Genomic DNA, 576,716 nt, shown 5'->3' with positions numbered 1-576,716 from the left:
TCAATAATCCTTTACACAAATTAAGACAATTCTATTCTAACATACACTAAAATGTTACTATCAGTTAAAAAATTCAAAAACAGATATTTAACTGCTATGAATTTCCAGAAACAATCTTAACATCAAATAGTATATTTTCATAATATCTTTATTATATACTAATAACAAACTTACAGTAGTCACAAAACTGTTCATTGTTCTATAATATTGGGGAAGTTTAGAAAAACTGCAGGAAGTCCAGGGGTTGACAACACTGTTCCTTTTCCCAAGCACTAGTGTAGCTGAGCTTGAATATGTCCTTCGCCTCCCTCCTCTGCCCTTCCCACCCCCTGCAGGAAGCCCCCCTCGTCCTACGGAGTTTGTGACCCACTTCTGCTCTGCCCTCTCCCCTGGCAGGGCCCATGCACTGAATTCACCCAGCACTGGGCAGTGTAGCAGGACTGCTCATCAGCTTGGCCTCAGGGAACCGTAAATAAAAGTGGACTTGCATTAAATCATAGCCAAGGAAATACACATTAACTGATTTTCTGTTTTTCACCATTACAGCTGCAGCAGCAACAAGGGTGCACCAGGAACTGCAACAGCAATGAAAAACCTTCATCTGAACATAATGACAACTGAACTAAGCACATAAACCATGGCAGACCCAAACCACAGCTCCTAACATGGCACTAAACACAGAGATTTGATATAATAATTGATATAATAATCTACAAGAAGATTAATTACCATTTTATCAGTCATGCTACTTGAATCTAAGTAGAACTTTCCTTAATGACTTATTGGGACCAAAGGAAAGAAAAGAAGACTGGTTCCAAGTTCTGGAGGTCAGAACCTCATCGTTTCTTAGTCTGAAGCACAGGTGAGGTGAAGCCTTCCCCTTAGACTTCAGCACAAAGGTAGGTAAGAATTCAGTGATGTTCGAAGAGGAAGAAAGATCCCAAAGAGCTTGTGACAAATGAGGAAGCCCTCCTACGGCAGTAACCACCTCCCCTTGGTGATTCTAAACTGAATAGGGGTGGGGGGCTTCTCTCTCAATGATTAAAACCTGCTTCATGCACGTCTATTTTCTTGGGCGGTACCTTTTGATGGCAACTGCCACCCGGTACCAACAATGTGCAGAGAATCTGAACTGGTCCTCTGAAGGAGGCTGCAGGTACAAACCCAGGGGGTGGCTCATACTAACTGTTCCTCAGTGAAGATCAGGACTACAGGACAGGCCCTGTCGCAGACCCTTGGAGTCTGAGAACCTGGCCCAGCTCTGAGGTTACAACCCCTCTCTGCTGGCTCACTGGGCGTGCATCTTCCACTACTAGAGGCATTCTGTTCCTCTATTCTGCATGGTCCTTTGATGCTTCTGGAAACTTCTCTTTATCCCAGCCTCCCCTTTTCATGCTCAAAAGCCTTCACATTCTTCCTAATGCTGTTTTCCTAATATTATGAATGTACTTTGTGGTTTCTCATTTAGAAAGATGCTCACTACATGTTAGCATGTCAAAGGCAATCATGATTTTGATCCCTAGGAACTCCTTCTTCCATTGTCTTCTGAGAAATCACTAGAAATACTAACATTTTCAGTGCCAAGGTGAGAATATGGTGAGGTGAATGGGCTTACTCCCAGCCAGAATGATGCCGTCTAAGAGTAGCTCTGTCCTTGATGCTGCTGGCACAGAAAACACCTGGTCCACACACCCTGAAGGTTATGGTCCCACAAGGAAAAGCATCTACATTGCAGAAGAGGGAGAAGCCACAGCAGGCATGTTAGGCAAAGCTGCTGCATAGAAAAAATGGGTGTGGAACACCCACCCACCCACCGACTCCCTCCCTCAATGACTTGTAGACGGTGTGCCTACTCTGTGCCAGGTGCTGAGGACATGACGGTGAACAAGAACAGACATGCCCCAGCTCTCAAAGTGCTCACAACCTGGAATTCTCTCTAAAAACTAGAAATCCAAAGAGTTAAGGGAAATTCATTCGAAGAGGGCACTCTACCTTGGAAGAAAGTCTAGAAGATCAAACACTAGCCTTTTAACAAAGCACAAGTCTCAGGCAGACCATAAGCTTCAAACTACCTCCTGGCTCTCTCTTCCTCCCGGACTTCCTCAACTCGGGCAGCACGCTCCAAGGCCGAGGATGACTGTGTCTATTTGAAGGCTTCCTCCTTCAAAGTTTTTCTGTGGAATATTTATTCCAGCTCATGAAACCATCTTTGGCATGATCTCCTCCTTCCCCACTCCTAAAGCTTGCAATCTATCTTTGTCATAGTATGTGAACTAGAAAGGACTGTGGGAATCTTGACTTGGATGAAAGTGGGCACATTGTTTCACCATACTTTTGCGATGGATAAATTTATTTGGAATAAAAAAAATGCACCTTCCTAACTACAGGTGTGAGCATTTTATCACAGCAATGTTAAATGCTTACCCCCATGTAAGCGCAGGATGAAATGTTAAGTAATATGGTACTATTTGAGTTGTCCTTCATAAAATGACCTTGCAATTAGCAAATTAGGACAAGGCATAGAGCACTCTGGTAAATGTATATATTAGTAGCTTTTACTGTAAAAATATTTACACTGCTGTGTAATTTTACTTCCAATACAGATTTTAGAAATATAATTTACTTCAAATACAAATTACTAATAGATAGGTAAGTACCAAATTCAAGATGTAGCAAAATTTTAAAATAACTTCAAATCATAAGATGACACTTGATCATACCAGTACACCTGAAAATATCCTGAGGCACATTTACATAAAAATGCATTTTTTAGGTTTTTTTCTGTACATAAGCCCCAAGAAGTGGCAAGAAGTCGTGTACAGCTGGTAGAGAGATCCCAAAACATCTTCTAGCAGAAAGTAGGGTACTATGACTCTCTAGGGCAGGGCTGCCACCAAAAAAATCTTATTTCTTCTCATTTGGCCTTGAGAAAACCCTAGCACAAAGTCTATTTCAACTCGTAATATTTTATAGTCAGGGTACTGCACCTTCACAAGCAAACTATATTCACACATTCATGGTCCACTTGTTATTTTCTGCTCTTGCATTTATGTGATTATATTATATAGAAATATAATTACATGTTTTTCCAGGGCTATTTTCTTCCCCAGCAGAAAAAGCTAACCTTATCCCAAGAGATCTCTACATCCAGAATGGGCAGTGATAAATTCTCTACCTTAGCACCCGCCTCAAACTCCTGTGCCTGCTACTGATTTAATGCATAAAACACACCAGTCCTCAAAATTGAACAAACATGCCATAGCTGCGCCACCTGCCCCTCCCCCGACAGCGAGCACCCTTGGAGATCCTGTCACTCAGACTATACTGAATGTAAGTTCACCTAAGCTGATGGACACAGGACTTCCTGCAAATAGCAGCAGCATCAGGAGAGCAGACACGGGGGAATATTCCAGAGCAGATGCTAGCACGGACATATCAAACTCAGGGTGGATTTCTATCAGCCCACCCGTGTGCCCAAGTGCCTCTGGAGAAATGCCAGTGTGTCAACAGGGCTGTGCCAGCTGTGGGCTTGAGCTGTGAACTAAATACAGAAGCACAGGGCTCAGGCCCAGGCTGAAGAAGCTCGGCAGGCTGCAAGCATTTTCTCTCCACGTCTCTGGAATCCAGCAACTTCCCTGTAGCTATGCAAAGCACAGAGAGACAGGGGAGTCCTCTCCAGACATGGTCCTGCCCTAAGGCACATGGTCTGAGTCAAGTGTCATTGCAGCCCCACCTCCACCCTTGTGGCCAAAGTTTATATCCTTGAAACTTTGAACCCACTGCAGCCAAAGGCTCCCCCACCTGGCATGGGAAGATGTGGAGTTACAGACTGGAAGAGGAAGCCAAGGAAGCTGGGAGCAAGACAGAGGCTTGCTCAGTCCTAAGTTGCATTTGTGCACAGCCTGAATTTTCATCTCGAGCATCGTTTCTTGGATGGGAGGGCCATGTCCTTCTTCATTCCCCCAAAGATCTCACAGGTTGTAACCATGGTGCACATGGTTACACACGTAGTGTTTGTTATTCACATGGGTCAGGTGCTTAATAGGTGTTTCCCACAGTATCATTTTCAGTTAAGAAATTAAAAAATAAGAGTCAAAGTGGTTCACATCTTCAGAACCAGTATGTAAACTCAGGACTGAATTTCTTTTATTGTCATTAATTTCCCAAATACCTGCATCTCTTCTTCAAAATGAAGGGAAAATCCTTTTTTGAGGCTTCAATAATAAAAATGCATTTCCTCTGTTCCTTTCTGCCCACTTCGAGGTTCTTTCCCACTAATCCCGCCAGCCAAACACGGCCTGCTCTACTTCTTCAGGTTCACACCGTCTCACTACCCTGGGGCACAAACCCACTGAAGCTGTTCATTCAACCACGTCAAGTCCACTGGGACTGCAGTCAGGCTTCCCCACGGTCTGCTCCCAACCTGTGACCCAGCCTCGTTCCCCGCCCCACTCTCTGCCCCAGCCCTACGCTGATGCCCAAAGGGCACACTCACCCTGAGCTCTCCACTTCCACACTGTGACCACTCATCCCATCTGCTCACCCCCTTCTCCCACGCCAGCTTCGTTTCTACAAATGCTCCGCATCCCCAGATGGGCGAGCTCTCGCAGACCTACTCACTCCTCAGTTGAAGGCATGAGCAGGACATGGATGGCTCGTAGATCAGGGCTGAAAACTGCCTGGCACTCAGTAAATGTCAGTTTTCCTTATTTAGTCAACAAATCATTATCCTTCAAGGATGAGGAAAACTGCCTCCTCCTTCATGACGTTTTGCTTTGGCACCCCAAGCAAAAAGCGCTGCCTTCCTCTGCTGTAGGCTCATCCCATACCCTGCACACAGCGTTCACAGACAGCTTGGGTGTTCAGACCTCTGTCTCCGATCTCAGTCCTTTCCTGGGCACGGAGACCTAGGAGAACTGCCGGGGGAGGGGAGCATAGAGCTCTCCCACGCGTGCCCAGCACCGAGTCCTCACAGAAGGCAAGTGTTCACGGTGGGCAGCAGAGCTCCTTCCTCTTCTCTCTGGGACACTGCCCACGTGCACTTCCAACCCCCTACTGCTGGTTTGTCCAGCACCTGTGGACACCTGTGACCACCGGCACTCAGGTCATTGTCTACCCTGGCTGCAGTTTCTCATACCCCATTCTAACAGTCCACAGCAGCAGGCTCAGGAGTCCTCAGCTACGGGCGCTGCAAGTACCATGCTCGGTCCTGCTCCCAGTCCTCAGGCAGCGCCCTTGACTGACTGGGACACTGCAAGTAACAATGAACGTTCAATGTCGGTTGAAGACTTGTCCAAAGGCATACAGATAACAAGCCTCTGTGTTACTTGTTGGAAACCTAACCTCTTTCCCCAACCCCCTTTTAAACAGTCCCAGGCACACAGTCTGTTTCCAGGACACATACACACCTGAGTGCAGTGCACCCCACCCTGCAACCCCCCGCCCCCATCTACTTCAGCTGATGTACATGATCGTTCTTGACTAGATTATCTCTGATGTGGTTATCAGCCCCCCACTCACTTCCTCTGCGTTCACTCTTTTCTTTCTACCTCTTTCCTTTTACCCCAATTGCCTAAACCCTTCTTTTCTGTCTCTTTTGCTCTACCTCTGAGAAGACAGCAGTACCAGCTCCTGATCTGCTATAGAAAGAGTAGAATTGAGCCAGGTTACTGAACAGGCCTGGCCTCGGGTCAAGGTCTAGCAAGGGGCAGGTCCAGGGTGCAGGTCCTGAGTGACCCGAAGCCAAGCAGAGAGGTGGGATACAATCAGGATGAAATGCAGTAGCGAGAGCCACACTCTAAGAAATACTGGTTCCCACTATGTACAGTTAAATAGAGATGTTCTGTTTTTCTGGTAGTAGTAAAACTTTCTCATCTATGACAGAGAAAAACCACCAATATCTTCACCTGGGGCTCATGTAAACAAAGCACTGTGAGGACTGGTGGAAATGGACACTGGTCTATATGCAGGGTACCTGAGTGTATCATCAGCCGCTCTGTGTGAATGTGAGAGGACGGCAGTGACTAAGGATGCAGCTCTGCGAACCTGCGTGTGACACATAAAATGCAAAGTGCTTCTCAGGATTTGCGTCCCAGTACCCTTGGATTATAACTTAATTGGGACCAGGGTGGCCTGAGGCATGTGTGTAGTTCTTTATGGCTCAGAGCCTAGAATGTTTCCACACTCCCACAGCATCTGACCAAGAGGGCAGATGTCTCGTTACCCAGTATTCTCAAAGTGGGTAAATTCCGATATAACGGCAGCCCTGCTCTAGGGAAAGAGGATTAAAGTAAAATATGCACATATATATGTAAGAGAACAACATATAATCCTTAATTGTAAATGATTCTGGCCAATCTTAATCACAACATAAGCAAATTCTTACCATCCTTCCAAAACTCTGCAACAAATCTGTCTGATGACTGGTGTAGGAGCGTGGCCACGTTGTCATTCAGAATGTCGATGTTCTTCATCTGCCTTACAGTCCACCTGGCCCATCCCACAGCCAAATGTGGCGAGATGAAGAAAACAGACAGACACAATCAAGAAACATTTAGAGCCTTACCCACAAATGTTCACAGAGCAACCTAAAAAGTGGATTGTCTCAATGCAATGCATTTGTAATATAAACTACACTTAAGAATTTACAAATGTTTTTCAGCACATTTATTATAAACTTCATCAAATGTAGCAAAATTTCAGACACAGATCTTTTAATTAAGTGATTCAACCCTTACCTTCCTCACATAATGTATAATGCAGGAATCAGCTTTGTCTTTCAGTTGCTGAGGATTCTGGAACTTGGAGTGGGACCCTGGCTCTTGAACTAGTTTTTCCACAAAGATTTGATCTGTGGCTTTGGGAAACCAGCGCTCTTCATCCAAAGGGCAAGTACACCAGCAGGGTTGCCCTGACAACGAGAGGCAGTAAAAACGGACATGTTTTGCATGTCACTTTCAATACCCACTGGGTTTGGTAGTTTAACGTCCAAAACAGAGTTTTATGAAGATCTGGGGAAACAAACTGCTAAATCAGAAGGAAATGCCCAGAGCACATATGTAATAGAAACACTGAGGTCTCAAACTGCTAAATATGTGCCGAAGAGACAACAGATGAGTAACATCTCATAAACTCATACGGGTGCACTGTATGTATACTAATTCCAAGTTGATGGTCCGGAAGCAGAAAACAGACACCACAAAGGAGCTACACTACTTTGTGAATATACTAAAAACCACTGAATTGTATACTTGAAAAGAGTAAATTTTAGGATATGCATCTAGAGCTGGCCATTCTCTGGGAGCTCAAAAATCAGTGGAATGACCAACTCACAGGCCTTTATATTCACTGAAAAAGAAAAGGCTATATACAAATATTGCTTTAAAAATAACTAGAGGTTATAGTTAAATAAAAGTGAAATGATGTACTAACATGGTCAGAGGAAGGTGGCAGCAAAACCCAAGGCCAGCAGGCAGAAGCTGAGCATCCCTGTGCAATGAGCCCAGCACTGAGACACTGACCCAGGCCTATTCAGTTTGTGGTTCCTCCACATAGAAGGACTTGTAGGGTTTCAGAGCAGCTAAAAGGAGACTATCATCAAAGGCAACTGAGATATCTAACGTCCATAATAGGATCCCAAATATAATCCGATCTTCTCTCAATGACTCAGTGACAGCAAAATTATGAATATCTACTATTGTGTCTCCTTTTTCTTGTCCTGTTTCATCCTTCAATGTCAAGTTCATTGCTAACACTTCTTTAAACTGGAGGTTCCTACAAGAGCTGTAAGCATGGGAAACTGTCTTCTGATTCAGGCCAGGAGCACTATCAAGGGTTTGGAAGCAGCTTTCTGAGCACAGGGCTCACCCCCTGCCACCCTGCAGGGTGTAGGTTTGTGAGACGGGAGGTAAGACTGGCCAGCAGCTTTTTAGGTATTTATTTTCCTTATGGAAAATGGTCTCTCCATTTTGAAAGAATCATTGTCCCATAACATTGTACATCCTACAGTTAAACTCCCTACTGTTATACACTCTTTCTGTTTCTATGGATAAGCAGAATAAGGTCATCCTAAAGAGTGAGTCATCATTAAACCCTGAATTCTCTCCCTCCCCTTTCTGAGCTGCCTCTCCTTGAAGTTAGGACTACTCAGGCAAGAAGTAAAAGGGTGCATTCCTAAAGATTTTTTGGGGAAGAGCCTAGAAGTGCCAGTACAATAAGTATAGGAAGGAAGGCATGAAGGAGGGCAGAGGAAGGGGTGGAGGGAGCAGGGAAGGAATGAGGGGAAAAGGGAAGGAATTCATTCTGCTCACTGTCCTTATGTATCTAGAACAGCTGGCATATCCTCCCCATTCCAATACCTTCTGAACACGTTGACTGGAATATTCTCCTAAAATCCCACTATCAATACATTGTATACCAGCTAATTTCTGGAATGTGGCTCTGGAGTGCACTCCTACTGCTATCCACACATCTACCTGGGGAAAGCCAGCCATGGCTTTATGGTCAGAAACCAAATTCAGAGCATCACTTAGCCAGAACCACATGAACAATGAACTATCACCACCTTCTGTTCTGTTCTCTGGCTTCGAGATCAGGTCCTTAAGGACCAGGCCATGCCACCTCCTCCCTCCATGCCCACGGCACCCCAATCTTCTTATTTTCAGGCTATAATTGAGGATGTAGTACATTTTTGTTGCCTGATCTTATCCTAATCCAACATTACCAAACAAAACAATAAAAAAGGTCACCTCTTTCCCTGTAGGCTAATCACTGAGGTGGAAATGTGCACTTTCCCCTAGCTCTCTCACTCTGAGAACATAAGCATCATCTGAGAGGGAAGAAAAATAGTATATACAGTATTTTGTCCTTGTGGATAAAGCAAAAATAATGTAGTGGAGTAACATTAAGAATATGTATTCCTAAGATTCATTTAAAGGTATAAAACCATCAAATTTTAAAATGCTCTAAAAAGTTTTTTTTTTTCTTTTTTTTTAAATAGGGTTGCCAATTTTTCCACTGGGAAGAGTTTTAGTACAATTATTCCTGTAAAGAGATAGCTGTAGCAACTCTTATGGATTCTCTGCCATCCTGAATTATAAGTGCACATGCATAGTTTCACACTTTCTTAAAACACAGAGCTTCCAGTGTTATATAGATACATGTGAGTATCTCAGACAAATCATATGGTCATCGATAGTACTGATATGAAAAATTCCATTCCCTTATTTTACAAATCCCCAAACCACGTTTTGGGCCACAAAGCAGCAAGGAAATATATTCACATGTTCATCTAAACAGGAGCATTCACTAGAAATTACCACTAATGTACCTTGACTATCACTTCTAAACAATGCTCAAGGTACACACAAGCAGATTCTCCCAACTAACAGTAATTTGAGAATTTTGCTGCAAACAAATGACTACAGTGCCTTGAAAGGTAAAATGTCTCTTATGGATGAGTGAAAAGAAAACTGTGTTACTTCCCTTAAACCCGAGTTTCTCATGTGCTACAGCTACATCTTTAACAGGGTGAACGTCCTCTAGGCTCCTTCCCTGGTTCTGACTGCAGTACCTACAAGGCTTATTAAAACACTGATTGCCAGGCCCCACCCCCAGAGTTTCTGATTTAGTTAAATCTGAGGTGGAGCCCAGTAGTTTGCATGGCTAACAAATTCCAAGATGATGCTGATGCTGCTGGCACTGAGACCACACTTTCTGAATCATTGTGCCATAGTTCCCTGGCTACCATGGTGAACCACTGTTACTAACAGGTATTTGAGGTTAAAAAAATGGTTGAAAACCAAAGTTCTAGACAAATTCATACCAAGATGTAAAGATTATGCCAACGTTTTGAGGATAATGAACTTGAATAAAACAAACATTAAAAAAAAGAAAGTGAAAGTCATAAAATGTAAAATGAAGACTTCTACAAATAAAATTGCTAACGTGTGTGTGTGTGTGTGTGTGTGTGTATGCGTGTGTGTGTGTGTGTGTATAGTCATTAATCCTGATCTGAGGACATTTTCCCATTGATATTTTAAAATAGAATGGAAGGGAGCCCTGGCCGGTTTGGCTCAGTGGTTAGAGCATAGGCCTGCGGTGCAGAGAGACTTGGGTTCAGTTTCCACTAAGGGCATGTACCGCGGTTGCAGTTTGTCCCCAGCCCTGGTTGGGTCATGCGGGAGGCAGCCACTCGAAGTGTCCCTTTCATGTCGATGTTTCTCTCTTTCTATCTCTCTTCCTCTCTCTCCCTCCCACTCTATCTGAACGAAAAATAAAAACATGTCCCCAGGTGAGGATAAAAAAAAAAATGGAAGGGAGGGAAGAAGGAAGAGAGAGGAAGAGAGAGAGAGAGAGAGAGAGAGAAGCATCGATCTGAGAGAGACACATCAATTGGTTGCCTCCTGCACAGTCCGGGTCAACTGGGGCAGGGAATTGAACCTGCAACCCAAGCAGGTGACCTTGACTGGGAATCAAACCATCAACCCTTCCACCTGAGGGCCGACACTCTAACTGATGAGGCAAACCAGCCAGGGTTGCTAACATGTTTTTAACTAAACTTGCATTTGCCTTCTTACAGAAAATATTCACGGACACATGTATAGTCTGAAGAATGGTTTCAAAAGACCATCACCTCTAGGGACTACCTACAAGATTATTAGCAAGTTTTCTGTCTTTCCAATTTACACACTAAACACTGCTACAAAGAAGGCATGGCTTTGAAGTGGGACTTATCCTAGATTAATTTGGAGACAATCAGATACATACTCCGTCTAAAGGACGGTCTCTCAAAAGCAAAAATATCCAACTATAACAAAATAACACATTACTCTTATTATTCTTATTAGGTATTAACTGTATATCCCACACAACACTTAGAGAACTGCCTTGCTGCCTGTCGGCACACACACACTTCTTTAATTTTGCATTGGGTCTGCTTAAATTTAGCAGGTGACTATAAATTAGAATAACTTAGGTCATTTCTAGAGCAGGTCTTTTTTTTTTTTTAAGTAAATTATGTACTTAAAATTATTTTATTAAATCGGCACATTTAAAATTTATTAGTCTGGCTAGAGTGGCTCAGTGGTTGAGTGTCAACTCATGCACCAGGACGTTGCTGGTTCGATTCCTAGTCAGGACACATGCTTGAGTTGTGGGCCCGATCCCCAGTGGGGGGCATGCACGAGGTAGCTAGTCCATGTTCTGTCTCACTGATGTTTCTATCTCTCTCTCCCTCTCTTTTCCTCTCTCTCTAAAATCAATAAAATAAAATAAAAAAATTTAAATTTATTAGTACTTTATTTGGTGGGGAAATGCTTATAATTTAAGAAAAATTCAGTAAATTGAAAAGGGTTATTACAAAACATTACCAGTTTTGCTGGTGGAAATTACATATATACACTTTAAAAAAAGGAACAACTCGGCTGGTGTGGCTTGGTGATTGAATATTGACCCATTAACCAAGAGGTCTCAGGTTTGATTCCCAGTGAGTGCACATTCCAAGGTTGTGGCCCGATGCCCATTGGGGGGCGTGCAGGAGGCAGACAATCAATGTTCTCTCTTATCGATATTTCTATCTCTCTCTCTCCTTTTTTCTCTCTCTAGAAATCAATAAAGAAAAAATATTAATAAAAAAACAGATATTCATGGGTCTTTACTGGGAAGTAGGATTACACATCTTTACTTTTCTAGAGTTTTCTGCAAGTAATTAACCACTATGAGACAGTTTTCCTGTGCCTTGTTAAATAGTAAGCCCTCAGCCTAGTCCCTGGTCCAAGGAGGGGATCTATCTATACCTGCTAATCAAATATTACATGAGAGGTCCCGACCCATATTTTCTCTTCCACAACCTAAAACCTACCATTCCTTCAAATCCTGACCCAAATGACACCCTTTCAGAAGTTCTTTTCAGGTCAGTCTCGCAAATGCATCCTTCTCCTTCTCCTAACATCTTGTGCTGCTCATCAGGCATTGTCTTTCCCTCCCCGTGCGTTATCTCAGAGGGCTCAGCAGGTAGTAGGTACTCACGTCATTCTTTCATTGCTAGTGCTCATGAGGCCACTGATGACTTTTTTTTCAATTTAAATCTTCACTTGTGATTACCAAATATGTTGTATTTTTTTCATTCCTTTGTATATTTGGAAACCAATCTTGACAATACTGGCATTTAACAGTGAACCACTCCCAAATGCTTTACCCTGCGAAAAGGATAATATCACACTTTTAAAATAGCAAATACTGTTGTTATATATCACTAATTATGGCCAGACACTATTCTAATCAGGTTACATAGATCAACTCTTAATCCTCACAATAGCCCGATGAAGTAGGTACTATTGATGTCTTCATTTTACAGATGAGGAACCTGAGGTACAGAGAAAGCCAAAAACCTGCCCAAGGTCACAGAGCTAACAAGTAGCAGAGCTGAGAGTAAACCCAGAGAGTTCAGCTCCTGAGTTCATTCTACAGCGATGGAAGGTGAGAAGGAGGAGATTTTGAAGGGCATGATGTACACTATATACTGCCTCTCTACTAAATAAAACCCTAGTGATTATGGCTTCAAGACTACAGGCTTGGTCAATAAACACACACAACCTAGGAAATGCTTTATGTTTTATAGGGAACAAAAACACCTATACTTAGAGGGGGAAAAATAATTAGGGATCGTCTGTCAGCAGACTCGGGCCAGTTGACCCCGAGGACGTAGGACTTCCGGTCAAGATGGCGGGTAGGTAAACGCGGTATCGCGTCCTCCCACAACCACATCAAAGTTACAACTAAACTAAAGAACAACCATCATTTAAAACTGCCTGAAATCAAGCTGAATGGAAGTCCTACAACTATGGAATTAAAGAAGCAGCCACAAGAGACTGGTAGGAGGGGCAGAGGCGGACATGCTGGTCCCACACCCATTGGTGACGGATAAAAATTAGGAGGAAAACTGGGCTGGGAAGGCCCTCCCTGAGGACTGAGGGGTCCCTGTCCCACACCGGGCACCCCACTCCGGGTTCAAGGGCCAAGAAGAGAAGTCCCCATAACTTCTGGCTGGAAAAACCAGGGGAACTGAGGCTGAGGCAGCTGGAGACCCAGGCAGCTCCTCTTAAAGGGCCTGCGCACAAACTTATCGGACTTTCTCCTTCTAAGATTGGAGGGGAGGCAGCTCAAGGGGCGTCAGAGACATACAGGGAAGAACTGAGCTGTTTGGCACTGGAGCGAGGGCTGGAGAGGGGACTTTCTCTGGAACAAGCATGTTGTCAAAGGCCTTTGTTCCTTTGGTGAGCCCTTCCCTGGGGTGGCAGAAAGTTGCCAGATCTGAAACTCCAGCAACCTGGCTCACACTTTTTGCCCCACACTGGTAATTACCTGAGGCCTGGCCCCGCAACTTTCAGGCCCACCCAAGCTGTTGCCAGTTGCTTTACCATAGGATTGGCCTGTCTTGGATCCTGCTTCAGGTTTTCCTAAATTCTTTCAAACAAGCAGCATCTGGTCTCAGCTAGCCCCATACCTCTTATTAAGTAATACACAAAAACAAACACAGGGAGGCAGCCAAAATGAGGAGACAAAGAAACAGGTCCCAATTGAAAGAACAGAACAAAACCCCAAGAAAAAAACTAAGCAAAATGGAGATAAGCAACCTAACAGATGCAGAGTTCAAAATACTGCTTATAAGTATGCTCAATGAACTTAGTGAGAACCTCAGTGAACTTAGTGAGGGCCTCAAGAGCATAAAAAAGGACGAGTCAGAAATGAAGGATGCACAGTCAGAAATGAAGGAGGCATTAACTGAAATAAAGAATAATTTACACAGATTCAATAGTAGAGAAGGTAGAGCCAAAAAGCAAACCATCAATTTGGAATATAAGGAAGCAAAAAAACACCCAATCAGAATAGCAAAATGAAAAAAAGAATCCAAAAAATTGAGGATAGTGTAAGGAACCTCTGGGACAACTTCAAGCGTGCCAACATTTGCATCTTGGGGGTGCCAGAAGGAGAAGAGAGAGAACAAGAAATCGAAAACCTATTTGAAACAATAATGGCAGAAAACTTCTATAACTTGGTGAAGGAAACAGACATACAAGTCCAGGAAGCACAGAGAGTCCCAAACAAGATGAACCCCAAGAGGCCCACACCAAGGCATATCATCATCAAAATGCAAAAGGTTCAAGACAAAGAGAGACTCTTAAAAGCAGCAAGAGAAAAGCAGTTAGTTACCTACAAGGGAGTTCCCATAAGACTGTCAGCTGATTTCTCAAAAGAAACTTTGCAGGCCAGAAGGGAGTGGCAAGAAATATTCAGAGTGATGAAAAGCAAGAACCTACAACCAAGATTACTCTATCCTGCAAAGCGGTCATTTAGAATCAATGGCCATATAAAGAGTTTCCCGGACAAGAAAAAGTTAAAGGAGTTCATCTCCACCAAACCGTTATTATATGAAATGATGAAGGGTCTTTTTGAAGAAAAAGGTAAAATATATGAACAAACAAAATGGCAATGAATACATATCTATCAACAATGGAATCTACAAACAAAATGAACGAGCAGAACAGAAACATTCTCATACACACAGAGAACATTTTGATGGTTGCCAGATAGGAGAGGGGTTGGGGGAATGGGTGAAAAAGGTGAAGGGATTAAGAAGAACAGATTGGTTGCTAGACTGACAAACTCAAAGAGAAAGGGCTTGGGGGTGGGAAGAAATAAGTGAAAGAACTTATATGCATTACCAATGGACACAGACAACAGTGTGGGAAAAGGCAGGAAAGGGGCGGGAGTGAGGAGGGGGTCAATGGAGGGAAAATGAACGTCTGTAATACATTCAACAATAAAGATAAAAAATTTTTTTATTTATTAAAAAAAAGAATAATTAGGAACTTCTTTGCAGGAGACATGAAGATAATCCAAAGGTTCTTGGTATCATTTGAAATAACTGCCTAATTATAGTTAAGTCATTTATCTGTGAATGAATTATCCCCCTACAGAGTCAAAACTCCAAGGCCTTCATTGGTTTTCCGTGCACACATTCCTGGGCTCCCTCTCTCAAGATTATCTTTGACTTCCAATAAAATGCCACCCAGAAAATTTCTCAAATGTCTCTCAGCATCTAGTATAAGAACATACATGAAAACAATTCAATTTTATGAATATCTTGCATAAAAGCCAAACAAGAATGATGGATACGTTTTCCATGCTAGAGCATCCCTATAAGGCAGATAAACTAACACAGAATTGTCCCAATTTGTGTAATCCTACCATTGAGGTCATCTGCACTACAGAGATGTGGAAGTCTATTAATTTGTCAATATTCTGCTTAAACAAATGAGCACAAATACAAACCAATTGCAAAAGGACACTATGACTGTTCATGGCCTGTACCATCTCTCAGTTAATATTTGTGTTACATATTTCTGAAATGGGAAACCAACACAAGGAATTTTCATTTATATACGATGAGAAAGTACATAAACCGCAGTCATATATAGTCTTTCACTATACAACATGCCCTTCAAAATTTCCTTCATCTCATCTTCCATCCAGTCTGTCTTCATTGTAATGATTTCCCCAAGGAGCCCAAATAAAAAGCCATGCTCTCAGGTCACATCCCTTTGCTGCAAAAGCTCATGCTATATGGCACAATTACTTTCTCCAGATAAGAACAAAGAAGAACTGAATTTAAGGTGCAGAAGTAAGGAGATGCATAAAATGGCTACTTTTCCAGAATCTGAGACTGACGAGGTCATAGGTAAGCACCAAAAGCAAGGGACTAAAAGAATAATTAATGACAGATTGATGAAGGAAATAAAACAATAAATAGATTAAAGTTTTTCAGAGTGAATACCATCAAGAATAATTAAGCCTGACTCAAAGAATCCTCAGTTTCAATGTAAACAAACAAAATCTCAGCAAAGCCAAAGTTTACATTTAGTATAATATTATTCAGTGAAAACAGCAGTCTTTCTTTCCTTTGCAGTCTGGATCTACCCTGCCTGCTTTCCCCTACTCTACCCTACCCTACCCTACCCTACCCTACTCTACCCTATCCTTCCCCACCCCATCCCACCCAGCCCCTTCCACCAACAGCAGTGATCTTGAAGGGAGCTGCAGAGTCCCTAAGAAACAGTTAAAGGTCAAAAGCAAAGACCATGTTACCCAAACCTCCCCAGCTGAGCTGAGACTAACCAAGTGACCCACCTCCTTCCGAAGGCCCTAGTTCCCAGGCAGGCCAGGCTGGGGGCCTCCCAGGTCCTTGGGCCACATCGGTCCACCACAGGCCCACAAAGCCCCTGCACAGGCCAGCACTCCGTGCCTTCCGCTTCCCTCTGACCCCATTCCGGTTTGATTTTATGGGATCCGGGTGTGACCCCAGATGCACAAGGTCAGGAAGACTCTGGCGGTCTATTCCCAGATCACTTACACAATAAAGGGATCCCAAAGCGAGGGCCGCCCAGCTGCAGTGCACCCCCGCCACATTTCCCGCCTCGCCTCACCCCCCAAACAGCCAGGGCCTAGCCGGCATCCACCTGGGCCCCACCAGCTACAGAGCACATTGTAAAAAGCCTCCTCCCACCCTCTTTCCCGGGAACCAGGGAGTCCGACCTTCCTCATGATGCTCCTGCTCCTGGACCCTCACCCTCAGCGCGCTTTCCTGGTGGTGCAGATTCCCTGCCCTCTGGTCCCTCCAAGGAACAGAACAAGTCCGGGGTACTCTTTCTGCCTTCCCAGCCCTTGGCGAACCCCTTATGGCACTCAGGGTGCTCCACCCAGCCTAACCCTCAGGAACCCACCAGGGGGCCTTTCTGTCCAGAGTCTCCCCACCCCCAACCGGGATCGTGTTGTCCAGCCAGCCCAGTACTCCCCTCCTGGGAGGCAGAAAGACTTGCGGAACCCCTGGGGACCCTCATCAGGGCACCAGCCCCCCCTACCCGTGGGGCATTCGGACTCCATACACGGAGTACCACCAGCTCCCCACACCCAGATCTCCATCCCCAGCCCCAAAGGGGTTGTCCTCCCGCACACGCAGACCCTGATCCTTGCAGGGGTTTCACTCTCAAGGCCCTCCTCCTTCCCTGCCCTTCCTGGGGTCTCTCCATCCACATGGGTCCACTGACCCTACTCCCCAGGTCCTTGCCGGGATGAATGTACTGCCCTGGAGCACAAATCCTCTACCCAGATCCCCTCTAGCTCCCCCCCCCTCCGTCTGAGGCTCTGTCCCTGCTGTCCAGAGACAATGGGTCCCTCGGCAGGGGGTCCTTCAGTCCCCCACAAACCATCCCTGGCCCTTGCACTTGGACAGGACAGCCGCACCTCTCACCTTCAGCCGAAGATGGTGGCACTGCTGCATGTTCGGAGCCCCGACCACAGATACTGCGCCTCAGTCCCAAACCCAGGGCTGCCTCCACCAGGCTTCTGTAGCACTGCTGCTTGGGGGCTGCCCCACCCACCCCACCCTCATTGGGCCAGCTCCCCGCCCTGTCCGCTGCCCCCAGACCCACTGGACCTTTAGCTCGCCCATCTTGAAGGGAAGATGTAAGCAATGCAAAGGAAACTAGCTACCTTCCCGAGTTCTGCTCTTTCCACCCACCTGAACTTACGCTCATTGGCTCCCGCTCTCAGCCCTGCCCGCCAAATCCTCAATCTCATAGGCTGCTCCGCACACCCGTCATATACTCCAGAAGGTGCCCCCTGAGCAGTCGCGGGCGATTGGCTGGCTTGGGCAGCAATGGAGAGCTGAGGCTGGCTGGGCGCCCGGCTATTCGGAGGGGCAGCGAGTGCGGACAGTGGGGCAGGTGTGCAGTCCCAGAAATCTGGAGCTCCGCCTGGACGGGACTTGGATCGGCGTCCGGCCACCTCGGTAACCCACTCTAGCGCCTTGCTGCCTGCTCTGCTTACCACAGCCCTCCTGTCAAGCAGTGTCCCTGGCTTCCACCAGGGAGTCGCAGGCCCCTAGCGAGGGGCGGAGGCATGGTTCAGAGGCCTTAAGTCACCCCCAAGGCTTTGCAAGCCACCAAAGTCATTTCTGAATGCAGTGGCCACCCTGGGATACTGGGTTCAACTCGCCCACTTCTGCTGAGCGCCAACGCGGGGCAGCTTCCTCCACTGCCACAGCTCTAGTGTTTGTCACGGGAGGGGCCTTCCTACCCAGCCTCCAGGCTGGACTTAGATTCCAGAAGAATGTGAAACCAGCCGGCCTTGGAAAGAAGACTTGGGAAAAGGACTTCATTCACCTCATTCATTCATCATGCATTCATTCGTTCAATCCTCAAATAAAGTTCCTTAGGTGAGAGGGGCTATGAGGAGGTTCTGCCAGGCTGTCAAAACGCCTTAGGGCCCATAAGCTTTTCAAAAGCCTTAGAAAAGACTCCACAATATGATAAGGAAGGGTTGGTGGAATTGAGTAGGTTCCAAGGCAGCCAAGTGCAGAGTTCTTCCTGAGGAAGTCCGAATCAGGTCCCGTATTGTCCTTGGTACTAGTGCATCTGTTCCCCCACCCCCACCTGCCTGCTGGGCAAGCTGCCCCTTGTCCATGTCTTGTGACTTGGCTCCATTAAGAGGTCTGTCCTTCTTAATGCAGTCTGCACACCGAGTACAAGTGAACTGCACAACATATGGGAATAGTATTCCTTTTCTGAATTTTAAAATATTTCTTAGAGATGACCAAAGACTCCATCTCTAAGGCTTGAATCTCAGCTTTGCAAGCCACCAAAGTCATTTCTGAATGCAGTGTTCCATGCTTAGAACATCCACATACAAATAGCCCCGTTAGCCACCACCTGTGGTTTCCTCATAATTTTTAAAACAAACTCAGTGAACCATCAAAAGAGGAGGGCAGGGCCCGAGTCCATTCGGAGGAGAGCAGGAAGCCCACCAGAATTAAACATCACGAAGATGTTAGTCTTGGTGAGAAATCAATAATAAAGAGAATGTTCCCAAATGTATTAGTAGTCCTGGTATCTCTCGGGTCCTTGGGCCCTACATTCAATGGTCTATTAGATATCTCTACCTAAATGGGAGGAAACTACACAAACAGTAAGTCCTAAACCTATTTTTTTCTTCCCACTTCCACTTCACCCCACCAAAAAACCCTCTATTCCCAACTTCCTTTGTCTTGAAACCGGTCTTGAAACTTCTTTGATCACTTCCTCTGCCTTGCTCCTCCAACATTGTGTCTCCCTCCAGCTCTGTCATCCAGCCAGCCAGGCTCTTCTGACTGCAGTCTCACCCCATGTAGCTCCATCCTAGAATCTGTTGCCATTTCAATGAGCAAAACACAGGATTTAAAACCAGACAGACTTGGGTTTAATCCATCTCTGCCACTTACTAGGTCTTTACCCTTTGACAAACTTCTTAATCTCATCTCTAAAAAGGGGAAACAAATATATGTAAAAAACTCATTTCATAACTGTGTAACAGAAAGATTTACAGGTGTGGGTGGGGGGAAAGTGGCATTATAAATATATAGGTTGAAAATTGTCTTTTTTTTTTTTTTCTAGTCTACAAGTTAATTACAAAAGAGTGAGCACATTTTCCCCTCTCTCCATAGGAATTTTTGCTGGCAGTCTAGGCTGCTTTTACCCCCAAAAGGAAAAGTTCACAGACCATTGTTTTTCAGAGTCTAGGTCAGAAGTCCAAACTCATTCTCGTAGGGCAGGTCCTTCCCATCAACCTGTTTTGTTCTAAATAGTTTTGTTCCATCTGTATAGGGCCAATATGGAACATTTTTTAAAAATATGAATGAATTCCAACATTTAAAAATCAACACCTCTCCAAAATCATTAAACATTAGGGAAATGAAAATCAAAATCATGGTGAGACACCACTTCACATCCAGTAAAATGACTATACTTAAAAAGACAAACTATAACAAATGTCGGCAAAAATGCAGAGAAACAGGAACCCTCAGTCATTTCTGATGAGAATGTAAAATGGTGCAACCTCTCTGGAAAATAGTTTGCGAGTTTCTTAAAAAGTTAAATATATCATGTGACCCACAATTTTACCCAGAGGTATCTATCAAAAAACAAAAAGTAAAACATATACAGACACAAAGACTTGTGCACAAATGTTCACAGCAGCATTATTCATAATAGCAAAAAAATGGAAGGGCCATGAACTGGTGAATGGATAAAATATGCTACATCCACACAATGGAATACTATTCAGCAACAAAAATAAATGACCTGCAGATATGTGCAACAACATGGATGAACCTTGAAAAAATAATGCTCAGCGAAAGAAGCCAGTCACAAAAGACCACATAGTATATGATTCCATTTATACAAAATGTCCATAAAAGTCTTCACTATTGAGACAGAAAGGGAAATAGCAGTGGCCTGGAGAAGAGGGACATCAGAGGGATTAACAGTAAATCTATATGAAGTATCTCATTAGGATAAGGAAAATATTCTAAAATTATTTATGGTGGTAGCTGCATGACTTGGAAAATTTGGTTTTTAGAAAACTATTGAGCCCAGCCATTGTGGCTCAGTGGTTGAACATTGACCCATGCACCAAGAGGTCGCTGGTTCAATTCCCAGTCAGGGCACATGCCCAGGTTGTGGGCCCAATCCCCAGTAGGAGGCATGCAGGAGGCGGCCAAATGATGTTCTCTCTCATCAATGTTTCTATCTCTTTCTTCTCTCTAAAATCAATACAATAAAAAGAAATTTTAAAAAATCATTGAACTTTATACTGTGAATTACTTGAGTCCCAAAATATACCCTAATAAAGTAAAATTTTATTTTTTATGTTTTCAAGATTTTAAATTGATTTTTAGAGAGAGAAAGGGAGAGAAAAGCATCGATGTGAGAGAGAGAGATCCTTTGGCTGCCTCCTGCATGCCCCTCACTAGGGATCGAGCCCACAACCCGGGCACGTATCCTGACCAGGAATGGAACGTTTTGGTTCACAGGATAAGACCCAACCAACTGAGCCACACCAGCCAGGGCAATAAAGTAAATTTTTAGATAAAGAAAAGAGACCTATCATAGAAAAATACAAATTTCCTACTTCTCTAGAATAACTGGAAGATCTGGAAAGTCAGCAACAATTTGTTGATGCCTTAACTGCTGTTCCTTTTAATTTCTTTATTATTATTATTATTTTTGTTAACCCTCACTGAGGATATTTTTTTCCATTGATCTTCAGAGAGAGAGTAAAAGGGAAGAAAGGAGGGGGAGAGAGGAACATCAACGTGAAAGGGACACATTGAGTGGCTGCCACCCACACAACCAACCAGGGCCAGGGACAAACTGCAACTGAGGTACAGGCCCTTAGCGGGAACCAAACCCGGGTCTCTCAGGATCACAGGATGACGCTCTAACCGCTGAGCAAAACCAGCCAGGGCATGTTACTCTTTATTAACACTATTATATTCATCATCAGTATCATTACTTTTTCAAAAGGACTTACACATAATCTTTCACAAGAAATGGATAGTGCTCTTTCATTATTATCTATAGATAGATATAGTAATAAGAGTTGTTCCTAGAGTTTTAAATGATATATTCAAAATACATAGCAAATCAACTAAGGCTATCAAAGTTTGTATAAAAGTGAAGAAAATATAAGATTGAAAAGCAATGCTATCTGGAAGTTATATACATATATAGCTTCACAAATAGCCCTTCATAGAAAGGTCCACTCTGATAGACAAAGAGATACCTTTATGAACTTAGGAGCATTTACTCTTTATATCTACGCAAGAGAAATGTAAAGGTTGAGGGGAAAATCCCAATATTCACACTGCACCTTGATGACACACCACACCCTCTGCAGGAGGCGGTAAGGCACAGTGGACACATGTCTGGATTCGGCAGTTACACTGGCTCTACCACTTACAGCTATGTAACCTTGACCAAGTTTTCTCATCTATAAATGGTGATGATAATAGCACAAACTGAATAGGATTGTTTTAAGAATTAAATAAGACACCTGGCCGGTGTGGCCCAGTGGTTGAGCATCAATCCCTGCACCAAGAGGTCGCCAGTTTGATTCCCAGTCAGGGCACATGCCCAGGTTGTGGGCCCAATCCCCAGCGGGGGGCGTGCAAGAGGGAGCCAGTCAATGTTCTCTCTCATTGATGTTTCTGTCTTTCCTCTTTCTTCCTCTCTCTCTAAAATCAATAAAGAAAAAATATTTAAAAAAAAATTAAGACAATATTTGCTGTGGCAAATTGTGTCCTCACGTGGAAGAAAGGGAAGGGAGCTCAGTGGGGTCTCTTTTTTAAGGAACTAATTTCATTCATGAGGGCTTTATTCTCATGACCTAATCACCTCCCAGAGGCTCAACATAAATTTGGGGGGACAGAAACATTCATTCCATTCTACTTTTGCTTATATTTGAGATTCTCTTTAACAGAAAATTTAAAAGTTATTTTTGTTGATAATGATCACCACAGGGAGGGCTGGACCCTAGGGAAGAGAAAATAAGAAATTCCTCAGCTTGATTTTCACAATCCTGCATAATCTGGTCTCCGCCTACCTCCTCAAATGCATGTTTCCTGTCCCTTCCACACCCGTTTCTCCCAGTCATCTCCCCTCTGTCTTTTCCATCTGCCTGTTTCTTTTTTGGCCATCTTCCCCCCTTAGCCTGTGCTGTTTCCTACTGGAAGGCCCTTTCTTCCCAAATTCACCTGGCCAGCTCCTCCCCACCCATCAAGGCTGGGTTCACCTCCTCCTTGAAGCTTCTCTGAACACTCCAGTCAAAATTTCTGTAAATTCCTGTTGTACTTACAATTACTTTGTCCTGCCTGTGCATACTTTTCCCTCTAAATTAAAATATAAGAAACCACCCAGCCCAGAGGCAGGCCCAGAGTAGGCCCCTAGCAAATATTTAGTCAATAGCAAATATTGACTCAGTTTGTAATCCCTAATCTACCTCTACTGCCTTTGCAGTTTCATCTCATTCTATCCTGATGACTCAGCAGACTGGATTAATTCTGATTCCTTGAAGGTATACCTATGCTTCCCTATTTTATTACTAAAATTCTACCATTACAGGCTTGTCTTGTGAACCTCTTCCTCCAAAAGGCACCATCTTCACTCCCCATCTCACCTCCAGCTGAACCAAATGTGATTCTTTCTTTTTTTAATTTCTAAACAGTAGACTTAAATTCAACTCCAGTTTTGGCAAGAAGAATCACTGACCATTTTGAGAATTTCATAGAAGCTGTGTATACTCTCTCCTCTCCTGATAGGCACAAACACATGTCATGCTAATTTTGTGAGGGAGGCTCATAGATCCAGGTTACATTCCTGCCCAAGTCCCTTCCTTATAACACTGGTAATAATCTTTCCAGCGCTCAGTTGATTTGTAAATGAGATATGTTTGCTTCTACACTTATGAGGATCTTAATAGGAAAACCATCTCTTGTATCCAATGGATACACTGTAGGTTCTTGAAAAACATTTGATGCATAGTCAAGTTTGACTGATTGGATGATGGTAGTGGATTTCTGTTGAATAGTCATATAATTAATCAACCCATGCTTCCTAACAGCTGTTCTGGCTCATGTTAATTTGTTTTCTATTTTTTGAGAGAGAGAGAGAGAAACACTGATGTGAGAGCAAAACATCAATTGACTGCCTACTGCATGCTCCTTACAACCCAGACATGATCAATCTTGCAACCTTTCAGGACTCGAGTGACACCCAACCCACTGTGCCACACCGGCCAGGACCAATTATTTCTTTACTTCTTTTCTACTGGGGAGTTAAACTGTGGGCCTGGCCAAGGAACATAATCGGGAGTGGTTTTCAGATTTGTGTGGCTGCTGAATCTCTTAGGGTAACCGTGAGGCATCTGTGGCAGAGGCTGAAACACCAATTGTATTTTTTTTATTCGATTGGGCTAAGTCCTTGATATCTTCCAGCCCTCATTCTTCTTGACCCAAGGGTGCAGCAAACATTAGACCTGCCAGGGTAAATAACATTCTATAGGCACTCTGGGATGGTGACTGGGCTTTCAACAGTGTTTTATAAGAGAATGGATCTGTTGTCTTGGCAAAACATGCAGTCTCTTCCATCATTAGTCTCAGGGGCCATTGCAAGGTCCTATTTGCCCCCAAACCCTTTCCCACGGGCTTGCCATGGTGCTGCCCACCTATCTGTCCAAAGATTCCCTCAATCCAAATGACTCTTCTGCTTGGACCAAAGCAATGGAATGTCACCATAAGATCCACATGTTACCTGAGAGAGAGAGAGAGAGATTCTCTCCAGGATCCCATTGTATTTGAGCATGGATACTCTAGTCAAGTTAGCTAAGTTTTCTCTAAGGAGTCTGCCACCGGTGGTGGGGAGCCATGGAGGGGACTGCTGGCTGCAGTGTCGGGGAGTCTCAGCGAGCTCTCCAGCCTGAGAAACTCTGGTTTCCTAGTTACTTCTGCAGTGTTCTTGACACATTAGGAAATGGTGATTTCTGCTCTGCTCTTAGATGTGCTCATAAAAGAAAACCTCCTGGTTTTCTTCTATTGAAAATATTGAAATACCACTGCCTCTTATATGAGGCTTGCAGGAGGGAGACACAGAGGCCCTGTCCAGGAACCCAGCTTTTTTGACAGAGTCCAGACTCTGTGCCTGTCCTTCATGTGGGCATGTGGGAGTCACAGAATCTAGACCTCTACAGATAGAAAAGGCTGTAGGAGCCTCAAATCATTATTTCACAGATGAGGTTCTGAGCCACTTTCCATCCAGGGTTCCCTGAGTGTCCTCGTCAGCCACGGCAGTTTTGCTGGGCTCCTACTGCCTGCAGAGCTCCTGCTATTTTTGGAAAAAATAACACAGATCATCTCAGGAAGAGTCACTAAAATTCAGAAGATGCTGGTGTGTTTAGGTGAGGGATTGGGGAGGGATGGGGAAGAACTCATAGAAATGGGGCTTGTGCTAAGCTTGGACAGAAATGTGGAGAGGCAGGCACAGGGTATCAACATGATGGGGAGCCAGTTCTAGAAGCCAGGGGGAGATTTAATAGAAGGATGCCCATTCTTCCCCAGAGTGTCTATTTACAAATCACAGAAATCTCCAGTTATCTGTTCTTCTCCACAATGCTTGAAAGCCTGTAAAAATGCCTGAAACTTCATCCAGGTCCCCAACTCAGTGGTCAGAGGCTCTTGACTCATGCTATATGTAAGTAGGTAATATTCAGATAATGCCTAGTGCAATGGTTATACAGAGGTGCTTTGAAGTCAAATCCCAGCTCAGTAGTGACTTGACCTATGATTCGTCACTTAACCTCTCTGAGTATCCAATTTCCTTCCTACATGATCAGGGTCACCACGTGGGTTTAGAAGCCACTGTGCATAAGGTGTTAAGCTTGGTGCTTGGCACACAGGTAACTCCTCAGTAAATGCTGGCTGTGATCATTCTGGTACTTCGCTCCTCTGTCTCCATAGTCCTGGCTTTTGAGTGAATAAGAAGTTGGCCCAGACACAGAGGAGCTCCCCAGGAACATACCTGGAGTCAAGACCTATTAAAGGTCTCTCTGTCTTTCTTTACAGCCTCGTCTTTCAATTTGGGGAGAATTTGGAAGAGCTATACTGGGAATGCAAAGTTTGCATCTGACAAGAGATATGTGCAGATGAGGTCATGTTTGCCAATGAGGTCAAGGTTTCAAAATACTCCTTCTCTGGAGGATGAGTCAAGCCCCACACAGTGGTCCTACTATTTACCAAGCATGATGGCACATTCTTTCAGTGACTGATGAGGTCATCTGCCAGAAGTTATATTGGAGGGAGTTACTCACTGGAAAATGTGGCTGCATTGCCCAGACTGAGATCTGAACTTGGACTTCCAGAAATTTCACCCAAAATAAGCTAAATTCCTCAGCTATAATTGTCAAACAAACACAACCAAGGCATCTGTGTGCCAGCCCAGGACCAGTTCCCACTGGGAAAGTGTGGGCTCAGGTGGGGACATTCACAGCTTTCACTGGGAAAGTACAGGCACTGATCTGACCCTCATGCATTTATAGATTCCATCAAGGACTGTTGCCCATTAGCCAGTCATTCGTCCTTTGAGTCAATTATTTACTCACTTGATAAGCAATTGTATTATGATCACCTAGTAATAACAATGAACACTAATTTAGAACTTGTGTGCCAAGCACACTGTATGTGTTATCTTATGTCGTCCTTCCCACAGCCCTGTAAGATAAGTATTGTAACATAGCAGAGTCCAAAATTTCAGTTCAACTACAACTGAGATGTGGGAAAGATGTGAATGTTTTATTGTGTCTATAACTAATCAGGCCTTCTTTCTGAGTCCCTGCCCCCTCCACCCACAGGTGATGGGAGATAAAATCAGTAGAAATCTTTGTCTCATCTTTAAAAAAAATTTTGTTTAATCTTTATTAATTTTAGAGAGAGAGGAAGAGAGAGAAAGATAAAAACATTGATGAGAAAGAACATTGATTGGTTGCCTTCTGCACATTCCCCAACTGGGGATCGGGCCCACAACCTGGGCCTGGGCCCTGATTGGCAATTAAGTTGGCGACCTCTTGGTGCATGGGTCAATGCTCAACCACTGAACCACACTGGCTGGGCTCATATTCATATTTAAGTAGTCCTTTCAGAGACTGCTCAGTCTCTCAGACAGTACCCCCACCTCTACGGCTTTTCTCTCTCTCTGGCTTTGGACAGTGTGCAGGAGGGTGTGTGGCTCCTTCCATCTTGGGGTGGGGGGAGTTGTGGGGGGTTGCTGGTGTAATGTACTCTGGCCTCTGGGGCAATGTCCTGCATTCTCTTGTTGGATATCTTAGTGCATGTCATTCTCCTATCGGCTACCTAAGAAGATCACACTCCTGGACCCAGGCTCTTCCTACCTTCTAGCTTCCTCTTACACACTTCCAGTTTGTTCTTGAAGGCCCAACTTATACTCAGCTACACCTTGGATACGGCCTTTGGGGCACCAGAGCCTGATAACTGCCTTCTCTGAATGTCTGAGGCATCATATTTGGCAATTAATTCTGTATTCCTTTGACATGTGTTCTTACTGTTTTATAAAATTACTTATATCTCTTGTTATTTAAGTTTTAAGCTTCCTTAGAGCATGAATGATGCTTATATCTTGTTGAACTCACCAAATCTAATTCAGAGTCTAGAATAGATGAAGACTGCAGGTGTTCACAGACCCCTAGTATGTGAGTAGCTTCTAAAATAGAGATGAAAATTCCCCTGGCCAGTTTTGCTCAGTGGTTAGAGTATTGACCCACGGACCAAAGGGTTGTGGGTTAAATTTCTGGTCAAGGGCACATACCTGGGTTGCAGGTTTGATCCCCAGCCTCGGTCAAGGTTGTATGGGAGGCAGCCAATCAATGTGTCTCTCTCTCTTTCTCCCTCCCTTCTTTCTGCTCTATCTAAAAATGAATAAAAAAATATTTTCAGGTGAGGATTAAAAAAAAAAAAGAGAGAAGAAAATCCCTTGTAGCAGCACAGAAAAATGACCTAGAGATATAAATATCTAAGTCATAGGAAAAAAGTGCTCAAACTTACTTATAACAAGAACAATAAAAATTAGAAATACACTGATACTATTGCTAACCTATTAGATCAGCCCAAACACAAAAGTTTTACAGCACACTCTTGGCAAGGTGGTAAAGAAGCAGGAACCCTTGCTATACTGGGGAACTATATCTCAGTATGCGGGAATATTCTGCACTTGTGCTGGGAGGAAGAGTGTGACATGGTAACTTGTCTTTGCTCTAACCTGAGATCTTGCCTGCTCGGGCCTTCCCATACCTCAAAGCTGTGCCCATCTCCAATGTTGGCAGTGGCATGTCCCACACACAGTCCTGGTACTAGACACCGTCATCATTATTTCAAGGCTATAAGACAAGAGACAAGGAGAAGTGTTTTCCTGGGGCTGAATGGTGATAGTTATGAGAGAGGGTGTTAGGGCCTCACATATGCCACTGCTTTGTGCTGGTGACTTAGCCTCCAGGGCACCCCTGTATACACTCTGACAAGTGGGTCGTTGTGTTGTGATGTGTGGGGCCCTCTGAAGCACAGGGTGCAGAGCAGGCACCCAGGGCAGCCCTTTTGCCAAGTTCTAAAGGAAGTTCTGCTTTGGCATCATCTCCAGTGAAAAGAGCAAGGTGGATCCCTGGCCAGTTTGTCTCAGTTGTTAGGGAGGCAGCCTGCAAACCAAAGGGTCACAAGTTTGATTCCCTGTCTCTCTGTCTCTCTGAAGTTGATGTTTTTCTCTCCCGCTCCCTCCCTTCCACTCTATGTAAAAATCAATGGAAAAAAATATCCTCAGATAATAATGAAAAAAACCACAGCCCTGGCCAGTTAGGCTCAGCAGTTAGAGCATCGGCTCACAAACCAGAGAGTCCTGAGTTTGGGTCCCACTAAGGGCACATACCTCAGTTGCAGTTTGTCCCCAGCCCCGAGTGGGGTCATGTGGGTGTTGACCTCTCTCTGTGTCTCTGTCACATTGATGCTTCTCTCTCTTTTTCTCTCTCCCCCTCCCACTCTATCTGAAGATAAATGCAAAAAAAAAAAAAAAATGTCCTTGGGTAAGGATAAAAAAAAATACAAAAAATAAAAAACAACAACAAAAGAGCGAGGTGGAAAAAAGCATGTAGAGAATGTAAGGCTTACAAAAGGTAAGGTAAGCCATCTCTCCATATCTATCTCCATATCTATCTATCTATCTAGATAGATAGATAGATAGATATTTTATATATATCTATATAGATATTTTATATATATCTATATAATATATATCTAAATATATATTATCTAAAAATATATATATTATATATATACACATATACATATACACACTAACTGGAGAGAAAGAGAATTGGGGAGAGAGACAAGGATAAAATTGGACTTCTCAGAAAATATCTTGTTTTGTAAATATGACCTTAGAACCATGTAAATATTTTATAAGCTGTACAAAATCAAAGCTTTTATATATTTTTTAAAGGCTCATCACTAAAAACCTACAGTAAATTAAAAAAAAAAAAGAACTTAACTCTTTATACAATTTGAGGTATAACCATACAGAGAAAAACAATTCTAGGTGACTTTAAGGTATAGAAACTTGAGTGTACATTCCTAGTGGGATATACCTTAAGGACAAAAAGAACTGCCTGGAGGAAAAAAAAAAAGAACAAAATAAAGTCATCTAGCAAGGCGAGCGTGGCTCAGTGGTTTAGCGTCGACCCATACACCAAGAGGTCGCGTGTTAGATTCCTAGTCAGGGCAAATGCCCAGGTTGTGGGCCAAATCCCCAGTTGGGGGCATGCAGAAGGCAGCCAATTGATGTTCTCTCTCATTGATGTTTCTCTCTCTCTCTCCCTCTCCCTCTAAAATCAATAAAGAAAAAAGAAACAGTCATCTACAAGTATTATTTCTTATTAATGAAGCCAGGGTTCCTTGGAGAAACTGCTGGGTCCAGGTCTGAGGCAGGAAATATACAAGGTAAGCTTGGAATCTTTTGTCAAAATAGAAAGAAAGAAAACAAAATATCAAAATCTACTAAGTTGTGACAATAGGACTCAGGAACTGACTTGAAGAGGTTCCCTCTGGCCAAAGATGGGAGATATAATGTGAGTATCCTAATGATAATAATAGCAATAAATTGAAACATGTCACTTATTTTTAAAATACATGATTAAAACAGACAAACAAAAAAAACCCCATTGAATTTATTAGTTAACTTTGAAGAGGGCAAGGAAACAATTTCATAATTTTGAAAACAGTAAATAGAGGTAAAAAAAAAAAAAAAATCCAGCATTTATTTAGCCTTTTCTATACAAACTGCACCACACAATAGCCAAATAACTGATGAGGAGAAGTTTTTTCTTTATAGAAGTATTGCAGTTAATAAATATTAAAAGAGTAATAGAATTGGGATGTCATTGTTTTACAACCCCTAAAAATACTAGATCTAGACAATACTCACCAATAGATGCTAATGTCACAAAAAGAAAACCAACCTGACATGTGTCTCCTGGTGGAAGTACATAATCCAAACTCTGAGCTATTCTTGTGGAATGAAAACGGAAAGAAGGAAGGAAGGAAGGAAGGAAGGAAGGAAGGAAGGAAGGAAGGAAGGAAGGAAGGAAGGAAGGAAGGAAGGGAGGGAAGGAGGCAAGGAGGGAGGGAGGGAGGGGAAGGAAGAAACAAAGAAAGAAACAAAGAAAGAAAGAAAACCTAAATCTGATTGAGTCCCTAGATCTCACTACCAATTCATCAGAAAAAGAGGGCAGAGAACATGTTAAACATCACTATAAGAAAGCAATCTGAAAAGTTCAAATTGTGAGAAATTGTATAGGACAAAAAATCTGACTTCTTCAACAATAAATTGCAAGAAAATTATAAAAAAGGGAGAAAGAGAGATGGATAGATCAAGATCAAGAGACAATATCCTGAATATGAACAATATATGAACCTGATCTGGAACTTGCTTCAAACAAACTGCCATATATATATATATATATAAAATACTTGAGAAATTTGAACACTAGGTATTTAATAATATTAAGTAGTTATTGTTCATTTCTTTTGTTGTGATAATTATGGTTATTTTTTAAAAATATATTTTTGTTGTTATTTTTAATCCTCACCTGAGACTATTTTTCCACTGATTTTTAGATAGAGTAAAAGGGAGAAAGGTAGGGAGAGAGAGAGAGAGAGAGAGATAGAGAGAGAGAAACATTGATGTGAGAGAGACACATTAATGGGTTACCTCTCGTATGACCCCCACCAGGGCCAGAGATCTAACCTGCAACCTTAGGTATGTGCCCTTGACTGGGAATCAAACCAGAGACCCTTTTGTCCTCAGGCTGAGGCTCTAACCACTGAACAAACTGACCAGGGCTTTTAAGAGAATCTTTATGTAGAGATACATATTGGTATATTTAAGATGTTGGGAGTTATTTAAAATAATCTGAGAGGGGTGGATAGAGTGGTTGTTGAAACAAAATTGTCTGAATTAAGAATTGTTGGAAGCTGGGTGACAGGTTGTGGGGGTGGTGGGGATCTTCAAACTATTCTCTTTTTTGCTTATGTTTGAATTTTTCATAATAAAATGTTCAAAGTAAATACTATCTAAAGGTATTTTTAGTTACACACAATGCACGCTTTTTGAAAAACATTAAAATGATATAGAAGGGCAGAAAGTGAGAGGTAAAATCTGCTTCCCTCTCCAGCCCACCCCATGGGTCGCTCAGGAGGAATCAGTGGGGATGGCTGAGTAGATTCCGTGGTGATATTTTGCATTACTGCTCAGACATTGTCACTATGCTGCTCTGAGGAGGGACTATACTCTCTCACCCTATTGCTTTCAGGCTTAGCCACACATGACTTCCTTGACCAAAAACTACTCTTTAGGAGCCAGTACACGGCTCTCTTTTTTCTCTGTCACAATGTTCCAGAAAATTAGATCCCAGAGTGAGGACAGCAGAGCTCAAGCAGCCCATGATGCACTAATGTAGATGACAAACCACCCTCTCTGCGATGTGCTTCTGTGTTTAATTTAATAATGTATTGTGGCATTGGAGTCTACCTTGAAACAAAACTAATCTGACTTTCCAAAGGCCCAAGAATAGTTCCCTAAAGCCAGAAACTTCTCTTTCTTTAACATGGGGGTCAATGGACAGTTTCTCCAGGAAAAAACAAAAAAACAAAAAACTCATGCGGGAAGTAGGCTGAGTGTGTCTGAGTGTGAATTCCAGTATCAGAACCCTCCTGATGACCAGAGTATAACTGGCATTGAACTGGGGGCTTTTGCATGATTCCTCATGCTTTTCCTGCCTAAGGCAGGCAGGAAATCTACGAGGCTGTTACAGGCTTGTCCTTCTCTGTAATCTGGCAGGCACCGCCTGTGGTGAAAGTGGAATCCTGCATTTCCTCAAGAGCTTGAAGACAGAGGGCTGTTACTGTGGTTATAATCACAGCTGAAGTGCCAGGGAAATGAAGCACTTAGTTTTTTGGTTATGTTATCAAACCTGAATTCAAATTGGCCTCCCAGGCTCCCTATATTGAACAGTGGCAGCACCATGCTGTGCCAGGTACACACATAAAAACCTTAGGGCCATCTTTCACTCTCCAATCCATGAGCATATGAGCTCCATGGGGCTCATTTTTATCTGGTTTGTTTACTGTGGTGTTCTCAGTGTCTATAACGTTGCCTGACTCATAGGAGATGCTCAATAAATACTCTATAAATGAACAAATCTAAATAGTTGTCAAGTCCTGTGACTTGTCCCTCTAGGTTTTATGTTTGATTTGTCACCCTCCCATTCCCATTGTTATTACCTGTGAGGAATTAAAGATGGGCACAGTTTTTTGACAATGCTCCCATTGAGATGTCATGTGTATATCCCTAGCTCTTGAATTCAGTTGGGCTCTGACTACTCGAACCAATAGAATACAGAATCCATGTTACACTCGTCTGCAGGCTGAAGATTTAGGAAGTTGGTGTTCTCCTTCTTGTCTCTTAAAACTCTCACTCTTAGAGCCCTGGGCATCTGGATAAGCCCTGGGACTTTTCTAGCCATTTCTGCTGAGGAGCCAGACATAAGAGTGAAGCTATCCTGGACCCTCCTGACTCTCTCAGCCTGTCAGCTGAATAGCCCTGAGAAACTCCCATTGGGTGCTGTGTGGAACAGAACAATCCTTCAGCTGAACCGGGGCTGATCTACACAATTGTAGCTGAACCTGAATTTCTGATGAAAATATGTTAAACATAGAACATTGTTTTCATAAGGTCAGTACAGGTGAATTTCTTTCCCCATCCATTCTGCAGAAGGCAAAAGCAATAACTAATATAAACATAGAGCTGGGTTTGTATTTCTTGAAACCACAGTGAGAAGAGGTCGTTTTCTCACAAGGCTTGACAGGTCATATCTGAGTGGTAGACCAAGGAGGGAACTCATTGCTAACTTTTGTTTGGGGGTGTGAGACTTAACAAGTGAAAAGAAACAAGCAATAAAACTGAGTCACTTCTGGATCCTGCATAAACAAACAGGATAACTCTGCATACTTTTCTGTTTCTCATCTTCAAGGCATCAAGTCCATGTAAGAAACTGTGTAACACTGCCCCCTTCTGTTACTCTGAATTGTTAACACTGGTGACTTCCCAAGTCTAGTTGGATGATCCGGACATGAATTTTCCATTTCCTAGAAATGCTTGCTTAAGGCAAAAAGAAAAGTATATGTTCAGTGGCATGATTTTATTCTGTGAAGTTCTCCATTTCGATAGCTAACTTGACCATTATATTTTGTTCTGAGGTATTAGTTCAAATGCATTGTAATTAGCTATTATATTTCACAAAATAAAATCAAGGATCATAAAAGTATTAACCAATTTATGTGTTCTAAGAGGGCATTTAATATCTTCTAATTACTAGAGCTTCCCTTGGATTTTAAGGTGTCAACCAATGGGCTGATGCATTGTGGCTTTTTCATTTAGGACAGAACCTCTCAGAATGTGAGCAATTAGAGAGAGCTGCAAATGCTGCCCTGGCCAGTTTGGCTCAGCAGTTAGTGTGCACCCACAAATTGAAAGGTCGAGGGTTTGATTCCCTGTCAAGGGCACATACCTGGGTTGCAGGTTCAATCCCTGGTCCAGTAGGGGTTGTGTGGGAGGCAAACAACTGATGTGTCTCTTTCACAACGGTGTTTCTTTGTCTCTCTCTCCTCCTCCCTTCCTTCCACTCTATCTAAAAAATCAATGGGGGAAATTCCAAAATGACGGTGGAGAGAATGGAAGCTACAGAGACCATCTTTCAGGACCAAATTGGAATTACAACCATAATAAAGACAAATCGAAAAGAAAAAGCAACAGAAAAGCAGCTTGTGAGGATCATATAACCGGGAAAACTGACTTGATCCTGGTAGGATTGCGGAAGCTCTATAGGGAGGCTGGGAGCCCACAAACAGCACCAGCCTTAGCTGTGAGCAGCGCCATCAGGTTAAACTCCCAAACACCTACACAGCACAGAGAGCTGGAAGAGACGCTACAATAGCCACAGCCACTCAACTGGGGCTCTAGCAGAGGGAGGGTGGACTGGACGGGAACTGTATGGAAACACTCAGGATTTGGAGGGCACTAAGAGCTTTTGCTGAGTTACAGCCATGAAGGACGGTGGCCATCTTACTCCTTCCCAAGGCTCTGAGGAGAGGCAGCGGCCCCTCACTCGGAGAGTCAACCCCACCCAGGTGAACCATTAAAATGCAAATTGAGGTTCACTAACAACCAGCATCTAGCCCACCCTTGGGAAATCACCTTAAGCTGAGCACCTGAGGAAGTTTTTCATTCAACTGAGAAGCCAAGGCTCTTCAAGTAACTGCAACTGATAGACCTCCAGGAATAAAGTTAGAGGATAACTGTACCATTCCTAGGCTAGCAACTTTAACCAGAAAAGTAAGACTTGACAGTGGTGTTTAACGTGGGTCCTCCCTCACTTATTCAAACCAGGAGAGGGAGCCACAAACAGCAGAACACCAACACCCACAGGGAAAATTTGGCAGGCTCCAAAGCCCACTGTGATAGCCAACATGGTAAACCACAGAAACAAAAGCTAAATGAAAGAACAAGAGAACTCTACCAAAATGAGATATATGTGGAACAGTTAAACAAGTTAACAGAGCTGAAATTCAGAGCCATGATATTGAGGAAGCTCAACAGCATGAGTAAGGGCATAGAGATGTTGAAAATCAGCCAATAAGAAATAAAAAACCACCAACAAGAAATCAAGAATGACCTATCAGAAATAAAGAACACAATGAAGGTCTAAACAGCAAAGTAAATGAAGCTGAGGACCAGATCAGTGAATTAGAAGACAGGGTAGAAAAAAAATCAACCAATCAGAAAACCAAAAGAAAAAAACAACTAAAAAACATGAAGACAGCTTAAGAGAACTGTGGGACAACTGAAAATGTAATCATATTCACATCATAGGAGTCCCCAAAGAAGAAGAAAATGAGCAAGGGTTAGAGAAATATTCAAAGAAATAGTGACAGAAAACTTCCCTAATCTGGTGAAGAAAGAAGGCATTCAAGTTCAAGAAGCACAGAGAACCCCAATTAAGAACAACCCAAACAGGCCCACACCAAAACACATATTAATTAAAATGCCAAAAATTAAACACAAAGAGAGAATGCTAAAGGCAGCAAGAGATGAGCAACAGGTTACCTACAAAGAAACCCCCATAAGGCTATCATCTGATTTCTCAACAGAAACACTACAGGCCAGAAAAGAATGGCATGAGGTAATCAAGGTCTTGAAAAACAAGAATCTGAATCCAAGACTACTCTACCCAGCAAGGCTGTCATTCAAAATAGAAGGTCAAATAAAGAGTTTCCCAGAAAAAAAAAAAAATTAAGGAAATACATTAGCACCAAACCAGCACTGTCAGAAATGTTAAAAGGACTGCTGTAATTAGCAGGAGAAATAGGAAGAAAAATATAACCACACTAAACAAAAATGGCAATAAATAAGTACAAATCAATAATCACCTTAAATGTAAATGGATTGAATGCTCCAATAAAAAGACACAGAGTAGCTGATTGGATAAGAAAGCATGATTCATCTAGATGTTGTTAACAAGAGACACACCTCAAAACAAAAGACTCACATAGGCTGAAAGTGAAGGGATGAAAAAAAATATTCCAAGCAGATGAAAAGGAGAAAAATAGCTGGGGTAGCAATACTCATATCTAATAAAATAGATTTCAAAATGAAGACCATAACTAGAGACAAAGAAGGCCACTAATAATATTGAAAGGATCTATCCAACAGGAAGATATAACCTTAATAAATATATATGCACCCAATATAGAAGCACCAAAATATATTAAAAATCTTCTAGAGGACTTCAAAGGAGAAATCGACAGCAATATAATCATAGCAGGGGACTTCAACACCTTGCTGACACCACTGGATAAATCCTCTCAGCAAAAAATTAGCAAAGAAACAGAGACTCTAAATGAAGCACCAGACCAAATAGATTTAATAGATATCTACAGAGAATTACACCCAAAAACTACAGAATTCACATTCTTCTCATGTGGACATGAAACATTCTCAAAGATAGACCACATGATAGGACATAAACTAAATCTCTACAAGTTCAAGAAGATTGAAATCATATCAGGCATTTTCTAAGATCACAATGGCATGAAACTAGGAGTGAACTGCACCAAAAACATGCAAAGCCATTTGAACACATGGAGGCTAAATAGCATGTTATTAAACAATGAATGGGTTACCGAGAGGATAAAAAAAAAAAATTAAAAACTTCCTGGACACCAATGAAAATGAACATACCAACAACACAAAATCTATGGGATGCAGTAAAAGCAGTTCTGTGAGGGAAGTTCATAGCGCTACAGACCTACCTAAAGAAACAAGAAATATTGCTAATTGACTGTTTATCCTCACAACTTAAAAAATTAGAAAGCAAACAAAAAGAAACCGCAGAGCAAGTAGAAGGAAGGAAATAGTAAAGATCAGAGCAGAAATAAATGACATAGAGACCAAAAAAACAATTCAAAGGATCAATGAAACAAAGAGCGGGTTTTTCGAAAGGATAAACAAGATTGATGGACCCATAACTAGACTCACCAAGAAACAAAGACGGAGAACCCAAATACACAAACTCAGAAATGAAAGAGAAGAAGTAACAACTGACACCACAGAAATACAAAAGATCGTTAACAACTACTACGAACACTTATATGGCAAAAAATTCAACAATCTAAGTGAAATGGACAAATTTCTAGAAACACATAGTCTCCCAAGACTGGACTGGGAAGAGATAGAAAACTTAAACAGACCAGTAACAACTAAGGAAGTTGAAGAGGTAATCAAAATTCTCCCAGCAAACAAAAGCCCAGGCTCAAATTGCTTTATCGGGGAGTTTTACCGAACATTCAAAAAAGAACTAACACCCATTCTCCTCAAACTATTTCAAAAAATTCAAAGACTTCCAAACTTGTTTTATGAGGCCAGCATAATTCTAATTCCAAAACCAAAAAAAGACACTACAAAAAAAGAAAACTACAGGCCAATATCCCTGATGAACAGAGATGCCAAAATCCTGAACAAAATACTAGCAAATCGGGTCCAGCAATACATCAAAAAAATTATTCACCATGGCCAAGTGGGATTCATCCCAGGGATGCAAGGCTGGTACAATATTCAGAAATCAATTACTGTGATACACCACATAAACAAAATGAAGAATAAAAACCATATGATCATATAAATAGATGTTGAAAAAGCATTCAACAAAATCCAGCATCCATTTCTGATAAAAACACTCTGCAATGTGCGAACAGAGGGATCATATTTCGACATAATAAAGGCCATATATGAAAGACCTACAGCCAACATCATACTCAATGGGCAGAAACTAAAAGCATTTCCCTAAAAAACAGGAACAAGACAGGAATGCCCACTTTCACCACTCTTATTTAACATAGTACTGGAAGTCTTAGACACAGCAATCAGACATGAAGAAAATATAAAAGAGATCCAAATTGGAAAGAAGGAAGTAAAACTGTCATTATTTACAGATGACATGATATTATACACAGAAAACTCTAAAGACTCCATCAAAAATTTACTAGACTTAATAAATGAATTTGGCAAAGAAGCAGGATACAAAATTCACGTCAAAAAATCGATGGCATTTTTATACACCAATGATGAAATCACAGAAAGAGAAACTAAAAAAACAATCCCATTTACCAATGCAGCAAAAAAAATTAAGATACCTAGGAATAAACTTAACCAAAAAAATAAAGGACCCATTTGCAGAAAACTACAGGACTTTGAAAATAGAAATAGAGGAAGATGTAAAAAAGTGGAAGCACATACCTTGTTCATGGATTGGAAGAATTAACATCATTAAAATGTCCATACTACACAAAGCAATCTATAGATTCAATGCAATCAAAATACCAACAACATATGTCACAGAATTAAAACAAATACTTCAAAAGTTCATATGGAACCTAAAAGGACCCTGAATAGCCACAGCAATCGTATAAAAAAGAACAAAGTAGGTGGGATCACAATATCAGATATCAGGTTATACTACAAAGTGTCTGTAATCAAAACAGCCTGTTACTGGCACAAGAATAGGCATATAGACCAGTGGAACAGAATAGAGAACCCAGAAATGAACCCAAGACACTATGCTCAATTAATATTTGACAAAGGAGGCAAGAGCATACAATGGAGTAAAGACAACCTTTTAAATAAATGGTGTTGGAAAAATTAGACAGCTACATGCAAAAAAATAAAACTAGACCATTCAACTTACACACATACCCAAAAAAACCCAAAATGAATTTAAAACTGAAATGTGCACCTGTGAATCCATAATAACTTTAGAAGACAATGGTAGGCCACAAAATTTAGACATCATACGCAGCAGAATTTTCCACTGATACATCACCTAAGGCAAACAGCACAAAAAAGGAGAAAAGAAAACATGGGACTACATCAAACTAAAAAGCTTCTGCACAGAAAAAGAATCAACCATCAAATGGAATGTCAAACCCACTGTAGGGACACACTTGCCATCCACATCAATAGGGTATTCAATATAACAAATTCCAAAAGAGACAATACAAGAAATGGACAAACTGATAGCCTCTCCACACAAACATACAATGCAAGACTATGAGATGCTAAATCTCAGAACAACAATAAGGCATCACCTCACACCTGTCAGAATGGCCACCATCAACAAATCATCAAACAACAAGTGTTGGCGAGGGTGTGGAGAAAAGGGGACTCTAATACACTGCTGGTGAGAATGCAGGCTGGTACAGCCACTATGAAAAACAATATGGTGTTGCCTCAAAAAATTAAAAATTGAACTGCCATTTGACCCAGTGATCCCACTTCTAGGAATATACCCTAAGAAGCCCGAAACACCAATAAGAAAGAATTTATGTACCCCCATGTTCACAGCAGCACTATTTACAATAGCTAAGATCTGGAAACAGCCCAAGTGTCCAGTACACAAATGGATAAAAAAGCTGTGGTACATGTACACAATGGAGTACTATGCAGCTGTAAGAAAGATAGATTTTTTATCCTTTGAGACGACATGGAGGGACCTGGAGAGTATTATTCTAAGTGAAACAAGCCAAGCAGAGAAAGACAAATACCACATGATCTCACTTATTTGTGGAATATAATGAACATAATGGTCTGAGGAATAGGGTTGACCTAGAAACATGGAAGTGGGGTACAGACTGATAACCCTAAAAAACATGGAAGTGGGGTACAGACTGATAACCCTGAGGGGGTGGTTGGTAGGGGGAGGGAAGAGATAAACCACAGAACTTATATGCATGTATGCATAACCAATGGACATGAACAAGAAAAGCAAGGACAGGGTGCGGGGAATGGAGAGGAGGGTGTTACTGGGAAAAAAAAAAAACTGTAACAAAAATAAAATTTAAAAATAAAATACAGAAAAATAAAATAAAATAAAATTGTAAAAAAAAATAAAAAAAATAAAAATCAATGGGAAAATATCCTTAGGTGAGGATTAACAACAACAAAAGCAGTGAATGCTGGTTCTTCACATACCAAAAGCCAATTAGTACTAATTTCAGTGAACTGCACTATGAAATGACTTATCTCAGAACTTTTGAATGTCTTTGTTATTCTCTTTTTCCTCTTCTTACACGTTCCTTTCTGTGTATCTTTAAAATGGTTGAGTCCACAGAGCATAGGGCTGTGAGTCTGTACATAACAGGTGCCCATGAGCATGTCTGGGCAGAGGACAGCCTCCTGAGAAGGGTGACAGTCAGCTTTGTACAGAATGGACTGAGATGAAAAGCTCAGAGGGAGGGCGGACATTAGAAGATTCATGTAGTAATACTGTCACCAGTGTCTCCACAGTGGATCCCAAATCCTCACCAGTTTTTCTCATTGATCATCCTTCAACCCAAGTCTGAGCCCAGTGTCTCCCTCTTGGATCCTGTGGCATCCTGCCTCCTGATTGCCCCGCAGGCAACCTCGCTCTCCTACAATTTGTTCTCCCTACCGCAGCCAAAGTCAACTTTAAAACACAAGTAAACTGGAACATATCACCTAACTTTAAGTGTGTCAGTGACTTCCCACCACACTTGAGAATGACATGCACCTTCCTGACCTGGTGCACGAGGCCTGCTCAGTCTGACTCTGTCTCCTTCTCAGACCTCGCAGGTCTGCTCACTGGGCTCCACCTCTCAGTCTTACTTGGTTCCCTGAAGAAGGAAGTTCAGTCTGAACTCAGACATCTCAGCCTTCGTTCTTGCTATTCCATCTGCCAAGAACATTCTGTTCCCAGCATTTCACATGGCTCGCTTCTTACCTCGGCTTAAATATCACTTTCTCAGAGAGTCCCAACCTGTCATACCTCTTCTTTTCTTTTCCCCCACCCCAGCCCAACACATTCATTTCATATCACCCGGTTCTATTGTATTTATCGCCCATGTTACTAGTTAACATTACTTGTTCACTTATTTAAAATGTGTGTTCCTTGCCTAGCATGGAAGTTGCGTGAGGGCAAGAACCTTGTCTACCTTGTTCATCTCTGGGCCCATGTAGAGCTTAGCTTATACATGGCTCATGGTAGATGCTTGGTCATTACTTGTTGAATATATGAATCTGGGTAAAAGGTAAAGAACAAGATGAGGACAAATGGAAATGAAAGAGAAGAGACACCTGAAATAATTATGGTAGATATAAAGTGGATTGATTTGACTATTAGGTATCAGGAGCCCATGGAAAGGGAGGAATCTAATGATGTGTTTTCACTTGGACAGTAGAAAAGTTCTGGTGAGGTGATGCCATTAATGCAGAGAACTTGGTGGAATATAATGGATGGGAGTGGCAAATGCATATTTGGCTTTGGACTTGAGTGACTTGAGTGTGAGATGCTGGTAGGTCCATGTAAAGATGCCTTATAGGTATATAGAAGTTGGAACGAGGCCAAGGCCAAACATTTAGATTTTGGAGTGTTTTTCATAATGATGTTAGTTGGCTGAGACTAAGTCAGGTCCACAAGGGACAGCATGGAGAGGGGGAAGAAGAGGATTTTAAAATGTGCAAATGTTTGCCTGAACATCCTTGTGTACTAGAAACCAAACTGGAAGGAGTGACATCTAACAAATGAGGAGCAAGAGCTAAAGCTTCTTGGGGCCACAGACGAGGACATGGCAGTTTGGCAGTAGAGCATGTGTTTTCTAGAGCAGGAATATTCTAACACTGCCATATGGTGCCCTTTGACCTGCCCAGAATATCTCTCAGTAGGAGCTCTGCATCTCAAAGGGAATCTGTGTAACTTCTCTGCTTCCTTCCCCTCACATCTGTAAGGGCCCAGATTGGAGACTGGCTAGAGTTAATGATGAAGTTCTACCCTTTGATTTAGGGGGCAAATATCTAAAGTGGTTTGGGAAAAAATGCATTAAAAAGCTACATTTGTTGAGCCCTCACTAAGGGTTTAGTGATGAACTAACCATTCCATATGCATTCTCTTATTTAGTCTCACCAAATTTCTATAAAGAACTACAATTATTACCTGTTTTTCAAAATAGAAATTGTGGCTGGAGAGGTAACATAACTTTCCCAACTGGTAAATGATGGAGTTTGGATTCGACCCCAGAAATGCCGATCCCTAAGCCCATCCTTTTCAACCTGATACCCTAATGCTTCCCTACACAGGTAATAATTATTGTTAGTATTTAAATTTCGTTTCATTATTTTTGTCTGTTTCTTTCCATCTCACTGTTGTGGCTATATGTTAATTAATTAAGCAAGGTTTATTAGTAGTAAATAAAGGTGAATACAGTTACTCATAAGGTTGTCCTTTTGTGCTGAACAAATATACAAACGTAACTCTTGTTCTTTCATTAGCGCTCCTCTGTGTTACACAGCTGCAGTTAAAGAACTACTACTTACAGAAAGTCAGCTTCTTTAGACCCTCAGGCTGTTCTTAATTGCAGGGCTCTTAGGGCATCTGAACTAGGAATGGTATTTTGGATTCTCCTCCATGTCCACCCTTAAATTATAGGCATACCCTGTTTATTTCTCAATGATCACATTAACTAAATTGGTGCTATAAAAATTTTTACACCATGATACCTTGCAGATATGCTACCACTGTCATACTTTAGCACTTATCCTTTCTTCTCTTCCAGTCTTCTGAAGTTGTGATGTGCCTCTGGCCATAGATTTCTTCTGTTTCTTTTTTAAAACATTTTTTCTTTATTGATTTTAAAGAGAGTAATGGAGGAGAGAGAGAAACATCAATGAGAGAGAACATTGATTGGCTGCCTCCTGCATGCCCCTCACAGGTATTTGGGCCCATAACCTGGGCATGTGCCCTGACCAGGAATCAAACTAGCAACCTCTTGGTCCATGGGTCGACACTCAACCACTGAGCCACACTGGCCGGCTGTTTATACTTTACACTGTTGTGGGTCAATCTCTCTGGCCTGCAGTGAGCCTTATGCTGCCCTTCCAGTGTCAAAGGATGTCTACCAGGCAACAAGAGGCTGCCGTTAGGGGTTTCTTAGACTCTCTCCTTGGAGGCATGCAGAGTATGGCAGTGACCGTTGTTTACTGCCATCCAGTATCTCCCTTGACTTTTGTGGAGAATCCTCAGCATTATAACTTACCAGCCATCTTGAACCGGCGTGTTCACTGGCACACGACTAAAGGCAGAAAGAGGAACCCGGGAGAGTAAAATAATGATTGGGACAGGCCACGCAATGGTTCTTAGTCCTCCTTGTCTGAGAACCAAACGTAAATGAGCTGCATGAACTAGTACTGCTGAGACAGGCCAGGAAGCCAGGACAAGCAGAACAGGGAAACAGACAGTTACACAGCAGTCTGCAGCCACCTCGTAAATCCTACCTTCCCTAAACCAGGGACACTTGAGAATAAATGGTTTGCACTTCTCCCCAACCAGAGGACAAATAGCTTAACTCTAAGGGACCCCATGAGGCCTGCAGCCAGGGCAGCAATGGGCAGCAGCACTTAGTCCCAGACAACCCCCTGAACCTATCCCCAAAAGGCACCCTTTCCTCTGACTTCTTAGTGAGCCAAAGCAGGCTAGCCCAGGCACATTCCCCAGCCCTTCCTTGTTTCACTGTCCCCAGCTTTAATAAATGTCTCTAAAATTCACCTGGACTCATGTCGTGAACTTTTCCCTGCATGAAATCAAGAGCCCACATGCAGCCAGTTCAGTTTGGGGCAGTTCTAAATGAACTCCAAGTAAGTGCCCAGTAAATGTGAGGTGATGCAGGGTGGCACTATCTCTAATCCTTCAATAATTAATTAATGGGCACTCTGTGCTAGGCATAATATTCCTTAGCATTTCAAAAAATTTACTTTATTTCGGTCAGCTTCGTGCCTCTCTCATAAAGCATTTTTCACTTTTCCTAATAGCTGTCAGCACTTTCTTCTGTGCGTCACCAACCTGTGACCAGCTTGCTTTGCTCTCCTGGATATTAGCAGCTTGTTGCAGGTAAGCCTCACGTCTGATTAATGGTTGCATTCTCTACAGAGTCTAACATAGTTCTTTGGACAAACAGATATGTAAATATTTGAGTAAATGAATGATGATAAGAGGTGTTTTATTTTTTTGTATCCTTACCCGAGGACATTTTTGCATTTATCTTCAGATAGAGCAGGAGGGAGAGAGGGAGAAGGAGAGAAACATCAATGTGATAAAGTCACATCGAGTGGTTGCTTCCTGCATGACCCAACCAGGGTTGGAGACAAACCAATACTAAGGTACACGCCCTTGACTGGAATTGAACGACTGATTGGTCCGTGGACTGACGCTCAATCCGCTGAGCCAAACCAGCCAGGGCCAAGATTCCTTTTTAAATGAAAAATAAACAAACTTCAGGATCTTTGCAAAAGTAATGACATTTGGCTGGAATTTAATATTATTTTCTCAATTATATATATTTTATGCTTTCCTTTTCTCATGGCAAATTATGGTCATTGTCCATTTAAGACTAGAATATACAATGTTATTTTTACTTAATCTTTTGAAGTAAGAATGATGAAATTTAAAATATATATGATAAAGGTCATACACAGATTTTTGGCAAAAGAGCATGAAGTTGATATACAAATGACTAGTTTGGAAAACTAGATCACATGATTCCCAGCCTGTTTCTACGCCTTGAAGGTTCACATTATAAAATTAAAGTAATTCAGAAAAATAAATGTCATGAATATATATCAGCTTTATTTATTCTAATATTTTTCTCATTATAAAGATTATGTATGTATATTATTAAAATACGATCCTGCCTACTCTAACCGCTAAGCTAAACCAGCCAGGGCTACCTTCCAGTTTTTATAAATGAAGGTTGAAATAATTACTAAGGCCAAGCTGACTATTGACAATAAGTTGTCTGTGTTTTATAAAGAAGCTTCCTGATGATGCCAACACTCGCTTAAAATGCACTTAAGCATTTTACAAACTATTTAACTTTTAAACATTATGAGGTCAATAAATGAAAACTTAAAAATCTTGTATATTTTATTATAAGGATAGCTATGAAATAACATTTGTCTAAGTCTCTAAATGAAAACTTAAGATGACAGATTTTGTATTAAGTTATGTAATTTTCCTTTGTAATTTGGATCTCCATTGAAAGAAAAATCATTCTTTACTTGTTGTAGTATGTTATTTTTTGCAAGTTGGTAAATATTTTTAAGAACAACCATCAATTTCAAACCACAGAATGGAAAAATCAAGCTGCTTCTTTGTGAAAGCTTTCTACTACAACAAAACATTATTAGTACACCCTGCATTTGAATTGTTTTCAATTTTTCAAGGTATCTGAATACTTATTGTTTTATTTGGTATGTGCTGTATAGCAAATCTTGCATTTTAGAGGCAGAGACCTTACCATGGATATTTTAGTAGTGAAAACAATATAGAACAAAAATATATTGAAGCAGTATCATCTTTAAGCAATTTTTTTTTTTTTTTTTGCTATCCACAAGTGGAATTTATTTTTATTCAAGGAAGGTTCAGAAAATACTGTACTCTCAAGTCCTTTCCACTCACAGAAGAAAACACCTACCCCTATTATGTAGAATAATCTTTCTTACTTAAATTCAGGACCTTTTTTATTTTTTTGCATTTATCTTCAGATAGAGCAGGAAGGAGATAGGGAGAGAGAGAGAGAAACATCAATGCAAGAAAGACGCATCGACCGGCTGCCACCCGCACGACCCCAACCGGGGCCAGGGAGAAACTGCAACCAAGGTATGTGCCCTTAGCAGGAACCAAACCTGGGACTCTCTGGTCTGCAGGTCAACACTCTAACCATGAACCAAAATGACTAGGGTGTGATTATGGACTTTAATCACAATTACAAAAGCTTTCTCATTAACACCTACATTAGTGCTTGAATAACTGGAATAGTAGCTTAGTTAAGAGAACACGACAACTGACCATCACAGGCAACTTCTCATTTTACAATGATCTGGGCAAAAAAATGACTTTTCTATCAACGAAACTAATCTAATTACATGGTAAGAAATGCAGAAGTAAAATAATTAAGACAGTATAAAAATGAGAGCTGAGAAGCCTTAGAAATACTTTAGTCTAATTACCTTTAAATTTTTAAAGCTCCCTTTCAATAAATATATAATCTAATGATCTCCATTAATATTATTTGAAATTTTAAAATTAAATCTGGTTTTTAACTTAACTGAACATCTTTATTAAAAGCATTTTCAACTGCACATAGCCCTTTGGAAACTCCAGTTGGATTCTGAAGACTCGCCACACTAGTCCAATCCATGCCGGAAAAAAGATACTATTTATTTGTCTGGTTATATAAAAACATAGAATTCACTGCAGCATTATTTTAACAGTAAATGATAGAACAAAACAATATAAGTAGCTATCAGTAAATATGTTGTGATTTGGGCATAGATTACTATGCACCTGTAAAAAAAAAGATGCAGTTACATATGTACTGATAAGAAACGACAATCAAGAAATATTCAGTGGGAGGGGAAAAAAAAACAATGTTCAGAATAGTATATATTATATACCATAATATGTGTTCATGTGTTTTATAGATATAAATAATTATACAGGTAAAGGGACCTGGATACAGGGACACAGAAGACTTAATCTAAAATGTACATTTAGCACAACCGGTATGGCTCAGTGTTTGGGTATCGACCCATGCACCAAGAGGTAGCCAGTTAGATTCCCGGTCAGGGCACATGCCCAGGTTGTGGGTCCGATTCCCAGGAGGGGGCAAGCAGGAAGTGGCCAACTAATGTTCTCTCTCATCGATGTTTCTAGCTCTCTCTCCTTCTCCCTTTCTTTCTAAAATCAATAAAGGAAAAAAATAATAAAAAAGACTTCATTTAAAAAACATATATACATTTATTATTTACTAAAATTAATTTTTTTTAATCCTCACCTGAGGATATTTTTCCATTTATCTTCGGATGAAGGGGAGGGGAATATCGATGTGAGAGAGATGTGAGAGAGACACATGAACTGGCTGCCTCCAACACAACCCGCAACCAAGGTACGTGCCTTTGACTGGAATCGAACCCGTGACTCTGGTTCGTGGAACGATGCATGAACCACTGAGCCAAACCAGCCAGGGCTTGGAATTAATTCTAAAATGTTATATGCGCTATATAGATTTATAGTATCTACTGACAATTTCCAAAAAATAACTAACATTCTTTTTAGTATTACTGTGTAATGTACTATTATAAGTATTTAATGTAAATTATCTCATGTTATCTTCACTACAACTCTAGGAAGTAGATTTTTTTATCCTCCCCACTATAAAGATGGGAAAACTGATATTTGGATTAAAATGATTTGGTACCAGGATTCAAAACTAGACTTTTAGACTCTCTCTCTCTTTTTAAAAATTGATTTTAGAGACAGGAAGGGAGGGAGAGAAACATCGATGTAAGAGAAACACTTATCGACTGCCTCTCACATGCACCCCAACTGGGGATCAAACCCACAATCAATGTATGTGCCCTGACTGGGAATCAAACCCGCCACCTCTTGGTGTATAGGGGTATACTCCAACCTAGTGGGCCAGGCCCTAACTCTTAACAACTATGATAAAAATCCCTCCCAAATCCTGCCTTACAGAGACAGCTGTAATAATTGATCTGTGCGTGCATATGCCCAGTCATTTTAGTATACAAGTTAAGTATGTGGATTTTTCTTTACTTACACACATATACACATACCTTACAGGGACAGCTGGTTGAACTAAGACACATTTTCTGATTTAGTACAGTATGTTATTGTGTTGATGTCTGTTAGGATGTATCATAAATCCACATTTTAGTTTATTAAATAGCTACAAAAGTGCCTTATGAAGGTTTCTATAATCTGCATAAACAGATTTTATTTTATTCTCTCCCTCTCTCTCTCTCTCTCTCTCTCTCACACACACACACACACAAACACACACACACAGTCCTGATAAATATAAATATATGTGCAACAGAAAAAGTGATATAGACTAGTGGTTCTCAAACTCTTGTGGTCTTAAAACTCCCTTTATACACTTTTTTTTTTTTTTTAAATCATACCCCGAGGATATTTTTCCATTGATTTTCAGACAGAGTGGGAGGGAGGGAGAGTGAAAAACATCAATGTGAGAGAGAGAGAGAGACACTGACTGGATGCCTCCTGCATGACCCCAACCAGGGCCAGCAGTTGAAGTGTGACCTTGACTGGAATCAAACCTGAGACTCTTTAGTCTACAGGAGGACCCTTTAACCACTGAACCAAACTGGCCAGGGTTATACTCTTTTTTAAATTTTAATTTTAATTTTTGTCTTTATTCTTGAAAGTACTACAGATGTCCCTTTTTCACCCATTGACACCCTCCTCCCCACTGCCTCCCCCACCCTGCCTTCACCAAATAGTTGTCTGTGTCCATTGGTTGTGCATATAAGCATATCAGGGTCTTTAGTTTATCTCCACCCCCTTCCCTCTGAGGTTTGTCAGTCTGTTCCCTACTTCCATGTCTCTGGATCTATTTATTTTGTTTATTATATTCCACAAATAAGAGAGATCACGTACTACCTATCTTTCTCTGACTGGCTTATTTTGATTAACACAATACTCTCCAGGTTCCTCCTTGTTGTCTCAAAAGGGTAAGAGGTTTTTCTTTTAACAGTTGCATAGTATTCCATTGTGTAAATGTACCACAGATTTTTATCCACTTGCCTACTGATGGACACTTGGGCTGTTTCACTCTTAGTACTGAGAGCCCCAAATATGGTTTGTTGTAGACTGTATCTATTGATATTTATCATATTAGAAATTAAAACTGAGAAATGTTAAAAAAACAACTGAGAAATGTTTAATGTATTTACTAATTCATTTAAAGTAAGAATAAATTTATTACATGTTAGAAAATATCAGTATGAGTTATGCAGATATTCCAAACATTGACACTTATAAATTATACAGGGTGGGGCAAAAATAGGTTGAGTTTTTCATACGAAAAAATACAATAAATAAGCAATAATATAAAAACAAACTGCTTCCCTTACTCACAACTGTAAACCTACTTTTGCCATACCCTATATATAAAACAAAAATATAAATATTACATTTGTTAATGTCACCAGTGCTCTCATCAGAAAAAAAATGGTTAATTACTGTGAAGCTGACAAATTTACGATGATGGACATAATTTTTTCAAAATCCTTAAATTTTGCCTGAAAACACTAATTTGATCATTGGCCACACATATTGTCAATTGTGTTCCTTGAAGTAACAGGCTCATTCCATTCATTTGTGAGAAAATATCTGTCAAATACTAAAGTCTGAATAACCATAGTGAGTTGTTCTTTCCAATAAAAATGGTTTCCAAGAAAAAGCTCGAGACTCAAATTGCAAGGTGGCTTTTCCTAGAGATAATCATTGTACTTCAGTATGAAGTAGAAGTGCTTTATAACTGTTTCACATTTTATCACATAGAATATGTCTTAAATATGTGTACTCAAGGGTCAGGATATAATAAGACTACAATTCTTAATGCTTCATTAAGGGCATCCTTAAATAAAGTTGGTCCCGCCACACCCTAACAAGTGTGCGGCAAAGAAGAATACAATGACTACCAGTACAATTTGCTGTCACTGTCTTAATTCATATTTGGATACCAGCAGTTTTACCAAGCATTGCTCTTGCAACATCAGTGAAAATGTCAGCACACCTAAAAGGTATATAATGTCTTAGTATTGTTATAAAAATAGTTTTGACCTTAAAGACTCTGAAAGGTCTCAAGGACCTTGGTTGGGTCTGTAGTCCATACCTTAGAACACTGATATAAACCCACAAATGTCATGTAAGAAAGAGAAATACTGCAAACAAATGATAGTTTCAAAGGAGCACCATCATTCCTTCTTCACGGCTTAAGGTGAAAATGATAATACCATGGAATTTTATTATTTTCCTTTTATGGCAGGACCTGCTCAGAAAAATTCCTAGCTTGCCTCTGCTAGCTTTAATCTAAAACACAGTATGGTAGACATGATCTCTGTAGACTAAATCAATACTTTTATAGCAGGAGAAGCAGCAGATAATAAATCTGCTTTAGCACTCATAACGCCAAAGACCCAGCCTCTTAACATACTGGGTTGGCCACTGAAGTTCATGAAAATCCATAGATAGTCCATAAAGGTATTACCAGTTAAATTAAAGATGAAAAAATACTACCTTTCAATACTTAAAAAAATATGTAAGGTATTACTACATGTCTTAGAGGCCCATCTAGAATACAGTGTGGGTCCTATCCAAATATGACGTTCATAAATTCAACAGATTAAGACTAAAGAGGCTTTAATTTATTGTTGCTGTGTTTTTATCCTCACCTGAGGAAATTTTTGCATTTATGTTCCGATAGAGCAGGAGGGAAAGAGGGAGGGAGGGAGGAGGGAGAGAAACATCGATGTGAGAAAGACATGTCGATTGGTTGCCACCCACACGACCCCAACCAGGGCAGGGACAAATTGCAACTGAGGTACATGCCCTTGGCAGGAATTGAAACTGAGACTCTCTGGTCCACGGGCCGACACTCTAACTGCTGAGCCAAACCAGCCATGGCTAATTTATTGTTTTAATTTTTGTTGTTGTTTTGTTTTCATTAAAAATTTTTTTAATTAATTAGTTCAAACATACAAAAAATATGGGAACATTTTTAGACATATAGGTGCTCCTTACAATATTTAAATGGTATTCACGTTACATTTGTGTGAATACTACTAATGCCTTTTCCAAATTCCTTCCCACCATTCTGTCCTCTCTCAAAAAAAAATCATTTTCCAGAATCTGATATGAATCATTTTCAAGCATGTTTGTATTTTAGGATGCAGTTCTTCCAACTTTTAGTCTCAGAAAACATTTACACTTTCAAAAATTTTGAGGAACCCAAAACCCAAAGAGCTTTTTTTTTTTTTTTACCGGGATTATATCAATATTGCCACAGTAGAAGGACGTTTAAAACATTTATTAAATCATTTAAAAAACAATTATGTGACCATCATATATGGCTGTAGTAGGATTTTCTTTCCTTTTCTTTATATTTTTTTAGGCATATGAAAATTTATTACTACTGTGTTTTCACCGTCAAAACTTATAATCTTGGTCCTTCCTTCTTGCCTTTGTACAAGGAGAAAAGAGACACTGGCCACTTTGACAACCTTAAAGTGAACTCCAGGAATGCCACCAACAGCATGACCTTTGTGACCAAATCCAGCAACCAAAACTTCATTAGTTTCCCAATAAAATTCAAACAACCATCACTGGGTACAAAGGCAGTGAGGTTTTGGCCATTTTTGACCAGCTGGACCCTGACCCTGTTCCTCATGGTAGAATTTGGCTGTTTGGCTTCATCCCCTACTTTTCCCAGCACAATTCCCTTTGCATGGGAAGCGCCTCCAAAAGGTTTGGCCTTCAGGGCTGTGCCCAAATGAGCTTTCCTGTGCTGTTTTTCATGCCACTGCTGATCTCCTCGGTGGCTCTGTAGCTTCCTGGCAGTACAAAGGACGGGAGGCTTGCCCATCCTGACAGCACCACAGGCCATTTTCGAGTTCCTCATTTCTTTGTATACATCAAGATTTTACTTGGTATTTTCCTTCTGACTGAAGATCTTTAACAGTTGAGGTCATCTGGCTGGTGTGGCTCACAGGTTGAACATCGACCCATGCACCAAGATGTCGCCAGTTTGATTCCTGGTCAGAGCTCATGCCCAGGTTGTGGGTCCAATCCCCAATAGGGGGCAGGCAGGCGGTGGCTAATCAAGGTTCTCTCTCATCGATGTTTCCCTCTGTCATTTCTGCTCTTTGAGGCTTCCGTCTCTTTAATCTTGTCTTCAGCCTCTGCCAGTTTATCTTTCAAAGCTGCAATTTCCTTCTCCATGGGCATCACAACAGAAGGAAGTTTTTCAGAATCCCCTTGGGCCTTTTTCATTTCATTTTCTAAATTTTCCTCCTCTTGACCTTCAGACAGCCTTCTCCTTAAATCAGCTATTTCCCTCTCCGTAGATTCTTGGTACTGTGCCCACTGTGTTCGCTCCTGCTCCAGGCGAAGGTGGAACTGGTGCTCACAGTCACGAACTGGTTTTGGTATTCTCAGAGGCTGTAGTAATGGCCTTAATATTCTCCATCTCTGCTTAGGCTTCCCACAGTTGTGTTCGAAGGTGTCCCAAATCATCTTGTGCAGCTTGTAACACTGCATTTTGTCTTTTCAGATCCTCCTCTTCAGCCAAACAACTCTAAAATTTGCTCTCTTTTGATTAAATTCTTGCTCAAGCTCCTGCTGTGCATGTAAAAATTCTGCATTCATTTTTTCCAATTCTGCTACCCGTTGCTGAACAGAAAGGTCAGGTTGAGAAGCTGGGCCCAGCTGCTCCATGGCCAGGCGGCGGGCCTCAGGGAGGGGATGGGCAGGGGAGTGGGGTCCCGGGCTCCCATGGGCTCAGCTAGTGGAGGGGGCATCATCTGAGGGGCTGCCACCACCCAGGGAGAAACCACTAAGGCTGGAGCCACGCCCCGCCACAGCTGCGGGCAGAGGCGGTGCCGACCTCCGCCTCCTCCTACTTTTTGTTGTTTTTATATGAATATATGAACGGTGCTTATAAAGTATCCATAGAGAAAACTGTAAAATGTTTAAGCTGACCTCATAGGGGAAAATGCAAAACTATTAACTAATAATAAGTCAAGTCAAACTTGAAGACAATCCAAGTAATACGCTATTCGAACTTACATTTTCATCAATACATAAAAGTTATTAGCTGATCTTTGTTACCAAGTTAACAAAAACAAAGTATTATTTGATAAACTGAGATGGACATTTAAAATGTCATTAGGTTGCAGATTTAATTAAAGGTACATAAAGAAGTAGAAAAGTCCAGCTATTATTATTATTTTTTTAAAAGCTCAGAAACGCAGTTATTACTACTAATACACTAGGATTCTTGTTTTCCTAAGCATGATCTATAAACTCATACTCATTAGCAGGCAGTAATGGTTATATAAGCACCTGGAAAAAAAACTTCTTTACTAGTACTGAAGCAATGCTTACTGGTACATAATTTAGTTGGAATAGAATTGTGAGAATAGTTAGCAACAGAATCTAAACAACTGCTCTGGAAAACTGTAATGAGAGATAAGTGGAATGATGTTACTCCTTTAAGTAATGCAACCATGAGCAGGATAGGAAAGAAAGGCAAAAGGAGATATACCTAGGAAGTTGCAACCTAAATGGAATAATTCTGCTGAGTCCAAACCTCAATATGTATGATTTGGTTAAAAACAGGCTTGCATACAGAGCAGGTTTTCCAAAGCCCTACAGCTGTAGTTGGGCTAATCTTACATTCATCTGCCCTGTCATATACAGAATAAGCACAGAAAATATATATCTAGGTAAATAAATGAATTAAAATTTTTCAACATGATTTTTTCAATTCTTTCCAACGGTTGCACAAAAGAGAAACCCTCAATATATAATTGAGAATTTAACAGAAAAAAAGTGATTCATAGAGAGAATTTTTTTTACATGCCCACTCTCATGGGTTCCGTGCGTTAAGTTTTTTTTTTTGGGGGGGGGTGCTTAGAATACATAAAAATAAACAGATTCAAGAGGTCTATAGGTTGTAAAAAGTATAACCTATCCATGACAAACCAGACTATGGAGCTGCATTTTCTTTTTGCTTTGTTTTGTAAATTCCTGGGCACTTCCTTTCAGATTTATTAATTCAAACATATTCTACTACTACATGGTTCTCTCACAGTGACTGGATACACAATCTTCCCTTGCACTTATCCTGGGATAGTCTCCACGAGGTTTTTAATTTATGACCCACAGATGAACACCAGATGACACATGAACTGTCTGAAGTCATATGCCACATGTATGTGGATATTTGAGTGCATGCACATATCTCTCAGAAGTAGGCCCATAGTTTTCATTAGACCCTTAAAGGAGTCCTGGACTGTCTGAAAAGGTGAAGCAAACCTGGTACAGGAAACTCCTTCACTGGTCGGGAGGCTGATAAGATTATCTTTAAGGTCCTAAGAAACTAAGGATGTGATATACTAGCGGAGATGAACAGGAAAACTTCAATTAGTGTATTTTTGCTACAAATACCAGGAATTATTAATAAAAATGACTATCAATTGCTATATGAATATCACCTGAAGCACCTGATGATTCATAACAAGAAACTTACACTGTTAAATAGTTTCATTTGCACTTTCAATTCATGTTGATACCGTCTGAAAGTTGGGCTGTTTTAACTACTAAAAAAGCCATCAAAAGAGTTTAATTTTTAAGTGGTCCTGTGGACTAAATAGCCTATTTTCTAGGTACCTGAAATCCTATGCATATCTTACATGATGTAGAAACACTGTAACTAGAAAAAGTCCTTCAACAATCTACTTTTCTACCTGCATTGCACCTGAAGATTTTGCACTACATACCAAACTCTAAGTAGGGCAACCCCTTCAAACCCAAACCAGGGTCCCAGTCCTCTCTGGAGGAAGGAAGGTTATGAAAAAGTACATTCCTGATCAGCAGGGGCAAGTTCACACATTCAGTTTCAGGCAGAACCAAACATTCTGGGCACATGCTTTCACGGAAAGGTTGAGTGAATAAAATGCCAAAGTTGAAAAGTTACTTGCTATAGGGTCCTCCACTTCCGCCATAATCATAGGACTGCTGTGACTGGTCATCGATGCTGTAGCTTGTCTGGTAAAAATCCGTGTTTAAGTTTTCAAAGCCTGACATTGCAAACGATCTGCAACAGAAGAGAAATGGCAAAGACTGCTTACGCTCAAGATCCTACTGAATTCGTTCCTCAAGCTTGGCTGAAGCAAACCGCCCCAGAAGGCTGCAAATACTTCTTCTGAAACGCTGGGAAGCAGCATTTGGAGGGTGGCTCGGGGGTCGAGGTACAAGGGTCGCTAAGGGAATGTCTACTCTCTAAGTCAAGGCCTGGGAAGGCACCTCCGCTAGAAGGAACTGATCAGCTGCGAGTTAGGGGCGGGGTCCTGGGAGGAATGGCTCTGCGGAGTTCAAAATAACAAGGACGAATTTTCTTCTCGGGGCTGCGATTTACAACTGACAACGCGGCTAGCCCGTGCAAATAAGGCCTGGACCTGCCAGGAAAGTGCGGGTTCCTGCAAGGCCGCACCTTTGGTGCAGAGGCCGCGGCAGAGCAAGGGCTTGAAAGGGAGCGAGGGTCTGAGGAAAGGACCCGGCGCGGCGCCCAAAAGCGGCGAAGCCGGCTGCCCAGGTGTGGGGAGAGGCCAAGACGTGCGCCACCGGCCTGGGACACTCACCAAACGCGGAGGCGGCCGCAGTAGCTCCCGCAGCGCCAGGACACCCCCAACTCAGCTTAAGAGCCTGAACAAGAACCGTTGCTCCCTGTCAGAGGCCAAAAAACTGCTTCTGGGGCACGCCCCTCTTGCGCAGGCGTGGTGGCCAATTTTGTTCACCTGCGTTGGGCACCGAGGGTGGGAAAGCTGATATGGTGCATGCGCAGTATCGACCAATGGGAAGAAAAGTACTTCTGGCTGCCTGGTTAGCGGTAGAGGCGCAAAGGCAAAGGCCAAGTGCTACAACTGTAACTATTTGGGTGGAGGGAGAGTTCCGAATACTTGGTTTTGGTGGAAGCGGTGCAACCAGGGGAATGAAGCAATACGGCCTGTCTCCTGTCCACCAAGGAAGCTTCAGTCTTCCTGGACCTACTGTGGTTCAGGCACTGTGCTAAAGAGTTTATGTGTATTATTTTTTATCCTTACAGGCCAATGAGATGGTTACTCTGTTCTCCTTTTATAGGTTAGGCTGTTAAACGTTCTTTCGAATGCAATGACACAGGACATCTCTGCTACCTGTGCTAACTGCTGGGGATATCGTGGACACAAGGGTGATATAAGCTAGATGGCACTGCTCACATGGAGTTGGCGAAGGAGGAAGATAATCAAACACATAAGTACACGTGAAATTGTTACTAATATTCTTATGTGCGTCCTAATTCTTTGAAAGGGCATACTAGTCATCTAGGAATAAGAATCTGAAAAACCACTATGACACGAGGTGATCAAAAAAGTAACTGGGCCCTAGCCGGTTTGGCTCAGTGGTTGGAGCATGGCCTGCGGACCAGAGAGTCCCGGGTTCAGTTCCCACTAGGGGCATGTACCAAAAGAAAAAAAAAAGAGTAACTGGGAGTTAATTAGAGAAAAGGGGGAATCAGGAAAAAGGAAGGAAAAAAGAGGGGAAGAGAAAGACAACAGCTTATACAAGGCCTGGTACTGGGGAAAACATGGTGTAAGGAAAGTGTAAGTCAGGGTTTCTCAAGCTCTGCACTATTAACATTTTGATCCAAATGATTCCTTGTTGTAGAGAGCTGCTCCATGCACTGTGGGATATTTAGCAGCAACCTTGACCTCTACCCAGCAGATGCGAGTAGCATCTCCCCTCCCAGCCTTTCAAACTAAAAATGTCTCCAGCCATTGCAAAATGTCCCTTGGGTAACATCAGAGTTTGAAAATGACTGGTCTAAATGAAGCCAGGATGATTGGAACAGCAAGTGAGGGCAGCCACATAGGAGTTGAGGCTGGAGCTACAGGCAAGGGCCAGAGAATGGTGTCTCGTTGGATTCTGGTGTTGGTTCTAAAAGAAAAGGGAAACCACTTAAATATGAACTGATGAGAGACATAGACTGTTTCCTTAAAAAAAAGAAAAGAAAAAAGAGAGATTTCTCTGGCTGCTGTGTTAAATCACTTTTTCAAAGTGGAGAAATCCTGACTACCCTAACTCCAGATGTTATGGTATTAACCAGTGAGCAGGACTGTCTTCAGGATTTATAGTACTCTAATATCTATATCAAGAGCCATTGCATCGTGTGCTGGAACCAAAATCCTAACCAAAGAAGTTAGGCCACTGCTCTGGAACCAGTTTCCAAAGGAATAATAACATTTTACTGGTTAAAATGAAACAAAGAAGTAAAAATAAAACAAAAACACAGTCCCCTCCAGACAAAAATAGCCACAGCAAAGGACATAAACCAAAACACCAAGGACTGTACTCTGGAGATGAACAGGCAGTTAGCCACCCTTTGAGGTTTTCTACACCATCAGAGAATGTCAGAAATTGCTCATTCAATTATTTAATTTACCACCCTGTTACAAATAATTTTAGAATGTATTGTTGTAGATACCATCTACACAACTCAAGATAGACTGACCATATATTCTGATTTGCTGGAGATAGCCCCGTTGTCCCATTTAATGCATGATTTTTCCAGCATAACTATTAATATTGTCCATTTTTCACTCTCAAAAATATCCCAGTTTTACTGGTAAATGATATGGTTGTGCTCTCTAAGCTACATTAACTGTGAAGCTGAGTTTCTAGCTATCAACAATATGCAGTAATCTGTCACTTTATCTACTTGTGATTGTGATCTTATTGTTGAAAAATAATTCTAGTCTCTGTGTTTTTTTGATGTTTCCATTTCTTCCTATTTAAAATGGATCTTACTCTCAGATTTGAACAAAGTACAAGAATATGACTATTAAAGTAAAATAAGTTATACATATACCATATGATTTCACTTATATGCATAAGCCAAAGAACAAAATAAATGAAAAAACAAAACAGAAACAGAATCATAGATACAGAGAACAAACTGATGGTTGCCAGAGGGGAGGTGGATTTAGGGGGTTGGGTGAAAAAGGTGAAGGGATAAAGAAGTACAAATTGGTAGTTACAAAATAGTCATAGGCATGTAAAGTACAGCATAGGGAATATAGTCAATAATATTATAATAACTATGTACAGGGCCAGGTGAGTACTTGAAATATCAGGGGGATTACTTTGTAAATTATATGGCTGTCTAACCACCATGTTTTCCACCTGAAAACAATATAAAATAATATTGAATGATAACTATAATTAAATTAAATAACAAAAAGTATATGAGCATTAATAATTACCTGCCTAGGAATGAGTTTTTAGATATAGATATTATTTAAATTCTGCTACTATGAAAGCAATTACCATATTTACTGGATTTTTTTTTCCTCTCCAACCTCTGCCGCAATTGAGAACCAAGCAAGAAAATCAAGTTACATGATTAAATCTTCCATATTGTTTGCTTGACTTTGAAATATAAGCCAACGTATTCTGCAAAAGCCTCTTGGGGATTTTGAGAACACCAGTGAATTTCACAGCCAGTCAGGTATGTCTTTCTTTTTAGAAACTTTTATTTATTTGTTTGTTTGTTTATTTTGGTGTTGTACCTCCCCACCCCAGGACAGGTTCCAGTAAACTACAATAGAGAAACTATAGTACTTGGTAAATGTGCTGACCTCTGTTAGTCATTGAGCTGGCCTCATTAGGAGTAGAAAATCTCAACCAGGTCAAGAGATGATGGACTATGAAGTGGGCTCATAAGAGCTATCCAGTCCTTCCCTGGAACCTAGTATGTTAATTGCCAAACTTGTAACAAAAAAGGAAAGTAATATATTTTAATTAGTTTCACAATCATGCCAGTACACATACACTTTTACATGTTTCACAAATACACACACACACAAAAAAAACCCTCCATTTTTTTTTTAAGGATTATAGTGAAACTGTACTTAGATATCTTAATGTTGCCTTGTTTCCTTCTGTTTTATAGTAAGTATGTCATGGGAATTGTGCCAGAAAATTATGGTTTGATCAAGGGTAGTTTTCCCATACTTTTATTCATAGACACACGCACCAAATAAGGTAAGGATTTGGCAGCTGTGAGTGTTATGATGTCAAGTTTCACAGTGAAACCTGATAATTATGGTAAAAACCACTGTAGTTGCCCAAAATATGTTTTCACTATCCCTGGCTTATTATGTAACCTCATATCATAAATATGACAAATATATTTTCTCCAAATTATCCTTTAGCTCTTAGAGAAAATTTCCTCATTAAATTCTGCTTCTGTTACTTCAATTATTTTACTTTGATTACTAAATTACTGTTTTGGGAAGACAAATTTGCCTGTAGCAAAATTAAATACTTTTGGACAGAACTAGTTCTTAAAAGGCAAAGAAAGTTATCCCCAATTTAATAATTATTCTTGGGACTTTGACTTCAATACTGCAAGTGCCTCATGTTGTTGCAAAATATATATGTGTATATCTTTTTTGATCATTAACGTTTTTTTCTTTATTTATTTTTAGAGAGAAAGAGAGAAATAGAAACAATGATGAGAGAAAACGTCAATTGACCGCCTCCTGCATGCCCCCCACTGGAGATTGGGCTCAAAACCTGGGCATGTGTCCTGACCAGGAATCAAACTAGCAACCTCTTGGTTCATGGGTTTACGCTCAACCACTGAGCCACACCGGCCAGGTGATATTTTAAAAACAATACTCCAAATATTTTTTTTTAAATTTGGTTTTTAATTTTTTTTTTTTATTCTGTAGATTAAAGACACTAAATCTTTAACCTTGAAGGGCGGGCAAAAGGTCAGCTGTGCTGTCAACATAGAAGTCAGGGACCATTTTCCTCTTAGACACGCAGTCACTTTCCTGATTACTCTTCACACCTCCTAGAGTGGAGACTCTGGAGAGGGTCAGGATGGTCTTCAGGCCACAGGTGACTCCCAGGAGGATGTCTGTGTCCAGGCGATCTCCCACCATGACCGTGCGTTCCGGGTTGATGCGTACTCCCGGGACACGCAGTGGAAGATGAAGCGGCTAGGCTTCCCTGTGATGTCGGCCTGGGCTGGGGGCCATCTCCACGGCTCGGACCGGACAGCCGGTACTTCTCCATGAAGCGGCCGTTCTCCCGGGGAGCCGGCTGTCCATGTTGGTGCCCACGAGCAGGCACTTGGGCTGCTGCAGGTAGCGCACAGCCTTGGTGAGCTTCATGTAGCTGAAGTGCTGGTGCAAGCCCAGGGCAACGGCGCGCACAGCGGCCCCAGTGGTGCTTCCAACCAGACGCCAGGGCCGTCGCGGTGCAGGGGCCCACGCCCACGCCCACGCCCACGCCCACACCCGCGATGCCCACGGCCTCCAGCTCGGCCGCCAGGCCGCACTCTCCAGCACTAGGCCTTGGGAGCCGGAGGGCCAGTCAGGTGCTGTGCAGGTGGAGTGCGGTGCAGTAGGCTGTGCCGAAGGCTTCGGGGCTGGCCCCGGGTCCCAAATATCCGCCTAAATAAAAACAAAGACATTTTTAATATTAGATGAATGGATACTGTGGTTTGGAATAAGAATTTCAATGACCATGTTGGAAGTTTTATATCTCAAATTACTTAGAAGGGGTGATAATGTAAAAAACAAAACGAACAGCAACAAAAAACCCAGCATCATAAAACTGGGCTTTAGTGATGGTAGAGTACCTTGTAACAAAGATGCAAGTGAACACCTGAAATACCCAACAGCGAACAGCTACGCATGCTTACTGTGTGCCAGGCACTGCTCTGAGCACTTTGCACCTTTTACCTCAAGCGCTTTTCCAAACAATGCAATAAGGAAGGTGCTGTATATTTGACACATGGTGAAACTAAGAACAGAGTGGTTAAATAACTTGTCGAACATCATGAGGCTAGGAAATAGTAGACCTGAGGTTTGAACCCAGTCTGGTAAACCACTAGAGTGTATTATTATTGTGCTACATAATGTAAATGCAGGAAAAGGCATATACTAATGAATATACTACCTTACCTAACATTTGATTATACCGTATTATATATCTTATAGATACTAAAATTTAATGAATATACTACTTTAACATGTTTCTATATATATAATGTATATATTTTATATATGTATACACACTAAAATTGCAGTTTAGACGGTTGTACATTTGTCCCCAAATGTGTACACATTCAAGTTCATAAAAAATTTTCTGTAATCTCTTTACTGGGCACATAAAAATCGCCTAATGTTCAAGTTTACCTTATGTTAGTCATATAATTTAAATAACAATGTGTAGTGGTTACCAGTCCATGTTTTGGAGCCATGGACTAGATTTACATCTTACCACTAATTAGCCTTGGATCTTCAGTAAGTTACTTCAAGTCTTTGTGCCTCACTTTTCTCATGTGTAAGATAATGACAGTATTCAACTCATGTGGTTGCTGGGAGTAGTGTATGAGATAATGCATGTAAGTCTCAATGCCCAAGTATAAAGAGTTCAGCGAATTCAATGAATGTTTGCAGTTGTTATCAGTAGTTAATCTATATGGGTACAAGAGCAATAGGATTTTGTCAGCAACCAAATGGACTTTTAAAAAAATGTAATGATTGAACTTGAACAGCCTGTGTATTTCTGAGATCAATTGCACACATTCACTCTGATGCTTCCCTGCAGAATCTGTATTATTCTATTATTTGACTTTTGGTGCTGTGGAGTGTATTAAAATATGTTTTCTTCATCTCTGTGTCAGATTTTCCAAATTGGGCTTGTCTGCATTGTACATTTTAGTCTCACAAATACCTTTTGATATCAGGCACTGTGGGTTAAGCACCACTCATGTGTCACAGGAGCTGTTATTGAAACTGTGTACAGTGCTAGCTATATTTGATTTTACTTGGTGTGCTTTATGTCATTTTAAACGCTAAAGAAAGTGTGTTCATCTTTTTGCTTTATCTCCCTTTCTCTCTTCTCTTCCCCAACACATGGAATTTAATTTATCAGGAGACAGTGCATAAGATGAATTACATTGTGGAAAATATGTTTATTTGCAAAGAAAGAAAATGGCAAAACATAGAAATTTTGCCATAGATATTTTAATACATAATATTTCTGAAAATCATAGAGGAATTGGGTTTTGTTCGACTCAATGAGAGAGAAGCCTAGAAATTACCACAAGTGTAATATATTATACTTCCTTTAGGCAGGTCATCTTTTCTATTTTTCAGTTAGAATTCTCATGACCCTCTCAGTTACAGACACTTCATATTGCCGCTGGTTATCATTATAGTTTAACTTTTTACTGTTATAAAGAATGCCATGTTAAACTATTTTATTATAAGTCAGTATTTCTCAGGCTAGATATTGCTGCTCTGGGAGCTTCAAACAAGACAAACTTAAACATAAATTTAAAATATTCTAGGTTTAACTTTATATCTTGCCTTTTGGAGTACACATGCCTGAGCTATGGAATTCTAAGCTTTCATTTTGATCTGATTTTCACATTGATGTCTTGATAATAACAGTGTCTCACCTGAGATAAGTCCCTGGACACGAGAGGGGGCCACGTGGGAGCCACGCGTCCAGCTTGTGGCTCCTGTGCAGCAGCGGCGCCCTCCTTAAACTCATTTCTCTTGTTCTGCCCACTTCCCCTAAGCGTTAGAGAACACGTGTTCCCTGAGCAGAGAAGGGCGACTCCTATGGTCACTGCAGAGAGCAGGTCACTGTATCTTAACCATAGTACTTTTCATGGACTTAGATACGACTTTTTGTTATTAAGACTACTAATTATAATACCAATTAAACTCTTTTTTTGTTGTTGTTAATCCTCACCTGAGGATATTTTTCCATTGATTTTTTTTTAGATAGAGTGAAAGGGAGGGGGGAGAGAGAGAGAGAGAGAGAGAGAGAGAGAGAGAGAGAGAAATACCCATGTGAGAGAGACACATCAATCGGTTGCTTCCTGCACAACCCCAACTAGGGCCAGGATTGAACGTCAAACCCAGGTATGCATCCTTAACTGGGAATGGAACCCACAACCCTTCGGTCCTCAGGCTGATGCTGTAACTGCTCAACCAAACCGGCCAGGGCAAAACTCTTGTTTTTAAAATGAGAAAAAATGTATTTTAAAACATTAGAGGAATGTGAAATCGAACGTATGATTTTCATTAAATTCTGCAAATTTAGATCTGGAAGTTATAGACAAACATATTTTTTGCCTTTTGATTTTACATTAAGCAGTCAAGAAGTTTTTGACTCTCCTTTAGTCCTAAATTTGCAGAATTTAATGAAAATCAGAAACCCCCTACTGTCTGAGGTAATAAATTTCTCGTCCTGGCAGTAAATATAAACATTTCTTGCCTCTTGCTAAGATTTTATTTTCAAAAGATTAACATCATTTAAAAGAATGGTTGATTTTAGGCTTATAAATATATTTTTTTTCCCTGGACTTTCTCTAGAAGCTCTTCTTGTTAACTCCAAAATTGACTTCTTCTGTACTAACTGTGGTTAATATACCTCTTCCCACTCCCTGGAAATTAAATGTCTCAGCTGCACATTAAAACTGGGAGAGGGCACTAGGAAATTAGCCTGAATTCTCTGAGATATTTTTAAAGTGAACAAAAATAGGTTGGTCTTCACAGACAAATCAGGACAAGTGCCTCAGAAAATGACCCAAACCCCTCTTGTTTGATTGGCTTCACATAAAATGAGAATGAAAGAGAATTAAAATGGACAGGAACCTGGAGATTATTCATTCCCCACACTCTGATTTTACAAATGAGTATCTGAGGCCAAGAGAAGTGAAGGGATATCAGTCTAAGACCTAACTTTCACATGCTGCCTTGACATTTCTGACCCTCACAGGGCCCTGAGTCTAGCCATGAGCTCCACTGCTGTTGCCAAATTGCCCTCTACCCAGTGGGAAGGCCCCCTACCTGCCTAATTCCCCTATCAACCACTCTAGCCGCTCCCCGACCTGGTCCTCAACCTAGTTGGTTTTACCTTCCTACAAGCTGGTGAAATTAGTCAAACAAGTCATATCCCCCCAGTGGGAACCAGGGATCACTCCGCCCTGCTGACACTACAGAGTCTGCCTCCCACAGCCCCTGCTTGCTGCTCTGTTCCCGAGTGCAGTCTCCATGTAGCCCTCCATGGCCTGTGGTGTCCTCTTCATAGGGACTGTGAGTGTATGTGGTTCATGGACTGCCAATCTCGTCTGTCCAGAGTCAGGTGTCATATGCTCAGCCAATCACCTTTTCACCAAGCAGGGTAAACAGAAGGTGTTCAGAACACGGGGTTTGATCAGTTTTACTGAGAGGGCTAATGTCAGATCCACCATTGCCCCTTTTCTGTGATTTTCTGACGGTAGATGATAAAGATGAGATGAGAAATAAATGAGTTACTGTAACCACGGAAGTACATTGGGAACTCTATAGGGTTAGTGGTCCTGTTATATTTACAATGTGTCCCAGCCCTAGGGCATGGAGTAATGTGTTTGTGGTACGTACTAATTTAACACAAATTTATTGAGGATCTACTATGTGCCAGTCACTGTATACAACAAACAAGACTATGTCTGACTGTTGGTGTGTTAAGCTTAAGGAAGTCCTGTTCTCCCATCTCCCCTGCAGATTGGCTGCAAGCCAGCCATCTTCAGCAGTCTGGAAAGGGAAGGGAGTTGGACTCCAAGTTTTGATAGGAAACTGTCAAAATTTTTTTACATATTTCCAAAGTACCACTTCCCAGTGGGATACAAGTGAAAAAAAGAATAGCACGCGTGTTCTTTTGTAATCAGAAACTGATAAACATTTGTAGCAATGAAGAAGAATATGTGAAAGAAAGAATGCTAAATATGTGTTGCATCCTGACCTGTGAGTAGCTGCTATGAGACCGGGTATGTCGCGGGATGTTTGTAGCTCTGTACATAGTCTGATTATTATATGCATTTAGGGTTGCTGCTCAGTTGCTAATGAAGTATTCTGCTTCTTGCAAGCTGTTATTCCTCAGAAGAACGTGGTCTCTAAATCAAATGCTGTATTTGTAGAATCCAGCACATTTGGATACCTATTCTGTAGCACTCTTTCCTTAACTGCAATGATATAAACATTTGCTGTTTGCTTATTTTTCTCATGATGTGAACAGATGACTCCTTCTTGTTTCTAGAATTTCACATCAGTAGAATGTTCATGCTGTGCTCGTTTTGCCCCCTAGTGGCTTCTTATGTCCTCATTCCAGATTTATATTTAATTTTCAAATCTTTCTGAATGTAAGCAGGAAAAGTACCACTTTGTCCTCCAACCTGCATGCATCTAATTCTGCAGATGAGGAAATCAAGGCCCAGAAAATGAGCAGGACTTGTCATGCATCCAGCTAGAACTAGAAACTCCATGTTGCTGTCCCATTTCTCTAGAAATAAGCCCACAAGGGCAGGACAGTCTTGTTCATGGATGAACAGGAACAGGGCTTTGCAGGTGGAAGGTGCTCAGTCAGTATTTGATACGTGATGAAAATAAATGAATTCATGAATCAGGACTAGAAGGTGTATCTATGGATTCCGTGCTTTACACGTTTGCTGTGTAGTCTGTCTTATTAATCTCACACACATCTTTCACATAGAACTTGATACTTGTCCATTCTACTCCACAAATATTTCACTCCTTGAACTACCTCACCCTTCACTTGTTTTGGCATTATATTTATTACATTATCTTTCATTTATTCAATCGATGTTAGAACCAGCAGCATTAGGTACCATACTACTTGCAGGGCTACAAAAAAGTATTTTAATTTCTTCTATTTAAAAAAATTATTTGTAATTACAGTAAAATACACATAATATAAACTATATATTTAACAATCCAGTAGTGTTAAATATACTCACATTGCTGTGTGACTAATCTCCAGATCTTTTTTGCTTTACAGAACAGAAACTCTGGTATTCATTCAACAGCTCACCATTTTCCCGTTCCATTGCCCCAGCCACCACCACTCTAGTTTCTGTTTCTATACATTTGACTACTTCAGATACCTCATATAAGTGGGATCTTACAGTGTTTATATCTGTATGACTGTCATATTTTACTTTAACAATGTCCTCAATATTCATGCATGTTATAGTAGATGTCAGAGTTTCCTTTATTTTGAAGACTGAATAGTATTCCATTCTATGTATATACCACATTTTGTTTATCCTCCATCCAACCATCAATGGACTTGTGTTGTTGCCTCCTTGTAACTATGGTGACTAATGCTGCTATGAGCACAGTGTACATGTATCTATCTCATCAAGACCCTGAATTAAATTCTTTTGAATATATACCCAAAAGTGAAATTGCTGGAGCACATGTTAATTCGATTTTTAATCTTGTGAGAAACTCTCTTTCTGTTTTCTACAGTGGATGCATTTATATTCCCATCAACAGTGCACAAAGGTTCCAATTTCTCCACATCTTGGCCATCGCTTGTTTCTGTTTATTTGATGATTGCTTTTCTGAGGCTGTGTGGCGATATTTCATTATGGTTTTGATTTGCATTTCCCTAGTGATTAGTGGTGTTGAGCATACTTTAACATGCTTGTTGGCAAGTGGAAATTGTATATCTTCTTTGGAGAAATGTCTATTCATGTCCTTTGGTACAAAGTGGCACTTTTCATTGATTACTTGTTTTCTTTGCATACAGAAAAAGCTCAGCAACATGAGAGCATTCTCCCTTCTTTTTCTTTGAAACACTATCTCACCATCATTTAATATCTGAATAATAATGATAAAATAATAACACTTGTATCATACCTGCACCTGTTATGTGCCAGGCATTGTTCTAAGTGCCTCATACACATTAACTCATTTAACCCTCCAAATATCTCTAGAGCGTAGATACTATTAACGACCCTCAGTTGACACAGGGTGATGTGGAGACACAGAGGCTAGTGGTTTGTCCAAAGTCACGTGGCTGCTGAGCAGGATTTCTACCTGCACAGTTAGCTTCAGAGACTATGTACTTCACCAGACATTATTTTGTGTTTCTGACACCCACTCAATATATATATCTCATCTACATATTTTTTGTGATACTTTCCTGACTACTCTTCTGTGTAATTTTGGATTTTGGATTGCAGATAACAAAAAATGAAATGCAAATGAATGTATTGTAAGAAGAAATTCGGTACTCCCATGGATGGCAAGTCTAGGATACATCTAGCTTCAGAGATATTTGAATTCAATGGCTCAAACTATTTTATAATCCCAATGATCTCAGCAAACACCTTCAGATCACATCTCCGTGGCTCTGACTGCGTCATTGCCTGTTGCTGAAATGACAATGATGGCAAGCAGTGTGGATGCTCTGACCAGTGATCAGTCTGCACCAGTGAGTCACATGACCACACCAGTGACTTCAGTACAACCGAACCACAGAAACTTGGAGTGGGAGAGAGGTGGCCCCATGCAGCATTGCTAAACTCCCATTTACATTTTATTGCTTCTGGGGCGAGAGGGAGGCCTTTTAAAAATCCCTTTTGGAACAAATATGCAAGATTTACTGTTTTGAAGAACTTTTGGCTTATATTGGCTTGTGTAATAATAAAAGCTAACATTGAGTTAGTGCTTCCTGTATACCAAACACTGTCCTAAGTATTCTACATATATTGCTTAATTATTCCTCACAAGAACTTTGTGGTGCAAATGCTCTCATCACCCCATTGTACTGATGAGACGACTGAGGTGCGGAAGTGCCTGGGTGTATCTGGAAGAGAATGTGGTAATTCATTCAGTGACCCAGTTTATAAACGGTGCAGCCAAGATTCTCACCCAAGGAGATGGGTTCCAAAGCCTCTTCTCCAATTGCATCATACGGGAGGTTGCTTGTCATGTATAGAAACTGAAGCCCATGAAAGAAACAGAAGAATTTATCACTTATGTCAGTGCCTGATGGTCCCTGTCAGGAAAGACATCAGGGACACTCAGTTGACCATCCCACCTTACAGTTAATAATTAGGACTTACTAACTAGCTTCTAAAGTTTATAGATAAAGAGAAATATGAATATACAGTTTATTGCTCCACGTTTGCACTGAACACTAATAGTTAAAACAAGAAAAAAAAAGAAAAAAGAATGGCCAACCGTCCCCATTCAGAGTCTAAGGGAATGTGATTAAAATTAAAGAAAGTATCCACGCTATCAGTCAGAACTATTCATCCTCATAAACATTGACTATTGAACTTAGAGAACTATATAACATTCTAGTTTTGCAGTTAAAAAATATTATAGCTGTAAAGTATCTCTCAAAACTTTTTCACCGCTTAAAAGAAAGCAAAGGAGTTTTTAACTCGTTTGCTGAAGCAACCGCCACGCTTTCTTCAGAGTCCATGAGTTCCCTTCGAGGCGCTCCCAGTAAACAAGGCATCACAGGCAATAGACTAAAGGCATAGAAAGTTCTAATACCTTGAAAAAAGATGATGGTTAGAGATCTTTAAAATTTCCCTTTAGAATCATCATACTTTAATGGAGTGATAACAAATTGCAGAAATCGGCAGTTCTTGTTAATGAATTGGAAGGAGGCAGACGATCATTCTAGAGCCAATTTTCCCACTAGATGTGTGGTATTAACTTTTAAGCTTTTCTTGGCTTCAATTTCATCAACTAAGAAAAAAGAAGAAACTGGAATGGAGATGTGTCAATTCATCCATTCATTCACCAACTCCTTTTTCCTGACCCGAGGATATTTCTTCATTTTTGTTCAGAGAGAGTAGGAGGGAGAGAGAGAGAGAGACAGAGGAACATAGATGTGAGAAAGACACATTGACTGCTGCACAACGCCCACCAGGGCCGGGGACAAACCGCAGCTGAGGTACGTGCCCCTGACCAGAATCGAACCCACGATTCACTGGTCCACGGGCCAACGCTCTAACCACTGAGAAAACTGGCCAGGGCCATGCACCGACTCTTTATTGAACTCCTCTCTGTGCTATGCACTGTGACCAATGCTGGGAATTGGCTACAGTGTCAAAAAAAATAGATGTGATCCTTGTCTCTTCAGTGTATACAATGTCATTGGGAGAGATAAACACGACTCAGATAATCACTCATCAGATACTCAAAGGACCAAAGGACCCCTTAAGACTTCTCAGTTCCTAAGTTCCATGCACACATAAACATAAAAAATAGTTTATAGAACACAAATTGTCTTACGTGTTTATGAGAAGTATCTGATAAATCTCATTCAATTTCCTAGGTTAATTTTTTTCCAGACTGTTAGCCATGGATGTTGTAAACCACGTATGACAGTTTTGTACCTGTGAATAACATGATGCATTTTCCCAGATCATCATTGTAATAATAGTTACCATGCATATTTAATACATAACGTCAGGTAGTATTATAGTCTTCATTTACATCCTATTCTTAAAAACTGCTTTTTTTTCCTAGTAGGGAGAAATTGAAAAATAGTTGCATCTTATTCTAAAGTCTGTAATAGCAGTTATGATGTCAGTGTTTTCTTAAAATAAAATAAGTTTCAAAGATCAGAGAGAGAGAAGGGGATAGAGAGAGAGAGAGAAAGAGAGAGAGAGAGAGTTATTTTACTCTTATAGTTTTAATACAGTATCCCTTGTGTTTCTCCTTCCCTTCAGATTTAAATTTAATTGATAGAACACAGATAAAGATTTGAAATAAGATGTCTTCATGGAATCATTGATAACCCCAGGGTATCCAGAGCTAGACCTTTTAATTGCTTATTTGTTTATTGAATTTCTTCTTTGGCAGTTGATCTCCAGATTGGTTCATGTATCACAAGTCTGGTTGTTAATTAAATCTATAAAAGTTCTGGTGTAATATGTAAAAACTATCTTATAGTTTCCACATGTTTCTAAGTCGGGCGAACTGTGTGAGGGGGAGGAGGCTACTTGTTGAGAGCCAACCAGTAGCCCTGTTTATAATATTTCTGCCAGCAGCCGTCTGACCTCAGGCTGTGATTTCATGAAAAGATAGTTGTACAAGCCTGCTTCAGTCACCACCCCTCCAGCCCCGGAAGCGGGTGCAGTTGGTTTAGTAGATAGTCTCCCCTCTGAGTCCAGCTCATGCTTGCTGTTGGACTGAGAAATCACGTATCTGGAGCCGGTTTTTGCTGGGATAGGCAACAGGCTCCCGTAACCTGCAGCAAGTAGAGCTCCCTTGCTCCTTGTCCCAACAGCAAGCCTGCTTTGATGTAGAAGAGGTTAGGCAAGTGTTTGGGTTGATAATAAACTTGTCCAAACAAACCTTAAGATTTCATCTGGATGTTTTGTTGATGTGAACCTTCCCTGCACATTTCCCTTTGATGCTTCTGAAAAGCTAATACTATTTGCCTTGGATTACTCCCAGATTTTCTGTGATCTAGCAGTAGAGAAAAATCAAGACCAAATTGTCATCTTAGATTTGCTTTTCAATAGAAAGTCCACAAGAATAGAGTTAGTTTTCACAGTTCAATTTTTGGTGGAATTTAGTTATACATCTTGAGGTGAGCTTTCCAGTCCTAAACTCTAAATGTTCTAAAAGATACTTAACCCAAAGTGGCCAGGCTAATGGCTAGTAGGTAGGACATTGTAACCCCTGGCCAATCTGTCATCAGGCAACATCACAGAGGACTGGAATAGAGTTCTGTGGTAAAAAAGGAATGGGTGGGAGGGTGTGTGCAGTTTGATGATGTGATATTGTCCTGTCCAATCAAATGTTCATTGCCCATCCTTCACACACACACACACACACACACACACACACACACACACACACACTGAGAACCAATACTGAACTATAGCCTTGAAGAACTCATTTTCCTACACAGAAGTGCCAGTAGAAAAATAAAAGGTCAACTGTACACACCATAATCAAAGGCCAGCCCTGAAGTCAGGTCAAGCCTTTATACTCATGTGTACTTTCCACCTGGTAGCCTTGCTCATACGCAGGCATTTGGATAAATAACAATGGTATCAAAGCATTCGCTTTGACTTTTTGACCTTCTAAATTATTCCAGACTCTATGTTATATTTAAATCTGTTGGAATAACAGCTCTCGAAGTATTTATTTATTTATATTTTTAATTAATTAATTAATTTTTGTTACTGATGTTTTTCCTTTTCCCCCCCGCTGATACCCCCATCCCCTTCCCTCCCTGCCCTGTTCCCAGCTTTGTTGTCCATGTTCATTGTTCATGCATACATGCATATAAGTTCTGTGGTTTATCTCTCCCCCCACCCTCTCTTCTGGGGATTGTCAGTCTGTTATGTTCATTATATTCCACAAATAAGTGAGATCATATGATACTTGTCTTTCTCTGTTTGGCTTATTTCGCTTAGGATAATACTTTCCAGGTCCCTCCACGTCATCTCAAAGGGTAAGAGATCTTTCTTTCTTACAGCTGCATAGTACTCCGTTGTGTATATGAAAAATATGGACCACTTCATGGATTTGCGTGTCATTCTTGCGCAGGGGCCATGCCAATTTTCTCTGTATCGTTCCAATTATAGTATATGTGCTGCCAAAGTGAGCACTCTCTCAGAGTATTTAATGCACAGCTCTTAACCTACTTGGGGAACACATACTGTTTTAAATTTTACATGAACTGTGGAATCTCTAGAAAATGCACAACAGCTACATCAAGTTTCACACACAATTTCAGGAAATGCAGAAATGTTGTGAAGTCCACACATAGACGAGGTTTGCAGCAAATGGTGCCAGGCAGTGGGGACTTCACAGAAGGCAGGCAATTTCCCTGACCTGACCGAGTGACTGTGTTGTCAGTCACCCACACAAGTCAGGATGGCCTTGGGTTTTTCCAGGTGAGTTGCCAGAATCTCCTCCCTTTTTTCTCCCATTAGTGCAATCAGCTCATTCAGCAATCACCTGCCATTATAGGCACCATCACCTCATTTTAATTCATCTGGTTGTCACATTTCTCACCCTGCTCTGAAAGTAGTTCAGGGAGATTGCTATCTGGTGACTTTTCTTCCTTCTCCAGAATGACTCCAAAGACTTTACAAGGCCCCTGTGTCAGAACTACTTGCTGTGTGCAGGGTGAGGCTCCCTCCCCACCACCTGTAAGGCAGCCTGGGGAACCCCACCCGAAAGAGTCTTTGGAAGGTACTGCAGCTTCATTGTGGGCAACCAGGCCCCAGGAGAGCAGTGAATTACATAAGCACAAAGTTACATGCCTGGATTTTGATGACTCCCCACCCCACCCACAGTCAGGCACTTAGTCATTTCTTTCCTCTGTGTCTTCTTAACTCTATTATACCTCGATGGCAGCTCCCTATCACTGCACTGGAATTATTTCTTTACAAGTCTGTCTCTCTTGCTAGACTATGAGCATTCCAAGAGAGAGTGCATGGTTTATTTATCTCGGTGTCCAATCCAGTGTCTGGAGTCAGACCGTCTGTTCACGTTCATGCTCTGCACCTATGAGTTGGGCAAGCTACTCATCTAAGCCTTGGTGTCTCCTTTATTTCTCCCTCCTCCATCTTTTTCTTCCTTCCTTCTTTCTTCCTTTCTTTCTTTTCTTTCCTTCTCTCTTTCTTCCTTCCTTGTTTTCTCTCTCTCTCTTCCTGACCCTCAATTTTATTTTCACCTAAAGGTATTGCGCTAATAACATTTTTGTTTTATTGTGAAGAATAAGTGAAATATGCCCTGGCCAGTTTAGTTCAGTGGTTAGAGTTTTGGCTCCTGGACCAAAGAGTCGGGGGTTTGATTCCAATCAAGGTCATGTACCTCAGTTGTGGGTTGGTCCCCGTCTCTGGTCAGGGTCATGCAGGAGGCAGCCGGTGGTGTGTCTCTCTCACAATATTTCTCTCTCTCTCTCTCTCTCTCTCTCTCTCTCTCTCTCTCTCTCCCACCCTCCCTCTCTCCCACTTATCTGAAGATAAATGGAAAAGTATCCTCAGATGAAGATTAAAAAATAAAAAAGAATAAGTGAAATAATGCTTCGCACAATGATAGTCACTATAGATGTAATAGACATTACCTATGAGTATATGTATCATCATTTCTATTGATTGCTGAATATCTTTTTTATTCTAGTTCACCTGCCCCCAAAGCCTTTTAAACTATTAAAGAACACACTTCTCCCACATCTTTTCTTGTCTCCTTTGCCCTCCCCTGCAGGATGGTAATCGATATCCTCCTCACCCCACTTCATTTTTCATACTTGCTCTTCTCATCATCTAACATCTGATATGCTTATGTGTTTATTGTCTAGAACTTAATCTCCATGAAGGTAGGGGATTTGGTTATTTCATGTTCACTGTTGTATCCCTAATACCTATGTTCTTGGTACATAGAATGTGCTCCACAAATATTTGTTGAATAAATGAATAAATGGATGGACACACACACACCACAGTACTCAGAAAGCATCCTCACTCTGCTGTAGGTGAGCCTCACTGATTGTCAAAGTTATGCATCAAGTGCACGCATTCCTTTATTTTGCCAAATGGTCATAGAGCAGCTTTCCCTTTTATTTCTCTTTCTTCCATGATTAGGGCATGGAGGAAAAATATTTTCCAACAGTGCTGTAAATACTGAAATTATTATTATTATTTCTTCTTTGTAAGAGTTTCCTCATCTGTGAGATGAAAAATCAGAGAGTAGAACTTCCCAGTTACAGTCATATTTAAATGCAATAATACATGTGAGTGTTAAACTATGCTTGGTTTAGAAGTATGTGTAAGTCCTGTTATAAAATCTGATATTTCAGAGGTATCATAGTGGACCATATCTGATGGATTTATATCATTCCATCTAAACCTCTGCTTCAGGAAAAATTATGTCTTTCTTTTTTTAAATTAATTAATTTATTTTTGTTACAGCTGTTTTTTGCTTTTCCCCCATTGACATCCTCTTCCTTGCTCCCGCTCCCCTCCCCCAGCATTGTTGTCCATGTCCCTTGGTTATGTGTATGTGCATATAAGTTCTGCGGTTTATCTCTTCCCTCTCCCCCACCTACCTCCTCTGAAGTCTATCAGTCTGAACCCTACTTCTATGTCTCTGGGTCTATTTTGTTCATCAGCTTATTTTATACATTATATTCCACAAATAAGTGAGATCAAGTGATATTTGTCTTTCTCTGATTGGCTTATTTCACCTAGCCTAATACTCTCCAGGTCCCTCCTTGTCATCTCAGAGGATAGGAGAAATTTCTATCTGGCCAGGGCAAGAAATCTTTCTTTGTTAGTTTATTCTTGTATATGCTGTAAATTGGTGGTCTAGTTTCTTTTTTTTTTTTTTTTTTTTAGCATGTAGGTGTCCAACATCATTTATTAAAGAGGCTGTTTTTGTTGTTGTTGTTTTTTTTTTAGAGAGAAAGGAAGGAAGAGGGAGAGAGAGAGAGATAGAAACATTGATGAGAGAGAACATCAATTGGCTGCCTCCTGCATGCTCCCCACTGGGGATCAGGCCCACAACCTGGGCATATGCCCTGACCGGGAATCAAACTGGTGTCCTCTTGGTGCATGGGTCGATGCTCAACCACTGAGCCATATTGGCCGGGCTAAAGAGGCTATCTTTACTCCACTGTATGCTCTTACCACCTTTGTCAAATATTAATTGAGCATAGTCTTGGGTCAATTTCTGGGTTCTCTGTTCTGTTCCATTGATCTATATGCCTGTTCTTGTGCCAGTAACAGGCTGTTTTGCTCACAGTATAACCAGATATCTGGTATTGTGATTCCTTCTACTTTGTTCTTCTTTTTCAAGACTGCTGTGGTTATTCGGGGTCTTTTTAATTTCATATCAAATTTTGGAATATTTGTTCTAGTTTCGTGACCTACGTTGTTGGTATTTTAATGGGGATTGCATTGAATCTATAGATTTCTTTGGATAGTATGGGCATTTTAATGATGTTAATTCTTCTAAGCCATGAACAAGGTATATGCTTCCCTTTCTTTTATATCTTCTTCTATTTCTTTTTTCATTGTCCTGTAGTTTTCTGCAATTAGGTCCTTTCTTTCTTTGGTTAAGTTTATTCCTAGGTATCTTAATTTTTTTGCTGCGATAGTAAATGAGATTGTTTTTTAGTTTCAATACTGAAATTACTAGAACTTCAGTGTCAGAGCCACCCTTCAGTAAGGCTACTAATAAAAGTCAGTGGTAGGTCCCTTCGGTGAGAAGTGAGACCGGTGACGGTGAAGGAAGGGTGGGTGAGCTCTGTTACCTCGTAGAAGTGGCTGCTGTTGAAAAACTAGTTTCTGTCATTCCTGCACAAAACTCTCAGTCATAGCTCATTGTTTACAGGTTTCAGTTCCAACTTCTCAGCAACTCCCTCACCCTGTCCCTTCACTGTGCCTTTGGCCCCAACCAAACTGGATCATTCACTATTCTTTTCCCAATGCCCAGACACACACACACACACACACACACACACACACACACTTTTTCAACTGATCTTTATTCTTCTGCATCAAAGCATAGCTTCTATTTTTCTAGATTCTATTGTCCATCAAGGTATAATTATAACATTGTCTACTTTGGATATTTTTTCTAATTTCTCTCCCATTCCTCCACCTTAAACTCTGAAGACAGCCAGTTGAGTTCTTTCTCAGGTTCCTTTAAAAACATTTACCTTTTTTAGGGGTGCCTACCAGCCTTTCACTGCACAGAGCTCTCTCTAAACTTGTCTATTAAATTGTCTTGAGGGCTAGGACTGCTTCCTTCTGTCTCTCTATATATACCAAGCATTCAGCAAACATTTTTGACTAAGTCTCTGGGTATATAGCTGCATATTATTATTTTCTAGTGGTACAAAAAATCTTTAGGGCCCAACTGATGAAAATATGTTAAATATAGAACATTGTTTTCATATGGTAAGTACAGGTGAATTTCTTTCTCCATTCATTTTGCAGAAGGCAAAGCGGCAAAAGCAATAACTAATATAAACAAAGAGCTGGGTTTTATTTCCTGAAACCATAGTAAGAAGGGGTTGTTTTCCTTTTTTTTTTTAAACTTTTTTTTTATTAATTAATTAATTTATTTTTGTTACAGATGTTTCTCCTTTTCCCCCCACTGATTTTCCCCTCCCCCTCCCTCTCTGCCCCGTCCCCCACTTTGTTGTCCATGTCCATTGTTCATGCATACATGCATGTAAGAGCTGTGGTTTATCTCTCCCCCACCACTCCCTCTTCTGGGGATTGTCAGTCTGTACCCCACTTCCACGTCTTTGGGACTACCCCATTTCTCAGATTGTTATGTTCATTATATTCCACAAATAAGTGAGATCATATGATACTTTTCTTTCTCTGTTTGACTTGTTTCGATTAGGATAATACTTTCCAGGTCCCTTCATGTCGTCTCAAAGGATAAAAGAAACTTTCTTTCTTACAGCTGCATAGTACTCCATTGTGTATATGTACCACAGCTTTTTTATCCATTTGTCTACTGATGGACATTTGGGTTGTTTCCAGATCTTAGCTATTGTAAATAGTGCTGCTATGAACATGGGGATACATATATTCTTTCTGATTGGTGTTTGAGGTTTCTTAGGGTATATTCCTGGAAGGGTATGTTTTCTCACAAGGCTCGACAGGGCATATCTGGGTGGTAGACCAAGGAGGGAACTCATTGCTAGCTTTTGTTTGGGGGTGTGAGACTTAACAAGTGAAAAGAAACAAGCAATAAAACTGAGTCACTTCTGGATCCTGCATAAACAAACAGGATAACTCTGCATACTTTTCTGTTTCTCATCTTCAAGGCATCAAGCCCATGTAAGAAACTGTGTAACACTGCCCCCTTCTGTTACTCTGAATTGTTAACACTGGTGATTCTCAAGTCTAGTTGGATGATCCTGACATGAATTTTGCATTTCTGAGAAATGCTTGCTTAAGGCAGAAAGAAAAGGAAATTATATGTTCAGTGTGAGGCATGATTTTATTCTGTGAAGTTCTCCATTTTAATAGCTAACTTGACCATTACATTTTGTTGTGAGGTATTAGTTCAACTGCATTGTCATTAGCTATTATAGTTCACGAATGAATAAAGTCAAGGATAATAAATTATTAACCAATTTATGTGTTCTAAGGGGATACTTTAATATCTTCTAGTTACTAGAGCTTCCCTTGGATTTTAAGGTGTCAACCAATGGGCTGATGCATTGTGGCTTTTTCATTCAGGACAGAACCTCTCAGAATGTGAGCAATTAGAGAGACCCGCGAATGCTGCCTGGTCAGTTTGGCTCAGCAGTTAATGTGCACCCACAGACCGAAAGGTCGAGGGTTTGATTCCCTGTCAAGGGCACATACCTGGGTTGCAGGTTCAATCCCTGGTCCAGTAGGGGTTGTGTGGGAGGCAACCAACTGATGTGTCCCTTTCACAATGGTGTTTCTTTGTCTTTCTGTCCACCTTCCTCCCTTCCACTCTATCTAAAATCAATGGGAAAATATCCTCAGGTGAGGATTAACAACAACAACAAAAGTAGTAAGTGCTGGTTCTTCACATACAACTTTCAGTGAACAGCACTGTCTGTGAAATTATTTATCTCAGAACTTTCGAATGTCTTTGTTATTCTTTTTTTCCTCTTCGTACACGTTCCTTTCTGTGTATCTTTAAAATGGTTGAGTCCACAGAGCATAGGGCTGTGAGTCTGTACATAACAGGTGCCCATGAGCATGTCTGGGCAGAGGACGGCCTCCTGAGAAGGGTGACAGTCAGCTTTGTACAGAATGGACTGAGATGAAAGGCTCGGAGGGAGGGCGAACATTAGAAGATTCATGTAGTAATACTGTCACCAGTGTCTCCACAGTGCATCCCAAATCCTCACCAGTTTTTCTCATTGATCATCCTTCAACCCAAGTCTGAGCCCAGGGTCTCTCTCTTGGATCCTGTGGCATCCTGCCTCCTGGTTGCCCCGCAGGCAACCTCGCTCTCCTACAATTCGTTCTCCCTACCACAGCCAAAGTCAACTTTAAAACACAAGTAAACTGGAACATATCACCTAACTTTATGTGTGTCAGTGACTTTCCACACACTTGAGAATGACATTCACCCTCCCGACCTGGTGCACGAGGCCTGCTCAGTCTGACTCTGTCTCCTTCTCAGACCTCGCAGGTCTGCTCACTGGGCTCCACCTCTCTGTCTTACTCGGTTCCCTGAAGAAGGAAGTTTAGTCTGAACTCAGACATCTCAGCCTTTGTTCTTGCTATTCCATCTGCCAAGAACATTCTGTTCCCAGCATTTCACATGGCTGGCTTCTTACCTCGGCTTAAATATCACCTTCTCAGAGAGTCCCAACCTGTCATACCTCTTCTTTTCTATTCCCCCACCCTAGCCCAAGACATTCTTTTCATATCACCCGGTTCTATTGTATTTATCGCCCATGTTACTAGTTAACATTACTTGTTTACTTATTTAAAATGTGTGTTCCTTGCCTAGCATGGAAGTTGGGTGAGGGCAAGAACCTTGTCTACTTTGTTCATCTCTGGGCCCATGTAGAGCTTATCTTATACATGGCTCATGGTTGATGCTTGGTCATTACTTGTTGAATATATGAATCTGGGTAAAAGGTAAAGAACAAGATGAGGACAAATGGAAATGAAAGAGAAGAGACACCTGAAATAATTATGGTAGCTATAAAGTGGATTGATTTGACTATTAGGTATCAGGAGCCCATGGAAAGGGAGGCATCTAATGATGTGTTTTCACTTGGACAGTAGAAAAGTTCTGGTGAGTTGATGCCATTAATGCAGAGAACTTGGTAGACTATAATGGATGGGAGTGGCAAATGGATATTTGGCTTTGGACTTGAGTGACTTGAGTGTGAGATGCTGGTAGGTCCATGTAAAGATGACTTGCAGGTGTATAGAAGTTGGAACGAGGCCAAGGCCAAAGATTTAGATTTTGGAGTCTTTTTCATAATGATATTAGTCCACTGAGACTAAGTCAAGTCCACAAGGGACAGCATGGAGAGGGGGAAGAAGAGGATTTTACAATGTGCAAATGTTTGCGTGAACATCCTTGTGTACTAGAACCAAACTGGAAGGAGTGACATCTAACAAATGAGGAGCAAGAGCTAAAGCTTCTTGGGGCCACAGACGATGACATGGCAATTTGGCAGTAGAGCATGATTTTCTAGAGCAGGAATATTCTAACACTGCCATATGGTGCCCTTTGACCCGCCCAGAACATCTCTCAGTAGGAGCTCTGCATCTCAAAGGGAATCTGTGTAACTTCTCTGCTTCCTTCCCCTCACATCTGTAAGGGCCCAGATTGGAGACTGGCTAGAGTTAATGATGAAGTTCTACCCTTTGATTTAGGGGGCAAATATCTAAAGTGGTTTGGAGGAAAAATACATTAAAAAGCTACATTTGTTGAGCCCTCACTATGGGTTTAGTGATGAACTAACCATTTAATATGCATTCTCTTATTTAGTCTCACCAAATTTCTATAAAGAACTACAATTATTACCTGTTTTTCAAAAGAGAAATTGTGGCTGGAGAGGTAACATAACTTTCCCAACTGGTAAATGATGGAGTTTGGATTCGACCCCAGAAATGCCGATCCCAAAGCCCATACTTTTCAACCTGATGCCCTAATGCTTCCCTACACAGGTAATAATTATTGTTAGTATTTAAATTTTGTTTCATTATTTATTTTTCTGTTTCTTTCCATCTCAGTGTTGTGGCTATCATGTTAATAAATCAGGCAAGCTTTATTAGTAGTAAAGAAAAGTGACTACAATTACTCATAAGTTGCCCTTTTATGCTGAACAAACGTAACTCTTGTTCTTTTATTAGCTCTGCTTTGTGTTACACAGCTGCTGTTAAAGAACTTCTATTACTGCCCTGCCAGTGTGGCTCAGTGGTTGAGCATTGACTCATGTACCAAGAGGTCACCTGCGCCAGTTCGATTCCTGGTCAGGGCACATGCCCAGGTTGTGGGCCCAATCCCCAGTGTGGGGCAAGCACAAGGTGGCCAATGGATGTTCTCTCTCATCAATGTTTTTTATCTCTCTCTCTCTCTCTCCTTTTCTCCCTCTCTAAAGTCAATTAAAAAAAAAAAAAAAAGAACTTCTATTACTTATAGAAAGTCAAGTCAACTTCCCTAGACCCTCAGGCTGTCCTTAATTGCAGGGTTTTTAGGGCATCTGAAATAGAAATAGTATTTTGGATCCTCCTCCATGTCCACCCCAGCCTTAAATTATAGGCATACCCTGTTCATTGTGGCAACTTGTTCCTGAATGATCATGTTAACTAAATTGATACTATAAGAATTTGTACACCATGATACTTTGGAGATATGCTACCAATGTCATACTTTAGCACTTGTCCTTGCTTCTCTTCCAGTCTTCTGAAGTTGTGATGTGCCTCTGGCCATAGATTTCTACTGTTTATTCTTTACACTGTTGTGGGTCAATCTCTCTGGCCTGCAGTGAGGCTTATGCTGCCCTTCCAGTGTCAAAGGATGTCTACCAGGCAACAAGAGGCTGCCGTTAGGGGTTTCTTAGACTCTCTCCTTGGAGGCATGCAGAGTATGGCAGTGAACGCTGTTTACTGCCATCCAGTATCTCCCTTGACTTTTGTGGAGAATCCTCAGCATTATAACTTACCAGCCATTTGAACCGGCGTGTTCACTGGCACACGACTAAAGGCAGAAAGAGGAACCTGGTAGAGTAAAATAATGATCGGGACAGGCCACGCAATGGTTCTTAGTCCTCCTTGTCTGAGAACCAAACGTAAATGAGCTGCATGAACTAGTCCTGCTGAGACAGGCCAGGAAGCCAGGACAAGCAGAACAGGGAAACAGACAGATAGTTAGTTACACAGCAGTGTGCAGCCACGTAGTAAATCCTACCTTCCCTAAACCAGGGACACTTGAGAATAAATGGTTTGCATTTCTCCCCAACCAGAGGACAAATAGCTTAAATCACCCTGCACAGGAAGACTGATAGCAGAAATCTTATTAGTGCCCTTTGCCAGCCATACCCCAGGACAGATACAATTAAGAGACTAAATCTCATTTTGGTACATCAGCATAAAGCTAATGTCTATTCTATTGAAATCCTCCTCTAAGAACCCTCCTAGATGCTCAGCTTTTAAAGCCTCTCAAAGCGAAGGTCCCAGAGCATATACTCTTCTCCACAGGGGCAAACCCACGACTCCCCCTTCCTTTCCACCCCAGGCACGTGTCTTCTAAACTCTAAGGGACCCCACGAGGCCTGCAGCCAGGGCAGCAATGGGCAGCAGCACTTAGTCCCAGACAACCCCCTGAACCTATCCCCAAGGCCCCCTTTTCTCTGACTTCTTAGTGAGCCAAAGCAGGCTAGCCCAGGCACATTCCCCAGCCCTTCCTTGTTTCACTGTCCCCAGCTTTAATAAATGTCTCTAAAATTCACCTGGACTCATGTCGTGAAATTTTCCCTGCATGAAATCAAGAGCCCACAGCAGCCAGCTGGCCCTAGGCAGGCCGTCTCAGGGCCAGATCCCCTTTCTGGTAACACTGCAATGGGCTTACATTTATATATAGCTATAAAATTCTGAGGTCAACAGAACTCTATGAGTCAGCTCAGTTTGGGGCAGTTCTAAATGAACTCCAAGTGAGTGCCTGAGTTCGTGTCCAGTAAATGTGAGGTGATGCAGGGTGGCACTATCTCTAACCTTCAATAATTGATTAATGGGCACTTTGTGCTAGACATGATATTCCTTAGCGTTTCAAAAATTTTACTTTAATTTGGTCAGCTTCGTGCCTCTCTCATAAAGTGTTTTCCACTTCTCCTAATAGCTGTCAGCATTTTCTTCTGTGCGTCACCAACCTGTGTCCAGCTTGCTTTGCTCTCCTGGATATTAGCAGCTTGTTGCAGGTAAGCCTCATGTCTGATTAATGGTTGCATTCTCTATAGAGTCTAACATAGTTCTTTGGACAAACAGATATGTAAATATTTGAGTAAATGAATGATGATAAGAGGTGTTTTATTTTTTTGTATCCTCACCTGAGGACATTTTTGCATCTATCTTCAGACAGAGCAGGAGGGAGAGAGGGAGGAAGAGAGAGAGAGAAACATTGATATGAGAGAGCACATCAACTGGCTGACACCCACCCGACCACAACCAGGGTCGGGGACAAACTGCAACCGAGGTATATGCCCTTAGCGGGAACCAAACCTGGGACTCTGGTCCACGGGCCCACGCTCTAACCGCTGAGCCAGACCAGTGAGGGCGATAAGGGTTGTTTTAAAGGAGCTCCACGCTTCCTTTGTTGGGCTCTGGCAACCTGAGCTCATAATTGGGGAAGGACTCTGTGTTGACCTGATGAGCAGTGGCTTGCAGGTGGACTTTTAGGAGGGGGCGTTATTCTCGTGAAGCACTGATGTTCTCCACATGCACTTCATCAGTCACCATCCGTGGGCAGATCCATCCGGAAGATATGCACCACTGGCTCTCTTTCAGACAACTGCCTGGTATGCTCTGGCAGGCCCCGAAACACACCTTACAATGAACGGCTCATTTCCAAAGACCGTGGGGTAATCGTGAGACATGCTTGTGGCCCGGATCATTGTCTGTAAGGCGATATGCAATTTCCTTGGCAGCAGCTGTGCGTATCTGCATCACACAGCAAAAGGGGGTGCTTCCCAAGTCACATTTGAATTGTGTGCGTTGACCCCTTCAGTCTTGTGCCCAGTGTGTGTGTCTGTATAAGTCAATCATTGCCAGGCCTTCCGACCCCACACCCCAGTCCACACACACACTTTTTGGGAAGGAGGCAGGATGACAGACACATAAAATGGCTGGATTCGAATTGCCTGGTGCCTTACAAAAATATTTTTTAAGTAGATCATATTTTTTTCAGTATCTGAGCATTAAAAAAACAACAACACAAGAAAACCTTGGATTTTATTGTTCCTAGGGAGTCTTATCCCAAAAGCACTTTATTTCTAAAAGCTTCTAAATTCTGGAACATAAAACACATAACTTATATTACTCATCCGTTTGGATTCATAAAGGGCCAATTCTATGATGCTGTGGTTATAAACTTCTTTGGAATCTTTTTTTTTTTTTTTATCCTCACCTGAGGACATTTTTTGATATTTTGTTCAGAAAGAGTGAGAGAGAGAGAGAGAGAGAGACATCGACGTGAAAGGGACACATCGAGTGGTTGCCACCCACACGACCCAACCAGGGCCGGGGACAAACTGCAACTGAGGTACCTGCCCTTAGTGGGAACCGAACCCGGGTCTCTCCAGACCACAGGCCGATGCTCTAACCGCTAAGCCAAATCGGCCAGCTGGAATCTTTTTTATCTTTGGAATCGTTCTCCTATTTGGAACCGATATTTCTGGAGTAAAGAAAATTAGACATGCCACATGAAACCAGCTTCTTGCTATATCCAGTTAAAAGTTCTGGATACCATTGTCCCAGCTGGTGATTCGTTTGTTCGTTCGTTTGTTCATTTATTCATTCATTCACTTGTTCATTCTAGCAATCCTTTGACAAATACTTGTGGAGAACTTTCTCTGTGCCAGGCACGGAACTAGGATTGGGGATATAGTGATGATCTATGCTAGGAATGTGCTCGGGCTCCGTGTGATGCTAAATCCAAATATTGGGGACCTACTGAGGACATTTAGTAAACGGAACTATATTCCTGAATACATGTCATGCCGTTACCAGGGGGCTTTGAGATTAGACAGGCTGGGTGTGACCTGTTGCTACTTAACCTTTTGGAGGATGTTTTATTCTCCCTACAATGCCAACAGTTAAAGATTGTTGTAAAAGACTGTCGGGCAGAATTAGTTTTATTTGTTAATTTTATTAATTTGTCTGGCCACAGACCCAAACACAGGTATTATAAGAAACTGGTGTTGCTCTGGCCGGTTTGGCTCAGCAATTAGAGCATCAGCCCGCGGACCAGAGAGTCCCGGGTTAGGTTCCCGCTAAGGGCATGTACCTTGGTTGCAGTTTGTCCCTGGCCTCGGTTGGGGTCGTGTGGGTGGTGACCAGTCGATGCGTCTCTCTCAGGTCAATATTTCTCTCTCTCTTTCTCCCTCTCTCCCTCCCGCTCTATCTGAAGATGAATGCAAAAATGTCCTCAGGTAAGGATAAAAAAAAAAAAAAACAAAAAACACAAAAAAACAACAGAAAGAAAGAAAAGAAAAGAAACTGGTGTCAGTGAAATTTGAAACTGGAAATTTTTGATTCCTTACTTCCTAAGGGTGCTCTGTTTAAGGGAGTTTCATGTTTCCATCCCCGCTGGACTCCACACCGGCATGTGCCTGGCCTCTGTCAGTGGTGAGTTAGGAATGGCTGGCTTTTGCAGTCAGTTCATTTCTCTGGGACCTGACCAAATGACAAGGTCCCTGCTAGTGAGGAGAACTCCATGTTTTGAGAAATAAAGTGAAATCAACCATCATGTAGTCTCAACCAACAGCACGTTCTGACATGACCCTGTCAGCTTCTCAACAATATTGTTCTCTTGGGCCAGTGTGAGGATACTCTCTTGCCTGCAAGCAAAGCCAGCAAACACTTATTGAGCACATTCCAGATGCCAGAAACTGTGCTACCTGGAATACTAAAATGAGTGAAAAACAATTCCTGCTCTGTGGATTTCTTGCAGATAACTCAAGGCAAGGAAAACAGTGTCTGAATATCAAGTACTCAGAGCACACCTGAACTTCCCAGCTTTGACTTCTCAAGTCCTCTGGTAAAACCGTCCAGTTTCGTTCCTTGAGCATTTGTGACCTGGTCTTCGCCTTTCTCTATTCCTGCTGTTCCCCGTGTCCAGATGCCACTGCTAAGATCCATTTCAACCCACCAGTGGGACAGGTTGGCGTTTCGTTGTGAAAAACGCCTTCTGTCGTCGCTACACCAAGGGCACTGTGCTGAATCACTGTAAAATATTATAAATGAGTCAGCCTGTTCATTCACTTTCTTCCACTCGTCTTTGAAAGCCATAGGTAGTGTCTGAGGCAGGAAAATATGCTTTTAAATGAACGGATTATCTATCTCCAAGGACAAATGTGCTCAGAGTTCCCAGTATCCCTTCCCTTTCTCCTGTTTCCCTCCCAGCAGGGAGAAGCAGAGTTTCAGAAAAAGGATCTGTCTCATCACCAGCATGAATGAGTAATGCGGTGCCTATCCCTCCATCCACCCATTCACAAAACCCCGCAGGGTGCGGGCGGAGCGGCGATGGAGCCAAGCACAAATGTAATCACATTGCCCATTACTTGCTGAGCATGTGCTATGGGCCGAGCCCTTTCAGAGCATCGCGGCTAATCCTGACCATCGACCCCGCAAAGTGGGTATTTTTATTTCTAATAGTATATATATGAGGAGACATCCTCAGAGAGATAAAGAGATTAGCTCACAATCATACAGCTGCTACCTAGGCCATTCAAACCCTGCTCTGCCGGATTCTAAAACCTGCTCCTTTTCATTATAACCAGGATTTCAAAACGCTATTTCCCGCAAGTTGCTTCTGAGGGTTCAGGAAATTTGACTTATACGTACATAAAACTATTAGGGAAAGAAATCAAAATGCACTCTAGAGACCACCGAGATATTACTGCAATTTTTGACTGATTTTAAAAAAGTGTTTCAAAACATTTTTTAGAAAATATGTTTTTATTGACTTTTTAGAGAGAGGGGAAGGGAGCAAGAGATAGAAACATGGATATGTGAGAGAAACATCGATTGGCTGCCTCCTGCACGCCCTGCACTGGGGATCCAGCCTACAAGCCAGGCAGGTACCCTGGCCAGGAATAGAAACGGGGCTTCAGTCCATGGGACGATGCTCAATCCACTGGACCACACTGGCCGGGGCAAAAATAAGTGTTTCTGAACTTCACACTTAAGCTTATTCTGATTTGATACTGTTTGCATATTTTAGAATGATGACAGAGATGGCATTTGAAAAATAGGTTTCCTAGGAAGGAGATGAAAGGGTGGCAATTACTGGCCTACAAGTTACTCTACTGCTTTCCAAGAGAGAGCTTACATAGTGCACAGCAAATGTAACGAGGACTGTACCAACACGTGCAATGCGATGTAAGAAGCAAGCATCGTATGGTGAATGATGCAACGTGGTCACGCAGGCTGCTAGCAGAAACACTGTAGGGGAAGCAGGGTAGAGCTCTTGTTTTTTACTACTATTCTCACAATATTGAATGTCTGATAGTCGGGCAACTACATTCCATTAAAATTTTTTTTTTCCTTTATTGATGTTTAGAGAGAGAGAGATAGAAACATTGATTGGCTGCCTCCTGCATGGCCCCCACCGGGTATTGGGCCCACAACCTGGGCATGTGCCCTGACCTGGAATCGAACCGGTGACCTCTTAGTGCATGGGTCGATGCTCAACCACTGAGCCACACTGGCGGGCTAACATTCCATTTTATTCCTTCTTGGCAAATCCACTTTAAGAAATAGAGTCTGGCCCTGGTCTGGTGCCTCAGTTGGCTGGAGCATTGTCCCATACACCAAAAGATTGCGTTCGAGTCCCAGTCTGGGTACAGACTCAGGTGGTGGGTTTGATCCCCAGTTGGGGTGTGTATGGGAGGCAACTGGTCGATGTTTCTATCTAACATGGATGTTTCTCCCTCAAAAAAAAAAAAAAAAAATCAATAAAAACATATCCTCAGGTGAGGATTAAAAATAAAGAAGCAGAGTCAGTATTTGTTGTTTAGATTTCATATCGATGAGGATCCCAGTTTCAAAACATACAGGGTGGGACAAAATAGGTTTACAATTGTGAATTCATGAAATAGTTTATCCTTGCAGCATTTGTTAATTATTGTATTACTTTCCACACAAACAGCTGTTAAGCTCATTTAGCCCCACCCTGTACGAGCGGGTTGGCCCTCCTCAACGTCACCGCCCAGTTGTGCACACCAGGCTGCGGCTGCCACAGCGTGTCCCAGGAAAGTTTTCTCGTTTCGAAGAGAAACCTAAAAGGTGACCTCATATCTGTGCCTACTACAGAAATGTATATTCCCTCCACACACACACACACACACTTAGACCCTATTAAACAGTCAATAATGTCACCTTTATACTGTAAGAGCAGTACTTTCTTTTTAGATCTGCATACACATTTTTTAAATTTTATTTATTTTATTTTATTTTTTTGGTACGTGCCCCTAGCGGGAACCGAAGCCGTGACCCTCTGGTCTGTAGGCCGATACTCCAACCGCTGAGGCAAACTGGCCAGGGCCATATTTTTTATTTTTAATTCCTCACCCGAAGATACTTTTCTATTTATTATCAGATAGAGTGGGAGGAAGAGAGAGACAGAGAGAAACATAGATGTGATAGAGCCACATTGATTGGCTGCCTTCCACACGACAAGACCAGGGCCAGGGGCAACCTATAACCGAGGAACGTGCCCTTGGCTGGAATTGAACCCGTGACTCATTGGTCCATGGGCCGACGCTCTAAGCGCTGAGCCAAACCAGCCAGGGCCAGCATACACAATTTTAAAAGCTCAGATCTCAAAATGACAGTTCACTGGGAAGAGTTTAACTCTGTGGACTTCCATTCAGAGACACTATCATGCTGCGAACAGCTTTGGGTATTATTCGTACTTTCCCAGGGTAGGGTTCATGAGCATTTTCGGGGAGACTGTAAGAGAAATGACTACACTGAATGTTTGCAGTTACCTCAAACTTTTAGGTGGAGCTGAGGCTGCACTGGATGCTCGTGGCCTCTCATCTTCCGACTTTAAGATTACACACGTCTAATTCGAATTCTTCCTTGTAAGGCTTTATGTAACAAGAATGATTGCTGTTTGCCACCTTCTTTTCTGTTTCTTACTTAACAAATTACTCGCTAGTGTGTCCCTGAAGAGTTGACAGCTGTATTTTATCTTTATTTTGCCATCAGTCACAGTATCTTTATAAGGAGAGACAACTTCATTTTATAGATACAGAAGCAGAGGCCACATGAGGTCAAGTGGTTCGTCCAGATCATATGTGAACTATGGGGGACCAACAGCTGAACACAGCAGCAGGTGTCTTTCTGCGAATAAGGGGCAGTGTTCAACACCTAGAAGTTTCTAATCTTCCGTTGGTAGGATTTCAACTGTGAGTGTTTATGTGTACATTTGTATGTGCATGTTTGAGTTCAGAGATTGTATAGAATTCATCATTTCAAGTACCTAGCACCATGCTGGACATCATACAGGCACTTCATAAATCGTGTGGAATGAACGAACAGACACCAGAAATGTAACCTTGTCTGGTCGAAGTCAGTGGCGATTCATTTTTAACCACTGTGGTACTGATTCTTCACAGTCTCTCATGTTGCCACCCCATCTCCCTGCCAAAGTCCGAAATCACCTCTGTTATCAACAAATACATGTATAAGAAGTAATGATCTTTAACTGAAGCTGCGTGGTGGGAAGAGGAAAGATTTTGGAAGCAGAAATGAATTTCAATCTTTGGGCATCTTTGGAAACGTCTTTGTGCCTCCACTTGAGTCTAGCAGCAACACATACAACTACTTCTGTTGCTATCACGAATAGTACTGCTATTTATCAAGCATTCACCTGGAGCCAGGGGATGTGCCGGGGGCTCTTACATGCATCATAATGTTTCATCTGCACAACACACCTGGAGTCAGGTCTTTTAGCTCTGATTTGCCCTGGCTCAGAGACACTGAGTCTCCTGTCCAGTGTCACACAGCTGGTGAAGTGGAGTTGGAAGAGGGGTAATGACTGCTTTGAGTGCTTGATGGCCAGCCCTCCATCACCAGTAGCCATTATGATAATGCAGGAATCCTAGCACAATGAGTGCCCAGCATCTTAATGTGAGTACGCTTATGAAATCAATTCCCTCCCTCCCTCATGCAAAGACGGGCAGCGTAAAAGCTATCTCGAGGGAAGAGGGGACTTTAAGGTGGGTTGGAGGTGAGAATGTGGGACGTGATCGCATGGTTCCAAAATTAGAACTGTCCTTTTGAGAATGTACTCTTCGACATTCAGCTGTGGGGGGGTGTGACAGTGGGGGACAGGAAAAGGGCTAAGACACATTTTAGGAATTCCCATGGTCACCCTGATGTGCTCTACAGGCTTGACTGTACAGCGCTAAGGCCAGGGTGGAACATTCTCTTGCTGGATGTTCAGCCTCTGGGCCAGCGTGGCATCCCACGGTGTTTCGGCGGAGAGCTGCCGGAAGAGAGTCATAACACCAGCAGTGTTATCTGCTGACACGAAGGACAGGAATACACTCACGGCCTAGACGTGGCTTCTTGCCTGGTTAAGGCACCCAGCAGCAGGGCTTGCTGACAAGCTCCCGGAGACACGCGCGCTTGCTCAGTCCTGCACTGTCCACCTCTGGTACGTGGCTTTGCTTCCTTCCAGCGTATTCTCTGTTTAATCTCACTTTTCATTTGTTTACCTCCTCAGCACTAAAGGAGCAAAAAAGAGTACAGAGCAGAGGATGTTAACCGGTCTTGACCCAAATGCCTGATCTCTCAAAAAGGTGGGAGAGAGGCCCAGACATTTGCAATTTTTTGAGGCTTCAGGTGGATTAAAAAGTAAGTAAGCCTAAAGGGGGCTAGCAAAACAGCTGTTTTATTTATTTTTTCATGATTTACTATAATAAATGAACATTTTAACTCAAAATAATATAAAGCGATACTGTGCAAAGAATAGTATATATACAATGCTTATTGAAAAATACCAATTTGGGTTGTGTGGTCCAACCATGGGTCTCCAGGTTAAAGTTGTCTAGTGAATATTTTCTTTCTTTCTTTCTTCTTTTTTTGTAAATCCTCACCCAAGGACATTTTTGCATTTATCTTCAGATAGAGTGGAAGGGATGGAGGGAGGAAGAGAGAGAGAAACATCGATGTGAGAGAGACACATCAACTGATCGCCACCCACACTACCCCAATCGGGGCCAGGGACAAACTGCAACCAAGGGACGAGCCATAGCAGGAACCAAACCTGGGCTCTGGTCTGCGGGCTGATGCTCTCACCGCTGAGCCAAACCAGCCAGGGCAGTTTTATTTTTTTCAATCCTCAGAGCACGTCTCTGTGAGTGTATGCGTAATCTTATTTCAAAGAGTAGGTTCATGGTCAAAATTTGCAGATTGCTTGGAAAGTGAGTGTCTGGCCATGTGGCTCCCTGATTCCCCCCATTTACAGCTCTTCTTGAGAGGTTCTGCCCAACATGTAATGCATACCTTTATGCTTATGTGTTCATTTTCCAGATTTCATTAGATTCTCAATGCAGTTCATTTTCTAAAAAAGGGTAAGAACCAGTCTCAAAACATAGCCTAAGCTATGAAACCCAAATCAATGATTAGAGCTCCACGTTTTTGAAATTCAGAATACTCTTTTCATTAGTTGGAAACATTTTTAGCCTTCTAATTAACTTAATATTAAAATGTCTTCTAAGTGACTTACCGTTTTTCTTTTTCAAATGTGTAGTAATCTTGAAATTACTATATATTATTAATTTTCCTCCTCTCTATCCCTGGTCTAGATTATGTAAGGTTAAAAACAGGACATTGATCGTCCTGAATGGCAGAGGTCTAAACCCCACCCTGCTGCTCTGAGGCTGTGTGATTCTTTGGAAATGCTTTCTCTCTCTGGTCCTTCATTTCTCTAAGATGAGATGGTGATTTCCATTTCTCTAGTTCCTTTTAGCTTTAAAAGGCTGTGGCTTTTCTTACTCCTATTCTCCACTTACATTTCATTTTAATATTGTTCTTTATTGATGTTTTAGAGAGAGGAAGGGAGAGGGAGAGAGAGATAGAAACATCGATGAGAGAGAACATTGATTGGCCGCCTCCTGCATGCTCCCCACTGGGGATTAGGCCCACACCCCGGGCATGTGCCCTGACTGGGAATCGAATCAGCAATCTCTTGGTGCATGGGTTGACGCTCAACCAGTGAGCCACACCGGCCGGGCTCAAGAATATTTTAATATCCAATCTCCAGAGCTGTTGTCAATGGTACACTGGTCTACTCTGTTAGAAATAAAACATGTGTTTACTTTTAATTGCAACCAAACCCAACATATATATATATATATATTTTTATCCTCATCCGAGGACATTTTTCCATTTTTTGTACAGACAGAGTGGGAGGGAGAGAGAGGAAGAGAGAGAGAGGGAAACATCGATGTGAAAGGGACACATTGAGTGGCTGCCACCGGCACGACCAACCAGGACCGGGGACAAACTGCAACTGAGGTACGTGCCCTTAGCGGGAACCGAACCCGGGTCTCTCCGGACTGCAGGCGGACGCTCTAACTGCTGAGCCAAACCGGCCAGGGCCAAACCCAATATTTAATAGACTTAATTTTCCCTTGATCTAATGGCAACTAAATGTTTATTTTGTCATCCTGGTGAACAGTATGTTTCCGGTAATACTCCAGTCACTACATAAATTTTAAAATAAAATAAATCTAACTTGTTTCAGGTAAGTTGCCAGATACAGATCTGCACTGATAGCTTAGAGACAGTAGATGGCGATATAAGTGCATCAAATAATAAACATTTCAAGATCCCAATGATTGAGGCCAGAACAGGTTAATACATTAGTTAAAGAAGCAAAGTCAAATATAATCAGGTGTTGGAGTGTTAGCTAATACTCTGAATGTGTTCAGGAACCTGATAGTCATTGTAAGACTGTTAAACTAGAAATAATTCATCCTACTGCTGAGTCTATCTTCAAGCTAAATCTTGAGGGGAGAGTTGGCAATAAACACATGTATCTGTAAAGTGTCTCTAATTCATGCTTTCCTCTCCATTTCTGGTTTTTATTTATTTTTTAAATAGCAATTGTTTGGGGTGGAGTGTGGATCACATATATTATTCATAGACAAAGTACTATATTCTGATTAAGAATGAGTCCTAAGGCACTGGTGTTTTAAAGGGGAAATGGCTGACTTACTGTAAACTGTTGGCTGGGCCATTATTGACTGGCAGGATCAACTGGAAGCACTTTGTTAGTGGATTAGGTTGCCCTGGAAATGCCTTCCTGAAACTCTAATGGTGCACTTACCAGAGTCCTTTGGGACAAGAGTGAACTATCTCCTAGCAGGCGTGTCTTCCACCAGAGACCTCTTGGGATGAGTGGTGGGGGGCGGGTGGCACACCCCAGGAGATGCTCAGTAAGAAAACAGCCCCAGAGAAAGGTTGCAGGTTACACCTTCTCACAGGTAAGCTTAGAGAAGGACTTGCTGGTGTAAACTGTGGGCCTTCCGAGGGTATCAGTGCTTCACGTATTCTTTTGAAATAGCATTTATTCCAGAGAGACTGTAAATATTTATTTACTTATTTACTGGGGGGGGGGGGAGTGCGTGGGGGGGGTGACAGAAGGGTGATGCAGGAGGGGAAAAGAGAGGGTGCTTGAGAGAACATGGTTTGATCTCCTTTGGTAAAAAACAAACAACTACTTCATAGTTTGAACGTTGTTGGGGTCAGCAGGTGGGCTTTTCTTTAAAACAAGCTTTAGGAGGAAATTTGCCCTTCAGCAGAAATGAAGTGCATGTGCAAAGGGCTTGTTTGTAGATTCTTCAAGTGAAAAATCACTTGCGTTTCTCTGTCCACTGGTTTGGGGCGTCTGCACAGGGCAGGGAGGAGGAGGCTGCGCCGCGCGGGTCCCGCCCCAAGTCCGAGCGCCCGGAGTCCGAGCCCAGGGCCGGCGCGCGCGGCCCCAGGCCGTCCTGGCGACCTGTCACCGAGGACGACGTGACTCGCAGCTGCCTTCGCTTTCTCCCAGCCGTATTCCTTTAAGATGATGTAATAGTCATTTCCCTGGATGGTTTCTTGCCTGCACTGCTGAAACAACAGCAGCCCAACTGCACTGGGAACTGTGGAACCGCCCAGCTCCGCCGCCCGCCCGAGAAGCTGGAGCCCAGGACCAGCGGCATCTCTGCGCTCCGGCGGCGCGGCTCCTACCGGCTCCCCCGGCTCCTGCCTGCTGCTGCTCCCCACGGCCCCCAAGGGCTCCCGCGGCTCCCGGCAGCTCCCAGAGGCTCCCACCTGGCTGGGAACATGGGAGCCCGTTCACCCTTCCCCGCAGGTGGGGTGGCTACCTGGGACCCCAGCAGGGCACCTCTAGCTTTCTGCCTCTGGGCTTTCTGAAAAGCCAAGTCTTAATACTTCTTGCAACTCTCTTCTGTTTTAAGGATTCTTGCTGAAGGTTTGAGTTTGTTTTTTTCCTGGAGATGCCTAGGTTGAATATTTTTCTCTGCTTCTTCAACCCAATCACCTCTCATCACGGTTGAACTTTTTTTGTGACTTATTTTAACTTGAGATTAAAAATGAAGATATACATAGATACATGCAAATATACATTTATATGGGATTATTATTTCCCAAGAGCACATCTCTCGGGCACTTTTCATTGATAGGCTCAGTGTGGCTGTGCATTCTGACTGCTCTGCTAACGGGTATTTCTTCACAGACTGAGTTTCCAGCACTCACTAGGGTAAGTTCTGAGGCTTATTGATTTTCTTGTCCAGCTGGAAAAAAAAATCCCCTTTTAGAAGTTGAAAATCGCATATTCCTGTTTAATGCAGAAATACAAATAGAACTGTTTTTAATACTAATTGCTGGAGACAGAGGCATATGGATAAACATATAGGCACAAAATAGCAGGAGAGAAGCTATTTCTCTGGAGAATGGCTGAAATTAGTAGTTTCAGGGCTGCTTATGTAAAATAATCTTTCTCCCTCCCTTCCTTCCTCTCCCTCCCTCTCCTCTCCCCTCTCCAGCAGCTCTCTCTTTTTCTGACTCATGCTGGGTTTGAGGAAATAATTTTCTCTCTTTTCCTTTAGACAGATCCCTGAGTAACTGGGGACTTGGCCTGCCTTGTCTACTGAGCCTGGGGGAAGATCGAATGGAGATGAGTTGATTTTATTCCATGAAGTAATAGCTCACCACCAGCAAGGGTTTCACCTGCTTCACCTGTGGACGCTTCTAAATTCTGCTTTCTTGGGGAAGAATACTGGGGTAAGAGAAGGTTGCTTCTAACAAGTTAGCAGCCTTCTTCCTCCCTCCCTTACAAGTTAATGTAAAGGATAAGGCTGTGACTCCTTTGGATTGCACCTTCGAATCAAAACAGGAGGAGGAGGAAGAGAAAGGGACAATGGCTCTGAGTGGAAACTGTAGTCGTTACCCTCGAGAACAAGGGGCCGCAGTTCCCAATTCCTTTCCTGAGGTCATGGAGCTGAATGTTGGAGGTCAAGTTTATTTCACTCGGCATTCCACATTAATAAGCATCCCTCATTCCCTCCTGTGGAAAATGTTTTCCCCAAAGAGAGACAAGGCTAACGATCTAGCCAAGGACTCCAAGGGAAGGTTTTTCATCGACAGAGATGGATTCTTGTTTCGTTATATTCTGGACTATCTCAGGGACAGGCAGGTGGTCCTGCCTGATCACTTTCCAGAAAGAGGAAGACTGAAAAGGGAAGCTGAGTACTTCCAGCTCCCAGACTTGGTTAAACTCCTGACCCCTGATGAAATCAAGCAAAGCCCGGAGGAATTCTGCCACAGTGACTTCGACGATGCCTCCCAGGCAAGCGACACCAGAATCTGCCCCCCTTCCTCTCTGCTCCCTGCCGACCGCAAGTGGGGTTTTATTACTGTGGGTTACAGGGGGTCCTGCACCATGGGCAGAGAGGGGCAGACCGATGCCAAGTTTCGGAGAGTTCCCCGGATTTTGGTTTGTGGAAGGATCTCCTTGGCAAAGGAGGTCTTCGGAGAAACTTTGAATGAGAGCAGAGACCCTGACCGAGCCCCAGAAAGATACACCTCCAGATTTTATCTTAAATTCAAGCATCTGGAAAGGGCTTTTGATATGTTGTCAGAGTGTGGATTCCACATGGTGGCCTGTAACTCCTCAGTGACAGCATCTTTCCTCAACCAATATACAGATGACAAGATCTGGTCAAGCTACACTGAATACGTCTTCTACCGTAAGTGCAAAGGGTTCCTATTATTTTTTTCATGTGTGTTGATTCTCTTTGCAGATGTGTATGGGCTGTATGTTCAGTCAATATCTAAAGAATACTATTTGGGGATTTTTTTTTTAAACTTGAGGTATAGCTAGAGTATTAGAGCTTATAATTCAGCTCTCATCTCTTGCCTAAGGCAACTTTTATCTGTTTCTCTAGTGAAGTCACAGAATATTCAAAGGCCTGAAAAATCACAAGATGCAAATGATATTGGTGTAGGTGTTATGTGGAGTTGAAACAGACATCTATGTCTGTGTGCCAGATATTAAACTGTGAAGATGAGGTGAAGATTAGAACGTGGCTGTGGGTCCCTGGAGGTCGGTAGACTCAGAGTGGATGACGTGCTGCTGTCGATTCTTTGATCTGAATTTTGGAATCTGTTAAGCTGGTAGCTGAAGACTTGCTTTCATCAGGGGCTTTGAAAACACAAATGGACGTTGTATTGAATGATGTGGTTTTGGCCAGATGGCAGTATAGACTGACAAAAGACCCCCGCCCCCCAAAGCCTAAAATTTGCTTTTATAGGCTTTACAAGTCTGCTATTTGATCCTCTAGCATCTTGTACTGCGACGTGAGTTGCACTGCAGACTTCATTAAGCTGAACTTCATTTAAGGTCCATCTGAAAGGAGCTCGGTCCTTGGGAATCGTCAATCACGTGCAAACATCTAGACAGCTGAGGTGACAGAATTACTGACATAAAAGGAAACAGAGGGGGGAAAAGGACAGGAAACTATTGTATCGAAGCTTTTAAGCTCGGTTTCCTAGAGGTCAGTCCATTTGCTTAAATGACAACTTTCAGTAGAGAGTGCCTTGTTTTAGAAAATGGTATTATTTTAGATAAATTATAAGCCATTGACTTCTGAAGGGAGACCAGTAAGTACATCAGTCTGTAAAGTTTAGTGCTTGAGTTAACTGTGGATATTCAACAGGCCTGGGGGTTGGGAAGTGAATTTCGTAAGAAATCTGTTTCCAATGTTAACATTCTATTTCCTCTTATTTTAAGGCAAACCAATCCATGGAGGGGGTTAAAATGTCTGAATTGATTTAAGCGCAAAAGAACAAATGAATTTCTTGGACTCATTTTTGCCTGGCGTTGTGTTTCTTCCTTTGGAGATGGTGCTGGGAACCTCGGTGGACTGGTCAGTGGGAAGCCGAGCTGTCCTGTACTGGGTCATAGCACACACTGGGTTTTTAGAGGTGCAGTCATAGGGGTGTGTAGATGGGACAGCCTGTGGACAAGCATGAAACCAGCTATCAGTTCTGCAGTGTGATGTGTAGTAGCAAGATTGTGATTTATCTATAATCGGTATCTCCCTCTGTGCCGGAGCTCAGTTGCCAGACACTGCTTTCTTCCTTTTGGTGGATTTCCCACTAGTGTAGAGATAAGACTCAAGCTTTTTAGCCTTCTGTAGAGGAATCTGACATTATCAGTGATTGTGTAGAACAAATATCATCACCTCACTTTTGGGAAAAAATGGACCTTAGAGTTCAAATCTAGGTTTGTGATATTCACCTTGTTCTTTAATTTCTAATAGTATTTGAAACAGCATCTTAAAAAGCTTCAGACAAATAAAAACATACTAGTTCTCCCCCCACAAAAAGACCAAAATAGATTTCTAATCACGTGCTCATGTAAATAAGACCTAGAACCTGAAATGTATTTACCTCCTGGCTTCGTGATGCTTCTTTGTTAAAGATGGATCAAACACTCGTGCATCTAACACTGTGCCCTCCTTAAGTTGCTCTGGACCGGCTCTATTCTCCTGATTATGTAATTGCTTCTGTCTTCGTTGGGCTGCTGAGAGGTTGCTGAGGAGCAGTCCGCTCGCCATCCCTTCGTGGTCAGGCTAGCCCAAACACGCAGCAACTTTATACCACACAGTATACACGTTGCAGGTGACACACTCCTCCTGTGTGCCTAGCATCCAGAGCTCAGTGTCAGCGCTTCCTCTATCCTAGGACCAACAAAACTGACAGCTGGCTTTCTAGGGTCCATAACAACTTCCGTGCAGCTGCTTAGCCATAATTATTTAATTAGAAGCTGCCAACTGTGCCTATATAAGCATTAATTCATCAAGCTGTTGTGCTCTGGTTAATGGGCCGAAACTAGGGGAGGTGCTCTCAAGCTGACTGGATGCAATATTTGGGGAACAAGCACTAGGCTAGCGCCCCTGAGTCCCACCAAGAGGGCAGAGCGCCAGGCCACAGTGGACCCGTGGAGCTGGATGCAGAGGGCAGGAGCTGCAGCCTGCCAGGCTCCAAAGGGCAACATCCCAGGAAGCACCTCTACGTCCCCCCAAACCGGCCAACACACAAACAGGATGCTCTTTGCAGAGCAACTCAACTTCTTAGGTTTAATTTCATTATATATATAAAATATACACACACACACACACACACACACATGATATGAAATATATAAATAGTATACATATTATATGTACTGTGTAAATACTATATAAATGTATGCAATATGTAAATGTTAGATAAATATATGTAATATGTAAATATATAAATATGATGTATACTATTTACATATTATGTATGATATGTAAATATTATACATATACTATATAAAGTTATATAAAATAAATATGTTTTTATATATAAAATTAACTCCAAGCAATCAGACTCTTCTAATAACTTAGAGATAATTCAGAGTCACTTTGCCTGGATTCATATCATAGTAAAAAATAAATTGTAAGAAATGAATACATTGCACATAGTGGTTGACAGTCATGAGAGAGCCCTTCTTCTCCTGTTTGCCTAATTTCTCCCCCCAAGTTTCCCAAAGGAAAAATGGGACACCGAAATCTCCCTGTATTAGTAACAGGCTAGATTCTTGCCTCATTTAACCTTCACATAGACCTAGAACTGATGGTCAGCATCACGTAGTTTTGACTGATTGTTGAGTTAATGTAGAATTATGAACAATTAAGGTCAACAGGTGTCTGTACTGTGTGTTTTTAGAGGGCGGAAAGAAATGTGTTTGTCTGCATTGCTTATGTCCCAAAATAAGGTATGTGAGATGCTATGGATTATGGTTCACCTATCAGCAACCAAGAAAATGTAATATGGGAACACTGAAATGCCTATCCTAGGACTGCCTCACAAGTACTTTAGATACCTCCTTTGTTTTCATTGAAAACAGTGAGAAAGGTCCCTTTCCTCCTTTCCCACCCAGCAAGCTACATAATTACCTCTATTCTCTCCAGCTGTTGTGTAGAAGGCACTATTACTAACATCAGAGAATGCCTTCTTGATTCACCTCTAAATGAAATGGGAGCTAAGTAGTTTAGAAAAGAGAAGTCCTGATTTTGAACCAGATCCTCAATAGCCATTCACACCACTTAGGAACAAAATCGCAGGTGCACGGAAATAAATGAACCTCTTATTTAGAGCCATCTTCCAATCTCAGGGAGAGCGGCGAGATTGTTCTTGGTTGGAGGGAATTATGCACATTTCCTTAATCCTGCTCATGAGTGAGTTACTTCAGACAAATGCCTGAAAGCACTCAGATTGAAAGGCATTTGCCTCTCCTAAGACTATGATAACATGACCCAAGTAGGGAGTTTAATTCACAGGCTGCTTACTCTGAAATCTGTGAATTATAGGTAGAGACACTGATTCATCACCTTTTTAACAAATTGCTTCTTGTAGGTGCATTTTAACCTTTCTCCTCTTTACTTTGTTTCCTTAAATTTAAAAGGTTGTTGCCACAAAAGTCTAAATTGCTTTAGCTATACAGTATGTATGTTCAGGGCTAATGGATGAGATGGGGTGTTGGAGAAAAGTAGAGCAGGAAATGATTTCTCATTGAGAATGTAGTGGCAGGGCCTTGCATTGGGAAGGAGTATATGGTCCTGGCCCGTGAATAACCCAGTGTTGACTTCAAAAGCTTCAGTAAGTCAAATCATATGGTGCTTGTCTTTCTTCATCTAACTTATTTTCCCTTAGCATAATACCTTCTGGGTCCTTCCATGTTGTTGCAGATGGTAAGATTTCATTTTTTTTTTTTTTTTTTTTTTTTACAGCCGAGTAATATTTCATTGTATGTATGTCCCACATCCTTTTTATCCACTCATCTACTGATGCCATTATGCCGCCTCCATATCTTGACTATTGTAAAGAACAATGCAGTGAACGTAGGGGTGCATGTATCTTTCTGAATTAGTGTTTTGGATTTCTTTAGATAAATACCCAGTAGTGGAATTCTGGTTCATGAATGTCAACTGTAATGGAAACATTTTTTTTAAAAGTTTCAATGAGAGGGTATGTTTTTATAGGAAAACAGGTGGAAATGCATCTATCCTGAAATGATGCTAGCTCTTTCTCTCCCGGTTACTTGAAAGATAACAACGATAACTTCAGTTTTTATTGCCCATAGAGATATGAAGTTGGCACCTTCAAAATGAAGCAACAGAACAGTGTGGTCAAAACTGTGAAGCTTTGGTCTTGGCCACCACGCACATCTCTTTCTGGGCTGACTTTTCTGTCATATCTACCTAGATGCCCTCTTTCCTCTGCTTTAGTCATTCCTGCTTTCAAGTTTGTTCTCTCTGACCTCTAATCAAGACTTGTCAGATAAAATTCAGTTCTGTCGATACATTTAGAATACTTTTAGGGCATGGCGTTCCCTTTCTCAGGGGCTTTTGTACATAAGAAACCTTTTAATAGTTGTGGATCATGTGACTCATATCTGGCAGGTAGTGTTCTTAAGCTTGAGGTGTTTTACTTTATAATTTTTTTAAAAAAGCACAATTTAAGGGTCAGGCTTCATCATGAAGTCAGTTTGGACCCATGCCTGGGCAGATACCGGATGGTGATGGTGATGATAAAGGCATGTGTGATGGGTGTAATTTCTTCTCACGTCTCTAAGATGCTGTGCTCTGAGCACTGGGCTCAACATAACAGGGATATGAGCATGTTAGTAAAATCTTTCATTATATTGTTTTCTTTTTCACGTCCAACAAGGTGTATTAACAGAACCCAGTCTCTCGTGGAAGGCAATTACCGTCGTCTCTTTCTAGGTCTGTAGCATCACCAAATGAATTTAGCAGCAAGAGAAGTGTCTACGTGTGGACAGAAAAGGGAGGTCTCTGCCATTACCCTCAAGTGCCTCAATGTATCAGGAAAAAACACAACTGGAGAGAGAAGAACAAATGCTTCTGACAGTCTACGGCCTGGATTGCGCCTAAGGAATTAGACATGGGAATAGCTGATAAGGGGCCGCGCAGCTCCATTTGGAACCCCTCCCGACACAAACCGCGGAGAGGAGGGACTTGCAGAGGGACTTGCAGAGGGGCGTGCAGAGGAATGCCCAGAAGAAGTTCCTTCAGAGATGGATAGATGGATGCTCAGTTTCTGCATCATAACCGAGTGTTGCTCTTTTTCCTTTGGTCTTAGCTGAAGCTTTCCTCAAGTACTGGATTTCTTGGAAAGTCAGTTAAGACATTTTTAGTGCAGGAATCTTTAAGCGCATCCAGATGTCGAGACACCCAGCTCTAATAATTACAATGGTCATTATAAGACCAGTCTTGTTTCATAAATATTCCTTCCTTCTTTCCTTCCTGTCTGCACTGGATTATTTTGAAGCGGATTTTCATTTCATTCATCTACAATGCTATACTATATGTCTCCAAAATAAGATGAACTAAAAAAATAAATAACACAATGCAATGATCACATGCAAAATTAATACACGTCCTCACTTACCATTGTAAGTGGGTTCTGCAAGTTTAGGTGAAATGTATAGGGAAACCAATTTTACCATAGGCTAAATGATATAAACAAGAGTTAAGTTCTGGTGGGATCTCATCAACATTATAGCAAAATGGCATTGAAAAAAACTGTTGATTTGAGGACTTGTTGTAATTCTTTACTATAATTTAATATATAATTGATGTTCAAACTTTTTATTTTTCACAGTATTTTCTTTTCCTTCATTGATTTTGGAGAGAGAGGAAGTGAGAGAAAGAGAGAGATAGAAACATCAGTGAGAGAGAACATTGATTGGCCGCCTCCTGCATGCCCCCCCACCGGGGATTTAGCCCACAACCTGGGCATGTGTCCTGACTGGGAATCGAACTGGCAACCTCATGGTACATGGGTTGATGCTCAACCACTCAGCCACACTGGCCAGACTCACAGTAATTTTTTCAAGTTGGCTTGTTTGGGTCAAGATCTAAATGAGGTTCACTCATTACCTTTGGTTACTATTTCTTTTCTCTTTAAAAATTGAAAAAATACTGCATATAATTTATATGCAACAAAGCAGTAAAATGTATCTCTTAAATATATTTTTAAAAATATATGTTTTTATTGATTTTTTTAGGAGAGAGATAGAAACATTGATATGAGAGAGAAATATCCATTGGCTGTCTTCTGTATTCCCCCACTGGGGATCGAGCCCACAATCTGGGCATATGCCCTGACCAGGAATCAAACCAGGACCTCTCGGTCCATGGGACAAGGCTCAATCCACTGAGCCACACTGTCCGGGCTTAAATATCTTTTAATCTCTCCCTCCTTTTATCTTCTCTCTCCCTCCCCCTTTTCCAGTTTGTTTGAAAAAACCAAGTTGTTTGTCATATTGACTGTCCTGCATTTTAGGTCTCGCTGATCCATCTCTGTGATACCATAACCATATTTTTCTGTGAATTTGTTATATCAAGACTCTAGATTCTAGAGACTCGATCAGATTCAAGCTCATTATTCCTGGCAAGAAATCTCAATGAGTGATGGCAAGTTCACACTGAATTTGCTTTGGCAGATTGAAATGCTATATGCTATGCAGGTAAAAAAAAAAAAAGAAGGCATCTTTTTATTGTTAATTTTAAAATAATCATCATGTAGATAAATAGTAACTGGGATCTATTTGTTATCTCCATTGTCCAAGTTGACTCTGAAGATATGGCAAGCAATAAAAGAAACCCCCATTTGTCTTTCCAGTCATTCCAGATCTATGTAGCCCTGGCCAGTTTGGCTCAGTGGTTGGTGTATTGGCGTGAGGACCAAAGGGTCTTGGGTTTGAGTCCCTATCAAAGGCATGTACCTAGGTTGCAGGTTCGAATCCTGGCCCTGGTCAGGGTTGTGTGGGAGGCAACCAATCAATGTCTCTCTCACATCAGTGTTTCTTTCTGTCTCTCTCTCTCCTTCCTTTCCTTCCATTCTCTCTAAAAATCAATGGAATAATATCCTCGGGTGAGGATTAACAAAAGAAGAAGTAAAACAAAAGAACTATGTAGTATTCCACCGCTGTTGTCGTCAGTAGACTGGGCTGCCATCAGGGTGTAGTGGGTCTACCAGGATGTGCACTGGGTCCTGTTGACAAGGGATGGGGGTGGGAGGATTAATTTTGGGTGGAAAAGTTTGCGTCCTGGCTATTCTAATTTTGTACCCTTGGGTTCTTTCACCTGTGCTGAAGCTCCACTGAGCGCGTCATCTGTTTTCCCCAAACCGCTTCCCTCCCTGTGTTCTACATCTCAGTCGATGGCAACTCCGTCACCCAGTTTCCCAGGGACGAATGAAACCTGGGCGTCATCCCTGACTCTTCCTTCTCCCCAGTCACTCTCTCCAATCTATGACAAGTCCCGTTGGTTCTTCTTCATCTCTCTCAAGTCCATCCGTTTCTTTCCCCGCTCACCGATGCTGCTCTGGCCCAGACCACAAGCTTTGCTTTCCCAAACCACTGCCAGGGCACGTGACATTTCCTCCCACCTCACATCTGGCGGTGTCTCCTTTGGCTCTGTTCTCTCTCATGCAAACAGGGCAAGGTTTCTAAAGTGAGTCTGACCATGTCACTTTTCTGTTTCTCGTTCTTCGTTGCCTTACACTGCTTTTACATTTCATCCGAATCCCCTGCCACGAACCACAGCCTTTCATGGAATGCCCTCTGCTTCCCTCCCTGGAATCCCCTGCTGCCATCCTGCCCCTCGCATCTTTAACCTCGGCGTCCACGATTTCCCTTCATTCTTGAATGCTGCGACACACCTGTGTCCTCTGTTTTGTATGTGATGTTTCCTCTGCCTTCACCTGCCTTGATTAACTAAATACTTCAGGCCCCACTCCAGAGGTTACTTTTTTGGGGGGAAACTTTCTTAGTCACTGTAGTTGAACTAGCCACCCCTTGTCTTTGCACCATATGACCCAATTTTTCTTTGCTATGGCACAAATAATACCATATCATACTTGCTCATTTCACTGCCCCTCCAACATGAAGACTCAAAGCTCTAGAGAGACAGGAACGGTGTCTGTCATGCTCAGCGTAGTCCCTGGCATAGCATCTGGCCAATATGTAGGTACTCCATAAATATTTCTCAACAGAATGAAAAAGAAGTGCCCACTGCCGAGTTCTGTTGCGGTCATGATGCCACTGTCTTGAATATACCATTACACTGTCTCTTAACAGAAGAACTGAACAGCGGTGATGGTGTGATGGTACTTTAAATAACACTAGTGGCATTTTCTAAGACCACTGAGTGCTTCTGGTGCTGGGCTGCGCACTTCACGTACAAACTGGAACCCTCACCACGAGACGCCCTGCTCTTAGCACTGCACAGAGATTCTAGCTCGAGGAACTGAGAACAACACTGGCGAGCAGCACGTTCTCCTGTGGTCTCCTTTGTGTTGGCTCACCCAAGCAGGAGCCCATTGAACCTGGGTTGAAGCACCAGTTTAAGGAATAACCCAGGGGGGACGCAGGATTCAGAAAAGTGCTATAAAGTGAGAAAATAGCCCCAGTATGAAAAGAACGCAACCGGAATGCAAAGTGTGCTGAGAGAATGACTAGCTTGCCTTCTCCACTTTCTTACTGCTAAAGGGTTTCGTTTCTTCCTTCCCTCCCTTCTGTAAACATTAATGATCATTTTTAAATATCAGAGGCAGCATAACATGGTGGTTAAAAGCTTGACTTTTGGAGCCTGGACTCCTTGAGGTTGAATTATTGGCATATTGCTTTCATGCCTCAGTCTTCTCCCTTGTAAAACGGAGATGGCAACATTAGTGCTTGCCTCATAAGGTTGTTGTGAACATCAAATGGGTTAATGTGTGTAGAGTGCGCATGACAGTGCCTGGTACCTGGTCAATGCCATGCATGCATTAATAAATCATTACAAATACTGGCGTGGATGAAACACAGGTGGTTCCTCTTCATTACTTTCCTGGTTCTTTCTACTAAGTCCTCTTGGGTACTTTGCTCAGTCTGTTGATTCTATGCATGTTGAAACAAAGAAACAAACACATTTTGAAGTGGCTTTTAAAGAGGAAATTTAAGCTATTTATTTTAATTAAATCTTAATAATCATAATTCTTTTTTTTTTTTTATCCTCACTCAAGGACAGTTTTGCATTTATCTTCAGATAGAGTGGGAGGGAGAGAGGGAGGAAGAGCGAGAGAGAAACATCGACATGAGAGAGACACATTGAATGATTGCCACCCACATGACTCCACCTGGGGCAGGGGACAAACTGTAACCAAGGTACATGCCCTTAGTGGGAACTGAACCTGGGATTCTCTGGTCCATGGGCCGATGCTCTAACCACTGAGAAAGCTGGCCAGGGCAATAAACATAATTCTTTTCTTTCCCCTGGCTATTCCATGATGGAAGTCATTTATAGTGGCTTTCCCCCCACCTCGTTTTCACCTGTAGCTTTTCAGAACCTAGGATACTATGTGGTAGAATTAAAAATTAAGAATACAATTTAAATTACATATTCAGTCACTGTAGGATTAGAATAACTTTTATGTATGCCACTGACAATAGGGTCATTAAAATTGTTCCAGAAATGAAAACAAGACATTCTACTTCACACTGAGTTGCTGTGCTATGTGGTACTGAAAGGAAATGAGTGTTAATGGGGGCTGTTACCATGTGACCCATTCTAAAGCTGCCCCATGTGGCAAAATTCATACTTTTCTACTGTTATTCCTCAGTCCCATTCCAAAGCAGAAAGGTCTAGTGATTTTTCCACCCTAATTCCTAGAGACCGTTTATTCTGAGTGTGTCTGCTATAATGTGATTGTGATACTAGATACACTGATGAAAATGGGAGGCAACCCATTATACATGACTTGGTAGCACATTTAAGAGACTTTCAGACTGTTGTATATTGTTTGAGACAACATTGTAGACGGTCCAGATCAACACTAGCAGAGAAAAGGATAACTAGGCTCTGGTTTGGGTGACTTTTCTATTAGGGGAACCCTGGAACAGCAGAGACATTCTAGTGGCTGGGAGAAGGGAAGTGGGGCATACGGATGTCAGAGGGCGGCAGAGGCCTAACATTCAAACCAAGCAGTGCTCTAGTCCGGGAGAACTGTCACAGAGTTCTGAAAATACCCCAAAGACAGGGGCTGGCCTGCAATGCGACACACATCCGTGGCTGGCCACGCATCGTGGCGAGAGGCGTTTCCTGTGGCCGTGGGCCTGCACGTCGACGCGGTGATGCAAGTGGACCATAGATTTCATTTTTCATAAGGTTACTTTCTAGCTAACTAGGGGGTTTTGTGTGTCTGTTTGACCGGAGGGATACCTGTGTGGTGTGGTACAGAGGGTCGAGCGGCAGTGGGATCAGAGGGTGTCAAGGAAAGCATGATTTAGAAAATGGCCAGTTCTGCGGAGTTTTCTGGACATACACCCCTGTGGCCCGGAGCAGCAATGACTGGTGCTCTAAGACGGGATACTGGCAACATTTTAAAGGCCATTTTTAGGCCCATGGAGGCTCAATAATGTTGAATATTGTTTGAAAAATATGATTGCTTTGTACATACCGAGGACCCTTTTTTAGGGTTGTTCTGTTGAGGTGGATAGAAAATATCATATCTGTATGCAGAGAATCAAGATATTTCCCCCCATTTAACGAGTGCATTTCTTTAAATTTCATTTTTCAGTTACAGTTGACAGCCAATATTATATTAGTTTCAAGTGTACAGCATAGTTAGACATAACATACAGAGTGACCCCCCCATAAATCTAGTACCCACTTGCCATCATACATAGTTTTTATAATATTATTGATTATGTTCCTTATGCTGTACTTTACATCCTCATGACTATTGTATAACTGCCAATTTGTACTTCTTAATGCCTTTCACCCCACCCCCACCCCCGCCAACCCTCTGCCCACCGGGCAGCTATCAGTGTGTTCCCTGCATCTTTGCTTTGTTTGTTTATTTTGATTCTTAGATTCCATATATACATGAAATCATATGGCATTGTCTTTCTCCAAGTTATTTCACAGAGTATAATACATTCCAACCCATCCATGTTGTCGTGAATGGTACAAAGTCATTCCATTTTTTTTCTTTTTTCTTTGTGGCTGAGTAACATTCCATTGTATATAAATACCACAACTTTATCCAATCATCTATTGATGGGCACTTAGGTTGCTTCCGTATCTTGGCTGTTGTTAATAATGCTGCAGTGAATATAAGGGTGCATGCATCTTTTCCAATTAGTGGTTTGGAATTCTTCAGATAAACAGAAGTGGGATTGTTGGGTTATATGGTAGTTCTAGGTTTAACTTTCTGAAGCACCTCCATACTATTTTCCGTAGTGTGTGCACCAATTTGCAATTCCACCCAAGGTGCAGGAGGTTCTCTTTCAAAGAATCAAGATCTTGATTCACCATGTGCTTATGCAAATGACTTCCTAGTACTTCTCTGGTCAGCCAGGGGAGTGATTCACAGTGCAAACAGACTCATTGATTGGAAACTGCAGGCACTTCTAACTTGCCTTCGTCTGTACCCTTCTATAAGACAAATATAGACATGCTTGTTTTCTAACAGATCTTGACATTTCTTCATCAGAAGGACCTCCTTTCATAAGCAGTTTTAGGTCTAGCCTCAGTTGTTTGTCCAGAAATCTGCTTGCTACCTTCTGGCCCACATGAATAAATGCCAGGCACCACTGTGATCTTGCTGTACCCTTTGCTTTGGTGTGTTTGTTTCCTACATCTCTGCAATGGTTGGCTTGAATGTTCCTTCTAGAAACATTTATTGAACACTTACTATGCACCTGAGACTGCATGCAGCTCCAGGGTCACCTGTGAACAAGACCATGTGGACAACACACTCATGGAGCTTATGGTTTAGGAATAGAGTAGACTAGTTAGTGGGCAGCTTCAATCTGGTGTGGTGGTCAAGGGTAAACTGATGTGAGAATAGAGAAGGAGCTCCTGATAGAAATTTAGGGTATCAGGAAATTAAGCCAGATTTTATATTAATGCTGAGAGAGGAGAAAATGCTTAAATCTTTAATGCCTTTGTTGACTTTAAGATACTAGCAGGCTGATGAAGTCATAAAAGTTATAGCCTAGGATGACTTAAAAGAATCTTAAGACCTTCAGCAATCATTTTATTTCTCACTTAACGAGATTTTCCCCAGTGATAGCTATGTGAATGATTTAGTTACTCCAGGAGTCAATATATTTCTTTTCAAACTCTTCAGTTCTCTCTTCCATTCCCACCTTTGTCTTATGAAAGTGCATGTTCAAAATCAGAAGCCAAACCATAGTCTTAGCTGACCAGTCATTGATTTTAAAGATGCTTTATAATTATGTCTGTAGTCTTCTTTTATAATGATTCTCAAAATAGTATGTGTCATCATTATTATTTTAACTTTAGCTACGAATTCCTTTTTACCTTGTCAGTCTTACGCACAAGTCATTTTCAGTAACTACCACAGTGCTAAACACAGGGGGTGCTTAATAAGTATTTGTTGAATGTGTGCATAAATTCATAATGTTACATTAAAAAAAGAAAATGTGAAATGTAAAATGAATGAAATTTGCTCCCAGTTTTACTTGATGTTATGCACTCTGTAAGCAAGAGTGAAACTATGGTTGAATACACTGACAACATTGGTCCTACCTGAATAATGCTCGTAGTTTTGTTGCTTTTTACTAGGGTCTACTCAGGCAAGCATCTTAATCTCCTTTTTTTTCTTTTAATATGTTTTTATTAATTTTTTTTTTTTAGAGAGACAGGAAAGGAGAGAGAGATAGAAACATCAATGTCAAGGAGAAACAATGATCAACTGCCTCTTGCACGCCCCCTGCTGGGGATCGAGCCCGCAATCCGGGCATGTGCCCTGACTGGGAATGAACCAGGATCTCTCAGTCCATGGAACGATGCTCAATCCACTGAGCCACAGCTGCTGGGCCTTATTAACCTCTTTATACCTCAGAACATTCACCTGTAAAAGGGTAATGAGGAAGCTTCTCTTATGGCAGTGCTGTGAGGATTAAGCCAAGGTCATGCCGTCTTATTAACTTGTCTCGTCAATAGCTGGACACTACTTTATCTCTAGGCTGTTTTAGTTCATCTTACAAATAGCTGCCAAAAGAAACAGAGACTATGGATTCGTTAGAGCTGATCCTGCTCATTTTCAAAGCAAAAAGTCAAGCTTCTGCCCTCTGGTTTCACTCTGGACCATTACTATGCACGCTTTATGACCTTAGTAGAGAAAGGAAAAAATATAATACCAATTTCTATAGTTTTCTTCACATGCTCACCTCTCCTGACCCTTTGAAGGCACTCATCTCTCTGCCACACCCCCCTTTTGATAGTTCTCACAAGAGGCCCGTCTGTTCCCCATATCGGTACACGGCACTTGTGTTCCCTCCCCAAGGGCACCCACCCTTTCGCTCTTTGTCTCTCTGAGTCACTCACCTTCAGAGTCAGGCTTTAATGGGTTTTCTCGGAAAGGCCTTGTGTTACTGTCCCTGCTGACGTAGTCTGGGTCTTCCTGGTGACTCTCTGTTTATCACCGTGTTTCCAGTGTTCAGCACTGCTCACGTGTGTGACTATCTGTTTGACTTGTTTTATTCTCTCTCTTTCTGTCCCTCGCTCTCTCCCTCCATCCCCCCACCCTCTCCCAGTAGACTTTAAAATTCATGGGCACAGGAACTACATTTGTCTGACTCTCTTGTATTTCTAGCACCTAATACAGTGCCTGGCGCATAGTAGGCACTCAATGCCTACTATGTAGTAGAGATGTTTTTTTCTCTATCCATCCCATTCTACCATGTAAAATGATAATAGTAGAATTCTTTCTCACGGTGAAGGCAACTGATAATATATACAGGGTGGGGCAAAGTTGGTTTAAGGTTGTGAGTACGTGACACAGAGTTTATTATTAATGATTGTATTATTTTCCCTATGAACAACTGTAAACCTACTTTTTCCCCACCCTGTATATATATGTGTGTGTGTGTGTGTGTGTGTGTATGCATGCAGGTATAGATATATAATTTCTGGCTGACACAGTAGAAAGGAATGAGGGGAAAGGTGGAAAGAAAATGTAAACCCTGAGAGAATAAAAGGTACAGACAAGAGTGGGGAAACTGGCTTTGATGAGTCACTTAACCCCTCCAAACCCCTGGTACCTCAATGGTATAACAGGAATAGTGGACCTAGTTAATGAATTGCCTCCTAGAGGACTGAGTGGCAAATGAAATGACATGTACAGTGACTCCGTTGCTTGATTAGATGCCTCCTATGAAGGCAGACTTTATCGTAGCTTGAGTGAACATCTAGAGAGTGTCTTAAGAAAAGGGAGCTGCACCCAAGAAGAGGGAGATTAGACCTACTTATGCAGAAAGTTGTTAAAGCATTTTGATACCGATGGTCACAATAAGCAAGCACATTTTTTTTTAAGAAAAGATAATTTTTCTTTATTGATTTTAGAGAGAGAGGAAGGGAGGAGAGAGAGATAGAAACATCGATGAGAGAGAACATCGACTGGCCGCCTCCTGCATGTCCCCCACTGGGGATCAGGCCATGTGCCCTGTCCGGGAATTGAACTGGTGACCTCTTGGTGCATGGGTCAACGCTCAGCCACTGAGCCACACTGGCCAGGCAGCAAACAAGTTTTAATGGGACTGCAGCAACAGCACTATTGTTATTTAAGACTGAGTAGCATACAGTCAGAGATGTGTTGGGTATATTTTGGTCTTCTCTTTTTGTGTAATGATCATTCATTTATGGTCTGAAGGTACTGGCCAAATGGATGCAAAAAATCCCTTATTGGAGCCCCATAAACTGTAATGCTGGATGGGTGATGGAAGTATATCTTTTATGCTAGAGAGAGTACAAACTTGATTTATAAAATCAGAGCATCCTGGGAGGTCAGGGGAATCTCATGATTTCATGATTGTTTCTTCTGGTTGTGTCTCCAGATTTTAAATGAAGGCCTAGGGTGAAGTCAACATACAGAATCTTTCAAAGTGATGGTGTTTTGATTGTTGTGGGAATTGGGTGTGAAACATTCTTTCCTATTCCCCCTTTCTTCCATTTTTCTGGTTGCCCTTCGGACAATTCAGGAAACATAGGGCTGAGTGTCACCATCTGAAAAATCCTAACCCAGACTTTCTAATCAAATGGTGAATTTACTTCTTTTGAAAATTGCCTTTCTACATTTTTGGTCTGGTTCTTAGCTGTATATTCTTTTCCATTTCTTTAACTTTCATTTGACTGACATTTGGTACTCAAGACAAGTCTCAGTGAAGGATGAACTAGAGAAATGCGATTATTAGGAAAAGTAAAGAGCAAAAATAAATTAATTTTGCTTCTATCTTTAGTATGTTACAGAGAAGTTCACCTTACTTGTCTATTTTCCTTTTTTTTTTTTTGGTAACAACACAAGCAATGGGAATTATTGCTATGGAAAGAAAACATAAAAAATGGTCTCCATGACTGATTTTATAGTTTTTCTACCTAGTAGTTTGGAATTGTTTCCTATAATGTGAATAAATTCTAAGGTTAGTATATTATTCTGTTAGATCAATATAATGTATATTTACTCCACAGAGGTTAAGGGACTGTGGTAAAATCTCTGGTTGAAATGGTGCTTTCTATCCTGACATGAAGAATTAATTGTAAACAAAAATATCTATTTTGGGGTTGTTTGCAAATAACCCCTCATAACAGCCATATTCTTCTGTATAAAAACAGCAGGAACACTTTCTTTTTATCATAGCTATATTTTTATATTGTTTATAGCCTATGATTTGCCTTGGTAATTTGCTTCCTTTTATGGGAAAACAAGTTTTCTTCCAAACAAGCAGATGCAATGTAATCAAATAATTGCTATCTTAATTTGTAGCTGAGGTCCTCCTGAGCAGACAAATAAAATGTAGGTAAGCAGTGTCATGCAGTTAAACTCTGAGATGTTAACAACAACAACAACAGCTATCTTTTATTGAACTCTGTGTCAGGCATCGTATCAAGTCCTTCTTGACACGGACTGATGGGGATCAAGAGTGGGTGATAGATCGGGTTGAACTTCAAAAGAACCCTCTCTACCCCACAGACAGAAGTTATTGCTGTGTGATCCCCTAATTGGTACAAGCAGAATTCAAACCCCAGTGGCCCTGACCCCGATTCCAGCACTCTTGACTGCCATGCCGTGGCACAGGTATACCAGATGACAGTGCTGTCTTTTCCAAACTGCCCAAAGTAGCTCTTCGAGAGAACTGCTCCCATGATTAAGTGAGAAGCCCACACACAGCCTCCAGCCGGGGATGGGATGGCAGAAGGTGCTGGACAGGCCCAATTTCCCGTTCTCTCTCCTCTTCACATTTCAAGCCTTAAGAACACGATTTTTCCATGATACGACTTTAAAAAAAAATTAAACCAGATTGGGCTGAAATCTGCGAATCTGTCCTCAGTTACCCACACACAACTTCTGGGATACAATCTCTTCTCCCAGAGACTCCCACACAGCATTATTTTTAAGAATTTGATTTCCTAGGTACCACAGATATGAACAGGCACAAGATTGCATAGCACACAAAGATGTCAAACGCACCTGAAATGGAATAGGAAAGACCCATCCTGGTTCTCCTCCACTCCACCAAATGCCCAAGAAGAGAAACAAAGGTAATAAAAAATAATTACAATTACAAAGATATGTTAGTAGTTTCTGAGTTCCTGGTTCTAGAATCAGTGGCCAGACTGAGATGAATGAGGTAGTCTTAGACAGGATTAATTCAGTTGTCCTGACAAGCATTGTTGGTCCCCAGAAAAAAAATATACATTTAAGCATGAACCTGGGACTAACCCAAAAGTCTGTTTAAATAAGAAAACATATTGCAGATGAGCTCCTCTTTTAGCAGCTCGCCTAATTTTACATTTGGGGAGAGTTACTTAAGAATATAATTTGGGTATACGTAGTTTATGTTACTTCAGAATGATCTTTTCATTATACAACCACAAGGCTACAACCAAAACTAAGAAGAAACATGATTCCTAGTTTCAAAACCAATTGACCACTCAACCTTTTTTTTTTTTTTTAAATCACACGGCAGACACCGTGGTAATCCTTTGTAGATTCTCCAGTATTCTCTCTGTTGAACAGTCTTAGGGTAGGATTCATTTTCCCATCTTACAGATGATAAAGTTGAAACCTAAGGAAATCTTTACTCAAGTTCACAGCTAGTAAGTAATAGTCAAAATTTAGACTCTGGTCAAGTCTTTATGACTCTGAAGACTGTAAATACTTAAAAAAAATTTTTTTTGGTACATGCCCCTGATCAGGACTTGAACCCATGGCCCTTTGGGCCACAGGTCGATGCTCTAACCACTGAGCACACCAGCTAGGTCTGTAAATACTTTTTAATTGCTAAGTTACATCAGATTGTCCAGAGAATACAGATACTGTCTATAAAGTTAAATATAGAAATTAGGAATACAGAGAATTAGATCAAAAGAGGATTTCTTTTTAAGATGGTAGAAGAAATCGCGTATTTGTATGCTGAGAGGAGGGATCCAGTGAGCAGGGAAAATTAACAATACAGGAGAGGAGAGAGAGCTGGAGTGATATCCTTGGATAAGTAAGAAAGGATGGGATCAAGTGCAGAGAGAATTTATTCTTTGTGAGCCTTGTCAGTTCATCTATAGTAATAGGCTGTATGAATACAGAGTGGATGTGTCATAGATACAGTAACACTATGTATATAACAAGTAGTTGTAGAACATATGGGTACAGACATAGTTAACATGCTTTGGTGGGAGCTTGTTGATGGTCCCTTTAGATGGCTTCTGTTTGTTCAGGAAGATAAGCTGAAAGATTAGGTGGGGAAGGAGGAAGTGTTTGAGGTTTGGAGAGAGAAAAGTCCATATAAAATCATTATCTGGGACTGGGGGAGAGTTAATGAACTAGGGAAGTGAATTGACCTGAGGCATTAAGGACTCATTTGAAGCAAGTGACCATGAATTCAGAGTGAGGTCATTCAGCATGGTTGTACATTTTTTTTTCTAGCTGCATGGATGCAGGCGGGGAGCAGGCTCAGATTTTATTGTAGCCAGAAAGCATGAGGCTTTTGCAAAATAGGGGCAGAAGAGTTGAAGATGTATCCAAGAGAGTCATTAAAATATTGGCCATTGAATTTCAGTTAAGAAGGACAGGCAGTGAGGTCATGAAGGAGATGAAGGAAAATAAAAATGTGTAGGACTGATGGATTGAAGATCACCATGGAATCCAAGGTAAGTTAATCTAGTACGGGAGAAACTAAGCTAGAAAGATAGGAGGAGATGGTGGGATGTTTGAAACTGAGCTCACAGGGGGTCAAGAATGACGCAGTTGAGGGTATGACCCAATGGCTGAGGCAGTGTCGAAGATATGATTGTTGGAAGAGAGAGGGGTTGGCAGTATTCCTTGATGTTGAAAGCACTGAGAATTATGTTATTTCAACTTCATAACAACTCTGTTATTCTCCTTTGGGGATGCAAAATTGAGGCTAAGAGTTGGTAAATAACTTCAAGATCCCAAAGGTAGAAGGCATCAGCACTGGGATTTGAATCCAGTTTGTAAGACTCATCTCTCAGAGTCACGGTGTCTGATGGCTTCTGTGTATGGTATATTTCACTACCTCTAAGCCATGTCTAGTTAAAAGGAGGTGGGAGACTTTCAAATGTTTGTGTCATTTGCATACCAAATATGCCATTCACCACCATAGATAGATTCATTAAGCACCCACTAATCCGCAGTGCACTGCACTGGTCCACGTTCCAGTGCTACGGGGATGAGAAGCATTGTATGGAATTGCAGTTGAGAATTCAGTTTCAGTGGCATTATTGTCTGTCAGTATGAACATGTTTAAATAATTAGAGTATTTTATTGCATCTTGCCCTTAATATTTTAGAAAACATGAGTAGAGAACAGAAAGTGAAAGTGCTGATATTGATGATGGAAGACTATATTTCATAAGCTTGATTTAATTGAGGCAAAGGTAGAAATCTTTAAGCCGAAAGAGGCAAATTTTAGCCTCAAGTGGATGCCATTGGATTTAAGTCAGTTGAGTGAGTTTTCAATTATGAAGGGAAAACAGTCATAGTTAAGAAAAGGTATGAACTCTGTTTTGAAGATATTGTCTCAAATGAGAGGTATAATTAGGCATATTATTATTTTTTCAATCCTTACCTGAAGATATTTTTCCATTTATCTTCAGATAGAGTGGGAGGGGGACAGAGAGAGAGAAAGAGAAACATCAACGTGAGAGAGACACATTGATTGGTTGCCTCCTGTTCAACCCCTCCAGGGCTGGGGACTGAACTGCAACTGAGGTACTTGCCACTGACTGGAATGGAAGCCATGACTCTTCGGTCTGCAGGCCAATGCTCTAACCGCTGAGCCAAACTGACCAGGGCAGGCATATTATTATTTTGTTTTCTTCTTTGGCAGTGCCCATCATGGAAGGTGTAAATCTGTAGTTTGATGTATGTAACCAGATCTTTATACATGATTTCAGGGATGTATTATGTATGAATATATGGAACACTTTTTTTTAAAAATTATTTTTTCTTTATTGATTTTTTTAGAGAGAGAGGAAGGTAGAGGAAGAGAGAGATATAAACTTCGATGAGAGAGAACATCGACTGGCCCCCTCCTGCAGGGCCCGCACTGGGGATTTGGCCCACAACCTGAGCATGTGCCCTGACCGGGAATCGAACTGGCGACTTCTTGGTGCATGGGTCAACACTCAACCACTGACCAACACTGGCCGGGCTTAAGATTTTCTCATTTTTATTTTATTTTTTTTTAATTTTTTAATTTTTGTTACAGATGTTTCTCCTTTTTTACCACATTGGCACCCCATTCCCCATCCCCCCCGCCCCATCCCTGACTTTGTTGTCCATGTCCATTGATTATGCATACATGCATATAAGTTCTGTGGTTTATCTCTTCCCACCCCCTCACCCCCCTTCTGTGGGATGTCACTATGTGCCCTACTTCCATGTTTCTGGGTCTACCATATTCCTCAGACTGTTATGTTCACTATATTCTGTATGTAAGTGAGATCATATGGTATTTGTCTTATTCTGCTTGGCTTATTTCACTTAGGATAATACTTTCCAGGTCCCTCCATGTCATCTCAGAGGATAAGAGATCATTCTTTCTTACAGCTTCATAGTACTCCATTGTGTATATGTACCACTGTTTTTTTATCCATTCGTCTACTGATGGACACTTGGGCTGTTTCCAGATCTTAGCTATTGTAAATAGTGCTGCTATGAACATGGGGGTACATATATTCTTTCTGATTAGTGTTTCAGGCTTCTTAGGGTATATTCCTAGAAGCGGGATCACTGGGTCAAATGGAAGTTCAATTTTTAATTTTTTGAGGTAACACCATATTGTTTTCCATAGTGGCTGCACCAGTCTGCATTTCCACCAACAGTGTACTAGAGTCCCCTTTTCTCCACACCCTCGCCAGCACTTGTTGTTTGATGATTTGTTGATGGTGGCCATTCTGACAGGTGTGAGGTGATACCTCATTGTTGTTTTAATTTGCATCTCTCTGATGATTAGTGATGTTGAGCATTTCTTCATATGTCTCTTGGCCATTTGTATGTCCTGTTTGGAGAGGTGTCTATTCAGCTCCTCTGCCCATTTTTTAATTGGGTTCTCTGTCTTCCTTTTGTTGAGTTGTATGAGTACTCTATATATTTTGGAAATTAACCCCTTATCTGATGTATCATTGGCAATGATGTCCTCCCATACAGTGGGTTGCCTTTCCATTTTGATAATTGTTTCTTTTGCTGTGCAGAAGCTTTTTAGTTTGATGTAGTCCCATGTGTTCATTTTTTCCTTTGTTTCTGTTGCCTTAGGTGATGTATCAGTGAAAATTCTGCTGCATATGATGTCCGAAATTTTGATGCCTACATTTTCTTCTAGAATTTTTATGGATTCATGAGTCACATTTAAGTCTTTTATCCATTTTGAGTTTATTCTTGTGCATGTTGTAAGTTGATGGTCTAGTTTCATTTTTTTTTGTTTTTTTTTGCATATAGCTGTCCAATTTTCCCAACACCATTTATTAAAGAGGCTGTCTTTACTCCACTGCATTCTCTTGCCACGTTTGTGAAATAGTCCCCTGCTATGATTGTATTGCTGTCGATTTCTCCTTGGAAGCATATTGCCTTAGGTCCATTTCTGGGTTCTCAGTTGTGTTCCACTGGTCTATATGCCTGTTCTTGTGCCAGTATGAGGCTGTTTTGATTACAGTTGCTTTGTAGTATAACCTGATATCTGGTATTGTGATCCCACCTACTTTGTCCTTCTTTTTCAAAATTGCTGTGGCTATTCAGGAACTTTTTTGGTTCCATATGAACTTTTGAAGTATTTGTTCTAGTTCTGTGAAATATGTCGTTGGTATTTTGATGGGGATTGCATTGAATCTATAGATTGCTTTGGGTAATATGGACATTTTAATGATGTTAATTCTTCCAATCCATGAACAAGGTATATGCTTCCACTTTTTTATATCTTCCTCTATTTCTTTTTTCAATGTCCTGTAGTTTTCTGCAAATAGATCCTTTACTTTTTTGGTTAAGTTTATTCCTAGCTATCATAATTTTTTTTGGCCACAATGGTAAATGGGATTGTTTTTTCAGTTTCTCTTTCTGTGAGTTCATCATTGGTGTATAAGAATGCCATAGATTTCGTGACGTTAATTTTGTATCCTGCTACTTTGCCAAATGCATTTATTAAGTCTAGTAGATTTTTGATCTTTGGGGTTTTCTATGTATAATATCATGTCATCTGCAAATAATGACAGTTTCATTTCCTCCTTTCCAATGTGGATCCCTTTTATTTTTTCTTCCAGTCTGATTGCTGTGGCTAAGACTTCCAGTACTATGTTAAATAAGAGTGGTGAAAGTGGACATCCCTGTCTTGTACCTGTTCTTAATGGAAATGTTTTTAGTTTCTGCCCATTGAGTATGATGTTGGCTGTATGTCTTTCATATATGGCCTTTATTATGTCGAGATATGATCCCTCTATTCCCACACTGCTGAGCGTTTTTATCAGAAATGGATGCTGGATTTTGTCGAATGCTTTTTCAGTGTCAATTGATATGATCATGTGGTTTTTATTCTTCATTTTGTTTACGTGGTGTATCACATTTATTGATTTGCGAATATTGTACCAGCCTTGCATCCATGGAATGAATCCCACTTGGTCATGGTGAATAATTTTTTGATGTATTGCTGGATTCAATTTGCTAGTATTTTGTTCAGGATTTTGGCGTCTATGTTCATCAGGGATATTGACCTGTAGTTTTCTTTCTTTATAGTGTCTTTTTCTTGTTTGGGAATTACAATTATACTGTCCTCATAGAACGAGTTTGGAAGTGTTCCTTCTTGAATTTTTTGAAATATTTTGAGGAGAATGGGTGTTAGTTCTTTGTTCAATGTTTGGTAAAACTCGCCCGTGAAGCCATCTGGGCCTGGGCTTTTGTTTGCTGGGAGAGTCTTGATTACTTCTTCAATTTCCTTAGTTGTTATTGGTCTGTTCAAGTTTTCTATCTCTTCCTGGTCCAGTTTTGGGAGACTGTGTGTTTCTAGAAATTTATCCATTTTGCTTAGATTGTCGAAGTTTTTGCCATATAGTTGTTCATAGTAGCTGTTAATGATCTTTTGTATTTCTGTGGTGTCGATTGTTACTTCTCCTCTTACATTTCTGACTTTGTGTATTTGGGTTCTCTCTCTTTGTTTGTTGGTGAGTCTAGCTAAAGGTCCATCAATCTTGTTTATCTTTTTGAAAAACCAGCTCTTTGTTTCATTGATCCTTTGAATTGTTTTTTTGGTCTCTGTGTCATTTATTTCTGCTCTGATCTTTACTATTTCCTTCCTTCTACTTGCTCTAGGGATTTCTTTTTATTTGCTTTCTAATTCTTTAAGTTGTGAGGTCAGACAGTCAATTAGACATTTTTCTTGTTTATTGAGGTAGGCCTTTAGTGCTATGAACTTCCATCTCAGTGCTATGAACTGCTTTTGCTGCATCCCATAGATTTTGTGTTGTTGTGTGTTTATTTTCATTGGATTCCAGGAAGTTTTTAATTTCTTCCTTGATTTCCTCGGTAACCCATTCATCATTTAATAACATGCTATTTAGCCTCCATGTGTCCAAACGTCTTTGCATGTTATTGTTGCACTTGATTTCTAGTTTCATACCATTGTGATCTGAGAAGATGCTTGATATGATTTCAATGTTCTTGAACTTGTAGAGATTTAGTTTGTGTCCTATCATGTGGTCTATCTTTGAGAATGTCCCATGTTCACTTGAGAAGAATGTGAATTCTGTAGTTTTGGGTGTAATTATCTGTAGGTATCTATTAAATCCATTTGGTCTAGTGCTTCATTTAGAGTCTCTGTTTCCTTGCTAATTTTTTTTGTCTAGAGGATCTATCCATTGCTGTCAACAGGGTGTTTAAGTCCCCTGCTATGATTGTATTGCTGTCGATTTCTCCTTGGAAGTCCTCCCGAAGATTTTTAATATATTTTGGTGCTCCTATATTGGGTGCATATATGTTTATCAAGGTTATATCTTCCTGTTGGATAGATCCTTTCAATATTATTTAGTGGCTTTCTTTGTCTCAAGTTATGGCCTTCATTTTGAAATCTATTTTATCAGGTATGAGTATTGCTACCCCAGCTTTATTTTGCTTTCCATTTGCTTGGAAAATTTTTTTCCATACCTTCACTTTCAACCTATGTGAGTCTTTTGTTGTGAGGTGGGTCTCTTGTAAACAACATATAGATGAGTCATGCTTTCTTATCCAATCAGCTACTCTGTGTCTTTTTATCAGAACATTCAGTCCATTTACATTTAAGGTGATTATTGATATTTACTTGTTTATTGCCATTTTTGTTTAGTGTGTTATATTTTTCTTCCTATTTCTTGTACTAATTACAGTAGTCCTTTGAACATTTCTTGCAGTGCTGGTTTGTTGCTAATGTATTCCCTTAATCTTTTTCTGTCTGGGAAGCTCTTTATTTGACCTTTTATTTTGAATGAAAGCCTTGCTGGGTAGATAGTCTTGGATTCAGATCCTTGTTTTTCATGACCTTGATTACTTCATGCCATTCTCTTCTTGCTAGTAGTGTTTCTTGTGAGAAGTCAGCTTAGAGCCTTATGGGTTTTCCTTCATAGGTAACCTGTTGCTTCTCTCTTGCTGCTTTTAGGATTCTCTCTTTGTCTTGAATTTTTGGCATTTTAATTGCTATGTGTCTTGGTGTGGGCCTGTTTGGGTTCTTCTTACTTGGGGTTCTCTGTGCTTCTTGAACTTGAATGCCTTCTTCTTTCACCAAATTAGGGAAGTTTTCTGTCACTATTTCTTTGAATATATTCTCTAACCCTTGCTCATTTTCTTCTTCATCAGGGACTTCTATGATGCGAATATTATTACGTTTTCAGTTGTCCTACAGTTCTTTTAAGCTGTCTTCATATTTTTTAATCGTTTTCTCCTTTTGGTTTTCTGATTGGTTGATTTTTTTCTACCCTGTCTTCTAATTTACTGATCCGGTCCTCAGCTTTCTCTACTCTGTTTTGTAGACCTCCCAATGTGTTTTTCATTTCTGATATGTCATTTGTGATCTCTTCTTGGTGGTTTTTAATTTCCAATTGGTTTATTTTCAGCATCTCTATGTCCTAACTCAGGCTGTTGAGCTTTCTTAAGATCATGGTTCTGTATTTTAGCTCTGTTAACTTGCCTAACTGCTCCACATTGATCTCATCTTTGGGGGAGGTCTCTTGTTCTTTCATTTGGCTTCTGTTTCTGTGTTTCACCATTTTGGCTACCACAGTGGGCTTTGGTGCCTGTGAAGTTTTCCCCGTGTGTGTTGGTGTTCTGCTGTTTGTGGTTCCCTCTCCTGGGTTTAGATGAGTGAGGGTAGACCCACGTTAAACACCACTGTCAAGTCTTACTTTTCTGGTTAAAGTTTCTAGCCCAGGAAAGATACTGTTATCCTCTAGCTTTTTGCCTGGAGGCTAGCTGTCAAGGTTACTTGAAGAGTTTTGGGTTGTCAGTTGATTGAAAAACTCCCTCAGGTGCTCAGCATAAAGGGATTTCCCGAGGGTGGGACAGATGCTGGTTGTTAATGAGCCTCAATTAGTACTTCATTGGCCCACAGGGTGGGGTTGGATCTCCGAGGGAGGGGCTGCTGCCTCTCCCCAGAGCCCTGGGAAGGAGCAAGATGGCCACCGTCCTGTGTGGCAGCAACTCAGCAAAAGCTCTGAGTGCCCTCCAAATCCCGAGTGTCCCCATAGAGTTCCAGTCCAGTCCACCCTCCTTCTGTAGGAGCCCAAGGTGAGTGGCTGTGGCTATTTTAGCCTCTGTCCCAGCTCTGCGCTGTGGAGCCACTTGGGACTTTAACCTGAGGGTGCCGCTTCCAGCTAACACTGCTGTTGTCTGTGGGCTCTCAGTCCATGTCTCGTGCCTTCACAAATCTACCAGGATCCAGTCAGTGTCCCTGGTTATATGGTCCTTGCAAGCTGCTTTCTGTTGCTTTTTCCCATCGATTTGTCTGTGTTATAGTTGTAATTCCAGTTTGGTTCTGGTAGACGGTCTGTGTAGCTCCGTTCACTCTGCCGCCATTTTGGAATTTGGAACACTTTGATAATATAGAAGAGAAAATACCTAATTCAGTGTCTTTCCTGAGGTGGCAGTTCTTAAGCAGATTACGAAGAATGAGAAGTCTATCAGGCAGACGATACAAAGAATAGTGTTACAGGCAGCAGAACAGGCAGGTGCCATGGGGCATGGACAGGAGACTGAGCATGGCTTGTCCTCTGAAGGTTGTGGTTGGAACTTCAGAGCAGGGAGCAGACAGAAGCTTTGTCTAGAGAACCAAGGAGAAAGCAGGTGGTGAAGGGCCGTGTCAGACATGCTAAGCTAGATGGTGGGGACATTTGTCGGCGCTTGGTAGCCACTTAACATTCATGAGTGTCTTCCTTCTGTTCTCTTTGCCAATTTAGTGTTAGCTACGTTCACATCACTGTTGTTCGATGCTTAGGTAACACCTTGTGATACCTGATTTGTGGTATATCTTCTGGGCCCTTTCTTGTACATTTCTTCCTTTCAGTTATAGGGCTTACTGAGTCTCTCTTCATTTATTTGATAAATATGTGTGCATTGCCTACTTTGCACCAGATATGTTCAAAGTACTAGGGGTTCATGGAGAAGCAAGGTTCTGCTGTCATGATACTTACACTTTAACGAGGATATAGATTGATGGGCAAATTCACATACAGATTCTATGTTACCTTAAATTGTACTAATATCGTAATTCCTTTCTAAGTAGGCTTTAATCTAATAGAGTTCATAGCATTTATTCCTACTCTGTAAGTTAGAGGAGCCCAAATAGTGTAAGCTTAAAATACCACCCATGAATAAATACTGCTTATAGGACTTGTGCAGGCTGAACTAGATGGAAGTTGACAAAGTCACTCGCCATCCTCTGATATACTTTTGCCCCTTACTGCTGTCAAGAGTGTTCCAGAAATAGAAGCACCACAGGAAGAAAAGACAAAGGTTTTCAATCATATCTAACTCTTTATGAAGAGAGGGAGCTATTCTCAAGTCTCGAATGTTCTTGTTACTTGACGGTTTGCCAGAGGGTAGGCTATTATTTTTTTCTTTGCAAATTTGTACATGTGGTCCATTTTCTTATATTCATATATGAATTTTCTGAATGTCATGTTTGGAATTTCAGATTATCCCTTAATAATGTTCCAATAACAAAGCTTCTGCAGATGACAATAATAATAGTAATAGCTAATGTACTATTCTGAGCACTTACTTGCTCACTATATTGGATCTACTATCTGAACACTCAAAATAATGGGCTCAGAGAGGCTAAGGAACTTGTCCCAGGTCACATAGCTAGTAAAAAGCAGAGCTGGGGTTCAGTGTTGAATTATGGGTTTCTAGAACCTGAGCTCTCAACCGCCATGTAGTGTGTGACTATATGAGGCCAGAAGGCCAATCCACAAAATAATATTTTCTTTTTTTTTTTCCCACATCTTTATTGTTGGATGTAAAATGTATTACAGATGTTCCACATTTTTCCCCCATTGACCCCCCTCCTCCCCACTCCCGCCCCCCTCCCACCTTTTTCCAAACTATTGTCCGTGTCCATTGGTTATGCATATAAGTTCTTTGGTTTATTTCTTCCCACCCCCCCAACCCCTTTCCCTTTGAGGTTTGTCAGTCTAGCAATGAATTTGTGCTTCTTAATCCCTTCACCTTTTTCATCCATTTCCCCAATCCCTTTCCCAACTGGCAACCAACAAAATGTTCTCTGTATCTATGAGAATGTTCCTGTTCTTCCTGTTCATTTTGTTTGTAGATTCCGTTGTTGATAGATATGTATTCATTGCCATTTTGTTTGTTCATACATTTTATCTTTTTCTTTAAAAAGACCCTTCATCATTTCATATAATAACGGTTTGGTAGTGATGAACTCCTTTAACTTTTTCTTGTCTGGGAAAGTTTTTATATGTCCATCGATTCTAAATGACAGCTTTGCAGGATAGAGTAATTTTGGTTGTAGGTTCTTGGTTTTCATCACTCTGAATATTTCTTGCCACTCCCTTCTGGCCTGCAAAGTTTCTTTTGAGAAATCAGCTGACAGCCTAATGGGAACTCCCTTGTAGGTAACTAGCTGCCTTTCTCTTGCTGCTTTTAGGATTCTCTCTTTGTCTTGAACCTTTTGCATTTTGATGATGATGTGTCTTGGTGTGGGCCTCTTGGGGTTCATCTTGTTTGGGACTCTCTGTGCTTCCTGGACTTGTATGTCTGTTTCCTTCACCAAGTTAGGAAAGTTTTCTGCCATTATTGTTTCAAACAGGTTTTCGATTTCTTGTTCTCTCTCTTCTCCTTCCGGCACCCCCAAGATGTGAATGTTGGCACGCTTGAAGTTGTCCCAGAGGCTCCTTACACTATCCTCATTTTTTTGGATTCTTTTTACTTTTTGCTGTTTTGGTTGGGCGTTTTTTGCTTCCTTATATTCCAAATCGATGGTTTGCTCCTTGGATTTACGTACTCTATTATTGAAGCTATGTAAATTATTCTTTATTTCAGTTAAGGCCTCCTTCGTTTCTAACTGTGCAGCGATCATTTCTGACTGGTACTTTTTTATGCTCTTGAGGCCCTCAGTGAGTTCATTGAGCATCCTTATAAGCAGTATTTTGAACTCAGCATCTGTTAGGTTGCTTATCTCCATTTCGCTTAGTTCTTTTCTTGGGGTTTTGTTCTGTTCTTTCATTTGGGACCTGTTTCTTTGTATCCTCATTTTGGCTGCCTCCCTGTGTTTGTTTCTGTGTATTATTTAATGAGAGGTATGGGGCTCGCTGAGACCCGATGCTGCTCGTTTGAAAGAATTTAGGAAAAACCTGAAGCAGGATACAAGATAGGCCAATCCTATGGTTAAGCAAGTAGCAACAGCTTGGGTGGGCTTGAAAGTTGTGTGGGGCCTCAGGGAGTCAGCAGGGCGGGGCTACCAGTGTGAGCCAGGTTGCTGGAGTCCCAGATATGGCGACTGTCTGCCGCCCCAGGGAAGGGCTCACCAAAGGAGCAAAGGCCTCTTACAGCACGTTTGTCCCCGAGAAAGCCCCCTCTCCAGCCCTCTCTCCAGTGCCAAACAGCTCAGTTCTTCCCTGTATTTCTCTGGTGCCCCTGGAGCTGCCTCCCCTCCGAGCTTAGAGGGAGAGAGTCCGATAAGTCCGTGCGCGGGCCCTTTAAGGAGCTGCCTGGGGCTCCAGCCAGGTCAGCTTCCCTGAGCCTCAGTTTCTGCTGGTTTTTCCAGCCAGAAGTTATGGGGATTCTCTTCCTGGCACTGGAAACCTGAGCAGGGCACCTGGTGTGGGACGGGGACCCCTCAGTCCTCAGGAAGAACCTTCCCAGCCGCGGGAGCCTCCTGATTTTTATCCGCCACACGTGGGTGTGGGACCAGCCCGTCGCGCCGCCGCCCCTCCTACCGGTCTGGATGTAGCTGCTTTTTTTTTTTTTTAATTCCGTAGTTGTAGGACTTCCATTCAGCTTGATTTCAGGCGGTTTTGGATGATGTTTGTTCTGTAGTTTTATTGTAACTTGGATGTGGTTGTGGGAGAACGCGATACTGCGTTTCCCTACGCCGCCATCTTGACCGGAAGTCTGTCAAAATAATATTTTCTTTCTGGCAAATAAACATCTTTTGATAGACCCTAGAGTAGATTGCTCTCTAAGGCAGATACAGCAGTCTTTAGAGCAATACCCATCAGCAGGAACTAAGTGAGCCGAGTATGCAATTTTAAATTTCCTGGTAGTCACATAAAAAAAAAAAAAAAAAAGAGTAAATTTAATTTGAATAAAATATTTTTTTATTCAATATATCAAAAGTATTATTTCAATACATTTTAATTAGTTTTCATTGCTTCAGTTTTTAAATTAAAAAATTATTAGAACTAAATAAAATTGAAAAATCAAGTCCTTTAGTTACACTTTATATATATAATTTAAATTTTTATAAATAAATCTAAATTTTATAATTTTAAAAATCATATATAATTATTGATGATTATAATTAATAATTATTAATTTCATATAAATTATAATTTTATATAAATTAATAATTATAAACATTATATAAAGTTATATATATAATTTTAAATATATATATAATTAAATTTTTAAATTTCATCCTCACCTGAGGATATTTTTCCATTGATTTTCAGATAGAGTGGAAGGGAGAGAGAGGGAGAAAAACATCAATGTGAAAAGCGGCACATTGATTGGTTGCCTCCTGTACAATTCCTTCCAGGGCTGGAGATCAAACTGCAACCAAGGTACTTGCCCTTGATCGGAATGGAACCCACGACTCTTCGGTTAGCCTGCGGGCCAATGCTCTGGCCGCTGAGCCAAACTGGCCAGGGCCAATCTTGCTATACTTCAATTGCTCAGTCGCCACATGTGGCCAATGGTTACTGTCTTGGAAAGTGAAGCCTCAGAAGGTCCTGTTTTAAGGGACCTCTGGTTGCTCACTGACATCATATTGAGGGTAGACCCTGAAATTTTGTAGTTACTTTTTAATTCAAGATTGAAAACATGGAAGCTTTGTTTCATACAGAGCGGTTGTTGTCCCATCATTGTAGAATTGTGGCTTCTAGATTTTGGTAAGTACTTTGCAGGCACCTGACGTATTTCCAGCCTGAACTGGCCTCCAGTTCCATACAGGAAGCCATATCAACTGTTCAATGACAGAAAGTGACGTCAATGGTGAAAATTAATGAATTTTTTCTTTGCTCTTTTGGACACAGGTGGAGATGAAGGCTGTGATCTTTGTCATTTTCCTTCCATCTCAGGAAAAATTCTGCTTCTGTCATTTTAAATTCAGTACCTTATTATGTTAAAGTCTTCATTGTGAGGGCTCCATACTCTCAAGGTCAACTGCTTCCATGTAAATTTTACCACCGACAGGGAGTCTAACCTATCAGAGTTTTCTTTCCGAGCCTGCGAAAGAGACTGAGAAGAGACATCTGAAGTGTGCACATCTGCTCTCCCCACAGTTCTCTTTTCTTTTCTCCATCTCACCCTCGTTTTATTTTATTTTATTGTAAAAGACAAAGAGTTGAGTGATCATGGCTTCAGGTTCTGTCTGTTCTAGTCCTTTTCCCAAAGGACTGTGCTGGTACATTATTTGCACTTTAAATGGAATTCATTGTTACACTTGGATTTTACACTCTTTAGATCTTCCATAAACAGGGCAGATAATAACCATAAAAGAACCCAGCTTACGTAGGAAGATAAGGCAAAATTGCCCAGGTGTTTGGATTATGCTGACCAGTTTTATCTAGATGTAATAAATCCTCTCCTGGCAGTCAGTCCTAGGGAAGGGGAGGGAGGAGAGGAGGAATTAACAAACACTAATTAGTACTCTTCATTTAATTTCCACAGTATCTACTTTGCACCTAGGAAACCATAGTCTTTATTAGACAAAAGTCTCTCAGGATTAAAACGCAATAGTGATATTTTCTGACTTAGGCAAAAAAATAAATAAATAAATAACAGCAGGAGGAGAGGATCTATTGTAAAGAATATAATCTTCAATTATTGCATTTCGCTTTTGTACAGCCGCGTTTGCATTCACAGTCCTCTGATGCCAAACAGGTGCCGTATTAGCAGCCAAGTTTTAGTAATGGGAAGGAAATGAGTTATTTTGGCTTTTGATGTTGCCTTTGAATGTTCCAAATTCAAAAAGTCAAGATGAATTGTTCAAACCTCCCTATTTGGTAGACTCTGGCCATCTATCTCGAAAGCTATTTCCCCAGCCTCATTCCACAAGAAAAACTGCAGACTTGAACCCTCTTTTGAAAGTTGTAAACTCTAAAAGCTCCACACTTTTTTAAAAATTCAGTCTGTCTGGGTCACATCACTTGTACTCACTGCATAGTCCTTCTCCAGCCAGGATCACGTGTTATTTAAAGAGGCGCGGAGCCAATGAAGTAATTTTCAAACCACACATTTAGGTGAACACAGCGACTGTTGAGTAGAGGGTCCTGGGGCTGGAATCCGAAGGCCAGGGTTTCACACCCCAGTTGTGCTACTTGCCAGGCTCTGTGAACTGAGGCCGGCCGCTGGGCTTTCCTGCAACAGTGCGAGCAAGCCCACCCACCTCACCAGGTTGTTGTGTGGCTCAAATGAGATCATGTCTCCAGGAAAACACTGGGCAAACCAAAATCGCTGTACAAAGAAGTTGTTTATACGTAAACCATGCACCTCACCATCTCTACCTTTTCTTCAGAAAAAAAGTTATGATAAAAAATGACTTACTAAGATGGGCCAGAAACTGATCTCTCCCTGAAGGAACCTCAGCCTTTTCCTCTCTCTGCTGATGAAAATAGAGATACATCACTAACTGTCTCTTTGGATGCAAGCTAAATGCTATCCAATAAGCTATAAATAAATAATTGCCAGGAAATATATACACTAGCCTCATTGAAGCGGATGTCCACCCTATGAAAGTACACAAGCACACCCAATTGATGGAATCAAATGTTCTCAGTTCATGCTTTTAGGTGGAATCATTTTGCATGGGTGAAAATCTTTTTATGCACAGAGCTTAGTCTACTGATTCAGTGATTTCAACCCTTTAATAATTCATTCTTCTGAGTTGATAAAAGTCCCATGCTTCCCCTTCCTTTGGAGGTTCTAGTGCCTCTCCCAAAGGTGTGGCTTCCCTGCCCATAGCTAAGAAAAGCTAACGTCCTCTATCTCTTGATTAGCCCAGGGAGCTTCAGTGAATTTATTGAGCTCTTGACTTCCATGTATGTGTGTGTGTGTGTGTGTGTGTTTATCCTCACCTGAGAACATTTTTTCATTTATCTTCAGATAGAGCTTGAGGGAGAGAGGGGGGAAGAGAGAGAGAGAGAGAGAAACATCCATGTGAGAGAGACACATTGACTGGTTGCCACCCACACGACCCCAGCCGGGGCCAAACTGCAGGAACTGAACCTGGGTTTCTCTGGTCCACAGGCCGATGCTCTAACTGCTGAGCCAAACTGGCCAGGGATCCATGTGTTTCTGTTTTGTTTTGTGATTTTAACTAGAGCAGCAGCTGCGGACTCAGTCTGACTGCTTCACACCCGCAGTCTACCACTTATTCCTTGTTCGAACTTGTGCATGCAACTTACTTAAACTCTTGGTGCCTCAGTTTTCTCATCTATAAAATGGGAATGATCACAGTATGTACTTTATGGTGTTGCTGCAAAAGTTAAATAAAATTATGATTATAAATGCTTAATGAAAGACCTGGCTCATGGTAAGCCCCCAGTAAATATTAGTTTATTTATTAGCATTTTAGATGGGAAATTATAGCATACTATTCTCTATTCCTTAGTAAACTTCAGATAGGTCTTTTGAGATTCACTATTGAAAAGTCATCCCTATGGGAATGAGCCTCATGTCCTTTGGAAGTATTTTAATATCTGATTCTTATTTTTAAAAAACACAAAACCTTCCATAAAAGTTTAACTAGTTTGAGAGTATAAACATTCTCATTTTTTCCCTCTATATCCACAAATCTTATAATACTTTAGGGGTACTGGCCAAATACTTACTGACCATGATATTTTTTAACCTAAAGGTCACTGTCAATGCATGGAGGCTAGATTAAGAAAACTGCTGTTTGGCAATGACTCTGTTATAGTATTGCCCTCATTAGACAACAAAACATGTACCTGTTGTATGCTGAAGATGTGTGAACCACTGTCTCTGCCCGTGAGGTGTTAATGCCCTAGTGGAAATACAAACACAAATATAGATAATTATCAGATCATTTATATATGTGTTCTAGTTGAGGCACCATGAAAATGCAGAGGGAGAAATCAATTCTGACTCTTAGTTGAAGTCAGAAAAAGCTTCGAAGAAGAGGCAACATTTGAGTTTGGTCTTTGAAGACGAGCAGGAGTTGGGGTCTGTCATGGGGGAATACCACCCAGCTAGAAGGAACAGCACGTGCAAAGTCACAGACCTTTGAAAGGAAGGCTCCACAAAATTGGTGGTTAGTCTGGTATGTCCAGAACCCAGGATGGTAGAGATCGTGTTGTTAATTACACGTACCTAAAAATCATGACATAGCTCTCCCATGTGAAGTGGAGATCATATGAATAACTCATGTTTTGTGAAATAGAGCTTAAGAGTATGAAAGATACCATCTTAGAGAAATTTGCTTCTAGGATGGTAAGATAGACAGGAACATTTAGGTCAGGGTGTGTAGCTTGAAAAGTAACTGACCGTGCCCTGGCCGGTTTGGCTCAGTGGTTAGAGTGTTAACCTGTGGTCCAAAGAGACCCGGGTTCGGTTTCCACTAGGGGCGAGTATCTTCGTTGCAGTTTGTCCCCAGCCCCGCTTGGGGTTGTGCCAGAGGCAGCCACTCGATGTGTCCCTTTTATGTCGATGTTTCTCTCTCTCTCGCTTCCTCTCTCTCCCTCCCATTCTATCTGAACAAAAAATGGAAAAGTGTCCTCAAGTAAGGATAAAAAAAAAAAAAAAAAAAGAAAAGTACCTGGCTGTATGTGGTCAGGAAGGGAAGATATGTGCTATAAAGCCTTTGGCTGCTGGGACTCTAGGGGAAACATCATGGACGGTATAACCAGTGGTCTGGGAGAAAGGAGATTTGTTTTGATACTAACTGGGTCGTAACCTGAGAAAGTTGCTTAACTTTGTGGGCCTCGGTTTTCTCATTGGTACAGCAAAGGCTTTGGACTAGGTGATCTTGAAAGCCTCAAAACTTAAGAATTCATCATATTGGCAGTAGTTATCTCAGTACTAGCCTTAGATGGACGGAAATACTATTCAATCTCTGCTTTGATCCTCTACCGTCATTGTTCCTCCTCATCAATCCTGGGTTCCAGGGTATCCTGTGTCCCCACCCAGACTGTTTCTCCTATTCTGAAAGTCTGGTAGCTTGTGGCTTTGCCAGTCAATGGCTCTGTTTGGTCTTAATCAAGGTGTACATGAAGCACTGAAGTAATTTCCAACCAACTTGGTTTGGCTCTAGTTTCTCATCCTATTACAGAATGGTCGGTATTTAGATCACACGCCACAAGCCTGCTATCCTTGCTGTCATCATTGTGACTTGGCATATTGATACAGTATTAAATTCCAGGGGAGCAGATGGTACCAGGATTTAAACTTATGCTTATCACATACAGATGGTCCAAACGGTGAACTTTTCTTTTGGTTATTTATATTTATAGCAGGTTAAACACAAATGACTTTGCCTCATTTTTATTTCATGACTTTTGTCCTTTTAGTGATTATAGATAGTTTCTCTTATTCTTTATCTTTTTGTGGACAAAGTCTTCACTTTTAAATTAATACATAGTTTCCTTCAATATGTGTTGACCCCGATTGTCTCCCCTAAACCTGTACTAGCCATTTTCCAGTTTTCCTGGAACAGGGGACAAAACAGTCCACACTGCTCGTTAGTCTGGAGGAAAAAGCTCTGTGGTTGTTAAGAGTTCCTGATCATGTGCTCCTCCTCCCTTCGCCCCCAGTGAGGGTGGTCAGGAGCACAGCAGAACTTAGCACCCAGGATATGGAAGGGCCCATGCTTGCTCTAGAGACAAGAGAACAACAGCAGCAAACCCAGCATCAGACAGAATGAGGGGTTTATCCGAGGTCACATGGAAGTGTGTGGAAGGGTCAAGGCCAGAACAGTGTCTTCAAATTCCTGTTTGGTGCTCTTTTCAGACACTGCACAGCCTCCCGGAACCACTCCGGTTGCTTAGCATCAGATAATGTTACCAGTGTGACTGGCATTTTTCCCACATGGAGAAATTGATGCCATCACTATGGAGAACAAACTCTCTGCCAACTTTCTGAAAAATCACAAGTTTGCAGACGTTTCATGGTTCTGATTCTGAAGGTGGGACTTGTACAGCCAGATGGCTGTGGATTGAAAGGAGATGTCGAGATGAAGGAGGTGGGAGCAATCACGTTGACTTAAAATATAGGATAACAAGAGAAGTAGGTATGCTGCAGCTGAACATGACTCAGTAGGGCAAATGGTTCACATAGATTGCTATTGTCTGCTTGAAGATATTCTTCAATGACAAAAGATTTCTTAATGACACTTAGGGATCTCTTTCAGTATTTCACTACCCTGAGACTCAGTGAGCTCCTCTTACTTTAATTCAGTTTGGTAACTTTAAGTCAAAGGTTATCTCTTCTATTCTTTGGAGGAGGTGAGGGTTGCCTAGGGAGGAGGGTGACAGAGTCAGGGTTGACACTTGTCCAAGTAAAGGGCTTTCTCTGGAGAGTGTGATAGTAACCAGACTTCATGTCATGCTTCTCCATGGGCATGGGGGTCTTATTGATTTATCTCAGTGATAGTCTTCCTTTCTTTCCCAGGAGCACAGTGTATTAATTTCCCAACAGCCATGTTCCCTTTTGGGAAGAATTGGGTTATAAGATGCTAAGATCTGGAAAAGGGATGATGTAATTTGCATTAATCCAAAACAATAAATTTGAGCTCTTTCGGCATATCCATCAGCATCATTTTTTGAGTTGTCTCTATTCATATGTTCCCCAAGTGCTGATTGAGTGCCTTCTTGGTGCTAGGTACTATGGATTCAACTAAGGCAAGACAGATACTTGCCTGCATGGAGCTTATAGTCCAGAGGATGATTCACACAAGTAGGTAGATGATTGAAATCCTTCACGATAAACACAACACTATGATAGGAGCAAGCAGGTGGGGCTGAGGGAGCACACAGGACAGGGGAAGCCTAAGAGAAACACTCAATAAATGCTTGTTGAATAAGACACCAGTCCTAAATTGCAATTTACTAATTGTGTGATTTTTGGCAAGTCTGGGCCCTGGTTGTCTTATCTGCAAGCTGGGGATAATAATATTTTCCAGATGGCCTCTCAGAGTTTTTATGAGGATCAATTAAAACAATCCGCTTAAGCACACTTAAGAAACTATAATGTATACAAGGGAATTGCTAAAAGAAATGGTGTGCTTGTCCTGGTATTGTATGTGGTAATACTGTCTAAATGTGGAAGTTATTAAGAATTGGGGGTTAATTTTCTGAGAGATTATATTTCAGCCAAAGAAATACGCCTATGGAAGTCCCAGGAAGACTATTGTAAAGTGTCTTTTTTTTTTTTTTACAAGACAAAAACACATGGCATAGACCCCAGAGACAGGAGTGAAGAATCTAGCTTGCATTTGGAGGGAAAATGATTCTAAAAAGCTTTTATTTTATTTTTTACATGGATTTTAAGGGCATGTATACCTCTTCTGGTCCTGTTTTGATGAGCCTCTAATGCTCCAGTGATTAAATCCATGGGGTCACCAGATTCCCCTATAATATTTAAAAATAGCATAATCATAACCTACGTTATTTTATTGAATGCCTACTGTATTTTCAACATTGGTGCCAAGGAAAATATAAGAAGAAACTAGGTGGTCTTTACCATCAAGTATCTTATAGTCTAATTGATGGGACATGCCTACCACACAGAAAATGACAGCAAATAATAACTGCACAATACATAAATTATATGCAAATTTTGGGAGTAGAGAACTTACCACAGGCTTGCAAGAGCATTGAGATTCCATTGACACTTGGAGGATGGATAAGATTTGGATGAGGCTGAATGGAATGGGGAAATTATTAATGTTTCCAAGTGAAAGGAAGGCATAAACCTTGGAAATGGATAGCATGAATAATGCCAGTTTCTGTGATGGTGATAATAATGACTTCCATTTATTGACTGCTTTCTAGATGCTATACAAGTACTAGGAGCTTTACATGTATTACTCTATTTAATCCTCGGAACAATCCCATGAAGTTGGTACTTGTCACATTCCTATTTTACATCTGAGAAAATTGAGTTAAACGGAGATTAAGTAATATGTCATTAGACACATAGCTAATAACTGGGAAAATCAGATTTTAAACTAAGATATATCTGATTCTAAAGTTCAGGTTATTAACTAGCATATTATGTCACTTTTTGACTCTGAGCATCAGAGGGTTTCAAATGAATACCTGTCATCTGCTGAGGAATTAGTCAGCATTTCTGAAACTTCCCAAGTGTTTCTTGTAAATTCAATCCTTCCTGCCTCCCTCCCTCCCTTCCTCCTGAGTTGTTCTCTGTATTTTTAAATTTTTGAGATAATTCTAATAGAAGAGTTGAAAAAATAGCACAAAGTCCCACATACCCTTCTGCAGCCTCTCCATATGTTAGCATTTACATAACCACAGAACATTTACTGAAACAAAGATGTGAACCTTGGTGCAATACTATTAGCTAAAGTGCAGGGCTTACTTGGGTTTCACCAGTTTTTTCACTAAGATCCCTTTCCTGTTAAAAGACCCAGTCTAGAACCTAATATTGCACTCAGTAGTCACATCTTTGAATTGTCCTCTGGTCTCTAGCAGTGCCCAAGTCTTTCCTTGTCTTTTAGGACCTTGACACTTTTGAAGAGTATCGGCCACTTATTTTGACTAGTGCCTCTCAGTTTGATATTTGATATCTGATATTTTTGATTAGAAAAGATTATGCATTATTGGGAAGGATACCAGAGAGGTGATGTGTTCTAGTCAGTGCTTCATATCAAGGGGTGCTTGATGACAATATATGGTTGAAACCATCCCTTGGGGCTACTAGATTGTTTAGGCTAGAGAGGAGATGAAAGAGGAGATGTACCCCTGGAGAGATCAAGAGCTGGGTTGTGATGCAGGGGTTGGAAGTGGGAGGTGAGGAGCTCTCCTCCCTGCATCTGATCCTCCCCACTACCCAGCTACCACAGTGTAGAACAGAACAGATTTCTCTGTCAAGTTTTTAGGGTACCTGAGCTCCCCTTCCTAACTCTGAAATCACTCTGAAGGGTCTAAGCTTTTGTCTGAACCCTGTTTTCTGCTTCCATAGCCTGGGGATAGTGAGAGTGGAAAGAAGAGCCCTAAATGAGTAAAAAGCATTTCAAACAATGTGATTCCTCTCACCTTATTAATGCTCTCAAAACACTATTTTTTTTTAAATTAATTTGTTCTTGTTACAGATGTTTCTCATTTTTCCCCCATTGAAAACCGCCCCCCCCATCCCCAGCTTTATTGTCTATGTTCATTGGTCATGCATACATGCATGTAAGTTCTGTGGTTTTTCTCCACCCTCAAAACCCCTCCTCTGAGGCTTGTCAGTCTGTACCAAACCTTTATGTCTCTGGGTTAATTTTGTTCAGCAGTTTGTTTAGTTCATTATATTCCACAAATAAGTGAGACCATGTGATATTTGTCTTTCTCTGCTTGGCTTGTTTCGCTTAGTATAATACTTTCCAGGTCCTTCCATGCCATCTCAAAGGATAAGAGATCTTTCTTTTTTACAGCTGCATAGTATTCCATTGTGTACATGTACCACAGCTTTTTAATCCACTCATATACTGATGGACACTTGGGCTGTTTCCAGATCTTAGCTACTGCAAATAGTGCTGCTATGAACATAGGGGTACATATATTCTTTCTGATTTGTGTTTCAGGTTTCTTAGGGTATATTCCTAGAAGGGGGATCACTGGGCCAAATGGCAGTTCAATTTTTAACTTTTTGAGGTAATACCATAGTGGCTGCACCAGTCTGCATTCCGACCAGCAGTGTACTAGAGTCCCCTTTTCTCCACACCCTTGTCAACACTTGTTTGATGATTTGTTGATGATGGTCATTCTGACAGGTTGAGGTGATACCTTATTGTTGTTTTAATTTGCGTCTCTCTGATGATTAGTGATGTTGAGCATTTCTTCATATGTCTCTTGGCATTTGTATGTCCTGTTTGGAGAGGTGTCTAGTTCCTCTGCCAATTTTTTTAAATTGGGTTCTTTGTTTTCCTTTTGTTGAGTTGTATGAGCACTCTATATATTTTGGAAATTAATCCCTTATCTGATGCCTCATTGGTGATTTTGGTCTCCCATATAGTGGGATCCCTTTCTGAATTGGTGGTTCTTTTTTTTTGCTGTGAAGAAGCTCTTTAGTTTGATGTAGTCCCATGTGTTCATTTTTTCCCCCTTTGTTTGTGTTGCCTTAGGTGATGTATCAGTGAAAATTCTGCTCCATATGATGTCTGAGATTTTGTTGCCTACATTTTCTTCTAGAATTTTTATGGATTCATGAGTCACATTTAAGTCTTTTATCCATTTTGAGTTTGTTCTTGTATATGGTACAAGTTGGTGTTCTAGCTTTATTTTTTTGCAAATAGCTATCCAATTTTCTCAACACCATTTATTGAAGAGAATGTCTTAACTCCACTATATGCTCTTGCCACCTTTGTTAAATATTAATTGAGAATATTGTCTTGGGTCCATTTCTGGGTTCTCTATTCTGTTCCATCGATCTATCTGCCTGTTCTTGTGCCAGTACCAGGCTGTTTTGATTACAGTCGCTTTGTAGTGTGATCTGAAATCTGATAATGTTATTCCCCCCTACTTTGTTCTTCTTTTTCAAGATTGCTGTGGATGTTCAGTGTTTGTTTTTTTTTTTTTTTTTTGGTTCCATATAAACTTTTGGAGTGCTTGTTCTAGTTCTGTGAAGTATGTCATTGGTATTTTGATGGGGATTGCTTTGGGTAGTATGGACATTTTAATGATGTTAATTCTTGCAATCCATGAACAAGGTATATGCTTCCACTTTTTTATATCTTCCTCTATTTCTTTTTTCAATGACTTGTAATTTTCTGTGAAGAGGTCCAATACTTCTTTGGTTAAGTTTATTCCTAGGTATCTTAATTTTTTTGCTGCAGTGGTAAATGGGATTGTCTTTTTATTTTCTCTTTCTGTGATTTCATCATTGTTGTATAAGAATGCCATTGATTTCTTGATGTTAATTTTGTATCCTGCTACTTTGCCAAATTTATTTATTAAGTCTAGTAGACTTTTGATGGAGTCTTTAGGGTTTTCTATGTACAATATCATGCCATCTGCAAATGACTGCTTTACTTACTTTTTTTCCAATTTGGATCCCCTTTATTTTTTATTTCATGTCTAATTGCTGTGACTAAGACTTCCAGTACTATGCTAAATAAGAGTGGTGAATGTGGGTATCCCTGTCTTGTTCCTATTTTTAAAGGGAATGCTTTTAATTTTTGCCATTGAGTATGATGTTGGCTGTAGGTTTTTCATATATGGCCTTTATTATTCTCAAAACACTTTTCAGCAGCATTAGATGATGGGGTTGAAAACCCAATATACAATTTTTATTATGGTTGAGGTGGAAAGTTTATACTGAAGGCACTCATTATGTCTGGGCAGAACAGGATATTGCAGTAGAATCACTCTTCTCACAAGAGCCTTTGAATTTTACATATAATGTAGACAGAAAATTGCAATCAGGTCAATCAGTTAAAGGGACAGTACTAATCCCTTCCTTAATCACTGACTTTGGTGGATATTTTATTTTATTCAGGAGTCAAATAAGGCTTGAATGTAAATATATATGAAAGGACTGTGAGTATACAGACCAGCGCTCCCCTTTGGACACAATGATTTCCTGGTTACCTGATCTGAAATGAATCATAAGTCAGTGGCATCAGAGAGCACAGGACAATAATTCAAGGCACCGTGTTTTGCCTACAAAGCATAAATATTTGAACATTTGCATGACTGTTTCTGAATGAGTGGATTAAATAGCTGCGAAATATTAACTCATGTTCTTTTGGGTATGACTGAAATATTACATTCAATCTTTACCCCCCTAGGAAGAAAACCCTCACAAATCCCCATGTTCTATGAAATGTTAAAAAATTCTCATGTTAATGTTTTGCTTCATTTAACTGGTGCCAAGGCTGTGACAGGACATGGCAACCATGTTGCAGTTCAGAATTTAAAATTCCCATCTGTTCTTGGGAGGAACAGTACACAAGGGCACCCTACTTTGTCTTTCTCTGAAAGTTGTTTCTCAATTGAAATTTATCAATTCAAAAGCAGAGATGGAAAACTCAAGAGTTGTTTTTTGTTTTACTTTTTACAGGGAAGGCTGTTTCCGCACCGTGTTTCTGTTTTGTAAGTGTGCTGTTGTCAGTACTGAGAGAGATTAGAGCAAGATGCATTGCCTGGGCTTCCAAGTCAGGAAGCCTTACTTATCTAGGGCCCATGGACTGGCATTCTAGTTTACAGAAGTCACATTAACCTTATCTATAAAAAATATAGTTCTCAGTAGTTGCATTTTTTCCCAGAGAAAATTATAAGCATTTCACCATCATAAAATTTTATTATTATTACTGGATAAAATAATACCAATCATAGATAATTATATATATTTTTTTCACCTTGGGTAATACATTTGCCAACTTCCTAACTAATATGCTGCTATTATCACATATTTTAATTCTATGTGTGTTTTAAATCTCACCAGACATTATAATAATTTTATGCAGTCAATATTTATTAATGAACCAATATTGATACATTGTTATTACCTAAAATTCATTCAGATTCCCTTAGTTGTTTGATCCCATCCAGGATCCCATATTATATGTATTTGTCTTGTGTCCTTAGGCGCCTCATGGCTTATGTTTTTCCCATGATTAAGCTAGAGTCGTGGGCTTTGGGAGGAAAACCACAGAGGTCAGATGCCATTTTTATCATGTCAAATCACACCATCAGCAGGACTTACCACTTTCTTTTCCCCCTGAGAATATGTTTTTTTAGTGTTTTTTTTTTTTTTTTTTTTTTTTGCGAGAGAGGAAGGGGGAGAGAGAAAGAACGAGAAACATCAATCAGTTGCCTCTCATATGGGCTGGCCTGGGGATCGAACCTACAACTTTTTGGTGTGTAGGATGATGTTTCAACCAACTTAGCCACCCAGCCAGGGTAGGACTCACCACTTTTTTTAAATCCTTACCTGAGGACATTTTTGCACTTATCTTCAAATAGAGCAGGAAGTAAGAGAGAGAAACATCGATGTGAGAGAGACATTGAATGGTTGCCACCCATACGACCCAACCGGACCGGGGCAACTGCAACCGAGGTATGTGCCCTTAGTGGGAACTGAACCCGGGACTCTCTGGTCCACAGGCCGACACTCTAACCTCTGAGCCAAACCAGCCAGGGCAGGACTCATCACTTTTGATGTTAACCTTGATCATTTGACTGAGATAGTGGTTGCCAGGTTTCTCTACTATTACTCCACAGTGTACTGTTTGGAAAGAAATCACTATATACAATTGCACAGTCCACACTATGGAGTGGGAGTTATGCTTCTCTCTCTCTCTCTCTCTCTCTCTCTCTCTCTCTCTCTCTCTTTATCCTCACCTGAGGACACTTTTTTGTTTTTTGTTCAGATAGAGTGGGAGGGAGAGAGAGGAAGAGAGAGAGAGAGAGAGAGACAGACAGACATCGACGTGAAAGGAACACATCGAGTGGCTGCCATGTGCACGACCAACCAGGGCCGGGGACAAACTGCAACCGAGGCACGTGCCCTTAGCGGGAACCGAACCCGGGTCTCTCTAGACCGCAGGCCAATGCTCTAACTGCTGAGCCAAACCGGCCAGGGCAGTTATGCTTCTCTTTAAGGGCAGAATATCTACATAAATTATTTGGCATTATTGTGCATTGGAGTTTTGTCTCTTCTTTCCCATTTATTTTATTTTTCAAGCATTTATTTATGTTGTGAACATGTATTTTATGCTTTGAGTTATAATGCAATTTATTTTGATGCTGAAGTTGTTCCAGCTTTGGCCATTAGGAACTCTTTCAGTCGGCTCCTTGTGCTCCTTTGATACAACACTATCCTTCTGGGTTTGTTGCTTTGTACTTTATTTTTAAGCACCTTATTATTTTCTAGTACTATAAAGTCCTCCTCCAGGCTTATTTTGAATATTTTCTGCTCCAGTCTTAGGATCAATAATTTCTCAGAGGAGCCCTGGTTTCTTTTATTGGATAATGATATTAGAAATCAAGATCTGGGAGTCAGGTATGCTCATTGCTACAACAGTGATGTTGCTTCTAGTCTCTCTCATCTGACAGATCAAGAACAGACGTGTATACTGACCTGTGTACATGTATGTATCTATAAAGACTCTACAGTATATGTAAAAATATCATGCAGTTAGTGTAACTGTTTCTATCTTAAGCTAAATATGAATTCATACTAGTGTCTCTAATCTGTTAACACATAGATTTTCTAGCTTCCTTCTCTTCCTTATCTGTAAACTCCCTCTCCAAGCGTGAGAAAACGGTTCCAACTGTCTGCATTTATTTACTTAATTGTTCATTTTCAGTGTGTGTGTATATCAAATTCAGAATTGTTAACCCGTGTCCTGTGGGACCCAACTTGACCAACCAGAGAACAGTGCTCATGTACGGTTTCTTTTGCTTTCAGTCTAACAGACTCCATTCATTTCCACAGTTACTTAGGCCAGCACCTTTCTCCTCCATCCTCTTCAGTGTGTGTGTGTGTGTGTGTGTGCGTGTGTGTGTGCGTGTGTGCGTGTGTGTGCATGTGCATTTGTACAATTATGTAAGTTTTTGTTTCTTTTCTATTAAAAAAATTCTTTTGTTTAGTCATGTTTTATTCTGGATATTTTTTTCAGACCTATGTTCTAATTCATCAACTCTCTCTTCAACTGGGTTTATTGTACTATTAAAAGTCATAAGTTTCTTCATTTTTCAAATTATATTTTTTTAATTATGTATTTTTCAACTTTTTAAAAATAATTTCCAGTTTCCTATCAAAACTTTCAGTTATGCCAGTTATCTCTTTGAATGTACTATACATATTGTGTCTCGTGACTTCGTTATTTGCATCCCATGTAAGTTTGTTTATATTGTGTTTTTTCCTCTTTGTTTGTGATTCCTTTGTCTTATTTCTTCTGCTGCTTGGTTAAATTTTTATTGAATTCCAGAAGTTGTATTTGAAAAAATATCAGGTAAAGTGAGGTCTAGGATTGTCTTCCTTCAGAGAGGATTTACTTTTGCTTCTAGCAGGAAGCTAGAAATCTTGGGTAACCTTGACCTAAATTCAAGGATTGAGTGATTCGAAGCATTCCTTCTATTGTAAAGATTTGTTGATTTATAGAGTATAGCTCTTTTGGGGGTTCCCAAACAAAGCCATGGGGAGTTTCCAGGGCTCCCCTTCCTTCATGTACTCAGGACTCCAATTTTTGTCTTTCTCACTGAACACTATCAAAATCTCTGCTCAGCTTTTCAGTCATCTCTTCTGAGATTGACTAGTGCCCAATGAAATCTGTAAAAAGAGGTGGTTGGCTCAAATGATCTACAAGAACCTTGAGTACAGGGCACTGAGTTGTGCTTAGACAGTTTCTATATATTTCTATTTAGTCTTCAGACTAAAAATATACATAAGAAACATTGAGAGCAAGTTGGTTAGTAGAGTGCTAAATTGCATTGTATAGACAGAATCATAGAGTCCATGTTAGGTTGGTGCTTATACAGTATAAAGAATAAGGTCAAAACAGGTACATAAAGGTAAAATTGGTGAGGGTTGCTGTCTAAGCCAGGAATTGGAATGATTGACTCCCCCACACTGAATTTTTACACTTTTTTTTTTATCCTCACTCAAGGACTGGGCTGGGGCTCGAACCAGCGAGTATGTGCCCTTGACTGGGACTCAAACCAACAACCCTTTGGTTCGCCAGCTGATGCTCTAACTGCTGAGCCAAACCAGCCAGGGCCAGTTTTGTACTTCCTTTCCTATTTTAAAAATATACATTTTATTAGAGAGAGAGGAAGGAAGAGAGGGAGAGATAGAGACAAAAGAGAAACATCAGCCATGCCCTGTTTGGCTCAGCGGTTAGAGCATAGGCCCGCGAACCAGAGAGTACAGGGTTTGGTTCCCGCTAAGGGCATGTACCTCGGTTACAGTTTGTCGCTGGCCCTGGTTGGGGTCGTGTGGGTGGCAACCACTCAATGTGTCTCTGTCACATCGATGTTTCTCTCTCTTTTTCTCTCTCTCTCCTTCCTGTTCTATCTGAAGATAAATGCAAAAATGTCCTCGGGTGAGGATAAAAAAAAAGAGAGAGAGAGAGAGAGAGAGAGAGAGAGAATTATCAATAGGCTGCCTCCTACATGCCCACCCCTCCCCTGGGATCGAGCCTACAATCCAGGCACGTGTCCTGACCGGGAATTGAACTGGTACCTCTCAGTCTATGGGTTGACACTCATTCAACTGAGCTACACCAGACAGGCTATACTTTTAATATCAGAAATACTCCCTGGTTGAATAGATATGTGACCCAATCTAACTTAATTTTAATAAAATAACCCCTTTGATAAATTAAGTTTATGTTTTTGTTTTGGGTTGGAGAGATACCTCTATTTTTAGATATCTCTTCTCATGGGCCTTCAGAATTGGACCCAATTTCCAGTTCCTCATCTTTCCCCATCAGATTTTCCAGGAGCCTTGGTGTGGTTAGAATTCTAGCCGTAACTTTCTGTCTTGTTGACTGAGGCATTTCGAGCTTCAGATTCTTTATCAGTAAATTGATTGAAGTATAGAAATTAATGTGAAAGCTCATTGAAAAATGAAAATCACATGCATTATGGATTATTAGTATCTTGGGGGGCATGTCATCAGACTGTGAGCCATGGAGATAATGGTAGGATTCGAAAGCTTTGGATATGGGAAGATGATGATATTCTATTAAAAGCTAATTGATTCCCTCAAAAACCCAATTTGTGATTTATATAGTTATTCATATTAATATTTAGTCATTTATTGAATTATTTCAGAAATAATTACTATTTTTTAAAAAGTGTTCACCTAATGATATTTTTCCATTTATTTTCAGCAAGAGTGGGAGGAAGGGAAGGAGAGAGAGAGAGAGAAAGACAGAGGAACATTGATGTGAAAGAGACATATTGACTGGTTGCCTCCCTCATGACCCTGACCAGGGCCGGGGACCGAACCACAATTGAGGTATGTGCCCTTGACTGGAATCGAACCCATGACTCTTTGGTCTGCAAGCTGATACTCCAACCACTGAGCAAAACTGGCCAGGGCTTACTCAGTATCTTAAATATGCTAGATGTTGAGAATTGGAAAGCAAATAAAGAGCACAATTTTTGTCCTTGTTCAGTTTATTGAGTGAGATAAAAAAAATAACCAAAGAATCAGACTAATAAATGTGAATTAACAACTATGACAGATACTTTGAAGGAGATGACTCTGTTGTTATGAGTACATAAAGGGGGGATGGAGTGTTTGACCTGTTGAGTGAAGTCAGGGAGAACGTCGGTTGCTGTGGGACTTGAAGTATAGGGGTTATCAAGATAGGAGGAGGTAAGAGTATTCCAGGCCAAATGACTACATCTGCACAAGTCCTAAGGTGAGAGGAAGGGTGCCATGTACAAAGACCTTAAAGAAGTCTAGAGTGGCCCTGGCCACTTTGGCTCAGCGGGTAGAGTGTCGGCCCCACGGACCGAGAGGCCTAGGTTCTATTGCCGCTAAGGGCACGTATCTCAGTTGCAGTTTGTCCCCGGCTAGGGTTGTGTAAGTGGCAACCAGTCGATGTGTCTCTCTCACATCGATGTTTCTCTCTCTCTCTCCTCCTCCCTCTCTCCTTCCTGCTCTATCTGAAGATAAATGCAGAAAAATATTCTTGAGTGAGGATTAAAACAAAACAAAATAACAACAACAAAAAAGAAGTCTAGAATGTGCCTGGCCAGTGTGGCTCGGCGGTTGAGTATCGACCCATGCACCAAGAGGTTGCTGGTTCGATTTCCAGTTAAGACAAATGCCCAGGTTGTGGGCCAAATCCCCAGTGTGGGACATGCAGGAGGTAGCCAATCGATGTTCTCTCTCATCGATGTTTCTCTCTCTCTCTCTCTTCCTCTCTCTCTAAAATGAATAAAGAAAAAAAAAAAAAGAAGTCTAGAATGCCTAGAAGGCAGCGAGCAAAGAGGAAGTGGGACATTGGGTGGTTTGAGAGACATGCAGGGCCCAGACTTTGTGGCCATGGTCAAGATTCTGGCCTTCATCCCATGACAATGGGGAAGTCATTGGAGGAGAATGATATAATGATGAGGATACTGTATCCCAGAGATCAGGTGATTTGGGCAGAGCTGTCTTCATCAGGCTTTGTATCGGCTAGTTGAATCCTCCATTTCCTATCATTATGTTTACGGAGAAGAGTAATTTAATGTTAATTTTTCATGACAAAGAGGGATTTGTAAGTTTATTTCTAGGAGTGCAGTATCAAAAAGGCACTGAATATAATTTCAGATAGCATTAAGAAATCATCAGACTATGTCCATTTATTCAATGAATGAATAGCGGCTATTTTGCAGAAGTCTTTCAGATAAAAACAAGCCAACTTTGGCTATGAGTTACATTTATGAAGTATTCATTTAAAAAACAACAACAAAAAAATGTTGTTATATCCAAACAATCAAATTTCTACCTGTACCAGAAACTGTGTGATCAGTCAGATTGTAGCGTTCTGTTACCTCCTCAGAAAGTCCTTTTGTAATCATTACCATTATCTTTTCAACCTCTGCCATTGTTCATTCATTTCTTTACACATTCATTGTCTCCCCCGTCCTTCCCCACAAGGTATCTTATCTGGAGAGTTTGTCACTGTATTCTCAGCACCTAACACAGTGTCTGGTACATGTTAGGCACTTAGTTAAATAATTGAATAGAGGTAGGAAGAAAAGGATGAGGTGCGGAGAGAAATCCTTATTCTCTCTTACAATGAAATAGGTTTTAATATTGGCTACAATTTTGCCTCCATTGATGAGTGCATTTTATGTTGTAGACCTTACAAATTATAAAGTATTTCATGTGGGATTTTATATTAACAATACAAAACCTATGCATCAAACCATTCCCATTTTACATATGAAAATGAAGCTCATAGGGACTAGGTTACTTCCTTGTACTTTGTTTTTAAGCGACAGTCTGAACTGGCCTTTGTGGACCCTGAGAAAGAAGATACCTATCAAGAAAGGCTCCTGGTGGCTAAACTGGGCTCAAATTCAAACACACACACACACACACACACCCCAAAAAACTCAAGCTTAGCAGCCATTTCTACACAGGGCCTTCTCCTGCAGACTACTTCTGGAAGAAGCTAGCCCTGAACTGCGTGCCTGCACTGTTTCTGCCATCTGAGCCAGCCTTTATAATATAGTTTGTGGAATCCTATTTCAACCAATAGGATGGAGAATTTCCCTATCCATGGGAGTCACACAGCTATTTCCCCATCAGCTTCTTCACTGACCAGAGTGGCTGCATTCTGACCAACCAGGACAGTGCCTTTTGGACCCATCAAACTGCAAGCATTTGGAGTCATCATTTACATGAGGATGGATCAAACAGGGGCTGGGGTGGGGACTTCTGTCTATATAAGTCGGCTCCCCTCTGGCTCTGAGAGTGCGCTTTCCCTTTCTGTCTAAGGCTGAAGATTGCATTCCCCTGGCTGGAGCTGAAACGCTGAAGGTGTCTCATCAGAGCAGACTGGAGCAGCGCAGCGCGTGGGCAGAGCAGACAAGACCAGACCAGCATGGATTAGAGCTGCCAAGCCAGCGAAGTGGCCTGGCCTCAGGACCTCTTGCCTCAGGGCCTCCTGGCCCTTGGACTGCCTAGCAACAGTGTTGTTTTCACAAACATGGAGCTGTTTGCACAGAAAAAGTTTCCTTCTTTTTTGCATCCAAAATTGGGGATTCCTGTTGGTGTTGAATTTACTTCAACAACTTTCTGTTGCCATTCCATGGTGATGAGGATGGGACTTCAGCCACTACCTGATGTCCTGACGCCGTTCGGGAACCAGCCCATCTGGCATCTGCACGTGCTCCTAATGTTCAGGTTATCTTCCCAAAGGCACCTGATGACCTTGGGTAAATCCTCTCAGATCTGGGATCTCCCTGGCTTACAATTGAAGTCTCAGAGACTTCATTCATTCAGGTAGGGGAATCTCATCTGGTGACCACATGTTTGGACTGAGAAGGGCCCCTCCATACAATTTGGGTTTGGAGCCTAGGAGAGGGATTTCTCAGTCACATGCGGCACTAGGGAGGGCCTTGTCCAAAGGTTTGTGAGGATGCTCTCAATAATGGGCACTCGGGGACAGGGTGCAAAATGACTAACCCATGCTCAAAATGTTTACATGCTAATTAGCCACTGCTTGGGACTTTGGCTGATTACATGTACCAAAGATATGGTCCAGAGAATTACAATTTGCTAGGCCTCTGGACAAAGATCACACAAAATGATCTCAAATTTTGTTCACCAAGATGGGGTTCCTTTGCAACCCCAAAGCTTGTTTATTTGTGTACTTAATTAGAACAAAGAAACTATTGTACCTCCCAGAAACTGTGAGAAACTTTTTTTCTTTTAAACTGACACCTTGAGAGCTGTAAATAAAATCAAGAGGCTATTATCACCTCCCTTAGGAAAAAGATAATTCTAAGTTGGGCAAATGCTTTGATAAATTAAAAAGGAAACTGGCATTCTCAAAACTAGAACAGAAGCGGGATCATTGGAAAACTTTTCCTCTGATGCTTGAGTTTATGACTAGAAAAACCAGGTTTACTAAAAATAACTTTGGTTCCCTCACTTTTCAGTTCCCCCTTCCTCGCCTTGCCTACCATCCTGCCCTCTGCCTATTTTTCTTTATTTATATATTTATTTATTTTATTAATTAATTTTAATTAATTAATTTATTTTTGTTAAAGATGTTTCTCCTTATTTCCCCATTGACAGCCCCCCCGCCCACGGCAGTGTTGTCTATGTCCATTGCTTATGCTTATATGCATGAGGTCTTCGGTTTATCGCTTCCTTCCCTCTCCCCTGCCCCCTTCCCTGAAGTCTGTCACTCTGTACCCTACTTCTATGTCTCTGGGTCTATTTTGTTCATCCGCTTATTTTGTTTATTATATTCCACAAATAAGTGAGATCATGTGATATTTGTCTTTCTCTGCTTGGCTTGTTTCACTTAGCATAATACTCCCCAGGTCCTTCCATGTCATCTCAAAGGATAAAAGATCTTTCTTTCTTATAGCTGCATAGTACTCCATTGTGTACATGTACCAGAGCTTTTTAATCCACTCATCTATTGATGGACACTTGGGCTGTTTCCAGATATTAGCAATTATAAATAGTGCTGCTATGAGCATAGGGATACATATATTCTTTTTTTTTTTTTTTTTTATCCTCAACTGAGGATATTTTTCCATTTTTTGTACAGATAGAGTGGGAGGGAGAGAGAGGAAGGGAGAGAGAGTGAGAAACATCGACGTGAAGGGACACATCGAGTGGCTGCTACCCGCACGACCAACCAGGGCCGGGGACAAACCGCAACCGAAGTACGTGCCCTTAGCGGGAACCGAACCCGGGTCTCTCCGGACCAAGGCCGACGCTCTAACCGCTGAGCCAAACTGGCCAGGGCCATATATTCTTTTTGATTGGTGTTTCAGGCTCCTTAGGATGTATTTCTAGAAGTGGGATCACTGGGTCAAATGGCAGTTCAATTTTTAATTTTTTGAGGAAACACCACGTTGTTTTCCACAGTGGCTGCTCCAGTCTACATTCCCACCAGCAGTGTACTAAAGTCCCCTTTTCTCCACACCCTCGCCAACACTTGTTGTTTGATGATTTGTTGATGGCGGCCATTCTGACAGGTGTGAGGTGATATCTCATGGTCACTTTAATTTTCATCTCTCTGATGATGAATGACGTTGAGCATTTCTTCTTATGTCTCTTGGCCAGTTGTATGTCTTGTTTGGAGAGGTGTCTATTTAGGTCCTCTGCCCATGTTTTATTGGATTATTTCTCTTCCTTTTGTTGAGTTGTATGAGTACTCTATGTATTTTGGAAATTAACCCCTTATCCAATGTATAGTTAGCAATTATGCTCTCCCATATAGTGGGTTCCCTTTCCATTTTGATGCTTGTTTCTTTTGCTGCGCAGAAGCTTATTAGTTTGATGTAGTTCCATTTATTAACTTTTTCCTTATTTTCTCCTGCCTTAGGTGATGTATCAGTGAAAATTCTGCTGCATGTGATGTCTGAAATTTTGTTGCCTAGATTTTCTTCTTGGATTTTCATGAATTCATGTGTCACTTTTAAGTCTTTTATTAATTTTGAGTTTATTTGTGTGTATGGTGTAAGTTGGTGGTCTAGTTTCATTTTTTTCAGGTAGCTGTCTAATTTTCCCAACACCATTTATTAAAGAGGCTGTATTTACTCTATTGGATGCTCTTGCCGCCTTTGTCAAATATTAATTGAGCATAATGTTTTGGGTCAATTTCTGGGTTCTCTGTTCTGTTCCATTGATCTATATGACTGTTTTTGTGCCAGTACAAGGTTGTTTTGATTACAATGGCTTTGTAGTATAACTGGATATCCGTATTATGATCCCTCCTACTTTGTTCTTCTATTTCAAGATTGCCATGGCTATTTGGGGTCTTTTGGAGTATTTGTTCTACTTCTTTGAAATATGTCATTGGTATTTTAATGGGGGTTGCATTGAATGTATAGATTGCTTTAGGTAGTATGGACATTTTAATGATGTTAATTCTTCTAATCCATTAACACCTTTTTTATATCTTCCTCTATTTCTTTTTTCAATGTCCTGTAGTTTTCTGCAATTAGGTCCTTTACTTCTTTGATTAAGTTTATTCCTAGGTATCTTAATTTTTTTTGCTGCAATGGTAAATGGGATTTTTTTTTTTTTAGTTTCTCTTTCTGTGAGTTCATTATTGGTGTATAAGAATGGTATCAATTTTTTAAAAATTTTATTTATTCATTTTTTTATCTTTATTGTTGAATGTATTATAGATGTTCCTCATTTTTCCCCTATTGACCTCCTCCTCCCCACTCCCACCCCTTCCCACCTTTTCCCACACTGTTGTCTGTGTCCATTGGTTATGCATATAAGTTCTTTGGTTTATTTCTTCCCACCCCACCCCCCCCTTCCCTTTGAGGTTTGTCCATCTAGCAAGCAATTTGCACTTCTTAATCCCATCACCTTTTTCACCCATTGCCCCAAACCCCCTCCCATCTGGCTACCAACAAAATGTTCTCTATATCTATGAGAATGTTTCTGTTCTGCTTGTTCATTTTGTTTGTAGATTCAATTGTCGATAGATATATGTCAGTTGTCATTTTGTTTGTTGATATTTTTATCTTTTTCTTCAAGAAGATCTTTCAACATTTTATATAATAATGGTTTGGTGGTGATAAACTCCTTTAGCTTTTCCTTGTCTGGGAAACTCTTTATATGGCCATTGGTTCTAAATGACAGCTTTGCAGGTACAGTAATCTTGGTTGTAGGTTCTTGCTTTTCATCACTCTGAATATTTCTTGCCACTCCTTTCTGGCCTTCAAAGTTTCTTTTGAGAAATCAGCTGACAGTCTTATGGGAACTCCCTTGTAGGTAACTAACTGCTTTTCTCTTGTTGCTTTTAAGATTCTCTCTTTGTCTTGAACCATTTGCATTTTGATGATGATGTGTCTTGGTGTGGGCCTCTTGGGGGTCATCTTGTTAGGGACTCTCTCTGCTTCCTGGACTTGTATGTCTGTTTCCTTCACCAGCTTAGGGAAGTTTTCTGTCATTATTGTTTCAAATAGGTTTTCGATTTCTTGTTTTTTCTGTTCTCCTTCTGGCACCCCCAAGATGTGAATGTTGGCATGCTTAAAGTTGTCCCAGAGGCTCCTTACATCCTCATTTTTTTGGATTCTTTTGTCTTTTTGCTGTTCTGATTTTTTTTTTTTTTTTTTTTTTGCTTTTTTATGTTCTAAATCGATGGTTTGCTTCTTGGCTTTACCTACTCTACTATCGAATCTGTGTAAATTATTCTTTATTTCAGTTAGTGCCTCCTTTATTTTTGACTGTGCATCCTTCATTTCTGACTGGTCCATTTTTTATGCTCTTGAGGCCCTCACTAAGTTCACTGAGGTTCTCACTAAGTTCATTGAACATTCCTATAAGCAGTGTTTTGAATTCTGGACGCCATGTATTTCGTCATGGAGTATGTTGGTGGAGGTCATCTATATGATTATTTGATGACAACTGCATGACAGACGAAGAAGCCCAAGCCATATTTCAACAATGAACATCAGCAGTCCACTACTGCCACCAGCAGGGCATCGCACATAGGGACCTAAAGCCCGAACACATTTTCCTGGATGATGACATGAATATTAAATTAGCAGACTTTGGGCTAACTGCTGAATTTACAGATGAGAACCTAACCATTTCCTGTGGCACCTTGGCAAATATGGCCCCAGAGTCCATGACGTTCTAACCTTATTACGGCCAAACTGTGGACATGTGGAGTTTGGGTGTCATTTTGTATGAGATGCTAACTAGAGAACTGCCTTTCCTAGGGAGAACTTCTGTAGAAATGAGAGCATTAACAGTGAATGGTGAATATCTTGAACCATCCTATATATCTGAAGAATGTCATACACTTTTAAAGAAGTTAATTACTGTTAACTCCAGCCAGAGACCAACCCTGGAAGAGACCATGAAAGACTCCTGGGTCAGTACAGGGGAAGCAGAACTGGGGCCATATATCGAGCCACCCTGGGGTGACCTGGGTGACCAGGTAACAGAAAAAATGAAAAACCTTAGATTTGACCCACAGGAGATCCAGGAGTCTGTTGTAGAAAGAAAATTTAATCATATTATGGGGACATACATGATACTAGATATGACCAAGACCAAAATGAAGGGCTGCAAAATCAGGGTGAGACCCTGCCCCTCCTCTGACCCCAATTGCAGTGCTCGTTCAAGCCAAGAGGTTCTGTCATTGGAGGAGATTTACAAAGGCCCTGCTAGTTCCCCAGCGAGCCCAGAAACAAAGCTGCCCACCCTGTCACCCAGTGAGGAAGCGAAGAACAACACTTCGTCAGCCAGCTCTGAAGCAGGGACCACTGCTTCCCCACTTGGCCCAGAGTCCATGACTGTCACTCCCCACCCAGCCCTCCAGCATGGCCCTGGGGACACGCACACCACCCACAGCAGCAGCTACCCCACCAGCAGCAGTGGACCTGAAGAAGGAGCAACTCATGGAAACTGCCTCCAATCTGGGCACTTTGACAATGTGGTCCCAGCCTCTTCCCCTGGCCACAGCCTGGGCTGGCAGGGGTTGGCTAGGAGGGTCGTCCGATTTTTCTTAAAATGCACGTGCTTTAGGTCATCCACAGAGAATTACCTAAAAAGAAATAAAGTCAAACCAGTATAAGTTTTAAAGCCATGGATGGTCTAGGCAGGGCCATAGTCAAAAGATGCTGAGGAAGTCAACCCTGAAGGTGCCAAGGTCTAGGGAGGCCAATCACATGGTCAGAAGATGCTGCAGAGGAGAGAGCGGTGCAAGAAACACGCTGTTGTGCAACATGGGAAGACTTGATTCAGCGGACAAGAGTTGTGCAGACCAGAGAGGAATTTTCTGCTCGGGATTTACAGTAGGAGGGTATCCAGCATCTGCACAGTAGTCAGAAGCATGTGCTGAGTTCCATCATCTCCACGGTCCTCAGAAGCTTGTGCTGAGTTTGGAGGACGGCCTGAAGCCCCCTGGAGGTCAAGAGGAGAAGCTGTCCTTCCTGTGAGTCAACCCCTGGGCCCCTGCCTGGGTGAAGCTTCGGAGACTGAATGGACTGTTTACCAGGGGCCCTTCTCCCTCCCCTGCTCTTCTTTGCCCCCATAGTTGTGGGGCTTCTTATTAAAGTGTTTGGTTCTCTCAAACTCTGTAATAAACTTGATGATCCAGAAAGATGTATTGATTGGAGACTCTGTTTTCCATCCCCTGCAGAGAACTGGGGCTGTGCATCCTGTGGGCTGAGAAGCATGTAGTGTGCAGTCCTTGGGCTCTTTGATGGGAACTCCAACAGTAAGACGTGGGTGACACCAGGGCACAGCAGTGGGCGGAGCAGGCAGGCTTCTTCCTCGTGCAGCCGATTGCCTGGGTGCTCGGTGACCTCGGCAGGAATCACCTTCCTGACTCTTGGCTCTTCTCAGCCCCTCTGTGCTGGTGTCATTCTCAGCTGGGCTTTCCCTGCACATAAGTCTGACTTTTAAAGTACTGGGGGAGCGTGTCCAGCAGAGGGGACAGCAGAGCTCAAGAAAGGAGCTCAGGTGGGGTCAAACTTGGCATTGTTCAGGGTGGCCAGAGCGCAGTGGGCTGGTGCGAGGACAGCAGGAGGTGGTGCAGATGAAGGCAGAGCTCGTGGGCCATGGGAAGGAGTGTGGATTTTATGCTGAGATCAGTGATCAACCCATGAAGCGTTTTAAGCAAGGAAGTAATAGGATCCAATTTATGTTTCAATACTAGTGATTTGTGGAGAAGATTCTTCCTCTACAAACATTTTACCTGTCTCTACATGTAACAAGATTCACCAGGCAGCAGGTTTTCTTATAGCCACTGAGGAAAAATGCATTGGAAACTCTATGTGTTTTTCCCAATTTAATCCTCACCACACCAGTTCCCTGAACACCTGGAAACTCAAATTCATACAGTGTTTTAAGAGGGAGAGACCTGCCTGCCTCTGGAGCTGATTCATTGTTCTCAGTCACTGATCAGCGGATCGTGTTGCGCTTTTCGCTGAGGCACCTGCGGTGCTCCCTTGATCACCTGCCTTCCTTCCCTGTGATCCCAACAGCATATGGCACAGGCCTGGTGTGACTCTCACCACTTTTGTCATCATAAAGTGGTTCCCTTCTCCTCCACGCTCAGATCTTCATTCCTGAGTTCTTTGGGGGTGGGAACTATCCTACTCATCTTTGTATTTCAGGTCATCATCACAGAGCCGGGTCCAGAGTAGGTGCTCGGATAATGATGGACAGATGGGTGATCAGCCTGGTGACTACATAGTGAACTGTCCCACATCAGGACACAATGCACTGTCAAAAGGAATGTGATTAATGATTATGCTGGGACCACGGTATGAAGCTGGGCTGGGATTTTACTGGGATGTATGCTCACCTCGGTAATCACTGTAAAACACTATGAAGAACATTGTGAACTCTGCCATTCTGGAGGTTGTTCGGGGGGCACTAGTACTCAATCCGTGTGCCCGATGATCTGGTTCAGATCAGTAGTTCCCAAAGCCTGGGAGACATAATAGCACAGGAAATGTTAGTAAGTAGCAAGGTCATCAAGATTAAGTATATAGATTCACACAAGACTACTTTAGCATTTTTAATTGTTATGAAGGAAACTCTCAGTTTGATGCTAGGTTTTCTTTAACCCTCTCAAACTCCTGCTAATTTTCCTTTTGTCTAAATTTTTTTTATTGATTTTTAGAAAGCAAGAAAAGGACAAAGAGAAATAATAAAATCAATGTGAGTGCAAACCATTGATTGGCTGTCTCCTCCATGCCCCTACTGGGAATCTAGCTAGAAACCAGGCCTATTCCCTGACCAGGAATCAAGCTGGCAGCCTTTTGGGTAAGGGGAAGATGCCCAACCAACTGAGCCACACTGGCCAGGGCTAATCTTCCTTTTTAAATAAAAAGTGAACAAACCTCAGCATCCGAACCTTTGGATAACAAATGGTACTTGGGTGGAATTTAATATTATGTTAGTTATACAAATATTATTTTTGTTTATATCTACAGTCTTTGTCTCCTTATAAAAATTATGGGTGCTTATTGTTGGAATATGACCCTGGGAAATACATAACGGCATAAAGATATTTAAAACACAGAATCACACAATTTAGGGAAAATCACATTTATTATGTGGTTTACATTGGAGTGTAAAAGGGAATGTGATTAATGATTATGCTGGGACAACAGTATAAAGTTGGACTGGAATTTTATTGGGATATATGGTCACCTCGATAATCACTGTAAGCATTGTGAACAAGATCAGGAACTCTGCCATTCTGGAGGTGTTCCAGAGGGCACGAGTACTCAGTGCTCGAGCTGGTTTTGACTGATGCTCCCCAAAGCATGGGGGACACAGTGATAGACCTGTTTGTAAGTAGCAGGGGCGTTCTAACTATTACAAAGTGTTACTCTCACCTAGTGCTCCATTATCTTTAACCCCTCCAGCTCCCACTGATCTTCCTTTTTTTGAAAAAAATATTTTTTTCTTTATTGATTTTCAAAAGAGAGGAAGGGAGAAGGGAGAGAGAGAGATAGAAACATAGATGAGAGAGAACATTGACTGGCTGTCTCCTGCATGCCCCCCAACTGGAGATCGGGCCCACAACCTGGGCATGTGCCCTGACCAGGAATCAAACTGGTGACCTCTTGGTGCATGGGTTGATGCTCAACCACTGAACCATGCTGGCTGGGCTTCCTTTTTATTTTATTATTATTTTTTGATTTCTCACTTGACGATACTTTTTAAAAAAATTTATCATCAGCCCTGGCCGGTTTGGCTCAACGGTTAGAGTGTCGGCCTGCGGTCCAGAGAGACCCGGGTTCGGTTCCCGCTAAGGGCATGTACCATGGTTGCAGTTTGTCCCCGGCCCTGGTTGGTTTGTGCGGGTGGCAACCACTTGATGTGTCCCTTTTACATTGATGTTTCTTTCTCTCTCTCTCCCTCCCCACTCTATCTGAATAAAAAATGAAAAATGTCCTCGGGTGAGGATAAAAAAAATAAAAAATAAAAAAAATTTATCATCAGACAGAGTAGGAGGCTTTCCTTTTCTTGATGGCAAATTATGGTCATTGTCCAGGTAAGACTGGAATATCGAATGTTATTATTACTTAATATTTTGAAGTAAAAATTATGAGATTTAAAATATATATGATAAAGGTCATACACAGATTTTTGGCAAGAGAGCATGAAGTTGATGTACAAATGACTAGTTTGGGAAACTAGATCACATAATTTCCTGCCTGTTTTTAAGCCTTGAAGGTTTACATTATGAAATTAAAGTAATTCATAAAAATAAATGTCATGAGTATATATCAGCTTTATTTATTTTTATAATATTTTTCTCATTATAAAGATTGTGTATGCATATTATTAGAATATGATCCTGCCCTGGCTGGTATGGCTCAGCAGTTAGAGCGTCAGCCTGTGGACCAGAGAGTCCCAGTTCAGTTCCCGCTAAGGGCACGTACCTCGGTTGCAGTTCGTCCCAGGCCCTGGTTGGAGTCGTGTGGGTGGCAGCCACTTGATGTGTCTCTCTCACATCGATGTTTCTCTCTCTCTCTTCCTTCCTCTCTCCCTCCCACTCTATCTGAAGATAAATGCAAAAATATCCAGGTGAGGATTAAAAAAAAGAATATGATCCTGGAAAAATTCATAATGGCAAAGAGATGGGTTTTTTTTGCGGGTTCAATCGCTGGTCAGGGTGCTTATGGGAGGCAACCGATTGATGTTTCTCTGTAACATCAATCTCTCTCTAAAGTCAATAAAAGTTATTTCTAAAAAAGTAAACAAACATACGTAGAATAACACAATTCAGGAAAAAGCATTTAACATAAGAATTATTTAGTTGGTTTAGAAATATGATGATTTTGAATTTTAAAATGTTAATACATATGTAAATCTCAATTCAGGTTAAATAAATGTGATATGGTTTTTTTATTAAAAATTAACACTAGAAGGAGTTTAAGTATCAAACTTTCTTTTGTGTACTTAGGAGTGTAATTGACTCAGAATTTATATTCATGTAATATTTAGCCCCATACTTATTCAGTAATTTAAGACACATCTTTTCTAAATAAAATTTCATACAACTTCAATCAGTTACAATGAGATGAGTGAAGCTTCCTTTTGGAAATAGTGCATGTACACCCTGCTTCTCTTCCTTGCTAGGGACGGAGCCTTTCCAGCTCTTTGCACTCTTACCTTTCTTCTGTGGAAGAAAAAATCATAGCAAATTGAGCTGCATTCTAAGTTTCCATGAGAGCAAACTTCGACTTTGGCTCTATTGCCCTACCAAGCCAACAGGTGTAGGGAGATAATTATCTGCTTATGAAAATAGTACAGGTATTGAAAATATCTGTTTACATATTTTCCCAAAGCAAAAGGTCAGAATGGTATAATATTACCTGAATCACAAATAGGTCAGATGGTTAGAAAACAACAACAGTAACAACCACTCCACACCAAGATAGTAACCTGCTATTCCCCTGACAGCTGTATGTTCCTCTCCCTCCCTAAGGATCTCCATTCAGGAGAATGACTATACCATCACTTAATCTTGATGTTACAAGGTGAGAGAGGATGGGATTATATGATCTTATTAGAGCACTTTGTCAGGAAACATAATGAAGGCAAAGGGAGAACTCGAGATGGTGAAACATTTCATCTGCTGTCCATTTTGCCAGCTCCACTCAGCCTGAACCCCAACAATTTAAAATTTCAAGTCTGCACAAGACTAGGATTCCATGAAGTTGGCTGTGTGCTCTGTGCATTAAACTGTGCTTGGTTCTTACAAGACTCTTTAATAGTGTTGAATGAATGAGCCATTATCATAATAGGTGCTATTTCTAAATACCCAGGATGTGTTTGGTGCTGTGACTTACTGCACCAGTCCCAGTAGAATATCGTCTGTACTGTCTCACTGGGGAAAGGCTCAGAAATGTCAAGTGACGTGTCAAGTGCACACAGTGACGAGACAGGCATTCAGAACGACATGTGTCTGAGGCCAGTGCTTCAGTGGGTTTCTCCTACAGAATGGAAAATAATTAAATGACTTCATATATGAAAAAGAAAAACTCTAATAGTGCAAATTCAGTCTTTTGTGTGGTCTCATGATGGTAACCTTACTTAAAAAACAAACAGAAAAACAAAAAAAGAATTCTTGTGTGTTCATGGGATTGGGAGAATGTTTTTTTCTGAATGAGTTGCCTCTGAAGTGTTGGGGAGAGAAGAGCCTTTGGTAAGTGACAGACATTATTAACACATTTAGGCTCTGTTTAGAAAACAACAACATATATGTGTATGTGTATATGTTTATGTTTATGTTTATGTATATGTATATGTATATGTGCTGTGTCCAGTGTCTTAAATCTTCTTTGTCACTGCCTGACCTTTCTTTACCCATCTGGCAGCTGGAGGGGCAGACACTAGGGCCCCGAGAGACATCTAGACAGGATTCCTCCTTCCCATCCTTAGTATCTCATCAGCAGCTGGGCTGCCTTTTCAGGCGAATGGACAGCTGCAGCCAAAGAGAGCCCAGAGTATCTGCAGAAGGGCAGCAGAGGGTGACACCAGAACAGCCGTCCAGGAGATGAGGGCGTCAGAAAGGTGTGTCCACCAGTTTGCAGTGTCCTGGGGCTTTATAAATAAGTCACTGGGCAATGTGCTGCTGAGGACCACACAATCGCCTCGAAAGCCTGAGAATCTAATGGGATTTTTTTTTTTAACTCTTAATGTAAAACATCAAGGCTTTGATGTTTGAGTTTTTGACACAACTGAGGCTTTACTCCTCCAACCTCTTGGGAAAAAATTGGTGGTGCACACGTGAGTTTGTTGTAATTGCCAACCTAGTGTGTCAAATTTCAGCTTCAGTATCATGCTAACGGCAATATGCACAATGTATGTGAACCTAGTAAGCACTGGAGATGTCTATGTTTTCTTTGTAACAGCCAGCAGTTGGACACTGTCTTCAGGAAGAAGTCATTGAATCAATTCTTTATTTAACCTCTGCTGACTTACATGCCCTGTCTCATGACAAAGATATTTCTGTCCATCTGCTCATTATTAAGCATGAATTTACCTCCTAGCATTTGATTCCACTGATTTGTGTTTCTTGAGATACAGATCTCAACTATCCTAATCACAAGACCTATTTCTCAATAGTCAAAGTGAAATAGGCCAGAGAAATGTGCATAATTTATGAAAACCCGTCATCACTCCCAAGGAGGGATTCTAAGTATTTGCCAACGGTGGTAGATTTTCAGAGAAAATGGGTAGGACCAACTTAATGGTTCAAGCGTGGGCTCTGGGTCAGATGGCCTGGTTGGAATCGAAGCTACACCATATCTGAGCTGCCTGACACTGAGCACCTTCATTGACCATTCTGTGTCTCAGCCTCCATGCTTTTTAATTGTAGATACAGTTGTCCCTACCCGAGATGGTAACTGTGAGGATTACATAAGTTAACACATAGAAGACGTAAGTTAGTGCATGGAAGACATAAGTTAGTACATGGAAGGCACTCAGGGCAGGGCTGGCCCACGAGAAGCACTTTAAAATGTTAGCTGCTCTCAGTCACCCTATTGTCTTAGTACACTTGCTATGTGAGGCCCTTCTCCCTGGTGTGCAGAACAAATGCCGCAGAGACCAACTGGGTAGATGAATGGGAGCTTCCTGGAGTTTCCACCCTGAAGCTGTGGCTGTATCTATTTCTCTGTGTTTCTTTCTGCTTGCCATCGCTGTAGGTTGTATCTAAGGGGTTGGTGCTGTCCTCCTGTATCCTTGATTTTCCTTGAGGGAGTCCCACAGAGGACGGACATGACCAGCGGAGGAGGCCAAACAAAGAGGCAGATTGTCAAATTGGGTGCTATTCTTTCCCTGAAATGACGAATTTATGGTGATCAATTTGAGCTGACATGAAGTTTTTACTTTTCTGCATGTCAATAGACATATCTCTGAATTGTTAAAAGATACACTGAGGCCTACTAAAATTTTTAAGAGTTTATTTGAGCTCAAATCAATTTGAACCAGGCAGCATCCAATGGTAGCAGATAGAAAGGAATCCCGAGGAGCTGTGCAAAAGACTTTCGTAGGCAGACGGGAGCCAGAACAAGAACGGATACCAGACGAAAGAGCAGGCTGCTTATTGCAAGGTCCCTTTCCTTTGTGGCCAGGGTCTGTCCCGCAGATGACCTACCCAGTGCTGATCAGGTGACTCCTGTGACGGGTATAAGATTTCACTTCTGAGAGGCTAAGACTGTAATTAACTCTCCATTTGGTGGCATGGGGTTTAGCATAAGCGACTCGATTTTGGGTCAGTTGCTTTGTTTTTTAATGATGTAGAAGCTCTATCTAAAATAAGCTCATCTAGAGGCTTCTAAAGGGAATTTCCTTCAACAAAAGGAGACATTAATTATTTAAAACCACATGGGCATTTTGAGGAGAAAGGTTAAAAGGCATTAAAAGAGAGAATTTCTGAATCTTTCCCCTTCCTCTTCTTTCTTTTCCCTTTTTCCTGACCCTCCTCCTCATTCTCTCTCAAATTCTTTTTCTCTCTATCCTCCTTCTCCTTACTTTGTCCTTCTTATACCTCCTTCCTCTTCTCTTTCTTTTTATTTTTTTATTTTTTGGTACATGTCCCTAGTGGGAACCGAACCTGGGACTCTCTGGTCTGCAGGCCAACTCTCCAACTGCTGAGCCAAACCGGCCAGGGCTTCTCTTTCCTTTTAATTTTTTTTCTTTATTAATTTTAAACAGAGGAAGGGAAAAGGAAAGAGAGATAGAAACATTAATGAGAGAGAACATGGACTGGCCGCCTCTTGCATGCCCCCGACTGGGGATCGGGCCCACAATCTGCATATGTGTCCTGACCGGGAATCGAACCAGTGAGCTCTTGGTGCATGGGTCGGCGCTCAACCACTGAGCCACACCAGCCAGGCCTTCTCCTCTTTCTTTCATCGAGCTCAGAGTGTATGACATTCACGGTGGGAAGTCTTCAATGAGCCAAGGTGTGTAAGAATAGGCAATTTGGCTTAAGGTTTCTATAGAATGGGGCACTTAATAGTTGGAGAAGTAGGGAGGGGATAGATTCAAGAAGGCTTGAAATGCCCGGAAGCAGAGAGAATGAGAGGTATATTTTTTATCATTCTGTCCATGAGGTCATGACCTCACTGGTATTTCTCCAGAATCCACAAACATGGATGTATCTATTCAGAGTCCTGATTAGCCCTGTGAAAATATTCATTGAAGAGCTGGGTAGAAACATTCACTCTAGGTACTGGCCTGCTCATATCACCTCGTCTTGGTTAAATAATACAAAAGGTCAACTATGAAGCTTTCAGAGGCAAAGTGAGGCAGTACCAGCTGGCCTGGTACGCCTTTAATGAATTTGTCCTCTAAGCAAATTTGTTAGTTTTTTGAACTTAGAAAATAAAATGAATAGCAGAATAAATGTGTGATGACCAGGTTCACCCAGTTCCCTTCCACCTCAGCTCCCTCTAACCTCCGTTCCCTCCCGCTTATTGCCAACTGCCTCTGCTTCTGTCCTTGCTTGCTCTCCCCCAAAACCACCAAGAAATGCCCGTTGCAGGGATTTGTAACAAGCCCCCTGTAAAAATAAAACAGTAGCTGACAGTCAGAGCTGATCTCTGAGAACTCGGGATCAGTCGCCGGCCAGCTTTGCTCTCTATTTGGCTTTAATTTGGCTCTGGTGGTCCCTTGGTTCTCTGCCCCACAACACTCTGCACTTTGTGGGGACTTACCCTGTCTCTGAATGTAGCCTTCAACCTCCAGCAGAGAAGAAACTGGGGGGCAGGGCGCTGGCAAGGGGCAATGAAGAAAATTCTACTTCCTGTTTCCTCCTTCAGAGGATCTGATAGCTCACCCACCCTGCGTGCTCACTTCTCCTCTTGGGTTTCTCTGCTGGTGGCATTAGCGCTGCCTCCCAGGCCTCCGGGATCAGAAGGCTTCCTTGTTCTTTCCGACTTTCTGTTGTACAAGGAGCTTTAACTATGAAGTCCGACCAAGCTAAGGTGCCTCTGAGAGCCAGCTCTGATTAAGTTGTCCCCAGATAATGATCATTTCTTAAACAGTGGCTATTCCTCAGGTAATAGGTATTCACACTAAAGAGAGATATATGAAATTCTTTAACAGCTTATTAATATGCAAATCAGTCTTCCTAGTAAAGATTTCTGGAAGTTCTCTGACAACACATTTAAATGCAAATTGCCAGTGTGTAGATACTAAAATTAAAATTGGGAAACATAATACACCTCCATGGAGGGGCTGAGGCTCTGAGCAGCGAGAGGGAAGCAGCAGACCAGGCCACTGATGTGATCACACAGTCAGTCAGTAGTCAGCAAGTCTGGACTCAGAAGAGGGAAACAGCCCCCACCTCTCAGTCCCTCCTCTTCCATCTGCACTTAATTCTGCAGAATGGATTTGAGAGAGTGGACTCATTGCAACCTGATAGCCAGCGTAGATTCGCTCTTCCTTCCTCATGCATCACGTTGCCTGGACAGGCGGGGGAAGGCAGAGCTCCTGGCCCACTGGTATTATATACTTTGTGACTCTGCTTTGCCCTATTTACAGCCTTTCCCAGATTTCTCCCCTTTGTCCTGATCTCTCTGGAACTGGATTTTTACAGGAAACAGATTCCCATGGCAATGACAGAAGCCAATGCTCTCTTAGTTGTGCTTCTGTGACACAACAGGGTCCTTCTTATTCCAAGGGGTATCACAGGATTCTCACCCCAAATTAGTTTTATTTTATTTATTTAATTAATTTATTTACTTTTGTTACAGATGTTTCTCCTTTTTCCCCCACTGATTACCCCCCTCCTCACCCTGTCGCCAGCTTTGTTGTCCATGTCCACTGTTCATGCATACATGCATATAAGTTCTGTGGTTTATCTCTCCCCCACCACCCCCTCTTCTGGAGATTGTCAGTGTGTACCCCACTTCCACGTCTCTGGGACTACCCCATTCCTCAGACTGTTATGTTCATTATATTCCACAAATAAGTGAGATCATGCGATATTTGTCTTTCTCTGCTTGGCTTGTTTTGCTTAGGATAATACTTTTCAGGTCCCTTCATGTCATCTCAAAATATAAGAGATCTTTCTTACAGCTGCATGGTACTCCACTGTGTATATGTACCACTGCTTTTTAATCCATTCATCTACTGATAGACATTTGGGCTATTTCCAGATCTTAGCTATTGTAAATACTGCTGCTACAAACATGGGGGTACGTATATTCTTTTTGATTGGTGTTTCAGGCTTCTTAGGGTATATTCCTAGAAGTGAGATCACTGGGTCAAATGGCAGTTCAATTTTTAATTTTTTGAAGTAACACCATATTGTTTTCCATAGTGGCTGCACCAGTCTGCATTCCCACCAGCAGTGTACTAGAGTCCCCTTTTCTCCACACCTTCGCCAACACTTATTGTTTGATAATTTGTTGATGGTGGTCATTCTGACAGGTGTGAGGTGATATCTCATTGTTGGTTTAATTTGCATCTCTCTGATCATTAGTGATGTTGAGCATTTCTTCATCTGTCGCTTAGCCGTTTATATGTCCTGTTTGGAGAGATGTCTATTTAGTTCCTCTGCCCCTTTTTAAATTGGGTTCTTTGTTTTTCTTTTGTTGAGTTGTATGAGCACTCTATATATATTGGAAATTAACCCCTTATCTGATATATCATTGGCAGTTATGCTCTCCCATACAATGGGTTGCCTTTCCGTTTTGATGATTGTATTTTTTGCTGTGCAGAAGCTTTTGAGTTTGATGTAGTCTCATGTGTTCATATTCTCCTTTGTTTCTGTTGCCTTAGTGATGTGTCAGTGAAAATTCTGCTGCATATGATGTCTGAAATTTTGTTGCCTACATTTTCTTCTAGGATTTATATGGATTCATGAGTCACATTGAAGTCTTTTATCCATTTTGAGTTTATTCTTGTGTATGTTGTAAGTTGATGGTCTAGTTTCATTTTCTTTGCATGTAGCTGTCCAATTTTCCCAACACCATTTATTAAAGAGACTGTTTTTACTCCACTGAATGCTCTTGCCATGTTTGTCAAATATTAATTGAGCATATTGCCTTGGGTCCATTTCTGGGTTCTCTGTTCTGTTTCACTGGTCTGTCTGTCTGCCTGTTCTTGTGCCAGTACCAGGCTGTTTTGATTACAGTAGCTTTGTAGTATAACCTGATATCTGGTAATGTAATCCCTCCAACTTTGTTCTTCATTTTCAAAATTGCTGAGGTTATTCGAGGTCTTTTTTGGTTCCATATGAACTTTTGAAGTATTTGTTCTAGTTCTGTGAAGTATGTCATTGGTATTTTGATGGGGATTGCATTGAATCTATAGATTGCTTTGGGTAGTATGGATATTTTAATGATGTTAATTCTTGCAATCCATGAACAAGGATATGCTTCCACTTTTTTATATCTTCCTCTATTTTTTTTTTTTTTTAATGACCTGTAGTTTTCTGCGAATAGGTCCTTTATTTCTTTGGTTAAGTTTATTCCCAGGTATCTTAATTTTTTTGCCTCGATGGTAAATGGGATTGTTTTTTAAATTTCTCTTTCTGTAATTTCATCATTGGTGTATAAGAATGCCATTGATTTCATGACATTAATTTTGTATCCTGCCATTTTGCCGAATTCATTTATTAAGTCTAGTAGATTTTTGATGGAGTCTTTGGGGTTTTCTACCTATTGTATCATGTCATCTGCAAATAATGACAGTTTCACTTCCTCCTTTCCAATTTGAATCCCTTTTATTTTTTCTTCCTGTCTGATTGCTGTGGCTAAGATTTCCAGTACTGTATTAAATAAGATTGGCAAAAGTGGGGATCCTTGTCTTGTTCCTGTTCTTAAGGGAAATCCTTTTAGTTTTTGCCCATTGAGTATGATGTTGCCTGTAGGTCTTTCATATATGGCCTTTATTATGTTGAGATATGCTCCCTTTATTTCCAGATTGCTGAGTGTTTTTATCAGAAAAGGGTGCTGGATTTTTGTCAAATGCTTTTTTAGCATTTATTGATATGATCATATGATTTTTATCTTTCAATTTGTTGATGTGGTGTATCACACTTATTGATTTGTGAATATTGTACCAGCCTTGCATCCCTGGGATGAATCTCACTTAGTCATGGTGAATAATATTTTTGATGTATTGCTGGATTTGATTTCCTAGTATTTTGTTCAGGATTTTGGCATCTATGTTCATCAGGGATAATGGTCTGTAGTTTTCTTTCTTTGTAGTGTCTTTTTCTAGTTTTGGAATTAGAATTATGCTGGTCTCATAAAACAAATTTGGAAGTCTTCCTTCTTCTTGAATTTTTTGAAATAGTTTGAGGAGAATGGGGATTAGTTCTTCTTTGTCCCGTAAAATTCCCCCGTGAAGCCATACAGGCCTGGGATTTTTTTCCTGTGAGAGTCTTGATTATATCTTCAATTTCTGTTGTTGTTATTGGTCTGTTCAAGTTCTATCTCTTCCCAGTTCAGTTTTGGGAGACTATGATTTCTAGAAATTTGTCCATTTCACTTAGATTGTCGAATTTGTTGCCGTATAATTGTTCATAATATTTGCTAACAATCCTTTGTATTTCTGTGGTGTTAGTTGTTACTTCTCCTCTTTCATTTCTGATTTTGTGTATTTCGGTTCTCTCTCTTTGTTTTTTGGTGAGTCTAGCTAAGGGTCCATCAATCTTGTTTAACTTTACAAAGAACCAGCTCTTTGTTTCATTGATCCTTTGAATTGTTTTTTTGGTTCTATGTCATTTATTTCTGCTCTGATCTTTACTATTTTCTTCCTTCTACTTGCTCTGTCATTTTCTTTTTGTTTGATTTCTAGTTCTTTAAGTTGTGAGGTGAGATAGTCTATTAGAAATTTTTCTTGCTTCTTGAGGTAGGCCTATAGTGCTCTGAACTTCCCTCTCAGAACTTCTTTTGCTGCATCCCATAGATTTTGTTTTGTTGTGTCTTAATTTTCATTGGTTCCCGGGAATTTTTTAATTTCTTCCTTGATCTCCATGGTAACCTGTTCCTTGTTCAATAACATTCTATTTAGCGTCCATGTTTTCAAATGTCTTTGCATGTTCTTGTTGCAATTGATTTCTAGTTTCATGCCATTGTGATCTGATAAGATGCTTGATATGATTTCAATCTTCTTAAACTTGTAGAAACTTAGTTTGTGTCCTAACATATGGTCTATCTTTGAGAATGTTCCATGTGCACTTGAGAAGAAAGTGAATTCTGTGATTTTGGGGTATAATTCTCTGTAGATATCTATTAAATCCATTTGATCTAGAGCTTCATTTAGAGTCTGTGTTTCCTTGTTAATTTTTTTGTCTAGAAGATCTATCCAGTGATGTCAGTAGGGTATTGAAGTCTCTTGCTACGATTATATTGCTGTTGATTTCTCCTTTGAAATCCTCCAGAAGATTTTTAATATATGTTGGTGTTCCTATATTGGGTGTATATATGTTTACCAAGGTTATGTCTTCCTTTTGGATAGATTCTTTCAATATTATGTAGTAGCCTTCTTTGTCCCTAGTTATGGCCTCCATTTTGAAATCTACTTTATCAGATATGAGTATTGGTACCCCAGCTTTTTTTTTTTTTTTTTGCTTTCCATTTGCTTGAAAGATTTTTTTCCATCCCTTCACTTTCAAGTTATGTGAGTCTTTTGTTGTGAGGTGGGTTTCTTGTAAACAACATATATATGAGTCATGCTTTCTTATCCAGTCAGCTACTTTGTGTCTTTTTATCGAAGCATTCAAACCATTCACATTTAAGGTGATAATTGACATGTACTTATTGTCATTTTTGTTTAGTGTGGTTCTATTTTTCTTCCTATTTCTTCCACTAATCACAGCAGTCCTTTAGCATATCTTGCAGTGCTGGTTTGGTGTTAATATATTCCCTTAGCCTTTTTTGTCTGGAAAGCTCTTTATTTGACCTTCTATTTTGAATGATAGCCTTGCTGGATAGAGAAGTTTTGGATTCAGATCCTTGTTTTTCATGACCTTGATCACTTCATGCCACTCCCTTCTGGCCTGTAGTGTTTTTGTTGAAGAGTCAGCTGAGAATTTTTTTTGGTTTCCTTTGTAGGTAACCTGTTGCTTATCTCTTGCTGCCTTTCAGATTCTCTCTTTGTCTTTAATTTTTGGCATTTTAATTACTATGTTTCTTGGTGTGGGCCTGTTTGGGTTCTTCTTACTTCGGTCTCTCTGTCCTTCTTCACCAAGTTAGGAAAATTTTCTGTCACCATTTCTTCAAATATATTCTCTAACCCTTGTCCATTTTATTCCTCTTTGGGGACTCCTATGATGCGAATGTTATTATTTTTCCAGTTGTCCCACAGTTCTCTGAAGCTGTCTTCCTATGTTTTAATTGTTTTTTCCTTTTGGTTTTCTGATTGGTTGATTTTCTCTACTCTGTCTTCTAATTCACTGACCCGGTCCTCAGCTTCCTCTACTCTGCTGGTTAGTTCATCCAATGTGTTCTTAATTTCTGCTATGTCATTCTGCATTTCCACTTGGTTGGTTTTCAGTGTTTCTCTATCTTTACTCATGGTGCTGATGTCCTTACTCATGCTGTTGAGCTTCATTTAGATCATGGCTCTGAACTCTACCTCTGATAATTTACTTAGCTGCATTTCATTTATGTCATCTTTGATAGAGTTCTCTTGTTCTTTCATTTGGGATTTGTTTCTTTGTTTCACCATTTTGGCTATCTCAGTGGGTTTTGGGGCCTGCCAAATTTTCCCTGTGGCTGTTGGTGTCTGCTATTTGTGGCTCCCTCTACTGTGTTCGGATGAGCCTGGGTGGGGCCATGTTAAACACCACTCTCAAGTCTTACTTTCCTGGGTAGATTTGCAAGCCCAGGAAAGGTTCAGTTATCCTCTAGCTTTTCCCTGGTGGCTAGTAGTCTCAGTCAGTGCCTTGGAATGTATCCCTGGTGTTTTGCATAAGAGGATTTCTAGAGGGTGAGGCAGATTCTGGTTGTTAATGAGCCTCAATTTGCATTTCTTTGCCTCACCTGGGCAAGGTTGAATCTGGGGTGGGGTGGGGGAGGTGCTGCTGCATTTCCCCACAGCTTGGGGAAGGAGCACACTGGCCACAGTCCTTTGTAGCCACAACTCAGCAAAAACTCTGAGTGCCCTCCAAATCCCGGGTGTCCCCACAGTCTGCCCTCCCTCTGCCGTAGCCCCCAGGTAAGTGGCTGTAGTTATTTTAGTACTCTGTCCGGGCTGTCTGTGCTGTGGAGCAGGCTTGGTCTTTATTCCCTAAGGGCGCTGCTCACAGCTAAGACTGCTGCTGTCACTGGGCTCCCAGCCCGCCACCCTCTCGTGGCTCTGTAGATCCTACCAGAGTCCCTGGTTATATGGACCTACCCTGCTGCTTTTCTGTTGCCTTTTTCTGAGGATTTGTCGTTATTTTAGTTGTAATTCCCGTTTGGTCCTGGGAAATTGTCTGTGTAGCTTCTATTCATTCCGCCTCCATTTTCACATCCTCTATGCCTATCTTGTGTGCAGCTGGGTTGCACAGTCCTCTGGTGCTTCAGCACCCGCAGGTCCAGAGGGTAATTGGATGGCACAGTCCTTGCTGGGTCGCACAGGCCTCTCTGGTGCCCCCACACCCTGTAGTTCCCGAGAGTAACTGGATTACACAGTCCCTTTGTGGACCTGGCTCTATGCCTATGTTACAGGTTGCTGGGTTGCACAGGCCTCTCTGATGCTTCAGCACCCCACAGGTCCAGCGTGTTACTGGATGTCACAGTCCCTACTGGGTTGCATAGGCCTCTCTGGTGCCTCCGCACCCTGCAGTTCCTGCAGGTGGGCAGCTGGATTGCACCAGTCTCTCTGGGGCTCAGGCTTCCCACTGCACTTGTGAGCTGCTAGACCACACAGGCCTCTATGGAGCCCCAGGTCCCACAGCTGGCGGCTGAGGAGTGCTGCTGCCCCATAGGGCCCAACTCCTGCTCAGCTTTTGCTGTAGTTTTTGGGGATGGGTCTCAGCTGCTGGTCTGTGCTTCTATTGCCTGGGGATGGATGTCTGCTCCCCAGCCTCTGTTGCTGGGGATATATCTGGATTCTGATCGGGCTGCTACTGTGGGTGATGGTGCTGGGCTCCAGGCTGTCTGTGGCTTCTGAGACCGGCACCTTGGGAGCTCCACCACTGTGCACTGGTCTGTGTTGACACAGTATCCACTGGTCTGATGGTGCCAGGTGCGCTGGTAGGCTATGGCTGCTGGGCCCTAGCCACTCCCACTGCCTCCTCATAGGGAACATCCGGGATCTTCCAAAATGGTGAGACCTCCCGCGGTGCAGGGAGAAGTGCCCTGAAGGGCCGCTTACCATGATAGCCGGCTGCTCCGTCCACAGCACAGGAACCTACTGCTCCAGGGCTCTGCACTGCTCAGGTTCGGTCGTCCACCTTCATGTCCACTCACACTCTCTCACACACTCACTCATCCTCTCACACACTCACCCTCCCTCCGGTCCTGCCCGCCGCCATCTTCTGACCACCCCCAAATTAGTTTTAATTAGTTCTCAATTTGAAAATAAATCTGTGTCTTTCTGTGGTCTGGGCCACTGAGTGGTGGAGGGCGTGGGCTGGGACTGAAGGGGGTCATGGGAGTGAAATTAAGAAGTGATTTGCTCAAAAGACTTGAACATGTAATGTGAGAGATCATTTCAGGACAGGGTGGTTGCTTAGAAATAATGTAAAATATGCTGTTAGTTCCTAAATTGTAGCTCATGGATTGATACTCTGAAATTGCCTGGGCCATGAGGAAAGCTTCTTTTGGCAAGGCTGACCCATCGTCTGACCTTGTTCTTCCAGACCTTGTGCCTTTGGGGCTTTTGCACATGGCCGTGGGAAAGTTCCTGGTGGATTAGGTCTCTGATGCTCTTCAGTATATTCTCTGTTTAGAAGTGATGTTTTATTACATGAATACTATGTGAATATATTTTTCTCCAAGAGCTCCTTTGTCTTACACCCAGTCTTCTCTCTCCTCTTCTCGTGAAAGTCAACCTTTGTTGTGAATTGATTATGTACCCTTCAAAGCAATTCCAGTTTGCACAGGGTGAGGCAAGGTAGGTTTACAGTTCTTTGTATGGAAAATAATACAATACTGACATACAATGCAAGAATAAACTCTTGTGTTTCGTGTACACACAACTGTAAACCTACTTTTCCCATATCCAGTATCTGTTGATGATGGTACTGTTGTGTGTCTTTTTAAAAAAAGAAATGACATTCTACAGTATGATTTCTGCCTCTCAATATTATTAGGGGATTGTCAGTTTTGATGTTGGCAGCTTTATTTGTTTTTAGTGTTATTTTACATGATTGTATCATACTTTATTTATCCAGTCCCTTGATGATAGACATTTAATTACTTATAATTGTTCACTATTACAAATAATGCTACAGGGACTATTTTTGCATGCAGTTCATATTAGGATAGATGCTTAGAAATGGGATTACCAGGATTCTAATTTGTCAATGAATTTCCCCCTATCTCTGAGCCCTCTATATCTGTCAGAGACCTAGACACATTTCTTTTTGACTAGTTGGTTGTGGTTTTCTGGAAGGAGAGATCTTATTCCTTATTGAAACTCTGCTCCATAAATCTGTGTAATTAAAAATAACAGTATTGCAGGAAATTACATCACAATGACAGCCACATCCTGTGTTTTATCCACAGTGCAAATAATGGGGTGTGAAGCATAGCTCTGAGTGGTAGAGCTAATATTTATTCATTGTTGCTGCATATCCATAGATCCTCTATGCTTTCCTGAGGGTGAAAAACTGACTATGTATTTCCCCCCTAAGTGTTTTATTTCTCTTTGGAAATTATGCTGTAGGGCAGAAATAATAATTTGCAATTGTATGATTCTTTGTGCTTTTTTGGTGGGTCTCATAGCCTAGAAATATTGAATTACCTGGTGAATTCAGGCAGCGTAGACAGTTTGAAGTTGATGATGATGATGATGGTGCTCATGCTCCACTGGGCTCATCGGAATTCTTGCTGTGGAGAAAGGCACCATAAAGTAACTGCTGAATGACTTCCTTTTGTGGAGTGCATGCTCAATTTAGAGAATAAGTGGGCATCTGCATGGTGTAATATCAGTCACAGACAGATCAACTTGGAAAAGAACTTAGACCAATACCTTCATATTTTATCTAAGAAAACTGGATCTCAGAGGTGATATATCCTGAAGATAGTGTCAGGGTCAACATTATAAACAGGATTTTTTAAATTTATTTTTTTAAATCCTCACCCAAGGATATTTTTCCATTGATTATGTGTATATATATGTGTGTGTGTATATATATATATATTTTTTTTCTTTTTCTTTTTAAAGAGAGAGTGGAAGGGAGGGAGGGAGAGAAAGAGCAAGAGAGAGAGAAACAGTCATGTGAGAGAGACACATCGATTGGTTGCCTCCCGCATGTCCCTGACTGGGGCCAGGGATTGAACCTGCAACCCAGGTACATGCCCTTGACAGGAATTGAACCCATGACCTTTTGGTCCACATGCTGACGCTCTAACCACTTAGCAACCAGCCAGTGCTAGGCCAGATTTTTTAAAATGTACTTTTTAAATTTTACATATAGTAAAATTCACTTTTTTTCCATTTTAGTATACAGTTGTATGAATTTTGACAAATTCACCAACACAATGAGGATACAAAACCGTTCCACCACTCCAAAATTGTCCATGCTGTTTCTTTGTCATCAATTTCAACCTCCATCCCTAACCTCTGGCAACTACCGAGCTACACTATTTCCAGGATTTCATATAGATGGGAGCATCTGGTCTTTAACCTTTTAAGCCTGGCTACCTTTATTTATATATGTGTTTAAGATCCATTCATGTTTTTTTTTTTTTTTTTTATCCTCACCTGAAGACATTTTTCAATATTTTGTTCAGATAGAGTGGAAGGGAGAGAGAGAGAGAGAGAAATATTGATGTGAAAGGGACACATCGAGTGGTTGCCACCCACATGACCCAACCAGGGCCGGGGACAAACTGTAACCAAGTTTACGTGCCCTTAGTGGGAACTGAACCTGGGTCTTTCCAGACCGCAGGCCAATGCTCTAACCACTGAGCCAAGCCGGACAGGGCTCATTCATGTTTTTGAGTGTGTTAGAAGTTCATTTATTTTTATTTCTGAATGTCATTCTATTATGTGGATTATTCAGTCACCCATTGAAGGTCAGTTAAGTTGTTTCTAACTTTTGGTGATTACACATAATATTGCTCTATATATTTGCATATAAGCTTTTGTACGACCACATGATTCTATTTTTCTAGAGCAAATAACTAGAAGTGGGATTGCTGGGTCATATAGTGAGTGTATATTTACTGTTATAAGAAGCAGCCAAACTGTTTGTCATTGTTACTGTATTATTCTGCATTCCCACCTGTGTAAGAGATCCAGTTATCTGCAACTTTGCCAGCATTTGTTACTATTAATGTTTTTATTTTCACCATTTGAATAACTTTGTAGTGGTATCTCATTGTGGTTTTAATTTTGCATTACCTAATTCTAATCAATTTAATAGATAATCACTAGCAGAGATCATAACTATCAGAAACAAAAATAGAGAACTAAAATTCCTTGATGGAAATAGAAGGGAATCCTAGAGACTTGTTTTCTGAAGACCATGTCTCGGTGGGGCACGAAACTATGTGTCCCTGAACAAATAAAGAACAAATAAGAACTGTGATTCCCTGGGGAATATAAGTCGATTAGGCTGTGTCAGGAAGTACTCTTTCGGCTAGGTTTAATTTTTCAAGTTTTGCAGCCAGGAATCTGTCTTCCTCCTTTTCATGGCTTGTATAGCTTTGTGTTGGCTTCATTCTTGGGGACATTCTTCCCATGATGTGACAAGGTCACTAGTAATTCCAGAAATACAATCCTTTCTCCAAGAAACTCCGGCAAATAGAGTCTCCTTCCCAAACTTGTAATCAAAAGTTGAAGATTCACATGGATTGGCCTGGATTGGGCTATATTCTCATCTCTGAACCAATGACTGTTATCTGATTGCCCAGGCCTAGGTCTGGGACCAGGAATTAGGCTCAGCCCTTGATGCAGCACAGATGACACGAAAGGAACCAGCAGATCCCACAGGAGATGCGAGGTCCTGTGAACAGGAGAAGAAGGCTTTGATTTTAGAAAGGCACACCAGCAGCTACCCACTATGTAGGTGATGCTGAAGAAGGATGGAGGCTGTGAAAAGACACCTTTCCCACCACACAGTGTGGCTTAGGAGCCTATCTGTGTGAGAAGGGAAGCTCAGAGGCTGGGTTTCTGCGGCTGCAACAGTAACAGTTCTCTTGAATCCAGGGAGGGAGTGCATATGTGGAGTTTTGGAGTCGTTGAATTTAGCCCTGATATGTACAGTCAGTGCCATTCCCCAGTGACGTTGAATGGCATATACAAAAGATAGGCCGTGCCTCTTTCTTTTTCCCCACTAATTGCTACCTGCTATAGTATGTTACTTAGATCAAAAAGTAAAGAACAGATTTCAAGTTTAAGGGATTGCTTTTCAAGTTAAAAAGTATATCAGATATGCTTTTTTTTTTTTTTTTTTTGAGAGAGAGAGGAAAGGAGAGACTTAGAAATATCGATGTGAGAAACATCAGTCAGCTGCCTCCTGCATGCCCCCTACTGGGGATCGAGCCCAGGGAATGTGCCCTGACCAGGAATCAAACTGGACTTCTCAGTCCATGGGATGATGCTTAGTCCCCACTGAGCCACACTGGCCAGGCCAGATACACTTTTTTTTTTTTAATTCTCTTTGGATGATACTTTTCCATTTATCTTCAGATAGAGTGGGAGGAGGGGAAGAGAGAGGGAGAGAGGGAGGGAAAGAGAGAGTGGGAGAAAGAGAGAGAGAAACACCAATGTGAGAGATGCATCAACTGATCAACTGGTTGCCTCTCCCAGGACCCCAACCAGGGCTGGGGACCGAACCACAACCAAAGTACGTGCCCTTGACTGGAATCATACCCTTGACTTTTTGGTCTTCGGGCTGATGCTCTAACCACTGAGCAAAACAGGCCAGGGCCAGATATACTTTTTAGTGTCAAAATCCTTATAGCCAAGGGGGAAATAAACCACTAAGAATGCAAAGCAAAACACTAGTTGAAGAAAAGAATTTGGGAAGTGAGGAGGGTAGGCATTGCTCAAGTTAGGGCTGTTCTTCCTTCCTCTTCCCCGGCTCTCACCACCACCTGGTTTCCTGAAGTTTCCGGGCTGCGTGTCACAGCCTGAACCCAAGCCCTAGGTGATCATCTGAAATACGCCCTCACAGGAGCGCCACCCCTGTTCAGTGGCCCACAGGCACGGGGCAGAGAAACTGGTGACAGCCTTGCTTCACCAAAGGTTGCGTCTCTACCGTCAGAGGGAGCTTGTTGGGAGGGAGGTGGGAAATGGTCCCCACAGGAGCCACATGGTTGCTATGGAAGTAGCAGCTTCACAAAGAGAGATCAGAAATTTAGGCAAGTCTCTCACTCAGCCCGCTGCAACCACCAGGGCGACCGCTCGGCACCTCAGAAAATCTGAGAGCCTGAAATGAGTCCTCAGCACCTTTGGGATAAGAAGAAAATGAGAGAAGGAAACCAGTGCGTTCACATTTTACTCAAAGTCTGACATGTGGGAGTAGTTGGTATAGATGAAACTGTTACATGTAACTTTCTCAATTTTTTTTTTTTTAATCCTCACCCGAGGACATTTTTCCATTTTTTGTTCAGGTAGAGTGGGAGGGAGAGAGAGGGAGAGAGAGAGAGAGAGAGAGAGAGAGAGAGAGAGAGACAGACAGACAGACAGACATCGATGTGAAAGGGACACATCGAGTGGCTGCCACCCACTCGACCAACCAGGGCCGGGGACAAACTGCAACCGAGGTACGTGCCCTTAGCGGGAACCGAACCCGGGTCTCTGGACCGCAGTCCGACGCTCTAACCGCTGAGCCAAACCGGCCAGGCACATGTAACTTTCTCAGTGTTCCCCCTTCCAATTCTCCTAGCTTCCATTTTCTCTTCGGCTTTCCCTCCTGCTGGGGCTCCTGGAGGGTCAAGGGCCTCAGGATGATTTGCATGCTGCGGACATCTACTTTGGGTCTCAGTGCCTTTGAGTTTTTTTTTTTTCCTGAGCACAGCCCAGATATACCATGGGTTTTTCACCAGGGTCTCCTCAGAACACTTTCATGATGCATGTGCTCCCCTGTGCTGTTTCACCCCAAGAGATAAAACGATTGGATCACAAAAGAAGCATTTCTGTTTAATTCAAAAAATGCATTCCACATGGTTGTCTGTTTTGCAAACATGGGGCTATGGTTTTGAATGATAGTATTTTGGAGCTGATATTCTGGTGCTAGGACTTAACAGGCAACCTTTATTAAAGGACCTGTTCCTGTGTAAGATTTTGCCCATTTCGTCCAGAGTCAGAATACCAGATAGAATGATTTTTAGATGTACAGAATTTCTGTGTTTCTGTCACAGGCCTGAGTGGAAAACGTGCTTATAATAGTAGCTGTCATACTAATTTTTACTTATCGTCTTTTTCCCCTTTTCAAGCCGTCTGCTAATGGTGATGATAAATGACTTTTTTTTTTTTTTTTAAATAAAGATTTAAATCATTAGCATCATCACTTGACATTTCTGTCAGGAACATTTCGGATTTTTTTTTGAATCATTGCCAATTGCCAGGCCTAATTTCCTGGAAAACCTAGAGGTCTGAGGGGACGTTTGTTTGTTTTGTTAGATTGATGTCCTTATTTCTTTATGTCTGTGATGCCTCATTTGAGAGCATAGTAAACATCACATACTTCACAAGTGTGTGAGTGAAGAGATGGCTTTTCTCTCTAAAAAAATAAATATATTTAGATTTTTTTCCCCCAATGTGATGAGTTGGAGGCACAGCTGTAAGCCCGGATGAGCCAATGGAGTCCCCAGCAGACACATCACTGTACTTTCCACTATTGTTATGGGGAATTGACCGAGTTGTACTTAATCCATACAAGTGTATATCCAGTTTCAAAGGGGTCTAAGATGTATGATGGAAAACAAATCACTTAATAAATAATATACTCTTCTCCTCTTCTAGCGCAAGCCTTAAATGGAGCTGCTCAATTTAACAGTTTAATAAATAATTATAAACACCTACCATGACCCAGCCGCTGTGAGAGATGCTGGTGCTGAGAAGACAAATAAAACATTGTCCCTAAGGATAGAGGTTAGGGGTGGGGACATCCACATTGTGCATTAGAGTTTTTTAGTTTAATTTTATTCTAAAATACAGTTTTATGAGGAAGAATTATGCCTGTATTTCTAATCTTAATATTAAGCATATCTGCAATGTCCTTTTTATGAAGATAGGGTTACCTAGAGTTGAATTAATGGTATCATGGTGATATACTCAGCATGGTTGAAAAATCTCCCTCCTGTGATATAACTGTGGTAAGGACAGGAGTAGTAAACATAATAATACTATTGTGTTGAATACTTACTGAGCACTCACCATGTGCCAGGTATGATTCTAAATCTATTTTATAATTGAGCTCATTTTGTCCTCATGTATTAGTCGAAGTCCTCCTAGAAGCAGATGCCAAGACAGGGTTAAGCTCACAAGCACTTTGTCAGTGGAAATGGTTGTGAGAGAAAATGAATGGGGAGGGAGCCGGAAGAGGTGGGCAGCCCCACCAGGTCATGATGCAAGTTTCCCCTCACCTGGAAGGGGGAGGGCAGGGGGGTCGGGTGGCAGTCTCCTAGGTGGCCAGCAGTCTGAAGAAGGTGATGCAAGATGGGCATGGAGTGTTTGATTCCAAATCAGCCCTTGGCGCTGTCTTGTCTTCTGGAAGTGGACCTGCCCGCGTGTTCTCCACGTGTCCTGTCCCTGCCAGAGCAGCCTGTGCAGGGGGACATCTGTGCAAATGCTGCCCCACAGCTGTCCAGAGCACAGCTGCCAGGCCCAGGTCGGTTGGTCACTTCCATCCCCGTGGGTGGAAGCCTGTGGATGCATTCTTGCAAGCAGCACCCCTTCCAAACCCGTTTTACAGATGGGAAAAGGGAGGAACCGGGCAGAGCAATTCATCTGCCTGAGGTTAACAAGTCATAAATGACGGAGCCGGGATTCCAGCTCATGTGGTCTGGTGTTAGAGTCTATGCTTTTTGATCACTGGATCAGCTCTCAGGGTTCACTTTCATAGTCTGATACTATTCAAACAAAAATCTTTACAGTGATTTACCGACTATGAAGATCTACCGCAGAGATTCTCACACCCGCACCTACAAAAGTCGCCCTGGGGCTTACTGAGAATGCAGAGGAATTGCCCTTCGCCCTGCAGAGTCTGGTTCAGCGAGTTCGGGTGGGGCTTCAGGGTCGACATTTTTAAGGGCCATCCCTAGGGTTCCTTTCACAAACACTGCCCTAGAGAGAGGATACTGGGCTTGGCGACAGTAAAGAGTGCTTTAAATTCTGACTGTGCCGATTCCTGGTTGTAAAATCTTGGATGACTTAATTCAGTCTGTTAAACCCAGTTTATAGAGAGGATAACAGCAACGGCTGACTAAACAGGCCCCCCGGTCTTCGTGGGCTCCCGTTGGCCTGGATGTGGAAGCATCGCTCGGTAACCGGGAGCAGTGTCCACATACCTGCCCGAGGGATGCCTGCTGGCAGCAGTGCCCGGCGAGGGCATCTCTCTGACGGTGTCACCAGGTGGCCGAGGGCCCTGGCTGTTGGTGGGAACATCACGTGCCTCAGGTTTGAGCCTATTTGATATCTGCTCTTGAATCCAGGTGAGGGGGAGAGGGATGTCTGTAAAGAAGTTGATAAATAAAAAAATTCATTTCTCCTCTAGTTCTGCAGTAAGTCACATGATGTCTTTAGAGAGCATCCTGGTTATGTGAGGGACCTGAAAACGGAATCCTTGAAAAGGCATTTATCCCCCCGGTGCATTTCCCCCCTTTATTCATGGCACTGCTACTGGCCCCTTTAAAAATTAGCAGTGAGAGTATGTCAGGGTGCTGTGGACGATGAAGACATTTTCATTGAATGCTTGGTTCGTCCTTCAGCTTACAGTGGTAACCAGAATGCGCCAGGACCCGCATCTTACCGCATTCCCGAGACAGCGGATGTGTCTGTACCCCATGGGAGCAGATCTCAGGGCTCGGTGCCCATCTGCTAAGGATGTAAGAGGACTGAGGTTGAAAGCTGCGAGGTGCCTCTCATTAATATTTTTGTACCTGTCTGTAAAGAGTTCTTATCACGGCCTCACATCACCCTTCCTGTGTCTGCCTAGGAAACACCATCTGGTAAAAGAGGAGGTAGCTACTGTCCAAGACGGGGCCCTCCACACACACTCCCGCGACTGATTCCGGCATGGTGCTTCTCTCCTCCACACTGAGTTCCCGAGCCAAGGATCATGGGGAAAGAAAGAGTTACTTAGCTTCCCTGACACCCAGCCTCTTCCTCTGCAACTCGAGGGTAATAATATGTGCCCTTTCTATTTCAATATAGCGGTAACCCCTTCCCTAAGGCCCGATTGGTTACCAGATTATGCTTATGCATCGAATTAGCTTTCCAGTCTGGCAAATTAAACTTCTGTTTCTGGAAATGCATTTACACCATACAGTGAAGAGAGGAACTGAAAGTAAAATGAAAAGAAAGTTCAGATGGAAACTGTGAACATTTATAAAGCATTAAACATCCTAACAATAAAAACCTCTATCATGAATATTCCTTTTGGGAAATTTGTCTGCACAGACTAAACTAGATGAAATATTCTAAAATCCATTGCAATAGTTATTTTTTTTTTTTTGTGCTTGAATTTTTCTTTCATAATTGTAGGTATATTTCCGTTTATTCACCCTAAACATGTTTATGGTTAAGTCAGTGTGCCTGAATGCTTCTCAGATATGCATAGTAAATGTCCAGGCAGGAGCGGTTTCCGTAATGACTTCTTTTCCAAAGATCTCTTGCTCTTTTATATCAATAAGAGCTTTCATTCTGATTTTCCATCAATGATAGTATACACCGATGTCAACTTTTTCTCTTTTGGCAATGTTAACATTACCAAGACATTTGCTTCCCCGAAAGTCCTGTTTCTATTTTTTGTACATGCCTGTGGAGAAGGGTAGTGTTTACGGTCACTGATTTCAGCTCATGTCCCCAGAAATCACCCTTGAAGTCTCTGAGTCACAGCACGCAGCTCCCCTTGAACTCTGACCTCACACCAAACAATTCTTTTTCAGTTCAGACAGAACCACATAGACTTCAAAGGCATCATATTAATTTGTTTATAACCATGTTGGTTCAAAAGTATTTTAACCAACATGTTAAAATGTAGGGGATGAAAATGATTCGCAGTGTCAAAAACTGGGTGGTCAATGAGACGTTTTGGAGAAGAACGGTATTAGGTTTAGATCCCACAAGGAGCAGCGTACCCGTTAGCACAGGGGCGGGGGAGTGGTGCTTGGAGCTGGGGGAACAGAGTGCGCGAAGAGATGGAATGGACACAGGCTGCCCCAACCCCTCCGAGAGCTTCTGGGTGGCATTAAATTTATAATGCATGGCTGAAACACAGATCTCATCTTCATCTCTCAGTCATTCCCCTTTCTTTTCTGTTCTTTTTTTATTTGCAGGTTAAAGGAATAAAATTTTCTTTTTCAGTTACTACACATTTTATGCTCTAGATTATTAAGGGTCTGTTAAAAAACATTTTTATTGTGACATAATAGACATATAACATTGTGTACATTTGAGGTCTATGCCATGTTGGTTGACACATTTATATAGTAAAACATGATTACTGTAGTAGTGTTGTAGCATTAGCTAACACTTTTATCACATCACATAATTATCGTTTCTTTTTTGTGTTGAGACGATTTGGATCTAGTCTCTTAGCAACTTTGAACTTCATAGTACAGTATTGTGGACTATACGCACTCTGTTGTGCGTTAGACTCCAGCATCTATGAATCCACAGGTTGGAGAGCGTCATTCCTTTCAAGCACCCTCATGTCCTGCCACGCCAGCGCCACTCATGTCCTGCCACGCCAGTGCCACTCATCTCCTGCCACGCCAGCGCCGCTCATGTCCTGCCACGCCAGTACCACTCATGTCCTGCCACACAGTGCCACTCATCTCCTGCCACACCAGTGCCACTCATCTCCTGCCATGCTAGTGCCACTCATCTCCTGCCACGCCAGTGCCACTCATCTCCTGCCATGCCAGCACCACTCATGTCCTGCCACGCCAGCACACTCATGTCCTGCCACACAGTGCCACTCATCTCCTGCCACGCCAGTGCCACTCATCTCCTGCCACGCCAGTGCCACTCATCTCCTGCCACGCCAGTGCCACTCATCTCCTGCCACGCCAGTGCCACTCATGTCCTGCCACGCCAGCACCACTCATCTCCTGCCACGCCAGTGCCACTCATCTCCTGCCACGCCAGTGCCACTCATCTCCTGTCATGCCACTGCCACTCAGCTGCTTGCCTGTGCATGCCCCGACCTTCTGCTCAGATTGTTTGTCCCCTGTGATATCTTCCTCAGCTCTCCCAGACACAGTTTATGGCTCATTTCTTGTACTTCCTTAGAATCCCTGTAGAACTTAGGAATTACTAAGAATATGCCACCCAACATATTGTTCTGGGATTCGTTTAAAGATCTGTTACTCCCATAGATAGTGTGACATTTAAACACAGGTTTCATGACTTCAATTTCATGCCATATATATTTAGCAAGCAACTACTTACTATATATATATATATATATAGTAAGTAGTTGCTTGCTAAATATTTTAATTTAATTGCACTGAACACAACATGTTAAAAGTAAGATATAATTTTTTAGAGAGGTAAGTTTTGTCTACTTGTAGGGGCTCCAGTGGGTGTACCTTAAAATCATTAGACCTGGGACTATAACAATGAAATAAAATTCACAGAATCTAGGAACTTGATTGGTAAAAATTTTCATTAATTACCCTCTTAAATTTAATACTTATGTAAGTCCAAGGACTGTAATGTTAGCATTATCTCTGACTTTGGCGTGTGTAGAAATGACAAATATTTTTGTAGCGTATCAGTTAGTTCCGATTCTCGAAATGTTGTTCAAGGTCTATTTTCAAACTTAGCCTGCTGCCAGAGCTTGCTGGTTAACGCATCAGGGAGGGGCTCATAGATTTCTGTATAGATTTAAAAGATTATTTAAAATATTTTTCATGTAATTTATTTCTTTGTAATCCTTGTATTTTATTGTATGGATCTATTTATTTTTAATTATCTTGATTGTTGAGAGTATTACAGATGTCCCCCTTTTTCCTCTCCATTGACCCTCTCCACCCTGCTCCCCTCCCCACCCAGGCCCTCGGGGCACTATTGTTTGTGTTCATTGGTTATGCATATATGCATGTATTTACTGGCTAATCTCTTCCTGGTTCCCCTTCCCCCTTCCCTCTGAGATTCTCCAGTCTGGTCCCTGCTCCATGTCTCTGGATCTGTTTTTCTATATAGATTTAAAAGATTATTTTAAATATTTTTCCATATAATTGATTTCCTTGTATTTTATTTTATGCATTTAAAAACCTTGTTATAGGAAGAGGCTCATGGGTTCTTCATCAGGTTGCTCAAGGGGGGGGAGGGGGGTTGCTACCAAATGGTCAGGAGCCTGTGAATGGTCAGCTCAGGGCAAGGCCTGTGCAGGGTGTTGGCAGGGTCTGTGTCAGCCCAGTTCAGGGATTGGTGTTTTGGCATATGGTGAGTATGTCCTGGCTGTGGTAATGAATTTCAGATTGGAGGCCTCGGTAATTCAGGATACTATTGAGTAGATCTTGGTTTGATGAAATCATTCTTTTAGAAGAATGGGCTTGGTTACAAAGAAATAAATTACGTGGAGAAATATTTAAAATAATCTTTTCTTTTCTTTTTTTTGGTATGTGCCTCTAGCGGGAACCGAACCGCTAGATGCTCCAACCATCTGTGGGCCTGGTTCTATTTAGGATGGATTGGAGAGTCAAACTTATTCAGAAATCTACTGTAGCCCAGGTGGGAGCTGAGGAGGCCCAGTCAGAGATGATGGCCATCAGGCTTTGAGATGAAGATAAGGCCTGGCCTACACAAGAAGTGAAATAAAAGAAACTACGAGAGGAAGTGCTGTTTGGGATGGAAAAGGATGAGAGTTCAATGTTCACTATATTGTGTTTGAGCAAACATACACATTGTGTAGGTTTTAATGCTGGTTTGGAGTTTCAATTGAGGCTAGGAATTTGAAAGATACCAGTACAGAGAGAAGAGGTAAAGTAAAAAGAACAAAAGTAGTTTGTTAATGGAAAAAGCAGAACGAAGGAAGAGGCTGGGAGGTAGGCAGGAAGAATCAGAATCAATAGAAGTTATCGATTTCCTACCTCTCAGGAGCCACCAGGGATGTTCTGCACTCTGCGGAGTCAGGATCCAAAAGGCACACCTGGCTCCCGGGTCGCATGTTATTTTCGGAGAGAGCTGTGTGGCTCAGGGAGGGCCTTGTTTCAGCAGGACCAAAGGCCCATTAGGTTGGCCACAAACTGTGAAGCATAAAATTCCTTTGTCTTTTGTTGTTGTTGTTATTGTTGAAAGTATTACAGATGTGCCCCCCTTTTTTCTCCCATTGACCACCTCCTCCTCACTCACACCCCCCTCCTGCTGTCCCCAAACTAATGTCTGTGTCCATTGGTTGTGCATATATGCATATAAGTTCTTTGGTTTAGCTCTTTCCACTCCCCACCCCCACTCCCCAAACCTCTGAGGTTTGTCAGTCTGTTCCCTACTTCTATGTCCCTGGAGCTATTTTGATCAATAGCTTATTTTGTTCATGATGTTCCATAAATAAGTGGGATCATATGGTACTTGTCTTTCTCTGACTGGCTTATTTCGCTTAGCATAATACTCTCCAGGTCCCTCCATGTTGTCTCAAAGAGTAAGAGATCTCTCTTTCTTATACTTGCGTAGTATTTTATTGTGTATATGTACCACAGCTTTTTTATCCACTCATCTACCAATGGACACTTGGGTTGTTTCCAGATCTTAGTTATTGTAAATAGTGCTGCTATGAACTTAGGGGTGCATATATTCTTTCTGATTGGTGTTTCAGGCTTCTTAGAATATATTCCAAGAAGTGGGATCCCTGGGTCAAATGACAAGTCCATTTTTAGTTTTTTGAGAAAGCAACATATTTTTTTCCACAGTGGCTGCACCAGTCTGCATTCCCACCAGCAGTGTACTAGAGTCCCCTTTTCTCCGCACCCTCACCAGCACTTGTTTGAAGATTTGTTGATGGCGACCATTCTGACAGGTGTGACGTGATATCTCATGGTCATTTTAATTTGCATCTCTCTGATGATTAGTGACGTTGAGCATTTTTTCAGATGTCTCCTGGCCATTTGTATGTCCTGTTTGGAGAAGTGTTTATTCAGGTCCTTTGTTCATTTTTTTAATTGGATTGTTTGTCTTCCTTTTGTTTAGTTGTATGACTACTCTATATATCTTGGACATTAAGCCCTTATCTGATGTATCATTGGCAGATATGTTCTCCAGGAGAGTGGGTTCTCTTTTCATTTTGATGCTGGTTTCTTTTGCCATGCAGAATCTTTTTAGTTTTATATCGTCCCATTTATTAATATTTTCCTTTGTTTCTCTTGTCATAGGAATTGTATCAGTGAAAATCCCGCTCCATATGTCTGACATTTTTCTGCCTCCGTTTTCTTCTAGGATTTTTATGGTTTCACGAGTTCCATTTAAATCTTTTACCCATTTTGAGTTTATTGGTGTGCATGGTGTAAGTTGGTGGTCTACTTTCATTTTTTGGAACAGAAGCTTGGTGGCCCTGAAGGCCAAGTCCCATACACATTGTCATGTGACTCAGTAGGAGGCTGGCTGCTTCTCTCCACTGGCCACACTCCCCACAGTTCTCACAGCGTCCAAATCCTGCTCTTGGTGTGACTGGGGCAATGCTCTCTGGCTGATGTCTTGAGTTCCTTTATCTCTTCTATGGCACTCCCTTCTCTCCAAGGGTTTCCTCTCTCTGTTACATAGGTTCGAGCTCTTTTCTATCCTGTCTAATTTTACAGTCTTGTACTAATTCTTTCAAGCTTTAAAGAGAACGCTTACCATGATATGGAAACCCTCAAACTTCCTCAATTAGCTCCTCCCCTACTTTGTTCCTTTTGTGAATATTTAAGGAACCATACAAATGTCTATTGTTTAACGTATCTTCTATCATATGATGGTTCATGTTTATTGTTTCTATAATTTTTTTTATTGTGGCTCTTTTAGAAAGTTATGTCTTTGTTTATAAAGGTTTGCTCCTACAAAGGTGCCTTGTAGCTTCATTCTTATGTGTCGTTATGGTCTCTGGCCCCATCCATTGCTGAAATTTAATTTAAAGTACCTTATAATTTTGACTGAAACCTTATCTATCTATAGAGACCTTCAAAAACATTCATATTAAGCAGGAAAGATGATAACCTACTTAGTAGACTGCATCTGGAATAGCAATTCCCCTTAGGTTCATGGCAATTTCAATGATGAACTAACTGCAAAAGCATAGTTTAATAAAACAAAATATCCATTTCATTTCATTAGTCAGTTTTATGGAATTAAGCAGAAGCCAGTTACATTTTGCATATAATGTTGAATGTTTTTTAGAAGATTAGCTAGTAATTTAACTAGAATATAAACCCTGTATCCTCTTAAATCAAAACTGTGGTGTTTTAAAATGAAACCAATGCCATATCTTGTTTTGCTTTTTCTGAAACTGAATTGAAAATAATGACAGAATAACCTGAAACAGATTATCATGAACTTTTAAACAGCTATTGACTTACTTTTAGTTGATACCCATCAAAGATATGCTGAGAGCTCTATAATTCAGGGCAACTTGCTTCTTTAAGACTTTACTTTTTTAGAGCAGTTTAAGGTTCACAGAAAAATTGAGCAGAAAGTAGAGTTTTCCTATATGTCCCTGCTGCCATACATGTCTAACTTCCCTATTATCACCATCCCCCCCACCAGAGTCATCCATTTGTGACAGTTGATGAGTCTACATAATAAGCACCCAAAGTCCATAGTTTACATCAGGGTTCAGTCTTGGTGTTGTATATGTTATGCACTGGGCAAATGTATAATGTCATGTATCCATAATTGTGATACTGCAGATCATTTTTACTGTCCTGCCTCCTCTGTTTCACTTGTTCATCCCTCCCTCCCAACAAACCCAGGCAGCCAGTGATCTTTTTACTGTCTCTGTCATTCTGTCTTTTCCAGAATGTTGCATAGTTGGAATCATATCTGTAGCTTTTTCAGATTGGCTTCTTTCACTTAGTAAATATACATTTAAAATTTCTCCATGTCTTTTTATGGCTTGCTCTCTCTCTCTCTTTCTTTTTTTTTTTAACACTGAATAATGTTCCATTGTCTGGGTGTGCTACAGTTTATTCATTCATTCATCTACTGAAGGACATCTTGATTGCTTCCAAGTTTTGCCAATTATGAATAAAGCTTCTATAAACATCTATGCAAAAGTTCTTATGTGGATGTAAGTTTTCAACTCCTTTGGGTAAATGTCAGGGAGCACAACTGCTGGTAAGAATATGTTTAGTTTTGTTAGAAACCACCAACCTGTATCTTCAAATGGCTGTACCATTTTGCACTCTCACCAGCAATGAGTGGGAGTTCCTGTTGCTTCACTTCCTCATCAGCATGTCCTGTTGTCACTTATCTGGGTTTTGGCCATTGCAATAGGTGTGTAGTGGGATCTTACTGCTGCTTTAATTTGCATTTCCCTGATGACGTATGATGTGGAACATCTTTTCGTATGCTTATTTGCCATCTGTATCTTTTCTTTTTTGTCAAGCATCTGTTAAGGTCTTTTGGCCCATTTGTTAACCTGCTTGTTTATTTTAAGAGTTCTTTGTATATTCTGGGTGACAATCCTTTATTAGATGTGTCTATTGCAAATATTTCCTCCCAGCCTGTGGCTTGTCTTCTCATTCTCTTGATGTTCTTTGCAGAGAAGTTTTAATTTTAATGAAGTCCAGCTCATCAATTATTTAATGTATGCCACTTGCTTTTTAACTAGATGTCTAAGCTGCATATTTTCTAAGATGCATAGAGATGTTTATGGACATATTCTCAGATACTTAGCTCTCTGGGTATGTGTGGGCATGTTTGTGCATCAAGATTAGCATATGATCATACCGTATGGAGCATGGTGATTGGTTCTCTTGTGGCTGGTGTGACTTTCTGCAGCAGTTTTTTAATACTTCATCGAAGGATATTTCTCCATTTATCATTAGATAGAGTGGGAGGGAGGGAGGGAGAGAGAGAGAGAGAGAGACAGAGAGAGAGACAGAAAGAGACATTGATGTGATAAAACCACATCGACTGGCTGCCTCCCACAAAACCTGACCAGGGTCAGGGACAAACTGTAACCGAGGTATGTGCATTTGACCGGAACTGAACCCATGACTCACTGGTCTGAGGGCCAAAGCTCTACTGCTGAGCCAAACCGACCAGGGCTGCAGCAGTTTTAACCAGGGCTGGTTGATGTCCCCACCTGCGCTAAGCCACGCCCCAGCCCTGTGCATTTGTTTACTTGCAGGGACTGGTGAATGCCTGAGTTTACTAGACCATATTCTGTATAAATTTAAAATGACTGTAGTATCTATAGAAAACTTCTCTATGAAATTAAACTTTTCATACATAATTTCAATTACATAAATGTGTCTATGTGTGTAAAAACAGGTAAACGAATTTGTCAATTTTTTAACATACACATTCGGAAAACCCTACTTTATTATATAATGGACTTTTGGCTTTAATGGACACCCCTCCCCTGAATTAGTCCCTTATGTTTTACGTATGTTAACCTCTCCACACCTGGTTTTTTTTATTTGTCTGTTCAGTCCCTTATTCAACTACAAATGGTTGGGCATTTTCTATGCAGACAGCACAGTGTAAACTGCTAGTGATACACAAGTTTTTGACTTGATGGAGCTTATCTGTAAATGGAAGATAATTTAGTACCTAGCATATACATTTATGCAAATACTTGATATTAGTCAAGGAAGTACTAAGCAAAGTGCCGGACCTATAGTAAGGGTTTAATAAATGGGTGGTATTTTAGAAATATTATCAATGTCGTCAGTTTATAGGTCTCCTGACCACCTATGTGGTGTTAGAATGCCTGTTAGCACATTTCAGGCTTTCGTCGTAGGTAGGTTCATCATTAAGCTCCAAGATAAGAATGTGTGTGCAAATAATGAAGGACGCTCTCCCAGGAGAAGCCGGTAAGGGATTGGGGAAAGCAGAACAAGCAAGTAGAAGAAGCCAAGGAAGGGTGGGATTCAGGCAAACTCCAGCCGAGGCAACCTGATGCTTCAGGAGACTCGGGAGGGTCAATCAGAGCAATCCCGACCCAAGACAGGAGCAGTGACAAACATTGGACCTGTCAGTCATTGACTAAGAGCATCATGGGGGACTGTAGTAACAGTGTAAAGGCCCCCAAAGATTTCTAGGATGTTACCTTCTGTGGCAAAGGGAACTTCACAGGTGTAATTAGAGGTATGAACTTTCAGGTGGGAAAATTATCTTGGATTATCCAGATTGACCCACCCGAGTCACCAGAGCCCTGAACGTTGGAGACCCTTTCCAGCTAAGGTCAGAGAGAGAGGTAATGGCAGAAGAGTCAGACAGAAATGATATTGTTGACTTTGAAAATGGAGAAGAGGGTCCATAAGTCAAGGACTGTAGAAGTCCTTGAGCAGCTAGAAAAGGCAAGAAAATAGGTTACCCTCGAGAGCCTCTAGGAGTGACTGCAGCCTGTCAACACCCAGTGAGCACTGTCTGACCTGTCACCTACAGAACTGTGAAGTAATACGTTTGTGTTGTTTTAAGCCATTAGATTTGTGCTAATTTGTCTTGGCAGCAATAGCATACCAATATGGGGGCATAAATTTCAGGCAATTCTTTCTGCTCTGTGCTCATGTGCAAAGCAACTCCAGTCACCTGTGGGAAGGTCTCCAAAGACTAGTTGCAGGTACAGGAATTGGAAGCAAAAGTACACCAGAGTAGAATGGACTCAGAAATGGCAAAAGGTCTGGGGAATCAACAGTGTTTGCTACGGTGCTCAGTAAGTATTTGTGGACTGGATAGATGGATGGATGATTAAATGAACACATTTATGTAAACTACTGGAGCAGAGAGGTTGTACAAGAAATGGCTTCTTGTCACAGGTAGGCATGTTGGCAGTTCCCATTGAAACAGGGTATTTGGCAATCAAAACATCCTTCTACATTTAATGCCTTCCTCTTGTTCTCCGGTTCTCCAGGGGCCAGTGGATTAGAAAACTAAAACTGTTCTATAGACACAATAAAAGCCAACAAATTTGAAAGCTATGTGTATGCCACAGAAATCCTCCAGAAAATTCAACAATTCTTTGGAGAATTTCGTTGCAGTCTAGGTACCTGACTTGTGAACTGCTGTAACTAACCAGCTGGAGAATTCATCATCCTCTGAAGCGTTTGGCTTGCTTGGCAGAAAAACAAAACAAATCTACCTAGAAATGGGAAAGGCCCGACCTTCAGAAGCAAAAGTTTTGGGAAGTCAAGCTCAAGAAAAATAGCCTAAAGGCATATTTTCTATTTTTCTATGGTTTTCCTTCCTCCCTACTTTCTCTTTCCCACTTTTTGTTCCTAGACAAGAATTCTAAATGGATTGCCTTTCTTATGGCTAACTTAGAAATATATATATATATATATATATATATATATATATATATATATACACACACACACACACACACACACACACACATAAATATATACATGAATAATTCCATATCTATATATTCAGGACTCAGAGAACGACAGCTAATTAAAATATAAAACAATAGAAAAATACATTTGCTCATGTCTTGAATTTTAGGACATTATTTTCTTAATCTTACATGATTTCAGATCACCTAAACCTAAGAGGTGCTTTAAGTCTAATAAGATCAAAGATGAGAGTATGGGGGCCAGCCTGGGAGATGCTTCTACAAGTGTCAGATCAATTCTTCTCTTACTCTAGTTCCCCCTTTCTATCATTCTGAGTGACTTTTCCCTTTTTCTCCCCCAGTTTTAGTAATGCTTTCATTGCTGGATGAGGAGTAGACCTACACCACGAGGGATCCACCCTTTAGATTTAAATGCTACATTAGTGACAAGGCTTTGGACTGCAAATAAGAGAAAATGCAACCAAAATCTGTTTAAACAATAAAGGGTATATTATGTCTAAGAGGAAGTTGGGAGACAGGGCAGGCCCAAGATGGGTTTGGGGACACCGCTGAGGGCCCAGGTGCTGTCCATGATTCTATTGACCCTGTTAGAGAGAGCTGGTCATAGTCCCAAGTTAACTGAAGACCTTCAGACATTATATCCAGATAGACCACATGTGGTGAAGATGGATTTTATTTTATTGAGTTTCCTTTGATATGGGATAAAATCTTTCATGATGCTCCTATACTACTACCCCAGCTTACTTCTCTTTGGATCACATTGGCCAGGATTAGATCACATACCATGTCCAGGAAGCAAAGAAGGCTTGGCAATGGAATGTCTACAAGTTAATTTCAGCTCTTAGAGTGGGAGACCAGCCTGCTGGCAGGGACAGTGATGGCTGTTGGTCACACAGCCCTGGGCATAGTTACCTGACTGTTCTGATAGTGAAAGGTGCTAAGTTTGGTGCCTACAAGAGCACACAGCTTCAGGATGCCTTCAGGGACATCGATAACTTGGGGGAGAGTTTTTCATTGTGTTAGCATTTGTATTTTATTTATCTTTTATTTATTTTATTTATCTTTAAAAAATTGTTTTCACTCCATATATATATATATATTGTATATGTTTCTATTCAGTAACTTAACTAAAATATAGAATATCAAATTTAGGAATAACATCCCAAGGGAAGGTATTTGTCATACATTTATAAGCATAAAAATTAAATTTTAAATTACAGTTTTTCACTGCAATGAAGAATGTTTGTAAAAATAATAATCATGAACGCTATAGGTCTGTCAAGTATTTCCTACTAACTTTAACACTTAAACAAAGAAATCGATGAGACAGAATCCTCAAGTCGTCTTAAACGTTCACCATGAGAAATGTCTGTGCTTCCTACTTAGGACCATTTTCTTCTTGCAGTAAAGCAGTCCTCATAATGATTTTATTATTTCAGAAAAATTAAGTGTCTTGTATATAAATGTCTATTTCCTTTTTTCTACTCTGAACTACAGTGTTCTTCTCATCAAAGTGGTCTTTATTGAAGGAGAACAATGAAAGCTTCACTTTTTTTTCCCCCCGGTGCAAAAAATTTCTAGAGCCAACAGACATCCTTATGGGCAGATCTGCCTTGCTTCTCTTGCTTCTGAATAAAGTTGTAAAGGAATACAGCACAACTCAGTGTAGAGCAGGCATGTTGGCATAAATAAATGTCTTTATTTCTTGAAGAGCAGGCTACACTACAAAAACCTGTCACTATATTTTTTAACCAAGAAAATACCTGAAGCCCATTTAATGACAGTAATAATTATACTCATGCATAATTTCAGAAATAGAAAATTGTCCTGAAATAAGACAAACATGTTAAAACAAAGTATAAAGAAGGAATTACCTAGAGTCTGACAAATTGCTACCTTGATGATCTTCTTGTAGAATCAAGTCTCTCTTATTGAATCAATATAGTTAAAATTATCAACATAAGTATTTGAATGTGTCTAAAAATGCTTATTATTTACGGTAAGTGAATATTTTACTCATTTTTCAAATAGTTCTATTTTTTTCCGTTGAACTTTTTCCTTAATATATTGAGGGGGTAGTCTTTTTATGCAAAGCATTATACATATGTTTTAGACCTACAACATTGTATATACATTAACTTTGATGTATTTTTTTTCTAAAATTACAAATCAGTATGAAGAAATTAACTATTCACTTTGAGAACCACTTATTTATATTGATATGAATCACATTATTATGAAATATGCAAAATAAAAACAAGAGTCCCTGTATATGAAACCATTCTTTGAAGCCCCAGCAACACCACCTAACTTCAAGCAGCATTTTTTTAAACAATCCCTTTTACAAGATATGAACATCATCCAGATAGTTTTCTTGCTATTCAGTTTTCTTGTTTATTTAATAATTTCAAACCCATACATAAATATATGTTAAGTCCTTAAAACTGATATCTAACTGGTCCTAAAACTCTTTTTTTTTCCCACTCTTCACCTGAGGATATTTTTCCATTGATTTTCAGATAGTGTGGAAGGAAGGGAGGGAGAGAGTGAGCAAAACATTGATGTGAGAGAGACACATCGATTGTTTTTTCCCACATGACACTGACCAGGGCTGGGGATTGAACCTACAATCCAGGTACTTGTCCTTGACTGGAAATCAAACCCGAGACCCTTTGGTCTGCAGGTTGATGCTCTAACTGCTGAGCCAAGCTGCCAGGTTTTTGTTGATCCTCACCCAAGGACAATTTTTCCATTGATTTTTAGAGAGAATGAAGGGGGTGGGGGATCAATTTGAATTTTTTTTCTCAGTCTTATTTATATAAGTCCAAATATTTTTAAAGATATGTTTAATGATGCAGAGTGATGACTAAAAATCTTCTGGAGCAAGAGCAAAGAATAATTATCAGTGGTCTGTTTTATAACCAGCACTTTATTTCAAGCTCTAAGATTTACATGAAGTTGTTAGGCAGTGGTTCTCCACCTTCCTGATGCCGTGACCCTTTAATACAATTCCTCATGTTGTGGTGACCCCCAACCATAAAGTTATTTTCATTGCTACTTTATAACTGTAATTTTCCTACTGTTATGAATTGCAATCGGAAATATGTGTTTTCCGATGGTCTTAGGCGACCCCTGTGAAAGGGTCGTTCAACCTCCAAAGGGGTCGCGACACACAGATTGAGAACCGTTGCATTAGAGGGAAGGAAAAAGGAAATCATAACCATTGACTATGGTGAACGAGATACCAAGCACTGAGCTAAAGTATCTCTGTATTATTGTATTATTGTACTTAGTCTCTGTTAGGGTACATTGTAATGTTGGTCCCAGGCATAGCTCCCCTCTTTCCTGTAAGAGAATTCTGTACCCCATTCTGTTGTTACGCAAGGGCAGGTGTCTTCTTGCAAGAGGCCTACTTTCCTGTCCCGCTGGCATCAAGGCTAGCCATGGGACTTGCTCTGTCCGGTGACATGTGAGCAGTGTGACAGTGTGGGTTCTGAGAAGCTTCAGGAAGCACTGTATGTATCTGCCAGCTCTCTTTTCCTCTGCAGTGCAGACGTAGCCCGATGGGAGCAGCGCCTTGCCCGTGTTCTTACACAACTGAAGCAAGGTAAAGAGCGTGCTTCACTTGGCCGTCTTGCACACACAGAGCTTCATGTTCTTTCTGTTATAAGAAGAAATTAGGTGAGATGGTATTTTATACTCGCCTCTTGCTCTAAAATTGCACAATTATGAGAAAAGAGGACCAGATCCACTGAATTCCTACTTGCTTACATTCCAAATATGCCTATATTTATGCATCTATCTTCCCAAATGCTCTTTACAGTATAAATGTCTCTGAAGACAAACACAGATCATTTTTAGACATCAATAAGTGAGATAATGTGGTACTTGTCTTTCTCTGATTGGCTTATTTCGCTCAGCATAATAGTCTCCAGGTCCCTCCATGTCATCTCAAAGGGTAAGAGATCTTTCTTTCTTACAGCTGCATAGTGTTCCATTGTGTATATGCTTTTTTATCCACTCATCCACTGATGGATACTTGGGCTGCTTCCAAATTTTGGCTATTGTAAAAAATGCTGCAATGAATATAGGGGTGCGCATATTCTTTTAAATTAGTGTTTTGGGGTTCTTTGGATATATTCCCAGAAGTGAAATTGCTGGGTCATAAGGCAGTTCCATTATTAATTTTTTAAGGTAAGTCCATATTGCTTTCTACAGTGACAGCACCAATCTACATTCCCACCAATAGGGCATGAGGTTTCCCTGTTCTCCACATCCTCTCCAACACTTGTTGTTCATTGATTTATTTATGATAGACATTCTGAAAGGTATGAAGTGATATCTCATTGAGGTTTTAATTTGCATTTCTCTGATGATTAGTGACATTGAACATCTTTTCATATGTCTGTTGGCCATCTGTATGTCTTCTTTATAGAGTGTCTATTCAAATTCTTTGCCTATTTTTTAAATTGGATTGTTGTTTTTTTTATTGTTGAGTTTTATAAGTTCTTTATACATTTTGGATATAAATCCCTTATCAGATGTATCATTGGCAAATATGTTCTCCCATTCAGTGGGTCATCTTTTCATTTCCTTGATGGTTTCTTTCACTGTCCAAAAACATTTTAGTTTGATGTAGTCCCATTTGTTTATTTTTTCTTTTGTTTCTCTTGCCCGAGGTGATGTATCAGAAAAAACATTGCTACAAGAAATGTTCAAGATTTCACTACCTAAGTTTTCTTCTAGGAGTTTTATGGTTTTGAGTATAACATTTAAGTCTTTAATCCATTTTGAGTTTTTTCTTGTTTATGGTATAAGAGGGTGGTCTAGTTTACTTCTTTTGCACATATCTGTTCAATTTTCCCAACACAACTTATTGAATAGACTATCTTTATCACATTGTATGTTCTTGCCTCCTTTGTCAAATATTAATTGATCATAATGGTGTGGGTTTATTTCTGGGCTTTCTATTCTGTTCCATTGATCTATATATCTATTTTTATGCCAGTACCATGCTGTTTTGATTACTGTGGCCTTGTAGTATAGTTTGATATCAGGTAGTGTGATACCTCCAACTTTGTTCTTCTTTTTCAAGATTGCTGTGGCTATTCAGGGTCTTTTGTGGTTCCATATACAGTCTTGGAATATTTGTTCTAGTTCTCTGAAATACACCACTGGTATCTTGATAAGAATTGCTTTAAATCTATAGATTGCTTTGGGTAGTATGGAGTTTAATGATGTTAATTCTTCCTATTTATGAACATGATATATGCTTCCACTTATTTGTATTTTCTTCAATTTCTTTCTTCAGTATCTTATAATTTTTACACCTAGGTATTTTATTTTTGTGATGCAATTGTAAATGGGATTGTTTTTTTTTTTTTTTTTAATTTTCCTTTCTGATGGTTCATTATTGGTGTTTAAAAATGCAAATGGCCTTGGCTCAAGATACGTTTTCATTTATTTTAGGGGCAAGGGTGGGGGGGAGACAAGGAAACCTCGATGTGAGAGAAACATTGATCAGTTGCCTTTCATATACATCCCAAAAGGGGATTGAACCTGTAGCCTAGGTATGTGCCCTGACTGGAAATCAACCCTGAAATATTTTTGGTATATGGGACAGTGCTCCAAACAATTGAGCCACCTGGCCAGGGGCCTGACTTATTTATTTTAATGATTCCTATGCCCTTTTTTAATGCTGTTGAACACCTTTATAACTATCAGTTGGAACTCCATATTTGATAAATTGCTGCCTCCATTTCATTTGGCTCTTTTTCTGGAGATTTCTCTTGTTCTTTTATTTGGGGCATGTTTGTCTCTCCATTTTGGCTGCCTCTTTGTGTTTTTATATGTATTAGATAGATCTTCTATGACTTCCAGTCTTAGTGGGGTGGCCCCGTGGAGTCCAGTGGTACAAACTCTTTGATCACCTGAGCTGGGTGCTCCAGGAATGTCCCATGTGTAGGTTATGTGGGCCCTTCTGTTGTCACTGAGTCTTGATTGCAATTGGTCTGTTTTTTGCATGGGATCAATTCTCTGGCTGACTGTGAGGCTCAGTCCTGACCACAGCATGTGAGCTGCTGGGCAGATGCTGACCACATGAAGCAGAAGTCTCCTCAGCAGAGTCTGCTGCCTGCTGAGATCTCCCTCTGGATGTGCTGTTTGTAATGCTTATTGGCTCCTGTTCTGATATTGTCTGACGCTGGTCATTGGTGTGTTGGTCCTGGGCCTCCTGACTGGGACTGCAGTGCAGGTTAATATCAGACACTGGCTGTGACTGGCCCTGAGCAACCTGTTTGGAGCTATAAGAGAGCCACAGTTTGTGGCTGCCCCTGCTTGGCCTGGGTGTATGCAGGAAGGACCAAGCTGCACACCAAGGCCAGCTTTTACCAGCACAGGGCCTGGGGCAGGGCAGCAATAGTCCCAAGGTACTCTGAGATCCACCTCTGCCTGCTGGCTGCCTGTCATGCTCAGTCACTGAAAGAGCCTCTGGTAGCAATCAAGTTGTATGAGGTAGGTTCTCAGTGAGTAACCAGGAAGGGGCAAGTGGTGATTACCAGATTGATACTGGTTCAAACTTGGTACCAGTGCTGAGTCTGAGGCTACTCAACCAATGTTCCCAGTATACAAAGTCTAGCTGCCACCTTCTGGGGGCTTGCACACTTTTGTATTGGGGTGAGATATCACGGAGTCCTCAGGGTGAGGCCAGTGGAGTTTATCGGCCCTAAACAGACCAAGATTTGGCCATGTGAAGGGAGGGCTCTGCTCTGATCAGTTGTTTGAGGGAAAAATGTCCCCTGACCTAGACTCACACAACTCTGTCTTTTGCAAATTCTGCTGGGAGGAGATGGAGCTTGGTAGGGAGGGTCTGCTGAGAGGAAATGGAGCATGGCAGGGGGGTTCTGCTGGAAGGAGATGGAGCTTGGCAGGGAGGGTCTGCTGGAAGGAGATGGAGCTTGGAAGGGGGGTTCTGCTGGAAGGAGATGGAGCTTGGCAGGGGGGTTCTGCTGGGAGGAGATGGAGCTTGGCAGGGGGGTTCTGCTGGGAGGAGATGGAGCTTGGCAGGGAGGTCTGCTGGGAGGAGATGGAGCTTGGCAGGGAGGGTCTGCTGGAAGGAGATGGAGCTTGGCGGGGGGGGGCGTCTGCTGGGAGGAGATGGCTTGGAAGGGGGTTCTGCAGGGAGGAGATGGAGCTTGGCAGGGAGGGTCTGCTGGGAGGAGATGGAGCTTGGCAGGGAGGGTCTGCTGGGAGGAGATGGAGCTTGACAGGGAGGGTCTGCTGGGAGGAGATGGAGCTTGGCAGGGTGGGTCTGCTGGAAACGCAGAGTGTGGGGCTAGTGGATCTCCCATGAGGGTGAAGTGCCAGTCAGTTTCATGAGAAGGTGGGGGTAATGGCCTCTTCCCTGTGCCACCCCACGCAACTCAGTCACTGACAGCCCCTGGGTCTACCCAGACTTCTACATGCCGGCCAAGGCAGCTGACTCCTCAGCAGGCATCAACTCCTCAGGGTGGGGCAAGAGGGAGTCCAGAGAGTGTGGCTGTTGTTTTCCCCCATGATGCTGCACAGAGAGAAATGCCCCACTCAAGAAAGAGGGAATCTGTTGTGTGGGACAATGGCTTAGCACAAGGTGCTGGCTCTGTCCGCTCAGCTCTTTCCCCAGAGCCACAAACCACAGACTCTCCTCACGTGACTTCAGTGTGCTCCACCCTCCCTCTGCCGGAGCCCAGGGTGAGTGCTTGCAAGCAAAAATGTGTGCATTGGCCTTTTAGGAGGGTGCCTGTGTCTCTAGTGGACTCTTGTCTCTCTGTGAAGGACAAAAACCCTGCTTCTTTTCACAGGCAGATGTTATGTGGGCACCTCCTCCCAGCTTTAATCTTCCAGTCTGGGAGCCCAGTTTGGGGCTAAGACCCCCCTTTTCTCAGTGGGAACCCTTGCAGCTGAGATAACCCTCTGGAATCCCAGCCACTGCCTGTGGGAGTGGGGCCAGCCTTTTTCACATCTCCGCCCTTCCTACCAGTCTTGATGTGACCTCTTCTGTAAATCCTTGGTTATAAGGCTTCTCTTCAGCTAGTTTTTAATTGATTATTCAGGATGCCTGTTCTATAACTTAGCTGTAATTCCAGTTTTGTCCTGGGAGGAGGTGAGTAGCATCCACGTCCTCCACCGACATCTTGGATCTCCCTGTGTTAGCATAATTAATGCCCAGTCCAAGACTAGTCCAATATCCAAACAAGTACGGACATTTTTAAATATTGAATGAAGGAATCTCTCAAAGCAGACACAGGACAGTTGTTTTGCATGGCACTGAAACATATCTCCAAATTCCTCTTCATCTCTCATTCGTCTTCACCTCTGTAATATTCCCTCAGTGTAACAAGGGCTCCAGTTCTATTGGGGTCTCTCCCCCATTCCCTCCCATCTCTAAGTTCATTTCCTGGCCTTCTTCCTTCAGATGCAGCTCTTTGTTATATAAATAGATTTAATTTCTCTAGTCTTCATTTAGTTTTCCTTTACCCCCAATATTCTGACCAGCACAGTGAAGTCTCAGGAGTGGAGCAGGCTGAAACAACCTTTGAAGAGGCAAGGAATAAAATAAAGTGCTATGAGTCCCTAAAATGGAGCAATGCATTTTTCTTTTCTCCTGTCTTATCACTGGGTTTTGGGGGTTGCTTAGAGCTCCTAGACCATGAATCACTAACACTTTGGCAAAAACCTGCAACCTTTATCAGTCTCTTCCTCAGAGAAAATCAAGAATGCAAGCCACTTTGTCATTGATCATAAAGGTTCACCCTGCTTTGCTGACAAGCCCTGCTCTGTTAGAATAACACCAATGACCCAAATAAAGAGTTTGGCCGAACCTCAGGAAAGGAGGAGATCCCACTGATCTCAAACATACTCTTTCAATTCTGTCCTACTCATAACTTTTTAAAAAATTATAGTTTACACACAATATTATATCAATTTCAGGTGTACCACATAGCAATTCAACATTTATATTCCTTATGATTGTGATGATCACGATGATAAGTCTAGTAACCATCTGTTACTATACCAAGTTATGATAATATTGACTATTTTCTTTATGCTGTACGCTAACGTCCCTTTGACATTGTTTTATTGTTTTTTTTTTAATAACTGGAAATTTGTACCTCTTATTCCCCTGTACCCTTTTCACCCATCCCTTTATCCCCCTCTTCTCTGACAGCCACCAGTCTGTTCTCTGTATCTATGAGTCTGAGTCTGTTTTGGCTTATTTGGGCATTTCTTTTCTTTTTCTTTTTTTGCTTCCACATATAAGTGAAATCATACTGTATTTGTCTTCCTCTATCTGACTTATTTCACTTGGCATAATACACTCTAGGTTCATCCATGTTGTCCAAATGGCAAGATTTCATTATTTTTTATTGCCGAATAATATTCCATTGACTATATATATCTTACTTTCTTTATCCATTCACCCATTGATGGACACCTAGGTTGCTTCCATAGCTTGGCTATTGTAAATAATGCTACAATGAATCACTAACATACATCTCTTCGAATCGGTGTTTTTGTTTTCTTCGGATGAATACCCAGAAGTGGCATTGTGTCACAGTGGCTTTGTTTTTCTTTTCCCACCTGTCTAATTGCACCAGCTGCCCTCTAGGTTTGAACGGAGAATTAGTTGCACCCACCATTAGCTTTATCACTTTATTTTTTGTGCACTGTCTGAAATAAAGTGCTCAGGCAGACACTTAATTGCAGAAACAAGTCATCTAGTACCCTGTACTTTGGGGACAATCTTGCTGATTATGCCTTTGAGGGTATTCCAATCAATAAAACTGGACACGGAGTAGAAAACCAGGTCCTTTTATGTCAGATACATTATATAACCTGTTTTTTTTTTTTTTTGGTATGTAAAAACTTTTTCACTCATATCTCTTACTGCTTTAGGACAATTAGAGTTTCAACAGAGAGATGTGTATCTGAGTCTCCTTTGGAACCTCCTCTGGCTTCCTTTGAAGGCCAGGGCTTTGTCCTTTGGAGTTAGATGCTGGTTCATTGGAAAGCAGTGGGCATGTGAGGGCAAGGTGAAGGCTTTTATTTGCTTTCTATATAACAAAGTAGAAGGAGGATCCCATTTCTAGCTATGGTTTAGCAGGAAAAAGCCTGTGAGAGAAGTTTGTGTCCATTTCTCTTGATAATGGTCACGAGGCCAAGGTCCCACACCAGAGTACAGGAGACAGAAGCCATAAGGGTGTGGGGACAAGGGAGTTCCAGGCAAACAGGAGAGTTTTCAGTTGTTACTCATCCGATCCTGTGCCTGATGAAAAGTGCTTTTTCAAGGGAGGAATTGGGGCAGTTGTATGTAGTGAAATGAAGCAAGTTGGTTTTGTTTTATTTTGAGTTCAGGCAATATGGATAAAAATAGCAGCAAAAATTGGTACACTAAGCATTTCACATAAATTATATTATGTAAGTTTTACATAATCCTATGACGTTGACATTACTAGTATACTATTGTTCTCACTTTATTGATTAGATAAGAGGATTAGAGAGGTTATGTAACTTGTTTAAAGTCACACAGCTGATCCTAACTACTACATCATATGCCCTCCCTAACATGCTGTTGGGATATATCAACCTCTTTATGGAGAGTGACATTGGAAAATATGTAATCAAATACAGATGTCCTCATTTCGAGAAATTAATTTCCTAGAACCAAGCATTCACCTGTCAGTGGGTTATCTGATTCAGTGGCATCCTCTACTGCAAAATAAAACGTGTCCTATTTTTTTTTTTCAACTGAACAAATATTGAGAAGTGGTGAACTTTTGCTTTTTACAGCCACACCCCTTGGCCTATTATTTTGGAACATGTTCGTATTCTGGGATTAGAATCATAGAAAGAAAGAAACAGAGGGTTTGGGGATAATTTAAATGAGAAGGAAAAGTATTTGCAACTAAGCATAATACAAAAATTAGAATTTCATTTTCTACGGCAACAGAAAATACAACAACATGTATTTATCTATCTCACAAGGAAAATAAGAAACCTATGAAGCTGGTATTATCAGCACAAAATTAAGTTTTATTGTACATGGAGAAAGGAAGGGATGCAACAAGGTCAGTAATCATTCATGGCAGGCTATCTTACAAATCTATACCGATTGTTTCGTGATCAATATAACTGCAGTGCTTCTAAACCAGTCAAGCCTAGTGGCTGTGGTTGACTTTAATGGAACTGCTTGGCCACAGATATGACCTGAGCACATTCTTGTATTATTACCAGAATAGCTTTCAACCTCTGAAATGGAAGAACATTGAATCAAAGAAGATAGGGATTCATTCGGAAAGTGTAGGGAAGTAAGCCTAATAGGTTCCTGATACAGTTGGCTATTCCTTTGCCAAAATAGACCTAGATATTTTATGTCTGGCATCACAAAACATCCCTGTTTCTCTGCCATCCTTTAAAGCCTTAGTGTGGGTCTCTTTTCTCAAGTCTTTTCAACGTTTCCTGAGTGCTGCCACTAAGTTTTACAACTTACTAGTGATACTATTTAATAGGGCACACATTACTTTGTACTAGTTCACTGAGATAATGTAGCAGGAAGCATCTCATAATCCACACAGTATATTGCAATGTGAGTTATTACATGTGTGTAATAGATAAGTTATAATTGACATTCTACATTTAATTGTGTAATGAATACTTATTGATCATTCAACCCATGGCAGACATCATGGTAATTATAGGGGATAAGAGAGGAAAGAGATATATCCCACTACTGAGGACCCGACATGAGGGAAAACATACTCTAACACCTCTGAGGGAGAAAGGTATAGGTCTCTAAGTTCATAATTTACATGCAGTGTGTCTGGGTGAAGTCAATTTTTTCCAGAGCATTTTACACTATTAGATACTGCATCGTAAACACTGAGCAGGGGTTTGCTAGGATCAGAGGAGAACCATATGTCAAGTGGAATACCCAGCAGGCACAGAGTAAGGGCAAACGGTGGGGAGTTTAACTAGAGCACACGGTGAGGAGGGAGGGTTGACAAGAGCGAGGAAGGCAGAGGCAGTTAGATGGTGAAGGATCTTAAAAGCAATGCTAGAGGAGGGGGGCGTTTTTTTCTGAAGAAAGAATTTGAGGCAGAGAAATGATCTAATCAGCACCCCATGGAGACTGAACTGAAAGGGAGTAAGACCACAGGTAAGATCAGTTGTAGGCTATTTAAAGAAGTAAGAAGCGAGACAGTGCATTCTTAAACTGGACAAGAGTGTTTGGCCTGACTTGAACCTCCTTGTGGGGCAATTATGCATAAGTTATGTTTTGCTTGTATCCTTCTTTATTTCTAGCATAATTATACATTCATAGTAGATGCTTGGGAAGTACTTGCCTTATGAGTAGATTAGGGATCCATATCTGCTTAAAAAATTTTTATGCACGATGAGCCGTTGACCCAGCGAAAAGGATGTCTTTGTTGAGCTCTTCATTTTTAACAACGTGGAAATTGCCAATTCATGATTCATCTAATGAAAGTATCTTGGTGCTTCCCTTGGCAACAAAGTACCCAGAAAGTTGCCATCAAAAACTTATTTTTTGGCCCTGGCTGCTTTGCACAGTGGTTAGAGCATCGGCCTGTGGACCAGAGAGTCTCGGGTTCAGTTCCTGCTTAGGGCACGTACCTTGGTTGCAGTTTGTCCCTTCCCCGGTTGGGGTCGTGTGGGTGGCAACCACTTGATGTGTGTCTCTTACATCGATGTTTCTCTCTCTCTCTTCCCCCCTCTCTCCCTCCTGTTCTATCTGAAGATAAATGCAAAAATGTCCTCAGGGAAGGATAAAACAAAACAAAACAAAACAAAACAAAACAAAACACATACCTTTTTTGCGGGGGGGGGGAGGTCTTTAACATAGTTGCTTTCGAAGTTTTGGATATTTTTAGGATTCATTGAGATGAAAACAAGAACTCTCAAAATAATTATTTTATTTCATTTTTTATTTGATTTGATTTGATTATTGGCATCTCGAACAATAATGATGTTTCATTTATTGACTACGACACTGGGGCAGTCACTCTTCCAAGTACTCACTTAATTTGTACACAAATGCCTTAAGGTAGGTTTTCTTACTATCCCATTTTATTTTTATTTATTCATTTTTTTTTTCAATCCTTACCCAAGGATACTTTTTTCCATTTATCTTCAGATAGAGTAGGAGAGAGAGAGAGTGAGAAACATTGATGTGAGAGAGACACATCGACTGATTGCCTCTCACATGACCCCGACTAGGGCCAGGGACCAAACGCAACCAAGGTTTGTGCCCTTGACTGGAATCGAGCTTGTGAATCTCTGGTCCATGGGCCAGTGCTCTAACCACTGAGCAACTTGCCAGGGCATTACTATCCCATTTTAAACACGAGGGAAGTGGGCACAGACTGCTTCAGTTTCTTGTCTTCTAGCAAATAGGTGGAGGCAGAAGAGCTGCCAACCCAGGTTTTCTGACCCCAAAGCACACTCCTCACCATGAAAAAAAATGAAGATTCAGGCAGATTTAGCATAACCCGGTTGTCAAGGGCTGGGGCCCTCACAGCATCACTGCGGTGACAGTATGGATTCTGAAGGACTCTGGCAGGCTTAAGGACGAAGAAAGAACAAGTTGAAAAGGAAGAAAGGGAGTAGAAGAAAGAGAAATGAGTTCACAACAAGAATCGATGCTGTCAGAGGAAGTGTGTGGTAAATATTTTAATGTAAGGAGGACTGTATGGCAGGGAATGAAAGAGGACCCTCAACCATGGCTTTGGTTTTCATACTTGGTACAGAACTGTACATGCAGAGCATAACTTCTGTGTGGATCGCAGCTTTACCTACTCCCGGGCTATTTCTGGACCTGTTAACAAATTCATAAATCTTCACCCACTAGTTTTTCTTTCTGGTTAGAATCAGCTCAAATGACTCGCTTCCTGAATACTTATTAGTATACTTCAAATATGGTATCAAGAAAGGAATAACTTGATTGTAAAACAGCCTGTGTTTCTGATTCCGGGTCTGAGATTCTCATACCCAGTATAAAATCTGTTCTGAAATAACCGGAGACATGCTACCGTTGTAGGTGAAGGATAGAGTTTTTTATATCTGAGATAGGCAGAATGATGAAAAAATTTACTCACCTCATCCTTCTTCATCGTTCTGTCTCTTTTAATTTGGATCCCTTTGGGTTGGGCATAGCCAGTGGAAAAGAAATGCAGTCTATAGACTGAGCAGCGGGATATTGTGGAATATGGAAACCATTTCTATATTGTGGAGAGGGAGCCTAATTACCTCCATCCATCATTCATCTGGTCTTCTTTCTCTCCTGTTCAGTATTGGGTTGTATAATTTGCATCGTTGGTTGGAACATTAGCGCCTCCTTTCACAAGTCATGTGGTTGCTGGTCATTAGCAATCCTGATAAACATGTCAGGTAGAGCAGACCTAAGAATGCAAGCTAACTTTCCCTCCACAGCAGGGTAGCTGGCTTCCTCTAGTTAACTTTTTTTTTTCTTCCTGCACGTGTCATTGGAATTATGTTTCAGATGCAAGCCCTCTAAGCTTCCACCGACTTAGTTATTTGAGCCTTAAAAGCGATTCTTCATTTACGGTGGCAGAAAAGCAATGTTTAGGCCCATGAGATGTATATTAAATCCATTGTGACTTGTTAAACATTCAGCACATTTTTTTGGGTGGGGGCGGTATGATATATATATATTTTTTAGTAAATGGTGCTGGAAAAATTGGAAAGCCACATGCAAAAGAATGAAACTAGACTGCTACATGACACCATACCCAAAAAATAACTCCAAACAGATCAAACACCTAAATACAAGACCTGAAATACAAACTCAACACCTTTAAGTTTCTCCAGGACCTCCGGGTAAGGAGGGGTTATTCCGAGATGGAAACAGAACTCTGGCCTTTGTGTGGCAAGGGTAATAGGAATAGGCTGAGGTTGGACCTCTTGTCAAAAATACGTTTCAAAAGTGACTGAGCTTTTTCTGCTCATTATCTCAGGGTTGTCTGCACCTTTCTGGTTGTCACCAGAAATCAGTTGAAAAATACCCCCAAGCTCTTCGCTGCTTGATGCCTCTTCTTCTGGGCTATTATACTGAGCTGATACACATGCTGATGAAAGCACGAGGCTGGAGTGGGACATGAGGAACTCTAGGTTGGGGTTCAAGCTCTCCACTAAGTAGCTCGATGACCCTGGGAAGTCATTGCAACTGTCCAGCATCACTTTCTGTTTCATATGAGTTGGTTAGATTTGGGAGTTGAACCTCAAATGCCATTGGAGTCCTGAAAAAGAACATAAGACAAAAGCCAGAGATGAGGTCTGTGGCCATTGGAGAGAGCACATCACCCTGACATAAAGGTATTACAACCTTAAACACACTTAAACATATCCTGTCACAGAAAATACAGTATCGGCAATAATTAGCCCATAGCTGTACCACTCTTAGGTGATCTAATCTATTTTCCCTTTTTTATTTTTGGTCTAAGTTTTCTGGTCTTCAAAAGAAAAGTAAAAGAGGAAATAAAAGACCTACATGAAATGCCTTACAGTAAGAAAGGAACAAAGCAAATTATGTGAGGATAAAAATGAACTTAGTGCATATACAAGAAAGAAGACCGGGGTGTCACCATTAAACATAAGATGGGTCTGAATAGCTAGTGTGAACGTTATTGTTGTGGGGAAGGGAAAGGGCAGCCGGGTCTTGAAATGCAACCTGAAGAACACACCACACAGTGTCAGTAAGTGATTTTCCTACTGTACTCAGTTTTGGTCTGACCTTAATTATAGGAAAGTCCAGACATGGTCAGTGACCCTTAGAAGGAATATGAAAAAGCTAAGAAGTACCCAGAGCTTAAAAGAACAAGAATTGTTTCTTTTGAAGAGCAGCTAATGGAATTTGAGTTGATCAGCCTGGAGAAGAGAATGGAAGAATTTGGTTAATTACTCTTCAAGGACAAGGTGTATTTTCATGTTGAGAAGGTAAAGCAGTTGCCTCTTTGTGAGTGGAGACATTAGCCCAAATAAGTGAGCTTTAGTGAAAGCCATAGAGATGTGAACTGGAGGCAAAATGCTACAAGGATCTGCAGAGAGATGATGTGATGATGTCTTTGTCCCAGGGGATCATGAAGTAGAGAAAAGGCAGGTGATTGATCCGATTAATCTGCAGGGAAGAAGCAACCTTTCGGCAATGCAATCTGGGGTTGTCTTGATTGACGTCACCATCCGTCCCCACACCACGGCCACCACGACCACCCCCTTGCGCTGCCTCCCTTAACCATACAGAAGGATCTCACAGAACATGAGGGCCATATTTATCTTGAGGAACGGGAACAGGAACCTACAAGCCACTCTAAATTTCAACATCATTTTTCTGTTCTTCCTTGAGTTCTGCTTTTCCGGGCTAGTAGACCTCATTTTAGCCTCCTGCTCACTCGCTCTGTCTGGCTGCCCTGCCCTGTGGGAGTGAGCATGTAGAGCTCCTTAGAGAAAGGGGTCAAAGTGACTGACCATCTCTCAATCCCAATCCCACATTCCCAGGAGCAAGATTCTGCTACATTTCTCTTGGGGCAAAGGTTTGCCTTAATTTAATAAACTAGACCTCCAAGTAGGGTGAGAGTTACTTGGTAGAAAGACCTACCAGCATAAGTGGTGGTATGGGATGCATGCTGTCCCACCCAAAATTCCTTTTTAATCCTCATCCAAGGATATTTCTCTATCTTCAGACAGAGTGGAGGGGGAGAGAGAGAGGGAGAAACATCTATGTGTCACATCGATTGACTGCCTCCCACATGACCCTGACCAGGGCTGGGGACTGAACCGCAACTGAGGTACATGCCCTTGACCGGAATCAAACCCGTGCCTCTTTGGTCTGTGGACCAGTTCTCTATCCGCTGAGCCAAATCGGCCAGGGCCCATCCAAAATTCTTATGTTGAAGTCCTAAGTCCCAACACCTCAGAGCATGTCATCTTTGGAGACAGGGACTTAAAAGAAATAATGAAGGTAAAGTGGGATTGGTAGGGGGCTCTAATCGAATCCACTTGGTGTCCATACATGGAGAGGAGCTGTGAGCACACGGTTAGAAACCAGGGCACCTGGGCACCAAGGGAACAACATCTGAGGACAGAGCCAGAGGGTGACCCACCTACAAGCCAGGGAGAGAGACCTCGGGAGAAACCGGAGCTGCTGACACCTGAATCCTGGACTTTTAGCTTCTAGACCTGGGGGACAATACATTTCTGTTGTGTAAGCCATCTAGTGTGTGGTGTTTTGCTGTGCACCCCTAGCAAACCAATACAAGTGGTCAGTGTAGTTCTGGAAGAAATGAAAGTTGCTGTACGCTGAGCAGACATCCGAAGAAGGTGGCTGTATCACTGTCACCACTTGCGTCAACCACGAGTCATGCTTGTACAGAGACATGCAGGTCTGGTCCTCCCCTTGCTAGGAGGTTATAACCGATCCAAGTATCACACTCTCCTAAGGCTGGAGCAGAGCCTGCGGCGAGCTCATCCTTGCTCCTCAACCATTGTGAAGATTCTCTAGTGTGTTCTTTTATTTTATTTATTAATTAATTTTTGTTACAGATGTTTCTCCTTTTCCCCCCACTGATTCCCCCCTCCTCTCCTCCCCGCCCTGTCCCCAGCTTTGTTGTCCATGTCTATTGTTCATGCATACATGCATATAAGTTCTGTGGTTTATCTCTTCCCCACACCCTCTTCTGTTGATTGTCAGTCTGTACCCCACTTCCACGTCTCTGGGACTACCCCATTCCTCAGACTGTTATGTTCATTATATTCCACAAATAAATGAGATCATATGATATTTGTCTTTCTCTGTTTGGCTTGTTTCACTTAGAATAATACTTTTCAGGTCCCTCCATGTTGTCTCAAAGGATAAGAGATCTTTCTTTCTTACAGCTGCGTAGTACTCCATTGTGTATATGTACTACTGCTTTTTTATCCATTTGTCTACTGATGGATACTTGGGCTGTTTCCAGATCTTAGCTATTGTAAATAGTGCTGCTACAAACATGGGGGTACATATATTCTTTCTGATTGGTGCTTCAGGCTTCTTAGGGTATATTCCTAGAAGCGGGATCACTGGGTCAAATGGCATTTCAATTTTTAATTTTTTGAGGTCACACCATATGGTTTTCCATAGTGGCTGCACCAGTCTGCATTCCCACCAGCAGTGTATTAGAGTCCCCTTTTCTCCACACCCTCGCCAACACTTGTTGTTTGATGATTTGTTGATGGCGGCCATTCTGACAGGTGTGAGGTGATAGCTCATCGTTGTTTTAATTTGCATCTCTCTGATGATTAGTGATGATGAGCATTTCTTCATATGTCTCTTAGCCATTTGTATGTCCTGTTTGGAGAGGTGTCTATTTAGTTCCCCTGCCCATTCTAGTGTGTTCTTGGTTGGGGCAGAAACTTCTAGAGAGGGGACATCTGTGCTTTTGCAGCCCCAGCTGCCCTGATAGGCATTCCCACCGGACCCATCCTCACTGTCCCCACCTAGAGTCCCAGGCACTGCGAGTCCTACCTGGCCACCCTGCTTTCCCACCTTTGACTGCCACTGTGTTGGGGGAGGAGCAAGTTCCCATGTAGGGCAGTGATTGCTACTGGGACCGGCTTCGCCATGCAGGGGGTTCACAACGTCCTCAGCAGGTCCGAGCTGTAAGGACCCAGTGACTTAGCCTTGGCCTGACTCGCTCACATAATTTGTGAATTCCCTGTGTGGCTTGGGCTGGGAGGACTTGCCTTGGGTTAGCCTGGTAGTTTAGGGCAGTTGTTAGCATGAATGAATCTCATCGACAACTCGACTGCCCCTCAGGGCTTTGCCAGTTTGCTGATACACGTTTCGGAAGACCCCCGAATAGGATGGGGCACTCCAGCTGTTATTTATGGAGGTCGGAGTTTCTCCTTCCTGGGAACCTCCTTGCTGTGTTCTAGGCAAACCTATTCAATTTGATAGTTGTTCTTAACACATACCAGAGCCAAAGTAAAATTCCGTCTCCTCCAATCTCATCTAGGCAGGTAATGCCTTCCTCTATGGTTGATGGCTTTCCACTACTTACAGAATAAAGCCCCATTTCTTAGTGTGGAACCCAAAGCTTCCTAATCAGACTGCAGCCCACCTTTCTGGCCACAGCCATACTCGCACACCAGCCTCACAGGTCTGCCTGTGTTGCCCAATTGTTACTTTCCGTGCTTTTTTTAAAAAAAAAAAAAATTAAATTTACTGGGGTGACAATGGTTAATTAGATTATGTAGGTTTCCAGTGTACATTTCTATGATACATTACATTGCCAGCCACCCAATTCAAATCTTCTTCCATCAGGATATGTTAGACTCCCTTTACTGCCCCTTCCCTCTGATAACCACCATAGTGTTGTCTGTGTCTATGAGTTTTTGTTTTTTTTGGTTGTTCATTTGTTGATTTCGGTTTAAACCCCACATATGAGTGAAATCATATGGTTCTTTTTCTGTCTGACTTATTTCACTTAACGTGATAGTCTCGAGATGCAGCCATGTGATCACAAATGGCAGCCTTTCCTCTTTTCTTATGGCTGAGTAGTATTCCATTGTTTACATGTACCACGTGCTCTCCATCCAGCCGTCTAACGAAGGACACTTTGGTTGGTTGTCTCCATGTCTTGGCCGCTGTGGACAACGCTACCCCCGCCTTTGCTCCTGCTTCTCTCTCCCTCTGAGGTGCCCTGTGCTCTCACCATCATCTCTTTACATTCTCTCCATCTCTGGACTCCCCCACTAAACTCCTTGAGGACTGAGGCAGCATCTTGTGTCCTGTAGCTCTACCCCCCTTCCAGGATCCACCCAGTGCTTTTAGAAGAATAATTATTATTTATTGAGAATTGCTTATGTGCCAAGCTGTGTGCTGATGGCTCAGTCTACGATATTTTATTTAATAGGCACTATTTTTGTAAATGAAGTCCCTAAGACTTAGAGAGGTTGAGTCACTTCCCCGGGATTTCACTGTTTGCCAGTGGTGGAGGCAGAACTGGAACCCGTCTCTCCCTCTTCTGAACACCAGTGTATAAGCCTGCCTTTCAACATAGATGTGCTGAACTGGTGTGAACAGAATAGCCTTTCCACTTGAAGAACCTACTTATGTGAAGGTGAGGTCACAACTGCTGTTGCTGTAGCTGCTGCCACCCCTACCAACTTCTTTCTGTGATTTCCAGTCAGGAAGGCTGCCGAGCAGAGGTTCGGGGAGATGATGAGCCCCAGAGTGTCACCAAGGATCAAGGTGCATTGCTGATCTTGACCTAGCCATGCGGTAGCCGAACAAAGGGGATGTACTGGATGCATTTGCTCTGCTCAGGAAAGAACAGCTGAATGTTAACCAGCACATTCATCATGCTGCCAGAGAAGTCCGCCTGGCTGGGCTCCTGCACAGACTCTTGCTATCTCACAAACTCACTGCTGTGTACCTGTTAGTCTGGGGGAATAGTGTAACATAGGTTTACATGGGACCCAGGGCAGCTAGTAATAGCTAGAGGAATAGGTTAGGTTATCTGACATTTTAAATGCCTGTATTCTGCTTGCCCAGGACGTTGACCTTTATCTTTCTATCACAGAAGCCCACCCCCATGGCAGTGCCATTTAAGATAAATGCTCCCATTCTGGTCCCATTTACAGCTTCACACATAGCACTGAGAATGGTGCTCCAACTGGCCAGGTAAGAGGCTGTGCTGGGAATTTCCTGTCCCTTGGTGTTATTTCTGTTGACTCAGTGGGCAGATTCTAATTTGAACCAGGCCAAATTTAGCCTGCCTGAGGCTGGTGGGCAGGTGTTGATTTCTGTGGCTGGGCTGCTTGAATCACTAGGGCATCCAGATATTCCAGGCTGATGTTACCGCAAGGAAACTCAAGTTCCGTTGGGTGGGTGTCTGGGGTCTTGGTGAATCCCATCTTGCACTGGTCTGAGAATGTCCTGACCTATTATTTGTGGAGAAATATAACTAGATAAAAGTATTGATGTCTGTCTATCTATTATCTATCTATCTATCTATCTATCTATCTATCTATCTTCTATCTATCTATCTATCTATCTATCTATCTATCTATCTATCTATCTATCTATCAATCATGTTGAGGTCCATTCAGCTCAATGGGAAAACCTAGACAGACACCAAGATAGACAAGCCTGTCTCTATCCTCAGGTTTTGGAGTAGGCTAGGGTGAGAGAAAAAATCTTGATAGAGGCCAGCCAGTGTGGCTCAGTGGACAGAGCATTGTCCCATGGACTGAGAGGTCCCAGTTCAATTCCCAGTCAGGGCACATGCCTGAGTTGCAGGCTCAATCCCCAGGATGGGGCATGCAGGAGGCATGTTCCCTCTTACCTTGATGTTTCTCTTTCTCTCCTTCCTCTATCATTAAAAAAATCAATAAAAACATCTTAAAAAAAATTGATAGAGCCAAAGAGGACAAAGTGTGACAGCCTCTCCTTCCTCCCTTTGGTTTTCTACGAGGAAAGAGAATTCACTAATATTCAGCACTACTCAGGGCTGGGCGGGGCTCACGTGGGGCCTCCCGAGTCCTGCCACAAGGCCTTTGACACAGGTTTGATTGTCCTTTTTTCTCAGCGGGGAATACTGAGAGCCAGAGTAAGGAACACAGCCAGAGTCCTAGGGCCGGTAAATGCTGGGCTGGGATCTCACTAACACGGGCTAATCTGATCCTGGTGCTCACCTCTGTCTGCTCTGATGAACTGTCACCCTTCTCAGCACCGTCCACACTGCCTCTTCTCTGAAACAAGCCGCTTACTCACGAGACGAGATGAAATGCTCGAAGGAAACAGTGCCTTCCCCTTCACGGCTGTGAGTGATGGACAGTCCTATGCCAACTGCCCAAGGCACTGTATATACTCTGAAAGTACCCACCTTTGAAGCTTTTGATCAATACATCCTACAACTCCAGGAGGGAAAGTACTCACTCGTAGTATCATCCTCTTGCCTGGACACCTAGGGCATTTATATCTCCTCTGAGTTGTCTCAGACAGCAAAGGTAGGAGTGATCAAAGTCAAGCCAGTGGCTTATAAAACCCAGGAGGTTCAGTGTGCGTTGACACATTCTTGGCACAATTTTTAATGAAGTTGTTAATTCACTTTGAATTAACATTTTGAATGGTCGTTCATATTGGAGTCTTCCAATCTTTGTTAGACTGGGAAATGGGCCAGGTCAATTTGTAATCCTGATGCCAGAGTCCCGAGACCAGACAAACTTCTGTTACTGTTTTCAAGCCAAAATATTAGTATTAGGACTTAATCTTCTAGAGGTCCAGACACAGATGGCAGAATAGATCTCCAAGGCATATCCTGAGGCTACACATCTGTTTAGCCAACCCTCAAAGCTGTGGCTTTTTAAATAACTCACATACTGGCCCTACGTTGGATCGCCTCCAAGGACGTCCTTAGAGAAATGGACCCTTTGGGACATGGTTTGTGGAAGATGCAAAGAGAGTTATTTGGGAGAGTTTGTCTCCTTGGGAACTCACCAGAGAACACGGAAGCAGAAGAAGGGTGGGAGGAGAGAGCAGGACAGGAAAACTTGTATGCAGGGCAGTCTAATTTATTTTTAGTTTTGCATGGTATCGTTATGTATACTTGAGAAATAATTTGTGAAATCTTTTCTGGTCTCTTATGGAATTTTTTCCTTCCTTCCCAAATGTCCTTTGTCTTAAGCCAGCAGAGACAAGTTTTGTTGTTAAACAGTACTTGTCCTCTTCTGATTACAAGTAGATATTAAAGTGTGACTCGTGTGACTGACCTCTCCAGCATGCGGAGCAGTTCCGTAAACTTAGTCAAGCTCATTGACTTGGCTTCTTCATTCTTTTCTGCTTCCAGCTGATGTGGTCGTCAGGGGTTAACGCTGAATGGGTTGGTGAAAATTGAAAATGACCAAAACGTAAATGCACTGAGAGGCCTCAGGGTTTCTTTCCCCCTCCCTGGCTCCTGCCTCTACCTAGCGGGCATTCCTGTTGGGCAGCAATGGGAGGGGAAAGTACGTTCCCCACAGTGCCGAGGCCACTTGTCCTCACAGGACCGCAGCAGTGGCACGTCTTGGTCTTTTAACTTTCTGTTTTCTTTGTTGATTTGAGAGAGAGGAAAAGAGAGGGAGAAAGAGATAGAAACATTGATGAGAGAGAACACTGATTGGCCGCCTCCTGCACGCCCCGCACTGGGACATGTGCCCTGACCAGGAATCAAACCAGTGACCTCTTGATGCATGGGTCGACGCTCAACCACTGAGCCACACCGGCCGGGCCCATCTTGGTCTTTTTAAATAGCAGTGTAGGGTGCATTGTGATTGATTTTCCAATGTCCATTGGAGGTGGACCTTTCCCAGGTCAGTCACAGTAATTCCATCTCCCTTGCTGTTGATTGGTTTAGATGTGGGAGGCCAGGGTGATTTGGTCTTCTGAGATTTGCCCGAGGCTCTTGAGATGCCAGTCCCTCTGAGACTTAGTCTCTCCATCTGTCAAGCAGAGACAGTAGTTGTATCTAACACACTGAGTGTTATAAAGGCCGAGTTCTTACTTAGTAAATGTCTGGCACATAGTAAGCACTCAGTAAAAGGCTTATTATTGTTCTTTAAATTTTTCCCATCTTTTGATCCAGACATCCAGACACTCTACTTCCAGGAAGTATGTTGACAACATATTTAGAGATGGATAGGGAGATAAAGTGATATAGGTAAGGTATTCATTGTGGTTATTTATAATCCAGGCCCTACTTATCCAAGAATTGTCCAAAAATAATTAATAATGCCATCTCCACTCTAAGAAATACGTTAAGCCATTAAAAATTATGTACTAGAATTTTACTTCGTGAAATGAAAAGTAGTTTAGATTACTTCATAAAAAGCAGGTTGTCTTTCGAAGGTGGAGAGAGACAGAAGCAACTTCAAATCCACATATCAATGTAGGTGTATGGAGACAGGCAGGGCGCCACTCAGAGGAGCAGGAAGTTTTTAAAAATTATCGGTTTTAAAAACTATGCAAGTAATATATATTTAGCTGTATTTTTAAGACAAAAAAATACAGATATTAGAGAAAAAATAAAACCACTTCTAATTTTACTCATAAAATATGAACAAAAATCTGGAAAAATGACATTTAAGTCTTAAAAGATGGTATCCCTTTTCTCTTAATAAGCATTTTCAAATATTTCTGCTATGAACATGCATCACGTATATAACCTTTAGAACTACCAAACATATATGTTGTTGAAACCATTTGCCACAGATTTCTGCTGAGACCCTGATGCAATTTTGTTCGGCAAATTTTTTTTATAAATAATGCTGCTCTTAAAAAAATTTTATTCCTTCACTAATTTTTAGAGAGAGAGGAAGGGAGAGGGAGAGAGAGAAAAAAACATTGATGAGAGAGAACATCGATTGGCTGCCTCCTGCATGCCCCCCACTGGAGATCGGGCCCATAACCTGGGCATGTGCCCTGACCGGGAATCGAACTGGTGACCTCTTGGTGCCTGGGTCCACGCTCACCCACTGAGCCACACCAGCTGAGCTCCTTCATAAAATGTTTATAAAGCGCCTGCTAGAAGCCAGGCACTTTGCTAGGTGGTTCACAGAAACATATGCAGTCTGCTGTCTTAGAGTTTAGACGATCAGATCAACCCAAAGCAAGGCAAAGGAACGTACATTTGACTTGGTTGTCTGTGTTAACAGGACTGGGAACTGGGGCTTCTGCTTCCGCACGTGACCCTGCCCTGTGCACAGTGGCTGAGCCCGAGGCTGCTGTGGGAAGGCCCAGCCTCATCAGTGGTGTCCGTCAGCCTTCACTGTTTACACTGGTCACCCTGAGTAAACATAACCATCGAAGTAAAAATAAAAGTGACTTCCAATGTGGCTTCAAAGTCACTCCCCAACCTCCCCATGCAATCAGATTGCTGTCACTGAGCCCCTCTCACTCAGAACCTCAGGAGCTGCCTGCCCCTGTGGGAGGAAGCCAAGGTGGTGCCGAGTTCAGTTTGCCCACTGCATCGATATGTCCTCAAAATGGAACACCATCTGCAGTCTCAATTTTTAGAATGAGTGCATAGAAGAGGAGAAGAAGAGAAAGTTCTGTCTTGATTTTGTTCTTAGACAGTGCAACGTGGGCAAGGAGCCTGCACTGGGAAGGGGTGGTTTAGGAACTCACGGTAGAAGCACCATGGCAGCACCGTTCGACGGGAAGAGACAGGGCAAAGGAAACTGGATTTGATTCTTGAGAAAAGCTGTCCCATTTATCTCTCCTGAGCAGCCTTTAAAGGAAGTTTTCAATAACTATTGTTCTACCTGTTGCCTTACATTGAAAAGTACAGGGTGGAGAGGTAAGAGTGATGATGAGAGTTGGGCTGGACATGTGAAAGAGGAGGAAGAAACAGGTGTATGGCCCGGCCGGTGTGGCTCAGTGGACTGAGTGTCGTCCTGTCTCGAGGACTGAGAGGTCCTGGTTTGATTCCTGTCAGGGCCCATGCCCGGGTTGCGGGCTTCATCCCCAGTAGGGGGCGGGCAGGGGCAGCTGATCGATATTTTTCTCTCACGTTGATGTTTCTATCTCTATCTCTCTTCCTCTCCCTCTAAAAAAAAATCAATAAAAACATATAAAAACAAACAGCAAACAATCAAGGTGTAATGAGCATGGCAGTAGAACTCTAACCTGTCTTCAGGGCATTTCTAGGCTACTGAGAAAAGCCAACAAAATGTGATTTTGACGTAGTGGGGAAAGTGAGTGGGAATATTTGGGGGTTTATTTTATATGGTGTGATGAGATGACAGATCAGTAGAACACTAAAAGCGGGACTGTCAAATATACTAAAATGATAAAGCACATTAGCATTAATGGGTCAGATTCATATACATCCATCTGCTGCTAGACGTAACCATTCATGAAATCTCAACTTTCGCCGACAGAAAATTTCTGCCAAACTCAGCCTGTTGGCAGCGTCTCGGGTTATCGGTGTTCAGTGGTGCTGTGGGGGCCCCTGCTGCATGAATGGGCCCTGGACTGTCACCTATGATGGGACATGAAAATGCTAAACCTACCATAAGGTTTCATTACCAGATAGTAGATCAGAAAACCACAGCAGCTGTGGTTTCTTTTATTCTTTTATTTTTCAATTAGAGTTGACATTCAACATTATATTAGTTTCAGGTGCACAGCCTCGTGGTTAAACATTTATATAACTTAAGACGCGATCTCCCCTATAAATCTAGTGCTCACCTGGCACCATGCATGGTTATAACTATAGTTTCTTTTCAAAATTATGATAATAGAAGCCACTGCTTCGGATTCATGAATGCTTTTACGTTAATTTAATGGCACCGAAGATGTAGTTAAATTTTATAAACAGCCCTGCCCTACCCTGTTGGAAACCCAGGGAGTGATGGCTGCCTTCTTTGTGATTATGACATTTTCAGAGTGGCGAGCTGAAAATTTATGTGATAAAATGGATCCATGTGGATAGTCAGTCTGGAATATTCAGAGCCTCCAGAAGTATTTTTATTGCTCAGTAGTAGTTGCTGTAGTAGGAGAAATAATAAACATTTATTGAGCCCGCAGTATGGCAGGCACTGTCAATTATTGTCACGTGAATGGCCTCTGGAAGTAGTGTTTTGTTCTTGTTAGCTTATTTTGCCCTCACAGTAAAGGATCGAGGTCCATGCTCTTAATGTTTCTGCATTTTACAGGCTGGAAACTGAGGTTTAAAGAGATCAGTTAATTTGTTTAAGACCATACAGAGCTGCCTTGGCTGCTTTGGCTCAGTGGTTTGAGCGTCAGCCCGCAGATTGAAGGGTTATGGGTTCGATTCCAGTCAAGGGCACATACCTGGGTTGCAGGTTCGGTCCCTGGCACTAGTCAGGGTCGTGTGGGATGCAACTAATCAATGTTTCTCTCTCACATTGATGTTTCTCTCTCTCGTCTTCCCTCCCTCCTTTCCATTCTCTCTCTAAATAAAAAAGACCGTACTGAGCTAAAAAGGGGATTTTGACTTAGAAAATCTCATATGCGGCACTATGTAAATGTGCATTTGCAGAAATGGCCCAAGAGACTAGAATCGTCTGAATAATTTTCCTCTTTTATTTCACTGGGAAGAAAAGAGATTTGGCAATTAGCAGGTTTAATACCCAATAGTGGCGATTGATGCAAATGTTATCATCAGATCCCAAAGTATCTGGGGTATTTTGTTTTTTTTTTGGTGTGTGTGACTGAGAGACATGAATCCTTTGGAACATCGGGGAAGGCTCAACCACAGAAAATCGAGATAAAACGTAACTGCGGTGGAGTAGCGACAGCTTGGGCGGAGGGAGTGTCTCGCGGCAGTGCCGAGGCTGTGTCAGTGCCGTTCTTGGCGTCGGGTGCTCGGTGACGAGCCACAGAAGTGTGCACTCTGTTCTGGGTTGGTCAGGAAGATCAAAGGCAAAGCTTGCTACCGATGGGACCACACACCCAGAGGCCAGCTCTGTGCCCAGGCTGTGGTTTGTCATCCAGCTGGTACCATGTTAGGAATAATGGGGGCGAGAGGGGAGAGGCAGGGAGGATGTCAGGGAGGATGTCAGGGTTATGTATGAAAAAAACAAAAGCCTATATTCTTTTGCTTAGTTGCACTTCTTTTAAAAATAGAGAGGCTATTATTTCCTTTGAATACACAAAGCTTTTTTGTTGCCTTTATTTGCTGAACTGTCCTTAATACACATATGAGCACGTGGATGTGCACACGCGCGCGCGCGCACACACACACACACACTCAAACCTTGGAAGCTTCCTGCTGCAAACCTGATGGCGTAATGAAAAGGACCAAACCAGACTTCGGTAGAGGTCTGTGGTTAACAATGGAGAAGTATACAAAGTAGAAATGGAAGTTCCTTGCCACCTCATCCCAAATATATTGACGATCATAATAAAAATCAAAATAACACATTAGTGAGTGCTGTGTGCCAAGCTACACTCTGAGACTCTGTAGCTTCAGCAGATATATCCCACACAATAGTTCTGTGGGGTGGGGACTATTTTTCCCCGGTTGAGGACGTGAGGGGACTGAAAGATAAAAGGTTAAAGTCACCTGTACACCACCACCCAGGTACTCATAGTGAAGCCGGACACGAATTACTGTACATACTAATTATCAAAGTCTGTGCCCTAATTAGCATATTAAACCGGATCATTAAACATTAAAGAAAGAACTCCTAAAAGATACACTATGTGCATTTTAATATTTTATTTTAAATTAAATATACGTCATGTATTCATCGGTGTGACACCAAGGTCCTTTCTGGGTATGGCTCCACCAGCTGGCCTTGGCTTCAGACACCACGCCGTGTATAATTGCAGCCGTGGTACCTGCGCAGGGACGGTCACTTCTTCAGAGTGCTTATTTTAGATAGTCGTCTTCACGGAGCATTCTGGAGCAATTCATTTAGTTGTCACAGAAGCAGCAACTCCTTTTCTTTTTGTTTTTTTTTTATCCTCACCAGAGGACATTTTTCCATATTTTGTTCAGACAGAGTGGGAAGGAGAGAGAGAGAGAGAGAAACATCGACGTGAAAGGGACACATCGAGTGGCTACCACCCACACGACCCAACCAGGGCCGGGGGACAAACTGCAACCGAGGTACGTGCCCTTAGCGGGAACCGAACCCGGGCCTCTCTGGACCACAGGCCAACGCTCTAACCGCTGAGCCAAACTGGCCAGGACTCTTTTTCTTTTTGTTCTTGTATTTTACTAGTTTGTGTAATTTTGAAAGAAACTGGGTCATTAAAATAAGATGTGTTAGACTGGCCTCAACAAGTTTAGGGAGAAAAGCCACTGATTTTTTTTTTAAATGTTATTTAAAATTTTGTCTTCGGTTACAGTCTACATTCAATAGTATTCTGTATTAGGTTCACGTACACAGCAAAGTGGTTAGAAATTCAAGTGTTTCATGGAGTAGTTCCCCACCCCCACTCCCCGCGCTGCTTCAAGTACCCACCTGGCGCCATACGTATTTATCACAATATTATTGACCACATTCCCTAGGCTGTAATCTACATTTCTGTGGCTATTCTGTAACGACCAATTTTTACTGCTAATCCCTTCACCTTTTACACCCAGTCCCCCAGCGCCCCTCCCCTCTGACAACATAAACAAACAATGTAATAGGTGAGGCCAAAAGTGCCCGCCCTGGACATCAGCCTGGATTTTTAAATAGTTTGTAGGTGCATTGGGAAGGCCAGGTTCAGTTAGTTGAACTTCCTGACAATGGAGTTATCAAGCATGCTTAGAGGCACCCCTGCAGAAGTTACTCGTTGAGGGGAATCCGTCTCTTTCTTCCGTGCCCCATACTTCTAAGGGTGTGTCCTTATCAAAGCCTGTTTACCCACTTCTTTTTCATTTTTTCCTTGCATCTTTTGTATGTAAGTTCACATACCTTTCTAATTCCAATTAGTCTTGGCAACCAAGCCTTCAAAACATGGACATTAAAGGGTACAGTGAATTCCCCAAGAATTTTGAAAGCCGTCCCCTGGGACTGGGCTGACACTAGGAAAATGAAACAGAACTGTAGAAATCACTGGCATCAACCCAGCATTAAGAACTGTCTGTTTATTTTTTTTGTTTTTGTTTTTCCAGGAAAAGCCCAAACTTATTACCAGGGCCTAGGAGGCCCCACGTGCTTTGGCCGCTGCCTCTCCATTTAGCCAAACTACCTACTATGCTTGCGCCTGCCATGCTGCTTCTGATGTCAGTTCCTCTGCCCTGGTTCCCTCTTGGAAAGTGCACCCTCCCCTTTGCCTTTACTACCCCACAAAGAAAATCCTTCAAATCCTGCCTGCCTGTGCTCTTTTCTTCCTGATCCTTCCTGTACTTCTTAGCTCCTAAACCTGAAGCGTTCCTTCATTCGGACGCATCGCCCTCCCCCGCCGTGCCTTGTATTTCTGTTTTAGCACTCATCATTCACTCTGCTTGGAGGTCACTCCGACCACAGGACAGCCGAGATGGGGCGCCATTCATTTGTATTTCCCCATAGCCTACCCCTGTGCTTGGCAAAAATGATGCTCTACAGTGACTTGATGGAAGAGTGAACAGGTAATCTAGGGCGGGTGCTTGGTCTCCATGCGGAGACTGGAAGGCATGCCTGTTCTCCGGACGGGATACATTCTCCTTACCGTCAGGCTTCCTTTCAACCCCGAGTAGGGAGATTGAAGAACGAGGCTTCTCGCAGTGTCTGTCCTCTTCAAAATCTCTTTCTAGCCTTGAAAGAGGGATCAAAGGCGCAGTCCTGAGTTGCCTGCTCAAGCCTTTGTTAGTACTTTCCCTTTGCAGCTAGGGGCTAAGAGGAGGATTTTCTGTATACATTACCACAGACTTTGATCTAACTTGGCTGATGTGGACGGTGCCTTGTTCACGGTGCGTTGCCGGTGAGACTATGATATAATGCAATCAGGGGCCCGTCTGTGTGACAGCCAGGTGATGCTGAAATGTATGGGTTTATTTCATTAGGAGTAATGTATTCTCCGCAGACACTGGTCTGCATGCATAATGTGATTCTTGGGGTACCACAGCAAGCACTCTCTGTTAGAGTAAGGTAATTGCCTTACCTGCCCACCTTCAGATTCATTAAGGGGAGGCCTGAGCTCTCCCATCCGCCTTGTGAATTCTGCTCACATTTAGCACTATTTCCCTGTGGTCACCTTTCCATCAAGCCAGGCATCTCGTTGGCCCTGCCTGACGGCTGGAGCCTAAATGCTTCTTAGCAAGAGCCCGGGCCTGCCCTGTGCGGTTACAGAATTGCCTGGCACAGAATTGCTTGGCTGTGAGGACAGAGAGACTGTCTTTCTAGTCTCCAAAGTGAGATGTGCCCTCCACTGCTGATTGAGGTGGTTCACAGATAAACATACACATTTTTAATTGTTATGTTTATGTTCATGCGTATTAGAAAAACATCAAATTAGCACATCAAACCTGTGATCTCACAGAGTTGATGCTTAGGGAGGGGCCAAAAGAGGTGTCGAGGTAAGTCAATTTAAAGAACATTTTAAATTTGAAGGTAGCTAGGAGAGTGACTCTTGAACGTTTTCATCACAAGACAAAAAAATTGTAGCTGCAGTTTCTGCTGTTTAACTTTCCACAGTTTCATGGACCAAAATATTCCGTGGAAAACCCCAGAAATAAACTATTTTAAGTGACGCACTTTCTAGTGCCAGGCTGAAGGCTCAAGCTGTCTGCTCCATCCTGCTCAGGACATGAATCACCCCTTTGTTCAGTGTCCCACACTATAGACACTTCCGCCTGTCAGTCACCTAGCATCCGTCCCGGTTATCAGATCCACTGTGGTGGCCTCACAGTGTTTGTGTTCAAGTCTCCCTTATTGTACTGAAGAGTGGCCCCAAAATGCGAGAGTGGTGATGCTGGGAATTCTGATAAGCCAAAGAGGAGCCATAAAGTGCTCTCTTTGAGTTAAAAGGTGAAAATTTTCTACTTAATAAAAAAAAGGAAAAAAAAATGTTTCTGAGGTTGCTAAGATCTATGGTGAGAAAGTGTCTTCTGTCTATGAAGATGTGAAGAAGACCAAAGAGATTTTTGCTAGTCCTGCTGTGGTACCTCAGACTTCAAAAGTTCTGGCCACAGTGCATGGTTCGTTCTTAGGTAAGGTGGAAAGGTGTTCGATTTGTAGGTCGAAGACATGATACTATTGTGGCTTAATGATCCCCCTCCTGAGCTGTCAGAAGGTTGGTAATAGCCTAACGCTACGTCGCAGGGCCAACCCCATTCACGGCAGGCACTTCGTCTGCACGTAGGCATTGTCATCTCGTCATCACAAAAAGAAGGGTGAAGCCTGGCCGGTGTGGCTCAGTGGTTGAGCGTTGAACTCAACCTGTCTTTTATGATAGTATATTATTATAACTGTTTTGTTATAATATGCACCAGGAGGTCACTGGCTCGAGTCCCAATCAGGGCGCATGCCCAGGTTGTGGGCCAAATCCCCATTGTGGGGCGTGCAGGAGGCGGCCAATCAAGGTTTTCTCTCATTGATGTTTCTATCTCTCTCTCCCTCTTCGTTCCTCTCTCTCTCTAAAAATCAATAAAGAAAGAAAAAATAAATTAAAAATAAATTTAAAAAAAAGAAAGGTGACTACAATACAATTTTTTTTTTAATCCTCACCCAAAGATATTTCTCCATTGATTCTCTTAGATAGAATGGGAGGGAGGGAGGGGGAGAGAGAGAGAAACATTGATGCAAGACAGACACACCAACTGCCTCCCGCATGATCCTGACTGGGCTGGGGAGTGAACCTGCAACCCAGGCACATGCCCTTGACTGGGAATTGAACCCGTGACTCTGACCCATGGGCCGATGCCTTAACCACTGAGAAAACCCGGCCAGGGCCACATATCTTTTATTATAGTATATTATTATAACTATTTTGTTTTATTATTAGTTATTGTTCTTAATCTCTTTCTGTGCCTATTTATAGATTAAACTTTATCATAGGTATGTATGCATAGGAAAAAATAGTATATATAAAGTTCTGTACTATCCTCGGTTTCGGGTATTCACTGGGAGTCTTAGAACATATGGATAAGGGGGAACTGCGGTAGGTGTGGCGATGGGCGCTAACTGAACGAATCGTGTTTATCATTTTTCAATATATACAAATATCAAATCATTACACTCTACACCTGAAACTAATATAATGTTCTCTTAATTATACCTCAATAAAAAATGAAAAATCTAAGAAAATATTACTAAAAATTCTTTGAGGAAATGGCTAAAATAAGTAACGTGCTATTCCAATCACTGCAGTGTGGAAATACTGTGATAGAGTACAGTTCCTGATACACAGTAGGTGCCTAATAGATGTTTATTGGCACCTAGAATGAATGAAGAATAAAATTGGTGATAGTAGCTACATTATTATATGCTTGTTTTGTATCAGTTACTGGGCTGGAAGTGTGACGTACAATATGCCATTTGATTGTGACTTGTAATTTGTCATTTTATCTGTATCTTTATTTCATAGATGAAGGAATTAGCGCAGAGAAAGTAACTTAAGCAAAGTCACACAGCTGGTCGTGGTGGGTCTCCTCCTTGTCCCCAAGCCCCAAGTGTATTCATGCATCCCTAGATAATAGATAATAAAAGATAAGGTGGAGTTTTTATTTCCAGTTCCACCTGGGTTTCCTAAGGTGGTGAGATGCTCCAGCACATTAGAGGTCAGCCCAGGTAGCTCTGTGGTGATGGGCATGCTGCCAGGATCGTGTGTTGGACAAACCATGTTGGGGCTTGCCTGGTAGAACAGCGTGTCTTTTGCGACATCTTGTACGTCGCTGAACATGCCTGACCTTCAGTCTCTTCTACCATCTGTTCTGGAACTCCTCTTCAGGTTCATTATTCATGTGAAGAGTGAACAGGGTTTAAGCTAAGGTCCCCAGGGACTTCATCATACGCTGACCCAAACACTACATCATCTAAAACAGCTTCTGTGGCAGTGATGACACTGCCTTGGACAAGTGTGTCTCTCCACTCAAAAGGTAGTTCTGCTGCTCACCAGTCAGTCATGAATGTCAAAGGTGTGTGTGAAGACTCTTAGGCGTGAAATAAGAGTTTTTCAAAATTGCTGTATTATTTTCTGTTGGTGAATTTACATATGAATGTGTATTTTTTCTCGTTTATTTTTATTTTTTTAATTTATTTTTCCCAATACAGTTGATATTCAATATTATATTCATTTCAGGCATACAGCATAGTGGTTAGACATACAATTTATGAAGTGATCCTCCTATAAGTCTGATACCCACCTGGCACCATACATAGTTACATATGTATGTATACTTAAATGTTATCGGTGGATATTCGTCTGCTTCACTGTAATGCTTGGCAATCATGCATCAAATTTGACCAAGACCTTCCTTCCCCACCCTGTGCTTTTTATGCACAGTGTGTCTGTGCTGTGTCAGGCTCAGCGGCCTGTTAGATAGGGCAGTTGGAATGGGCTAAATGTTGATTAACTCCCACAATCTCTTACATGCAACCTGGTTTCATTCTTCAAAGCCATTCTTAGACCTTTGGAAAACCCAGGATACCAGTAGCTTCTGATACACTGCAACTGTAAACTTGTAAAGTTAGAGGCTATGCACCTTTTCTCTGAGTAGCTCCCACTCTGTGCAATCAGAGGGCTAAAAGAGAAAAGGCATTTGGAAGAAGAATATGCTCATTAGAGTTTTCTTAAAATTATAAGTTGTTTCTCACATTTATTATTTCTTCAATGTGACTCATTTATTACCTAGGAGAGGACATGAGGGTTACAGATTAGAATAATTTCAGAGCAGAGTGACATTTAATAAAAGGTAGAAATGACTATTTTTCTCTTTTATTTGCTTTTTAGTTTGTCTATGCTAGTTTCACGGAAGAGAAGGGTCAGACCATACGTAGATAATGGGGATCGTGGGCATTTCATATATAAAGCAAATGACAAAAATTTCTCCACTGTATTGGGGAAAACCACTGATCTTACCATTGATCATTAAGATTAGAAGGGATCTTTGAAAATCTTTTTTCTGAAATTCCTCAAAATGGGGGTCACGGATCATCAACTTCAAAATCACCTGGGTTGGTTAGAAAATCCGCATCTCTGGTCTCCACTCCAGACCATCTAAATTAGTGTCTCCAAGGAAAACCAGGAAACATAGATTTCCCAGAATCTCCCTAGGTGATTCCTATGAACACTAGAGTTTGGTACTGACTGCATTCTAATCTCCTCACTGTACACAGAAACAGGCTCGATACAGTGAAGTAACTTGTCAGTGGCAAACTAGACAGTAAAGAACAAATCACGCTACTTGGCCATTCACAATCACCTAGGTGAGCTGCACTTTCAAAATTCATTTGACGTGCATCTTTCTGCCTCAGTTGTGCAGTTATGTAACTTAATTACCTCCTAGTTTGATTTGACGGCCTCATTCTATTAGATAAGATGTGTTAATTACTCTGATGGCAACATGGGGTAATAACGGCTCAGTGTTAACATGAATAATTTCAGGATCATGAATAATGTGTAGCACCTCTGTGTCTGAGCCATTATTAATTTGTTTCACCAGTGTTGAAGTGTTTAAAATTCAGTTTCAAGCATGTCTTCTCAGATAAAAAAAGAATAATGCATGCATGAGAACCCTCCCTTTATTAAACTCTTAACTCTGTCTTTGCTACACCATAAGCTGCATAGTGTACCTGATTAGTGAGGTAAAAATCCAATTTTATTTTATTTAAAAAAATGCAGGTAAATCAAAGCAAAGTCTTTGCTAATAAAAAAGGAGAAAGTAGGAGCAATACAAATCTTGTTCAATTGTATCAGTTATAATGCATCTCAAGGGATAAGAATAATTCTGTAAGTAGACATTTTTTATTAGCCTGGGTTTTTGAGTGGACTTAAAGTCACATTCCCTCACTTAAAAAACAAAAAGAACGATGAAAGACAAAATAAACCGACTTTCTCATTTACATGATGATAAAGTAGTTGATACCTTGGCAGAAGAGAAAGTAGACACCTGTTCGATCTGCCCAGTATCTGTTTCTTTACTTCTGGTAATAGCACTCTGATGCAGAATAGTCTGTGTGGGAACAGCCTTCAGCTTTATAGCTGGACAGTCAACACCGGACTGACTATCAGCAAAGTTCATTCTCTTATGAATTGTGATTGGCTTAAAGGTAGCATGTGATATAAGTTGGTCTAGTCAGGGCTCATCCTAGGACTTTCCAGAGCAATTGAGAGAGATATGTACTGAGAACGTGGGACAGAAACTTGGAGAACCTGACACTCATCTTGCCACTGTGAAAGGAAAGTCTACCATCATGGGGGAAAAGAGGGAAGGAGGGGCATGAGACCAATTCCTGGTGACAGAATTTAAGTCCCTGAATCCAGCCATGGTTAAAGTTACCTACTATTGTGTTGTTTTGTTTTGTTTTACTTTGCAATCCAAATATTCTGTTTATTTGTTTGTTTTGCTTAAGCCCTTGTGAGTTTAGTTTCTATCACTTGCAGCAACAACATAAAGGCACTAAAAACATTAGAGACCTTCTGAACTCATGAGTTTCCAGGACTGGGAATGTGTTTGCACTGAGTCTTGCCTGTGTCCTCCTGAGTATTCATTGTGAGCAGTGGAACAGATTAGTAGCTGGTCTGTGTTCGAGGTGGGTGACCATATATTATTCAAATCAGCATACTTTTTCCTCCTCATCTCTGTATTATGGTAAACTTTGAATCTACATAAAAGTAAACAAAATAGTATAATCAACCCGTGAACCCATCCGTAACCAAGCTCCATCACCATCAATGCATTGGCCAATCCTGTCTCAGTCATGTCCCATCAACTCCTCCCACCTCCAATATCATGTTGCAGTGAATCCCAGACATCATCATTTCATTGGATGTTTTTGAACATTTTTGAGAGGGAAAAGGAGGGACTATCCTGACAGGAAAGGAAGAAGACTCTCAGAGAGACAGATTGAGACACTGGAATGGATTGAAAACAAATGGGTTAGAACCCGTAACCTTAGTACCATAACCATCCGAGACAGGGAACCAACTGGAGTGCTCAAGAGCCTTGAGAACGTTTTTCTTTTCTATCAGCTTTTTTTGTTTTGTTGTATAAATATTTGATTAGGTGCCCCATAAGTCCGGGTACCCTAAGAAACTGATGCCAAAACAGGATAAAATGTGCAAGAATTTTATTAGGGAAACATCCCAGGGAGAGAAAACAGGGAGAAAGCCCAGAAAAGGCTGGGAGAACAATGAGACTATGACGTAAGTCTATCCCCAAGGGAAGGAGAGAGCGGGTAGAAGTGTCCTAGATTGTGCAAGGTTGTCAGGAAGTCCTCGAGTCAAAGTCAGGGGTGAGGGAAGTCCCATGTCTCCTAGGAGGTGGCCTCACCTAGCCTCCTGCTGCTCTGTCCCCTGGGCAGGAGCCCCTGGAAGCAGCACCTTAGTCTGTTTGGGCTGCTATGGCAAATTACCACAGACTGGGCGGCTTACAAAGAACAGAAATTTACTTCTCATGGTTCAGGGGCTGAGAAATACAAGAGCAGGGCTCTGGCAGACTTGGTCTCGGGTAAGGTCCTATACCACCTGACCTATGGATAGCCGTCCTGCTGTGTCCTCACGTGGTAGAACGGGCACGGGAGCCCTCCGGGGTCACTGCTGTGAGGCCACTAATCTCATTAATGATGGCTCTCTGCCCTCTTGACATAGTTAACTCCCAAAGGCCACACCTCCAATACCATCATAGTGGAGATTATGTTTCAACATATGAATTTTGTGGGTACACCAACATTCACTCTGTAGCAACAGTGATGGATTTCGGAGCGCAGCAGCTGGGGCCCTTGGTCGATCCTGCTCTCTGTAGTTGGAAGTCTGTGAGGCATATTGTTACGGCCACCTCGCTTACCAAGACTGTTTTCTCAATATTATCTATGTGGTGTAACAGTGATTAAAGCATGCACTTAAAAATCAGAGCAGCCCATTAAAATCTTAGCTTTATTGCTTAGTAGCTATACAGACGTGGGCAAATCACTTGAGTTCAAATCCTTATATTGGAAATGGGGGTAACAATAGCCTTTACCCCATTAGTGGTTGTAAGACCAAATGAGATAAACTATACACAGTACTTAGCAGAGTCTACAGCCTATATAGCAAATTCTCAGTGACTGTTAGCGATGATGATGATGATAACAAGCATGAAGACTTTATGAATAGGCTTATTTACAGACCATTAGCCATAGGTTCATATTTTTAGAGACTGCATCTGAACAATGGATCTAAAATGACTGATTTATATCACTTCGGAGTTTGGGCTCAGTCTTTACAGTTGGCCTCGTTTTCTTGGGTTCCCTAAGGGGTCCTTCTTGTGCCGTTCTCGAGCCTTGGCACTCGGCATTTCCTCTGTCTGGATTACTCTTCCCACTCCTCTCCTTCATCTGCTTACTCCCTACTCATCTCTCTGGTTTCAGCTTAAGAATAAATTAATTAGACAAGACATCTCTGACCTCACAGCCTAATCAAGGTTCTTTTTAAATGTAGCTTCCAAAAACTGTCCTCCTCCAATTGCATTCCTCTTATAGCTAGGACTTCTTTTAGTGATAAGACATTTATTCATATTTGATCAATGGTTGTCTTTCCCATGTGAGAGCAAGGATCATGTCTGATTTTACTTTCAATTTAAATCCAATGCCTAGCTCAGTGCTAGCTTGGAACACAATAACATTTGTTAGCTAAATGAATAATGTGTATCTATCTACTCTTCAGAGATAATAAAGTCCTTGTCAATTAATTGTGCCTGATTCATAGGAGACTGAGCCATGAAGCTAGCTTGGCAACACGCTACCATAAAAATGAGGAGGCATCTGACTAGTTCTCTGGGCAAAGAACGCCATATCCTACTTTTATTTTTACTTTTGTTATTCAAAGTTGTATATTTTAATTTGTTTTGGTGAGAACACTTGCCACGAGAGCTAACCTCTTAACACATTGTAAATGCACAATGCGGGATTGTTGGCTGTAGGCACCGCATTGCACAGCAGATCTCCAGGACTTACTCGTCCTGTGTAACTGAAACTCTACTCATTGGACAACTCACTTCCCCCAGGACCCAGCCCCTGGAAACCACCATTCTGTTCTCTTTCTATATTATTATTATTTTTTAAAGATTTTTTCTTTCTTGATTTTTAGAGAGAGGAAGGGAGAGGGAGAGAGAGATAGAACCATTGATGAGAGGGATCATTGATTGGCCATCTCGCCATCTCCTGTGTGTCCCCCACTGGGGATCGGGGCCACCACCTGGGCATGTTGCCCTGACAGGGAATCGAACCGATGACCTCTTGGTGCATGGGTTGATGCTCAACCACTGAGCCACACTGGCTGGGCTCTATTCTCTTTCTAAAGTTGACTACTTTAGATACCTCAAATTAACAGAATCATGCAGTATTTTTCCTCCTGTTACTGGTTTATTTCACTTAGCATGATGTCCTCCAGGTTCATCTATAATGTCTCACATGGTTGACTGATAAGTCCATTGTATCTCTATACACTTTGTGTCACGGACGGACATGTAGGATGTTTCCATATCTCGGCTGCTGTGAATACTGCCGCAGTGGATGTGGGAGCGCGGCGACTTCCAGCTGTAGGGCTGTCTCACTAATGCTTTGCGGCTATGCCCTCACGTAGTTTAGTACGTAAAGGCCTCACTACCATCGAAATGAAAGTGGTTGTGCTTGGGGATTGCTCTAATTTGCTTCTTCCACATTAGGGTCAAATGAGTCCTGTGTGACTTCTATTTCTCACCTGCTTCCAAAGTCAGTCTCTTCCCATGGGTTGAGATTTGGGAATGCTTTGTAAAGAAGGGTCACAGGAGACACCCCTGCCCCCTCCCGTCTCCTACATTTGCTGCGGTGTAACTACATAGGGCCACAGGCTCCAGCCTGAGAGTCAGCGTGCATGTGTGATTTCCACCTATGAGGCCATCTGATGACGGCCTGTACAAGCAGGAACCAGTCAGCTGGACTTTTCAAGCACTCACCGAACAGATTGTATTCTGTAGTGTGCTATTAATAGCACAGGTAGTGCGCTATTCGTGGGTGCGATGGCAGTGGGTGGGACCAGATCTCTTCCCTTGGGTAACTTGGATGAAGAGTGATGGTGATTACATTACACACACATGCACATGTACACATAACACATACAGACACAGCTCTTTTCGCCCCCTCTCCCTGCAGGCATACTTCATTTTATTGCACATTTCTTTTTTTTTTTTTAATATGTTTTTATTGATTTTTAGATAGAAAGGAAGAAAGAGGGAGAGAGAGATAGAAACATCGATGAGAGAGGAGCATCAGTTGACTGCCTCCTGCATGCCCCTACTGGGGATTGAGCCTGCAACCCGGGCACCTGCCCTGATGGGGAATGGAACCGGTATGGCACGTGTCTTTATTGAGCTTCACAGATGTTGCACTTTTTGCAAATTGAAGGCAAGATGCTCCACCAGCAAAAATATCAGGACTCATTTTATTGCCATGCTTTCTTTATTGTGGTGGTCTGGAACTGAGCCGGAAATAGTTCTGATGGATGCCTGTAGTAGTGCAGGCCACCAGTATCAGCTGTCAAGATCTCTGTGAGGGACTTTTGTCTGGCCTTTTTGGCCCCAGGAGAGATCTCAGTCCTACAGTGACTCCTCACTGTTCTCCAAATGTCGTCTAAGCCCTTCAGCAGCATTCAAAGGGCTTTAATGCTCTTCGGTCCCATCTCCTCCTGCTTCCTACCCGCTGCTCTCTTCCTCCCACCATAGATCCCAGGCCACAGCCACACCGAATTACAGGGCATGCGCCTTCTCACCTCTGGCCTTCGAATAAACTCCTGTCATTGACTGGAACATTCTTCTCTTCCTTCTTTTCTCACTCTCTCTTCCCCTTCGGACTTGCTATGGATTGTTCTCCTTTAAGTCTGAGCTTGGACATGACCGCCTCTAGGAGCCATCCAGTGGCACAGCATCCTGAAGAAGCACCCACCCAGGAGCTTCCAGAACACGAAGTGCCTCCCCGAGCCCTTGTCACACTGTCATACTGTCTCTTGACTTGCCTGTTTCCCCTCAGCTGTGAAGACTGTGGACTTAGGAACTACGACTTATTCATAGCCAAATTTCCAGTGTTGAGAACAAGGCTTACTATACAATTGGCATTCCATAAATGCTTGTTCAGTAATAAAACAATCCATGTACAGACTCTGCAATATAGGAAAGATTTTTGTGTGTATTCTATTTCATTTCCATAAAGAAAGCTATGAGAAGGGTATTCATAGTCAACAATAGTAAAAGACTCAATAAAATTTGTGTTTAATATGGTTATTTTAATGATATGTTCTCTCAAAGGCCATCAATAAAGGCCATCAATATATATATATTTATGATGAGAGAGAGAGAGAAAAACATAGATGTGAGAGAGAACATCAATTGGTTTCCTTCCATATGTTCCCTGACCAGGGATCAAACTCACAACCTTTTGGTGTATGGGACAGTGCTCCAACCAACTGAGCCACACTGGCCAGGGCAAGGCCATTATATTTTATAAAATGTTCTTCAGTTGTTAGAAGAAAGAGACCAAATGTTAAAAATATTTGACTCTTTTTTTTCCCATCAGTTACTGTGGGATATATTCCTTCAAAACACCCTAAGATGACTGCCTATGTCTATGACAATAAAATCTAGGAAGTAAATTGACTTTGAGAGAGTGGCAGTACCTATAGACTATCGATGTGATCAGAGATGATAGATGGCAGAGACGGGCAGGAGAAGAATAACAAATAATTATCGGATAGAGGAACAAGCACATCTATCTATACTGTAAGATTTTTAAATGTTTATAGCCTTTTCTATCAAGGATGCTAGTTTGTGATGAGTTGAAATATTTCACCATCCCACTTATCCAACTCCACTGAATACATATGACCCAAAGTATTTACGCTGAAATGGAAACACTTGTGTCCCAGATCCAACTGGACCTTGCAATTCAGCCTGCTTCCTAGTTTCAATACTGCATGCTGTCCCCTGCATGCTGTCCCCTGCATGCTGTCCCCTGCATGCTGCCCCTTCTGGATTGCAGATGACTGCAAGGGGATTTTTCTGGGTGCTTCCAACCTAGATGTTCATGGTTTGAAAATCAGTTTGGATTCACACAGAATAAGATAGAAAGAAGAAGAAAAAAATCCAGTTCTCTTCCTCTGCCTCCAGGGCCTAATTCGTTGTCTTTTGGAGAATAAATTATCAGAAGAAAGAATTTCGGAAAGGCAGTTAAAATGTTTTATAAAATCTTTAGGTGGTAGTAATACAGTCTACAAACCAGATATGTTGCACTTATAATCAAAGCTTTCCCGGTCCCCTGGTATAATGCTAGGGTCAGCCTTGGACGCTTTCTCACTGCTGAAGGTGTGGTTCAAGTCAGTTCTGAGGAAGCTTCTGAGTTTTGAGCAAAACTGAGCCTAATAGTGTGAGGGATGAAACCATCCACTGTGGGTTTATTTTCAGAAGCTAAGTATTTAGAGCAGGAACTGATAGTTTAGGCCATGGGGGTATGTTGCCTCTAGGCCCATGAACGAAAGAGTTTCCTCAGAGAAGTACATAGTAGTTTCTAGACCTGCAGCTCAGAGCACGTGTTCCGGTGGTCTGCACGTTTTGGAAGTTGTTTGTTTCCCATGGAGCCCTTCTCCTTTCTCTGCAAGACATACACCGACTTGTTTAGAAAGTTCAGTAGTTCCCCAAAGATACATCTTCTAGAATAGACGTGGGGCCATTGCTTCAAGAACAATGTGGCCCGCTTGTCAACGGTTACCTTTTGCATAGTTTTGTTGGGCTTGCCTGCCTTTTCCCATTAGAACTCAGGAACCTTTTCTCGTGTTTCCATGGCGTCTACTGTACACCTGTGCACACTGGCCACACTGTATTTTTAAATAATTAATTAAAAATATTTTTTCTTTATTGATTTTGAGAGAGAGGAAAGAAGAAAGAGATAGAAACATTAAAGAGAGAGAACATCAATTGGCCGCCTCCTGCAGGCCCCCCACTGGGGATTTGGCCCACAACCTGGACATATGCCCTGACCAGGAATCGAACCGGTGACCTCTTGGTGTATGGGTCAACACTCAACCACTGATCCACAATGGCCAGGCTAAATAATTAATTTTAGTTGGTGTTTTTATCTACATACCTCAATTCTTCTTTCTACAGCTAATCACCATTAATGGTTTCTTGTATTTCTTTCCCTGAAACAAATTTTGCGTGTTACTGATGCATGTGTAGGTAAATATACACATGGCTTTTAAAAAATCATATAAAGAGATCATACCTTAGGCAATCTTTTTGACTGCATTTTACTAACTGTACTTTAGATATATTTCTATTGACACACATAGAACTATTTTAAATATTGTCTCATTGTTTTAAATAGCTGCATAATAATTCTGTTTTATGAATGTTCTATAATTTATAATCACTCAGGCTCCCAGTTATGGGTGCATTGATTTATTGAAGCTTTCTGCTCTCACAAACACCCCAACGAGGAATGTCTGCAAGTGTGCACCATGAACTTCCTCGAGTACGTCTTCCGGATGCGTGTCAGTGAGATTTCAGGGTCAGGGGGCATGTGCGGTTGAATATTGGTAGGTAAACTCCATAGAATTGATTCACATCAGTTAGTCCGCCGCGAACAGCACCACACTGTATAAAATGGGTTTACATTTCTCTTCCCCCGCCTAGAAGGTAAGAAAATTGAGTGGGGGCTTTGCCTTTCATCTCTCCATCACCGAAGCATCTAGCGCGGTGCCCAATAAATATTTGCACGAGGAAGAGATGACGCATGGAAAGTCCTGCTCATGTTTTGGCCTGTGTTAGCACTGTCAGAGTTATGTCAGAGATAATAGTAAAGTCACACGCTAATGTGACCCTCAGACACGTTTGATCATCCAGGGAGAGGTGTGCATGCCTGTGAATTCACCAGGCAGTTACACAGTCCCCTCATTAATCTGAGTTAAAGGCTCAGGAAGAGGAAGCAGGGATCACTCCAGAATCGATCTATATCTCTCCCCGCCTTTTTTAAAAAGAGGGGACTGTCCCCTAGAGCCAACAGACATGCTGCTGGGTGATTTGAGTGTGTGGATGGGAGCAAGAAGGGAGGGGTGAATACTCTCTTCTCTACCCCACGGACTGCGGACTCCTGCCAGACTAAGGGCGGAAACATCACTTTCCTCCCATCGTTCTCATGTGTATTCCTCATGCGTGTGGAAACTGGCTGTCTGAAGGGCCCAGCAGATCGACTCCAAACTCTCCCGCCTGACCATCAAGACCCCCCTACCACAGACCTCAAGTGTGTGCCCTGCTGCCCCCAGCTACTGCCCTGCTACTCCTGACGGCCGGAGACCTCTTGTGGGCTTTGCCAGCCTGTTGCCGGATTCCGTGCCAGTCATTCTTCAAGTTGGCTGCCACAGCGATTTTTAATCTGTACCCAATTTTTTAGTCATGAACTATAAATATGCCACCCATTTTCACGGTGGCCTGGAGACTCAGGACAGCTTTTTAAGACCTGCAGTGCTTTCCAAAGCACATGTCTTTGAAATACTGTGTGCCTCCCGCCGTTCTGGCTGCCCTGTGGGGACACATGGTGACTCTTACAGGTATTTACTACTTTGTCCTCACCGCTCACCAGGCTGATTCTGTGGGTGATCAGCCCTGCCCCACTCAGTGAGGGTCTAATGAATGTCTTAGATTACCTGGTGACTTTGAACTTTAATTTTTATTAGCTCGGCTCACTCCAAGAGCACCTCTGTGCCTCCGTCATCTTTAGGATGCCTCCTCTCTGCAGGCTGATGGGATTTATGGCCCTAGATTTGGAAAAGCATAAAGATGAGATGGTCCTCCTGAGAGGTCTGTCTCTTCAGGTTAGAGTTAATGCAGATGCCCGTATTTACCCACTAGCCACATTTACCCAGGACCATAAAAAATGAATCCACAGCAGAGTGCTAAAGGATGACTCTTGTTCAGAGCCATCGCAGCATCTAACACTGACATTGCAATCAATGAAACCTTTTATTGGACCTCTTGGATTTTACTACAGAACACTGCAAATCTCTATTATGCACCAACACAGCAGCAGATTTTGTTGGTGGTCTTAAATCAATCTGTTAGATGTATTTGAAGAAGTATGCATAGTAGTGAAGTTGGATAGAAATTTTCAGGTGGTGCCAAGAAATAAGCTTCTACAAATAAACAATCAATCAAATAAACAAATACACAGATGCCAATATTTGCATAGGTCTCGCAAGCTTGCAGAATAGTTTGGCATATATCATATGTTCAATCCACCAGCCTTAGGAATGGGCAGGCGTGATTCATAGTCATTCCATTTAAGAGATGAGGGCATTTGAAATTCTGAGAAGTTGAGTGATGTGAGGTTGAAATTTTTATGAGTGGCTTTGGTGTCTCTCATGTGCATTATACTCTGTGGCTTCCCAAGTTACCAGCAGAGCTATAGTTGCTTCAACCCTGAATCCATCAGGTCTACAGAAATAGGCTGAGCATCTGGAGTGAGAAATGAAGTCACCATTTGTAAGATATCCAGCTTATTGGAAAATATGGACAATCCCTATGGATAGTTCAATCTCTTAAAAACTAGACATCTAGTGCTATATTTACCTGGATTGTAAAAATTTAATTCATACAGGATTAATCATTTATATCTTTATTTATTCATTTAAAATTACTGCCCTGGCTGGCATGGCTCAGCGGTTAGAGCATCAGCCCACAGACTGAAGGGTCACAGGTTTGATTACCTGTCAAGGGCATGTACCTGGGTTATGGGTTTGATCTCTGGCCCTGCTCGGGGCGTGTGCATGAGGCAACCAACTGATGTGTCTCTCTCACATTGATGTTTCTCTCTCTCTCTCTCCCCCTCCCTACTCCCTTCCACTCTTTCTAAAAATCAATGGAAAAAATACCCGCAGGTGAAGATTAACAAAACAAAACAAAAATGTACTGAGTTTTTTCTATGTACCTGGCATTGTACAATAGTAGATATGCAAATGAGTAATGCACAAGTACTACTTTTAAAAATCATAACAATACCCTGGCTGGTTTTGCTCAGCAATTAGAGCATAAGCCCACAGACCAAAGGGCCATGGGTTCTATTCCCAGTCAAGGACACACACCTGGGTTGCAGATTCAATCCCTGACCCTGGTCAGGTTCACGCAGGAGGTAGCCAATTGATGTGTCTCTCTCATATTCATGTTTCTCTCTCTCTCTCTCTCTCTCTCTCTCTCTCTCTCTCCCCCCTCCCCTCCTCCCTCCTCCTCTCTTCCACTCTATCAAAAAAAAAAAAAAAGATCAATGGAAAGATATCCTTGGGTGAGGATTAACAACAACAAAATAATAATAATATGAGATAATATTTATGGATGCTAGCTTATGGTATGTTAGGCAATCTGCTAATCACTTAGGACACATTATAACAGTTATTCCTAACAGTCCCTTTTGATATAGGTTCTCTTATCCCTATTTTCCAGGTTAGGTAATTTAGGCTCACATCCAAGATAAGCAGTAGGTGGCAGGCTTGAAATCCGTGCGAGGGCTGGCGTGATCCAGAATCCCATACTTTATGGCCTCCTTGTAACTCTTCCTTCCCAGGCTCGGTTCCCTGGCTCATGGTCAGATGCAAGAGCAGAAAACTTAGTAATACATTGGGAGACATTCATAATAAAGGAATGAATGAAAGGCTGTAGGAACACAAAGTGTGGAGAATTAGAGAGGACTTGGTAGATGAAACTTAACTTGGGGGTTAAAATAGCCATGGACGTTTTCTAAGACAAAGAAGGAGAGAAGCCATGCTAGGAAGAAAGGGAAGAAAAGCGTGGATCGCATCTAAGGGTTTGTGCTGTGGTTGTCTGGAAAGCTGTCATTGGTGACCAAAACGTGGCTGACCCTCTTAGAGTCTGTGGTCCTGTTTCAGTTGCTTGCAATGCTGCCTATGAGGCTGGCATGGCCCTGTTAGTACTCTCGCTTTAAGCTGGAAAGACTTCCTCAATCCCCCACAATAACGAGTCCCAGAGAACGGCACAGCTAGGGGAGGAGTTGTTGTTTCAACAGCACACAGCAGTGTCTGAGCTGATGATTCCCAGCGCTTGCTCTTTGTCGCCTTCCGCAGTGTGATGATTGCTCTGTAAATAGGCAAAAGAAGACTCCAAGTCTTCATCTCGTTCACATGGGAGAGAGAGCACAGGTTGAAAAGCAGGGCGTGTGTAATTACCAGGAGCAGGAAGAAGGAGAGGTATCAGATGTCAAACAATGTGTTGCCCTGGATTTGGTGTCTCCTCAAAGGGGGGAGTGAGGGAGGGTCTGTCTATTCCTCTACAGATTTGGAGAATCGGAGGTCTCTTAATCGAAAGTATGATGTTACTGTCACTCATTCACATTGGTATCATATCACTGAATGTCTGAGACAATGCTAGCGACATCCTGGAAGTGCGCTGTATTTTTAAGGAGCAGTAGGAAAGTCCCAGAGCTTACTGGAATGTGTTGAGTGTGATTATCTGTGAAATGCTTTGGTGTAGTTGAATTCAACTCTTATTTTCAAACTGAAAATTTTTCGTCCCTTATGTTCCATCCAGGAAGCAAGTAAGAAAACTCCTCTATACCTTTCACGGTTAAAGAGTATTTTCTATACTCAGAGTGTATGTCTTTGTGACCTTCTGGCCACTGAGACTATATGCTCTGGCTGGTTTGGCTCAGCAGTTAGAGTGTCAGCCCATGGATCAAAGGATCTTGGGTTCGATTCCCAGTCAAGGGCATGTACCTGGGTTGTAGGTTTGATTTTCAGCCCTGGTCAAGGTCGTGTAGGAGGCAACCAATTGATGGGTCTCTCTCATATCGATATTTCTCTCTCTTCCTCCCCCCCCTTCACTCTATCTAAAAATCAATGGAAAAACATCCTTGGGTGAGGATTAACAACCACAACAAAAGACTATAGAGAGATGCCAGGAATTTTCAGACGAAGCTTATATAGGTTAGAAGAACAAAGCTGAGCCTGGCCAGTTTATTTCAGTGGTTAGAGCATTGGCCTGCAGACCAGAGAGTCCTGGGTTTGGTTCCCGTTAAGGGCATGTACCAGGATTTGTCCCTGGCCTTGGTTGGGGTCATGCGGGTGGCAACCACTCGATGTGTCTCTCTCACATCGATGTTTCTCTCTCTCTCTTTGTCCCTCTCTCCCTCATGCTGTATCAGAAGATAAATGCAAAATGTCCTCGGGTGAGGATAAAAAAAAATTAAAAAAATAAAATAAAATAAAGATGAGGGCCTTTTGGTAGAAAACAGCAAATTGAATACACAAGACGTTCCCATTCTGTTTCTTATCAAGCACCCTTAAATGATAAGAGAGGAATAAAATGTTATAAAACTATAAGGTTAAAGGAATGATCCAGAAGATGTCACTGGATGAGGAACGTCAGTAACATCTTGGAACTCAGAAAGTGGACGGACACGTGATTACTGACTTAGTGGAGAAGGAAAGGCTGAGCCGATGTGAAGGGGAGTGTGTGACCCTGGTGAGGCCGGAGACATGGAAGATTCCAGGCTGCTGAGGACATCAGAAGGTCAGGGCTGAAAACATGCATGAGGAATGCTTAGGCGACCTGGTAAATCACCCACCACGTGCAGTCAGATAACCCACTGTCCTGCTTCAGCAGGTGCAGGGACAGTCATCTTTAGATAACAGCCAGTGACGCTTTGGACTCAGAAACGACAAACCCAGCAGAGGACAAAGCTGAAATACTTGACTGACAATAGGGCGCTAAGTTAAAATCTCCACAATGATTTACAAGACCCTCAACTTCTGTTCTCTATGTATCTCCCAGACCTCTAAATAGCTTGGCAAGAAATTGGAGGATTCCTCTCTGGAGAAACCAGTGTGCCCAACAAGGAGTGGGGGTGCACCAAAATACCACCCCTTGGAATTCCCCAAAGAAACAGCCAGGTCTTCATTTGATTATGAGACTGTGAAGTCTCTGAGTAAATGTGTTATAATGCTATGTGCCCTTTTTTGCTAACCGAGAATATTTTTTAAAGTAATTGCATTATGGACTTCAGGACGTCCAGGATGAGATAGTTACAGTTAGAACAGGTCGGTCATCTACTCCATAGCATTGGCGTCACTGGGCAGTTGTGCCGAAGGAGCTTCTACTTACAATATCCCCCGTCAAAAGCTCTTGAAGAAATATCTATATTTACTATTTGAATGTGGCTTTTCTTCTGGGCTTACCACTTGGTCCCTGGTGCATCAGTTATGTATTGCCACAATAATGCTGTGTAAGAAACCACCTCAAATCTCGTGGCTTAAAACAATAAGCCTTGTATGGCTTATGAGTGCAGGTTGGCTAGGTGGTTATTGTGGTGTTGGCTGGCCCCACTCAGCTCATTTGTGTGTGGTTAGCTGCAGGTGGGCCTGTTGCCTCTGCCTTGTTTTTTTTTTTTTTTTTCTGCCTGTGTTCCCTGTGAGTCTCTCTCTGTGTCTGGGGGTCAGCTGGATGCTGGCTGGTCTAGGACTGTTCAGGTTGGGATGATTGCAGGTGACTCGTTCTGGCTTATATGTCGCAGGCTCTTGCAGTCTAGTTTGGGCGTGTTCGTGGCAAAGGCAGAGGAGCAAGAGTGAATGAAGCCTCCACCTGTGATTGATTTTCATACCTCTGCTCTCATTGTGTTTGCTAATGTCCCAATGCCCAGAGCATGCGTGTGGCTGAGGCCGGAGGCAAGGGCAGGTGAAGAAGGGGTTCACAGATGCCATCAGTCTACCACATCTGGTTCCCCCTTGTTCTCTCCTCGCTCCTTCATGTATGGACGTCACTCTGCAGTTCAGGGAGTGTACATTTGGGGAGTTGACCTTACCCAACAGTTTACTCTTGGTTTAAAGGACCTCAAGCTATATATTTTTATGTTTACTTAAATATACAACTCAGCATGAAACCAGAACATGTCTGCCTCAGGGAGTCACTGATGCAAAAAGGAATCTCTTAGAGGTTGAAGGGAACCAGTTTGTACAGTAGACTTCCTACTATTGAAAGTGTGGTGTTGAAGGATTTGAACAACATGAGACTGCATTTGCAAATTCCATTCAGAGTTAAAGTAATAGAACCACTTGGGAGCTTCCTCGCCTCCATCTTCAAAGTCCAGACTCTTAGGCCACATGTAGGGTGGCGTCCTGGCGGGGTAGGTCTCAGCACTTGGTTGCAGGGTTCAAGCTGGGTGAGGAAAATCACTTCTTCCTTTTCTGAGAAAGCATGGTGATTATCCTTTGAATTTTTATTATTTACTTTAGTTTTTTTAATTTATTTTTTTTATTGTTGACAATATTATAGATGTTCCTCATTTCTCTCCTCTTTGCTCCCCCTCCACCAAGCCCCTGTGCCACTCAGGGCATCACCCCACTAATGTCTGTGTCCATGGGCTATGCACATATGCATATAAGTTCTTGGGTTAATCTCTTCCCATCTATCTCATAGACTTAATGATTAAATGCACAAATGGGTGATGACACTTCTCTAAATGTATAAAATTCTAGATCAATTAAAAATGGTTACATAATCATGATGGCAAAAACTGGAACTTACCCAGTGACAGCATTAACGGCAAAATACTAAGTGTGTGTTTTTATGTGCTAGGCACTATGATAAGCACTTTACCTTCATAGTTTCATTTAATCTTAATGGGAATGCTCTTATCCCTGTTTTCCAGAAAACTGAGTTTTAGAAAGGTGCCTGCCTTCCCTCATTCCCCATGCTGTGGAAGGGAGTGTGAGGAGAGGCAGCTGCCGGCGGATGCTGGGGCCTGTCTCTTTAATTGCTCTCCGCGTGATGTACACGGTGGCAGCCCTGTGCAGTGTGAACCTCTGCACTCTCCAAGGGGTCCACCCCGGAATGAATCCCCACGATGTTGCCACTTGCGTTAAGTAGAAGTGATGGTACCATTATTAATCTTTATTAAGCGTTTACTGTGCATTAAGAATGCTGACCTCATTCTCAGGCATCCTGCTCAACGTGAGGGGATAAGAATACAAATGAGGAAGAAGACGTGAAGCCCTGCGGTCCATAGCCGAGGAAGTAAATGCCTTACAGCCAGCATGGATGGAGGGCAGGGGGATGATGCTGTTGAGAGGAGACCGGAGGGCTGTCCATGTGAACATGACTTTTGTTTGTCTGTCCAACAGTCATGTATTGGAAGTCTATGAGGAGGGTTAAGGGTCGAGAAGCAAGTAAGGCAGGCCATGCCCTAGAGGAGCTAAGGTCTAGAGAAGGACACATGTGTGTGCGTGTGTGCACATACACACACATGCACACACACACACTGTAGCATGGCAGAGGGTTTTAACAGAGACCTCCATAACGCGATTGACTTTGATTTGGATATGAGGGGTGGGGAAAGGGTCTCAGTCCAGGGAACGCTCCATGGAAGAGATGACGCTTGAGTTAGATCCTACTGAATGGGGAGGAACTCCTCGGAAAGGAAACCATACGGTAGGAAGAGCTGTTCTGCTGCGTGCGAAGTGCTGAGACAGGAGCAGGCCATAGCAGGTGCAGGGTAGAGCTGGAGGGTGAAGGCACGCACGGTGGGGGAAGAATGTACGGAGGCAGGCAGGGCCCAGACCAGAAAGGGCCATGCGGAGGAAAAGGAGACATTGCAGGGAACAGATTGAGGAACCTCAGAGAGAAAGGGGGAAGGGAGGGGAAGGGCAGGAAGAGATTAGCCGAAGAATGTGTGTGCATATACGCATAACCAGTGGACACGGGCAATAGTGCTGTGAAGGCTGGGGTAGGGGGCGGGAGCAGGGTGGAGGGGGTCAATGGGATAAAAAAAGGGGGGGACATCTGTAACACTCTCAACAATAAAGATAATTTTAAAAAAGAAATGTCTTGCAAGGGAAGGTTATAGCATAGAAGTTAAGATAAAAAAAATAGGAGGTTTAAAAAGAAAAAAGAAAATGGGAGGCATCAATTTTAGGAACCTAAAAAGTCTATCGTTAAGTAAAATTTAAAGTGGTAAAATGCTTCAGTACCCGTGTCAGGCAGGGTTTGCCTCTGTTTCCAAAGGACTGGCGGAGGCACGGGGTGGGGCTGCCCCTGTCCCATGCCATCCATCTCCAGGGAGACCGCATGGCGTCCCCACGCTGACAGAATCCGGGCTGACAGGCTGTCGGTGCTCTGGCCCTTGCCAATGCAGAGCTGCTACAGACCTGTTTCTGAGAACTTCTCATTCTTCCTCCCCTTTTCCGGGCCAGAAGAAGCGAGCTCCTGGCACAGCTGTGACCCTGCTTCTGGGCACCCAGCAGTATGGGCAGTGAGCCAGGCATGAAGGTGTGCGCAAGCCTGAACCCCTGTCACAGTTGTGCCCACATACTGCTCCTCCAAGACTGGGACAGGCTGTGAGAGAAGGGGGCCGTTCAGAAGCCAGGAAGAGCGTCTGCATTCTCACACTGTGAACTGGTAAGCAAGCTGCTACTCTGGATTTCCTCTCATGTCATCTGTGCAGCTATCAGCCTGGCTGTTCTTCAGGAGCATCTCCGCTCCTGGTCCCTGACCGATGACCTGGAGGTCATCACTGTCATGCCTTGGTTACATCCAGGACGTTATTTAAAGCTCTGGGAATTTTCCACCATTATCATTATTATTATCATTATCATCATCATTATTATTATTATTGAAGTTGCTAGGTTTCAATAGTAGGCACTTTTTCTTCTAGATGAAAAAGGCAGACTCTTCTAACAGAGTTGCAAGTAAGAAAGTGCTTGTTCACATGTTACAGATCCATTGCACCCACATGCTCTATCCTTCCCATTGGAGCCTCCCCCCTGGCCCTTGCGCGTGCGCGCGCGCGCACACACACACACACACACACACACACACACACTCATACAGAACTACATGCAGGGTTACTGAGATCTAGGCAATTTATTTATATCAAACTCAGAAGAGAAGTTGGTTGTGGATGGGTGTCAATATTAATATCAATATACCCGATAATCATTATTGTATATATAACCTTATTGTTTGCTTTTTTCAGATAATGTTCATAAACATTTCACAGATTTCTTCATTGCCTTCAGGATAGCTATCTCAGCAACTCCTACACAATGTTGCCTTGGTTGATGTATCATAATGCACTTTACTTGTAGTCTAATTTTGGACATCTCAAATATTTGTGATTGTAAAGCTGGCTGTTCATGGCCAAATGACTTCTCCAGCATCAGTGTCCTAGATTGGAATTATTGTCTATGAAATTTAATCTCTTTAAAACTTTATCACTCCTAATAGTTATTTTCGTGTTGCTTTCCAAAACAGGTAGTGCAGACCTTTATGTCACTAGGAGTGTGACCGTACCAACTTCTCCAGAATTCTCCCAGTCAGATTTTCGTTTTGTTCTACAGCTCTGTTAGATGCAAAATAGCAGAGCAAACTTGCCTTAATTTGAAATTTTGTGAATACTAGGGAGTATGAATATTTTCCCAAATTCCCATTTACATTTCCTCTTATGTACATGGTTTCTTTACATCTCTCATCTATTTGGTGTCTGTGGAATTTTTCTTATGAAGTTTAATGAGTTCTTAAATGGTGTAGATATTAACCACTAAAATGTCATGTTTGACATTTGTACCCGGTAATAATTTGCTTCCTTGAAGGGTTCTTCTCCCAAATCTTGCAAGACCCGCTCCTTATCATCAGTCAGCTCTCTCTCCAATGCCAGCTCTTTGGAGGGAGCACTCCTGACCGCTGAAGGTTAAGGTGCGTGAGAAGGGCTGGGGAGCTGGGTGTCCATCTCGGCTCTGCCACTCACTCTGTGCCCGTGGGGAACGAGAGCCGGGCCTGATGGTAATACCTTCTACTCAGTAGGACTGTTGCTAGGATTAGACGAACTGATATATAAAAGTGCTTAGAACCATGTCCGGCCAAAAGCAGGAACTATATGCATGTAGTTATTATTATTATTTCAGGAATGTGAGTATCAGAGTGAAATAAGACTCGAGTTTTTAATGGGTCTAGAGAAAAGGAAAGAAGTAAACTTTGACCCTCTTCCCAAATTTCTCCCAGTTCTATCCTTGCTGATTATGGTCCTAACTGTACACTTTAATGAATTTTCTATATCAAATCACTGTGATAAATTGCTATATCCGGTGGTGGTGGTGGTGGGGGGGGATACGTTCAAAAAAATGAGTCCCCCATGGGCTTTGAGTCAAGATATAAGAACTAAACATACATGTTAAGTAATAGCATGACATGTGGATAGAGCATGGACTTTGGAGACTGGTTAACCTGAGTTCAAATCTGATCTCTATTATAGACTAGCTGCGTTGCCTTGAGCAAGTTGCTTGACCTTTCTGAGCAAGCTGCCAGCCCTTGTCAGTTGTCAGGAGGATTAAATAAATGGAAATATATATAATGTGCATGGCACATAGTAGACATTCAATAAGTTAGAATAGTTAATATTGAAAAGAGGGCATGAGTGATTCTTTTTGGGATGAGTGGGATTTCTGTTACGTCCAGAGAAAAGAAAATGTCATGCTTCAGAGAACCCATGAGTTTGAACTGGTCTTTAAGTGACAGACTTAAGAGTCAGAGAAAGACCTTCAGTTTGGGGTAGCATGACATGAACCAAGACTTCTTTGTAGGAATACGTAGGCACATGGGAGACCACAGGAGGAAAACCATCCACTTCAAGTGAAGTCCAAGGCTGAGGTTTAGGAGTGAGGGAAAAATGAACGGAATAGTCAGGCTGGGGTTCTTATGATGGAAGCCTAAAGGGCGGCACTGTGAGATGCTCTGAGATGCTCCTCACTTCCTGCACTTACGTGCGGGTCTTTGGAACCAGGGCAAAGAGGCACACTCGGAAGGCACAGAACAGTTTGCTGGTGGTTAACAAGCGAGTGACCAGCATTGTGCTCTACCATACGTTGAAGAGAGATCATCCCCAGTTATCCATCCCCTGGGGCTGGAGACCAGAATCGATCTGGAGGAATTCTTTGACAAGTCCACAGCACAGCTGGGAGCCGCCTAGATGAGCATCACATTTGATCAGTCTCATCATCCACTGTTTATGGAGCACCCATTGTGTATGAGGTTCTCCTCCTGGCACATGTGTTCACCCCCTCGTTTACAAAGCCTGTGCCCATTTTACTCTCACCTCACACATGGGGACACTGAGTCCTAGAGAGTTTACAAAGCTAATAAGCACTGAGGCCAAATTCGAGCCCAGCACCGCTTAGCTCCCACACCCCCGCTCTTTGCAGCCTCTAACATCAGCTTCACACTGTCTCTTTGCAGTTGTTTTTCAATCACTGCCTTCTCTCCTTTTCCCGGCGTTTGCCATTCCCTTCGCCCTGCCTCTCCTCTCCTCCTCTCGCCCAAGTGCGGGCTCATGAACTTGTCTCTCAAGGCTGTGGAACACACAGTGTGCCCAGCCTTCTGCTGAGTGACTCTGTCTCTCTGTTTTCATTTCCCCGTAATGCCTGATGCAGTGCTGGCGGAAAGCACTCGATCCGTACCTGGTGCGGTCACGTGTGCTGCGGTGCCCTCAAGGACTGAAGAAATGCAGGATGTTTTAGGACACTCTCAAAGATGGGAAGCACTTGGCCTGTTTTCCTTCCTCGCCCTCCTTCTCTGGTCCCTTACCTTCCTTCCACAGATACCTGTCATAGGAGTGTCTGTACCAAATGCTGTTCCAGGGCTAGGGATGCAGACAGGCATAGTGAGGTGGGTATCGCTGAAACAGGTGTCTGATCACTGTCAGGCTGCAGTGCCCATCTCCTGGGCCTCTGCTCAACACGGATCACTCACTCAGCAATTAGTAGGCGAGGCTTCTACTGATGCCCTTTACAAAACTCCCACAGAGAGCCAAACGAATGGACAGGAAGGGCGGCACCAAAGATGAAATGAAGACAGGTTGGGGGAGGGGGGAAGGGGAGGAAGTGGTGGGTACATTTTATTCATTCTGTTCCATCCACTGACTAGATGTTCTGAAACAGGGCAGTTGGGAAGCTCCGGTCGTGATTACAAATCCGGATCTAAGAGGCAGGATCAGAGTGGGGAGCCTGGCGAGGACCCCGGGAGCTGGAGGAAGCTGCTCCGGGGCATGAAGTGGGAAGCCTGCGTGGGTCCACATTTCTCTGGCAACCTGACCGGACAGCTTCTGGGAATGGCTCGCACTGTTGTGAACAGGCAGCACTCTCTTTTGCCGCTGAGTAGATAGGGTGGGGGGATAGAGGAGTAACAGGGCATCATCCTGAGCAACATACTGTTGCTCACTGGTGAGAAACTATTTCCAAATCAAACACACACACATCAGGGGAAGTTCTGATGGAGACTGGGCAGTGGACTCCTCCTCAGGCCTGCCTCCAGGCCACCCACGGATCCCTCTCTGCTCTGAACTGAGGGCATAGCAGACCTTCTGATTTCCCGACAGAGTTCTGAACATCTTCAATGAACAAGACTCTGTGTCCGAGTGGATTAGGTTCATGACAAATGAAAAGCACTGTCAAAAGAGCGTGCACATTGCTGATCTTTAATTTCAAAAAGCACGACAGCCGGCGTAAGTTCACCCTCTACTAACTGGCTGACCTAAAGCATGATAGAGGGGCCTCTGCAACTCTGAGCTAATAATTCTCAGCCACAGTGGGACAGAGAGTATGGGTTTTAGGGATCCGGGTATTCCCACTTTCCTGTAACATAGGCTCATATATCTATTAAATGAACAAGCTGAGTATGCCGAACCCCACAGGAAATGTAAGTGTTGTTCTCTCATTCTTTGCTACCCATTAATGGTGCACATTTGTGTAACAATGGGATCCGTAAATTGGTTTCATGCACTTTATTATGTAAGTTATTTCACAGAAATTTTCCAGTAGTGTATTATTGCCCCTACCTTTCTTTCAGAGATCTCCTGGGAGTATCTGAAATAGGGGACGGGCCACAAAGTTATATTATGGTAAGAAGTTTAATTAGCAGAAAATGCAGTATAACACACATGTCACACATTAATTTTTAAAGGCTGCATGCAGATTAGATGCGGAGAATTCCTGGGTGATTTCAGTCTGCAAGCCCATTTTGCTCAGCCTCATTATTTTTGTTTTATTCTCACCCAGGATGGATGTAAGATCTTGGGGTTATCCTTATCCTCCTTCATTCATTTATATGTACAGAAGATATTTCCTGAGCACCTATCTATGCCAGTCAATATCTTGGACAATGGAAATACAGCCATGAGCAATGTATGTAAGGACACTGCTCTTATGAAACTTGCATTGTAGACCAGCACAAACAACAGAAGCATCTGACAATGAACACGTTCTGAGTAGATTAGATTGGATTAGATTAGGGAAGGATTTCCTGTCCAATATGGTAGCCACTGGCTGCACGTGGCTATTGAGCACTTAAAACATGGCTAATGCAATTGAGGAGCTGAACTTTGAGAATATTTAATTTTTATATATTTAAATTTAAATAGCCACATGGGCCTGGCCAGTTTGGCTCAGTGGTTATAGCATCAGCCTGCAGACCAAAGAGTCGAGGGTTTGATTCTAGTCAAGGACATGTACCTTGGTTGCAGTTCAATCCCCAGCCCTGATTGAAGTCGTGCAGGAGGCAACCAATCAATGTGTCTCTCTCACATCAATGTTTTTTTTTTTCTCACTCTCTCTCTTTCCCCTGTTCTGTCTTAAGATAAATGGAAAAATGGCCTCAGGTGAGAATTTAAAAATAAATAAATAAGTAAATAAATAGCCACACAGGGCTAGTGGCACTGGTCTATTACAAAGAGATGATATTCAGGATCATTTAGAATATACTTTGTTATTTTTAATTTTTTTAACTGATATAAAAACATCAACATTTAAAAATTCCCATAGAGGGCTCTTGGATCACCAAGGCTATTTTTATTTGGTGGATTCTTTGAGCTTGAGAAATAGTGATTTGTCTGTGTAGGTTTACTCTGGTCCACAGTCCTGTTCAGAGAAGGCAGGCCCTTTCCCATCAACCCTACCCATACGTATCAGCCCCACTGCTATTACACGTGTGATGTGCAGAGGTTAGAAGTGAGAGTAGCCCGGCTGCAGGGGGCTGGACACTCCAGAGGGAGAGGTGAAGACAGGGGTCTGCAGGTAAAGACGTCTCAGTTTTATTATTATTATTATTATTATTATTATTATTGCTTTCAAAGCTCTGACTTCTTCCTCCTGTCCACTGGGAGGCTATGGTTCACAGGAAGAATAATTGTGGACCGTCATGCCAGTCTGGGCTAGCAGAATCAGACTGTGGCCCTGCCTATGGACCCAAAGAATAAAACTCATCAACATTGTTTGTACATCACTCTGACACTTTCATACATACTGAAACTCGAACATCCGGGGAGGAAGGAACTGTCATGCTGTCGGAGAAGGTGTAGGGTGTTAATTGTGTGCCCTCTGTTTTGACTGCCTAGATCTAAACTCTGGCTGTAGCTCTTAGCTAGCTAGCTGTGTGACCTTGGGCAAGCTTACCTCTCTGCCTCAGTTTCCTCATTTGTAAAGTGGGGATAGTAATGATTCTTACCACGTAGGATTGTTCAGTATAAATTGAAGCTCATGCATGGCTGGCAAACGATAGCTATTATTATTATTATTATTATTATCATCATCATCATCATCATCTAGGAAAAGCGTAGGCATTGCTATTGTCAGCCCGTGGTCCTTAGCTTCCGTTCAATGGCGTCGGGAATCCCCAATCTGCGGTGTGGGGAAGAAGGGAACTCTATTCAGTGCAAAGCAGCTCAACTGTGACAGAGCGTGGCTGTGAAAACAGCACGGCTATGAGGCGGCCCCTCTTGGCTAGACAGCTCCGCTGTGCTCCTGGCTGGCCTGCTTTGCACTGCACTGGTCTGCACTGGTCTGCATCGCTGCACCTGCTCGGCGCCGGCTCCGCCCGGCTCCGCCCTGCTCCGGAGAGACTCTTCAGTGTTTCAGCCCAGCCAGGAACAGGCGGCCTTCAGTCTCGGTGGGAAGGGAACGTATGCTCTCAGAGCCAGAAGGGAGCTGGCTTATATAGATAGAAGTCCCCACTCCTGGTCCCTGATTGGTCTGTCCTCATACAAAGGAGGGCGCCAAGTCCTTGCAATTTGATTGGTCCAAAAGGCACTGTCCTGATTGGACAGAATGAAGACCCTGGTTAGAGCGGAGCAGCTCTGATTGGATGGGGAAAGCCTCAGTCCTATTGGTTGGAATAGGATTCCAGGAACTCCTTCATAAGGGCTGGCTCAGCTGGCAGAAACACAGGGCAGGCAGGCCGTCCAGTGCATGCCTCTCCCCGCAGAGCAGTTTGTATGAATGGCCCCTGTATAGTGATGGCTGCTAGGAGCCCAGTTAGCCACCAGGAACCCTCCTTTCTAGGTGTCTTCTCAGGGTTCAAACTATATAATATAAGAATGTCACAACTATTTTTCTTTTAATGAAACAAATAAAATTGAACTTAAGTCCTCATTCACCAAGATTGCCAAGAACATCTAACATCAGATCAGACACTTGGGTGGATCTTCTCAACATTTTGTGTTCTGAACTGCCCCAGGACTTAGTTCAGAAGTCCTTAGTTGAGAGACTCCACACTGTGCTGGTCACCATAATCCCCACTGTATGTCTGCCATTAGCCACTGCCTGGCACTGGGGTTCTGTCACCTGACCCAAGGCTACAATGGGCCATCCCCACCTGAGCAGCCCCCTCCTCTCCACCACCCTCGACTGCATTCAGCAGAGGCCCTGAATCCTGAAATCCTCCTGGATTGGCACATGCTCCCCTACACAGTTAGCACCTTGGCCTGATCTTGAACCTCAGAGCCACACAACCTCCAGGGAAGTCCACCTTGTTTTCCCCCTTGATGGAACTCAGCAGATCTTCCAAACAGGCAGCAGAATGCCAGATTTAGCACAATTTGTTAGGAAGGTTATCTCAGAAAATCCAAAGCCTTCAGACCATGCCTGGACCACAGGCCCTACTAAGACTATTTGTTTAACACCCAGAATAACTCACACATTTATGTCATGGGCATATAGGTGTTTTAGTTTTTAAACACTGGTCTAAATTTTCCTCAACAAAAAAGACCTGGTGAAGGTTTTCTTTTTGCAATACCCCACTCCCCAACCCCACCATGACAAGGCCTCTTTTAGTTTTTAAACCACAAAACATGGATTGCTTCCCAGGGCAAAGAGTCCAAAACTCCAAGCACAAGGACTGGTTGTTCTGGAAAGAGGAAGGCTAGATCTTGTTCTTGGGGCCTCTGTTCTGATGTGGTGAAGGCATAGGACAGAGATACATACTATAAGGTAGTTATTTTTTGTTAATCCTCAATGGAGGATATTTTTTTCCATTGATTTTTAGAGAGAGTGGAAGTGAGGGGAGAGTGGGGGGAGAGAGAGAAACAGTAATATGAGAGAGACACATCGATCGGTTGCCTTCTATATACACCCCGACCAGGACCTGGGGATTGAACCTGCAACCCAGGTACATGCCCTTGACCAGGAATTGAACCCGTGACCCTTCAGTGCATGGGCTGATGCTCTAACCACAGAGCCACTTCAACCAGGGCTACAATGTAGTTTTAATATTCAATTATAAATATGCTGACATTAATTTTTTACAGAAGAGAATCTGAGTTATACAAAATTAGTGACTTGCCCCCCCCCCCCCAGTTCCTTGGTAAGTAGTAGAGGTTTGCCCCTCTTTGTTGTAGTGAATCCCCAGTAAATGAGACTTCTTATAGCCCCTAATGTGGAGCTAATAGCTCAGAGCTCTGAGCGTGCATGTCTAGGAAACAAAACCTTCCTCTCAGTATTGAGCAACTGATGTCTTGACATCATGGTATTTCTTTTTTAAGGTAAACCTACATGGATGGCACAGTTTCTCCTCTTTCTTTTTTAATCTCCTGATATCTCCACAGACAGTGAATACTGTTGGCCCCTCTATTACATATGGCGGTTTGAGCCGACCCCCACAGATACCTTCTTTGCTTATTAGAGAATCCTGAGTGCCATGCAGCTTGTATAAATATTCTGTGATCAATACAACGGCTCCTCAATCCAGGTGTGAAAGAAAAATTAATTGCTAAGAAGCAAGGCAGTTGTATTTAAATTTAAATTTAAGGTCTGGACACCACTGAAGTAAAATATGCTTTAACGATAGGTTACAAAGTGCAATAGAGTATATGTATCTGATGGATAATATGATCAGCACCTTATGTTACTTTCATTCAAAATGTCTTACGGAGAAGACTCTTGTTCTCTGTCTCTGTCCTTGTCTCTCACATTTGCGTTCATTCCTAAGTATGTCTTGATCATCCTGGGCAAGGTGCAAGGTGCAGTACTGTGCGGGGGTCAGCCAGACATGGGTCTCTGACTCCAGGGCATCCGCTCCCTCATGAACGGGGGCACTGCACAGACTGGCTGGCAAACGGTACGATATGTAACAAACACAAGAGCTGTGATATGATTAATGTGCCACTTGGATAAAGAAAAGGACCATTTAATTCCTTCCCGGGAAACTGTCCCAAGGAGTTTACGTTGGACTTGAGCCTTGGAAAATGGGCCTTGACCAGATACAGAAGGATACAGAAGGAAAAGTAGGAAAGACAGCTCTACGCAGACAGTAAAACATGAACATGTTTGGAAACAGGGCGTGTGCATTGTGGGGAGAGAGGAGGGAGTGTCTTGATAAAGGGGGATGCGCAGTGACTCTGGAAGTGGAGAATGAGACCAACTGTGAAGACTTGTCTGTGCCAAGCTGGTGGATTTTGCTTTATTTTGTAGGCAGTAAGGAGCTAGACTTTTAAAAGTAAGAGTATAATATAATCACGTCTACTTCCTAACAGTTTAGGAATGGTGTCAACAACAAATAAATCACCTTCGGCTATGAGTCCCTCTGTAGCTGGGGGACCTGTATGGAGGCTAGGAAGAAGGTGATCCAGGTGAAGTGGAAGGGACTGCAGAGGAAAGAAAACTTGAAGGTTCACCCTGAGTACAAAGAGGAGAAATGCAGGCGGGGGATGGTAGCGGAGCAAATATAAGAGAATCAATCTACGGTGTCAGTTGATATGCCCTTCACCCCAGACACCTGTGACACACCTGCTCTCTCTCTTGTTCTTGCCCCTGAAATTGGGGCTGCTTGGGAAATTCTTTTGATTGTTCTTGTTGTCTCCAAGGCTTTTGTTCCAGGTTGTCTGTGCTGTAGGGAGTTGCTCTTCAGTTTCTGCGGTAGCAACACCTAGCACACTGAGCACTGAGTTGTGGATGTTGAAATGTACGGCAGAGGAATTTGGTTGTGCCTTGTTTCCGAAGACATGGAGACGCACGATTCTTCATCTGTTTCAATGTCAGCACGTGCTATGACTTCAGATCAAAAGGCAGTGCAAAATTATTTTTGAGTTATTTGAACACGTGAAATCTGAACACTGGAGTGATTTATGGAAATAAATCCTCTGACTTGGCACTAACGGCTTTTCGAGCCCCGTCCTTCTGCCACTTATTTTTAACCTCTCTGAACATTCTCTGCTCTGCGGCTACCGACGCTCACTTTTGAAGCCAGTGAGCTGTCTGCTTATAAATACTGAATCAACCAGCAAGTCACATTTAATTAGGCTTTGTTCATTCCACTTAGCTTTAAGAAGGTAACATGCCTTTTAAGCTGCACAGACCTTGGCAATCTAAATAGGAACAGAACTGACAAAATCTTAATTAGCTGTAGGCCAGGGAAAATGTATGCCACCTGCTTCTGCCGGACCTGCGGAAACCCTTGGAAACAGTGCGTGCCCCAAAGGCTACGTTTAGACCCGGAGGCATCCTGGGGGAAGCAGAGGCTGGTGAGCACAGTTGCTTTTGTGGCATCTTTGAATGAAGCCCTTACCCTGATCAGCCCTGTGTTCTTGCTCCTTCTTCTCCAGTGTGGAGGACGCTACAGCTGAACCAGAGGTGAACACAAAGGGTAATTTCCAGGGACATTTATACGATTTCTCCAGTCAAGGAGAGGGAGCGGTACAATGATTAAAAATGAAGCTCTAGAGGCAGCTGAAAGTCTGCAAAATTCCTGCCATTGCTTTACACTAATTATGGGACTTAGCATAATTTTCAGCCTCTAAGCCTCGGTTTCTTTATCCGTAAATTGGGCTTGACATACTGAATTTATCTTATGTTATTATGGTGAAAATTAAATAAGGTAATACAGGTAAGGTGCTCGGACCAGTGTCTGTCATATTTTAAGAATGCTGATATCTTGCACATGTTATTATCATGTATTTGTACGGATGGGAAGTCACTTTTGTGAGAGGTGAAAGCAAGTCCTCTTGCTCCAACATTTCTTGGTTGTGCTATTTTACCTCTGGAGAGCTTCCCTATGTTTAAGGAACTAGAAATTTATGATACTGAATAATATGCAAATGTATGCTAAATAGTGGTTTTCTATAGGTACATACACATTTCTGCGACCTAGTTTATTTTTATTCCATATTATATGGAGCAAAAGTAAGGGACTTAAAACTTATTTATTCTGGTGGTTGCTTTAGAGGGAAAAAAATCATAAAAAAAGGATATTTGCCTCTTGAAAAGAATGTAAGCAATTCAGAGATATATACATGCTATATCTTCTCTTTTTTGGGGGGTCTTTTTAAAAATTTTATTTTTTTATTTTACTTTTTATTAATTTATTTTTGTTACAGATGTTTCTCCTTTTTCCCCCATTGACACTCTCCTCCCCATCCCCCCAACCCCATCCCCAGCTTTGTTGTCCGTGTCCATCGGTTATGCGTACATGTATGTAAGTTCTGTGGTTTATCTCTCCCTCCACCCCCTCTTCTGAGGGTTGTCAGTCTGTACCCTACTTCCACGTCTCTGGGTCTACCTTGTTCCTCAGACTGTTATGTTCATTATATTCCACAAATAAGTAAGATCATCGATACTTCTCTTTTTCTGCTTGGCTTGTTTCGCTTAGGATAATACTCTCCAGGTCCCTCCATGTATTTTATTTTTCAATTATGGTTCGCGTTCCATATTATTTTGTATTAGTTTCAGGTGTATAGCATAGTGGTTAGAAAATCATATACTTTATAAAGTGTGTTTCCGATATTTCCAGTTATACTTGCTATATCTTCTTGGCTTAAACTCACCTCCAATAGCAAGACTTATCATATATTGTAAGGGTTTTAGGGAGGGAGGGAGTAAAGAAATACTTAATTGGATGCATATTTTGATTATATGGTGACTCCTGATTTCATAAATATTAAAATGTAGAGAAAAAGCAACTTGTAATTGAGAAAATAGGGTACTTAAAAATGAATACCTCGTATATCAATTTTACTACCTAAAGATAACCATTAGTACTTGGAATACATTTTCTTAGCTCTTTAAAATATGTAGGTAGTAGCCCTGGCCAGGTGGCTCAGTTGGTTGGAGCATTGTCTCGTACACCAAAAGGTTGTAGGTCCATTCTCAGTCAGGGCACATACCTAGGTTGCGGGTTTGATCTCTGGATGGGGCACCTAAGAGAGGCGATAGATGTTTCTCTCTCACATTGATGTTTCTTTCTCTTTCCTTTCCTCTCTCTAAAAATCAGTAAGCATATCTTCAGGTGAGGATTTAAAAAATGTACATAGTATATACTCACACACATGCACACGTGTATATACATATATACACAGTTTCATTTTATATGTACTACATATGCTGTATATGATGTCTGCTTAGAAATACTACATGTATTTAACATATATAAAATATGTACCATAAATACCTTTCTAGAACTTAAGGAATAAGTATATAACTTGCTTTTATCACAATATATCATAGGCTTTTTATCAATGTCATTACATATGGATCTACCCAATTATAAGAACTGCTACTGATTAGTCTATGATATATGTGTGCAGTTATTAATTTTATCATACTGTCATTGATTCTATTCAATAGACTTAAGCTTTTATTATCATATACTCCTCTGAAAATCTGATTATAGCTATGGATCATTTCAAGCATCCACGATTTTCATACACCTTCAGGGACTCTGTAGTACCTTTGGAGTTCACCCCAGCCCCTTTCCACCCCACCCATACATGGCCAGGTAAGAAACCCTTGGACCAGACTTTAAACTCAGAAAAAATATCTGCTATATGAAAACATACATAAAACCAATAATAACCTGTTCTAGATATGTATCATGATTGCAAAATTCAGAATACACTCATTGAAACAGAATGATGTCATTTATAGGGATTTATGCTTTGCTGGGTCTCAAGCATATGTTCAGTCTATCTATTGTTATAAAAATAAACTGCATGTGTGAACCAGAAAGCAAAGTGAATTGCTAAGTGAATTTCATACAAGATTTACAAATCAGTACATACTCTGCCACTCTAGAGTATAACTTCCAATTTTTTTTTTTTTTAAAGCACTATGTAGTTGAAGGTATTGTAGCTAATAATAGCTAACATTTACTGAGGACTCAACATAATCTAGGGGCTTTATTAAGTACTTTACATGCCTTGTCTTATTTGGTCTCTACAAAACTGCCAGGACGTAGGTGATTTTATCAATTGAATTTTATAGATGAGGGAACATAATTCATAGAGATGAAGTGAATTGCCCAAAGCCGCACATCTAAAAAGTCCTGAAGTCAGAAAACAAACCTTCTGCCATGTCTATGGCCTGTCCTCTCTCCACTCAATAGATTGGATGTCCACTTTCAGATGACAGCACTGGTAAACATGTTTTTTGAGATTGAGTTCCCCAGTTACCATCTGGTCATAAGGTCTTAAATTTGTAGAGCCACACAAAAATATAAACTCCATGTAAAAATAAAAATAAGTGTATATATTTTAAGTTTATGTTCTCACTATTTATTTCAGAGGCTTGTAGAAGGAATAATCAGGATTTGAGGACTATCAAATCTCCTGACTTCAAACTTAATTGTTATGTTAAGAAGTGTGAAGATTCCAGAGGAAGAACACCCACTGGGAAGACAGGTTGTGGACACGATGGGTTAGCAAAAATACCGGTTTACATGATGTGTCTCTCACTCTCTGTGGGCCTTGGTTTCTTTCCATAAAATAGTAGTCAGTTGTACAATTCAACATCACTTATGGTTCTCAAATTAATGTGTCCTCCTTCCTATCTCTCTTTTTTTCTTCTTCTCTTTTCTCACCTATCATTTTTTATTGTTTCTGACAATTGGTTCTTTCTAACCATTCTCCGCTCTGCCTCTTCCTCTCTTTCCCCCCAGATTTGTGCAGGCCTGTCCCAGGTGTGTGTTAGGAATCGATCACACTGGCGTCTGGTTTCATTTTTCTTTCTTTTCTCTCTCGCTATTCCCCTTGCCTGGAATGCCCTTCCTGTTCTGTTCTCTTTATTAAAATCTTATCTATTTTATAAATCAGCTTAAGTCGAGCAAGGTCAGCCTATTTGGGAGAAATATCTCTGTAGCTTCTGAGATGTTAAAAGGAGAAATTTTAGCCCTTGTTTTGACCTCCTGCTCGGGAGCCTATAGAACAGTTAAATTTTCAGTTCTTCTGTGTTTATGGTGCTCCTGTTTCATGTGTGAGCGTCCTCCTAAGAAGAGTGCAATGTGTTTAAGGCAGGAAAAATGTCTGATAGTTGTATTATCCCCACATAATTTAACATGCTTAGAATCCATTACAGTTTTACTCAATGAAATATGTATGTACTGTGGTTTGAATGTGTGCCCACAGAATTCACATGTGGAAATCCTAAGGTATTAGTAGGTGGGAGCCTTTATGAGATGATTAGGTTAGGAGGGTGGAATCCTCATGGCTCTTACGAGAGGGCCTCAGAGACATTCCTAGTCCCTTCCAGCAGGTCAGGGTGCAACAAGAAATCTTTAACCTGGACGTATGCCCTCACCAGAGCTGGCCATTCCCTCTCGTCTCAGGTTTGCTCCAGCATGTTATCTTAACGATACAGGGTCAGCGTCTATGGCCTTTCTTGAAATTTGGAATCTTCAGGGACAAATCGTAACAGGGAAGAAAATGACAAAATAAAACACTATGCCCATCAATTTTATTGAATATGTCTAGTATCAGGCACTGAATAAATAAGTTATGACCAAGGTATACACTGTCTCCCCAGAAGCTCACAGCGCAGTGCCATTGCAGTAACTGATGGAACAGGGGATTGCCCGAAGGGTTTTACAAGAAGGAGGTAGCATGGAGCTGGGCCTGGAAGACTAAGCATGAGTGTGTGAGGTGAGAAGGAAGCGAGGAAAAGGTTTTAGCTTTAACTTTCCAAGTCACCCACAGTTCTCTATATCCCCCTGGGTGCTCGATAAAATGCAGTGTCTCAAGTCCACCTCGCACCTACCACACGTACTGGGATAGAACCTATAGGGGTTGGGCACAGGATTTTAATTGAATTGCATAATAAGTGGAGACAACAAGGCGGTGAGGAGTTTAAGATGCTTCTACTTTTTGAATGTCCTGGGACATCGAAATGGAAGAAACGCCACAACAGGAGGACCAAACATGTGACTGTTAATATGCTTACTTTAGTGCCTTAAATCTTTTAACACTTTCAAAGTTTTATGATTCTTTCACGTGTGTGTGATATAGATGTAAATGTAGATAACCTCAATTGGTGGTAGCGCTAACAGCTAACGTTTGAGACCCTTTGTAAAGTAGAACCTGGGGCAAGTGACACTCCAAGTCTCTGCCTCCTCTACCATTTGCCCTCTTAGCAGATTCCTCGAGGGGCATGTTCCGCACCTTGCAATTGCTCATCTGAAGACCTACTTTTGGGACTGGCTGTATACTGTCCTTCTTTAGTATACACAGGAAACTGAGCCTCAGAAGGTTCAGAAAGAGAGATGTGTTTATCTGTATCTGTATATATCTATATCTATCTATAATCTATTTATATCTATACATCTATATCTATATTAATATTTTATCATCTATATATCTACCTATCTACACCTGTATATTTATACCTGTACCTATATCTATATTACACACATCTAGCTTTGAGATCATACGTTCATTTCTTCCTTTTCCAAATGAAAAGAACATGCTGAGGATGCAGAGTGTGTCTAATAAACACTCAACTGGAAGCCACACTTCTCCAGGTGCGTACTCTTCCCTGTGTCTGTGGGACTGAGTATAAATGGAACAGCTTCCCAGAATGTTTCTCCTAGCTTAGGTGACAAGCTCTCCTCATTGCAAACACTTCGGCATGTTTTCTGCAGAGTCATTTCCACTCAGCACCTGTCAGAGAGTGGATGAGGTGGTGGGGCCCAGAAACTCTTCCCGTGGAGCCAGATTCTCCCAAATCGGGGTCATTAGCTCTCTTTCCTGGAGAGAATGGTCACATCTGTCATGAATTAAGAGCGTAGACAGATTCAGGGTGGGGGAAGGGGTGACGTTTTGCAGTTTTTATACTGCATGGCTTTATTTAAAAAAAAAATCTTCACCTGAGTATATTTTTCCATTTATCTTCAGCTAGAGAGGGAATAAGAGAGAGAGAGTAACATTGATGTGAGAGAGACACATCGATTGGTTGCCTCTTGCACGACCCCGGCGGACCGAACCACAACTAAAGTACGTGCCCTTGACTAGAATTGAACCCGTGACTCTTTGGTCTGTGGGTCAATGCTCTAACCACTGAGCAAAACTGGCCAGGGTGTGGCTTCATTTATTAACTCTAGTTTGCTATGTGCTGTATACTAGTAAGTAATGTCTACTTCTTATTCCTAATGTGAGATTTTCATGTTCCTACTTCTAGAGAATGATCTCAACTTGGGGCAGTATTCCCTCCCAAGGGACATTTGGTAATGCCTGGAGACATTTTTAGTTGTCATAATTGGTGTTGGGGTGCACCTAGTTCATAGAGGCTGGGGATGGTGCTAAATGTCCCTCATTGCAAAGGATAGGCCCCCAAAGACGCAGTGTTATTCGGCACACAATACTAATAGTGCCAGGGTTGAGAAATCCTGCACTAAAACCAGGGCTTCTAATCTGGGGGTCTTAGTCAACAGTCCCATAGTCCATGGATGGGATTCAGGGAATTTATGTATCCCCCTCAAAAATCTGCGCAAAATTTTGTGTGTCTGTACATTGTCTGAAGAAGGTTTATAATTTCTCAGATTCTCAAGTCCCTCAAAGGTTAGAAGTCAAAACTCTGTCCCTGTCATTTCCTAGAGCAAGAATGTTTTCCCACTGCTTTTGTTCCGATCGTGACTCTCACCTTTATCAAAAGCTTAGTTAGCATTGCTCTGCTAATGTGTCCAGACGAGCAAGGCAGCTATCTGTCCTGAGATGCTTGGGACCTGCCAGACCTTAGTGTTAATAAAACAACTCTTTCGCTCTCCAATGTATCTAGTTCTGGTTTGGATGATACGTTATAAGGTCATCGGTCAGATGAATTGTGTCCGTTTTAAGTCTTCCCAGGATTTCAGGAATTTCTTACTGCTGAGGCATAAACTAGTTTTTTTAAATTCATCCATGAAGAATATACAAAAATATAGAACCCCTTCATTGCTGACTCAGGCTATGTAATCATTTTTGGGGATAGAAGGAGGAAAGATTACATGACAAGTGTCACAATTACGTTAAATATTTTACTCATATTTCTATACTAAAAACAGATAACATTTAGAAATCTCATTATAGATACAGAACACTTGCCAAATTAGGGTTTATTCTCATCACAATCTGTGGCCTATTACAAAGCTAAAAAAATCCCATAATAAATTTAAAATATGCATAAAGCTTGATCCCAAAGAAACAATTTTATATATTTTGCTTTAATAATGAGGCTGGTAGTAGAATGTGTGCATGTGTGTGCATGTGTGTGTGTGTGTGTTTGTGTGTGTGTGTGTGTGTGTGTGACATATTTATGTAAAAATTGCTTCTGGGCAAATCAATGAACATTTTTCTGAATCCAAGAACTGAATTCTGTAAAATGAGATAGTTGGAATAAATCTTCTCTAAAATCCTTTCTGGAATTCCAAGTCTGTTCTTTCATTCATTTATTCATTTAGTCCTTCATCTTTCCAAAGTGGCTCAGCACCTGCTCCCAGCCATGTCTTGTGCATGGCCCTGCAGGTACAGAATTAAGAATTACCCTTTTAGACTTCAAAGGCGTCAGGCCCCGCTAGGGAAAGAGGACCAGTTCGTACCCAGGCTGCCGTGGGCGGGTGGAGGCGGAGGCCCAGCCTGGGGAGAGACTGGTGATCCAGGAGAGGGGACTGTGCTCATTTACCACTGGGATGTAACTCAGTGATGAGTTCCTGTGGGAAGGCCAGAGCTCCTCCCCCAGATTAGAAACCTCTACCCTTTGGATTTCTGGTATGAGTGGCCGGGGTTGGTGATGAAAGGCACCAGCTTTGCTCTTCGATCAGCATCTGTTCCCAGTTCTAGGAGCCACTATATATCGTGTCGGGAAAGAGAGTTCACTTTGTTAAGGCACAGTTTCCTCATCTGTGTTTTACAAGCGATAATAGGATTATCACTAATTATTTAATAGGACTATTTGATAAGGATTGAATAAAATGGTGTGTGTAAAGCACCTGGCACTAATAAGTATTTGTTAAAAGTCAGTACTAGCAGGTGCTGTTGGATGTGGGCTTCCTCCCTGAATGAGCTTAGTTGATTCATGTCTGGCTGACAGATGAATACAAGTCCTGGCCCTGCTATTTACTATGTGTGTGATACTGGGAAAGGGACTTCATCAGGCCCAGCCTCTGAATCCTTATTAGTTAAATGAGAACAATATCCACCACGTAGAATTCTTGCAAAGATTAAGGAAGATGGTGTATGTGGGGAGATTGGCACTTAGTATAGTTTCTTGGGAAGTCTCTCCTTTCTGAATTCCTTTCATTCTTTGAATTACATTACTCCTTGACTGAAAACTTCTGTAGAGCCTCTCATTCACTCATTTACTTACTTATTCATTGAAAAAGTGTTTATTGCCCGGCTGGTGTGGCTCAGTTGGTTGAGTGTCATCCCATGCACCCAGAGGTCCCTGGTTCAATTCCTAGTCAGGGTACATGCCCAGGTTTCGGGCTCCATCCCCAGAAGGGGACGTGCAGGAGGCAGCTGATGTTTCTGTCCCATGACTGTTTCTATCTCTCTCTCCCTCTCCCTTCCTCTCTCTCTAAAATCAATAAAAAACATATTTAAAAAAATGTTTATTGTGTACTAAACTGAATCCAGACCTCAAGGCCAGTCTTCAAGGAGACTAGCGCCAATGTTTTATCTGATTTATCTCATCACCATCTTTTGCTGTGGTGGCCCCAGTAGTAGTGGCCTCAGTTCTCAATCTTGGCACATGTGTTCTCTGCCCTTGTCTCTTTCTGCTCCTTGGTGACAGGCTTTTCTCCATGAGATGAACACTTGACAAGTCCGCACGGTCTCTGCTCCAAGGACATCAGGGGCAAACTGCAAAGGAGCAAGTTTTCAGCGAAGGATGGCCACGGGCAAAGGGGAGTGGCCAAGGGCCAGAGGGCATGTTGCTAAGTTGTCCACTCTCATTGCATCCTCACCTCACCTGTGCCCCGTCAGGATCTGTCCCTCGGCGTGACGCCTTGCAGAGAACATCAGTACCTGCTGGGAGAGCCATTTTCTCACCCTTTGTCGTCTGCCTCCCCCAAGCTCTTCCTTGCCCATTCATCCCCTTCAGTTGTTTGTACAATTGAATTGTGTGCAGTCGCCCAGGTATGATACAGTTTGATGGGCTTCGTTTAGTTTCGTGGTGACAGACTTTATTTTGTGTAATTCAGACTTTTGTTAAGTCTAGTTCTATAAAGGGAAATTAAAAAAAAAAATCCCTTAGAGGATTGCATCTCTAAACTCTGTCCTCAGATACCTGATTCCCTATGGTCACTTTTGGAACCAAAATAATGTCCTAAGAACATAAACAACAAATCCATGGTCCAGAAATCAAGTGGCAGCCTCTTTTCTGCTTTTGGACCCAGGCGCTGTGTGTGCAGCGGTCTGTGTAGATGAGCCGCGGTGGCACTTCCCAGTCTCTGCACCTGCAGGTCCTGAATCTAGGCCACCGCTGCTGAGTTGCCGTCCACAAGGACACATGCTAAAAAGGAGGGTTAGAAACACATTTCTACCTCTCAGTTTTTATTTTCTCTCTGCCCTGTGAGTGTACCTGGATGAGATTGAGAACTGGCCCTGGCCGGTTTGGCTCAGTGGTTAGAGAGTCGGTCCGTGGTCCAGAGAGTCCCGGGTTTGGTGCCTGCTAAGGGCACGTACCTCAGTTGCAGTTTGTCCCCTGCCCCAGTTGGGGTCGTGTGGGGGGTAACCAAGCTATGTGTCTCTCTCACATCAATGTTTCTCCCCCTCTCTTCCTTCCTCTCTCCTTCCTGCTCTATCTGAAGATAAATGCAAAAATGTCCTTGAATGAGGATAAAAAAAAGAGATTGAGAACGGGTAGAGAGTGCTGAAGGCTGTAGTCCACTGGCTTAGAGAAAGCCAAACAGGACACTGCAACTCCAGACATCACCACAAGGAGGTCAACCAGATGGTGTTTTATTGTACAGGGCTCTGAGAAACAAGGAGGGAGGACTTATTAATACGTAACTACATGATCACTTCATATTTATGCTCTATAGAATACATAATCAGAGCTACAGTGACTGTATAATTTATCGTTGGATGGTGTGGTTAAGACTGTTCAGATAAGCATGTACTGTAATTATGTAGTAATTGCTATTCTTTGAGTAAAAGTAGTAACCAATAAAGTGAAAACTGGCAAGTAATTGCTTTATAATTATTTTGGGAAAGAAATTGTTCCAAGGAAGAAAAATTGGAGATGAGCAGATCTGTCTCTCGTTTGATAGACGATGCTAGCTGGCTGTCAGAAGCCGTGCGGTCATATTAAGACAAATTTCATGCTTTATTTATTTATTTATTTATTTACTTACTTACTTATTTACTTTAAGCAATCTGGGCAGTAGAATACTTTCCATCGAGTAAATCCTACTTATGGCTCTTTGAGTGGTTATCATTAGCAGTTGATTTTAAATATGTTTTTATTGATTTTTTTTTTTTTTTTTTTTAGAGAGAGAGAGAGAAAGAGAAAGAGAGATAGAAACATTGATGTGATAGGGAAACATTGATTGGCTGCCTCCTGCAGGCCCCCTACTGGGGATCAAGCCCGCAACCTAGGCATGTGCCCTGACCCGGAATTGAACCAGGACCTCTCAGTCCATGGGATGACTCAATCCACTGAGCCACACCAAATGGGCAGCAGTTGATTTTAAAACTGGGGACAAATTAATTCAGAACAGAGCAAAAACCTTATTATTATAATTTTTTTGTTAGTCCTTACCAGAGGATATATTTTTCCATTGATTTTTAGACAGAATGGAAGGGGGGTGTGGAGAGAGAGAGAGAGAGAGAGAGAGAGAGAGAGAGAGAGAGAGAGAGAGAGAGAGAAATATAGATGTGTGAGAGACACATTGATAGATTGCCTCTCACACAACCCTGACTGGGGCCAGGAATTGAACCTGTGACCCTTCGGTCTGCAGGCCAATGTTCTAACGGCCGAGCCACACCAGTCAGGGCTTATTATTATAATTTTTTTGCATCTCCCTAAGTTGTTCCCTTAGTAACAAGCTGTCATTACTGCAAATGCAGCAGTAAGCTGATCAGACATAGGAGCATTTCCATTTGCTGTTTTTAATAATTGCAAAGACAACTCTTTTTATACCCAAACTTCTTTGTTATGAGATACTCTTTCTAGAAAAGAGCTTGAAAGATCTTCCTTAGAGATATTCTGATTTGCAATAGCTACTACTTTATTTGACACCAGAGGGATGGAAGTCGAGAAAGATAATGCATTTGCTCCAGCAAGTCTTCTACACTGTGTTCTACAGATGTACAATTTCTTTATTTAATATTTATTTATTTCATCACTACTGCTAATCAGATCAATAGAGAACTTTTTTTGGTTGTTGTTCTCAAGTTGGTTAAAAAATAAAAGGACGGCTGTAAATGAATTAAACCCATGTCTGCGGAACATTTTTTCCCTCTTGTGTCCTGTTCCCATTTGAAATTCAGGTCCCATAAATGCATGGGTCTTCGGGAACTAAACCAGGAAGGATCAATGCTTTTTATTACTTGCTTGAGCTTACTCTAGACTGTTATTTCCTGAAAGAAACTTGGTGTTACAGGTAATGTAAAAAGCAGGGGGATGTGAATAGCGATTAGACAGAGCGGTAGAGTTTCTGATGATATACATGAAGGTGTTTGTCTGCACCAAGTTTCAGTCAATGGACCACACAGTAAAGGAATAAAGTCTGCGGAGCAGGTGAAACCATATCAGACAGTTAATTTTTTTAAAGTATTTATTTATTTGCTTTTTGTTATAGAGACCAAAGGATATTCTCAGTTTACTGTTGAGTAAAACAGACTGGTGGAGAAATGTATGAACATTATTCTGCCATTGGTAAAAAGGGGATGGTGCTATGAACCTATGGTTGTTGATACAAACAATATTGTTGGGAGGAAACCCAAGAAACTGGTAACAAAGTTGGCCTTTGGAAAAGGATCATGGGAATGGGGTGAGAGGAAGTATACTTTTTCATGAATGTATTTATTTTTATATGTACAAGTTTTACCTACTATGAATATGTACACACATCCACATATCTATTTCCGTAGATTGGAAGAGCACCTGATACTAGTAAATGTTCAGTGAGGGTAAGCTATTATTGCTATTGTAATTGGTCGTCTAAAAGCTGGCGCGTGACAGAACCTAGGATAGCACCTAGTACCCTATCCAAGAGTTACCTTCCTGAACTCACCAGTGCTCAGGAAAATCACCTCCACAGTCTTGTTGGGCTGCGGATTCCACATAGGAGTGTAAGGATGTCGAATGGCCTGACCACGGTTTATCTGAGCCAGAAGTTACTCCAGCAAGTCTTTGCTCCCTGGCACCTTTTGCTGCCATTCCTTGCTGTGAAGGGAGCATGTGGTTGTGAAATGTTTCCATAAATTCCAGTAACTCCCCCCCCCCCTTTATTGATTTAGAGAGAGAGGAAGGGAGAGGGAGAGAGAGATAGAAACATCGATGAGAGAGAACATCGATTGGCCGCCTCCTGCATGTCCCCCACTGGGAATTAGGCCCACAACCTGGGCATGTGCCTTGACCAGGAATCAAACTGGCGACCTCTTGGTACAGGGGTCGACGCTCAACCAGTGAGCCACATCAGCCAGGCCAGCAACTTTTAAGAGAGGGGATTGGAAGAGTAAAGAATTTGCAGCCCCAGCGCCCGGAATAAAGAGCTAGCTCTCTTTGTGGGTGGTCTGTGGAGCTTTGAGGTACTGCTGTGCCTTTGCCCTCTTCTGAAGCATGAATCTGAAGGAGGTTTTAGAGTATAATCTCAGGGTCTACATTATGTGTCCTAAAGGAAACCAGTCCTGCTACCTGAGTCACAAGTGACTGAGCAGGGTGCAGGCCGATGGCCACGTGTGGCCTGACCTGTCCCCTAACAGCCCCTCAGCAGAAGCCGCTGGCTTGATCAGATGCAAGCAGATCCTCCTTGAAGGAAGTGTGATGCTCGGTGGACAAATGCATGGAGAGAGGGAGCAGTGGAATCCTTTGGGCTCTATTGCAAAGGATGCTGAGCAAACCCCTTTGATAGTGTCTACCCCCCTGGTGCCTACTTCTCTGAGGCTTGTTCTCTGCTCTGTACATTTACACACTCATTTGGGCCTGGCAACCGTGTCGTCATGCGTGACTTTGTCCCCCTGCTTCTAGCTGATTAGAACAGAGATGGATACCTGACTCACTATACCTCCTGACTTTAGAATTCGAACTTACATGCCCTGGTCAGGTTGGTTGTTGGAGCTGCGGGCAGATGGACTATGGATTTGGGGGGAAGGTGGGTATGGGGCTGGGCAAACTGGAAGATGGGCCAAGAGTAAGGCATGGGGCAGGTGCACAAAGATGAGGGAGCACGCGGAGTGTGGCCTAGACGTTCTCCAGCTCTTGTCCTCGTTCCAGTCCTTGGTCATGGTTCATGTGAGAGCCCCCTCTACCCTTCCTATTAAGTCTTAAATTTTTTTTTTCTTTTTAGTTTCTGTTTTAGAGAGAGAATTTCCATCACTCATATCAGGAGAGCCCTGGCTGAGAGGTGTGGCTTCGGTGATGACCACCAGTGTGCATCTCGGTCTCGGAAATACAGTGACCCGGAGTGTCCTGCGTGCCCCCAAGGAGGCTGTGATTCCTAGTTCTGGTGTTTCCTGTCCTAAGTCCCCAAGGAAGAAAGGAAGCTGTATCTTTCTCACCACTCCCTGGAATCATTTTAAATCCCCAGTCGTTAAACCCTTCCAATACATTCTAACATCTGTAGAATGGGAATTCTAATGACACCTCCACTACGCAGAAGCTATTGTAAAGATCACAGGAGGGTTATCATTCTGTTTTCTAATCTCCATGCATTGTGGGAAGTCATAGTACATAAATTGTGGTCTTTTGTAGAGCTGACCTGTGAACAGTAATTAATACAGATGATATGGTGGGCAGAATTTTGGCCCCCGTGACCTTTCCCCTCGTGTTACACTCATGAATATCTTATGTTCCATTGCAAAGGGAATTTGCAGATGTCATTAAAGTTCTTAATCATTTGCTCTTAACATAAGGACATGATTCTGGATGGTTCAGATGGACTCAATTGTGTGAGCCCTTAAAAGCAGAAGAGAAAGGCGGAGAAGGGACACAGGGAAGGACTCTGTGCGGCGTTGCGGGTTTCTGGATGGAGAGGGGTCAGGAGAAGGAATACGCGTGCCTTCTAGGAGCAGAAACTGGTTCACCTGTGGCCAGCAGGACCTGAGACTGCCCCGTCATCCTGGAATACACAGTGAGCCTCCTGCACCCGGTCACAGCGCACCGTGACCCCTCTCTGCTGCAGGGCTGAGAAAGCGAAGATGCTTCTCCGCACCTGCAGGGTGGCGGGCGCCCCACAGGCCCCTTTGGCCTCACAGTCCAGGGCGGGGGCTCCTCAGAGGGGCAGGCTCCCGCCCTGTGTGGCGTCCTGAGCACCATGTCACTGTCATAGTGTCATAGTGAAGGCTCTGAAGCATGAAATGGGGTTTGGTGCTGAAGCCTGAGGGACACAGTGCATGGATTTTGGTTTGGCTGTTTTCCCCTCACTGTTTGTTTTTTGAGATGAAAGAAGGGCGCGCAGGCAGAAGGTCTCTGGGTGCAGGCAGGACGGCCAGGGGTGCAGGCAGGGCCCCCAGAAGGAGGGAGCTAGGCCCACTCTCTGCACCGGCACCCAGTGAACACGCAGCGTGCCCTGCCATTCTTGTCATCACCACGGCTGCCGCTGTGTGATTATTTCAGGGGCACGGAGCAAACCCCCTGGCTTCCAACATGTCTGCAGTCCCAAGTAAGGGATCTTTCTGTTCCTTTGGCTTAAGATCAATGTGCTGTAAAATGTTTTCTTACGTTTGGTCATCCTGCCCTGATGCCTCTGAAATACACATTGTCGTGAGTCAATAGCAGGTAGCTCAGAAGGTGCTAGGGACTTCCATTGGATCTAAATCTAATGCCCGGGGAAAAGACATTTGTCATTCATACTGTAATAAAGCATCTTGCTGGTGTCAAATACTCACCGCGGGAGATATGAGAAGAGATTTGAGGTGATTCACAGGTGGACGTATGATTTTAATAGTTACATTTTTAAGATGAACTAGAAGTAAACACTCATAGTACATGAAGTGCATGATTTTTTTATTATTAATTTATTAATTTTTGTTACAGATGTTCCTCCTTTTTCCTCCACTGATTTCCCCCTCCCCCACCCTATCCGCCCTGTCCCCAGCTTTGTTGTCCATGTCCATTGTTCATGCATACATGCATATAAGTTCTGTGGTTTATCTCTTCCCCACCACCCCCTCTTCTTGGGATTGTCAGTCTGTACCCCACTTCCACGTCTCTGGGACTACCCCATTCCTCAGACTGTTATGTTCATTATATTCCACAAATAAGTGAGATCATATGATACTTGTCTTTCTGTTTGGCTTGTTTTGCTTAGGATGATACTTTCCAGGTCCCTCCATGTCATCTCAAAGCATAAGAGATCTTTCTTTCTTACAGCTGCATAGTACTCCATTGTGTATATGTACCACAGCTTTTTTATCCATTCGTCTACTGATGGACACTTGGGCTGTTTCCAGATCTTAGCTATTGTAAATAGTGCTGCTACAAACATGGGGGTACATATATTCTTCCTGATTGGTGTTTCGGGCTTCTTAGGCTCTAGTTGGAAGTAAGTAAAAGCTGTGTGTCTGCCGAATAAAAAACATTACGGAGATGATTATACAGGGAGTGCAAAAATAGGGAGACGGTATGAAGGCAGTGTGTGGCTGACGGATATCTGGGAATCTCTGCTTCAGTGTGACTTCTCCTCAGTTCACCAGATGATCTCCAAGGAGGACGTTAGGAGAGAAGAGAGGCCAAACTCATGGTCCCGTGAGGGACAGAAACAGGACAGGTTAGAGGTGAGTGTCAAGGCACTGGATTCACCGTAGAGGGCAAAAAAGCCCCTGGCAGACAAGTTTGAGATCATTCATGTCCACTGTGGCATGTCTTCAATTTTTTCTTTCTGATTCTACCCAGACCAAAGGAAGATGGACATCTTTCCTATTGGCCTAGGGGAGTGACTGGCGTTCAAAATCGCCCCACCCGCGAGCAAGCTGTGCATACAGAGATTCGTTGATTGATTTTGTGATGGCCAAACAGTCTTTGGCTCCCTTTGATGGAACAATAGACCCCACCAAATGTTGGTGCCAGGGGAGACCTGATTGACCTCATCATTTTATAGGCAAATACCTGGTGCGTGGAGAGTTAACTGGTTTCTCCAAGGCCTCACAGAGAGCTGATGCCAAAGCCCAGACCACTGCTCCTGCCTTGTGACTTTCCCTCACATGCACTCATCCTGAGGCTGATGTTGGCAGAGGCAGAACAGGAATTTAACCTCAGGCCCTGCGTGGTCTGGTAGGGAGCAGACACAGGGAAGGGTTCCAGTCCTTGACGTCCGTTCTCGCAGCCTCCTGCCTTGGCTGCTAGGCTGCTCTCTCTCACACGCCAACATTCTAGCCTTAAAAACCATTACGCAATGGTACACATTTGACTTATTTATTTATTTATTATTATTTCTTATCTTTTCTTTATTGATTTTAGAGACAGAGGAAGGGAGAGGGAGAGGTAGAAACATCGATGAGAGAGAAAATTGATTGGCCACCTCCTGCATGCCCCCACTGGGGATCGGGCCCACAACCTGGGCATGTGTCCTGACCAGGAATCGAACCAGTTACCTCTTGGTGCATGGGTCGACGCTCAACCACTGAGCCATACCGGCCGGGCCCCCTTTACATTTTTAAATAGTTGAAGAGCCACTTGCAGAGAATGTGCTCAGAGGAGACAGTGCTCTTCCCACAAGCCTCTTCATCACAATGCTGTCTCTGCCCTGCTGAAACTTGGTTTAAAGGGTGTTTGATCTGATATTTGGGAGAAGGCTTTACAAAAAAATAAAAAACAAAAAAACTCCATAAGCCAGGGAACCTGAATTCGTGTGTGATTGAGTCTTGTTAGAAATAATACTCTGTCTGCCACACTGTCCCCCATGGTCGCCTTTCCCATATAGCAGAGGCTAGAGATTCTTCAGCTTGCAGGACAGTGGTATATAAAGGGAAGAATCTGCTACTAATCCTTAGGCATCTATGTGGAGAACAGGTACTCCACAAATTCTTATTTATGGGAGTATAAATTGTATTTATAAGGCAACAAAGATGGAAGGTGAATTGGCTAATGACCTATAACAGCTCCCTTGCTGACTGACATTACCGCTGCTATATTTCAGAAATAAATATCTTTTCAAGAAAATACAAATGTTGCTGAAATGCTGTAGGGGATTTTATTATTTCATCAGCCATCTATTACAGTTTTAATACTAACAGTGGGGACGTCGATGTCCTCATGGGTGCTCTCATTTTAGAAACTAAAGATGGAGAGAGTTCTACCAGAGTGGAGTCTAACCGTGCCTGCCCCGCCCTCTCTCCCTTCTGGGTGGGGACGTGAGCTTCTGAGTTCTCCTGTTGGCTCCACGGCAGTTTGCAGTGCGTTTGGCCACCTGCAGCCCCAAATGCCTGCCTCTCTCTGGTTTGACACGATGGGCATACCAACCTTCTGTCTGCTCTTTACCCAAATTCTCTCTACAGTGGTTTTAGGTTTTTGAGATATTTCTGGAAATGCCTTCTTTTTCAAACCTTGATCTGAAATAATGATTTCAGTGGTACAGCATAATGGAAACTGCTCATTTTGTCATTTCTACGGTGACCAAGAGGCATATCGTTCAAGACTATTTTGGTATTTGAGAGCCAAACACTAACCTGCCAGGCAACTTTGCCCAAATGGCAGCCTCTCAAGCCTTCTGTTTCTCTTCAAGGTGAGGATGCATTATCTGCTTCTCCCTCATGTCTACCAGGGAAGGTTCTGGAATGTTCCATGTTCCTAGGCACCATGCACTGCAACCAGAAGCCACGGATTCTGTGTATGTCACTGTGCAGAGATGGTTGGTGAACACTACTGGAATGAAAAGTGTTCTCCTTAACTTCCGTGACATTGATGTCCATGGAAAAACTGCAAGGAAGCTGACAATGTGATGAGGAATTGAAATTCACCTTGGAGGCTGTCTTAGTAATTTAGATCTAAGAAATGCTCGATCAAAAACATTTCTTTTCTCTTGTCATGCCTTTTACAGGATAGCTGCTAGGCAAGAGTCACAACTTACTACTAATGAATAATTAACACTCTACTAATAACCCCAAGTCTCCCCTTCTCTCCTCCCACTAGCTGTCAGTGGGTTCTTGCCTTATGCTCTATTTAATAACACCCTCCTCACTTTCTCACTCCGTTAGCAAAGCAAGACGGGGTAAAAGACTGTGGATTGGACACATATATCTCGCTAACAGGTTAAGGACTGAGCCAGAGGCTTACGTGTTAGACACTAACAAGAAAGGTCATTAGGCTGCTCATTCATTCATTCATTCATTCATTCATTCATTCATTCATTCATTCCAGTGTAGAAGTTAAATTCCTAGGGTCAGACTCTCTCAGTTTCTGTACAATTTCTAAATGGGTAAATGTGGGAAATTTATTTAACCCCTTGGTGTTTTTGTTAATCTATGAATTGCAAGTTATAGTAGCACCTATCTCACAGGATTTTTGTAAGGATTCAGTTCCGAGATGCTTACACTAGGCTTATTACAGAGTAAGCCTCCAATGGAAGTTAGCTTTTCATGCATTCATTTATTAATCTGTTTGGCAACCATCTTTTTTTTCTTTTTCCTAATAAAATGATGTTTATTTATATTATAAATAACATTCAAAGTTCACGCTTGATATTAATATTTAAGTATCTTAATAGTTTGAAAAGTTGAAGCAATAGCCATTTGAATGTTCACACTTTTCAGTATTTCTCTACTTTATTCCATAGGTCTGTAACGCTGCAACGCCATGAAACATAAAACGTCATGAAGTTTGGCAACCATCTTTTAAGTGCCTGTTTGTACCAGTCACTGGGCCTTGTGCTGGGGGATAAAGAAATAAATAGAATGCAGTGTTTTCCATAGTAGTTCATTGGTTGGTTCAAGGAGGTGCTGCAGATTTAATTAGAGAATAATGGCGAATTATCCAGTCTACAGCTACATGCATGATGTGGTCCAAGGACTATGAGGGGTGAGGGACTGAGAAGCCTAACTTGGGTGAGTCTTTACAGAGGCAGCGACATATGGCCCAATCCTGAAGGGTGAAGAGGTGTTGTTGGATAGACAAGGTGGGCAGGCCAGGTAGAGAAACTGCATGTCTAAAGGCTTGGCACTGTGAAGAGAAGTTCTGTGTTATTGTAACAATTGGATCCAAAAGGTCTGGGTGGGGAACAGTAAGAACAAAGAAAAATTGGAAGTGTGGACCATGAAAATCTGTACCAGGCACTTTGAAGGGCTTTTGGCCCAGAATGAAGGGCTTTTGGCCCAGAATGAAGGGCCTTTGAAGATTTGAAAGGAGGAGGACCACAGCTTTACTGTTTTGCCTCTGAGGAGGACAGCTGGGTGAACACATTATAGAGTCAGTGAACCCTGCTGGGGAAGAAATGATCAGGCAACCTGATCTAAATTCATTAACAATGGGAATGGAGAGCAAAGAACAGATTTAAGAGAAATTGAGGGTATCAAACTGGAGAATTTGGTGACTGATGGGATGTGGGATGTGGAGAGGAATTAAAAACAGCCCTGATGCTCTGGCTTAGGCAGCTGGGTAGGTGGTTGTGTCATTAACCGAAATAGGGGAAAACTAGAGACAGAATTGTGTTAGGGAGAAAAATGGAGACACCTGTATTAAATTCTGTGGTACTCCTCACTCTTGACTTTGCCCTTATTTCTCCCATAAAATAGGCTGTTGGTGCTTTTGGTAGTGATGTTATAGGAACAGAAGGACCATACCATGAAGGCTGGTGGAAGAGACCAAGATGAGTGGCAGGTACAGCGGTCCTAGAAAGTCATGGGCTAAGTAAATCTCTGTGGGCAAATAAAACCTATCTTTTGTCCAAGATAGAAAAATCTTCCTGGATTTTCAGATGGTTAAAGTAATAAATGTTCATTGTAAAAAGAAAAATGAACCAATCGAATTGAAGGAAAGGAAGGTCGCCCTGAAATCCCACTGCCTAGAAATAAGCACACTGATCAATTTGGTATATATTCTTCCAAGCTGCTTGAGAAGAGACACACTCAATTTCTACATGTATGCTGCTGCTCATTATTTTTTACGTAGCATATCATCTACATACATCTCAGCATATAGGTCAATATTTGTAGATCTTTCTCGTTATTTTTAATGGGTGTTTTAAATCCTATTGTGTAAATATCCTTAGGAAATATTTTTAAGAGATAGAGTTGCTGACTCAGGCATTTACAGATGGCAAGTCAAATCTTTCTGATTGATTTGTATCTGATAATTGGTAAGATAAGATTAGTTAGCCCGTCGATTGCATTGCTGAGAGAATATATGTATGAGTTTCCCATTGGCGGCTATAACAAATTGCCGCAAACTTAGTGGCATTTTAAACAGCTCAAACGTATTCTTATAGTTCAGGAGGTCAGAAGTCCAACATGAGTCTTAAGGAGCTAAAATTAGGGTGTCAGCTCGGTTGGTTCCTTCTGGAAGCTCCAGGGGAGGATCTGCTTCTTGCCTCTTCTAGGTTCTAGGTGCTTTCAGTGGTCTTTGGCTCCTGGTTGTCCCACTCCAATCCCTCTTTCAGTCATCAGACCACATTCTCTCCCTTGTTTTTTTCTAATGCGAACCTTTATGATTCCATTTAGGGCCCAGTTGGATAATCCAGGACACTAGCCCTGTCTCAAGGTCCTTAACCACATCTGTGAAGAAGTCCTGTTTGTCACGCAAGGTAACATAGTCACAGGTTTTGGAGATTGGCCTGTGGACATTATTGAGGGGCCATTATTCAGCCTACCGCATGACCAAAACAAAATGCTAGAATCCCAATAAGAAATAATTGAGATTGGAAACATCATCTGAATCAGGACCTGTCTGGACCAATGATGTCTGATGCATGTTTCTAGGTACTCTGGGACATAATGAAAGTTATGAGATAAATTCAGCCTCTGAAGACATTAGAATCTAGTATTTTTAGGGGGAAGGTGAAAGTTAAGTTGGATGGCAATGTTAATGTTGGAAATGGTAGAAAGATAAACACAATGAAATAGTATTGTCTGTTACATGTGATGCAGACCATATGGAAGGGAGAAGGTAAAAGCATTAGATTTCTTTAAAGGTCTAATTTCTCTTGCTAGAATGAGATTTCACACTAGAACCTTCATTTTTTTTCATTTCTTTATAATGAACGTAGAATATGCCTGTGTGTGGGAGAAAGGAAAGCAGAAGAGTATTGGATGATAAAACTTTTGAGTCATTTTTATCAATGACCTGTGGCCAGTCTTGTGCTCTCTCAAGAAACACAAAAAAAGTAAGCTTTGTTTACTTTTTAAAAAGATTTTGTTAATCCTCACCCAAGGATATTTTTTCCATTGATTTTTTTTAGAGAGAGTAGAATGGAGGGAGGGAAAGTAAGAGAGAGAAAGAGAAAGTGAGAGAGGTTGAGAGAGAGAAACACCGATGAGAGAGAGACACATCGATTGGTTACCTCCCTCAGGGGTGCGTGTGTGGGGTGGATGTGTTAGGGAATCAAACCTGAGACCCTTCAGTGCACAAACTGATGCTCTAACCACTAAGCAACGCTGTCCAAGGCAGCTTTGTTTATTTTTGATGTTCTACTCAGCTAACATAAATTATATGACTCTAGTCCTTTTTCACCACAATTTCTTTTCTGTGCTAGGCTGTTCACTGGAGACAGTTTTATTTTGACTTTACTGTTTTCACTTCTGCCCAACAAAAATCATGTGACATCTCCTTCTCAGGGCTTTTCACTTTGGGACTGCTCTCGTCTCCTGGTCCGTACTGCTTTCTGTGCTGCTCCCAGCAATTATGCATGTATTGCAATACACTGCTCTTAGGTCAGTTGTGTAGCAAACTTCAATGCTGCTTTGTTCCAGATGAGAGCATTGATTATATCCATATGGGCCTGCCATGTTCTTCTTAGAGAAAACCTTCACTCAGAATCACTTCATCCACTTTCTGAAGTCTGACTTCTTCCCAGTCCATGGTCTTCTTGGCCAGCTCTTTGAGAAGAGGGATATCACGGAGAAGATTGCCACAGTCTGTGGCTGGGACCCTAACATGGTTGGACTAGCACATCATCTCTGTCAAGCGTCTTGTCTTCTTGATTCTTACACTGTCTGCTCCTAGTCCCTCACAAAATGTAATGCCTTCTTTTTCCATTATATGGAATTCCAGCCGAGTGACTGGAGCCTATAATCAATTGCACATCTCTCTGCAGATAAGTGGGGAAATTCTCACCCATGTAAGCACATGTGATAAAGTTACTTGCTTAAAAGGAAAATGCTTGACTTGGACTGCCTGTCTTTCTCTCCTGTGACCAGGGATGTGGATGACAATGCCATACTGAGCCTTCAGAAGGGGACAGCATCATAGGTGATGGTAGAACTACCAGATGGTGGAACCTGGGTACTGGAAAGGCACATGGATAGAACTGCCCCTGCTGCAGCATGAGAGAAAGAAAATCCTTATTTCAGCAAGTGTATTGTGTGGCTTTTCATTACAGAGAACTTTGCCTTAGCGTTTCCATCTGAAAATAGAGAAGTAAAACTCCAAGAGGTTCTTTCTAAGGTCGATGTCCCAGGACTGCCACACTGAGCCCCTTTTCTTAGCAACACTTCTTTTTTTCTTGGGACATCTGGATTCCAATACTCTTCACTTATGATTAAGCTTCCTGATGGTTGATAGCTTAACTTGTTATAGATACATTTTCATTTTGCACGACATGTATATAAGGTACAGTCTTTTTATTTTATTTTATTTTTTTGGTTAATTTTCACTGCAGGATATTGTTTTTTGTTGTTGTTTTTTTTCCATTGAATATTAGAGTGAAAGGGGGGAGGAGAGTGAGAGAGCAAGAGAGAGAGAGAGAGAGAGAGAGAGAGAGAGAGAAACATTGACATGAGAGAGACACATCAATTGGTTGCCTCCTGCATGACCCTGACAAGGGCCGGGGATTGAACCTGTAATCCAGGAATGTGTCCTTGACTGAGAATTGAACCTGTGACCCTTTGGTCTGCAGGCCAACACTCTGACCACTGAGCAAAACTGGCCAGGGCAAAGGTACAGCCTTTATCAAAAAGTAATATACTGAGTGCACGTGTAATGATACAGATAAAAGGTTGTCATTTTGGTAGTTGGTTTAGTGATTCTTTTATAGGGAGAGATAGGCTTTGCTGAGAAAATGCTTTGCTATGACCTCCACAAGGGAGAGTGAGCCTCCCGGTTCAAGGTGAATGTGGCACCCAGCTTTCATGCAGAAGAAGGAAGCTACTCTGTATACTAATGAAGTGAGAGGATGGAGGCAAGGATTCTGGTTCACAGAGGGACAAGTACCGGGCGAGATGATTTATGGACCCTGGTTTGCAGAAAATCCAGAGGTTCTTGAGAGAAGAGACATGTGTCACAGCTGTTTTTCCAAGTGAAACACAGTGTTCAGTAGGACTTGCCTCCTTCCTGGGAGACCTATGTTTCCCTTCAATCTTGCAGTATTCTTGGTCAGTTTGCCTTTCTAGGAGAAGCTGGTTGAAAGGCTGAGTTGTATGTTAAGGATGGTGCGATGTTGAAAGTTATAAATTGGGAATTCATCTCATTGACTGTTGTCTCTAACAAAGTAAAGATGAGAGGGGATTGATATTCTGGTGTGAGCGCAGTGTTTTGTTCCTGTGCTAACCATAACTGAGCAGTCTGTTACCCACCCAAGCTCCCAGAATAGACCCAGCAGAAGCTCTTTTATGAGAAACTTGAGTGCATATACCTGCCCCTTTGGATTCGAGATAACACTGGAGTTTAGGGAGTGGTTTCTCCACTTTCTTCGATGTGTTTCCTACCCCACCTCCTCCAAGAGGCCTTCAGTCTTAGCTCTCCAATGTTGGACATCCTTCATGGGGTATTTCTCTGTTTAAGGAGGAATGTCCCCTATTGAATTTCTGCTTTCCCCTGGGTTCCTTGATTATCCGAACCATAACATCCTGAGATCGAGGGTTTGTGGACGTCCTGGAAATGACACACGTGATTGAAGTGACTAGACGTCAGACTGTAAGGAATGGTGACAGCCGTGACAAACGGGCGACTGTAAGTGCTGCCTGAAGGGGACACCTGGCACTCAACTCAGCTGGTTGCTACCAGGCAGGAAAGTGGGTGAGTGTAGCCAGAGCTCCTGGCTTTGAACAGAATGTAGACTTAGGGACTGTGTGTGATATTGCCTAATTTTTTTACATTGTATCATTTTAAAAAGGTATCTCTGGGGCAAGAATTAATCCACAGTTCACCAGTGGATGACCCGTGGTTAACTCTGTCTCCTCTGAACTCCCCTAACCTGCCACATACATTTAAGATTCTTCAGTTTGGTCGGGCCAGTGTGGCTCAGTGGTTGAGTGCGACCCAGGCACCAAGAGGTTGCCGGTTCGATTCCCGGTCAGGGCACATGCCCAGGTTGTGGGCCTGATCCCCAGTGGGGGGCATGCAGGAGGCGGTCAACTGATGTTCTCTCTCATTGATGTTTCTATCTCTCTCTCCCTCTCACTTCTTCTCTCTGTAAAATCAATAAAGGAAACAAAAATTTAAAAAAAAGATTCTTCAGTTTGAAGAAGGGAGAGGAAAAGCCTTCCATAAGTATAGGCCTCTAGGAATATTATCTAAAAATCAATCAACCCTCCCATTGTGGGAAGAAAACATCCTGCTGACAAGTCTTCTGCAGGCTATTGAGCTACAGATGTCATCTCAGGTTCACTGAGTCCCCAGACTCAGGAACTGAGTGGGGACAGGAAAACCCTCCATCGAACTGCACCTGCTAAATCTCGGTGCAATGCCAGGATTTTATGCAGTTAACTAAACAACCGTCCTTCCCACCTTTTTGTTTTTTTGTTTTGTTTTGTTTTGTTTTTAATCCTCACCCGAGGACATTTTTTTATTTTTTGTTCAGATAGAGTGGGAAGGAGAGAGAGAGAGAGAGAGAGAGAGAGAGAGAGAGAGAGAGAGAGATGTGAAAGGGGCACATCGAGTGGCTGCCTCCCGCACGACCAACCAGGGCTGGGGACAAACTGCAACCGAGGTATGTGACCTTAGCAGGAACCAAACCTGGGTTTCTCTGGACCACAGACCAGTGCTCCAACTGCTGAGCCAAACCGGCCAGGGCCTTCCCACCTTTTTATACTGATTTTTTTCTTTCTTCCATTAAAACTAGGTGAAAATGTGTATGTGTGTGTGTGTGTGGGGGGGGGGGGTCACATCCTCTCTTGGAATCATTATAAGGAATCTGCTGGAGGAGGGGGGTTGGAAATAATCTTGGCGGTGCGGTAGGGGGGGTACAGGTTCAACATTCATCTATCCAGATTTCCACGTGTCATTTGGGGTTTGAAGGATGCATTCATGAATTTCAAAGGACATGGCCTTCCCTACCTCTTCTTCCTGAGGGATGGGACATTCCTCGCCATGAGGCTGGGATGGGAAGGTGTGCTTAGACTGTAGGAAAAATCTACAGTGAAAAGTATAGAAGAATTTATAGCTATGGGATTCCAAACACAGGAGTGAAATAAGACTGATGTGTAATATGGATAAATCAATATATATTAACAAGTAAAAATATACCGAATCTAATTTCTTGTTTTGTCAGATCATTGAAAAGTGGTTTATAGGCTTTAAATCGATCTTATTATTTTATTTCTCAGATACTACATCTGAGCCATTATAAGCTCTTATTTTGCTGAAAGCTTGTATCTAGCTCATCACAAGGCAGTTTTCATTTCTGTAATAAAGTTAGAGAAATAATTACTTAGCTTCAGATGTGTGCAGATACTCTAAAACCAATCTGCCGTGTTTTTTTCTTTCTTTCTTTTTTTTTTTAACAGCTTTGGAATTCAGCTTTATTGACTGTGATATTTCTATGCTTTTGTTACTTTTATGTGTAATTTAAATAAGATGTTTTAAGTGCATTAAAATTGTCTCACATGTGTCACCGATGGCAGATTAACTTCATTAGGTTTAGCGCTGGTCAAGGCAGCAGAATAGGCTTGTGGTTTTGCATTATTCAAGTAAACAGCTAATGTACCAGGCATAGATTAAGCTGAGCCAATGTATTATTTGGCCTGTTCTCTTGGCTTCATTGCATGTAGACACGTGATTGCTTTATCTTGGGTGACTTTTTATAATGCATTGGTCTTAAACTAACATTCATCATAGGAAAAACTGCAACTGTCCATGAAATGGGATTTTACTGTATTAATTGCAGGCTTTCTCCTGGCTTCAGAGCTAACATTCATTTACACCCCGCCCTGCTCCCGCCCATAGAGGGAGGGAATCATACTTTGGGTATTGCCGGAAGAATGTTCTGTCCTTAGTATGTGTGTGCTCAAAAGGAGATTCAGTTTATCACGAAATGTTCAAAGCAAGGTGCACGCCTTCCACGACTACTCAACCCTTCTTTCTCTCCTGCCTGTCTATTAGGTTTCCCCGTTTTTATGACAGTCCTGTGACCACACTGCTCAGGTGTTTCCACCGATGACAAGACAGTCATGGAAAGGAGGCTCTTTTGTTATGTAGCTGTGTTTCCACATTGGTTAGGACTTTGAATGAGGATTAGGGGGTTAGTAAATAAAGAGATCTCTCATGTTCTAAAGATGGGCTTAGAACTGGAATAAGATGAATTCAGCTGTTCTGTAAGGACGCTTTGTGACCACAGGGGCCATGAGAGAACAGAGCACATTACTAGGGGAGGCTTTGGAAGATGCTTTTGGAGGATAACTTTAATACATCATTATGACAGATTAGAGACAAGGAAGTCGTTAGGGAGACTTGGGGCATGCCACAGTCCTAAATATAGCGATTTTATTTTCAAAGATAATGCTGTTGACGATTCTTCAGATAGATTTCTTTGTAAAGGTATGACAGATAGCGTCACTGTGGGACTACTTGCTCTTTCTTGTAATGTTACCCAAAGATAGCCCCTGCCCAATGCCCCGTACAAGGTTACCCAAGCTGTCCTCCCTGTGATTAGTGTCTGATGCGGAGAGTTAGCTAGAGTGCATCAGTGGTCATACCTTCAGATCCTCATTACTGGCCTGAGAAATATGCCAAGGAAGTTTATTCAATTAAAAAAAAAAATGTAGATAAAAATAAACCAATCATCCAAGTGTTTCCAATGCTTATATGTACTCTATCATAGAAGTAGCCTCTATCATTTTCCTCATATACAAACTCTGTGCCCTAGCAATATGCCAATTTCATGCATACATGCGTTTGCAAGTGTGGTTTCCCCTGCCTAGAAGACCATTCACCATGATATAAAGTCACCTTTAGAACCCAGCTCAGACATCAGCAACTCCTGAGGTCTTCCTGAACCCCGTGCCCCTCTGACATCACACTCAGGCTCCTCTTACTGAGCTTACTATATGTAGTTGCTCAATAAATATGTACTGAATGAGTGAATGTTGAATAGATAGTGTTGCCTTTCTCCCATATTAGACTGTGAGCACCAAGACAATTGGACATTTATTTTACTCATCTCCACATGTCCAGCACCATTCCCAACAGATGGCAGACACGCGATAGCTGAATGGTGAATGAATAAATGTGTATTCGTGAGGCGCAGTCTCTATTCAAAGCATCCTGTAGCCACTGTAAGACCCTCGACATTCATGTCTGTGACTTCCGAATTTTTTATGCTGTTTTTCGGAGATGTTTTGAGTTGTGCAAGGTGCCGTCTATTTGGATCAAGAAAGTGAGGCTTTGATGATGAAGTCAGCACTGAATTCCACATTGCTTTGTCCAAGTTGTACGTGCCTCACACCCTGTTCCATGCGGTGTCTTCCCTTCGGTTCCAACCACCCTAGATCCTCTGTGGAGCTTTTCTTACTGCGCTCTGATGAAACAGCTTTGGCACTTTACCTCCACCCTCACCCTGCTTTACTGGTGCCTCCGCAGAGAAGCAGAAACCTTCAAATTCATTTTCCACAGACGAATGGGGGAAGTTTCACCTTCCCTGGTGCCTCACAGATAAGTTTGAAAAAAAGGCAGAAGAAACCAGCATTGAAGAGAACCTGGGGACTCTCTTAGGTGATGAATGAGGACTTAGAAAATGTCCTGCCTCGCTGTGAACGGCACTTGCTGAGCGGGTTGAGGAATGAAACGCCCATCCTTCCTCCCGTGGAACTGAGATTTCTCTGAAGCCAGAGCTGACCTCTCGACCTTTCTTCTCAGCTTCTTTTCTTTTAAATATTCAGAACAACCTTTTCTGTGGGATGGCTTCTTTGTTTTCTCCCCAGCATTTCTCATGCCACTGAACTGCGTCATGTGTTAATAAGCTTTTACTGTGCAAAATTGCTTTGTTTCTGCTGCTGCTTTGAAAGCAAAAAGGCCCTGGAGGGTGAAGGGGGAAAAAAAAGAAACATTCTAAAGTAATTAGAATGCTTATTGCAGCTAAAAACATTGCTTTCCTAAAACTGCATTATTTTTCTCAGGAGATAATCTATCCAGGACCAGTGTTTGCAAAGCAAATGGTAGCTGGTAGTTTCATGATAGAGCTGAATGAGCGTCATCCATTAGAAATTTTCATATGCATTATCCCGACCACCCTAGGGTGACTGTGTTCATCGTGTATTTGGTTACATTTATGGCATCTGCCCTCAAGACCATTTGAGCCAGAGTTTAGCAGCAGTTCTGATGGGATTGAAATACTTGGTTAAAAACTAATCTCATGATAAATATATGTAAAAATCTATTCATTAAAAGATGAACTTGGAGATTATTATGCTAAGTGAAATAAGCCAGTCAGAGAAAGATAAATATCACGTAAGCTCACTTATATGTGGAATCTAATAAACAAAATAAACTCATGAATAAAATAGAACCAGAGGCATGGGAGCAGGGAACAGACTGAGAAATCTCAGAGGGAACAGCAGTGGGTTGGGGGTGGGGTGGCAGAGATTAACCAAATAATTTATATGCATATATGCATAGCCCATGGACACAGAAAATAGGGTGGTGAAGGCCTGGGGTAGGCTAGGAACCTGGTAGAGAGGGGCAACGGGGGAAAATGGGGGTGCATCTATATTACTCTCAACAGTAAGGATTTGAAAATACAGTGTATTGTAGATATCTCTTTGATCAGTAAAACCAAAATAGTAAATACGGCAGCTATAAATGACCGTTATGAAAAGATGATTTCCCCTAATAAAATATTAGCCCTTGTGCAGTGAAATAAATAGCACTTTATTATTTTTTTTCCAGGGAAAAACTGGGCTTGCTTTTTAGGCTGAGTAGAAGCCAAGGAAATGAGAGGCGCTTAGGCTGGAGCGTGTCTATGCTGTGCACCCTGGGCGCCCTCCCGTGCTGCTCCGCGGACAACAGGGCTCATGATGCATTCAAACCTCTGCTAAATGGGTGCCCGTCATTTCCTTGTAATGGACATATGCATTGTAGGCACTTTCTGGCACCTGGGTAGGTCTGAAAAGCTGATAAGGAGGGGAAACTGAGATTTCAGAACTGGAGGCTAGGGAAGAGGATGGGAAAGATTTTGGCCAGTCAGTCCGTGCTTGGGATCCTTTGTCTGTCGTTTCTGTCAAATATCAGCTGGAAGCAGCTACTAGCTGCATTAGTGCTGAAGGTATCAATGCTTCACGGCGACATTTTCAACATAAATATATCCTCCATGTAACTTTAAGATTAAATTCCACTTGGAATATAAGTTTTTCCATGTATTTTACCCACTTTGCTAGCATCTTAGGACAAAATATAGAAAGCATAATTTAATCTTTTCTGATGACTTATAATGAGCTTTACAAACATGAAATGATTCTGTAGGCATTGCTGATGTTTGCAGTGTTACTTATTTAGTGTAGAGACTAAATGCTACTGAACAAATGGACTTTTATGATCATTGTAGCTAATTTTTAGGGTTGTATTTCTAGCCTTTTTTTTTATTTTTATTTATGACATTTTTGTATTTCAGAGAAGAGGCATTAAGGACTCATGCCATAAGTTTATTTACAAACACATCTAGTATGTTGAGTTAAACAGTTCGATCCATTTTTCAAAGCGACTGCACCTCTTAAAATTCTCCTCTTCCTATCTGTTTCATGGATTAACTAAAACATCCTCATTTTGTAAGCAGTTGGTGACTTACTATAAAGAAAGGGGCAGCAGATCCAGATCCAGAGTACAGAGTCATCATGGCTAGTAAGCGCCACTTGTTCTCCACTGAAAACGGCACATTCTTCCCTGGGCCCCCCTCGTAGTGGCTCCCACGGACCACAGGGCTTGTGAGCCTCCGGATGCTCTGTCCCAGCATGCTGCTGTTGGAAGCCCTGCGAAAGGCATAGAAACTGAAAGGAGAAGAAATGGTGCTATCCCGCCAAGTCCTTTTTTCACTGCTTTTGTTTTGTTTTTTAATCATGATCACTTGACTACTCTTTAAAGTTTAGGATGGATAAATAGATAATCGGGTGCGTGAGATACGATGATGTCTAAAGTATGAGTCAAGATAATGGTAGGATGAGTCCCTTCATGGAACAAGGTGTAGACATTCCGTGATATCTGCTCTGGCCATTGAGAAGCTCGTTCCCTTTTCAACTCATTGCTGGAAGTCTGACATCCAGAGAAGCAGGGCACTGTAGTTTGTGTTTTGGCCAAAGGAGACCATGTCTGCAGCTGGGAATAAACAGTCAGCAAACTCATGAATCCTGATTCCTTTTACAGTCCACTGTGAAATAATAACATGTGAGCTTAAAACGGTCTGCCTTGATTATGGCTGTCACTAAAGGGAAATGTTCATTGACACTATAACCTTGCAATAAAATATAAGGCACAGGGATTCAGAAAAATATGTTCATGCACTCATAGGTACTGATGACTTCAGTGAAGACACACCACATATATCAACAGACCATTGATAACAGAAGAGTCACCAGGAACATGGCATCTACTTGCTGTTTATTTTTCTATACCTCATTTTCAATAGTCTTCAGTAATATGTTTGGAGTCCAGCCATAGGGATTTGGTTTTTGTTTCCTTCATACGCACTTCTTTTTCTGGATGCAGCAACCTCTTCTTATTTGGGATGTTGCTCCACCTTCACTGACGGTGGGTGGAGTGGACCAAATAAAATCTCCTTTCTTCCATATTAAATTTCTATTCTGCCCCCCACCCTCACCCCAACATATGCTTCATGCCACTCCATTACTAGAGAATGATTTTCTTTGCCTCTCATTCTCACAGTGAAAAATATGGCCACCACGGGTCCCCAAGTTCACACATTACATGCCAGCCACTCAAAAGAGACTAAATTAAGTCTTGACTCCAATCCCAAATGTTTAAGAATATAAATCTCTGGATCAAATTTGAAAGAACATAAAGCTCTGAACCAGACATGTTCTACGAGTAGTGCTCAAATTGCACAAAAATGTTACTCCCAAGCAAATCATATAAGGGTACGTAGCATGTGGGGTAGGGACAGGTTTCCCTCCAAAGGGAAAGTGGTTTCCCAAAAGTAGGGTGTCTCTCACTTCCTATGTGTATGTAATAGGGCTAATAGTATCACTCATTTTATTTTATTTATTTTTATTTTTTATCTTTATTGTTGAAAGTATTAGATCTTCCCCCATTTTTCCAAACATTGATCCCTCCTCCCTGCTCCCACCCCTCTCCTGCCTCCTCCACACTATTGTCTGTGTCCATTGGTTACGCACATATGCATATAAGTAGCGTTTATTTTTAAAAGGCCTCAAGGTTCCCTTTAAAAAGTTTCACATGCCATCTATTCTTCATTAAAAATATTGTTGGTGGAGACTGAGGTTGAGCTGTTAATAATCACTGTTTGAGATTTTACAGATTGTTCTCATATGGTTTTCACATCATCTGGCTGCCACTAAGAGATAGTACCTCTAGAAATGTGTATGGACAGAAATTGATAAAATGGGTGCATCTACTGGATTGGTGGAAAGACTGTTAGGAGCAAGGCAAATACAAAGTTGCTAGAGTCCCAGATATGGTGGCTATCTGCAGCCCCGGGGAAGGGCTCACCAAAGGAACAAAGGCCTCTGCCAGCACATCTATCCAGGAGAAAGCCCCCTCTCCAGTCCTCGCTCCAATGCCAAACAGCTCAGTTCTTTCCTGTATGTCTCTAATGCCCCTCAAGCTGATTCCCCTCTGAGCTTAGAGGGAGCAAGTCCAGTTGGCAGTCATATTGCTGATGTAAGATAACATGCCTTTTGAAGAACATTAAGCAGGACAGAATGTAAGAAACTCATCCCTGGAGATTCCAAAATGGCGGCGTAGTGAATGGAAGCTACACAAACCATCTCCCAGGACCAAACTGGAATTACAACTAAAATAAAGACAAATTGTTGGGAAAAAGCAATAGAAAAGCAGCTTGCTAGGACCATATAACCAAGGACACTGAATAAATCCTGGTAGGATTGCAGAGGCGTGAGAGGGGAGCTGGGAGCCCACAGATAGCAGCAGTATTAGTTGTGAGCAGCACCCTCGGGGTTAAACTCCCAAGCAGCTCAACAGCGCCAGAGCCAGAACAGATGCTAAAATAGCCACAGACACTCACCTTGGGCTCTGACAGAGGGAAGACAGACAGGACTGGAACTGTGTGGGGACACTCGAGATTTGGAGGGTTCTCAGAACTTTTGTTGAGTTGTGGCCACACAGGATGGTGTCCATCAGACTCCTTCCAAGGGCTCTGGGGAGAGGCTGTGGCCCCTCCCTTGGAGATTCAACCCCATCCAGTGGCCATTGAAATGCAAATTGAGGCACATTAACAACTAGCATCTGCCCCACCCTCAGGAAATCCCCTTACTCTGAACACCTGAGGGAGTTTTTCATTCAACTGAGAAACCAAGGCTCTTCAAGAAACCCAACTAATAGCCTCCAGGCAAAAAGCTAGAGAATAACTGAACCTTTCTTGGGCTTGCAAATCTACCCAGGAAAGTAAGCCTGGTGTTTAAAGTGGGTCCTGCCTTGCTCATACAAACACAATAGAGGGAGCTGCAAAGAGCAGAACACCAACACCCACAGGGAAAATTTGGCAGGCTCCAAAACCCACTGAAATAGCCAAAATGATGAAACAAAGAAACAAATCACAAATGAAAGAACAAGAGATGAGATAAATAAATTGCAATTAAGCAAGTTAACAGAGCTAGAATTCAGAACCATGATCTTGAAGAAGCTCAACAGCATGTGTAAGGACATGAGCACCATGAGAAAAGACATAGAAACATTGAAAATCAACCAAATGGAAATTAAAAACAACCAAGAAGAAATGAAGAATGACATAGCAGAAATAAAGAACGCACTGGAAGGACTAAACAGCAGAGTAGAGGAAGCTGAGGACCGGATCAGTGAATTAGAAGACAGGGTAGAAAAAATCAATCAATCAGAAAACCAAGAAGAAAAAACAATTAAAAAACAGGAAGACAGCTTAAGAGAACTGTGGGACAACTAGAAACGTAATAATATTTGCATCATAGGAGTCCCCAAAGAAGAAGAAAATGAGCAAGGGTTAGAGAATATATTTGAACAAACAGTGACACAACAATTCCCTAATTTGGTGAAGGAAGAAGGCATTCAAGTTCAAGAAGCACAGAGAGCCCCAAGTAAGAAGAACCCAAACAGGCCCACACCAAGACACATAGTAATTAAAATGCCAACAATTAAAGACAAAGAGAAAATCCTAAAGGCAGCAAGAGAGAAGCAACAAGTTACCTATAAAAGACTCCCATAAGGCTCTCAGCTGACTTCTCAACAAAAACATTATAAGGCCAGAAGGGAATGGCATGAGGTAATCAAGGTCATGAAAAACAAGGTTCTGAATCTAAGATTACTCTACCCAGCAAGGCTATCATTCAAAATAGAAAGTCAAATAAAGAGCTTCCCAGACAAAAAAAAAAAAAAAAGGCTAAGGGAATACATTAGCACCAAACCAGCACTGCAAGAAATGTAAAAAGGACTGTGGTAATGAGTAGAAGAAATAGGAAGATAAATAGAACCACACTAAAGAAAAAATGGCAATAAATAAGCACATTTCAATAATCACCTTAAATGTAAATGGATTGACTACTCCAATAAAAAGACACAGAGTAGCTGATTGGATAAAAAAGCATGACTCATATATATGTTGTTTACAACAGACCCACTTTACAACAAAAGACTCACATAGCTTGAAAGTGAAGGGATGGAAAAAAAATCGTCTAAGCAAATGGAAAGGAAAAAACAGCTGGGGTAGCAATACTCATATCTGATAAAATAGATTTCAAAATGAAGACCATAACGAGACAAAGAAGGCCACTACATAATATTAAAAGGACCTATCCAACAAGAAGATATAACCTTGGTAAACATATGCACCTAATATAGGAGCACCAAAATATATTAAAAATCTTTTGGAGGACTTCAAAAGAGAAATTGATAGCAATACAATCTTAGCAGGGAACTTCAGCACATCACTGGATAGATCCTCTAGACACAAAAATTAGCAAGGAAACAGAGACTCTAAGTGAAGCATTAGACCAAATGGGTTTAATAGATAGTAACAGAGAATTACACCACAAACATTCTTCTCAAGTGCACATGGGACATTCTCAAAAATAGACCACATGTTAGGACACAAAGCAAGTCTCTACAAGTTCAAGAAGATTGAAATTATATCAAGCATCTTCTCAGATCACAATGGCATGAAACTAGAAATCAATTGCAACAAGAACATGCAAAGACATTGGAACATATGGAGGCTAAAAAGCATGTTATTGAACAATGAATGGGTTACTGAGGAAATCAAGGAATAAATTTAAAAATTTCTGGAAACCAATGAAAATGAACACACAGCAACACAAAATCTATGGGATGCGCAAAAGCAGTTCAGAGAGGGAAGTTCATAGCACTACAGGCCTACCTCAAGAAACAAGAAAAATCTCTAATAGACTATCTAACCTCACAAGTTAAAGAACTAGAAAGCAAACAAAAAGGAAGTAGAAGGAAGGAAATAGTAAAGAGCAAGTAGAAGGAAGGAAATAAGAAAGGTCAGAGTGGAAAAAAATGACATAGAGACCAAAAAAAAAAACAAAACCAACAAACAAACATTTCGAAGGATCAATGAAACAAAGACCTGGTTTTTTGAAAAGATAAACAAGATTGATGGACCCTTAGCAAGACTCACCAAGAAACAAAGAGAGAGAACCTAAATATACAAAATCATAAATGAAAGAGGAGAAGTAACAACTAACACCACAGAAATACAAAGGATCGTTAACAAATACTTTGAACAATTATATGGCAACAAATTCGACAATCTAAGTGAAATGGACAAATTTCTAGAAACACATAGTCTCCCAAAACTGGACTGGGAAGAGACAGAAAATTTCAACAGACCAATAACAACTAAGGAAACTGAAGAGGTAATCAAGACTCTCCCAGCAAACAAACGCCCAGGCCCGGGGGGCTTCACGGGGGAGTTTTACCGAACATTCAAAGAACTAACATCCATTCTCCTCAAACTATTTCAAAAAATTCAAGAAGAAAGAAGACTTTCAAACTCATTTTATGAGGCCAGCATAATTCTAATTCCATAACCAGAACAAGACACTTCAGAGAAAGAAAACTGCAGGTTGATATCCCTGATGAACAGAGACAACAAAATACTAGCAAATTGGATCCAGAAATACATCAAAAAATTATTCACCATGACCAAGTGGGATCCATTGCAGGGATGCAAGGCTGGTACAATATTCGCAAATCAATAAATGTGATACAACATATAAACAAAATGAAGAATAAAAACCACATGATCATATCAATAGATACTGAAAAAGCATTTAACAAAATATAGCACCCGTTTCTGATAAAAATGCTCAGCAATGTGGGAATAGAGGAATCATATCTCAACATAATAAAGGCCATATATGAAAGACCCACAGCCAATATCATACTCAATGGGCAAAAACTAAAAGCATTTCCCTTAAGAATAGGAACAAGACAAGAATGAGCACTTTCACCACTCTTATTTAACATAATACTGGAAGTCTTAGCCACAGCAATCAGACATGAAGAAAAAATAAAAGGGATTCAAATTGGAAAGGAGGAAGTGAAACTGTCATTATTTGCAAATGACATGATATTATACATAGAAAACCCTAAAGATTCCATAAAAAATCTACTAGACTTAATAAATGAATTTGGCAAAGTAGCAGGATACAAAATTAACATCAAGAAATCACCAGCATTGTTATACACCAATGATGAAGTCACAGAAAGAGAAACTGAAAAAACAATCCCATTTACCATTGTGGCAAAAAAAAAATTATGATAGCTAGGAATAAACTTAACCAAAAAAGTAAAGGACCTATTTGCAGAAAACTACAGGACATTGAAAAAAGTAATAGAGGAAGATATAAAAAAAGTGGAAGCACATACCTTGTTCGTGGATTGGAAGAATTAACATCATTAAAATATCCATATTACCCAAAGCAATCTATAGATTCAATGCAATCCCATCAAAATATCAATGACATATTTTACAGAACTAGAACAAATACTTCAAAAGTTTATATAGAACCAAAAAATGACCCTGAATAGTCACTGCAATCTTGAAAAGGAAGGGAAAAGCAGGTCGGATCACACTACTGGATATCAGATTATACTACAGAGCTACTGTAAGCAAAACAGTTTGGTACTGGCACAAGAACAGGCATATAGACCAGTGTAACAGATCAGAGAACCAAGAAATAAACACAAGACATTATGCTCAATTAATATTTGACAAAGGAGGCAAGAGCATACAGTGGAGTAGAGACAGCCTCTTTAATAAATGGTGTTGGGAAAATTGAACAGCTACATGCAAAAAAATGAAACTAGACCATCAACTTACACCATAGACAAGAATAAACTCAAAATGGATAAAAAACTTAAATGTTACCCATGAATTCATAAAAATCCTAGAAGAAAATGTAGGCAACAATTTTTCGAACATCATACGTAGCAGAATTTTCACTAATATATCACCTGAGGCAACAGAAACAAAGGAAAAAAATGAACGCATGGGACTACATCAAACTAAAAAGCTTCTGCACAGCAAAAGAAACAACCACCAAAATGAAAGGCAACCCACTATATGGGAGGGTATAATTACCAATGATATATCAGATAAGGGGTTAATTTCCAAAACACATAGAGTACTCATTCAACTCAACAAAAGGAAGACAAAGAACCCAATTGAAAATGGGCAGAGGAGCTAAATAGACACCTCTCCAAACAGGATATACAAATGGCCAAGAGACATATGAAGAAATGCTCAACATCACTAATCATCAGAGAGATGCAAATTACAACAACAATGAGGTATCACCTCACACCTGTTAGAATGGCCGCCATCAACAAACCATCAAACAACAAGTGTTGGCGAGGGTGGGGAGAAAAGGGGACTCTAGTACAGTGCTGGTGGGAATGCAGACTGGTGCAGCCACTATGGAAAACCATATGGTGTTACCTCAAAAAATTAAAAATTGAATCGCCATTTGATCCAGTGATCCTACTTCTAGGAATATACCCTAGGAAGCCTGAAACACCAATCAGAAAGAATATATGTACCCCCACGTTCATAGCAGCACTATTTATAATAGCTAAGATCTAGAATTGCCCAAGTGTCCATCAGTAGATGAATAGATAAAAAAGCTGTGGTACATATACACAATAGAGTACTATGCAGCTGTAAGAAAGAAAGAATCTTTTGAGACGACATGGAGGGACCTGGAAAGTATTATCCTAAGCAAAACAAGCCAAACAGAGAAAGACAAATATCGTATGATCTCACTCATTTGTGGAAGATAATGAACATAACTCTCTGAGGAACTGGGTAGACCCAGAGACATGTAAGTAGGGTACAGACTGACAACCCTCAGAAGAGGTGGTGGTGGGGGGAGGGAAGAGATAAACCACAGAACTGATATGCATGTACGCATAACCGATGGACATGGACCACAAAGCCGGGTATGGGGTTGGGGGGATGGGGAGGAGGGTGTCAATGGGGAAGAAAAGGAGAAACATCTGTAACAAAAATAAGTTAATAAAATATTATATAAAAAAAGAGGAAGGCAAATACTTTTTAATGTCTTATCTCCTACAGAGCTGAATAACTGCTGACTTTCCCTCTCAGCTGATTGTATCAGGCCCTCGATAGTGAATTGAATGTGTGTCTAGGGTGGGTACCTCACATATTCTGAATGGCAGTTCCACCACTGAAACATCCCAGCTACACAGTGACCAATTACAGTGAAAACCAAATCCTTCATGGAGTTACTGGAAAGGGGTTTTTCTTGAGTTTATACACATTTCTGGAGCTGTCTAGGCATTGTAAAAAGACTAATGACTGGTGATTTGAGATTGATGCATCTCTTATTGTTCTTAGGTAGGTATTGACCACTTTGTGGTGGTACTACGGTACTGTGGTCACATTTGCTTGTGGTATTTATTATACAACTTCTTACTTTGAACTCTGTATTTGTTCATATGATTGTGTAGTCCATTATAAATACTCAATACAGGTTTACTAAATGAATGAATATGTGTGTTTACAAAGGACAAGGGATTGTACGTTTCTTTTTTTATACATCCTAAATTTATTAATCAGTGTTATAAATGATGATCAATAAATACATAGTGGATGAAGGAAGGTAAACAGACATATTCTAAAGTGCTTTTGAAGCTTTATTTGGAAATAAAAACTTACTATTCCTCAAGGAGTTAGAACTGATCCTGAGAACTTAGACTGTGTCATTTGAATGAATCAGTTAACATGAGAGTACTTGGAAAGTGTAAAGGGATATTAGCGTTGTCATGGGAAACAGTCCAGGCTCACCAGACTAGAATAGTTGACATCTGTAGGAACCCTTTACCAATTGCAAAGCATTTTCATGCTTGGTCTTTCTATCACTTTCCTCAGCAAACTAATGAGGGTGCTACTTTGTTATCTCCTTTTATAGATGAAGAAGATTCATTGTGAGAACATGATTGGTTTAAGGTCACATAATAATGAAGTCAAAGTTCAGGCTCTGTGTTTCTGAATCAAAGTCTGAACTGGTTTCTCCACACTAAAATAACTATCCCAGGGTAATAATATTCTGGGGTTTTTTGTTGTTGTTGTTAATCCTCACCTGAGGATATTCTTTCATTGGTTTTTTTTTTTTTTAGAGAGAGAGTAGAAGGGATGAAGGGAAGGAGAGAGAGAAACATTGATGTGGGAGAGATACATCAATTGTCTATTCCCTGCATGACCCTGATCAGGGATGGGGATTATGTACCTGCAACCCAGGTACATACCCTTGACTGAAATCAAACCCGTGACCCTTCATTTCTTGGGCTGATGCTCTAACCACTGAGAAAATTGGCCAGCATATATTCTTCTGTTTAATAAGTAATGGTGCTTGTTGCTAATTCAAAGTATACAGAAAGAACTGAGTGCTGCTTTGCTTCATCAGAAAGGAAATGAACTGAGCCACAGGTTTTGGAGTTGTGCGTGAGCTGTGGGCTAGGCATGGAGGTCTCTGGTGATCGCTGAGGGGGAAAGAGCTCAGGAGAGTTTCTGTCACTCATATGAATGACTTTGTAGGTGTAGTTTTGAAAGTAGATTTCTTTACTATTCAAAACATGACCCAATAAGAGCTTTGCCACCAGATGGACACAACTCTTAAGTCCAGCCCATGAGGTGTAGGTACTTGAGCAATAACTTAACTATACATTAGAAATTTATTAGTGACCCCTCCCATTTTTTTAACCAATCAGCAGTTGTATTTGTCATAGAGGATTAGCAGCTCACCTGGGGACACAATGCTAGAAAGCAGCAAAGCTAGCATTTCTCTCTCCATTACTTTTTCTCACCTTTTTAGGTCGAATATATAGGATACATTATTTATTATTAATCAGAAATAAACAAGCCAGATTTCAACTTTTAGAGCAAGGTTTTAAAATAAATAAGCTTCTTTTTATCATTGCTTTTCTTTTATTACCAATCTTTACCTTTTCCTTCATTAATTCACTCTGAATATTGTCTTGGATTTAATACACTTTCTTGAGATTCCATTCCTCAACTTTAGGCTTTTGAGAATTGGATATCATAGAATATCCACCATTTAGTGCAGAAGCAAACTTTCACCTTAACCCTAGAACTATATTCATGCAGTCTTGGCTCTCTATGCAAACCACAAGAAGGTCTTTATGTACGTGTCAGCCTTCATGATTTAGAGTAGAATCTAACTGTTTCTAGATGATTTATTTAGCCTGTTACTTTGTCTCTTCTTCCCAGTCCTGCTGAGAGACAGCAACAGGGGAAAGATAGTTGATGACTCAACAAATAATGATTGAACACCTATAAGGTTTGAGGTGCACTGTTCAAGACACAGAGAGTACGTCTGAACTGAACAAAGACTTTGTTCCCCTGGAATTTTTATTCTGGTAGGTTAAATAAATAAATAGATTTAAGTACATATATATGCCTATACATATGTGAGAATGTTTGTGTGTGACAGAGAGAGAGAAAGAGAGAGTGTGTGTGTTTATGAGGGGTAGTAAATGCTTTAGAGAAAAATGAAGAGCTAGGTAGGAGTGATAAGAAACGAATGAAGGTGGGTATTCTATACAGGGTGGCATGTGGGTATGTGCGCATTCTATACAGGGCATCCCTCTTTGAGAGCTGCTGGAAGTTACCCTCTGAGGGTAGCTTCCTTGCCTCCTTCCCAATAGGCCAGTGGGGAAGGTTGCCAACTGCAGCAGACTAAGTTGGTCTCAGGGTAGACGGACATTTCTTCTCTGTGAGCGAGTCATTAGGAATTTGTGATTACCAAAGCAGAAATCACCCTGTGTAAAGCAGCCAGGAGAATTGTAAGATGGATGTACAGGGCGTGATACGTGGGCATGCAGACACAAATTCTCCTGGTTGTATCCAGATGCCCTTTCTGTTGGGTATGAAAGTTTTAGGTTCAGAAGGGATTTGATTCTTTCCTTGTTAGGAAGAAAAAAAAGTTAGTTTCTCTTTGTTCTAAAGGTCTCGGTTATTGCTGGAGCTGTGGCCTAATTAAAAGTGGGTCCCAGCTTGTGAACTGGCTCTGGATGTGCCCTGTCTTCTGCGGAGCCTCTTGAGGATATTCGTTACCTAATCTCAGATTTAAAAAGTCTTTGTCAAGACGAATGAATCTTATCATTTATCTATGAAGCAAGTGGCTACACACAGTTAATATTTTATGCAGCTCTTTCATGTGAATGTGAATGGAATTATAGCCATTCTAACTATTTAGTATCTCTTTCTGTGTGTGACAAGCTGTCATGGCTATCTACACAGTCAGGCAGATTTTCTTGCTTGTAGCTCAGCCCTACTGACGAGATATTTTAAATCTCCTTTTTGAGACCAAGGAGCAGCACGTGCTGTGTGGCAAGAACTGGAAATGGTGACGTGTTCAAAGGAAAGGGGGAAGGTTAAAGTTGGGACCCAGGGGGAGAGGGAGAAAGAAGGACAGGAAGGACATAGCTCCAATCAGTGCCGGAAGGGCCTGGGCATGGGGGTTGGGCACAGAGCTCAATTGCACAGTGGCTGAAAAATCAGTCATTAAAACATTAAATAAACTCATGAGAAACACTCAAATAGGCTATAAGAAGTGTTCTTCTCAAACCAGGTCGAGTTACTCAGTCACATCGAGGACACAGCCATGACTTGTTCTCATTCTTTTCCCTTTTTCTTTCCCTCCTGTGTTTCTTCTGCTTATTCCAAGGAGGATGGTGCCTCCTCCCACCCCTGCTCCCAACCATGATTGCTCATTTCTTCCCTCTCTCTTCTCCCATGGGACTTTACCCAGACCTACCTGCACTTCTGTAACGTTTACTCTCATTACAACATAAGCCCTGGACTCCATTCCCAGCTAACCTGGTATGCTACATCACCTACAGCTTCTGGCATACAGTAGTTGCTCAAAATATAGTTCTTGAATAAATGCTATCATAGCTTAATGCATAACCCCTACCAAACACCACAGGTATTTAATAAAGGCTTCACAGAAACATGTCTTCTAAGTGGAGCGCTCAAGGTCCATAGGGATGTCAGGGAGAGAGATGTTTATAAAGCTGACCCCCTGATGAAGTTCTGCTCAGTTCCTTAGGGCAGAGATTCCAAAGTGCATAGTAAGACTGAAGGTCATCCCTTGCCTCTCTATTCAAAATCTGGCCCAGGTGTTATGTTAATAATTTTTCTTTCATCAACACTGTCCCCATATGAGTATTTCTAAGACTGACCTTGTCGAGTAAAGAGACAGAGTGGCAGGCGGAGAGTGAAGCAGGTACACGGACAGAAGACTTTTTCGCCCTCTGGCTTTGCCTCTTACTAGCCCCGTGCTAATGGGAGAGTCTCCATTTCCCTCCATGTCTGTTTTCTCCTTGTGCGATGGTGACTCCGTTAACTGACCTACCTACTGTGGATTTGAAGGATCATTGGTCATACTGAATGTAAATCTTCTCACACTCTGAATTGTTGTTTAATTCTAACACTTGGATTTTTACTTTAAATCTCAGACTCGTGGCTTTTCTGCTACACACATTTCAACTGAGTTGTTGATCTTTATTAGACATTAGCAATACAATTGTATCAAATTTTCTTATCCATGTGGTAATTGAGCACCTACCATATGGCAGGTAGTGTGCTGAGGGCTTCGTCTAGATGGTAAAAACAAACAAAACACATTATACTTTCCCTTGGGGAATTTACAGAAGAAACACATTAAATAAATACATAAATAACTATGTAATTACACACTTATAATTAAAATCATGTTGGTTGCTATATGTTGCTAGAAAGCAAACAAAGACCTGTGTGAGAGAGAGGTGATGGGGAATGAAAGCTGGTGTGGAAGGAATGAGGAGGAGTAATGGTCACGGATGAGAGAAGGGCACGGAGGAACAGCACAGGGACCAAGCTCCATTCATCAGGGAACGCCAACTTCAGACCAATGTGGTTATGAGCAAGGTGGGTAGCGGCATGTGCTTTGACTGGATCCAAGACTGTGTAGAAGGATGAGGTCGTAGATGTAGGCAGGGCTTAGATCATCCAAATCCTTGTAACCCATGGTTAAGATGCTCAATCGAGTATTCAGCTCGATGCAAAGCCACCGAGGGTATTCAAGCATGAACCTGATAGGACTTCTAGAGTTATGTTAGTAAAAGAAAAAAGAAAAAGAAAACTTTCCTCTGCCTGGATGCTGTGTGAGTAGGTCAGAGGTGGACTGGTGTGGAAACAGGTAGACTGGCTAGGAGTTTACTGCCGTAGTTAAGCAAGACATGGAGTGACTGTGGCTGTCATTGGTGCTGTTTATTACTGATTTCTACCTCTCCTTTTTCTGGAAACGCTATAGGATTTCATTCCTCATTTTGAGGTTAGGCATAAACTTTGTAAAACTTACTTTTATCAATGAAACTGGGAAGTAACTCGTGCGACTTCTGGACAGAGTGCTAAAGAACACGTGTGTGATTTCCTGTGTTCCCTCTCCTTCTCCGTGATGTTCATGGAAATGCATATCCCCATGCAGCTTCCATCAGTGTGAGCCCCCACGTGAGTGACTAACAGAGTCTCCCTGCTGACCAGCACTGGGTCTCGTGAGCACAGAACCCTAGAGATGTAGGGGTTGTTGGTTACTACCACCGAAAGTGCCTTGACCAGTGCTATGCTTACACAGAAGTGTACTAATTAATTTTCAAATACATCTTCCATTTTTACACACATGTTGATACAATAATGAATGACTGTTTTGAATTCTGTCAGTAGAATTACAGCTCATCTTTGTTAAACTTGTTTTATATCATATTCTAATTCAGAGCAATGTTCTTGTAATATTAATTAGTAAAATATATCAATAGCCTGGTCTTTTAAGGAAGACCTTTCCAGGACTTTTGTAATCGTTTTAGTTATCTCCTTTTATCTGTTATCATTTGTATATCATTCAGAACAGAGGTAGAGTTGAACAGCCAAACATGTGGGAAGTTTAAATTGTTATATTCTCTAATATGATTTTTAAATCGGTGGTGAATTCGTATGTTTCTCTGTGTATATATCATTAATACATTTGTGAGATGATTTTCTATTCCTGTGTCAATTCTATACCAAGGCAATAATTTGGGGGATTCATATATCTGTTCTTAGCTTCATGTGCCCATTCACTGTATGTGTGTATCATATACATACAATACACATATACATATACATATTTATGTATGTATATGTTTGTGTGTATAGTTTAAAAATATAGCCCTGGCCAGTTTGGCTCAGCGGTTAGAACGTCCGCCTGCGGTCCGGAGAGACCCGGGTTCGGTTCCTGCTAAGGGCATGTACCTCGGTTGCAGTTTGTCCCCGGCCCTGGTTGGTCATGCGGGTGGCAGCCACTCGATGTGTCCCTTTCACATCGATGTTTCCCTCTCTCTCTCTTCCTCTCTCTCCCTCCCACTCTGTCTGTATAAAAAATGGAAAAATGTCCTCGAATGAGGATTAAAAATATTATATATATATATATATATGAGTCTGGCCAGTGTGGCTCAGTAGTTGAGTGTCAACCCAAGCACCAAGAGGTTGCCAGTTCAATTCCTAGTCAGGACACATGCCCAGGTTGTGGGCACAATCCCCAGTGGGGGGTATGCAGGAGGTGGCCAATTGATGTTCTCTCTCATTGATGTTTCTACCTGTCTCTCCCTCTCACTTCCTCTCTCTCTCAAATCAATAAAGGAAAAATAAACAACATATATATATATATATGCCAAGTTGGTTCTTCCTTGCCACCAGCACACTTATTTCTTACCCTTCCCTACTTTCCCACCCATGCCAGAGGAGCGAGTAGGCTGCGCATTTAAAGCATTTCCTAGCAACCTGCGTTTTGGGGTTCAAACGGTTTGCAGGCTGCAGCAAGAACAGGAAGAGTTAATTGCCGGCTTTATTTTGTTGGGAGAGGCAGCTTTCATTTCACATTGATTTTCTGCCTTCTCCCTGCCAATTTGCGACAGCTTGTTTCGCGGCCCCACATTTGTTTAAAGCTCTCTAACAGACTGATGCTATTTTTTCCCCGTGGTTTTTTTTTTTTTTTTAACTTAGGAGAACATGTCTGTACATGTGGTTGGGAACCCAGATAAGCCTCTCTCTCTCTCTCTGCAGACTGTGATTGGCAGCTCCCACTGTTGTGCAGATGTGAAATAGGGAAAGCTAATTTTCCCATCGAATTTCTAGTTTTTATTACTATTTGTCATTCACACTGGTGCTCGTTACAGCCATCTTCTTGCCAGATGGAAATCTGCCTACTCACTGGGTCTCTAGTTTCTGCCACTCACGGATCATGACAATGTCATACAATATGTCAGTAAACTCCAATATCCTTTTTTTTTTTTTGCACTGGATAGATTGGTGATGTTATGTAAAATACTTCATACTGGTTGGCAACTATCTTCATGTTGTATGTGAGCAAATAACAGACAAGTCCGGAAAACCCAGGTACCTTAAGAGAAGTTGCCCGTGATACCAGAACAACCGTGTGGTGGTGGCAGTGCAGATGCATCCCTTTGTAGCCATAGCAATTCTCTGAAAGTTGACTAATGACCCATGGGAGCAACTGACATGTTGATATGTGCCCAACTAACACTGGAAGGCCCTATTCCTGATGAGAGGACAAGTCTCAGCTGGAAATCAGGTGTGGCTTAAACCAGGGTATCAAAGTGTGGTCCTGGACCAGAAACATCAGCATCACCTGGGAACTTGTTAGACATGCAAATTCCCAGGCCCCATCCCAGGCACACTCAATCAGAATCTCTGGGGTTGGGCCCAGCAACCTGTGTTTTAAGAAGCCCTCCAGGTAACCCAGTCAGTGTGGCTCAGTGGTTGAGCATTGACCCATTCACCAAGAGGTCGCCAGTTTGATTCCCAGTCAGGGCACATGCCCAGGTTGTGGGCCCGATCTCCAGTGAGGGGCATGCTGGAGGCAGCCAATCGATGTTCTCTCTCATCAGTGTTTCTATCTCCCGTTCTCTCTCCCTAAAATTGTTTTAAAAATCATTCCAGACTTTAAAAAAAAAAAAAAAAGAAGCCTTCCAGGTGATTCTGATACTGACTGAAGTCTGAGAACCACTGACTGAAAACAAGGTGGATACTGGAGAATCGGGGCCTTCATGGGAGTATGGTTTAACTGAGTTGGTAACACAGCTGCCCCAGTTATCTATTTCTTTTTCCCCCTGCCAAGGGATGGGGAGGGGATGTTTCTGTGTCTGATAAAGTAAACCAAATATTCTGGAATGTAATCAAAATGCTAATTTTTTTTTTCAAGCATCCTTTAGAATGTATTCACGGAGAGAGGGTCTTCCCTGTTTCGAGCAGAATGCTCCCGGAGGCTGCCCGAGGTGTTCTGAGGTGATGACCGTCTTCTGGGGGCTTTGAGGGCAAATGGGTTTCAATGCAGTTGTTGGGCCTTCTGGTCACCCCAGCTGGGCCAGCTGCAGTGGGAACCTCTGGCAGGTAAACGCCTTCTTCCTCACTCACAGCCTCCTGACTGAGTACTTGCATTCCCTGTTTAATCCTTACATGCTGGAAATTCCTTCTACTATAATCTTACTGTTGCAGTTCTAGTATCCTCCCACAGTAGTCCTTTTGGGAAGAATTCAAGCAGTTCCAGGCCAGCTTTCTCTTCCCAACATGGTCCTAATCAGGATCATGGGAAACCTTGAAGCATATTTGCCTAAGAGCAGTGGTCAAGCAGACTGACCGCATTGCAACAGCTACGCTCGAATAGGCTCTGCTGCCAGAGATGTCTGTCTGCCTCTAGATCAGGCTCTGTCGGCTTCTAGATCTGATGCTGGTAAACTATGGCCCATGGCCAACTCTGGCCTGCTGCCTGTTTGTTCAAACAAAATTTTATTGGAACACAGCCAAACCCATTTGTTTATGTGTGCCTATGGTTGCCTTTGCACTATGACATGAAAGAGACTTTGTGGAGCACAAAACCTAAAATATTTACAGTCTGGATCTGCAGAGAAAATTTGCCAACTTTTGTTTTAGATTTCTGGTGGTGGAGGGTAGTAAACAGGAAGGAAGCAGGAGGAGGAAAAGAGAAATCAGACCCCAGTTTACTTTCCCTCTCAAACTCCTGGGATTTATCAAGTTTCTCCATGTGGCCTCCTTGAAGCAGCTCTTCCTCTTTCTACCTTTAAGGAGAGGAGGTAGCCACATGGCAGCCACTCTATCCAAGAAATCCCTCTAGAAATCTTCTCTTGAATCTCCAGGTCTGAACACCTTTGTTACCTTGATGTAAATGAGGAGTCCAAGACTCATAAAGCTGGTCAGGGCCACCCATTTTGAAAACACACAATTTTGGTTTGGCCGCTCATTTTGGTGCCTGATCCTTATCACCTGATAAGGAGTATGGTTTAATTGAGTTGCTCGGTCAAAGCTCATGATTTAAATTCAATGACATTTGGAGAGATGTGTGAAGCTATTCATAGACTAAATTAAAGCATAGCTGATATTTTCTTGTGTAGCTGATAACTGAGGATCAGAGACTTAATTTAAAGAGATACGTATAGACACTTTCTGAGATTAGGTACAGATGACTTGTCCAAATAGTACATTTTATTCACTTCTTAAATCCACATCAGGCTTTCTGATCAAACTTAACATTACAAAGAAAAAATCCAAGCATCTCTCTGCCTCTTTCAAACAGGCTCAGGATAGGTTTCATGCTGATCAACATTCCTTTGTGTGGGAAAAAACCAGCCTGCTTTCCAACCTCTGAGATATGAACCGACTTGTAACGTTTTCCAGGTGGGCAGTTACTTTGTTTATTATTTATGTTTTTTTTGTTTGTTTTTTAGCATTGATAGAAGTGTTTGTTGGTATTATTTTGGAAATGGAGGAGACACAGGTGAATGTTCACGAAAAAGAATGGATCCTCCATGCAGTAGGGAGAACATGCCTCGGATGTTCCTTGAGATGACAGAAAAAATAAAGTAGCCACGTTGAATGGGACATGACACATGAGGCCTTAAATGCAGCCCTCAGTCTAGCAACTGGTTCTATCACCATGAAGGTGAGCTGGTTTGGTGAACAAGTAAAGAAAACAGCTGAACCATGAAACCATGGGTTGGATTATTTTATATTCTTCGTACCCAAGTCCATTCCTATCTGGTGAAGTTACTGACTCGGCGGCTTTGCCAGAAATGAATATCCCACAGTAAAACATATCAACTGTATTTTGCACAGTTTTATTTTACAGTAGTGACTGGGTATTCTGCTAATTTATTTGTTTTTTACTTTAATTTTTTATTTTTCAGTTACAGTTGAGGTACAGTATTATAATAGTTTCAGGTGGATACCCTAAGATTAGACATTATATAACTGACTAAGTGACCATCGTGATAAAGCTAATTCGCATCTGACACCGTACATAGTTATTACAATATTACTGACTATATTTCCTATGTTGTACGTTACATCTTGTGACTATTCTGTGAACTACCAATTGGTACTTGTCAGTCCCTTCACCTTTTTTACCAGATGCTCCCCGCAACCACCACCCTCTCATCTGACGACCATCAAAATGTTCTCTGTATTTGTGAGTCTGTTTCTGTTTTCCCTGTTCGTTTGGTTTTTAGATTCAGTTGTTGCTATTTTATAACTTTAAAAAATATTCAGTAATGTGTTTGCTAGTGTTTTTCATATTGACAGTGGGATGGCGACAGTATATCAGGTAGTAAAGAACTTGCCTGCCTCTGTCACGTACATTTCAGCATTTGTATCACATCCTGACTCTCCTCAGTCCCTTTATGTTTATGTCCAGTCTGATTTTATTTTAGCCTTTAATGACTATGAGCTCATGCTAATTTAAATAGCCGGAGTCCAAGGCAGATTGTTAAGAGAACACGAGAATTTTCTTTACTTCATGACTAATTCCCCATTAAGTCCTCTCAGCATGAGTTCTAAAAATATTAGTTATCTTATAACCCCAAGTTGTTTTCAAAATTTATTCACACATTTTGAAGCTTGACTAGATGTGAAAATGCCTCCTTCTATAAAGGTTTAGAGTAGTTAATACAAATGAGCTCCCAGTATAAATACTTTTGAATATATTACACACACACATGCGCGCGCGCACACACACACACACACACACATATAAATTCACCTGAGAGAGAGATTCTGGCATAGATTTACCTGTTTTAACTATGTATTTGTACTGTTTTCTTCAGAATTTTTATTTTTTTAAGATGTAGGAAAGGTCTGCAATATAAAAGCACCCTGTTTTGTTGTAGTTTTATTTCAGTATTTCCTTGCATTTATATCCTGTACACCATAACTTTTTAAAACCTTGACTGGAAGAGGAAAAGACGAGATTCTCCATTGGGTCCTGTGATCTAAAATCTCCATGTATGTCTGTGGGCAACAGAGAAATGGCAGCCAGTTTGCTAATACAGAAGGCAGGTGCCACTTTGTGTCCCCTGGAAGCAAATGCTGGCTGAATGCCTACTATGTGTGAAGCATGGTGCCTGGTGCCAGGGGGGTGTGAAGATTAAAGAGACACCACCGCTCTGCACAGTGAGCCCGAGCAATGCCCACGACCTAGATGGACTGCTTCATCGGAGTTACCTAGCACACGAGTCACACGCCATTATGTTGTGTCCCTGGCTATCCTGGTCACGGCTATTTTCTCAAGCCCTTGATTATAAGCAGCTTTCCATTAGTTGGCAATTATTTTCTCCTGGAATTTTTTTTCTCTTTTCTTGTTTTTTTATTTTGTAGCATCTCGCATTAGTGCAACATCAGAAAATCACCTTTTTTTCTTTTTAATGACAGTAATTAGGCTTTCCTGGCTTTTGTATTTATTCTTTCTAATAATTTCTAAGAAGAATTAGTTTCCATTGAGCAAAGTGGTTGCATTTTACCTTTTGTGGGGGCTGCCATATCAATTACTAGTACATTTGTTGAAGTGCATTTGTTTGAATAATGAAAATATACAAATGTTTTTCCTCACTCTAGAAATCTTATTGAAATGTTGAAGTATATTTTATTGATAGCCATTCCAGTCCAAGAAATACATTTATTATAATCTTCAGTAGTCTGATTGATAAATCAGATGAACAAACAGCATTTCATACATAGAAATGAGTTTCTCATGAATGTAGCAGCAATTATTCTGCTCATCTTATTTTCTCATCCTCCACCCTTCTTCTAGCACCCGAGGTGTACTTCTGTGTGCTGTAAACTCAACCCAAAGGAATTTGGGGTGCCAGACCTTAGGCCTTGAGAATCTGAAACCTGGGTTCAAATCCTTTATTGTTTCAGCTTGCCCTTTAGCTTATGCCCCCGTTTTCCCCATTATAAAGTCATAGGCATAAAAGAGACACAGCTGTGATCTTGGTGTCTCGTCACTTTTAATATTTTTACTTCCTAACTCTATTGATTATCTTCTGTGCATGATACAAACTCACCCTTGGTTTATAGCAAGAGTTTCTCTCGGTGCTGTTTCTAGCAGGGGAAGGGGGTGCCCACTGGACAGGGCACGGACCTTGTTGGGAACCGGGGAGAGCACCGGGGTGGCCTCCCTGAGGGAAGCTCAAACGTTGGCCTCACGTCGGCGTGACTTCCCAACATCCCCACTGGTTTGGAACCAGGAAGGGACCAGAGCCCGGGAAGGAGGGAGGAGGTGGCCAGCAGGAACTCTCTAGCAGCCAGTTAGGAAGAGCTCCAAAGCACAATCCTGGTGTCAGCACCTCTTGTCCAGGGCAGAGCGGCGGGGAACCTCCCACCACATGAGCCCTCATGTGGCACATTCGCGTGTGTGTCGAGTTTCACTATTGGTCACAGCACTTTGGGAGAGTAGAGATTTAGAAGGAGCAGCAGTAGATTTTTAGCATGATAGAACATTATGTCTGGAGGGAACCTTAGAAATCATTCATTCAATACCAGCTATGTGGCAGGTGCTATTCTAGGTGCTGGGGATTCAGTGATGGGCAAGGCCGATGAGGTCCCTACTTACACAGATCTTACAGACTAAGAAAAAGAGGCAAACAATAAAAATAAATAAATATCAAGAAAGTATTAGATACATATATATATTCCAAAGAAAACAAAACAAGGTCTTATGGTAGTAATCAGATGGCAACTTTAGATTGGGCAATCAGAAAAGACCTCAGCAGGCGGTCTACAAAAAGACCTCTTTTGAGCTGACACCTGATGGAAGAGAAAGAGCCAGTGCTATGAAAATTTGAGGAAAGAGTATTTTCAGGCAGAGGGGACAAGCGCAAAGGCCGTGAGCTGTGAAACACTGGACGTGTTTGGGAACGGAGGAAAGGCTGGCGTGATGGGGCAGAGTGAGCGAAGGGACAAGTGCTTGGCTGACATTTGGAAAGAGGGACACGGGGCCATGCCATGAGACCTTGTAGGCCAAGAAAAAGATCGAGTGTGAATCCCTCCTATTTAAAGATGAAGGAGCTCAAGTTCAAAGAGGCAAATGCCATGACCAAGGTAGTTAGTGACAGACTGGGCTCTGATTGCTGCTCTGGCCTCTGTGTCACACTCACAGCCCTGCACGGGTGGGGTTCACTTCAACTCTACATTGATTCATTGATTCTCCTCTTATAACTGGGGGCTATAGCAGCAATTACATGAAACTTTTAACAGGAATATTGCTGAGAAATCAAAGCAGTGAGAGCACTCCCAGAGGAGGGGGACATGCGGCAAACATGCACCACTGTCTTTCTTCTACATGGTATGGGACTGTATATGAATGTTTGTTAGACCAAAACACACAGTGAACATGCAGATGCAATCACAGACACGCCACCTCATGTGTGCGAAAGGAGGTAAAACCATTCCAATCATACTTTTCGTTTGTTTCCACCTAACTCTGACCTGCTGGTGGTCCCTGGGGAACCTGTGGCCATTCATCTATTGACAGCACTGAGAAGTGGGAGCAGGCAAGACTTCCTGGGCTCTCTGCAGACAGGTAAATGTTTGCCCTATTAGCATCACTCAGGGGCAACAAAAAATGTTTCCAACTTGCCTGTCCCATCCATCCATCTATTTTTACTCAGTCACGGACACTTATTAAGAAATAACTTCTGTGCGGAACATCCGGCTGAACTCTACAAAGTTTTACCAGGCAAAGTCATTCCTGCCCAGATTTTAAAGCTGTGTGGATATAGGATTAACACAGCTGATACGTGCTGGAAATGGGGTCTGTATCTAAGCAAATCTGACTCCTGTTTCGTTCACTTATCAAGTGTTTCTGGAACATTTGTATCCCAGAGACTGTGTTCGGTCCCGAAAGCAGAAGTGAGACACTGGACATGTGCTCCCATAGAGCTGGCGGTCTTTGATGGACAGCCTTCCAGCATCTCAGAAACAGCCCGAAGAAATGGGAAGGGAGGGTGATTTTCTCTTATTCAGTGTTTGGAAGAACAGTTTAGCTTGGTGCACAAGCCAGAATTCCTTGGCACATGAGGTGCCCAAGGCTGTTACCCTCCTTCTGCCAGTTGGAAACTGGCACCATTAACTGTCCATTGTCTGTAGATGAGGCTTTGATGAACGGATTGATTATCTCACAATAGTATCTGTGGCGGGAAGATGTTTACTTGGCCTTTCTTTCACCACCTCCCCTTAGGTGGCCAGATGAACAATGGCTGTTTCTTTTGTAGGAAGACAAATGACAAGTGGGGTTCTCTTGCAGCATTTGTAGGCCAGGCTTTCTGTCTAGTGTTCAGGAAGGTTATTGATCTGCCTACAGATTCATGGGAGAAGAGAATGGCTTAGATCACAAAAAATATGTCTTGGAGTCAGAATGAGTTGGGTTTAATTTCTGACTCCACTATTTACTGGCCACAAATTATTTAATGTTCCTTGACCTCAATTGCCTCGGCTTTTGATTAGGAATAATAAGAGTACCTGCTGCAAGGGGTTGTTTTGAGGAGTTCATGAGATCATTCCTCAAGAGGGTTTCGCTGAGTAGTTGATGCAGGTTTATGTCATGATTTGGGGGTTCAAATGCTACCAATCACTCATTTTCCCTTTGTTAGAGGAACAATGTCCCCAAGTATTAATGGAAAACCAAATATAAAATTCTAATATTTAAAATTATCTAGCATGTCCACTTTCTATTTCTGCTGAAACAAATTACCACAAACATGGTGGCTTAGAAGGACACAGATGTATTCTATCACAGTTCTGGAGGTGATAAATCGTACGTGCATGCTAAGAGATTAAAATCAAGGTATCAGCAGAGCTGATTCTTTCTGGAGACTCCCGGGAAGAATCCATTCCTTGCCTCTTTCAGCCTGTGAGGCTGCCTGCATTCCTTGGCTCATGGCTGCATCACGCCAATATCTGCCTTTGTGGTCGAATAGCTTTCTTCTCTCTGACCTCTGACCTCCCTGTCTACCTTTTATAAAAACCCTAATGATTACATCAGAATAATCCAAGATAATCTCCCTATTGCAAGACACCTAATCACATCTGCAAAGTCTTTTTGACTATGTACTGTGGGTTAAATGTTGTCTCTTACAAAGGTGTGTCAAAGGCCTAATCCCTGGTACTAGTGAATTTGACCTTCTTTGGAAATAGGGTCTTTACAGCTGAGATCAAGCTGAAATGAGGTCATACTAGATGAAGGTGGGCCCTAATCCAATGCCTGCTTTACAACAAGAGAGATATTGACACAGGTGCACAGAGGAAAGCACTATGTGTGTACACAGAGACAGAAGTGACCTACAGGGAAAACACCATGGAACACATAGGCAGAAATTGGAGTGAAGTAAGGTGTCTACAAATCAAGGAAGGCCAAGGAATGAATTGTCAGCAACCACCAGAAGCAGAGAGGGAGGCATAGCACAGATTCTTCCTCTGAGCCTCCAGAAGGGATCACCCTGCTCATGCCTTGATTTGGGATGTCTAACCTCCAGAACTGTGAGAATGCATTTCTGTTGTCTTAAGCTTCTAGTTTGTGGTATTTTGATATGGTGGCTCTAGGAAGTTAATATACTACGTAAGATAACATATTCACAGATTCTGGGGATTAAGACATAGACATCTTTTGGGGGCATTTTTCAGCCCCCCACCACACATATGGCTTCATCTTTCTTCCCCTCCTCTCCAACACAGGGCTCTCTAGTAAGACATACCAACGTAAGTTGTAGTTTTGGAAACAGGGTCTACGAGGCTTCCTAAATAAGGGTATTCAAGGCTTCCAGCTGTGGTTCTAAGTTGGTAAAGTCAGGGTTCATGTACTCTGCCGTGTGCCTGTGCATTGAGCTCAGATAGTCTGAGAGGCAGGGCTGGGCCTGGGAGGCAGGCCTCGGGCATCCCCTGGGACCTCACTGCAAGGGGTGCACCCCACAAGTGCAGAGAGTAGAACGCAAGCTTTACACACAGCACTCTCACCCACCATTCACACAGCCTGGAAAGTGTCTCAGCTCTGTAGGGTCCAAGGAGTAACAATACTTGTATTTTATGGGAAAAGAGAGTAGGAGAATGGAAAAGGAGCTCACCCATTGTAAGGAGGGGAAAAAGTGCTACTCCCTGTGGTCTGACACGGAAACAGAGTAAAATGGAGAGAAACCCCCACTTTTACCAAAACTAAAATTACTTATTTTAGTAATAAGCATCTAATAAATAAATATCCACAAATATTGATATTATCATTATATTAACAGCTATAGTTTGCCTTTCCCCATACTCTGGCTGGTTGACTGACTAGCCATCCTCCAATTTCAATGAATGCTCGCCCCTGTTCATCTGGAAATGGATACGATTCACTTGCTAAATATTCTGATGATGCTGAATATCCCTCAACCATCATTTGTGCATGGCACCTGCTTTTCTGTCTGTGTCACAGGGATACTAAGACCATGATACCTGTGAGCTGGCAGATATGAACATGCTTTGGAGAGAGAAAAGCAGAAATGTACTATTACACAGGAAAATGGAGTAGTCAAAGCCCATGGGAGTTTGTCTTTGGGACAGGGAATCGGGTACCACGGCGTGATGGGAGTGTTCTATTAGACCTCACTGTGGCAGAGGGGTGGTGGGTTTGCTTGATGTTCATTATGTTGGTAGAGAAACTTATCTTAGAGCCAAAAGTAGGGATGTTTTCCTGGTCCCTGGACATGAGCCACACAGCTGGATGCAGACTGGTTCACCGCTGCACTACTTCCACGTCGGCGGACGCCGAGCTGGCCAGACTGAGGACGGGCAACGAGGTCAGCTGTTCACGTCGGCATTGTGTCAGGAAGGAGAAAGCCAGATCTCTCCTGTATTGCAAGTGGAGCTCAGAAATGAAGAGTAATAGTAATAGTAACTCTTAGTTGATATTTATGGAGTACTTTAGGGTAACAGTGCTCCCTGAAGCACTTCATTCATTATTATATTTTTCATGGGAAAACTGAGGTTAAGTCATTTTTCTAAGATCATCAAATATAAAATAGCAAAGCCAGGATTTGCACCTAGGACTTTCTAACTCCAAAGGCCAAGCTTGAGAACATCTTAACTGCCTCTGGACATTAGTAGTTCATGTTGAATAAAACCTGTTTGGTTTGGGCACTTCCTCTATGAAACGCAGTTTGGAAATTATGGAAAAATCAACAGAACATTTAAGGGTGGCTCCCTACAGACCATTTTTTCTTGGATATTGGGGTGAATTGAGGCCAATGAGCATGTTGTGAGCTGCAAAGACTTTCCTTGGACCCTTGATGTTTAGAAAATTGCTTTCCAGGATGCCTTAATCCCTGCTGTCACAGTGTGATCTCGTTCCTCTGCTCTGTCCTCGGTAGAGATGGAGACCTGCCAGGAGCTATTTCCACAAAATGAGCCTTTATTGTGCCTGAAGACATGTCTTTGGACCCCTGTCTTCGTTTCCTTTCAATGTAACACATGGTAAACCTCATCCTGCTAAGGTGGGACTTAGATTCTCTGCTTTTCACAGCTCGCCAGGTAGCTCTGAGCGCCAAGCTATAGGACCAAGCACTCTAGCAAGCACCACCTTCGCAGGGAGTCGCTTCCCTGATGATGCTGGTGTTGCTGGCCTTTTGTTGGCAAACAGTTCCCTTTTTCAAGCAATTGAGGGGGATGGCAGAAGGGGCCAGTGGGGATCTATAGCAGAAAGACTGGAAAAACCCCAAACAATAGGGCTTTCTGCTCAGGCTGTGAGTCTTATTTCTCCCCAATAGCCATTTGGAAGTGACTAGTGGTACTAAGCTCCATGGGAAATCCTACTTAAATCAGAGCTTCTGAGGGAGTGGATGAAAAACAAAGCTGATCTGGATTCTATTTATTGGGTAGATTTACTGAAAAGTCAGAAAGTTATTGACTCTCAATTTCATTCCGGTGAAACATGGGAGCTGATTGTTCCTAACGGTGAGTACCCTGCAAAGGAGGGTGTTTGCATTAGCAAATGACCTGACTATCCAGGTCCTTGTGCCTAAGCACAGTGGGACTTGCTTAGACAAGGAGAAAGCAGCCTGAGAATCCCAGCGTTATTTCAGCCTTGCGAAGGGAAACCCACACCAAGCACACAGTGTTTCAGTTTGGACAAAGGTTGTTCTAGCCCTAAGCAGCGTCTGAGAGTCAATGATTGATGTTTTCCCATCGTGAGGCACAGTTGGCTAGTTTCTTACTTTGTCTCAAATGTATTGTCACTGAAGGACATTAGTTTGTTACAGTATGCCATGAAAGAAAACAATATAAGTCCCTAAAGGTCAGATTGTTATTTGTGACTTGAACTGAGGAAAGAATTCAAATCTCAACTCTGTGCTAGGGTATTCGAATGCCTTCCCAATGATCTGTTTTAAACATGTCCATTTATATAAGTGACAGTATTTTTACCCTAGTTGTCAAAAGGCAAGATTCCCCACCCCCAGTCCTTGTTATCCTGGGTCCAGATGCACTAGTTATGGTTCATCTCATTTCATAATAACACATACATCACATTGGTGTAAATAATCAAGCAGGCACCTGCTTCACAAACCCTGGCCCACAACACTCCTTCAGCAGCACCAGTGGAGAGACAAGTACAGTTTGATGCTGATGGAGGCTGAAAACGATGAGAGAGAAAAAGGCAGAGGATTTAGCCAGAGGCGAGTCCAGCTCAGCCAGTAATGTGCCAACCAATGCAAGCCTGCCCTGGGACCTTCCTTCACCTGCCTTCCACCTCCCTCTGAAACAGTATGGCAGGGAAACCGACTGGTCGTTCTCAAACGTGAGACTTCGCAGGATTTGGAGGCTGAAGTGATCTCATTCCTGATCCACTTCCAAATGACCGATCACTCATTTTCATGAAATGCTCTTTGACGATCTCATACAGGCACGAGGACTTTTAGCTGATTTTCAAAGGGGGAACTTGGTTCCCTTGGCCCTGCGGTTAGGGAGGCTTCTTGCAAAGCCAATGAAGGGCCCTTGAGTAGGCATTTCACCGTTCAGTCCATGCCTTTATTAGCAGGGGGAGGGGGGAAGTCAGTTGGAAAATGGCATGTATAGGGTTATCAGAGTTTCTAAACTTTTTATTCTGTTTCTCCTAATTTTTTTTTCTTTCTATTCCACCAACCAAATTTTGGGGCGAAAATATTAGAAAAGAAAAAACAGAAAATATTGTTGCTTAGGCCTTTTTTAGAAATTCATCACTTAAACTCATTAAATTTGTGTTTAATATAAACTGGAAAAAATATATAAACCGGAAGTGTGGGGCCTTGAGGGACCAGGCGTGTTTAAGGCAGCGGTTCTCAACCTGTGGGTCGCGACCCCTTTGGGGGCCAAACGACCCTTTCACAGGGGTCGCCTCAGACATAACAGTAGCAAAATTACAGTTATGAAGTGGCAACGAAAATAATTTTATGGTTGGGGGTCACCAGAACATGAGGAACTGTATTAAGGGGTCGTGGAATTAGGAAGGTTGAGAACCACTGTTTTAAGGGAAGGTGTTAGGGTCCCAAGTACATTTTCTCACAATTGCTCTTCAGCCCATTGACTTGCTAGGGTAAAGCACAAAGCCAGGTAAGAAGGCTGATTTCTTTTTGTTTTTTTGGTATGTGTCCCTAGCGGGAACCGAACCCAGAACTCTCTGGTCCGCAGGCCGATGCTCCAGCTGCTGAGCCAAACTGGCCAGGGCAAGAGGGCTGATTTCTGAATGATCTTTGTAAACAGTCACTGTCTGCATATTGCTGGCATGGAATCCTCCCCAGAACCCCGCTTTGGCTACTCTAACTTGGCTGACTTTGCACGGCCTGGCTCGCCTGGCTCACTGCACGGGGGAAGCACCTATGCTCCGGATAGCTCTCAGAAAGCATTTTCAGGGGAGTATGTTTATGTATAACTACAGAGCTTCCTCTTGTTACTGGAAAATAAATTAGAAATGACTCCTTGGCTCATTTGCTGTAATAATTCTTATTTTTCACTCTGTTCACTTACCAGTTTAACAGTAATGCCTGGATAAATCAAATCTACCGTGCTGTGGTGACAAAGGTCTTAGAGGTAAAGCTACGCCAGCGATATCCCCCTGCCTCAGGGCTTCCCACTGCACTTAGAATACACCCGCACTGCTTGGCCTGGCCTCCCAGCCTTGCCTGCTGCGGGCCCCCGCTGGGCTCCAGCCTCCTCTTATGTGATGATCCCCATCACTCCTTACACCCCCAACAGTCTCACCGCTGTTCTTTTATTCCAGTGCTCCATGTCATTGCACCTGGGTCTTCACATGAGTGACACTTACGGGCAGATACCACCTCTTCTGAGAAGCCTTCCCTGACTATTTTATATAACATCAAGCTCTCTATTGTATCTTTTTTTTTTTGGTAATTCTTTTCTTAACCTGTTTACTGTCTGTCTTCCCTCACCAGAATACATGCTTAGTGAGACGGGGTCCTTACTTTTCCTTCTTCACTCTTATGTTTCCCATTGTGGGCACCTACACGTGCTTAATCAACGCTACTGAATAGTTAGTTGAGTGAACTAGGAGTCAAACATCTGTGTTCTGTTCCAGCTCTTCCATTATTGAGCTGTGTCCATTCCTAGGCCTCTCTAGGCCTCAGCTTCACTTTGGTAAAATGAAAAAAAATTGAACCAGATTCCTAGGATTACTTTCACACCTGAGTTTAAGTTTCTTCGTTGTCTGTGCTTCACGGAATGAATCCTGTTTCACTTGACAGGCGTAAAAGGCCGAGTCTTTGACATTGTTTTGGGAGCATCTGAGTCACCCATCATTCATTCAACAAGTGTTCTTTGAGAATCAGGCGCAGTGTTAGGCTTTGGAAATACAGCAATGAGCAAGACCTTCTCTGTTCTCAAGGTTCTGACATTCTCAGGAAGACCACAATTACAACAGGCAACTTCAATTCAGTGCTGGGGGCATGTTCTATGATGGCCCAGGGGCAGAACACCTAACACAACTATGAGACATTAGGAAGACTCCTATGATGCTGTCACAGTTCCAACAAGCCTGAAAGAGTGGTGCTGCCCAGGTGAGGATGAGGAGGGTGTTCCATGGAGAAGCACTAACATGTGTGAAGGCCTCCAGGGGAAAGAGAGCATAATGTACTTCCAGTAAGCTCTGCAGTGAGGCTGGCTGGGGCAGAGGCCACAAGGAGATGACTGAGAAATGTAGCTGAGCATCACGTGCACAAGGCTTGGGCAAAGCAAAGGGGAGGTCATCTTAGGTTGCTGGGCTCTCTGGTTCCTGAAGAAGGAGGCCTTCATTAGTGTCTTCTCGGACACAAGGTCTAGAACAGTACCAACTATGTGGTTTGTGTTAAGTTACTTCTTTTCCATGACAGTAGCATGTTGAATCTATTTCTGTAGAAGATAGAGAGATTAGTATTGCCTTGCCATGTCACTGGACTCTTGTGATAAAACTCTACACATAGCTTCTTATTTAAGTGGGATAATTTCACAGGACTATTTGCAGAGAAGTCCCTCCCTCTTTTGCCCACCTCATTGCTTATGTAGAATAACACTAGAGACTACAGTGGGGTTTCCAACTTTGCCAATCCTCAATGACAGTCTCACGTGTTTTTTTCACTAGTTTTGTGACAGTCTTTATCTGAAGTGTGTCAAGTTCCCCAGGTTCTAAGCCCCTGTTGTCATGGTACCAGGGATTGGGTACTAGGCAATATACTATTGGGAAAAGAGCATTTTCAAGATTTTTTCCTCCAGAGAAATTTGATTGTGCCTATGAACACGAAGTTATCTTGTTCTAATTTATAAAATTCTGATGATTTGAAATTTTTATTCTTAAGACATCAGTACAGCTCTGCCATGGATGGAGTACTTGGGGGCTGTGACCTCCTCATGATGTATTGTAGAACCTCATGTAATATGAATGTATTTGGAGATAGTCTTTAAAGAAGTAATTAAGGTTAAATGAGGTCATGTGGGGGGACCTTTATCCTATATGACTCGTGCCCTTAAAAGAAGAGGAGGTTAGACTACCTCCACGCTCAGAGGAAAGCCCATGAGGACACAGAAGGGAGGAGACAGCCACTACAAGCCAAGGAGAGAGGCCTCAGAAGAAACATCCCTGCTGATATCTTACTATTATTATTTTTTTAATCCTCACTTGAGCTGCTTTTATTATTATTATTATTATTATTATCCTCACCCAAAGACATTTTTCCATTTTTGTTCAGATACAGGGGGAGAGAGAGAGAGAAAAACATTGACGTGAAAGGGACACATCGAGTGGCTGTCACCCACACGACCAACCAGGGCCGGGGACAAACTGCAACCGAGGTACGCGCCCTTAGCAGGAACTGAACCCGCGTCTCTCCGGACAGCAGGCCGACGCTCTAACCGCTGAACCAAACTGGCCAGGGCTTCTATTATTGTTAATCCTCACCCAAAGATATTTTTTCATTATTTTTTAGATAGAATGGAGGGGGGAGGGAGAGAGAGAGACAAATATCAATGTGAGAGAGACTCATATGACCCTGACCAGAGCTAAGGTTCGAATCTGCAACCCAGGTACTTGCCTTTGACCAGGAATCAAATCCACGACCCTTTAGTCCACAGGTTGATGCTCTAACTGCTAAACCAAATGGACCAGGGCCCTGCTGACATCTTGATCTTGGACTTTAGCCTCTAGAACAGTGAAGAAATGCATTTCTGTTGTTTAAGTCACCCAGTCTGTGGTCCTTTGTTACAACAGTCCTCACAAACTAATGTAGGCTCTGTCCCATTTTTCAAATAAATAAATTGAAGATTACATGCAATTCGCTCATTTATGAACTAGGCCTAGTCTGTCTTTTATTGATTTTGGGGAAAATGTTTGTATGTATTTTTCAGGAGTGTAGTATTAGTGTTTGCTGTCAAGAATGTTATTAGCTTCCTCTGATAAATGTATGAAACCTTTTGGGGTAGGAATAAGGGAATATATGAAGAATTAAAACAAGTGAATCTGTTGTCAGGTATTTATTGTATTGTGCTATCTATTATAACAATACTAGTCAGTCTTCCCATCTCTGGGGTTTGGTCAAAATGAAGAACTGTGAGCTGAAAGTCTACCGTAGGAGTTGGAATGAAAATGCAATTTGTAGTTTATAGAATATGTAGGTACTCTTGCGAATGGCCGGGCATCAGTGGTTTTACCAGCTGGTGGTATTGAATGGGCTCTGATGGAGAAGTCTGGAGAGCCAGGTTCCTGTGCGAGATCTGTCAGGAGGTCTGTGGGGCCTCGGGCATTCTGCTTGTTCTCTGCGGCTCTCACTGTCTTCATCCGTAGCTCACGGGATTGTCGCAGGTGACCTGTAGGCCCGTTCTGTCCTCCACATGCAATGTAAGTGTGTCTACTCAGTGGGCAAATGTGGTTGGTAAACATTTCGCACCTATTCAACTTTTTGGTGGATTTAAAAGCAGTTCGTCTAGTTATAATTATACAAGTACATTTATTTAAAAAATTAGCTCTGCTTCCCCAGGTTTTAGGTGTTAATAGCAGCAGTATAAACCATAATTTTTTCAATGTCACCTCTAGTTAGTTCATCTCCATGGGGTCAGTGTTGTATAGTGTTGTAAAGTAAATCTATCTTCTGATTGATTTACCTACCCTCAGAATCCAAATGGGTTGTCATGGCAACTGAAGACATTTCTATCCTGCCGTGTGTACTCGGAGTACATGGCCTGTGTGTCCCTGCAAACTGTTCTGTGTTATTTTTACAGTGGGAAAGCTGGAGCCAGTAATGGTGTGAAGGTGGGAAGTTATTCAACTGAAATTGTACTTAATAGGCTGCACTTGGTCAGGGACAATGTCTTCTTAGTCATTGACACGCTAATCCTTGTACTGAAGTGGGCATTGAATACCTGGTTTTTATATAAATGAACGAATAAATATCAGAATCTTGGTGGTACATGACCTCCAGCATAAAAGACTGAGCCAGTTCATCTTTGGAAAGATTTGTGTATAATATACAGTAGACATTTGTGGGATTTGCTGACTTGCATTTACATACACCCCCATTTTCTTCTGGGGTATTACTCGCTCTTCAACTCTCTGTCAGTGGGTCCTGGGCTGAAGTTACTTTCCAACAGCTACAAGAATGGGAGTGCCCGAGGGCTGGCCAATAAGAGCATTATATCCTGTGGCCACAGGGACTGGTTCAGGTGCAGACACGTGAACCCGTTATGTTCAGACCCTGCTGAGAGACAGAGGCACACGTGCCTTTTCAGCTGATCTTAAATCTGAATGTTGATTGGTCCCAAGCTGTGGGCGACCATAGTACCATCAATGGAGCTTGAGGAAGAAGTTAATGTGGAGATGAGCAGAGCCAAGGCATGTGGAGGGACTTGGACCTGGTGGCATTGTTTAAGACACCCCAAAGGTTAGGCCTTTTTTGGACTTATCAATGTAATGAATCAGTAGATTTCCTGGTTGTTTAAGACACTTGGGGTTCCATCATCTGTCACTTGTAACAGAAAGCATGTCCCTAGAAACAGGCCCATAGCAAGCTTTGAGGAATAGTGGAAAGAATCCTGGTCCATGGACAAATTCTTGACTGTTTAATTATGGGCAAGTACCACTCTGGAAATGGGGCCAAGTGTACTAGACTATCTATTTCTCATGCTTATTAGTAGGATCATACTTGAAAATATATTTTTAGCCCTGGCCAGGTAGCTTAGTTGGTTAGAACACCTTCCCAACACACCAAGGTGTGGGTTCAATCCTCAGTCAGGGCACATACAAGAATCAACGAATGAATGCATAAATAAGTGGAATAACAAATCTCTCTCTCTCTCTGCCCCTCTCCCTCTTCCTTCCTCTCTCTCTCTCTCTCTCTCTCTCTCTCTCTCTCTCAAATCAATTAGTATCTATATCTATATCTATATATCTATATATATATATATATATTAACTCCTCACCTTGGGATATTTTTCCATTCATTTTCAGACAGAGTGGGAGGGAGGGAGAAAGAGAGAAAAAAAAAACATCGATGTGAGAAAAACACATCGAGTGGCTGCCTTGCACATGACCCCAACCAGGGCCGGGGACCGAACCACAATCAAGGTAGGTGCCCTTGATGAGAATTGAACCCGAGATTCTTTGGTCCCCTGGCTGACGTGGCGCTCTAACCGCTGAGCCAAACCGGCCAGGGCAAAAAAATAATAAAATAAAATATATTTTTAAAGTTTGTTGTAAAATATGAAACAACTCTGCTGCTGTTAGCTATTAAAATTTTGACAGTTATGAATGGGACTAAGTGAGGCGACAGGGTCATTCCTGTCAGAGGTACCATATGTGCACGGAGCTGCGGTGAAGAGCATGGTGTGTCCGGGAATCGCAGTGCCTGACCTCCGAGTGCGCAGCGTGAGGCGCGGTTGTCAGAGCTGTGGCTTGGGTGCAGGGCAGAGGCCGGGGCTGATCTGGTATTTTTGTTTGTTTGTTTTTTAAATCCTCACCGAGCACACCTTTTTTTGCATTTATCTTCAGATAGAGCTGGAAGGAGGGAGGGAGGGGAAACATCAATGTGAGAGAGACACATAGCCGGATAGCCATCCCCACGCCCCGGGGCCAGGAACAAACCGCAACCAAGATACCTGCCCTTAGCGGGAACTGAACCCGGGACTCTCTGGTCCGCAGGCCAACGCTCTAACCGCTGAGCCAAACCAGCCAGGGCGTGATCTGGTATTTTATTCTAAGAAGTACAGACTGCATTCGACAGATATGAGGAGCTCCTGGAAGTTTTAAGCAGAACTGAATCTTGATCAGATGTGTTACTAAATTTCTGGCTACGAAGAGGAGGATGGGCTGGAGAGGACTGGTTGGTGAAGAGGCTGCGGGGTGAACTTGGGGAAAGATTCTTTAGCTGGGACTAAGACAATAGCAATGAGGATAGAGGGGAAAGAAGCAGATTGTGGTGATCTTTAGGAAGTGGCATTGCCAACACTTGGTGACTGGTTATATCTGGGAGGTAAGGGAGAAGAATGAATCAATGGTGGTGCCAAAGTACCTTCTGTGTGTGTGTGTGTGTGTGTGTGTGTGTGTGTGTGTCCATGACCTCTTCCAAATACCATGGTTAACAGGGCAGCTGCAGTTTTCTTGTGAAGACTGAGAACTGAACCCATATTTGGGTGTCCTGAGGAGGGGGAACTACCTATAATTCCATCTTGGGGTGGCTCTGTAAGGGCCTGATGCATCATGTATGGGTGTACATGTGGCTGATGCTTGAAGACTGATAAATATCCAAAGAGAAGTGTCCTAATATATCCTAGAAGGTGATATTTTTGGAGACCCTATCAAAAGAGAGAGACTGCCTTGTGCTCACTGATAACCCTCAAGGTAACCACGCTCATGACACTGATTTGGATTCCCCTCTGAATGTGAATTTCATGCTTGGTGGAGGTCATCTCAAAACCAGTGGAAGGGACTCGCGCAGAGGAAATGAAATTCATGTAAACTGCTTTGGTTTCCATTTTTTTGTTGTTGTTATTAATCCTCCCCTGAGGGTATTTTTTAAAATGGATTTTTAGATAGAGTGGAAAGGAAAGGGGGAGAGAGAGAGAAACATCCACGTGAGAGGGAGACATCGATTGGCTGCCTCCCACATGACTCCAACTGGGGCCAGGGATTGAACCTGCAATCTAGGCACATGCCCTTGACTGGGAAGCAAACCTGAGACTTTTTGGTCTTCAGTCCGACTCTCTAACTGCTGAGCCAAATTGGCCAGGGCTGGCTTCAGTTTTATTCTATCATCTCAAGTATCTCTTTCTCTCCCCACCTTAGGGGATTGAAGTGCCATTTTGTTATTCTGGTTTCTCTGACCTTTTTCCTGTCACACGTGCAAGTCGAGACATGTCTTGGTCACTTCTTCATTGGAAAATCTTGTTCAGCCTATGCATGCATTATTTCTTTTGTTTTTAACTCCAAATGATTTGATGTGGATGTTTCCTGACTTAGATTCTCAAAACCAGACATACTATTTGATCTCAAAGTGAAAACCAAGGATTCTCCCAAACCCCGTGCTCCCTTTAAGAAGGTGATTTATGACCTGCACTGGGCAGGTGTTGTTCCGCTGAGCCCACACTTGCATTTACACTTGAGCTGTGTGTGAATCTGTTGGCCTGGAGAGTCAGTCAAGCATCTATTTTCAGGGGTTGATTTATAAGGGGGTTGCTGTGTGTTAGTTAAAGGAGCAGGGGGATTTTTTGGGCCTAGGGCCTGGAGTAAGACAGACTGACATACCATGAATACTCCACCTGGCTTCTTCGACTGGGTTTGAACGCCAGTGGAAGAAAGTGAGCCAGAGCTGAAGGATTTGTCTTCAGAGGCTTACGTGAGAGAGTATGACAGAGAGACCCAGACAGTCACTGTCTCGATCATTGCACAAACCTCAGCGGGGCAACTGGCAACTTTGGGAACACTCAGAGCAAACATGCATGTCCAGAGCATGGACCTTGATTGTAGGAATGGTAAAGATGAGAAATATGAGCAGACTTCTTTTTGAGCACACCTGACTCAACTCGGGGGATCCCCGGATGTGACTGGGAGAGACTGACAGCAGGACCCGCCGTCTTCCAAAATCAGTGTGCAAAACTTGAATAGGGTTTTGATAAGCTTACCTCATTTGTAGCGAAAAGCATGTGGGGTCTGGGATGTTGAGTTAATCAGAAAAGCCCTGGTCCAGAAACCATTTGTCTGCACATGTGGTGAAACCTTCATCAAACACCTGGAGTGAGTCCCCTGGTAGGATTTCAATCACCATCCCGTGTCTACGTATCACGTTCTCTGACTCTTAAATGTCATCTAAAATCTCTGCTTTCTGAGGAACAAAGCATAGAATGTGAGACTAAAAACAAATTGTCGGCCTCAACTACGACTGCTTTGTATATAAATCCAAAGTACTATTCACTCTGCTAAACGAATAATCACCGAGGTTGTGGGACTAGTGTTTGGGAATGAGGGGTCAGGACCTGGCTCTCTGAGCTGTTGGTTTCCATCTAAATGCTTCTGTTTGATCGTATGTTGATGGGGGACTCTGCCTGGGGTGTCCTGTACCCATCTTCCCAGTTGCTCAGGCAGCTTGAAAGTTAGAATATCCACATTTTATTTTTTTCCTTCATTGATTTTAGAGAGAGAGGAAGTGAGAGGGAGAGAGAGATAAAAACATTGATGAGAGAGAGCGTCGACTGGCCGCCTCCTGCTCGCCCCTTACTGGAGATTGGGCTCACAACCTGGGCCTGGGCCCTGACCTAGAATCAAACTGGCAACCTCCTGGTGCATGGGTTGACTCTCAACCAGTGAGCCACACCGGCCGGACGGAATACCCACCTTTTAAAGATCTAAAGTAGATCCACAAATGTAAGTACTTATGCTCCCCTATTTCCATAACAAATACAACAGGCTGCACTGGAAAATTTTAGCAAGTGCCTCTTATTCTTACTGTTGGGCACAGGTCCATCTCAGCTCTGTCTCCAAAGAGTGCAGCCCTGTGTGTGCGATTTGAATGCCTGGTTGGGTCGATGAGCATTACTGTTGAACAGCATCAAAAGTCAAATCCACCCAACAATTTTGTCTCCTGAATGAATGATAAACGAGCTTATATCATTGGTAGAGAAAAGAAAAGTGAATGCCCCACAACAGGAGATTTATTTAATAGACTATGGTATCTTATAGAAGAATCCTACTGAAAATGAAGATGTGTTGAAAAGGAATATCTAATGACATGGGAAAATACTCATAGTGCCAGGCTAAGTGAAAAGCTGGTTACGAAAAGGAATGCATATCTCCACGTGTGATGTTCCCAGTCCTCAATATGTGGCAGCATTAAGGCTCTCCACGCTTCATTTCTAGGTAGCGTAGGTCTTTTTCTCTTCCTCAGACCATACGGAAGGATGCTGACTTAGTTGGCAGTATCCCCTGAAGCATTGTACCCCAGGTACAGCTTCCTCAATGAGAGTCAGCATTGCCACCTGTTCTGACTCAAGACCATTTGAAATAGATAATATAATTGTCAGTGTCCTTTTCTGCTTGTCTGTTACTCAGCATTTTGAAAACAGTTCTAGACACCAATAGCTGCTTGTCTTCCAGTGTGCATGTAACAGCCAATTACAAGGCATTTGTCATTGTTTTTATACCATAACTTAGTCATTTTATTTAGACAGGGGCATTTTCTGGTGATAAATCTAGGTGGATTACCAAGTCAGAATACATTTATTAAAACACCAATTAGATCCTGCTCCCTCATCCATCACAGGACCTTTCATTCTTGTGTGGTTTCGGTGGGTGTTCCAAGAACTGTGAATGACTTAAATCAGATTGGCATTTTACAAGGATTACCTTATCTTGAAATTTCAAGGCAGAGCCCTTCTTGATGTACTCTATGAACAATAAGCAATATTGTTTTCAGGCCTTACTCCTCTGTTGTTGGGGTACAACAGGGGAAATAGCAAATCAAGGAGGCTGAAGCTAAAAGGTGATTATGTACCAAGTTGCTTGTGGGGTTTGGGACACCGCACCAGTGACGCGAGCACAGGGGCACCAGTCAGCACCAGTTATGTTCTGGAAGGAGAGGTGGGGCCAGCTGGAAGGGCGGCTGCTATGTTTCCCAGATGATGGTTTGGGCTGTTCTTAAGCTGAACACCGTGTCTTTTTCCTCCTCTCTCCCAACTTTTGTTTCCTGAGATGTCTTCTCGGGGTTGGGTATGTTGCTGCATGCTACCTGCCACGAACACCTTGCATGAAACCATCTGCAGCTGGGGGACAGGGAAAGAGCTTCTCCCCAACGGAAGAAACAGAAAAGACAGGGTTTGGGCAGGAAGGAAGCTAAAACCTAAGGAAGCAGAGAGGTGAAAAGTGGACCAGATTGACTTGGAAGGAACAACCCTTTTGTAAATCTGGATTGAGCTCTTATTTGGGGCAAGGTGAGTATTTGTTAAGAACTTTTGGTTGACAGTGTCAGAAATCCAACTCGAGCAAGTTAGTGCAAAAGATGGAATGTATTGGAAGGACACTCGTGTAGCTTACAGAACATTAAAGAGAAGAGAAGAAAGCTGGATTCGCTATAGCTTCTTTTCCCTCTGCAAGTTGCTCTCAACCATAGGAGACCCCCTGAGCCAAAGGGAACATGGCCTCAGGCAGTGAATTAACACCATTTTATTTGAGTGATCCGAGATGTGGAATTTCCTCTGGAAGCTCAACTGAATCTTGTGAAGGACTCCAACCCAGCTTGGGTCACCCAGCTCCCTTTAACCAGTCACATGGCATAGAGGAGAAGGTAGGCTCTGATTGGCTAGATCAGAGTCATACACCCACCTTTGGTTGAGGGCAGGGTGGCATGATTGACAGTCACCATGGGAACCGTACATTTTGATTTGACTAAAAGCTCTTCCCCAAGGGAAGAACTATTATGGGAAAAGGTGGGAGTGGGGTAAGGGTGATAGCAGGCAGACACATTTCCCTGAGCAATAACAGCGGAAGGGAACTAAAGTGAGGAATACATAGTACATCCTGTCAGGGAACGAATACATGTTTACAAATCCCGTCAACATCCAGAGATCAAAGCCAGCAGTGGAAACATTTTTGAGAGAAAAAAGGAGCAGTGGGAGAGAGAAAAGAAGGAAATGGGCTGCGGAGAAAGCAGGTAGGCCTAGCTTTCCGAGGACCACTGATGAGGTGGGATGGTGACTAAAATGACGGCAGTGGGGAAAAGCAGGAAATATACTATGAAATGTTCAAACTCGGGTAGTCTGCATATCTCAGGGGATGTGGACCCTGTGTGTGCTCCTCCTGTGGTCATTATTTAAAAAATTTTTTCTTTACTGATTTTAGAGAGAGAGGAAGGGGGAGAGAGAGAGAGAGAGAGAGAGAAAAACATTGATTGGCCACCTCCTGCACGCTCCCCACTGGGGATTTGGCCCACAATGTGGGCATGTGCCCTGACTGGGAATCGAACTGGTGACCTCTTGGCGCATGGGTCAACACTCGACCACTGAGCCACATTGGCTGGACCTTTTTTTTTTTTTTAAACAAGCAAAATGGCAACACCAAAGATCTCATTTTTCTTTTTAACTTTACTAATATGCTCATCTTCGTTATTAATTCATTTTATTTTATATTCCATAAGCATAACCCACCGTTTCCTTAAGGAGGTGAAAACTTTGGAGTGGGAATTGTTGGCACATGGAGATGATGGAGAGCACCCAGGACAGAATGAGAAGGGGAGGGGTGGGTGAGAGGGAGGCAGGTCTGTGTTTGTCCATTTAGCTGTGGCAGACGCATTTCACTGGGAGACCAAAGGGTTGGGTCTAGGCCAGGCTCTGACACCAAGATGTTGTGTGGCTTCAGGCAAGTCATTTAACCTCCCTAGACCTCCAACGACTGGTCTCTGAAGTGAGAGAGATTGAAGTAAGCCAGGGAGGGCAAATGGTTTCCTCGTACGTGCCAATTCCGCTCAATTAGCCGAGAGAAGGTGGGGTTCAGGGAGGACTTCAAGCAGTGAGACAGGTAGCAGTGCTCAGCCACCATCTGTCATCGAGGTGGCTTGCTAGGACTGTTCCATGTGACAGATGGGGCCTTTCCCTCTGGGAAAGAGTAGGAGGAAACTGCCCGGGCTCCCATTCCTCTAACCAGAGCCTCTCCAGCTTCACCGCTCTGGAATGAGTTTTATGCACATTGCTTTCCCAGTGTTCATTTTATGGTGCTTTGCAGCTGTTTTTTTATTCATAGACTTCCTTGAGAATCTAATAGTGGCCATGGCCATCCTACGAAAACCATCAATATCCTATATTTTGCATAAAATTTTAGGGGTTTCATAGTCCTCCTAAAGACCAAAAATGTATAGCCCCCAGAAAGCTCTCCAGGACCAATGATATTAAATGCAGTGTTATTTTATCATCATGTCTAAACATCTCCAATTATAAGTTGGGAAATTAGGGAAAAAATCTCATTATATATGTAAATGAAGTTGCCTCTGTCAAAACTAAGTAGCAGCCCACTTGCAGATACATACAACATGGTTAGTTCATTCACTAAAAAGGAAATCATAAAAATGTTTGCTTTTTAAAATGACTGGTTGTTTCACTTTAATATAATAGTGATGAAGTTAGAGCAATGAAGAGACTTGTTTTATTTATTTATTTATGATAGAATTTATTGGGGTGGCATTGGTTAATAAAATTGTATAGGTTTCAGGTATACAATTCTACAGTACATCATCTGTATATTGTATTGTGTTTTCGCCACCCCAAGTCAAGTCTCCTTCCATCACCATGTATCTCCTTTTTATCCTCTTCTACCTCCCCAGCTCCCCCTTCCCTCTGTCAGTCACCAGGCTGTTGCTGTGTCCAGGAGTCTCTCTTTTCCCCCCTTTGCTTAATCCCTTCACCCTCCTCACCCAGCCCCCAGGCCCCTCCCTTCAGACAGCTACTAGCTTTAGTTTCTTCACAAGTACAATGAAGTGGTTGGATGAACGACTTCTTAAGGTTGGTGTCACTTCTAATGCTTTTACTATTCTAGGATACAGTTAAATAATTCCCCAGTGCACCACTCACTAATGGGATTAAATTTAGCTTTTAACCGTCTCAGTTAGGGTTAGTACGTGGTGGCTTTCCAACCTTAGGGGACACAGAAATCATCTGGCATATTAAAATGCAGATGTCAGGTCCAGACTGTAAAATAAAATTTGTTTTTAAGTCCTCACCTGAGGACATAGTTTTTTAATTGCTATTTAGAGAGAGAGGAAGGGAGGGGAAGAGAGAATGACTGGTTGCCTCCTGTACGCGCCCTGCTGGGGATCAAACCCACGACCTAGGTATGTGCCCTGACAAGGAATCAACCCTGCCACCTTTTTTGGTGTATGGATGATACTCCAGCCAACTGAGCCACCCAGCCAGGGCCAGACTGCAAAATGTTGAGTCCCTGAGTGTATGAGAGGAGGCAAAAAATATGTAGTTTTAAAGCACGTTCCTGGTGATTCTGATGCAGATGATCCAAGGATCACACTTCCAGAAGCATTCACTATAGGCACGCAGTGTGAGGCAGGATCAGGTCTTGTTTCTGTCTGACACAATGCCTTGCACAGAATAGATGCTTAATACGTGCTCATTAACTTGAATTATTCCTGCGTTAGTGAATCACTGGGAAAATTGCCTGGGCTCGGAAGCATTTTGCAGAGCGTTGCACACCATAATATATGAAGTAATGGAAACTGTTAACACCAAGCCATATGTCTTAGGCATCACAGCGAAATTTCCTATACGATGTTTTTTCAATATGTTGATCGTTTTAAGCTGCTCATTTTCTAATCCTGCGAAAGGAGCCATGCACGTTCTATAAAAATGAAATAGAGGATGTGGTGACTCCTTTCTTTTTCTGTTATTCTAATGCATCTTGCCAATAGATGCTTTTGATAATATGTACATTTAGATCATCGTAGTGCCGTTTCATTCGTGTTTGAAATTACTCTGGTTTTCATTTAAAAGGAAAACCAATATCACTTTTTTTTCTTCTTCTTCTTAAAATCTGAGTAGGAAGGTTTTCAAATGAATCTCAGCATAACGGTGAATGTAATCACCGTGTCTCCCTGCTTCTTTACGTGCTAGGAACGCTGATGAGTGTCACAGACACTGCCAACGTAACCTCGTCACAACCCTTGAAGAAGCCATTGCTGATGAGATTCTGCTTATAAGTGAAACCCTGTGGTATCTGTATTTCTTTGACTGACTTATTTCACTTAGCATAATAATGTCCAGATCCATCCATGTCATTTAACAAAGTAGAAACAGAAGCATAGATACATAGAACAGACTGACAGCTGTCATATACATATGACACATAGACATGGACAACAGTATAGTGAGAGCCAGAAGGAAAGGGGGTGGGGGAGGTGGAAGTCGGCAAAGGGGGGATACCTGGGGACAGAGAGAGACCTGACTTTGGGTGGCGAGTACATGATGCAATGTGATGATATTTCATTGAGTTGTATACTTGAAACCTGTATGATTTTATTAACCAATGTCACCCCAATAAACTCAATTAAAAAACAAAGCAATTGCTATACCCTTTTTACAGATGAAGACAGATTCAGAGAAGTAAAGGTGATTGATTGTTTCAAGTCACCTAGCTAGTAGTCAGGAGGGTTAGAAATTGTTTTTACCTAACATTTTAATGACTCCTTTCCAGCACACATGTTATCAGGACTTACTGAAATGATTCCCTTGGGAAAAAAAGAGAAAAACTTCAACTATTGATGGTGATACTTTGTCAGTGGCCCATGTGGGCCAGAGAGAATGATTTCTATTGGATCAGATTTATACACCAGTAGCAAAGACTAAAAGCCTGATTATAAAAATATATAGTAAGCTCCTGGATATCTTGGGGAAAAGAACTAGATTACCAATAAGACTCTTCAGTTGATCCAAAAACTGTTCTCCTCTGCTAATCTAATTTTATTATATCTTCTTAGTCCAGCCTGGTTTTCTTGAATTACCTCAACTTTCTTTTCCTACTACATTTTACCTTCTCGTGATAGGCTAATATGTGTGTGTGCACGCATACAGTTAATCTTCATAGTTTGACACAGGAGATAGACATCACAGCCCAGAGTACTCCTGTTTGACTCATGGAAAACCAGGTTTGTAGAGAGATCACGTGATTTATTGAAGGCCAAACAGTATTAAGTGGAAGAACCAGAATTGCCTGCCTGACTTTGAAAGCCCGACCTCATAGCTCCTTAGCAGGTATCACCAACTCAAAGGCCCATAGAAGCCAGGCTAGCCAGGAACACGAGTGTAGCGGGTCAGAGGTGCAGAAGGGAAATGGCTTGGCTCTCTTGGCCACTCTTCTGATTTCCCACTTTGCATAGGGACCTCGATACACACAAGTATTTCTCTACGAGAAAGTGGCAGGTCCAGTGCAGTGATCAATACATCGGATGCCCATCCCTGGCGTTGAAAAGCCTCGGGTGGTGCATTTGCAGACTGTAGTGAGCTGGGCCTGGGGGAGGGGCAGCATGACTCCTCTTAACCACCTGCTGTGTGAGAACAGAATGGTCCAGAGAAACCATATTTTCTGAGTTTTCAAACACTAGTTGGGACTCTAAATTTCGAAGTAACATCTAGTTTTTAAAAATTGGCTATTGTTTAAAAAAATACACTTTTTATTTTTGAAGTGTCAGCTAAAGAATATGCTTCCAAGCCAAATGAAGGGTCACTTATTTTCTACCTCTGTCATTATCCCTTATTTGACATTATATTTACTTATTTATTTTTAATTATATTTTTTTAAATTAATTTTTACAGAGAGGGGATAGGAGAGGGAAAGAGAGAGAAAAGCATCCATGAGAGAGAGCATCGATTGGCTGCCTCCTGCATGCCCTCCACTGGGGATCAGGCCCACAACCTGGGCATGTGCCCTGATCAGGAATCGAACTGGTGACCTCTTAGTGCATGGGTCGACACTCAACCACTGAGCCACACTGGCCGGGCTTATTTGACATTTTAAAAGAAGTAGAAAACTGGCTTAGGAAGTAGCATTCAGTTTTCCTGATTTCCCAAGTGGGCTGTGATTCGCTCCTCCTCCTGCTTTATAATATGCCCCTGCTCTGCCTCGTGCGCCTGGTACCGTCCACATGCCTACAACAGTGCTGCTTGAAGTCCTTCGAGCTTTGTCTCTCCTGCTTTACATACTGCATCCCACCCTTTGCTTAGGACAAGCAGCGTGGCGGTGTGGGGTCTTCTGTAGTTGCCATAGTTGCCGGCGTTGGTGTGAAGAGCCCGTCAGTGGAAGCGGCGGCCTCTGTGTGTCACGGTGTCATTGGCTGGTATGCTGGCCCAGGAAGAACTGGGGACGCGGTTCTTCCCCACAATAACATCCGCGGCACAGAGCCCTCAGCTCTACTAATCTGTGAAATTGTTTCCCACTTTCCAGCACACTAAAACCTAATTGCTTTCTTCAATGAAACAAAACTGTTCCCTGAGCCAGTCTGTTGAGCGGGAGGTCACTCACCTGTGACAGTCGGCTTATCTCTGAGGTTGTTAAAGAAATGTTTGCTGTTCGGACAAAATGAACCTTCCAGAGTAAACTCTCACCACGCGGGCCTCTCTGCCTTTGTGGGTGATCTTTGTCTTTGATCTTAAAACCTGAAATCCACTCCCTAGCTTGTAAGTGATTTCCCGTTACTGGATATTAGTAGTGGTGTATTTATGGTTGACACAGGAATGAATAGTTAAATTAATTGTGTTTTGTGGGGGACATGACAATATTGATAAGCGTACTATTCGGCACGTGGATGTTCAATAAGGGGAGGGTGTGCAGCCCGTGGAATGCTGCTGCTGAAATGAATTATGGTAATCCTCTTAAAAGGCCAGAGGGAGGAGAGTTTAAGCCCCATCGGCCTCTTGCTTCACCTCATTTGCTCGAACAATGCTTTTCAAGTTTCGCTGTAATCTACACATCACACCCCTTTGGATGCGGTGCAGGATGTCGATCGCAACGGGAGGACCCTGATAATGTTTTGAAGGAATCACCCAAAGGCAACTTCTTCATTCTAGTTGAAGTGATTAGAATATTAGCCTAGTCAATACCTAGAATGTATGTCATGGTACAGTTACATCTTAGTGCTAGTTACTATTACGTAGGTCACACAAAGCCCTTTGTTTTGCATCTTTAATGCAGCACACACTGTGGAATGCCACTGAGCCAAGCGGCCTTTAGTTTGAATATCTACACACATTTGCTCATGATAAAGGCTGTTGGCTGGTGGGACCATCTCTCTGGGCAATAAAGGGGGCAAGTTCTTTCTGTCATTTCAAAGCAGGACAAGGAAGCATGTAAACATGAAACTGAGAAATACACTGTGGAGTCAATGGGGGAGGAGGTGGCCAGAGGTCAGTATGAGAGAATCCGTGGGTCCATGGTTTTTTGGGTTTCTTAAGAATCTTCTTAAGATTCTTACAGTATTTTTTCTTTCTTCCTTACTTTTGTTTAGCTTCATAAAACCGGTAGTTTATTGAAGAAAAATAAAAGCCATATGGAACTGTATGAAGGAAAAACTGATAGTTGGCCTCTCACCCTGTCCATCCTATTGAACAGATCTGACCTTGGTTAATGTAGTTTACCTCTCTATAATCCGCTTAATTTCTTTATCTATAAGTCAAAGATAACAGCAGGGTCATCCTCCTAGGTTTGTCATGAGGTTTAGATGAATTAATGCATGGAAAGAGCTTATAGCAATGTGACTCCAGATTAATGTGTTTATGTGTCGATTGATCTAATCTACCTACTATGATATTATTCCTCACTCACTCTTCCCCACAACGATTTATCAGGAATATCATTTCATGCACTCACATATAGCACTCTCATTCTTTTGAAGTCCACTTTATCTTCCAAAATATGACTATACTATAATTATCAGTTTCCTTTTGATGGATATTTACATTATTACTATTACTAGGCTATTACAAATTTGCAATAAATATTCTTGTACATAGACCCCTCTGTAATATCAGAAATGGGATTGTTAGATCAAAGGATCTATGTGTTAAAGTTTGACAGATAGTGCCGATTGCCTTTCAAAGCAGTTGAGTTGATGTACACTCATGTTAGTGTCTGGGAGTTCCCTTCCCCCACCCTTTTGTCAGCATCAGAGGAGGTGGTTTTGCTTCATGATGGCTGTTGCTTTGTGTACGTGTGCGTTCATGAGTACTCTGTGGGATGTGTGTGTTATAGTTTCATTGTGACTCCGCTCTCGGGAACAAAGCTTTCAGCCATCACACACCCAAATGGCAAGAAGCATCTATGCTTGTAGGAGTATATTTATAGAGCAGCTCTATCCAGCTCCCCATGGAAACCACTTTGGGTTTAACTAGGTGACCTTTTGTGCAGATGTGACTCCAAAGTGGAAGGTGTCCAAATCTCATCTTTTTCTTCCTCTCTGTTGGGCTAAAGCTAAAGTCCTGTGGGACTTGAATGAATGTGTACAACTCTGGGACAGGCAGCCCTGGTGTGGTGGCAAGTGGAGTTGACTAGAAGCCAACCCATTATGATTATTTGGTTCCCTAAATACCCCTCGCACTGCTCTATCCTAGTTGAACGTTCATTCTTGGGATTTGATTTTTAGGGACCGTATGAAAACTATGTATTTTATTTTAACCCTTGGTCCTCGCTTAGAAGGACTACTGTTGTGGCCTTAAGGAAATTGTGCCATGGGGAAAAACTGGCCTGGGAATCAAAAGACCTAGATGTTCCTCTGAGGACAGCAGGTAGCTAAGAGTCTAGAGGTTTAGGTTCGAATCCCACTCTGCCAACTACTTCCTAGGTGATACTGGGAAACCTATTTAACTTTTTAAAGATTTAATTTCTTCCTGTGTAAAATTGTTATAATATTTCCTACTGGTGTGGATCAAGGTTCTTGACTGTAGATAACAAAAATGGATGCTGGATGATTTAAGTTAAAGGGTGAAGATATCAGAAGTTATCCGATAAACAAGAGGCTATGCATTTGGTTCTGGAAAACAGGAGTTAAGGTCTTCGGCAGGCGAGGCTAGAATTTCCCAGCTGCTGTGCTTGGCCTCTGCTATAAATAAGTTCTTCTATATCATTTGTATTTACACCATATCCTCAAGGTTAGAATGTCTGAGTGGGAGTAATCAGTTGCTCAAGACGGAGTTAAGTTCCAGGCTGTAGGGACAAGGATCAGGAGTAACTGTCTCTTCTGATGAGGAACGTGATCCTGCCTCCAGCGAGACCACGGAGATTAGTGGAGTGATTGATAGAGTGGGTGTGGGAGCCAGTGCCCTGGGTCAAGCCCTGACCCCACACTTACCCCATCTGTGCTTCATGGGTAAAATGGGGATGGTTAAGATACCTCATTAGGGTTATTCTGAGAATTAAATGAGTTGATATGTATAAAGTTCTTAGAACATTATCTGACCTATGATAAGCTCACTAGACATCATCTCTGAATATTATTAATTTCCCCAGATAGGAAAAAGTCAATACTGGATAGCCAAACACAAATACGAAAACTAACAAACCAACCTCCCTCACCAATTTCAACACTCACACAGTAAGCATGCAATACTGGTAGCTGTTTCTCTTCTTGTTATTTATGAATTCCAGCTCTAGAAATGCACTTGCTTTCGTCAGTCTTGGCTATCATTACTTTCTCCATCTGCAAAATGAGGTTACAGAGCACGTGACTTTTCAGGTATCTGACAACCAGTACTCTGACGGGGAGTTAGGCGAAGGCCGAGACTCTCTTGGGAAAAGGTAGGGACTGGCCCAGAGCTCTGTTGCCCAGTGAGGTAGGCACCCACCGCATGTGATTCTTGAGCATGTGGAAGGAGGCCAGTCTGAACTGAAATGATGTATTATACACAGATTTCAAAGACTTGTAGAAGAAATGTATGCTAATAATAATTTTTAAAATATTGGTTACATGTTGAAATGATGTTTTATATGTATATAATATATATGCTAAATGAAATGTATTATTAATTACACTCATTTCTTTTAACTTATTAAAATGTGGGTACTAGAAAAATTTTAATTACATAGGTAGCTCACATTTCATTTCTCTTGGCCAGTGATGGGCTAGAACAGCTACATAGTTGAGTACTCTGGAAACAGTTTAATGTTCTTTGATCTCTGTATTAGTCAAGATATTTTCATTTTCGATTGATAGAAATCCAACTCAACCTGCTCTTAAAAAAAAAAAAAAAAGGGTGGGGGAAGTAATTGAAATATAATAGTTTACACACAACTGAAAAGTACAGGAATTTTCAGACTTGATGGGATCCAAGAACTAAACTGACGTCATTCACACTCTGTGATAATATATGAGGACTCTGCGTAACATCCATCTCTTTGCTTTGTTTTCTGCTGTTTTGGCCTCACTCCTAGGCAAGTTCTCACTTCCTGGCAGCCACAATGGTAATAAGTCAATAGCCTTATACCTTCTAGTATAGAAGAACAAGTGATAACCTCATCCCATCAGTTCTAACACTTCTAGCTTGGGTCATATGCTCATACCTGCACCTATCACTGTGACATGGCATATCAGGCCTTGATGATCCAGGCCTGGGTCATCTGGTACTCCCTGGAACACAGTAGGAGACAGCCATTGGAAACCCATGGACTGGGAATAAGAGTCACCAAGAAAATATTTCTGTTACCAGACCAATTCAGAATGACTGTGATGCAGGGAGGATCAATAATCAAAATCCATCAGGGGGAAAAAGAATGCTCCTTTTCCTCAGTTCTCTATCTCATGTTCACCTGAGTCATAAACCTGTGCATTGTCTTCTTTCTCACACACTTCATCCAGTAGGTCACCAAATCCTATTGATTTGCCTTTTAGACAGCTTGTATATATACCTCAACATCCCCTGCCTCTTGCACTATCTGTTGTGCCCGGTTCTAACCTCATTTGGTTGAGATCCAAAATCTATTCTCCACACTACTACCAGAGTAATTATTTACTTAATAAAAAGTGTAAAACACCATGCACCCTGGCCAGTTTGGCTTAATGGTTAGAGCATTGACTCATGGACCAAAGAGTCACAGGTTCAATCCCTGGCCCCATCAGGGTTGTGCGGGAGGCAACCAATCGATGTCTCTCTCACATTGATGTCTCTCTCTCTCTCTTTCCCTCTCTCTCTTTCTACCTTCCTCTCTCCCACTGTATCTAAAAAAGAAAAAGAAAAAAATCAATGGAAAAGTATCCCTCGGGTGAGGATTAAAAAAATAAAAAATAAAGCACCATGGATGTAGAAAACTATACAAAACCAAATGCATGACATTGAATTATTCCAAAGCAAATGTTTTTATAGCCACAACCAGGCCAAGAAATAGAAGACTGTCAGACACTCTAAAAGCCCTTTGTGCCCCAATTCAAATTTGACCCCTTTGTCACCCCCGCATAACCACCACTTTAACTTTTTTTCTAAACGTTTCCTTGACATTTTTTATAGTTATCCCTCCATCACTTTCTTTGCCTTACAATTAATCTGTTGAAAACTCAGGCTGCTTGAACTGTGGAGTTTCTCAGAGTTTGGATGTGGCTGAATGCAAACACATTGTGTAATTCAGCGTGTTCCTCTGTCCTCTGTATTTTCTGCAAAATAGCAGCTGGGTCCAGAGACTGGATCCCACTCAGTGGATTCCTTGGCTAGTTTATGGCGACAATTATCTGGTTGTCTCTTATTTGTTGATTAGTAGCTATTAATACTTAATGCCTATGTCTATTAATTTACTGTAATTTGTAAAATAATGACATGCTAATTCTATCATTTTATTTTCTACTATTATTTGTTATTAACCCTTTATGAGATACAACTTACATATCATACACATCACCCACTTAAAATGTACAATACAAAGTTTAAAAATATATCTACATGGTAGTGAAACCACCACCACAGTCTACTTTTAGATCATTTTGTCCTCCCATAAGTAAAACCCAGTACCCAAAAGGGGCTGCTTAATATCCCACCCAGCCCACCGTCAAGTCTTAGGCAACCACTAATCTACTTTCTATCTCTCTAGATTTGCCTGTTCTGAACAGTTCATATAAATGGAATCTTACACCATGTGTTCTCTTGTACTGGGTTTCTTTCACTTAACATATTGTTTACAAGGTTCATTGATATTGGCACATGTATTAGTACTTCATTCCTTTTTGATAAGGGATAACATTCCAGGGTAAGGATATACTATATTTTGTTTATTTGTTCATTAGCTAATGGATAGTTGAACTGTTCTCACTTTTTGGCTACAATGAATAAAGCTATGAACATTCATGTACACACTTTTATGCAAACATGTGTTTTAATTTCTCATGGGTATACACCTAGGATTGGATTTGCTGTATTATATAATAACTCTAGTCAACTTTTTGAGAAACTGCCAAACTGTGTCTCCAAACTGGCCAGCACTATTTTATATTTTCATCTCTAATGACTAATAATGTTGAGCTATTTTTGATGTGTCTATTCAGATCTTTTGTCCATTTTATAATTGGGGTATGTATACTTCTACTGAATTGTGAAAGTATTTATATATTCTGGTTATAGGAACCTAATCTGATTTATAATTTGCAAATAGTTTACCCAATTCTATGAGGGTTTTTTTGTTTGTTTTTCACTTTCTCAGTGGTATAGTTTGTAGTGCAAAGTTAGTGACATGCAGAAGAAACAGGTCATTTTTTTCCATAGAGTTGCAGACATGCTTAGTTTAGAACTTAGAGAAGCTGAAGAAGGATATTGGGTAGAAATTGAAAGTGTTTAATGCCTGGCTGATGCCAGAAACCAACTAGGTGAACTAGAAGGTGGCACCCTTGTGTGCAAGCTGAAGTACTACCTGGGGTCCTGTACTGACATTCTCAGAATGGTGGCTTCTGCTTCACTCTGCTTTCTAAGTCTTAGGCAAATATCTTCTATAGACCATTCTAATCCAGAAAGAAGACAGGGAAGGAAATCCTTGAACACACAATCCCAACTTCACTATATTGACACAGTAATAAACTCCCACTTGAAAAATATACATATTTTATATTAACAAGTCCTTATCTTGACACCTCTCTAGTCACTTTGGTTAGCTAAATTTTGTTCTGTTATAGATTTCAAAAGAAGTATATTTCTTACTTCTTCCAGTTGGTAACAGTGATGTTTATACCTATAAGTTAGTTTGGCTAGATATAAAATCTTTGAATTATACCTTCTTTCCTTCAATATCTTAAATATTCCATTTTCTTCTGTCATAAAATATTGCTGTCAAAAAGCCTAATGATAATTTAATATTCTTTGTTTAATAAGCCACATGCTTTTCCTTTTCCTAAAAGTCAGATATGCATATATTAAATAATTAAATTTTCCTGATTTATAATTTTTAGTATTTTCTCCATTCCCTTGCTTTAGTCCCCCCCCCACCCCAATAGGGATGCCTATTATCTGTTTGTTGATTATTTTTATTTTTACCTATCTTTGATATTTTTACTTTCTCCAGAATCCTTATTTTACTTATACAATTATAAAAGAACTTAGGTACATTTGACAATCCTGATGCCCAGATTGTACCCTAAACCAATTAAATTAGAAATTCTGAGGGTGGGACCAGGCATTCACAATTTTTAAAGTTTCCTAGGTAATTCCATTGTTTGAGAATCGCTGTCTAGAAGGCTCTTCACAGACTGATCCGGCTCTTATCTATTTCTTCATCTTTCCATTGGTGATGTCTGACAAGCCTACGAATAAACCATGCTTCAGTCATACAAACTACTTGTAGTACTAATAGTCCTTACCCTGTTGCTTCTCTGGTCTCTTTGCATATACTATTCTCTCTGCCTAGAATTACTCCTTCCCCCAAAATGACTAGTTACCTGGTATGCACCATATAATTCATAGGTAGTGGATCTCAAGATTGTTACAACTATCTGGTTTTAACATAGCAAATTAAATGGCCAATTCATTATAAATTTAGTTTTTTTTTTTTCTCTATCCTGTTCCCAGTTGAACCCTGACTGAGAATATGAGCCCATTCTCGAAGGTGTGCTTTCAGCAATCTCTGGTTATCTCTGTGAATTTCTGGAGATGAAGTTTTGGTCTTTGGAAAGTTTATTGAGAAGCATGAGTTGCTGACAAGGACCTTATAGGGAATTTGCTTCTCTGGGTGATGATTTATATTCATAACACTGAGGCTGAAGTTGGAAATTAGACCTGCCACTTTAAAATATGCTTGGTCTGGCCCTGGTATTGTGAGGAGTGGATTCTTATCAGTGGTTGCATTAAAACAGCATCAGAGACAAGAGCAAGCGTATTTTTAAAATGACAGCTCTAAGAAGGTTTCCTGTGTTAGATTTAATCATGATTCCAAAGGCTAAGCCCTGGATTAAAGATTTTGATTTGTCTCCATATTCTCTTAATCAAATCGCCTTTTCTTAATGCTTCTACCCTTAGGAAAAATGAGAAACCACTTTTTCCTAATGGCTTTTATTGTATCATATTAGGTCCCAGTAGACACCAAACAACTCATCTTGGTTTAAAATAAGATAAACTTTTGGTACAATCAGTGAACCATGATGAGGCGGATAAAAATAATGTCAGAGGTTCATCTTTACAATTTGGAAAGATGATGATATCGAGTCGGGAATCATTCATATCGAAACAGTAAACATAGTTACTTTGTTGTGATGAAATTACAGGTGGTTTTGTTTCTTTCAATGTTTAATCTATATGTCTATATACATTTAAAGACGTTAAATGTAGTGAGAGGGTTTTCGTCTGAGATAATAGAGGTTGCCTGTTTCAAGACCATGTGAGGGGTTTGTAAAATCTTTCACTCCTTAGAATGAATCTTAGCCTGCTTCCTTTCACTCATCAATTCTGTACAGGCCTCAAGTCACAATCCCAAAGTAAAGGAGAGAGAAGAGTTTGTTCTTGAGAAGAACAGTCAACTTATTAAAACTATCTTAACTCTCCAACCTACAGCTGGGGTCGATGACACAGCAGGACACGGCAAAGCCAGTTCAGGATTCTCTGTCTGGTTTGCATGGCGTGGATCAGGTCACCCCTCAGGGCTCAGCTGTGAGTATGCTGGTTCGGCCACCACGAGAGAAGGGCTGAGAAGGAGGTAGTAACCACAGGCGAGAAAGGACAACCAGTGCAATGACAAGGAATGGAAATACCAGTCTCACTTTTTGGGGGAAGCTCTATTCAAATCAATCTTTAATCACAAATTGTAAAATAGAACACAGGCGGTTAGGAGCTGCTAAAATATTAACACATCTACTGAAACAGAAACTTGGGCACTTCATTATCCTCATGACCAGCTCGGGGGTTTCCTAATTCAGTCTTTCAGTTTGATTTATTTAGACACGAAGTAAACTTTCAAAGTGAGTTTGAGGGGCTTTGTACTTGGAACATGGAGGCATTGCATTCCCCGGGGTTTTGTCACCTCGCCTCGGTGTCCTGGCTCAGAAGCAGGTGTTCTGAGAAACTTCTCTCGAGCATCTTTGCTCGTTAACTGTTAGAAGGACCTCAGACATCCCCTTAGCAGTGTGAATATTCAGAGGGGAGGGAACGAGGGAAATGTACTTACAAGTGAAACTGTATGAGTGCAGCATGTTAAATTATCTTGGTCTGTTCCCTTTGGTGCTACAAATGGACATTTCCCTCTTATGGCTCATCTAAGCCCTTAGCTGGTTCTACTATTTCCCCAGTGGGCAGAGTGACTGGAAAGATGAACCCTTTCCAGACACACTATTCCTTTCACCCTCCAAAGATATGCCTGAGGAGTGTTGAATCTAGCACAGTCCTGAAATTGAAAATGTGGCAAATTCTCAGACAGTCTGAGCTTGAACATGCTATGTAAAATTTACCCCTTCTCATAAACCAAAGAACTTATATGCATGTATGTGTAACCATTGGACATAGACAGCAATGCTTAGGGGAGGGGCCAGGATAGGGAGGAGGGTGTCTGGAGGGGAGGAGAAACATCTGAAACAAAAATAAATGAATGAATAAAATATAAAAATAAAAAAGAGAAAAACAAAACAAAACATTTAACCCATCTCAAGGAGCAGGATTGGTGAAGCAAGGAAGAGAATGGAATCTTAATACAGCACAGACTGAATGGTGGCATTTTATTCAGTGACACATAATGATCTTTCTCCAGGCGGAGGAGGGAGGAAGGTTAATTGCTCCAGTAGCGGGATGGAGAGAGTTGGGCTGGGAGGATGGGTAGGCCCTAAAGGTTGAGCAGGGAGCCAGGCTTGTCGCAGCCTAGAAGGCTAGCAGCAGGAGAAAGGGGTAGAACTGGCAATGTTTAAATAGAGCCATTAAGCATTGCAGTGGAGGCCTTGCGTGACCTGGAACATGGAGGCATTGCATTCCCCGGGGTTTTGTCACCTCGGTGTGCTGGCTCAGAAGCAGGTGTTCTGAGGATGCCTGGACCCGATGCGATCCTCCCAGTACAGTTGTCTTGGTGTCCTGGGTTCATGCTTGGTTCTCCCGAGACAGTACCCCAGAAGGGAGACTGGTGGCCTGCATTTGAAGAGCTAAAAATGAGAACTTGATTCAGAGATAAATTATTATTTTGAAGCTATTGCCACGCCTCATACTATGCAATATTATATTCCAATATAATTCCAGTTATTCCAATCGACATGATTTTCTGCCCATGGCAATAAATATGTAGTATACACAGCATTCTTAAATATGGAGTACACCCAGCATCCTTAAATATTCAGTACACACAGCATCCTTAAATATGTAGTGCACACAGCATCCTTAAATGTGTAGTGCACACAGCATCCTTAAATGTGTAGTACACACAGCATGCTCACATAATAAGAACATGAATATTATTTTGGAACTTAACCCTTTTCCCTAGGTATATCCAAAAAGGCCCATGTGATTCATTATACATAATCACTACTTTAAGTTCTATGTATATTCACTATTTTTTATTCTTTCTACATTTTTACTCCCACACACAAACAGAAAAGTGTAACTTCGCTGAGATTTTAAACAATAGGGATGGGATGAGAAGAGTGTGCTTCTTTTTACCTTTACCTGACATTTTAACTTAAGAGAAAACATGTGCATGCTTTTCTTTTGACTAAAATTAACTTAGATGGAAAACACAGCCTGTCTCTGAACTTACTATGTCCTTCTTTCTTCTCTCGAACATGGTCTGTTGCTTTGTTCCTTTCCATTTAACCCCCCACCCCCACCCCCACCTTTTCATGCAGCTTATCCCAGGCTGGGCTCCTTAGGAGGGCATTTTACAATTCAATTTGAGTATCTAATTTTTCTTGCCTATTTCTCGTGGTTACCATTCATCTTCCTTAATGCGCGTTTCAATGTCTTCATTTAGGTGAATGCGTTTTTTTGACTGATAAATTTATAGTGGGGTAGATCTCAACTTTTGAATCCATTTTGGCAGCACCGTGGTTGAGACACCACATCTCTTTTGTCCCCCTGGTGGATGGAAGAACAAACAAAACAACCTCCTGTAATGACTGTCAAGATGAGTATTTAAAAAGACACTTTGAAATTGCCTCTCCCTCCATCCTCTCTTAAAAGCCATATGCTATACAGACTGTTTGTATTCAAAAGTGGCATTTAAGGATCCCAGAGGAGGACATGCAGAAATTGTCTAAATAAAACGTGCACGTAGCCATAGGTGCATGTAGTTTGGGCTCCACGTGAGGCAGTGGAGGAAGGAATGGAGTACAGACTTGTGAAGCACAGGTGAAGTACAGACTTGTCTTGGAAAGCAGCTATCACTGGACCACAGTCACGTGCCACGTAATGACGTTTCATTGATCACCTCACAAGACTGTTACAGAGCTGAACGATTCCTATCATCGAGTGACATGGCAGCTGCCATCATGTCATACCACAATGCACTCTCACATGTTTGTAGGGATGCCAGTGGGCAGTGTTCATAAAGGCTACAGTAGTGTCCTGTACCATCCTGGGCCTTCACATCCCTTCCCCATGCACGAAGTCACCCACAGCAACGTCCAGTCCTGCAAGCTCCGTTCATTCTACATGCCCTAGATGGAGGTGACATTTTGTATCTTTTATACCATATTTTTACTGTACTTTTTATGTTAAGATGTGTTTAGATACACAGACACTTACCATGGTGCTATAATTGCCTGTAGTGTTCTGTACAGTAATGTGCCACTAGGGCTCACAGCCCAGGAGCAGCAGGCTGTACCCATAGCCTAGGTGTGCAGCAGGCTGTACCCATAGCCTAGGTGTGCAGCAGGCTGTACCCATAGCCTAGGTGTGCAGCAGGTGTGCCATCTAGGCTCGTGCACGTACACCCTGTGGTGTTGACACAAGGATGAAGTCACCTTACAACACGTTGCTCAGAACATATCCCCATCATTAAGCGACGCATGGCTACATGTGTATTTAAATGTAGTGAGTACTCAATGGATCTGTGGTCAGATAGTCTAGTTGATTGAAAAATGTTTCATTTATTTGCTCACTCCAGTGACCACGATGAGGTGGCCCTTCTATGCTGGATACTTTGCTTATGGTGGGGATAGGGATGAAGAAGCATGGTGCCTGCTGGTAAGGGGCCTGGAGTCTGAGGCAAGAGGCACTCAGAGACAACACAATGCTGTGAGAAGATGTGCCCCTGGAGGGCGGACACAGGGACCATAACTTGACCTCTAGGTGCATTTGAAGTTGGGCATGGTAGACATCAGTAAGCTTCCTGGAGAATGCACAACTGAGATGAGTCTTCATTGATAAGCTACCCAGACAAAGGGAAGAGGGGAGGGAAGGTATTTTAGGCAGAAGGGACAATCTGAATAGAGTCAATGAGGCAAGACACTAATGTACAAGCTCTGAAGGGAATGAGAAGAGACCAGATTAAGGAGGGAATCAAGTATCACACCAAGAGTCTCGTTTGCCCTGCTAACGAGAATAATCTAGTGCCAGGAGATCATTCTGAAGACTAGCAATAAGATGATAATACCAAACCCAAAAATTCTGCCTCAGATTTATGTGCTGCATTCTTATTATTTTCTGGAAAATGTCCTCATGGATATTTTCATTTGATAGAAGCTAGCAAGGTGTAAGTCAGGTAATAATACTGGCTAAATGAGGGATGAGAAAAATATAGGGATTTTAGGAGTCAGGCCAAGGACATGTAACTTGGTGGTACCAGATCAGGGTCTGGGATGCAGGTCTTGTGCTGTGACCCGTGCAGGACACTGCCTGCTGCTGTGACCGAGCACCTTGCTCAGGGCTGCACCATGTCTGGAAGGGAAAGGCAGACCAGCCGTCTTCTCACCCATAGGGTTGACCAGATGCACTTCTGCTTGGTAAAGTAGGGCGGAGCCAACCCTACCCATGGGCAGAAAGCTCATGGTGTACATAGAATTTATTCTGTTCATATGAGAGACACAGAATAAGGAACAATTCATAATGCTACTACTACATTAAAATGATATATTACTTACCATTATAAAATATTAGCAATATATGATTAGTAATAATAATAACTGGTAACAACAGTAATGAATACATTATTTCAGAGGCCCAGCACCAAGCAGAGCACTATGAGTTTCCTTCTCAAACAATACCATGGGGAACAACTGGATTTATAAACAGAAACATTTTCTACTCTTTTTTTTTTTTTGGTATGTACCCCTAGCAGGAAACGAACTCGGGACTCTCTGGTCTGCAGGCCAAGGTTCCAACTGCTGAGCCAAACCGGCCAGGGCAAAATTCTCTACTCTTATACTGACCATTACACAGTACTTACTGCCAGGGCCCATTTTACAGGTGAGCAAACTGAGGTTCAGCAACTTGGTCAAGTAACGCAAGTGATAAGGACAAGCGCAGCTCATTCTGGGACTTGTCTGATGTCACAGCCCAAGCTCTTCACCACTGCATGAAATGGCCTTTCTCATGTTCTGCCGCTGGTTTATACGGCACCTGCTCTGTGAATTCCATCAGTGAATTATTGGTTGCTAATAAAACACATGAGACTTCTTTCTCTGTTCCAAGGACTGCTGCAGAGCCTGCTGTTCTGTAGATAAAGAAGCCTGCCCATCCTGTGATGTTTACTAACTCCTTGGTTGTGCTGTGTAGAGAGAGAGAGAGAGAGAGAGAGAGAGAGCACAAAAATCAAAAATCTTGGATCCTAAAATGGAACCTGATTTACTGTGTTTTTCCTAATTCAGCTTCAGGGGCTGGGCTGTAATGGAAATCTATTAGAAACTCTGTCCCTTGAATAAAAACCTAATGTACAAATCAAAGGAATGACATAAAGCTAAACATACTGCAAACCTGTTCATTCTCAGTAGTGTTTGCCTTCAGGTTGGGCTGCTGTTCCTAGGAACCCACCAGAATAGCCGGCTGTCTTCTTGCATTTCAATGTGTTTGCAGCTATGTGCTCTCTCGCGGTTGTAGGGAACGCACAATCAGGTATTAAGATGTGACAGGATGGTGGAAATGAGAGAATGAAGATGGCACATGGGAAGGCAGTAATTAACCGGAATGCATATTTATCATCGCCTGTCATTGTTTACAAACAACATAATGATTCCTGATTGTAGAATTCAATTCCAGGCTCCTCGTTTGTGATGTCAATCAAACAGCCCCAGCAGGTGCAGATCAGCAGAAGGACTAACCAAATAAGAGTTCTGCTACACAGGATTGAGCTGGAGACAGCAAGAGCATCTTCTGTGGAAAACTGACTGATTGTTGAGGATTTGAAAACAAATTACTATTTCCTGATGCCTTAATCATTGACACAACTATGGCATGTTGGGAAAGAACTAGACTTATAAAGAGAAAAAATCTCTGCTCTAATATTGAGCTTAGACAAATATTTTGTTTTCCTGGACCTCACTTTTCTTATTTGTAAACTGCCAATGAGGAAATATAACTCAGAGTCTCTGCTCTCCATCTTCACCCCTAGAAGTCACTATCCTCTTTTGCCTTGACATTGGAATAGCCTCCTCACTGGCCTCCCTGCCTCTATTGTCCCTCATATACAATTTGTTCTCTAGAGAACAGCCAGAGTAAGCCTGTGATAAAGAATAATTAAATCATGTAATTCCCATGAAAATTATCTTTCTTAATGCCCTAGTAGCTTTTGAGGCTCTATAAGACTTGGCCCCTGCCTCTCTCTCCAACATCATCTTCTACTATTTCTCCTCCCTTACCACCGTGAAACCAAGAAGGTCTTCTTTCTGTTCCTTGCACTTGCCATTTTATTCCTACCTCAGGACCTTTGCATGTGATGTTCCTGTTGCTTGGAATGATTTCTACCTGGTCTGCACAGGGTGACTCCTTTTGGATATTAGGTTCCCACTCAAATGTCAATGTATCTAGAGATGCCACCTGACCACTCTATTGATTGCAACCCTTTTACCCCAACTCACCCCATCATCCTGTTTTTTCTTTGTAGCCATCATCACTACCTAAAATTTTATCTTTTTCTTGTTTATTATTTATTTTTTTAGTGGAACGTAATATACCTATTGCCTAGAGAGTATCGGGCAGAGACCAATTAAATATTATTTAGTGCTGAGTGAATAAATTTAAGGATCGAATGAGGTACATGAATGGAAACCGTTCTATAATCTATTAAGTATTATACAAATTCTAGGTTTCATAATTTCTTCTGTCCTGCTAAGTCATGGCTCTTCTCAAATCTTTGTTTGCCAAAGTGGAATGAGTACCATTTTCAGCCAAGAACTTTTTCAAATAGGAACTTATTGTCCAGAAACTTATATATGTAACAAGACACAAAATTAAAATTTTTTGGACATTCTGTATTCATTTTGCTGAGGTCAAGTTTCTGTTTTGCACCATGAAAATCTATACAACTGTATGGATGAGTGGATGTCACATAGAAAGATTGAAACGGGATTTTTATAGAATTAGAGGAGATGTGTAGAACCAAAGGAATTTGAAATAGAGCCGATGAGGAAAGAGATAAGGACTTATCAATTTGAATATTCTATTGGCCCACAAAAATTCTCAAACTTAACTCAGTTTCTCCATCCTCACCCTCACCCTCAATAATCTCTTTCTCTTCCTGACATCTTTTTATGTACTATTAGCCATTGTGTGTCTTTTCTAGAAAAATGTATATTCAGTTACTCTGCCCTTTTAAAAACAGATTGTTTGTTGTCATTATTATTATTGTTTTGCTATTGAGTTATATCAGTTCTGCATATATTATGGATATCAACCCCTTATCAGATATATAATTTGCAAATATTTTCTCTCATTCTGTAGGTTGCTTTTTCATTTTGTTGTTTCTTTTGCTGTATAAAAGCTTTTTAGTTTTATGTTGTTTCACTTAATAGATTTTTGTTTTTTGTCACTTGTGCTTTTGATATCTTATCAAAAAATTGTTGCCAAGACCTTTTGACAAGGAGTTGTCCCCCTATGTTTTCTTCTAGGAGTTTTACAATTACAGATATGTTTAAGACTTTCATGCATTTTAAATGAATACAATCTCTATCAAAATGCCAATGTTATTTTTCATAGAAATAGGAAAAAATTCTAAAATTTGTATTGAACCACAAAAAACCGCAAATAGCCAAAGCAGTTCTGAGAAAGAACAAAGCCAGAGGCATCATGCTTCTTGACTTTATACTACAAAGTGATAGTAATCAAAACAGTACAGTGCTGGCTTGAAAATCGACATGCAGACCAAGGAACAGAATCAAGAGCACAGAAATAAACCTTCACATATATTGGCAATTAATATTTAATAAGAGAGCCAAGAATACTCAATGGAGAAAGGATAGTCTTTTCAATAAGTGTTGGGAGAACTGATGAACCACATGCAGAAGAATGAAACTGGACCCTTATATCACTCCTTCAGTTCTTTTTTATAAAAGCTCTTTACCATCTGTTTTCCAAATGTTAACGATTAAGAGTGTGTTACTAATGGTTTAATCATCAATATAGAGAGGATATATTTAATAACCAGAGACCAAGCAATGTAGAACTCAAATATATCTCAATTAAACTTCCCTATGTTTATCACAGGGGTCATACTATTTGTTTTCCATTACCTGGCTCTGGAAATCATTAATGCTAATTTATGTTGGTAGTGCCCCTTTGTTTTTATTCATTATTTGCTATATCTGTCAAACATTTGAATGACTGTTTTAAGTGAATTAGCCATGGAGGTGTAAAGGTGGGCTTCACAGTTAAAGAATATTTCTCCCTATAAGAGAAGGCTGAATTGTGCAATCTTATGAGGTTGTGTATTTATGAGTAATTAATGGGATTTAACAGAAAAGGGCAAGTCATATATAAAGGAATAACAGTAAACTATCATCACAGTACAAAATTTGACCCTCTTTGAGCAATTTTTGTTGCCCTTAAAGTCACTGCAGGTCAAGTATGGCAATACTTGCCCCAGAGCCATGAGGAGGAGGATATCTATATCTATATCTATATCTATATCTATATCTATATCTATATCTATATCATCTATCTATCTAGATAGATAGATGTGTGTGTGATAGAGTGAGGGGGGAGGGAGGGGGAGAGAGAGAGAGAGAAACATCTATGTGAAAGGGACACATTGAGTGGCTGCCACCTGCACGACCCAAATAGGGCTGGGGACAAACTGCAACCGAGGTACGTGCCCTTAGCGGGAACCGAATCCAGGTCTCTCTAGACCCCAGGCTGACACTCTAACCGCTGAGCCAAACCAGCCAGGACAGGTAGACATATATTAATGGACTTGTTCATCAGTGATGTTTTCCAAAATATTATCAATCTATGCAATGGGATCAATTCTTTGGTAGACAGCCCATGAGAAGAATAGAAAGTAGAGACATTGGTTAAGTAGTATGAGGGTGGGCGTTGGGTCGACTGTCTATTGAAAGAAAAGCAAATGAAACAAGGAATTGCCTATATCAAGATTGCCTTTTACATATTTCACATTAATATCAATGTTGTCATTTTGGATATCAAAAGTAATCAGTGCTTTTTTAACAACCCATTATTCAGTGGGCATTGGATATATTCTAGGCACCATGATTGTGCTGTGGATAAAATTATTTAATTCTCACCCTCCTACCAGAGAAGTGTTTGTATGTCTAACAGTTTTAGGCGAAGAAACTAAAGTAACCAGCAGGTCTGAGTCCTAGTCCTGTTTCCTTTACTCTCAGCCCCAAGTTTTGAACCAGTAGGCAGACCGCCTGACTTCTTGTGGGAATTCTGGGGTGAGCTTTTTCAGTTTGTATCATAGGCGGTCTCTTACAGAATTCCCGTTAGTTGCATAACCTCTCTGCTCTTCAGTCTGCTCTTTTGTACAATGTAAATGACGACAGAGTCGCTTGGTAGGAATGTCGTAAATCTCCAGTGAGATTCTGCAAGGTAAGTGCAGCATACTCCTGGTATAGAGCAAACACTCTATGTAATGTTGCCTATTTTTATTAAGTGGTGTTCATAGAGGCGTTGGCTACGTGGGAAAAGTCCTCGATTAGAGCCGCCTTCGTCTCATTTTGAAATCCTAATAACAAAGAATAGTAATAATCAGTGACCAATTAACAGAGATTCAGACAGAGCTGCTAAATTCTACAAATCTTTCTGTTCTGGTATCATCCAAAGATCGCCTGGTGAAAACGAGGCATGCTTTGTATTTTGTAAAAGGTGAAAGGGCAGCTCAGTTTCCTTTATCTCCCTTTGCTGGCCTCTTTCTGAAGCTTATCATGAGTGGAATAGTCGGGTCTCTGCCTGATAAGCTACTTTGAAGCAGGCATCATTGCCCCGGAATATCGCAATATTGTGATGGAACAGGCATTCATTCTGGAGTCAGATCTACGAAAAATCAAATCCTAGTTTCACCTTTTCCTAGCTTTGTGGCTCATGGGCAAATTAATTAAAAATTAAGAAATTCAGCCCTGACCAGTTTGGCTCGGTCGTTAGAACATCGGCCTGCAGACCGAAGGGTCGAGGGTTTGAATCCCTGGACTACAGGTTCGACCCCTGGCCCCAGTAGGGGTTCTGTGGGAGGCAACCAGACAATGTCTCTCTCACAACAATGTTTCTCTCTCCCTCCCTCCCTCCCTTCCATTCTATCTAAAAATCAGTGGGAAAATATCCTTGGGTGAGGATTAACAACAACAACAACAACAACAAAAATTCAATTTTCTCATCAGTAAAATAGAAGTAATATTTACCTTAGAACAGTGGTTCTCAACTACAGGTGATTTTGCTTCCAAGGGGACCAGTTGGCGATACCCAGAGACCAGTCTAGTCATCTCTTCTGGGGAGGGGTGGTGCTTTGGCAATTATTTGGCTAGAGACCAGGGTCACTGCTACACATCCTACAATGCACAGGACAGTCCCCATAGCAAAGGATTCCTCAGCCCAAATGTCAGTGGTGCCAACATTGAGAAACCCTGCCTTAGAGAGTTACTGTTGGAATAAAAAATGTTTATAAAGAACTTAGCATCACACATGGTACGTGGTAGGTGTTCCTAGTTCATTAACGTCATTTGCTAGGCTTTGCCCACTGATGTGAGCTCTCAGGCTTTCTCTGTGCCCATGCATTGTGATCAACTGCTTCACACTGAGGTGCCAGACTTATTCTTCCGCTAAGGGCTTATGCTGTTTAAGGGAAGGCCTTTTGGATGCAGATTCTGGGTATTCTCTGTGATGGAATGTCAGTTGGCCTGGCACCTGGGAAAGTCTGGGTCCTCTAGCTCCCATTCCCCCTAGGAGGTAGGAATTAGGTGTTGTAATCCCTTACCTCTCTTCACTGGTTTGGAAAGTTCAATAAGATGATGCAGTTAATGTGCCCAGTCCTGTGTTGTGACCAGGTGATTGCAAATGCAGATCAGTGTTATCATCACCGTGACCACTTGGTCTCTCTTCCTCTCTCTCTCCAGTAGCCATGTGGTCATATTGGAGGGATCTGCTTTCTCCAACTGCTCTGTCCTGTTCTTATCTTCACTGCACTCAACAATGGACTCTTCCTCAGAGCTTTTATTTTCCCCAGAATTTGGGCTGTTCATATGTGAAATTCTTTCTGGTTGGGTTTGATTTATCCACCTTTTGCCCACATGGCTCTGCACCCTCTTATCTGTGCCCCTGGCATGGTCCCAGACAGGGCTCCAGACCCAGAGTTGGGCTCCACACTATTAGGCCCCCTTTCTCTCTCCTCATTGTAAAACCAGGGTGCTCAGTAGCCTCTGAGATCCTTTCAAGTCTCACACCGGGATTCAGCTTGGCCTTCTCACAGTGAGGTTCTGCATGGTCATCCTGGCTGGGCGTCTCACTGTCCAGACTTTCCTGGGTAACCTTGCCTCCTTTCCAAGTAGTTGATGCTTTATATGTGCTTTAAGACGGTTTTTAAATTTTCTCTGTAGTTTATAAAATCCACAGGGCTCTCTAGCTCTTGAACAATTGCTCTTAATTAATTTGACTTTTTTTTTCTTCTTTTTAACCAGGAGGATCACTAGAAGTTTAGGTTTGCATTTACCAATTAACCGTGGATTCTTGTGTTGTGATTTTCCCCTCCTTTGAGGTAGTATCACATAGTAATTGGTTGATGAAAATTCATTAAGCAGAATTAGCAAATACTAAATCTTAATGAACTGGCAAAGGGCTTCTTTTCCTGTGCTGAGTGCACACCTCAGACACTGTTGCCATCTGCAGGGCAGCCCTGGACCTCAACAAGGACGGAGGGGTGTGCCATGCTCCATGCACCGGCGCCGTTCATCCTTCAGTTAGTCACTTTCAACTCTTTCCAGGGGCCTGAGGGAAGGAAACTGAGTCAACACTTTAACCTGCTAGGCCTATTCTTATTTTTAAATATCTCCAATGGAACATTCTCATGATATTGAATAATGTTTCCATCAAAAAGAACAGAGGCTTTGTATTAAAAGAGACCTGGATTTGAACTCCTGATTTTCCACTTGTCCACTTTATAACTTTGGATTAGATAATTAACCACTTTGAGCTATAGTGTCCTCCTCCATAAAAAGGAAAGAAGGATAACGTACACCTAGTAGGATTATTTTGAAGATGAAAGTGGTGAACACAAATAGCAGACATATTAGAGGACCTCAAAAAAATTGTGATGGTTAGCTTCTGGTTTTGAAGGGACAGCTATTACCTTATTCACCACTGCAATCACTATGTACAAGAGATGGCCAAAGAACCTTACCGTGTCTCTTGAGAGTGTTAGTCAAATTTGCTGGGACTACTGTAGCAAAGGGGCTGCCATTCCAGAGAAGAAACAAGTCATCTATAAATTAGCTTAGCAAAGTAATAAATTAGCATAGCAAAGCCTCCGAAAGCGCTGGCCAGCGTTAGCGGTCCAGTTAAACAAAGCGCTCAGAGGATGGCAGAGGCAGGTTAGACAGATATTAAGTGTGTTCATAGAAATCTGATGTGGTGCTCAAGACTCTCATTGTACGTAACACAAAACGAACTCCCACCGGATGAAGCAAGAAGAGAATTTTCTGGCTCATAAAATGATAAGCCTAGGAACGGGGCCGATGTGAGACACGACTAGATGCAGGGTTCTGTCTCCTGACTATTTCTCAGCTTTGCTTGTTTTGCTTGGCTTCTTCCTGCATCAATGTTCTCCAGATGGTAGGGATGATGGCCACTGGACTCACAGTCTCCTAGCTTAGCAACCTCCCACATCATAGAGCAAATATTAACCATAAGTTCCAGAATCACACTCACAAAGAGGACTCTGATTCATCCAGCTCGGGTCTCATGCCCATGCCTAAATCATCTACTTTGGCTGGGACGTGAGAAGTTCATACATGGGCCACATTTCCTCCCGTGTGGCGAGGCGTGGACCATGCTTGACCGACACCCAGTAAAGAAGGGGCTATTCCCTAAAGGAAAAGAAGGATGTTTTAGTAATTACATGTACATTTCATTCTAGGAGACAAAAGACCCTTGGATACTTATTCAGAGGAGTTGTATGGGGACTTGTTGTTTAGGGGACTCATTCAAGTTTATAAGAAATGGGTGTAGAAAACTGAAAGAGGAAGCGGTCAAGATGAAGAGATTGGGGTAGGAAAAGGGATGGGCCATAGAACTTCTCTATGAAATAGGCAAATGAGAAATTTTTTTTTAATCCTCGCCTGAGGATATATATTTTTAATTGATTTTAGAGAGAGATGAAGTGGGGGGAGAGAGAGAGAGAGAGAGAGAGAGAGAGAGAGAATCATCAATGTGAAAGATAAACATTGATTGGTTGCCTTCCGTACATGCCTGACTGGGGTCAAACCTGCAGCCTAAGCCTGTGTCCTGACTGGGAACCTCAGCCTTTTGGTGTACAGGACAATGCTGCAACCAGCTGAGCCACCCAGCCAGGGCAGAAAATGAGAACCTTTGAGCAGCAGTCATCAAGTATGGTCTTAGCTGAAGAATGCTGAGACTAAGAAGAGGAAATTCAACAGAAAGGCAGAAAGAAGAAAAGGGCAAAGAGCACCTAGAAAATGAAATAGTGTGTCATCAAGAAACACTCAGAGGGGAGAGGTTTGGAGGGGACAGGAAGAGATTAACCAAAGAACATATATGCATATACGCATAACCCAAGGGCACAGACAATAGTGTGGGGAGGCTTTGGGTGGGTTGGGGGCTGGTAGAAGAAGGGCAAAGTGGGGGACATGGGGACATCTGTAATGCTGTCAACAATAAAAAAGAAAGAAACACTTGAAAGAGCAAGGCAGTAGACTAGGAAGTCAAAAATTCATAGTTTCTAACCTTACGCAACACACTGCACTGCTGTATTTAGAGAGCAGCTCCACAGGTGGAGAACTTGAGTTAGGAGGGCATATCCGAACATCACCAAACTGGAAAATTGTGGGAACAGAGACTAAGGGTTAAATGCTTAGGCAAGTTCATTTTTACTTAGGTTGTATAATTTCTTTAGGAATTTTTTATATGTATCAGTAAATAATTATGAGTAATGATCAATAAAAAAAATACATATATATGTATATATACAGGGTGGGGCAAAAGTCAGTTTATAGTTATTTGTATGAAAAATAATGCAATAATTAATCAATAATAACACAAGAACAAACTCTGTTTTGCATATTTACAACTGTAAACCTACTTTTGCCCCACCCTGTACACACACACACACGCGCACACACACGTATGCAATTTCTCAATTCCGGATTGGTCTGTGGATTTTGCCATTATCTCTGTCAGTCAGCATGTTTTTGCCACATGTATTTTACTTGTCTAGTGATGTGCTGAAACCTTTTCCATTCCCATGACCTTTGCATGTCAGATTTTTAATCTTTTTTCCCCTGGGGTGAAGGACACTGTCTTTCCCACACACACTAAACCAAAAATCACCGTTTAGACTCTAGACACATCATTTGTTTGTTCTCCTGTTCATTTATCTGCAGGGATTTTCTGAGCATCTACTACATGCCCCGTAACCCTGACCTGTATGTGCCCTGCTGTGTGCATCAGAACTCAGAAGGGGATGAACACAGACCTCTGTGCTTACACTTGATGTTGAGAAAGACGGGCTAGGGGTTGGGATGGACCTAAATTGGGTTAGAGATGGATAGGGGAGGCCTCTCAGAAAATGCCATTAGAGACGAGCTCTTGAGGACAGAAAAAGAGCTAAACAGGTGAAAATCAGAAGGATAAATGTTTCTGGCAGAAGAAAGAACAAATGCAAAACCCTAGGGCATGGAACAGGGTGGCAGGGTAGGACTGAGGTGATGGTTTTCTTGTATTTCTATTTCCTAACTCCTCCACTGGAGCCCTGTTCCTGCAGGTCAACAGCTATGTCTTTCTTGTCTTTTGCACCGCGGGGAGGGTGAGTGTGCTGCTAGTGTGCTGTCTCCTCTCAGCTCCAAGCCCACCCCTGTGTACTGTGCTGCTGGCGTGGGGCTCAGCTCACCACACTTTTCATCTGTCCAGGTGGCTTCCTGCTAGTGTCTATCCATGGGGGGTGCTGGAGGAAGACACGAGGCCAGGAGGGACTCCTTGTCTGCTGTCGGCTCATCAGCTTCAACCTGGCTCATAATTACCCCAGAAGCAGTTGGTCCCAGTGTCCAATTTTGTTTTCTTCTGTAATCCCCAGAGCCAGGCCCCTTCAGAGATAGTGACACCAGCAGGCAGCGTGCTCACCTCAGAAGCCTGGGTCCCACCTGCTCAGGACAACTGTTGTGCACTTGTGGGTTCTAATTACCCATCTTCTTCTGCCTCCCCAGCCCTAAGGGTGGGAGTGTCTCTTCCAGTGTCACCTTCTTGCAGTGCCACTCTCCCAATAGCTATTTATCCAATTCCTTCTATTAAATTCTCTCTGTTCAGGTACAGGCAGGGTATCTGTTTTTCTGACTGGTCCTGACTGGTACTTGGCTAGTTTAACTGTCTCAAACATGCCCCTTCTTTTTTTTTAAATGTGTTTTTATTGCTTTTTTAGAGAGGAAGGGAGTAGGAGAGAGAGAGAGAGAGAGACATCAATGTGAAACAGAAAATTCAATCAGTTGCCTCCTTTCGGCACCCTGACCAGGGATCAAACCTGCAACCTGGGTTATGTGCTCTGACTGGGAATCGAATCTGCAAACTTTTGATGTATGAGATGATGCTCCAACCAAGCAAGATACCTGGCCAGGGCCAAATTTTCCCGCTCTTAATGAGGAGCCCCAGTTGGGCCCATCCAAGGCCAAATGTCCAGAAGGGAGAAAGGTCACCCACAAGCAAGAAATGACGATGGTCAAGCTCGAAGATGCATTTTTCTCAGAAGCTGTCTGCTTCAATCCGCACTCTGCAATAGCTTTTCCAAGGTTAGCAGAATTATAAAAACATCAATTTGGCCGTTATTGACTTTTCAACCGGGATACTAAGAAAGTCTTTTAGCAGCCCCAATAAATTAAATCTGGCCACCTCGCTCCCAGACGGACAGGCTCCTACATCATTGACAGAGAAGACAGGGAGAGCAGTTTTTCCAGCTGTTGCTGTAAATGATGGGCACTGTGTTCCCAACCATTAGCAGAGGGAGAATCTGAGGTGTGGGGAGATGGCAGAGCGGCCTCTTTTAAAAATGCATAAAGCACTTTGTGAGTTTGCTAAGTCATGTTCGTTCAGCTTGGTTTGAATTTTTCATAGGGGAGAAACATTCTGTAGCCTTTCCCCCTTTATTTCTTCTTTATTAGTAAGGACGTCCACAGTTGGGGGATCATGGAAAGGGACCAAGTCCAGTCATCCAGCTTGCTTGATATGTCCTCAGTTTTTCCAAGTTGTAAAATGTTGGAGGATTTTGGCTTCAAATTTTGGGGCAGTTGGGTTTCTTGCCCCTGCCTATTTAATCCAAACTACAACGTCCTCCAGGCCCTGGGTTTAAATTGAGTGGGTGTGTCTTCAAGTAAATTTTATCCTGGAAGATTCATCCATTTGTGAAATTGTGAGCACTGTACTGCAAATAAACCATCCTTCCAAAACTGGCCCCTGGTCACACACTGTGTGCCAGACTCTCTACCTGCGTGTGGTTCTTCTCACTCCCACACCAGAGTCAGACATCACGAAATGCCCACCAGTGCGCTTCCTAAGACGATGCTCCAACCAGACCCGAGAATTGTCATGGAAACATACGAGTCATATCAACAAGCTCTTAATTTGTTTCGTTTATGCAGATCAGCACCTGGCTTATGGTAGAACAAATAGGTGTGAATAGATAGTTTGCATTAACTATCTCATTTAGTTTTCCTAAAACCTCTCTGAGGAAGATTCTATTGATCTTATTTTTTCAGATGAGGAAACTGAGTAATGCAATTTATCCAAGATGACAAATTGTAAATCGTAATTCTGGAATCTGAATCTGCCCTGATATGTCATCAACTTGATACAGTTCAACATATATGTTTGGCTTTTCATTCATTCATTCATTCATTCATTCATTCATACATCAAAAATTTAGCAAACCTCTAGCATGTGCCAGATACCAAAAGTGATATAATGTTCAACAGATTCAGCAATAGTGTATTTTATTCAGTTTATTTTTTTATCCTTACCCAAGGACATTTTTCCATTTTTTGTTCAGATAGAGTAGGGGAGAGAGAGAGAGAGAGAGAGAGAGAGAGAGAGAGAGAGAGAAACATCGACATGAAAGGGACACATTGAGTGGCTGCCACCCACACCACCCAACCAGGGCTGGGGACAAACTGCAACCGAGGTACACGCCCTTAGCAGGAACCAAACCCTGGTCTCTCTGGACTGCAGGCCGACGCCCTAACCGCTGAGCCAAACCAGCCAGGGCAATAGTTTATTTTAAAATAAGGTAGAGCTGTTAGTCCTTTTGATGAACAACTAGTTAATAAACCCCAAATGGCAATACATTATTTGCTTTTTTGATATCAATAGACCAGACTTTTTTTGGAATGAAATGGTGTTCTCCCCACATCTGGCCAATCAATTGTATCCGATTATCTCTTCAAATGGAGAGAGTTATTATAATCATTATTGAAACCTCAGCAAATTGAGAGCAAAAGTATGTTGCGATGTCTACACTTTCCAGGGCTGGTGAGCGCATGTCAGTGGGACTCCAGGGGCGAAGTGTCGGGTACCCACAGGCATGGCCTTTGTGCGTTCTGCCTACAAACCTCTGCCTGTGGGGAAGTTCTTGGTAAGGGGGCAGGCAGGCAGACAGTGCTTCCAGAAAAGAATGGGTACTTATCTTCTCATGCTTGATTTTCTTTTTCTTCACATTTCACTATAACTCGGCACACAGCGCCTCCAGCCAGACTGTATTCATCCCATCTTCTTCCTTGATTTCCTAACATATAGACTTCAGAAGACATCTTATGAATTATCTTGCCAAAATAGTAAAACATTCAAATGTTCTCATAAAATATTGAAGCATGTGGTAGTATAACAGGCTTCCCTAGAATTAAGTTGTTCAATTTCCCTTTAATAGTGATTGCGCCTAGAATAAGTGGAAAGTAATACTCTCATTTGTCTGGAAGCTGGGGGATCCCAGCTGACATTTAAATCCATGAGCATCTCAGCAGTTCGGGGAAGTGGGTGTCTGGGTGCCAGCTTCCTGGCTTGGACCGGACCGGAGGGCTGCGTGCACATTTCCGCGTGAGCACAGGGCTTTCTGTGTGCAGTCGAGAGCTTTTAGGAACGCTCCAGGTTTCTGTGTGAAGTATAACCTTGAACATGGTTTGGAAGGAGAAGCAGGAATTTCAGGCCAGCAAATTGAAGACAAATGGTTAGTTCTCTTGGATATGGTATTTGGGAGATCTGTATTTGAATCCTAGCTCTGCCACTTACAAATTGTGCAAACTATGGCAAGTGGCTTGAACTCTCAGGGTCTTCATTTCCTTGTATGGAGCTACTGAGTTCAGAGAATCATCCTGAGGATTTGATGAGTTGATGAGTGCACAGAGCTTACGTGGGGGCTGGCACAAAGGAAATCCTCCCTGATTGACAGCTGCCATTCTTCCCATGTAGACTCCCCCACCGTACCCGACTGCTGTTATGTGGAACTTTGAATTAGGGTTTGACATCAGCCACAGTAAAACCAGCTAGCATGTATTGAGTGCTTACTGTATACTACCCATTTCATTCAGAACTTCACTGGACTTACCTATATCCTCCCTACAACTCCAGATAGTAGGAAAATCGTTATCCCCATCTCACAGATGAGGAAACCGAAGTTTTGAGAATCTAAGAGGTCTGCCAGTGTAACCAGATTAGTAAGTGGTATAGCTGAGTATCCTTCCCCAGGGCTATCTGACACCAAAGCTATGGCTTAAGCATTAACTATACTATATTTCCTCTTACACAGCATGTCATTATTAACCCCCCCCCCCCCCATGGACTTGGCTTTTGGGTTTTCCTGTTGCAGCTCATCCGGAGGGCCATACCACTCCTAAAGACATGGGTGTGGGTGTGTGTGTGTGTGTGTGTGTGTGTGTGTTTCCAGGCTCTGTGCTGCTGCTCTGGGCATTAATCACTTGGGTCCTGTGCTTTCTTGCAGGTGAGCCTGCCAGGTGGTCATCCTCACATTGTGATTGCTGCTGCAAGAATGGCAAAGGTGACAAAGAAGGGGAGAGCGGCACGTCTTGCAACGACCTCTCCACCTCCAGCTGCGACAGCCAGTCTGAGGCCAGCTCTCCCCAGGAGACGGTCATCTGCGGGCCGGTGACACGCCAGACCAACATCCAGACTCTGGACCGTCCCATCAAGAAGGGCCCTGTCCAGCTGATCCAACAGTCGGAGATGCGGCGGAAAAGCGACCTGCTCCGGACTCTGACTTCTGGCTCCAGGGAGTCGAACATGAGCAGCAAAAAAAAAGCTGTTAAGGAAAAGCTCTCCATTGAGGAAGAGCTGGAGAAGTGCATCCAGGATTTCCTCAAGATCAAAATCCCAGACCGGTTCCCCGAGAGGAAGCACCCTTGGCAATCGGAACTGCTACGGAAGTACCATCTATAGGACAGGGCTGGGGGGCGAAGAAGCAAACCACGGGAGCAGTGTACAGCCAACCTCCTAAGAGAAATTCCTATTTGCAAAGACAGACAACCACTAACAATATACACTTGTTAGAACACAATGCCCATTGATATACTACTGCCTATGTACCTAATTCACCTTAACACGTAAGTCCACAGGGTAGATTTCTTTCCAGAAGTGGAAGTGTAAGAAACTCTTTTTTTCTTTCTTATGTGTTAGTTTGTTTGTTAACTTGGTCCCCTGTGTACAATGAGGGCCAGCTCCATTGGAGGAGCTGAGAGGCCTTGGGAGTCATTTATCTCAAAATGGGTTTTCTCTCCTCTTCTACCTCCCTCCTGTGAACACGAATATGGTAGAAAGAGATCTGGCCTAATGGCATATGTTTGATTTTTTTTTTTTTCAATTTTCCTTTTCCCTTTGTGTATGGGGGGCGGGGGCACGGCAGATTTATATGACTTTTCACTCAAATCTATTATGTGCCAGTTTATATCGACTCCGAGTGCATGAGGACTGGTGGACAGAGTACAGTGTGTGTACACACGCACAGTGCCCACGGCCCAGGGCCTGGGCAGCCTCCAGGGTGCGTCCTGCTCCCGTAGCACCTCCAGGACAGAGAGGGAGGAGTCTCTGCTGTCTTCTTACAACCCTTCTGGGAAGATTCCCAGCCTCACTCGGCAACACTTTCTAACTTCCAACAGTCAAGTAACCCTCCTCCTCAAGAAATCATCTTCCTTATTTGCAGATCAACACCCTCAGGCTCCATTTTACTGCCTCGCTCTTTCTCTGCAATCAGAGAGGGTGAGGAGAGCTGGTCAACATTTTTTTTTTTTTTTTGTAGGAAACACACATTCATATCCACAAAAATCACTATGAAAGGGCCCCTCACTCAGCCGTCCCTGCCCTGAGCAGAGCGTGCCTGCTCTCGCTGTCTTCAGAGTTCTCACTGCCCATGCGTCAGTGGTGCGGCTGTCTCCACAGTCCACGCGCGACCTCCGCATCCCCACTTAGATGGGGAAGGAAGAGCACCCTGCTGCTGTTCACGCTGGAGTCAGGGGGCAGCCATTTGTTTAAGAGGGACTTGTATTCCGCACGCCTCCTAATGATTGTTTGGTCCTCTCTCAACCTCCCCTGCCTCATGCCACCTCCCTGGAGCCTATTTACGGTGTTTGCCTTTGGGAGCTGGGGACTTGGCTATGTCCATACTGGGATTGATTGTCGTTTCTCTCGTGTCTGAACCACCCAACTAGATAACTGGAACTCCAAAATTGAGGTTTTGGCTTTCTAAACGATCTTTCTTGCTGACATCCTTGACCTTTATAGACACAGCCAAAAAGAAACTGTTAATAGCCATCCAGCCCTGTGACTCTGTATTCTGTTAATGTACCCAATAACTCTTGCGTAGACTGGTGGTAAATGAAGATTAAGAGACCGGGTTTTGTTTTTGGCATTCCTCAACCATTTCAGTGGGAATTGAAAAATAATTGGTCACTCATTTATTTTGTGCCAAGTACTCCTAATTTTTTTATTATTGTGTGTTTGTGTGTATGTGTTTGTATTATCACAGGTAATAAAGGCAACAGATGATGTCTGTAGGAGGGAAAATGATGACCATTCTCTTCTTTTTGAAACAGTTCATAGATGCATCTTTATTATGTGAGAGGGTCTGTCTGGATTCCTGTTATTGGTGCCCACTGGTACACGGATATCGTTCTGAATGTTTGTGATTCTTGCCTCTACACCTGTGTGACAGACTCAGTGAATGTTTTCTTGTGATGATTTGGATGGAACCAAAGTTTCATTTAAGTGAAAAAAAGAAAGTTTCCTGGGGAGTTGAATTGTCAAGAGAATTACGATTTATGAATTTAAGTGTTTTTTTTTTTAAATGTATCAATATATTAGCAGACATTTTTATCTTAACTGCAACATAGTTTTGTAAAGCCTACCAATATGTCTTCATTCTTTTCAATATTTCTGAACGCTACGTCAAAATACCATCCTACTAATAGATTCTGCAAAGAACCACAGAACTTAATAGGTCAAGAAAAAGTTGAATTTGATGAAGATATCCTCAAACTTACTTTGGTCAAATGATTCTTGTGACCCTACTGGAAGTGCTATCAAAGAGTTGGGGCTTAAATAACATGGCCAAAGTCCCAACTTCCTTAAATTTCTAGCTGACTTGAATGGCATCAGGATGGAGAGATACTAGTAAGGGTGGGAGAACTAATGATGGCTGTCAACCCGCTTCTCCAACTACTTTAAGTGGGACATTAAACACTTCAAAAAAATGTTAATGGCATTATCTCTGTCCTTGGAAAAGCCATGGATTTTTTTTTTTTTTTTCCTGCTTAGGTACTCTTTCCATCCCCAGGGAACAAAACTAGTGGTAGGAAATCTGTTTAAAACAACAACATTTTCATCTGGGTCAGCTCTAGATGGACCCCCACCCCATAGAGTCCAAGTAACTAAGACAGCAGTGTGCTCATTTGCTTGGATTTTGGCATAGAGATGGATATAGACCCGGTCAGGAAACAGCTCTGAGGAGGCACCAAGTAGATGGACATCTCCAGTCCCTGTTTGAGTGGAGTTATCAAGTGATGTCTGTGCAGCCTGGAAATGAGTTCTGGGTGGCTGAGTTATGAGATTACATTCTCTTGTGGCCCTGGGAATCACTGTGATTCAGGCCTGTTTCCTGGATTTAAAATAGTTTTAAGCACTTTTAGTTCAGTCCTGGACAGAACAATAAATGTGGCTGCCTTCTTGACTATTGGTTATGACAAGGGCCATATGTTGCTGATATGAGGAAATGAATACCATCCAATGGGTCGACTGAATGAGGAGACATGTGTAGAACCCCAACTTGGAGAGCCTCCTGGGGAATCCTGCAGTCCTAAAATCTAGTGAACTCGAGGAGGGCATTCCCTACAGGTATGGGGCTCTCCTGAAGACAGACACATATTTATAAAGCCTTTCTACTCACCATCAAAAAGAGAGTGATCTGCATTTACCAAAAAAAAAAGGGGGGGGGGAGGGACAGGGACATGAAACTGTTAGATGGTGGTGGTAGTGTGCTCTCCCTCTGCCAGGAAGTCATTGCACAGAGATTGGCCATGAAACAGCCAAGTGATGTGGCTTCCAGAATGTGCAGTGATGGTATCCTTCGTAATGACGGGCACAGCTACCTAACTGGAAATGCATGCATAGTGCATTAAAGTAAAAGGGGAACAATGCACAGATCCGAAGTCTTCTCTTTGGTCTTTATTCCTCCATAGCTATGTTTACCCCCAACTAATTCATTAGTTATTAAAGGGGAGTCACCATGGAGTCTTTCACTTTTCAGCTGGCCCGGTGTGATTCCCAGGCATCTTTATCTGTTGGCACAGATGTGTGTTGTTCGTTCTGGGTCCGCAGTTGCTTGCCACTGATAGAGCTTCTGGATTACTTTTGCTTTTCTGGGTTTTAAATTCCTCTCTGATTATCCTTTGTCTGTACCAAGCAGAATATGCTGCAGTGAGAAAGCCAAAGGCGTACATGGTGTTTTGCAAAATTGCATGGTGCCAGCTTCCCATAATGGGGGCCAGACTTCGATCCTCAAAAATTTCTCTTTGCTATGATTTCATCCTTCCAACTCTGCAGTTACCACTTTAGTGCAAGCATTTCTGCCGTGCCCTGGAAGGTATCATGCCGTGGAATCTGACTAACCTTGCTCTTCTAGGTGACACCAGAATTAATAAGACTTTCTGTGATCGTTTAGGTGGAATTCTTAGTTACCTCCACTGGACAGCAATTTTCAAAGGAAAAATGAAGGCAGTTACTCCCTGCACCCCACCTGGTGACTGTGGCAGATAAATGTGTTTTTTGTGTTTTGGTTTCCAATTTGCATGCTGGGTTATAGGTTTAGCATGGACCATTTCTCTCTTTAATGTCTTGATATTGTTGGTATCTTGCAATCTCGATGGCCCACTGTTCCAATTTATTTATTTTCTTTTATACTGTCAAAATAACACACTAGAGAAAGAATCAGAGTGAGTGCGCTGTGTTCTGAGTTACAATGGAGTTAGATGTCATTTGGACAGGACTGTACAATGATTAATATCTGCAGAGAAATTAGACCGAATGAAACCTGCTGGAATGAGTTTGATTTATGTTGCTTTCATCATTCTGGACTTCCACGAGATGGTTATTGCTCTACCCGCCCTGCTGAGAGAAAAGAGTCTTAAACTTTAATAATCACAGCCTTGTGAGGCGACCACAGAGCTTATTTGTTTTAAACATCTTTGCTCATCATGTTCTCTACATTGGAATGGAGATGCTTTTGTCAGTGACCTCCATTGCCAACTTTTTAGCAGTGTGTTTCAGTACTCAGCGTACACAAAAGTCATGTGTGACATGCGTTAAAGTGTGGATTCCTTCACCCTGGCCCCAGAGGGTCTGCTTTAGGAACTTCAGGTGGGGCCAAGGAATCTGCCTTTGGGGCTAGTATTCATAATGATTCGGATGGGATGGTCCGTGGATCTTATTTTGTGAAACTGCTATTTTAGAGACTATACCGTGGTCAACTTTTCTTTCATGTTCTAGTGCTTCCTTTCCGCTACAGATAAGTCAAAGCATGCATTATTTATTATCTTTAGCGAAAAGGCCCCCAAACAACCATCCCAGGACCAGGTAGAACAGATTTCCATGATTCTTTTGCCATCCATCTGTCCACCATCCGTAACCTCTTCTTCATTTTTCATGTGCTTGTACCTTTTACTTGTTATTATTAGTATTTTACCAAACTAAGAAAAGCTTGTATTCATACAGTTTGTCCCTGGGTAGAGGGGACACATCTCTGAGTGAGGTGGAGCCTAATGATGCCCACGGGCAATGAAAGGGGTGACCTCACCCAAGGAGGCTTGTACACCTCCAGGCCCCTGTGCAGTGGGAGTCATAGGAACTAGAGGGTGATCTATAATTGGACTATGGGTAAAGCCCCTAAAGTAGGTCCATTAACTTTGCCTCCAAACATCACCAAAATCACTACCGGACTATCAGTGAAGGTAGCTGCATTTCACCAGTGAAATCCTGAGTCACTGAACTGCGGAGTCTGTCCAAGTTGACTCAAGTAGGACTAAGAAGCCCTCTGAGAGTTGAAGGTCCTGACCCCCAACATTAACTAAAACCCTCAAGCCAAACCCTGAGGGAGAATAAATATAAAAGAAAGAAGGAGTGAACTCAAAATGGCCCTATTCCATGCTTGAGGGCACAGTCTGTGACTTTCTACCAGTCTGGCCAGGGCAGACGGCGGTACCCTGGTTATTCAGAGAGAAACATTTTGGAGGGTTTCAACAGTCTGGTTGGTTCTGCCCATATAATAGAATAACTGGAGAGGGACCGTTTTTTACGCACACTACAAGAAACAGAGAATGAATGGGTCATGTTCATGCTTGTCAGGATCAGCAGTTAGTGTTTTCAGTATGGCTGCTGTCAAAGGAAAGCCGGCAACGGTCAATGAAACGGACAAACTGGAGATGCTATCTGAGATTCCTGGGCCACGATTTTTCAGAATGTTAAATGTGGCTCTGCTCACCTACCCTCATTTACCTCCCAAGTGCAATTCCTTTACTGCCCCAGCTTCCTAACCTTCAAAAGTGTTCTTCTTGTGTGTATACAAATCATGCTGTTTATTGGGTAAAGACTGTTTAGTTCCCAAATTGTCATCCTTGCTTTATTAACTTTGGAAAGGCTAAAGAAAAATGTGCCCTGGCCCAGCCACTGCCAAGGGGTTTGTCCTGGGGCAGGGGGCGGGGATTTCCCTGTTCATCAGCCTCCTGAGAGCTCTCACAGGCCAATGGGAGGATGTAGGAAGTCTCCTTTCTGCAGGAACCTCTTCCATCTTGTCAGCTTATTCTTAGCATTGACCTTGAAACTAATTTACCTGCATCTGCACAATAAAACTCAGCATTACTTCAGACTGTCTCCCTGCTAATGTGGGCTCCATCCATTAGGAGTGGAAGCAGAATTGATGAGCAGGTAGTGGAGAAGGGTTGCTTTCTAATCACATCTAAGTGTGAGCAGGTGAGTGTGTGTGCATGTGTGAGTGTGTGTGTCTACACATGTGCGACTTTTAGATTGCTGTTGAGTCGATGGCTAATGTTCGTGGTAATACTATCTGAGTGCGTGGAACAAGTCTTTGGTTACAAAGTTTAACAGCTAATTCAGCTCAATAGTTTGTACTGAGGATGTCAGTCCTTGAAAAGGTTGAGTAAAGCTGTTCTCCTGGTGTGAAATTCAAACCATACAGATTTCTGGATAGAAAGAAGGAAGGAAGAAAGGGAGGGAGGGAGGGTGGGAGGGAGGGAGGAAGGAAGGAGGAAGGAAGAGTATAAAAAAAAAAAAAAGAATGCTTTGAAATCTAAAATATACTGAGGAGTCACTGTTTTTCTCAGTTGCAGGCAGTGGTCAGTGGTTTATCCTTGGCTGTGAGGAAAACAGTTTTAGGAGATGCTCCTCTCTGATTTGACTGGGTTTGTGCATCTAAGGCAGTGGCTGTCACACAGGATGGTTTTGCATCCCAGGGGCCTTTTGGCAATGCCTGGGGACATTTTTTATCGTCATGACTTCAGAGGAGCTTAAGGCATGCAATGAATAAATACCAGGGATACTGCTGGACACCCACAATGCACAGGACAGCGCCCCCCAACAAAGAACTATTCAGCTCCAAATGTCCATAGCGCTGAGGTGGAGAAACCATGAGTTAAGTGTTGGTTCAAATTTTTCAAGACATTCTTACCATGTAGACAAAGACCTCTGGGTCAAGTGATAGGATGAGATAGAATAATAATAATAATGAATGATTAGTACTGCCTTATATCTGTGTAGGGTTTATGTGAAGCTAAATACAACAATCTCTGTATACAGCTGTGAATACTGAGATTTAGAGGGAGAAATATGTCATTTTCCCAGGGTTCCAGTAGTAATGGGCAGGCCTGTGGTCTCTGTCTCTGTCTTCTGCTTCAATCATTTTCTGCTTCTGAAAAATGATACTTCGGTGAAGTCATAAACCTGTAACAGCTAAATGTGTTTATTATAAAACACTACAGGAGCATTTTCAGTTCACTTTATCCTATCACAGGTACTTTTCAAGCTGGTCAATAGTAGACAACAAGATGCTCTCAGAAAAGGAACCGAAAAGAAAGAGCAGGTGTATTTAGAACAAGTCAATGATTGCCTTTAACTTCTCATTGTGGTTTGAATATTCCTTCACTAAAGATAATACTTAGATCTGGGAAAATAGGATCTTCAAACTCACACAGGTGGCCCTATTCCTTGTTTTCAAAGATGTGACAAGTCTAAACACAGGCCCTTGCTACTCAGCCCTATTATGTCATGTGTATATATATTTGTGTCTTAAATAATTTGACATTTTTCTTTTAATTTATCATATTAACCTCCCAGTGATGGAATAAAGGTCTAGTCATTCTAGCCCCATTGTAAGCAAGGGAAACCGAGGACCCAGAGTGTTTAAGTTGGCATTAATTTATTCATTTGTTTGTTCATTCAGCAGGTATTTGGTGAACATGTACAGGTCCCCGTGGTGAGATTCTGCTAGAGAATAAAACTTGGCATATAGAACTTGAATTCAGATCACCTAAATCCTAGACTACTATTATTTCTTTATGTAGTTTTCTGTTTGATTAACATTGTAGATGTATAGTTTACATATGTTATAAATAATGTATTTTAAGGAATTATTATTATGTACTGGAAACTCCACTAAATGCTTTATATGCCTTATCTCATTTAATCCTGTACTAGCCCAGTGAAATCGGCCCTTTTCTTGTTCTCTCTCACAGACCAGGTCAGTGAGGCTCAGATAGGGAGAGCAGCACAGCATCCAGCAGCGGCAGACCCAGGTTTTCATCTGGGTTAAGCCATCCAGAGCTGATGGGTTAACCACCTCACTATATGATCTTTTCCTCCCTGTTCTCTGTATTCCACTGGTTTCTCATTTCTTCTACTCCAAGCAAAAGGTGGCAAGGGAAAAAAGTCCACCCTGATGCCCTCCTGAGAGTTGTTAACTATTTGAAATCGCAAATCCCACTCGACAGGCATCTTCCTGGGAGATCCAGGAAAGTCAGGTTTGGAGGGGTCGTTTTGCCTACCACAGACTCAAGTTTATGGCACAAGCCTTATCACGGGGCAGTAATATTGTACACCAGGTGTGTGGTAGTACAGACACCCTTTGAAACCCGAAGCGGCAAGTCAGCTTCTTCGCCAGGAAGGCTGCCCCTGCTGCTGCTGCTGTGCTGTTTACAGGTCACCAGGGCAAATTCAGGTGAAAACAATGGGTGCATGTGCCTGTGTGTGCACATGCATCGTCTGCTGTTTTCACCTGTTGGCTTTTTAAAACAATCTTGGACTTTGTTCAAGACAGGTCGGAAACCCAAATATGACCAGCAGCTTGCGGCATCTCATCATGACAGTTCTAAGTTAGGAAAATGAGAGGCAGCTGCACAGAAGACACTGCACTGAAATATGTGAGTGTGTGAGAGAGGGGTGTGTGTACAGGTGTGTACATTTGTGTGTTTATGTATAAAATTTTGTGTATATATGTATATATGTATATCTAAATGTATATATCTATATCTATACATATGTATACACACATAAACAAATCTCATAGTTTGAAACTTGGGAATTCCGAGTTTGAGGGATGATGATGATGATTTATATTTGGTTTTCTAGATAGTTTAATATAGTTATATTTTCCCCAAATTCTCTTTAACCGTAAGTGAATGCATTTATTTATGGTACAGAAAAATATGATTAAAATACCTTGATTTAACATCTATGGCTACAAAACCGAACAAAAGTGAATTTTAGGAAAAGCCAAGCTTTTAAAAACTGGCTTTTTTATTTAAACCATTTGTTGGAATTTCAAACTATGTGTTTTCAAACAAGTTTGTTGTTCATTAAAAAAAAACAAAACACCACCCCAAAACCTCACCAAATGAACATGAAGATGTTTAAGAAGAAAATAAAAAGATGTAGGTCTATGATAAAACAATCCAATGGTTATCACACTAATGATACTTCACCAACGTATTGGTTAATTTACTATCTCTTTATTGATTTTCACTTCATCATCCAGGGGGGTCCCTGTGGCCCTACACAAATTGGAGGTGGAGCTATTTATGTTTAGTTATTTTAAAGCTATGGTAAATAATTGATAATATGTACATTGTAAATATATACCAAAGCTCAAGGGCACATTGTAATAAGAACCAAACACTTTCTAGACAGACTTCTGCAAATAACCCTTTGCGTCTGTTTTATACAGATACCATTGCTCAAAGAAGGAACAACACAGTGAAATTAAAGAAAATGTTAATGATGTGTTTTGGCATCCCGTAGACACAATGACCAAATGACTAAAATGTGGGTACTCTTAAGGGGACAGTAAGTTATGTTTGCATTCGTAGCCATGTGCTTTGCATAGTTTGAAGAATGTGAAGAGGGTTTTCAGTCAGCCTATGCAAATGGAGCTTCCCTGGTGCTCCCTGGGACCAGTATGTCTGCTTACAAGCCCAAACTGTCAGACGCTCAGCCTGGCTCCCAGCCCAGGGTTCAGCTGAGAGTCCAAGCCCAGAGTCCTCTTCCCAGGGACCTGTCAGGTTTGCTTATACAATCAGAGGCATTTGCAAACAAATCCAGCATAGTCATTCATTTTTTTTTTTTTTTTTTGCCATAAGCTCCCTACAGATGTGATCTTAAAAGCACACAAAAGAAAATTAATTTTGTAGCAAGTAAATGTTCTAATGAGATTTAGGAACACTTGAAGAAAAAGTGATTGTTTTTCCCAAAGTTTTTGGAGCAAAGGGGAAGTTTTGACATTATCCTTGGCTTCAAGATCCTCTAACATTTTCTTCCATTTATATATTTTTAATTCCAAAGAGAATGTTGAATCAAGAGAATTTTACTTAAAATATTCCACTTAGTTGAGAAAAGGACAGATTCTTGTATTTTTGTAACTCATGGGAAGTGGAGAAGTGAGGGTGCCAACCGCTCACTACTCTGTTTCTGCTCTAAGGAAGTGGATTCATAAATTACTGGAGTGGTATCATCCTTACAACACACACGCGCGCGCACACACAGTGCGGGAGCTGTGTGCCTGAGAATCCTCTGAAGGCTGTTCATGGCATCTGCTGTAAATAGGTCACCACTTGGATTAGTGATGGCATTCAGCTTGTTTCTCTGATAGGAAATTAGTCAATAAAATCAAGAATCTTTGTGTTGCCTGAAGGAATTGAACTAATGATCTCAGTTGAATTCCTGTTCCCCTCATTTGTGAGAACCAGCCGAGCACTGGGTCAAACCCAACAAACAACATAATTGGTCCAACTTAAATCAGCATGTTTAAATATTATCAGCACCATCCTGGACATGTATAAAGATCCTGTTGCTCGGGTTACATGGAAATCTCCAATACCATTTGCCAGGGATTCTCAAGCTCCTCTTATGTCTGTCCCCGAGGCTCCGAATGTGATGTCCTCACAGAGAGAGGAGTCTGAATTTTGCTGGGCCTAACACTGAGTGGTGATCTGTTGGGGCTTTGCTCATGTTCTCTTTTCCTGACCTCATTCAAGAGCTTGATGACTTGGGACAGTTAGCTGCACATTGATGTATACCAAGTGACACCCGCTGAAATTACCTCTTCTCCTTTACAATGCAGTTTGCTTGTACATAAGTGTAATGTCAAATTGTTTACAGGTTCTCTGTGTGTGTAATTGTGATAGCAGATTTAGCTCAAACTTTAAAGGAATCTATTTGCAGAATGGTGTTAAAATGAATGTGCTTATTACAATATAAACATCATTAATTATGGACTCACATGAATGCATGTCTACATGTTGTCAATTCCCAGCAGCTCGGTTATTCAGCAAAAAGTCTGTGAATAGCAAATATACATAAACTCTCGTGACTCTGATAACTCAGTAACTGTTAGTACCTTGGTATGTAACCCTGTACATTTTAGCCTGCTTCCTTACCTATTCGTTTTTGCGAGAGAAACATGGGGAAAGATAGTACTACTAATTGTCCCAATGGAATTGCACATCATTTTGGTGATCATTGGTCCACCCAAAAGGCAATTGCCTATTGATGGAACAATGGCCCTGAGCAACATATAAATATATACATACATTTCTATGTATGCGATATCTACAATGCTAATTACTACCGTCTATTTTCACTGCCAATGGAAAAAAAAACAACTACTCTTTTCTTTGGAATCATTTGATGGATATAAAAAAATTAATTTGCTATTAACTGCTTTCACGTTCTGTTCAGTTGTTATAATATGGTAAATGATACAGGTGCAGTATCAGTATTGTAAAATTGTGTGGTGAACACTACAAAAGTCATTCTGTGGATATATTTTAAAAGACAGACAAGAAACTATATTTCAGATGCTTGTGTGAATATAATTATAGACATAGGTAATTATTTTTTATGTGTTTCCATAAATTACTCCATTTCATATACATTGTAATTTAGCATTGATCATAATAAATCATTTGGTAACATTTAGTTGTTATATATCTATATCTATATCTACATCTATGTCTATATCTGTATCTATTTTCAGTATACATAAGAGACTGATGAGGAACATTATTTCATGCTAACTCAAGAATCTCAGATGAAAGGTAATTTCCATGGCAATTAGTTTATTTCTGGTTTGTTGTGGCAGCTTGCTGAATTGGGGTATAAAAAAGGAGACTTAATAAGTTGCTTATTTAAAATTCTTAGAGCTCAGCCAGTGTGGATCAGTGGATTGAGTGTCATCCCATGGACAGAGAGGTCCCAGTCCAATTCCTGGGCAGGGCACATGCCTGGGTTGTGGGCTCAGTCCCCAGTAAGGGGCATGCAGGAGGCAGCCAATCAATGTTTCTATATCTCTCTCTCTTTCTCTCTCTTTCTCTCTAAAAAAAAAAAAAAATCAATAAAATAATATTAAAATTCTTAGAATAAAAGTGTAAGGAGTTGAGGCTTTGCCTCTGTCTTCTTAATTGGGTGGCTGCATACTATCAAGCCTCTTTAAACCTCAGTTTCCCCATCTATAAATAGAAAATAAAAATAGTAGATACCTCATAAGGTTCCTGTGAGAATTAGATCATCCAAGTAAAGCATTTAGTACAGTATCCAGTACATTTAATAAATGCTTAATGATCCCTATCCATTCTTTTTACTATCCAGAATGCACATTTAAAAGAGGAGTTTGGCTTCAACACTTGGAATATCCAAATATATATTCCCTCTAGCCTGTGAGAGCATTGCCTATAGAGCTAAGTGTTTAGTGTGTTTTTTAATCAAAAGGGGAAATTATACAGAGAAAAAAGAGAATTCTACAGCTCGGAGGAGCCTGAGAAATAACTCAGCCTTTCACTGCTGTGGGGTACATTCGGCAGAACGCTTGTCTCAAGACACGTGCTGCAGACAGGAAGGGAATTGGATGAGTACAATTTGGGAAACATGACCTTTTTATACCCTCCACTTTGTAATTTTAAAATGCACCTTAACATATGTAAAGCCGGAGAGGACTGCAGTAAAGGTGATTTTAAACTTGATTTAACCCAGAATCTCCCAGACTTCTCTCCCTAAGGATCCTTCTAGTTTTGAGGTACACGTTTTGGGAAATTTCTCCCAATCTCCTCCTTTGTGCGCTGAGACCCAGAGAGGGGACGGGATGTGTTGAAGGTGTGGTGGTCCTGGGTCTATCCACTTAGGCTAGGACACTTCCTCCGAAGCCACTGTAATGTAGGTGACAGACAAGGGCAATGGTCTTGTTCTGGAAAACTCTAAATTCACAACACCTATCCTGCACAGACCCCAAATCGGAGTCCCATGAGGTTCTGAAGGCCAGGCAGAAGCAAGGTGAGCCCCCAGTGGATGGTCTCTCTCCTCAGACTCAGTCACCCCTGAGGACAGGTGTAGGGCCTGTGTGGGGGTTCCCTAAGCTATTATTAGAGATGGCGGCTATGGTGACACAGATGTGGGACCATGCTGTCCCTCAGCCACTAGAGAAATAAGAGCCTAGACAGACCATCATGGGAGAGGGCCGTGGAGAATTTTTCTATGAATTCTTGTGTGGGCTTTCCTCCCAAAAACTTAGAAAACCCCTCTGCCGAGAAATTGCTCGAGGAGAGCCCCAGAAGTTGCTCAAGTGGAGCCAAAGGTCATCGATGCAGGTCACAGGGGAAGGCTCTGCCCCACTGTCCCAGGATAATATAGGCCATGACAGTCAGCATCAGGAGGCCAGTGGCTGCAGGCTCACAGGCTACAGCTTTAAAGGATGAGCCACAGCGAGGACTGTGTGTGTCCCTCTGCAGTAGGTCCTCCACAAGTCACGGGTCCCAAGAACACTCCCTAGAACCTCCGTCACGTGAGCAGTGAGGACCCAAGGGGGCTCCCTCTACTTACCTGAGAGCCTGGATGGAAGAAATGTGTGGGGGCCCCTTCCTGGAATGTCCTGTTGGTGGATCGAGAGAAAGACTCCCCTATGAGCTCTTGGGAGAGACCTGGGTGGTATATTTCTTCATGCATCTCAGCACTGCAGGCCCAAGGAACCAGTGGCTACCCACAGCCATCACCCCAGAACTCATCTGTCTGACGAAGTGAGTTGAACAGGACTTGATCAGAAGGATCATAGCTTTGGGAAGGAGGACAGTGAGGTAGGAGAAAACACCACCTTCTCAGATAATACTTCTGCCCCTCTAATTTCCACCCAAAGGCAGCCTCCCCCCCAGGCCTACCAGCCAGGCAGAGCCCTGCCAATCTTGGCCCAATGGCAGCTGCCACTGAGACTAGTCACCACAGGTGTCATCCCAGAAGGGGCGGGTAACAACCCCCAGTGGGCAGACTCACCTCGCAAGGCTTGAACACCACTGTGTCAGCAGCAAAGCCCAGGAGCAGGTGTTCCAAATGCTCAGGGGCCCCGAGAGCTTCAGGTACACTCGGGGGGCTGCAGGTTGGCCTCGGGAACCTTGTCATGAAACTGTCTTCGGCTTGCTTCCCCCTTGCTGCTGGCTCACCATATCCCCGGTCCTTAGGGGAACAAGAACTATGACACTGTCACTGTGGCGCTGGTACCTTGAACGGGGCTGCTGTTCCTCTGTGAACAGGTCCGGCTCCAGGGTGCTGTCTGAACCTAGGTTCACCCCGGTGTACATGACGCCTCCTAGACACAGGATCACACAGCCACATGGGCCTCAGGTACAAGGATTTCTTCTCTCCGTCTCTCCTGGCCGCTCCAATCTTGTTAGCATCTTTGCGTTTCTGTTTCTCTCTTTTCATTCTGTTTGCTCTTTGCGTGCTGATATAGAGTAAACATGTTTAATAACCCACAGCACCCCTCTCCTGACACCCCGTCCCACCCCACACTTCTCTCCTGGCCTCAGTTTCCTCACCCAATCTGTAAACGAGGACTTTGGAGATGTTTCCATGCACCGTTTGGCCATCCCTCTTCTCTACTGATGCTGACCTTGGCTCTGCCTGGCCTCCCATCTGGGGGTTTGGGTGGGAGGGGCAGAGAGGTTTGGTGGCTCCCACAGGCTGACCCTTTCAGATCGTCTTTGAGAAAGAACCGCTGGCCTGTGGCACAGAGAACAAAGGACAAGGAGGAGGTAAGCTGAATGCCGCTGGGTCCTTTTGGGCTGTGTTGTTTGACCGTTACTGTGAATGGGTCAGTGTCCTCACTCTTCCCTGACAGTGGGCTCCCAGGGGGCGAGTGGATGGCCACGCCCTTTTCCTGCGAATTTCCACAGTGCCCAGGTCAGGGACTCATCTCCCACCTGGCCCAGAGGAGCAGCGTGTGTTTCAGCAACGCCCCATGTGAATTTCCACACTGTCCTCCTCGTGGCTAGATGGGAAGGGGGTGGCAAGGGGGGACTAGCAGTGAGATAGTTGGCGGTGGTGATAGGAGGGCCACCGCTGGCAGCAGGGTGTTCTTCCTCCCCCGGCCTCCGGGAAGAGTGTCCCTCAGCCCCTGGAAATAATTAACTGTCAGGTCCTTTTTTATAAGGAGATGGATGCCCTACCCTATCTGCCACATGACATGAATACATATGAGCGGGTATGAGTGTTACCAGCGAGACAACGAGACGTCGGTTCTTATCTTCTTGAAGGAAAGATTTCAATCAAGAGACAAAGTGCAGCAAAGCAAGCAAGAATCTATGGGCCTCAGCAAAGCGCACTCAGGACAGTGAACGAGGAAGGGCATAGAAGCAGCAGCAGGAGAGCCTGGGCCAGGCTGCTTCGGCTCCCGGGAAGTCAGAGAAAAGGGGCCTTGGAGACAGGTTCAGGGGGTTAGCCTGGGATGAGCTGCTGCTGCCCATTGCTCCCCGTGTTGCAAGTCTTGTGGGATCTCTTAGAGGGAAGAAGGGGGGAGGAAATAGCACAGGTGTGCTCTCCTGGGGGAGAGTCCTTGCTGGGTCCTTTGTGCTAAGGGTATTCTCTCTCTTGCAGGTGGGACCCTTAGGGGAAGATCTCAGTAGACTATTCATCAGTTTTCCAGGTGTGTCCTTTCAGGGTCTGGTCTCCATTGATTGGTCGGCACTGGGGCAGGGGGTCATTAGTCACTGCAGCTGGTCCTGAGGCAGCCATGGCATCACTTGTCTGGTTTTGCTGCTTTTCAGGGCCTGGAGCTGAAATACCACCGAGGCCTAGATGTTATCTCTAGGGAGGAAAGGTCAGGGGGGTCGAAACCACTTGACCAGTGATATGAAAAGTCAGGGGTCCAAACGGCATGACATGCTAGGGGATGACATGCCTTGGGGCAAGGTCCCTGTTTGCCCAGATTTTACCCTTTCTAGGCACCCAGGGTTCTTTGCCCTGATGATCTGCACCTGGCCCATCGTCCTTGCTCTGCTTATGTCCAGCTGCCTGTAACATGAAGACAGATAAAGAGATGTTAATAACATCAGGTCTGTGTGCCTGAGGGGTGAGAGCTATTTTCTTGCTGGAGTAAATGAATTGCACTGTAATTATCTTGAGCTCCTCCTCAGGGACAGCTACCTGCGGGTCCCCTTGCAGAGCCTGGTTTCCACGTCCACGACGGGACGAAGTCACACTGTCAGCTGTCACCTTGAGGTTCGCAGTGAGTACGCCTGTTCACCTGATGTTTCCAAAAGCAGAAGCAAAAGGTCAGGGTGTGGAAAGGATCGCATCACCTTCCTCAGAGCCGTCCTTGAACATGGGTCCGAGAGCGATCGAGTACCTGGCACTGATGTGCACAAGGCTTCGAGGAAATGCTGGAACAGAGACGCACGAAAGCTAACGAAACGGCATAGAAACATGTTCTGTGCAGCTGTTCCCCATAGTTTGTGCTATTCTTTTACTAATAAGTAAATTCCAACCCAAACAAAACCATACAAGGGTTCTCTTCCATCTCGCACTCTGTGTCCCACTCTGCTCTGGGTGGCAGTGGGGAAGTGGACCCGCCCAGGAAACCAGTGCTCCAAAGGCTCTTCGAAATCCTGTAAGCCTGTGGTTCTCAACTGGGTCCAATGTCGCCCCCTAGGGGACATTCGGAATGTCAGTTGCCACTGTGGGGTGAGGAAGGTCTTGCTACCAGCGCCTAGTGGGTAGAGCCCAGGGATATTGTTTGATGCCCTATAATGCATGAGACAGCCCCTAGCAACACAGAATTATTCAGTCCGAAATGTCACAAGTGCCTCGGTTGAGATGCTGGTATGAGTGGGTAGAAAGCGTGTGTGCGTGTGTGCGTGTGTGTGTGTGTTCGGGAGGGGTTAGTTTCAGCTCAGGCCTCCAAACAGGTGTGTAGATAAATAGCCACTGACAAGTTTTCTTCACTCCTAAGGAAATGTCCGTGATGCAGGGCAAATAATAGTTTCGCTCATTCCGTAATGATGGGGCACCAACCTCACATGATTCGAATCGATGGGTGCAGTGCTGCGGAAGGGGACACACACGTATAGTTAGGGCCGGCTGGCATTGGTCCAAAAATGTCAACCAAGGCAGTCTTGTGTGACACCAGTAATTTGATGCTCTCAGAAGCAGTTTGGGTACCACCTAAGCTCCTTGTGAGGTCAGATGCAAGAACCAGGAGAAGGAGCCATGCAGCTGAGCTGACACTGCAGAAGCAGTGGGCAGTGATGCGAAGGGAATGTGCGCAGGGTCAGGGACCACGGGCTCTGTTGGCTACAGACAGGCCCCCCGGGGACTCTGGGCAGGTCGTGCAATAGCTCTGCACCTCTCCCCCTTATTTGCAAAACAAACGAGAGGGAAAGGAAATAACTGTTTACTATGAATCGACTACTTACTAGATTAGACACCTTTGTAATTTTGTTTCACTTAGTCCTCATGGTGACCTGATGAAATAGATATTCCTATCTCCATATTACCTGAGACTCAGCGGTGACTGGACCTGCCCAGGACCCCGTGGTTAGAAAGCAGGGGCCAGGGTTGCTATGAAAGTGTCCCGAGGGCTTCTGTTTTCCACCTTTCCATAGATCCGGTTTCCCCAGCCTGAGAAATAGAGGATGCCTGAATTTGTGTGGGAAGATTTATTGTTTTAATGTACACAGCCTTCACAGCCTGAACACTAGACCTTTAACAAATGCCGAGCATTATTTTTACATCATTACCATTATTATTATTTGGACGTTCACGTTCCAAAAACACCCTTTCCTAGGGAATTCTAATGGAATTTACTCATTAGATTCCAATTATGAAGTACATGTACAATGTTCCTTTGGAATAAAAACTCCCCCGATTTCTCTTTTCTGGCTGAATCGAGAGTCTCCGGACCTGAAATCCTGGCCTGGAGACAGAAATCAGGCTTGCCCTCGAGTGCCCCATTTGCCAAGCAGGGGGCTCCCCTGCCCTCTGGCAAGCAGGTGGGAGTAAATGAAGCCATAATAACCCCACTGAGCTAAGCACCTCGGAGAGCTCGGGAGTTGCCTCTCCCCTTGGTTATCGGGAGAGATATTTTTCTCTCTCAAAATACTCTCCAGGGATTCTCAACTATTAGAGTAAATGATCCCCATTAGGGAGGATGAATAATTCAGTGTCAGCGGTGAATTTGGAGGAAATGTTCAGCGTGGGAAATGTTCCGGGACAGTGGTGCTTAGAGGTACATCCCTTGCAACACGCGACTTCAGATTCCTGTCACCCACGAGCGCCCGACGCCATCAGCACCCGCCTCCCATCGGCACCTCCCAGGCTGCCTGCGAGCCATCCTTAGAATCACAGCTCCTGTCAGGGCCTCCGAGGCTCTGGTTAGAATGAAATGTTACTTGGGGAGCAATACATGCATGAATATATTAGCACATATTAACACTGTGTTAGTTTCTCAGATGAGCTGTCCCCCAGAGAGCAGCTTCCCGGGGATTGGGAGCTATCTGTGTTGGTGTAGACAGGAAACACCCAGCAAAGTCTCCACGTGGAGCTTAAGAGAGAGGAATTCGGACTTGCTCCTGCCTTGGCAAAGGCCCAGGGAGGGTAGGAACTGGTCCTCGGCCCCAGGACTAGGGGGGAGCAGACCTCCACGGAAAGCCAGGAGTTCTAGAACTAAATTCCATGCCGGCAGTTCAGCGGCGTGTTAGTGGGAAGGCGGGGCGTGCAACAGCCACGGGGAAGCAAAGCGTGGACGTGATGCTTGAGCTCGAAGATCTGGGTTTGACAAGGTTTGAGGTTAAGAGGAGAAGTTACTTGGCCATCATTTAAAGAGGCAGAGATGAAGTGGAAATGCATGCAGAGTTTAGAAGGTGAGGTGGGAGGGGAGGGGGCACGAGGTGGTCCTTTATCAGAACCTGCTGTGACTTGACTGCCACTTGGAAAGAAGCAATATGCCTTGGGTGTGGGCTCATGGCCCTTTGCAAAGGGGGAACCCCTTGCCTTTGGCCATATCCTCTCTCTCTCTCAGGCAGGGGGAGGCTGAGACTGGCCCTAGGGCTTCGGGGAGATTTGCCACCTCTTGGACTCTTGCCGGTACCCTATATGACTGTATTTTTTTAGTGTGTAACAATCTATAAAGCACCTAACTAGCCTAATGCCCTCTAAGTAATATTCCATGGTACCTAGTACCACAATGTCTTTAACCACTTGTCCATTGATAGGCACTTGGGCTGCTTCCATATCTTGGTTGTTGTAAATAATGCTGCAGTGAACATAGGGGTGCATATATCCTTTCCAATGAGTGTTTTAGGTTTCTTCAGATATATTTCCACTAGAAGAATCTCTGGGTAAAGTAGGTCAGACAGAGAAAGACCAATACCCTATGATTTCACCTTTATGCGGAATCTAAAGAACAAAATAAACAAGCAAAACAGAAACAGACTAATAGAGACAGAGAACAGACTGACAGCTGTCAAAGGGGAGGTGGTGGGGGTTGGTGGAAAGGGGCAGGGATCAAGAAGTACAGATTGGTAGCTACAAGATAGTCACAAGGCTGTGAAGTACAGCACAGGGAATCTAGTAAAAAATATTGCAGTAGCTATGTTTGGGGCCAGGTGGGTACTGGAAATGTCAGGGGGGGGGGCATTTTGTATAGTATATGACTGCCCAACCACTATGCTGAACACCCCAAACCATGTAAAATAATATCGATTGTAAGATGTAATTGATATAAATAAATAAATAATAACACCTCCCACCAGGGGCCTGGCACATAGTAGGTGTGTGTGGTTGGTGCTAAATGTTAGGAAAAGGACCTGGACTCCAATTTAAATGCAATGGTTTTGAGGATTCATTCAGCAGTTAGGCCCACCCCTAACATTTATAACTCCTGGGGCAGGCATGCACCTGGGAGTCAGCACACCCTATATCTAAATGTTTCATGGTAATAAATCAAGCTTAAAAGCTGTTCAGCAAAGTATATTCTTTTTATTTATTTATTTATTTGTTAGTTTTTGTTGCAGATGTTTATCATTTTCCCCCCATTTACACCCTCCTTTCCCCCCTACCCCATCCCCAGCTTTGTTGTCTATCTTTATTGGTCATGCATACATGCATGTAAGTTCTGTGGTTTTTCTCCACCCTCAAAACCCCACCTCCTCTGAGGCTTGTCAGTCTGTACCCCACCTCTATGTCTCTGGGTTAATTTTGGTCAGCAGTTTGTTTAGTTCATTATATTCCACAAATAAGTGAGATCATACGATATTTGTCTTTCTCTGCTTGGTTTGTTTCACTTAGCATAATACTCTCCAGGTCTTTCCATGCCATCTCAAAGGATAAGAAATCTTTCTTATAGCTGCATAGTATTCCATTGTGTATATGTACCACAGCTTTTTAATTCACTCATCTATTGATGGACACTTGGGTTGTTTCCAGATCTTAGCTATTGTAAATAGTGCTGCTATGAACATGGGGGTACATATATTCTTTCTGATTGGTGTTTCAGGCTTCTTAGGGTACATTCCTAGAAGTGGAATCACTGGGTCAAATGGCAGTTCAATTTTTAATTTTCTGAGGTAACACCATAGTGTTTTCCACAGTGGCTGCTGCACCAGTCTGCATTCCCACCAGCAGTGTATTAGAGTCCCCTTTTCTCCCCACCCTTGCCAACACTTGCTGTTTGATGATTTGTTGATGGCGGCCATTCTGACAGGTGTGAGGTGATATCTCATGGTTTTTTTAATTCAACAATGTATATTCTATCATCTTAACTTCACCTTCATAATTACAAAATAAAAATGTGTACAGCTTTGGCTTTCATACGGCTGAAAGTCTGCAAACTACTAGGCAGTAGTATCTGAGTGAGTAATAAAATACAGACATGCATGACTAAAAAATGATTAATACTCATTCCCTCAATGTTTTCCTTGATTTGCTTCAGTTCAAGCACTAACAATGCTGATAAGATTTTTCCCCAGTTTATTTGGTTTTGTAACAGTAACTCTATAAAGGTTGAAAATATCATTGTATTCAAAATGTCCACAATTTTCTCAAGAAAGTCAATTGCAATAAGTAATGTCATAAAATATGAAAATATTTTGCATGTGTTTTCAAAGTTATTTTTTCCAAATTATGCAGAATTGTAAAAATTAAAAGGGAAATCTCCCATTATTAATAGTGAACATTAACACAAAATATAAGTTATTTAAATTTAAAAATGTGTAATTAATCTCTTATCCTTTAAGAAGAAGCTGGTGAGTATTATCCTAAGTAAATTAAGCCAATCAGAGAAAGACAAATATCACATGATCTCACTGATTTGTGGAATATAGTGAACAAAACAAGTTGATGAACAAAATAGACCCAGAGACATAGAAGTAGGGTACAGCCTAAGAATACTCAGAAGAGGAGGCTAGACAGTGGGGAGGAAAGAGATAAACCACAGAACTTATGTGCATGTATGCATAACCATGGACATCGACAACAATACTGGGGGTGGGGGGTGTCAATGGGGGGAAAAGGAGAAACATCTGTAGCAAAAATAAATTAATAAAACATTTAAAAATTTAAAAAAACCTTGGAATTGAATTTTAATTGAAAATTTTATGACCTCTTAAGTAATTTTATGTTAATTGAACTATTTACAATGCTAGCATTCAATCATCTAGTTGACATGTGAAGAAGCACCAGCACACAATGGGAATCAAAGAGTAATGCGAGCTGTTTAATATTACAGAGTACTTCTCAGCCACCAAGGTGCAAACAGTAAACCACAAGATTCCTACGTATCTCTGGAACTCTGAGTTAGAAAACAAATAGACGCGAGAAAATGGACGCACTCTGGGGAAAGAATGCTTTGCTGTGCAGGGATCTGTTGCTTTCATACTACCTGAGATTTGACAAGTTAATTAATTTGCTTTTCCTTGTACCTAAGCACTTTGGCTGCTAAAACCTTGCACTCTCTGTGAAGCAGCCTCCGTCTCCAACACCAGCCACAGACAACCACACACACTCACAGCTTTGGGACACAATTGCCTTTTTAGAGCAAATAGGGCAAGAGAGGTAGAGAAATGTTTCTTTGGCCTGAGCAGCATTAATCACACCAAAGAATCATTTCTCTACCTCTCTTGCCCTATTTGCTCTAAAAAGGCAATTGTGTCCCAAAGCTGTGAGTGTCAAAGTACCTATGCATTTTTAATCTTGTGTGTGTTTATGACGTACAGAATTTGGGGCAAGTCATGTTCCTGAGCATCGCTCCTCTCACTTGAAAAACGAGAACATTACCTCCTGATCTACTCATTTCATAGTGCTCTTGAGAAAAGTAAGACAGTGTGTTTTCATGCCCTTTTTAGAATATATTTATAATTTTGGTAAAAGCTTGGCATTGTAGGAGCATAAACCATTACAATAAAAGAGTTATTATTTGCCTGGATTTTTTTTCTTTTATGTGTATGTATGAACAAAGGACTCAGAGTGAAGTAAGGAGACATATTATCACCACATATTGTGTTAATTAGCTAGCAATTTCTATTAAGACAGGCCTTCATAGGATTTTAGGAAGGTTTTATTCTTTGCCTGATTGATATCTTAAAGCCCATTAAGAATCCTAAAGTCTGTGCAAAGTGAAATGGAGGTGACATTTATTCCACAAAGCCAAGTCATATAGAGGGCTGGCTATTTGTTTGCACATGATGGCAACATTATCAGTTCCATCTTTCAGTGGGACAGACCTTTCATTGAAATCTTGCCTTGTCTTTTATCTTGCTCATTTTTTTCCTAATAATACTTTCCAGGTTTTGAGAATATATTTAGTTCTTGGCCCTAGGCTACATTTTTACATGTAGTATCTCATTAAGCCTTCATAATAACCAAGTTCTATTATTAGAATCCCTCCCCCTATTCTAAAATAAGAAAAAAGACTAAATGATTTGCTTAGGATTTGCAAAAGGACTGGAAACCAGGTGAGTCTAATTTCAAAGCTCAAGTTCTAAATTATTACAGGGTACTGTCTGCTATGGAGATTGCTGAAGATGAGTCACCTAGGTTCCAGGCTGGACTTGCCTGCTGTTGCCTTCTCTGTTGAGATTGGTGATGTCGTCTTGATCGCTCTGGGGTCCGGAGGCCTTTAGAGAAACTGTCTGACCCAGAAGTCTGAGTAGGGAGCATCCTGGTCTGACTTTCAGGCTGCTGGCTGGGCTGGGAAATGCAGAATGAGTGCTGATTCTGAGGGCTGTGGCTCAGGACTCTGTATAGCTGTGGTGTCAATCAATGAAAACATCAGCATGTTGTCTTGGGCACAGCTGTGTAATTAAAGCCACACAGCCTAGATGGATTTCAGCTAATTCATTCCATGGAGACTTGCAGCTGGAATGGGATGGAACAGAACTGTCTGCCATGGTGCATGCAGACCATCCTTCGTCACGTTCCCTGGCCGCCCCTGAGACACAAGCTCTATGTTTTAGAGGCACGGAGTGGTGGTTCCCAAAGAGCTTAGCTGTTCAACACTTGCAGACAGTCACAGTAATACATCCGCTGTCAATATGCCACGCACACACTAGGGGGGCGGGTTGTGACAGTGTTGCCGACGCACCATTGATTCATGGTCCAGGCTGTTTATCTGTGACAGGAAAACATCAGTTGATATTGACAAATCATCTGAAAATACTCACCTACTTGCACTCTATCAAGTTGAGTGAAATATACAGTGAACTGACTGCTGGGAACCAAAATGGATCCACAGGAAGAGAGTATCCATAAGACATTCGCTATTCTCTATGAATACACAGCCCAGGTTTACTGATGATAAAGCAATAGTTTTCTCTCTGTAAGGCCAAAGACTGAAAATCAGTTATGTTCATAATAGGAAAGAGCAATGAGCTAGTTGGGAGTGGGGATTATGTAAATCTTTCCTGCTTATTGACCTTGAAAAATGAGTGTGAGAAGCTGCCTGTTCAATCCTCAGTGGGTGAAATATTCTAACATATTAAGGAGATGAGAGTGTGCCCTTATTTTCAAAGAGCCATCCTCAAGGTGGAGGGGTTTCACTGAAACTCAATATTTTGTAAGCATATTATAGGCTTTCCTCACCGTTTATTGTTGAGGGTGGAAGTCCACAAAGATGTTTACATTGTGGCACATTCTATGAAGCCAGAGTGTTCCATATCGGTTACTTGGAAAAAAGATGGCTACTCGTCTATACATGCTGTCTCAACACATGTCTTCACTCATTTGGCCAAGAGTTATTGAGCATCTACTGTGTGCCATGCAATGTGGAAGGGGTAGAGATGAGAGCAGAAGACAAGTCCTTGCCCTCATGAGCTTCTATTTTAGTTTGGGGGGAAGATAAGAAAAGTTATTATAAAATAGAGTGAGTTAATATGAAAAAAACTTCAAGCTGTAAAAAGTAACAAGTCAGAAACAAAGGTAGATTGAAATGGATTTCTACTCCATTTCAGCAAGCAAGTCCTGATTGGTCACAGGGAGCTGTGTTGGGCATATCTGGGTGTTCCCCAAGACCTCCTGGGCCCATACACCCAAGGTCAAGTAGGGTCAGGGAAGAGAGATTGTGTTTATTTATTTGGTAACTACTATGAGCAAGCCCTGTACTAGGCACTCATGTACAATCAGGCTTTTGAGTAGCAGCTTCATGGGAAGAGTTCAGGACTTAAAGTTGAATTGCCTTGAGTTTTAAAGCTACCATATCCTCCAATGTGACTCTGGGAAAATCACTTAAACTCTCTGAGCCTCAGTTTTCTCATTCATAAAGTGGACACAAGACCTTGCTGGATCATAGTAAAATTTAAATAAGGTAATACACTTAAAATAGGTGGCAGAGGTAATCAACAAATTCAATGAATCTTCATAATCTTCTGAGATGGGTACTACGTATCACCATGTTAAGTCTGAGGCTATCAAAGGCTAAGCAACTTACTTAAAGTGCTGAGTGTTTTCAAAAGTTTGAATGAATGGGGACTTAGATGCTCATTTAACTGATTAGATATTTACTTGTTTCATTATATTTAATGCTAGGTCATAGTACTTCAATAACTTATTCCTACTACCATCACTATCACCTCTGCCATCGCATCTACTATGACCACCTCCACCACCACCACCACCACTTCTATAAGCATCTTACCTTTGTTGAGCCCTTACAATGTGCCAGGAACTGTGCTAAGCTATAGAATATATCATCTTATCTAATTCTCACCACAACCCCATGTGATAATATGATAACCTCTCATTTCATAGATGATAAAATGGAGGCGTACTCTAGATTAAGAAATGAATTCAACTTCAAACAGGTAATAAGGAGTAGAAGTAGATCCAAGCCCAGATAGTAAACTCTAGAAATTCTCCCATAAACTGTGTACATAGTGCACAACCCAACTGAACCTTTCTAAAGCATTCTGTAGCTCTTATTGCATGGTTAAGGAAGCCACAGGAACCACAGCCAATCTGGTTAGTGTGGTCATCACTAGCCTGGAATCAGCTGGTCTACCTGGCTGCCTCCCTGGCAGCATCCAAGCTGACCCCCCCGCCCTTTTTTTCCCTGGAAGTAGCTTAGGTCCACGGAGAATCTCTGGCTCAACAAAAGCTAATTGTTAGTGTTATGATAAGAAAATGTCAGAATGAAGATCTGTCAGTAGGACAAAGACTTGGAAGTAGTATGTTCTATTAAAACGCTATCTCATGAGTTACTAATGAAAGTTAAGAAACTGGTATTTCCTTCTTTGATTGGGTTCCCTGTTAACAATAGATTGAATTCACACATCTGCCAATTTACTGAAAATAGCTCGAAGTGTATCATTAAATGAATTTCCACAGAGTCCAATTTCAATCTGCTTTACCTTTTTGTTTATAGGCACTATTTTCTGGTATACTACAGGGAACATTTTCTCTCCAGTAGGCTTAATAGAAGCAGAAAGATATTTTACTGAGTTTATAGGAATCCTTTTTTCCTAGTTTGTCTAAAAGTCCATAGTTCAGTTGCCTATTATTTTTTATGATTATTTTTTGTATGATATTAGTGGTATAGCCGTATGACTTGTGAATCATTTTATTTTTTCAGATGAAGTAAAGACAACATAACTTGTCTAAAATCTTATATACAGTAAGTGGTGGTGCTAGGATTTGAATCCAGTCTTTCAGACACCAAAGTTACCTCCCACCCCATTATGGTATTCTGACTTCCTATAACCCAAAAAAGGAACTCAAGTATTGCTAATGTTCTATTTAATTTATATGGTGAAATGTAGTTTTTGAACCTTAAACGTCTCCCTGCCTTTCGAATGTTGCAAACTCTTTATTTAAAATCCCATTCATTTCACTTATCAAATATTTATCAAATTTTTACCATATGTCTGAGGATGCAAATAAGACATGGGAGTTGCAGTCAAGAATCTTCAACTTCACTGACCTGTCTTCTTACAAATTCTACATGTCAAAGCTTGCCATCATTATATATATATTTTTATTCTCACCTGAGGATATTTTTCTGTTTATCATCAGAAGGAGAGGGAGAGAGATAGAGACACATCGACTGGTTGCCTCCCACACGACTTGACCAGGGCCAGGAATGAACCATAACTGAGGTATGTGCCCTTGACTGGAATTGAACCCGTGACTCATTGGTCCACAGGCTGACACTCTAACCACTGAACAACTGTCCAGGGCTCATCATTGTATTTTTAAATAATGCTGCAATGTTTATTCTGTGCTTTTCCTGTCATTGTTGACACGTGACTAATAACCTCTTCTATGTTATACCTTTGCAAGTCCCAGATCAGATATTTAGATGATAGAATCTATTCCTTCACCACATTGAAGTTAAATGATCTTTATCCTATCCACATTTTATTTTATAAAAGTTCTATCCTAAATCTTCATGAAAATTTTATTATTTGTCGGAGAAAATATTTACATAGTTATTAGCCTATAATCTAGTGTAATGGTTGTCATGGTTTCAGCTAGTCTAAATGGAATGGTTAGCTAAAGTGGACTGCATCAGACAAGGAAGGGGCTTTTGAAAAGTAGAGAAAACATGACATTGTTCACAGAGATAATTCCTTAATATGCTTATTGTAGTGATCACATGTTCAACCTTTTGTGTAAATATTCCCTTTTAGGGATGTCTTAAGCGAAAGAGGTAATTTTTCCTCTGTAGCTTTGAATGTCAGAATCACCAACAGGACACAGAGTATTCATTGAAGCTGACAATAGCTTGCAAATTTTAGTTTTCAAATAATGCATTTTATCTGATGCTCAAATCTTTGAGAACCCATACGAATGAGAGCATTTCTAGATACATAGGGGAGAAGTATGGCAAGAGTGTGGAATTTGTAGTCTGAGAAGCTGGATCTGAGACAAATGTTTGCAGCTGAGCTGTGGTGACAGATACCAGGTGAATGTCTCTGAGCTCCAGTTTCAGTTTCCTCACCTATAAAGTAAAAAACAAACAAACAAACAAAAAAATAGCAATAATAATAACAATGGCAATGCCAATCTTCTTATATGGCTACATGCTTGTTGGAAGGATGCTATGGAAACATATTCTTACAGCTATTTTGTTAAGTTGAACATATCTGAATTTTTCAAAATCATCAACCACTCAGACTGCATTTTCCAGTACCTTGCTTAGTGCATAGAAAATGACTGGCACCTCATAAATAATAGCTGATGTTGTGATTCAAAACATAAAAGTTTCACTGATAGACTTTAAAGGTCTCTCTTAAGTCTAGAACACCATGCTTTACATTAAGCCTTCTTGCCCAGGTCCCCCAGATTGGCCTTAGGTTATGAATGCAAGAATTCTAGCCCACCAGTTGTCTTTCCAAATTCTTCTGACTGTGTATACCTGGCCAGACACACTCAACAAAGAAGTCAGTCCCTAGGAAGATGAGTGAGGGTACAACCACTTCTCAAATCAAAATATTTCCAGCTGAACTCTATCCTCCACTATATTCTCAATGCTTTCTGGTATTTTTTTATATTTCCTCTAATAACACCTATGATTGACTGAAGAGCTAATATTGTTTGGTATCTCTGTCTTTAAAAAAAACAAAAAAAACAACATAATGTTTTTGGCTTTGCTATTTTAAGGGATAAAGAAAATTAGCAAAAATGTGTGCTTAAACACAGTTGCCAGGCGAGGTGTGTTTCTAGAACACAGGAGACTTGACTCAAGGATCATTCTTAACGATTCAGACCCAGGAAAGAGGAGAAGGCAAGGGGTATCAGAGATGCAATGTCGTCTGAAAAACTGGCTTTGACAAGCAGAGGAGTGGCTGCGAAGGGGAGAGAATGTAAGCCTTCGGCAAATGACAAGCAAATCTTCTCCCCTTGCCTCTGCCTTCCAGCCCCATCAGGCTCCAGTACTGGCAGGGCCTTCCGCCGTGCGCGGTGGAATTCTCGATGCATAAGCGCATTTGGCATCATAACTGCAGGCACGAGTCCTTCGTGGACGCTTTGGGGTAAGAGAAACTTGATTTACACCAGTGGAATCATATATGCATGCTCCTCTACGGGCACAGCATTTCCATTTATATCACTTCGGGAAGGTTTAATCTTCAGATGCGGCTCACCCATGGCATCTCACTTGCACATTTTATGTCCTTATTTACCAATATATTGCTCTTACCCTTTGGTTTATAAGAAGCATTAGGAAGCTTTGTGTATAACCAGATATTCATGGGAGAAAACCGCTATAAATACTTTCTATTTTTTTCTTCTTAATAAAATAAAGAAGAATTCTAATGAGTCCTAATATTGCCTTAAATAGCGGCATGTCCCTAACAGTGGTTTGGGGCCCAACCATGGGGCTCCACAGAAGAAGCTTGGCTCTGCCACTTGCTAAGTCAGTCACTGCTTAATGAGGGACACAGCACCGCCATAAGTATTAGGGAGTAGGAAGCATTCTTACCCGGTGGTGGCACACTATGGAAACAAAAGGCCCCCCCCCAAAAAAAAAGATCTGAGAAAACTCATTTGCACAGGTGAACCAGTGCGGGGCAGGCGGGTGAGCTGCAGCCTGCACGGAGCTAGGCAGGTCCAGGGCTGGGGAGGACTGAGCGGCTGGAGTAGAAGTCTGGGGAAGGTTGCTGGCTCCTGTGGGTGTTGCTTCTGTGGGATTTCAGTGAAGCGTCGGGTGGTATTCCTGGAGTTGACCTCAGACCCCAGCCAGAAGGAGGATTTGGACTCAGGTTGGAGAAAAGTAAGGACAGACAGGAAACCTCTGCATCTCTCTCTAAACAACAGGACCTCTAAAGCAAAATGGCTGCTGGCATATTGTTGCCAAAATTATAGCTAATTTGCTTAGAACAGCCCTAACTGGGACGGCTACAAGTAAGGGAATTGTGGGGAATGTAGTTCCAGCATAGTTTAGTTGACAGTACAAAACCAATATTCTGTGTGTCTTTAGATAAATTCCTTAGACTGTCTGAGCATTGTTTTTTCATCTGAACAGGAAACACAATTGTATTTACTCTGCAGCATTATTTTAAAATTAAATGATATGCTTTATCTAAAGCATTTTGCCTGGCACATGCCAAGACCTCAAAAATAAGTTATTTTTATTTTTACATATATATTCTTTTGTCAGGACCTCCCAGGACTGTTCCATCAATATACGTTTACCTTTGCCATTGAGTTCTTTTGAAGCGGTGTCAGCTTTTATTAAGCACACATTCCAGATAGGATATTCTGGTCTCTAAGGTTGCTTCAGAGAGGGTTGACCCTGAGCTCAGAAGATGAAAGAAAAATTCTCTACTCTCTACAATTGTGGTTTTAGAGGATGAGACTTTTTCACTAACCAGCAGCTGTAGTCACCTGGGAAGAACCATATTCATATGTTTGAAGCTATGTCTGTGCCTTGCACAAAAGTGTGATTGTTTGAATAGTACCGTCTGCTCAATGCATCACAATGTCATGGTCACGCCATGCAAGAAGACTGCTTTCTTGCTCTTCTAGAGTATGTTCTTGCTGCTAATGACTTATCTTCCCTATGGGGCCCAGTCTGAGGAGGATGTTGGCTTGCTGCTCTTTGCAGCTGCTCCTAATTTTGCTGGTTTGGCTAGACCAGGATGGCCAGCTCACTAGAGATGGATTACACTTAAATTTATTTCAGATGCTCTTGCTTCTACAGATGGGCTTTACTCTCACTGCAGATATAGCCTTCATAACCATAACGATAACCCAATACTACCACCAGTTCTAGGTTGGAATACTGGGGTAGTCAGTGACCTTCAGTTTCTTGGCCCTCCTAAGGCAATGGTTCTTTCTGTTGTCCTATTCAGGCCAGACTGTAGCAGTAGACATCAGAAAGGGCAGCAAACTTTTATTGGTCAAAATGAGTTTCAGGTTGTAGAAACTGAGAAACTGGGATCTAGGAGCTCAAGAGCAGTAATGGAGTAAAGGTATGAAGGGGTCAGGTGCTAGAGCTCAGACCCAGTGTGTGTAGTTGTACCATGAGTCACAAAAGCTAGAATTGTTTTTCTTTTTCTTTACATTAATTCCATTCCTAGTTTTCAATTGTCTACGGAATTTTCATGCTATGTGAATTCCCCATGTGCATGTATTAAAATGTGATTTTCTCCTGTTAATCTGTCTTTTAATTTGATCACTAGCCCAGCTAGAAAAACTTAGGAGGTGGGAGGGAAAGTATTAATTTTTTTAGCCCCCACAGGATGCAGTTTGGGACTTACACCATCATCCCCCTGATTCTCAGGCCTTTGGATCCAGTCTGAATTACATCACCAGCTAGTTTGCAGATAGCAGACTATGTGGTTTCTCGGCCTCCATAAGTGCATGAGTCAATCCCTATCATAAATCTCTTCTCAAGATAGATAGATAGATAGATCGATAGATAGATATAGATATAGATTAGATATAGATATAGATATAGATTAGATATAGATATAGATATAGATATAGATATAGATATAGATATAGATATAGATATAGACACACATATATCCTATTGGTTCTGTTTCTCTGGAGAAACCTGACTAATACACTTTGCATTTGTTCAATTCTTATATATGAATTACACTATATATTTTAAGCTGGCTTATATATTTTCAAATAATGTCTAATTCTTTTATCTTTATTAAGATCTACTCCAATGTGAAGACTATAGCTCTGTAGGCCAACTGTATTGCAATCTACTGTAATATAGGATTGACAGCTCTATATGTCGACTGTATTCTAACCCATCTCATTGTAGGTCTACAGCTTCCTAGGTCAACTGCATTGTCATTGACTTCCATGTAGAGACTAAAGCTTTTAGGTCAACTGCATTGTAATCTTCTGTAGTGGAAGGACCAGATCCTGATTATGGGCCCTGTATTCAGTCTACTCCAGTGCAACAAAAACATGCCTACTATATGGACACATTTAGGCTGAAGCCTAATATTGTTAATGAAATTGTTACTATCACTTGGCCAAGGGACAATGTCATAAATAAAAGGTTCAGAATCAGAGAAAATAACACTATAATGACAGCAACACAAAAAAAACAAAAACAAAAACAAAAAACCAAAGCAGCTGATAATTAGACTTATTTTTCTTTATCTGGAAGAATCTGTTCTTTCACTAGATCTGTGAGTTAATGGGCTTAAAGTAGCATCTGTGATTACTTACAACCAGTCCTGCATTTGATCTGAAACTTTTGTTTTCATTTATTTGATTATATGCATAGAAATAGTAAAGGTGTTAAAGTGAAGGTAGATGTGTTTACCTGACACCCAACATGTGGATGAAAAGTAAAAAGGCTCTATCAATCAATTAGATGGTTCTGGAAACAGCTGTACACACAATGCCAAATAGCTGAACATTTGGAAACATCTGGCTAATTGACAGAATCTTCTTTTAAACATTTAGATGTTTGATATCCCGTTGATTTGATGAACAGAGAAGCCACTTGCAAGATTTGGGGCTTGGAAAATCATGCTCACTTAAGAGAAACATGTCTGTGAATCAATACCATCTATATAGAAATTTTAAAGTTTTAGAATTGAAAAATAATTTTTTTTTGACAAAATCAGATTTTACATTCTTTAAAATATTTCTAGGAAAATAAAAGATTCATATTATAAAAATATAACCTAAGATAACATAGGAGACAACCTAGATCACCTTGGGTATGGCAATAACTACAGATACAACACCAAAGGAGTTGAAAGAAGTAATTGATAAGATGAAAGAAGTAATCAATAGCTGACTTCATTAAAATGAAAACTTCAGCTCTTTGAAAGACAAGCCCAAGAGAATGAGAAGACAAGCCACAGACTGGAAGAAAATATTTGTGAAAGGCATATCTGATAAGGGACTATTGTCCAAAATATATGACAAACTCTTAAATTTCATCAATAACAAAACAAACAAAAAGCCTGCTTAAATAATGGGCAAGCCCTGACTGATGTGTCTCAGTTGGTTGGGCGTCATCCTGTGCTCCAAAAGGTTGTTTGTTTGATTCTGGGTCAGTGGGTCATTGCACATGCCCTGGTTGCAGCCTGATCCTGGGTAGGAGGTGTGCAGGAAGCAGCAGATCATATGGATCTCTCTCTCTCTCTCTCTCTCTCTCTCTCTTTCTCTCTCTCTCTCTCTTTCTCTCCCTTCCTCTCTTTCTATAAGTCAATAAAAAAATCTTAATAAAAAAATGGGCAAAAGACCTGAACAGACACCTCACCAAAGAACATACACAGATGGCAAATGAACACATAAAATGTCTTTCAACATCATATGTCATTCGATAATTACAAATTAAAACAAGACACAACTATGTACCTATTTGAATGGCCCAAATCTAGAACACAGTCAATATTACATGCTGGTGAGAAAATAAAAACTGAAAAAAAAGAAAAGAAAGACTAACCTTAGAAACTTTTTCTTCTCCACTCCAGGATTATCACTAGTTAAGGAGAGAACATACTGCTAGTGAACTTTTCACAAAGAGAATGACTGGCTATGTAATCATTACATCACCACCAATTAACAAAATACAAAGATAATGTGCCTTTCCTTCCAAACTCTTTCTTCTCCTCCTGTTAGGAAAAAGTGCTGTTCTTTGTTTTTTGTTTTTTTAATATTTTATTTATTTTTTAATTTTTTTTTTCTTTTTATTGATTTTAGAGAGGAAGAGAGAGATAGAAACATCGATGAGAGAGAACATTGGTTGGCAGCCTCTTGCATGCCCCTCACTGGGAATTTGGCCCACAACCTGGGCATGTGTCCTGACCAGGAATCGAACCTATGACCTCTTGATGCATGGTCGATGCCCAACCAGTGAGCCACATTGGCCAGACACAGTGCTGTTCTTTTAAGCATCACAGCTCCAAGAATCTACATCATTTTAAATTTCTTCTTCCTCTTTGCCTTTAGATTTCAATCAGTGAGCACTTTCTCTTGAGTCAACTTAGAAGTAATTTCCTGATTTCATTTTGCCTACATATTTATATATACCTTTATCAAACAATATAATATATTCCTATCAACATAGGTATCATAATAACAAATTAGGTAATGTTTATGGAGAAATTATTGCAGACCAGCAGTGTGTTACATACTTTTTTTTTAATCCTCACCCAAGGACATTTTTCTATTTTAATTCAGATAGAGTAGGAAGGAGGGAGAGAGAGAGAGAAACATGGATGTGAAAGGAACACATTGAGCGGCTGCCTCCCACATGACCCCAACCAGGGCCAGGGACAAATCGTAACTGAGGTACGTGCCCTTGACCAGAATTGAACCTACGACTCATTGGTCCACGGGTTGACGTTCTAACCGCTGAGCTGAACGGGCCAGGGCTGTTACATACTTTACTTAAATTTTCTCATGCCGTCTCTGTTGTACTAGCTGATCAGTGATTGAAATGTGCCCAGCTAGCTCCAGAGCCTCAAGCTTTACTCTTACCCTACGTAGAAAGTGTTCTGTGTTGTTGTTTAACAAACTTGTGACCTTATACATGTTTTGTAACATTCTTCTTTTAACTTAAGGGCAGACTGGAGACACCTGTCCTTATAGAAGGACAGGTTCTTTTTAATAGCCATATAGTATTCTGTTGCATGGAAGAATACTTAGTTAGATTATTTATAGATATTTAAGTGATTTACATTTTTTCTCTATTATAAAAAATGCTGGGCAAGGGGGTGCATGAAAAACATGAAGGGATTGAGAAGTACAAATCGGTAGTTACGCAACAGTCATGGGAGATGTAAAGTACAGCATAGGGAATATAGTCGATAATGTAATAACTATGTATGATGTCAGACAGGTACTAGATTTATCAGGGTGATCACTTAGTAAATTATATAATGTCTAATGAAATTAATATACTATTGCATGTCAACTATAATTTAAAAATCATTTAAAGTAAAAAATGCAATACATATTTATGTGCACTTGAGTTTGTATTTCTGTTGGATAAGTTCCTATGAAGTAAAATTGCAATAAATTCTTATTTTCCCACTGCTACTTTCTGCCTCTCAAATTCCTCTTTCTTGTTCCTTCCAGATTTATCACTATGAAGCATGGTTTCAATCCCATTGCCTTCTTGCTCTGGGCTCCTCTGGACTTTGGATAAGGTCTAAACACCTTGCCTCTTACGGCTTTCAACAATTCAGATACTTTCAACCCAAATTCATGTTGCTCAGTTTTCCTTTACCCACTCATTTCTCCAGTATTAACAGTTTCTAGGGTTGTCTTAGCCTGGAATCCCTTCTGTTCCCTCCACCTTTTCAAAGGTGGTTCCTACTTACCTTCAACATCTAGCTCAATCACTACTTCCTTTGCAAATTCTCCCCAGCTAGAAATGACAGCTTCATGGTTCCAGTTTCCTACGCGTCGGATCCCTACGACTGCACAGCTCCCAGGTCCGACTTTGTACTAGCATTGATCTCATACATGCTTCATCATTCTCCGGAAATCCTGAAAAAGAAAGAAGAGGGGAAAGAAAATCCTCATGGGCATGTTATGAGTCTAGTACTTCTTATATTCCTAGTGGCATCCAGCATTGGCTTGAAAATTAAGTCATTATTTTATAAATTAATTTGCATTTAAATATGAAAATTGTTTTACTGTTTCCCTGAGCTTCTTTATCTACATAGATGGACCATTGAACATGATCATTTGAGCTGCTGTCCTTTCTATGAATGAAACATGCATCTACCTTTAAAGGTGATCTTATTACCACTCTCCGGTGATTTACTGAAAACTTCTAAAAACTGATATATTTTGTCTAATGATATTGCATGTGTCTGTCACACAAGTTTTATAGAAAATGGTCCTGCTTATAATTCCTCATTTCAGGCAGCTATATCCATGCCTCTCTTCCTATGTCCCAGAAGACTGGACTGGAGATGAACCCTTGATCTATGGACAATCAATCTTGATGCTGGCCGGTGAACTATGGTCTATTGTCTGGAATAAAAATAAGCCAATCAGATTCTCCTTCAGAATTTGGAACAGAGAACTGTGAGGCTGAGATGTTATTTGTATGGCAGAAAGGTATTGTGGGAGTGCGTGAGGGCCCGGAGTGGTAAGAATGTATAAAAGGTGGACGGTGGAGTCATGTATTGGAGGCTGGTCCCTAAAGCCAGCTGGTGTTATAGGCAGTCAACTTCACTCTTAAAAATCTCCTACAAAGGTACCACTTGGGGAACAAGCATACTGTTTCTTGGCAAGCTCAACATATCGTAATTTTTCTATTGCTTTGGAGTTTCTTCAGTAGAGCATCAGATGAAACATTTGGCTTGCATTTAGGAGCTGTTTCCCTGAAAATACATATCTTTAAATACTAGAACTGTACTTGGTGCTGTGAGTTGATCACAGTATGAGAGGCACCTGGAAACTGAAACTGACCGAGGAAACAGCAGTTTCAAGACACCCATCCTCTGCTCACTTCTGTGAGGATGTGTGAAGCACTGAGAGATGAATATGCATAAGATAGACCCACGCATAACTGGGCTCCTGGATAGAGAACAGGAGAAAATCCAGCAGAGGCAGAAAGTGGAGGAGTCATGCAGAGAGAAGAAGAATTATCATGAGATAGAGGCTGGGAAGCCCCCGAGGAAAGAGGGGACGGCAGGAAGATCCTCCAGCTGGCTTGGGTTTGGAACAGTGCACTCTCCTTCTCCAGGCCATGTCTAGACTTAGAGCAACCTCCCTTTCTTGAGACAACCTGATTGGGTCTCTCTGCTCAATACAACTGAAATTATCCAGACTAGTTGGCACAAGGGTGAAGACACTGCTTCTTGACTTCTTCTCAAGTTTGTCTTGTATCCACGCAAATGCTTCTGGGTAGTAAGCAGAAGAACATTAATGAAAAATGTTCTTTATGGCACGCCTTTCAGAGAAATTATATGGTGTCATTTCTAGAGTGTCTATGCTAGCAGAGACCAGAAGGCAATGCAAAGAGAAAACAGATAATTAGTGTTTGGGCAAAGTATTGTCATCTGCCAGATTTTGTTGTTGTTGTTGCTTTTACATCACATATCTAGTGTGTTTTGTAGGCACCAAAAGTTACCTTTAAAGCCAGTTCAGATCAATTTCAATATTTTCAATAATAGATAAATCATATTTTGTGCCTCTTGCTGCATTACCAGCAGAGCAACTTTCACTGAGAAGTAAAATGCTTTCATTATTATTTTTGCCATGGAAAGCAAATGTATAATTTCCAATTGTGAGATGATAGTCAGCTTTGAATAAGTCCTGGTCCCCCCTCTTTGTGAGAAGCCCCTCCAGTGAACTACCTAGAATCTAATCAGCTAAGAGTAGTGGAAAACAGGCTTAGAAAAATAGCCCCCTCTAATACATCTGCTCTTCAGACAGACTGTGTGCTGCAAGGGAACATCAGACCTCAAAAGAGAAAATAGCAAAGCTGCCAAGGAAACGATGGCAAATCTGACAGCCTTTTGCAACATCTGCTGAAAGTCGACAAACTGCCTGGTGGTGTGCCGCCGTGCCAGCCCCGGACCACAGGGAACAGGTTTCCAGGTCTACTGGGCGGGCGCCGAGAAGAAGAGACAATTCTTGGAGTAGGAGAAAGCAAATGGTTTGGGATGTGCTTGGCCATGAAAAAAGATCTGGGTGGTAAACTTAGCTTTCTTTTCCCCCCTTAGAGAACATTGGTGCTGAAACCGTTGTTTTCATTTGCCAAAAGCTTGGCTGGGAACATACGACTCACATTTCTGTGGAGAGCTCCAACTCGCACGTGCTGCTTTATTTTCAAGGAATCTTTTTTAAAAAGGAGCCTACTCTCTGAGGCACTTGACAGTAGAAACATGTCATCAACCATAATAGCCTCTTTTGTTGCAATATCTCTTTTCTCCAAACCAATATAACTTCTGTTTCCCATGAATGCACGTGTCCCCTCTTGCCTGAAATGGAAGCCGACCCATCGTTCCTCTCCACGGATCAGTCATCACGCTGGCTTATCATCTGCATTCAGACAGATTCCATTGATGATTCTGGCAAGGCTATTGTTGTTTATGAAAGCAGAATCCACAAGTGTCTCTAAATATTCACAGGTGGTGTTTGACCAATGAATGAGGAAGCCAGACTCTATCAAGGGGCAATTTGAATTTACGCACATAATTTCCAATAAGAAAACTAGGCAGAAGGCAGAGAAACAGGCAATCTGATGAAACATCCATGGACATATGACAACAGTAAAATCTCATGGTGTGCTCACCCTGTGGTGCTCTGTGCAGGTTTTCACGTTAGTCCTCGACAATTTCCTGTAAGGAAGGAATTACTATGATCATTTTCCTGGCTCAGAGATATTGAGCAGTCGGGCTAAAATTAACTTACTTGGTACATATAAAAGTTTACGTGACTCCAAGTTTCAAGATTTTCCAACGTATTCTACTGTCTCCATAGAGTGTTGTAATTTGTTCATTCAATAAAGAGTGATTGCCCACCCATTCTGTGCAAGCCTTTTGCCCAACACTGGAACACAGCAGTGACAGAGGAGAGAAAACTGTTCCCATGGAGCTCAGGGTCTGTCACCCCAGGAAGAGAAGAGCCAGCCGAGAGGGAATCTAATCTAATCCAATCTAACCTGGGAGGGGAACAGAGCGTACAAAATTTCTCCTAAAGGTTGAAGGCACATTGACCAAGTGGTTAGAGCATAGGCTTTGAATCTGGGTTTGAATTGGGTCCTGCTTTTTCCTGGTATGTTCTTTTCCTCTGTAAAACAAGGTTCATAATAATAGTACCTCCCCCAAAGGGACATTTTTTAAGACTGAAGGAGGTAATGCACATACACTACTTAATACAGTGCCTTACACAGGGCAAAAACTCAACAAAAGATTGCTGTGGTTGTTTGTGGTGGTGATGATAATGACAACAATAAAGAGGGTGACCTTTTAACCCAGAGAGGAGAAGACCTGAGGCAGAGTAGACAGTGCTTAATTTTAGAACTCAGGGCTCTTTCATAAAGGAAGTGTACCTGGTCTCAAAAGAGATTTTAAAAAATAAGTTAAAGTAGATTGCCAGTTAACCTGGAGAGTTTTCAAGGCTGGAGCCTGCTTATTGCCTGAGCCCCCTTTCTTGGCATCGTCTTGGCACATCCTTGGCCAAGGATGTGCTTCAGGGAGGCACGGGGATGATGCAGAGATCCAGCCCTGGTTTGTGGAGCAGCAGGGATCAAGACTTGGCATCCACCTTGTCAGAGAGAGCTTTTCTCCCACCCTTTCACTGCTACTTCTTCCCCTCAAAGGAGCCAACTCATACTTGTGGGGGGACCTGATAGCCTATCGGTGGGCTGCTGGATGAGAAAGAAGACTGTGAAATTAATGCTGGAGTTTCAGGCGTGGTCTAGAGAAGGTTTAGGGATTTTGGTTCAATGGATGGACAGAAGTCCAGGCGTTCAGATTGTCTTGCTAGGTAATCCTGTTCACATTTACACAAGTTGTTTATGAATTCCCAAACACCCGAAGCCTGGATTGGCTTAACATTCTCCGCTGGCATAACTCAGAGACACTGCCAATTGTCATTTAGAGCAACACAATCTGGCGGCTTCTCCACTTGTTAATTAATACATCCTTAGGTGTTAGAGATGGGAGATTTCATGTCATTCACATTCCATAGAGTCACAAGCCTAGGACAGATTCACCTTCATTGCCATCTACGAACATCTTTGTTCAAGTCTACAAGGAGATTTCCAGTGAAGCATTTAACCTCCCTGTGTCTGAGTCTCCTCAACTATGAAATGGAAATATTCACATCTGCCCAGAAACTCTTATGAGGCTGCATTAAAATAATGAGTCTGAACCTTCCAGTTAGAATAGATGTCTCCACATTTTCACAGAGAACTGAGGGCACATTCACTTTCTCTCTCTGCTTCTCATTAATCGCTCTATCTTCTCTTCTCAGTCAGACCACACGTGACGACATACATGTCTCTTCTGCCTCTGCACCTCTTTCCACAACCCCTTGCTTGATCTTTAATTCTGTTGTTTATTTCCTCCTCTCTTTTTTCCAAAATCCATTTAAAAATTAAATTTATTGGGGTAACATGGCTTAATAGCATCATACAGGTTTCAAGTGTACATTTCCATGATATATGATCTGTATGTTGCATTGGGTTCCCACCACCCAAAGTCAAGTCATCTTCTATCATCATATTTTTTCGTTCTTTAGTAAAAATTGTAGGAACTTGTATGTGCCAGGCTCTGTGTAGCTAGAAACCTTTTCTCTGGATCCAGCTCCCTTCACATTTACTCTCTGCTTCAGGTCAGCCTCAGGGTGGGGAGGAGACTAATAAGGGAAAGAGTGCAGTCTCTGACATGGATGGTATGTTTTCTAAATAAATAAACTTTTGCTTTAAAAATAGCTTTAGCTTCATATTTTCCCTGGCTGGTGTGGCTCAGTTGGTTGAGTAGAAACAGTCACTGGTAAATTTCCAATCAGGGCACATGCCTGGGTTGCAGATTTGATCCCTAGTAGGGGGATGTGCAGGGGGCATCTGATAAATGTTTCTCTCTCTCTCTCCCTCTCCCTTCTTCTCTCTCTAAACATAATTAAAAAACAAAACAAAAGAAAAACAAAACAAACAAACAAACAAATAAAACATCCCAGCCGGTGTGTCTCTGTGGTTGAGTATCAATTCACGCACCCAGAGGTCGCCAGTTCAATTCCAGGTCAGGGCACATGTCCAGGTTGTGAGCCAAATCCCCAGTGGGGGGGCATGCAGGAGGCGGCCAATCAATGTTCTCTCTCATCAATGTTTCTAACTCTCTCTCCCTTTCCCTTCCTCTCTCTCTAAAATCAATAAAGAAACAATTTTTTTTTTAATATTTAAAAAAAAAAGCTTTATATTTAAAGTTGTAAAGATGATACAGAGAGTTTTCATACACCCCTCACTCCAGTGTTTTCCCTAAGATTAACATCTTACATTTTCATATTGTACATCATCACAACTAAGAAACCATCATGGTTACATTGCTGTTAACCAAACTCCACATTCTAGTCATATTTCACGTTTTCTCACTAGCTTCACTTTCTGTTCTAGATTCCCATCCAAGATACTACTTACATTCAGTTGTCAGAGATCCTTAATCTCCTCTGATTTGTGAACATTTGTTAGTCTTTCTTAAGGTTATTCATAAACTTACCAGTTTTAAGGAGTACTGGTCAGGTATTTGTACAATCTCCATCAATTTGGGTTTGTCAGATATTTTTCTTATAATTAGTCTGGAGTTATGAGTTTTTGAGAAGTCCAAAGAAATAAAATACCCTCCCATTCCGTCATCTCAGGATAGGTGCTATGAGCATAACTTATTACTAGCTGATGCTAATCTTGACTATCTGGCCAAGGCCATATTCACCAGTTTCTGCTTGCATATCAACGTGGGGGATGAAGTGGAGTAGCAAGGAAATGGAATAGGGAAGCTGGTTAGGAAATTAATGTGCTAGACTTAGGGTTATAAAAAAAAGAAGTCTGGACAAGGATGGTGACTGTGAAAATCAAAATAAGAAAGACAAATATAAGAAATATCAATTAACCCTGGCCAGTTTTGCTTAGTGGTTAGAGCGTTGGTCTACAGTCCAGAGAGGCCTGGGTTTGGTTCCCGCTAAAGGCACGTACCTCGGCTGCAGTTTGTCCCCGGCCCTGGTTGGGTCGTGCGGGAGGCAGCCACTCGATGTGTCCCTTTCACGTCAATGTTCTCTCTCTCTCCCCCCCCCCCCCCCCTTTCCCTCCCACTGAACAAAAAATGGAAAAATGTCCTTGGGTGAGGATAAAAAAAAAAAAAAAAGAAATATCTATTAAAAGTCTTGAAGATCTGGGAGTTCTCAGCTACTTCCTGCCATGGTTCTATACTGCAAGGATTTTCTGACACCCAATTTTGCTATGACTGCAATGTGTGAGTTGGAACGGCGGCTCACGGCAGAGCCTCAGGCCATTTAGAATGACAACCCGGAGAGTTCCAGCAGTCTGCAGCTCTGGAGGCTCGGGTCCCAAGGCTGGGTTCCCGTGGTTTCTCCTCTTTAGTGACACAGGACATTGTGCCATTTCCCTCGAGGCAGTGGGAAGATCCAGGCTGGAAATATGACTGGAGACCAAGTGATGATTTAAAATTCTCTCGTGCTACTCGTTCATCCACTTGCCTATTTCTGGTATCTTCTAAGAGGAAGGATGTGGAAAGATACTGGAATAAAACATTTATAACTATGTGAGAATGTGCCACGGAAGAGCTACAGGTCTTAGATAGCTCCTCATGAGAGATGAGTTCGAGGCTCTCTAGCCCAAGTGTGCACGTTTATTGTTTGTTTTCTGATGGACATGAAGAGCTGTGAATGGCTTTGTAAGGAGTTTGCATTTGCTCCTCTGAGACTTCTCTTATAACCCCAGATGTATTCCACACAGGGAAGCAGCAGCAGCATCACCTGGGAGCTTGCTAGAAGTGCAGAGTTTCAGGCACTATCTACTGAAAAAAGATTTGTACTTTCAGATTCCCAAATCATTCACATTCACATTAAAGTTTGAGATACAATGGTCAAGACCACTGACCCACTAACTGGGCTGTACATGAGAGTCATTCGGAGGCTCTTTACAAAATACTGATGCTTGGATCGATGCCCACAGATCCTGATGTGACTGGTATTGAAAGTGACCCATGTATACGAAATTTTTAAACTTGCAATATGCAGGAAAATTTGAGAGCCACAGTTCTAAACCGATGGTTCTCAATTATGGTTGGACATTAAAATCACTTGAGATGTTTACACACACACACAAAATGTTCGGGTCCCAACATCTGTTGGAGAAGGTCATTCAGAGGCTGTGACTACCGGTTGACTTAAAAGTTGGACCTGGGTTATCAAAAGTTCCTCACACCCTCCCTGTCCATCTCCTCGTGCCTGACACTGCTGCCTCCCCTGGCCAACATGAATGGTGTACATAATCAGGTCAGATTCCTAACACTGCAGCCACATTAACATCTAAGAATCAGGCCACAGTGTACTTCTTATAGAAGGGATTACTTTCCCATACAATTTCCTAGTAAATATCCATCTATGCAACCTTAGACTTATGCTGATCCTGTGTGTAGTGTTCAGTCTTGGGATGGGCACCTGATGGAAATACTTGTCTACAATGGGCCCCTGGTATGCTCAGCAAAGGAATCAATTTAACTGCCCTACTCTAGCTCATCAGGATGTCCAGGGTGAGTATCTCCACTCCAGGGAGGGGATTAGAAGACCATAAGGCAGTACATAAAGGAAGATAAGCCAAGACTAGCACTCTTAATTCATCTGATATTACTAATACTGATCCAGAAAGCTGGCCAATGGCACACACAATCAATAACACTCTGCATGGGTATTCTTCTTCTGTCAATCAAACTACATAGGCAGCCCATTAAACTGCTGATCAGAAGGGTCCTAAAAATACCAACACCAGAGTCATGGGTTGCTACACCCAGATTTGGGATGGGTGGGCTGTGGACATTTGAGATCCTGAACACCCCCATGTTGGGACAAAAAAAATCACCCTAAACAGAACCAATCCAATTGCACCAGGGTTATGGACTGGATATCACTGGAACTGAGTAGTCATTCAGTCACATCAAAAGATAGAAACTAGTTTGGCACTGACTGATTTTGCCACCCAGGTACTTACTAGGTAGCCCAAATGTGACCCAATAGTTGTGTGGCAGAAATCTTTGACTATGGCTTCCACCTGTGTGGTTAGAGCACTGAACCCTGGGTTTTCCCTGGGCACAAGGGAGAATCTGCCCCATGGTCACAAAGCTTGCCAACTTCCCTTTCTTCAAGGTAAGTGATCTACTGGTTTTATCATTTGGCCACTGATTTTGTCCCCTCTGTGGCTTGGAAGACAGTACAGCACATACAGAGCCCTTACTAAGTTCATACAACAAGACTAAAGGATAGCTGGCAAAACTTGTCTTTAGTGAGCACAGAAATGTCTCTACTGAGAAAAGCTGTCCTCCATAATATAATGACCCAAGGTGCAGGGCGGGAGGAGGGGTTCCCCACATCAACAAGCAATTCTTTGAATAACAGCTGGATGTCCTATAATTCAACTCGGTTCTAACCTTACCTACCCAGGGATAGAATCAAACTCTACAGGTTAAAGGATCAGTCCTACAAGGCTGCCCTTCCTGCATTTCAGAGGCCAGATGCAGGGGCAACTGGCCAACTGGCTACAAATCAGAGGTTTCTAAGATGCCCCTCTCCTCAGGTTCAATTAATTTGCTAGAGTGGCTCACAGAACTCAGAAAAACCTGTTTCTATATCACTGGTTTATTATTTTTAAAATGCAACCAGATGGAAGAAATGCACAGGGTGAGGCCAGGGGAATGGGGCAGAGATCTCATGCCGTCTTCAAGGTACCTCCAAGTGTTCACCAACCCAGAAGCTCTCCCAACCCTATCTTTTTTTTTTTTTAATGGAGGCTTCAACACAGGCATGATGGATTAAATTATTGGCCACTGGTGATTGATTCAACCTTTAGTCTCTGAACTGAAAGTTCTAACCCTCTAAATCAAGTGATTGGTTCCTCTGGCAATAAAACCCCATCCTTAAGTGGGGTCCAATAGTCACAATTAATATAATACAAGACACCTTCCGTCCAGGCTCATAAATAAGTAGAGGTTTAGGAGCTCTTTGCCATAAACAGGATGAAGACCAAATATATATTTCTTATTATAAATCACAATATCACAGATGGCCTTGGACATTATTACTGCAGCGCAAGGAGGGACCTGGGCCATCATTCACACAGAATGTTGTGTGTTGGTACCTGATGAGTCTGCTAATGTATCATCTTTATTAAATCACACAGGACACAGGTGAACACCCTAAGTGATATGGCTCCGAGCCTGAGGGGCTGGAAATGAATGGTTCAAATCATGGGGCTCTGGGTGGAAAGACAAAACGACTTACTTTGATTATCATGATTTTAATCTGTGTTTGCTTTTTTTGCACGTGCCTCCATTGCTGCCATAGCATCTGTCTCCAATGCAGCCGAATAGCCACCAAAATGAGCCACCTCCAGGCTCATGAAAGCCCTTGCTTTCCGCGCAGGGCATCATTGCACAAGAGGAGAGCATGTGAAATTCTGATATCCGGTCACGGGGGAAATGAGGGAGGTGGTCCTCGAGAGGACGTGACTGCCAGTTGACCCGTGAGCAGCACCTGGGCGTTAGGAGGCTCCTCGGTCTCTGTCCTGACTTTGGAATGTCCGGTCTGCGGTCCTGACGTTCCACGTGTGGTTCCCACAGCGGGAGCCACTTTCAAGGACGCACGACCTTGAGACAGTAACTTATTGAGACCAGCTGGAGGCGTACATCACTCAACCATGTTTAGGTCTCCACGTAAACGTTTAAGATTTGCTGGGCAGGTGCGGAGATCTACTCGGCTGGCGGAAGCCCAGGACAAGCCGCATAAGGACTTCATTGCCCATTAAACCTGCCGCCTTCCAATCCGGAGCGGTCCGCGCCCCTCTTCCCGCCCTCCCTGCCCTTGGCGCTCAGGCTGTCTTTGAACCCCCATGTGCGAGTATTACTTAGTTTGTTTTGGGGTGGGGTTTAGGAAACCCATTTTAAAGCCTCCCCAGTCGTTCTATTGTGCTGCCAGCACCGAGAAACCTAACTTTCAGGCTCCTGGAGGTCACGCCTGCGAACCGTCTTCCCAAAGTGGAATCGAGGCCTTGGTGGCATCCTATGACTTAGCGGACGCTGACCAGTGTCGGGGACTTCTGGATTGCCGCTCCCAGGATGAAAGGCGGCTCGCTTCCCACTTTCAACACAAAAATAGGGCAATCTTGGGTAAGTACTAAATATTATCATTTCTCATACAAGGAGTTTTGTACTTGTGTGACTCCACTGGGTAACCTGCATTCTGTGACTATTGCGAAAGTGAAAAGCGCCGAATTATCAGTACGTTTCCCCTTGCTTGTTGGAAGCCAGGTCTTTATCACAGTGTTGTGATACTGTGCACCTCTGCACATTACAAGTTTGAAGAATCCCCTGGAAGATTTCCTCCCTCTGCTCCAGAGCACTGCCCATGCATCTGAGCACGCCGACTGCCCCCTTAGCACGCCCTGACCCGAAGACGAACCGGTCTTTTCTCAAGTCTTTGCAATCAGCCCATATTCTTCTCCTAAACACCAGTTTCACCTTTTATTTTTAGACTCTTCTAATACACACTGAAAAATGCTCTCCTCCTCGGGGCTTGTCAGGAGCAAGGGTGATTGATAAACTATTCCAAAGGAAAGAAAAATGTTCTCGCTAATATCTACTGTGGTGACACATTACATAAATAATGTTCTGAGACTAATTGGTGCGAAATGGATTTTATATTTTAAATGTTCTCTGCAGCCATCCAGGTATGAATCACATTCCTTTTATCAAAATCGTTATGAGGGCTGCCTTGACTTATGAAATCTAGCAAATAAGTACGGAAAGCCAAATGGCGCTAGGCATGTGTACCCGCGTTACTGGGGCATTGTTTATCCCGCAAGCTCATCAATCATTACTCCTGTGAAAAGACTTGCCGTAGAAACATAAAAGCTTTGTCCTTGGTCATCAGCGTTGGCTGGAGAAGCGTTGCTTCTCCTCCCAGTGTCAAATGACTGGGCTTTGGCTGTTCATTTCTTGTTTGCATTTGAGTCTCTTTGCCTATATTTTAGGACAGATTTCCTTGAGGCAGAGTTTTCTGAAATGTATTAGGCAGGGTGATTTCAGGTGGCACATGGGCACATATTTTGATTTGGCAATTGCAATATTTTCCCATCTTTGTATTAAGTCTGCTAATGGAGTTTACTTCGTACTTTTATTTTTCATTCAGAGGCTCAGAAGCAAGAAAAACTAAAGAGGAATACAAGAGGGAGTTAAAAAGAGGGCAGCTAAAGGAAGTGAAGAGAGAATGAATCCAATGCTAAAAAGAGGTACTGGACCTGGGGTCCTACCAGAGATACGATTCAGAGATGTAGGGTTATGGGGGCAGGGGGCAGGTGTGTGAAGTTTTTTCTGAACCTTCCCCACTGGGGCTGTGTCTCTCCTTGACTATTGGCATTCCAGTTCCAGATTTGATGGGATTCTTTCAGAAGCAGCATCAAACCAGTGATGCATAAAATTATGTTTTTAACCATCCCAATAAGTCATTAAAACTTCATAGCTTATTTATCAATTTCTACAGAATTTAACATCAGGGTTGTTTTGACCCAGTTGATTCTGTGGTTATTGGCGACGTTTCCATAGTCTCAATGTATAACACAATGATGAGCACCGCAAAATAACACAGCACAGTGTGCAGGGCAGAGCTATTTGGGCACCTTGGAGACATTGCTGGCAAATGTCTTCTCAGAACGTCACCTGGGCTGTGGGCAGATATTAATGTAGCCTTTTCCACAGAGGGTATCAGCCAGTGTGCTTGTGCCATGCTAGAATGGATCTGGTACCTTCATCAGTCAGCTCCTTGAATAGGGAGAACTTACCAAATTGTTCTGCTTTGTCAAGGACAACTTTCGTTCAAATCAACGTGTGTGTGTGTGTGTGTGTGTGTGTGTGTGTGTGTGAACATATATATTACCATGCATTCCCCAAATGGCCTGTAATCAGACCATGTTAGCGGTTCCTTTCTGGAGGACAGAGCTGGCTCAAAGCAGGAGCAAGGTATTTTGAGTCAAGGATTGCTCCAAAGACTTTCTGGTTTTATTACTCCCTGAGCCTTTACCGTCTTTGTAAAACAAGCTTCATAATAGTTACTCTTGGAAGAATGCTGCTTTAGGTTTATAACTTTTATAACTTAATTTTTTTTTTAATTTCAGCCAAATCTATTTAAAATGATTGCTTGTATGTCTGGGTTTTTTTGTGTGTGTCTGACTGCCTGTCTGTTTTTCTCTTTCTCTCTTATAAGTATGCACGCATGCGCGCGCGTGCGCGCACACACACACACACACACCCTTCCTCCCCTTCACACTGGGAAATTTGGATGAAACCTCCTATACTATCCATGGATCAAATACTGACTCACAGCAACCATACGTGAGCTGAACATGAAGGAAGCCAACCTCTTCTGTCTTGTATTGACAATAACTCTATTTTAGTACCAGTAGGTCTAGTGAAACAGGTCACTTCAGTTCTAATTGTTACCCTGAGTGGTGTCAAACGATCATGACTGTTCGTTATGATTCTTGCTGTGTGTGAATTCATGGTGAAGTCAGAGGCCTAGGAAGGATAACAATGGAGCAGACCGCGTCACCACCACGACTTTCTCCATTCCCATGTTTCTTCAGCCTTTACAAACCTGCTGAAAATACAAGTGTCTAAAATTCTATCATCAGATCTCTCACCTGGGAAAACATGTCTAAGGATGTTTGTAATGATCTGTTTCCAATAATGGAAGTTTGGCAATAGCATAAATATCTAAAATTAGTGGGAGTCCCTGGCTGTGCTTCCCGCCCTCTGTCACTGAGGAGGCCATCACCCCTCCTGGCTGCCCTGAGCACTGAGGGGTCTCATGTCTGGAGCCATCTCTGAAGCTCATTCGTGGCACACTGACATCCTGAATCCTGGATATACGAACAGTGGAATAGCTGTAGCTAGCAAAAATTGATGTAGATAAACAGCAGGCCGAGTAGGAGAAAAAAATTAGTGATGAGTGTTTATAGTTTATACACCGTATGCGTATGTGTATGCCTAAAGAAATACTGGGAGGGAGGGTTACCACTATTTTATTGCTAAGTGATACAGTTCTGGGTGCTATTGTGAATCTTTCTATGTATTTGAGGTGTGTATGGGGGGGAATGTTCACCATGATTAGGTATAATTTTTTGAAGATGAGAATCCTATAGATATGAAAACAGGAGTGGGGTCCCACCTTCTGTTGTTGGCATTGAGTTTATTTCCCTCCATCCTACTTTTGTGTCCCATTGGGTGACAGCCCTGAATTTTCCAGGATCAACTTCACGTCCCTGGGAGGGGACCGTGGTGAATCCAAGCCTATGTTGTTAGTTCTACCACTTTATAATCAGTGACTGATTCAGGAAGTGGTGTGGAAGGTGGGAAGAACATGTCAATTTTCAGGCCACAGGGATTGGCTCAGGATTGGGAATCTGGTGGAACATTGAGATGGGAGTCAAGTTTCCTGGTCATTTCTGGAAAAGTTTACTTGTTCTTTAAATAGAGAGTTAGGGGGAGAGAAAGGTCTTTTTCTCTAGATTTTTCTTTTTTCCAGTTGTCCATGGCCCTGAGCATTAAATCAGAGTTAAGACAATTGAAAATAAATGGTGTAAGAGACCCTAAATTAAGCATTGTAGAATCTTAGTTTACTCCTTTTCCCAAGCAAATGCTTTTCTTATAGCTAAAAAAAACAGGTTGATTTTTCTTACAGTTGAAAGCATTTAATGGTTAGAATCAAGAATAGTAGTTATTCCACCTCCGAGCAGGCATGTCAAAGAGGTTCTTTACCAGGCATGGTGATACACAGATCACATATATCACATCTATGTAATGTATACACACATGCACACATATATACCATTTTAACATGCTAAAAAATAAACCATAACCAATCTCATAAATTGTTTATCTCAGTGCTATAGGATTATGCAGGTCACATATGTAATTTAAAAATTTATAATTGCCACATTTAAAAAAGTGAAAATAGCCCTGGCCGGTTTGGCGCAGCGGTTGGAGTGTCGGCCTGCGGTACTGAGAGACCCGGGTTCGGTTCCCGCTAGAGGCACGGACCTCGGTTGCAGTTTGTCCCCGGCCCTGGTTGGTCGTGCGAGTGGCAGCCACTCGATGTGTTCCTTCACATCGATGTTTCTCTCTCTCTCTCTCCCTCTCTCTCCCTCCCACTCTACCTGAACAAAAAATGGAAAAATGTCCTCGGGTAAGAATAAAAAAAAAAAAAAAAAAGTGAAAATAAGTAGGTGAAATTAATTTTGGTAACATATTTTATTTAACTCAATATATCTAAAATATATTTTAAACATTTACTCCATATAAAATTATGAATAACTTATTTTTTTGTTTTTATACTGAATCTTTGAAATTCGACGTGGATTTTGTACTCACAGCACATCTCCACTGGGGGAGCTAGATCTCAGGCTCAGTAGCCCCCGGAGGCTGGCGTTATTCAACATCACAGGTCTAGCTCCATTCTGATACCTTCCAAATGCCAGCAGCAGCAGCCCATTTGGGAGCTGATTTGACATGAATTCTTGGGCCCCCTTCCAGACCTCCTGAGTCAGAATCTGCATTTTAACAAGATTCTCGGGTGATTTGTTTGTACATTAAAATTTGAGTAGTTATTTTTTTTATTGTTGTTATTTTGGTATTGGCAGAAACAAACCATTCATACGTATCACCTCAGCCACACTGGTTACATGGCTGGCCTATGGAAAATTGGAGACACAGTCAAGTTATACGGCAGACAAATGCTTGAATGTAGACCTGGTCAGAGCTAGTTCAGGAATGGCACCAACTCTTCCTACTCTGTAGGACTTGTGCTACTCTGAAAGCGATGCAACAGGCCTATTAGTAAGAGAAAAGATCGATTGTAAACCCCATGTGATGGCACAGCTGTAATGTGTTGATGTCTTTCTAATCAACAGATTTATTTAAATAGTTTTGTTTGGCATGAGAAATATCTGATACGAGATTGTTGGTAAATATTTACAGATCTTCAAATTTTCTTTTGGAAGGACGGGCTGGAAATTAAATTGAACAATATAAGGTCTTCATTAGGCCCTCATTACATGCCAGGTTTCTGTTCATTTGTTTTGGTTTGAGTCCTGTCTGCTTTGCATTCTTCCCCTTGTTAACTAGTATCAACTCATTAGATAGTAATTCCCCATTCAGTGGAAGGGGGAGACCAATGGATTTTGAGAGAGAGTGTAGCTAGTCCTGCATTTCACAGTGGGCATAAACCTGGGAGCTTTTGTCTCCTCTATAGTTATTTTTCTATTCATCCCAACCTCATCCGAACAGATAATAAGCCACTTTATGAGCAGATGTGGCATTTATTCATCTAGTTCTGTAATGATAATGAAGACAATTTAATCTAGAGTGTCTATGGAAGATGAACTAAAACCAGATTGGTATGAATAATAAAGTCTTTGTTGAAATGTTGAGCCCCACATGAAAAGCCAATCATTACATATTTGACAATGCTGAGTTTGATACAGTTTAACAGTATATGGAAACAAGCACCTCTTGGGTGCTGGACTCCACATGGAGCTACAGATGTAAACATTCTAAGTAGCTTAGAGCATAAAGGAGAATGAAGGGTATGTTTTATTGCAGCTGGAAGCAACATCTGACATTGCAAAATGCTGTAAATATGTTGGAGGGATTCTTACAGAGACATTTTAAGATAAACACAAAAACATGTGCAGCTTAAACATTTTTAAAAGCCCAACAAATTGAGATGATAGTTTTTCCTCAAAAAATAAAAAAATAAAAAAACTATGCAAAATGATTCCTTACAGAATAATGATTAGCATAAAATCTGTTGCACGTTTGACCTTAGTTATATACATGACATGCTCTTGACACAGATGTGTGGTCTCTGTAGCTAGGAAGCAGTTGTATGTTCACTGGATTACAAGCAGAGCTTCAGCATAAGGATTGCGTTACTTTCTCATTTCTTACCAAATTCAGTGCATCAAGGCAAACTCTGAAAGTGTAGGTTCAACTCTGAGAACGTAGGTTTTGTCTATACTTTCAACACAATTACCTTTCTTCTCTGCATTTTTGTCTTTTTTTGAGAAATGCGGAGAAGATTGTCAAATTTCTTGGCCTGAATTCTTATTTATTTTTATTTAAAAGTTTTCCTTGTTGCAGGAATGGGCACCTAAATAATTCTGTCCTGCCAAAGCAGTAGAAAGTAATGTATGTTGTGTATAGAAAATCCTGCTTTTGTCCGGCTGGTGTGGCTCAGTGGTTGAGCATTGACCCGTGTACCAAGAGGTCACGGGTTCAATTCCCAGGCAGGGCACATCCCCAGTAGGGGGCATGCAGGAGGTGGCCAATCAGTGTTCTGTCTCATCGATGTTTCTATCTTTCTCTCCCTCTCTCTTCCTGTCTCTCTAAAAATCAATAAAGAAAAAAAAACCCTGCTTTTGACCTTTGTCTGCAGTGCCATTCAACAATTCAATTAACAAACCTCATGGGGAACAGTTCCTAATTATTTCTTAAAAGTCAACATGGTTGTAAAACAGCTTGCCGATATAAGGAGAACAGGGAATTTGCAGTAACATGGCCATGCTGTACTTACACTTCTCAGTGAATTGAATGTTTTAAAGGTGTCCGAAGCAAGAGGCCCGAGGAAAACATAAAGTTTCTCTATAGAACAAATGGGATATCGCGCTCTGCCTCAGGAAAGAAGTTTTATATTCAGATCTTATTGCTAAATGCTGTAGCTCGATATTGAACTCTTGTATTTACGCGTCTTCCACCGCCCTCCCAACTTGCTCCTTCGCTCACACTGCCTGTTTCCACGAATGGCTTCATTACCCACCGAGGCTTTTTCTCTCCTACCCATCTAGCCTTACAGAATTCCCACATCTTTCTAAACCTAACAGGTTCACGACTGCCACGCTTATTTTCACGTGGTTGTTTCTTCTGCCCAATTTAGTTCCTCCTTGCACTTTTATTTTTTAAAATTATATTGTTTTGTAAGAACTCTTTATTTTCTTTTACTTTTTCTTTCTTTCTTAATTTTAGAGAGAGAGAGTAGGGGAGAGGGAGAGAGATAGAAACAGCAATTGGCTGCCTCCAGCATGCCTCCCACCGGGGATCAGGCCCACAACCTGGGCCATGTTCCCTGACCGGGAATGGAACCGGCGACCTCTTAGTGCATGGGTCGACGCTCAACCACTGAGCCACACGGCTGGGCCCTCCTTGCTCTTTTAATCACCTGTCTTTTATTGGGTACTTTACCTGCCCTCTGTAAGACTGATCTCAGATATCGCTTTCTTCCCAAAGACTTCATTGTTTTACCCTTTATTCCTGGTCTGGCTTATCTGTCCTCTCAGGTCACCTGGTGAAACACAGGCGCTCGCTGCTCCGCATCACAGCCCGGCAGGGATGTATTTGCCTCTGCGCTTTGGGTCAGCTGTTGGAGGACTGGCAGTGATTCCTTTTCATCTTTGTATCTGGAATCTCCAGAGGGCTCTTTCCTGGTTAGGAAGGACTTAGGTACTTGTAGAAGATACCTGAGTTAAACTGGGTAGAAGTGATAGAGGCTTTAATAAGAAGAATGGAGTAAACCACACAGGTAAGCTAAAGCCTTTTCGAATTCTCTCCCCCATTTCCATTTATCTTGAGGGGTTTGAAAATTTCCCAGACTTGTGCTTATAAACCTTCCTTTTGTTCATTTCATTAGCACTGCTAATTGTTTTATAACATCCTGGCTAATCCTCCTTATCTTTGCTGCCTAAAGCTTTTCCTGGCCCTGAAGGGATTCTGGACTCCATTATGTTCTCTAGAAATTAGCTTTACTGAAGTCTTCAAAGGCAGGAGATTTACCCTACACACACGCACGCATGCACGTGCGCGCACACACGCGTCAGAAAATGCCCAGAGATGTCTTCATGAATATCCTAAAGAACTGTGGGAAAGAGTAACACCAAAAGCCACCCTCTGGATGTGCATGGGAGGACAGAGTAGTTGGTGATTTGGAATAACATGTATTTCATTATAAGGAGTGTGAGATAACATATCACATTTTTGTTGACAGTCTTTGAACCTCTTTAGGAGAGGGACATTTCCCAGGTTACTGCAAATCAGCTCTGCCTGTTTGTTTCAGGTCATCCCCAGGACAGGTAAGATGCAAGGATTGCAGTGGATAGGGTTTTGGGGTACTTGGAGTTTAAGGCTCATTTTTATGGGTGCCTCCTCCACTCTGAGTGAGAATACTGAGGGTTCTAGAATATGCAGAGTGTCTAAGGAAGAAAAGGACAAGGAGCAGCCTCCCAGCATCTTAAGCAGGAAGAATGAAGAGTCCCAAAGACTCATACATGCTTCTACTCAAGGCCAAAGTGAGGCTGCTCCCATTGTCTCAGTGAAGGGTTTCAGATGCGATTGTATCCGGGTTGTGCAATGTCAGTTACCTCTTGGGTGTTTGTTCAAGCTTCTCCTCTGCTGTTCTCATTTCTATTTACCTATTTAGAGGGCCCGAGGTTTGCAAAGACCAATGTCAATCTTGCATGCGTTGGATAAGCTTTTCTGGCCTAACTCAAATTGCTGCATTTTGAAAAACATATGTCTTATTTCATTGACTGGATCTAATTCCATTCTGTAAGCATTTGGTGAGTGCCAACTCTGTACAGGATGGATATTTATGTGTGTGCTTCCTGTCTGTCTTCAGTGACCACTCCTCTCAGTCACAGTGGCATACATGCCGATTGATTAGCACCTGGTGTCACTAACAATGATAGCATAAGCCCTCAGACATCATTCTGTACTCTGAAATTTTATCAACATGTTGCACAATCAACACTCCTATGATGCCAGGATTTTGTTCAAAGTTGCCTTTGCTGACCTGGCTGTTTTCTATGTGTAATATCCAACAGCCTCACTGACAGAGTATTTTAATGATGCTTTAATGTTGCAAAGACATTTTATCCTTTGTCATTTTGAAATTAGAAATCCTTTATAACCCATGCCAATATTTTTTAAAAGATTAATATATTTCTCTTAATAGCAGATGACTTTGACCTACTGTAATTTGGTTGAAAATAGGTTCTTTAATGTGATAATGAATATTCTTAGATTCTGTTAAATTTTTGGTAATTTGGTATGCTTAGGGAGTGGTTTTTCACAATTTATATGTCCTTTACAATGTGTGCTCCTTTTTTTTCAGAATATTTTTATCCCTCTTAAAGGTATAATCTATTTGAAGAAATATATTTTCTGTAGTGTTTTTAAAAAATCAGCTTTAAGGAAGTGTAGGTTACAAACACTAAAATTATTATGTGTACACTTTAATGAGTTTTGAGAATTTAATATAGTTAAGTCAATACCACTACAATAAAATCTGAACAGTTCTGTAATCTCAGTAAGTCCTTCTCAGCCTTTTGGAAGTCAATTCCTTATCCTTACCAGGGCCTCTTGCAACAGCTAATCTTTCTGTCACTATAGTTTGGCCTTTTCTAGATTTTCATATCAATGGAATCACAGTGTGTAGTCCCCTGTGTCTGGCTTGTTTCACTCAGCATAATGCTTTGAGAGTCCCCCATGTCACTGCATAGTTCAGTAGGGTTCTTTTTATTGCTTAGTGTTCCATAGTATCTATGTGCCACATTTTACTTATTTATTTTTTGGTTAATCCTTACCTGAGAATATTTTTCTTTTAATTTATTTTTACATAAAGTGGAAGTGAGTGGGGAGAGAGAGGGAGAGAAACATCGACGTGAGAGAGACACATTGATTGGTTGCCTCCCACGGGACCCTGACCGAGTATTGAACCTGCAACCCAGGGACGTGCCCTTGACTGGGAATTGAACGACGCTCTAATTGCTGAGCCAAAGTGGTCAGGGCCACATTTGTTTATTCTTCTACCAGTTGATGAACATCTTGGTGTTCCTATTCCTGTTAGTCAAGCTTCTATTAACATCTGCATACACGTCTTTGTGCGGATGCCAATTTTTATTTCTCTTAGGTAAATACCTAGAAGTGGGATTGCTGGGTCATAAGGTACTTATTTTTATTATTTTTTTATAAGAAGCTGCCAAACTTTTCCAAAGAGGTGATATTATTGTGTATTCCTGCCAGCAGTGAATGAGAGTTCTGGGCACTCCACATCCTTTTCAATACGTGGGATTGTTACCTTGACAGTTCATAATAGTTCCATGTTATCTTTTTAATATCTGTAGTTATTTTGCCACTCTCACTTTTGATGTTGACAGCCTGCATCTTCTTTCTTTATCCTAATCTGTGTAACAAAAGCTTTATCAATTTTATTGATGTTTTGGGTATTACTGATATTTCTTCATGGTTTTGCTTTCTTCTACTTAATTGATTTCTGCTCTTTATTATTTCTTTCCTCTGCTGTTTAATGTGTTCATTTCCTCCTCTATTTTCTCAAATTAGAAGCCTAGATTATTGATTTGAGACCCTTACTTTTTTGTTTTTGTTTTTGTTTTATCCTCACCCAAGGACATTTTTCCATTTTTTTTGTTCAGATATTGAGGGAGGGAGGGAGAGAGAGAGCGAGAGACATCAACATGAAAGGGACACATCGAGTGGCTGCCACCCACATGACCAACCAGGGCTGGGGACAAACTGCAACCAAGGTATGTGCCCTTAGTGGGAACCAAACCTTGGTCTCTCTGGACTGCAGGCCGACGCTCTAACCACTGAGCCCAACTGGCCAGGGCGAGACCTTTTATTTTTTCTCTCACTTGAGGACATTTTTTTGTTGTTGTTCAGATAGAGTGGGAGGGAGAGAGGAAGAGAGAGAGAGAGAAACATCAACATGAAAGGGACACATCGAGGGGCTGCCACCCACATGACCAACCAGGGCTGGGGACAAACTGCAACCGAGGTATGCGCCCTTAGCAGGAACCGAACCTGGGTCTCTCTGGACCACAGGGCGACACTCTAACCGCTGAGCCAAACTGGCCAGGGTGAGACCCTTACTTTTTAATATGAGTATTTAATGCTGTGAATTTCTCTGTAAGCATCATTTTACCGGTGTCCACAAATTTTAAGATACTGTGATTTCATTCGTAATTAGTTAGAAGTACTTTCTAATTTTTATTGTGATTTCTTTTCTGCTCCATGGGTAATTTAGAAGTGTTTTAAAGTTTTACAATATTTATAATGGTTTGCTTAAATAAAACAAGAGAACATTTACTTTGCTACTGTTGAGAATCTTTGGACAGTTCAGTTTTATGGTATTAAGCTTAATTCACTGACATTTTGAGCCAGAGTTTTAATCACACAGAACCTGCTCACCTAGGAGAATGGCTAAGGGTCTACGTGTCATAGAGATTATTTAGAAGTATAGAAGTATTATATTTTTGAGTTACTAATGGAATACTATTCTTTCTTATTTGAAACACGTGACATCATTTGAAGAATAATCGTCTTAATTGAAGAATAAGACACCATTCTATCTTCTGATTTTATGTGTTTGACTATGTTAGATAACTCATAAGTGGAATAATGCAGGATTTGTCCTTCTGTGACTGGTTTATTTTACTTAACACAATACCCTCAAGGTTCATTCATACTGTAGTATATTACAGGATTTTCTTCTTTAAGGCTGAATCATATTCCACTGTATGTATACATATATATCACATTTTCTTTATTCATTTGTTGACACATTTTTAGTTCACTGTCTTGACTATTTTGAAAAGGTGCCCCCCCCCCCTTATGTACATTGCAACATTATACACAATAGACAAGATGTCACCTTCTTTATTAGTGTGGGTTTCTACAGCTACAAGTTTCTCTTTGAGCACTACTTTCATGGAATCATTTACGTTTTGATATATTGCGTTTTAGTTGCCATTCGTATCAAAGTACTTTCTGATTTCTCTTTTGTTTTCCTTTTTTGATCCACTGGTTATTTAGAACTGTGTTGTTATCTTACCATAGAGTTGTGAATTTTCCAAATTTCCTTCTGTTATCAATAATAATTTTATTCCATTGTGGTTGGAGAATATATTTTGTATAATTTCAATCTTGAGAATGTTTCCTGGTTTTGTTGGCCTAACATGCGGACTTTCTTGTAGATTGTTCCATGCGTACTTGAGAAGAATGTCTATTTTGTTCTTGTTGGTGGAGTGCTCTATGGATGTCTGGTCAGTAGTGTTATCTAAGTCTTCCATTTCCTTGCTGATCTTCTGTCTAGTGGTTCATTGTTGAAAACAGGGTATTCATGTTTCCAGCTATTAGTGTTGAATTGTCTATTTGTTCTATAGCCTGTATTTTAAAACACCCTTGATTTTGCCTATGACAAATGCACAGCTAACGTTATGTCATTGGTGAAGCATTTGCCCAAACTTTCCTAGCAACCTCAAGAAGTACTTTTCTTTACCCTGTCATTTAATAGCTGAAGAAAATGCTATTAAAAGAAAAATACCATGACCAAGTTGAAGCTGGTGAAGCTGATGTTTTAACTCAGGTTTGTTAATTTAAAATCCTTTATGTTTTCCATTTTTACAGTGACCCCCCCTCCCCCCACCATGCATCAAAGGATCAAAGGCATACCTCTAGAACTGCAGACCTCAGTTCATCTTTGTTTCCCTTCCAACTACCTAGTTCTGATCCTTCTAAGTTTATTGATTTTGGTGGAGTCCATGTTTGGCTCCCACCCAAGTATATGTGTTGTTACTCACCTCCTGAATTGGCATCTTCTGGTATTAAAATGCCACCCAGTTATTTGGCCAAGAGTCAACAAGCTCTGGTGATGTTAGCCAGACCTACCCACCTGTCCTTTCAAACATGGCCAGCTGGGTAGCATCCCTCTCTGCCAACCACCTGTCCACATTTATCTTCTCCTGCCAAAGTGCCTCTGTCCCAGTCCCAGCTCAACCCTTTTCTTGGCACACCCGAGAGAAACATGGCAGGGCAGAATTATTTAGCAAGACACTTTTCAAAATCACTGCCTAGCAGATTAGCTATCAAAGGCTGGGTCTACCTACTGAGGGAGAAAGCTGAATGGAAAATGAAGAGTCTGTCAGTGGTTTGTTGATAATCTGCATTAAGCCAACAAAAGAAAAAGAAAAGAATTTGGCTGATTTTCTTGGCGAATTAGCAGATGTATCCATGTCATATAGATTTATGGTGGTTCAGAGAGGAAGGAGTGGGAGCAAAGGTGAGATTTGACCTATACTGAATCCACAAGGAATTGTTCCAGATGAAGTCTGAGGTTGGAATTTGATGATCTCAGGGATTTAGGTCTATGAATGTAGCAAGAGGCAAACAAGGTGTTGATTGGGCACTCCAGGGGAAGTTTGGAGTGCCAGAAGCGAGTGAATGGAGAGAGGATTGAAGAGAGGCATAAATATTTTGCCAGGGCATACTGTCCTCGTTTTTGTATAAATCTCTTTATTAAGCAACCTCATTGACAGGTAAATTAGATCTGAGGGTTATAGAGACCATTATATATGACAGAATGTAAAACTTGAACCTAAAGTTTTGCTTCATAATAAGGAATTGATCCAATGTTCTAAAATCAAACCCAAGGACAAGATCATTTGAAACTCAAGGTAGATGACTGAAGTTGCCAGGCAGTTGTGTGTGTGTGTATGTATGGAATTTTTTGCCTGATGGGGAGACACTTTTGTAGAGCATTTGAAATGGACACCAAAAACCACTTCAGGGTTCAAAAATGGGGTGCTTTGTCTTTCGATGCTGGTTCAGCATTCTTCTAACTTTCCTTCCTCACTTGTCCCTACTTTCCCCTACCGACTTCATTCTCAGGCAGTGAAGGAATATTTAAGAAAAAAAATCCTTAATTGTGGGTTGTGTTTGTGGGATCACAGAAATAATCTCTGTGATGTGTGTTTTCTCCCAGTAGTTCCAACAAAAGTCTCTGGGGAAGGTCTTTCCTGGGTCACTGAACCAACATTTATTGCTAGGAAGAAGGAGGTTTCATGATTGGCCAGGCCTGGGTCGTTTGCTTACTCACAGAGCTGGTGGAGCCGGTAGATCCGAAGACGAGGGAACTGGGCAGAAGGAGCAGCATGCTCCACGGGTCCATGCACTGAAAGGAACAGATGCCTGTAGAAGGGTCCCCGGGGTCAGCCAGAGTTTTGAGAGGTCGTCCTCTCTCCCATATTGGGATGCAATTTTGGACCAGATAATGAAAAACCGCAAGGCCAGTGATTTTTGATGTGTTTGAGTAGCTAATAGAAATCCTTTGTAGTTTTAGGAGAAACGGGATATGCTCTGGAGAGAGATTAATTTGGTCAGAAGTTTTAAGGTGAATTGGAGAAAGGAAGCATGAGTAGCGAACATTCTTATTTGAGACTCTTGTTGGTCTCAAGGTAGGAAGTAATGGACAGATACAACTTTCAGCTGTTCTTCACAGTAACTGCAAAACAAACGGAGAGAACAACTCAATCACCACTTGTATCAGGCTTTACAATTTGTAGAGCTATTCTTTCGGCTTTCATTTCTGTTTTTGTTTATATGTGTGCTGTTTTTGGAGGGGATGTGGGTCCTTCTCACAAATTAGTTTTGACTTACAATCCATTTAAGGAATACTTATTAACTTTTTCAGCTTTATCGGGGTCTAATTGACAAATAAAAATGTAAGATATTTAAAGTGTACCCCGCGCTAATTTGATATACATACACATTGTGAAAGGATTCCTCCCATCTAGTTAATTAATACACCCATCGTTCTGTGTATATCTACATAGATCTAATTTTTGTGAGAACATTTTTCTACTCTCTTAGCAAGTTTCCATTTTACAATGCAGTGTTATCAACTATTGTCACCAAGCTTTACCTTAGACCCTCAGACATTATTCACCTTATAGCTGAAAGTGTGTATTCTCCTCCTGACCTGCTTTCAATACAGCTGGTGAGATAAAACATAGATCCAGTAATAAGAGAAAAATACAAGAGGGACTTCGTCCAATGTGCTTTGCACACCACCATTGTCTCACTGTTCTGGGGACACGGCAGGTGGCCTGGAAGCATGTGAATGAAGGTGGCCAGAGTGCCACTGGGTGGCACATGGAAATTATCCCTTTGCAGCTACACCTATAAGATTGATGAGGAAATGGGTGTGCACAGAACACATCTGACTATATTTTTACGTTTGGAAACTGCTGATGGCACAACCCCCACATCTGTAGGCTTGGCAGTGGTGACAATTGGCAACGCTGCCCAAAGAGAAGCCAGGGTTCACTTTGGGGAGTATAATTGCACGATTTAGCCTGGGACTGGGAGAGCTGGTCAACAGGGGTGATCACGGCAAGCCCAGAATCAACTTCCTTTGTATATGCCCATCCAAGGCCAGGAGCTCTGAAAATGCCTTCTCAGCACAATCTTCTCCTTTCTGCTCGCCTCAGGTAAACCTAGTTTCACCGTCAAGGTCCACACTTGAACCTTAACGCCATCCGTCTTTTCTTATCAAGGTTTTCATGCCTCTCTCTTTAGCTCTGTTCTCTTTTCTACCTGTTATGCATTTCCCCTCAAACTTTTGCCCAGTCCCGTTTGCCAACCTCCAGTTCCAAATAAACTTTATTTTGCATTTTCTTGGAACATCTAGGTTTCCAGCTAGATAAATGTTATGTCAAATTGCAGAGGTTTTTTATTTTATTTTTACATAAATAAGAAAATTAGATTGTTTCAATCCCTTATGTATAATCTAATATTAATAATTCTGAAAATGATTTTATAATTTACTTAATGGCAAAATCTGATGTGGCTGCCCTGGCCAGTTTGGCTCAGCGGTTGGAGCGTTGGCCTGCAGACCAGAGAGTCCCGGGTTCGGTTCCTGCTAGGGGCACGTACCAAAAAAACAAAACAAAACCAAAACTGATGTGGCTTGAGCTAATTTGTCAACAACCTGAACTGACCCAGGCTATTGATTTACTGCTTCTTCTTAATGAGAAGATTCCTATTTCACTGAAGAAATAGGATTGTAGGATGGGTCCCTTGATTCTATTTCGGTTGACACATAATGTGTTATTTATACACTATTATATGTAAAACAGAAAAATTCTGAATTCTGAACCATGTACCGCCCTAAATATCAGATAAAGAATTGTGGACTCATATGTTTAGCTTTATGGCTTATAAATTATTATGGGTTATAAATTATTTCACCTGTGCTACCTTGAGTAATCTTTACAATAACAATCCTGAAATGTACTGAATACATGACTAGACCCATTTTTCAGATGCGAAGACTGAGGTTTAAAAATGCAGATTCCTGATCACATGGCTAATAAATAAGGGAGCCAGGATTTGGAACTAGGTATTCTTTTCTAGTTCCTTATTGCTTTTTTCCCGTTTTCCTTTTAACAGTTACTGTTTATTTGAATTATAAAATTACTCAAAAGTTTTAGTAAAGAGTGAAAACTCTTAAAAAGAGAAAGAATCAAAACCAGTCACAACTCAGAGATAATGTCATGAATATCCTGTTACTTTTTTGTTCTCTTCTTTCATGGTATGCTTTACACAAAATTGAGATGATCCATAACAGTGTTTTGATTTTTTATTATTTAACTTTTATTCTACACATATTCTAATGACATTTACATTATCTTCTGCATCATGATTTTTCTGTGTTTTTTTTTTTTTTTTAAGAAGCCTCTGGCAGAGAAATAGGGCACACTTTTATTTTCAGAATTTGTAGGCTCTCCCATTCTTGATTTCCAGTGATATTCTACCCCACTCCGCCCTCAACCCACATGGCCACCCCCCTCAGGCGTCTAATACATGATCCTGGGTATGGGTATTTTTACAAAATGAATATCATAAAATAAAAAATAAAAAAATGAATGTTTTCCCAACTATTTAAATTATAACCTGCTGGGTACCCATCTCATTTCTAATAGTCTTTTGTTTTTAATCCTCACCCAAGGATATTTTTAGAGGGAGGGAAAAGGGGGGAGGGGGAGAGAGAGAGAGAGAGAAACATGGATCAGTTGCCTCCTGTACATGCCCAGCCCAGGGATTGAACCCACAACTTTTTGGTGTACAGGACAAAACTCTAACCACCTGATCCACACTGGCCAAGGACCTAATAGTTTTTATTTACTATTGTATGTTAATGATTTATTCATATAAACACAATTAAATTTGCTCTATATAAATCCTGCACATTTCTTACTTAGTGTATTTCTAGATATTTTTTCTTCGACGGGAGTTACAACTTGAAATGAGTTTTATTGTTTTTTAACTTTTAACTTGTTTGTATATAAAGACTATTGATTCCTTATATAATTGTGTATACTGCCTTCTTATTAAATTATCTTGTTTTAATGGTTTTCCAGTTAATTTGCTTAACATCTCATAGTTTGCGATAATTTCCTCTGCAAGGAATGGTAATTTTAACTCCTTTCCAGTGATGTTGCGTCTCTGGCTCTGTGTTTCCTCGCTGCAGTTTTAATCCTGGACAGTGTTAAACGACAATGGTGGCTCTGGACGCCTCTGTCTCGTTCCTGATGCTAACCGAGCATGAGTCCAGTGCTTCTTTACCACGCGAGGTGTTCCTTTAGAGTTGAGATGAACACGTTTTACGATGTTAAGAAGAAGACAGATGTTTTATCTTATTAAGTAATTTTTCTATCAAGGAATACGTTTGAATTTGAGGAAATACCATTTTTAGCATCTACAAAGACAAATCGTTTTCTTTTCAGCTGTGCATGTTCGTGAACGTCTTGCGTTGAACTGCACTTACGTCCTGGAGGGAGACCCGTGTGACCATGTGCGGAATTGTTTGAATATATTGCTGGATTCTGTCAGCTAATATTTTACCTAAGGTTTTTGGAATAATGTATATAAATGAGGTGGTATATAGGCTCGCTTTGTCTAGATTTCTGAACTTTTGGTATCAAAGTTCTGTTTATTTCATTTAAAAAAGCCATTTAGAGATTGTCTTATTTTTCTATGTTCTAGAAAACTAAATAGCATTGTAATGATTTCTTTTTCTTTATTCCAAATATTTCATAGAACATCCCTGGTGGGTCTGATGCTTTTTGGGCCAATAATGTTTGGTCAACTTTCTTTTCCTCCCTCCCCCTCCCTCTCTCCCTCTCCCCTTCTCCCTCTTTATAACAGTGGTTCTCAACTGAGAGTATTTTAATGTGGACCAAGAACTGGGGAGATGGTTCAGAATGCAGTATCTTCCTTCTCTATTTCCAAAGAGATAGACTAATTTCTGAACATGTGGTTTGCTCCTCTGATGAGTATCTGTGTGTTTGTCACTTCCTCTGGCTGGTTGATGGGACTCTCACCTGGGGAAACCTCTGCTACCAGCCCTGTGCCCTTTGGATTGGTGTAGACCTGGGACTCGGGCTGCACAGCCTGTGCCTCCCTCACCCGCAGACTCTGAGCAGCTGGCTGCCCCTGGCCACGGCCTTGCTCAGGTCCTCCCCAATGGTTTCCTGCTTTTTCTCTGTGACTTGGCCATCCGTTGCTATCTCTTGAGATCTGAGGCTAAAGTTATGTCTCTTTATTTAGCAGAAAGTGGAATGTGCACATTCTTTGTTGATTTTAGATAATTTTTTGGAAGAGAAATATTGGAATGCTCACTTAAGGACTTTACTTTCAAACAAAAGGTGACTAAGAAACATTTTTCTCTTTTTTTAAATTCCATGATACATTTTCAATTTATAAAATGCTTCTTGCACATCTCTCATTTTGGGAACCCAGTGATTTATGAAGAATACATATTAAATTTTATTGTTGCTATTTTAGAGTACATCAAGATCATCATGTAATTTTTATCCTTTGACTTATTAATGCAATAAAATCTATTAATACACATTAATACTACATTTTTCTTGCAATTCTGAAATGTCTATTTGAAAAGCTAACAATAACAAAAGATTATAAATACTTTGTGTGTATTATTTTCTGAAATCCTCACCGCAATTCTATTATATCAGTACTATTAACATTCTACAGTTGAGGAAATGGAGTGTCATTGAGGTTAAGTTACATAAATTCACAAAACTAGTATAAATAGTCAACTCAAGTTTTAAACCAGCCTGACTGATCTCATAACCCACCACTTTTAAAATGTGCTAGTAGATTGAATATACTAACATTTTATTAAACATTTAAATCTATTTCCATACATCAGTAAGATTTTCATGGAATGGCTCTTTTATAAATGAAATGAAAAAAAAAATGAAATGGGAAGATTTATATTTCCCCTCATGTCATACTAGTGATGATGCAGAGTGGAAGTTAACCCTGTATTAAAGAGTCCATAATTATCACTTATAAAGCAATTTAAGCACAATGACTAATTTTAGAAGCAGTTATTCAGCATCTTTTTTTTGGTTATTTCCAATATTGTCATTCTTTTCAGGTTGTCCATGTTTAAGCAGGTTTTAATAATTTTATTTTTCTAGGATTTGTCCCCTTTTATTTAAATTTACCATGTCGTTAATACTAGGTACCCTGTATGTGTACACTAGTGTACACGATGTGTCTACTTATATAATAGATATTACATATCCATATTAGAAAATATATAAATACTCAATTTGGGTTTCTCTTTGCTTCATGTTCTTTTCTTAATTTCTTAATTTCACCAGACCTACGAACTTTCAGCGCCCACAAAAAAAACCACCTCTGAGACTCATATACCAATTCTTTGCTTTTGTTTGTTTGAATGTATTTTTCTGATTAATTTTTAAATAATAATTTTCATTTAGTTTTTCTCAAATGTGTTTTAATGTTCCTTTTCTAAATATTGAAGTTAAAAGTTTATTTTCTTTCATTTCTTTTAAAATATAGATCTAATTCAAAAGTATGGAATTTTCTTTTAGCTTTAGTCATTTTCTGTATTACAGTATTCTTATTGCCATTATTTTCTAAATGGTTTATAATTGTTTTGATTTTTCGTTTTTAAAAAGTTTTCTTTGGTGGTATATGCGTGTGTGTGTATATATTTGTGTGGGTGCACATACACACACACACACATACACATATATATGTATAATTTTGTTTAATTTTATCTTTATTAGATGATTATTAGAAAAAGTGGTATTGGTTTCTATCTTTCAGAATTTATGCAGGTCGTTTTATTGCCACAGAATATAAGTAATTTTGATAAATGTTTCATAATCTTTGAAAAATAAGGTAGATTCATTGTATCTAAAAAACTGTTCTATACATAATCATGTATTATATTTGAAACCTCTATGTATTGTTTGCATATATTATTTTTTCTGCTTGTTCTATCAAAAGCTGAGAATAGTATATTCAATTCCCCTACTTCCCTTGTGTTCGTGACATTTCTTGCTGTAGTTCTGACAGTTTTTGATTTCTGTATTTCAGTTCCATATTATTCCTTACTGAAGGTTTGTGACTCACATCTTTAAAGTCTTTATTGCATATTTAATTTTGTCAACAAAATGACTCCTTTTTAAAAATTTTTACTCTTATTTAAATCATACTTTGATAATTTTCCAAGCCCATTTTTTCCCTGATATGTCTTTATAAGTTATTTTATTTGGATCCTGATGGCCCACCTATCTGTTAGTCCTTTTCTTTCAGTAGAGGATTTAACTCATTTATGTTCATTCAGATAGCAGATAATTTTAACCTTATCACAGTGATCTTTATGACTTTTCCTTTCTTGATAATGCTTTTTCTTCATCCATATCTCTGTTATGAGTACTTCACACCCACACAAGTACATATTTTTGCTTTTCTTTTATTATAGTAATTTGAGAGGTGTACATCCGTAGTAGGATTATATCAAATATACATATATGTTTGTCTGTTTTAAAGAGGGAATAAAAATCATCTTATGTTGTTTGTAGAGTCACACCAGTGCTATGTTTCTGAAGGTGGGCTCTCTCAGAATTGTAAGGCGCCCTGGAGCTGTTCGGGGATCTTCCATAAGAAAATAGATAAGAAGCTCATTTGTCCAGGAATATCAGGTGTGACCAGAACCTATGTGTTCTGTTTCAAAGTGTTTGCTCCAGGAGGAGTGACCTCTTCCTGAGTCTGTGCGGTGGCCTGGAACCTCTTCCATAGTTGTACTCCCAAGGGTGGTGGGGATGGTGTCCTGTATGGTGGTTACAGAAGCCAAGAGAGCTGAGTGCTAAGAGCTGTAACCCTGGGAACCCAAGTTGGGAGTGCCCCTGCCCGGTCCTGCCTGGATCATGCCCCTTGAAAAATCAAAACAGCTGGTGTGGTGATCTGAAGCAGTGAATAGAATCCTCCAGATGGTGGACCAGAATCCTTTTTAGATCATGAATTACCTTGTGGAAGTGAGAAAGAATAGCTGTGGTTAACACCTCGCATTCCAGGGAGTTCTCTGTTAAGTATGTCCTTCAGACTAGACCTCTTAGGTTTGACTAAATCCGAGGATTTGTAGGTTATCAGAGAGAAGAGCAGGGGCCTTCCACCTTCTGCCAAGGGGACCTTTGTTGGGTAGAACAATTAATTGGAAAAATAAGGTGTGTGACCACATCTACCCCAAGTTTTAATACAGATTATAACATATTGGTATTCTAACTGTGGGTACTTCTACATTTTAAAAATGTTTTGAATTTATTTTTATTTACCAAGATTGATGTTGAAATAAAAAAATGACTGTTTGACCATTGACTGTGTAAGACAGAAATTTTAGTGCAATTTTTGCTTCTCTGCTTGTACTCCTCTCAGTGGTTGTTTGTATCATCTCTGATCTTAACCCCAAATTACATTCAGTGTTAAAGCCATATTGACACATTATTTCAATGTTACCTTGTCTAATTTTATTTTATTGCACACAGTTAAGCCTCATATAATAGCGTTTTTTCTTCTGGAGATATTTATTTTGATTTATATGGAAGACTGCTACACATCTTCAGGCAATTTATTTTTCTATAAGAGTGTTTTGTGTATATATAAGTACATGCTTTTTCTTCTTGGATATTATATGTGAGATTTTTTTTCCTTGAATTTAAATTAATCATAAAATATTTTTATCTGTATTTACTTTATATAGTATTTATGTTACCTTATACTGGCCATACTTTATGGTACTTCAAGAGCCTGTTCATTTTGCAAATTTGTGTTCTTCCTCAACTCAGCAAAGATTTTTTCTATTTTTTTATAAAGTTTTCTTCTACTTCTTATTTATTATCTTTATTTTCTAGTCTCCATTTCTTTTTTGGGGTCCTTATTATATACATCTGGCTTTTCTTTTCATCTCTTTCATCATGTTAATATTTTTTGGCATCATCTACAAATGTGTTGAATTTGTCATGTACATTGTTAATTTATGGGGAGTATCCTGCTGTTTATTATCTAGATATTAACATGTAAATTTACTGATTTAAGAAGATATGTTTTAAACTAAGTGCTTAGCCTCACGTTCACACATAGAATGTAACAGTATACATAGCATGCATTCCAGACCTCTCTTAACACTTGAGGACCTCAGAACACTCCATGGGAAGACCAGGACAGTTCAGTGTGATCCCTCCCAGAGATCACAGATCCCTTTCTCAGCATTCCAAATTGTGTTATCTTCCCTTCTTTTTCTTACTTTCTTTTTTTCCTTCTAAGTAAGGAATCTCCATCAATTTCATGTTATTTATCTGGGTCTATGATTCACCAGTTATCTTTTTCTTCCCTTCAAACTTCAGTTAGATCTACTCCTTATTCTCAGATGGATTGTTGTTGTTTTTGTTTTTGTTTTTCCCAGAATGGAAAATCTTTTCTTGAGAATGTAGCCTACTCGTGATGCATCCTGTTTGTCACCAGGTGCTCATCCTTTGACCTCCAAACTTCTCTACTGAAATAACTGTTCTGAAAGTAACACATCTCAGGGTCTTGAACTCTTTCCTTAACCTCTTTCAGGTCTTTGTAGCCCCCTGTCATTATTAGTCATTCCTTCCATAGCCTGGAAGCACTTTCTCCCCTTGACACCTAGTTTATCCTGTTTCTTCTCCTTACCTTCTGACTCATGCTTCTCCACCTTTACTAGCTCTTCTGAGTCTTCTTCTCCTCACGCTCTGGTGCTTCCATGAACCTTCTCCCATATCCTCCTCTTTGGTGGACTCTCCCACCGTTAAAGCTTCAGCCTCCTTAGGCTGATGACTGGAATATACAGCTTTCATTTTGAGCAACTTCCTCATCATGAGGAAAGCCCAAACTTCCCTCAACCGTCTGATGAAAACTATCTCCAAGACTCTTAGCTGCCTAGCATTTTGGAATCTTCTCCTCTCTCTTCCCGTATCTATCAGGAACAAGCGCTGTCCCAGTCATTCATTTGTTCTTTCATTCATTCTTTCGTACGCCTTTTGTGCTTTTGGCATCCTTTCAGCCCTCCCTGTCTTGATAACATTGTATTCCTTTCAAGTCCCATTCATTTTTTCTCCAGGACAGTAATGTTGCAACATTTAAACAGTACAAACAGGTGAACTTGAAACATTTTTATTTTTGATCACTTCCAGGGATTTACCTATCCTTTAGGACTGAGTACAAATAATAACAACAACAACAACAACAACAACACTTACCATCTCTCAAGTGACTCGTGTAGTTCATTGTAATATCCCCTCCCATCTAGCACATTCTTTAACTTGGAATTTAGATGAAATCTCCAGTTTATAGCAGAAGAGAGACATAGTTTGTAAATGTTTAACTAAAAAGTATTTTTTAACCAAGTGTGTGGGATTTTAAATGTTATGATATAGATTATTCTTTGTGAAATCGGTTTGCGGATAGGGCCTGGGAGCCTCTTTGCAGGACTAATCCCTTGGCAATGAAATCCCAGCACATAGGTTCAGTGCTCATTGCCTGGACAGGGGTGGTAGCTCACATCTGTACAATACACTACAGTTTATGAAGCACTTTTACAATTCTGTTTCTCTAATCTTTATAATAACTCTATGGGTGGAAAATGCAGTACTATTTTCACTGAATAGATATAAAAAAAATAAGAATTAGGTTGATTTTTTCCCCCTTACACAGTATTTTCTTGGATATATACATATTGGATGTTCCCGTAATGTTTTTTGAGTCTCCTCTCTAAGTTGAGGATGACTTCATCCATACTTGTGATCTATTCTTCATCTTTGTGCCTAAAGTCTGTCAGAGTTACAGTGGTCATAGTTGCCTACTATGTTGATATTTGATAAAGGAATCACATGAATCAATTATTAATAATAATTAATATTTATTGAGTGTTCCTTTGTTTCATATACTGACACTGCTTGGTTTCAGATGACAATAACTTTATTACTTCATTTGATCCTTATGAATTAAGTTTGGTCATTATTGCCTCTATTCTGTAGGGGAAGAAACTGGAGCAGAGAGGGGTGAAATGATGTACCCATAGCTAGTACATGGTAGAGCTGGTATTTGAACCCAGCACTCATTTAGCCATTATGCTCTGCTGTCTTTTAGTATCTGAGTCAATTTTATAAAAATCAGATAATAAAAACAGGTTGTTGTGGTTTTAAATCATGGCCCCCAATTCTCTGACCATCCTCCCATGGAAAGTTGTGATTTATATCCTCTCTTATTGAGTCAGGGGAATTTGATATTGTGTGGCCTTGAAGGTTTCACCTTGTTACATGGAACACCCATTCATACAGCCCTGACCGGCCATGGGGATGGTCTAACCAACCCGAGAATGCCAAACTGTGCGGGAACCCAAACCGTCTAGAGAAGCCATTGCAGACAACTCTCATGAACAGTTCCAGCTGATGCCCTATAGTTTGTCCCAGCTCTGCCATCAGACCTGTGAGTGCAGAATCCAGCAGGAGATTCCTGTCCCGGGTGTTTGTCACTCCCAGCTCAGCCCCAGACACTGTGGAGCAGAGATAAGTCAACCCCATTGTGCCTCGTCCATATCCTTGGCTCACAGAATCTGTGAGCATAACAGATGTTTTATGCCATTAAAATAATGAGAATAATGGAATTGAGTCATGGTTAAATGAATACTCCCTTATACTGATGTCCCTTGCTTTCTGATAATAATACTTCAGGGCTGTTTAGGTGAACCAATGAAATAGCTTGTTACACACCCCACACCAGAGGGTGCTGCACATTAAGCTGACTAACGTGTTTAAAGGGATTGGCCTGTTGGACAGCTCTTTGCTTCCAAGGAAACCACAGGAATACGGAATCTCTTGTTTATATTCTGCTGAGCTCAGTGGGTTGCATGTTTGTTCTTGGCTTCTTGCCCAACAAGTCTTGGCAATCATGTCACTCTCTCCCTGATTATTTTGCAACTGGGTATGAATTGCTGCTGCTGTACTGAGGTTTCATTCTCAAAATAACTGGGTGCAATGGCCAGCTTTCTTGACTATATGTCTCTCATTGCCCCTAGATTAGTTGCAGACTGGCCAGGCATCCAGAAAGTAATTAAATAATGACTGATGTGAGCTCAGGCTCTTTCTGAGCCAGCATACATTTACCTGGTGTGTTCTCATATACCATATTATGGACTGAGAATATCAGTTTGTTCCTCCAGGTCTTAGGCATCACTAAAAGCTAAACAATTTATAAATGCTGGACACGTAAAAGACAACAAAGGAACCTATTACTAATGCATATGAGTAACTGCAGTTGCGATGTGTTCTCTGAGCCAAAATTGCTATTTAAACCATTCATTTATTCACTCATTGAAAAATTATTAATTGAGGTCTACGTGCAAAGCATTTTGTTAGTTGGTAATAAATCTACACCTAAGCCAGAAACACTGCATTGACTGCCATTTCTGTTACTTTATCTTTGAACTACCTGTACCCTGGAATGCTTCGCCCTCTATGCACATGGTACCTGCCACAGTTTAGGGTCTCAAGTCCTATTTGTCGAGCAAATATAAAACAAAAGTGATTTTCGCATTCCTGGGAGTCTTTATTCATAAAGCCTTTCCTTATTATTTCATGCTATATTTAATCCATCTTCCCTCTAGGAGTCCAGAGGGCTCTAATTTGTATTTTGTGCATGAGAGGATTTGGATTTTCTGTTATAGTTTCATGTGTTCTGGTTTTGTAAAGTCTTTATCAACCATTAATCAATATTTGGTTGATGAACCCCTAAGTATTTGATGGTAGACAAGTCTTTTTTTCTCTCTAGGCCTTTATTTTCTCTTCTTTAAACTTAGACATTTGAGCTTGGTAAGTGTATTTCAGTCTGTGTGCCAAGAAGCTCTAGGGCAGGATGGGTGAGCAGTTTTAGTTTCTGAGACCGTCATATAATATTTAAATATACTTTCTAAGACTCATATGTAAAGCACAAAAATTACTTTGTAGCACCCTGTTGTTGTTTTTTTTATGTGTGTGCATTTTTTTTTTTTAATCCTCACCTGAGGATATTTTTCTATTTATCTTTAGATAGAGAGGGAAGGAGGATGGGAGGGAGGGAGGGAGGGAGGGAGGGAGGGAGGGAGGGAGGGAGAGAGGGAGAGAAACATCGATGTGAGAGAGATACATCGGCTGGTTGCCTCCCACACCAAGGCTGGGGACCCAACCGCAACCAAGGTATGTGCCCTTAACCAGAATCGAACTCATAACTCATTAGTCCATGGGCTGATGCTCTAACTGCTGAACCAAATTGGCCAGGACATACCCTATTTTTTTTTTAAATAAATGTTTTAAAATAAGAAAGGTGTCTGCATTCAGGAAAAAGTTAGATATTATTCATCTGCAGACAGAGGGTGGGCAAACTGACCTCTGGGAGAAACCTACCAGCATTCTCTTTCTGTATACCCCATGGCTAAAAGCATTTGAAAAGGATTGTTAAACAAACAAATGACCAAGAAGAATGTTCAATATTTTCCTAAATATCTTTCTGGCACGTTACAGAAAAAGTTTGCTGACTCCAAGTGTCGATCAAGGGTGGTGCATACATGGCTTATGTGCTGGTACTTCATTCTCCCCTGCCCGCGGCAGGCCTCTTTGATGGTTACAGAATCCTTCTCCATCTGCCTTAGGATCCCCATCAACTTACTGCTCCTTGGAGTTATTATCAACCTACAGGAGCTGACATTTTAGCCTCCAATTTTCTATTGAATGGACTATCCACACTAGGTGTCAAGAGTGGAATTAACAGCCCTGGGAGCAGCCTCAGGACTCAGTGTATAAATATCCCAGCTCTCTTGCCTTTGGATTTCAGGACTTATGAAGCATTTTAAACAAAATCTCCCAGAGTTTTCCCACGATGTTCACCTCCATTTGTTCACTGGCACGGTGGCTAAATGATCACCTTTCGGGACTGTCTTCCTTCTCTCTAACACTATCATTCTTCCTGGCTGGTGCTCTCTGCCTCTGCCCATTCACCCACTTACCTCGAATCCCCGTCTGATTGTGCTGCCGGGGCAACCAAAACCACGCTGATTTCAAACCGATTCCTCCGTGAATGTGATGCTTTTACAAAGGCCTCTAACTTAAAAGCATCACAAGCTTCTCCTGCAACTTCTGGAAATTGCCTGCAATTTTGAGGACAACCCAGTTTTTATTTGTGGTCCAGTGTTTCTGTTGTCAATTCCAACATTATGGATGGGTCAACCAATTAATTTTCTGGTTGGATGCTGGGAGCTTTGCAGCCTTTTTCTCTGGACTCCTATTAGTGAAGAGACTTCCTAGGTGCCCGTACAATGGAAAATTCACAAGCAATGAACAGTGGATTGGGAGACTTACATTGGTCAGGCAGGTTGCTATCCCAAGCTCTAATAATAACTCCATTTTTCCTTACACCCTGGCAGAAAACGCAGACAGCTGTGTCCAATTATGCTGAGCACAGCAAACTTAAACTTATTAAAGGTAGAAGATAAGCTGTTTCAGGATGTGAGAAACTCGATGTAATGTGAAGATAATTTCTCAAGTGTATGGTTTAGTTGCAGTATTTATTTTATTTCATTCTCAAGCCAGCATTAAGTGTTTTATTCCCAACAAAGGCAAAGGAACATGTTCTTCATTAATACGTAAACACCAGAGTCCAAACCTATAAGCTGTATTTTTTTGGACCAACCAACAACTCTATTGAGTGACCCACACAAATCATTTGTCTTATTTATCATCCCCCCAAATGTAATTAATAATCCCCCGACTATGAGAGAGGAATTTTGGTTCTAGTTTATTTTGGACCTTGATCTAAAACTAAGATATGGAGAAAAGCAAGATGGCGGAGCATTTTAATTAATGGGCTCATGGGTCTGCCCGACAGGTGGAGCAGTGTGTCCTGAAATGACGTTCACAATCCCGAGGAAAAGAAAAATCTTTTTTTGTGGTTGTGATATGAGAAAAAAATTATTTCAAGTGCCTTTTCCTCTTTTCATTACCTCTGGGTTCCCCAGAGAAGTTAATTCCATCAGTAACTTGTTCCATTGCCAAATGATTCTGATGATGTTTTCCAAACGTTTAAGGAGACTATTCCAGGCTGCAACAGAGGATAACTTTTCTCCTTCCTCTAATAGAAATAATCGATCCCTCTGCTTGCTTTCCATAATGAGGGCCAGCCAGGGATCAGTCTTCCTTGTCACTCTGTGACTAATTGAATATCTCTTTCTGCACTGTGAGCTAGTTTACTCCTGTCTTCAAAACGGTACACACGATGGTTTTCGGTGGTGCCAAAAGTTGGTACCTTATTTTTCTGAACAAATTCACTGTCCCTCCATCTAAATTAGATCCCTTGTCATACTTATGTCAATGTATAGTTTCCCTTCATTGAGCTTAGAGCTAATTGTAATTGTGCATTCATTTTTTTTGGTTATGTGACTAATGTCTTTGTTTCCCCACCAGCCTATATGCCCAAAGGGAGCAGTACCATATCTGTCCATCATTATATTCTTTCTGCCAAGATTTTCCCTAATACATGGTATTGTTAAATGATATTAATTGCATATTATATATAATTATTAGCAGTTATATTTATTAATATATCATAATTATTCAACAATACTGTTTCATAAACATACTTAGCCCAAGAGATAGATGTATAATAGGTACACATGCATTTATAATATGTAATCTATGATATATATAATGTGTATTAGAGTAAAATGTATAATATATATGTATTACTATATAATATACAGTATTCATATGTATTAGTATATACTATGTAATGTATATATAATGTGTTATATATACACATATACATACATGTATACACATATGTAATATATAATGTATGTATACCTATGTTAGATGAACTAAATCTTAATAGTTCTTTCTCTTTCAAAATGTCCAATTTTCACAAGTCTTCATCAGAGAGAGTAAGAAGTTTATTAAAGTCTTTTGTCCAAGTTATGTTTATTTTTAACAATTGTTTTTTTAACAGACCAAGTTTGTTTTTGTTGTTTCAGACTGAGAATGTACAATGCACTGGCTACATTTATATGAGTTTCCATGGTTTCCATGACTTCAGAAATTGTCCAAGAAAGGAGTGGAATTTTTCTCCTCCTTGCAAAGATGTTTTCCCCTAGCTTGTTTGTGCCCACGTAACGTACCAGTTTGAATCCTCTGCTTCTCTCCTCCCATCTGTGCTGTTTGCGAGGGGCGGGGAGAAAAGGACGAACAAGGCAGGTGGGAGACAGTTAGACGCAGCCCTTGTCCAGCAGTGATTAGCTCAAAACCATGCCCTCCTCCCTGTCTGCTGAAGCCTTCTTACTTACACAGTCCACACAGCATCGATAGTATGTGCTGCCTTCCTCAGTCCCTCCAGCAGGAACGTGCAACGGTGTCTGTGGAGAAGGGAGGGCAAAGACCACCGGTTCTCACGAGGCAGCACTGTCAGAAGAGGTTTTATGCTAACATGATTGCTGCTGCTGCTGCTGCTGCTGCTGCTGTTGGTTTTAGTTAATCTTTTTCTGACCAGTTGGAAGCATCTGCCTTTGCAGAGATGACTGTCTATGGTTCTCCTCTAATTACTTATCTGTATTCTTTTTCTCCATTCACCTACAAAGGAAAATGCATCTTTTCCCCGGGAAAGCGTTGTTTACTTGGCATTCTATGGCTTGTCTTCGTTGCCGTGGCCACTACCAAGGACAGTAGGCTTTTGTTCATTTCCGTAGTCATTGCTGTGTCCTGGCATGACTCTCTCTAAGTAATAGTTCTCGTTTACGGAACCCTTACCGTGTGCTTGACCTGCGGGCAATATGATAGCATCAGTATTCACGTCACCCACAGAATAACCATAAAATAAGTGTGTTTATGATCCCATTTTACAGGCAAGGAAACTAAGCCAGAATCCGATGTATGGGTGTAGGACTTTAAAACAGATCTTTCAGGCATTTATTAACTCGTTCATTTAAGAAATTTACTGGCAACATACTGTGACCTAGGCAATTTTATAAGCACTGGGGAGACATTACTGAGCAAAGGAGACAAAATTCTTTCTCTCCCGATGCTTCCATTCTTCTGATTTTCTTGCAAGACTAGGCTAGCTCTCTTACGTCTTATTGAAGCCAGAGGAACATTTTGTCGGGAGAGAATGGGATATTTCACTCTGTAAGTTACTCTCATGTCAGTAAGTTGGCTGGTCTGTTTCTGGAGAAGGAAACAAATAGAAAGTTTGGAGTGCCTGCTGACCTCGCCATTCTCTTCTCCAACTTCCTGCCACCCATGAAATAGACCCAGGAAGCTGTCTTTCCCATTTCAGTCACCCATGGCCTTAGCTGATCCGCTCTTACCGTGGCTAAGGAAACCGCCACCTAGAATTCGGAATTAGAAATAAGAGATCCTTAAAAGACTGCTTGTTATTTAAAGAGAAGGGGCTTAAACTGGTTTTTGGATGTCATTCTTAGCTCTGTGCACACAGGAAGAGGAAACTCCTTGAGCATGAGAGAGAGGAGAAGAGAGTCATGGAGGGGAGAGCGATTCAAGAGAAGCAGCGACCCAGAAGCATTGATCCCAGAAAGAAGGATACACAAAGGGCACTCCCCGAAACTGTCCCTGAATGTCTTGGCCGCTGCTGGGGATCCCGCCTATAAGAGGAGGTAGCAAGAGTGGTCCCGGGAAGCAGCTCGCGGGATGGAGTTTGGGAGTTGGATCATCCTCCACTGGCTGGCGATGAGGACACCACTACTGATGGCAAATGGAGCAGCAGCATCCCCAGCAAGGAGCTGCAGTGCACTTGCTAAGCTGGGACTTGACCTGCAGTGACCCAGGACTGTTCAAAGTGGAACGAGGGCACCGACGCATGCAATATCTCAAGCCTTTGAAAGATGCAGGAAGGTGCTAATTATAATGATGACATTGTGCTAACCACCACTGATGATTTGAAGAGAGAAAAAGACACGCTCGGGAGACTCAATAACCAATTTCAAGTAAAGCATGAGGGTCACAAGGCTTTCTTGGCAGTACTTACAGAGACCTTGGTCACCTGTAGCTGGAGAGCAGAAGAGCCAAGGATTCTGCGGATGACCTAATGGGGAAATTTGGAGAAAGCTGAAGTTCTCAGTCTAGACAAGTCTCCTATGCTTAGTCAGGGCCGATAGAGAAACAGTGTGGCCCTGAGATTGGGATGAAGATATTGCGTAGAAGTACTTGAGCGACTTGAACTTCCAGATCCCCCAAATTCCTCTGGACCTGTGTTGGCAGATAGAGCCCATCGTACCTACCTAACCTTATCTTTTGCCTGAGGCTGTAGAGAAATCTCAAGTGAAGCAGGTGCACCCTGGCTGATTTTGCTCAGTGGTTAGAGCCTTGTCCCATGGATCAAAAACTCACGGGTTCGATTCCAGTCAAGGGCACGTATCTTGGTTGTGGTTCATCTCCAGCCCTGGTCAGGGTCATGTTGGAGGCAACCAATGGATGTGTCTCTCTCACGTTGATGGTTCTCTCTCCTCTTCCCTCCTACTCTATCTGAAGATAAATAGAAAAATGTCCTCGGTTGAGGATTAAAAAACAAAAAAGTGAGGCAAGTGCCTTATACAATCATGCTGGCCTTCAGGACCTGCCTCTTCTTCCTCCTGGTTATCAGATCAATAATGAGGGACAGATGGCAACAAGTGCTGGACCGGCTAAGGTGCAGAACACACTAGATGCCAAAGGGGCCACATGACTTGGCTCTTGTGTTCTAACCGGAAATGCAGAGTCGATCTAGTTGGACACTGAGAATGTAGAATCAACATGGGGAAAATATTAAACTGGATAATGGAGGACTTGTCAATACAGGGTCACTCTCTCACATCCCCGGGTTAACACCCTGGCAGGGCTAAGTCTGGGATAAACCTCAGACGCTTGGATGAAGTGGTGGCCCACATTCAGTGGCATGGAGGTGCCACTGGCAGACAGTGGAGGAAGGCAGCAGAGGGCTCAGAAGTGACTGGCTGGAATGGGTCTCCTGTACAAGAGCAGAAACCCACCAGTCAACTATATTCTGGGAGGCCCTGAGCATCCTTCATTTACCAAGGTGATGAACACACTGGGGAGAGTAGTGCCAGCCTTACATGGTCCTTAAGAAACTCACTGTGGGCCATCAGTGCTGGCCAGGACTGTCCAAAGAGGACGCTGGTACAGCACAGAGATTCCTGCAAGCAGTGGGGATAACAGGATTCCAGACTATCAGAGGCTAGTTGGCAACAGTCATCAGGCGCAAGATAAGCTTAATTATTCTAAAGGGCAGCACAGTTGGGAGGGCACCCAGGGGATCTGACCTATGAGAATAGAAGAGATGCCGAATAAAGCCCTCCCTGCATGGATCATGAGCTTTGAAGTCCTTATTTTAGGCTTGAAATCTGTGAGTTATCTTAAGGACCTGACATAAGATAATCCCTTCTCCAGCCCCAGCCCTCTCCTGTCTAGGCCTTAGCAGTTCTTGAAGGGTAGGAGAGAAAACATCTCATTCTAAACTCTGCGTCTGGGTGTCCCAGGAAGTTGCCAGGAGAGAGGGCGGCAGTTGGTACGAGTTCTGTCATCACAGAGCCAAAGCAGACATCCTTCCCCAGCCCCAGATGATGGCCCTGAAAGTGCAGAGTGAGCAGGTGGGTGTGAGAGCAGGGCGTGCAGCTCCGAGGTGGCCAGCTGGTGCGCACCGACCAGGCACGTGGGCTCTGCTGCTGGACCGGGCTCTGGTTGGGCGAGTCAGACACGTGAGGGTCCAGTTGGTCTCAAAGGTGAGTCCCAGTCAAATAAGCATGCACTTTCATGAACGACTTGGTGCTTTTCAAGTGACGTTTTTGGTCTGTTTTCTCACTATATTAGGATGAGTTATTTTTGAGTGTGCATAAGAAAAACAAAACTTGCTTTAAATTCAGGCCAAGGAGGGAATTTATTAAATCATAGAATTCAAGGAAGGGTTGAGGAAATACACCCCAAAAGAGGCAGAGAAGCAAGCGAACTGCAAGAACAAATGAATCCAGAGATACTCAAATGCTGCCAAGTCTTTCCCCCGACTCCGGGTTCTGCCGTCCAGGGAGTTTGCTCATTTCCTTCTCTCACTGCACCCAGGCTCGCTCTCAAGGAGCAAAGGAGTATCAGGGGGTTCCGAGATTTGTATCTGTCTGACTTTAATCTGCAGAAAGAAAATGCCCTGATTCTCTCTGGTCCAAAGTACAAATATTTCAGGGAATGGAACCTGTTCTTTTGTCTTGAGTTAGTGCTTATCCATAAATGAGTCAACTGTAGCCAGAGGGGCAGGGGCGTGTTCAAATATGATGCTGCTTAGGAGAAGGGTGGATGCTGGGTCATCTCACTGTCGGTTTCCATGGTGAGACCCCAGGGAAATGCTGAGTGGAAGGCGGAGCAAGGTCGCAGACCTGTTTTGCCCTTGGAAACAGCAGAACTGAAGGCGGATTGGGGTTCAGGGTTCCGTGAGAGAATACTGGTGTGCCAGAAAAGCTCAGAACTTGAGATAAAAAAGAACAGAAGTCCAAGAGGCAGCGACCCCACTCACTGTGTGAACAGGACTGTGTAACATGCTCACAGAGTCTTTTTTGTCTTCACTGTAAAACGGGAGCAATCGCTGCTCTGTTTGTCTGTGATGATGGAAATCAAATGAGAATTTTAAAAGGCAAGATAGCATAGTGGGGTCAGCTCTGTACAAGGACGTATTCAGGTTCAAAACCGGCTCCATCTTCTACCTCTTTCTAGCTATGGGATCTAACATGTGATCCTGACGGGGTCTAAGTCTGTTCACTCACCAGCAAAATGGAAATAATTATATCTACCTTATTGGGTTGTTATGAGAAGTAAATGAGATACACATACAAAGACATAAAAGCCATGGTAAGTACTCAATAAATGTTAGCAACCATTATTATAACAATGCTAATAACCATAACCTCCTGGCAGTCTGTGCATTTATTAAATGTTGGGATTACGTGGTATACGCATCTACTCAATACTCTACAAAATCCCAGCCTAGGACTTGTCATGTTGTCCAAACTTAATATATAGTTATTGAATCTTCATATCAAGATAGCCCTCCATTCACATGCACACTTATTACTCATTTATTTAAAAATAAGTATTGTGTTTGAACACTCCCACAAACACACACACAGGTTTGCATTGTTATTCTACCCCTGCAGTGACCACATTGGAAGCTGTTCATTTATCTGATCTATAGTTTAGCACTGAGGTTATTATGCTCCTGGAGAACTGTGAATTTACACATGCCATCGAACGTATTAAGCATAGGAGCATGCAATAAAGACTACACTTATCTCGTGCTTCCCCATCTGAAAACTTATCCAAAGCCAGTATTTGCGCAGCTTATATTATGTCAATACACATTTCGGCTCTACATTTCACTCCCTATATTTAGATACATGCTTTCTAAGGATTTTTGAAATAACAAGTTTCCTTTCCTTTATCTTTTCTGTTTCTCTGGGTCTGTTGGACAGATTTTCCTAGACTGTAAAAGAAAGGAAACACATGTTAATTTTGTTCTGGAGAGGAGGCTGAAAACCTGTCTCCGAAGGCACACCTGGTCGTCTGCAGCGCTGGCTCAGAGCCGCACCTTCCCCACACGGCTTCATTTCTGGGAACGTGGCCATCCGTTTTCCAGTCCCACCTGGAGCGAGGCATGAAGGGGTCATTTCAGTCTCTGATGTTGGTTTCAGGAGGCCCATCACTTCCCCTTCTTCGGGAGGGCCTTCCCCAAGGCTATGCCTCAGTCGACTGGATTCCCAGGACCCAGTTCTGGAGACAGACCAAGAGTAAGAATGTCCCTGTAAGTAATGACAGACAAGCCATTTATCATTTGCCTATTTACAGCTGGGTCCCGCCTTGCTTACAAAGCTGTGGCAATGTTTGTGTTGAAGGCTTAGAGCAGAAGAAATGCTTTTCTCAGAAATAGTTCTACAGGAGACAAAACACGATGCTGCAATGATCTCATTTCTGGTTTTCTTCTTCCTCTTTTGTCCCACCCCCAGAAGGGGCTGCCAAGTAAAACTGCCTCTGGGGCTGAGAAGTTCCACATTGTCTTCGCCTGAGTTCCCAGAAGGCAGAGCCGGGGCGCAAGTGTCTGTGGTGGTGTTTTCCAAAGAAGGTGCAAGCCCAGCAAGCCTGCCTGAAGGAGAAATGGTGTGAGGCAGGGGAGCGAGAACCAGTCGGCCGATGTAAACCACGTTTCCAGGTTAGCAGTTGCTTGGTATCTGGTGGGAATGACAGGACCATCTTAGAGGGCTGTATCAGAGCTTATAGACTACTTCTCCGGACAGTTCATGCAAGGGAAGAAGAAAGACATTTATCGGCTCCCCCCAGACTTGCATTGGTGTGAGCTGCCCTCAGTAGATGCCCTCATAGTTCCCAGCAGCACCTGTCGCCTCAGCATCCAAAGGAACTACCCGAGGATGCAGAGGAGCAGTGCACACAGAACACAGACTGTGGAGCAGTGTCTGGAGGGTTAGGTCCAGTCGTCAGAGGGAGCTGAGTTGGAGACAAGTGGCCAGAAACTAAGGAGGCCAAGAAGATCAGAAGTGACACATCAGAGGTGTTTGGTACGTAAATTACTTTGCAAGAGCCACTTTTCTTAAATAGGTACTGTAATTGGCATGTGGTCATTTGGTGGACAATATTGAGAAGTGATTAAAAAATGGGCTTCCCACATACCCTGTTCATGGATTGGAAGAATTAACATCATTAAAATGTCCACACTACCCAAAGCAATCTGTAGATTCAATGCAATCCCCATCAAAATACCAATGACACATACTTCACAGAACTAGAATAAATACTTCAAAAGTTCATATGGAACCAAAAAAGACCTAGAATAGCAACAGCAATCTTGAAAAAAAAGAACAAAATAGGAGGGATCACATTACTAGATTTCAGGTTATACTACAAAGCCACTGTAATCATAACAGCCTGGTACTGGCACAAGAACAGGCATATAGACCAGTGGAACAGAACAGAGAACCCAGAAATGGACCCAAGGCAATATGTTCAAATAATATTTGACAAAGGTGGCAAGAGCGTACAGTGGAGTAAGGACAAACTCTTTAATAAATGGTGTTAGAAAAATTGGACAGCTACATGCAAAAAAATGAAACTAGACCAACAACTTCACCATACACAAGAATAAACTCAAAATGGATAATAGACTTAAATGTGACTCATGAATCCATAAAAATCCTAGAAGAAAATGTAGGCAACAAAATTTCAGACATCATACGCAGCAGAATTTTCACTGATACATCCCCTAAGGCAACAGAAACAAAGGAGAAAATGAGCACATGGGACTATATCAAACTCAAAAGCTTCTGCACAGCGAAATATACAATCATCAAAACGGAAAGGCTACCCACTGTATGGGAGAGCATAATTGCCAATGATATATCAGATAAGGGGTTAATTTCCAATATATACAGAGGGCTCATACAACTCCACAAAAGGAAGACAAAGAACCCAATTAAAAAATGGGCAGAGGAACTAAATAGACACCTCTCCAAAGAGGACATACAAATGGCTAAGAGACATATGAAGAAATGCTCAACATCACTAATCATCAGAGAGATGCAAATTAAAACAACAATCAGGTATCACCTCACACGTGTGAGAATGTCCACCATCAAAAAATTATCAAACAACAAGTGTTGGCGAGGGTGTGGAGAAAACTAGACTCTAGTACACTGCTGGTGGGAATGCAGACTGGTGCAGCCACTATGGAAAACAATATGGTGTTACCTCAAAAAATTAAAAATTGAACTGCCATTTGACCCACTGATCCCACTTCTAGGAATATACCCTAAGAAGCCCGAAACACCAATCAGAAAGAATATATGTACCCCCGTGTTTTTAGCAGCACTATTTACAATAGCTAAGACCTGGAAACAGCCCAAATGTCTATCAGTAGATGACTGGATAAAAAAGCTGTGGTACATATACACAATGGAGTACTATGCAGCTATAAGAAAGAAAGATCTCTTATCCTTTGAGACGACATGGAGGGACCTGGAAAGTATTATCCTAAGCGAAACAAGCCAAACAGAGAAAGACAAATATCATATGATCTCACTTATTTGTGGAATATAAGGAACATAACAGGCTGAGGAATGGGGTAGTCTCAGAGACGTGAATGTGGGGTACAGACTGACAATCCCCAGAAGAGGTGGTAGGGGGGAAGATAAACCACAGAACTTATATGCATGTATGCATGAACAATGGACATGGACAACAAAGCTGGGGACAGGGTGTGGAGGGGGGGGGAAGAGGGGAATCAGTGGGGGGAAAAGGAGAAACATCTGTTTTTTTTGTTTGTTTGTTTTGTTTTTGTTTTTTTTTATCCTCACCCGAGGACATTTTTCCATTTTTTGTTCAGGTAGAGTAGGAGGGGGAGAGAGGAACAGAGAGAGAGAGAAACATCGATGTGAAGGGACACATCGAGTGGCTGCCACCCGCACGACTGACCAGAGCCGGGGACAAACTGCAACCGAGATACATGCCCTTAGCGGGAACCGAACCCGGGTCTCTCCAGACCGCAGGCCTACGCTCTAACCGCTGAGCCAAACTGGCCAGGGCAAAAAAAGGAGAAACATCTGTAACAAAAATGAATAAATTAAATTAAAAAATATCATTAAAAAAAAAAAAAGGGCTTCCAGTCCAGCAAAGGAGGGTTAGAAAATCCTTGACTTGCCACTCTCTAGCTATATGATTGTGGGTCACAATTTTCTCCTTTGTACAGTGAGGCCAAGAAAAGGACCTACTTGCCCTGGCCAGTGTGGGTCAGATGGTTGAGCATCATTCCGTGCACCACAAGGTGGCCTGTCAGGGCACATACCCAGGTTGCAGGTTCAATCCCCAGTTGTGGTGTGTGCAGGAGGCAATCGATTGACGTTTTTCTCTCACATTGATATTTCTCTCTCTCTCCTCCTTCCTTTCTTTCTAAAATCAATAACAACATATTTATAAAACAGAAAAAAAGGGGTTTTGTAAGAAGTAAAATAATTCACAATATCTGACCTCTGATAAGAACTAAAAAAATTGGTAGAAAATGTTATTAATTTCCCCATTTCTGAGATTATTTTGCATTATTGCAGGATCAAGACTTTATTTACAGAGCCCTTCCATACATTTTCTTCCAAATGCCCTCAAGTTGGTTCAGCAATAACTGATTCTTTCTGTGTTATATTTGAAACACTGAAATGGAAGAGGAAAAACTAGGCTGTCAGGAAGGCAGGTAAAGATAGCTACTAACAATTTCAGCGATGGGTTGGAGGCGAAGGGACGTGTGTGTGTGTGTGTGTTTATGTTCTCAGGTTATTCCGAGAGCCTGTCCTTCCACAAGCCAACATTCAGAAACAGCTTTCACAGACTAAAACTATCTGCAACCACAAGCTTGGACATGTCTCAGTGATAACAGTGGGATTTGTGAGCTTTTGGGTGGCGATTTTCTTTTACAACTTCCCTAAGGCAAAATCATTAATGCACACACATGCACACACAGACACTCACACAGGTCTTCTGTTTGTTTGTTTGTTTGTTTGTTTTATGGGTGGGTAAAGGTTAGACACAAGGGAAATAGTTTGAAGGCTATATGCTACAATGACTTTAATTCGTTTGGGGATTGTATAGAAAGGAGAACTGATGCGTTTTCCCCCAAATCTTCTCAACTCTCATGCATATTCTTAGAAACGACAGTTTTTAAAGTGCCTTAAGTAGAATAAGCTCTAAGTTACCCTCAGGGGAGTTTATCTGCTTGGTGAATTAGGAGTGCCCCGTGCTGTCTCCACAGCCAGCATGCTAGGCTGGCTGGCTTGCCTCCCCCACCGTGGAAAGTATATATTTACTCTGGGAACAGTCACTCAATTTTAATACTGGCCTCAGCAAAACCTACTTACAAAGGCAAATCCAGTGCTCCTGCAAAATTAAAATCCGACTTGAACACCTTCCAAAACCAAGCTGAAATGGCTTTTGGTTGATCCGTAGTTGTGGATTATTCACACCACTGCTCTTCTATTAACAAAGTTATTCAGAATTCACCAGCCGGGCAGCCTCAAAGCCGTGAGCAGGCACTGTGGCAAGTCGCTCGCATGCAACTCAGAACATGTTACCAAGCCGCGTGAGGAATTGTGAGACCCCTGTGTCAGAGGTTCTCAAAGTGTGGTCCCTGACCAGCAGCATCGTCACTTGGGGGCTTGTTAGAAATGCAAGGAGATTATTCTACTTTTTTGTAGCTAGATGTGCATGATGAAAAAGGAATTGTAACACAGTGAACTACCTTATGAGGTGGTATGTCTCCAGCTACTGGCAGTATGTAAGTTGAGACAGGTTTGTCAAAGGGTTTTAGAAGAAACTCTTGCTTTAGATGAAGCGTTGAATAAGAAGGCTGCTAATGTTGCTTCCGGTGCTCAGGTTCTTTGCCCCATGAGCAGGAAGTGAGTTCTGTTTCAGTCTGGATCCCATAGATGGACACATGCTAATTACAGTTCTCAGCCTCACTGGTACTCATTACTTTTAGATCATCGCGGATCTTTACCTGAGTTTTGCTGCCATTCCCACACGCACTCCAAATGAGTTTTAAGGAAACCGTTTTCCTAATTTGTCTGTAATCAGACCAATCTATATCAATCAAACCAATCAGTGCAGTCTGCAATCAATTTCTGAGGTTTCTAAGGCCTTTAAAAAGTCATGAAAATCAAGCAAATGAACCTGTGTGAGGGATGAGGTTAAACAGTGTTTTGCAGTATGATTTAGCTAATCCATCTTTTGCTTTTTATCACAGTTTTTATTAACATGATTCATCAAATTTTAGTCGAACCTGTTATTGCCGTGGATGATAATAAGGAAATGACATTGCGTCATGCTTTGGAGGGTGCAAGGAGCCTGCACACATATATGCATACTTTCTCCTCTAGTGACCCTGTGAGCATTTATGGTTATGGTTATTCTCATTTTATGAAAGAAGAGCCTGGTTTTGGAGAGTTACTTCTCTAGGGTCCCTCACTAGTTAGGGTGCAGGAGGAAATGGAGTCCAGGCGTAGATTTTATAAAGCTCACATTCTTTTCCTTATAGCCTCGGTTCCTGGAGGTTTGTACCTTAGAACCGCAATTATTGAGGACCCCAAAGATCTTTTGTTTGTGGTTTTTATGTCTTTAGATATTTACCATATTATAATTTAAAACAGAAAAAATTTAAAAGTACTATTTATTACTTCATTTAAAATAACATTAAATAAACTCATTCCATGGTTATGTAAATACAATTTTATTTTAAAAACCATGTTTTCCAAAACAAAAAAAAAACAATAGAACAGTGATGTTCTCAGACATTTTAAAATATCTCTTTAATGTTCGGATTAACAGAAGAAGATGACTGGGTTCTCATATTTGCTTTTGCATGTTATTTGTTGCCAGATGATGTTCTGGTTGAACAGTGTGAGGAAATTTGACCACCCAGAGATATGTGGTTGGAAAAGAAGGCCCATTTTAATAACTCCTACAGATAATTGTGGATGTTTTTCTTTGATACTCTACCAAAACTCAACAAGTGATATTTTCTCAAAGATCAATTGTGACTTAGAGTCTGAACCCTTTTCAGTAATATTGTTAATGACACCATCAATCTCATTTTTAAAAAGTCCTTACATATTAGGAAGCTGTCAAGTTCATGGTTGCAGACAGAACATATTCAAAATTCTCATTTTTTCCATTCAAATTTTATCTCTAACAATAATGATCAGTTTTTCCTTAAGGCGACAGGCTCACTTTATTATCCCGAAGAAATTTTCAAGATAACATCTTCATGTCACAGTTCCAAGTCTGAATGATCAGAGTTTACATTTCACATATACCTGCAAAAAACAAAAAACAAGTTAGTTCAACTTGCAACTCAAACACAGACACAAGCATTTTTCCTCGAGACAGTCGTCCTAGGTCGAGATGCAGCAGCAATGTCTAATGCGTCTTTTCCACTTCATCATTTCATCACATACAATATTAAAAAGACATGTATTCAAGATTGAGATTTAGTAAAATTAATAATTTACACTGCTTCAACAAGGATATTTTTCAGTAAAATAGGCTTTTTAAAAAATGTAAGTACATAGTGATCAAGAATACAATAATCCTCTACTAGTACAGTCTGGTGCCACTGACATAATACCTGCAAAGGCACCAGCAAGTTTACTCACCATTGCTTTTGTACCATTAGTACAAATCTTAGCCCAGTGAAAAAGTGATGTCTTAGTATTACTATGAACACAGTTTTACCTCATGGGTGCCCTAGAAGGTCTTGGGGACTTTGATGTTCATGAAAGAATTGTTACCCTAGCCCTGGCCAGTGTGGCTCAGTTGGTTGGGTGTCATCCTGTTCCCCAAAAAGTTGCCAATTGAATTGCTGGTCTGGGGACATGCCTGGGTTGCAGGCCTGATCCCTGGTAGGAAGTGTGCAAGAGGTAGCCAATTGATGTTTGCTCTCATATCAATGTTTCTCTTTCTCTCCCTCTCCTTCCCTCTATCTCTAAAAAGTCAATGAAAAAAAAAAAAAAAATATATATATATATATATATAAATTTCTACCCTACATCAAGTCACCTTTCTCCTTTCTCTTTAGTAATTAGATTTTGCAGAACTTGAAACTGTACTACATGAGAGTCAACACTGTTGGTGCCAAACTTCTTAAGTTGCTGACCCTGACAATTTTAATTTTGTACTTCTAATGGCCCATTTTGAGCTGTTCTCCTTCTTGCATACTAGAGTTGTTATGTGCTATTGAATCAGATTCAACTCCTGGTGACCCTGTGAATGAGTCACCTCCACAGTGTCCTGTCCTCAGCAGCCCTGCTCAGCTCCTGTAGACTCATGCCTATGGCTTTTTTATGGAGTCAACTCATCTCATATGTGCTCTTCCTCTTTTCTGCTGCCTTTTCTTTTTCCAGGATTATTGCTGTTTTCAAAGAACCCTGCCTTTTCATGATGTGTTGAAATAGGACAACTTTAGTTTTGTCATTTTTGCCTCTGGTGATATTTCAGGCTCCATTTGCTCTTGGATCCACTTGTTTGTCTTTTTGGCAGTCCGGGGTATCCACAGAGCTGTCCTCCCTGACATATTTCAAATGAATCGTTTTCTCCCCTGCCACCCTTCTTCACTGTCCAACTTTCTGTACATAGTAGTCGGGAATGAAAGGGTGAACATGATCTCAGCCTTGGTCCCTAATGACACATCTTTGCCCTTAGTTATCTTTCCTAATTCTTTCATTCCTGCCCTTCTGAGTCTCGGTCTTCCCTTGACTTCTTGGCTGTGTCTCCATTTGAATTGATGACTGAACAAGGTAAACACAGTCTGTAACAGATTCTCCATCTTAATTGTCGTGGTAAAGTTGTGGCTTCCTTCTGTAGTCATGAGTTTTGTCTTCTGGATGTTAAGATACTACACTGAGGTCCAACTAAATTTTTTGTTCTTTTAACTCACTTTGTTCTCTCTAGCTTCTGGGACTTGATAAGCATTGGTTATCTGCAGGGACCTCTATACTGTAAGGGTAGCTCATTCTCAGGTGTAAGCTTAAATACCATTTTCATAAGGACATGCTCACTGACACCTCCATTCAAACACACACTTAAATACGTATTATATTCCAGGGACTAGGCTAGGGATTAGACACACATTGGTAACTATTGGGTACTTATTCTTATTGTCTGTTTAGTGTCTGTGTTCTTCATTAAACCTATGTCTATATCATTCACACCTATTTCCTCAGCCCCCAGCATGGTGCCTGTTGCATAATAGGTATTCAATAAATATCTGTTGTGTATTTTATATATTCAAAGTCTAAAGCACAGACGAGGAAAAAATTTAACAATTTTTCTGTTACTCAATTTAATCTCTATGTCATGTCACCCTTTTACCTGTCAGTAGAAAAACATGATTAATTTGGATAACTCTATTACTTTCATTTAAAGGTAAAGTTGGTCAAATTCAGGGTCTCTCCCCCACATCCTCCCTGGTGTAGATTGTATCATGAAGGGTTTATGTAAGATTACATTGTTTGGGGGGATAGATGTCCTGCTTCTAGGTCTGCATCCACCTACTCTGGTGCCCAACAAAATACAAGTAAGACTGTGGTGCTTTCTCGTGGCCTCCGTCAAGTTCGGCATCTGCAGATGAGTTGAGTGTGCTTCCACCACGAAACCTGCTAGAAATGGATGCAATGTATAGTCTACCATCATTTTTTCTTTTTATCCTCACCCAAGGACATTTTTTGTACTTATCTTCAGATAGAGTGGAAGGGAGAGAGAAGGGAAGAGAGAAAAACGTCAACTAGTTGCCACCCACATGACCCCAACCGGGGCCGGGGACAAACTGCAACCGAGTGGGAACTGAACTGGACCCGGGACTCTGTGGTCCGTGGGCCGATGCTCTAACTGCTGAGCCAAACTGGCCAGGGCAATCATCATTTTTCATAGATCCCATATTTGTGAGTTTGCCCACCTTCTGTAATTCATTTGCGGTCCTGCATTCAATCCATGCATTTCGGCCTCTGCAGCCGAGACAGGTGGACGCCTACGTGAGCCCGACTGGGACTAGCTTCAGTAGGCAGTCAGCACTCATTTGCAGGGTCCATATTTGTGACTTGTCCTATTTGTTGTAACTTGTTTGTAATCCAGAACCAATAGCCACGGTGCTCTCATGGTCACACACAGACATGCTCAGAGCAGTGGGACATTCGAGTGGCCTGGTGCACGTTCCCCGTCGGGGTTGAACAAGGCGACCCACGGCCTTCTTATTTCAGCTCTCAGAATGTAAGTCACTGTCCTTTTGTCTGTTCAGTGCTGTGTATCCCACATTCTTTTTGTCTTTTTGCTGGTGATTGTGCTGTTGACAGTGGGCCCCAAGCACAGGGCTGTGTGGTGCTCCTCAGCACAAGGAGGCTGGGGTGTGCCTTTCAGGGGAAACGCATGTGTTAGAAAAGCTTCATTCAGGTACGAATTCAGTGTTGTTGGCCCTGAGTTCAATGTTAGCAAATTAACAGTTATACAAGAAGTGAGGCCTCTTTAAACACAAGGAAACAACAAACAAGGGTATGTACTGATTGGTGGACAAAAACGCACCCCCGTTTCATGGGAAACTAACACTGTTTCTTCTAGGACTGCTGGTTTAACATTGGCTAGTCTGCATCTGTGACTACTTGATAGAACACAGCTACCACAAATGATGAGAACCGACTGAACCATGCTCCTGACTCTCCCCATCAGCGAGCAGCCAGCCACGGCCCTGAACTCTGGTTCTGGTTCTAGCAGATGCTCAGTGGATGGAAGACCAGGAAAGTTTTCAAAGAAACGTCTATAGTATAGAACAGACCTCTGGCTGGTCCTCTTTCTTTCTACCCTGTTGTGGTTTGAATCGTGTCCCTAAAAACAATGTGTCTAAGTTCTAACTGCCAGTACCTGTGAATGTGACTTTTTTAGGAAATAGGGTCTTTGCAGATGTGATAAAGTTAAGATGAGGTCATATTGGATTAGTGTGGGCCCCAGATGCAATGACTGGGGTCCTGATAAGGAGAGAGGTTTGCAGGCAGACCCACTGGGAAGACAGCTATGTGACAAGGGAGGCAGAGACTGCAGTTATGATGCCACAAACCGAAGAACACCAAGGATTGCCGGCAAGTGCCGGAAGCTAGGGCAGAGGCATGAAGCACGAGAAGGAACCAACTGCTCTCCCCGGAGCCCCAGAAGGAACCAACCCCGTAGACAACTTGAGTCTGGACTTCCGGCTTCCAGGACTTGGAGAACAAATTTCTATCGCTGCAAGCCACGCAGCTGGTGATACTTTGTTACTGCAGCCTAGGCAACCAATGCACACCTTTTAGCATTTTAAGGTAGCATCCTAGAAGAGATGCAGCAGAAAAACAGTCCAAATAGACTGTGAGAAAAGGGCATTTCATCTAGTGCACCCGAGTAGTTCAGGACCGGCAAGGCCTTGGCTAATTAACGGGAAATCCTAGCCTCCTGTTGTCAGGTAGCAGGTGTCCCTGAGAGAAGCAGGACACTGGAGATCAGGCGCATGGAAACGTGTGCATGTGGCATTGCACATTCTCAGATCAAACGCTGTTTAAGGAGGAATAATGAATATTAATGAAGCACCTGCTTCACATTCTTTCAGTAGCAGAGCTGACAGGGAGCAGCACTGCGGTGCCATCCTGGGGAAACAGCCCCCGACACTCTTGCTGGCTTACCTCTGGATCCTCCCTGACCCAGACCCAGCGGCTTTCCTGACTGGCCCTCTGAGGTGGCCTGTCGTACCCCAGCATGGGTGCCCTCGGCCCTGCAGGCCTGTTCGCCCACCTTGGGCAGCGCAGGGGTCCTGTTCACCGTCTCTCAGGCTGGCTGATGGGGAACAGGGCTGCTGACCCAAGCTCCCCCTCCCATTCAGGGGCCGGGGGCTTGGCCCGCGGGAGGGGAGCGGCTTCCTCAGAAGTGGAGCAGCCCGTTTTCTCAGGAGTTTCCCTGAAGTGGAGAATCTGACTCTGGCCCCGCTTCCAGCTGCTGCTGGAGCCACACGCTCCCGTTAACCCGGCAGGAAATCTTTGAGGGGCTGTACTGTCCCCACAGTGTGGGGTGTTCACAGGGGCCCCAGAAGCCTGCCTAGGAGTGAACTGAAGTCAGGCAGGCCACAGTGGGTCCCTGTCCCCGTGTCTGGGCCCACCTCTGGCCACACGAGTTATGTAGACGTTGCTCGGAGCAGCCCTCGGGGACAAGCTCCAGCCAGGGTGCTGCAGAGAGGTAGTCTGCTCTGCAGCAGCTGTGTGGCAGAACAGCAACCCCGCGGGAAATGTGGAAGACCCGACTGGAGAGCGTTCCGGGTGGCCAGCTGCTAACGTGATGTGCTTAATAAGCCTTAATTCATTAAGTTCCAGCAACCCTAAGATGGAGCAACTATTATCCTCATTCCTAATATAAAGATTCCCAAGGAAAGTAGAAATTGAGTAAATTTTCCAGGTGACAGCTAGCAACTGGCGGGGCCTGCTTACAAACAGGTCTGTTTGACTCCAGTTCTCATTTGACCTCCCAAGTGAGGAGCCCCTGGGCTGAGCTTTAAATATGTATGTGTCTGTCTACACACTCATATATATGTGTAGATATGATTCAGCTTACATATATAGATTCAAACACACAGATACATGTGTATGTTGGACTCAAAACTTGAAATAGATATTTATGTTGGATTCTCGGGTTAGAATAAAGGCTATGCATGGTGCAATACTAATATCAATCTCTTACATAGAGATGCCACTAGATAGTAAGAAAGATCTACAAAAGCCAGAACAATTTCCATTTTTCCCACCAGTGCATACCCCGAGAGTAGTACAGTATCTGCCACAAATGTATACTCAGTAACTATTTGTTGAATGAATAAATGAAAGGAATAAATGAATGAATGCAATTATTCTGTTCACTGCAAAGCTTTGCATCCACTGGAACCTTACTCCCCAGCACAGCCTCGGGAAGTGGGCAGAGTGAAATGCCCACTTTTACCTTGCAGGCGTGGAATGGGAGCTCGCACCCTCTGGTTGCTGGTTCAGGCTCTCTCCGTGCCACCTTTCCAACATGGCAGAAGGAGGAGAGGGCCCATCAACCTTGGCTTCGGCCCTCACTCCTTATATTATTGTTCTCATAAACAGAATTAGAAGCACTAGACAGATGTTGCTGATTGCCAAGAACAGGCCAGTAACGACATGGGAATCTCCAAAGTTTCTGCTATTGTCCTTGAAATAAGCACTAGACATGCACCACCTCTTCTTAGTGTGTGGATGTGTAGCTGCTCCCATTTCAACAGTTAAGCTTGGAGCTGGGAACTCTGCACCACCAACATGGTTTTATTTCTGGAGCTTGAGATTCTAAAGTCGAGTCCGGCAATGTTTATCCATTTCATTGGGTCGTTGGTGATGCAGACACCTTTGTATAGTAGGACATATTCACATGACTCAAGCACGTTAAGGAATAAGTCCACCTAGTATTTTGGGAAAAGAATAATAAATATAGAGATATAAAAGTTCACCAGTATCTGATGATTTTTAACTATAATTGCAGTTTTGAATGATATTGGAAAATTATTATTGTATGAAAATGTGAATGTTACATATATACCTTACTGCTCCTGGCTTCTTGTCTCTCTGTCCTGTAGAGTCCATAGGCAGGATGGTCAATTCTCAACTCTTTCTTAGGGAGCATCTTCTGTAATGAAGGGCCCAGAAATGGTAAAGACCCATCAGAAGCCAAAATGACTATTTTGGTCCTATTACCCTCTATTATCTTTCTCAGAAAATAAATTGTTTAATTAACCAATTTCTCGGGAGAATTTTCTGAAACTGAGATACATATCCTGAAGGATGCTATGTGGATCCATTTTCAATTGGTGAAGTCCATCCCCTAGGAGTCTACCTAGTTCTTTTCTTTATGCATCTGATCCTAGGGACTCTTGTCATACTCATTTTGCTTTTGTTTCAAATTATCCCATGAAGCTTCTATTCTCTTCTGGTAAATCCCAACATTTCTATGTCTTTTTATCATTTTGTTTTGGAGCTCTTAAATCCTTGTATCAGTAGTCAATTCCTCTTTCTCCTTATCCACGCTATCTAATTAGTTACCAAGTTTGATAGATTTGGCTTCATAGTGTCTCTTGATTCTGTTATTACTGTTCCTACTACAATCCTAATCTTACCTTCTGCTATAATGCTTTCACAACTATTAAAATTGAAAACAATTTTTTGGAGTAATTTGAGAAGCCATCATCTTTAAGAATCTTTTCTGAAAGTGCATCTTACCAAATCAAGTTTGATAGTGACTTCTCCTAAAATTCTACATGAATGGATTTCTGTTGCAAATGTATTCTACATTTTACTATAGTTATCTGTGCCGTTTTTTTCTTTTAGCATCAGACTCAGATACAGCCCTTGTGGGCTGGCAATGTACTGAACCTATTAGCTTTGCACCTAGACAGTCTAATAGAGAAACGTAATGTTCTGGAGTCGGACTGCATAGATTTGAATCCCAGCTTAGATAGTTTTACACACATGCCCTTAGACAAGTCACTTCAGTTTTTTATCTAATGAAGAACAATAACTACCTTGAAAGTGTATGCTTTAATGTGAAGCTTTTATCAGTGTGGCTTAGCACATAGCAAAGGTTGATTCATTCAGTCTTTTAGCCATTATTTTCTGAGCAGGTGCATCGTGTCAGATGCTGTTTTGGGCTCAAAGGATACACAGTGGTGAGCAAGGCGGACAAGTGCCTTGCTTTCACAGGGTGTAGATTCTGGTGGGAGGGGACAGAGAGAGCTGATGTTGATCTTAGGGTGCAGGATAGCTGTACCAGTTGTTTCCAGCCACTTTCCATCCTGATTTGTAGGTTCCCATGCCTTATTGGTTGTTAAAAATCTTGAATGCTGTTCTGGATACAGATAGTTAATAAATCATCTGAAATAAAAGTTATGGATGAAGCATCAGGGTGATAAATACCATACTCCAAAATGAAATGTGAGGTCATGAAATAAACATTTCAGGAGTGGTGTTGACATCCACTTCCACATCTATGAAAACCCTCAGAGGCATGAGCTAACAGCGAGCAGCTGAAGGTAAAAGAAGAGGCTCTGTGCTGAGAGCTTTCCTCTTCACCTCCAGTTAAGACAAGAACTTGAAGGAGACCAGTCAGAGTATAATGCGAGTTTTGCATTGTTGCTTGTGGAACACAGTATACTTGAATCTGATTCCTTCTGAAAAATCCAAAAAATGCTAGCTGCTTTGATAGTGAGCTGATGGAGCACTAAGTGGCCTGAAGACCTTGAGTTTGTTGATGAATATAATTTTCAAATATTCCCCATGAATAGAATGAGCATGAAAACACAGGGCCGGGGACGGTGATGTAACACCTGCCTAGGAGGGCTGCAAGAAGGTTGAACAGACCTCAGAAGAAAGAACCAGAGGTACAGTGGGTGCCTGTGTCTGAGGAAGGAGTAAATGGCCAGCTGTAATAGAGATGCATTTATACTCCTTAGTAATCAGGATTGATTGGACAGTTAGATACTTATCAGAGCATCCATTATTCTTATATAAGTAAACAAGGTAATTTGACAGAGTGGTAAGAGCCATGGAGAAGTGAAATTAGGACACTTTAATGGAGATGGACTAGATTGAGGCAGAAGTAACTCGAGAGAGAGAGAGGATGCAGGGAAGGTCTGCATCGGCTACAAGGTCTCTCAGAGCAGGTAATGGTTGATTGGCAGGAAGTAGCCAGGCAGGCTGCATTCTTGATACTGAGAAGGTTCTGCAAGAAATGGGAGCAGAAAGCACCAGGGCCATTGGGTGGGAATAATGGAAAAATACTAGATGCCATCAGAGAGGACTGTAGGTGGGGGCAGATCTAGGAGAGTTTTCAGGGCATGGCAAGGGACTTGGGTTTTATTTTCAGTAGAAAAGAAACCACTAGAGAGCATTAGGTAGGAAGTGACATGAAGTGATTTATAAATAAAAATATATATATATATATTTTCTTTCTTTATTGATTTTAGAGAGGAAGAAAGAGGGAGAGGGGGATAAAAACATAGATGAGAGAGAACATCGATTGGCTGCCTCCTGCATGCCCCCCACTGGAGATCTGGCCCACGACCTGGGCATGTGCCCTGACCAGGAATCAAACCAGTGACCTCTTGGTACATGGGCCGATGCTCACCCACTGAGCCACACCAGCCAGGCATGATTTACATTTTTAAAGATAAAAGGTGAAGGGATTAAGCAAAACAAGCAAAAAACCTCATAGACACAGGCTACAGTATGGTGACTACCAGAGTGAAAGGGGCATGAGGGAAGGTAGAGGAAGGTAACGGGGTGATAGATGGTGATGGAAGGAGACTTGACTTTGGGTGGTGAACACACAATACAATATATAGGTGATGTATTATAGAACTGTATGCCTGAAACCTATATCATTTAATTAACCAGTGACACCCCAATACATTCAATAAAAATATCAATTTTACTTCTGAGTGAAGTAACAGAAAACTGTGCAAATTACAGAGATCATGGACTGATCAGAAACCTTCTGGGGGAGATACGACCTGAGCTAGAAGGTGCACAGTTGGACTGGATGTGGAGAAGCAGGGAAGAATCAGTGAAAGCTGGGAGAATGCGCGAGAGGCAGAGAAGTATATGACACAAGGCACCACTGCTATCCAACATAAACAAAACCCAGGGACGGGGATTCTGAGATACAGGTTGGTTGCTAGGATGGATTAAAACGGGCCAAGCAAGGATATAGAGGAGAACATAAACCTATGGAGTCCAGTCAAACCAAGTGTCCAACTGTGGTGTCTAACCAAAGGGACCGAGTGAAGGCAAGATTCCAGGAGTGAAGGAGCTGGCTAGAAATCAGGGAGAAAGATTCCAATGGATGATGGCCACAGGGTCTGGAAAGAGTGTCTGACTGGCTGAGGCATAGTAACAGGTTTTACATTGCCTGTGGCTATACAGGGAGGAAGCTGTTAATAGTAATGAGGCAATCAGAGCTATACTTGCCTGACTGGGCAACTGTTCCCACTTTGCCATTAGAAATTCCTTGCTTAGAGCTCCTAAAATCTAAATGAGCCACCATAGACTTCATGGCATTTCTCTGAGTTGTGACTTTCCATTTGTTTGTGTGATTAACTAGCATCTGGTTCCACAACCAGATGGTCAGCTCAGTAAAACCAAAGGCCTTTTCTGATTTTGCCCACTAATCTATCCCCACCGTTATGCCAAGCACATAATGGTTGCTCAAACATTTGCTGAATAAATGAATGAATATTGCCTCCCTTCCTAACCATTTAATGAGTTTATGTCTTGCCTCTTGCAAATCCAGACAGACTAGCATCCCTCTATGTGTAAGTGACTAAAAGACGTGTTCTTTAAAGAGTTGCTTCATATATTCATCCAAGAAGATTTGATTGGCACCTACTATATGTTACCCACTGTGAAAGATGTTCATTGACACAGTGATCAACAGGACTAACCTGCCCCCTATTCCTGAGGAACTTACCATTTAGTGGAGAATAGTAAACAAATAATTATGCACAAGGATGTTTAATTACAATGAAAATATATGCTAAAGAGGAAAAATATGGCTTGCTATGAATTGAATAAAAAGCCCATTCTGTACTCTCAGAGAAGAAAATAATTATAATCTTGAGGGAAGAAAGGATTCATGATTTTAATTTTTGTCATCTGTACAGTACCTAGCACTGGCCCATTCACAGTCATTAAATGGCTGTTGGAGTGGGAAAATCACTGCTAACATACTGACCACACACACTACCTATGCTAATCAGTGTGTTCTACTAACATCACTGAAATCTTGACATCATTGTTCTTGTCCCATGGGTATGGTGGCCAGGGAATTATTGAAGAGACTCTCCATAGGGTAGGATAGTAGATATTTCTTTTCCATCTGTCTGTGCACTCAGAGACATTGGCTCATTGCCTGTGTCAGAAATCACACTGATCAGTCTAGAAGTACTGACATCAAATATGTGCAGAGTATCAAGTACCTCTGGTGATTATTATAAGATTAAAATCTCCTCAGAGATTTTAAGTTGGGCCAGATGGTCATCTACATAAAAGCACTAAAGAAATACAAGGGGAAAAAATAAAATTTAGAAAAACAAGCAGATAATGGTAGGGAAATTGAAAGACCAGGGTGAGGATGCCAAGATTTAGTGAGTCCAGAGGAAAATGCATTTTGTTGCTTAGTTGATCATGAAGCCATGATCCTTGCAGATTCAAGCCACCTTTTTGCTTGTACTTGCTGTTCCTTCTTCCTGGAAGGCTTTGTTCTTGCCTCTTTGCCGAGTTATCATGTTTATATCTTTCAGATTTCAGCCCAAGATTTTCCTTGATGACCCTTTATATATTGGACCCTCTCCCATTTATTCTTCTGCCCTATTATGCCCTTCGTAACACCACAATGTACATTTATCTTGTTGATTCATATGTGTTTATTTTTTATTTTATTTATTTATTTTTATCCTCACCTGAGGACATTTTTCCATTTTTTGTTCAGATAGAGTGGGAGGGAGGGAGAGAGACAGAGAGAAACATCAACATGAAAGAGACACATCGTGTGGTTGCCACCTGCACGACCCACCCAGGGCCAGGGACAAACTGCAACTGAGGTACATGCCCTTAGTGGGAACCAAATGCAGGTCTCTCTGGACTGCAGGCCGACGTTCTAACCGCTGAGCCAAACCAGCCAGGGTGATTCATATGTTTTTAAATTACCTTTCTCCCTCATTAAAATAAAAAGCTTACTTCATGAAGGCAGGTATTGTTAACCAATTTTTTATTGTTTATTACTTCAAACTCAGAGCCATTGAGCAGGTCAAAAATGCTACATACATATTTATGAAGAATGAAATAAATGTTGATTGGCTGTGGTGGGCTTACAAAGATGTCATTTATGTTAGGGAAAATCACTTGGATCTTCCAGGTTTATAGAGAAGGAAACTCTTTAACTTTTTAAAATCTATTTTCTTATTTAACGATTCCTAATACGTTTTCTGGGCATGTATGTGCCTCACAGTATACTTCTATTTTCTTTCTTTTTCCATCTTTATTGAGCTATATGTGACAAAGAAAAATCATATATATTTAAAGTGAACAACATGCTGTTTTAATATACACTGTGAAGTGATTACCACAGGCAAGCTAATTAACATATTCATCACCTCACATAGTCTGGATTTTATGTGTGATGAGAACACTTAAGATCATTCTCTTACCAAATTTCAAGTATAAATACAGTATTAGTAGCTATATTTACAAAGTTGTGCATTAAATCTCCACGACCTTACTCATCACACATACCTGGAGCTTTTCGTTTCTAGTCGAAATCCTCCATTGCTTAAACTGAAAAGCTCCGCCCTCTGCTAATAAAAGTGGCCTCATCTGGCTGTTTCGTCTACTCAATCTGCTTCTCTTTACAGCCCATCTCCCCAACCCTGTGTTATGATGAAGTGGGAAAGGCACTGGACTATGTGTCAGAAAAAATACTAATTTTTCATTGAGATTTTGGTCACAAAGCCCTCCTCAGATTTGTCATTGGTGAAGTGAGGGAGTTGGACTAGATGATAACAGTAAAGTGTCTTCTAAGTCTAAGATGCTGTGATTCATAGGTATTATATGAAAATCTTTCATTCATGTTTCCAACTAATCGTTCTACACTCAGAGTTGGACAACAGATGCAGAAGGAAGTTCTCGTCCAAACTCAAGCTGGGTGGGAGGGCAATGTCCGCATTCGGTCAGGTTGTAATCTTGCCAACTTTGTTATAAGAAGAGCCCCCAATGGTATGGGGACTTTAATTATCAAAATTTGTTCATCTTCATTGAGATGCTTCTGGAAACTCAGATAACATTTTTAGAATTTTAGAAGAAGCCATGAATTTGGCCAAAGCGAAAATGCCAAGGAATGACTTTTTAAGAAAAGGATAACTTTCTAAATGGAAATAAGTCAAGGACTTTCATGGTTTTTACCAGACTCAAACTTTCTATCAGATACATTTCTCTTCTAAACAAAACATTTTGTCGTTGATTTAGATGGCAGAGAGAAGCAGGGAGGACAATGGTGGAGACAGTGGTATAGTAGTCAAGAACTTACACTCGAACTTAGATCAGTGTTTGAGCACTTAAATCATCTGTAACCTTTGGCAAGTCATTTAACCTCCCTGCATCCCATGTTCCTCATCTGTAAAGTGTGATAACAGTAGTACTGGTGTGAGAGTTCTGCTTGGGTTTTAAATGAGATAATACATAAAAAGTATTGATCACATTGCCTGGTTCATTATCAAGTGCTCCATAAATATTTACCACAACTCTATTACTATAATATTTGTAATACTCAACAAATACTTGTAAACAGCAGTAGTAAGAAGGTTGAGTATAGTCTCTTCCTAGTATTCCAATCCCCTTCTTATCTTCAAACACACATTGTTGTTTAAACTGTAAGTATGTTAAAAACAAGGCATATTTTGCAATGTAACAGTATACCAGCAACTTCCAGCCCGTTATGAATGATTTAATAATATGGAAGAGCAATGACTACTCATGAGTGGAATCCCTCACCCAATCTATATCCTAGAACTGTCTTCTCCACTTCCTGCATTAAAATGCATTTATTCATTGTATTCAACTCATGATGAATAAAATATGGACTCAATATTTTCCCCAAGTGTACTGGAGGATAAATTAAAAATATAAGGTCTTATATCTACCCCGAAAGAGCCTATAGTACAGTGGTCAGGAGCACAGGCTTCAAATTTTACAGACCTACTTTCAAATTCAGGCTTCCTTGTCTCCTACCTACATGAACATGAAAAAATTATTTATTAACTCTGAGCCTCAATTTTCTGGTTTTAAAATGTAAAACCTTCCTTATATTTTCTTATGAGTGTATATAAGGTAATTTTTGTAAAACACTAAGCAGAGTTTCTAATAGTAATAAGCACCTAATAAATGGCTATTATTATTATCACTAAAGTATACTATAGTGAACGATTCAAAAACACCCCATTTTTTATTATCCCATACTTTTTATTATTACCATTTCTACCTCCTTATTCACTGAGTTAGTCTAGGCTTATAGGCAGATCAGTAGTAACAACGACAACAACTTGAAATATCAGTGGTTGAATACAACAATATTGTATTATTCCTTGTTAACCTAAAGTCTTCTGTGGTTCCAAATGACTCCTTGGGCCAGCTGTCCTCTGTATGATCACTCAGGAATACAAGGTGCATCTCTTTTGCTTTGTCCCCAGTAACTCAACAAGAGAAGCCACTTCGATGGATCCAGAGTGTAAATGGGGGATCAAGGAGCTCTACTATTTTCTTCTTCTAACTTCTTCTCCCAAGGAGACTCTTAGGTTTACCTGTCATGGAAAAGTCAGAGAAGATGCTGGCTCATAAAGAGGGAATGGGACAATGGAATGGAAGGAAGGGATGTTTGCAGAGATCTGTTAGTCTTTCTGGCTCGTGTCAATTCCTTGTTTTGTACTTGGCCAGGGGGCTTGGCTCAGAAAGTCAGTCTTGCTCATTAGGAAAAGTCCCGTCATCATTGAACATGCCTTCCATTGGCACAGAATGCAGGCATGGTAACACTCTTACCACGTGCTTGCCACTCTTAAGTGAACATCACGAATCCAAAATTATGCAGTTATTCTTTTGGCCTGTTTCATCAAAAAATGTAAAAGATACCTAAAAGTAAACAGAGTAAAATAAATATTTATCTACTCATCACAAAACAGCATTTTTTTCCAATGCTAGTTTTTATTGCCACTCCCACCTGTTTTTCCTGTTATATTTTAAAACATGTTTCAGATGGAATATAACTTTTTTAGTAAATATTTCAAGACACATATCTAACTGATAAGGATATGCTCACATCACCACTGTGCTATTGTTGTATAAAAGAATAACCATAATTCCCTAATGTCATCTAATTTGCAGTCTATGTTCAGATTGCTCTGATCATCTCAAAAATGCCCTTTTATGGTTAGTACTTTTTTACAATCAAACTATAAACCAGGAGCAGTTGTAACATTTGGTTGTTATGTGCCTTTAGTCTGTTGTATCCTATAGGTCTTCATTCCATTTTTTTGCCATTGATTTGCTGGAAAAATTAAATCATTTGTCCCGTAGAATGTTGCACATGATGGATTTATCTTTTCCCTAGTGGGTTGGCTTATCTTATTTTTCTTTTTCCTATAAGCTTGTAGGTAGGTAGAAAGGCTTGATTAGATTCAGAGTCTATTCATTTGGGTGTGTGTCTTTTATTTTTACTTACTTTTGCTTCAGTTTTATATTTAAGGCATTTCTTTTAAAAGTTTCCCTAGGGCCCTGGACGGTTTGGCTCAGCCGTTAGAGCGTCGGCCTGCGGTCCAGAGAGACCCGGGTTCGGTTCCCGCTAAGGGCGCGTACCTCAGTTGCAGTTTGTCCCCGGCCCTGGTTGGTTGTGCGGGTGGCAGCCACTCGATGTGTCCCTTCACGTCGATGTTTCTCTCTCTCTCTCCCTCCCACTCTACCTGAACAAAAAATGGAAAAATGTCCTCAGGTGAGGATAAAAAAAAAAGTAAAAAATAAAATAAAAGTTTCCCTAAGGCCCTGGCCGGTTTGGCTCAGCGGTTAGAGTGTCGGCCTGCGGTCCTGAGAGACCCGGGTTCGGTTCCCGCTAAGGGCATGTACCTCGGTTGCAGTTTGTCCCCGGCCCTGGTCGGTTGTTAGGGTGACAGCCACTCTATGTGTCCCTTTCACATCGATGTTTCTCTCTCTCTCTCTCTGTTCCTCTCTCTCTGTTCCTCTCTCTCCCTCCCACTCTACCTGAACAAAAAATGGAAAAATGTCCTTGGGTGAGGATTAAAAAGAAAAAAAAAGTTTCCCTAGGTATGCTCTTACTTTGAATAATGGTACAGATTTTATTAGACTAATATTCCTGCTATTAACAATTATAAATGTCAAGATATATACAAGACTTATTTGATAGCGCAGGAAAACATTACAAAGCAGTACAAACTTAAGGGAATAAAATGTTTGAAAAAAAAAAAATATAAGAGTTGCAATCCACATATACACATTTTTCCCTAGTTGCAGGAATGGTTGGTAATTGAAAAAGGAACCTAGTAAAAGAAGAAAGTTACAGAGGGTGGGAGCTTCAATATATGAATATCTGTTCTCCCCAAATCTTTGCTGTATTCTTGAATTGTACATCATGGGACAAGGCTTCAAGGGATTCAAACCTAGAAGACTAAAAGAACTGAAAATCCAATAGTTCTCTGGTGCTGAGAAGAGAGTTTAGGATGCAGTCCTTATTAAGCTATAACAAATTAGTAAACACCTTGAGTTTTTCAGTAAAATCTCAAAAGGATTATGCCTCAGGAATAAGTACTACTTGGTAAAACTAAGGTCTATGCCCTACGACTGAGGGAAAATCTAAAAAGACCTTCACTAAGAAAGTTTAATACCAAATTGCTATAGGATAAAGGTGATCCATCATTCATGGAATTACCTGCTGGAACAAAATTCCACACTCTTTAGAGGAACACAAATACAGAGCACCTACAATGTATTACTTATAACATTCAGTATACAATAAAACATTAGCAGACAATAAAAGTCAAAATGTGACCATAAGGAGAAATAAACACTCAATATAAACAAACACACAGATTGCTTATTAATGTCAACATCTGGGCTAATACCTTAAAATAATTAAAACATATAAAATAATCTACATGAAAGTAAGCTATGTAAATGTCAAGAGAGATAGAAATTCTAAAAGAGATTCAGGCAGCAATTCTACAACTGAAGGTAAACTTTGTAATAATAAATACAGTGATTGGATATAAGTGCTGATTTAAATGCAGAAGAAAAGATCAGTGAAATTGAAGGTAGATCAATAGTAATTATCAAATAAATTAAAGCACAAAAGAAAACAATTGATAACAATAAATATAGCCTCAATGATCATGGAACAATGTTAAATGGTTTAACAGACATGTAATTGGACTCCAGAGAGAGAGAAAAAGAGGAGAAAAAGAAAAATATGTGAGGATAGTTTAGCTTTTTCAAAGAATTAATTTAAAAAAATAAAAATCACATCCCACCAACCCAAAAGTTTCAAAAACAGAAAAATAAGCAGAATAAATGCAAAGAAAATCAAACATTGATACATCATAGTTAAACAGCCAAAAATCAAATAAAGAACACATTTTAAAAACAGCCAAAGGAAAAGCATGCGTTCATGCAAGGGAATTAAGATAAGATTTATAACTAACATCATCAGAAGCAGAAGAGGCCAGAACGAAATGGAAAAGCATCTTTAAAGTACTGAGTAACATACAGCAATTAGAAAAAAGAAAAAACATTATCACATAGAAATAGTCAGGAAAATATTCTTCATAAATGTATACAAAATAATGAAAACTTCAGAGAAACAAGAACTGAGACGAAAACTTGTAAAGTAATTATTCAGAATTAATGGAAATTATAAATATGATTGTACATTTAGAAGATTATTTTTCTAGATTTCTTAAATTACTTAAAACACAATTTATTGTTTGAAGTGAAAAACATTAATATTTGTAGATGTAAAATATGAGACTGCAATGATACAAAAGAAAAGAGGAAGAGGACTTTCTCTGTTTTAATATTTTTTTTACAAGGTAAATAGTACAATGTTTATTTTTAAGCGTCTGTAGGCATTAACTGGTATAAAGTTAATGTTTATAATGATATAGCTAATAAGCCAATAAAGCAGATACAATGAATAATAAAAGCATTGCACCCAAAGTAGCCAGAAAAGGCAGTCAAGGTAAACAAAGATCAGATTTCACAGACAGAAGAAGACAAAACAAAGCAAAACCAAAGATAGTGAACTTAAACTTAACCGTACCAATAATTACATTAAATGACATTAGGCTAAGCCTCCAATGAAAAGGCAGAGATTATTGAAATGGATAAAAAGGAAACCTTGTATCTATGCTATTTACAAAAGAGGTACTTTAAAGTGACAGATAATTTGAAAACAGAGATGGATACAAATATACTGTACAAATATGAACTATAATAAATCGACATGGTTATATCAGAAAACGTAGAGTTCAAAATAAGAAACATTACCAGATAAAAAGAAAAAAACATTTTATAATTATAAAAGGGTAAATTTATCAAGAAAACACTATCTCAAGTGTATGCACCTAACAACAGAACTTGAAAATACATGGAGAGAAAATTGAGATAAATAAGTAGATAAATCTACAATCACGGTTGCATAGATTAGTTCCCATTTCTCAAAAATGTCAGTAATACTGTAGACGATTTAAACATTATGAACCACTGAAAATTTATTGAAGCTAGAAAATAAAGAGAAAATTAAACTTGACTATGCAAAAGAAAAGAAATAATAAAAATAAAGCCAAATATCAGTGAAATAGAAAAAAAGACAGGTAGAAAAAATTAGTGAGTCCTCAATCTACATAAATATATAATTGCTAAACACCTAGTAAGACTATGCAAGAAAAAAAGGAAACAACAATTTTGCCAACATCAGCAATAAAATAAAGGGATCTTAATAGAGGTCTTCCAGATATTTTTTTTTTAAAAAGGAAATATTGTGAATGAGTTTATGTCAATAACTTTAACAACTGTGAGAAAATGATCAAATATTTTGAAAAACCAAACTTACCAAACGGACACAAGAAGATATAGAAAATATGGTAGTTTATATCTATTAAAAAAATTAAATTTGTCATTTAAAACAATAACTCCAGACCCAGGTGGCTTCATTGGTAAGTACTCTCAAAAATTTTAAGGAAGAAATAATACCAATCTTACACAAACTCTTTTAGAATGAAGAAAAAGAGGAAACATTTTCAAACTCATTTATTAGGCCGTAGTAACACCAATACTAGATCTGATGAAGATATCAGAAGTAAAAACAATTACTGGCTAATACAGCCATGAACACAAAAATCTTTAACAAAATGTTAGCAAATCCAGCTATATATTGAAACAAACAAAAAATATGACCAGTGGATTTTATGGGAATGCAGGATAGTTCAAACTTGAAAAATATCAATGTAATTTATTATAATAATTGGTAAAAATCACAAGATAAACTGTATGATCTGTCAGTAAGTGCAAAAAATTATTTGACAGAATTCAGTCTCTCTTATGATTTCAAAAAACAAAACAGAATAAACGTCTCAGGAAACTAGCAGTAGATTGATAATGGTATGTTCAAACAATCTAAAACTAGCATTATAATTAATAGTGAAATATGGAATGCTTTCACACTATGTACAGGAATAAGGCACGAATATTCACTTTCCTCACATGTATTCAACATCGTGTTCAAAGTCTTAGCCAGAGTAATAAGATAAGAAAAAATAAAAGGCATAATAATTATTAAGAAAAACTGGTTTAATTCACAGTGTATATTTAAATATATAAAGAAAAACACAATTTAATGTAAAATTTTAAAATACCTATTATACAAGTATCAAAAACTATAAGATATTTAGGCAAAGTTTAACCAGAGATGTGCAAGACTTCTGCACTGAGAGCTACAAAACTTTGCTGAGAGAAAGTACGGAAAATATAACTAAATGGAGAACTAGGCCATGTTTATGAATTCAAAATTTCAGTATATTTGGCATATCAGTTCTCCCTTATCCTCAGATTGACTGAGTTCACATTCAAAATCCAAACATGGGAAGATGGCTGCAGGCAGGACTTGAGGGAGGGTGAGTGTGTGAGAGAGTGAGCGAGTGTGTGAGTGAGTGTTAGTGGATGTGAAGGTGGACGACCAAACCTGTGCAGTGCAGAGCCGCAGAGCAGAAGGTTCCTGTGCTGTGGACTGAGCAGCCAGCTACCACAGTGAGTGACCCCTCAGGGAGCTTCTCCCTGCACTGCGGGGAGGTCTCACCATTTTGGAAGATCCCGGGTCTTCCCTGGGAGGAGGCAGTGGGAGCAGCTAGGGCCCAGCAACCTGAGCCCACCAGCACACCTGGCACCATCAGACCAGTGGACACTCTGTGTCAACAGAGACTGGTGCACATTAGTGGAGCTGCCAAGGTGCCTGTCCCTGAAGCCTTGAACAGCCAAGAGCCCAGCACCATCCCCCATAGTAGCAGCCGATCAGAGTCAAGATATACCCCCAGCAGCAGAGGCTGGGGAGCAGACATCCATCCCCAGGCAACAGAAACACAGACCAACAGCTGAGACCCATCCCCAAAAACTACAGCAAAAACTGAGCAGGAACTGAGCCCCACAGGGCAGCAACACTCCCCAGCCGCCAGCTGCTGGACCTGGGGCTCCACAGAGGCCTGTGCGGTCCAGTAGTTTACAAGAGCAGTGGGAAGCCAGAGCCAAAGAGAGAGACTGGTGCCATTCAGCCGCCAAACCACAGGACCTGCAGGGTGCAGGGGCACCAGAGAGGCCTGTGTGACCCAGCTGTGCACAAGATAGGCTTAGAGGATGTAAAGATGGAGGCGGAGTGAATGAAAGTTACACAGAAGATCTCCCAGGACCAAACAGGACTTAAAACTAAAATAAAAACAAATCCTCAGAAAAAAGCAACAGAAAAGCAGCAGGACAGGACCATATAACCAGGAACACCAGTAGGATCTGCGGAGGCGTGAGAGGGTGACTGGCTGGGAGCCCAAGGACAGCAGCAGTCTTAGCTGTGAACAGCTCCCTTGGGGAATAAAGACCAAGCCCACCCCACAGCACAGGGAGCCCCAACAGAGCACTAAAATAGTCACAGCCACTCACCTGGGGGCTACGGCAGAGGGAGGGCAGACTGGGCTGGAACTCTGTGGGGACAACCGGGATTTGGTGGATACTCATAGTTTTTGCTGAGTTGCAGCTGAAAGGGCCAGTGGCCAGTGTGCTCCTTCCCAGAGCTTTGGGGGAAAACAATAGCCTCCCCCCTCCAGAGAGTCAGCCTTTCCATTGTGAGGCAAAGAAATGCAAATTGAGGCCCATTAACAATCAGCATCTATCCCACCCTCTAGAAATCCTCTTATGCAGAACACCAGGGCTACATTCCAAAGCACTGAGTAACTGAGACTACTAGCCTCCAGGAAAAAGCTAGAGGATAACTAAACTTTGGCTGGGCTTGCAAATCTACCTAGGAAAGTAAGACTTGGCAGTGGTGTTTAATGTAGGCCCACCCACGCTCATCCACACTCAGGAGAGGGAGCCACAAACAGCAGAACACCAACACCCACAGGGAAAATGTGGCAGGCTCCAAAACCCACTGAGATAGCCAAAAATGGTGAAACAAAGAAACAAATCCCAAATGAAAGAACAAGAGAACTCTATTGAAGATGAGATAAATGAAATGCAGCTAAGCAAATTATCAGAGGTAGAGTTCAGAGCCATGATCTTGAGGAAGCTCAACAGCATGAGTAAGGACATCAGCACCATGAGTAAAGATATAGAAACATTGCAAACCAACCAAGTGGAAATGAAGAATGACATAGTAGAAGTAAAGAATGCCTTGGAAGGATTATCCAGCAGTGTAGAGGAAGCTGAGGACTGAATCAGTGAATTAGGAAAAAAAAAATCAACCAATCAGAAAACCAAAAGGAAAAAATGATTAAAAAACAGGAAGATAGCTTAAGAGAACTGTGGGACAACTGGAAACATAATAACATTCGCATCATAGGAGTCCCTGAAGAGGAAGAAAATGGGCAATATATTAGAAGAAATATATTAGAGAATATATTTGAAGAAATAGTGACAGAAGACTTTCCTACTTGGTGAAGGAAGAAGGCATTCAAGTTCAAGAAGCACAGAGGGCCCCAAGTAAGAAGAACCCAAACAGGCCCACACCAAGGCACATAGTAATTAAAATGCTAAAAATTAAAGACAAAGAGAGAATCCTAAAGGCAGCAAGAGATAAGCAGCAGGTTACCTACAAAGGAAACCCCATAGGGCTCTCAGCTGACTTCTCACAAGAAACACCACAGGCCAGAAGGGAGTGGCATGAAGTAATCAAGGTCATGAAAAACAAGGATCTGAATCCAAGACAACTCTACCCAGCAAGGCTATCATTCAAAATGGAAGGTCAAATAAAGAGCTTTCCAGACAAAAAAAAGGCTAAGGGAATACATTAGCACCAAACCAGCACTGCAAGATATGCTAAAGGACTGCTGTGATTAGTAGAAGACATAGGAAGAAAAATATAACCACACTAAACAAAAATGGCAATAAATAAGTACATATCAATTATGTGTGAATGGTTTGAATGCTCTGATAAAAAGACACAGAGTAGCTGACTGGATAAGAAAGCATGACTCATATATATGTTGTTTAAAGAGACCCACCTCACAACAAAAGACTCAAATATGTTGAAAGTGAAGGGATGAAAAAAATCTTTCAAGCAAATGGACCAGAAAAAAAGCTGGGGTGGCAATACTCATATCTGATAAAGTAGATTTCAAAATGAAGACCATAACTAGAGACAAAGAAGGTCACTACATATTATTGAACAGATCTATCCAAAAGGAAGATATAACCTTGGTAAACATATATGCACCCAATATAGGAGTACCAACATATATTAAAAATCTTCTGGAGGACTTCAAAGGAGAAATCAACAGCAATACAATCATAGCAGGGGAAGTCAACACCCTGCTGACATCACTGGATAGGTCATCTAGAAAAAAAAATTAACAAGGAAACACAGACTGTAAATGAAGCACTAGATCAAATGGATTTAATAGATATCTACAGAGAATTATACTCCAAAACTGCCATTTGACCCAGTGATCCCACTTGTTGGAATATACCCTCAGAAGCCTGAAACACCAATCAGAAAGAATATATGTTCCCCCATGTTCATAGCAGCACTATTTACAATAGCTAAGATCTGGAAATAGCCCAAATGTCCATTAGTAGACGAATGGATAAAAAAGTAGTGGTACATGTACACAATGGAGTACTATGCAGCTGTAAGAAAGATCTCTTATATTTTGAGACGACATGGAGGGACCTGGAAAGTATTATCCTAAGAGAAACAAGCCAAGCAGAGAAACACAAATATCACATGATCTCATTTGTGGAATATAATGAATTAACAGTCTGAGGAACGGGATAGTCCCAGAGACATGGAAGTGGGGTATAGACTGAAAATCCCCAGAAGAGGAGGTGGTGGGTGAGAGATAAACCACAGAACTTATATGCATGTGTGCATGAACAATGGACATGGACAACAAAGCTGGGAACAAGGTGGGGAGGGAGAGAGAGGGGAGTATCAGTGGGGGGAAAAGAAACATCTGTAACAAAGATAAATTAATTAATAAAAAAAAAACAACAAGAAAAAAAATCCAAACATGTTAATTCTGTACAAACTGTCTGATTCTAAAATTTCTATAGGAATGCAAAAGCTTAATACAGTTAAAATAATCTTGATTTAAAAATTTACTACAAATCTACAGTAATCACAGCAGTGTGGTTTTTGTAAAAAGGAAAATTAATTAAGGGAGCGCCATTATGATTACTAGCTTTCTGACAAATTGTGAAAGTAATTCAACTGAGAAAAGTTAGTCTTATTAAGAAATGATATTGGATAATTTTGGGGGAAAAATTGAAACGACTTCTGTTCACATCATTAACAAAAATGAATTTGAGCTCTGACCAGTGTGGTTCAGTGGTTAGAGCATTGACCTGCTCGCCAGAGGGTGGTGGGTTTGATTCCCAGTCAAGGGTACATACCTGGGTTGCAGGTTTAATTCCTGGCCATGGTTCGGGTGCATGCGGGAGGCAACCAACTGGTGTATCTCTCTCACATTGATGTTTCTCTTTTTCTCCCCACCATCCCACTCCCCATCTCTCCCTCCCTTCCATTCTCTCTAAAAATCAATGGAAAAAATATCCTTGGGTGAGGATTAACAGAAAAAAATAAGTTTGAAGATCATTGACCTGAATGTAAAATATAAAACTATAAAGTTTCTCTATTATAAAGTTCCTCTAAGAAACCATAGAAAAATCTTTACAACCTTAATGTAAACAAAGATATCTTTGAAAGGACACACACACAAAAAAACAAACTACAAAATAAATTATGAATTGAACATTATCAAAATTAAACATTTCTGCTAATCAAAAGACACTGTTAAAAAAATAAAATGAGAAAGCACCAAGTGTGAGAAAATATTACAGTTCATATAGATATATATATATGTGTGTATGTATGTGTATATATATATATAACATATATACATAGATATATTTTTACATATATCTGACATAGGCCTTGCATCCAGAATATTTAAATAACTTCTACAATTTAATAACAAAAATAACAACCCAATAAAGAAAGAGCTAAAAAACTTGAGATGACCCTTCACAAAATAAGACATAAGAAAAATGTCTACTGGTAGGAATACAAAGATGGAATAATCAGTTGGAAAACTAATTGAGTCGTATAAAGTTAAACACTCTCCTATTTCATGGGCCCAGTAATTTCACCTTATGTTGTACCTAAGAACAACGTAAGCCTGTGTCCACACACACACAAAAACTTTTCAAAAATTGTTTTTAGCAGTTCTATATATAATAGCTAAATGCCCCAAATAACCAAATAGCTTACCAAAAGCTAAATGGAAAAGCAAATTATGGTGTAATCATATACTAGAGAATAGAACTACTTATATGGATGGATCTCAACATCAGTTTGTTGACTCAAAAATGTCAGACACAAAGGAGTATGATTTCATTTATACAAATTACAAAACAGGGAAATAATCTAAAATTATAAAAACAATCTTAAAAGTAGTTTAGGAGATTAACTTGTAAAGAAGCACAAGGAGAATTTCTGTGTTGGTGGAAATACTTTATACTTTTATAGGGGTGATGATTATATAGGTTTATACATGTGTCAAAACACTAAATTGTACACTTATACTCTGTCAGTTTTATTCTTGTCTCATTAAGAAAAGAATATTGGAGAATTTGTCCTAAAATGATTGTTATATTGGCTAATGTTAAGTTCAGTAATTTTCCCCAACTTTTTATATTGACAATTTTTAAAGTTACAGAAAATTTGAGATAGTAGTTTTGTTAGTTTACTATTTCATCTGTAACAAATTAACACAACTGTGGTAGCTTAACAAATGTATTACCTAACAGTTCTGGAAGACAGAAGTCCAAATGAGTCAAGAGAGCCGTGTCCTTTGGGGAAACTATTGGCCAATCTATTTTTTTTTTTACTTTTTTGATCTTTTAAAAATTACCTTCAATTCTTGGCTTCATGGCCCCTTCCTCTATCTTCAAAGACAGCAACTATGCATCTCTCTCTGGCCCTGACTCTTGCCTCTGTGTTCACCTCTGACTTCCTAGCTTCCCTTTCCCTTCTAAGGATGCCTGTGATTACCTTGGATTTATCTGGATCGTCCATGATAATTGCCCCACCTCAAGACCCTTAACTTTTTTGTTTTTATTCTTTTTCTTTATTGATTTTCAGAGAGGGAAGAAGGGAGAGGGAGAGAGAGGGAAACATTGATGAGAGAGAACATCGATTGGCCGCCTCCTGCATGCCCCCCACTGGGGATCAGGCCCACAACCTGGGCATGTGTCCTGACTGGCAACCAAACCAGCGACCTCTTGGTGCGTGGGTCGATGCTCAACCACTGAGTCATACCAGCCAGGCAAGATCCTTAACTTGATCATATATGCAAAGTCCCTTTGCCATGTATTCACAGTATCTGGGATCAGGATGTGGACATCTGTCAGGCCCATTATTCTGTCTATTACAGTAGTATACCAAAAATGACTACGACAACCACAGTTTACATAGATTTACTCATTGTCAGCAATTTCTCTCTGTCTCTCTCTCGTTGCAAGTTCAACAAGGAAAAAAATAATAGGCAAGACATAAAAGTATGAATGAATCAAGATATACAGATAAATATGGATTATTTGTTATTTTTTATGAAGGCCTTTATATCATTATTTTTCCAGGGGTGTGGAGCGTGATTCTTATTTAAAATTTTATTATTTTTTTAAATGCTACTAATTTTGGAAAGTGAAGCCAGGATGCTATAAAATTAAATTCATGACAATGGATTTCCAACTCAGAGAGGTATCTGAATCTATATGTTAATGCATTCAACACAGTAATTAAGCACTGTTCTGTACATTTTATAGTGGCATTTATGCAAATAATCAGCTATGGGAAATTGAGATGGGCTAATACGTAATAAGTTTTATTGAATACCTACTATGTACAGACACTAAGCTAGGCCATGGAGATAAAACAGTGGCTGACTCAGGAATAAAGCCACAGCCCATAGTCTTTCAAAGGGACATCCTATTGAGGAAAGCCCACAAGAGCATTTAAGAAAAGTTTTATTTACTTTTGCAACAAAGGAGTCTTTTCCTAGAAATCTCCTGGAGAGAGAAGTAAATCCTGGTTGTCAGCACATGAAAAATGATAATATCAAATATGTCTTATTACGAGTTAATCTAATAACCCTTTTAAAAATATGTTATGACATGATGAATTTGGTACTTGAAATTTCTCAGTGGAAAATGATTAAGAGTAGAAAAACATTCTGGAGCAGATAGCTTGGAACAAAGCTGAAAAAGAACACTGTTCCCAACAGAGTGTCTCCAGGGATGACAGATGGCCACTTAGTTTCCTGGGACATTCAAAGAGTCATATTAAAAAGCACAGAAAAAGAAACATGGTGAAGATTCACTCATTCTACTACAAATGAACTGAATTCACTATTCTATCTGTTCCAATTTCTATTCTAAATATCAATTATACACACATATACACACATACATATATGTATGTGTGTATATGTGTGTGTGTGTGTGTGTAATTCCCCAGTGCCCTGAATTGTTTTTTAAAAAGTGTGGATTCTTATGATTGTCACCTTGTGATTTTCAGAACGGGAGAGAATCTATTTAGAGGACAGCTGTGATCAATGACTGATAAGAAGCAGAATCTGACTTTGCTTACAATAGTCTGGTTCGCTGTCTGCGTGTCTGTGTCATGCACACTGAAACTAATGAAGGTAATGCATGCTGTTTGGAGAGGATAAATTCTAAACGTAGCTGAGAAGAATTTATAAATGCTCCTATAATATGTACTATGTGAGAAATTATATTTAAAAGGAGATTTGTAGTTGAATGCACCATGTAATACATTATATTAGTGGGGGTATACAATCGAAATGAACCACACAATCTCAGAGTTCACATATAACGAAGTTTGTTATGCAAAGGGCACTGAGGGTTGGAATGACTCTGGGACAGCTGTCCTCCAAGAGATGACTTTGAGATCCAGACCATGTGTGGCACTTCCATTTCAATACATATTCCTTGAAGCATGGGAGGCAGAGAGGGGAGTGTCTTCTTCACTGCAAATGGAATGTTTGGACCCAAAAAAAGCACATATGAGTTCTGCTCACATAGTATTAATGAGACGTGGTCACAGTTAGTCACATGGCCCTCTCCACTAAGGACGTCAGCAAGTATTTGGCCAGAAAAAGGAGGCCTTACATGTGTGAGCTCTTGAAGTCCAAACCATGCACGATCTGTCTTCTCCTACTAGAATGTGAATTCCAGAGGGAGGGATGTTGCCTGTTTAGTCGTTGATGCTGTCTCCTTGAGCTTTGAATAGTTTCTGGCGCATAGTAAATGCTCAGTGTTTGTTGAATGAACATAAAAAAATAATCACTTGGAGGTTATTTTCTCCAGAGGGGGTTGTGGCTGTGGCAGACAGTTGGATTTTCTTGGAGTGTGTCTCATGAAGTAAACTGCACACTAGTTATGTTCTACTGAATAGTGAGAAAGAGGGACTGGCTTGATCATAGGCTCTGATTAATCATTATGATGGCCTATAGTCTAGGTTATTTCAGGTACAAGTGACAGTCTAAGAGACTTAAACAATTAATATTTAATATTCTTATGTAATTAAAATTCTGCAGAACAATGGTCCTGGATTACTCTATTGGCTCAATAATCATCAAGGACCTAGGGTGCCCCCCATCGTCCTCAGTGTTCTGGTGAGGGTCATATGAGAGTGGTTATCACATCCTTATCCAAGAATGCTAAAGAATGAGATGGCCTAGAAAATTGTCTCATATATCTCTCTCTCATTATCAGAGTGGAAGCTATTTTTCAGAACCCCCAGCCCGCTGAAAGACCGTTCTATGTTTTAGTGGCTACACATATGTCACTATCACCTATCTGTGAGGGCAGGGTGTGGGCTGGAGTTAAAATTTGGAGTCATCCACATGTAGCTGGTAATTAAAAGCTATGAGACTGGATGAGATAGATCGCCAGTGAACTGGATGTTGGTAGAAAATGGAAATCATTGACGTTCTCCAATATTAAGAATTTGGGGGAATGAGGTGTGACTTAGCTTGGTAATTTAGGGCAAAATATGTTATAACATGATGACCTTTCATTCTTTCATCTCCAAAATGATGATCATGTTTAAATTGCCAAACAATCAACCCACAACTCCTAAAGTTATATAGGTTTGTCTTTTAACGTAAGATCAACGCTTACAAGGAGTAAATAAAACAATGCATGTGCTATACATCGTAAGCACTTGATAGACATTAATGTCCTCTATACCAAATATTTATCTGTATAAATGGAAGATGACAAGGATAATTTTTTGTCTTAATACCTCTATGGCTCCCTGCTACACTTGGAGTAGAGTCTACCTTCTTACCACCACCATGGCGTTCCACAGTCCCCTGCCTGCATGTACAACCTCACCTCATCCCATCCTTCCACTTGCTGTCTACTGACCAAGACAGCTTTGACATTCCCCTCAGCTTTAGACAGGTTTCTTCCTGACTGCTTCCTGACCTCCCTTTTCTTAGAGCATTTTCTTTAGAAAACTTGTAAAGTCTTTCTCTGATCCTTTGAGATGTAAATCTTTTTAAAACCTGGCCTGTTGGCTCAGTGGACTGAGCATCGACCCGTGGACTGAGAGGTCCAGGTTTGATTCTGGGTCAGGGCACATGCCTGGGTTGCAGGCTTGATCCCCAGTAGGGGACAAGCAGGAGGCAGCCGATCGATGTAGCTCTCTCACATTGATGTTTCTATGTCTTTCTCCCTTCTTCTCTCTCTCTCTAAAAAAATCAATAAAAACATATTTAAAAAAAAAAAACTCCTGCCAGTTTTACAACTTCCAAGGTCTTTCTCAAGGACCTTGGAGCTATCCCTTTGAAATGTAATCAAGGAAGTCTGCAACCCTACCTCCCAGTTTCTACGGGAGGGTAGAAACCTAATGTCACTGAGCCTTTTCTCCAAATTATAAAACTACTTCCTGTCATGCAGATAGGAGAAAGTTTACTTTTACTTTGGGTAAGGCCCATAGCAAATACACATGACCTACGGCTCACCCTCCCCAGCTTTTATTTTTTATTTAATTAAAAAAACTTTCTTTCTTTATTGATTTTAGAGAGAGAGGAAGGGGGAGGGAGAGAGAGATAGAAACATCAATGAGAGAGAACATCAATTGGCCACCTCCTGCATGCCCCCCACTGGGGATTTGGCCCACAACCTGGGCCTATGCACTGACCGGAAATTGAACCGGTGACCTCTTGGTGCATGGGTCAATGCTCAACCAGTGAACCACACTGGCCAGGCCCCACCCCTGCTTTTAAAATTTCTCCTGCCCTTTTTTTCAGTGATGTTGACCTCAGACTGCCTCATGGTCTCTCTCCTCTGAGACAGTGGCCGTGCATCCTATCTTCCTTACCTGTTTAACTCTGTCTTGTGCAGTTTTTGCTTAGACACTACCCTCCAGCTGCTCTGGTCTTTCTGATCCTGAACACACCCAGCCTGTTCCCACCTCAAGATGTTCACACATTCTGTTCACTTTATCAGTAATTACCTTTCCCTACATTGCCCGTGAGCATCTCATTGTAGTCATTCAGATCCCAGCTCAAAGATCTCCTCAGAAGCCTTGCATGCACCCTCTCTCCTGCTTCCTTCCCGACTGGTTATTCTCAGTCGTATCCCCCCGATTTGTTCTCTCCATATTATTTTTCATGATCCGTAATGTTCTATTTACATGTTATTTTACTTCCATGTTTTTTTTCTCCTCACCAAAATATGAGCTCCCTGCAGCAGAGACCTGGTCTGTCCTGCTAGGTGCTTAATACATTGCCACTGAAGTCTACTACCTGTTGTAATCTCTGGGCCTTCCTCATATATTTATTTTTAAAAATAATTAAATATAGGTTTATATTCTCTTTTTACTGTTTTTCTGTGTGATAGTTGCTCGACAGTACCTATTTTTTTTGTCCCAGGCCCATCCCTTGTCTTCTAACTTTGCAGAAGCCAGGAAGGCATGTTAATGGCCAAGCTTCAGCAAACTGGCCTAGATGTTGTTTATTTGGCAGTGTGTGAGCACAGTAATTTCTCCCAGTGTAGACACGTGACTTGAATGCACAGTGGTTGATGTGTGTGCAAGTGACTGCGAACTAAAGTTTTCTTGCTGGGGCACTTGGATCCAGCCATTAAGAAAGCAATGTGCGTGGTCATCGGCCCAGCTGTGCTCTGTGCTGCACCAGAACGCTGACTGACCGGACCTGGCATCGAGCCCTGGGTACTTCCAGGCACACACAGCACAGAAAGCACGCAATTCCAGGTCCCCCAAACACTCTGGAATAGCTCAATAATGAGCTCAGGTCAGAACTGTTTCACAAAGATTTTCTCCTGTTATTTTACTTAAAAAAAAAAAAAATGATTTGCCTACATGGAGCTTAAGGAAATGCCCAAGATAAGGCAGACTAGAAAGAAACATAGCTGTCATTCAGCTTTGTAATTATTAGAGAAATGAGTTATTCCTGGTGGGGCTCAGTTGATAGAGCATTGTCCCATGCACCAGAAGTTCGCTGGTTCGATTCCCAGTCAGGGCACATGCCCAGGTTGCAAATTCAGTCCCCTGCCAGATCAGTGAAGGTCTCTCACATCTCTCTCTCTCTCTTCCTCTATCTCTAAAATTAATAAAAATGTAGTTTTTTTAAAAAACGTGGAGCAGAAGATAAATTGATGTTTCATGCAGAACACAAAACCAAAAACAGAACAGAGCAGCAGCACTAGCAGGAAAAGTAAACTGGAGTCTAGGAAGTGTCAGGGAATGAATACAAGACATTTAATATAACCGTTGCAGTTATGTCTTTTCTGAGTTGGCAGGAGATGGAAGGGGAGGAGAAAATGGTAAGGGGTGATGTTGCCGTGGAAGTGGGGTTCTGGCGAGTTTAGCTTGTGTTCCCCATGGCAGTTCTTGCTGTGCTGTGGTCCCCAGGCTTCTAACTGGAGTCTGCATTTGGTGTCTGCATGGCCACATGGCCATGGAGAAAGAATATGCAAATTCACTGGTGAGGGGTGTGTGCAGGTTGAGAGAGAGAGAGAGAAAGAGCGACAGCTGTTTGTCTCCTGGGCTTATGTATAGACAGACAGACAGACAGACAGCTGTTTGTCTCCTGGGATTACGTATCCTCATACTTGCGAAGAACCAGAAGCTTTTTCAAAAAACACTAATCAGCTTCCCAAACTTTTGCAGGCTTCTGATGGTGTCCACCCATCAGTTTTTTTCCGAGGATTGACTGACAGGCCTCTTGGTCAAGACCTCCCCTGCACCATTTTGACTTTACTGGGCTTGTGTTTATCTCCCCCTTTATTCTATCCCTTCCCCCAGTGATCTGGGGGGATGGACTGGCGGTTCCCTGGGGGGAGTGTGAAGCTGTAGCTTCCTGGTGAAGCAAACAGGCCTCTGCTTCCCAGCTGAACATACTCAACAATTTCTGCCTCTCTCTTTGCATCCTTTCTCTCATTAATATCTAGCTAACGACAGTAACAGTGAAGTAGCAAGGTAAGTGGTACCAGAGAAAGATTTCTTTCTTTTTTTTACATTTATAGAAGGGACCACAGGAAGGGAAAATGATTTGGATCCCAAAGGTCTAAAGGGTGATGCAGATTAAACAGAGGAGGGAGGAAGAAAGGAGTTAGGATTCATAACCAGGACACTCTTTCCTTTGTAATAAAGTGGAGGAGACTTCTTTATATATTCTAAATCAAAAAACTTTGTTTGATATGTGATTTACAAATATTTTCTCTCTAGCTGTAGTTTTTATTTTCTAAACAGCTTCTTTCACAAAGTGGAAGGTTTTAATTTTGATGAGGTTCAATTTAAATTTTTTTCTCTTGTGGACTGTGCTTTTGATTTCAAGTCGAAGAATGCTTTACCTAATCTTAGCTATGGAAAGTTCTCTCCTATGCTTTTTTTCTGGAAGTTTCATGCTTCACATTTAAGTTTATGATCTGCAGTTAACATTTTATATAAGGTGTGATGTTTCGGTCGGTCAGTTTATTTATTTAGATTTTGCCTATGAATATTCAAGTGCTTCAGTACCATTTATTAAAATGTTTTTCTTTTATTAGATTTCTTTTGCTAATTTGCTGATTTATTTTAGTACCATTCTTCAACAACCACTGCAGGCCATCCTGGTATTAGATGATCCAAACATCCTGGCCCATTGATGATGTTCTGTCTGTATATAGATCCATTCTTGTTTGAACGGAGGGTAGTGTGGGGTAACAGAGAGGAGAGAGTCGGAGAAAAATCCTCAGCAGCCCCTTTTTCTTCAGTATAAATTGGCAAAGTGTCTCCATTGCCCTGGGAAGAATTTGACTGATTGAGACCAATTAGTGTTCGGCTCCATGTATAGTTATTTCCCTTGAGTTTTGTCTCTCTGCTTATAAATATTGGGATGTTCAAAAGGATTTAACCCTGGTTCCTCACTGGATTTTTTCTGTCCGAGTCTAATAGACTTGATTGTCAGATTCGGGGTTAGGCTGGGCTATTCAGAGCATTTGCCTTTTGGTGGCTATCTCTATTCATCATTTTATTTTATATGCTTATGCATGTTGGGGCAAATGACCTAGGTATTATTTGCCTCTTCAGATATTCTCCTTAGTTCTGATTCATGGTGTTGGGTGTTTGTGAGCGAGTGTGTGTGTGTGTGATGGGAAGGGAGCTCAGACAGGACTGTGTTATTATTTATTTATTTTTTGCATTTTTTTAGTAATACATGACAATATAGTAACATTATGCAGTTGTTAGCAAGCAGAATCCTGAAATTATCATCTGTAACCATCTCTGTATCTGAAAAATCTTAGATCACCATAGTGGGAACTTTCAGGGTATTTCAGAGCTGGTTTCTTTTGACCACCTTCAGAGAAAAAGAATGATTATGTGAATCAGTAAGAGGATATGGACGAACATACATATACATTCTAGAGTCTTCATGTTGAGGTTTTAAGAGATAGCATTTAAAATCCCTGTTAAATTAAAAAATATTTCCAATGAGGCAGTATTTATTCCATAAGCTGAGGACTTGGCTCTTGTCAAGGTATTAATGTGCCCTTGCACATTTTTTTGGTTGTGGAGCGAGAAAGATTAAATTTTCCTTTTGCCTATTCTTAGACATAACTGTGTCCCAGGAGCTGGAAGGTGGATATGATGAGGGTCCAAGTAGACAGAGTGACCACTTGTGTTTAACTTTAGTCTTTGGAGGATTGACTAAAAATTCCTGATAATATGTTTTCTATTCATGGTAGATAGAAAAAAAACAACCACACCCTATCAATGAACTTCTAGAGTCGAGGGTGTTTAATCATGAAACTTTAATAAGGAACCCTTACAAATTAGCGCCTGAGTGAGTTCTTAGACCTTCTTAAGAGATGCTGTTTTTCTATACACGTTCTACCAGTTTTTACAAAGGCTGTGGCTACTTTGGATAAGCAGGTCAACAACCACAATAGCCTCCTACCAGTAAAAGCACAGGCTTTTTATTTCTAAGAAATATGTTTCACTCAACTCTTCTTAGATGTAAAAGTCTGTGTATAAGAAGCCATTCCTTCATTAAGAGCCAAAGCTATATTGGCCCTAGGCGCCATTCATTAATGGGATGTGGAAGCTGTAATCTGCTCACAGATCCTCGAAACCCAAGCATCATTCCCCTTGGCTGACAACTAAATAAAGCAGTGTGTTTAACATGTTAAAGCAGGTTTTTGCACATACACAATTAACTGATTAAGCTACCAAATGTGCAATTATCCAATTATGAGAATGGGAAAAATTAAGATTAGATATGGCATTTTTTTTTTTTTTTTCTAGACAGAGTAGTTAAATTGTTACATCTAGGAAACATGGATATATTTGAATCACAGAAGAAGAAAGAAACTGTTTTGCAACAAAAATGGGGACACAGAAGAGGGAGACATCCATTGATATGACTGGGATCGGTGAAGAAGAGTGTTATCAAAGAAATGCGTGGATGGTCTTTCTCCGTTGCTAGTGAGAGTGGGATTCTTGGGGTGCTGCTGGAATAAGCATTTTAAGAGGCCCCCACAGGAGGATGAGATGTGGAGTTATATCCCTTGGTTTCCAAAGTCCCATTTTCCTTAATCCAGTCTTATAAGACATGCAGCTGGGGATTCAGCAGAGCTGGTAGCAAAGCCAGTGTCTGAGGTTTTTGTTCCATGGTGGAGTTGGGTCCATTGCAGCATTAGGCTAGTTACAGTCCATCAGTCCCTTGTGTGGGGTCCACAAGGCTGTGAGCCATGTGGGCAAATGCAGGGGAGCCAGGTAACCGTGCGCCCTGCAAATAGAGTCCCAAGAGCACAAGTGAGCAACAGAGAGAACTCCTTTGTTTAGGAGAGTAAATATCTTCAATCTTCACGTTTGCAGTGGCCACGCCTACTCTGGCCAATGACCTGTTCGCAGGTACGACCGACGAGCAAGTACCCTCCCCAAGTCCCCCGGACCTTACTGGGCATGCCTTTAATATTTGGCCTTCCCTTTGCTCCTTCCAGTTAATTAATAATTGGGTTAATTTACAACAGTATTAAAAGGACAGAAAAAGAAAGGGAAAGAAGATAGGAAAGAGGGTGGGAGAAGTTTATTTGAATATGCCTAAAAAATATAACTGGGATATTCAATAACATATTCATCTCCCTAAGATCCTTTTCCTGACAGTATAATAATATAATAGGCAAATCAGCCACCTCCTGGATGAAATCCTGGAAGGATGTTATGGAGCACAGTTGTTTTAAGACAAAAAATGAGAGAGAGTAACTGATCCTGCATGCCTGCGCTTCGTGTCCTTTGAGTTATAAGCAAAATAAGAAAGTGTTCAGAAGAGCTTCATTTTCCCAAAGGAAGTACCTCATGATGCCTTGAAGCTCAGTTTATGGGAAGATGGTGAATCATGTAGGTGGAAATGTCTTCCGCAAGAGTTCACCCTACCCTCTTTCTCTTCTCTCTGTGCATTCATTCAAACAACTTGTATTAAACACCGACTGTGTATCAAGCACCATGCGGTGCACTGTGATAGATACAGTGGCCAAGAAGATGAGCATGTTATCTGCCCTAGTGGGGTCCCACCTTTCTCCTTATATGAACGACTTCTCCCCAACCCCTCCTAGTATCTAATGGGACTCGGGTGATAGGTTTTAAAAACTTTAAATACTACAGAAAAATATAAGTGAAGCATTTGATGTTATGTTTACCTTGTGGATTTTGTCTAAACTTCCTTTTAATAGTCACCTGTGATTTTTTTAGCAACTGGGAAGAATTACTGAAATGATACTCATTGATAACCTTGGAAGGTTTAGCTTTGGGACTCTGGATGTTTTGTTTGTTTATTTTGTATTTCCCTTCCAGCTAAGAAGCCATCTTTTTTTTTTTTTTTTTTTTTTTCCTTCTTGGTACACCTGGGACTTGTCATAAATGATCTAATAGGGCAAGTGCTTTCAGAGACATGTCAGATGATTTCAGGCTTCATTCTAGAGAATGTACTGGAAACCAAGACTTCAACAGAAAATAGGTCAACTCTTCTGAGCTCCTTTAAGTCATGTGGGAAGACCAAAGCAGCAGTACCCTGAGACAGATCCTCTAGGAAGATGGAGGTCAGGAAACAGCGTCTTCACTGATCCCAAATATTGATTTAAAAATTCATTAACCTACTTTGCAGATTTAGAAACTAAGGGAAGGATAAAATTGAATCTAATTGTTATTTTGTACCAGAGAAAATGTGCTAATAGAGGTCCCAGGGCAAAAAGGAGATACTGATAGACTCTAGATTATTGATGAAACTCCCTACTCCAAGTTTGGTTGGATCACCTTATGTAATATTAGTTGAACTCAAATATCAGAGTTCCTAGGTCTCTCACTGGGTGAAATGAAAAAAATCTGAAGAATTAAATTGTCATTTAATCTATTTACAGCACTCTCCTCCTTAGGTTTTATATTTAATATTAATAATTAAATCAGATTATAGGAAGGATAATTCATTTAGGGAGGGTCCTTCTGTAATGACTGATGGGCTTAGCATTGCAAGGGGAGTATTGCTTTATTGACCCTGGTCACAAATTAGTTCATATTCTTTGAACACATCTTGGAAATACATAGATATTAAAAAATTTTTTCTTTATTGATTTTAGAGAGAGAAGAAAGGAGAGGGAGAGAGATATAGAAGCACTGATGAGAGAGAACACCGATTGGCCAGCTCCTGTGTGCCCTGCACTGGGGATCGGGCCCACAACCTGGCATGTGCCCTGACCAGAAATCAAACCCATGACCTCTTGATGCATGGGTCAATGCTTAACCACTGAGATACACCGACTGTGTGGAAATATATTTTTTAAGCCTCCTTCCTTACTCTCCACAATGTAAACTTCTATTCAACTAGCTAATTTGATTTTCTTTCTATACCAACCCAAGTTATGGCTCCTAGTTGATAGGTAAAAAGAACCACACCAGTTTACATGATTGTTAGTTACTGTTGCTATGACTTTTAGGTTGTGATATCTATACATGCTTGTGAATTTAAATGTAATTTTCCTATATTTAGCTCTGACTAAACCTGTGAGTTAAATGCAGATGAGGTAGTAACACCTACCTCTGCACTTTTAAAGTCTTTGATGGTAAACCTAATCTCTTATGTCCTAATCTTTGCAGTGCCCCCATGGATCAAGTATGTCAACGTATGTTGGAGTGGGGAACAGTTCAAGGGGCTTCCATTAAGTCCTTCCTAACATGCAGCTCTTACTCAGTGGGTCAAGGAACAAAATCGAGAGTTCTGTTACATTTTTCCCACTATATGTTCTAAGATCAGAGAACAACGTGGGTCAGTCTCCCACTGGACCTATTATGAGATGGTCTTGGGTCAAGACTTCATCTATCACCTGACTTGCATTAGCACTTATATTTCATAGCAATGTTTTTGGTCTCAGAGGATTCTTTTCAGTACAGAGTCAGAATCTAATAGCTCAGAAAGTCTGGTAAATGTTCACAGTTTCCTTCAAGGGAGACTTGGATGAATATTTATATTACACATCAATGGTCACTTGTTGAGACTGCCCTCAGACAGAAGTATCTTCCTCCGTGATCAAGAGAATCTGAATTTATGCATTAGCTTAGGTCTGATCAGCTAAGAGGTCATGATCAGCCCCAAAGATTTGAATTAGCTATCTTATCACACCACCGGTACCTAAACGTTTCTTCTGTCTATTTAATTCCTAATGATTTGATAGTACATTAACCATTGCCATCTTATCCCTGTACATTAAAACACTCTCATCACTACTCAGTTCCCCCTGACACTTGCAATAGTAATTATTGTTCCTACCCTCTATTCCAGGATCCCCTTATTTTAATTGAGGTCAAGAAAGCAACTTTCTTTGTAACACGGGCAGCCCTTTCTACCCTAGCCAATATATTGTTTTCAAATGCCCCTCATGGATATATTTGTAAGATATTGGTGAAAGGAGTATCTTCTGAGTTCTGCTGAGGTGTGGTGGTTAGGGCAAGATGGAACAGATTGTATATTTGAGGTCTATGCTACCATTCTCATCTCTCTGAGCCTTCTGATTCCTTCTCCTACATATGTGCCAAGGAGGTTCGGACATCTCAACTTCATTGGCCTGAGGTCATTCCTTAATCCAGGTTTAATTATCCAACCAATAAGACTGTTAATTCTAGTCCCAGTGAGGTGAGTGTACGTGTATCAGCAAATCTGGCTTAAATTCAGTTTTAAATGTCATCTTTGGTCTAATACCATTAGTGTCCACTCCCATGCATGCTACGTCAACTCACTTCTCTTGCTGTAACTGGCCATGTTCTGCAGCTCTGTTGGCATAGATGCTATTTTTCCCCAGTCTTGAATAGTCTGCTTTGGATATGCTCAGATTTACTTTTCATTGTTTTTGTATCCAGTATACTTGCTTCTGTCGGGGAGACTTACAGATGTAAAGTTCTCAGCTTCATCTGTGTTCTGCCCAAATGTGGCTTTCTTGTGTAGCAGGGTCTCACTGCTCCTCCATCAGAGCCATTGCATAAAATAGCTGGTGAAGTTGAGCATTTAATCGGTATCCCAACTCAGCATTACTTGCAATCCGGCCTTGTGTTCCATTGCAGACACACCAGCTGATGACTTCGGGAGAAAGAGCACCACTACACAGATATGTCAAGGCTTTCTGATTTTCCACTGGAGGTACGAGCTAGACAGTTAAAGACTCCAATTTGTTCTTTCTCTGGGGGTTTGTCAAGTCTCCAGGGTTGTCAGCAGCAACTAACTACCCCAAAAACATTCTGATCAATATTGTCACCATAGAAACTAAGTGCCACAGCCACTTAATCTCTCAATCCCTTGCCTTCCATTTGCACTTGATGCTGGGCCATCTCCAGTGAAAGCTCAAACAATTATAATGCCACTCCATCACATGAAATACTAGTGCTTCACTGACCTCTCACAGGGAACGTATCTGTGCCCTCCTCACATATAGGAGCAACCTAGTATCAGCTGTGGGTTGAGTCTGGGTAGGAAACAAACGAGACATTCACATGGGCCAAAGAAATGTTACTAAAGTGACGATTCACCAAGCATGATCATAGTTAAGAGGGGATAACAATAAGGCAGAGTGAAGCACCCTAACTATTGCTAACACAGTGTTGGCTCCCACCCCCAGTCCTGAAGGGGCAAGAGCTGGGAGTTGCTCCGAGAACCCAGAGAGAGCAGGTGTGGTTATAGGACAGGCCCATGTAACTGGAGCTTCGGCTTGGGCAGGGTAGCAGACCAACCATGGAGACCTTCCAGCAAGGGATTCCGTGGAATAAATGCCCGTACCTCTCCTTCTCCCACCTGTGCTCATCTGTGCTTCCCACTGGCCACATCCAATGGGAAGTTAGACACCAGGTCACCTGTTGGTCTACTTCACAGAGGTGCTATCCCAGGGTAGGAGCAGGATGGCAAGACAGACGGATTGTGAGCCAGCAGCAGAAATGTTCTAACACTGCTTTGTTCCATTTTATAGATGAGGGTTCTGAGAGCAAGTCACTTGCCCAAAGGCATTCAGCTCACTAGCTGGGATTTCAACAAAAATGGACCAACTCCAGTCTTTGTTAACTGCCTTGGCAACTGCTTCAAAGAGCAGTTAGTTGTTGGGCATTTTTTTGCTTCAAAGAGCAGTGGTTGGGCATTTTATGCTATGAAGAACTTTCTTCCTTAGTAGTCTGTTTTGTGTATCACCAAAGATGCTTCTGAGATGGGAGGTGCTATGATTTCATTGTACAGAGGCCAAAGCCGGGGCTGGAAAGTGAAGCTGTGTTGCTAAGCTTCGAGCTAGGTAGGTGGGGGAGGGCATCCGGAATGCAGGTCTGCTCGACCCAGTTCCACACACAGACACCATGTCAGCCTATCAGGGTTCGCTCCCCCCCTTTCTTTTTCTTTTTTCTTTATATTTGGCAGCCCCCTTTTATATGTCATATGAATTGTTCATAGTGCTAGCCATAAACCATTATTTTTTTTTTTCATTTGTTTTCCAAGGGCTCACTTTTTTTTTTCGTGGTACATGCCCCTCGTGGGAACCAAACCCAGGACCCTCCGGTCCGCAGGCTGACGCTCAACCGCTGAGCCAAACTGGCCAGGGCAGAGCTCCTCTTCCCAGCATACTTTGCGCACTCATGCCCTCCTTGGTGTCCGTCCCCTCTGAGGTTTGCCACCTCCCAGGGTCAGCGCGATCTGCCTGTGCTCACAGCACAGTAACACAAAAGCAGGACATTTGCCTTTTGCTCTGTTGGGACCAACTTTCAACGTCAGCTCTGGCGCATTACATTTATTGGCTCATAAATAACACCGATTAAAAACACAACAAAAGTACTTTTTCAGTGGATTAGGGTTTAGCATTTTAGCAGTGGCAATAAAAAATAATTACTGAAAAAATGGGACACATGTAGCTGGCATCGTCACTAAAACCTATTTCAAGAATTGTTAAAATGGTACTTTCCTCGAACATATTATCATTTTATTTTGGGGTAGTTCCTCCCTGGGAATTAGCTAGAATGATTTTTCTCTGGTTATGACAGTCTGGCAATCGGATGTAAAGTTAGTAAGGAAATTATTTGACGTTTTTTTTGAAGCGGCTGTAATTTTGTATCATGAGAGAATTTCTTACCTGCAAGTTCATTTCCTATTGATTCTATGTCAGTGCTAGCCTTCCCTCGCTGTCACATCATGCAAAGGATGAGGTTTTATTTAGAGTGTCAGATAACAAACTCGACCTCAGTCACTGAGCCAATTCTGCACCTTTCTTCGCCTTTCTATTAGTTTCTATGCCCTGGATGCGGTGTTCAAGTTGGGATAAAAAGGAAAGTTCTGAAAAGGGTGATTTAATGAGGGGATTACATGGGACTTCACAGGTTACCTTTGTCAACTGGGGCATTTTATAATGCGGTTAGCATGTTTTTATTGAGGACCCACTCGTGCTAGCTCGGTGACACGGGCTGGGGAGAGGCTCGGGGGCTGAGCCAGGTGTGGAGGGGAGGGCTTCAGGAGGTGTGTTCCAAGAGGTTGCTGTGGTCACGTGGGCTCTTGGTCAGGAGATCCCAGGGTAAGGACGTCTTGCTTCTTTCAATGACTAACTTTCCAGGGAAATAGATTTGGGTGAAACGAGAAAGACTAGATGCAGAGCTGCTGCAGAGCTGGGAACAGAGCTGAGAGTGATAGCATGTTCTTTCACTATTTAAACCCTGAAACAGCATTTCCCTTGACCTTAAGCCTGAGCAAAAGCCAGCGGAGGCCAGGTCCTGCCCCCATCCTAACGCTGAAAGGAGGGAGACCTCGGAAGCATGGTGACTCTCCCCAGCTGGACCTTTCAAAGCATCCATTTTCTCATTTGCAAGATGAGGAGCAATAATTCCTTCCTCATGAGGATGTCAGGAGTGTTCTGTGAGCCGATCCATTTAAAATACTCAGCTTAGAGCCTTGCACATATTAAGAGCTTAATAAATATTTGCTATTGAAATGATTATATAATGGTTCTAAAGGGGTTGTTTTGTGTGTGTGTGTGTGTGTGTGTGTGTGTGTGTGTGTGTGTGTGTGTGTTTTAAAAAGCATTGCTTTGGGCTATTTGGAAAATGACGTCTGTGGTTATTTGACATACAGGCATGTGGAGTATTTTTCTGAGAAAAGATAATAAACTGTAGTGATGATGGTAATTGAGGCAGAGAATTTTCCCTTTGGAGTGAGATCCTTTATTTTTTTCCAAGGTATTCCTCAAGTGTGTCTTTTCTCTAACGCCCCAAACGATGAATTATACTACATTAGCTAATGAAGTGACTATAATGCTACTGACGGGCTTGACATTTTCTGACCAGTTGGAAAAATTAACCCTGCTGACTACACACAGCCAGGAAATCGGTGACCTTTGAGCCATTTACATCATTATGAAGCACAGGAAAGGTAAAGGGAAAATGATTGATGCCTGGGACCTGTGCTGTGGGGCCGTTCATGTCCGTCAGCTCCAGACTGGCTTCCAGGAGGCAGTGAGCACGCTGCTGTGTTAGCACAGAAACCAAAATATAGGTTAACACCCACTGCCTCCGAAATGTAGATTTTTTTTTTAACAGCTTAGCTGTCTTTTTTCAAAACAATTTTATTGAGGTATAATTAATATACAAAAAAAAATTGAAAATATTTAATGTATATGATTTGTTGGGTTTGGACACAGAAAGACACTCATGAAGCTGTCACCATAACCGAGGCAATAGACATACCCAACACCTCCCAGCATTTCCTTGGGTCCCTTTTGTGTGTTTGGTAAGAGAGGTACCCTCTTAACCAGTTTTGTTCTGTTAACTACAGGCACTATATTGTACAGCAAATCTCTAGAAAGTATTGATCTAACGTAACTAAACTTGATACCCATTGACCAGTAACTCCCCATTTTCCTCACCTCCCAACCCCTGGAAACCACTATTGTATCCTCTGCTTCTATGAGTTTGACCGTTTTTGGTTCTATATGAGCAGAATCTGGCAGTATTTGTCCTTCTAAGACAGGCTTGTTCCTTTTGGCATAGTGGCTACCAGGTTTGTCCCTGTTGTTGCACATGGCAGGATTTCCTTCTTGTTTTCTTTTTGTGAATCCTCACCCGAGGATATTTTTACATGGATTTTTTTTTTTTTTTTTGTAAGATAGAGTAGGAGAGAGAAGGATGGGGGCGAGAGAGAGAGAAACATTGACATGATGGAGAGACAACACTTGCTTCCTGTATAACCCCAACTGGGGCCTGGGATTGAACCTGCAACCCAGGTACGTGCCCTTGACTGAATCCAACCTGTGACCCTTCCATTGAACCAAACTGGCCAGGGATGCTGCTTTTTTAAGGCTGAATAGTATTCCACTGTGTGTATATAACACATTTTTTTATTCATTCATCTGCTAATGGACACTTGGGTTACTTCCAAGTCTTGGCCATTGCACATGGTGCTGTAGTGGACATGGGGTAAAGCTCTCTCTCTGTCTTTCACGTGTTTATCACCATGCTGAAGCTCGATGCTATGGACTTCCTGTGCTTATATTGATGAGCTATTATTGTTAGCCCCACTTTGCAGATGAGGAACCTATAGCCTAGAAGCCCTATCGAAGTGTAACTTTTCCATATCCGGCCTTTGAAGATCATACGTCATGTAGTTATAGAGAGTGATACTGCATGATTTAAATAGCAGATAGGACAGACCTTGACCTCAGTATCTTACTTGTTCTCCTTCTCGCCTCCAACTACTGTATTGTTAACACGTGAGAAAAATAAGACTCCATGAACCAGTGTTCCTTTCAAACCCTAAGTGAGGAGGATTCGTAGCCCACTTCCCCGATCTCCCATCCTGCCCATCGATCCTCATCGATGTCATGTTCCAGCCACACAGGCAGTCTTCAGATCTATTCCCTCCTCAAGGATGGTGCACTGCCTGCTTTGTCCTGGCTCATTTTCCTCTGAAATTGACCTTACTGTGTCTCTTGAGCATCCTAGGCCCAGGATAGCTCAGGTATTCCTTCTGCTGGGAGGTCTTTCCTGATATCCTCTCCTTCAGTCTTCAATTCTGTTTACTCCCTGTTGTGTTGCATTTTCTGCATAGTATTTTTCACTTTACGTGTGTATTTGTAAATTGTCCTTATTCCCTCTGGAATGTATAATCAGTAAGGTCGGCACTCACCAGTCATTGGCAGTGCTGGGTCCAGGGTAGTGCACGTAACAGGCACCCAGGGAACCTGTTAAAGGTGCAGACGGATATCACAGTGGGGGGCAATACCATGGGAGCATCTGCCTCTAGCACCCCCACATAAAATTGTTTTCTAGTGTATCAATTGTATCTGTATTCCAGAATCAGTGCCTGAATGTGGGGAGTATTAAAGGGGCAAAACAAGAGATAGCCTTTGTTTAATGATCAGAAACTGATACTCTAAGGGAAAATGCATTCATGGGATAGCAGGACAGCAAAGAAAGCAACAGCCCTGACTCAGAATCAGTAGGGACTTGGCCGGTAGGTCTAGCATAACACAGTGTTCTGGGGCATCCTGCAAAGATTAGATCTCATGGCAGAACTCATTTCTTTTCCTGTGTTACATTACAGTTCCAGAATATCAAAAGAGAAAAAGAATTTAGACACTACTATATACACAGGGAAATAAAAACATTAGTATGACAATAGGGAGCACCATGTAAGGAGAATCTAAAAGCAAGAGATGCCCTCTCAGCCCTGGGTGGTTTGCTCAGTGGTTAGAGCATCGGCCCATGGTCTTGAGAGTCCGGGTTCAGTTCCTGCTAAGGGCATGTACCTTGGTTGCAGTTTGTCCCCGGCCCCGGTTGGGGTTGTGTGGGTGGCGACCACGCGATGTGTCTCTCTCACATTGATGTTTCTCTCTCTCCTCCTCCCTCTCTCCCTTCCACTCTACCTGAAGATAAATGCAAAAATGTCCTTGGGTGAGGATTTAAAAAAAAAAAAAGAAGTGCCCTCTCAGACTGTAGAGGTCATCTGTTTCTTTAACATATGCATGCGTACACATGTACACACACACACAATTCCCATGCCTTACCTTCCTGATTTAGCTTATGTATGGCACATGTCTCACCTGGTAAAGGTGAGATATTTTCCCCCTGATCGTAGGAGGCTTATGAGAATTGCTGGGAGCCTGATGGAGCAGCGGAGGGAAATGACTGGTTAATCTGTGCTGTGACCGTAAGTTTAATCACAGTAAACACTTCATAGAATCTTACCATAGGCTAGTGCTCAGTCCTTTTTCACTGTATCTAATTTGATTTTCAAAATCATCTTCAAAATTAGGTAGTGTCAAAATCCCCATTTTAAGGTGGAGAAAAATGAAATCTGGAGAAGTCAAGCAATGTGTTCGGTATCGCCAGGCAGTGAGCCGTAGGCCCAGGGCCATTGAGATGTGCTGGACTTCAGTGCTCCCTGGTGTCCTGGTGTCGCTCCAGGGCCCCGGGGCCAGGGCACCAGAGCCTAAGGCCACAGTCAGAGTGCTCACAGGGCATTTCTTATCTACCGGGCACTGTTCACGGTTCTCCACGCTTTCTCTCATTTATCCTCACAGTAAGCTATGAGGTAAGTACTATCATTATTTCCATTTTATAAAGGGGAACAAATCCAGGCCAGAGGTGTTCAGTAGCCTGCCCAAGCCACTCGGTTAGTCAGGCGTGAAGGCTCGGGACTGCAGAATCCGTGCTCTCAAGCAGTATGCAACAGACAACGACAGGGTGGGTTGTGGCGTTCTCCTGTCCCTTCATTTCAAAATCTCATGACCATGGATTTGGAAATAAGACCTTTCATGATCTGAACTCCATTTGCAGTGCACAGTGTGAGCCAGTACCAAGCTCTAGGGTCATTAGTTAGGGACCGTTCCAGGTGAGAGACCTGGCATCTGAGCAGACCGGATGCCTCGTGGTCCCCGGACACAGCCACTGGACTCAGAGACCCCTTCGACGGAAGCCTGAGTTTGGACCCCATTTCTTATGGAGTGTTTGGGTGGCCGGGCCACACACATATGTTTGTCCAAAAAATCAAATGAACTTTGTAAAGAAATGTCAGGAGGCAGTGGTAAAGTAGAAACGGCATGAATGGCATGAACCATCTGGGGTCTGACAGGACGAGTCAGGACCCGTGTTGTCCCATTGTATCGTCACACGCTTGGGGCCAGACGCAAGCAGGTGTCATGGCCCTGCGTTCCCCCTGAGACGGCCGTGGGCACGGCAGGCAGCCCTTCAGAGCCGCAGTGTCCTCGTGTGAGGAGTGGGAGCGAGCGCTCGCACCTCCAGGGGTTACGTGTGAGATGAGCGCATGAATGTAAAGTACTTCGTAAAAGGTCTTGTTAATAATAAATCTTAGATTCCTTCTTGTTCTTTCCTCATTCTTCATTCTTAATTGCTTTTAGTGCCAACTGTGATATTAACACGTACCAAGAGCATCAAAGGAGTCGCTCTTTCTTCCTTTCTTCACTTGAGAAGATGTCCTTGTTTTACTCTTTTAAAACCACAAATTTGCCCTGGCCGTTTTGGCTCAGCGGTTAGAGCATCAGCCCGCAGACCAGAGAGTCTCAGGTTTGGTTCCCCCTGGGGACATGTACCTCGGTTGCAGTTTGTCCCTGGCCCCGGTTGGGGTTGTGTGGATGGTGGCCAGTCGATGTGTCTCTCTCACATCGATGTGTCTCTCTCTCCCACTCTGTTTGCAGATAAATGTAAAAAAAAAAAAAAGTGTCCTCAGGTGAGGATAAAAATAAAATTAAAAATATAAATAAATAAAACCACAGATTCACATGTAGGTGGTAAATATCCTGCCTTAGGGTTAGCGAGGATAGGCCAGGATGTTGATGTTACTTCAGGAAGTGTGACAGGATTACAGCGCAGGATGCACCGTGTGCTTGTATGGATGTAAATAGGTATATATATATCCATGGAAACATTCTAGAAATATATACACAAAACGTTATAAATGGTACCACTACTGGTGAGATTATTTTCTCTGCTTTCATTTTTAAAAAGTTTGTCCATTTTCTTTTCACAATAAACATGGTATTGTGCCTCCAGTTATATGACTTGACTAGTACAATGCAGAGGGGACAGTATCATTGAGACTTTTTCAACTACATTTAGAAGGAAAATGTAGAATATCTCATAGGAGTGAAGACAGGAATAATGTTCTTTGTGCCTCTACATGTTTTTTTCCTAAAAGCACTACAGAGGTGGAAGCTAAAAATTCTACCCCAAAGTGGCATGAATTAAAAAAATATATATATATATTTTACTCTTACATATCCCTGCCAAAGCAAGGTAGAGAATGAGTGTTCCTTGATGACTGAAGCTGGTATCCACCAGTGTGAACACGATCTGATAAACCATGGCCATTGCCAATGTGGGTGCCGACCTCAGTAGCTCTCACTTCGCCCAGATACACTGGCCCTCTGTAACAGACATGCTCCTAGAAGGATCCATGAAAGTCAAATTTTTGTGAATTTAATTGTTAAGAAAGCTGACTATGTAAATTAATTCTGTTGAACATCTGTGTGAGATATAATTAGCCCCTCCTCTTCTATTCCAATTTCTCTCAATTTACTTTTTGTGTGTGCACATTCAATGGAATAGAATAAAACATATTTGTGTGCTATTAAACATTGTATATTAGCATTCTTAATGGTGGCTTTGTATTCCCCTGGGTGGATATCTCAAGTGCATTTAACCAATCTAATAGCTTAGTGTGTAGATGATTTCTGATATTTGTCATTATTCATAGCATTTTACATGATTATAGCTATAGATGTGAGTACATGAGAAGCCATGTATTTGTGAAGAACATGGGATTCTGAGAGCGGGTTTAGTTTTGCATACTGCCAAACCGTGTTACAGAGTTGTCGCCCAGTGCCCACCAGCCGCAGAAGAGGGTTTGCGTTTCTCACCGACTAATTTTGCTGGCTATGATTATTAAAATATGCCAATTTGAAAGCTGAAAGTGGTCTCTTATATTGGAAGATTTTCCATTTCTTTGCTTACAAGCGTGGTAGAAAATTTTTCGGCCACAGGGTTATATACCCTTGCTGTGCTTTTCAATTTTTGTAGGAGATCATACTTGGGAAGCAAAATGGTTTGGGTTTGAACTTACAGTATTCTGTTTATTAGCCAAGTGACCAAGGGCAAGTTGTTTAACCTCTCCGTGCCTCGTGAAATGTCAGTGGTAAGTACCGACTCCAGAGGATTGTGTGAGGGTTAAATCCCTTCAAATATGTAGTATTCTTGGAACAGTGCTTAGGAAATAGAAAGTATCCAATAAATGTTAACTTCTGTTTTTCTTCTGTGAGCTACCCATTTGGTATCCTCCCCTGGGCACTACCCTAGGAGAGGGCCACCGATACACTGCACAGAATACAGAGGAGAATGTCTAAGGGGAAGTGGTGTAGAAAACATGCTCCATGGAGAGTAGACAAAGGCTGCTGGTGTTTTGACCAGTGAAGACTTGGAGTGATGTAGGAGTATGAGGGATGGGTGCAGATATGTGAAGACATCTGTGCAAAAGAGGGAGTAAAGAATCTCCAGACAACTCCATCTAGGGGAACTAGGACAAATGCATGTGACAAGAACAATATTCTAGAAGAATTTTCTAATCGTTGGAGTATGGTGGGCATCTGTTTTTCCTTCCTAGTACCTCCTCCTTCTGGTAAAAATAGCACCCTGATTTGTCTCTGAGATCAGTTCTGCCTAACTCTTGATCCAGGTGCTTTTGGTAGGATAAACTCTCTCATCATCCATCTTTAAGGTGGGCATTTAACGAAGGCCTGGATAATTACATTATCTTATCCCCCTTGATACTCCCTGTGAGTGGGACGAGAATGGAAGCATGACACACATCCATGAAATGAGATTCAGGTCCTGAATTTTGCTGAAACTTTGCATCTGAGGTGGGTGAGCTATAAGACTAGAGGTATTAATATTAACAACCATTTTGTCAGCATGCAAAAAACCCTTTAGAGCAGCGGTTCTCAACCTCTGGGTCGTGGCCCCTTTGGGGGTTGAACGACCCTTTCACAGGGGTCCCCTAAGACCATCAAAAAACACATATTTTCGATAGTCTTAGAAACCAAGACACAGCTCCTTTAACCGTCTTCAGGCGGGTCGGCCCACGTGCAGATACGCCCACATACAACATGAGGAACTGTGTTAAAGGGTCGCAACAATAGGAAGGTTGAGAACCACTGCTCTAGAGAGTGAACCCAGCCCAGAGAAAGCCCTGTTCCTGTCTGATTCAGGGAGAAGTGAGTTCTATATCAATTTAGATGCTTAAAATGAGGATAATTGAGGTCACTCTTTTGGAGGTATTGTTAGCAATGAATGACTCATTGCTTTAGATAAGGTATAAAACTAGACCTCTAAGCTTATGTCCTATATTTAAATCCTCCCTGGGAGAGCCTTTTTCATGATTTTGGAGTCTTACCAGTTAAATGCAGGCTACTTACTAGTTTACCCTGATTTATGATTGTAAATAGGTCTGTCAGCCTGAGAATCCTAGTCAGCTTAGCCAGGATGGGTATGCTGAATATCTTGTATCTCTACTCCACATATACCCTCTGCCCTTCTCCACATTGCTCTGTGCCTTGGAAGAGCTTACCTGGAGAGGTTACAACACTGGGGGCTCTTTCCCTCTGAGCTATGCGGAGAACTGGGAGGAGACTGTAAGCCACAAGAAGAGCATGGTGCTGGCATTTATTTCCCTGGGTCTATCCCAGTGACATCACGCGACTTGACTGCTTCCTTTAACCACAGTGGGAAGATGACTCTTCCCACACAGCCCTCTCTCGCGCCAGGTTGTCCGAACGGCTGCCTCACCTGCCCTTTGCTCTGAGGAACGATGATGATGTAATACCTCACGGATTCCCAGTACCCTGCCCACATGCGTGACTCTTCTGAGATGATCCAATTTGTGATGTCATCTTTTTTTTTTTCTAGGGTCCAAAATGATACAGAGATGTATTTTCACACACTCTGGCTTTGTCTAATGCTGTAGTGTTAAGAGATTTAGCGATTGGGTTCTGGCCCAAGAAATGCAACCACATATGGAATGTTATCCTAGAACCAATAGCCCTGAAAAAAGCTATTTATAGTTCATGTGAAAGTTGTTGGTAACCCAACCGAATACATCATAGTAAAGGTGCTTAACCAATTCAGTATTTAATCATGCAAAAGGGTTATATCATTGAGTATGTATATCTTATGTTTTTCTTGTATGATGAGCTTAAATAACTGTCACTAAATGTTCATGTGAAAATCCTAACAAGAAGAGTCCTAAGAATAATTAATATGCTTATGAAGAGCACTAGACTTTGATGTATTAAGTTGAACATTTTATATACTTTTTGGAACTCATGTATATATAACTTGAAAGTAGGATATTGGGTGTGAAAAAATTGTGGATTTGATTCCTAAATTAGCTACTAATGAGTAGAATGCAATTGAAAATTAAATAACGTTTATAATCTGTTTTTCTCTTCTGTAAAATGAAGATTATAATATTAACTACACATTGTATAGAAAGCACTCAGCAAAGAGTAAATGTCAATTAAGCGTTATCTATTATTAGCAGCATTGTGACTACTATATTTTCTCCATGAATAATAGATTTCATTTTACTATTTATATTTAAGGCTCATAAACTCAAAAGTCTGTAGGGGCCAGCAGGTAATATGTGAGTAAAATTGAATAGACATAAGGAACCAATTTACCCTGTTCTTCTTTTTTTTTTTTTTTTTTTTGGTTAATCCTCATTCGAGGATATTTGTCCATTGATCTTTTTAGAGAGATTGGAAGGGGGGGGGGGAGAGAGAGAGAGAGAGAGAGAGAAAGAGAGAAAGAGAAAGAAAGAAAGAAAGAAAGAAAGAAAGAAAGAAAGAAAGAAAGAAAGAAAAAGAAAGAAAGAAAGAAAGAAAGATGTGAGAGAGACACATTGACTGCTTGCCTCCTGCATGATCCCGACCAGAGCTGGAGATCCTGCAACTCAGGTGCGTGTGCCCTTGACTGGAACTGAACCTGTGACCCTTTGGACCTTGGGCCGATGCTCCAACCACAGAGCCAAATTGGCCAGGGCCAGTTTGCCCTTTAATCCTTCCTTTGCTTTCCTACTTCTGCTAGAGAGAGAGCTTTTTTATTCTGAGAAGAACAGCCTTGTAAGCCCAACAGCAAATGGCAAGTGACTCTGAGCCCCATTTCTCAGGGACAACAACAGCCACTTTTCCATCTCTGCTGCTTGTTGCCTTGCAGGAATATAGACCAAGTATTGCTAGTCTTTTTCAAGAGGAAAAAGGGCTCAATTTTTAAGTGAGAAATAGAATGGTGGGGTTCTATGTGAGATGTCTCACTTTTTTTTATTCAAATAATTTTTAAGTGTGTTTTAGGTTCACAGATAAATTGAGGGGAAGATGCAGAGATTTCCCATATACCTCCTGTCCCTCCACCCCATTATTGACATCACCTACCAGAGTGGTATATTTTTTAGAATTGATGAACATTTGTTGACACATCATACTTAACTCAATGTCTATAGTTTACATTATAGCTTACTCTTGGTATTGTACTTTCTATTGTTTTGGACAAATTTATCCATCATTATGGTATGATACCATACAGAGTATTTTCATTGCCCTAAAAATACTCTGTGCTCTGCCTATTCTTTATTCCATTCTCCTTACCCTCTGGTGACCACTAATCTTTTTTTTTTATCCTCACCGGAGGACATTTTTCCACTTTTTGTTCAGATAGAGTGGGAGGGAGAGAGAGGAAGAGAAAGAGAGAGAGAAACATCGATGTGAAAGGGACACATCAAGTGGCTGCCACCCGCATGACCAGCCAGGGCCGGGGACAAACTGCAACCGAGGCACGTGCCCTTAGCGGGAACCGAACCTGGGTCTCTCTGGACCACAGGCCGATGCTCCAACCGCCGAGCCAAACCGGCCAGGGCAACCACTAATCTTTTTATTGATTGTGTAGTTTTGCTTTTTCTAGAATGTCATATAGTTGAGATCATGCATAATAACTTTATCATCTTGGCTTCTTTTACTTAATAATTCATTTAAGGTTCTTCCATGTCTTTAGACTTGATAACTCATTTGCTTTTAGTGCTGAACAATTCTCCATTGTTTAGATGTATTACATTTTGTTTATCCAGTCACTTACTGAAGGGCATCTTGTTTGCTTCCAGATTTTGGCAATTATAAATAAAGCTGCTATTAACATCTGTGTACAGGTTTTTATGTAAACATAAGTTTTCAACTCCATTGAATGAATACCAAGGAATGTGTTGCTGGTATGTTTAGTTTTGTAAGAAATCTCCAAATTGGCTTTCAAAGTAGTTGTACCATTTAGCATCCCCATTAGCAATTAATGAGCGTTTCCATTACTCTGTATTCATGCTAGCATTTGGTGTTGTCAGTGTTCTGGACTTTGGCAACTTTAATTTTAATGTGCAATGGAATAAAATTGTTATTCTGCATTTCCCTGGTGAAGTATGATGTGGAGCACCTTTTCATATGCTTATTTGCCATTTGTGTAGCTTCTCTGGCAAGATGTTTATTTAGCTCTTTGTCCCATTTACAAAAATCAGATTGTTTGTTTTCTTATTGTTGAGTTTTAAGAATTCTTTGTCTATCTTGGATAATAGTCCTTTATCAGATGTGTCTTTTTGTAAATATTTTCTCCCAGATTGACTTGTCATGAATTATGCCTTACATCTAAAATGTCATTGCTATACCCAGAGTCACCTAGATTTTTCTCCTGTTATCTTCTAGGATTTTTATAGTTTTGTGTTTTACATTTATATCTGTAATCCATTTGAGTTAATTTTTGTGAAGGATGAAAGGTTTGTGTCTAGATTCACTTTTTTTTTTTTTTTTTTGCTTGTAGGTGTCTCTTTTTTTCAACACTATTTAATAAAAAGAATATCTTTGCAACATTTGACTGTTTTTGTTTCTTTGTCAAAGATCGGTTGACCACATTTTGGGGATCTGTTTCTGGGCTCTCTGTTGTGTTTCATTTAACTATTTGTTTATTTTACCAATCCCATACTGTCTTGATTCACATAGCTTTATAGTATTTTTACTAATTTGAAAAAAATTTTAATTACAGTTGATGTACAGTATTACATTCGCTTCAGGCATACAACCCAGCAATTAGACATTTATATAATTTAAAAAGTGATCACCCCAATAAATCCAGTGTCCGTTTGATACCATAGATAGTTAGTATAGTGTTATTGACTATATTCCTCATGCATACTTTATATCCCCTATTTTATAACTACTAAATTGTACTTAATCCCTTCACCTTTTCTAGCTGTCCCCCCCCCCCCCACACACACACACACACACCTCTCCTCCTATAGTAAGTCTTGAAGCTGGGTATTATTGGTCCTACTTCCTTTTTCTCCTTTAATTTTGTGTTGGCTATTTTAGTGTTTTATTTATTTATTTTTTTACCTCTCCATATAAACTTTAGAATCAACATTCACAAAATCAATTCCTGGGATTTTATTGAATCTATAGGTCAAGTTGAAAATAACTGATATCTTGGCATTTATTAAACTTGCCTGTCAATGAAGAAGAAATAGTTCCACATTTTTTTAAGTTTTTCTTTGATTTTGTTCATCCCAGTTTTGTAGATTTTTTTTTATTTAGATCCTGGACATATTTTGTTCCATGTTGTGTTTTTTATTTTATATTCTACTTGTTCATTGCTGGCATATTGGAAGGAGATTAACACGTGTGTATTAACCATGTATTCTGCAAATGTGTTTTAATTTCTTATTTGTTCCAGGAGTTCTGGTCGTTGTTGCTTTCAGATTTTCTACATAGATGATCCTGTTGTCTGCACACAAAGGCAGGTGTATTTCTTTCTCAATCTGCATGCCTTTTATTTCCTTTTATTATCTTAACTGCTTTAGCTGGACCTCCCAGGACACTATTGAAAAGGAGTGGTGAGAGGAGACATCTTCGCCTTGTACCTCATCTTTGTGGGAAAATCCTCTCAATTTTACATGTTGGCTCAATATGTTTATGTCAATACCTGGGAAACAAAACACATCTGCAGACTAGATTGAGAACATAGGGCACCAATGTAAATTCTGACCTAGGAGATTAAAATCCCTTGTTCTATTAGACCAGCCTACAGAAGGGAGGGAAGTCAATGGTTAATGCAGCTTACACATAATTCTCTTCGGTGATGGAAATCAGAATAAGACAGCACTTGAAAAATTAGTGATAGACTAGATTTTCTCTGTCTTCCAAACCTCCCTTCCAACCCAAATATTCTGTCCCTGGTCCCACAATGACAAGTGACAAAGAGAAGTCCAGTAATGAATAGATCCTCAGTGTAACACTCATGTCTTCCTGGCCAAGAAGCTATGAAAAGGGAGGGGGTGCAAGAAGGACCCTGCACCTTTAGTTTTGACTTCTCTCTTAGCTATCACAGTTAAAACACACTGTGCTAAAGTGGGGAGAAGGGATCTTGCTTGACCTCCTTTCTACATTGTTTTTCCTCTTGCCTGTGGGCTTCATTAAATGTGCAGGAAACAAGCTGGTCTTCAGAAGCTTGTAGCTGGGAAGCCAGAGAGTGGAGTCTAAAATAGGAACCCTCCTAAAATAGGCACCCTGCATCTACATAGTCGTTCCATGCTGAAGAGCTGATGGCAGGGGGGTACGATATCCGTGAAGCTCGTCAACATCCCCCCAAAAAGGTAAAATAGCTCAGTAGTGACCTCATGGTAAGGATTGGTGGGGGAATGGAGTGCAGTTGGATTGAGTTCTTCTGTAGGGATTTAATTTTCTGCAATTCCCTTCACAGAATTCACAGATCCTCTAATTAATCTTTCTTTACACAGTCCTTGTTCTCCATCATGTTCCTCTAGATTTATTCATTTAATGACTCTATTCTTCCATTCATTTAATTTTTATTAAGTGAGTGTTATGTGCTAGACACCATAGCAGGCAGTAGAGATCTTATGAAAATGAAAAAACAACAACAACAAAAAAAACAAAAGTGTGGGAGATGAGAGAGATTTTAAACAGCGGCCCACATTGTCATTGTGACAATTCCAGAGGCAATGGAAATACAGATAGAAGGCAATAAGAGAGGACTATGTATTTCTCTCCCTCCCTCATTTAATATAAATATAACTTTGCACTGCTTTGTGATTTCAGGACTCATCAGTCTTATAAGTACTGACTGTTTCGTGGTTAAATGTGCCTTTCTTAGCTTAGAATTCAATTGCCTGAGTTTTAATCCCAGCTCCTTCACATTTACTAGCTGTGTGACTTTGAGCACATTATTTAACTTTTCTATGCCTCAATTTATTTATAAGATGGGATAATAATAGCTGAATTATGAGAGTATTGAGACAATCAAAACAGGACAAAATGAGCTTGGATATTAGCTGGCTTATAATTAATGTTTATTAAACTAGCTGCTAATAATAGTATAATTTGTTGTTATTATTAATTATTTAAGACAAATATATGATCAGTGTGAACAAAAGGCTCCAAAGTGAAAAGGTGTAGGTTGCCTAGGCGATTGAAGCAATAAGCGTAATTGTAAACATGACAAAAACCCCACAAATACATAGATAGAAATGGGAGTTACGGTTTGAATTTTGTAAATTAGCTGTGATAGTAATGACTTGTGCAATTTCCCTGTGAACTGAATAACTATTGACAATCAAATCCCAGGTTTCTGTGAAAAATCTATATAATTGCTTCAGATCTATGCTTGATTTTGCCAATACTGACCACTGGTTCTAAACTGCTGAGTATATTAGACAGGAGGCTATTGGTTGCAAGGGATAGACATCAGACATGACCGGTCCATATTTGTACAGGGAAGAACTGACCTCATGTGTAAATAGGACTTGATCAGCCTTTCTCACTCTGTCCTTTGGCTCTTGATCTCTGCGCTTGAACTTTTTAATCTCTTCTTCTATAGATGAGTGTTCTCCACACAGCAAGGACCATGGCTTTATGTTCCCATCTGGTTAGAAAGAATTTCCCCAATCCTAGCTTGATTTTGAAAAATTCTGGGCAAGTCATCTGATTGGCTTTGTTCAGATCATGTTCCCACACCTTGGACCAATAGCCATGGTTAGGGAAGGAGGAATGCACTGTGATCTTATGTGCATGGACCAGTACCAGGAGCTTGAGTCTATTACCGGAAGTAGTGGTGGGGAATGAGGTTGTAGCCCAGGATTGGAAATTTTGTCAAACATTCAACCATTCCGGTTTTTGTCTGCTTCATGCGCACTGGAAAACAGTTAATAATCTTTCCTGACATAGTATCTATTTTTCCTAGTATATGATGTTTCTTAGATTTATCCTAAAGATCTTTGAACTATAATGAATTTTTTAAAATTTTACTTAAAATTCATTTTTAGTGGCATAATATTGAAGTTCACCATTTCTCAAACATGTATCCAATTGCACAAACACTATCTTGTTAGTCCCTTCAAATATATTCAGGAAATTCCAGTAATTTCAAAAGGGATATTGCATATTACTAACATTTTAAAAATATGTGTGTTTTATTGCTAAAAATAAGACCCTGGGGGTAGGGGGAAGGAAAATGGCATGCTATATATATTTATAATGTCATATGCAAGATATGTACAAAAGTGTTCTTTAGATGGGATAAGTAAAACATATAACTGGGTGTGTGGCACATGGTAAGATTCCAGTGGAGGTATATTCCTCTCTTCTCCACGATTGCCTCTGATGAAGGTTAGGTATTCATGATCCAGTTAGCAAGCAAAGCTGTGTTCACTAGAACAGGTGGTTTACTCTGGCTTTTATACTGTGTTATTGTCACAGGAGGGAAATGAGTCTTCCTAAGCACGGGAAACTCGGAAGTATTTTTTTGTCATTGATGAAGACTTTTTTTGCATTAGTATACCAATACTTCTCATCCCAGATCTTCCTACATCTTGAATATTCTGTTGAGTGAAACACAGAAAAATCTCTAATTTATTCAAAATTTATTTTCTAAAGCTATAATATTCATTTAGAAATTCATAAAGGTTAGATGCATATTATTCAAATGTTTAGGTTATGACCTGATGTGTACTGTATATTGTATTTTGATGTAAATTAAATTATTTGATGATTTCTACATTCCAACATTACATGAGACATTTGGCTGATAATAGGTTATCTATCTTGACATTAATTATGATTTTATTTTACAACTGGCTTTGTTATCATCTTTTAACGTTATATTAAAGCATTTAAATTTCAATTAAATATCAAGAATCTTCTATCTGCAATCAGATGCTTTATTCAAAGAGAATTCATTAAGTCACTAGTGTAAGTAAAACTCTGTACTGATAGAATTAATTTATTGAATTCAGGATAACACTGTTATTACCCTAATATCATTATTGTGAGACCTATGGAAGGTTTAGACGATTGTAGCAAATGTCTTCACAGAAAATGCAGGTGAACTGCAATTTTTATCAATATAATTTTAGATTTTATCAATTTTATGGCTAACTGAAAACTACAGAAAGTTGAAATGACCCCTCTGGTGTGACATATGATGTTTACCTAGATTTTTAAATCCTAAACTTTCTGTTCCTAATCTTCCACATAACTTATACTATATGTCAGAGGAATAATACTATGTAATGTATGAAAGTCTTAAAAATTACCCTCTTTCCCTGTTCTTTATCTGAGTTGTGAGGTAGAGTGGCTTGTTGATTCAAAGAAATTCAGTGAAGAGGTATCTTCTTCCTCTGTTGTGCTCAGCAGTATATTTAGGATGTGTAGTGCATCTTGTGAAATTATTCCATAAATTGTTGGGGAAAATTCCCAGACCCAGTTACACAAACATAAAGCAAACTAACTTGCTTATTAAAGAAAGAAAAAAAAGGAACAAATCGTTCTGCCAGGATAATCAACTGTTGATTATATTTCAATACTAAAGTAATTTCTGGGCTTAGAATGAGTTTAGATGTTTTTTTATTTGTGTGCAGTTTAAATGAACTGTTAGCCCAATGAATTCAAGTACACTGGGGGAAGAAAAGTAACATTTAAATAGAATTACATTTATAGGGTTATCAGTTGGGTGAAAACAACTGCATTGCAAACTCCTTTCAGGGCAAGGAAAATGTATAATATGTCCTTATAAATTCCACCACTGCCTGTTGGCAAAGAGTCCAGCTCATGGAAATTCAGATAGAGGGTGATGAATGAATAAATAAATAAATGTTTAACATAAACATAGTAATAAAAGGAATAAAGCTTTTTTTGATATTAACTTAAAAATAAGAGCATGGGAACAACCTAAATGCCTGTCGATAGATGAATGGATAAAGAAAGTATAGCATATTCATACAATGGATATAATTCTGCCATAAAAAAATCTACTAGTTGGAACAACATGGGTGAACCTAAAGGACATTCTGCGAAATAAAATAATCCAGGCATGGAAGGGTAAATACTGCATGACTCCAAGTACATGGGGAATCTAAAATAGTCAAACATAGAAGTAGAGAGAATGGTGGTTGCCAGGGGCTGAAGGGAGAGGAACACTGGGAAGTTGTTATTTAATAAGTGTAAAGTTTCAGGTAAGCAAGATAATGACATTCTAGAGAGCTGCTGTATATCATGGTGTCCATAGTAGCACAGGGCGGGGCAATAGTAGGTTTATGGTTGTGAGTACTCGAAGCAGAGTTTATTCCTGTATTATTACTTATTAATAATTGTCCTACTTTCCTTATGAACAAACAAATGGCAAATTAACAAAAGTGAGAAGTAAATTAGAACAAACAAAACAAGAAATGAGAGCACAATATAACAATTCATTGGAATCTAAGTCCATAGTTGGTCCTAGAAAACAGCGTAATGGATGCCAGGAACTAGAATTAGCTGTGTAGGTAATGAACACCCAGAGAATTAAATCCTCTGAAAATCTCAGTTGCAACTAACTGTGTGTTCCTTGTGCAGTTGCTCAGTCAGATCCATTTTTCAGATCGCTGCTCACAGAACATTTTCTCCATGATTCTAAGAAGCAAGCAATTCAGAAAGGGCTCCATGCATGTAAGTTTGAAAACACTGAGTGAAAACAAACACAAATGTCCAAGTTTTTTCATTGCTCACTTCTTAGAGCCTCTAAGATACTAATTGGAAATGTCAATCTTGGAGGAGACATGGAGATGTTCTTTCCCAAACTAATTTGAACATAGACTCTTTTTGTTTGAGATGTTTGTTTGTTTGTTGTGGAATTGTTTTCATTTAGACTGTATCTACTAGTATCACTGAAAATTAGATTTATACAGAAATACTGGTCTAGAGAAGTAGGCAAGAGCTAAATTTAGCCACCTTTGCAAATGGCAGCAGGATCAATTTATCTAGGATTTGACATGTGAACACCACACCTAGTGGGAGATACAGCTGGCAGAATAATAGGAGAATAATGATGATTTTAACTAAAATTAATTGAGTGCTTACCACTCCCTACGCATACGCTATTATCTCATTTAACTCTAATGAATCTCGTGAAGAGAGTTCAAAAGTGAAAAACTACATATCAGAAATTTAACTTATAATCCAAGGTCACAGAGCTAGAATTAAGCCAACTCTTATCCCATACCACTCTACTATATGACCTCCTTCCTGGTAGAATTTTTTTTGTGTTTCTTTTTTTTTCTTTTTCTTCATCTTCACCCCAGGACATTTTTCCATTTTTTGAGGGAGAGAGAGGAAGAGACAGAGAGAGAGAAACATCGATGTGAAAGGGACACATCAAGTGGCCGCCACCCGCACGACCAACCAGGGCCGAGGACAAACCACAACCAAGGTTGTGGCCCTAGCAGGAACCGAACCCGGGTCTCTGGACTGCAGGCCGACACTCCAACCGCTGAGCCAAACCGGCCAGGGCCGTGGTAGAATTTTATAACTAACACAGGCATTGTAGAATTAGTACTGTATGACAACCCTGTTACTTTCCCCTCTTTATTACGTCTTTACTACATATATCTTTATTATAAATATTTTAAATATACAGAGAAGTAGCGAGAATGAAATTACCACCCATATATTCCTCTATTAGATTTTACAATTTCCATATATGCATATGCATGTGTATTCATTTATATTTTCCTACAATGTCTGTAAAACATTTTTAGGTTATACTAAAACTACTGAACGAATTTTATTTTGTTGCAGTTCTTTTGGTCCTTAGTATATATCTCATTATGTCTGTTCAGTTCAAGAATTGTGTTGTAAAGGCATCCAAAATGATTGTTTTACCTGTGTTGTTATGATCTTTTTGTTGACTGGATTTTTGAATATAAAATATTTTCATGGTTCAAGAGCAAAAACTATGTGAAACGGCAATTCTTATTTTCTTCCCAGCTCTCCTACGTCCTATAGATAATAATTTTTATTAGCTTTTGATTTTATCTTTTCACTGATTCTTTTTCCTAGCCGAAGTATATATGAATACATATTATTTTCTCTCTCTCTTGCACAAAATGCAGCCTACTTTATATCTAGAATTTTTCACTTATGTATCTTGGAATTCACTCCATATCAATGAAGAGGGTGTTCTTATTCTTTTCACAACTGCGAAACACTTTGATATCTGTTTCTAACATCATTTACTCAACCAGTTTCCTCTTGATGAACATTTATGTTGTTTCGAGTCTTTTGCTATTATAAATAATGTCACAAGAATAATAACCAAATATAAAATGTATTTCATTCATTTGCAGGCATACAGTGAGCATAGATTCCTAGATGTGGTATTGCTGGTCAAAGGGTCAATGTAGTGTAACTTCGTTAGATATTACCAGATTTCCTTTCATAGGAAGTTTTTTTTTTCTTAATTTTTTTTTCTTTGTTGATTTTAGAGAGAGAGGAAAGGAAAGGGAGAGAGATTGAAACATTGATGAGAGAGAACATTGATTGGCCTCCTCCTGCGTGCCCCCGACTGGGAATTTGGCCCACAACCTGGGCATGTGTCCTGACCAGAAATCGAACTGGCGACCTCTTGGTGCACGGGTCGATGCTCAACCAGTGAGCCACACCAGCCAGACTCATAGGGAAGTTTTATACTCCTACCAAGTCTGAGAGTGCCTATTTTCTTGTATTAGCGTGTGTTGCATAAAATATCACTCCAACACTTAGTGGCTTAAGACAACTATAATTTAATTAGTTTGTAATTATGTGGGTGGGACATTTACATGGGGCTCAATTCAACCGTCCGTTCTCAGCGGGGCTGTGTTGTCGAGCTGAGGCAGTTGCCAATCAGTTCCAGGGGTGGGTTGGCTAGTGTTTGGGTTGAAAGGAAGTGACCAAACCAAGTGTCTCTCATCCAAAACTGTAGCCCAGGCATGTTGACTAGATTGCTGGGCAGAGTTCAAAGAGAACACGTGGAAACATGCAAAGCCACTTGAGGCCTAGAACAGACCTGGCACATGCCACTTCTGTTTTATGTTTGTGAAATTCAGCCACAAGGGCAGCCAAGATTATGGAATAGACTCCACATTTCTTAAAAAGGTTATTTATTTTTTAAGACTTTAATTAATTTGTTTTTGTTTCAGGTGTTTCTCCTTTTCCCCCCATTGACACCCTCCTCCCTGCGTTGCCCCCCCCCCCACTGTATTGTTGTCTATGTCTATTGGTTATGCATATATGTATACAAGTTCTTTGGTTTATCTCTTCCTGCCCTCCACCCCTACCCCCCGAGGTTTGTCAGTCTCATTGTCTACTTCTATGTCTCTGGGTCTATTTTGTTCATCAGCTTATTTTGTTCATTAGATTGAGCAAATAAGTAAGATCCTGTGATACTTGTCTTGCTCTGAATCATTTATTTCACTTAGCATAACACTCTCCAGGTCCCTACATGTCATCTCAAAGGATAAGAGACATTTCTTTCTTACAGCTGCATAGTATTCCACTGTGTATATGTACCATGTTTTTTTTATCTACTCATCTACTGATGGACACTTGGGCTGTTTTCAGATCTTAGCAATTGTAAATAGTACTGCTATGAACATAGGAGTGCATATATTCTTTCTTATTGGTGTTTCAGGCTTCTTGGGATATATTCCTAGAAGTGGAAACACTGAATCAAATGGTGGCATACAGTGGAGTAAAGACAGTCTCTTTAATAAATGGTGTTGGGAAAATTGGACAGCTACATGTAAAAAAATGAAACTAGACCACCAACTTATACTATACACAAGAATAAACTCAAAATTGATAGAAGACTTAAATGTGACTCGTGAATCTATAACAACCCTAGAAGAAAATGTAGGCAGCAAAATCTCAGACATCACACGCAGCAGAATTTTCACTGATACAATTCCTAGGTCAAGAGAAACAATGGAAAAAATTAATACGTGAGACTACATCAAACTAAAAAGCATCTGCACAGCAAAAGAAACAAGCATCAAAATGGAAAGGGAACACACTGTATGGGAGAACACAATTGCCAATGATACATCAAATAAGGGGTTAATTTCCAAAAGATATAGAGTACTCATACAACTTAACAAAAGGAAAACAAAGAATCCAGTTTAAAAATGGCATAGGACCTAAATAGATGCCTCTCCAAATAACACATACAAATAGCCAAGAGACATGAAAAAATGCTCAATGTCACTAATCATCAGAGAGATGCAAATTAACAAAGATGAGGTAACACCTCATACCTACCAGAATGGCCGCCATCAACAAATTATCAAACAACAAGTGCTGGCGAGGGTGTGGAGAAAAAGGGACTCTAGTACACTGCTGGTGGGAATGTAGACTGGTGCAGCCACTGCAGAAAACAATATGGTATTACCTCAATAAATTGAATAATTAAAAATTGAACTGTACTCCACACCTTGATGGGAGGAGTTGCAAGTCACATTGCAGAGAGGTGTGGCTATGGGGAGAGGAAAAACTGTAGCCATTGCTACAAACAATCTACTGCATTTCCAAAAGACTTGCCAAAATAGTGCGTTGTTATGGTTATGGATTTCTGCCCACCTCTTGGGTAAAAAAAAAAAAAGCATTTTAGTGGATTTTAATTTGCATTTCTCTTGTTATGAATAAGGTGTAACATATTTTTCTATGCAGTATCTATCTGTTCATGTCTTTTGCCCTTTTTTCTGTCATATTGTTCTTTGTTTATTGATTTTTAGCAGCTTTTTATATATTATGGAGATTAGTTCTTTATCTATAATGTAAATTGCAATCATACCTCCTGACCCCAGTTTGTCATATACTTTTCCATATACTTTTTACCCTTTACCAGCACTGTGTACTGTTTTATTTTACATGAATATTTAAACATATTTATATAGTTTAACTTACTTTTTTTCCTTTATGGCTTGTAGATTTTCGATTCATAGTTAGAATGGTTTTTCCTATTCCCAAATTATAGAGGGATTTATTATGTTTCCTTCTAGTTCTATCAATTTTAGTACCAGCTAATGTCCCCAAGATAATAGCTGTGCTAATTAGACTTTCTTCTAACTCCATAAAATAAGGACATATTTCAAGCTCATTATCTGAAGTCAGCTTCTTGTTGGAGAAGGTACAGTGTACCCTTTCTGTAGGCTGCTGAGAGACAGAGAAGCAAATAACAGAGGAGCCCTGGTATAGCAAACAGATTTTTTTCCAGAGGTCCTCTCTAATGTTTGTTTGAGAACCAGAACATCAGTTCCCATAGAAACAATGTCAAAAATGATGGTTAGGCTCTTGTATCTCACCAACTTTTTTTTTTGTTTTTACCTGCATTATAGATAAAAATTATACTGTGCTTAGAGTTCTTTATTGCTCATTCCTGGTCCCTGAAGAGGCTGTAGAGGAAAGAACACACCAGTGCCCTGTGAGAGCTGGAGTGTGGAAGACAGGCCACCCAAAGGCATGGTGTCCACAGAAGCATGGGCCACTGCCATAGCACAGTGCTGAAGCAGAAAGAGCACAGGAGAAACAAGACCCTAATCTCATCCTCTGCTGTCCTGTCATTTTCTCTCATTGGCCAAATCCAACTAAAATCCAGGGTGCAAAACTTCCCAGGTGAGGCAGCCAATCAAGTTCAGCCCCCAGGTTCCAGAGAAGCAAAGGGAAGGGTGGACAGTGATCAAAGGGGGGCCAGTAGAGAATTATCATACAGCTAGAGACCCCAAGGGTCCAGGGTGAGAATTCCAGGGTGCTGGAATCTACATCAGTACACGTGAGGATATTTTGTGCTTTGGATCGGCTCCCTTTTGACTCTAGACTAGGAAGGGCTTCGCTCAGGGTTTGAACCATGAGAGGAGCACAAAACACATCGAAGACTGAGCAATGACTAGCTGAAAACCTAGCCCACAAGTCTCTTAGGAGAAGGAAACAGGATAAATTCTTATGACCTTGGAATGTGACAACAGGTTCATAGATACGTCAGGGAAAGCACGAGAAACAAACGATTTTCAGGGTACCAGGATCCATATTCTTGTAAATGTGAGAATATTACATAAAATAGATGAGATTTATTTAAAATGGTTATGTTGAGCTTCAGCAATACTTAAAACTTTTTTTTTTTTTTTTTTGGTAAAGGAGGACATTATTAAGAAAGTGAAAAGACAACCTAAAGAATAGGAGAAAGTATTTACAAATCATATATAAGGTTCTAGGATTCAGCCTATTAAAGAACACTAAGAATTCAACAATGAAAAGACAAACGACCAGATTTAAAAATGGACAACAAACTTGAATACATATTTCTGCAGAGAAGATGTATAAGTGGTAAATGAGCACATAGAGTCTCAAGATCATTAATCATTAGGGAAACACAAATGAAAATCACAAGAAGTTACCACTTCACACCCACTGAGACTGCTATAATAGAAAATCAGAGGATAGCAAGTGCTGATGAGGATGTAGAGAAGGAGCCCTCAGACATCGCTAATGGAAATGTAAAATGGTTCATCCACTGTGGAAAAGAATTTGGTGGTTTCTCAGAAAATCTAAACATAGAATTAGTATATAATCCAGCAATTCCATTCCTGGTTATATACTCAAAAGAATTGAAAATCAGGTGTTCACACAAGTACATGTATATCCATGTTTACAACAGCAGCGCTCACAAGTCAAAAGGTGGAATGAACTCAGATGCCCATCAGTGATAAATGGATAAATTGTGGTCTGTCTAGACAGTTACATTTTATTCAGCCATAAAAGTGTGTGAATTACTGATACATGCTGCAATATGGATGAACCTTGAAGACATTGTGCTAGGTGAAAGAATCTGGACACACAGGTCACATATTATATGATTCTGTATTTATGAAATACTCAGACCAGGTGAATCTAGAGTCAGAGCACAGCTTGGTGGTTGGCAGGGGCTGGGAGGAATGGGGAATGGGAGCCGCTGCTCATGGGTAAAGGAATTACTTTTAGGGTGCTGAAAATGTTTTAGAACTAGAGAGAGGTGGTGGTTCTGCAACGCTGTGAATGTGTTCAATGCCACTGAATTGTTCATTTTAAAATGGTTTATTATGTGATGTGAATTTTACATCAATTAGAAATAGAAAATAAGAAACAGGAGGAAGTTGGTGGTGATATAGGTGAAAAAATATTGACCATGGTTTCATAATGGGTATATGAGGGTTCATGGTCTTTTGTCTATTTTATATGTGTTAGAAATTTCTCATAAAAATTAAATGAAAGCAAGAATAACAAAGTGTTCACTGCAACCTAGTTCTGCATCCGATATCATTTTTACATGTTCTGATTGACCCATGGCAGAACAGATTGAAGTCTCCGAGCTTTCCTTGTCTCGATTTTCTAGCTTTGACTCAAATATACAGCTTGTATAGGTTTTGTGAAAGAGATTAACCGCACCCACTCTCCAAACAATTTATCTCATCTTGGCCCATCTAACATCAAATAATTAAGGAATAATTATCTCACTCTCAAAAGCAATATTATGTACTTTTTCTTTGTCCTCATACCTATTGAGATGAGGTTCTGCATTGAATTTCCAGGAAGTTCTAAACAACACGAACATATTTGAAACATGTGTTTCACGTGTCTTTTGAGTAAAAAGGGGTTCACAGTTTCCATCAGATTCTCAAAAGGGCCTGTGACCCCATAAAAGCATAAATATCACAGTGAACAGGGAAAGAAGAATTGCATAGTTGGAGAATTAAAATACGGTTGCAAACAACAGAAAACCCAATTAAATATGTATTAAGCAATTAAGGAACATATTGGCTGATATAACTGACAAACTGAGGGTGGTTCAGTTTCAGGCATGGCTTCATCTAGGGGCTCAGACATCATCATTAGGACTGGTTCCTGCTCTCTCCATTTCTCAGCTCTGTCTCCATCTGCTTTGCGCTCTTCTCAAACATTTCTTGCGTGGACATTAAGCAATCGCGTGTGCCTCCCTGGCTCGGGGGCGGGAAGGTGCGCACCCAGATCATAAGGCCAGGAGTGGAGGAAGGTAGCTCCCTGAAGGCAGGCTGGTGTGCTAACACCCTATTACCAAATTAAATGGATCCTGGGCAGGCAAACATAACATATGTTTGCTGGAAGTACCAACCATGAATCTTTATATGAACATAACAGTAAAACAGACCAAATCTTCCCATGATTCCTGACACCTGGGATGGCTCTGATTAGGAAGACTTGGAGCTAAGAGCAGGGTTGCCCTCTGGATGGTGAAGATTGATTGGGGTTAGGGCAAGAGCTGAAGAGCTGGGGGGTCTGCCAGCAGCATTAGCATTGCTGAAGGGCAAGTTATTCCAACCTAAACTCTTTATTTATTTATTTATTTTTGTTCAGATAGAGCGGGAGGGAGAGAGAGGAAGAAAGAGAGAGAGAAACATCGATGTGAAGGGACACATTGAGGGGCTGCCACCCGCACGACCAACCAGGGCCGGGGACAAAGTGCAACCGAGGTACATGCCCCTAGTGGGAACCGAACCCGGGTCTCTCAGTACCGCAGGCCGACGCTCCAACCGCTTCGCCAAACTGGCCAGGGCCCAACCTAAACTCTTGACCCGACAGGCAATGAATCAGGAGTAGAGAGGCCCATCAACAACTTGCAAGAGGTGAACTGAGGGGAGAAGGGAGATCTATATTTAGGAACAGGTGGGAAGAGAGTCTAGGGCCTATTCTTTCAGTGGACATGAATATAATAATAAAAGATAATAATCTTTTATTAAGCAGTTTCTTCATGAACATTACCTAATTGTTTTCTTATAAGAAACCTATCCCATGTGACTGAAAACCGTGAAAACTGTGATTTTTCCAGGAAGTCTGATCCAGGAACTGGTGCTGGTCACCACCCTGTTGATCACAGAATCATTAGAAACAAAACTTGTTGATAATTCTCATCCCAGTGAAATTGTGGGGCCCTAATTCATCTTTGCTCACTCCATCCAGCATGCATATTATCAGGATCTGTGAACAGAAATACTATGAAATGTCTTTGAACTGGGAGAAAACATCAGAGTTGTTCTACTTCTTATTTCGCCCTGAGGTTTGCACTGATTTTCCTTTATTAGACTTCTCCCCTGATGCCCAAAGTTTGATGTTTTTCTTTCCGATTTTAAAAAAGGTTATCCTCTTTCAGGAGATGACTTTGATATTGATATGTGGTTTGATTTCATTAGCTGTACTCTCCCTGGCTTGTTGATTGGGGCTGTGTTTAAACCCTGGGGAGCCCGCTGGTGTGACTCAGTGGTTTAGCATCAACCCATGTACAAGAGGTCGCCGGTTCGATTCCTGGTTAGGGCATATGCCCAGGTTGTGGGTCAAATCCTTAGTGCAGGGCATGCACGAGGCGGCCAATTGATGTTCTCTTTCATTGATGTTTCTATCTCTCTCTCTCTCTCCCTCTCCTTCCTTCCCTCTCTAAAAATCAATACAGTAAAAAAACAAAAAGCCCTGGAGATATGCATCTGAAGACAACTGCTTTATTCTCATGTGCCAGGAAAGAGAGACTCAACCTCTGCCCGCTACAGACAGAACTGTTGGTGCCAAAATTGTTCTGGGCCCCTTCTTTTTGTCACTAGTGATTTTTAAGAAGATAGAAAGATAGTACAAGAGACTATCATCTGTGACTGCTATGTAAATAATAATAATAATAATATATACTTTGTCATTATTCAACACATATTTATTTATATTTATTGAATACATCCTATGTTCTAGGTTCTAAAAATGCATCAATAAACAAAACCCTTAGAGACCTTGCAATCTAGCCGGGGGAGACAGACAACCAACAATAAACATATACATAAATAAGCAAAATAGTATCTTGCTTAGTGAGAAGGATATCTAAAGGGGGGACCAATAAAGCAGAGCAGGGAAATGGGAAATATGGGGTAGGGACTGGCTGCAGAATTAAATGGGATGGTCAGTGCAAGCTTCACTGAGAAGGTGAGATATAAGCAAAGCATTAAGGGGTGGTGGTGAGGGGTTTGCTAAGGTAAAACTGTGGGAAGAACATTCTAGGCTGAGGGACAGCTAGTGCAAAGGCCCTGAGGCAGAAGCATGCCCAGCAAGTTCTAAAATCAGCAGAGGCTACTGTGGCAAAAGCTAAGTGAGGAATGGGGGGATCAGAAGGAGATGAGGTTAGAGAGACAGCAGGGAGCCTAGATCACACAGGTTTTGTAGGTCACTGTAAGAATTTTGGCTTTTACTTTGACAGTAGTAAATTTTTAAACTGAAGAGGAAGTTAGTCTGTTCTTTTTAAAATAATTACTCTGAGATTAGATTATGAAGTCTGTTGGTAGAGTATTACAGTAATCCCCCAAAGGGCTCAGACTACATAATAGCAATGCGGATGGTGGAAAGAGGTCATCATGTTCTGGGTAGGTGCTCGAATTTCCCAACAGATAGGAAGTGAAGTATGACAGAAGATTGATTATCTATGGAGATGGGGAAGGTTATGAGTGGAGCAATATTGGGAGGAAGATCGGGAATCCTTTAAAGGCATTCACTTGTTAATTCATCCATTCATTTATCATTCAGCCATTCAGTAACTCTTTATAAAGTGCCTGTTGTGACGAGACATTCCTTCACTAATTTTCTTTCCTTTTTAAAATTTTTATTGAATTTATTGATGTGACATTAGTTAATAAAATTATATAGGTTTCAAGTGTACAGTTCTATAATACATCATCTGTATATCGTACTGTGTGTTCACCAGACCAAGTCAAGTCTCCTTCCATCACCATTTTTCCTCCCTTTACCCTCTTCTACCTCCTCCCACCCACTTCCCTCTGATAATCACCATACTTGTCTGTGTCTATGCGGTTGTTGTTGTTTTGCTTAATCCCTTCACCTTTCCCGCCCAGCCCCCGACCACCTTCCTCTCTGCCCCTCTGTTTTCTGTTTCTATTTTATTTATTTTGTTCATTAGGTTCCACATAACAGTGAAATCATATGGTATTTGTCTTTCCCTGACTGGCTTATCTCATTGAGCATAACACCGTATTAGGGATGAGCCAATGGGGGCTCAGAAGGGTTAAGCCATTTGCCAAAGCTCATTCTGCTAATAGTAAGGAGCCTTGTGATTCCAGTCTGAGGCTTATTTTTATTGGAGCCTATCACCTGGGGCTTGACTGTACCTACAGAATAGATCAAAGTGAGAAAATGATACTGTTGTACTTACGTATTGTTACATGTCAGACTGTCCTTGATTGCGGGTTAACGCCTCCCTTTCAGCCATGCCCTACTTTATGTTTCCCGGAGACAGTAGGAAGACTTTCCTTTCCCTTCACTTTTCAGGACTCTTATGTACCCCATTGCAAATGGGGCATAAATAATTGAGTGTTCTGCTTTTTGGAAGATGTAACAAAAATATACTAGAAGCTTCTAAATATTGAGCACTTACTGTGTAACAAGCACTGTATCTAGATATTTTGATGACAGTTTGAATTTCACATCACTATGAGATGCCATTTTTCATCAAGGATGTAAAACAGTAGTAAAAAACCCAGATAGGTAATTAGGGTAAAGGTTTTCTACGAATATTTTTGACCAAAAAAAAAAAAAGAGTCAGTTTTTAATAGCTGGAACTGTATCCCTTTGACTATAAACCACAAACTCATACTAAGATGATTTTCCTTCTAAGAGTAGCTTTTAACAGCTCTGTTGGCTGCTTCTCTGGCCTGCGGGTCTTCTCAGTCCTTCCTGCCTCCAGAAGGGTAAGCAGCCCCCCTGCTGCTTTGGCCTTTGCCGCCCTGAGTCCTGGCTTGGGGCTCAGTTCATGCTCCCATTATCCTTGATTGGCTCTGCTGGAGATGAAGAGATAAAAGGGACTCTTTCAACCATGTGGCAGGGAAAAAGATATCTCCTGCTTCTTTTCTGTCCACTCCTTTCATTTTAAATTTTAAGTTCTCTGTCTCATAACTTATTTTTTTGGACATAAAGTTGTGATTTTCAGGCTCTTCTGGGTTTTTTTAATGTCTCCCTAAAGATGTCCTTTTACTGGTGTGCAGTTTGTGGACTTCATTTTCTGTTACATGTGAAGAAAGTAGCAGCTCCTTCATCCATCCATAACACTGCATTCATCCCCCTAAGCACAATTTTGAATTTAATAAAAAGGATGCAGCTCACAGCTCTGAGAAAAGAAAGATGTGCTCACAGCATGATCCCGCTTCTCCCCTCACCTCCGGTGCCATTCAAAGGGGCAACATAAGGAGGTTGAATGAGAAGTGTGGGAGCTTGGAGAATTCGTCACTAACGTGAGGCAAGCAGGACCCTGAGCACACGGGACCCATCAGAAAATAATAGCGGCATTATGTGTTGACATAGTCCAGAGTCATCAATGAGATGTAGAGATTATCAAAAGAAGGCCAGGGTTGGTTGGGTCATAACTGCATGTGGTTCTTATTCTGGGAGCTGGGTACTGAGTCCCACCGCCATGTGGATTTTTCCATCAACCTTATTGCCACGGCAACAGCAATGATGTTTCCATCCTTCCAGTGTTCCTCAAATGGCATTTGACCTCTGTCCTTGCAGGCCACTCTGACAGAATGCCTCTAGATGGCTTGATGTGATAGTGTTAGAAAAATCTCATTATTTGATCCTCCATCAATTCTAAATTAGTGATCAATGGATAGGCAGAAATTTATGTTTTCACAGTCTTCTAAGAAATAAATTGATTGCTGAGAAACCATCCAACCCACCTAAGAGTTTTAAGGACTTTAAATTCTATAAACTTTTTGTTTTCATAGTAAAAATCCAACACTTGAATCTTCAACTTCTGCTTTCTAATGATTAAAGTAGGTGTATTTGTGTTTTTTGGCTGCTGTAACAAATTATTATAAACACCGTGGCTTAAAACAACACAAATGCATCATCGGACACTTCTGGAGGTCAGAATTCTCACTGGCCTAAAAGCAAGGTATGTACAGGTCTGGATTTCCTCCTTGAGCTTCTAGGGAAGAATCCATTGTCTTGCCTCTTCCAGCTTCTAGAACCCACTACATTCCTTAGCTCGTGGCCTCAGTCCATCTGTAAAGCCAATAATCCCCAGTCAAGACTTTCTACATCTCATCATTCTGACACTGACTCATCTGCTTCCCTCTTCTACATTGAAGGACTCTTGTGACTATGTTGGGCTCATATGGATAATCCAGAATAATCTCTAAAGTCTGTTGGTTAAAACCTTAATTCCATCCCAACTTTAATCCCCCCTTGCCATGTAAAGGAATACATGTACAGGTTCTGGGGATAAGAGCATGGCATTTTTAGAGGTTATCCTTCAACCTACTACAGTAGGTCCTTCTGGAAAAATCTCAGTAGATAGCACTGAATGAGCCAACACCTTAGACACTTCATCTTCTGGTGCTCCAGAACCTGTCCGCTGCCCAAAGCAGACAAGCTAACTGTTCACAGCACACCTTCTCACGAGGGCGGGGGTCTCAGCACCCTTCGCAATGGAAATCCCAAGCATACCTCTCACAATTAATCAGGCTTCACACGAGATGAACCACTGTGCCATACTGTCCAAAATAATTTTATTCCCCTTAATGAGACCTGATTTCTTAAACATTTATGAAGCAAATTTCCTAACACAAATTTAGACTGGCGTTTTCCTAATTTGTCCTAGTCACTGCAGTTGGACTTAAGTAACAGTCAGGGAATCATATTTATTCATGTTTACTATCTGCAGATCTATACCATGGATGAGAAAGTTAAAAATGACAAACACCCAACAATACCAAATATTGGTTAAGATATAGAGTTATAAGAACTCTCATTTATTGTTGGTTAAAATGCAAAATGGTTCAGCCACTCTGCAAACAGTTTGCAAGTTTTTTATAAAAGTAAACAGACTTACCATAGGACCCAACAACCACAATATTCAGTTTACCTATCTGAACTAGAGACTTCCCTTTGTACAGAAACCGCATGTATATTTATAGAGGCTTTATTTGTAATTGCTCCAAACTAGATGAAACCAAAATGTCCTTCAATAGGTGAATGAATATATTATCACATAATGGAGTACTATTTAGCAATAAAAGGAATGAGCTATTGATTCACAAACAACATGAATACTATTTTGTTGTTGTTGTTAATCCTCACCCAAGGATATATTTCCATTGATTTTTGAATTTTTTTTTTTTTTTTTTTTAGAGAGAGAGTAGAAAGGATGGAAGGAGAAGAGGGGAGGGGAGGGGAGGGGAGGGAAAAAGAAGACATTAATTTGTTGCCTCCAGCATGACCCTGACTGGGGCCAGGGATCAAATCTGTAGCCCAGGTGCGTGCCTTTAACTGGAATCAAACCTCTGACCCTCTGGTCTGCTGGCTATGTTCTGATCACTGAGCTGAACCAGCCAGAAAAATGTGGATACTCTTAAATGCATTTTGCTAAATGAAAAGCTTAGACCCAAAATGCTACATAAAACATGATTCCATTTATATGGCATTCTAGAAAAGAAAAAAACATAAGAACAGAAGACAAACCAGTGGTTGCCAGGAGTTAGGAGAGGGGAGAGAGGTTGATTGCAAAGGGGAAACACTGGAATCTTTAGGATGGTGGGTCCATCATATGGTGTCAGGATGGTGAATACATTACTCTATGAATTTCTCTAAAGCCACTGAATTTTACATCTCAGAGAGTAAACTTTAATGTATGCAAATTAAAAATCAATAAAGAGGTTGGAGGAAATTCCAGGATGAAATGTTGGCTGACCAAAAAATCTATCTGTATTGCATATGTATAACTTCACTGAAGGGGATGAGAAACAAGTTGAATTAAGTAATTTTGAAAAATAGATCTTTAACAAGCAACAGTAAGGCTAAAGGAAAAATCAATTGAACATAAACCCTATACTCTACTTGATAAGGTTGTTTATCATAGGGATATAGGTTAACAATTCTGAAAATGACTTGTATACTGAAGCCAAACAAATAAACAAATAGATATGCATAATAGTGGGAGATAGTCTTCTCTTTGATGGAGAGCAAAGTTACAGGTAAGCAAGGGGGGAAGACTATAATTAATTATGTGGTACTGGATTTGAGTAGGAGATATTAGTATTAACATATGTCTAATTTATCATAGATATAAATGGAGAGACCTAGAAATAATTACAGATATGTATGTGTACATGGATTAGTATACATACATATATTTCTTAGCTCTGTCCACAAAGAGAGCTGAGTAGCAGTGACATTCTAGTGTCAACGAGAATACTCAGTGCCCAGATCTTGGTTTCTTGATACTATTCTCCAATAAAAGGTACCTGGGTCTCTTAGAGAAATAGTTGATTCTAGGGTTGAAGAAGGAAAATACAGATGAACCTGGAGCTTCTTATAGAGCTTCAATGTAAGAAAGGACTCAAAAATCAAAAGGTTGGCCAAAGAGGAACAACTTAAGTAGCACACTTAATAATGTAATATTAGATCCTAACATAAAGTAAAAACAAAATAAATGATTGAATAAATAAATGGGGAAGAAGAAACAATTCTTCCTTACAGATTTCCAAGTACTTTATGTATATACCTCCCCCTCCAGATGGTAGAACTTAATCCCACCCTCCTTTTCCGCCACCTATGGGCTAGATTTAGTGACTTGATTCCAAAGAGTATGGAATGAGGAAACAACAGTGGAGAAACCTGATAATCCTTCCTTGGCCAGGTGATCAAAGTTAATATTATTGGTGATAAATCATGTTGATAGCATGTACCTCAGATATGATATAAAAAGAGTACTTTACATTTGTGATGTTCTTCCAAAACACCTCTAACCCCAAGCAAACCTATTTGAGGAAAACAACAAATACCAGACAAACACAAATTGAGGGACATTCTACAGAATATCTAACCAGTACTCTTTAAAATATCAGAAACAAGAAAAGACAGGGAAACTATTACAACCCAGAAGAGTGTAAGGAGATATGATGACTAAACACGATTTGAATTCCTGGACTAGATCCTGAAACTACAAAATTAAGGACAGTGATATAAAAAGTAATGAGATCCAAATAAAGATTTGAGTTTAGCTAATAATGTGCCAATGTTTTCTTAAAATTTTGACAAATGTACCATGGTTATAAAAGATGTTGATAATAGGGACAACTTATTGAGGAGTATATGTAATTTCTTTGCACTATATTTGTAACTTTTCTGTAAATTTAAAATAATTTAAAATAAAGGCAAAAGTCATTAGTTTGGAACCTTGTTAGAAAATATTTTGGCCATACAATGTCACTCTATTTATGCATTCTATTCCATCCCTGAATTTGTCTATATTTAGGCCAATTCTACACTGTCTTTGTTATTATAACTTTATAGTCATTAAATCAAATTATGTGAGTCCTCTACTTTCTATATTTTATTCCCCAAAATATGTTCTAGCTCTTCTAGATCCTTTGCATTTCCATGCACATTTTAAAATCAACCTGTCAATTTCTTCATCAAAAGTGCCTTGGAATTTAGATACTAATGTATGTAGATCAACTTAGCAAGAATAGGCATCATAACAACATTGAATTTTCCAGTTCATGAATATTGTAATTTTCTTTATTTGTTTAGGTCTTATTTAATTTATTATAGAAATCTTGAATAATTTTAGAAGTCTCACTTATATGTTTATTATATTTGTTCCTAGGTATTTTATGTTTTAGGTGCTATGGTAAATAGTAATTGTTTAATTTTCTGATTATTTCTTGCTAATAATAGAAATATATGTGACTTTTATATATTGACCATGTATTTTTCATCTTTGCTAAACTCATGTGTTAGTTTTCTTACTTTTCTTATAGAATCCATTATGCTTCTACATACTCAATCATGCCATCTACAAACAAACATTTTGACTTCTCTCTAACCTGTAGGCTTATTGCACTGGGCAGGACTACCAGTACACTCTTGTATAGAAATCATTAGAAGAGACATTCTTGCCTTGTTACTGATCTAAGAAGAAAAATATTCAGTACTTCATTGTTAAATATAATGCTAGGTTTCAGTACTTTTTAAGATGTCCTTTATCAGATGAGCACAGTTTTTTTGATTCCTAATTTACTGAGAGTTTTTATAATAAATAGGTGCTGAATTTTCTGCATATATTGCTATAATTACATGATTTTTATCCTTTATGCATTACTGTGGTAAAATACATTGATTGATTTTCAAGTGTTGAACTGATCTTGATTCATTAGATAAATATAATTTGGTTGCTGTGTATTTGATTTGTTGACATTTATAAAAATGATATTTTTTTCTCTTGCTGCTTTTATGATTTGCTCATTGTCTTTATGTTTCATCAGTTTGACCATAGTGAGTTTAGATGTAAGCTTCTTTGTATGTATTCTGCTTTGTTCTCACAAAGCTTGCATCTATGGGTAGATGTCTTTTGTCAATTTTAGAAAGTCTTGGCCATTATCAATACAAATATTTTTCTGCTCCTTTCTCTCTCTTTTTCTGGGACTGTAAATACATATGCATTAGACCAACTGATGCTATCACATCAACATCTGATTTTTAACCCCCTTCCCCATTTTTTGGTGTTTCCATTTGAATACTTTCTATTGATCCATCTTCAAGTTCGCCTGATTTTCTGCTGCATCTAGTCTGCTATGAAAATAAATTCTTCGGTTCCAATAGCAAATTTTTCACTTCTAGCATTTATTTTTCATATTTAAAACAAAGTATGTTTTTATTGATTTTAGAGAGGAAGGGAGAGGGAGAGAAACATTGATGAGAGAGAGAAACATTGATTGCCCTGACCAGGAACCACAGTGACCTTGTGGTTCATGGGATGACACTCAATCCATTGAGCCACATCAGCAAGGCTATTTTTCATATTTTTAATAGTTTTTATCAGTCTCTTCTCTTTGAAGGACTTGCAATTTTTTAGAATTTAGTTTATTTATTTATTTTTTGCATTCTGTGCTCTCTGATTTTTTTTTTTTTTTTTTTACAAAAACCATTATGCTATAAATGATTGGGTTTGTTTACATTGTTTGAATAAGGATTAAAATCTTTTGGGACTTTTCAACTACCTAATGCTAATAGAAATGTGTTTATTATTTTCAAGGAAGAGTTTGTAGAAATATTGCTTTCCCTCTGTGGGACACTATCAAACATGGAGGTGTTCTAAGCACACATAAGTATCAAGGAATTGGGAAAGTTTTCTCATGAGGTGATCCAGGTACATAACTGCTATCTCCAAAAACAAGCAAACAAAAACCCACATACAACTGTATCTTTACTTGATCCTTATGTGGGTGTATAATCAAAGGTATTACAGGTGACGAATCCATTTGCCCTCCCGAAATTCTACAAAATGCTGTTCACTCTCAGCTTGGGTGATGGAAGGCTAACTCAAACCATGCTTGCCACAGTGTGTGTGACTTTTGGAGTTACTTCCATTCTGATGCTTGAAGAATAACTTCTAAACAGGATAACATAATTAACTTACAAAAGACAATGTATTTGTATTGCAGTAGTGGAAAGGGAAAGTGAAATCAGTCCATCAGTCTTTAGGCCGATAGCCACACGTACACATAATAACTTTGAGAAAGCAAGGATAATAAAACACAATTACTTAGCTTTTAATTTATGCAGATGTTCATAATTCCAAGGGGTGGATACTATTATAGCTATTATTTGTATTTTTACAATTATGGAAACCGCAACTTGGAGCAGTGGAGTCGTTGTCAATAGTGAGCATCTGTTGTCTTTTCCTTTCCAGTTTCAACTCACTTTTCCCCTTAGCATTGAAATGTTATTGTTTCCCAAGGTGAGCAAAATCACCAGCATTCCCTCTTGGTGTGGTTTAGGTAGAGATGACTCCCCCAGGTCTCAGTGGTAGACAGTGACCCAGGCCTAGACCATCATTACAACAACACAAGCCACCAGATTATTTCAGGTGGGCAAGTGACTCAATTCTAGGAATATTTCAAGCTGTTAAGAAAGCAAGAACCTCTTTTTCTTGTGGGACTGCTAGAGGACAGCAGAATGAGGACACAGAAGGACAAGGGAGACCAGAGGCTGATAGCATCCTTTGAGCCCTTGGATGCAGTCCCACCTGCAGGAAATCCTTTGACCCCGCCCCCCAACTTTGCCTTTAGGTGTTTGAACCAGGAATCCTTTTCCTTGCATACAAGATTGTTTTGGCTAACATTTTTTAAGCACTTTTTTTTCTTTCATTTTTTTTTTCTTTATTGATTTTAGAGAGCAAGGAAGTAAGAGGGAGAGAGATAGAAACATCAATGAGACAGAACATCGATTGACCGCCTCCCGCGTGTCCCCCACTGGGGACCTGGTCCATAACCTGGGCATGTGCCCTGACTGGGAATCGAACTGACGACCTCTTGGTGCATGGGTCGATGCTCAACCACTGAGCCACACCTGCAGACTGTTTTGGCTAACATTTAGTCAATGCAAGAAGTCAGTGAGAATTGAGATTTGAAGTCAGGTATTGATTTCAAGTGACTATATATCTGAACTGTGCACGTTACAATTTCCCTACCAAAGTCTCTTGGCTGCAATCTCAGCCAGTATTTTTTGAGTTACATTAGCTTGTCCAACTTGCTATCAAGAGGAGAACTAAATGTTAAGAAATTTATTTGTTTAGTTCTCTATTCCCTTGGGTTGCCTCTAGATTGTGATTAATTACAGCTTTGGGCTAATTTGTTGCCTAATATTCTTGTGTAAAACTGTAAATGTCATATTAGATTTAACTAGGAGAAGCAGGGGCTGTCTTCTCCTAAGCCTGGCATTCGTTGACTATGCAAATGAACATTCACAGAAGAATGCCATGTTTGTCTTCCTCATTGCTTCTTTCCCTGCAGGGTAACTCTAGCTAATCTAGTAATTAGTGGTAGGAAGCTTGCAAATCTGCAAGCTAATTTACACATAAGAAAACCATGTTTCAGATGACATTAACTCCCTGGCTTGCCATGTGGGGCTTGGCACACAGCTGTTCCATCCCCAAGGCTATATCCCCTGTGGTGCTTTGAAGTGGGAAAGAGCAGTAGGGTCTGCCTTGGAACAAGAGGTACATAAAGGGAGCGTGAGTCAAGACAAATTATTCTCTTTGGTGCTGCTGAAATCCTAATAGGCCATATCACTGATTGTAGAGGGTATTATTAGCAGCCAAGCATTAAAATGGTAATGATGATAATTCCTCTCAATTATTGAGTGCTTACTAGAACTCTGACACTGTGGGAGATGTTTTATATACATTTTTGTTTTCAGACATGGACTGGGACCAAGGAGGATCTGCTGGACTGGTCCAGAAATGGGTTCTCGCAAAGTCACGGGAAAAGCATTTTGGGGACTTGTGCACAGGAGAATGTGAGCAGTAGTGGCAAGATTTACTGGGGGGTGTGGGGTGCAGAACATAGAGGCCCCTGAAGAGGCTGCCACACTGCCTCATCCGTAGCCAGGTGGCTCTGTTCCATTTCTCTGCAGAAGTCCAGCGTCTGGGGCTGCAGGCCCACACTTGTCCTCCCCAAGCCCAGGAGGAGGGCCAGGACCCAGAGCTGCCGTGCCATTAGCCTGGCATCCGAGGCTCTAGTAATGCAGCGCAGTCTCTGTTACAGTCTGACCGACCTGCTTTTCATGCTGTGCTGCAGCCCACATGGCTGCTACGGAGAGAACGTACCTGGGGCCTCGGTTAAGCTTCGATATTTCCTTGGGCTTTGGAGAGACCAGGCTTTTTTTCAGACTAACCAATCTTCTTCCTAATTCTTCACGGGCTTGTGCTGGGCCTTCCCCTATCCAAGCTCTTTCCTGGATCTTCTGGAGTCTCCTGCCCTTATCCTGTCTGATCCTGTTCCCAGATGTTTACCCTTCGTGGTTGCCATTTTGGCTTCTACTGTGCATGCCTCATAGTTTTGCTTTGTCCTCTGGCTTCTACTGCACATGTGCCCAGTAAAGAAACTTTTCCTGCCTGCTCAGGGGATCGAGTCCCTCTAGCAGAGGGTACAGCTGTTCCCTGGGGTGTCTGGGAAGCTATCACTTCCTAGTTAATTAGATGTCTGGCTCTCTTCTCTTTCATTAATATATAACTAGCTGCCAACTGTAACATTATCGTATTTTCTGCTCAAGAAATACATATTGTCATCCTCGTTAGATGGATACAGAAATAATGGCTCACAGACCTTAACTAGTCTATGCTCATACATTTACCAACAGTAGGGTCAAGATTCTCATCTAGGCTACATTTTTAAATCCAATGTGTGCTGCCTACTATACTATCAGACTTTTGAATAGAACCGTTAACCAGGATGTCACTGACATTTGTAGTAGAGTCAGCCTCATTACAATGAAGCTTTTTATCAGAAACCTTACAAACATGCACATATCTTAAAATCAATTTTTTAATTAAAAATGTCTTGGGGTGACAATGGTTAATGAGATTATGTAGGTTTCAGAATATTACTCAACCTTAAAATCAATTTTTAAAAGACACACTTGAATCGATATCCACCTTCAACTACTACTTGATTTTTCTATTCCCTTTCTCAGAAAAACCCCTTGAAGAGTAGGATATACCTGCCGGCTCCGTGTCCTCGCAGAATCTCACAGAGTGTTTGTTCTGATAAGGAAGCGGCTCCTAGTAAAGTTAACGAAGTCCCCTGATTTCTCTTCTTTGTCCTTTGACATAGTGTAAGTACTGTCCTCTCTTTTTTCTGTAAAGTCTCTTCACTTGGCTTCTGGAACACCATGCTCTTTCTGTTCATGTGGCCGCCTCCGCGGTTCTATTTTACTAAGTTCCTTTGCTGATATTTTCTAATGTCCCAAGTTTTAAAACACCTTGGAGTGCCACCTGGGATCAGTCCTTGGACCTCTTCTCTTCTGTCTTTATTCTGTGCATTACGACCTGGCAGCCAATCGCCCATACAGGGCTCCCGCCCCCTGATTCCTCGCCATGTCTCCTGCCACCAGGGTCCCAGCCGCCGTTCTCTCGCCTGGACTCTTGCAGGAGCATCCACACGGGCCTCTCGGTCCTTTCTTGCTCCCCTACAATCCATTTCCTCCACAGCAGTCAAAGTGAGCCTCTTGAAACACACATCGGATTGCAAGTTTCCAGATTAAAACCCTCCAGTGCCTTCCTGTGCACTTAGAACACAATTCAAACTCTTCCACGGTGAGAGATGGTTACAAGTGTGTGCTTCCTTCTTCTCTTATTTCCATGTTGGCTGCTTTTTGTGTTGCTTTTTCTCTTTCAGGCGCACCAGCCTTGTTGTTCTGTCTCAAAGACTCCAAGTTTATTTTTAAAATACGATGTTTCCACAATTAGTTCTTACCTTTAAGGTCTCTTCCCTTAGGTCTTCACATAGTGGGGTGACTTTATCATTTAGATCTGTTCTTCAATGTTACTTCTTCCGAGAGTGTCCTCATAGCCCAGTCTAAACGAGCTTCCGGCCCACACCTGGAATCTAACCCTTTACCCTGCCTATTTCCTTTGTTGCAGTAACTCAGTCCAAACTGTATGTGTATTTAAAAATTTTTGCTTGTTAACTGTTTATCAAGTAGAATAGAAACTCTATGAAGACAGGAACTTTGTTTTGTTTTGTTTTCAACCCTGTTTCCTAGGAGCATAGAGTGATAGTAAATATTAAAAAAAAAAAAAAAAAAAAACTTGAATTAAGGAATGAGGACATTTTAATAATAAAAACAATTTTTATATTTCCTATTATTAAACTTCCCCCAGCCTAGAATGTCCTATCTATATCCTCCATAGCATATCACTTATCTTTCATTTTTCAAATTCCTTCCACACTGTACTTTTATTTTTAAGCCCCACCCGAGGACATTTTTGCATTTATCTTCAGATGGAGCGGGAGGAAGAGACGGGGGAAGAGAGAGAAACATCGATGTGAGAGACACATCGACTGGTTGCCACCCACACCACCGGCCAGGGCCACACTGTCCATTTTTTATTAAACTTTTTATTAAAAGGTAAATTTTAATAAATAAGTTCTGATAAATCTTACTAATAAGTACATTTTTGTTAAACGTTCTTAGACTCTGCTTTCATCTCTTTCTGTACTTTGTAGAAACAGGGAGCCCAGATCAATGAAGGATGGAGCAAGCACACGTTATATGCCACAAATGTTCATGAAGCACTGACAGCAACTCCGAACGTGGGAGGGGTGGGGGACTCAAGTGGGGGAAGAAGGTCAAACTAAGTAAATACCCATGAGTTCGATTATGAAAGTCTAATCTTAATTTAAAGGTTATAAGAGCCATCCAGTGCCTTTTGCTAGAACATTTGTAGTATTGTGTGACTATGTGATAAGGGGTGAAAGAGAACACTGGCGAGACGAGCGGCTGGGAAAGAAAGAAATTATAGGCAGGGAATGCCGGTTGGAGGCTATTTTAGTGCAGGTTCAAAGAGATTCAAACGCTAATTTGGGACACTGGGAAAAGAAAGAATCAAAATGATAAAATAAATAAATAAATAAATAAAAAAGTTGACTCAATTTTAGGGATAAATTGTTTAGGGCTACATTGCTTAGGGGTAAATTGTTCGGATGTGTATGGTATGGACAGAGGGAACTGACGAAGGCTCTGAGTATCTAATTCAGGAGTGTTCTTGCCATCAATCTAAACAGAACCAAGTGAGTTTAAGGATCTCTCTTGTCACAGGAATACAGCCTAACCTCATTTATGAATGCAGGGGAAATATTTTTCAGGCACTTCGAGTAGGGTAGACTGGATAATGATCCTCCAAAAATGCCCATGTTCTTGTTCCCAGAACCTGTGACTATGCTCCCTTTCCTGGCCAAAGGGACTTTGCAGATGTGGTTAATGTTAAGGACCTTGAAATGAGATTATCTTGGATTATCTAGAAAGATGGACCCACCCTAATTACACGAGCCCTTAAAAGCAGAAACCCCTTTTCAGGTGAGTTTAGAGAAAGAGGTGACATCGCTGGCTTTGCAGATAAAAGGAGTGGCTATAAGTCAAAGAGTGTGGACAGCTTCTAGAAGCTGGTAGAGGCAAGATGAGTGCAGCCCTGCAAACACGTCAGTTTTCGCCCGGTGAAACCCGTGTCAGACTTTGGATCTGCAGAACTATCTCAGGGAGCTCAAAGACAGAAAGTGGTCGGGCCTCAGGAATAAAAAGAGCCTAGAATGACACAGGATCATCTTCTTACATACCTCTCTGCATGTCTACTTCTTTATTCTCTCTGGAGACTGGCTTCCTCTTCTTCTCCAGTTGCTATGTCTGAGCAAGAGCTCCTGAGAGTTTCTAAATGTTTAATCCAGTGAATCAGTCACTTAGAAAGACTGCTTCTTTTCCTTGCCTTTATTTGCAAAACTTTTGCACAAGGGTTCAAGTGATTGTATTTGGGAGGAGAGGTTTTAGAGTTAGTTAACAGGATGGTACCCAAAGTAATCATGTGGCTGGAACAAAATTGGGGAGGATCTGTCCCCTATAGTAGAGGAAAAATGATGCCTAGACAAAACAAACAACCAATTTATAAGTACACAGGTTTAATGGTTGACGTTGCTCTTTTCACATCCATTCGCAGTAAGATAGCCTGTGAGTAGTTATTGAGTGCTTTTGTGCCAATCACTGAGATAGTCACCATGTAGCATTGCTGAACATAATCAGCAACATCAATAAGCTCATACTTCTGGTGGGAAAGGCAGTGATTTCGTGTTTAAAAAAAAAAAAAAAAGGAATGCACAATCACAACTGTGTAAGTAGTTGTGAAGAAGGACACATTTTAAAGGAAATGTCTATTTGGGGTAGGAGTGTGGTTTTCCTAAATGAGACCTACCTAATTTATGCACTAGGGAAGCTTTTAAACTGAGGATAAAAAAGGACTGATCAGATCAAAAAATGGGGGTGCCAGGCAGAGAAACAGCCTATGTGTTGTATAAAGGTAGGTAGGAACGTGCATGTTTATGGAAACGGAGTGACAGTCAGTGTAGCTGAAGTGAAGCAATCAGGGATATCACAGGAGACAAAGGAGATAAGGACCTGGACATACCCTTATCAGGGTGAAGGAGTCATTGGGCCTTTGTAAGTTTCTACATTTGGTACTTAATTATAAGGCGGTGCTCCAAATAGGACTTGCCTCAGTCTAGACATTCAGATGCTGAGCCTCACCTGGAAACTTCTGAATCAAGATCTCTGGGCTCAGAGACCCAGGAATCTGCACTGTAGCATCTTCTCCTTATGATTCTTATACACTTTAAGTTGCAGTAGCTACTCTTCAATGGGAAATGGCAATGGCACACTTTTGTTATAATATTGTTATTAGAGCATTCAAGGTGCCTGTCACGTATCTCTCAAGATCTGACATACGAAGAATACTGAAATCTGTTTTTCCCAAATGCAAAGGACCAAGAGTTAATGAAGTTACAAAATTGTCAGACTTTATTGATGTTTGCATCAGCATATTCTAAGTTTCAATTAACCTGCTGACCTCCATCTCAATATCAAAATAAAGAATGCTTGTACAGTACACTACTCATGGGTGTTCCCCAGCTTCAGCCCCCGGGGAACTCTTGATTATATTTGTTTATATTTATTTTAAAATACGAAGAAGGCCTTTATTCACGGAAGGTGTGGCATGTGTGGATTCGCCTGTGCTACAGTTGCTGGATGCATTGCCTGTTCATGCTCCTCTAATTTGGCTCTAGTGTAAATTAATGAGACCTGACAAGTGTTGACTTTCTACCTACCAAATGCAATGACATTAGCATTCAACTGGAATATACTAAGATTCACAGGGCATCTACAAATCACAAAGCACTTATTATTTTTAACATGAAAAAATATCTTTGAGCATTACTTTGGAAAGTATAAAGTATCTTCTGCATTTCCATTTGTCCAGGAGGGAAGACATTTGTATGGGAGGACCAAGACATTGAAAAAAATGTCTGGTCAATTGCTTAGATGCAGCAGCATGTTCTCTCTTGAATTATCTCCTTCTCTTGACATAAATTAAAGATGACCCTTCAAGGCCAAGCACAGGACAAGAAGGTGGAAATGGATTTGTTGTGGTGCCTAAATCTAGGGGGGAAATAGTGAAAAAAGAAAAAGAAGCAGAGCAGCTGAGACCAATGGAGCAACATTAATCAGTGTAATACTACCAATAAATTGACCTATTTGATATTTATAAACACTGCATTTCAAAACTGCAGAATACAAATTTTTTTCAAGTGTATATAGAATATTCACCAAGGTAGATTATATGGTAGTCCACAGATTAGGGCTTCACAAATTGTAAAGTATTGAAATTCAGAGTATGTTTTAGGTCACAATAATAAAAAATTAGAAATCAATAATAATAACATATAGAAAATTCTTAATTATTTGGAAATTCAACATGATCTTTGAAATAATTCATAAATCACAAGAGAACATGAAATATCAAAATACATTTTATATAGTTAGAGGGAAATTTATTGCTTTATATGCTTATATTCTACAGATATTAAAAGAATAGGGGATATTTTGAACAACTTCATGCAAATAATTAAACATTTAGAAGAAATTGGCAAATTCTTTGAAAAACACAATCTAAAAAACGTAATGCAAGAAGATATGAAAAACTTAAGTAGACCTTTATGTATTAAAGTCCTTGAATTCATACACAATCAAACCAAATAGAGCCAAAATAAAACCTTTCTACCAAGAAAATTTGTTGCCTAAATGCCTACACTAGTAAATTCTTTTGAACTTTTAAGAAGAATTACCAATATCACTCAAATTCTTTTAGAAAACAGACAGAGAAGGAACACTTCCTTATTTGTTTTAAGAGTTCCGCATAATTCTGACACCAAACCAAAACAAACAAGGCTAATGACCCTTATGAAAAAAAGGCCAACATATCTGAACAAAGTATGAGCAAATCAAATGTAGCAATATATTAAAAATATTACGACCAAGTGGGGTTTATTTTTGGAATGTAGATTTTTAGTCTTTATTTTTTCAACATTCAAAAAGCAATGAATGTAATTCATCACATTAACATAATAAAGGATAAAATCATATGACTGTTTCAATAGACACAGGAAAAACATTTGATGAAATATATCAATATAGGTTAAAATTATCTAGCAAACGGCCCGGCTGGTATGGCTCAGTGGTTGATAATAGACCCATGCACCAAGAGGTTGCTTGTTTGATTCCTGGTCAGGGCACATGTCCAGGTTGTGGGCCTAATCCTCAGTGGGGGGGCAAGCAGAAGGCAGCCAATCCATGTTCTCTCTCATCGATGTTTCTATCTTTCTCTCCCTTTCCCTCCTCTCTCTCTAGAATCAATAAAAAGGAAAAAAAATATATCTAGCAAATGAAAATATACACAAATATATAAGAAATCTTTCTAAATCTGATAAAGGATGAAAAATCTCTATTTAGCATTATTTAATTAATAGTGAAACATTGAATGTTTTCCTCTAAGACTTGGAAGAAAGCAAGAATATAAAATCTGACCACATCTATTCTACATTGTTTGGAAGTCTTAGTATAAAAAGACAAGCAAAATAAATCAAAGCTACAAAGGTAAGAATAGAAAAGAAAAACTCTCATTATTCACAGCTGACATGAGTGTGTACGTAGGAAAATGCTATGTAATATACAAAAAAATTCTGGTAATGATAAATGAATTTAGAAAAGTCCCGGAATGCAAGATCAATAAAAATTATGGTATTCAATATACTGTCATTGAACAATGGGAAAATAAATAAAAGAAATATTTACAATAACATTAAAATTACATACCTAGGAATAAATATAATAAAAGGTGTTCAAGACTATAAAATACAGTGGAGAGAAATTAAAGTAGGAAATAATTAGTAGAAATATACTCTGTGTATTAAAAGGCTCAATGTTAGTAAGATGCTCATTTTCACAAAATTGATCTGTGGTGGCAATTTAATATCAATCAAACTGTAAATTTTTTCTTTAGAAGTTGACAAGCTGATTCTAAAATGTATATAGAAATAAAATGAAAGCCAACACAATCCTATAAAGGAGAAAAAAGCTGGAGAATTTATAATACTTAATTTTAGAACTTATTATAAAGCTATGTCAATTAATACAGTATAGTCTTACCATAAAGATAGTCAAGTAGGTCAAAGTTATAGGAGAAGCAACAGAAAGATGCATATATGGTTGATTCATGATCAAAGCACCATGGTCAAGGGGACTAGAAAGTTGTTTTTTGTTATTTATTTATTTATTTATTATCCTCACCCGAGGACATTTTTCCATTTTTTGTTCAGATAGAGTGGGAGGGAAAGAGAGGAAGAGAGAGAGAGAGAAACATCGACGTGAAAGGGACACATTGAGTGGCTGCCACCTGCACGACCCATCCGGGGACATACTGCTACAGAGATACATGCCTTTAGCGGGAACCGAACCCGGGTCTCTCTGGACTGCAGGCTGATGCTCCAACCACTAAGCCAAACCGGCCAGGACTGTTGTTTGTTTTTTAAATGGTAGCATCATAACTAGATAATAAGAATGTAAGAAGAAAATAAAAGTTGGGGTTCTACCACACTCCATATATAAAAATTAATTTTGGGTGCATCATATATCTAAACACAAAAGTTAGAAACATAAAACTACTTAGAACAAATCAGTGGAGAATATCTCTGTAACATTAGGGTAGCTATACAGTTCTTTTACAGAAAAAAACTATTAACCACCAAATATAAAATTTGTTAGTAGAGAATCATTAAAATGAAAAACATCTGCTAATCAAAAGACCCTGTTAAGAGAATGAATAGGCAAGCTACACAATGCAAAAGGATAATCAAAATACACATATTCAACAAAAGACTCATGTTCAGAATGTATGAACTCTTATGAACCAAGAGTAAAATGACAACAAATAATAAAACAGGCAAAAGTCTCAAACATACACTTAACAGAAGAAAATGTATGAATGATCAATAAACACATGAAAAAGTGTTCAAAATCATTAGTCATCAGTAAGTTGTTAAAGAGCCAATTGTTTCTCAAGCCTCAGGGTGGAAATAAAAAACCTAGACTCCTTAACATCACCTATAATGGTCCCTGTCTATCTTTATAAATTGTTGTCACGCTGCCCTCTCCAGGACTTCTGTTAAGGTCCTCAAATCTCTGCACCTGCTCTTACCTCGGCCTGGCCCAATTCTAATCCCTTCTTCTGCTTTATTTGCATATCTGGATATCTGGTGACTTCTCATTGTTCAGGTCACTGCTGAAATGTAGCCCTTGCAATTCGCTGAAAGAGTATCTCAGATCAGTCAGTCTAATGCTGCCCCTCTTCTCTCTCTATTTTGTAGTATCTCTTACCCTATTTGTTTTCTTTATAACATAGTAATAGACAGTAATCTATTTGTGTATTTGTGTTTTCTCCCTGAATATAAGTTTATGAGCAGAGATTTTGAGTTTTTGATATTTACCGCTTTGCTAGAGTGTCGAACAAAATGAATGGCACTAGGAGTAGGTACTGTAAAATATTTATTAACAGAATGAAAGAAAGAAAGAAAGAAAGAAAGAAAGAAAGAAAGAAAGAAAGAAAGAAAGAAATGCAAGGATTCAGTGGAGCTAAGTAATGTAAGGTCTACATCTGTGAATTCTGGACATCGCTTGTGCTTCTGCAACGTTTCTGCAAAGCTCTATTAGTCAAAACAGCTCTCTTCACAAATGAGTTTTGCTTTAGTTTATAAAGCTGTTCCCTGAGGATCTGTACTGGACCAGGCAGGTGCTCTCACTGGGAATGATCTGTCGTCACATGGTTACCTGCACATGCAAGGCCACCTCTCCATCCATGAGCCAGGCAGTTCTGATGACAGCAGCCACTTTCCGTTTTTTTTCTCCTCACTGTTTAAGAATTGTTTTTATTTTTAATTGTTTTCAAGTTACAGTTTACATTAAATATGATTTGTATTCATTTTAGCTGTATATCAGAGCTTCCAGGAAATCCAAACTATTGCATATGTTTTGTTAAGACTTGTAAAGAGATGGGTGTGTGTCCTTGCAGTAGTCTGACTCAAGCTATTGTAGCTCAATCCCTTCACCTGAGACACAGCCAAGTACATTGTTAAATGGGGGAGCTGTGCCAAAGAGACAGAGGCCGGGTCAAGAGCCAGACGAGTATTTGTGCAATTTGATTCCTAAGTATAATAATTCTTACATTTTGCTGACACAGTGACTGTATCTCATTTTAAAAACAGAAATGCCACATGAATGCAGATCAACTTTGGTCCAGTAGAAGGAAACTAACATTTAAATTTTTTATTAGGGGTTCACTCTGGAAAAGAGGCTGTGTGTGTATGTAAGAAAGAGAGAGAGACAGAGACAGAGAGAGAGAAACAGAGAGACACTGAGACTCAAATATTCACTTCTCACCTCTCCTTCTCAGTAGAGCATTTTTGCATAGAATTAAACAAAACAGGAAGACAGCAAAAGTTCACTGAAGACTGCATTCAGAAACCATCTGCATCAAAGCATTTTTTTTTTCTTTAGCCCAAAACAGTACAGGCCAATTCTCCCCTAAGCAGTCATGAAGGTTAAATGTCTTTAACCATCAAACATTTGCACTGCAGCTAAGTCGGGCAGTCCAGGTACACAAAGTGACAAATTATGTACTCGGGACATCTACCTCATTTCTCAGTCTCTGTCTGCCATTAAAACTCATTTCAGGGTTGTACGAGTGTGAGTTGATGCTCCTTTGCCAAATCACCTTGCTTAAATCTCCGTAAAACATTGCTGCCATCAGCAGCTAGGAACTTGGAGAAGCAATTTAGGGTTGATATAATTTGCAAGTAATTTATCACTGTAAGTAGATGGTTTTACTAAACAGTGGCAGGGTGCCTGCATTCAAAACAAAACAAAACAAAGGTTACCTTACCTTTGTCAATTCCCCCCTCATCCTTTCTACTTCCATTCCATTTATTTGATGTGGTTATTTAAACTTCTCCTAGGTCAAAGAATAGTGGAGTAGACAACACCCTAACAAGTAAGGTATGCTGACCCTCCCTCCTTTGAAGGAAGCAGACAGATTCCGAGGGAGGAAGGCTCAACAAAATCTGGACTAAGCGGAGAAAATGTCGTAGAGAAGGTGGGCTTTGAGATGGATGAGAGAAGACAGGAGAAAGAGGAAACTCCTTTAGGACAGAGGAAGAATATAAGACAAGGTCCTGGGGCAGGAGTGAAGAAGTAGTGAGGAGGATTTCTAGTAGAATTTTTTTAAATCATTTTTGCTTAGCACTTAACATATTAAATGGCAAACATATATATTAAATATTGGTTATTTAAAGTGTCTATATAATAGTTTTGAACAAATCTACATGTGATGTATACAAATCATTCAAATTTCTCAGGGTTAACATTTGTTCATCCATTCTACCAACTTAGCATAAGCTCTGCTGTGTATCACACAGTGTGTTACAAATTAGGAAGACGAAGAAGATTGAATCAAGTTGTGTAATATGTCAACCTCTCAGAATTAAGAGTTTTAGTGGAACTTAGTGTTCTCATGGAATGTTTGACTGGAAGTTCTGTGTGGCATAAGACAGAATGAAGCATTTTGACAGACAAACATCAGTTTAGGATGAGTAAAGTTAGGCCTTTGCATACTCCACTTGTGTTTTTTTCATCTTCACTTGAGGATATTTTTGTTTTAGAGAGAGAGAAAAACAGCAATGCCATAGAGAAACATCCATGTGAGAGAGAACCATTCATCGGTGGTCCTCTCCATACATGCCCCAACCAGGGATCGAACCCACAACTGACATATGTGCTCTGACTGTAAATTGAACCCACAACCTTTCAGAGTATGGGATGATGCTCCAACCAACTGAGCCACCCTGCTAGGGCACATCCTTCACTTTTTAGTAACTCTTTAAACATTGAAATTCTAAGTGAAAATGTTACAAGAATACAGAGGAGGCGAGGCCTGCTTGAGCGAGACAGAGGCTTTAAGGAGTGGCAAAGCCTTTGCCTCCGAATGAGTAGCATCTATGGATTGCATATTTTCAGTCTGTATTAATTCAAAGGGGGTTGATTCATGGAAGCATGTCTGTGTTGTAGATAATTCCTTGAACTAAAAATGGATAAAGCGTGACACATTCAATGGGTTATTTGGCCCATAAAAAAACAGCTACTGGAGAGTAAGCAGCTAACAACATTAATCTGGCTTTGAAGAGAAAGAATTATCACTACTTAAAAACCTGGTGTAGATCTGTGAGCAAGACCTCTGTCCCCTGAACACAGCGCAGCCATCTGGTCTCCCTGTCTGTTACTTGTGCCTTTGGATTTCTATCCCATTTCCAGGCAGTGCTTTGGATCTGGAAGCGGATATGGGGACTTTGAGGCCACACTGTTGGAGAACCCTAAGAAGTGCTCCTATTTACATATGCAAATAAGGCCCAGTCACTAACCCCTTTCTAATTCATTGGCTCTGCCACATTCAGTACTAGGCTGCAAAGCCAGATAATGCTCCCTGCTTCAGTGGAGATAGCACCATGGCTAATATTTTTTTGAAAGAGGAGTACTAATGAAAAGAACGGTCATGAATTATTTGAGACATTTAAGGAAAGCTGATTGAAAATGTTTTATAATATTTTGCCCAGTTTGTTTTCACATAGGCTATGTCTATAAAGAGATTATTCTTTTCTTTTCCTCTTCCCCAAATAAGCTCTTATTAAGATTTGTTCAGTGCTCTGGCTGGTTTGGCTTAAGCATACCAAGGAGTTTTGGGTTTTGATTCTGCTCAAGGGCACATACATCCGTTGTATTTTGATCCCTGGCCCTGGTTGGGGTTGTGTGAGAGGCAACCAATCATCAAGTCTCTCTCATATCAATGTTTCTCTCTCTCACCCTTCTTCCCTCCCTCCCACTCTATCTGAAAAAAATAGAAAAGAAAAAGAAAAAAAAAATTCATTCAGTTATTTTTTAAATATAGAAATACATACAACAGAATAGTTTATCTTTTTTAAAAAAATATGTTTTCATTGAGTTTTTTTGTTTGTTTTTGTTTTTTTGTTTTTTTTTTTTTTAGAGAGAGAGGAAGGGAGAGAGAGATAGAAACATCAATGTGAAAGAGAAACATTGATTGGCTGCCTCCTGCACACCTCCTACTAGGAATCAAGCCTGCAACCTGGGCATGTGCCCTGACCAGGAGTCATTCTGGTGTCCTCTTGGTGCATGGGACAATGCTCAACTAACTGAGCCACGTTGGCCAGGCTGAATAGTTTATCTTTTAATACCATGAAAAGGAAAAATATATAATCAAATTCTCATCCTCTAAGAAAACAATACAAATACATACTGGGTGGTGTTTGAGTAAGCTGTACCCATGGGAAAACATTGAAGATTCTGGGAATGTTTGATGCTCAGATTTGACCCCACTCCCCATTAATTATTCACCAGCCAGGGGCCTGCTGGTGGTTATCTGTATCTTAGATTTAGCCATCTATCCTCCATCAACATTGGGTACATGTGAGTCACCTAATGCCTTAAGAATAAATTAATTAATGAACGACTGGTTTAAAGCCCAAGCAAAGAGCTTTATTTGGACTTGATCTTTGATTTTGTCCTAGATTTTGTGCCTAGACAGTGGAAGATTATCAGGCAAAGGGACTAAGTCTTATAAGTGGAGCCACTGTGGTCAATGAAGGAGGGATCAGAGTCTGCTATGAAGAGACCTAAATCCATTGGAACCTTAACTTTCTTCCCTCCTTACCTATTCAGCAGGCTAACTCTAGGGTCAGGGGTGATGGAAATGTGACCCTACTGATTCATGCTGAAGTTGTCTTGGCTGTGTCATCAAAGTATATTACTATTGATTAAGTGTCTATTCACAGCCAACATCGTATTTGCACAACCTTGAATAAGGAAGAAAACAAACAAAACCCTGAGAAGTAGGCGTGAGCGTGTAAAACAGCTTTTTAAATAGAAGAAGAAATGGAAGACCAGGAAAGAGAAGCAGCATGCCGTAGGATCCCTGGATGATGAGGGGCAGGGCCACTGTGGAACAAAGATCCGTGCAGGGCTGATGTCTTTGAGCTTCCCACTATACACAAACGGCTTCCTTAACAAATAGATTTGAGCTCAAAGCCAGATTCATTGGGGATTATTGATCTCACTATCAATTAAGTCATTATTTGTATCAAGTATCACTGGAGCTGGAGAGGAAGGCAAATGAGAGAAAGTATTATGTGGGTTAACAAAATGTTTTCACCTCATTTGCAAGGGTGCAGTAGCAGCTTGAAGAAAACATATTACACTATCTCAAATGAACTTACTCATAATAAGATATGAGTGTGCCCTAGCAGCTGCTGGTTAAGAAAAGTCATCAAGAGCCGAGTTCTGAGGAGGACTTCTTCTGATCTTTAATTGCTTTGAGACAACCAGGGCCCTGTGATGTCTATCATTTTTATTTTCACTGTTTTCAAAGGTCCCCACAGGAACCTCAAAAATGAAAGTGAGATTCCAGCTCAATAGCAAATGAATTTGGCATTGATTTTTTTGGTACATTTAAATCTATGATAAAGTAGATAAACAGGCAGGATACTCTTAATAACAGAAATTAATACAAATTCTAAACCAACTAGGTAAAAACTAAATCAGTAGGTTTTTTGTTTGAAAAGAAAAATGCAAGTATGTTAGGTCCAGAAATTTGAGCCCTGTGGTCAGATATTTTCACAGGTCCTGAAATGATAGCTTTATGACTTTTCAGGATATACTTCTCTATGACTCAGTGTTCTCACAGCAAAGCAGAGATAGTGGTAGCCCCTACCCACCCATGGAATATTAATGAGCGTGGTAGGGATACTCCATATACATAGGGCCTGGCCTGCTGTGAGTCTTGATGTATTTTAATCACTGTTATGATTTTTGTGACTATGATGAACACTGAAATGGCATGTAAGAAGATGGGAATATCATAGGACAATTTAAAATCGAATATTATTTCTCTGAGGTTCAAATTCATGCTTATACTACGAGGCAGGTCTACACCTTGAAAGGCATTTTAATTATAGTGGGTCTTCCAAAGAGATTCAGATTGACTTTGTAAACCATGCTTAGATCATGGACTTCTTTTACCCAAAAGCTTTGTCCCACAATAACTACTCAACACATACTTGATAAACCGAGTTGGTTCTCCTTTGTATTATATGTCCTAGTGTGAGATAGGTAAGCATATAAAATGTATCTCTATGTATAAAACTCATCATTTGAAACTTAAGATATTTGCATAGGATTTATAGATTACTATCATAAAATACTATCATAAAAATACTTAGCACATTGACAGTATTTATATTTCGTCTACAATAAAGTTCTAAATCGACTGAATAGATGTTTTGATGTTGTTTTATGACTTAGTATTCACTAAAATAAAGGAATGTGGTCCATTAATATTGCAGCTAGAAATGCCAGGGCAGAAGTATACCAGATGTTCTTAACCTTTGTTCCACTTGGTTCAGAAGGCAACTATTCATTCATTTGACAAGCATCTATTGAACGTCTTCTATTCCAGACACTGGGGAAATAGAGATGAACAAGATATACTACTAGGTGCTTGCACTTTTGAACTTGCATTTTAGAGGGCATAGTGAGACAATAAATAAGTAAATGAGTTGTAGAAAGTGATACGTACATAAAGAAAATTAAATGGAAAAAGGTTAATAGAGAATTACTGTGATGAGGGAGTGTTTCTTTTAAATTAAATAGTAAGAAAATCTCTTCGGTGTGACAAGTTATCTTGGAAGCATGCTTGAATTCTCTTGAAGGGTTAGAAAGTCTTCACGTAGCTAAGTTTATTTTATTCCAGGACATGAATAGTCTTCCAAATTGGAAGCTCTCTCTGCCGTGTATGCCAGTCCCAAATTGATGACTTGGGTTGCTTAAAACTCACATTGAACATGATCTTTTCTGGGAAACATTTCTGATCTCCTGAATGTGGTTTTATATCTCTTCTCTGTGCTTCCCTAGCATACACTATACAAAAGAAATTTAATCACTTGTCCATCCCACCACCATTACTATCCATGCATAAATCCATAAGCCCTTTGAGAGAAAAGACTTGTATATCCAGTGGCTGGCACAGGTACCACTTTTTCTCATAGTGGGTGATACCTGAAACACAGGACATTTAAATTTTGTTCTTAAGTGTCAGATTGATGTATTAAATATTTTTATACTCCATATATGTTGTGCATTTTCTTAACTGATCTTTGCTCCATGTATATTTAACTCGCTTATATAGCCTCATAAAGGGCATTGAGTCCTGCTGGTGTGGCTCAGTGGTTGAGCATCGACCCATGCACCAAGAGGTCGCTGGTTCAATTCCTGGTCAGGGCACATGCCCAGGTTGTGGGACAGATCTTCAGTGGGGAGCATGCAGGAGGTGGCCAATCAATGTTCTCTCTCATCGATGTTTCTATCTCTCTCTCCCTCTCCCTTCTCCTCTCTCTAAAATCAATAAAGAAAAAAATAAAATAAAAAGCACTGCATTATGGAACCAGTTTTTTTATGTCTTTGAGATCAAGGAGATCCTGGAAGGAATTTATAAGCTCTAAGGTTCAGCTCTGCAGTATTGTTAATAAATAACATTTCATAGCTAATAAATAAAAATTTTCCCTTTTTGGGTATGCTATTTTTCTATCACTCTCCTCTCTAATCAAGCCAGATAACTTACTTAGTCCCATAACCAATCCAATCCCTTGTCCCCCATCCAAGACCTTAGCTCACATTTGATTTTCCCACTTGAAATGCATCTTTTTTCCCCATACTTTTAATTCTTGGGAAAACTTGTAGAAGAGAGGGTTTGTACAATGGGAAAAGCTGGTGCTGGGTATCTCTCTGATGGGCAAAGAAACTAATTAGTGGAGAATTTAGTTTAATTTTTGGAAACTGACATTGTACCAACATCTCTTGTAAATGAGAATCAACCCTAAAATGGAAGTAGTAAATGAAATTTTTAAATATGTTCAGCTCATGGGTTTAAAATGCGATTTACATCAAAATTATTCATGAAGTTTTGGAATTTTCAACATTTTTGTTTAAAGCTCCAGTGTTTCAAAATTCATGTGTAGATTAAAAAAAAAAATTAAAAATAATCTCCTTAAGAGACTTTGAGGTGAGCTCTGAAGTTTTGTATAGATATTTTCATGGTGCCATATGAATTATTGAATATATATATATGTATGCATACACACACATACACACTTTTTATCACAGTAGAGATGTGGATAAGCTTTTACACACGCTTGCTACTTTCTGGATATGCTATTAGAACAGATATACAGCAGCAACTTTAGGGTTATACATGTTCTGAGCTACTGATAAATGATGTTTACTGATTGATGGAATATATGCTGCAGTCTTAGGTTGTGAATGAAGCAGGTTGAGACCGTGAAATATAACTGGCTAAGGCTGACCCACAATGCTAGCTGCAACACGTAATGGTCTTTTTCAAGAAGTAGGACTGATTATTTCATGTCTCAGTGTCCAGTCTTTTCAGTGCCTTTGAATCTTGCCATAATCACTTTAAAAAAATATTATGGGTAAGAGAAAGGAGCAATTGTAAGTCTATTTCAGAAGTTTCTAGATGTTACATTCTGATTCGTATTGCTGATCAATTGCTAATTCTAATTTTGCTCACCATATATTCTGTATACTTGTATGCTTAGATTGGATTCCACTTCTCCCACTCTGTCTCAGGCCTCATATTTTTTATTAATTAGACAATGTACACCTGGCAAATAATAAGTGCTCCATAAATGGTAGATTTAATACTTTTTGAAAGTATCACTTCTTGCCCTGGCCGGTTTGGCTCAGCGGTTAGAGCGTTGGCCTGCGGTCCTGAGAGACCCGGGTTCGGTTCCCGCTAAGGGCGCGTACCTCGGTTGCAGTTTGTCCCCGGCCCTGGTCGGTTGTGCGGGTGGCAGCCACTCGATGTGTCCCTTTCACATCGATGTTTCTCTCTCTCTCTCTCTCTCTCTCTCTGTTCCTCTCTCTCCCTCCCACTCTACCTGAACAAAAAATGGAAAAATGTCCTCTGGTGAGGATAAAAAAAAAAAAAAAAAAAAAAAAAGAAAGTATCACTTCTTTCTCCCTTCAATCTATTCTGTACACTGTGCTCACATTCATTCTTCTAGAATATCATTCTAATGATGTCACATTTTTGCTCAAAACCTTTATTAATTTCCAAATGTTTAGAGAATAAAACAGACTCCTTATTTTGGCATTCAAAGTCACCTTGACATGGCCCCACTAGTGACTTTAAAAGTCTGGATCACAAATCTACATTCCTGTGTGGTGTTTAAGAACTTGATCAATGAAATAAAATTTAAATACTGGTTCCACAATGTATAATCTCTATGGCCTAGTATCCTCATATGCAAAGTAGGAAGAATAATATTAACTACTTTATTAAATTATATAATTATAATTTAGATAACAACTATGGAGCTCTTAGTGTGTCTGACATGTTTCTTAGCTCTTAGCATGTACTTGATATATATAATAAGTGTTCAGTTTTTTTTTTAATATAGTTTCCATTTTTAGCAACCACTTTATATAGAGTTCTATATTATGTTTTTATGATGAGAAAATCTGAAAGACATACCTGAAAGTCATGCTCACACTTCAAAGAGGAATGCACTTTCCATCTATTAGCATATCACTTAATGCCAAAAAGGCAGATGTCTAAGGGCCAAGGAGAATTGAGCAGCTTCAGCTTGGCTGATGATATTCTTTCTATAACTTCTCTGTTAGTCATGCTCAATGAAGGGACAGAAATAATTCCCTCAAGGAGAGTAATTTTCCTCCGCAATAATAATGTCTGTAGCGTCCCTGAGATTAATGGCACTCTTGGGAGTATCCTATGGATTGCCTCAGTGTCCTAGATGAGAACAGCTTGTACAGAGAGCGAGGAAAGGCTGCCCCAGGGAGAAACCTGTACCTCGTCCCTGCTCCCCAATCTCTTCTCCTGCATTTTTAATGCACCGCCTCCCTGTCCTCTCCCTGCTCTCAGAGGACTAGGGCTGTATGCCGTTAATAATATCTTAGTTATTCTTTCTACCTGGATAACCCCTTACCTGGGAAGTGGTGCAAGAACACACACAGAAGAGTGAACATTTTTAAAACTAAGAAATGACCATTGTACTTGACAAGCATTATAAATTTTACTTAGTTTGCAATTTCTGCCCTCATCTTTTCCTACATTTCTTTTATTCTCATCATTTTCCTGAAGAATAGCTATGCACACCTTGTACTTATCTCCTTGGACATCAGTCTTGTAATTAATGTGAGGCCTACCACTTGGGGCATCGATCTGTTAATTAAAATTTCAAGAAGAGTCCGCCGAGAGTCAGTGTCATCCAGGGCTTCTCACTTAGAAGGGGGGTTACAAGTAACCCGCAAACTGCTCAGCTGTAAAATGAAGATGAACAGAAAACTTTAATTTTTAATTATGATGGTTGAGTGTCAAACATGGTGCTCACTTTGAACCAAGAGACCTTCCTCGCTCCTTGCCACAGATTTTTGACATCTGAACTAAAGGCAGCTGTTGACCAATTGAGTGAACATGGACCTCTGTATTAGATGGTAACAAACTGATCTACTCAGATTTTCTTCAAGTCCTTTGAGTATGAGTAAAATGTTGATACATTAAATGATCTTTCATTGAGTGGATTTGCTCATCTTTTTGTGTGCATGTCATCTGCCAAGTTGGGAAAAATTTTAGCCATTATTTCTTTGAACGTTTTTTCCAGCCCACCCTCTATTTTCTCTTTTTTCTAGGACACAAAACAACATGCACATTAGATCTTTTGTTATAGTAGTACAGACCTCTGAAGCTCTTTTCACTGACTTTTAGTCTGTTCTGTCTCTTGTTTATATGGGATAATTTCTATTGTTCTATCTTTAAGTTCACTGATGGTTCCTTCTGTCCTCTCCCTTCTGCTATTGAGCGCATCTATAGGGTTTTTAATTTTTTTTTAATTTTTAAGTTCTAACATTGTTTCATTATTATATTTTCTGTATCTTTTCTGAGACTTTCTATTTTTCCTTACTTTCCAGTATGTTTAAAATTGCTCAATCTTCAGGCATTATTTTGTTGACTGCTTTAAAATCTGTCACTTAATTCTAATATCTTTGTCATCTCGGTGTTGGCATTTGCCTTATTGTCTTTAGATTTTTCTACATTTTTGTAAGATGAGTGATTTTTTACATTGAATCCTGACATTGTGAGTATTATATAATGAGACTCTTACTCTAATTTAAATCTTCTGCTTTAGCAGTCTCCTCTGACTCTGCACAGTGGGCAATGTAGAGGACCACCTGGCTGCTGTCCACAGAGTTGGAAGGCCAGATTCCTCACTCAGCATCCTTGCCCCCTGAGTGGGGTCATGTCTCAGTCTTGCTGGGTGGGGCATGGGAGGTCAGACTCATCAGGCTTCTGTTGTGATGTTACTATGACTAGAAGGGTTAAAGATGACCTGTTGCTGTTCCCACATGACCTTCAATGACTTTGCAAAGGGTGACCTTGTTATACATATTATATGCCATTATGCACAAAAGAGCCAAGAAGTTTTCTTGGAGAAATTGCTGATTTCAGGATTGGGCCAAGATGAACCAAGAATATCTTATTTTATCAAAAAGTAAGGAAGGGACATGTGAAAAAGACACAGGATCCCAGTGATCAAGTCTTCACTACTTTAAATATTAAAATACATAACACTAGGAAGGAATTATAACCCATTAATTAAAGAGAGTTACATGATTGTATGCTGAAATAAAGCGAGGAAGAAAGGAAGAAAGAAAAGACATTTTCTTATAGTGGAATCACAACTGATACATATGGAAGTTGAAAAAGTATCAATGGAAACTAAAATTTGTAGGAGTAAGTGTGATAAGGAACTAGATATGTATAGTTTCAAATAGTCTCTTATGAATTACTTTTTGATTACAAAGGGATAAAATAGTACTATAGAGTGAAGAAATCTGGCAGACACCACCTTAATTTAGTGATCTAACTCACACTGACACCACGTATTTTTAGACAAATAGACATCATGTGCCTCCGGTCCCAATGCACTGAGGACACGTATCTTCACTGAGACTCCTATAATGAAGAAAGTTTACACAAATCCAAACTGAGAGATACTCTGCACAATAACTGGCATATACTTTTAAAAAATATGAAGGTTAAAAAAGTGAGAAAGCTGAAGTACTGTTTATTTTAAGAGATGTAACAACTGAATACAATGCAATAATTTGAATTGAGTTCCACACATGGAACAAAAAATGGTTATAAGGGATGTTATTGCAAGAATTAATAAAGTGTTGAATATGGGCTGTGGATTATTAGAAATTGGCAACTACCACATGTGAGCCAAATACATTCCGGGGCCTGCTTTTGTATAACCTATGAACTAAGAATTTTTACCATTTTAAAGGGCTACAAAATAAACATAGCCAAGAGTATGCAATATAGATCTAATGAGGCTCTGAAAATCTAAACTATTTATTATATGATGCTTTATGGAATACCATTTGCTAACTCCTGGACTAGAGTACCAGTAAATCAAGAACTACTTTATTTAAGCTCCTAGATCCAGCAGAATGTTCCCCTTGCCTTTCATCTGCGCGAGCCAACAAATCTCCTTTGTTCTTCTTAAACCACTTAGCACTTGCCTTAGATTCTAACACTTGTAACAAAAGGGTCTTGACTGATTGACTGATGTGTACCACCTGCACTGCCAGCACACGTGCCCTTGCTTTCTGCAGCTTTTTCAAGTGATTACAGCAGGACTTCAACTTTTCAATTAAGGAATTTCCCCTTTATCTGTTCTCTGCTCCCCACCAGAACTAAGAAGGAAAAAAAAATTGAGAAACACAGTCAACTGTCTATTCTACTTACATACTTCCTAGACGTTGGGGTGTTGCAAATCAGGTAGTTCATGAATTTTCTATTTTACTTCCTGGCGTAGATCACATTTAAGTCAGTGAGGGTCTTCAGAGGCATCATCAAATCTACAGTTATGGCTGGCATAACTTACAGGTATAGAATTTCCCATTTAGTCCGGGGTATGTGCCTTTATCCATTTTTCTGCTCTCAGAAGAAATATTGATGAAATGTGTCCAATGTAATTAAAAATGGATTCATAATGGAAATGTCAATTCAATGAACATAACTAATAACACTGTGAGTTCATATAATTACTTTTTAAATGGTCTAAAGATCTGATAGGAAAGAAGAAAAAAAAAACCCACTTCACTATGATATTACACTATTTCATCACTTTATAGCCCAGAAAATTCAAAAAGCAATTCTAAAGGGAGGGAAAGAGTAGAAGGGAGAGAGAGAAATCTCAAAATAATTCAGAGGAAAAAAAACATTTGCTTCACAGAGTTAGTCCAGAATCCTTTATTTGTTCTCTGTTCCATGCATCTCAGTAAATATGTAACATATTCTGGGAAGTATAACAGATACTGAAAATATAGTGATACAACGCAGCCCTTACTTCGGGGTAATCAAAAAATGTTAGGGAGGGGAAATACTATCATATAATTTCAGTGCCATCTGATAAGTGAATTGGAAGTTGTACTTATAAACCTTATTGCCCAGAGGATTAATAAAAGTCTTTCTAAAGGATAAAAGGTTGCTATGGGCATTGAAGGTGAATATGGGAGTTGCTAGGATAATATTGATGAGTGAAGAAAGCATGTGCTCAGGGAGAGAGATTAAACAACATTTAGTAGAAATCTAAAATAATGGAAAATAAGAGTTGTTATAGACATTTGAAAATTCAAGAAGATCGTATGTACAGAATGAAATACCAAAATATAATAATGGAAAGAAGTTAAACTTATAAGTTTCTAGAAGAAAACCTTGGGTTCAGAGCGAGCCACCTAAGAGAAAGGAATGCAGGATAGGATGTTGGAACAAATGAATGAAAAAGAGAGGAAAGGCCTGGCCAGTGTGGCTCAGTGGTTGAGCATCGGCTCATATACCAAGAGGTCGTTGGTTCGATTTCTAGTCAGGGCACATGCCCAGGTTGTGGGCCAGATCCCCAGTAGGGGGCATGCAGGAGGCAGCCAATTTAATGTTCTTTCTCACAGATGGATCCATCTCTCTCTCTCTCTCTCTCTCTCTCTCTCTCTCTAAAAATCAATAAAGAAAAAAAATTTTAAAGTAAAAGAGGAAAGAAAGGGAATTAAGAAGAGGGAGAGTAAAGGACAAAGAAAAGAGAGAGAGAGAGGGAGAAGGAGAAGGAGAAGGAGGAGAAGGGAAGGGAGGGAGGGAGGGAGGAAGGAAGGAAGGAAGGAAGGAAGGAAGGAAGGAAGGAAGGAAGGAAGGAAGGAAGGAAGGAAGGAGAGAGAGAGAGGGCTAGCTGAATGTGGTTTACAGAAGTCACAGATTATTACACACCAGTGGATGGTCACCTGCAGACATACATAACTAAGTAAGAGTAAACCAGGCTGTCTTCCCTGAATTTGTTTCTGCAACATGACTTGAGATTCAGGGCTTAACAAACCCACCAACACTTTCCAGAGCTGTTGATTTACTTAAGAGAATGTATGGAACCCTTGGGGAACCTGTAAAGGTGTCACAGGGGAATAGCACGGCCCCCTACAATTTTTTTCGACCTTGCCTATTCTCTGATAACAGAGCCTCCGTTTCAGTTGGAGAATCATCTTTTCCATGTGATTTGGTCAGCCAGCTTGACCCCTAGTTAGATGCTCCAGGTGACCAAGGCCTTTATAATCATAACCTTGAATCCTCAGGCTTTAATGATTAGTTGAAAAAGGTGACCCCATTCTACTTTGCACTGCTGAAGAAGACCTCTTTTTTATTTATTCAACTCAGAATTATAAAAAGATAAGCTTGAGTCTGGGTCACCACTCGCAATGAACCAACTGAAAAAGAAGTCAACGGAAAGGAAGGTAGGCCCATGAAATGGAGTGAGATCCCATCCCAATGCCATTGTCTGTGCCTCCGGGCCTGCTAGTGATGGGGTGTTTCAGTTACTGTTGTCCTGGGAATGTCTTGTTCATCATTTCTGAAGAACGTTGGACTGGTACTAATTTTCAAGTTAGTAATTTATTTTTTGTTGGTGTTATTAGTTTATTTTCTTTTATTTCACTATCTTATCATTTCTATCATTTCTGTTGAACAACAAGCTATTAATTCCATGGTTGATCCTTTGAGGTTAATGGGTTTTTTTCCTCCCTCCATTTAAAAGTTCCTTTTTGTTTTGTTTCTACAGTTGGACTATAATGTGCCTGGATATGATTTAATTGTATTTACCCTGCTTAGGATTTGCTAAGCTTCATGAGGCTGTGGGTTGCTTTGCTTTTTTATTAGTTTTAGAAAAATCCTCAGAAACAATTTGACTTCCAAGTGTTTCTTCTGTCTCATTCTCTTTTCCCTCTGAGACTCCAGTTACACATACATTAAACCTTTACCATATTTCTTAAGCATGTGTGTGAATGTGTGTGTGTGTGTGTGTGTGTGTATATATACATGTGTGTGTGTGTGTGTGTGTGTGTATATATATATATATATATATATATATATATACATATGTGCATATATATATATATTTTTTCCATCTGTGCTTATATCTGAATTTTTTCCCCCCGTGACCTATTTTCTGGTTCACTATTAATATCAGCTATCATATATTTTTTAGTTCTGGAATATCCATTTGATCTTTTAGAGTACATTTCCCTGGTGGAATTCTCCACCTTGTTCCCTATTTTCTTGCACATATTAATCATAGTTATTTTAAAGTCTATGTCTGGTATCTCAAATATCTGGGTTACCTGTAGGCTTATTTTTATTGCCTTTTTTTTTTTTTTTTGGTCTTAGTCATTTTCTTGTTATGCTTGGTAATTTTTGATTAAATATTTGTAGATGTTGCTATACATTCCAAGACATTTATTTCCCCTTTCCTTTGCTGTTAGCCGGAACAGAGTGTGTCCACGCAATGCAATCAAGGAGAAATGTTCTTTAAAGATCCGTGTAAAGATCAGGCAGGATCCCTAGAATGTAGGTCTCCAGGGGTTCCAACGGAAAGCCTGGACTTCTCACCATAGGCCCTTCTACTTGGGATCCTGAACTTCAAATTTGTTACTGAAAGCTGCTGGAAAAAAACAAAACAAAACAAAATAAAACAAAAACAAAGAAAAACGTGTCCTGGTTTGTACACCCAGAATTCTCATTCGGGCAACAGTTATTTGGGACTCAGTGGCGCTGTCTGGTCAGGGGCTGAATCACCTCCCAGCTCACTGCAGACTGCACCACTGCCCCCTGTCCTGCACCCAAGTACCAGGGCTCATCTTCGTCAGTCGCCTGCTTCCTGTCGGCAATCACTTGATTTCTAGCTCCTGAAATCAGGTAGGAGAATAGGGCATCCTCTGTTCTTCAGCCCTGATAGAGGAAAGAAGCTTCCGTGGCAATAACATGGATTTGTGTTAAATACAAAGTAAGGCACGGGTTAGGAAATGGCAAACGCGTCAAAGGAAAACACCCTGGGTTTTAGGCGAATGTCTCCACGCCCCCATCTCTCAGGCATCGTTTGCTCTTGCACAGCCTTGGCAAACTGCAACTCCAGTTCTTGTCTCCCCAGTCCTGGGAAACTGCCAAAACACTCTGATGACTTTTCTACCTCTTTGTCTTTGCCACCTCCTGCTTTTTGGGCTCCTCAGCCTCTCATCGTCTGCAAAACACAGCACATTCTCCCAGCAAAAAAGTGGTGCTCACAGTGTACACCTTGTACACCTCACCTGAATGAGCTTCCTTTTCCTGAGCTACTGATCTCACAAATCCTGGCGGCATTGGCATTTTTACTCTGCCTTTATAGATTGCGTGTGTGTGTGTGTGATTTGGATTTTTAGCTGCTGTTAGTGAGATGTGCTACTCTGTCATTGTTTGAAGCAGAATTCTTACCTACGTATTATTTTAGACATCATTTCTCATGAAAATTCAGATTTTTTTCACTTGGAAAAATAACAAGCTCTGGCAACACAGAATCCTTATTCCTTTGACTCAGCATGCATTTTACAAGATGCAATCTTCAGCACTCTGGTGTCTTTCAGCTTTCCAGCTTCACTCGTTTCCGTCACCTGTACACCCCTCTGTAATCATTTGATTTTGCATCTCTTGAAGTATATTGAGAGCACAGTATTTTTTTGTTTGTTTGTTCCTCAAAGCCACTGCAGAGGAAAGGAGCTTCAGGGGCAATCAAAGAGATTTTTCTTAGACATAAAACATTTCTCCATTATAGTCACTTTTCAATAAAGACAAAGCATTTCTAGAACATAGTACAAATAGGTTAGATGCTCCATCCATGGAGTATAAATAAGACTATGTCAGAGATTTGGAATGAATTGGAAATTAGGCTGACTAGGTGGACTAGCTTCATTAAACTCTGTACAATGGGCCCTGGCCGGTTTGGCTCAGCGGTTAGAGTGTTGGCCTGCAGACCAGAGAGTCCTGGGTTCTGTTCCTGCTAAAGGCATGTACCTCAGTTGCAGTTTGTCCCCAGCCCTAGTTGGGGTTGTGTGGGTGGCAAGCAATTGATGTGCTCTCTTGCATCCATGTTTCTCTCTCTCTCTCTTCCTCCCTCCCTCTCTCCTGCTCTATCTGAAGATAAATGCAAAAATGTCCTCAGGTGAGGATAAAAAAAATAAACTCTGTGCAATGGTTAAGAAATAAAAGAGCATGTGTAATGGTAGAAAAGTTTATTATTCAATGATTCATTTGCTCAGTATATATTGCATATCTACTATATGCTAGGCTAGTTTCTAGGCACCTTGAATCGGTGACCTTTATTTTTAGCTGGATAATAAAAATAATAAATGCATAAAGAAGCAAATATAATACTTTCAGATGGTGCTAAGTAGTTGTGGGAGGCAGAATAATTGCCCTCAGAGGTATCCATGTCCTACTGCCCAGCATCTGTGAATACGTTGCTTCACATAGCAAAGGAAACTTTGCAGTTGTCATTAAGGCCAAGGACCTTAAAATGGGAGATGATCCTTCATTAACCTAGTGACCCTGATATAATAATAGGAGCCTTCAAAAGCTGAGAACCTTTCCTGGCTGTAGTCGGAGGGAGAGAAGACTACAAAAGAAAGATCAGAGATACAACATTGCTGGCTTTGAAGATGAAGACAAGAGGCATGAGCCAAGGATTGTGTATGGCCGCTACAAGCTGGAAAAGGGAAGAAAATTGATTCTACCCTAAAGCTTTCAGAAAGAAATGCAGCCTCGCTCACATCCTGATCTTAGCCCAGAGAGACATGTGTTGGACTTCTGCCCTGTAGAATTAGAACCCACTGGTGTCTCAAGCTGCTGGGTGTGTGGTAATAGGCTGCCACAGCAATGCGAAATCAATGGAACATTATGAAGAAAATAGTATAGGCCAGTGATACAGAAAGTGGTGATCTTGGGTGGGATGGCTGCCCTAGCTCAGGGATGATGGAAAACTTTCCAAAGAGGAAACATGATGAGGAAGCCAGAGGACAGCATAGGGAACGTCTATCACCTGAGGACTGGAGAGAACACCAGGATAACTGGAGACCAATGAAAGAGTGAGATCTATCCATCTAGGGTGGTGGAGGGGGGCGTACAGGACAGGATTGGAAATGAGGTAAGAGAAGCAAGCAGGTGACAGATTGTAAGTCCTAGTCAAGTGTTCAAGTTTTAGTCTCATTTTGTTTGGAGGGGTGTCAGCAGAAGAATGCATAATTTTCTTTGCTTTCTTAACCCCGTCCCCAGAGAATTTGGCTTACTAGATGTTGAAGGGCTCTGAAGACCTGCATGTGTGCGAGGACCCCTGATACTGGTGCAGGTGGTCTTTTGATCCCAGTATGACAAACACTGCTTCGATTTCTGTATCTCTTGGGACTAGTTGTCTGCCTTGCATATATGTGTGCTTTCCCCTCTTTCTTGCAGATACTTTCCCAGAATAGACTGTAATCTCAAAACCACAGAACATTTTTTAGGTCCCTCCCATGTTGCTCATGCTCTTTAATGATGGAAACTCTACTGTTTCTCTTGCTCTCACCTCATCCTTTAGGAATCTGCTACCTTTTTAAAGGAAACTGCTCCTGATAAAGCTCATAGACTTGCAGCTATGTTTGAGCAAGAAATAGATGTCTCTTCTGTTGAGGGTCAGGGCATGAGGAATACAAAAAGTTTGGGTTAGAAAAGGGATGTGTCCCTAAAATAATTCACACCTATGAATTGGATTTAGGAAAACAGACCATGATGATAGAAACACCATGATGTGCAGATACCACCAAAATATTAGACCTTTTCTTCCTGCATAGATGGCCCTCACACCTGATTTGACCTTCTTACTGTTCAAAGATAAGCTCTCAGTCATGCTTATTTGCGAGAGCTCTCTCGTCTCACTCTTTCTGACCACTAAGATAAGTGGGTGGTGTGGAGGAGTCTCTCATCTTAAAGAGGTAGCCAACTTGCCTTGGTCGGTTGGGCTCAGCAGTTGGGGTGCCGGAATGCAGACCAAAGAGTTGTGGGTTCAATTCTGGTCAAGGGCATGTACCTTGGTTGTGGTTCATGCCCTGGCCCTGGTTGGGGTCATGTGGCAAACAACCAGTTGAAGTGTCTCTCACATTGATGTCTCTTTATCTCCATTCCTTCCCCTCTATCTGAAGATAAATGGAAAAACATCCTAGGGTGAGGATTTAAAAAAATAAAGAGGCCCAAGTGTCCATCAATAGATGAGTGGATAAAAAAGCTGTGGTACATATATACAATGGAATACTATGCAGTTGTAAGAAAGAAAGATCTCTTATCCTTTGAGACAACATGGAGGGACCTGGAGAGTATTATGCTAAGCGAAATAAGCCAATCAGAGAAAGACAAATACCACATGATCTCACTTGTGTAATACAATGAGCAAGGTGGGCTGATGAATGAAATAGACCCAGAGACATAGAAAGGAGTGTGGTTCAGACAGACAAACCTCAGAGGAAGGGGGTGGGAGGATTGGTTGAGATGAACCAAAGAATTTATATGCATGTATGCATAACCAATGGATATAGACAACAATGTGTGGGGGTTGAGTGAGGCGGGATGGGAGGTGGGTGTCTAGGGGGAAAAAGGAGAAATATCTGTAACAAAAATAAATTAATAAAAATTGGGAAAAAAAATATAGAGATGGCCAACTTGACCTGTTTTAATTACAATTTTCTGGTATTATTGAAAGCCAGCAATAATATTTTTTAATCTTTCCATTTTCTTGCCTCTTAACTATGTTTATTTAAGGGGACTGATGATTGACAGGCAAGCCTCCTATATAAAGACCCCTGTTTCAGGTGTTTCAAAATCATCTTTGATCTTATGCAGAACTCAGCAGCTGTGTGTACAGTTCTTTCCTGGCTTCTCATACTCTTTTATTTCATCTCGCCTTGGCTTTGGGATTGCACTTGCATTTTTTTCTAGAGGAATTATCTTTAAGTGACAGCCTTAAAGAGAAGTGAGTGAATATTTCTATTATTGGCTTAAGGATGTGCCTGCAAGAAGGAGCATTGAGACATCTGTGGAGTTAATCCAGGCTCCTGAACTCTTTCTATTTTGCACTGGTGTGGCCTGATGTTTGGTATCTTCTTCTGCACATGATGGCCGTTGTGCTCAGACTCTCTCCTGACCCCGTCAGTGTCTCTTTGCAAACCCATTCAGGAATGTATGTACTTGAGTATGTGAAGGGCACCAGAATAGGGCAAAAACCAATACCAAGCAAGGCCCATAGCCCAGTTATTCATAGTCTGTGATTCCAGATTTATAGTGCATACTCTTTACTACAATGGTCTCTCAAAACTATAGATCGAATCTTGACCCTCTCAGTTCAAAGACCTTCAGTGGTTTCCCCTTGCACGTGGAAGAAAATACGAATTTTTACCTTTGAGTAAGAAATGACAGGGTAACCATGTAACCATTGCCCATGCTAGGACCTTTGAGAGTAATAGGAGTGCTGTGAATAGTTACGCTTGGGCCACAGGCTCAGACTCATACTGCATTGAGCAAACAGGGACACATGGCCACCCTAAGTAGAAACCTGTCCTCACATGCACTCTCAATCCCCCTGTCCCTCTGCTGCAATCACACTGGCCTCTTTCAGTTCCATGAACATGCTAAGCTTTCCCACCTCCTGACCTTTGCACATGCTGTGCACTTCATTTAAAACACGTTCACTTGGTTCCTTGCGTGACTGGCTCCTCACCCGTTGAGTCTCATTTTTAAAGGACCATCCCCTGACCATCTACCCTTATGAGGATGCTCCCTCCGATGTGCTCTGCCACAGGGTACAGTTTGTGTTTCTCACTACGTTTATTACAATCATGGCTCCGTGCATCGCAGACTCCCCAGGCAGCCAGCTTTCCTTGCTGCTTTGTCCATGTGGCGTCTGTCACTTCTGTTGTCACCTTTTAGGATTTCAGCTGCACATGAGACTGCCTCCTCTTGTCCTAATTCTAGACTTCTGGAGGATGATACTCCTGACTGTCCCAGGTTGGTTCAGGTGACCTGCTCTGGTACAGTTAACAGGGGCAGTAGGGGTGGGTAAATTATAGAAGCATTCATGCCAAGAGCTAAAGCCATGCCACATTTTTGGATGCAGAAAATTAAGGGGGAAACGGCATGCCCTCTAAAAGGTATCCAAACACCTCTCCACTGGTTTCCTTCCCCCACATGTCTGTGGTCTCCCAGGGTAGGGTTCTGCTGCCATGTTCCCATTTCTCCTTTGCGCTTCTATTTCCTGACAGTATCTAGTCACACATTGCATTTGATTCTTTTGAATAGACCGATTTGGAATTGTTTTCTCACCAGTTTTTCCAGTTTTACTGAATTGAGTGGTTGATTTTGGCATCATCTTGATAACCAACTCTGATTGATTTTAATACATCACTTATTTGATTAAAACGTGTACCATTCCAGCACTCTAAACCTGACCCCTGCCACTAGCCGAAGGGTTTATTCTGGCACTTATTGTTTCTCTTTGGAAATTAGGGGGTTTATTTTTTATTGGGTTGTATGTGTTTATTTTGTCTGCACTGGCAGATTCAATCAGATGCATATTATGATGGTACTGATTAGGTAATTCAATAAAACAGTTTTTTCCTTTTTTGTACAAAAAGCTAAATTAAATACTGGATGGTGTGGCTCTGTTAATAGAAATGTTGCCTGTACATGGAAAAGTCATGGGTTTGATTCCTGGTCAGGGCATATCCCATCGAGGTATGTACGGGAGGCAACAATGATGTATCTCACATCAATGTTGTTGTTTTCCCCCACCTCTCTCTCCCTTCCTCTCAAAAAAAATCAATGAAAATATATCATCAGGTAAAGATTATTTTTTTAAAAAAAAGCTAAGTTAACATGTACCCCCTGCTCAGAGTTAAGAGGGTCAAGTTCTAGTCTGAGTCCTATCACTAACAGATGGGGTGGTCCTGGAAAAGTCCTTTGGGCCTGTCCATTGGGCTCTCCCTCCCTCATCTTTGAAATGGAAGGCTTGATTACAATTATTTATTTTTCTTTTTTCTTTACTGATTTTAGAGAAGAGGAAGAGGGAGAGAGAGAGATAGAAACATCGATTGGCCGCCTCTTGCTTGCCCCCCACTGGGAATCTGGCCCACAACCTGGGCATGTGCCCTGACCTGGAATCAAACTGGCGACCTCTTGGTGCATGGGTCGATGCTCAGCCACTGAGCCACGCTGACCTGGCTGATTACGATTATTTCTAAGTTGTCTTCCAGCCCTACAATTCTGAGATGCTGTGACTGCCCGAGAAGTGATCATATTATCTTTTACTAGCAATTAGTTTTGGAAAACTCCTTCTGAGATAAACTCTTTAGGGGAAGTTGGTGGTGGTGGTGGTTGGGGGGGGGGGAGTCTTTTAAATAATATTTTAAAGAATTAAACATGACAGGAGGAGTGACCCAGGTCCTGAAGTCAATGAGTGTTTCAGAGTCAGTTTTCTCTGCAAATTCAAGGCCTTCTTGCTTCCTTTTAGCTGGGTTTAAGACAAAGAAGAGAAGTGCCTGACAGGGCTGATGACCTGATTCTTGTTCAGAAAACGCAATTAGAGGCCCGGGCCGAGATGCACGCCAAAATAAGAGTCATTACTGTTTTTACAGCAGATTAATGACAATGAACTAAAAAGCTTTCTGGTCTGTAAATGTGCCAATTACACTCGTCTAGCATAAGGCTCACACAGAAGAAGGGACAGTAAAATGGTCGTTGAATGACAAAGGTCAGAAACTGCCGATGATGTCATCTCAAGGAGCATGAGGGACAATCTGACCCACTTCCTTCCCGGCCTGGCATTTCCAGTAATGAGAAAGCGGACTCTCTGCCGATTGCACAGTGACTATTCTATGAACCTCTCACAGAGGTTCACAGCATCTGCTCACGCACATTAATGACATGAGTGATAGTGCCGCTGGCAAAGTCCTACCCATCAGGGACATGACCACACGGCATTTTCTAAAAGGCTTTTGACAGCACGTAGCAATTCTCAGTCGTCTAATAAATGCAGCTTGGTGAAATGATAGTTGTTAGGACACCTACCCGAGGCCTGGTTCATGTGTTTTCTGTATTTCCAGATCTTCTGGGTGTACTTTCTGTGCTGCTTCTGTTAGCTTCAGTTTTCAGTGATCTCTGCTCACGGGAGGGAGTGATTAATTTAAAACAGCAGATTTTTCAAGTATCTTCTTGACATGGGTGTGGATTTTGATACAGAGATTCTTAACAAGGGTCTGCCTAGTGTTCTGTCAGTTCACACCAAGACTCACCACACACACACACACACACATACACACAAAGAAAAACTATGGAAATTAGGATGTCTACTGTTTTCCCTGAGAGTCTCCTAACTCAAAACAATTTCACCCTTTCAATTCATTGCTGAGAATAAACACAATCATATCACAGATAATCACATCAAAGTGCTGGTTTCTACTCCCATTCCATTCAAAATGCATTTATTGAGCACTTGCTATGTATGAGGCATGTGAACAGACATAACACCTTGTTCTCAGATTTCTGACAGTCTAGTGGAGGACACAAGCACCTAGAGAAGCAACTATAAGGCTTTGTGACAATGGTAACAATACTTCAGAGCAGAGATGAGGATGCATGGTAGGAAAGTCCAGGGCAGTTACAGAAAAGATGGAACCTTTGAGTTGAGTTTGAAGGGTCATTAAAATCTTTGAGAACACTTATTCAGAAAGATAAATGTTTCCCTATGTTCAATGCAGCATCACTCACAGTATCTAAGACATGGAAATAACCTATATGCCCTTTGGTCATTGATTTGACAAAGAAGACATGGTCCATGTATACAATGGAATACTACTCAGCCATAAAAAAGATGGAATATTGCCATTTGCAACAACATAGGTGGACCTTCAGAGTATTCATGCTAAGTAAAATAAGCAAGACAGAAAAGGACAAGAACCATATGATTTCACTCATATGTGGGTTATAAAACAAAAAGCAACAGATGAACAAACCAAATGAACAAACAAACTCATAGATACAGACAACAGAATGGTCGTTTCCAGTGGGGACATGGGTGGTGGTGGAGGGGGTTACAAGGAGGATTTAAAGGGGGTCAAAGATTTAGTGATGGAAGGGGATTAGACTTTGGGTGGTGAGCACACAATGGAGTATATAGATGTTGTATTATAATGTTGTACATCTGAAACTTATATAATGTTATTAACCAGTGTTAACCCAATACATTTAATTTTAAAAGTCTCTAGGAAGAAAAAGGGAGGAAAGGAGCATTTCTAGGATGAACAAACACCATAAACATAGCCACAAAGGTATGCAAGTCAGAGACCTGCTAAAGAACAGAATAATTACATGTGAATTAAAATGAGTATAGTCTGAGTGGAGGAATAATGTTGAAAACCCCTAACAGTTGAGTAGACCTAATGCAAGACATGAATACCTGTCCTCAAGGACTGTACAGACTAGTTCACAGACATATAAGGGAAAGGTAATAACTCAAGGAAACAGATAATAATAAATGGAGAGTGTATATGAGTCATGCAAACATTAAAAGCTACAAATATTCTGAAAACTTAGAGGTTCAGGACCCCAGAGATTCAAGGCTCCCTGGAGGGCATCTGTGGAGGCAGAGTGAGAGAGAAAGCTGGAAACTAGACTGCAATATAGGATATCAAAGAGGATTTCCTCCATTTAACAGGCTTTTCTGTTGTGATCATCTTATTTACACAAGACTGTGTCTATTAATTTACACAGCATTATTGTGTTTCCAACACACATGCAAGCCCAGTTTTTAAAATAATGTATGCTCATTGCAACAAATAAGGAATGCAAAAAAACATGAAGAAAAAAGTATTATTAATATTTTTGTGTATATAATTCCAGATTTCTTACATGGATGTTTTATAGATAAAATTTTTAAACAAAGATAAAATTATCTATAGATTTATTTGTAAATAAAATTTTATACTCTGTTTTCTGCTTTAATACTATGAATATAAATGTCAATTAAGATTTACATCATTATTTATAGTGGCTGCACCATAGTTTATCTTTATTCTATGAACCAAGGGTTCTCTAGTCTGTTTCTTTAATCTATGTGTCTGTCTCTAAGCAAATACCATATGAGTTTGATTATCGTAGTTTAGTAATATGCTTTAAAGTCAGGAAATGTAATGCAACCAGCTTTGTTTTTTCTCCAGATTGTTTTGGATATTCAAGGCTCTTTGGGGTTTCATATGAATTTGAGGATTTTATTTTCTATTTCTGCAAAATTGCCATTGGGATTTTGATAGGGATTATGTTGAATCTGTAAATAACTTTTGGTGTACAAACATTTTAACAATATTACTTCTTCATTTCATGAATGTGGAAAATCTTTTTATTTATTTGTGTCTCCCTTAATATTTTTAAATCAATATTTTATAGTTTATTGTACAAGTGTTTTACCTTTGATTAACTTTATTCCTAGGTATTTTATTATTTTTTAAGCACCTGTAAATGGGACTTTTTTTTTTAAAGTACTCTTTGGATTTTTTATTTTTGTTAGTGTATAGAAACACAACTAATTTTTATATGTTAATTTTGTATCTGCAAATTTGCTAAATGTGTTTATTAGTTCTAATAGTTTGAGCATTTTTGACTTGTTCCTGACCTTAACAAAAAACATTAAATATTTTACTCTTGAGGATGATATTATCTCTGGGTTTATTATGTTGAGGTACATTTCTTCTATAAGAGTTTGTTGAGAATTTTTATCATAAAAAGAATTTGAGTTTTGTTAAAGGCTTTTTCTATATCTATTAAGATGATTGTGTGATTTTTGTCTTTTTTTATGTTAATATAGTGCTATCACATTTATTGATTAGCATATGTTGAACCATCCTTGCATGCCAGCAATACATTCCACTTGGTCATGGTGTGTTATTGCTTTTAATGTGTTGTCAAATTCAGGTTGCTAGTATTTTGCTAAAGATTTTAAGTCTATGGTCATCAGAAATATTGGCCTTTTTTTGTAGTATCTTTGTTTAGCTTTGGTACCAGGGTAATACTAGCCTCATAAAATGGGTTTAAAAATGATCCTTTCTAAATTTTATGGAAGAATTTGACAAGGATTGGCATCAATTTTGCTTTAAATATTTGATAGTAGTATTCATTAGTGAATTATTCTGGACCTGGGTTTTTTCGTGCTGGGATGTTTCTGATTACTGATTTGTCTCCTTGTTTGTTATTGGTCTGTTTCTGTTTTCCGTGTCCTAATTATCCAGTCTCGATAGGTTGCAGTACTGTAGCTTCCCTGGAGCTGCCATCCAGCTCTCATTTGTTCCCAGCGGCTCCCATGATTCTTGATTATGCCAGACCTCATCAGTGTTTCAGTAGGCAAGACAGAAACTGGTCTGTTAGGCAGCCCCTGAATTCCATAACATTGGATACATGATCCCCTCCCCTCCCACCCCCTCCAGGGATAGGGCACTGAACTGTATCACCCTCTGCCTGCTGTACCACAGGTCTTCAGGAGCAGCAGCAAGCTCCCTGCCTCTTTTCTTCTTAGTGGCCTCTAGGCAGCTAGGGGATGCCTGTTCAGACTGTACTGCAAAGCAGATGGGACAGAAACCCGTCCTTTGGCGACTCATCTAAAAAGCTGAAACATTGAGTATGTGCTCCAATTCTGTCTCTCCCCAAGGAGAATCTGAGAATTGGACATTTTCTCAACTGGTTTCATATTAGATAGGAGTAAGAACTATGGAGAATGAGGGTGTGGGAGTCCAAAACTTTGCCTTTGTTCTCTGCAACCTATAATCTGTTACCTTTTCGTGCCAGTGCTTGGATTCAGGCAAGACTAGTCCTTTGGGAAGCTTCCTGAAAAAAAAAAAACAATAAAAAAGCAAGAGTATTGCATATGTGTTTCAGTCTTCTCTATTCCTCCCCAGTGAGAACCCAGGAGTTGAGAGTTTGCTCCTTATTTGATGTGCTGAGCTGGCACAGGAGTCTACGGTGATTGTGTACCACAAATTTTTCTACTGGCCTTGATGTGGCTGATTTCACACTCACCTGGGGTTCAAGAGCCTCTTGACTGTTTTCTGAATTTCCCACAAAGGGAATTGGTCCCTATATTGTTGTCAAATGGATGTCTCTCTAGGGGGAAGGAGAGTTGGAGTTTTCTGTTCCATCATCTTGCTGCTGTCAACCTAAGAGTTGTATCTTAAATCCCTGGTGTTGTTGGTTCTTAAGGGGTGGGACTATGTGAGATTTATTTTTTTGTTTTATGATTGCTACATAATGAGTTTTCATCAAATGTTTAATGGAGATATATACATGTGAATCAAGCTAGAAATAAATTGGGCAGATACACACCCTTGGCATCCTTTTCTTACTTGCATTACATGGGGCTTTGTTTGAACAAGAACTTAAGAGTAACATTTGACATTGTTTTGCTATTTTCAAACATGAATGAAAAAAAAAAAAAGTAAATGTGTTGAACTTTCCAGGGCAATTGAGCAGGAACAACTCAATCAAACTTTTTTTTTAACTCAGGTCATTAATTTCTCTGCAGACTTAGAATCATGAGTTTCTAGCTAACTCCTCCCACATTTAATTTTATAAATGAATAAACCAAGGCCTGGAGGCTTGAAGGGTTGTTTGGAAATCTTACTGCTAATTAGAGGGGGAGCTGTTACTACAATTAAGACCACCTTCAGTCTGGCTCTTTCCAATGTACCCAAACCATGTCTCAAATCTCAAACAATTAAGACATGTGAAAAATGTCTTAGATTGGTTGCATACAAAATGCACTTTGTAGGTGAATTTAGTATTCAAAGATCATTATTTCAAATCTCCAGCTGCTACAGAGCGAGGCTGCCTAAAACTCCTGTATTAACACATGTCTGTTGAACACTGACAACTAATCATTGAAATAGTAATAGGAGTGCTGCAATTAGTCTACAAGAACAGAAGAAAAACCACACACACTTCTGTAGGTTCCCATTTTCTTTTAGAGGCATTAAATATCAACGCGTCTGTGTAGCACCTTGAATGAACATTCTGAATGAGTAAATTGAGGAAGAAAGCTTCAAAATAGATTATGTGCTGGGGCTATTAGTTTAAGCTATTTAAAACTCATTACCTAGCAGTATATTTAGGTTAGTCATTTGGAGGAATTATATTTGTGGGTGGGAAGAAATAAAACAAAGTTGAATCTGAGCAGGCTGTTTGTTTACATGGTAAGATTGGATGGCAGGTCTGGTACTAGGGAGGAAAAAAAATGGCATAAAGGAAAATAATGACAAGCATTTTCAGTGTTTTCTTCTAGCTCCTTCACTATTCTATTCAGCACGATTTCTGGCAAGGTATTTTATCTCTGATTTTGATTGAGAATAGATATTTACTGACCTACTCACAAGCCTTAGTTTGTCCATGTATTCATTCATTCATTCATTCATTCATTTTACAAATATTTATTGAAACTCTATTATTTTCCACTTACATGTTAGAAATGTAAATTCATAATCAGATGTGTATAACCATTTTATTTGAAAACATAAATAAAAATAGCATTAAGTATTCCCCATGTGCCAAACGTTTGGTTACAAAATCTTCCTTAAGCCTTAAAAGGAACCTTATAAAGAATGTTCTGTTATTATTCCTTTTACTGATAAGAGAACTAATATGCAGTGAAATTATGTAATTTGTACAAGGTCAAAAATTAGCGTTTTGAAGAGTAGGAGTGAAAGCCAGTGTTTGAGTCCAGAGTGTGCCCCTTATCTAGTATGAGCCATAGCCTCTCAGAGCTGGGAAGTAGACTGATGCTGAAAATGGGAGCAGAGGAGATGTCATGAACTGTTTTTGGAATCCAACAAAAGATGTTGTCTCTTAACCCAGAGTAAAAAATCAAAATATGATAATTCACACATACATGTATTTGAAATAAATGTCAGTGTTTTTATAACCTTTGGATCTTTGAATTCAGGGACCTTGCATGGGATGAGAGGAGAGGAAGTTCTTAAGTTCAAGGTTAAGGCCACCTGAAGGAGACGCCATCTGTAAGTGTATCATTTCAACTTCCGTGTTCTTATACACCGGAAACGGAGGTACCACGAGCTACCACAAGCTCTAACATCTCTTCCAAGGTCACCCAGGAAGACAGACCAGTGCCCACCTCTCTTCACCACACTGCCACCCTTCATACATCTAACAACATGGGACACTCTGGTCCTACTAGTCAGAGCTAGTTTAAATAGTTTCAGGTAAATGAACCATTGGAAAGAAATCAAAATGGATTGTTTTGTAAGGAGAATGAAAAAATGTTGGAAAGGAATAATGTTTAGTTTTCTTTAAGAACTAAGGAGATAGAACAGGTTTAAGGATGCTGAGATTGTTGGGCTCTTTGAAAGAGGGAACTGGATATTAAAATTACTTTGATATTCATTATTTCTAATACTTCTTTGTAGATATTGTGAAAATTCCAACCAAGTTTGAAACCAATATCAATACAAATATTCATAATAATCCTAATTGCTCTCATTTGATTACAAGCAGAGGACTCAATGGATTCCCACTTTCCTCACTTTAATGTTGGAGACGAATATGGTTCCTATCCCTTAAATGTGCACAACCCTGAAAAAATATCAACAGATCTGTTGTTCAGATAAGAACTTCCAGACAATCTCATCTCGTTTTCTCTAAGTCAGTCTGCTTAAGTCTATTATTTATTGTGACATTTAGCAACTTTCAAGGACCTTGAAAGGAAATCTGTAAATTCTGACATTAACACACAGAAAAAGTCAATATGATGAATGCAGGATTTGGGTGCATTTTAGGTTGAAAAATACATGTAAAATATGGGCTGGTGAGTTTTATTAATCTTTTTATCCTTGGGGCCCACATGCTGACACTTCTCCATTAGGCACTTGAGAAGTTATAGTGATGGACAGTCTGTCAGCAAGCCTGAGGCCATGGGCGCCTCCAAGCAGCCCGGTGGGTGGTCTAGTGATCAATATGATGTAACCTAGAGAAAGCTCCCGCGACGTTGCCATCACATTGAAACCTGTGAAGAATGCAGACCTCATTCGTCTGATTTGCTGTGACATTATTTGTCCTGAGGTTTATTTGTCTAGTAGGCTGCTTTTTCTTTTCTTCAGTGCTCAATAACATATCTTGTAAGTGTACACGACATAATGTAACAACATAATTAGGTATCGGTGTTTGGAATCATTAGAAAACCCAAGCTTTTTTTGAAAGGAATGTATTTTCATCCTGTAAGAAGTGTCAAATTGTGAATGTGGGCACATTGCGTAGATCTGCCTGAGTCTCTTTCTGTTTCTGTGTCTCCAGCTAAATGTAAGATTAGCATTTATTATCCAAAAGTTATTATAAACATCAAATAACTTAAAACCTATATAATAGTGCAATGCTTGGCACCTGGTTGGTGTTCAATAAGTGGTATCAGTCATCTTCTTATTGTTTCTAGTTACAACTTTTCAACAACTATTTAAATGCCATCAGGAAGATAGATCCTTTCAGATGAGAGAGGTCAAGACAGTGTGTGAGATAGAAGAGTTCCTGACTCCAGATAAAAAAGGTTTGGGGTTCTTGCCTCAGCATTATCACTGATTGGTGGACCACAGGCCCCAAACTATAACTTGAAGCATATAGGCTAGATCTATTTATTTAAAAACATCTGTGGAGCCCTACTCTGCTGGAGGCACCAAGTTAATCACTGTAGATACAACTGTTCACAAGACAAGACAAAGTCTCTGCTCCCAAGGAGCTTCCATTCTAGTGGGAAATATGGGGAAAAAATGTAAAAAAAAAAAAAAAAAAGTAAGATATTTTCAAAATAGAGGGAATAACTACTGTAAATATAAATAGAATGCAGAAATGGATGGAAAATAAGTAAGAGCAGGAGGATCTACATTGGTGGTCAGGAAATCCTTCAAGAGAGTGACATTCAAGCTGATGTCTTTATTTTAAATATATTTTTATGTATTTATTTTTTTAGAGAGGGAAGGAGAGATAGATAGACATATTGATGCGAGAGAGATACATTGGTTGCTGTCTATTGCACACCCCCTATTGGGGATCAAGCCCACAACCAAGGCAGGTGCCCTGACCTGAATCTAACCCGGACCTCTCAGTCCATGGGATGACACTCAATCCACTAAACCACACCAGCCAGGCTCAAGCCCATGTCTTAATGACGAAAATGGTCTAGCCATGGGAAGATCTGAGGAAAGAGCATGCCGGGCAGGAGGAACAGCTAGCATCAGGAATGACCTGCCACACTCAAGAAACACCAAGAAGGCCAGGGCGACTGGAATACAGTGAGGGCAGGAAATAAGCTAGAAGATAGAGTTGGAATCATGACAAGGGTCTTTCAATGATTCCGAAACTCTTTTCCTGATTTAATTTCTGAAGTTTTCTAATACTGGGCTCAGTATTTCTGAGTAATCAGTAATCAGTAATTCTGTTTTTTTCCATAGCTTAGAAGGGAATGGGATGGCATATGCACTTATTGATAAGAATCCTGGGTTCACGCGCAGAGAAGATTTTTAACTCCTTCATGTGCCACGAAGAACAGAAATGGAAAACATGTACCATTTTGAAACGTATTTATTTTTGTTGTTGTTGTATTGTGCTACATTACAATTATTAAATGTCTCACATATTTTCATTATCATAAAGAGCAAGAAGGGGAGTGTATTTTATTTTATTTATTTATTTCGGTACATGCCCCTAGTGGGAACCGAACCCAGGACTCTCTGGTCAGCAGACCGACGCTCCAACCGCTGAGCCAAACTGGCCAGGGCGGGAGTGCATTTTAGATATTTCAGAGTTAAAAGGAAGGATAAAACCAGAGTAATTTGACATTACCTACACCATGAAAATATATCCCCTTCAAATAAATTAAAACTAAAAACAGCTCACGAATGTAATTCTCGTTTCTGCTGTTTGGGATGTGCTGCCTTTGCACGGGAGATTAATCGAGTGATGCCTATAGATACAGCAACAACTTGTTAATGAGATATTGATTCCTCAAAACCTTACCAGTATCATATTTTCAATGGAAATTAATGCTTCATTAAACTAATTAATAGCATAACAATAACTAAAACTTTTAGAGATTGTAATTCATCATAATCACATAGTATTCCTATATCAATCCATAGGTGTCATGTGATCTTTAAGAAATCAGGGAATTTTTTACATACAATTAAAGCAAACCAAGATGCCCTTTTATTTTATGGGGTGCTGGTTCTGCAACATAATTAGATGTATAGTGTAAGACGAAGGTGCTGGACTGCTTTGGGACATGACTTTTGACCTTCCCTCCCTTGCTTTCTCCCTGCCACTTACTGCCTACTTCATGGTCCATAACAAATCACTTAGCCTCTCTGGATCTGTTATTCATTTAAGAAATGGGAGAGTTCACAAAGAACCCAATTAAAAAATGGGCAGAGGAGCTGAATAGACACCTCTCCAAACAGGACATACAAATGGCCAAGAGACATATGAAGAAATGCTCAACATCACTAATCATCAGAGAGATGCAAATTAAAACAACGATGAGGTATCCCCTCATACCTGTCAGAATGGCCGCCAACAAATCATCAAACAACAAGTGTTGGCGAGGGTGTGGAGAAAAGGGGACTCTAATACACCGCTGGTGGGAATGCAGACTGGTGCAGCCACTATGGAAAACAATATGGTATTACCTCAAAAAATTAAAAATTGAACTTCCATTTGACCCAGTGATCCCGCTTCTAGGAATATACCCTAAAAAGCCTGAAACACCAATCAGGAAGAATATATGTATCCCCATGTTTGTAACAGCACTATTTACAATAGCTAAGATCTGGAAACAGCCCAAGTATCTATCAGTAGAAGAATGGATAAAAAAGCAGTGGAACATATACACAATGGAGTGCTATGCAGCTGTAAGAAAGAAAGATCTCTTATCCTTTGAGACTACATGGAGGGACTGGAAAGTATCATCCTAAGTGAAACAAGCCAAACAGAGAAAGACAAATATCATATGATCTCACTTATTTGTGGAATATAATGAACATAACAGTCTGAGGAATACAGTAGACCCAGAAACATGAAAGTAGGGCAAAGACTGACATCCCATCAGAAGAGGGGGTGGGGGGGATGGGAAGAGATAAACCACAGAACTTATATGCATTTATACATAACCAATAGACATGGACAACAAAGCCGGGGACGGGGCGGGTGTAGGATGGGGAGGGAGGTGCCAATGGGGTAAAAAAGGAGAAACATCTGTAACAAAAAAATTAATTAATTAATTTAAAAAAAAAAGAAATGGGAGAGTTCCATTAAATAACCTCCAAGAACTCTTATATTTCTAAAAATGGTATTTCAGGAAGATGGCATTCCTTAGGAAGAAGGTGACCTCAGACATTCCCACTGTTTCTTTTCACAGCTGTATGTTATAACCCCAAACCTGTATCTCTTGTTCTGACCTTCTGCCTTCGTAATTAACAATTAACTGGACATGACAACTGAGTTGTTGCTGGTGCCAAAAGTGCATCTTGACCAAAACTGGACTCTTCATCTTTCCCGTCAAATCTACTCCTTTTCAGCTTCTCACTTTTGAGTAAATGATACCAACAGTCATGCAGTCATTCAAGTCAAAATATCTGCTCATACCCTACAGCTAACTAGTCACTCAGTCTATGGACTGTGACCCAGGTGTCCCTCTAAGTGAGCTGTCGTTCTCCCTCTCACTGCTCCATCACAAGGCTGTGACATTATTGTCTTTATCAGGCCTGAGGGCCCCCTAACTTCTCCTGCTGCCTTCCATCATTGCTCTGCTACCATCCTTTCTCGTCTCCGTCTGCCAAGCAAGCTCTTTGAAAGGCAAAACCACCGATGTTACTTCTTAGCCTAAGTTCCTTCTTTAGCTTCTTACTATGCGAAAGCCCCAAATAGCATGTGTCCTTCGAGATCCCCACAAGTTGGTCCCTGCCAACTAATTAAGTTTTATGTTTTGCTATGCTGTTTTTATTGCCGTTGTTGTTTGTCTTGTTCTTCTTTAATCCTTACCTGAGGATATTTTCTCAAATATCTTCACATAGAGTGGGAGGAGGAGAGAGGGGGAGAGAGAGATAGAGAGAGAAACATGGATGTGAAAGGGACACATCAACTGGTTGCTTCCCACACAACCCCAACCAGGGCTGGGGACGAACCACAAATGAGGCACATGCCCTCGACCAGAATCGAACCCGTGACTCTTTGGTCTGTTGGAAGACACTCGGACCGCTGAGCCAAACCAGCCAGGGCTGCCATGTTCTTCTTTACTACTGTGACCCATCTACCCTTCTCATCTGGGACTGTGCATATCATGGCTGTTCTTCTGGGAAAGTTATTTCTCTCAACAAGGTCCTCATGTTGCCTGGACTTAACGACAACTCGACTTTGAAGTCAGATGAATCCTAACAGGCACTTGCTTTCTGTCTGCTTTGTGCTTTTAGTGATGCTGTATCCCGGGGTGGTTCCTCGACGACAGTCTTTGCGGGGGTCTTGCTCCGCACAGCACACCTCCCTTCATGGACCTCGGACGGAGCCTCTTCGCACTGAACCAGCCTTAGAAAAATGGAAGATTTGGTTTGTTCGGATGGTTCTGGATGATCGAAAGAGAAACAGGACTCAGATTTATGCAAGTTCTAATTAATACCTTGCTTTGGAAGTTAGTGCTTTTTTAGCTGACATGTTATCTTCTTTTTAATATCTGGAGAGGACATTTAAGGATAGCTTTGCTATTTCAGTACCATACCACCAGAAGGACTAGCTTCAGAAATAAGACTGGCTTTTGTGAGTTTGCAGCCCTTCCGGCTGAGTGGGACTAATCCATCTTCCTCCAGCTTGGCACCATGATTGTCATCTCTCAGAAAGCTCTGGCTGCGCCACCCCGCCCCACACCCCACCCCAACCCCCTCTCTGGCTGCACTGCCCCCCCCCCCTGGCTGCGCCGCCCCCCAACCCCCGACCCTCTGGCTCTGGCTGCGCCACTCCCTGCTCTGGCTTCCTCCACTTTGAGCTCTGAGTGTTTCCCACTGAGTTTTAGGTCGTGAAGACTTGTTTTTCTGCTTATTGCAGTCCATTCTTCCTGCAGCAACAAGTTACTCATGCCCAAACTAATGTTTTCCTTTAAGTTCCTTAGGAAAATAGAGCAGGTGGGTTTATTTATTTATTTTAGGCATCCCAACACGTTGCAGGTGAAGGTTATTTATTTACTCACTTTGTTCAGTTCTCTGAGTCGGAGCATCAGTGACCTCTCAGTATCAGGGAGAAAAAACTAGGCAGGAGAGAGAGAAAGTGAGTCACTCAAAAGAACCAAAAGAATTTTTTAAAAAAGAAATAAAATAAAGGAAAAAATAAATAAAGTGAATCACTCAGCAACCAGTAGAACCAGAATCAGAAATTTACTTTGAATCTGGTAGCCTTCAGCTACCTCCCCAAATCCATACTTGCTCTGTACCCTGGTTAGATGCTGGGACTGTAAGTCCAGTGGGCACCATGCCACCCACGCTCTGTCACTTACTGGGTACTGGACTCGGGAGAAATGGTGTAGCCCCCTCAGCTGCTCCTTATTTGTGGAATGGAGATCATGAACACAACTGTCTCATAGAGTTGTTGTGAGGATTAAGTGAGATGGTGTATGTAAATCTTTTGGTATGGTGCCTAATACATAGTGTAGAAAAGCATTTCCTATTTGATAGCAGTGCAGATGACAAATAGCTTATTGAAGTTAAGTCCATTCAAATCAATTAGTAATATTCAAGGAAAGGCTTATTCTCAGTGTTTGTCTCTGTGTTCCAGGAAAATGCAAAAGACATAGAACACAGCCCTCAGTTTCATGATGCTAATAAAGCCCCAAGATGGGAATCACTTTCCCGTGAAGAGTTATTTATTGAACAAATACTTTTTTTTTTTAGCGGGAGGGAGAGAGGGAAGAAGAGAGAGAGAAACATCAATGTGAAAGATCGAATGGTTGCCACCCACACGACCCCAACTGGGACCAGGGACAAACTGCAACCACGGTACGTGCCCTTAGCGGGAACCGAACCCGGGACTCTTTAGTCTGAGCCAAACCTGCCAGGGCAAATACTTTAAAAAAAACCACAAATACTTACTGAGTGTCTACTAGGCCTCTGTAGTGAAACAAAGACTCCTACCTTAGTAGAAGTTACATTCTAGCTTGGAGAGACTGGGTACAATTAATAGTCTTAACCAGAGAACTTGAATGAATATATGCGTAACCCATGGACCCAGACAACAGTGCAATGAAGGCAAGGTGGGAGGTGGGTGTGGGGAGGAGGGGGGCGCTGAGTGGAAAACGGGGGACATCTGTAATACTCTCAACAATGAAGATAAAAATTTACAAAGAAGTTATTTGTGGAGTCTGAGGGACTTTGATTTTTAAAGGAGGAGAATGGATGAGTGCAATCTGAAGCAGGGAAGCCAGGCAGACCTCCATGACGATGGGTTCTGACAAAGGCTGGAAGCAGTTAGCCAGGCAGTTACAGAACCAGAGGTCCTTTGTGGGGGAGGACACCCGACCCACTTCCTGCAGACTCTGAAATAAGTAAGGACTCAACATAGGCATTTCAGGTGGGAGAGAATAACAGGGTCGAGTCCTTGGTTCATTTACACATTCATTAAGCAACTATTTATTGGGTGATACTTGAATATCAGCTAATAGAGAAGGCATTCGGAGAGGGAAGACCCTAGAACAAAAATTGACAATGCGACTCATGGTCTGGCATGCCTTCTTCCCCTTCCCACATCTGTAACAAAATTAATAGATTATATCAAGCATACGAACAGCCTCAGAATCCCTCTCAACATCACAGCCTAGGAAAGGTACACCCACTTAGCCTATTGACTTGTGAGATGAAGTCTATTTTCACACTCTGTGTTTGCTGCTGCTAAACTTCATTCACATGGAGGCTAGATGTGCTATCAAGAGTCTACTGACATTACGGTCCACTTCTAGATATTTTTATCCTTCTTTCCTTAATATGTTTTCATGTTGTATCTCAAGCACCCTCTCCCATCAGCCACTCACCACGGCAGTTTTAGACTATGAGATATTTTTGTTCACTGCAAATTAGAGCCTTTGCATAAATGAAGGGAGTAACTGCCTCCACGATGTGACGAGGAATAGCCAAGCCCGGTGATCCAGGCCATGGATTCTTTATGATAGCCAACACTTCCACGTTACGATTCTGGTCATTGGTGTGGGCACATTTCAGCATGAATGGTTTGATGGTCTCTCCATCAGTATACCTCACATTGTCATATTGTGCTTCTTCCCCATACACTGCAAACCTAGAAGTTTCTTCTTGCTCCTAAAGCACTGATGCTTAGAATCCTGGTACCATATGAGCTCATTTTTTTTTTCTTGTCCACAGTGACGTCTTTCATCCCCATTCTATCAAGTTAAAAGGCAAACAGCTCAACTCCTGCACTGCCTAAATGGTATGTTAAATTACGAGTGTTCCCACACTCTGCAAATAATTGTTGAGGACAGAAAATCCAGTCCTGCATTATTGATTCAGGAGCTTGGGCTTTTTAAGTACAATATATAAAAAAAAAAAAAATCAAAAGTGAATCAAAGTCAATTACTTTGGAAAGAAAAAGAAAAAAGAAGAGTGAGTTGCCTTCTCATTACAGAACATTTTGAATGAATTGAAAGGCTTTTTCCAGACTGAGATAAGGTATTTAATTTATGGGGGAAAAAAAAGTTTATCATCAAAAAGCAAATTTAATTTAATGCATATCACATTTGTGGGGGGAACTGGGCCTCTGATTGAAAGTATTGCCCCACTTCCTGCAGGTTGGACAATGGTACTCGGACCCTGATATGGTTTTCACTATCCTTCCAGCTATAATAATTCAAAAACACATGCACACATATGCATATTTACATATTCAGGCGTTTAGGGAGAACTTAGTATCCCAGCAAAAGGACTTGCTATCATTTTTTCATGTAACTCTTACAACAACCCTTTGGGTGAGGTGCTGTTATTGTTACCACTCTGTGGTTAGGACTCAAGCTTGGGCAGGCTCTGTTGCCTTGCTCCGGGTTAACCTGTCACCCGAGGGTGTGGAGGAATCTCAAACCCAAACTCCCACCGTGGGGGCAGTGCTTTCAACCACCCCATGCTTCTGCCCCTAAAGTATTTGATGCTGCTATGAAGATGACCATTTTTATATTGTCCAAGCCTCTAAAATACTTCCTGTAGTACACCGAGAGCTGTAATTTGGTGTGGACTGGGCCTGTGGTGAGATAACACACATAGTCAGTGCTACGGTTTGAGTCTCCTAATGAGCAGGAAGACCAGGAAGCAATGATCCTGCCATTCTGTGTGTGTGTGGGGGGGAGATCTGTAATGATGAGAAGAGACTGCTCTTCATTCATGAAGCATGATTTAATCACATCACAAGCAATTGGCTCCATTTAAATATACTTCCCGTGTCTCTAAACAAAGGTATTAAAAGGAAATCTCTTTACATATACGAACCCAGTTTTGGTTTTATTTTTTTGGCAATTACATTGGCAACACAAGAAGATTGCGGACAAGGACTTAGAGACAGAGCCGTGCGTTTTGAGGACAGGCTCTTCCGACATTGCCAATGCATTTTTCATCCTCAAAAACTTTTGGTCATCTGGCTGGTGTGGCTCAGTGGTTGAGCGTTGGCCCATGTACCATCTCTCATTGATGTTTCTATCTCTCTCTCCCTCTCATTTCCTCTCTCTCTCTAAGATCAATAGAGGGGAAAAAAAATTTATAAAAGCAAAACAAAACTTTTATGTCACTTACATCCTGTCACCAACAGCATCACCACCCCATTCTTGTCCTCCAGGTTGGCTCTGTCCACATTCTGTTTAACACAGCGGTTCTGATGTAGAACTGTGACTTTGACTTAGATTCAACAAGGGACTATTCAGTGCCAATTAAGTGCATCTTAACATGAAGCCTTGAGAGATAAGAAAAAGTGATGTGTCAAAGAGGCATGGTATTGGCCACAAGTATTTTTTGTGGTGGGACAAGCCCAATTCTTACTGTTTTAAACAATGAAAGAGAATAATTGTCTCATGCACTTGAGGGGCCTGGGAGTGCAGTGGCTCCTGCTGAATCCAGGATCCAGAAACTGTGGCCTTGGTTCTTTCTCATTTTCCAACACAGCTCTGCTTCCTTCTGTGGGCATTGGCCTCTCTGAGCTTCATTCTCTGGTCATATCTTTCTACGTTGTAGGAAAAGAAGCACCAGACACCTATACCAGGATAGCCCAGGTTTAAAGGGAGACTTTCCGCCAGAGCTTTTGCATACGTCAGCTCTCCCTGGCTCCTCTCTCTGACTGTAGTACGAGTGCTGACAGCTGCACTGCCCTGCATCCCTCTGTGTGGCTGGAAGTCGAGCCCACTCCGAATGCTCAGCATCAGTGAGAGTTTGGCACAGGAAAATTTCATGCTCCAAATAAAAGTTAATTGGCCAGACAAACAACATATGTACACTGTACATATAGTTATTCATGAATAATTTACCCGTTCCCTCAAAGTGTCTGGAGAAACTGGGAATAGTGGTGAAGACCCATAAACTGAGCGGTGGGGGGGGGGGGGTGGGAATCACCACAAACCAAAGCACAAATGTAAGAAAGAATAAGCGTATTTGCAGAAACCAGGGCAATCACAATGGAAACTAGAAAGATCAAGCAAAGATATTGACAGTTTCACCGAGTCCACTAGATGTAGACTGTTAACTATGTAGGGAGAGATATTAGATTGGTTTGAACTAAACAATAGGAAAAAGTTATGTTTCCTTCCTGAGAGTCAACTGACTCACCAGTCTCTTTAACTTTCCCTTTCCCCCTCTGCCTCAGTTACCTTTTTCAAACATATATGAATACTTGCACGGACATACCTATTATAAAGACTAGTTTAGAACATGTGCAAATCATAAGGAAGCACAGAACCCCAACAGGTGTGCATTAATATCCCCGTTAGGATGGTGGTATCACCAGGACACTGCTGTTGTAAGAGTAGACAACCAGTGACTGCAGAACGTATTTCCTTCTGGGGAAGAGGACGGCAGCTGTGGCTGGAGGTGATGAAGCCTGGATGCTTGTGAGACGGGGAACCCAAGTGAATGGAAGTAGTTCTGGAGTCAGTCAGTCTCATTGAGGAACCAGCTTTGAAAGCCCTAGCACTTAAACAAGTCACCATTGTTAACGCTGTTCTGTCCTTTGCAGAAATGCAGTTGCTCCTAATTTGAAACTATTGCTTCCTTTAGGGCTAATTAAGCAGATGAATGACATTTCTGAGGACCACATGGTTAACAAGTTCAGTTGACAGCTGAGGCAGGGATGCTGGATGTGATAACTTAGAATGTGCACTGCCGGAAATCACTACTCTCTTTATTCTGGGAAGACACTGATTAGGAGAGAGAAGAAAATGACTTCATTCCCATTTTTATTTTATTTCATTTGAGCATATAGTCTTCTCCTACAAGGAAAATGGAGGTAGATTTGTAGAGGGTATTTGATTGTTATATCACTGGTGTCGGTTAATTTTTCCTGCCATCCTACCAAAGGGTATTTTCTTTTGTCTCTTAAGAAATTTACTCTTAGCAGGATAGTTGGTGTGAGAGGGGCCCCACTCTAAGCCCCAGGGATGGATCTTGATTGGCGTAAGGTGATCCAAGTGGGCCACTGTGATTGGATTAGGGGTGGACACATGACCTAAACCATGAGTATGAGCTAGTAAGAAACCAAGGCCCCTGACGAAATGAAACTCTGTTTCTTTAGAAGGAAATAGAACACCCTTCTACCTGCTCCTCACACCCAGTGTTAAACAGTCACCTTGTCACCATTAGGTAAGATTATATTTGTAAATGAAGCAGAAGAAGCAGAGGACTACGTTCAAGGTCAGGAAGGAAAAAAAGCCCAAAACACAAACCTGGTTCTGGTCACAGGGAACCCCGAATCATTTTCTCCTACAGAGGCCCTACTCTTGCCCTAGCCAGACCCATGAGACAGTAATTATCTTTCTTTATGTAGACACTTTAAAGGGACTTGAGGGGTACGAAGAGTCCTGATGTAGTTAAACCACAAGACCTGGAGAAGCAAGTGAAACATTACCCATAACCCACCCACCCACCAGTATTAATCATTTCAATATTGTTGGGATGTTAGGTTGTTTTGGATATTTCCAGATGGATGAGAAAAAAAGTTAGGTAATTATTTCTGTGCTCTTGAGATAAAAGAACTAGAAACTGGAATGAAAAAGATCGATAAAAGTTTACACATTTTATGTGCAAAAAATAGTAACAAAGTTAAAAGGTGACAAACTGAAAAAAAAATATATGCAACAGTGTGTTGATAAAGAATTAATGCTATCAATGTATACCCAAGTTAGTAATTAAAAGTTGAATACCCGCTAAAAATGGGAATGAAAATAATAGTCAGTTCTCATAAGAAATACACATTTACGTGTGTGTCTCCAAATCTCCAAATAATCAGCCTTCCTGGGCTGGCTTTTGGACTTGGAGTGATGGACGTGACCTCTCTACTTTGCAATCTCACCATTGGCTAATGCAGGTGTAGTGACATGGGCTTCACAGCATAAACTCACAATGAAGAAAGATTATGTCAACTATTGTGTGAAGATGAAGAATCAGATTTAGGAAGTGGTCTCCAAATTTTCCCATACAGCTGTCTCACCTCTCGCATTTTGCTGGTGGAGGGAGAATAACAACAAAAGCACCCCAGTGATTCAGAAAGTTTAATTGCAACGTTTGAAGGCTAAGTTATTGATCACATCACAGCACCCCATTTGGGTCGATGGACTCGACGACCAAAATAATTGAACTGCAACTAAAACAATAAGTTGAATGTGAGAGTTCATGCTGTAAAGTACTCATGCCTAAGGCTGGGGAGGAAAATTATTACAAGGGCTAATTCTAGAAAAATAGTATTTTAAATACTTTTCAAGCACCATTTTATTTTATTTTTACAATAACCCTATAGGGTATGACCAAAAAAAATTTTTTTGGAAGTTGGAGCCCCCAGAGATGAAGTAACAGGCTCAGCTAACAAAGAGCAGAGCCACAAAGTCATTTCAAGCCAAGATCACTTGCTCATGTTACTCATTCTTCTAAGCCTTATGTTATTGACAGATAGCCACTGTGGATTTTTTAGAAATATTAGAATCATGTGTGGATCATATGCACAACACATTTATTTTGTCTGTTTTCCTTATATGCCTATGCCCAAACCCCAATTAAAGACTGGATGTTGAACAGATATTTGAGAAGCCAGTGAGTGCCAAGCATTGTGCTTGATGTTGAGGCATTTAAAATATGAGGCTAGGCAGAGTTTCTTCCTGCAAGAGTGCATTCTTTGTTTGTTTGTTTGTTTGTTTGAGCTCATAGCTCGCTCTGCTTATTGTTAGGTATTTATTGAATGCACCAATATTTACAGCATGGTATTAACCTTCCTAACACTCAGGGCTTTGAAGTTTAACAAACACTCTGTCCAGACCCTCCCCTCACAACTTACTCGTGGTACAGTGTGTGCACGTTTCCACCTCATCAAAAGGAAATAATGAAAACTATTGGTAGCAGTGCTGTGAGAATTAACAGAGATGCTCTCTATAAAACAGTGAGCAGAAAACCTGGACCACAATGATCACCAAATGAGCAGTTTTAAACAATTACTGTAGGAAGGAGCTACCTCTGGATGGAACATGCTCCCCTAACTTGGTTTCTTCAAAAGGAACAATGAATTGAACTCGTGTAGCTCTACAGAAGAGAAGACCATTCGTGGTTGGAGGAGACTGGGACCTTTAAAGAATTTCAGGTTTCATTATATTTCCAAAAAAGGAGGTGTGCCATATTTAACAGAGGTCTTTCATCACGGGGTTGGAAATGCTCAGGAACTCTTGCTTGGGCTCACGTGCCCGCGGATACCTTCATCTCAGGGCAGAGTCAGCAGCGGCAAACAGCCATGGATGAGATACTTAAAAAAAATCCCTCGTGGTCCATTACATTCCAAATTATATACACGTTTATTTTCATATTGAGTTCTCTGACAACCTCATTGGCTCCTAGAGGAGTCCATCAGGATAGAGTGGCATCGCATCGCATGTCTTCACAAATGAAGATGCCATCTGTTATAATGTCATCATGTTGTGTGCATTACCCTATTTCAGACACACACCAATTTACATGATGCTTAGAAAACCATCTTTCCACGATGCATGAACCTTCTCCTCCACCCCCTTCCTTGTTGCTCTTCCCAGAGGCTCACACAGAGGAGACTTAGTGTACAAGTCACATGTGGCTGTTCAGCAGTGGGGCCCTCCGGGTGGCCTTTAGCACTGGTGGGACACAGCGAGATGCTCCATTCTGCCTGGAAGGACATCAGCAGACCTTTCACTTCTAATCTGTTTCATTCCGTGCGGCTCCTAGTTATTTTTATAACTCTGTAAAACCCTGTTGGTTTCTGGCAGGACTTACTAGTATTTAAAATTGATTTTATATTGTTTTTATTGGTGATAGACTTTCTCTTTCAATAAATCTTTTAAGAACTTTGGCGTCTGTCTTTTCTGCTCTGTGTTGTTTTCCTCCCTGACTGAAGCCGTTTCCAGATATGTCATCGACATGCCTGGGAACAAGCTCTGAGACCGAGTGAGGAGCAAAGGCACTTTGTTGGGGAGGAAGACCTGGGAGAGGAAGGGGAGAAGGCAGGATTGGGAAGAAGACAGGATCAGGACACAGTGCAGGTCTGAAAAAGCCTGTAGCAGTGCAATGGGGATGCTTCAGAGCAAAGAGTACCCCTTAGAAGAGTCCTGGATTGGGCATAAATGGCTTGGCCCTGGTACCAGGGCCTTGCCCAGTCACTGGCTTGGGCCATCCGTGGGTGCAAAGCCCAGGCAGACCCAAAGAACTAATAGCTGGAGGCTGTCAGCTGACCTGAGTTTCAGCAGCTGGACAGCGAGTCCTGTCTTCAAATGGGATGAGGTGCATCTTTGGGTTTGTCACTTGGCTGCTATCCGACTAGCAAGCAATATTTAATCATTTTTCCCTTAAAATTGGGGGTTTGGAAGACCTGAGGAAATATAGCAAAACATATGACTCTCTGGGTTCTCTAAAATACTCTTTCACAACAAAATCTCCTAATGGTGGGCTGTGGGAATATTTTGAATGCCTGTCACCTTGCAAGTGTTCTAGTGGCACGTTCTGGCATAGACATTGTTAAATTTCCCTTTGAGTCTTTAACCCAAAAAGCCATGTGGAGGCAGAAGTGGGTACCTTTAATTGTTCCAAATGAACAGTTTATGTAGTTTGTTGGAAATTCAATGTAGAACAATACTCCTAAATTGTCAAAGACACGGAAACTACTATGCTTGGTCATGTGTTTCAGGACACCAGTTGGCCACATGGTTAGTCACTGAAGAATGGCTACTTGAGTGGTGGTGAGTGGTAGAATTGAATGCAGGAAAAATACCACTCTACTCAGAATAAATGTGCAGGTTTCTATGAGTACTTGTAACGTATGATACCTCCCCACAATGCATCTTCTTCCCATCTCAACCCCTTGCTCTGAACCAGAAGTTGGTTTTAGGTCTTTATTCCTCAGGGGACCACACCGCAGGCCTAGCACTCTGTCTTCAGGTGATATTTTATATCTGCTAGTTCAGTGTCTGCTTTTAGAATCTTCCTATGATATTAGGCAAGTTGAGCTGACCCACTGATGAGACCTTTACAAGAAGAAGTGTTTTATTCTTCAGTATAGATGTAAATAGGAATGTCTTAGATCCTGACTTTGAATTAAGAGTAATTTTAATCATAAAGCCCCTATCTCCTGGGTCATCCTCTTCTCTCTACAGAAAGGGGCTCTGCTGAGATTCTTGGAAAAATATGTATTTCCATAGAAAAGCCCCTTTTATTTAAGATTCATTCTTCATCTGAAAAATGATGGAATTGGACTAAGGAATCTTAACGTCTCATTTAGGTCAGTGCCCATGTGTTTCAGAGGAAACACCTTTCCTCCCTGAAGACTAATAAGAAATAGTGACTGAACTGCTGCTGCTGGACTCCTTCCCACTCACCCAGCAGGTGGGAGATGGTCTAGACTAGGAGGGGAAGAGGGGGCCCTGCAGTCCAGAGGCCTCAGCACAGGTTTGACAATGTGACCCATGTTCAAGGAGCCTGGGAATAAGGGCTTTTACTCATCATTTAGTGCTCACGATGTTGCCCTACCCATGATCAGTGTTGTACATGTATATTCTATTCATAACTGCCCTCTGAGGACGGTGGCATTGGCCCCATCTTAGAGATGTGACAATGAGTCTAACGAAGAACAAGCAGCATGACCATTGTCACTGGACTTTTAGGGGGCTGAGTAAAGTGCAGACCTGGTCCATCTGCCTCTGCCTTTGTCAATCATACACTCTGCTCGTCTGATCATTGTATTGGTTCATTCATTCTGTGCCTCGGTCTCGGGAGCTGGGTCCATACCAGGTTTGGTCAAAGAGAGGCTGACTGGTGGGCGTGGGTCTGCACTGGAGGTGAGGGAGTTCTGGTCTCGATCGTTTTGTCTCTCCGCTGTAGCTCTTCCCTGATAGTCAAGAAGTGTTTCCCTGTTTATGACCCTAAAACTAGCAGCTCATCAAGAGGAACCTTGGAGTCCTAGGTTGCCAGTTTTTTAACCACAGATTTTATTTCCCTGATTCATTCACTGGAGGGAAGTGGTAGAGATTGCTAGGAGGGGTGGTGGGAGCATTCATTTATCTCCCTGGGACTTCCTAAGGACTCTAAATGTACAGTGCAGGGTGAGACAGGGCTCTTTTAGGGGACATAAGAGGGTGCAAGGTGATAAGTATATAGGCAAAAAAACATAGGTAATATTTTCCTCCAATTTTGCACCATTACTTTCAAGTCACCCTATCAAAAACCACAGAACTTTCTTGTGCTTACCTCTGTCTTTGAACTTATCATAAACTAATTTAGTTGTTTATTTTGCAATCTTCCCCAGAAAACTAGCCTCACGTGTGTTGTTTACTTTGCGTCATCAGTACTTAATGTTAAGTGGGCACATAATTTTGTTGCATTTTTCAACAAGTACTTAATGGGTACATCTATATGTCAGGCACTGTGTTAGGCACTGGGAACACAGTGGTGACAAGACAGCTTTCTCCCAGCATTAGCGCACACCAAGTGAAAAGATAGATGGTAAAAATCAGAGAGCCGGGAAAAATGTATGTATAATGCAGTTTCATGCAGTGACAAGGTAGGAGGAGAAATAAAGTCAAATAAGAGATGAGATGTTTTCCTTTTTTAATCCTCACCCGAGGATATTTTTTTTTTTCCCATTTATCATCAGATAGAGTGGGGGGGGGAGTGAGAGAGAGAGCCAGAGAGAGAGAAACATCAATGTGAGAGAGACACATCAACTAGTTGCCTCCCACATGATCCAGGGCCTGGGACCAAACTGCAACCGAGGCACGTGCCCTTGACTGGAAGTGAACCTGAAGCTCCCCGGTCTGTGGGCTGATGCTCTAACTGCTGATCCAAACCGGCCAGGGCTAGATGTTTTATTTAAGATAGCATGATCAAGAACTTTTTCCTAAAAATGTAAGGACTACTAGAGCCATCTGTGGGGGTGGAAATATTCCAGGTATTAGGAAAAGCAAATAAAGGCATGAGGCACAGATGAACTTGACTTGTTTGAGAAATAAAAAGCTAGTGTAATGGAATAAAAAAAGAAAAGAAAATGTTAGGTGAGAATTCACAGTGGTGGAGTAAGCAGGACCGAGTTCATAGAGGACCTTGAGGAATCAGTAAGAAGTTGGAACGAATCCGTGCTCAGCTATTTATTGAATATTGACTATGCAGCAGGTGCTACTGTCCCAGGTTCTGGAAGGATGATGTGCTTTTGCAGCCTTTGAAGAGCTTATACTATTGAGGTCGGGACAAGAAATAGGTCAGATGAGTTTATATATAAAATTGCACCATTACTTTCAAGTCACCATTTCAAAGAGCACAGAACTTTCTCATAAATATATAATAATTTACATATTATATATTTACATAATATATACTAAAATTATATAATTGTATATTTATTTATATATTATTTACATTTTCTACCTAAGTATACAATGTATATTACTATATATGTAAATTATATATAGATACACACACACACATGCATATATAAGGAAGATATCACTATATATAAATATTTGTTAATGTGTGCAAAAATAGATTCCATTTATGGAGTGCTGACTATTTTGCTCCTTCAATCCACATAACAACCCTATGAAGTATGTGTGGTTTTTCTCACTGTACAAATAAGAAACTAAAGAGAAACTGAGCCCCAGAGAAGTCAAATAACTTTCCTAAGACTATGCAAGTGGTCACAGAAACGGGCAGGATTCTCCAAAGCCTTACTCCTGCCCACTTCCCTGTAATTGCATCAATACAGTAGCTGGTATTACCTATGGCACCTATGGGTAGAATGAGCCTCTTTTGCACTGTAGAAATTACTTTCAACTACCCACCAGGGCTCTCCTAATTGTCCTTTAACTTGGCTCTTAAGAATGTGTCAGCATATTGTTGTTGCTTCTTCAAACCTTTGAGAGGGAATTCCTTTTGCTTGATGCCAGTACCACTACTGGGCTGGCTTTTTCTGCCAAATGCATGACAGTTCCCAGTCAAGGACAATCAGTAGATGCTCAGCAGGAAGACAAAAAGAATGCCGCTCTCAAAGAAAATTCAGAGAGGCAGCAATGAAAAGGAAACAAACAAACAAACAAAACTAAACCAGTTATGAGCTATCTTAACAAAGCAAGAGTGAAGTGCACACACACACTCGATCACAAACTCCTCTTATCGCTCACAAAAAGCCAGTCATCAAGAACGAAGTGGAAGAGGTGCACCAGTTCAAACCAATCAGTGACTAAAGGTCTGCAATGAAATGCATGAAGGGGAATGAAAGATGATGATAAGAAGACTCCATGTTCTGAAGACATCAGTGTGTGTGAGTGGCTACTTGAGCTGATAGGGTGATCCGGGTCTTTGTGTTATGTATGTGAGTGCCTGAAGCAGGATTATTTTGTTCTCAAAGATGGAATCCAAACCCTTTAGCAAAACTGTAGAAGCAGAATGGTGAAGGGTTGTGGGGAACAGGCAAAATAATCACTAGGCTACTGCAGGCTTGTTATTTGAACAGTCAGTGCATCTAAGGAAACAAAGAACAAAACAAGAAAATGGAAAAAAAAAAAATAGAAAGACACCTACTTGAAAACGATAATGTTTGAAAGATGAGAACTTTGTACCAGTGAAAAAGTTAGTAGATGCTGGTGCTGTAGAGTGTGCGTCTCAGTGGTAGTGATGTCTCTCCCAAGGGAGTGAAAATTAATTCTTGCCGCAGGGTTGGATTAAAATCATCTTAATTTTTTAATGTATAAAGTACAGGTGTGCATATATATGATGTATAAAGAGATATATGGCATATCTGTGATATTGAAATGTCACGAGGAACTAGAAAAAGCTGTCTGAAAAAATTTCCTTAGTGAAGAATAATTTAACAAAAGGTTAAAAAAGAAAACATACTGAGAATGAGTTGGGAAGTAGAGAAATTAAATCCTGTATGCAGTGTTACAAATTGTTTTCTGTACAAACGTAGACAATTTCACCTCTGGGTCAGATTATGCCTGTTCTATGAAGACTTTAATTTGTCAACCTCAGCCCTTGTTTCTCTTTTCCTCCCTTAATACCTTGAGGTACTGATCATCTATAGTATCCATATTTGTAATTCAAAATAATTTGAATGATTTATAACACAAATTAACTCTTGAAGATTACCCTTATCACATTAACTCATTTAACACATATAATTGAGCACATACTGTGTGCTAGGCACTCGCATCTACGCAGTGGTGAACAGACCAAACTAATTAAGTAGAATAACTAACTGAACAATATGATTACAAGTAGTAATAACTGATATTAGGAAATTCCACAGTTTCCTTCGAGAATGACTAGGCCTTAGGCGTAGAAGAGAAGGTTGGCTAATTTTGATGTAGTAGTCAGGAACCCCTTTCCAAACAGGACATACCCCCAAAATAGTTATTTCATCATTAAATCTTTATCTTCTTTCTTAGATAAAAATAGGTCTGAGGGGGAAGAAATAAGCTAGGATTCAAACCATGCTCTGCCATTATTTCCTTCTTTGGTTCACTTACTCATTTACTCAAAAAGCATGTGTTGAAATCCAAATTTTGTATTAACATTTATGCTAGGCAGTAGGCGTCTATTCATTAATTCATTGACACAACACATGTTTGGTGTTTGCACAATCAGTGAATCAAAATAATGTCGTGACTGATGGTGGCCTGGGGTGTGGTTTTGATTATGTTCAACTGAAATGGGCATTAGACATCCAAGTGCACATGGTGAGTAGGTAGTTGACTTGTCCGGTCTAGAACTTGTGAGAGGGAGGTATAGCCAGGAAATGCAAACTTGGGGCTCATCGGCAGAGAGGCAATATGTAAAGTCGTAAGATCGGCTGGGTTCGGCAAGGAAGTGAGCACAGAGAAGTGAAGAGGGTCAATGACCGAAGTCTGCAGCACTTCAGATATAAAGATGAGGGAAGAGAAAAAACTAGCAAATGAATCTATGAAAGAGGGAGTCAGTGATCTCAGAGGAAAAGTGAGGAACTGTGTTGTTCTGGAATCCAAAGGAAGAAAATATGTGAAGGACATAGATTAACAAAGTATGTGAAACGCTGGTACTGAGTCAAGAAAGATGAGGACCGAGAAAAGATTCTAAAATACAGCGACACTTGTGACCTTGGTATAAGCAGTTCCAACAGTTTGATTGGAATAGGTTTAAGAGAGAATAGGAGGAGAATAAGCAGAGACAATAAGTACAGACTTTTTTTTTTTTTTTTTTTTTTAAGAATTTTGTGACAGGAGAAGGCAAAGCCATGGGCTGGAAGCTGGCAAGAGGAACCGCGAGAAGGGTTGCTGAGGCTGGGGAAATAACAGCATGTTTGCATACTGCCGAGAAAATACATGAAGGACCTACTGCAAGCCTGGGTGAAAGGATGATGATGTAGGGAGGGTCAGTGTCTGGAGAGCTGTTTTTAAGTAGGTGAGAGGAAGTGAAATTGAGTATGCAAGCGGGGGGATTTGTTGGGGAGAGGTGTGGACATTCTGGGTGTGGTTGTAGACAGGAGGGCACAATACGTGAAATCAGATACTGGCAGGTGGGGCTCTGGGGAGGGCATCTGTGGCAGTTGTCCTGTTGCGGCTTCAGGTCTCCCGATGATTTAGGACACGGACGAAAGGCTCAGTTCCAGTACCATGGATCATCCCATCATTTCACCTGAGCAGTTCAATATCTTCGAGTCTCAGTTTCCTTATCTGTGAAATTGGAATAAACTCTCTAAATGTAGTAATGACCATTAGTTATGACATTATATAAAGAAATACTAGCCTGGTAGCGGCACCATCGATTCATGTTGGACTAAGTTGACTTCAGTGTGAGCCCTCAAAGAGTTGTCAACTCAAAGAACACATGTCACCTAGATTTCAGCCAGGGGACTTGTTCAGTACAGGAAGCAGCCTGTAGTTGGCGACAGCATGAAATGAAGGTAGAATTGGCTTAATCGTTAAGAAATACATTTTTAAAAATCTTGCTGTGTTTGTCATCTGGCCTCTGACCAGAACTCACTAAAATGTTTTAGCCATAATTCTCTACACCTGTTGGTACCCACCAACTTGGCGTACATGGGAAAAAAACAGATATCACTATTCAGTCTCCCGCCCCAAGCTAAATGTTCCAGGCATATGCGATACCACCCTGATTAAAGTGTCAAATGGCCCCTAATTACATTAAAATGAAATGTGACCAGAGTGCACCAAGAAATTGGACATCCCTGTCACTTTTTCTCTTTCCCCCTTAATAGCAATATCTATCTGCTATATTCCAGATAATACGAATGTCTGTTCATATTGTGGGCACAATGAGATGACTTGCATTTGACAGATCTTATTATGCTAGAAATCAACCACTCTAAAATTAACATGGGCTCTTATTAGAAACAATTATGTAAGACTTCACTGGTGCCTAAAATTTCAACACGTAAATACCTTCTTCATATTCTTCCTAACTTCCTTTCCTCTTTATGTATTTTTTTAAAATAAGGTCATAATAAAAGAATCTGGTATAGACATAAGCAAGCTAAAATTTTATATACTATAGATATTTGCCATCACATGTTGGGGTACCCATGACACTGGGCACTGCACTGTAGCTCAGGGTCTGTGGTTCTCTAAGAAAAGGACACTTATTTTTGTATTTTTGAGGCTATAAAGTCAACACTATGAGAGTAGGGAGTCCACACTGCTCAATGATTCTTTTTCAATCACCCAAAATAGCACCTGGTAGATAGTAAAAGAACGCAATAAATGTCTGTTAGATTAATAAATGTTAATTAATAGTTCCCTGGTGAAATTAAGCCCACCATTATAGGTTATTTATTAAGAATCATGGGAAATAAACAGCTCCTTACTTTTTTTCCTAAAACTCAACTCCAATAAACATCCCCAAAATTAACATAAATGGCCCAGACTCTATAAAAAAAAATCACTTTCTCCCTCTTGAAATTATAATTTAGAACTAGTTTCCCCTCATTTTTCAGCTGAGTGAACTGTGGAGAGGGTAAATGTCAAAAGGATAAAAATGTGTTCAAGACACCTGAAACCACAGGGGCATTTTAAACGTGTCTGTGCTCCCGTTGTTATCGGAGAAATGGATGGATGGCCTTTCTCGGTTGCTAGTGGGAGTGGGGTTCTTGGCATACCACTGGAATAAGCATTTCCAGAGGCCCCCATGAGAGGATGAGATATGATAGAAAACTTTATTTGTGTGCAGTTACATCTCTCGGTTTTCAAAGTTTCATTTCCCTTAATCCAATCCTGGAAGAAGCTCAGATGGAGATTCAGCAGAGTTAGAAGCAAAGCCAGTGTTTGGCATTTCCGTTCCATGGTGGAGCTGGGTCTGGCTTAGCATCAGGCTAGTTGCAGTCCAGTAGTCCATTATGTGTGGGCTCCACATGGCTGGGGGCCATGTGGGAAAATGCAGGGGCGTGAGAGTCCCACAGCCAGGAGCACAAGAGGCAAGAGAGGCAAACTCCTTTGTTAAGGAGCTTAAGTATCCAAATCTTCCCTAGCTTTCAGTGGCCACACCTACTCAGGCCAATGATCTGTTCCCAGCTGTGACTGACAGGCCGACTTCACTGGGTATGTGTCTGTTCTGTCCAGCCCCTTTCCCCAGCTATCTGCAGGGAATGGACTGGTGGCTCCCTGGGGAGTAGTAAATTGCAGCTTCCTGGTGAAGCTGCACAAAAGACACACCTGTAAAATCTGACTTTCCTTTGTTCCTTCCCTGTCATTTATAACTAGTTAATTATAATGGTATCACAGTCAATTGCTTATTATGAACCTTGAATTTTTTATGTGGAATATTATGTTTTTCTCAAGTAGGAATGTAAGATAAGTTTGAAATAGTCGAACTAAAACAAGAAAACAAAATATTATCTATGACTTCAGTCTTGACACTTAAAATTGCTAGTCCCCAGCTTATGTAAAGCAAGACTCTCAGACAATTGCCAAAAAGGACAAACAGGTGTAATCATTTAGACTAGAGATCATAAAATCTAGTGTCCACAGAGAATAGACGGGTGAACATGTACGTGAGTCCCAGAGGGTAGGAAAATAGTTTGAGTTGAAACTGTGGTGTCCTGGCACATGCCTTATCTAAAAGCACTTAAAATCAATCATTCACTAAATATATAAATCTCCCATCTCAGTTATTAATATTGTGTCATGAACAATGGATAAACCAGAAATAATCCATGCAAAACTATGTGAGAAAGAGAATTATTTGCTTAGAGGTGAGTAAGAAGAAGGCCACATTTTTGTTCTTTCAATTGTGTCCTCTGAAAGTCAGGGTTTCACTGTTTATAATGGGGAAAATTAAAATGAAAATCTCTTGAGTAGAATGCTTCATGGGTTTTTCCTTAATAGTTTGCCATGCCCTAAGAATGGAGTTTCATATCAGGCAGAATGCATACGTTTTTAAAAGATAAAAAGTTATGGGGAAATAAAAAGCTGTGGTACATATACACAATGGAGTACTAGGCAGCGGTAAGAAAGAAAGATCTCTTATCCTCTGAGACTACATGGAGGGACCTGGAAAGTATCATCCTAAGTGAAACAAGCCAAACAGAGAAAGACAAATTTCATATGATCTCACTGATTTCTGGAATATAATGAACATAACAGTCTGAGGAC

General features: G+C 41.3%; 2 protein-coding genes, 1 long non-coding RNA gene, 1 other non-coding gene and 3 pseudogenes across 5 annotated transcripts in view; 1 reads left to right on the top strand and 6 right to left on the bottom strand.

The window, feature by feature from the left end:
• The window catches only part of LOC118615813, a 17,831-nt gene extending 5,638 nt beyond the window's left edge, over positions 1 to 12,193 (bottom strand). The window contains exons 1-4 of one of the 2 annotated variants that reach the window (XR_004956491.1): positions 12,028 to 12,193; positions 6,738 to 6,910; positions 6,386 to 6,489; positions 1,619 to 1,724 (exon numbers count right to left, since the gene is read on the bottom strand). This is a non-coding gene — a long non-coding RNA (uncharacterized LOC118615813). Of the gene's footprint in view, positions 1 to 1,618; positions 1,725 to 6,385; positions 6,490 to 6,737; positions 6,911 to 12,027 lie in introns of those variants that run through there. The other variant, XR_004956490.1, reaches the window with a different exon arrangement.
• Positions 12,194 to 50,638: 38,445 nt separating this feature from the next.
• LOC118643537 lies at positions 50,639 to 51,067 on the bottom strand (annotated as a pseudogene).
• Positions 51,068 to 51,315: 248 nt separating this feature from the next.
• Positions 51,316 to 51,918, bottom strand: LOC118643536 (annotated as a pseudogene).
• Positions 51,919 to 58,994: 7,076 nt separating this feature from the next.
• LOC118643535 lies at positions 58,995 to 59,780 on the bottom strand (annotated as a pseudogene).
• Positions 59,781 to 70,604: 10,824 nt separating this feature from the next.
• Positions 70,605 to 70,711, bottom strand: LOC118616579. The gene has a single exon (XR_004956576.1). It is a non-coding gene; the product is annotated as a U6 spliceosomal RNA (small nuclear RNA).
• A 22,517-nt stretch (positions 70,712 to 93,228) lies between these two features.
• KCTD16 (potassium channel tetramerization domain containing 16) lies at positions 93,229 to 350,142 on the top strand. The gene is made up of 2 exons (XM_036241243.1): positions 93,229 to 94,062; positions 349,571 to 350,142. The coding sequence occupies exons 1-2, from the start codon at positions 93,234 to 93,236 to the stop codon at positions 350,023 to 350,025; spliced, it is 1,284 nt and encodes a 427-aa protein (XP_036097136.1). The 5' UTR covers positions 93,229 to 93,233; the 3' UTR covers positions 350,026 to 350,142.
• Positions 277,729 to 277,920, bottom strand: LOC118615936 (cytochrome c oxidase subunit 7C, mitochondrial-like). Its single transcript, XM_036241244.1, has one exon. It carries the CDS (start codon positions 277,918 to 277,920, stop codon positions 277,729 to 277,731), a length of 192 nt encoding a protein of 63 aa, XP_036097137.1.
• Positions 350,143 to 576,716: the final 226,574 nt, after the last annotated feature.

Source organism: Molossus molossus, unplaced genomic scaffold, assembly GCF_014108415.1.
Source record: "Molossus molossus isolate mMolMol1 unplaced genomic scaffold, mMolMol1.p scaffold_m16_p_4, whole genome shotgun sequence".
NCBI lineage: Eukaryota > Metazoa > Chordata > Mammalia > Chiroptera > Molossidae > Molossus > Molossus molossus.
This window is presented reverse-complemented; position numbering and strand designations above follow the sequence as displayed.

Bases quoted from the DNA above. Each gene is read 5' to 3' on its own strand.
- KCTD16 (XM_036241243.1), top strand. From the start codon at position 93,234: ATGGCTCTGAGTGGAAACTGTAGTCGTTACCCTCGAGAACAAGGGGCC. The intron at 94,063-349,570 runs GTAAGTGCAAAG...GCTTTCTTGCAG, and splicing joins CACTGAATACGTCTTCTACC to GTGAGCCTGCCAGGTGGTCA.
- LOC118615936 (XM_036241244.1), bottom strand. From the start codon at position 277,920: ATGCTGGGACAGAGCATCCGGAGGCTCACAAGCCCTGTGGTCCGTGGG.